The 576,716-nt window shown below is 41.5% G+C and overlaps 9 protein-coding genes, 2 long non-coding RNA genes and 1 other non-coding gene across 31 annotated transcripts in view; 5 read left to right on the forward strand and 7 right to left on the reverse strand.

Annotated features, from left to right (window-relative positions):
- Nucleotides 1–2,582: 2,582 nt before the first annotated feature.
- On the reverse strand, nucleotides 2,583–69,071 carry RC3H1 (ring finger and CCCH-type domains 1). 11 transcript variants are annotated; one of them, XM_030493461.1, is made up of 20 exons: nucleotides 68,889–69,071; nucleotides 44,623–44,990; nucleotides 36,536–36,656; nucleotides 34,956–35,195; nucleotides 34,367–34,542; nucleotides 33,305–33,505; nucleotides 32,010–32,142; nucleotides 28,553–28,671; nucleotides 26,398–26,510; nucleotides 22,183–22,464; nucleotides 21,607–21,821; nucleotides 19,723–20,099; nucleotides 18,449–18,580; nucleotides 17,709–17,879; nucleotides 16,567–16,777; nucleotides 15,381–15,471; nucleotides 15,127–15,262; nucleotides 13,173–13,343; nucleotides 12,466–12,581; nucleotides 2,583–11,255 (listed from the first exon to the last, which is right to left on the reverse strand). In XM_030493461.1, exons 2-20 carry the CDS (start codon nucleotides 44,851–44,853, stop codon nucleotides 11,102–11,104), a joined length of 3,390 nt encoding a protein of 1,129 aa, XP_030349321.1. In that variant the 5' UTR covers nucleotides 44,854–44,990; nucleotides 68,889–69,071; the 3' UTR covers nucleotides 2,583–11,101. The 11 variants fall into 11 exon arrangements, with proteins under 11 accessions (XP_030349321.1, XP_030349319.1, XP_030349322.1 ...); XM_030493459.1 differs by having other exon boundaries at nucleotides 17,709–17,885; XM_030493462.1 differs by having other exon boundaries at nucleotides 17,709–17,861; nucleotides 68,889–69,070.
- A 65-nt stretch (nucleotides 69,072–69,136) lies between these two features.
- RABGAP1L (RAB GTPase activating protein 1 like) lies at nucleotides 69,137–321,585 on the forward strand. 5 transcript variants are annotated; one of them, XM_030493475.1, is made up of 27 exons: nucleotides 69,137–69,209; nucleotides 69,638–69,778; nucleotides 99,999–100,166; nucleotides 101,405–101,597; nucleotides 103,335–103,545; nucleotides 105,554–105,728; nucleotides 106,498–106,658; nucleotides 107,479–107,589; nucleotides 111,118–111,184; nucleotides 112,663–112,765; nucleotides 113,372–113,538; nucleotides 118,684–118,828; nucleotides 132,488–132,581; nucleotides 137,588–137,738; nucleotides 212,485–212,598; nucleotides 222,647–222,721; nucleotides 226,332–226,457; nucleotides 227,803–227,946; nucleotides 242,122–242,163; nucleotides 264,515–264,643; nucleotides 305,672–305,764; nucleotides 313,338–313,448; nucleotides 316,112–316,216; nucleotides 317,453–317,536; nucleotides 318,006–318,077; nucleotides 319,443–319,640; nucleotides 319,968–321,091. In XM_030493475.1, exons 3-27 carry the CDS (start codon nucleotides 100,032–100,034, stop codon nucleotides 320,121–320,123), a joined length of 3,162 nt encoding a protein of 1,053 aa, XP_030349335.1. In that variant the 5' UTR covers nucleotides 69,137–69,209; nucleotides 69,638–69,778; nucleotides 99,999–100,031; the 3' UTR covers nucleotides 320,124–321,091. The 5 variants fall into 5 exon arrangements, with proteins under 5 accessions (XP_030349335.1, XP_030349334.1, XP_030349336.1 ...); XM_030493474.1 differs by lacking the exons at nucleotides 69,137–69,209; nucleotides 69,638–69,778 and adding an exon at nucleotides 80,213–80,392; XM_030493476.1 differs by lacking the exons at nucleotides 69,137–69,209; nucleotides 69,638–69,778; nucleotides 313,338–313,448; ... (3 more) ...; nucleotides 319,443–319,640; nucleotides 319,968–321,091 and adding exons at nucleotides 80,213–80,392; nucleotides 306,045–310,640.
- GPR52 (G protein-coupled receptor 52) lies at nucleotides 157,749–171,481 on the forward strand. 3 transcript variants are annotated; one of them, XM_030493480.1, is made up of 2 exons: nucleotides 157,749–157,791; nucleotides 159,111–171,481. In XM_030493480.1, the coding sequence occupies exon 2, from the start codon at nucleotides 160,938–160,940 to the stop codon at nucleotides 162,021–162,023; it is 1,086 nt and encodes a 361-aa protein (XP_030349340.1). In that variant the 5' UTR covers nucleotides 157,749–157,791; nucleotides 159,111–160,937; the 3' UTR covers nucleotides 162,024–171,481. The 3 variants fall into 3 exon arrangements, with proteins under 3 accessions (XP_030349340.1, XP_030349339.1, XP_030349341.1); XM_030493479.1 differs by lacking the exon at nucleotides 157,749–157,791 and adding an exon at nucleotides 158,798–159,034; XM_030493481.1 differs by lacking the exon at nucleotides 157,749–157,791 and adding an exon at nucleotides 158,798–159,034 and having other exon boundaries at nucleotides 160,751–171,481.
- A 2,218-nt stretch (nucleotides 321,586–323,803) lies between the features above and the next one.
- LOC115611101 lies at nucleotides 323,804–328,200 on the reverse strand. Its single transcript, XR_003992466.1, has 2 exons — nucleotides 325,340–328,200; nucleotides 323,804–324,939 (listed from the first exon to the last, which is right to left on the reverse strand). It is a non-coding gene; the product is annotated as an uncharacterized LOC115611101 (long non-coding RNA).
- A 232-nt stretch (nucleotides 328,201–328,432) lies between these two features.
- CACYBP (calcyclin binding protein) lies at nucleotides 328,433–334,943 on the forward strand. Its single transcript, XM_030493482.1, has 6 exons — nucleotides 328,433–328,692; nucleotides 329,145–329,337; nucleotides 330,030–330,126; nucleotides 330,718–330,817; nucleotides 332,111–332,205; nucleotides 334,038–334,943. Exons 1-6 carry the CDS (start codon nucleotides 328,672–328,674, stop codon nucleotides 334,195–334,197), a joined length of 666 nt encoding a protein of 221 aa, XP_030349342.1. The 5' UTR covers nucleotides 328,433–328,671; the 3' UTR covers nucleotides 334,198–334,943.
- Nucleotides 333,732–338,896, reverse strand: MRPS14 (mitochondrial ribosomal protein S14). The gene is made up of 3 exons (XM_030493483.1): nucleotides 338,621–338,896; nucleotides 338,105–338,263; nucleotides 333,732–336,099 (listed from the first exon to the last, which is right to left on the reverse strand). The coding sequence occupies exons 1-3, from the start codon at nucleotides 338,693–338,695 to the stop codon at nucleotides 335,917–335,919; spliced, it is 417 nt and encodes a 138-aa protein (XP_030349343.1). The 5' UTR covers nucleotides 338,696–338,896; the 3' UTR covers nucleotides 333,732–335,916.
- Nucleotides 338,897–341,414: 2,518 nt separating this feature from the next.
- On the forward strand, nucleotides 341,415–372,935 carry TNN (tenascin N). 2 transcript variants are annotated; one of them, XM_030493484.1, is made up of 16 exons: nucleotides 341,415–341,547; nucleotides 342,612–342,769; nucleotides 351,236–351,694; nucleotides 352,686–353,063; nucleotides 356,411–356,674; nucleotides 357,544–357,729; nucleotides 358,326–358,415; nucleotides 359,675–359,938; nucleotides 362,863–363,126; nucleotides 367,557–367,687; nucleotides 368,199–368,331; nucleotides 369,220–369,371; nucleotides 370,449–370,545; nucleotides 371,224–371,391; nucleotides 372,087–372,250; nucleotides 372,474–372,935. In XM_030493484.1, exons 3-16 carry the CDS (start codon nucleotides 351,283–351,285, stop codon nucleotides 372,618–372,620), a joined length of 2,850 nt encoding a protein of 949 aa, XP_030349344.1. In that variant the 5' UTR covers nucleotides 341,415–341,547; nucleotides 342,612–342,769; nucleotides 351,236–351,282; the 3' UTR covers nucleotides 372,621–372,935. The 2 variants fall into 2 exon arrangements, with proteins under 2 accessions (XP_030349344.1, XP_030349345.1); XM_030493485.1 differs by lacking the exon at nucleotides 352,686–353,063.
- Nucleotides 372,936–379,311: 6,376 nt separating this feature from the next.
- KIAA0040 (KIAA0040 ortholog) lies at nucleotides 379,312–379,757 on the reverse strand. The gene has a single exon (XM_030493487.2). The coding sequence runs from the start codon at nucleotides 379,733–379,735 to the stop codon at nucleotides 379,406–379,408; it is 330 nt and encodes a 109-aa protein (XP_030349347.1). The 5' UTR covers nucleotides 379,736–379,757; the 3' UTR covers nucleotides 379,312–379,405.
- Nucleotides 379,758–394,108: 14,351 nt separating this feature from the next.
- TNR (tenascin R) lies at nucleotides 394,109–472,303 on the reverse strand. The gene is made up of 22 exons (XM_030493486.1): nucleotides 472,128–472,303; nucleotides 427,440–427,992; nucleotides 424,728–425,204; nucleotides 424,013–424,276; nucleotides 423,078–423,193; nucleotides 419,698–419,848; nucleotides 416,766–417,035; nucleotides 414,800–414,985; nucleotides 412,025–412,114; nucleotides 411,656–411,919; nucleotides 410,744–411,010; nucleotides 410,515–410,634; nucleotides 409,830–409,973; nucleotides 409,056–409,175; nucleotides 408,425–408,568; nucleotides 407,708–407,838; nucleotides 406,578–406,710; nucleotides 403,376–403,527; nucleotides 402,319–402,415; nucleotides 401,351–401,512; nucleotides 399,571–399,734; nucleotides 394,109–399,063 (listed from the first exon to the last, which is right to left on the reverse strand). The coding sequence occupies exons 2-22, from the start codon at nucleotides 427,933–427,935 to the stop codon at nucleotides 398,944–398,946; spliced, it is 4,068 nt and encodes a 1,355-aa protein (XP_030349346.1). The 5' UTR covers nucleotides 427,936–427,992; nucleotides 472,128–472,303; the 3' UTR covers nucleotides 394,109–398,943.
- Nucleotides 413,939–452,567, forward strand: LOC115611105. Its single transcript, XR_003992468.1, has 3 exons — nucleotides 413,939–414,102; nucleotides 425,630–425,673; nucleotides 452,384–452,567. It is a non-coding gene; the product is annotated as an uncharacterized LOC115611105 (long non-coding RNA).
- A 10,800-nt stretch (nucleotides 472,304–483,103) lies between the features above and the next one.
- COP1 (COP1 E3 ubiquitin ligase) overlaps nucleotides 483,104–576,716 on the reverse strand; it is a 129,445-nt gene continuing 35,832 nt past the window's right edge. For all 3 annotated transcript variants that reach the window (XM_030493489.1, XM_030493488.1, XM_030493490.1), the window contains exons 10-20: nucleotides 576,507–576,621; nucleotides 572,709–572,844; nucleotides 557,317–557,460; nucleotides 548,989–549,097; nucleotides 547,127–547,208; nucleotides 540,588–540,704; nucleotides 522,840–522,957; nucleotides 518,942–519,066; nucleotides 517,668–517,828; nucleotides 486,187–486,231; nucleotides 483,104–484,226 (exon numbers count right to left, since the gene is read on the reverse strand). In XM_030493489.1, the coding sequence (XP_030349349.1) occupies nucleotides 484,209–484,226; nucleotides 486,187–486,231; nucleotides 517,668–517,828; nucleotides 518,942–519,066; nucleotides 522,840–522,957; nucleotides 540,588–540,704; nucleotides 547,127–547,208; nucleotides 548,989–549,097; nucleotides 557,317–557,460; nucleotides 572,709–572,844; nucleotides 576,507–576,621 (1,170 nt within the window). In that variant the 3' untranslated portion in view covers nucleotides 483,104–484,208. The remainder of the gene's footprint in view (nucleotides 484,227–486,186; nucleotides 486,232–517,667; nucleotides 517,829–518,941; nucleotides 519,067–522,839; nucleotides 522,958–540,587; nucleotides 540,705–547,126; nucleotides 547,209–548,988; nucleotides 549,098–557,316; nucleotides 557,461–572,708; nucleotides 572,845–576,506; nucleotides 576,622–576,716) is intronic.
- LOC115612416 lies at nucleotides 503,295–503,439 on the reverse strand. The gene has a single exon (XR_003993014.1).

Here is a 576,716-nt window from a genome sequence, read left to right on the forward strand (position 1 = left end):
TAGAACCAGGGATATCTTCATCAAAAGCAAGGACAAAAGCTACACAATCCACTCTGAACACTGCCCGCTAACACACAAATACCTGTTCCTCAGAATTGCTTTCTGCCTAACAGCATATCGGGCCAGACCTGCAATGCAAGTCAGTGAGTAACCCGCAGGTTACATATTTGTAATCTGCTGCAGGAGGTAAAATGTCCTCACTGAGAAAGAACTTACGCACCTGACCTTGCTGCTCCAAGTGTCTGCTGGTTTTATTTTCCAAGGTAACATCTATGCTTGCAGGTCCCAGGGTCTTCAGGGTGAATTAGGGATCCTCCGCACCCGGCAAAGAGCAGCGGGCAGACATCCAAGTATGGGTTTCCATTCACGCAATGCTTAGAGGCAGTTTAAAGCAGTAAACCCAAGAACGAACACCTTTTGTGTTTTCCATTTCCCATACAGTTTAAGCTAGTGTGAATGAACTCTTACCAGTGTGACAAAGTATGCTGCTATTGCAAACTGCATATTTGCTTCACTGTAAAAAAAAAGAGGCCAAACACGTAAAACTGAGTATGGAAATACTTCCTTTAATGATGGTGGCCCTATTAACAGCGAGTTTAATTCCAGAACTGACACTGTAGGGCTGAAGGGATCCATAAGCTGCCCAAGCCATACCGTCTAGGGTAGCTGAGTAAATATATTTTGAGTGCAGCACATAAGTGGCAATTTACTGCTGGTTCAGCTCAAAGCAACAACAGCACTCACACCTGAGCAGAACTATACCTAAGGAAGGATCCAAAGTGACAACTGCGTTAACACAAATCAGTAGCTGCTTTGTTTCCTCTAGCAGAGGGACTGTTTTTCTCTCAAAGCTGCTGTTCACAGACCCAAAGCAGGGATCTGCCGCTCAAAACCACTAAGCGCCAAAGCTCTAAGCCTGGCAGCCTGGGACAAGAGATCAAGCATCATGCCTCAGTTTTAGTTTCTCCCACACTCACAGTCTAGGAGATAGGGAGTTAGAATTCACAGTTATGGGGAAGGAGGTTACAGAAACAACTCAAGATATCCCAGCCAGGACAGGGGACCCCTTCACTTTAGAGTGCCTAAAGGTGCCTTTTCCAGGTGCCTGCAGAGCTGTGCGGTACAGCACACTGCTGCCTGCCACCTCTGCTGGAAGATCACAAGCTCTGCTCTCTGCTTTTTAGACAAAAGAGCCCGGAACAATTTACAGCAGCAGGGAGACATTGTGTCTTCTCAACATACCTGCACTGTTCTCTGAATTGCCCTTTGAGAAGCTAGAAAGAAAAAGCCCTTAAACATACCTCAGTGGTGACCAGGAACACAAATTTGTTTAGATTTTGGTTTGTGCTTTGGGTGCTCATTGCCGAGTTTTATGGTGATGCACAGGGAGGAAGACTTAGGCACTCACAGAGCAAGATGTGATCAAGAAATCCCATGTTCTGGGCTAGCCTTTTCCAGCTCCCTTCTATTCTGGTATCCAAACCCAAAGGGAAAAAAAGTCCAGCAGCTGCCATTCACTTGAACCCAGTTTCCCCCTCCCATTATACAAAAACCTCCAAGTTTCCCCAAAGCTCTCATGATGCAGAGCAGCCACCCCCCCCACTTCCAAAGGGATCCGACACTCCACAGCACTTCAGATCTTCTTTAAAAGCCAATCGCTGCAGAAATACAGTTGTTTCTTTGGTTGTTTTTTTCCCCCCAAGGGAGTACCTGAGCATCCTGCACCATCAGACTAGTGGGAAAAAGAAAGGAAACCATCATCAACTGAAACATCCAGATTTCAGCTGGATTGCCCACTGAACACAATTCCCATTATAGGATACTGAATGCTTCAAGTCACCCAGCAAGAAAATACAATTGTGTGGAAGTGTGGGGGGGCCTAACAATTAGTAGTGATGGGCTTTGGGCCAGCAAAGCGCACACCTCAGACTGCATCCATGGTGCCTGGGCTCAAAATTTAAGTAATAAACATGCCTAAACTCCCAGGGCAGAAGGGTGTGCTTGCCATGCACCAGGAGAAAGAACAGCTTTTTAGCAAAGCAACAACTTACTCTGTATCAGACTATGTTCAGCCAGTCTCAGATTTATAGCCAGCTAATAACCTGTTAAAGCCCTCAAAAAGAAGTGAAAGGAGATTAAAAACCACAAAACAGACTGTGAAGCCAACCTTGTTCTGACTTTAATGCAAGTTCCAAAACAGGAAACAAGCTCACCATTAGAGGCACTCTGCTTGCTCCTTGCTCTGAGGAGGTGTGTTTTTGTTTGTTTGTTTTTAAACACACAGACTTTCTTCAAGCAATTACCAAAACTGATTGAGTATTCTTTCTTGTTCACCTCGGATGAACACATGAAGAAGCCACTTTGTCTACAAGTGGAGTCAGAAGAGAACAGACCAGACCACCAAAAAGACACGTGGTTTCTCTGCTATTTGGCATCTCTTATGCTCCAGCCTGGCAGAGAACAAACACACCTTGACCTGGAGTAAGCCACACACAGTCAGTCTTACAGAGTCTTACACCTCACACAACATTTAGAAGAACACACATTCATCCCAGACAGAAAAAGAGAGGTATTTCAACGTGTTCTCCATTAATTTATCATTTAATATAAATGCCGACAGAAAAGCAGATAAGACCTTGTAGACACTTCCATCTATTTACAAACCAATAGCGAATCACCACCTTTCCACTCTTTGTTGTTCTTGTATCTGCAACTTAAAGGACCCTTAAACACAATATGGAAGCAAAGTGAGGTTTGAATCAGCTTTGTGAGAGAGAAAAGCAAGGGGTGAAGAGCAAAAAAGAAATAGTATTTCAACATATGGCTTTTTCTATATAACCACCATGCACACATACCACTTCCTTGTTCTTTAATACAGAAGTGACGCTGTTGTCTCTATAGTTCTAAAAAAGAAATAAAGGAGACAAATTCTGACTTTCAGATCTCTGGATCCTCTTGGGTTTTGCCTCCTTCAATCCACTCTGTCCCACTTCCGCACAGTATCTAGAAAGCTTTCCTTTCAAGTTTAAAAAGTATACTGCAGGAGCAAAGATACAGAGAGCTGGATATAGTGAACTCTTTCTGCTAATCCTTTTGTCATGTCAGAGCTTTTTCAAAAGGTAGTAAAGCATCTAACCTTCCCAGGAAAGAGGCATCAATGCCTTGTGTACCTCTGAATGTCTCCCCCATGACCAGGCCTGTATATACAAGACTTGAAAATTCCCCTGAACTTGCAAATAATTCAGTTGATGGAATTCTTCTCATACATTCTACTTAATCTCTACTCCTATTAAAATGTTTTGATAGTTACAAACATATTCACAATCCCAACCCGGAGTCAGCTATTCCCATAAAGGCTCAAGATTTTTTTTTTTTTTTTTTGATGTGGGAGAGAGGCAGGGAAGGAAGAAAACAGCTGGAGAAGAAAAGTAAGTAAAGAACCAGTCCAAACAGAAAGAGAATTCGTGACATTGTTTAGCACTGATTTATGGGAACAGCAGACAGGGAATTTTACTCATCCAGGATCCTAAATAAATTCAAGAAATAGTTCATAACCTGACTCAACAAACCTCATGGTCTCCTTTATTACCTAGACTATCCTTTTTATTTTTTTGTTAAATATACCTCTGCAGGGCACAATCACATACAATCAATACGATTGGAAAATTACATGAGCTCTATCCCAAGCATATATGCATCAATGTTAAAAAGTTATTTAAAAAACCAAACAAACCAAAAAATAAAATAAACTCCACCCAAAAAGGTGATAATGACTGCAGAATGTCTCGGGGAGACTTGTATGGAACTAACAAGATCAAAGAAAACTAGGCTTACAAAAAAACAGGAAAAAACCATCATCTATAGAGAAATCCCACAACTGGAAGGAGATGATTTCAAAGAGGGGGTGGGAGCTGTCATATAGAAGATCCCACAACTCTTCCACCCTCCTCACACACGTCTTGCCTCAACTCCTCCTCCCCATAGCAACACACACAATGGGGAAAGAGCTCAATGCTATGCTACCAGTTATAGAAAACAGGGAAAAATAATCAAGCTACAGCACAGTTGCTAAGCTGATTTCAAGAAAAGCTCTTCACATAGAGGCTGCTTACACAGCAAGCAGAGGCCAAAAGGGCAATGGGAACTCCTCAAATTTAGAAAAAAATTGAAGTAATTTGATGTGCTAGATTTGCCCACGTTAGAGCAGCTTCCCTTAAGAGAGGCTGCAGATTAAAGGTACCAATTGTAAACTGTGCAGCAGCTGTGCCATGAACAGGGTTTCTTCTCTGACTCAGGTTGCTTCATACATTTATAAAATGCTGCTACCAAGTTTCTTTTTAAAAAGCTAGAAATAGAGAGGTCAGTGCACACATCCAGTTGTGGGATCCATCCAATACACAATCTGGTTTGGATGCCAAAGACTTGTGAGTACTGCCTGCCACAGAACTATTAATAAATCTTTTTAACATTACAATGAAGCAAGTAATTACTTAAATATCAAACACTCCACAAGATTTACTTTTTTGCTTATGGATATATTTTCCCCCATATACATGTTGCATGTAATTCCATCATCTAATGCTTTTGATTTTCAGAGACACTGCACCACCTGTTGCTTCCATCTTTCCCAAGACTGTATCTTTTAGATTGAAGTAGTTGTTTTCCTAAAAATTTCAGATCTTAGAATCAGTTGTTTCCTGGAATATGAAAACATCCAATTTGTGTATTCAAAGGCACCTGCCTTGTTGGATGAAGCTAGGCACCTAAACATTCCTTAAAATCATACTTAACTTACTGGAATTGCAAAGATTGCCTGGGAAAGATCAGTTAATTATTTAGGTTACTAAGCTATAGGCATTCCATTTTATTATGGTCGCACACTTTAAGCTTTAAATGACTGGGATGTTCCTGACAGACAAATCCATATTCCTACATGTTTTATTTATTGGGAAATTTCAGAAAAAACTGCACCCTCTTTGCTTACCATCGTGTTCAAAGAGTTTCCACGGTATGGTATTACACTTGCCATTAGGAAATAAAACTATTAAAAAAAAAAAATCAGTTTAGGTTTGTTCTCCTTTCCTCTAATTAAGGCTCTACCTGCATCACAAGAAGTGCCTCGAAGACTATGACAACACTAAGCAGTTACATTCTTCTTCCTACACAAGAATAAAGACCACATGTTAACTGTATAAAGGACACTGTGTTGGGATAACATTCCCTGACATCACTTACTTGTATAAGTAACTTGAACTAACTTACTCAAGCCTCTTTCAGCCCCCTGACATATCCACAGAAAATAATGAAGTTGGTAACAGCTGAGTATGGAAAAAGAGAATCCCAAATGAAGTTTTTGGCATTCAGATTATATTTGATCTGAGAACAAGCCAATTTGTGCTACATAATCTGTATGCTGATATATTACAAGTAACCACTCCCCAACTGTTGGTACTAAGGCTATACCTAGAAAGTGGCTCAGAAGAGCTGCTTCACTTTCCTCATAAATTCAGAGTTTACATTTAACTCAAGCAAGGCAGATGTTTTTCAGTTAGTGCCTAGATTACCATTTAGACAATTCAAGAACTTTGGCTTCCTTTTTTTTTTCGTTCATCCAGGGGAATTGACTTACTGTGATACAAAAAACTGAATTGCTAACTCTAACTTTTTTGGGTGTTTTTATATCAGTGCTATCAACATTAGAAGGCGGGAACAGAAGTGTGTGTTTTGGAAAGTGAATGATGACAAAATTTGAATAGGAGGTTAACATCATGCTCCAGCCTTGGTCTGTGTTCCTTCTACCTAGTCTAGTACTATAAAAACTTCTTCATACGCACACAGACAAGCACAGAACTTGCACACTGTTTAAATGGGTTCCCCCCCCCCCATTTTAGAACAGAAGATGAGTTGGCACTCCTGCTGTTGAGCCTCCTAACGCTAGCAGTGAATTTCTTGGACCATAGCTAGTTAATCAAAGATACTTTATATCAGGGTTCTTCAGATAACTGTCCTGTAAGTCAGCTTCATTATAGTCCAGATTTTTAAATGGAAATGACAATGGACATGAGGATTTATGCTTCTCTGACTTACAGATTTCTCTCCAAACCTGAAGAGTAATAGTCTGCAAGAGTTTAAGTTAGATCAAGAAAGGGAAATGCAAGCGGCTTTCTTGTACTATCAATGAAAAGCCTCACTCCTAGCACTAATATAAATTTGCCCCACCTAACTCAATTTGTGCTGTCAAGAGACAATATCATCATACAAGTTTGCTTCTTCCACATCTAATTTAATGTAATGCTACAATTTGACAAGTCTTTTCAGTTCCAATGGGCTTAAAAGTCAGTCACATTTGCAACACAGATTTATCTTTTACTGTAATTGAAGAAATTTTAAATCAGTATTCAATTTAAACACTTAAAGACAAGGCTTCTTTGATTACATTTCTACATTCCTTCTCCCTCTCTAAATTAGCCATTCCGTCAGCTGAGAGAATGCATAAGAGACTGAAAACGTGTCAGAATACCCCAGATACATCTCAGTACATTGCAAATTTTATGACTAAACAGAACGGTTTTCCACAATTTAATGCATGGATAAGGCTTGACAATCACTATCTTTTGTAAATTGTTATTAGGATAATACAGTCAACTCACAAACCCCTTACAAAGATTTGACAATCAAAATGGCTACACCAGGGAAAAAAAAAAGTGTAAAGCACAAGTCTTTGGCTCTCCTTTAAAGAAAAACAGCAGTTTACCATGTTTATACAGATCCCCCGTTTGCCTACCAGTAGGGGCAATATCACATTTGTGCATCACTGAGTAATAACACCATTAGAAAAGGCAACTTCACAGAAGTTATTGGCTAAGCGAATTCATTTGAATGCTCTGTTTTGAGGCAGCAAGCTGTCACTGTTACACAATCAGGGAGGGTGAATGGGCAAGCCACAGAAGGAAAGGAAGGAGCATATGGATTAAAGGGAGAGAACAAGGCTCAGAAGAAACTAGAGAGAGAGGAACTTGAGAACAAATGGGCAACAGTGCTGCAAGTTCGAAAGGTGGGTGCTCTGATCTTAATTAAAAAAAAAGTCCTACCCTGAAATAGGACAGGATATGACAGTATACAAGAAGAGCAGAATAAAAAGTGTAACTTTCTCCTATTAAGAGAACTAGGTCATAGGAAATGAAGAAGAGATGTTGACAGAAAAAGGAAAATAACACTACAGAGTAAACAAACATAATTTCTACACCATCTGAATCACTGACATACTAAAGCTTAACCTAACACTTGAAGCTTCCTATTCTGGGGGCGTTTGTCCATGCTGAGGCTGAAACCCAGGTATCAGTGAGGGTTCAAAGCTGTCTACTGCCGGAGAAAATTTAACCTACCTACCAAATGATGCAGTAGTGCCCTAATACCATGGTAATACTGTTTCTTCTTGCCCAGGTAGAAGGAACTAAACCACTTTCTGAGTGAGACCAATTTCACCGAGGTGGACAGCATTCCTGTACGACTAGGACAATGGCTATAGACATGAATGCAGCAGGATACAGTTACTCCAGAAATCTTCATGCCCTGCTCATGTACTGTAACCATCAATGCTTCCATTATACATAGAGCTATCTGTCCTCCCAGTTCTATTAGCATGGTTTTCCACTAAGGGTACGTTTTAGACACAGCTTCCAGAAAAGACTTAAAAGCATGCACCGCATTTTGCTGTTTGACTTGTTCAATCAACTAAACTTCTGCAAAAAAGCAGAAAATGGATAAGAGGAGGAGGGGAAAAAACAAAGCCAAAAATCAATACTGGTAGATATTAAGCAAGCTATTTAGCAAGCCAAACTATAATACTGGGCAAACAGGGCATTCACCTGGACACACTGATCACAAGGACACTATGCAAAAAGTACAGCACAGAGAGCTGGATAAAGGAGGAAAAAAAAAAAAAACAAACAACAGGAAGATCTTCCTTCTAATCCACAGGTTTTAGAAGCATTCACCCTATGTAGGCCAGCAATCTGAATAGCTCTTACTGCATAAATCCTCTCAGGAGCATAAGTGGAGAAAAAAATTAATCCCTAACCTGGCAAGGAAACTAGCTGGCACAAGTAATAAAAGGTGAAGAGTTTTTTGCCCCTCCAGATTTTCTTTCTAGTATTGAAAATGAATTTGTAGATTCAAACATATAACCGTCTTCAAAAATTCATTTTACATCAAAAATTACTGCAGTCAGAAAAGTATATTCTGGGCTTGTCCTCCTAGATTAGAATATTGCATTAATTATCTCAACTAAAATGAGCTCCCTGTGTTAATAAAAACACAGCAGGAAGAACAGACTAATTAAAAACTAGAAGGCTGACCTGATGGTGGTGCTCTGCACTAAAGGGTTGGAGAAGAGAGCATGGGTGCCTGTGTCAATTGACTTGTGAGCAGGCTGCCAGGGGAACATGTTAATCATCACCATGCCTAGAGCAGAGACAGGAGGAACAGATCCGATGGGCTCAAAACTGCACCACCCTAGTTCTGCTCAGCTCAAAGGGGAGCGGCTGCAATGCTAGGCCTCAAGTAGGAGACATGGATGGATGGGGACAAGGTGTAGATGAAGCTATTCTAGTGCAAAGAGAATTCTTTGCCAAAAGTTCAGAGGGGTTAGAAGAAAAAAAAAAAAAAAAAAAGCAAGCTTCAAAACTATTTGGTGATTAAGAGGCCAAAGTTCAACTGAGAGTGAAATAAACCCATGTGAAGACATATGGAAAGTGTGGGTGTGTGCGCTGAAAAATGCTTTTATTTTCATTCAGTGCTTCTACCTCCCAGACATTTGATCACAACAGCTGCGCTCATGCGAAAAAATTCTTAAAACATACCCAATATATATACAGATATAACTATGTATATATGTATATATATATTTACATATAAATTTTTATTTAAATAAAAAAGAAAGCTCGAATCCCAAGCCAATATGTGTATCAAATCCTTGACCAGCCAGGTCTGTAGGGCATAATCAAATTCAATGTGAAATAGTATATAAACGCGGTGCCTTGACTGGGCAAATTAAATAATTGCTACTCAAAAGAGTCTTCTGTTTGGACTCTCCTACTGGTAGGCAATAGTGGGACTGTATCCCCTCCCACCCCCCATTTTGTTTTATTTAACAGTATGATGAATGCAAAGCTTAGCCCAAGGTTGCTATGACCTCAGGAGGAGTTAAGGTTAAGGAAAAAAACCTAAAAACCAAGAAAATTTATTAAGTCTTGCTTTACCCAACCAAAGCAATGCAGTAATTTATTACATAACCAGTGCTTTCCGATTTAGTAGTCTAACCCAGAAAGAAAAAACGAGAACAGGCCAAGACGGTGCAGAGGGAGCAGCACTTCAGTCATTCTCCACGGGCTTCTTCGTATACAGGGTCCCATTGCAGTGCATGTTCAAAGATTCAAAAAACGTGCAGCAAGAACAAAATCTCCTGATTTCTTTAACTTTTAAAGAAAACATCTAGAAAGGCTTACTGTTTCACCAACTTATGTTTACAAAGCATCAGCTTGGAGGTAGCACACTAGATCAAGCAAAGTTCGTTTTTCACTACTTCTGACAGGATCTATGCTGCACCTGAAGTGGTCATTTTGATGCAGTTTTTCCCCTGTGAAAGGGGAATCTAGGAAGGATTCAATGCAGCAGTGGCAGACAAGCTGCAGGTTGATTCACAGGTGTCAAATTCTAATACACACAGAATTTTTAAGTTTAAAAAAAAATCCCGCTCTGTTCTATTTAGAGATTGCCATCACTGATGAGCACAAATCAGTGATGTTGATCTCCTTCAGTAAAAGGCCCTCACAACAGCATTACAATTAAATAACTGATGTATCACTGAACAAAAGGAAAAAAAAAAAATCAGGTTATAGAGAAAATGTTTTTAATAATAAAATAGTGATAAAGTAAAAACAAAGGCAAAAGTTTCTGAGAAGGAGGCATACATGAAAGATGGGCTTCAAAAGGCAGAGGTCAGTAAGTCCTTCTGCATCAACTTAATAATATGGACTTTGGTAAGCTTGTTTTAAAGGCAGAGTGAGAAAGGGGGGGGTGTGGGGAGTGGAATCCAAATCTAAACAGAACAGCAAACACGGGATCAAATAACAAGTTCACCAGCTCATCAGCAGTTAACATCCTTCCAACAACTGCATAACCTTATGTGCTCTCTACTTCCTGCTTCCTGAGATTCTGCCTTAGTCACGGCTGCACAACCTTCATTGTTTTGTTAAGCCTCTCTACCACAAGCCCCAGCTAGCCAGCTTCATGCTGCAGGAGATGGGTCTGCATTCTGCTGATCTCTTTAGTCCCAACAGAAAATAGAAGGCAAGCAACCTTCAAATAGAATATGTTAGACATGTATTTCATTATCCTCCTTTTATTACACATGCTGCGCTGGGACATACAGTAAGGACCACACCTGCTGCATTGCAAAGATTCTGTCACTTATAGTTTAAACCCAAGTAATTTAAGCAAGAGTCTTGCATAAGCTAGTGTTCAGTTCCTAGCCACAATCGGAGAAACTGTTTTAAAAATGATGCTTGCTGCACATCTTTTGACACTGCAATTCACAGCTACTCTCCAACCCTCATTCCTTGTTTATCCTTAAACCACACAAGGAAGTAGCCAGGGTGTTTTAGTCGTTAAGAAATTGAAAGTGATAAGGAATTAAATTATGCACTGGGTATGTAATAATACCAAAAATAAAAGAAAAAACCTACTTCATTAAGATCATACAATTAATCAAACAGAGTATATATATAATATTTTTTTTTAAGCCCTGGGATTCAAGGCGTCCAAAGTTATTAAAATAAAGTTCATTCACAGAACAAAACCAAATTTAATTTGAATTGCTTGCAGATACTGCTAATTTTCATTTTTTTTTAATTAAAAAATGCGTTAATGTGAACTATGTGCAGGATTTGTTTCTAGTAGTTGTGTTTGTGCACATTGCCTCTGGACCTGCTGCTCTGCTACTGCTGTTGCTCCTGGGTTTCTCCAATCACCCCTGGAAAAAAATGTGACGGAAGCTACCAACACCCCAGCAAAAGAAACTCTGGGGTATGCTGGCCTCACTTCATGGAGCAGATGTGGGTGTAACTCCCACTCTCTGGGAGTCATGGTTGTCTCCTCCTCCCTCTGGGTCCTCCGACAGGCTGAGAGATGCTGTCTTGTTTGACAGGAGGCCAATGTTCTCTTGAGTCAAAGCTGATCCATTTGGAACATCACTGCTGAAAGAAAGTTGAGGAGAAAGGGGGAGGGAGGGAAGTAATAAATAACATTTTTCATTTATTTTAAGTAAAAGGACTCCAATTACTTGCTGCTGCAGCATCAAATGAGCAGTTGTGAACATATGTAAACATGCGAAGACTTGCCCTCTATAGCAAACAGGTTATCTGGGATGCTGCACATACCAGAAAAAGAACAACTAAGATAAGACTAATTGAAAACAAACAAGATTACATATTTTTAGGGTTCTAGATGATTTACATTTTTCAAATATTTCAGTATATGCCACAAAATGTACATTATCAATTCATACAATGCATACATTCCAGAATATTTGACTTATCGGGATTTTTTTTAATAATTAAAAAAAGTTGTTTCAATTTTATTACTTCCAGAGTTTCATATGGAAAAATTAGTTTATGCTCCAGAGGCCTCAATCTAACGGTGCAGCACAGAACTCAAGAACTGGTTATAAGAAGAAACTGCAGACTTCATAAGCAATTGAGAGGTCTAAGTTTTCTAAATACACTTTCTGAATAAATATCCAAACTGCTCACATGAAATTATGCGAACTCAGTGAAACATCTGAGCTTTTCTCTTCAAAGTGTTAATTTGAATACACACAGATGCTTGCAGCCATCTGAAAACGTTTGTTGTATAGATATCCAATATTACCAGCCAACATCTTTTTTCAATGGACTATCAAAAGTGAATTGAAATCAATCCCAGTATCTACACAGATAAAGATTACTGCCTGCAAATAAAAGTGAACTCTGTTTCAAAAGTTACATGCCTTCCTAAACAACATCCAATCCACAAAGTGTAGTAGAATGGAATAACTGTCCTCTCATTTCCAACATTTCTTTGAAACTAAACCAGCAGATCAAGATTTCTTTTATGGCTGTTTACCTCCTGCCTCCTGCTCCTCCCTATAAATCATTCAATATTGACTACATGGACTTCTGGTCTTACAAATGCTGCAATACTTCTGTTGAATTAATTGTCATTAGTCTGTTTCCACTCCCCTATTCATCAGCTGAAATAGCCCTTAATTCATGCTTACACTATAAAAATTTGATTTTATAATCTTTTCCTAGTAGATGCTTCCACATCAGAGCTAGTGTGAGCAGGGGATATTATTCATATATCAGAGGGTGACCCTGACTAAATCCTTCTTCTGATATACAAAGGAAGGTTGAAGACCCATGTTACCTGAATGTCAGTGCAAGGTCCTCAGCTGGAACCTTGCTTTGCGGATCTAATTGTCCATTTTCTGTCTGTTTAGTAGTGCCCAGTTTGTTTTTTATATCCAGTGAAGACTGGCTCTCCTTTAAAAAAAGGAAAAAAGAAAAATTTTTTAATTTTTGCATTGAAAGAATTTGACACTTCATCTGCAGGACCTATAACGAAGGCCTGTAAATTGAAGTCACACAATGTAACCCACAAAAAGCCATGAGACAAGAAAACAGACTCAGTAAGATAATGCTCTTCTCAGGACACAGTATTTCCAGAAAGGAAGGGACAATTCTTGTAACAACAAGCAAAGACCAGAGACTGTAACAGCACACACACTTCTGAACACTAGTCTGCACCTGTAGAAGTTTTCTGTGTTAAAACAGTCTAACTCATGGCACAGTGACCGGGGAGACAATTCATAGTTTTCAACAAATTCATTGCCACACTTATTTTTAAAATACTCTGCTAATATTTTGTTGCCGTTTGAAGTAGCTAGATTTAAAATTCCTCATAAAGAATCATCAAAAAACTTCTCGGAAGGTTCTGAAGAATGAAGAGATGAGGAAGGAGGTGGATGACTCCAGGTGTGGTCATCTAGCAGAGAGCCTTTTTGCCAGGGTAAAAGGGCTGCAGCCAGCTACACAGCTCTCCACTTCTTTGCCTCCCACCCCCATGGCACTCACCATGCTCAGCTCACGGGTTCTCTTCCCAATTTCCCTTTCCACCTGGTGTAGCTCCAAGCTCAGCTGTTCACTTGAGATCATCCCAGGCCACTTGGGAGGTGGCGGTGGGGGCTGTGGTTGGCCTGCCAGGGTAGTCGTCTCCCTCTGCAACAGCAGCCTGTTACTAACAGCCTAAATGCATAAAGCCAAGCACATACACAACTGAGCACACAACACACCAAGCACAGAAAGAGCTCTAGGCCATAACTCTAGATTATTGCTTATTTGCAAAACCAAGGCCTTCCCTTGCCATGCTTAACAAGATCCCAATCGAAGTAACTTCTAATGCAAATATAAACATTTTTTATACGCAGACAAGTCTTTTCACTTTTAAACAAGCAGTGTTAAATACCTTTTACTGTAATAAATTTCCAGGGATTTTTCCCATACACAGATCCCTTCTCAAAACTAGGATTAAGCACACAAATAAAAGCACTACTCTCATGAGCTATTTGTTGAGCAAAAGACAACAGCGAACAAGCAAATCTGCTGCTTTAATTTACAGTAGCAGATCTTAAATTCTACAGTAGAACCAGAATTATATTACCAAATCATATAAAACATCTTGAGAGATGTGGATGTTGAATTTGTAGCTCTCTACTGACCCAGATTATGAAGCACAGGAAGAGAGGGGGGCAGGTACAGTCATTCACAAGCTGCAAGTTACTAGCAGCCAAGTAAAAGCAGTAGTCATGTTGGCCACTCCAAAAAACTGCCAATCCCTGGGAATCAATTCTCTAAGTGTGCAGTCTGCATTTAAACACACTATCTACTACTCTGCACAACCAAACATCTGGCTGGTCTTCAAGTAGAAATGCTCATTCATCTGAGAAACAAACAAACAAACAAAGTTCATGCTTTGATGGAATTGGGTGATTGCTACAACCTTGGAACAGGTAAATCAATAAAGCCTCCTGGATGTCAAATATCTGCTTGCAGCTTTGAACGCAAGAAAAATTGAAAGCTGTTGTCACTTAAAATAACTGATTAGTTCTGACAAATTCAAATTATGATAAAATCAAAGCTCAAAACTCACCTATGTAGGATTTAACACTGACACAATCACAGTAATAATGAGCAGGAGAGGCAGGCCACTTACAAGTTTTGCAATTTTCCAATACTCTTCTATTATGGCAGACATGCAAGATTTAAAACATTTTGTCCTCTTGTTCCCAAACAAGAGCACAAGAACACAAGTTATGTTTCAAGTAACTACAAAATGCAGTACTTGTAATTGCTGCTGCGACTTAAAAAAGTAACTAAAGCTTTGCTAAAAAAATTCTTTCCTTATGCCTTGACATTTCTACCTTCTGTTTTTCACAAAACACAAAGATTTCAACTCATTCTTTTCTAAATGCAGACTGCCATCTTTCCTCATGTTAAAAGTGACTATATTTCTTCTAAGCGAGGAGATGTAAAATATTATGCTTAATTTCTCAAGCTAAGTATCTCTATTTTTTGAATCTTGTGGCTTGTGCTATTTAGGAAGAAACAGGTACAACACAAAGCCAAACATGAAACAGATGAAGGTCATAGCTTTCTGTACATAAAAATCAGACATTTTCAATGGCAGTAAAGCCAAAAGAACACGTATCTTATCTGTAGCACAGGTTTGCCTCTGAGTATACAGGTGAACAGAGAGGGGCAGTAAGTGAGAGAGAATGAAAGCAATAAATGAGTACAGAGAGTTGATTCAAGTATGGTGTTGATTTGCACATGAAGTGCAGAGACGTTTCTGCTGCTAAGCAGAGCGCTTTCCACTCGTACCCTAGTCTTGATGCATGGCATCACACAATTAAGTATTGTTACTGAATATCATTACAGTCACAGAAAGATCAACTAATGAAAAGCAACTTTATTAGTTTCATCTCTCTCCATACCACCCCTCATCACTCTTCCAACCATTGGTACCAACCTCTAGTCCTCGCATTTGTGTCTGCTGGCTAATCTGATGGTCTACTTGCTGCAGCTCCATGCGCAGCTGCTGCTCTCGTTCAGCTGAGGGCAACTGTTTCCCATGACCAGCCACATCTGACATGGACAGTCTCTCCCTTTGGGATCAGAAAAGCCAAAATAAGGAGATTTCTAAGAAAAGCTTTATTCAGCTGGCACAGGAGGGAAAAAAAAAAAAATTTACAGAAAGGCAAAGAAAAACCAAAGCAGTCCTACCTGTCATTGAAACGTCCCTGAGAAGGTATATTTTGATGAGGAGAATATGGAGAGCCTCCCCAGCCACCAGGAGTTCCATAAGGACTGTAGTCTGCCAGTGAATGGAAAAAAAAACCATGCTGCATTACTACAAAACTATCCTTTAAGTAGTTGAGCCAACACACAGAACTGGATAAACATTAGAGAAAACCCAGAAAGGCCAGCCCTCTAAGAGTGAGGAAGCCTAATGTTTCTTCTGCTGAAATGAACACAGAAATACTACTCATGACTAGTCTTGTGCATAATGCACGATTTTTCCTGCATGTCCAACAAGATTTGTGACAGCCTTCCAGAATTTGAGGTTGTGATGGACTTCAGGGAAGACAAAAAAAACCCACAACACCCCACCTTACAGCCACCGTGACAGCAATTATTTTTACTACTTAAGTTCCTAAAAGACTCGAGAGTTGAATGGTAATTGAGATGCCTAGTTAACATCACTTTGAACATAAAGTTTTCAGGGAAGCCAGAGCTCCACCTGTGAAAAAGTCTAGATAGTTATTGATTGAATTTAGCAAATGAGTTTTTGTTTTGTTTCCAGCAGTTAACTCCTGAAAAAGTCTAGAAGAAATTTGGGGGAATATAAATAAGTCTCTTCTTAAGATTACTCAACTCGCCTCAAGAAAGAGATCATCTCCTGGAGTGAGATATACAGCCACATTGCATGTGATTATAAAATACATGTGTAGAAAATAAACTATTCCTACTTTATTTGCTTTGCCTAATAGTGCACAAAGCAACACCTGCATTAAGCTTGCAATCACCCATAAAGTAGGAGTGCAGTAGAGTACTTTGTTATGATGGTTTTGCATTATATATTTGGGAAAGCAGTAAGTTTCTGGATTCTACTACAAGACATAAAAGAAATCTCATCTCAGCAGGACCAGCAGAACAAAGTAACTTTTTCCAAACAGCAACAACAAATCACCAACACATACACCACGTGTGCACAAACGTGCCCTTGCCTTTTTCTTCAGGCTTCTCAGTGTAGCCTTACCTAGAGATATTTTTAGTGGCATAACGTATATCTCATCTATATTTCTAAGACAAGAAACAAGCTTACAGGGGCTGTCTTCAACTTCAACTATACTGGTAGCACTAAATAAAACAGCAACAGACAGCAAAATCCAAGCGTAGATCATCATACCTGAAATGATCGATTTGGTGGTAGCTCCCTGAACCGCCATGGCCTGGATGGGACCAGAATTCTGATACATGGCTTTGGAAGTACGAGAGATAGCCCCAAATCTCGACACAGTTGGTCGGTCTCCAAATGGAATGAGGTCATCATCACCAGTCTCTGCTGCTCTTCGTTGCATGTCTAATCGCTGGTCACGCATGGCTTTACTGTCTACGTTCTAGACAAGATATGGAAAAGGCAGTCAAACTTATTCAGAAATAAGCAAAATCACATTGCTTTTACAACAAATTGGTACACCAATATAGTAAGTGTCACTTGTATTCTCTATTTCCTTCATCCGTAAACTAGTCTTCCTATTCTACCAGCCTACTTCTTGCTGTAGAGCGATGCTTAAATATTAGTAAGAAACCAAATAGTGGTGGTATTTCAGAATCCTATTTATTTTCTTTTACATTCATGACTCCAATAATGACATCCTAGCAGCCCTTTTTTCCTTTTTTTTCCCCCAACACTGGCTTAGCAAAAATGCAGCAGCACAGAATAAGATCACAGCCAGACACCCACAGCTTCAGTGAAGGACTGAACACAGCATAGAGCTAGAAATTGCCCTCAAAAAGAATCAGCCTAGTATTATGTTACAACTATGCTTCTCAAAAGCTTCATGCAAGTTTGGGTATTCTTGTGGTCACAAACCAGAGAGTCCTTCAAGTAAAAACTAATAAAACAGCAGCAATAATCACCTTAAAAGGATTTAATAGCACAAATTTATAGCATCTCCCTCTGACAGAAAGTACACAAAGCAATAGATGGTCATGTTTAATTAACAAGCTGCCAGTAGAAAGTCATTTTGGATTTCAAGCAAGCATAAAGAATCATGGCAAAATATCTCTTGCTATCATGGCTTTAGAGCAGAGTGGTTAACCTGCACCTATATCCAGAATTTTAGAACAGCTACAAAGATGTGGGACTATTTGTAACTTTGAAAACAAAGCAAACACTCTGCACACTTGCAAATGCATTGTTTGACTGCAGTGCACTTTTGAGCTTAAATACAAGCACTGCCGTCACCCTGGAAAGCAAATGAAAGAATCCCTCCAAATCCACAGCAGTATCAACCTTTCTTCTGTGTTCCCCCAATCCCTACATACCGCCATCTCCACACTCCTTGCTGCCACAACATCTTTGGGTTTTGCATCTTTGGTTCCAATGTAGGAGCCGATGGTGTCACAGGACCAGGGAGAGTACTGGCTGTAGTCATTTCCTTTGTATTTCCCAGCTACCTTCAGGTCTTCATCCAAGTACTGCACAAAAACAAAAATCTGGTTCTGTAAGTGAAGGGAAGAAGCAGCTTCACAGCCACCAATACTTAGTTCGACAACAGTGAACTTGAAAAACTACCAGGATTATTTTTTAATCAGATACATCACCATTTGGAATTAGGCCACGGCAAGCATGAAATGCATGAAATTCTGATCACCTGGCTACACTCCCTGTGCTGACTGTTCACTTGGCCAGTATGAGAGTGATATTTTGACCTTGGTTAAAAAATAAACCTCCATCAAGCTGTTACTTTATTGTAAACATGTCAGGAGCAAATGAAGAAGTCCAGTAACCGTGAAGACTACTTCAATTAATAATGGCTCAAAACTATTTCTTTTGGTTGCACCAAAAGCAGATAGCTCAGGATCAGTAGGAAGTCAGACAAACAACAGCTAGCTGAGAAAATGGAGACTGCACCATAAGGGCTTCCCACCTAGAGTACAAAATCTCCTCCCCCCACATTGTACTGTTCTAACTTTGTTGTCTTCACCAAACAAAGCAACACACAAACACCAAAGTATTTTCCAAATATGCTAGCAAGTTATATTTTTGTCAAAAATATGCTTACCTCCTCTGAATGAAAAGGATGAGGCAAGGTTGGTGACGGTGCAAAAGGAGGTGGAGAAATCACCTTCCTCTCTTCTAGCTGGGCCATGATCTCTTTCCTTCGCCGATGAAGTTCATCCAGGCTGGGATGAGGCTGAAATGAAGAAAGAAATATGTTACAAAGCTTCTGAAGCATTAATGCACAAAACTAATAATTTAAAAAACGTTGTTTACCCAAACAAAATAGGGCAACCAGATACTTCGACAATGAATAGACAGTATCATTACAATAACAAATAATGACCACTTTGTCAAAGTCCATCTGTTGACTTTCATGTTTAATATAGGATATACATGTTCCTACACTGGCCATACACCCCAAAGGCAAGGAATGTTATTTTGCCTAGAACTGATTAGATACTCAAGTAACCCAGTGTTCTAACTTTAAAACTGTTGATCTTTTAACTCACAGGTAGCTCAACATGAATCTGTGTTCCAACTTGGCAAAGTTTCCACTGAAACATGTTCCTGCATGGCAGGTCCCCATTTCAGTCATATGGGGGGAAAGCGGTAGAACTCTACAGATCATAACCTATTCACAGTTAGTTTATGTTTATTATTCATTTTGCAATAGAATTAAACATCCCAAAAATGTGACAAACTCAAAACTGAAACCTAGGAACTATGTAAAAATGCTTCCTGGACTCAGCAATACAATTCAGAGACTTCAAACTGAATGACAGCTATGTAGATCCAACTGTTCAGGACTCCATTCCGGCTGATGATTCACCAAGTTTGTACATTTCTAGGAAGTCTCTCCAGTCAGCAATTTTAAAGCAGAGAAAATTCAGAAGAGCAGAGTTTCAGTTCCCTTATCAAGGGATGCATGTTTGTATATTTATTTAGGCACAGAGGTGGTCAGTACAAGAATGCACACATGGCCACTTCCACACACTGTATTTAATTTGCACTACAAAGGTGGTGGCCCTCTCCAGTCTAATCTTTGTCGGAGAAGTCAAGACCATGAGACACTTCCAAAGTTAATTACAATGCTTTTCTACTTTGAGCATTAAGTAGCAGCCTGCTCTTTTCCATATTAACATAATTACAATTGCGGAGTTGACCAGTAGCTAAACTGCCTTCCAGTTTTAATCAGCTTTGTCAAATGTACCCCTTCTTAAAGATCGAACTTCTAATTCCTCATAATCCCCATCACCTTACTACAAAAATATTCAAATTCTTACGTAGTTCACAGTTTCTCTCTCAAACTACAAAAATGTGATATAAACCCCATACCCTGTGGCATGAAGGCCTGATTTGACCAAGATGTGGAGTCACTGGGCAATAACCCTCTGTTTGTTGGTATCTGTCTCTGGATTCAGGTATGTAGGAGGGTACAGCTGCTTGTGGAATTTCAATGGGTACAGGGCTTCCTCGGACAATCTCCTCTCGCTGATATGGCTGGACAGGGGGATATACACGACGACTGTCGTAGTGAGGTGGGTATATGGGTTGTCCCATAGGAGGATACTGCTGCGGTTGCGTGTACTGTGGGCTCACCACACGATCCTGAAGGTAGGGTGGGTAATGGTCTAAATAAGGTGGGCCAGGTTCAGGAACTGATGGAGGAGGTCGGACAAAGCGAGACATGGACTGAGTGGGATAGTAAACTCCTGAAAGAGGGCAAGAGGAAAACAAATAAAAACAAACCCACAAACAAGATAAAGTGATTATCACAACCGACCACAAAACAGAATTGTTTCAAATACTCCAGTCTACAAATATCATGAAGACAAGAGTATAAATTAATTCACTTTTGTTGTCTGCCCCACTGTCTAACCAGTATTTCTACTCCAAAATTAACCACAGAAAAGCAAAAGGTGATCCAAAGCTCAAGTGACACAGTTCAATTATCTAAATAAGATACCAGCAAGGCATAAAGGTTACAGTAGCTGGAGAAAAGGTGGTGAGACTGAGTCTATCACAGGAGCCACAGCAGTCCTGCTAGCATGCCAAACAAACAATTCACTAGAATGTCTCTGCAGATTGGTATGAATGCTTTTAGCTAGACAAGACTTAAAAAGTAAACTGAAGTTTACTTAGCCTGTACATCCATGCAACTAAAATTCAATTTGTCTCAAAATATCAGAGCCACTGCCTGTGTAGAGAAACATGGATTAATTAGAATTTAAAGTTACCTAAAGATTTGTTCTACCTCTTGAATAGCAGAAGGAAATTTCATACTGTGAATCACCAAAAAATTCTAAGAACACAGCCCTCAGTTACATGAAGATTTTAGTAATCTATCTAGGATCTCTTGATAATTAAAAAATAAGCACGAATACATGCACATCATCAACAACACGTGCATCAAGTTTTATGGACAGCTCAGATCTTCATTCGCACAGAAGAATCAAATCTAAGCTCTCCCCCCCGCTTCAAAACACTCTGCAACCTTCTAAAAAACTGTGGCGTTCCCCTGCCCCCCTTCCTTTCTAGGGCTTTTTCTTCTTTTTCTCCACTTCTTTCAGTCTTTCATTCCTTATTTTTCCTTCACATTAATTTCACTTTATGTAATTTCTCTCTCCAATCTTACGTTGTGCAAGAATCAGTCTTTATATATAGCTCTACCTTTTCTTTTTAATCCCCTTCAATATTATCTTTGTCCACTTGGTCTCTTCACACTCACTTTTCTTAGGTAATTTTTTATGGTGTTTTACTTTTCGTGCCACACCCTTCTCTAATTTCACTTGTCTCTACCCATCACATGCATATGCAGACACTTCTGAAACACTCACACACTTTTCATTAAGGACATAAGTACTTTCACCCCTCAAGCATAACCCCCTCTGCTGGTTAAACTCAATTTCCATTTTCCCCGAGTGAAACTGAATTAAGATTTACCATATTAGATTCCTAAGCCTAGTTAGGAAGAACTGAAAGAAAAGGAGGATTTGCTACACTGGATGGGTATAAACCTCTGTTTTCAACTGCACTGACATCCTCAGTGAAGGCATAAAAAGCCTGACGATTTCCATTTTATTATGTCATCACCACATTAGTGCCTACAGTCCACGTGATACTCAAAACTCCAACTTGAAGGCTTAAAAACACGAGAGTGGGAAGAAAGAGTAAAATCAGTATGAAGATGAAAGATAAAGAGCTTGATCTTAAACTTACCTTGTTGGTAAGGTGCTGGCTCAAATGGTGGGGCAGTTCCTCTAGGATCTTGATAAAACACATCTGCTTGCTGAGTATTATACAACTGAGACCCTCGTGGTACCACTTGCAACTGCTTGGTGACTGAAACCGAAGGCATATCTGGTGCCCGAGCAGGCACAGGATGAGGGTTCACTGGTAAGGCAGAAATAGAGCTCTTGGGAACAGATTCCAGCCTAAAAGGTACAAAGATGGCACTGCTCATTAAGGCCTGATATAACACACTGTACTATAAAACAGTCTATCCTCCACCTGCTGAAGGCTTACATCACCTTCTCCAATTAAAATATAAGCAAAAAGTGAAGTAAAACAGTTTAGAGTTTTAGCTTTAGCTTTAATTTTCTACTCTACTTTTTAATCACTTGAAAACAAATGAACAAAACCAACAAAAACCCAAACCAAACCAAAAAAAAAAAAAAAAAATCACCACAAGACCAAAAGAAAAATCCCATTCTGTTTCTTTTCTAGAGAATGGGTTTGTTTCTACTGCATATTTACACATATGACACTTCAAACAACAGTTAGAAAGACTCGTACATGTCAGGAGGAGATCCAGGGGCACTGCTACTCAGATGGTCAATCTTCCCTGGCTTCAGAGCTGTTTCATAACCGGAGTCAGTCCCTCGAGAAATAAGTTGTGTCACTGTGCTGCCTGTTGACACAATTCCATTTGGCAGAGCAGAAGTTTTCCTATTGGGCAAATCCACTCCCCCTTCCTCTGAGAGGATAGCTCCTGAAGGCAGGCCCACCTCATTTAGCTGGCCCAGGGATGCACTCAGGGGTCTTCTGGGAACCAAACGCTTGTTCATTTTACGGAATCTTCAGAAAAAGAAGCCACACATCAAACATTGAAACAAAAAGAATAGAGAGATCCATTTTCAAGATTTTTTTCAAACAGAGATGCTACCAAAAGCTTCAAGTTTTAGCTCAAGTTTCCTAAGGCCTTGTGAGAGTATCTGTTAGACTACAACTTCGCTGCTATTTGAACTGTTACTAGCAGTTCCAATCAGAACAAGGATGGATTTTTAATGACAAGTGCATCAAGAATTCACAGACACTTCACACAGCAAGGTTAAAATCTTACGTCCTGTATACACATGCATTTCAATGGCACAGAAGAAAAACAAACCCAAACATCATATAAAATACTACCTACAGTAACAGAAGCTTCAGAATAAGGATCACAGACTATTCAAGTTAATTTTATTCAGAGATGAAATTAACAGCAGAAAATTCAAGTGACAGAAGATGAAGATTCTCTTTTGCACCATTTGCCCAACAATAAGCCAAGTCAAGTGTTTATTGCCATGTGATATCTTTTAAAGCACAGTTTCTTAAAATTTATGTTACTTTACCAATATGCAGATTATACCATTTGCTTCATTTGGTAAGCAACTGCAGAGATAAACATCTCTATGAATATGCTGTAATTACAAAGATCTAACTGCTTCTCATGAAAGGCTGAACAAACATTCCACAAAATCAGCAGACTGACAGTACTGGAGCGACAAAGAGCAAATTCCAGAGTTGAATGTCCTCCACTAAACATCCTGCCATTAGCTTAGATAACAGAACATAAGTGGCAGGATGTATTTGTAGGCCTGAGTGCTCCTGCTGTTTATATTACAGAATAAGAGGCTGTTTCTTCCACAGGGTTGAAACCAACACTTTCATTTCTAGCAAAGTGAGATGGTAACACAGACAAGGAACGTACGTATTACTGTAGAAAAAGGGGGCAGTTAAACTCTATTACTCAATCTTCAGACAATGTTTCTGTTTGCCCACATGCACAGCATTAACAGCAATGCAACAGAGGCAAAAAGTTGTTTGTTGTTGTGGGTTTCTGTTGCGATTGTTTCAGTTTTTAGATGTGATTGAGTATGGAGTCAAAGTATAATCTTCCTATATACATTTGAGCTGTTCGTCTTTAGAGTTCATTGACTATCTTCTAGCCACCTTCCTAACTTTCCCAGTCTCCTGGTTGAATTAATCTTTACCCACATAACCAAACTGTAAGTTCAAGCTACGAAGTGTTGACAGTGGACATCATTCAGAATGTATTTAAAGGGAGTAAACAAGCCAGGCTATCACCACAGTAGAAGCACTTGAGTACGGAGAGACTACAGCTTTCTTAACATACGCTGCTCAGAAGTTGTTCTGGCATCTCATGTCAGCTGTGCAAGTCAGGTGGACACATGGAGGTGAGTGAAAGTGAGCTCCTGTCCTGGGTTCAGCTATAGCAGTCATTTTTCTCCTTCTTAGTAGCTGGTGCAGTGCTGTGTTTTTTAACTTTCAGCCTGGGAACAACGCTGATAACACTGATGTTTTTAGTTGTTGCTAAGTAATGTTTATTCCAACCAAGGACTTTCTCAGTCTCATGCTTTGCCAGGGAGGAGGGGAAGCCGGGAGGAAGCAGAGACAGGACACCTGACCCAAACTAGTCAAAGGGGTATTCCATACCACAGCACGTCATGCCCAGTATATAAACCTGGGGGAGTTACCCGGAAGGCCCAGATCACTGCTCGGGTCGGGCTGGGTATCAGTCGGCGGGTGGTGAGCAATTGTATCCTCTCCCCTTGTTATTTCACTAATCGTTATTATCATTGGTGGTAGCAGTAGTGGTTTGTATTATACCTTAGTTGCGGGACTGCTCTTATCTCAACCCGTGGGAGTTACATTCTTCCCATTCTCCTCCCCATCCCTCCGGGAGCGGGGGGAGGAAGAAGGGGGGGAGTGAGCGAGCGGCTGTGTGGTTCTGAGTTACCGGCTGGGCTCAAACCACGACAGCTCCCCAGGCTGAGCTCACAGCTCTACTTTGGTAACCTGCTCAATATCCAAACCACTTTCTCCCTGCAAGGCAGCAGCAGGACATTGAGAAGCCATTGGCATGTTCTCCACACCATATACTTCTGGACATCTGCACCCCATTAGGTCTCTTAGAGGTGCAGTGTTTGATGGCTCCTGACTCCCTGGAAGGCTTGCACACAACCTGCAAGATGAGGAGGGCTGGCCATCCCTGGCCATTCATTTAGAACAGAACAGTATGCTCACGAGATACAGGTGCATACATATAGATGCCCTTTCAACAAAAAGTGACAGGAAGAGTTTATATAGCACCTTCCATAATTTACTTAAAAACAAACAAACAAAAAAGTGCATGCATATATATATATATACACACACACATAAATTTGCAGGGCTGCCCTATCAATTTTTCCAAAAAAATATTGTTGCGGTCTTTACACATGCAGGACACAAAAATAATCTAAACATTTAATACTTGCCTATGCACACTGGGTCTTTTTCCCTTGCCAAGAGGGGAATGAGCTGCTGTTTAAACAGTCAAGATTATAAATTGCTATCTAAGCCACTATCACATAGCTCCCCATAACCTTCCTGCAAACGTGAAGCTATATATATGAGACACACAGACGAACTACTACATAGCAACAGCAATGCATATTATTCATACTAAACATTTTTAAAAAGGAGGAACACTAATGCAGTATCTACTCAAAGAAATTCAGCAAAGATAAAAGGTACGAGGAAGAACTGGAACTCAAAGTTCCACAACCACCTAATACAAGTCAGTCTGGACAAAAAAAAAAAAGCCTCCTACACCCACAAAGCTGACAAACAGTCCTCCTTGATGCAGACAATTAGTTCAGAGGTACTAATACTGACTCACCACCCTTGTTAACCATCCAAACCAGCAGTACCAGCCTCCATTTTCTTAACACCATGACAAAAGGGGAAAAATCCCAACTGTTTCTGCAGAACACAAGAATCAGAGTCCTATTCTCTGTTCATTTGAATAACCGCCTTTGTCATTCTACCACCACATGCTCCGCTCTGGTTTTCTTCCTGTTTTGCTTATGCACTGCATGTTGGCTATACAGCCAGTGAACTGCCATATTAACACTTCAAGTTTTAGACTATGGAGTGGCAAAAGACCGGATACCATTTCCAATCTTTGGAGTTTACTTCTGATGAAAAGAAAAAAAAGAAAAAGAAAAAAAGCAGATTTTCTTTGAAAAATGCAAATTATTTTAACCCCAAAACCATGTATCGAGTTATACATACTGCATAAAATACATCGTATTTATCTCTTTTAAATCTTAAATAATCCATTTTACTTTAAAAATAGTTAAAACGACCTTCAGAACAGCAGTGGCCTGCTCTTGAATGCAGCTTATTTACTGCAGATTTTCTATGACCACCATTTTTTAACTCTTCAACAACAGATTTAATCACTAAGGTTACTGCATGTACAATCTGTCAAGAAGTTTCAAAGAGAAGCTGTTGCAGAAAGAAAATTTGTGATGTGCATTTTTAGCTCTTTGGATAGCCCTAGCAGCACAGAAGAACAAGAGAACCCCTACATCCGGAAAACTGCCACAGTCTAACTGAATATAAAGGCAAGATGAGAAGTACACACAAATAAGCGACCATGATGGATGCAGTCAAACAGCATATTTAGTCACACTTAAGAAAAACACCCCACCTCCAAAATCTCAAATAACACTTGCATAACCATCAAACTTTCAGAGCTGCATTCATGTTGAACAAAGCAAAATATCCTATACTTAAGAACAGCTCAAAAACCTGAGATGACTGTTACGAGTTTTTAATGTAATTTCCTGCTAATGTAAGAGACAAGTTATGCCTCCTCTCCTCATTCCTAGATATGATAAATAACTCTTAAGATGAAACAAAAACTGGACTGATTTCTACTGTAAGAGGTACACTTACTTTTCTAGCTCCTCCTGTGAATGTGCAAAGGTGCAGCTGGCCCCCCGGGGGCATCCTCCTCTCTGTTTCATGTCTCTGCACATGTATGTCTTGTACTTGCTGTGCTGAGGAGGCTGACAAGGTTAAAGAAACCAGGTGAGATACCTGAATATAAGTGTGCTTCACCAAGACTTGAATGTATCCTCTTATTAAAGGCTTGATGTTTGACTGTTGATAATTCCTTCAATTTAAATGTTCCAGAAGTACCTACGGTGAAGTAAATGACTGGAGCAGTATTTGTGTTTGGGTCTTCAACAGAACTAATAGATTCAAGAGTAGATATTTTGACAACTAAGTCAGTACCAGGTTTTTAAAACATTTTAATTCAAATTTCTTACAGGAACTTGATTGGAACACAGTTGTATGTTTCAAGACACACTTAAGTGGACAAAACTGATATAAACTGAAAAAAAAAAAAATACCATGCTTAATCAGAAACTGCCAAATATTCATCGTGCTTTGTGGCAGTTTATAAAAAATACAAACTGGTCAGTTACTTTTCCTTTGCTTTTTGTTAGCTCAAGATGGCACTTGAGTATCCTACACGAAAAAGTATACTTTGAGTATCTTTATCAGAGATACTCTGAGTATCTCTGAGTTACATTTCGTCAAATTCCCTTTTACCCCTCCCTCTGGACTAAAAAAAAAAAATAAAAAAATCTCTTCACTATCTATAAAATTATTTCTGTCAATAGCTGAGGATGCAATCTTACTGCTACACAGATCAACAGGGTATGGGTCGTTTTCTGTACTTCTCTTGGGTTAAGTTTTCCAAGAAACAATGACCTACTGCAATCTTGCTGTCTGTATGTATTCCCATTTGCCAGCCTCTAAATAAATTTTGACAGAAGGCCAGGGGTAGTCTCAAAGACATTTAAGTTCCTACAGTTTTTATGGCAGAATTAAATCAGAGGCAGAAATACACCATCGGAGTTCTCACCGAGGGAAAAGTCAACTGTTGCTTTCTGAAAAACGCAGCTAAAAAATGTAAATCTGTAAGAAGCCATCTGAAAACGGATTTTTTTTTTTTTCCTCCCATCTACTGTAGTGAAAAGAGGATTTAGGAAGGGAGTACGTAAGCTGCACAGCCTTATACTGGCCACTACTGCCAGCCAGCAAAACTCTGTGCAACACTCAGCAGATGGCCCCTTTCCCACTTGGGAAGGCTTTGGGTTCCCTTCCAAGCGGCACAGCATGTACCAGGTCTCGGCAATGGTCTCAGCAGAACAAAAACCCTCACTGTTTTTCCCACCCTGATTTCCACTTGTATATTCCTACTGCTTTTCCTTTTGCTGGTTAACAGTGCTCATTACACGTCCCAGTGAATGAAAAAAGGTAAGCCAGCAGAAATAATTCACTGTAATTTTGCTTCTTTTTTTGGCAGATGTAATCTTTCTACTGGTTAGGCTCCCCGAACTAGCTCTCCAAGAGGAATAGTGCCAAAGCAAGGGAGGGAGTGTGAATGTGTGACAGGCAACTCTGTCAGCAGCAGCTAGCATTTAGATCAACTTATATAGCTATACAATGAAATGAGATCAAAGGAACATGTGGTAAGGTAACTCTGATATAAGCTAATACACATATTTGGCAACATCATTTTGTTTCCGAAACAAAAACATTTGTTTCAGAAACTTGGATCGCACCTTTATATGAAGTTTCCCCAAATCTTTGTTTTACGGATCATTAAGGTATGAGAAGGTATAATAATAATTTCCCTAAGAGCCATCTGGCTGAAATGTGTCGCATCAAAACAAACCCAAGAAAATTCCCACAGATCATAGTTCTATGCACCCTGGCTTCTCTTCCCCACCCTCTAGCCAGGAGAGTTGTTTATTTATCCCCCTAAGCTTGCAGTTGGATCAGACTATTTTCTTTTCATCCTAGTGAGTTGTGCAAATTAATGCAGCAGGTATTGGGAGGAGCACTGTCTTGGTTTGGTTTTGTTTGGTTTGGTTTTTTTTTCCTTTGTCTTTTTTTTTGGTATTATTCAGCAGTAATGTTTTTAATCAGCTCCTCATCAAAACAAATCTCTCCAGATGACATTAGGAAACATCTCCTATTGAACACAGCCAGTAAAATTTAGGAGTAAACACTTCCTAAATCATTTAGCATTTACCTGTTGCTGATCTGTTCCTTTCTTGCTGTGATTCTGAATATAATCAACTAAGCCATGAACCACTGTCCTCACAGCAACTAGTCCATTTTCCAGTTGTTCCCATGTTGGAGGTGGAGCATCTATTGCATTGACAGCAAAGAGAGAATATAAAAAGTCAAAAGGATTTTCCAAAACCAGATACAAAGAAACCAAGAAGATTTTATCAAAAAATATGCATGTAATGAGATAAAAAGCATTCAGCACTAATTCAGGGGTATGTACCACTTAAATGATAAGGCTACCTACAGCCTCTAGATCAAACCACACCAAATAACAAATGAGGCAGCAAGACTATTATTAGCATGTCAAATTATTTCCTTTCACCAAAACTTCCATATCTCACAAGAACTCCAGAGTAAATGCATTACGCAAACTCCACATATAATGAAAGGGGAAGAACCACCACACCCCCCCCCCAAAAAAAAACCCAAAAGAAAAAAAAAAAAAAGCAACCTCACAACCAACCAACCAACACCAGCCCAACAAAAATCAAAACAAAAGGCCCCACAAACAACAACAAAATAAACCAGGCTGAAAACCCCTCTTCGCATTCAGACTCCTGTAGGTAAAGTCATTCTGTTCAAATACCATCACTGGCCTACATCTTGCAGGCACAGTCACTGAATAGCAACAGAAAGTGATGCCTCTCACACGGAAAAATGTCACGAGGAAATCTATGTATCAGACCACCATCAACATACAGCAGTGTGAACAAATTGCACAGTCTTAATTCTATAGGGGCACTTGTTTTTCCAGTCAATTTACTTTTCTAATTGCTAAATCTGTTCCAGCAGATGACACTCCCACTATGTGCCTACACACTGCTGCAAAACACAGGACCTCAAAGTGCCTTTCAAGATCTTTAGTATAATTACATTCTATCCTGCTCACAAGGACTATAGAGCAGCAGGGAAGCAACAAGACAGCAAGTAAGAGAAACATCAAGATCAAACTTGCCTACTGGAACGGAGTGAGGCTATTAGTGATTCTACTTTATCTATCAGTCTTTGGCTAACAAATTTACAGTACACACATGGTTTTGACCCTGACTTGTTACAGCATGAAAGATTTGGGTAGAAAGGACATCTCCTTTAACTGTAAAGTACAACTGGTCCCTATTTGAAAAGTAAGGATTTTTTCCCTGTTTAAACAAACAGGAACTAAGAACTACAACAACTTTTATTCCCCTGAAGCCATAATTTAAGCCTTCACACTATTCTGACAGAATTTTTAAAATCAATATTAATAAGAGGTGTAAACCAAAATTTCTGCCATAGCACTCTCCATTCTGTCCCTTCCTTTCTCCCTCAGGTGACCCATCCTCACAGTGCGGCTGACTTTTACAAAATTTCCATTTTTCTCTCCTCTATCAACATCTTAAGATTTTATTTCCCCATTACATTGTATCCAACTAAAGTCCCATTTCCAGACTGTCTTTCACACCTTTTCAGTATTATGTATTAACAAGAAAAATGCTAAAATCCCAAGGATAACAAATCTTTTCTTGACTAGATTAATTTTTTTGCTATTTAATTAATAGCTTCTGTCTATTCAATCTATCAAAGTTCTATTCTGGAATCCAAAATGGTTTACAGAGAAGATGCCTTATGATTTTAGGCTACTTCTAAGAAAGCCTTCCAAGCACAATGTTTGCAGGCTAGAGACCTTCGATTAAAAAGTAACACACAGAATTCCTGGAATAAATATCAAGACAAAAATATTAGATAAGTTAATGGAAACCCTTCATTGGTAAGTGGTTTCTTGAGGGCTTCCCCTAGTTTGTAAACAAATTATTTGCTCTGGTAAAGGACTGGAGAGATAAAGATATCTTGGAGTGACAGTTAAGGCTCTGCATTAAGAACAGTGGTTCTATCAGTCTTCCTGTTGCTTTTCAAACCTCGTTTCAGATAGCAGCATGTGTACTAAAAAAAAGGGAAAAGGAGGAAGCTAAGATTGCTGCTACCCCTCCCCAGTTAGCATTGCCCAATATCAAGTGCACACCATGCAACCTCACAGGATTACATGTACTGTCTCTAAATTGGAGAGACACCAATTTGATAGATGGACCACTCAGTGGATAAAGAACTGGCTCGATGGCTGCACGCAAAGAGTTGTGGTAAATGGCTCGATGTCCAGTTGGAAACCTGTAATGAGTGGTGTCCCTCAGGGATCGGTGTTGGGCCCGGTCCTGTTCAACATCTTTGTTGGTGACATGGACAGTGGGACTGAGGCACCCTCAGCAAGTTTGCCGACGGCACCAAGTTGTGTGATTCGGTTGATACGCTGGAGGGAAGGGATGCCATCCAGAGGGACCCTGACACGCTTGTGAGGTGGGCCGATGCCAGCCTTATGAAGTTTAACCAAGCCAAGTGTAAGGTCCTACACCTGGGTCAGGGCAATCCCAGGCACTGCTACAGGCTGGGCAGAGAAGAGATTCAGAGCAGCCCTGCAGAAAAGGACTTGAGGGTGTTGGTTGATGAGAAGCTTAACATGAGCCGGCTTCAGTGTGTGCTTGCAGCCCAGAAAGCCAACCATATCCTGAGCTGCATCAAAAGAAGCGTGACCAGCAGGTTGAAGGAGGTGATCCTGCCCCTCTACTCTGCTCTTGTGAGACCTCACTTGGAGTATTGTGTACAGTTCTGGTGTCCTCAACATAAAAAGGACATTAAGCTGTTGGAGCAAGTCCAGAGGAGGCCATGAGGATGATAAAGGGGCTGGAGCACCTCCCGTATGAAGACAGGCTGAGAAAGTTGGGGCTGTTCAGCCTGAGGAAGAGAAGGCTGCGTGGAGACCTCATAGCAGCCTTCCAGTATCTGAAGGGGGCCTATAAGGCTGCTGGGGAGGGACTCTTCCTTAGGGATTGTAGTGGTAGGACAAGGGGTAATGGGTTCAAACTTAAACAGGGGAAGTTTAGGTTAGATATAAGGAAGAAGTTCTTTACTGTGAGGGTGGGGAGGCACTGGAATGGGTTGCCCAAGGAAGTTGTGAATGCCCCATCCCTGGCGGTGTTCAAGGCCAGGCTGGACAGAGTCTTGGGCGACATGGTTTAGTGCGAGGTGTCCCTGCCCATGGCAGGGGGGTTGGAACTAGATGATCTTAAGGTTCTTTCCAACCCTAACTATTCTGTGATTCTATTCAACATCCTCATCTATACTCAGCCAGTGCTATCAAGCAAGGAAGCTCTTTTCAGGGAAGTGGCGAAATTATTCCTGTCATACTTTTGAACCTATTTTAACTTCAGAACAGTCCAGTTCCTCACACAGATTACTGCTATTCTCAGGCTGGTTATGAGTACCACTCAAGAATCTTAAGTTCATGAATTAGAGGATGTTTCCTTCAATTTATTGAACAGCTTCCAATCTTCTAAGAGTGCTAAGCTCCTCTTGCTAAGAGGTTTTTATAAAACATCTAGACTTACCTGGACTGGGATCAATATTTGCTAGGAGCTCTAAGTGGGGTCGAAGGCGATTCAGGTTAGCTGGATCTCCAGTCCTCTGAAGAGCAATAGTTAATTCCTGAACACTCTGTGCAAATGAGGCTGGGGTCTGCAACTTAAAAAAATTATAATAATTAACTTTCTACAGGCAAAGTGATCCTTATGGTTTCTGAAGGCTGCTCCAGAAGATCACAAGGGCTGTCTTAGAAACTGGAGTAAGATGTTTTTCTCACAATCCCATTTCAGTCAGCAATTTCTATTAAATTCCTTCTCTGGTATTAAGGACACAGTTCTTTGACATTGCAGGTTAAAATACAGCTTTAAATAGACAACATAAAGGCTGATATTATTTCTTGCAATATAATCTCTGTGTTGTGCTAGCACCCAGAAAAGAGTATTAGAAACCATTTAATTAGATTTCTGAAGAGTCTAGCATCTCCAATCCTCAACGAATTTGCACCTTGCTTTAAACTGAGTACAGCAGACAATAATGATTAAGTTGGTTGAAGGACAAAGGCAACTAGCAATATTCCATTTACTAACGTCACACAACTTCAGTATTTAAAATCCTTTAATTCTATCTAAAACCTTCAGGAGATTTCTGGCAGGACACCTGAAAAGGTAGGCAAAGGCATAAATACACAGCAGACTGATTTTGGAGCTAATCCTCCTGCACAGCAGCCAAAGCAATTGTTTCACAGTTTTTAAAACCATTCAAACAAGGTTCCATTTTCCCCACCTAACTTAGGCACTTACCTGTCAGTCCCCTACCTTAAAAGCCTATTTATCCTATGTTCCCTCTAAACAAAAATACAGCTGGGCATTTCCAAAGGCCAAGTCATTTTATTTAAGAAATGTGCTTCTACCTCTCTTTCATACTTCAGGTATAGACAGGGGTCTGAATTGTTCTCTTTTTTCCAATTTACGCACTAACTTCTTGCCTGGAAACATGAACCATTAACCTCTGTTACTACATTTGCAGTTATCAGCTGTTCAGAAAGGACACAGCTCAGCTGTGTAGCTAAACTTTGTGGCTTCCCATGTCCAGAAAGAGGTAAAGTAGAAAGAGATGGCAGGATGGCAGAAGGAATGAGATTCTTTAGGTTACAAATATATATTCTAGTTATTTCAAAACCTGATATGGCTGAAATAACAGGGCAAATTATTAATGGGTAAGGCAAGTACATATGTAGCATGGATTTACAGATTGTGCCCAAGCATTTAAATCTACTACAGTTGCAAACAAGTTAGACTGGGCTGATTTTAGGTGGCTTTACCTTGTCAATGATAGACTGCATGTGGGATTTGTGAGACTGGTCTCCATATAACAGTGAGGACCACTGATCTGGTGCAATGCGTAAACCTGCTTCCATAGCTATTTGAACTATCTGGGAATCATGTTCCCTTCTCAGAGCTTCGTAAGTCCGAAATTCCTCCTTCAGTTGCATCAGGGAGGAATCTTCATCCCGTTTTGTCACCTAGTGGGGAGAAACAAGCCAAATACAAATACAATTAAGCAGGATAATCCAGAGATTATGTAAAGTCCAAAGCAAGGGAAATCTTCAGTAGGCAACTAAGTTCTTTCTCCTAAAGTAAACTGAACTATGACACTATGCAGTGAATGCTAGTTGCTATTAAAATTCCTTCTTCATAAACCAAAACCTCTACGAAATGTCTACGAAACATAATTTACTGAAACCCTGACCCAGGTATTGGTTGAAGTGTCACACTTCCTAAATGACTTGACAGTATGCACACCTTACTTCTCCAGTCAAGGTATTTTGTTTGTATTGCAGAATTTTGAGGGTACAATTAGAAGCAACAAAGCATTTTTCTCCTTCTTTAGCAAAAAGTGCATAACATTTAAATTGAGCAGCTAGGAATGGACCATTAAATACTGTGAAGTATATTAAGCAGCTTAAATTCTCTTTATACAACTCTTGATATCCAAGAGCCTCTTATTTCTTTGTTTCTAACCACATCACCACTCAACAGAAGTGGGGATTTTCTAGCTTTACACCTCTTCTAAAGAGACAGTTATGCTGACTTACATGCAGGGTTTGTTATCTATTATGTGCATCTATTAAACTTGGACAGTCAAGCTTTACAGTTTAAAGTTGCTATTTCAGCCTACATTGCTATTATAGCTGTACAACAAAGAACTGAATGACAAAGGAGAGCTGTATCTCCAAAGAAGTCCCCATTTGGTATTAAGTAATACCTCCTGTAACCACACATATTTTTAGGTACATTTAATGTTACAGGATAATGAAAATTGAGACTGAAAAACAACAGTTTCCATAGCATTATGAAATCTCCAAGCAGAATCACCTTCATACCTTGAAGCATGAGGCTCTGTAAAGAAGCTGGACAACATGTCCAATGCTAGTTTTAGAAGCCTGAGGAAATCGTGGCTCCAGCCTCTGAACTACAAAGAGAACCAAGACCTTCCGTGACAAAGCAGATCCATCTTCCAGAGCCAGGAGAACCAGCTTTAAAGCCTCCTCTTGCATTGCTGGTGGGGAAGGGGAAATGCAAAGAAAAAGAAACAAAGGATAAGAGAAGACCAAGAAAGATTTCTGCACAGTTGTTTCTGTACAAGGGGGAGACCAGCTATAAATAAAGGAAGCCCTATCCAGTCATTTCTAGTAATGTTATTTTTTCCAGAAGGGTCTTACTCTTCAAAGAATAGCAAGCAAGAAATTACTCTCCATTTTATCTTGTCACTAGAATAAAGTTTCATAAAATACTTGCAAGATCACTAAAAATATAAGAAGGACAGCAGCCCAACAGATGCATCATTAATTCTGAAGACCTACTACTAAAAAAATTAAGCCACTGACTAATCAAATCACTCAGGCAATGTGACACTCATTTATCAATCCTCCTCAATTATAAATTACTTCCAGTATAGAACTAGTTACCTACCTGGTCCAAGGAACTGGCACCCTCTGGCTCTCACTGCAGCCCAGAGGTTGGAAGAGAGCTGCTGAGGATTTTGATGCTGAAGAATAAGCTCTGTGACTGTTCTTTCACCAAGCGACCGTGCTGCACGCATGGCTCTGATTCGCCCTTCTTCCTCCACCAGCTGGCAATGAACTAATGTCACAAGTTTCCTTTGCATGGGACGACTTAGCACACTCTGAGTAGTACTGTTAAGACCCACACCTTCAAACAAAGTGAAGCAGAAAAAAAGTAGTAATTAACTACCTCATATCTCCTCTTCTTGCACCAGCCTTCAACCATTGTACTGTAGAAGCGCAAACCTAGTTCTCCTGAAGTCCACTTTGTTAAATAGAACATTAGAGAAGGCATACCAGAAGTTCACTTTTGTCTTTCTATTTCATTCAGCATTAAAAGCAAACAGTTCCTAGGAATCAGCTTTCCCACAGGTTTAAGGTCTTGTCATTGACTGATTCGGCTCCCTTAGAAAGTGGAGCCTCTAATGAATTCTCTCCCCATATCGGCAGTCTGCCTTGCACCCTCCCATAGGGATTTCCCAGGTGTCATCTCAAGGGTAGAATCCTAACACAGTCCTTCCCTATATTCATGAGCTTCACAGATCACTGCCACCTTCGACATTTGTCTGTTTTCACAAGATAGTTTATTGTCTGTATTTGGTGTCTCCACTGCTTTGGCCAAGCCAAACTGAACATGCATACAAGCTCAGGTTGGTCTAGGTGATGCTTAATTACATGCAAAAACTGTGCTTCACAAACATGCTGGAAGCCACTGAACCAGGTTAAAGGAACAAGTGACCCACCAGACACATGGCTGTCATACCGAGTTCATTCTATAGCACAGAGCTTGTTGGTTGGACCACTTCTACTCAGAGTGATACTGCTGTCACACTGTACTACTTGGAAAAGCTTGAGACAGCTTTTTGTAAAAATTAATTTTTGAAAACCTGCCACCCATCATGCTTATCTCTACTACTTGGGTTGACAGATCTTCTAAGTCCACCACATGCAATATAGACAAAATCCATACTCTTGAACCCAGCACAGTTTTGCTAAATTACAATTACTCATATTGATCCAGCTCTTGTCTGGACCTTAAATAAAAACATTATTACTCATTTCTCTTATATATCCTATATGCAGTAATTTTCTTGTTTCGGTTTAATCCTCCTCTACAAACAAATTGAGTTACTACAGTTATTTCAAAGCAAAGCAGAATTAAGAAAAAAAAATTTACTTATTTTTACTTATTCTACAGAGGTCAACTCAACTTACAAAGTTTGTCTCAACTTACTATAGCACAGCCAAATACCTCTGCCTAATACCTCAGCCTTTTCTCAGAATTATTTTTGACATGACACCTTTAAATTCCACGATCCCCATCCTCCTTTGCTGTGAAAACAATCTTAATGCTTAGGAAATTTGTTTCAATTTGTTTTTAAACTAGATTTATATCCATTTTTCAATCAGACTAATAATTTGGCTAGTTTGTTTTGCATCTTATTTGTTTCCAGCTTTCATTTTCAAAGGAAACAATGCAGGAACTACCTCTTGCGCTGCTGAGTGGTTTGAGGTACAATGCCAGTTCTTCCACACATTTCTTGCCCTCCTCATAATGCTTGGTATCTTCAGCTCCACTACATAAAGTAATTGGCTGCTGCTCAGGAACCTGAAAAGAGATGCGTGTACATCCACAATGAAGATGTGTAAGTGGCAGTCTTACTTACAAACACTTGTTAATATCAAACATTTATTTTGTTCCCCATCTGTGTTTTTTATGTATCAGTAAGCACTGTTTCAGCTTGATTAATGAATAGAATTTAAAAAAAAAAAAAAAAAGGAAAAAAGAAAAATCAGTGAAAATGAAGACAAAAGAATTTATGTTCAGTAGACTTTTTATTTAGTGGCTGACAGGAACTAGAAGCAGAAGGCCTATTCCTCATCAAAAAAATTACACAAGAAACAGCATTTCCTCTAACTACAAAACTTTGACTGAAGTAACACACATATGGAGGCATCCCCAAAGCTGGCTGGCCAAAACCAAACAAACAGAAAAAATCAGAACAAATCAGATGAATCCTGGTTTGACCAAGTTATCCTACACAGGGCATATGAACACAGCCTGCAAGTATTAATTTGACTACACGGGCAAGTTACAGTTACATTCTTGGGTGGTTTTGGTTTTGTTTGTTTTGGGTTTGCGTGTGTGTGTTGGAGGGGTTTGGTGGTTTTTGGATTGTTTTTTGGGGGGGAGGGGAGTGGAGGGGAGGGATTGGTGGCATTTATTTCTTCATCCAAGCATTCCTCAGAAATCAGGATTTTTCAAAGGGACATTGGACCACCCTTGCCCCCCAGTTCCTATTTTTTTTTTTCTTCCTGTTAAATTCTTAAAGCTTTAAACAAACTTAGTGGGTGCAGTATAGCACTGTACTAATGTTTCGCAGCATCACTCTTCAGCAATCAACTCAATATATGAGAATAGAGAACTGAATGTTCTCAGAAGACTAAACACTGGCACCTTTTGCATATGCTACTGAAGCGCAAACAAATCTCAGACTTCAACTTCTACTTCCAAGTCAATCACTATCCCAGTTGCAATGATGGCATGCTAATCCCACATAGCTGCTTACACGGACCAACCCAGGCCCTCAATCTAAAAGCACAAGCCTTTAATGCTTGAGTTAACGACAGCTACAAACCCACTAACTTTCACGTGCAACCCAGCCATGTGTAGAGTAGCATGATGATGGCAGCAGCAAATATAAGCAGTGAATATATACAAAATACATACATACACACACATACATATATGGTTGCCACCATGAATGTAGACGGGAGCTTTCCTTTCAATATTAATAAAAAGTAATCCATTTCAATGATGTGATCACACTTCTACACGTTTAGACAACTGTGCATGCTAAGTTGCTCATCTGACACACACTGCAAAACAAAAAGTTACTAGCTGCATAACTCTTGCTTTTATAGCAAGTGACAAAAAAAACCCCCAAAACTGAAACACAAAAACAGACTCCGAGTATAAGATAATCAGCTACAATTAAGAGAGTAACTAACATAATCAAGACAGTCTGGATCAGACATCCCCTTTTACTCCTGTTAAAGGGAAAACCAAAACCAAGTTTAGTCATACCAAGACAGCAAGGTTAGCCTGGATGCTTTTCCTCACCACAGTTAACTTGTGAAGTTCTGGGGGTTTCTTAGTTTTATTTCAATTTGGAGGAGGGGGTGGTGGTTTTTGGGGTTTGGTTTTGCTTTGTTTTGTTTGTCTGTAAGCAAGAAAGACTTCAGCAAAAGGAGATTTTGCAACTGTATCTTACAGTGGTCATCCGTATCTGTTGGAACTGGACTGGTTTCTTGGGGTCTGGGAAACAAAAATTAACCCCTTCAATATCTGCTTTCATGTTAAGAGAATAGTCTGCCTCCTTTTCAAAGCCACTGCCATTTTAGCAGTCTGCTTCTGTCTGGCAAGTTATACAAGCAGAACTGGCTTATTGATCAAACAATGTGCATCTCATGCATTTGTGCTGAGACAGACACTACAGAGTCTCTGCTCTATTCACTGCTGTAATTTATTTTGTGCAAATTTCTATTTACTCCTGCAAGCATTCAATCTGGCACCAGCAACAACCCAAAATACAACTACAAAGTTGCAACACCCAACAGACAAAGAGGGCTTGGAACAGACATGGGACAGGAAGCTGTGTTCAAGCCCTGGATTTTGATCTTGAATTAAGGTGGGTTTAGAACACATTCACAGCAGCAGTTTGGAATGCCATACACAGCACAACTCCACCAGCGAGACACAACGACTGTCTAGGCAACTAATAGAAAGCTTCCCCCTCCCCCAAGAAAAAGCTGGCAGAGGAAATATTCCAGGAGTTAAGCTATTCAACACTGTATCTGCATATCACTCCTATTTCTTCTCTTTGCAAGAGAAACTTCAGTGTAAAAATCTGAAAGACTTACACAACTCCACTGTTTGCAAAATGAGCCCGAGATTAGAGTTTAATTTTATCTTAAGCTGGAGCAAGTGTAGTACTCAACAATAAACCAAGATGCTTATTTTGTGGTTTCAGGAGTCTTCAGGAGAAGAGAATGTATTTTGCCCTACACACAGTTTATCTTCATACATGTGAAGCACCTCACAGCAAAACTTACAAATAATTTGCCCTTTTGCTGGTTCTATTATATGTGCTTCCAAGGCTTTTTAAAATATTTTAAGGTTAGACTGATTAAAAAGCCAGCATCTACCAACAGAAAAATGGTAAAGACATGATTCATAAAAGTCACAAGACATCTGTATTTTAATTTTGGCTCTGTCACTGAATTGTTGAGAGACAATCAAGAAATAACTCAACTCCAAAAAATTTTCACTTCCCCTTCCTTCACGAAATATCCTTGTGACCCTACGGTCACTTCTGTTTACACCGTCACTTCACAGCCTCAAAATAGATGCCCTGCAGAGTGAGTTCATTATTTTTATCCTCATTCAATATTCTATTCTCTCAGAAACCACACCCTTATCACAGTTTTCACTGCAAATATATTTATATAACATAATACCTCCCAAGGGGGACTAGAACAAGACAGGAAAAATGATCTCGGATGTTTAATTACTTCAAATTTGTGATGGTTTTGCATGCATCTGCCTTGGCATGATTACAAGTATCCTGGCAGTGGAATGCTGCCCATCAGCATGACTGACTACTAGTGGCTCTGGGAAGAGGAAGGTTATGACAGCATGAGGAAGGGGACCGGAAAGGAATGCTAAAGCATCAACTCATACCAGGCAGTGATTTTGCGATTTTGACTTGGTGATTTAAGCATAATTTGATGTAGGATGTCAGCTTGCGTTATCACTAATTACTATTAGACATCTAATTACATAGAATGAGAACATGTTAAAACAGACCAAACCCCCTTTTGTCTGGCTTGAAAACTGTTCCCCCTGATGTTCCGCAACCTCCCTCCCCCCCCCACACTCCCCATGGATAATTTGCTTCCTGGCAAAAAACAAACAAAACCCCAAAAAAACAAAAAAAACACCACACACAAAACAAACCCAACCGAACCAAACCCAAACCAACAAAAAACCCCACAAAACCCCACAAAAAACCTAAAAACCAACCCCAAAGCCTACTGTCTTCAGTTCCTCAGAAGTTTGCACCAAGGGCAACTTATTCACATGTAATTCCTCTTTTGTGGCAACTCATTTCACCAAAAGTTACAACAAAAAAAATAATCAAACATGCTATCTCTGCAATTGTAATCTTTGCCTTTTGAAAAGGCTATGAGTTAAGACCACTCCACCTGTTCTCTCATGGTATACACGATTCCATTGCCTAATGCCTGGAATTTTATTTAGCACATCCAGCAGACGACTATAAAATTAAAGCACCACAGGAATTTTTGCCACTTAATGTCACCCCTTTGGAACGTGCACGCTACTGTTTCATGTGTTAAAAAAATGGGAGGGAAGAGCTTAGATGACAGATCCATGATTATGTACCATCAAAACACTGGCCTGCTAAATGTTTAAAATAGTTGCATATAGTAATATGTGGATACTTGAGTAGTTAAAATTGAAAGCCTAGTTCCAATGCAAACTGGCTTAAGGGATTTCTTTACCCAAAAAGTTTAAAAAGGAAGGTATCCCATGAATGCCTTTCTGCTTTGCATTCAAGATCACTGCCCAGAGAAGCTGTGAATGCTCCATTCCTGGCAGTGTTCAAGGCCAGGCTGGATGGGGCTTTGAGGAACCTGGTCTAGTGAAAGGTGTCCCTGCCTGTGGCAGGGGGGTTGGAACTAGATACGTGCCTCCCTTCCCTCACAATATACTTAACTCCTGTTCAGGTGCTCAGTTATTTCCAGCTCTACCAGTAATAACAATTCTCATCAATCTTACAATCCCTCTTCCTCCCTGCCATCATCTTACGTGGCTGAACTTAGCTATATGTGTGCTGAATTGCCCAACCACTGCCTTCCAGAATAGACCCTGTAACCACCATTGATGGGTACCATACTATACAGTGCGGGAGTTGGAATTTGAGTCTTTTGCAGCACCTAATTCTCTCAAGGGGCAACAAGTATTGTTTTTGGAAAGGGGTGGGGAGAAGGTAGACTGAGAAACAACCTGTAGTTCAAGTAAGAAACCAACTCTTTTTACCATTAAAGTGACAAAACCTATACAGAGAGAGAATGCTATTGTCAGAGAAATAGGTTACTGCTTTCCCCGGTGACTATATGACAAATTTAGTGCATTTTCCCCAGAAACACAGTCCTGCTTATTTTACACATCGTGCCTGCGTGAAAGCCAACCAACATGACTTGCCCTGGAATCCCATCATTGCTGCCAGTCACAGCAGAATAAATTTGTTACTTCGAACTGTCTGGTCTCCTCCTCTGCCGCCAGCAAAAAAGCACTTAGCACTTATAAATGTGTGAATTTCTAAGAAGCCTCCCCAAAGGGAAAAGAGCAAACTGTTCTTCCCCTCACAGATAAAAGCTTTAATTGTGTTGTACTGTATGTCCTTCTAATATGAAACCTGTTTTTTGGAATACACTATTTTAAAATAAAGTACTACACCTCTCCACGGACTCAGGTTAAAACGTACAAGGTTTTGTTGGAAATCAGGGGACATTAATGACACATACAGCTTTCTGAAACTAAACCAAGTGGAACAAGAAACTGGGCTTTTTTTCTCTGAAATTGATACTACTCATGCTTTGTAAGCTGGCTTGCTACTTGCAGATCATTTTTGTTGATACATACAAAGAGAGCCCACCTTCTTAACAGGAAGCTCAAAATAACAGTAGTTTCTCTAAAGTTGTTTTTTTGTTTGTTTGTAGTATTTTTTGGTTTTTTGTTTTTTTTTTAACTTAACAAAGTCCTTTTCTGTAAAAGGATCAAAAAAACCCAACCCAACACAAGAAAACCCCCCACCTTAGCGAAATTAGTGGAAAACAGTAACTGTTTCCCTTCACAGCAAAGCAGTGTACTTATTTTCTAGTATTCCATAGTCTGGTAACAGGTGCCAGGAAGACAAAGGGAGGAAAAAGGAGGGTGAGTTATGCTGGACACTGATTTCACTCACATGCTGATTTAAATTAGGAGCTGGGGGACAGGTGGTGCAAATTTCTCTTAAGGGGAAAGTTTGTCAGTAATAAAAACCCAGCTAAAGTTCACCCATTATTCTTTAGGTAACGGAACACAGTAAGCAGCATGCACACAGGAATGAGCGGTAAATGAGGGGAAAGGAAATACTGTCTCTTTTGGTGGCATTTGCAGCTTTCACACGAAAAAAGAAGATTTAAAAAGGAGCACAAAAATGATGTCATCAGTTCAAAGTCAGAACATGGAATGCTCAAGATCAATACGCTACTGCCATAAAGCCACTGTTTCTTCTTCATATCCTAGAAGAGGAAACTGGCTGGCTAACTAGCACAGCCACAATAAAATTCTCAATTACCTGTAGCAGAGACAGTGTGGTTTTCCATCTCATTCCAGAGGATCTTGTTTTTATGGAAATTTTAATTCAGGCAAAGATCAAGTTAAAGATATCACACAGCTTCTCACCACACTTAAAAAAAATGCATGCAAAACAACTAAACAAATGCAAAAAGAAAAGCATGTTTATCATAAATGTGGACATCTGGATATAGCTGGAACTATTCTAGGAACTCCAGAGAGGAAGGAAGAAGATATAAGGGAGAAGGAAAGTGACAACGTTTATTTATAGCATCACCCACACATTTCACGCTGCTTGGAAGTTCTTCAAAGATGGTGGCATACGCATATCACAGAAATGCAAGCACAGTTTCATTGCCTTCTCCTGCAGAGCAGGATGAGTCACTTGGCACAGCCAGAAACATAACTCAATTTTAACACTTAAAAAAACCTCAACTTTTGTGCCACAAAAGAGCAACAACAAATTAGCTATATTACTTGATAAACTAAATGAAAAAAGAAGTGGCAAAAGAACATCTGGATCTCTAGGTCCCAGTACCTGCGTCATAACAATCCTTTCTTTAATGTTCATTCACAACATAGCTCCTCCCTTGTCCATTAACTGTGGATCTCGTTGAATTTTCTGCTGCCTCCAACTGTGCTGGGCCCAGACACAGAAGCAGAACAGAATAGAACAATAATCCCTCTATGATAACCACATCCCATCTACATTCTTGTTCCTCACCTGCAAGTTAGACATGATTGTCCCTCCTCTCCCCAAGTCCACAATCCTGTCTGGCCTTGGGAGGTATGGGTCACAGGAAATTACCAGTGATCTAACCATGATAAGCTTATGCCAATTTAAGTCTGTGCTGCAACTAAACAGGGTGATCCTGCTTTCCACACATCCCTGGCCCTTTCCTCAGGCTGCCATCAGTACCAATGCTGTTGATGTACTCATTCCCACCAGATTACCAGTTCAGCTGATCTCACAGGTACCTTTTCCAGCAGAAAGGGGTACTCTGTCTCAGGCAGACTTCCCCCATTCACCTATATGGATTTAGAGTAGCATGTCAGATCAGGCAGCTGCACTTCCAGAGCACAGTTTCCAATTAAATATAAAGCAGTATAAAGGCTGCTACCAGAAAGGTCTATCCCACTTCCCTTACATCCTGGTTTTGGCTGGGATAGAGTTAATTTTCTGCCTAGTAGCTGGTGCAGTGCTGTGTTTTGACTTCAGTGTAAGAATAATGATGATAACACACCGATGTTTTAGTTGTTGCGAAGTAGTGCTTACCCTGATCAAAAGCTTCAGTCTTTCATGCTGTGCCAGTGAGGAGGGACACATGAAGCTGGGAGGCAGCAGAGACAGGACACCTGACCCAAATTAGCCAAAGGGGTATTCCACACCACAGCACATCATGCCCAGTAAATAGACTGGGCAGTTACCCAGAAGGGGCCGATTGCTGCTTGGGAACTGGCTGGTATTGGTCAGTAGGTGGTGAGCAATTGTACTGTGCATCACTTGCCTTTTTTGAGGTTTTATTCCTCTATTTCCTATTACTATATTTTACTTTATTTCAATTATTAAAGTGTTCCTATCTCAACCCATAAATTTTTACCTTTTTTCCAATTCTCCTGCCCATCCCCAGTGAGCACGCAGCTGTGTGGTATTTACTGCTGGCTGGGGTTAAACACCACCACCTTTCCTCTCCTGATTTTGGAACAACTGGTCACAAGTTGGCAGGGTCAATGTGGTAAAGCAAGTAACCTACCACAGAAGAATGGCTTCCCCCCAGATATGCTCACTGATCCAGTTCATCCTTTTGTCAGAGCATGCCTAGATACATGTTACGGAAGAAGTGAACACAACCAACCCATTCTGGTGACAGCCCCCAGTTACACTAAATTTAACACAAAATCACAGTCAGCAACCACTAGAATCAAGATCTGAACTGTTGTTCGAGGCATCTCTACTACAGTATGTCAAAGGTCTAAAACATGTATTCGTCAAAGTTCACAAAAATGTAGATGTCTACCCTATACGCTATTTAACACGAAGTCATTTTCTTTATTCAAGACCTCCTAAAAGAAAAAAGGAAACCACCACAGAAAGATCCTATTAAAAAAAAAAAAAAAGGGCAAAAAAAAAGCAAAAAAGCACCGATACCTGAGCACCCACTAGTTGCAGCAAGGCCGAGTTCACAGGAAGGAGTTCAATGTCTGTATTGATAGTGGTCTGGTCAAAAGGGCATGCCTTACGGTGGAGCTTGTTGAGGCACATCTTGCAGACAGTGTGGCCGCAACCCAAGCTGATGGGCTTCCGGATTGTTTCGTCGAAAGTCTGTGTGCAAATCGGGCAGGAGAGAAAATCCGTCCATTGTGGAGCTTGTACAGGCATTGCTTCAGGAGTTAATTGACAAGACAAAAATCTAAAGCACAGATTCCACTGGAATCAAAATGTTTGAAAAAAAAGTCTGTTTGTTTTTAAATATCTTCTGTAAGTACAGACAGTCAGCACATAGTGTGAAACATAACCTAAAAGAAAACAAAAACAGAAAGTTAGCATTCTCTACTGGAACAGGAATGTGAAAACCTTTGTGCTAGGTAAATACCACCTGTAGAGGTGTAACTAAACTAGGAGTGCAGTTCTGACATTACATAGAGGAGTGAGTCATGACTTGCTTTAATTCCAGCTGGTCTCTGGCATGTAAAAGCCACTTAAAACCATTTCTGTTGTTATGCAGCTACAAATACAATAAATAAAATCAAGATAGTTATCTTTCTCACTGAAGTTGACTAATTAGCTTTTTATTTTTATGTTCCCTTTTTTCTTTACAAACAAGCCAATTAGCACCAACTACATTTAAATAAAAAAGACAATTTTTGAAGGACTGTTGTGATTATTCCACTAAAACGATTTTTTTTGTTACGGTATTAATTGTAAGCTTCAAATAATTTTGCATAGACAAGGCTTCATCCAAAGCCTCTGTCACAAACAGGTCTTCTTCCAAGTTCAGTGGTCTGTGGATTGACAGACAATGACTCCACAGAAACATCAGAGCTGCCATAGCCTCAAGAAAAAAATGGATGAATGGCCCAGGGTACAGTCAGACACTATCTGCATGCAATACAGCTCTTGCACATTGCTAAGTAATACCACACATTGCTACTACAGCACCTTCACACAAGCTGATCTGTACAGAGCTGCATGGTACCATGCAAACTTACCCAGTAACATCTCAGCCTGGGAATCTCTGTGCTTTACTGGGTATAGTTAAGCATTTATAACTTGCCCTCAGTCTGCTCACCAAGCAGCTCCATCCTTCAAAAGCAGGAAGAAAATTTCTAGAAGTCACTTTGGACTGGAAGAGTGACAGCTGTTTCTCAAGGACCCTCTTCTAACCCCAATTTGTATCATTCATTGCCTACCTAGAGATTATATTGACAGAGAAAGTAACATCTTTAATGCATTGAGAAATTACAATGAAACACCTCAACAGAGAGGAACCTGAGAGGTCTTTGCTACTTGGCACTTTTGAATCAAAATGCTAAGAGAATAGAACATTACTAATTATAAGGGAATGGAAGTTAAGACATCCTTCTGGAACCAAGAAAAATATGAGTAGACAGATGAGGTGATATGAAAAGAATCATCAAAAGGAAAACTGACAATAAAAGAAGTATTTCTGATGTCTGCCTTACTTTCTATCACCAGTGAAGTTAGCAAAAACACAGAGCAGGTCACAGATTTGCTACCGAACAGATTTTTCTAAATCAAGCAGAAAAACAACAACAAAAGAACACCCCAACCACCCAGATATGTTTCTCTGCCCACACACCACTGGCTCAGGTTTCATACAAAGGAGTATGCACTTGCTTGCTAATATCTGTTCAGATATAGCAGCATATAGCTGAAACTATAGCATATGTAATTCTTTTATAAGAAACTCATAAAATAAGTTTTTTCTTATTTTATATATTTATATACAATATATAAAATATTTCTCATAAATATATGAGAAATATAGTTCTTTTATAAGAAACTCATGCTATGTATACTGAAACTATAGCATATATAATTCTTTTATAAGCAAAGCTGCAACCCTTTATCAAATCTTAGCTGAAGAAAACAATCTAAAAAAAATTAAGATATCAATTCTAAGTATAGACAGAAATTTCAGGTTAGAACTTGTGCAATTCAGAATCAAAGTATTTTAAAACAGCAAGAAAAAAACCCTAATGCTAAAACAGAGACTCTGAAAAGCCTCAGGATTTTGTTCCAGAATTTGGTGCAATGCTGTCCACAGGTAACATCATTTTGCCAAGGCAAACAATGAAGAGTTACTAGTTAAGCTTTTAGCCATGTTTCATCAACAAAACATTAAAGCTTAGTTCTAAAGCTAATGGAAAAAAAAAAAATTACTTCTATCTTCAAAAGCAATGTACAATACCACACAGCCACTGTTTACTAGCCAACAAGGAATCGATAAGAAATCGATACCACCCAGACAGGGTGGTACTGAGGAAGAGGCACTGCACATGGTTAACTAACACCACTGTTGCATAACTGGAAGATCTGCCAAGGTTGTTCAGGGTTGCCCCCTCCCCCCGCATTACCTCTGTAATAGCAAATCAGTATTTTTCTTTCATCTTGTCAGCAGACAGCCAAATAATTCCCATTACTACTGTATCATCATAACCCAAATGAAAACATTTGTAATTATAAGTTACTTAACTGAGCTAATTACCTACAACATCCAGCAAATTTATTTCCAAGCCCTACCACCTCTCCCTGCTCCCTTTATATATTTTCAAGTAAACTTTGGTATCAAGTATTCCAGCTAGAATCATTCTTTGTAAACCAAATCTGTAACAGAAATAACCTTGAAAAGCCACAAACTGCAAAGAGCAGCACACAGCTTGATAAATCTAGTGTATGTATTGCTGGGCTATGAAATACCATTTGAGGTTTAAAATTTAAGAGCTGAATCATATTGCTTCCTTTCTACCACACTGGCATTAAAATGTCTATCGACAATTTCCCAGACTCATCTGCAATTCAGGAACAATTTGAAACATTGTTTATTAACCAAGTGTTAAGGAAAAGAGCAGTTTCTTACTAAGTGAGGAAATTTAAAACTAGAAGCTAACACGGACCTATGCCATCAACACTAAAACATAGATGCGGGCACAGAGACTTCTCATCTCAAGCTCTGGGAAAAAAGGAGCTGAACACAACTTTAACATGAGTTAACTGATTTAAAAAAACCATACCACCACAAAGACAGACATCTTGTTCCTACCTGTACCTCTGGCCACTCCAGACAACTGGCATACCCAAATAGGTCATACTTATTTGCAATCTCAACAGCTGGAAGAGAAATCTGGAGAGACTGGAGAGGGAGGGACGGACAGAGTAATTAGTGGCATCCCTGATCCCTTATCAAGACAGGTCTCAAAAGGCTGGAGAACAATGGAAGTAAAGCTTACACACAAGCACAACTCTCAGAAGGGTCCTAATAAGCCCCAGCCTTGTACCTAATTGGCAGAATAGAAGGGCACATAACATGTGAATGGAAACCCGACAGCCCTAACTGTGGATATGCAATCACCAGAGAGGCATGTTTCACCAGTGGGTGACAGTTCCTCCTGACCTGTGATAGATTTCTCCCCTACCCCTCATTTCACCAGGCCCTGCAGTGCTTGTGGACAACTGGTGCCTAAATGCCAGAGGGAGGCCACGGATAGCACTGACAATAGAAAATACAGCTGGAAGAAACCTCAGGAAATCATCTATTTCAGCACAGTCTAACTGCTGGAACAGATGGCTAACTGGCTTGATCCAGCCAACCTTTTCCCCAGAGGAGAAAAGAATAGCTGTTTGAGCAACAAACCCTGCTCTGCTAATAAATCTCCCAGGCAGATCAGCACACAGAACTGTGGAATTCCTCTGGTCCCAGGCAAGATGGGAACAGCATCACAGAGACTGACGGTTAACAAGCTGCATGGATACAGGCTGGCACCAAGCACTGCTGCCACAGCTTCCCATGTATTTGGTCTAGTTTTCCTGCTGGATCTTCAGACAAGGCAGCAGTCAAGTGCTAAGATACAACATAAATCTCTTGCAGGCATAAAGCATACAGATGGGGTATACTGGGAAAGATGTGCGCCTTTTCACAAGGTTTGTGATTTGCTATGACCTTGGAAATAACTGGAAACAAAATATTCTCTAGCTTCAGAGAGCTGCTTTGAACAGGAGAGATTACAAACAGCAATAAAGTGATGGAAACAAGACAGTTTCATTATCACAGCCGGCTATTGGAACCATCATCACTACAGAAAGAGAACACTTCCTTGTACAGATAAGGCAAGAAAAGCCATATTCACACTTTCATGCTACAACACTTTTTTCTTTTTAAATGTTCTCTCCAGCACTATGTCAGAGGTGAGCAAAACACAAAGAATTCAACCATTTAAATAAAATCCCCTTCCCCATAATACCATGGCATTTTTAACCCACCCTCTCAATTCGCCAAGTATTTCGCATGTGTTAGCTTCCAAACACTTTAAATATATATATACACACACACTTCTTTGTGCATGATTAAGGAAACCAGACATGCCAAAACCAAAGAAAACAAAAAACCTGAAAAGACACATCCAAAGGACATAAACTGGAAGAGAAGAAGCTGTATTGAAGAATGAAGATGCCCCAAGACATAGACCTTGAATATCACATACAACCAGAGACAGACTTATTTTGTTATTCTTGAGTTTGGAAATCTAAAATACCTGTATGTAAGTCTCCTCCTCCCGCTTAGCCCTGCATAAGCTGTTTCTATGCACAGCTAGAATCACCTGGCAAGATTTCTCCTCTCTTCTGGCCCTCCCCCCCAAATCCTTGAAATTCCATCCTTCAGCCCAGACTGGAAATGTCACACTGTAATCAGATCAGTGACCCATCTCTGTTGGGACCTTGCCAGTGCTTCAAAGAAAGACAGGATCGTTCTATAAACCTCTAGGATGACTGCTTAACGCTTTATCACATTTCTTACTCTGCCAGACCAAAACATAGAGGGATAATGCAGTCTCCTGCCCAAGCCTTGTTATGCCCATGATGGCGAGAGCCTTCCATGCATAGCTAGCAAGCTTTGCAGATTCAACCCTCAAGAACAAGATGTTTTTAAAATGCAGACCACACTGTACCAACATCCACTGGCATCAAGTTTCACACACGATGACATACAGGAAAACTCTTCTGCTTTCAGTTAAAATTCAACTCCCTTTAAATTAACTGCACCCTCAGAGTCCTTCAGTACAGGTACCAAGTATACACCGACTTCTCCCACAAACATGTTATTTGGATCTAACGTGTACTAGCACAGCTGTATCACGTGCCACTTTGTCATGCACAAGTTAACACTGATCCTTCCCAGCAGCAGTGCACAGTAAGTCATGTTACAGTTTAAGGCAGATGACTCAGCACACCTACGGGGGCACGCTCTGCTCGGTTTCTGCTGTTTCAGTATATACAGCTCATAATAGCATTGTCTGCTCCAGTGTTTTTACATATCTCTCTACACCATTTCACTAAGCTTTTCTTATCAAGCAATATTATAATAATCTTGACATTTGAAGATCAAAATTCTGAATAATAGCAGGTTTTATTCTCTGCTGTTATTTTAGTCCTGAAGCTGTTGCATTTTTGCTGAGTCTTACTCAGAAACAAAACAAGCAGAACTTCCTGTAGCAGTTAACAGTGAACATATAAATAAGCCTATTTAGTACAAAGCTTAACACTGTCACAGCTCCTCACTGCCAAAACAAACTCAGGGTTGCCAACTGATCTACTCACGCAAATACAGCTTTCAGCTAATCTATAATCTAATAAAGAAAATACCATTTTATTAATTCTTCTAAAGACTCTTACTCCTTGGTAGTAACATACACATTTCTGACGAAAAGTAACCTAGCCAAAGATGCAGTTCTCTCTCCTTGAGACTGGTTCTGTAACACGTTAACTACTTCAAAAACCTCTCTGACAGTCAAGATTAAAAATAAACCAACAACCTAAATGAAATTAACAAGTAATAGCAAAACAATTCATAATTAATAAGGATCACTAGATACCCACAGTGCAAACCTAACCAAAAACTGGAGACTGAATCCCCCTGTACTTGCCTAGTGCCAGACACCACTTATTTTCACTACTGCTTCACAGGACCTATTTAAGCAAGTAAATTTTCTACTCCAGAGTGTTCTATGTAATAAACAGCATTTCTGAGAGCACTTAGGTATCTTTTTTATTTTTCCTGAAGATAAGTGCAGGACCTAATACTTTTAAAAGTCCTGAATTTCATTTTACAGAAGAGCTGACCTGACAACCCATGGGAAACCCTGACCGCCCAGAAGTAATGGGTTGTTTATAGAGACTCAACACTTTGTTCCCAAAAGGCATGCTAAAGCCACACACACACAAACAGCCCGTACTGCCAATTCCACGGTTCACAGAACAAGATAAATCATACTAGCTGTGTTTTCCATACCCAGTTCCACAGAAAAACCTCTGAAAAAATTAAACAGAGAAAGGCCATGTCTGATCAGAGAAGAGTAACTAGAAGAAAAAGCTGCTTACCGCTGCCCGGAGAGCTCCATGAACAACACATATAGTAAGCCCAGTATCGTCTTTCTGATAGATTGAGATCCTCCCCCCCCCCCCGTCCTGTTTGCTCTCCAAAACTTCGCCGTACACCATCAACTGACAGCGAGTGCTTCACTTCCTCATTCCTCGTCCGCGCATGCCTGCCCACATGAACGCTCCCCAACACCACTGAACACTTGCCCAGAAGACAGAGCTCTGTAACAATAGAAATTCCCACCCAATGGCAAATCCTGGAAGTTTGTGTGTAATACATGTTCTCACCCTTCTTTCAAAGATAGATAAACACCAGCAGGCTTCAGTGGCTGTTCAGTAAGACCCTTTTGCAAGAAAAATGAGAAAATCATGAACACTGTCAAAATTCTGTCCCAAACTCATTGAAGCTCAGTTAAATCAGATTCAAGGCTTACCTTCTTTTATCCTCTGTAATTTATATTTGACTTGTGAAAACAAAGGAAGAAGTTTGTATATTTCCGTACAGAAATATTTATAGTCTGGAAAGTACCTTAAGAAAATAGGGACAGTTAAGGCCAAGATGTTATCCCTCACTTGAAGCTTCCTGGATTTTAAGAAGACAAGGGAAACAAACTAACAAAATACCCAACACTAAACTACCAACATCACAACTCTACCAGGGTACCTCTCCAAGAGAGGACCTAGAAGCAACGTACAAGGATTTAAGCTTCACAACATCCTGTGAGGCAAGAGATAATATCTTATTACAGAATGGAAAACTGTTGAATAAAGTTATCTATCCAGTGTTTCAAGGGCGCTGGGGGAGAGAGAATGAAACCTAATGTATTATTTTCTTCACCTCTTATTCTCACTCAACATTCAATCACTGGTTTTACACCATAGGGTCATGAATGTTAAAAGACAACACACATGTAGAAGCAGCTTAAAACTTCCTGCTCACCCACCCCTTCCCCCGCCTCCAAACATACAACCTGCACATGGCTCAAATAGTTTATTTTCGGGTAGATATACACAACTAACTTCATAATTTCTGGTTGATATTATACATCTCTTACAGCTTATCTAAAAGAAAGGGGACGTGACCAACTCTTACAGTAAATGGTTTCATGATCTATTACCTAGGAAAATTTTTCTGCCAATCATAAGGACTCCCAAGCCCATACATGATTAAGTCTAGGGAGTTAATAGCAGACAAGCATGTCTAGAACATCTTCCTTTCATTCCAAATTAAAGTTCTTGGATTTGTCCATGCAAATGACTGCAACAGAAACACAATGATTAAACCAGGATCAAAAATCAAGCATGAACCAAAGAGATTAACAGAAGAAAGGCAGAAGGCACTTAACACATCCATACCAGTTTTCAGAAGAGGGACTTAAGCTCAAGTGGTCAAATGCTCAAGAGCTATCAATCCTGCTTTCAAGCAGGTGAGCAAATAATTTGCTTTTTCCTGAAGCAGATATATGTCTGAACAGTTGCTTTCTGAACACCCAAATAACCAGAAGAACTGCAATAACTACAAGTTTGAAAACTAGAGCTAATAATCAAGCAATTAATGTGCCTCTGAAGAATTATATTCTGATACTACTGAGTCTGAGGCCTTTCCAAGTAATTGGTGAAGTTAAAAGAGGACAATTCCTTATCCACACCAGAAGACCAGAAAAAACAGGTTAGTGTGTCCAGGAGGACTAGTATCTCCTGTGTCAGTTTTTCAGTGTTTATAGAAGTACCTATATAGCAAACAAAACAAAACAAAGTTTTGCTTGGTTGTGCTTACCATCAGATCACCCTGGAAACAAGCCATATTACAGATAAACAAGACAAACTTGTAGAAGTATTCAGATTCAAGGGTACAGACACATTATTTCTCGGTGTCAGCTAGAGAAGTCACTACTCTTCCTTACTCATTCCTTTCTAAGATATTCCAGCTGAACTGTTTACACAGTTGTTCCTGGTTGAAGCTGGCAGTTTTAAATGTAGATCTTTTATTAATAAACACAGGAGGCAGAAATGTGGGTGGACAGCAATTGCACAACCAATACCTCATCTTAACTGAAACAGGGCAACAAATCAGTCACACAAACAGCTCACCTAAAATAAAAAACGAAGCAGTACGCTTCGAGAAGAAAAAGCAATGGAAAGTGGGTAGCATTCTAAAGACTGCAAACACTTCAGCTACATAGGCACAGGTAAAAGAATAGCAATCTTTGAGTCCTAACCTGCTGAAGCAAAACTTATTTTTTCTACACACCTTTTAGCAATCTTATTACTGCTGTGATACTTTTGATACTTCAGGTTACTATGTGCTAATGAGTAACCATAATAAAGATCAAAATCATCAATATCATTCTTTTCCATGCAGGAATATCATTCTTTTCCATGCAGGAATAATCTAGTTACCTGGCTACTACTCTTCAGTAGACGAAAAGTAAGTTTAGGCAAGGGGTGGGAAAGATCTTGTTGCCACTGCAATGCCTTTATCATTTTTCAGACTAAGATAAGTAGACATGAATCATTTAGTTAAGACCTAGCACAACTCAATGAAAGAGAAAGCATAAAAAACCCCAACCTAACAAAAAAAATTAGAAAGTGTTGTGTGCCACCCACTCTCCAATAAAAGCTTCCCTCCCCCAGCTTGATTCAACAACTATAATTCTGCTTTTGATGTTAGTGACACTACAGCTACAGTAACACTATCAATGCAATGTGAAACAATGAGACAGAGAAGAGCAGAATTAAAGTTTGGCTGGAGACACTGGTCAAAAACTATCCAAAAAAGCTCTCCAACCTACACCACCTTTAATAGCTCTCTCCCCCTTCACTCCATGGCTGCCCAGCAAAAAGAAATACTCTCTCAAAAGAAACAAAAAATAGAAGAATTCTAGAAATTGCCAAAGCTTGTCCTTTTTGAGTGCTTTGTCTGCATTAACACTTTTTTGTAGTATACTGTGCAAATATTACTGAAATTATTTCTGTGACAGGCTTGCAAGGTAAGAATTGAGTAATAGTCTGAACTTTCTCCCTGCCTCCTTCCCCTTTTCACTCTGCTAAAAAAAAGTTTTTATTTGTTTTCAAACTACACAGTAGATTTAAAAACCCCAAGCCTCATATGTCCAAAATTCTAGGTGCAATAGTAAGGTAATGCTGAAATATACTCCAAGAGCAGTGTTCAGTGAATATAAATACTACTGCCAAGCACAGGAGAAACATTTATTTCAATGAGTCATTTAAATTGTAAAATGTAAACATAAAATCCCATTTTACATAGAACTCCACAGGCATTCAGAAAACAAATATTTTAAATGTGCATTTGAAAACTATCTCAGACCTTCCTCTTCAGTGTTTCTTTTCTTCTCCTCCCTATTAATTTGACTTAAAGGTGGTTTTTGTCACTTTGTAGATGCTGCCTCCATTTTAAAAACAGATGTCAAACAGCTTCATGTTAATAACTGTTTATGTAACAGTAGTTTAATAAAGCTCCAGTTATTCTATTTACCTTCAAAACAATTTCCTTTGGAAGACTGCACTTACATATCAAAAAGATCTTTTAATAAAAGCACAGTCATCCAAGAGCAGAGAGAATACCTACTGATGTTTTATACAAAACAACCGATACAGTTGCTCATATACCTGGTTTTTAGTTCATGAGTTCACTTTAAGCATATTACAATCAAAAGAAAGATTCTCTTATCATATGTTGTACACAAAACAATCTCTAGGCTACCGTGTTATTTCAAAAGGCAATGAAGCCCCTAGTTTGCTGGCACATACATTTCACCACAGGAGGAGTTCACAATGACAAAGAAATTTTTTCACCCCCTGAGCTTTATTATGATTCTATACTCTGTTACAGCCTCAAAGATTATGAGTCACGATTATTAAACTACATCAGCTTCAAGAATTCAGCTCCCCTGCTTCAGGCACCTGTTCACTCAACCATATAATACCATTTCTACATTAGTAAGAAACTGTATGGCACCATCAACTTCTGAGAAAATATGCACATTTGAGAACAGTTGTCAAACACTGTTCTGCTTACCACAACACTGCAGTCATAACAACCAAAAAGTGGAGGAAGGCACACTGAGGAATTGCTAATAGAAGATAATCTAGGTTTTCCCCATTTCTCTCACAGACCACAGTGAGATGAGTTGCACCCATCTCTGTCTAGAACAATTGTTAAAAGATTATTGAAAACACCCAAAGACCAGATCATAGCCATTATCTACAAGCATGATACTCCAGACAAGATTTCACACTGCAGCAACAGAATCTCACCTCTACTAAGGCAGTAGATAATAACCTGCATCTCTTACCACAAGCTACATGGGTTAACCATCTTATCCTTGTGAGGACTGAAACATCCAGACCTAGGATTTCATTCTACCGCCAGTGAAGACAGATAATGAAACTACCTATTTGGCATTTTCAGTGCAGTTTCATGCACAGCTTAGAGTGGGGCAAGTCAGAACTGCTTCTCAGAAAGTAATCTTGTGCCGGCTCTGACGCGTCATCTACACCAGGGACCTAAGCTTGTCAAAACCAAATCCCTTTCCTTCCCACATTAGCTTCTGACAGGCTACAAAAGCTGTTCCAGATCTGTTAAACGGTCGAGCAGTCCTGGAAACTCAAGGGGAAAAAGCGGAGGAAGCACAGAAGAGGGAAACTTCAAGACAACCTTTTTTAGCATCAACACAGATTTGTGAAGTTTTTGGGTGCAGTTTCATGAGCCACTTATTTAAGCACAACCAGGGCAACACAGATTTTTAAGTATGGCTCCATTAATGGAAGCCACCTCCAAAGTATTTGATAAACTACACACTTAAATGCTATTAAGCAATCCTAACAATAAGGATGACTAGATTAACAGTTTGGAATGATGAGAGTAGGTTAAATGGAATAAGGAACTTAAGCGATTAACAACCCATGGAATTGTTCCTTTATACTAAATTTACCCCAAAATTATCTGTTTCAAAAACAATGCTTCACAGCTAGAATTAACCAATGTTTGACAGCGCAAGTCACAAAAACACAATCAAAACCATCCTTTAATCTCATCATGGTTATAGCACTGAGCAAAGTGCTCTCTAAAGAAGACGGAAGAATGCTGTAACAGACCATAACTCTAAGCTTTCCTACTGCTCCTAGAACCAAGAATTGCAAACAAAGAAGAAATCATGTAAATGCTACAATAGCCGACACAAAAATAGCTTACAGGGACCAAACTAGGCCAGTTATCCTTCTATGGCGAGCCCTGTAGTAGCTTCACTGGCAACAGTAGCAGGAATATTAAGATAAAGAACATAAGCTTCACAGATGACTATTCTGCTTTTTTCCATGACACGTGCTCCAATTGTGTTTTAATAACATAACCTAGTCTACACTAAAGCTCGGGAGTCATCCAAGGTTAAGAGGCAGCTTGCTGCAGAAATGGCACCAAGCCTGGGAAGTTTCAGCTTTGTTCTAACAGTTGCACAAAAAAGAAGTTAGCTAGTCAACATACCATTCAAGATTTTCTCCACACCTCTGAGCATAGTTTTGTCATAAAAATCTGAACACTATTCAGCAAGGACAAACCTGTGTTAATTCACCATTGACACAGGGCTTAAAGTCTTTAAATATCAGTAGGAGAGGTCACAGAAGTGCTGCTGAAAAGCAGGTTAATTCAGGTGCTTCTGACTCAGAATGTAATTGAGCCTCATTTGCTTTAAATGCTACTGGCACCCGGTGATTCAATTTGTAGCACTGCTAAAAAGAGCCGTTCCAGAGGCCTGAAATAGCCTGGGGCAAGGTACTCCTTTTGAATGAGACTTTTCATGTAACCTTCAATTATGGGGGGGGGGGGGAAGGGGGAAAAAAAGAAAAAGAAGAAAGAAAAAACCCCACCAAACTTAAATATTTTGCTGCTTTGGTGTTAGCCTCTCCTACCTTCCAGATTTATAAAAATAGCATATTTGCTTTACAAGATCATTAAAAATAGTACTCGTGGTTTTAGTGAGCGGAAACAAAAGGCTCAAGTGTCAGGGTTTCCATTAAACACCTACTCTTAACTAACAGCGAACATCTCAGAGCCTAACCACAAAAATGAAAGCTGCTGCTTTTTTTGTTATTTTGTTTGTTTGGGGTTTTTTTAAATACTTCTCCTTTCTATATAGCAAACAATCATAGAATCACAGAATAGTTAGGGTTGGAAAGGACCTTAAGATCATCCAGTTCCAACCCCCTGCCATAGGCAGGGATGCCTCGCACTAAACCATATGGCACAAGGCTCTGTCCAACCTGGCCTTGAACACCGCCAGGGATGGAGTATCCACAACCTCCCTGGGCAACCTATTACAATGCAAGAGTCTTGTATAAGAGAAAAAATCCAAATCTCCAACATCTCATTGATTCTCCTGTCAATAATGGGTAAGAGGTATATTTATTTTTGGCAGGAGCCTGAATTCAAGTGGGAAAAAACCCTAGTATCTTACATCCACTTCAAAAGAGGTTTTGAATTATAACTCTAGTTATAGAACTTTAAAGTTACATAATTTGAAAAATCATACAAGCAAGAGGACAAACTAATAATCCAGGGAAGTTACCTATTAAAAATCCACTGCCAATCTGATGAATTTTGCTGCTTTGGACTTGTAAGAACAATTTTATTCCAGACACATAATTTTGTCTTTTAGAAGAAAGTTCTCTTATTTACGGCTTACTTTGCATGATACCCGTTCTAAATGGAGCAGTCAATGAAGAACAATTTTCTCATTCCCAGTTTATAATGCTAAGTCTTAAAAGATGTATTCACCTCTGAAAACATGTTACAACTATATTATGGCAGCAACTGGGATGATGTAAAATAAAAAATACATAGGATACAATCTCACAGACTATTGCCGGAGTTCCATAGTATGCTGAACTAGTCTGCCTTTTTAGAAGCAAAGGGTAAACTTCTCTTAATGAACTTTATTCACAGAAGATTAGACTTCTCTCATGGAAGACTAAGGGCTGGAAGATGGGGGGGAGGGAGGGGAAAAGACAACAGTAGCTTCACAGTCGAACATCTTTGTACTTCATTTGGGTGTTTAAACCTCCATTAACAATTTCATCCTTGAAGTGGTCACAGCCCACCAACAGCTTTTATTAGGCACACAACTGCACACTGCTACAAGACTACAAGTGTTTGAGTCTTCACACACCCTGACTGCAATTTTACCTATTCTAGTATCTTCAGAGTAAATCTGATAAAAGTTTTACAGTTACTGCACACATGGACTAAGCAGAAAGCTACTTTGTTATTATTGTTAATCCCCTCTTTTAGAGTCTCAGAATAGAATGGATGCACTTAGCTGCCAATCACACCTCTATTCGTGCAGACCTATCCAGGATACGTGACAAGCCTTGTTCAGGCAGTATTTCCATGACTTGATAACTTAAATTCCCTCTGTCTTGTCTTCTATAAGCCCCTTATTAAACAGCAGGTATCCAAATGTATGATAAGGCATAGGAAGGGAAAACTAAGTACTGAAACCATCTTTCCACCCATGCAGTCAACATTACTTTACACATTACTGTATTTCGCCACTCACTGTTTTGGGAATAAAAGCAATGACAGCAAAATAAAACTGAATAACAATTCAAAAAAGAAAATTCTCAAAATCTGGTAGCCAAAGCCACCTGTAATAGCACTACTGAAGCCCTCATAATTGCACTGGGAATTATTTTAACATACAAAACCTAACAAGGACAGAGTATATAAAGGTATTTATTAGCATACTGTACTCACTGGATTTTCACAGGCTTACTGTCAATTTTCACTCTGTAATGACACCTCACATACCAGCTTGTCACATCGACATGACTGATTCTATTCCCACTTCTCAAAAGCTACACTAAGTTCTGCTATTATATTAATGAATTATCATATGTGCTTGAAGGAGAGGATTGCTGTCACTTACTTCCCCTTCCTGAAGCCTCCCAGTTACTGTCACATGAACTGGCAAATGAACTGGTCTAAGGCTTTCTCTTTCCTCTGTCCTGGGGAAGGACAACTAACATTTTTATTTATCAGGTGAATTCATATATTACTCACAGGAAGACACAGTGGAATGTCCCCCCCCCCCCCTTCAGATTTTACATAAAAGAATATATGCCTGTGATCGTTTTAATACCTAGTGAGTAATATTGACACCACACCCCATTCTCATGATGCAGTGCCTAACACAACAGCCACACCATTACATCCTCAAACACCGATGTGTGATTTACCTTACCAATAACATTTCTGCGAAGACCTTTCTTCCTGGTATGTCCTGAAATAATCTACATCACACCCAAACTTCAGTTTGACAGAGCTCAAGTTGTTCTATCCTAAACTGGCCTAGTGAAGCTGAAAACCCACATAAAAATGCCTGTGATCATATAATTCCTTCTCAGAAACACACCCAGAGACATCCCCACCCAGTCCTTGTGTGCTGTTTTGTTAGAAACATTTGACTGAGAAGTTCCACTGAGAAAGGAGTGACCAGAAAAGCTATCTACAGATCTCTCTTTGCTGAAGCCATGTAAATCCTCAGATTTAAAAAACCAGGGGCTGAAATACTTCATTTCTATGAACTACAGTGCAGAAACTTTGACACTTAATGTAGAATAACCCAAGTGGTTAATTTCCAATACACCTGGCATAGGAATGAATGCTTGGGAAAACAAAACAAAACAAAACACCATCACACCACAAAAAACCTGAAAGCAACTTGCCAGGTATTTTATGTCATCTTCTTAGTCTTATTTTTATTCCTTCCTTTTCCCAAATGCTACAGAAATCTGGGAATGAGACAGAACATTGAATATTAAGGTGACTTATTACAACACAGGTCTTTAGCCTGACAAGTACTAACTGGGCTGTGCCTTTTTGCTCTCTTGTGAAGTATTTAGGAGAGCTCTGTCCACGGCCTTTCACTTTATTATTTTAGTAATAAAACCAAGAACTCTCTTGCACTCCAGTTGAACTTTAATGATTATGTCAAGTCACCAGCAAAATGCTAAGCAGTATCACTGAAGGGAAAACTGAAAAGTTATGTTTCCCAATGCATTCTGACACAAGACAGCACAAGGTTATTCTTTCTACCTCCAGTTACCTACTGTTATCAATAGGCAGCCTCTTACTCTTCCAAAAAGCAGAGATGGGAACATTTAGAGGGTTTCCAAACACATTCAACCCTTACTTTGAGCACCTTTTCTGTGGACTAAATCACAATTATCAACGCAAAACAAATTATTAGTCTCCCTGAAGATCCATAACACCCATACACCCTTAAGCTTGACAAACTGAGTAGATGATTCTGAAGAGAAAAACAGAGGGAATCATGAAGCAAAGCAGTCTTCAACACAGGTAAAGGCTCTGTATAAAGTACAACACAGTAGACAAATGACATTAAAAGGTATCACAGAAGCAATGTCTTCAGATAGCAATCACATGATTTAATACCGAACACAAACACAAGACTAACAATCAACATAAGCATTAGCAAGTCCAGAAGACAACCCTGATGGCTCACACCTTTTCTGTAGAACCTAACAACAGCTAGCCGCAAAACAGTTACATTTAAAATAGTCTGGACTATTCCAAGTACTTTGCTGAACTAATTCTCACCTTCCTGAATAACGCTTTCTTTCCACTTGTTGTATGGATGTCCTACAAAGAAGTTACAGTGTCCAGGCTTCCATCCTTAAGACCTGATTAAACAAGGAAGACTAAAATTAAAATTCACAATTTTAACTACAGTTTTTTTGCAGCACTAAGACCTCTCTTTTAATTAATTCTACAGGAGGCCTTTTCACGCAATTAAACAGGAGAGTGACTCATAAACAGGAAGGACAGCCTGAGTCGTAGCCTCTGGTTTAACTTATCCAGTCCATCCCATCAAGCCAGTTTAGCCTAACTTATTTTTATCTTTCTCCTTTCAAATTTACAGCAACAGCCAAAGTAGTCATGAGGGAGTGCACCATGAACAATGCTCTCTAACTTCTCACCAATTCCAGAGGAAGCAGTGACATTTTGATAGCCCCCAGTAAAGTCCAAGAACAAAGAGTCCCATGGCTGCTCCATTATCCAAACAGGCCATGCTGCAAGTCTGAACTGTCAAAGCAATGAAATTAATAGGCAATATGCCATCTCTGTTACCTGCATTAGCTGAATTGAATACTGGCTCGTATTAGAACAAATTAAAAAAAAAAAAAAAAAAAAAAAATCCCTTAGAAGAAAAGTAGCTAACACCAGAGAATGAAACATCGCTAAAGAGAACAGGAGAGGTGAAGACATTCACAGATCCAGGGGAAAAACAGAAAAAAAAAAAACCAAACACCAAACCCCCCCCCAAAAATCCTACAAGAAAACAGCATTTTAGCAGGCAAAGAAATAAAGATCCTTACAGAAAAGTAATTTCAAGTCTTGAAAGATACATGAAAGAGGGGTATTTTCTTTGTAACTACTTCAGTGATTTGTGAGACTGCCCTGTTCTGATCTATTTTTGAAACAAAATCCACATTCTCTTTACAAAGCAAGTAAAACTAAGAAATACTGTCCTTCTGGAGCTGCTGAGTAAGAGCTGGGCATTTTCCAGCTTCCAATAATTTTTGAACTTTCATGTCTACCTACACAATACTTAGTTAATAACACAGGTGACCAACGACAATTTCAGTATTGTAGGAACTCTTTACCAAGATCTTCTGAATTTTATTAATTGGTTCTGTTGTTTACAACAGGGTACTTCATCAGTTTAGTATACTACATGTAAACACCTGAGCTTCTCAGACACGCCTAAAAACAACTGCCCAAATGCCACTTAAAACAGACTAATTGCTCTAAGAGATCTCAAGAAATAGTCACCTAACCGAGCTAGAAAATAGATGATACATTACTATGAAGATTTTTTTATTTATAGAGGGTGGAGGCTAAGACTTGCTTCACAGCATGCATACGTTCCTACTCTTTCTTCCATACCTCCTATCTGAAGCAGGACAGCATTTTGCTGTTTCCTGTCTCCTCGAAACACACAGAGAACTTAACTGTGGCACAAAACTCAGACTTGATTTTTGTAACATGAAATATGAATTTTAAATCGTGAAACATCACAAACAGAAGTAACTGCTTTTTCAAGAGCAGATTTTTCAAGATTTCGTAAGCACAACATTCACTTTTAAAGGCAGGGAAAAATTTTCTACTGAGCCTCCCAGAGAACAACTTACACTCAGAAACATGAGATTTAATTCTCATTGGGCCTGCATACCAGCCAGAATTATTAGTGGTCTTAAAATAAAGTTTATGCAGCATGACATAATTTCAGAACATCACGTAAGCTAACAAAACTCACTTTCTACTATTTATTTCAAATTTAGTGGCCATTAATTTCAAGGTCTCTTCCTTGGTTCTTGCATCTTGGCATAGAATAAAAAAAAAACCAAACAAAAAAAAACCCCAAACCCCCCAAAAACCAAAAAAACAAACCACAACCTAAACCAAAGGGCACAAACCACTTCAGTCTTGCTATACTGCGAGTACCAGATTCATCAGATACAGACACTGGATAAGGAAGTCTTAACACTTAAATTTGTTTGTACAGTTCCTAACATCAAATAGTACCTGAAGGACTTCCATTCTAAACTGATAACATGGGGGTGTTGGGGACAGAAAACAAGCTGAAAAAAAATGCGACTTAGAAGAAAAGTCAGTCAACAGCAAACAGTTTTATTTCACTCACTTTTCAAGGGCATTTATATTACAAAGACACTACGCTAAAACATGAGTTTTATTTATTCAAGTAAAACTGCTACAAAAAGTGAAGAGTGCTAAGTCAGTATGAATAATATTTACAGTAAAAACAAAGCAGAAAGTTAAATGCTACTAAACACTGGTTTATTAGTAAGAAGCTAATTAAAACTACCCCCTCGGCATGAATTTCAATTCATCCACTTTGTAAGACCTTCCCTGAACCTCACTCCTTTCACCCAGAAGATACCTCTTAAATCTGAGTTGGAAACCAACACTGCCAGAATTTATCAAAAATAATTGGCTGCAGGTTCCTGAAGACCTTCAATGCATAATAAAGAGACAAGATTCTTGCTACTCTAGTAGAAGCCTCCTTTCAAAACAGTAGGGAAGGTAAAAGTTGCAATTGAAAACCCTTCCAACTTGCTCACCTTTTGAACTGAACTCACTGTTAGAAATTAATCCAGGAGGAAGTTCTGAGAAGACCTTTTAAGACAGGTTACAAGCATTACTGTTCCATCAGCTGGTCAACCAGAATTTTATTATAAACAACAGGTTTTAAAACAACCATCCCTCAGCCTTCAAAGCTTATCCTGACAGGGACTATAAATACAGAAGCATCCTGAAAAATAATGACATTTGAAATGCCCAGATTTCATGTTAATCATAACAGTCTGCTTTTAAACAGTAGTTAATTAGATCACTTAAAAAATATCTATTAAACTGGCATAGTAGAGGGAGGAGACAAAGCAGACTTCCCTTGTTAAAACAAACAACAGACAAACCTGGAGCCACCTGCAAGATCTAGATTCTCCCAGACCAGCACATTTCAGTTACTTCAGCTAGTCCACACACTTTATTTCTTCTGTTGTAGCTGAAGCACGATCCTACCACAGAAGTCTCAGATTAACAGAAAACACCCCCAAAAAATTCCAAATATTTGTGTGATTGAGAAATAATACATTATGTGAACAATTAGAAAAAAAGCGGTTTTGCAAGACTTTTTCCAAGATACCAGTAGAAAGAGGGATCTATACAGCAAGAACAACATGTCACTTAAGACTATTTTAGTGACTTCAAGGCTGGAATGAATAATTGTCAATAAGCCCTCAGCTTTTGTAAAGCTAAACTCAAGACTCACCTTACCACAGCATTACCCATGTGCCACAAATACTCTTCTGTGTTCTTTTGTCTCCAATTACATAGCAACCTCTGCCACATGAAGCACATGAAAGATCTGTTCCTTCCTTCAGCTACACTTGTACTACTTTTCAGCTCCATTTGTTATGTTGCATAAGAGGAAAAATTCAATTATTTTGTCCGTCAAAATCCTATACCCTTACCTCCTCTCTCCTCCTCCCAACCATCTCTCATATGAAGATTTTTCTCCACATTCATAATAATTTCTCTTTTTGAACAGCGTAGCTAGCATTGTACAAAAGTGGTAAAGGCCCACAATCAAGAGTTTAAGAGAGATTTTCTCTATTAGTCTACATGTGGGGAAAAAACCCCAACCCAAACAGCTAGTTGAGCAAGAAGTCTTCACGCAAAAGCCTGCCAAGGATGTCCAGGTCCTTTTTCTACGTGAAGTAATGTCAAAGTCATCTCTGCAGCTCCCAACATAATAAGGATGTGGACCTATTAGAGTGAGTCCAGACAAGGGCCATGAAGATGATCAGAGAGCTGAAGCACATCTCCTGTGGAGACAGGCTGAGAGAGTTGGGCTTGTTCATCCTGGAGAAGAGAAGGCTCTGGGGAGACCTTATAACAGTCTTCCAAATACCTAAAGGAGGCCTACAGGAAAGCTGGAGAGAGACTTTTTACAAGGTCATGTACTGTTAGGACGAGGGGGGACAGCTTTAAACTGAAAGAGGGGAGATTTAGATGAGATATTCGGGAGAAATTCTTTACTGTGATGGTGGTGAGACACTGGAACAGGTTGCCCAGAGAAACTGTAGCTGCCCCATCCAGGTTGGATGGTGCTTTGAGCAACATGATGTAGTGGAAGGTGCCCCTGCCCATGGCAGAGGGGTTGGAATTAAATGATCTTTAAGGCCCCCTACGACCCAAATCATTCTATGATTCTATGATTTTCCAAATGGCTGGTGCTCAGGAGATGACATTTTTAATCTGCATAATGCAATAGTGTCTCACTCAAACCAAGTTCAAGCTTGAGCAACAGCCAAGAGCTACCTTCTCAAATGTAACAGTAATACCTACTTGTGGTTATTCTGCCAGTCCTACTGCCAACTTTTTGAAAGTCTGCCCGCATAAGAATTCTGCAATATGTTGCTGATATATATAAGCCATCTCAATCTGCTCAAAGTTGCCCCTAGACCACATGAGGCTGCCTTCCTTCTCACTGGATTAGTAAGAAGCCTCAAAGGGAGGGTGGGGACACCCATTACACTTGCATGAAACACACTTCTCTACAAATTCCAGCAGAGCAGTGCACAACTGCTACTGCTTCCAACAACATAAATCTGCAACAAATTATTTCAAAATCTTGGTATTTCTATCACAAAAGTCCCTTCCTTTTCCAGCTGGTAGCACACAATGTGTTGCTACCATGCAGTAACAGGAAAACTATTTCCTCAAGCACTTTAACCAGAAAGCCTTTTCATATCAGAAAAATCTATTTACAATAAGCTGATAGGACTTTTACACCTTCTTGCCCATTACGCATTTCCACAAATAAAAAAAACCTCATTAGAAATCAGTTGGCCCTTTGAAATCTAATACCATTTCAACTTTTACTGTATGGCTAACCAAGAAAATGAAACTGATGCAAAAGATAACCATCAAGAGACACACTTCTTGAGAAAAACAAGTGGTCGAACTAAGTGATGTGAGCTGCACCTAATTCAGCATGCACCATGGAATATCTCTGTACAGAAAGGAAAGTAACACAACATAAGTAAATATTCTGTGGTTTTCTTTCTCAAGTTATCTTCAGTCCTCCATAGACTTCAGACTGCATTACTGTAATATAGCCTGCACAGAATCTTGAAGGTCAGACTGAAATTTCATCTAGTGCAGGATGTTTATATAACGACCTTTCACAACAGAAGCATTTGTATCTTCATTCCTGTATGAAGATCATAGTTTCATATTCATTACCAAGTGCAGTAAAAGGCAATAACTTCAAAATACAAATTCCCCTATGGCTTATCTCATGTACTTTCAGTCAGATTTTTTTTTTGGCCTAACAGCCAATATTACTTGGCATGCTCCAACAACCAACCATCTGATTTATCGGGTGCAGGAAGAACCATAAAACCACACAGAGTTTCATCTGCAATATGATTTGTTGAATCCACAGGGGAAAAATAATTTTCAACAATGAGCAGGCTTCGCAAAAAAAAAAAAAAAAAAAAAAAAGCTTTATAAACGGTCGTGTGCTTAAAAGGTACCTTATAGTGCCTGCTGCACAGCTATTTTAAGATGCTCAGGATGTTTGAGAGCATAAACGCAGGTGGGTTCGTTCTTTCTAGTTCAGCTTTACACTTCATACTGTTTAAAGCTAGGATTCCACAAGTTCTTTCAAATGGAAGAAACATTTTCTCCCAGCTATTCAGCATGTAAATCATACGATTTCTTGCGTGAAATTAAAAAAGGAAAAAAAATTACCCTTCATATTATTCTATATTACAGAATGGGAAAGGTCAATTCACCATGTATCATGAAACACTCTTCTACAGCACTAGTTAGTTGTGAGATACAGACCCTAAATAAAATGGGATGTCAGTCTTTGCCATCGTTATCAAAGATGACCAGCCTCAGCATCACCCAAGACCTCTGAATCACATATAAAGAAATTAAGTCAGTATTTTAATACACACAATCACTGATTCTCAGCTTCTGCAATGCTTAATTCAACAAGATTGATAATAGTTTCCACCCAGATTACTGGTGAATCACTAGCAACACAGCATAAGTTTCCGAAAGCAATCCTGTTAATTTCTGTTCATCTGTAACATGACCACTTTCATATAATAATGTACATGTCCTAAGATGTCCATAAATTAAACCCTCACATATTAATGTATGTAATTTCTGGATTCATACATTCATCTGTTCATGGGAACATTAGTTTTCAAACTCATTATCAGAATACAATAATCCCATCATAAATTTCTAAAATATTTTGCTTTAAACTAACACAGTTTGGAAACAAAGTTGACAAAAGAAAAAACAACCCACAAACATCAGAAGACATGCAAGTAACTTCCCACTTATCTCCATTAAGGTTACTGCTGCTCCAAAGTGATTGACAAGCTCAAAAGTGATTGACAAGCACACCACTCAAGTCTCTGGTTGTCAAAACAGACTGCACTGATGGTACCTGCACTTCTAAATTTCCCTCAAAGAAGCCTGTCAAGCTGTCTGTTTTGACAGAACCTTTTCTAGGACAGGAAGATAAAGCGATAAGCTATTGCAGGGAAAAGAAAAGGTGCCTAACTAATAACATCTGCTATTTATGTTAGTGGAAACCATAATTCCATATCAACGTTGTGTATTAATGGACTGAAGAAAACCACAGTGCTACTGATGAAGCTTAGAAACCATCAATAAGGTATACAATCCTCCAAGGAACACTGGGTTATTTATACAACTACAAAGCCTCTTATTAGCTTCATTGACTTCAAATGCAGAAGAAATACAGGCATTTATAGTTGATAAAATTAATGTACTCCACATCCTTATAAACCTGAAGGAGGTAAAAAAAGGTAACTTTAGGAACACATTCATTTCTGCTTCGTAATATTTCTCTGTTATCTAACAACTCTATAGCTATATGATGCAAATAGAGTACAAATACCGAGTTTAACTGCATTTCTTTTCCAAGCAGAGTCATTAGAAGATAGCATTGCTAAACTAGTTACAACGATTAAAACACCTCCAGAACAGTCGAGGTTACTTTGAACCTTCTAACAATTTTTGCATTTCCCCCCACACTTCGGCCATTTTCAGTATAGCAAAAGCATACAGAAAACAGTAGCTACCACTGGATGGACAGAAGATTCATTCATAGTTCACTAAAATAAAAACAAAACGAGCTGCTCTAAAGAAAAAGACAGACATGCATGTGGAGAAAATTAAACGTCCCTAGGGAAAAAAACAAAAAAAACCCCGAACCCCAACAAAAAAAACAACCAACCAAAACCCAACAAACAGTTCCCTGTTTCAAAACGGCACAGGCCTCACAATGGCTTCTGAGGACAAAAACTGACACCAGGACATTCTAACCACCAAAGCACATTAAAATGCAGCTATACCAACACCGCACTCCCGGCAAGAAACCTCACCCATCCTCACCCTGTTAATCCAACAACCAAAACAACTCCACGGTAAGAAAACTAGTGAAAGTAAGCGGAGTTTCTGTTCGTTTTTATCACGGTTTCTCCCCACGCAGAGGGAGGCCGGGGGCCACCCCGCTCTTCCCTCAGGCGCCACAGACAAAAGAGCGACAACGCGGGGAGGGGGGGGGAAAGTGTCCCCCCACACCGACCGCGGGAAGGGGAGGGGGAGACTCCGGCCTTATTTCCCCACTCCCACTGTTGTTCGTTTAACTGTGCCGAGTGCGACACAGGGATGATCTTTCTCTTCTCTCCAGGCACACAGAGCCCCCGGAAAAACAACAGCAGACACAGGCCCCACACAAAAGCGCCTGTCCCTTCTCGCCATAGCCCGGGGCGATGCAGCCCCTCCCCACCCCCCAGGCCGGGCCCAAGCGCTGGGCGCTCCCCGTCCCCCGCACCAAGGACGGCGGCCTCCGCAGCTCCCTCTCTCCCCGCCTGCCTGCCCGGAGCACTCAGAAATCGAGCCCGGCAGGAGCCTGAGGCCTAGCGAGACAGTCAGCGGCACAGACCCCACAGGCAATACAGCACCCATCCTTCCATCTCTCTTCCCCGGTAAGGAGAGCGGAGCCCTCACACTCCCACCACCACTCCTGAAAACCAACCCCATTGTTCCCCGCACCTCAGGCTCTCTGCTCCCCGCAGCGGAGCGCTGCAGCGAAAGATAGAGGAGACAGCGTACTTACCACACGGGCCGGGCTCCCGGCAGCGGCCACCGACCCCCTCAGCTACGACACACAGCGGCGGCCGCAGCGCCCTGTTTCTCCAGCACCCGCAGGCCCCGGGGCTCCCCCACCGCCATCACCCGCCACCCCTCCTTCGCCGCCACCGCTGCTACAGCAGCGGCCATCTTGTGCGTCGGCTACCGCCTCTCACCGCCTAGCTTCCCTCTCCGCACCGCCTCGTCGCCGCTGCTGCCCGCCCCTTCCTGCGCCCGCCTCCCCTGGCGGGCGGGGCAGGACTGGGGGAAAAAGCCGAGTCACGGCCTGGAGTGTCGGGAGAGTTAGGTAGGGTAACTTTTATTCGGTGTGGTTTAGCTGCAGCAGGTTGTCGTGAGATCTGTCAGCTATGGTGTATACTACTTGCTACTCTCCCTCGCCTTTTGAGCCAGTTTTTCTCTCTTTCACCACATCTTCTCGTCGTTATGGTCGTGGCGGGCTTAGCCAGGCTATGGGATTGGGGTTGTGGCTTTTCATAGGCTAAGTAGCCTGAGGAGCTCTCTGTGTGTTTAGAGCCTGCCGAAGTCCCCAGCCCGCCATTTTCTCTCCCTCAGTGTCCACGACAGGGAGGGAGCTTTCTCTATTCTGCGTAGAGTGCGGTTCCTGTCTTCTTACTATTGCAGCTTACTCATGTCAGCAAACCTTAGGGATTGGGGGTTGGTTTATTTTGTTTGTTATAGGGGAAAGAAAGACAAATCATTGCTGTTCCCACTTAGGTGGCTGTGCAGGACAAAGACTGTGTTGCTTTACCCATGAGGCCCCCAGGAAGGCACAGAGCTCATGCTTGTTGCTGGAGAAGGTCTCCTGTAGTTTTCTTGGCTGCAGAACACAATCCTTAGCCTCAACCAGCACCACAGGTAAGATGTGTTGGGGCCCCACCAAGCCTTCCTGTATCACACAGCATCTGAGCTACAGTTGGGCTGCTGAAGAAATTTTAAAATTAAGTTATAGCAAGTATTGATAATGATTTGTAGCATTAGCATGTACTGACTTACTGACTCAAATTGTTATGAGAGCTAATTATTTAATGTCTGGTGTTTCAAGGTAGCATCAAATTTATTTCCATTTTATGAGAACATGAACTGTGGTGTAAAATACTAAGGAATTTATCTGAATGTATTTCCAAATTTAAGAACAAAAATGGTGCTCGGTGGTCCTGTCCTATTCCCCAGATATTTTATCATCTTTATGCCCAGCTGGAGGCTCTATGGGATTAGTGCTGGTGTGAAGTCATTGTGTAGGATGCTGCACTTGGAATCACTGCATTTCTAAACACTATATCACTGTAAAGAGCATGCACTGTATTATCAGTTCAACATCCAAACTGCAGAGGACTATGTGACCTTGAGATACAATTAAAACAGTGCAATATCAGGTCAGAAGTAACCACGCCCAGAGCCAGGGACTTGAGACAGCAACCCGTAAAAGGAAGCTGGGTTGTGTCATGCAGACAGAAACACAGATACAAATTGCAGAGCTAGATGCCTAGACACAAGGGAAAAGCTACATAGGGTGAGGTTAACCTTCCACTCCCATTTCTGACTCTTGTATTAGTTGCAGTCAGATTTTCATGTTCACTTTACAAGAAATGTGGTGATAATAACTAAATGTGTTATTTCTGTCCATTTTACTAAAGAAATCATCTCTATTATTTAGTTTTTTCCCCAAAAACAGTTAATGCTTATCAAGGATCAGTGCTTGAATAAATTAATTTCTGAAAACAGGGTTTTCTTGCTATATTCATAGGCCTTTGGGATTTTATGAAAACAGAAGACTAAGATACTTACAAAGATCATCTTTAACTTAGTCAGAGCCTTACTATGAGTTATGAAAGAAGTGTAAATTGGGAAGATTAACGTGGAAGTGTGAATCTTAATCTCTTTACTGTTTCAAAGAAATTAACACGAAAGATTTAAAAGTTTACCAACAGAAATCAATATTTGTAAGCATCAGGATCCTTAGTGCTGTCATTACACAATTAAATATCCGAATGAATGATTTAATCAAGACTGTAATAGCCAGATTTGGAAGTCAGGGATGATCACAGATTAGTACATTATTTTTATCCATTATATTGGCATTGTAATACTTCCTATAATGCCCCAATGAAACATGAATCCCATTTGTTCTTAATGACACTATAAATTATGTAATAGTTTTTGTCCTGAAGCACAATCTTTCATAGAACCAATTGGCAAATTGCAACATAATTCGTTAAAAAAAAATCTGAATCATTATACTCCTCCTACATAATTAGTCCTCTCTCGGAAATGAACTACTAAGCAGTATCTTTGCACATTATTCTAGATCAATTTAAACATTGTGTTCATCCTATTACTCTAATTTCAAAATTGTACATGCCACAGAAAAGTTTCATTGAGCATTTTGCAGACTCCTCTCTTAAACGCTAGAAATGTAAACCTTACTGAAGTTATTGGTATCCTGTTTGGATGCAGAAGACAGCACTAGGAGCTAAAACAGTAGGTGTTCTTTGCAACCTTTGTTTAAAGTCACAGAAATTAGAAATGGTCAAGGCCTGAGCACATTGTATTACTTCCTAGTTTATGGCAGGTGACTGTATACAGTACACCAGTCTGGTGGTTTATTCAGTCAGGTTTTTAATGCTCCACTTTGGAGACTTCTACCACTTCTTATACTTGGTTCCTGTATACAGTTCCTATATTGCAGAAAGGCTTTAATTTTCAGGAGGTTATGTTTTTCCTCAGTATTTAATTCTGCCACCAGTATTTACTTGCTAACAACATTTGCTTTAGTGCGAGTGTCCCTGCCCATGGCAGGGGGGTTGGAACTAGATGATCTTAAGGTCCTTTCCAACCGTTACTATTCTATGATTCTATGCACATAGTTTACCACAGTATTACAACATAGTTTACCACAATTGCATTGTTTAAAGAAATGGGATCTGAAATGACCTATGGTTCATGTTAAGTAGTATTGCAAAGATGAATACTCTAAATCTCAAAACCCATTTTAGAAATTTGTAGATGAGCTTGTTTTTTCTTTGGGAACTGATCTCACTGGATACCTACATTATTTTTAATGTATACTTTCTCAAGTCATGCAGCATTTTTTCCTGCATGACACCTGCATTAGCATATGAAACTCGAAACAGTACTTGTTTTTAGGATTACTGTTTTCATATCTCATTTCATCTTACTGAATCTGCTGTAATTTAGCTCCACTTGTTCACACTGTTCGTTCTTTTATGTCCTTAAAACCCCACAGGAATGAGCTTTGAGTCTACAACATATCATCTCAATTTTCCGTTCTTTTTTATTTCCTCCCCAAAGGGGATAATATGTATGCGTGGTTCTAGCATTTTACATCTGTGGCCACCGTAGTAATGTTCTTCAGATTATATATTACTTATTATAGAAACAGGTAAAGTACCAGTGTAACTGTCAAATGCTGTCATCACATGATTCAATTTCTATATAACTCTTTCCATATAAAACTGTGGTAGCAGAATAGCTGTCTTCATAGAGTTTGGTTTGTTTGGGTTTTTTTTAAAAGCATTGGCAATGTTTCAGTTTGCTATTTTAATTATCTATGTGACATGTAAAGCTGATAATAATGGAAAATTTCTCATTTTGAAACCTGTGAGATCAGAATGAGAGGCAAGAATGAAATATTTTTCCAGCTGGCTGCAAGCATGTAAAAAAAGTCCTTGTTTTTTTTCACAAAGCCAAGATTCTTACATATATGCTATAAACCGAAAGATAACAAAAAAGAAAATATTTAGCACTGTTGTATGCTTGACCATAACATTAACAAAACCTTAAATTCCTGCACTTCTATAAAATTCTACTCACAAAACCAGAAGTCTGAAGCATATCCACCCAACATAATAATTGTAAAAAAACCCCAATACAGATTAGAGTATGCTGAATATCATCCAAGGCCATGTAATTCAGATGCAACTTTTAGAGCTAGTTACACATGCTTATTTTAAAATAATAAGAGGATCATAGCAAAATAAAGCCGCCTACTGTGGAAGGACATGGTTGGTATCTCAAGGATAACATGAGGTTTAGATTTCCTTTATAGAAGAGAAGCCTGAATGATTTAAAGGAATGTGAGATGCATAAGTGTAAAATTAGTATTCCTCCATGAATGCTTCTCTCTCAACCGTTCAATTTGCACAAGCAAATAATACTATATAACCACCAAACATTATCAGATTTGTTTAAAAACTTTTTGCACTTCTTTGAAGCTATACATAATAGATCAGCAGAATATCAGTGCAGTTATTAACATATGGGTTTTCAGGCTACTTGGAATGCAAAATATCTATGTAAATATACCCTGTGGCTGCAGTTGCTGTGAAAAAAGAAGAAATCATAAGGAAGGTAAGAAACTTCCCTCTGATGATTTCTCATTAAATGTTTCACATAATTCTCCCATCTCATTATCCTCTTTGTTCCACTAGCACTTAAGGATGCAATATGCTGACTTAGTAGTATGTTCCACAGATTCTCATGGTACTCTTTTTCTGCTTTTTTGCTTACATGTCATTGCCTGGTTTTCTTTAATCCCAGAGCTTCCAGTGTCATTCAGCAACATCTCTAAGCGTGACAAAAATTCTGTAGCATTATAAAGTACAAGAATTCACAGCATAACAAGTATGTAGACCACTGTGCAGACCAAATCAAAGTCTCTACCATATACTCGTTGTTCTGGTGCCCTCTGCTGAAATAACCGTTGATTTGGCTTCTGAATCCCGCCCCCCACGGGAGAGCGTTGAGAGGGCCTCTGCGAAGTGCCGTAGGCTGTCACCTCTTTATCTTACACTTTAATTCCTTGATTTATTTCCTTTTCTAGTCTATCTCAACAAAAAGCAGAAGTATGACCCTTTGTTTGCTTCCCTTCTTCCAGTCCTACTTATGTTGAAATCTGTTCTTTTATTTTCCTCCATAACATTGTTGTATCACATTTTACAACAACCATTTATTGAGCTTAGAAAAGTAACATATGAGTTGAGTTGATAAAGAATCAAGAAAAATACATAAGAATGTGTATACACACGGGACTTCTGTGTGTAAATATAAAACCAAGCATCACCTAAATTAGCAATGTAATTTTTGTTCCTTTCTGGCAGATTTTCTCATGTACTGTAAAACTAGGAGAAAGTAAAAGACATGTAGGGTGATACAGTCAGCACGGGTTTTCTACTGCAAGTCAGTACCTTTGTTTAGCTGCATGTAAACCACAGCCTTACTTTCACTTTGCAGAGGAAGCTAAATTGTGGAGGTTAAGTAACTTTTCAGGTTCACATAGCAAGCAGTGGCAAGATGAGGAATAAACCCCAGGGTCTGGTCTCTCTTTCCAACCATTAGACCTTATGCACCCTCCACACTTGTGCAAGTTACAGTAATTACATTATGACTAAACTTCTAGCTGAGTGATTTCTCTAATCAAATTTCCCAGGTAGAACACTCTTACTCTAAGTGAAGGGTGGGACTGTCTTACCTCTCTGTAGTCGGCATCACATTTCTGACGTAAATGAAAACATGCTGATGATTTCCTAGAGTTATCCTTGCTTGGCATCACACATAAAGACTCAAAGTTTTGTACTGTTTTGGTTTGAGAACACCTGGATCTTGCACTTGTAATTAAAATTATAGTTACACATTTATAGACCACAGGAGTCCTTCTGAATGAAGTTTCCAAATGGTTCTCAACTGCTGAATTGTGTCTTAATTCACAAAATTGTTATAATGCTTTTTATCATTCAAGCTATCTTATTCCCTTCTATTGCTTCTCTGGATGAATATTTTAGTAAAATTAACGTAAATCCTCTTTTATTAGTAATTCCTCATAGGTATTTATATTTCTGTTATTACGATATCTCAAGGGTATGAGTTATTAATGTTCTAAAGAGTAGCTGCATTGCAAAATGAATCATGCAAAAGTAACAAGGAAATTAAGCCCTGAATTTGTAAATCTGCAACACATAAAAGGATCATACCAAATCTCATTAAAGTATAGCACTAGTATGTAAGAGTAACCAATAATAGTTTGATTTGTACGAGAAGAATGTTGGTAATTTTTTTAAATCTCAGTAGACAGAATCTCACTTTTAATTAATATTTATTTGTATGGTTATACACTATCGCATTAAAATATCAAAATACTTTATAGTTGTTCATTAGGAACCCAGGACTAAATTCCATTCCGTCTCAGTTATGTGACTGTGGGTAGTGTATATCTCAAATTATTCTCTCTGAAATAGAATAATACTGGGTTTTGAGGCAGCTAAAGGTGAAAGAATTTGGAAATTCAGTCTGTAGCTGTAACTTCACACAAAGGCCACATTTTCACATTAAAAACTCTAGAAACAACATTTTCTGTGTTTTCTCCCACTTAATACTGCTGACACTAAGCTATTGCTTCAGTTGCAACCATCATCAGATTTTTGTGCATTTGCTCTGTACAGAAAAAACTCATTTCTGTACTATTGAACCACCAAATACGGGAAACTGACAACCAGATTATAAAATAGATTATCTATATTTTGTTCTTGATTGTGAACAGTGTGTTTATTTAAGGCTGTGTCACTGTTAATTAGAATATTTGAAATGTGCTGAACATTTTTAATACATCAGACTTGACTTCTCCACAGTTTGTATCTAGAAGGTCTCAGTAAGTATTCAAAAAGTGAAATGCTTCCCATGAAGTTCAAGTATTGATTAGTTAGCAGTTGAAGGGCATTTGACTCCATTTTACCTCTAGCATACAATGTTTGGCACCAGCCCTATGATTTTAAGAGTACCAATCCTCCCTAGGGAAAAGTCAGTGCATGAGCTAGGGAAAACTCACTGCATGATTCTTAAGTATTTCCTTCCAATGCTATTAGTTCTAAAGCTGTAAGAAGTCACTCACTTTTCTGGGTTTTAAAGCTTACTCCAGCAGCAAGATCAATATATTAGGCTAGTGTGCTCAAACATACTGCAAAGACGTGAGGCAAGGTCCTCCCCCCACCTTAGTGCCTAAGCTGTTCTCAGTTATATACTTTCCTCCTATTATTTATGGGGATAGGCTTAATTACCACCTAAAAAGGAATTCTACTTCAAGCCTGTTTTCAGGCCTCCCCAGATAAACCCAATAGTTCCATGGTTTCTGATAAAGATGGGTCTCTGGTAGTGGCAGAAGGATGGGTTGTGGGAGATGCCTGTTCAGAGAACAAGCTGGATGACCTTGGCTTTCCATTGTCCTTCAGAGAAGATTAAATGGAATTCCCTCTGTCAAGACAAATATTTATGTGTGAGCTCTGTAGAGGTCAGGTCGTGGAAATTAATGCACATGGGCTTATTGCTCCAATTAAGTGTGCAACTGGGTTCCTTTATCACCATCTGTCCAGCAATATTATGCTTCAGCTCCCTGCAGTGGATAATGCAGAAGAGGCTTGGCATTGATTTTTATTTTTTCCTTGGTGGATTTTAAAAGAACTATTTTTTTTCCCCAGTGTATGGATGCTCTACATCTTCAGGATTTTTATCACACCTCAGGATATTAAGGATAGGATTTTTATCACACCTCAGGATATTAAGGATATGAGGATTTAAGTATACTAGAAAAAGAAAGTCTCATTAAGTGTTTTAACATGAGAGTTAATTTGAGCAGCAAAAACGTATTTCCATTATCAAACATATGGGCTGGTAGGTATATTCACTTTTCTTGTACACATACAGACTGCTTTCTTAGAGTATTTTTCTAGGCTGTACATTCATATGTCTTTGACTTTTGAGATGTCCAACTGAACTTCTTTCAGTCATTGAGTATGACTCCAGGTCAAATTGCCCAGTTCTTTACGTTCTCCACAAAGATCTCTCTAATTGAGAGGAGGTGCCCAAAACTGAGAGCTCTTCTTCACCGAAAGCTTTTTTGAGCTCAGTGGAGCGGAAGAATTACTTTGCTGCTCTTGTGTTTGACAGTCATCTTCTATGTTTCAGTGAAGCAGCCACATTTTTTTGCAATGCCAAATCACTGTTGACTCATTTTCTATTTGTGAACTGCTATGAACCAAGACTTCTGTAAAGTAACTGCCAGTTTGTCTCCAGCTTACATTTTTGCAGTCATTCCCAGCTATACATACATATTTGCCTTGCTGACATACATCCTATTTACTTAAGATCTTTGTTCCGAGTCCTCATGATTTGTTCTGTCTGTTCTAATTACATCTTCCAAAATGCTTGCAGCTCTAATCTGAACAAGATAACCTCCACAAATATGATACAAATATTCTCTATCCTATTGCATCATAGAAGTAGTTCAGGACTTGGAATGTGTAAGCATCTGGAGATCTCGCTTGCTACGGACTTCTTTTGTTGTGAATCACTAGACATCGCTTCTGAGAGCCATTCTCTAATCAGTTCACTTAAGTTTCGTGTAGCCAGTGCTCTTCTAGCTGCCTTATGAGAGATGAGACATCATCAGAAGCCTTGCTTAAGTCAAGATTCAATTATTTGTTTTTGAGATGTTGGTTATTATTAATCTTATCATCCAAGGGTTTAATTTGCTTAATAATTTGTTCCAGTATTCTGCCAGTAAAGCTGACTGGCCTCTGATTACCATCCTTTTCTTTCTTCATCAAGGTAGGCACCGTTTCCTCTTTCCTGATGTCATGGAACCTCAGCTATCTTTTCTGAGTTCTTGATGGTAATTGCTAATAGTTTTGAGATTGCTTAGCCATTTCACTAAATATGTTGGCTGAAACTTACTTGGCATGTGACTTCTGTAACGATCATACTTGAATAGATTCTTTCCTTAAATCACTTGGTTTATGTGTGTCTGATTACAGCTGACATTTTGGAGAGGAACAAACGGAAAGAAAAACCAAAACACGAACCAGCCAAGAGTTTTGGTCTTCCTTATATGATTTGATAATAGTTCCCTCACCCACCTGAGAGCAAGTCAGTTCTTCCCTGGTAATCTTTCACATAAGCTTTTTGTTGTTATGCTCTATGACTCTCTGATAATTTTAGCTCATTTTGTACATTAACCTTTCTGGCTTTCCCCTACATATTACAACAATCACTTTGTTGTCAGTTTTAGTAATTTAACCTAGATTCTGCTTTTTCCAGAAGGTGCAAGCCATTGAACTGGTTTAGCAGACTCCCTTCTTTCTTTCTCATTGCACTGTCTGTTCGAGGCCTTTGTGTTGATGTTATAGGAAATGGCAAACTTTCCAGAGTGTACTTTTCCTTGGATTTGCTGCAGTGGGATTTGGCATTCCGACTGAGTTTACTGAAACTTATTTTCTTCAAGTCTGTTGGCTTGATTTTCCTTCCTTCCCGCTTGAAGAGTCATTAAGTTACTTAATGACCACTGTCACCCATACTGTCTCCCAAATTCTTTTTGGAGCAAAATTACTGCTCTTTCAAGTCTCATTATCACCAGTTCCTGTGCTTTGGATGATTTAATTCAAACTAAAGTACCACGCACTTGATCTTTTTCACTCGTGGGTTGTGAATGGGCCTTTGCTGTTCATATTTGCCATTATCCACATATTATCTGTACCTTATGTTCCTACCTAGGCTTCCTGAACAAACTCTACATTTCCATAACAATAACCAGTTATGACAATTTATTCATAATTTTGGTTATCAATACAATGACTTTCAGTTCCTCCTGTTTATTACCCATATTCTTACATAAGCTTGCAGCATCTGAGTGCAATGCCAGGGAAACTTTTTTCTTATTATTCCTCTATTGTAATGTTCAGTAAAATCATTCCCCTCCTCCCATTGAATTTTATTTCTTTCCCCACGTTTTTGTGGTTTATGTGAACCCTGTGGTGTGATAAGAATAATCTGAAGATAATTTGGTTTACACCAGCCACAGATAACTAGGGAAGATACGTAAAAGTAACACCAGCAAAGCAAGGGGGGAGGGGACACGACTGGTGTAGCATACAACTGGGCAAACAGTCATGCTTTTCTTTTCTCTGGGAAATGCTCTCCTTTGTCTGCTCGCCTTGCCAGCCTTGAGACTGGTTTGTTACAGCATTACAATGCAAAAAGACCACGTAAGAAATAAACCATCTCTCTCTCTGTGTATTCAGAATTTGCTTTTCGTAACAGCATACAAACGAGCATTAAGGAGAATTAAAGACTTGGACGCATCAACCTTCAGTGGCTGTGCTTTTACAGTGCATTGGAAAGATCTCCAAAATGAGACTTCCGTGTTATTGCTGCTACCAGTAATTGTGCTTCAACCTTACCCCGAGGTTTCCGAGCAGCGTGCCTTCTGCAGCAGGCAGCGATGACGGGAGAGGGAGGCTAGAAGCACTGCGGCCAGCGCCTTGCCTTTCCACACCTGCGTCATGCAGGCAAGGGCTGTGGGAGCAGACCCGCTATCCTGCTGTTGCCGTGAGGAGCACGGCATTCCCAGCTCTCGACCCCACTGACAGAACAAGAACGTAGAAACAGCGCCCACACGGGGAATCCAGCTATCCCAGGGAGACCGGACACAGCCTTTCACACAACAAAGTTATTTTGTTTAAGGCTGTGGTCTGACATTCCTTAAGGTTTTGCTGATCCACATCTGAAATGAACAGAGACAAGCCATATAAATTTTGTGGTTAATTTAAATGTAATTTGTTTTACACACAAGACAAAAAAAGAAAGACCAACAGGACAACCTTTAATTATTTAAACACTTTTTAAACATAAACAATGTTGATAAGTATTTAAACATACACATATATTTACTATTTAAATATTAAATATTTGTTTAACTGTACCAAAACACTGTTGATAACCCAACAGAAGCTACTGCTTAGTGAGGCTGGGTTACGAGAAGAAAAGGCAAAACGTTTTTTAAGAGTGCCATGATTTGTAGGTCACTTCCATTGTTCTTTAGTGCGGTCAAGAAGTTTGACGCGTTTAGGCGCCAGCCTTTCTGCGAGCCCGATCGCCCGTACAGGGCAGAATTTCCCGAAGACGGCACTCGCACGGGGCCACGCTGAAATTAGGACCGACTTCGAGCCTCGTCGGTAAAGCCGAGCTCCCTCAGAACGCCCGCGGTCCCGGCGCAGGCCGGCCGCCGGGGCAGCCCAGCGCGGGGCGGCTCGCACAGCGCGTTCTTCTCGGCCCCCAGAACCCGCCATCCCGCACAGCCGAGCCCGCCCCACAGCGGACCCGAGGGGGGCGGCGGGGGCGGGTAACGGCCGGTCGCGCCCCGCGCTCCACCCGGCCGCCCTTGGTGCCGGCGCTCGCGCCGTGTCAGTGGTGGGAGGGGAGAGGTGCGCGCACGCGCCCCCGCCCGCTCCGCCATCCACCCGCTGCCGGAATGTGGACGGCGCTGGCCCGGCCGTGAGGCGGCTGCGCGGCCCGCCGAGCCGTTCTCGCCCGGCTTCCACCTCCCCTGCGCAGAGAACTGGCAGTCGAGCCAGGCGGCGGCCGGGCTAGAGGCGGCGGCAGAGCGGGAGGAAGGCTCGGCTGCCACCGGTGAGCGGGGGGGACGCTGCCTCGGGCCTCCTTCGCTAGGGCGAGGCGAGGGGGTGGGGGTCTCGTGAGGGGTGGTGGCGGGAAGCGTCGTCGGTCCCTCAGGAGAACCGGCGGGGGGAGGAGGGCGCCTGCCCGCCCCGCGTCACGGGGTGACAGTGCCCAGTGACCTGAGGTGGCTTCCTCCTTCAGCGGGCCCTGATGGCACGGCCGCCGCCTCCGGGCCGGCTGCGCGGAGCCGGGAGCCGCCGGCTGCCGGCCCCGGCCCCGCTCACGGCGGCGGAGGAAGGAGGAGGCACGAGGTGCGTGGCTGTTCGGGGGATGGTGCCGCTTCTTCGTGTTTTCTTGGGTTTGTATTGGGGGGCTGATGTTCCCTGTGCGCGGCTGGGCGCTGGAGTAGTGCCGTTCGGGAGGAGGGGAGCTGGAGGAAAGTGGAGGATTTAAAAAATAAAGTTGTTTTCGCGGCGAGGGAAGGGAGAGCGTTGTGGAAGTGTCTACCTTCCTCCTCCTCCTTAGGAAAAGTGAAGTCACTTCCCAGGAGCCAAAACTAGCAAACTACTCTCCTAAGTCTGTTTCATCTGCACGGCTCAAATGCATCTACATCTTGTTGTTGTGTCATTTCTTTCTTTTTTTTTTTTTCTTTAAACCCACTTTCACAGTTAGGCCCTTCCTAACCTTGACCTGATACAAAAATCCTTGTCTTTAGATAGAGTACTTCAAAATCTGCTGAAACTATCTGAAGTGGGTATGGCACTCTGAATAAAATGGACCTGGCAGCTCTGCTCATTTTAAGTTTCTGAAGTGTGGCATGTACTTTGCTCTTGCTGACACTTTCAAAGCTGTGTTATTAAAATAGTTTTTCATAGTATTGTAAATTAGCTGAACACATTTCATAGCTGTATTTATCTGTTCTTATTTGAGAGGAAAGAAAAAAGATTTAACGTGTCAGTTTTTCTTTAAAACATAAACAAATCTAGCAACAAGTAAGAAGTAGTTTGCTTAGCTAAGTGTTGCTTTTCCCTTTTATTGTTAAGCTGTAGCCGCACAACCATGTTGGTGACTTTTCAACTTTGCAGAAAGGGAACTGTCCTTTCTGTTTGCAAAGAGATTTTGGTGATTTTACAGGCAATAGCTTCATATCCCTTTAAATTCAAGAAAGGTACTCTGACTTTATTTGATCAAATCTCTGATACAGGCCAAAATCCTGAGTGCCTGTCAAACTGGCTCAAGCTCCAGATCTTGTGAAGGTTACTGGGGGCATAAGATTAGTCCTGCAAGTTATGCTTGTGTCTAGGTTTTAGGTAGGATAATAGCCAGTAGCATTTATGTGGGTTAGATGGTATTAATGATACCATTATTAATTAATACTGTAATTAATTAATACCATAATTAAGAGGTTAGTTTGCAGTTTAAACTTGAAGAGACTACAAATATAGTTACATACAGCAAGCACAAATTGTCTCCAGAGTTGAAAGAGTGGAAGCTGAATTGGAGTACTTCCATTATTGGAAGTACTCTGTAGTGTTTTCTTTAAGATGGTTACAGTGAAATGTATTGCTTGGTTAAAAATAGCATTCAGTCCTTTAAGAATTGTTTCACAGATTAAGATTTGGTAATATCAATAAGGGGATTGCAAAAAGATTGAGGGCATAATGTGGTTTTCTGTGGAAACCAGGTTCCTGGTGCATACTCCCTAACGTTTGAAGACAATCTGAGTTGTGGCTGCTCCTTCCCTTCTGTTGTCAATGGGACTTCCACAGCCAGGAACTAAGTAAAGAACTTATCTGGTCAAAAAGTAGTACTTTTTTTTCCCTGTTGTTTCTTTTTTCTTTTTTTCCCCTCTCCCCCCCCCCCCCCCCCCCCCCCCCAGTTACTTTTTAGAACAGCTTCCCGAACCAGCTCACTTACCTGGCCATATGGACATTGTCTTAATCCAGAGGAGGAAGAAGTGTGGGAGGAGGGTAGGGAGGAAGGCTAACAGCAGTTCTGGTACAGTCACATATGTTGTGGTGGGTGATGCATTTATCTGGGTCATGGTTTTATAGTAACTAAGTTAGTACAAGAAGGCACTGCTGCTAAAAGAAGCTACCCTGTGTTCTTCACTGTCTTACTCCACTTGTGAAGGTAGCAAATCATAGTAACAGTGGGAGGAACTCTTCTTTTTCTGCTCAGTACTGGCTTACAATGATTATGAAGCTATGGTGTCATTTGTAATGGCTTTAAACTGAAAGAGGACAGATTTATATTAGATATAAGGAAGAAACTATGAGAGTGGTGAGGCACTGAACAGGTTGCCCAGAGAATTTGTGGGTGCTCCATCTCTGGAAGTGTTCAGGGCCAGGTTGGATGGGGCTTGGAGCAACCTGATCTAGTGGTTCTATGATCTTTAAGGTCCCTCCCAATCCAAACTATTCTATGATTCTGTTTACTTCCAGCAACATTAAATGGACTGCTACCTTTTAAGAGCTATCTCTGTGTCTATTTTTCTTCCATGTGTCTACAGAAGTAGCTGTGGTTTTCTTCTGCATATCCTTTCCTTGTAAACTTTTTGTTGATCCATTAATTTCAAGGAGCGAGCTGGGCATTGTGAGATAGGGGCTTTTGTAAATTTATTCAGCTCTAATTTTAAAATAATCAGCTGTATATTGTTATCACCTTTGCTGTAATTGGAAGGCTATTTCAGACTTGACTGACCTTAGTAATTACACACCTTCTAATTTCCGGTCTAGATTAATTTGTCATTGGATTATACCGTTTTTATGTACCCAATGGACTGATATGTTATATTAGCACTTTTGATCTTGGTGTCAAGAGTAGCAGCACTCTTAAACAAATGGATGCAAGAAAGTGTCAAAGTGAAACACTGAATGTTTGTTTCCTCTTTTGACCACTACCTATACTAATCTTTCCTGTAAACCATGCTCTTGGTTTCTTCCCATGAATTTTAATCTTGACCTTTCTAAGTGAAAGTTAAAATGCACATTTCGAGTATTAACACTGAACTTCATAGAGGTGTCCTTTTAATGGAGATGAAGATTTCAGGTATATTTTCATAAGATATGTTTTTTGAAATTCATACCTTTGGCAATTTGTTCCAGCTTCAGTCTTACTCTGTTACACTGGTACAGCTGTCAAAGGAGCCATTACTGTATGCCACATTGCTGAAGAGAATCTTTCGTCTTTGACAGAGTCCTGGTTCACGAGCAAAGCTGACATATTTGAAAAGATTGCTCTATTTCACCTTTTTCTGTATTCTTAAGTTCAAAAAGACACAAAACCAATGTGTAGATTATTAGAAAATACCTGGGTGGCTTGTAAGGTGTGTACTTGATTTTGATACCAGAAGTATTCCAAGAGTGGTCTTTGTGAAGATGAAAAAGTAGTTTGTTGGGTGTGACTGTTTGTAAACAGTGCATCAATAAATAATTAAAAAAAAAAAAGGTTCCCCAAACCTGGTTAGTTAAACAGATTACTCTGACAGATGAGTAAGGTCCTTGTGGAAAACCTCTGACGTATTATTTCTTTGGTGGAACATTTCTTACTCTTTGGAAAGAATAGCACAGACAAAGATGATTCTACTGATTTTAAGTGGACAGAGGAAAAAATAGTTTTTGCCACTACTGAGTGAGGTGGATTACAGCCCTCTACTTTCCTACTGTCATCATCCCTGAAACACGAATCAGGATATCAAAGAACGCATGGGGGTTTTTTTAGATCAAGCAAGCTTAAAAGTGCGAAATCACTTTGATGTTGAAAACCTATGTTCCATGGCTATGGGAGAAGCACAGTGGTATGAAAGAAGTTCTATGGTCAAGTAGGTAAGAGATGTTTACATTTTTGTGTGCCACATTGGATGCATGCTTCATGTACGTACAGGACAACTGACATTTTTAAATATATAATTAGAAGTAATAAACTTGATGCAAAAATTGCTGAATGAAAGTTTATGAAATAGAATCATAGGCAGATGAAGTAATGAACTAATGAAATAGCATCATTTAGGTTGGGAGAGACTTCTGGAGGTCATTTAATCCATCTCCCTGCTGAAATTAAAGTAAGAGCAATTTAGATAAGTTTGTTCCAGCCCTTAAAAACTTTCTGGGTAACCTGTTTCTTTGTTTGATTACCCTCATAATGATCCCTACCTGCTCCCCTTGAGCGAAGTGGAATTGACTTTCCAACTTGTCTGTTGCTTCTTGTCCTGTCACTGTGCACCATCCAGAAGAGTCCAATTCTGTCTTTTCTGCACCCTTCCAGTTAGATAATTGTAGACAGCAGTACAGATTTCTCTGAGCTTTTTCTTTTGCAGGCTGTGCAAACTCAGTTCTGTCACCCTCACGTTGTACATCATGTGCTTCTGCCACCTGGCCAGCTCGGTGGCCTCCTCTGCACTTGCTCCGGTGTGTCAGTGTCTGTTGTGTACCAGGGAGCCCAAAACTGGACACAGTACTCGAAATGTGGTCTCACAGGTGCTGAATAGAGGGGATGGATTACTTCCCTGGACCTGCTGGCTAGACTCCTGCTAAATAGCCCAGGGTGTGCTTGGCCTCCTTTGCTGTGAGGGTACACTGCCATCTCATTTTCAACCTTTTGCCTGCTGGGATCTCCAGGTACTTTTCTGCAAAAGTCACTTTTTATCTGGTTTGTGTCCAACCTGTCTTGTCACACAGGGTTATTCTGTTGTGGATACAGGACGTGGCACTTGCTGTTGAACTTCATGAGGCTCCTGTCAATGCATTTCTCCATCCTGTCCAGGTCCCTCTGTGAAGGAGCCCTGCCTTCCAGAGCTTTGACTGCTTTGCCCAATTTGGTGTCACTGGTAAACTTGCCGAGTATACACCCTGTCCCATCACCCAGGTTATTAATAAAGACATCAGATAGTGCTGATTTCAGTGATAATTCCCAAGGGATGTGATTGTAACTGCTTGTTACCAGACTTGGTACTGCCAGTTGCTGTTTTTTCAGCCCAGCAGTCCAGTCAATTTCCCAAACATCTTACTGCTCACTTCCCCGGTGCCTGTCTCAGCTGTTTGGCTGTAAGAATACTATGGGAGACTTGTTAATGGCCTGCTGTATTCAGTGCTCTTCCGTTATCTGCTAAGCCAGTTGCCTATTTGCAGTAAGCTATTGTGTTCATCAGGCATCATTTGCCCTTGGTAAATCTATGCTAGCTATTCCCTATCATCTTCTTGTCCCTCTTGGACATAGGAATAGCTCCATAATCCTTTCATGGATTTAGGTTAGGCTGGCTGATCTTTAGCGTCCTGGATCCTCCTCCTTGCTCTTCTTGAAGCTGGGTGTGACATTTGCCTTTTTTCCAGTCATAACGAACCTCCCCCAATCTTATGGCCTTTCAAAAAGTGGTAGTGTGGTATCTCAGTGGCATGGGCTAGCTCCCTCAGAACTCTCAGATGCAGCCTGTCTCGTACCACCGACTTCTGTGCTTCCAAGCTCAAGATTCCTCTTTTAGAGGTAATTCTTTACTCCAGCAGACTCTGCTACTAGGCTCAGGTGTCCAGTAGGCTTGAGGACGGACCTTACCAGTGAAAACTGGGGCAAAAGAGGTATCAAGTATGTCAACATGGTTACCAGATCCCCTGTTCCACTGAGCAAGAGAGGTTGCTTCCTTAGCCTTCCTTTTGCTGCTGATGCAGGGGTCTGTCCTTGCTGCCCTTCATCCCTTATCAGTTTTAGCTCCAGCTGGATGTTGGTTTCTTCTAATGCCATCCTTGCATGCACAGGCTGTGTCTCTTCCCTGAATCTACCTTCTGTGTGCTTCTGAAGCAGAGATCAAAACTGTTTCATTTTACCCTTTCATATCTAGAAATGTGTAAATCTTTGAAAATAAATTTTTGAAGTCTTGGTTAGTAAATTATTCTAACCTGAGCATAAAATGTTTGAATGAAAGGTATCAGTTCCTCGTAAGCAAGCAGTAAGCATTATCAAGCTCTTGTGATAAGGGAGCAAGTCCTGTCTGAAATGTAGAGTGCAACTTGTACTGTGGTGCCAAGGAGACAAAACAATGAGAAAAAAGAACCACACCTCTTTTTATATATTTATTTATTTTAATTTCCCCATAACTAAAGTTATTACTCAGGTAGAAATTTACAACTTCAGTGTATGCCCTTCCTCTTTTCGTCCATTGTAGATGAAAAGGAGATGTTGGTATTTAGCAGCAAGATGGTTGTTTAAATATTTAATGTAATACAGTTTGTACATAAGTTCTTTCAAGTGGAATTAATTTTATGTTTTTCTGTCAGTGCATAAATCCATTTTAGAAATCATTGGAATAAACTAAAATTTTGGAAACTGAACCATTTAAAATGAGTAGTAGGAGATCAATTATTACATGCATTCATCCAGCCCCTCAGGTGTTACGGGTTTTGTGTCTCGCAGTTATTCAAGAAAAACAAGGGAGAGAGTTCTTAAGTTCCAGTCTGTGGAAACAGTTTAGAAGCAAAGTTGGTTTAAACCTTCTGCATGTGCTTGATGTTGCTTCAGTTTCTTAGCTGGTGTAATTGTTGTGTTTTGTGCTGATGTACTTTTGTTGATTTAGCAGTACCAAGATGACACCTTGGTTATGGGCTCAGGTGTGTCAGTCACTGGTCTAGCTTTTCTGTCTGAAGAGGTCTCTGGGTATCCGTTTGGACCAGAAACATGTTTTTTAGCGTGGTCGGGAGTTCTGAGTTGGTTCCCAATGTAGTATAAAGGTATTTGAATGGAGCTACAGTTCTGTGAAAAACAGTACTCAATAATTAGTTAATGGTAAAATTGCAGTGTGCCCATTTGTCTCTCAAACATGATTTTTCATTTTACATTAGGCTGTTGGCAAACTCTTGAAGAGTGAAGTTCATTACTGCTGATGGTGGACAACTCCCTGGCTTAATTGCTCAAATTCTTAATATCTTCCATATGATTTCTAAATAAGAAAGAAAAGGTTAAAGGACAGAAAAAATAAAAGTGAAAGGTATTTTTAAGAAGCAGTAAATTGTTAAAACAGGATTTCAGTCAGTGACTAAATCTGAGAGTGGATCTTGAAGGCCATTTGCTAAGTTGCTGAGTATGATTTCCATGTTACTGTTGGGCTTGTTGCTTGTCATCGTATAGTAAGTCAGTGACATGGGTGAGGAATGAAATGAATGTGAATATGAGTGACCATGAGGTCTTTTCTCAGTACTCGTTATGAAACTCAGGAGTAATCCTTCTAATGTAAGGAGTCAGATTTCAGTAACTTACCATTCATGACCAAAATACTGTTTAGGGAAGTAGATCCTTTTTTTGTAAATTGGTTTCTATCTTAACTACAAATGCCTCTCCCTGCCCCCTCTGCCTCCAATATTTCATGTAAAAAGTAGTAATATTGAAATACAGTCCTTTTTCTATTCAGTGCAATTACTTGTGTAGTGTTAGGGCCTTACCGTAGTGTAATAGTGACACGTTTCCTGGTATTTTTGAATGTTTTGATTATAAATTCTGTAGCAGTGTGCACTTTCTAAAATTTCTCTAGTGGAAAACAGTTCAAAGTAATTAAATTTAGATATTTTGACTTCATTACTGCACTTTGCAGAGATCTAGTCTTGTTATTTACTATGTCAGCATAATAAGATGGTTCTAGTTTGTGCTTCTGTTGTGTACGCAAACTGTTACTGGTTTTTTTCTTTTTTTTTTTTTCTTTTTTCCTGAAATTAGACCAGATGATTTTGCTGAGATCCACAGATTTGTTCCAATACCTGCATTTGTGTATTGGGCACGCATATTGTATACACATATTTGTATTTCTCACAGATATGTTGTAATAAGAAAAGTTTACATGTTATTTTTTTCTTCTTGTTATTAACTCTTCCCTTCCCAAAATTTTAACTTGGTACAAAGGCTCTGCAATGCCTTTTCAGTTCTTGGGCCTTTGCAGGCAAATCAGTGTGAAAATAAAATGCAAATAATTTTAATCCAGTGCAGTATGTTTGCATGTGTATTTTTAGATACAAAATACAAGATCCAGAATTTTAATGTAGAAGTATATGGACAAAGTCAATAACTTGCTAAACTTTTAAAATGAACTTGCAAATAATTTGGAGGTTTTGTCTTTGTACTGAGATAAGGTACTGGTATATTTCCCTTTATAAGGAAACTTTTTAAGAGTTTAAATGCTGCAAACTGATACTTTTTTCCTTGGGAGCCTAATTTTTTTTTTTTCCCCTAGATGTTACTGAGAAACAATACTGGATTATATGATTTAGACTGAGCCATCTGAAACACGTGCAGAAAAAGGATGCATTTTCTTCTCCGTTCTGTGAAGCCTTTGTTTTATTTTGTTGCACTGCTGTGTACTTTCATTATTTCCTGTTATTTTGAAGAGAACTCTCACAAGTAACTTCTTGGTGGCAGTGCTGCATAAGCAGTAACTGTTCCCAGTCCTAGCTGCTTGGTTGTTGTCTGTGGTCTGTGCATTATTGTGCTAACATAGGTGCTTGTGTAGTCAAGTGTTGAACTGGCTGAAGAAATGGTCTTACCCTCCTTTCTCTAGGTTTAGTTGTCAGTCACTTAAGCGGTCCAGTCCCTTTCAGTGTGTGACTGCCCAGATACTTGTGCAAACTTAGCTGAGAAGGTGGGAAGAGTTGCAGCTTTTTTAGGCAGTTCTTTTCCACGTCCAACTTCAAGATATTACTGGAATATCTGTAGTTTGCAAGTATCAACACTTTCAGCTTGAATTTAAGTGTTTGTGAGCACTGGAGTGCGTAACAGCAGTGGAGAACATTTTGTGTGTGCCAACAGTTGGTTTTGGAGTAAAACTTGAATTGGAACTCAGATCAGGTGATGCAATGAAGACTAGCCCTTGGAAATATGAGTCCTTCCTGTTCATGTGGACAGTTTGTGTTTGCCCGTAGAGGTACATTTATGTCATAAAAAGGTATTTTTATTCCTGTTATACTTGATCCTAATTGTTACTAATTAGTGTTGGCAGTATAAATTTCTAAGAAATTGGGAACTGCTGGCTAGAATTCTTCTTGGAGGTAACTGTTAAACAATTTTGAGGAAACAAGGGTAAGGAATGAAAGTGACTAAGGACACAGAGAAGTCAGTAAATGATTTTTACATTGTTTTGAATACTAATTGTTGATGTTTATTGCTATAGGGTTGTGTAAAAAGTGTGAGGGGAGAGGGGAAAGAGTTGGTCAAAATGTCCAAGTAAATACTTTGTCAAGCCCCAGAAGAGTTAATGTGAAGGTGAAAGTTCCCCATTGTTGTTACGACTGCTAATTTGCCTTTGACCCTTACAGCTTCCCTTTTCTAATTCTTCTCTTTCATCATACTGAGACATCAGAAAGTCAGACTGACCAAAAAGGGGTCAGAGTGAAGTGTAGTTTAGTATCTACCTTTCAATAGTAACCAGAGAAATCAAAAGGTATAATAATACAAATCCTTGTTCCAGCAGACCCTCCCAGTTTCTCTTCCTGGCCTCTGTGATTCTGCTCTTTGTTCTTTCTAGTAGTAAGTGAGTGACTGGGATATGTCTACTGTAGCATGACTACTGTGGGGTATGGAAAAGCAGTTGTGTTATTTGTTACGTTTTCCAGAAAATTCACGTGGGGTGCCATAATAAGATTACCCTCTTACACTGTGCAGATGTAAGAGCAATTTGTATGAGCAATTCTTCAAAAGGATTCGCGTTAGAAATAAAAATTGAAAGGGTTATTGACAGGACTACTTTACTTTGCACCAGTGGGACTGCTAACCCATGTATACTAAACATACATAGGGAAGGGCAGATATTCCCCCACAAATAACATTCAGAGGAAATACCACCCAAACTTTAAGCTAAAGATAAGTTTACATGCCGAATGTTAAATGTTAATGTTAAAAGATTCTTGGCCTGTTTGTGGCTGTCACACAGGTATGAAAATCTTGGGGTAAACTCTGAAAAAGCTACAGATGTATTGAGCACCCCATTATGCTTACAACTTACTTCTGGCTCTCTCAGCAGTACTGCAGCAGGAGACTGTAAATATTGTTAATCGAATGATGACACTATTGCTAATTAGATGACACTAATGCAGCTAGTGTCATCTGTTTTCCTGGGGCTTCTGAACAGCCATCGTCTGATTTTGCACAGTTAGGGCTTGTGTGCTTTGTTGGGCTTATTGAAGACAGGTTTTGACCTGGATGTTTCGTGAAATGCTGGTGCTCTTCTAGATTGCACTCTGTGTTTGAATTCATTGTATTGTAAATGGTTTACTTATATCCATGGTTTTGCTGCCAGTGGTGCCAACGTTACCCATTCTAGCACTTTGGCTCTGAGGTTGTCCCACCTTTGTTAATTGCAGTCTCTCAACTGTGTGTTTGTCATTTTGGTAGCTTGGACTGCGTTTAGGGTGTTTAGGGACTTTATAATTCAACACTCTCCCTTAGTGGATACCAAGATAATATGCTGAAAATACTGTTGTGAAAAGGGTGTGCTTATATAGTGACTGATTAGAACATGCATGACCTTTCACACTTCACATTTTTGTGAATTTTATATTTTTAGAATAGCAGCTGTTAGCTTCCTCCCTTTGTTTCAGAAGTAAAAATATTTTGTGGAAGTATTTAGTATGTAAATACTGATAGTAAGCTTTCATATCTGCATTTAATACAGCATGCTTGTATTTGGGAAGCTGTCTTAAACTCTTAACTTTGAGAGAGAGGCTAAGATTAAAAAAAGAAAGGAAAAAAGGCATAGAATTGCAGGTACCGCTTTTTGGCTGTTTTATGCAAGCAGGTGAATTTGATAATTATCAAATTAGAAATATGATATAACACTTAAAATTCAAGCTACTCTGGATAGCCTGTCTGAACAGACAAATACTGGTTTTCATTGTGGTTGGATGAGAAAATTGAATCAAGGAATGAATGTTCTAGCTTTTTGCAAGAATTTTGCAGTTATGCTTGGTGATGACATAAGCAACTCTTGTATTATTTTAGATACCTTTTCCCCAGTAAGAGCATGTTGTTTGTTTGTGGGGTTTTTTTGTTTTTTTTAATGGACTGCTCTCGATTAGCCTGAGGCTTGCATCAAAAATACCCAATAAAAGGAATTCAATTTAATAAATAAGGTGCAGAAGATCTAGATAATGGTGATCTAGGCAAAAGGTTAAGTTTATTAAAAAAAAGCTGTTTTTCTTTGAGGCCAGTGATGATTTCACTATAAGAAGGGTCTAAAAAGTCTTTTTGTCATGATTTCTTAACATAGAATTTGTCCTTTAAAACAATTCTACTAAAAAGATTTTATTACTAGAAGAGGCAAAAACAAATCAGAAACTTCCTTTGGCAACCTCAGATTAATTTATCTATTGAAAAACTTTCTTTCTTGTAATCATTGCTAAAAGCTGGCTTTTTAAGAAGCTTTTCTTTATACATTGAAATGTACTTGTTAGCAGTTTCAAGGAAGTGAATATAAATGTATTAAGTGTATGAGGTATGTAGAAGTATTTATTTTTAACAAGAAGCTTGGTATTGTTTCATATTATAAAGGAAACATTTTTCTTCCATATTAAGTATTGGGTGCACTTGAAATTGCACATTTTTGATACAAAACCAGTAGAAGTCTCGATTGCTGCCAAAGCAAAACTCATAGTCCTTGCGATTTTGGAAAATCTGAAACTGAATCATAAAAAAAAGTTTGGAGTGGTTATTAATTAACAACTCACAATTGCCTTTGACAGCTGCTAGAATGAAAAATGAAATTAAGAGAAATATCTAAAGAAAATGAGATTAGAAGAGAGCATGAAAAAGTGTCCATGCCGCAGTGCAGTGCTGGACTGACTACAGTTTGAGAGTTTTTGAGAAATAGCAATCTCAATGTGTGTGGTTGGTAGTATAATGGTAGCTTCTGTGGTTAAGAATGAAACATGTAATTTCAAGTTAAATCTGCAAAACCTAATATTCTGAAAAATGCATGTTGCAAATCTCGAGATAACAGTTGTCATAACTTTAAATTCTGGCTTTGAGGAGCAAGGATTTTACTAACTCTGCAGGTAGTCAGTGCCAGGCAAGGAATCAAAATTTCTTGTGTGTTTCACTCATGTCGGAAGTGACGCTTTGTAAGGCACTTGTTTGGCAGGGGGGAAGATTGGCACTCAGGATCACTACAGCATTGTATCATACTGCTTTTCCATATGGTCTCTTTTGCTTTACACCATGTAATTCTCACTGGAAATAATAGCTTGTGGAGAAAATATCTGGTTGAAATATTTAATATTTTTAATGGAGAGAGGTAGTTCCATTGGCTAAATTAGACTAACACTGTTATTTTTACTATTAAGGAATAAACTAATCTAAAACAATTATGTTAGCAGTAGCAGTTATGCTACTGCTTTCCCCTGGAATATAGGTCATTACATTTTTGAGCGAGTGGCCATACAGTTCAGTAAATCAGCTGGTGTTTGGTTTCAATTTGAATGCTGTCTGGAAGCATCATGTAGCAATGAGAAAAAAACCCGAAGGAAACCCAAGTTTGTGAAACTGCAGCTATGAAAAATTGTATACTCTTCGTTGCTACTTCATATTTTCCAAAGTTAAAAATTAATTACTGGCTCAAGAATCTGAAGTGTTAGTTGATGATAGGGAAATTGTGACAGTATAGTACAGTTGCTTTATTTACATTGTGTTATCCTTGAGGCAGGATGAGCTACTGTGCTTAAGCTTATTTTTAATTTTTAACTCTATTTTGTCTGGGTTGTAGCTTGTCCTCCATGACTCTCATTTGCTGAAGCTGTACCTGATATTCTTTCACTTATCTGGGCTGATATTTCATCAGGTGTTCATGGTACTTCTTCAACCCAATATGTAAATTTTAGGGGTTCAGTTCAGTGAGTTTGTTTTGGTTTTAAATTTGCTTTTCATCTTCCTTCATGCCTTTGACTTGCAGTGATGATCTCTGCTGAAGAGGAAAGATGGTGCTTCTCTGGCTGTAAATGTCAGCCACTTCCTTGCCTGAGTAATGCTCCAATTAAGTACCAACCAGTTAAGTACCAACCATTCTTCTAGAAGGGTTCTTCATTCTGATGATCTTAAAGTTAAGATAAACAAACCCAGTATTTTTCCCTGAGTTATTCAAACTATGAATCTTTGTAATATTCAAGTGGTTCAGTGGTTTATGTGTAATCCAGAGATTCAAGTCAGGAAGGCTGTATCTCTCCTTTATAATAAATGTCTCTGTATTCATAATGCGATGCGTTTAAAAAGTGCTGATGAGAATTTATTTGGGAAGATGTGGATATAGTATGTTTTTGAAGGAAAGCAGACATTTTCTTGTTTCTGTAGTTCTCTTTTGATTCTGTTTTCCTTAAATTGTTATTCCTTCGTTATAAGATTGACGTGTAAAAACAGCCTGCAAAACCTCTGTATCTAGGCACCCAGTACAACAATTAAAAACAGTTTGCCGTCATGAACAGACTAATTATTTGCTGTTGCCTACATAGTAGAGGTTTGCTTTCACAGAGACAGTATTGCCAAAATAAACTATGTGGTTGCTTTCTAGTTATGTGTGTGTGGAGCAGTGGTGTTTGGTTTTTTGTTGGTTTGTTTTGAGGTTGATGTTTGTTTGTTGGAAAGACTTTTGTTCATAGCATTGCTTTCCTGGAAATCAGAAGAATTTTTATATACATATATGTACATGTATTTTAAAATACAGTGCAGCAGCAGTCGTTTCTCTGTATTAGGTTGATTTTAATCTTGGGAAACAGAAAGCCGAGTAAATGCTTGGTTATTTTTTGTTTTTCCTGTATGTGCTGTACGTAGTCTCACTGCCAGAGATAAGACACTAGGAAACAATTTGTGGCTAATAAAAGAGTAGTTAGTGTGAATGTAGAGGCTTAGCTTCTTATATAAAGATTACATTAAGAGAAATTGAGTTAAGGATAAAATTATAGTGCTGCTGTTGTCAATAAGATTTAAACAAGTTGATTTTATGACATCTAGGATTTTCTTCTGCACTCAATCAATAGAGAAAAGGATTTTAAGAAAGAGCTGTATTGCGTCAACATACTATATAATAAGGAATTTTGTGTGGTTGTATAGTCTTTCAGTGACAAAGCATTGAAAAGGTGAAGCTGTATGTGTTTGAAGCATTTGTTAGCTTTCTGGGGAAGGTATGCCTCATTATTGTTAACAAGCCCGTAAGCGTGAGAGCTTTGTATGCCTCATTAAAGTTAGCAAGCTCATGGGGTGAGAGCTATAGTAATGCATAGTTTTGACACATTTCTTAAAAGTAAGATGCTGTGGTCGAGACACTCAGTTATATGTGTGTGTTTGTAACTGTCAGTGTGTGTCCAATTGCCTGTTCCCTCCGCGGCAAGTTAGAATTTAACTACATGGCTTCAGTAAACTGGAAATCTGAGTTGCCTAGAGTCCGTGATTTCAAGTTCACTTAGCTTAATGCTCTTTTTGCTGTCATGCATTGTATTGTGTAGCTGAAAAAGAATTGACCATGCTTTTCAGTGTATGTTTGTACCTCAGACATTTGTTAGCAGAAGATGAACCTCTGCATAGCTTCCTCCTCAGAAAGGCCTCAGAGATTCTCTTGAGGAACCTTAGTTCTGAAAATAGGTAGGACTTACTTCCCAGTATCTTATTTGGGATTTGAGATCATCAGGGAAACTATATGGCTTTGAAAGCCTGTCTTTCATACAAGACCTGATTTTGTTTGATAAAAGAAACTATGAATTAGCCTGCTCTCAATTGCCTCCTTGAAAGAAGGCAAAAAGCTTCTTTTTAAAATAAGTTTCGTGCTGCTTACTGAAAATAGATAGATCAACCTTTTGCTTGCTTGCTTGTTGTCTTTTCATTGCTTTACATTTTATACATTTTTTTTGTTTTATTTTGTTCGTTGTTTTTTTTGTTGTTGTTGGCTATAATGCTGTAACAAATGAATATCTCCTCCTCCCACCCTCCCCAATAGTGAACTTGAGCTGTAACTTTAAAATATTTGTTGATCAGAGACTGAAAGTAAACCCCCAAAATGTCTGGTAACTGCTTAATTGGTATTTATTTTTGGGGACCAGCTTGATGAGGCAGTTTTTGAATCAGGTCTGCAGTGCAGCTCCCTTTTGGAAAGTCAGTAACTCTACCTTGATTCTTATTCTCCTGTGATAGTGACTGTGTGTTGCCACCAGTGCCCTGTCCTGAACTGCTCTGCCCAGAAATCCCATGGCACTACTTAGATATTTGTCTGTCTTTATGTGAGGTGTTTTTGCAAGTCTGGATTCAATATGAAATACATGCAAGTGTTAGGGAGGAAAGGAATTATAAGCATTTCTGTCCTGTGTCCCTTACTCTGATTCAGTGCCGAATCTGTCTGGGTCTTCCAGGATTGCTGTTCTTCAGCTTCTCTTGCTTAACAGCCACTTAGGCTATTTAATGACAGGAGTTCCAGTGAACCTGGGATGCCTTTCTGGCATGAAGTGGGGAAGCTGCTAGGTTTGGGCTTCTTACAGGTTAGTACTATGCAGATGTGAAGCAAGTTCCAGTCTTCGGCCCCAGAACACCTATGTTCCAGGTAGTATGGCTTGGTTAGCTGTTATCCAGGACTTTGTATAAGCAAAACTCTGAAAATCAGAAGTACAGCAGAGAGATTAAGTGCCTTGACCAAAACTACACAATAAAGCTCACAGGGAAAAACAACAACTTTTCTTCAGTCATTGTAGTATCCCTACAGCTTAAGATATTTTTCTGAACCAAGATCCACCCACCACCCCCTTTTAAAACTAGGTGTGATTAATTACTTTGTATTTCCAAAAGCCTTTGGTCTGAAAAATGTGTTTGTCAGAAAGCCTTTATTAAAATTGTTACTCTGAAAAATTTTAATCCTTTAATCATACCAGGTTTTATTTAGCTGAGTGTAGAAAAATTTCCTCCTGTGTATTTGTTGCTGGGTTTCTGATTTTTTTTTTTTTTTTTTTTTGATGTTCATGCAAGTGTGGAGGAAAAATTATCTTCTCTATAGAAAAGAGCATAACCGTTCAAGATACTTCTGCAGAAATTACTTCCTTGCAGTAGCAGCACATACTTCCCAGTATTTCTTACTGTGAAGAGAAATTTCAAAGCACAATTTGTTGACATCTTTCTGAAGGTATTGTTGGAAGAACAGTTCTGACTCTTGGCTCTGGTGGTTTGAGAAGTTACCATCTGGTCTTAGGTTTCAATTCTTGCAGCAGTATTGGCAGAACAGAAGGTGCATTCACACCTTGGCCACACTTATCATTTGGATCTAAGCTGCACTAGCAGATTACACTAAAGCTGCTGGACCTCATGCAAAAGTAGCTTAGGTATATTATGTTTGTTGACTTTTCTGGTGCTGACTGTAAGTCCCTCACTGCTGGATACTGCTCTCCCAGTAGCTTTAAACTGATAAAGCAAATGGTAAACCTTGGTCAGTATTCTGAGACGGCATTCAGCTTCTGGATTGTCTGCTTCAGTGAATAAACTTGAAGTGATTGCAGACTGTACAACTGCCTGTATGTTCTTGACTAAGTCAAGAATACATGATTACTTTCTTAACTTTTTCAGCTTTTCATCAGAAAGGACAATAAACCCCCCCCATGAGACTTATTTATTAGTTTAGTAGTAAGGGTCTGTTTTTAGATTTTGCATGTGTTTGGTAAGTGATGCTGTCCTTTGTTCTTTACCTGTTGTAGGAAAAGGGGGAGTTCAAGTTTATAACTCAATAAAGAGTAAAAAAGGAGTAAGTCCTCAATAGGACTAAAGCTATTGACAGAAGGGAAATGACATAACCAACTACTGGCTGGAGTTGACTGGAAAGTCCAGAATGCACACGTGTCTCTTCTTGTTCCTAAAAAATAAAGCCCCCCTTCAGATGTTCTACTCCTTTCGTTCCCCAAATAACCTTAATGCATGATTCTTTCAGAGAGGTTTTTATTCCTTTTACTGCTTTTCCTCAAAAGTGCTTAGCTGAAGATTAGGCTTTGTGCCTTTATAACATTAAAATAGAAACTTTTTCCCCTCTAAGTAGCTTACTACTAATGATAGTATAAATATTGAGGGGATTCATGAGACTCACAGGTATATTCTTAAACTCTGACATGAATTGTTTAATTTGAAAATGACTTGATCATGATTTTTGGTACTTAGTTTGTCTCTGGCATTAAAAACTATTTTTGGTCAAAGTCTGATCATAAAATACTGTGTATAAAGCTTTTGCTTTCTAAATAGCATGCGACTAGATGGGGGAGGAAATGGACAGTCTGTTCACTCTGAGATTTTCATTTTTAGTCGACACATTTTCCATGAATGCATTGCTATTAATTTGTCATATGGCAAGTTCTGTAGCATGGACATCAAGAGATTGTCACTTGTTCGTGTAACTGTGTGTGAGCTAAATGGTGTAGAACTGCATTCTCCTGGTTGAGGCATTAATTTCCTGAATGACTGACGTGTTTGTGTTCATGTTTTGCTACTAAACTGAAACTAATGTGGCTTTTGGACTGAAATGGGATAGAGGGCATTCACATGAACAGCACTGATGGCAGGTTGGAGTACACTATAATGAAAGGCTGAAATCGGGGGTTCTGGAGTGGTAATTCAGCTAACATAGTTGTGTGTGAAAAAAGGTATGTGTCTGCATTGGATGGGGTAGTTAATGCTGATTGTAAAAACAAGCTTGGAGTACACTCTTACAGACATTAAAGGCCTTGCAACTCAAATGTAATTGCAAGAATGTGTATGGTACACTTTTAAATATCTGATCTGAATAAGAAGCTCCTTGCAGTCATCTAATGTTTATTTCATTTGTCTTTCAGATTAAAATTTAGGAAGAATGAATTCTCTTAAGTTGCCTTTTTCCACGTAGGGAAGAAAAAATACTTTGTACATCAGTGTGCTTTTCTAGTTGCATTATCATAAATTTCTCTGGCTTTACGCATGCTACATTTTCCCTGGTTTTATTATTAAAACATTGCTACAAAAAACTTTTCCTAGTTAACAGTGTGCCTGTGAGTTTCTACTTTGCTGCAGAAAGAACTCATAATCTAATATTAGCAGTTTGCATTTGTCTTTTGATAATAAATACAGTAGAACCATTTTATATTGGAGTTCCTGTGTTATTCTCCTATAAATAAGCGTAAAAAATAAACTAAATAAACTTAGACTAAACCACTAAAAATTGTCAAAATAGGGTAACTTGGGATCCCTCCTTTCTGCAAACATACTAGAAGTAGTGGTGGGGCTTCGTTTTTGTCGTATTCTGTAAGTCCAGCAATAGTAGGTATGGACTGGGAGAGAGGTTTTGGCTAGACTAGATATTTGCTCCTGATGTGACTGACCATCATCCTCTGCTGTTTTCTCCAGTGGTGGTGTAACCGCAGAGGTAATGATAACTCTGAGTATGCAGTATTTGGGGAGCATAATTTTATGTCTTCTGACTGCCTTCAAAGAGTTCTGTAGTAGTGGACATTCGCTTTTACATTGAGGATTTACTTTGAAATTAATGTTAATTTTTGCTACATTTGCTGTTTATTGCAAATAATATTCAAGCTCTTCAGCAACATTTTTACATGACAATTGTTAAAAAATACATGGAGTTAATAAACTGTTTACAGCATGCTTAGTCTGGAGGTATGAAAGAGAGAGTGCTAAACTGCTAATCCAAATTTGTAATCACTCTCTGAATACTATAGCTGTTGTTTAGTGACTGTTTTATAATGTGAATCTTCTAAAAAGTTTTTAATGCTATACAAGTCAGTTTTCTCAAAAATTTGAGTTATTCTGGGATTTCTATGAATAATACCCTCACTTGTTGATGGATAAAATTGAGGCTAGGTTAGGGAGAGGGAAAATCTTTTTGTAGAGTTGCGTGTATAAATGGTTATGACAAGCCAAGTCTTTGAAAGACCAAAAGCATGCTGACTGTAGTTTCAAAAGTGATAGAAAATATTCTTGTATTGAAAGTAGTCTAGTTCCCACATTCTTTTTTTTTTTTTTTTTTTTTGGTCCAGAGTTGCTAAACTGCCTTTTATGGCTAGCATGTCAAGTAATGCCATTCAGAATGGTGGAGAACATGCATGTCTTTTTTAAGTTCCATTTTTGTGGTTCGCTGTAGCTAGACCTAAATTTGCATTCTTTTCTTGATCACTTGGTGATTTGAAACTGTAATTGAGAAGCGAGCATGGCACAGTTCTGCAGCATGGTACTGCTGTGAAGGGCAGTGTGAAGCCAAACCTGTCCTTGTTCACCCATGACAACAAACATTTGGTTGAGCTACCCTTCTTTGAGCACTTCCCAGCCTTGGAAAGGCGACAGTAGCAATTTGTTTCCCCCTGTGCTATATGTGAAGTGGGGAAGTGAAAGCTCTGCGGTGAACTTGCTCCTGTGTTATCTATACATGTAGATAACAGCCACTGCTGTTAAATCATAGGATTTTTAAATATATACCCTAAAAATCATGCTGGCTATCTGGGAAAAAAAAAAAAAAAAAAAAGATTTCTTATGCCAATGATTTCAGAGTTTGAGGAATATAGTATAATACATTCATAAAGTTTCTACAATAACTTCATGTTGTACCTATTAACATATTGTTTACAGCTTCAAGCCTGATTATTTAATGTTTTTCCTTTGTTAGGTTCTTGTGGCGGGAGAAGAATACTGAGCTGAGATGGAAGTCAAAACATCATTTAGCAAAGCCAGTAGGATTCCTGAAACTGTATCCACATTAATTAATGAAGAATTTGTCCTGGTTCATCAGCAATCGGAGGATACCCCTGGAAAAGATGAAAAACCTCAGCTGAAGGTTTGCTATTACTTTATTTTAAATGTATACTAAGATATGTTTTGATGAAAAAGTTTAACTTCTTTTGAATATTTAAAGATACTTGTTTGTGCTTGAGGAGGCTCTTAGACTGTAATTTTTCTCCTTGCTTATTACTAGTGAAATTGGCTGCTCTGATGAAGCAAATCTGTCCAAAAATGGCAGTTCACTTTTTCTTTTAATAACTTCTTCAGGGGTCAGCTTTATTAGTATTCTGTGGATTTATATATTTGTAAAGGACTAAAAAGTTCTTTCCGAAGAATAAGCTTCAGATTAAAGTTTGGGAAATATTCTTTATGTAGGGATCAGAGTCTCTGAATGTTGTTATCTTAAAAGCATGTAAATTAGGCCACATAGAAATAGACCACAGAGGGTCTCGGTTTTTACTTTTTAATTTAGTTTTCCTGCTTAGTGTTACTTTAGGTATGACTAAGACATTTTCTAAAAGCTTTCTACCTCTAAGTAGCAGAATATTTTAGCATTTGGATGACAGCTGATTGGTTAATTACAAATTTTCCCACTTGAGTTGCAGTAGCAGATTTACTGGTTTTGGTCTGCTTGGAACAATAGGAATTTGTTCCTCTTGAAATCACAATGAGTACTTAGTCTGTCTTTGCATAACTGGCAGTTATTTACAGCCAGTGATTTCTGCCTGCATTAAACTAGCTGTTTCTTTAGTAATTGTCTGGAAAGAGGCAGGTGAGCTGGAGGTGGAATCCATGATGCAAGTTTATTATTGGCCATGGGTTTTTTTGGTCTGAAAAACTAGTACTTGTGAAAGGCTGTATTTACACCTGCCCGCACCAGGGAACACGTCTCACCATTTTCTTGCCATTTCCTTAGACTTGCATCCTTTCTATCTGTGGGACAATTGGTGAACCAACTAAAATGGGTATGACTAAGAAAGTAAAATTTTGTTCAAGACTAATCTATAACCAAGTCTAATCTTTATTCTGAATTGAGGGTATAAACACACAAATCTGTTATTTTTGAGAGTCCGTAGTTTTTAGATGGATGGTTGTTGGATTAGCAGTAAGAATATGTGCATTTTATGTAATGAGATGGGACACTGGATTATATTTGATTTAATTTTGTTGATTCTTATTGGGTTGTCTTGTTCAGAAAGGTTCTTAACTTTTGCAGTAAGACTATACGTTTGAAAAATAATACTGAAAGTAAAGCTACAGGTATCTTTAAAATATGTCGTCTTCTGCTTACAGGTATTTTCAAATGGAGATGATCAGCTGGAGAAAGCAATGGAAGAGTTACTGAGGGATTCTGAAAAAGACCAGAACAATTTCACTGCTCTCCAGGAAAGTTCCAGTGATGCAAGCAGCCAGGCAGCTCAAGATGGGTCAGCAAGTCAAACGCATCAGCCATCTTTGCACCTTGCTTTAGACCCTTCTACTACAGGTATTCCTAAAGTGCTTCCCCCATCAATCATATATGGCAGTCGTTTTCTTTATGCAGTTTCAGGTTAACCTGAAAATGAATATAAAGCTTTCTGGAGCTTCATTCCAAAACTGTACTGAACAATACCCTGGGCGTCCTCTCCTTTTCTGATTATCTGAGGATAATAGAAATAGAGTATCATCAGATTGATAGCCTGTGCTGCTGTGTTTTGGTCAAGATAATTTTCATTTCGTCTCTAGTCCTAGATGAGTTAGGACTAAGTGTTGTGTAACTTACTGAATGGGCTATAGCCGAGGTAGAAATGCTACTGATGATGTATGAGAAATTCCAGGGCAGTTTTCTTGACAGTACTACTTGGAAATGGAATATACCTTGTGAAAACTGATAAACTTTTCCTCTCTGATTCTATTGCCAGGTATCAGTAAGGACACATTTGGAATTGCTATTTGCTAGGAATGGTTGTGGTACTTTTCTGGTATTTGAAGTTTTGGTAAAAAAGGGAAGACAGAAAGCTTTGTATTTAAAATATATTGTATATTGTAGATTTTTAAAAAATATATCTCTGTACATTAGGAATACGAGGCTGTGGCCATCTCAGCGGGCCTTGAATTAGACTTTTTTTCCCCTCAGTGGTACACAGAGCACTTCTGTGGCTTTGTGTCAGATAATTCCCAAAGCATCTGCTTGGAAAGTGGGGGGAAAAAAAAAGAGTTTTTGTGGTAGAATAAGATAGACAGCTTGTGCATAATGGAAACACCCATCTTTTATATACATGTACAGATATGCGTATATAAAAACCTTACTGGCTTTCTGTCTGACATGCTTCAAACAGAACACAATGCTTAGCATGAGTGGACAAAAAAATAATTGTAGATACATTCCACCTCTTCCCCCCTGCCTAGGGATAATTCAATTTTGCAACCTTTATGATTTAAGGATCGTGGAAATAATAGCTATAGTAATAAGGAATAGAAGTAACAGGGCATATTGCTTAGAGAGGTTTGGAATGTCTGTCTTTGGAGATATGAAAACTCAGCTGGATAGGGCACTGAGTAACCTTATTCAGTTTTAGAACTAGCCATAATCTAACCTGATCTGTCTTTGAGCAGGAGAGGTCTTTTCAACCTAGGTTACTCTGTCTACCACCTCTCCTCTTGTTTCTCAAATGACAAAATGCCTTAAAAAAACCCACCAGAAAACAGCAATAATGGCAAAACTCCCAAAAGCCCCCTTGAGATCTCCCCAGTCCACAGTAGTAAGATAGTAGAAAAAGAATGTTTCTTTCCTGCTGAGTAGAGGAGCAAACAGATATCCTTTTTCTTTTTTCCAGCTCTCTGTTGGTTTCATGCACTTAATATAGCTATCCCAGGAATGTGAACCCCATTTCATAATTCTACACAAGCTGCAAAGACCTGTGAGGGAAGAGAATTAGAAGCATCTTTATGCAAAATGAGTAGGAATTAGAAGGAAGTATAAGGAAACTAAAGAAAGGAACAGCTGGGGAACGGAGCTTGAACAAAAATTGTGTTCTGGCACTGCAAAAGAGAAACAAAAGGCAATTTGTCCCAGATGGATTTCTTACTATTAGAGTTGAACTTTTAAATCCTATGTCCATTCTCAGAAAAAGTGGGAGATTTTGCTGTGGAACTCATTCAGAAAGCAATGTGTTTAAAAAAAAAAAAAAAAAAAAAAAAAAAAAAAGGCAAATGCTTAAGGAAGTGGTTTCTTTGTTTTCAGAAATCTCTGCACCGAGGCCATTTTTTCCTGGTGAACCCCTGGAAGAGGACAGCGTATTGTTTAACAAACTGACTTATTTAGGTTGCACAAAAGTGTCTGCCCCTCGAAATGAACCAGAAGCTCTGCATGCCATGGCAAACATGAAATCCTCAAGTCAAGCCCCTTTACCTGTAACACTTTATGTTCCAAACATTCCAGAAGGCTCTGTAAGGTAACATACAAATGTTTCTTTTGTTACTTGCACAGACACATAAAAGGCGAGTCTGACTTTGTTACTTGCACAGGGAAGTAGAATTGCTGGATTTGCACCTGAAGTTCTTACTGAAGAAAGTTAGCATTGAGAAATTCCTCTGAAGGTACAAAATGCATGCTCACATTTAACATGCAGTACATAGCTGGTGGTAGTAGTTGCCAGTCAACAGAAGCTTATCTTTCTGCCTGCATCTCTGCTCTAATACGGTAAGATTTCCACTGGAAAGGGAGAGCTGATAATGCCTACAGGCTAGAGCGACTGGGAGAAAATAATCACCTCCAAGGTAAATATGTTGAGGCAATAGTAGTCCTGCTGGCTTTGGGTTAGCTGAAGAAGTTTCAGTTTTAGACTCTTCCACAGATGTCGAGTACTTAAGCCTTGCTAGTCTCTATTTCCAGACAGCTATGCTAAAGCCAAAACTTGAGTTTGGCTCATGATGCATATGCTGATAGTCTCTAGATACTAGAAAACATTTACTTGCCCCTTGTGAGAAGGGTCTTTTTACGTAGTGGTGAAAGAGTCAAGTTCTTAATCAGGGTGCAATAAAGGTGCATCTGTAGCAGTTTTGTATCCAGAAGTAGGGAGCATCTGAATATTCAAGGTTTTTATGTTTAAACTCTGATACCAAGATATCTTGGGTATCCATATCAAGGATATGCTTAGATTCCTTTCCTGTGCTTTTCTGTGCTGCACCTGTGTATTTACTATCATCTTGTGCAGAAAGGACTTTCAAGCACATGGATTATTTTCTTCCATTTTGCTCTTTGAACGAAATTTAAGTTTTCATTTGACATTACAACAATATTTCAATTGAATTAGGAAATTACATGACATAGTTTTATGAGGGAACTGTCACATGGACGTGAAGTGTTGGAGTGCTGTACCTATTTTCATAGCTATTGTGGCTATTCAGGAAGGTTGAAACTGCTGGTTCTTTTGATCTTTAATTGCAGAGGACATCATTAAGCAAAGAACTACCTAAGAATTTGCGCAGAACTGTAAAGGTGAATCCATGTGCGACATAATACACTCCATCACAGTTTGAGTGACACCAGTGTCATCTTTGAGGAGTGTTTCCATTCCATTCAGACAAGTATCTGAATACTTGTCACGTGGGGTTCCATTTGGCATGTCCCACCAATATTACAGTATGCTAAATCCTGTCTGGGCTTTTCTTGCCTTTAGAAGACTAGTCCTTTATTTTTATTGTTACAGACTTGAGATTCTATTCCAGGTAACAGATGTTTACTTACCTTTGATGTGAACGTGCATATGGACAAGTAGCAAAAAGACAGAGACCTGTGTAGCTCTATTACTCTGTAAAACTCACTGTCTAGTAGTCTGTTCTGAGACCACCACCCCTGTTGCCTTCTTTAAAGTTTCTGAAATATTCTTTGGGTTCTGAGTTTGAGAGGAATTTAAAATTTTGTATGAGCCCTTAAATCTGTGATTAATATTCACTTGAACATGGCAGCAAGCATTTGCTAAGCTATATAGTCCTGTAGAAGCTGTATAAATAATGTTTCCTTAATGCTTTCTTAAACAGAGGTATAAAAGAACTTAAATCCATTAAAATTAAAAAAGCCATTTAAATTTTAACATTGCATTTTCTTTGTATGTAGATCACGTTTTCACAGTTGCTGTGGTTTCTGCATTTGTTCTCTTGTGTTTTTCACAAATGATTGCAGAGCAATGATGGTCATTGTTATTGCATTATGTAGAAGTAGTGTATTTGTCTATATTATGGAGTATAAAAGAAATGAAGCCAGTGTTACAGCCAGAAACATTTAAGTATTAAATTTGCGAAGCTTGACATTTCTGTTCCTACTGCTCATCTTGTGTACTTGAATTTAGTAGTAATTACAGTTTAGATGCTTGTTTATCTAATTGCAGAAGAGCCTTTTAGATAGGCATGTTTGTTTTATTGACCTTTTTCTTTGATCCCCCCTGTTCCTTTCCTTGACAGAATAATAAATCAATCAAGCAACATAGAGATAGCCTCATTTCCAATCTATAAGGTGTTGTTTTGTGTGCGTGGACAAAATGGAACTTCAGAGAGTGACTGTTTTGCATTTACTGAAAGCAGCTGTGGAACAGAGGAGTTCCAGATTCATGTTTTTTCCTGTGAGATTAAAGAGGCAGTAAGTATTAAATGTTGTACAGTGACTGGTAAAAAGGATAGAAGTGGTATTTTAAGAAGTTATTCCAGATGTGGAAATGGTATATAGTGCCTTGAAAAATGTTAGCACATATATAATGAGTTTCACAGAATGTGCAGCTAGTCATAAGTTACTATTAATAGAACTTCTTTTTCTTTAAGTATTTCAATATAATTCCAAAGTGCACTGTGATGGGAAGATTTAGAAAGCCTGAGTTTAAGAAAGTATTCTGTTTTTGAGGCCTCATTTGTGTAGATTTCAGAATAAAGTTGCAATGTAGACTTTATGAGTTACAAAGAATCATTTTACAGTACTCTGCCCTAGATATTTTAGGAAGAATTACGTGATAGTTTGGGGAAACAGTTTTTTTCTAGGGTGGAAAAACAGAGATTGAAAAAGAAATGCAAGAGCAAGCTGTTAGTTGCGTTGTTAAATACACAACTTCAAAAGCGCATTATTCAGGTCCTCTAATGAGTTGCATTCCTAATCTTGAAATAATATATTATTATTAATATTATTAATGCTGAGCATTACATGAGCAGTGAATGTGGCATGAATGGAAACAGATGTTACTGAATTTGCTTTGTTATTAAACTCCTGATCTGAATGCTTTGTGTTATATGAGGCACGCTTTGTGTTCAGTGTAAGAGGCAAGTGACAATAGTTTTATGACCTTCAAAATCACATTAAATGGTTTTATTAAAAGTACTCTTTTTAGTTTTTATAAAAGTATTCTTTTGCTTTTCTGCAGGTCAGCCGAATTTTATATAGTTTCTCAACAGCATTCAAACGTTCTTCCAAACAAGCATCTGATCATGTTAAGGACTTTGTTCTTCCTACTCCAGATAGTGATGTGTACACTTTCAGTGTTTCTTTAGAAGTCAAAGAAGATGATGGAAAAGGAAATTTTAGGTAATCTGAATTGAAAGGGAAAAGTAGAAATCTCTTTGCAAAAGGCATATAGTTATTTGCAGAATGCACAGCTACTCTGTTGCAGTAAAAATTATTTGGCCTCACTTCATAAGTAGGCTCGTTATAAAAAGGAAGCTATTGCTTTGCTTTTACAATTTTCTTCTCCATATCTTTCCTATTAAGATTAAAAATCAGTATACCTTTTCCGAGTTAGTTTCTTTTAAACATGATTTTGTGGCAGGGATACTCAAGGTAGGCCTCTGTAAATGGAAAAGATAGTAGGAAGTCTGTTAAACACTTTATTGAACCCAATTCTCTTGAGTGACCACAATCTAGCAGTCACTTTATTAATTTATTTATTTTAAATAAGCTAATGAAGTCCAAATTTATTGAAGATTCAAAAAATGTAAACTTCTCTCAGCATTACAGGGGACAGAGGAGGAAAGTATTCTTTGCCTAACAGTTAATTACAAGATTTTTTGGAATGGAAGAGAGAGCTGATAGTAAGAGTTAGTTCTGTGAAAATGTCATATTTATTTTTTGCTTCATAGCTGGTATATAGCATATTTTCTAGAATTTTAAAACTGCAAATACCCCATGTAGTTTTGGATACATTTGATAAACACCAGGCAGCATACTAAGTGTGAGCCTGTAGTCTGGTTTTTTTCAGTGCCGGTTTATTAACTTGTGAATAAAGGAAGAGAAGGTGTCAAATAACTTGAGCCATTAACATTTTAAGTGGGCTGCCACTCTCTTTTCTGTATTTAACAGTTAATGTTCTATACCTGTGCTAAAGAAACTTGTTTCTTTATGATTTTAGCCCTGTGCCAAAGGATAGAGAGAAATTGTATTTCAAGCTTAAACAGGGAATTGAGAAGAAAGTGGTGATTACAGTTCAGCAACTCACAAACAAAGAACTGGCCATTGAAAGGTAAGATTCTTATAAGAATAATGCAGTTGATGTTTTTGAGAGAACAGTATTTAATGTACTTTTCTCTGGCTTTGTGACAGAAAAACGTACAACAATAACACAAAGTATTACTGCAAATTTTAATTAATTTATAGGTGCACAGTTCAGTTTTAAATTCCTTCTGAAGTATTTGTGTAATTTTTAGGTGAAACCAAGAAACATAGCCTGTAATACTCAAACATTCTTGGGTTTTGCTTTTTAATTGTCTTTTTGAGTGTGGTGTTAGGATACTTAAAACATTCAAATGCTTCTGATTCTGCTTTCTGTTGGTTTTAAGTAGTGCAAAACCTTCCATTTATTGTAATCCTGCATTACCAGCATCTCGCTGTTTAGTGTAAGCAACGAAGTTATATTGTCTGAGCTACATTAAATCTTGGAGCATATTAATCTATTAGATCAGTGTACTGGAACACTACAAGTTTGGACTCAACCTGCTGGTTAGAAGAAGCAATCTTTTGGTGGAGTCTTCAAGATAAGTAGGATTCCTTTGTAGTTTTGTTGTGATACGATTCTAACGTCTGTATTTAAGTGGTGGTGAAGCACCTAGGAATGGTTGATGACTCGTGTTTCCTGGAGATCACACCAGGGGTATCCCTTTTGGACAGCATAATATGCCTTTTTGTGCAAAGCACGTGCACAAGAAGTGGACTGTGCATGTGAAGAATAACTCTTAGTTACCGTGTTCAATTAACAGTAGACTCTTGTTGCTACAGTAGTAGTAGATATTGTATTAATTTAAATTAGGAAATCCTTCTCAGTAGCTCAATTTTTAAAAATAGCAAACGCCACCAGATGGCAATCTTATCAAAGAGTAACAATAGGAGAATTCACTTTTAGTGAAAAGGGAATTCAAGATAACAGGAGAATCAAGAAAAAAAACCTCCCAAACCCTCCCATAATTTAAGATTAATCTGTTGACTTGCTATCAAACTGTTGTTTCAAAAATAAAACTGAAATTTTAAACGGGGAATATATAGCAAAATTTTTTATGAATATTCTTTTATGTTGTAAAATTATGCTTTTGCTACTCACTGGCTTAAAAAATGCTATTTTAATTATATTTTTAATTGAAATAGTTTTGGCTTCAGAATTCAGTTAATAAATTATGAGCTCTTTTAAGCATTTCTAAATAGCATTTAATTGTTGGGTTTCTGTTTTGTTTTGTTCCCCCCCCCCCCCAGTAAAGCTCCCGTCCTTAGAAATAAGCTTTTATTTTGGTATTGTTTAGGATATTCAATTAGGATGTTATTTTTATCATCACAAGCTTGGCTGATAAAAAGTTATTTGATTGACAAGACGTACATAGGCTTGTAAGTAATTTAATATTCTTACTATTCATAATATTAAAATTCAAAACCAGTATAGCTGATCAGGTTATATCAGACAGCGAGCTTTTAAGCAATTTAATGTGTCTTCAGAAGTATTTCTAAGTGGAAATCATAACGCAGAAAAATATTGTTGCTAAAGAAATTTAGTCTTTGGTCTAAAGAATTCAAGAATCTTTCTTCCTGGTCTTAGAAGAGTAAAGCTGATATCACTCAGAGAAACTTCCCACCTCCTGGTGTTTGGATAGGGCCTGTTGCTTGGTTAGGTTGATGGAGTAGGTTACTCTCAGTTGAGTTACTTTGGCCTCTAATAGAAGCTAGTGACCCCTCTGCTATTATAATTTATAGTTCTCTCAGAGATGTTCTACCCCAGGAACAAAAAATAGTCGGTTTACCGCAACGTTCTGCCTGGTCTAATTAGTTTCACAGAGGAGCCTGCTTGTGAGGTTAAATGTAAGTCCTAGCACACTAGCTACCTCGGTTGCTTTGCATCACACTGCATTATGCTGTATAGATAAAGCAAAATTGTTGTCTACTGTTTTATTTACCACTTTGTTTTTTAAGATTCTAATAGGGAGAATGTGGAGAAGGAAAAATAGAATTGTGGATGCAAGTTACTGTTTAAGTGTAATGAGGTAGAAAATGAAAATCATATACCCAAACATAATAAAGGCAAACTTACTAGGTGGTGCAGTAATTGCTTATTTTAAGACTTTTACAGTTAATAGTATTTCCAAAATGATAGTTGCTATTATCTTTGCTCATGATACAGTCTGTTTGCCTGAAAGCTGTGAAACTATTGTATCTTCATTGCTAACCTATGAATGTTCAAGTAATCTCTTACAATTTATGTTTGTTGAAAAATGTAAATTTTCATTTGGGTAAGTGGGTTGCCCAGATGACAGAACTGCTTTTGTTCAGACTTAGAGAACATGGAAACGGGGGGCTCTTCCTGGTGCATTCAGATGCCTGGTGGAAGGGTACAGAGGAGATGGAGCTAGACTCTTCTTGGAGGTGTGGAGCGCTAGGATTAGAGTCAATGGACACAAGTTCCTTCACTGGAAATTCCTGTGAATTAGGTCAGTGGTTGTCAGTATAAATGGAGCATTGGAACAGGAAGAGATCATTCATTCTGTTCTCGAAGGTGTTCAGGACTTGACTGGCAAAGCCCTGGGCAACCCGGTTCAAGTTGGCCCTTTTTTGGGTAGAAGTTAGGGTCAGATTGCTTGTAGAGATTGCTTTTGATTAACATTGTTCTGAGAGTCAGTGATAAAAACTGGTATGTCTGATTATATTAGAGAATTGAATTAAAGAACTGAGCTGTACAGAAGAAAAATTCTCGAAGCAAACCCTTCTGAAATACAAACTCAATTTTCCATAACATTTCATGATTGCTTTTGAGGTGGTTTGGGTTTGATTTTTTTGGGTTTTGGTTTGTTTTGGGTTTTTTTTTATTTTATTATTTTTTTCTCATTTGAGGTCAAACATTTTTAAAAGTCTTTGCAAAATGGCTTGCAGCTTCTGTTCCAAATACATAATTCTGTTTGGTATTTTTAAATTCGTAATGGAGTTTTTTCAAGGAGAAAGATAGAGATGATTTGCAGAAACTTCAGACCTGGATTTGTGCCTTCAGGATTGAGGAAGTTCAGAAGTCTGAATGTTTTAAGAATTTTTTTCTTTTTATTATTTTTCTTTTTTTTTCTTCCCCCCTTTTTTTTTTTTCCTTTACCAGCCCATAGTGGTGCTCATTGTTTTACACCAGTGATATTATGGATGACAGAAGGGTGAATTTGTAACATTTTATATGATTGTATGAAAACCATTTTTAAAATGGTCTGGTGAGAAAGTGAATTTCCTCTTGCCAATCTTCATCACTAATGTATAGGAACTGTTGACATCTTCAAACTCCATATTATCAATTGTCTTTAAGAAGAATTGTTCACTGGTCAGACACTAACTTCTGTCATCTTCATTCTGGAAAATAATTTCATTGTCATTTCTATAATACACATTGTGATGTTTCCTGAGCATTGCCATAACACCAAAAAAAAATGATAAGAAAGTTTTTCTTTAAATTAGAAGCAGTAGGTGGCTGTGCTATTGTGTTCAAGAAAATACTTTTGTATTTTGGAAAGCTAATCTCTCTCTCATGTAAACTCGACAGATGCTTTGGGATGCTACTAAGCCCTGGACGAAATGTGAAGAACAGTGACATGCATTTACTAGACATGGTAATACTTAGCTCTAATAACCTGTTTAGTAAGGTAGAGGTGATTTTAAAAAAAAAGCAAACAAAACCCAACAAAACAAACTCTTATCTGTTTGGTTTTGTTTGTTACTTCTTAAATCCTGGGGTTTATATCTTGAAACTAGGAATGAGCTTGTTACATACAGTGGACAAAACATTTCAGTTAATGTCCAAATCTGTGGCATCTGTTTTTTGTTCAGTTGGTGAACCACTGATTAGGTCAGTTGACAGGCGGTTGTTAAAAATAACTAAGCTTTCTGTATTGTGTGAAGCATGTCGCCTAGAGCAAATGATTATTTTTTTTATATGTGAGCACTGGGGAAGTGGTCTTACTTTTCAAGGACACTGGAAACTTTGCCTTTATTTCCTTCATTTAAATTTAAATTCTTGCTCAGAGTTTGAAGTATTCACTTTTATAGTCTTCATTTCTTACGAGTTGCTTCTAAGAGAACTACAAAATAATATTATACTTTCTGTGATAATATCAATTTTCTTCCATGTATTTGATAAGAATACCGCCATTTTCAAGTCAAGAAGTGCGTGAGATAACCAGTCAGGGATTTTACAGCTAAACAGTAATCCCAGTTTTTCCTAGTCCGTTTCTTTACTCATGTAGATGATTCTAGCTGTCAGTATTTTGTTCTCTTGTCAAACTCTTTATTGTCTGTTTGTATCTACCTCTATTTGCTGTCACTAGTTCCAATTTTCCATTTTTATTTTTTGATTAGAAATTTAACATAGTGAGTATACGGCATGATCAATTGGCTTCTATAAATCTATATAATACCTTTTTACTTTATGGACTATGTATTTGAATTCCTGTCTTTCCTCCATCTACAATTTTATCTGTGTTTACATTTCAAGCACATTTAACCAGTGGATTGTAATGGCTTATTAGTTCATTTCTTGGCTATAGCATAGACATATAAATTCGTGTTTTCCTTTAAACCTCTTTTCTCCCTATTTAAATCTCGAGAACTTAGCCACTCTTGCTGCTCTACCACAAATTAGATTGTAGAGTAGGAATGTCAGTCTCCTTTCATCTATAAAGAGGCTACTATACAGGCCTGTTGGATCATTCGAAACTGTCCCAGAAAACATGAGGAAGCATGTACTTGCCTTGTGCTAGTAATAGCTCATCTCAGCTGCTCGGAAAGTAGAGTGGCAGACATCCCACAATGCTTTCGTGCTTATAATAAGCATACCCCCCCCCCCCAACTTGATAAACTATCTTGTCTTCAGTTTCTTATATAATGTTTCTCCTCCTAACATTTCTTCTTTCTCTTCCATTTCCCTATAACCTTTCTCAATTGATTATTTCATATTCTTTATTTTGACTCCATTTGCTAGAGCGAACACAATCTTACTCTGAAGTTCCTAAAACTGTTTTCCCTCCCATACTCAATCTCTTTGATCTCAAAGCATGGCTGTTAATAGAATCCTGTATGTTTTTATTTTTAGGAATCCATGGGAAAGAGTTCTGATGGGAAGGCTTACGTAATTACTGGAATGTGGAATCCTAATGCACCCATGTTTCTAGTACTTAATGAGGAAACTCCTAAAGGTAATTTAATCTAATTTGTAAATTTGTTTTACCTGGCATGGGTTTGGTGTATGTGTTTTCTCCTGGGAATAATGGTACATATATCGAGTATTTATACCATTATGCTCTGAAAGCCCGTGGCTAGGAGCTGTTCTGTGTAAAATACTGGATATAGAATGTGAATAATTGTTCATAGAACTGTGTATTGCTTATCTGGAGATGTTAAATTAATGTTTGGGGCTTTTGTCCTTATTCCCTGGTTATTGGGACTTTTTGGTCCAAAGCATGCAGAAGTTGGTTTGCACCTTCCGTACTTAGCAAACCAGTATAAATAGTAGGCATTGCTATTCTCTTTCTTTTAGTTTTGAGGTGAGTTGTTTGCAAATAGATTACATATTGTCTTTGTTTCGAAAAGTTACCAGGGTTACTTGGAACACTGTTTAATGTATACTCTCATTCTCTGCAGCAGGCACGTAGGGTGTAGAACTCGGATAAATAGAATGGGTGCAATAGTAATAACTACATAAAAAGGGTTTTCAGTTTGAACAACAGTTTACTTCTCTCATTCTTTTGAGAAGTTTGAACTTTGACTAATTTTTCTGTATGTGATTTATTTTTGTGTTTTAGATAAACGTGTATTCATGACTGTGGCAGTAGATATGGTTGTTACTGAAATAGTAGAGCCAGTTCGTTTTTTGCTGGAGACTGTTGTGCGTGTGTATCCTGCCAATGAACGTTTCTGGTACTTCAGCAGAAAAACCTTCACAGAAACTTTTTATATGAAATTAAAACAGGTAATGCATGTTTGTTTGGGGTTTTTTTGTTTGTTTGTTTGGGGGTTTTTTTGGGTGTTTTTGGTGTTGTGGTGGTGGTTTTTTTTTCTTTTTTAAGAAAAATCAGTGCTGGGAGCATTTTATTTGTCTGTCTTAATTTGGTCTTTACAACGTGGCACCTGCACTTCAGCAGTTTTTTCTTTTAACTATTTATTTCTGAGATGCTTAAATGCATGACGGTTAAGTAGCATGTATAAATGTTCAATGCCTTTGTGTCATGGTTTAACCCCACCTGGCAACTAGTCATCAGGCAGCTGCAAAAGGGAGAACTTGTGGGTTGAAATAAAGACAATTTAATAAATAAGTAAAACAAAAGTCACACATGCAAGCAAAGCAGAACAAGGAATTAATTCACAACTTCCCATCAGCAGGCAGGTGTTCAGCCATCCCCAGGAGAGCAGGCCTACATCACATGTAAAGGTTACTTGGGAAGAGAAATGCCATCAGTCTGAAAGTGTCGTCCTGCCACCCCCATCTTCTTCCACAGCTTTATATGCTGAGCATGACGTCATATGGTCTGGGATATCCCTTTGGTCAGTGGGGGTCAGCTGTCCTGGCTGTGTCCCCTCCTAACTCCTCGTGCACCCCTAGCTAACTTGCTGGTGGGGTGGGGTGGGAGGCAGAAAAGGCCTTGACTGCGTGTAAGGACTGCTCAGCAGTACTAACACATCCCTGTGTTATCAACGCAGTTTCCAGCACAAATCCAAACGTCGTCCCATAGTAGCTACTATGAAGAAAATTAATTAATTCTATCCCAGCCAAACCCAGCAGACTTTGTAAACTCGGCCAAAATGAGTCATAAGTCATTGGCTTTGTGGGCTTAAACAATTTTCAACCTACCTATTGAATTCTCTGTTATTTCATGCAATCTCACCTGTGTGCAGACATCTAAAGCACGTTTATTTGACTGGTAAAATTGGGAAATGATTCTTTAATTGTTCACTGTAAAATCAGTTAATATGTAACAAAGGGGAATCCTGACTACTAAGGTTCAAAATGTGAAGGTAAGCGGCTGTAAGAATATAATCCATTAAAGGCAAAGGAACCTAATGCAGAGGTTTAAAATTGTTAGACTATTACTATAATTTTTTTCAAACTACCTGAGAAAGTAGATTTCTCTGTGTTTTTAAAAAGAGAAGTTTGGAATAAGATTATCTGGAAAAGGAAGTTCTGCTGCATGGAGAAGTTGCCAGGCTTTCACACTTGTGGTTGCTGATGAGGGTATAAAATGAACTACATTCTTGTCCTTCACTGCCTCAGAGCTTTATGAAATGTGGGGCTAAGGGCATTATTGATGCAATGATTTATTAAATTAGCATTGTTTGTGTGATTTCTTGTGTGCGATTGTAACCTTACAAAATACTCAAGTAACAGGAAAGAAATAACCATTTTTAGCAAACTGTTTTCTCTAAAGTATTTCAGTTTGTCAGTCCCTTGGAGTTTGGGTTTTAAGTCAAGTTGTACGAACGCTGCTGGATTCTGCGGGGTGGGGGGAGGAGGATGTGGGTAAGATGAAGCTTAATGCATAATTGCGTATTCCCTTTGTTAGCTTTCCCAGTCCTGTGCTTGTGTGATTAACGTGCATTTATTTCTTCCTCAAGCACTGAGAGATGATATAGCCATCTCATCTAGTAATGTTTGTTGGATAGTTATCTGTTGAGTAGAATGCTAAAGTCTCTTCCATTTAAAATATGTTTGTCTGCCAGTTATCATTGTAGTATGATGTGCAACTGCAGGCTCCTGCAGTGCCTGTTGACCTGCTTTCTCCAAAGACTTGTGGTGTTGGTTCAAAAAGTGAACAGTAGAGGGTAACTGTACTATTTGCATTGGAATATAGTGGTCCATCATCTTTGACTAATGAAACCAAAGAGCACTGATTTAATTTTACTGAGCCTAATATGAATATTTGAGTTGTCATCTTTGCATGGGGAAAAAAACTGCTATGTTGATATTAGATGGCAAAAGTGCCACTGTTTAACACTTTGAGTAAATAAATCTCATCCAATGCTGTTTCTGTATTTCTTCTAGAGATTAGCACGGCAACTTAGAATTTGAGAAAATCTGATAAAACCAACTGTTACATGCAAATGCTGAGAATATCTACATTTTGAATTTAAAGAAAATAGATTTGAAAATGTTACATTCTCAGCTGTTTGATACTTATCTTAATCAGTTAAGCTTTCTTTTTAAATCACTTACAACTGTACCATTTTTAATTATATGGATGCTTGCTTTTTTTCTTTCTCACCCCTTATAATGTGACAAACATACATGTGCCTCGCCTCCCTGAAGAAACACACGTGTTTCTTCCTGCTGTAAAATTCTGAGGAGCTGTTCTGAAGATTTTTGGGAAAGGAATCCTCTAAATATTTATAATTTTTCTGCAAGATTAAGTTCTGATTGCAGGTGATGGGATCTCTCTGGTTGGCTTGCAGCGAGTCTTTAGTTAAGCAATTATCAGTTGGGTAGTTTGTATTGCGATAGCTTTTTCTGCTGATACCTCTGACAGACACTGTACCTCACTCTTACTCTTTAGAAAGTAGCTTTGCAGATGGCATTGGAGTTATCCATTTACGAACTTCTTGGGAAAGCAGTTGAGCATAAGTAGATTCTAGGGAATAGAACAGAATGTAACTAGAGGACGTAACAGTGGGTTAATATCAAAAGCCTCACCTCCAAAGATAGATGGCTTCTCTGTCCAGGACAATGAAGCCTGTGGTTTCCTGCTGATGGAAAATCATGACAATAACGCTGTCGGTCATTGTGCAAATGTAGCGTGTTTGACTGTTGGTGAGAAATTCATGTATGCAGTCTGCCTAGTTCTGAGTTCTAGCATGCAGAGCCCTTGGCAGGAAACTTTAGACTTGGGCTATCTCAGCAAGGTGCCCGTTCCAGTAAGGAAGCATCCATTAATGTTGTTCCAAAAGAAACCAAGCAATGAAATGGCATTTCCTGCAAGGGGTAAATGAGACCTCTCTGTATTGACAGAGGAAAATCATAACTTTTCTGAGGAAGGATTCAGATAGATTTAATAGTCTGAACTGAGATTGGGGAAGTGAAGTCAGATATGAGCAATGACATAAATGCAGGATGCTGTGCGGTTTAGGATTGTTGTATCTGTCTTGCTGTGTTACTCATGCGCATTTTTGTCATTAGAACATGATCCTTGTAGAGGTGGATTCCTGTACATAGCAAATTCGTGCTTCAGTAAAAACAAATAACCAAATTATTTTCATTTTATAGATATGGGTTTTGCAGTTAACCAGAACATGTGCAAGGAGCTGAAGATGTGTAATTCTTGTAACATACAACAAAATCCATAGTACCTCATGCATTATTTCCTCAAAAATAAAAGCTATAGGTACTGATGGTTGATAATATTAATGGCATCAATACTTGGCTGATTTAACCAAGTACTTTGTAATTACTTGATAATGGGGTTCCGTGAGAATAAAACAGGGATCGTGACTCTAATATCATCCTGCTAAATGTTACAAAATGCAGGGTGAAGTTCATTAAGCTCACTTCATGAGAAGTCAGTCAGCACAACTGACCGATAACTGGAGCCATTGCTTCTATGGAGTATCAGCTTTAAAGGAAGCAGATCTGAATGATTACTCTAAAATACAGTAGTAAAGTCTTCTCAGTATTAAGTCATTTATATTGTGTAGTCCAAGCAGTCGCTATTTAAGCTACCCGTCTGTAATTTCACCAGCTGGTTGAAATTGCATGTGGTGGTTAGCAGTTCATGTGTATCTCCAGCAAAGGTGTCACGGAGCCTTCTAACTTTATAATAATTTTGTTTGTGTTTGTTTGGGTTGTTTTTTTTTTTTTCCTCCAAAACATTGAATATTCTGTTACTGAAATGTTCCTTTTCTTTTTCATGGTTAATTGATGTTTTTAATACGTTCAAAAAATTATTTTAACTGATTAGGCAAGATGCACAAAACCGAAAATAGCACAACATTTTTGGGCTGATTCATTTAATATAATCATTAGTTTGCAGCTTTATACAATTCTCTACAAATATATTTATCACTGTATGTCAATGAATAATAATAGTGTTCAGAACTGTAACTCAGAGGAGAAACTAATACTCCTTTTATTTTAAATTGCAACCTTGTATCCAGTGCTTAATGTATAGGCAACTAACTTCTTTGTCATGTGGAAGTCCATTGAACATGAAAGACTTAGGCTAAACTCTGAACTTTTCCACCCTGAAATAAAAAGAAAACAAACAAGTTCACCCTGCCCCACAACCTTTGAGGTAGTTTACCAGGAAAGTTATCAGATCCCTAAAGAGGCAGATTTGGAAGAAAAACTGCTTTTACAGGAAAAAAAAAAACCACCCAACATTTTCACTGAAAATATTCTGACGTCAAATTATATATATAGTTACAGATATTGTGCTCAAATTTCCAAGTTAAATGAACTGTTAGGTTGACAAATATTCATGGTTTGTACAGGAGTGCGCACAAAGGCACATACATGCACATACATACAAGTAAGAAATAAATAAAATTTAGGCTACAAACACAAATTTTATAGCTAGGTACAGTCAATACATTTCTCTGTTGAAAGGAGTAGTACACTACAAGGGGCTTTTCACAATCTAGTCTTTCAAAAAGCATGAGATTTTGTTTCTTCTGTAGTCATGTTTTTACCTGCTAAAACCTCTTGCCATTATTTCCCCCACACCCTCCCTGCCCCGGGCATTCGATTCCTGTTTCTGTCATGTCAGTTACTCCAATATTTTTCTTGTTTGTGCTCTCCTCTTTTGCTGCGGTTTCTCTCTGACCTCATCTCATTATAGCTATTTAAATTGGAAAGCTTCTTTTATCATCATTCTGAACAATACTTAAGGTGGCTGTTAAGAGGCAGCAGTTTTATTTATATTTTCTACCTGTAAAACTTAGAGAAACAGAGCTGTCAATAACTGTCAGTCTACAGGTGCCATTGCAAAGAAAACTGAGGGAGTCTTGCCCAAACTGTTGTTTAGCCTTGGTAGGAGATTTCTTTGTATGTGTTTGGGTCTGCTTTTGGCATGCTGTTAGAACTGTATTTATCAACAGCAGGGATCTAATACATACATGTATTTTATTTTAGTCTGAAGGAAAAAGCCATACAAATGCTGGGGATGCAATTTATGAAGTTGTCAGTCTACAAAGAGAATCTGCAAGAGAGGAAGAATTGGTCAGCCCAACAAGTGGAGGAGGGCCTGTATCATCCCAGGAGGATGAGGCAGAAGAAGGTAAGGATAAAAGATCACTTATAGTTCCCAAAGATACTGTTGTTATATTTCTGCTGTTAACTTGCTCATGAATTCTTCCTGTTTGTGCTTATTAGAAATACAGCTGCTTTGGACAAAAAGATCACACCTAATTTTCTATTAGCAGTGGTTCTTCAGTAATGGCATTTTTACAAACCAGTTTGGATTTCTTCACATTTACCAATTTGGAGTCCTTCCAGTAGCAGCAGCAGGCAATGCATGTCCATTTTAATGTGTGCTTCAATATGTGTTACTGATGCACTTGTGCTCTGGTAACAAGATAGAAAACCTTTTCTAGAGGGTTTTTCTTCTGATCGGAAGCCATTTGCCTTGAAAGTGCTGCTGAAGGACAGCATTGAAATGGACTTTGAAATGGCAGGCTTTAAGTGCCTTTTTGCAAATTAAAAAAAAATAAATCTCAGACTCATATGGGGAATTTCTTCACCCCCAAACTGTCTGCTTAGCATGTGATTTGTTTTACCTCATTTATAATTAGGTCTTATCAAAATATCTCCTGGTTCAGTTGGGCATCATGTTGGGAATTGCTGCTGTTCATAGACCCAGAGTATTTGTTCCTTCTGAAGCTAATAGTATCTCAGTGTCTTCCCCATTGGCATTTTGTTGGGTTTTTTTTTTGGAGGGGTGGGGGGTGGGGATGTGGGGTTGTGTTAGGGTTTTTTTTTTTGGTGGTGGTGGTAGTTTTTGTTTGTTTGATTTTTGTTTTTTCTGAAGGCCCTTGATCTGCTGTCATCCTTTTGTACTCTGAAGGTTAGCCTATAGCATTCAGAATTCAGAATAAGCTTTCTGTGTGCCATTTTTGATCTGGGTATCTGACCAGAACTTGTGATAGTTTTACAAAGTTATTCCTCAGATTTCTGGCACTGTTCTCTGAATGCTATATAAAGGCTCACTTACAGAGGAAAAATTCCTTCTTGATTCTTACTTATACGTAAGTAGGTGGATATTAGTTTATGCAACACAAATCAGAACCCTGTGATTAAAACAGTCAGGAGCAGACAGGTATGGTTACATGGTTACTCTTTTCCACTTGCAGACAAAAAACCCGCTTATACCCAGGTGACACCAGGCTTACAAAACCCACAGCCAAGTGCTCGCTGGTGAACTGAAAACCCTCTACCGATTCCTGGGAGGGAATGGGATGGGCATTGATTATTCCTTCCTTTGTATCAAGTACCACTTCTTAATAGTAAAAAATACTATTTTCTCTAAGGGAGCTTTTAAATTTAATTGCTGTTTGAGATTGCTTTACTGTTCATAGCAAGAATTATTTTAATTTGACCTTTGGGTCTCGTGGTTCAGTGTGGAGTAGTTTAACATCTGTGGGTAGTGTTCTCCTTGCTGGATATTTGAGTTGTGTAGTCAGAATGTTTTCTGGAGCTTGTTTGGTAGGATAGGGTCCAAGTAATGACTTGACTACTTTTTTTTATATTGCTTCTTACTGGGAAGAGTAAAGCACTGTTCCAGAAGCTGATAAATATAGCACAATTAATAACAATTTGGATATTGTCCTCTTGGTACTATTATAGAATGGCTTTATTATAGAGGAAAAGTATTCCACTGGGGTATGAACTTAAGTTTAACTTTGGTTTAGTTTCCTTCCTAATGCTAGTTTGCATATTTTAAATGTAGATTACTTCCTAAGAGAAGACATTAAAAATACCATGATGTGAATCTGTTCTCATGGAAACTGCATTTAGAGTTATCTGCCTAGAAGTTATCTATCCTGGTGGATATACAGGTTAAATGAGTCATTTGCAGTTGTTCTAAATAAATCTCTTCATTCTTTTTCTTTCTTTTTCTTTTCAGGGTACTAATTATGATGATGGAAAAAAATCCCCTTGAGTTTACAATGTCTTGTCTTAGGCTTGGAAGAAGGCTTTTTGTTTTCTTTAACGTTAAGGATGGCCTGGCCATATAGGGTTTTTTTCTGCTTGCAACCTGATTAAGGCAGGTGTGCATTATAAGGACTTCACTATTTCATAGGCCAGAGGCTGGTGTTCCCATTACAGATACTGAGGATTATTATCTGTTCTCTCTTATTTTTGTTATATCTTCATATATATCCTGCATGTCCACAGAATATTACTTAATTTACTTCAGAAGCACTATACATTGCAGTTTCATTTGTATAAGAACGCATGCCTCGTCTGCACCTAACCTGATTTCTGTGTACTCTCTGTGTGTGCATACACACAGCTCAGTGGGATGTCTTATGCCATGAGTATATGAATAAAGATGTTCATAAGAAGGCATTTTTTCTAATATTCTTGTTCTTTTTGTTTTAATGAAGGGTCAAACATGATTCCTGCCCCCTGCAATAATGATTTAAAATAATTAGTATACTAGAGTTAGGCGTAGTCCCTTTGAAATGTGCAGCAACTCTATATAGAAAATCGAGATACATTCCCTAAATAACATACTTAGCTTTTTAATAGTCTTTTCCCACTTTAGCTTTATTTTTCATCTGAACAGCTATATAAAAAAATAAGACCTTTGCAAAGATTGTGCAGTAGTTACTTAAAGTGAGGTTGATCTGAAAGATCTCTCCTTTTTTAAATTATTAATATTGTAATAGATATTTCTGGCAACGCAGTCATGTAAGGTTCCTTGCTTTGGAGATAATAATTTTTAAAATAGAGTTAATATTAATGATTTCTTGTCAAAACCTAGGATGTAAAATATACTCCTTGATAAGAAGTTTTCTATTCCAGAATATAACTTTAAAATATTAAAATATATAATGAGGAAAATCTTACACTTCCTGTAAAGGTTTCAGATAAAGTGAATTTAAGTATAAAATTTTTGTCAACAAGCAAAAAGGTCACTGCTAATATTTAATTTTGGGTAGAACCTTATAACAAGGTGCAGAGCACAATTGGTTGAACTAATCTTTCTTCTTTTTGCAGCATTAAGAGTGAGAACATGTAACAGAAGTGATGGTTGATATCCTGCGTGAGTGAAAAAAGACAAAGCTGCACAGAGCATTTTTATTGTAGTGTCATTCTATGGCAGGATAAAGTGGCCAGTTGCACGTATGAGCCTAAGGGTTGGAGAAATTTGCTTTCCAGAAGCTTTTGCAAGGAGAATGCAGTCCTAGAAACAAATAACAAAGGAGAAGGGGAAGAACAAGTTGTCTTCTTCTAGCAGCAGTGCTTGCTTAGACCATACATGAAATGATAACTTTTTTTGGCTCTAATTTTTTAATCCTTTTTTTTAATATAACATTTCAGGAGAATACTAAATAACGCCATGTGAGTTTCTTCTTGAATCAGAATAATGTTAGAAGGTTAAGGATCGCTATAAGTGGAAGCAATTCTGTTTAAAAACAGAAAGTAGTCTTTAAACTGATTGTAACTGAGTTGAAGATTTTTATTTTTTCTTCATGTGGTCCTGAGTGTGTGGTTACTCACTCTTGTTCCAATCCATAAATTGCCTGCAGAGTAATCACAGGATGTTTGGTGGACATTCTGAAACAGGCGATTCATGATAGGTAAAAGATAACATGCCTAGCAAGTCTCCAGAAAGAGTTTTCTGAGTGTGAGTTGCAGATTGCCTCTAGAACACTCTCAGATGACTTCCAGGAATGCAGAACTGTTTGGGTTTGTGTTTTTATTTATTGCAACAGTTGGTTTCATGATGATTTAGATAGTACTTTTCCGACTGCTAGGAACTGAGCAGGGATGTAGTTGACAGCATAGTGGATACTGCTCCACAAACAGTGGTCTTAAATGAAAAAGAATCCTGTTGAAATGTGTTTGGTGTTTAGTTATTGGCATTTAGTAAGAAGAAATTAGATTTAAGTATGAAGCTGTAGGAGTAAGAAAGAGCAGCAAAAGAAAAAGCAATCTTAGGGTAAAACTATTTCTGTGTTCTCTCCAGCTGTCTTAACTCGTAAGAACAAAAAGAAAGAGATAAAATAGAAAAAAAATAAGAGGTATGGAAATTCAGTGGAGAGATGGTGAAATTTGACAATGAAAATAGCGATGAAAGGACCCTGAAAGCATCCAAAAAGTCTGAGTGTACTGGACAGCACAAAAAGTGATGCGTACAATAGATAAGGAGTGGGCAATACTAAATGATCGAAGATGATCAGCCAGACTAAATCAGGATACTGTGTCAAATGTTGTGGGTGGGCAGAGGCTGTTTACAGGATTCAGAAAAGCACGATAGTAAAGGAAGTGGTGATACAGGAGTCAATAGAGCTATCGAGAGTATTTTGTGATAAAATAGGGGTTTACGATGAGGGATAGTGTGAATACGAAGAGGGACAGTGTGAATAAATAAGGATGACTTAGTGAGAAGAATGACATTGGTAGTGTGGAAATAGTCAACTCTGCATTTTTATCCGAATTAAAAATAACTTGATGTAACTCATAGGAACTGTTTGCTACTTTAATCCAGTACAGAGTAATGGCGGAGGGTCCTAACCATGATCAGTTAAATCTGTATGGGAATCTTTTTGCCATCTCCATTAAAAATGAACTAAAATGTTATAAATCTAAATTCCTGAGGTCATTTGGCTAGTGGCTGTCTTCAGACAAGAGCCCTTTGCTGCAGTTCCGCAATTGCCAGGATGAGTTTTAAAATATAAGCGCTTCTGAAGAATGCAGATCTGTAGCTTCCAAATGAAAAGAAAGTATTCCTGATGAGCCTGATGTCATTTTATGGACTCTACTATCCATTCTCTCGCATTGGATTATTTTCATGCCTTACAAGTTAACTTTTGTTACTAAAAATCATAAAATAAATGCACTCAGTTGACTTCTGCAGCTATTACTGTGCTGCCAGAGAGAATATGATCCCTTCCTCAGTATATAAAAACAGAAATACTGAGTGCAGAAGACATTTTTTTAATAAGTGCTGAATGGTAGCAGTTCTTGTTGATAGTTATAGTTGTATTTAAATTTGGTCATGCAAGTATGGCCTTTCTGTTAAAAGGCAAGTGTTTGAAATGTTTCGAATTGGAAGCACTTCTGTGGGTTACGAAGCATTTAATGAAATTGCAGGGTTGTAAATGAAATGGAAAATTGGAGAATTTAAATTTTGCTCCTGTTCCAGTTTTATAGGGAAGGTCACCTGCCTGGGCCTCAGATTCTTTCCTGTCCTGTAAACCAGATTGCTGCTGGAGTTCATTTATAAGCTAGGTTTGCAGGCTAGGCCCTCGAAGAAATGTGACTTAGTCTGAGCTATTGTGTTCCCCTCTTCTTCTCCAGTGTCCACAAGACACTCCTGCAGGGTGCGTCTAGGTAGACATCATAGATAGGGATTCTTTCATAAAATCTGTTGCTTACACTGACTTCGTGAAGTTCAAGGCAAAATATAATTCCATAATTGTGGCCTGGGGTTCATGAATACTCCATGGAAATCTGTTGACAGCTTTGGTTTATTCTTCCAGAATGATGGGAAAAATTACTTTCAAGTTAAGGGAGTTTTCAATTCCTTGAGTACGTAGGTGAAATATATTTCTTGGATTTCAATCCTTTTTTTACAATTTACATAAAACCACTTCAGATTATAGTGCAAAATAGACACTTTTCAAAATAGACACTCTTCAGTAATATATGAACATAAATTTGTGTTTGCATCTTATCTACACGCAATTGCGGATTATTTTGAATGTTTTGGGTTCTTTATTTGAGTAGTGATTGTCTTTTACTTGTCGGCCTATAAACAGTGTGGAAGTTTGAAAGTAATTCGAAGAAGGATTTGCAATCCTGTTGGCTTATTAGGAATTAGAACTTGCTATTGCTAGAGGACCTTTTCAGGTTTCAGTCATGAGTGCCATATTTTTTGTGACCTGAAGCGGCGTCTACTATGCTTACATAATTTCACGTTTCATATAATTCAAAAAATAAATCTTACTTAACCACCTTTATATAATTTATATAAAGATGATTAAAAAGTCATTTCTTAACAAAGTGTTCTCCCCAACTTCTTACTAATAATTATTAACCTTAAAGTGAGATTCTTCTTTTTTTAGTTTTGGTCATTAGCTTTCTAGTATTTTGTTAATTCTAAGTATTTTATAATCAAAGTGCCTTGCATACTGCCTTGGTAAAATGCTAGGAAATACATCATTTTTATGTGTTTCTAATGTTGCCCTTTTTTTTTTTTTATTTGATTATATCAAATATGGCAGTAGATGCTAATCTACACATTTGTAAATACAAATACTGAGTAAAGAATTCCATTGCTTTAGAATTATGACAACATCTCAAATTTGATTTTCTGGCGTGTTCTCAAAGATGTCAGTTTTCAGACAGCACAGTACGTGTGGAAGATGTTTGTGTTTATAAGAATACCGCCGCTGTGCAGCATTTAGTTGGCTTTGTCATCTATGTGGGAGCAAAACTACTGAACTGAAGTGATAATTTTTCTCCACTCTTCTATTCAGCTTTAAGCATTTGTACATCACATTTAGATATGTCATGGTGGCTCACTTGTATGTTCACTACTCGAGGGTAGAATCATCTCTGCTCATGTTTTTACACTCAGATTTGGATGCACAGTTAAAGTTTATTTTTGTGACTTTTTAAATGATTCCTGTTTAAGATGACAGTAATGCAGGGCCTGTGTAGAAACTATACATAGAATTAAGATATGTTTTTAAATGTAGAATTTTTGTTGTATTAAAAAAAAGACAATTTGGCTACCCATTTAACACAGCCAACAGGATTGTTTCAAAGTAGAAGAGTGGGTCCTGTGAGAAATTTTGCAGACTTCTTTATAAGATGTGTGAAAACCGTTATCGTATGCAGTGAGTGAAAGACAGACATCATCTAATCTAATCAACATGCTGTTCCACCCTCTTTCAGTGTATATCAAATGTAAGGTTTTTTTGAGATGTAGATTTTCACTTATGTAGAGATGCAATTAAATTTGCAAACTGTTTGGAAGGTAATAAAATTCTTGAGATTCATCAGCATTTAGGTTTTGCTTGAATGATTGTAAGTGAAAAATATCTTAAAATTCATAAAACAGAATAAGATCACGATTTTTTTGCTGTTACTGGTTTGCTTCTGGTGAAGAATTTGGGTATCTTTTTTGGTTTTGCTCCCTTTATATGTACTTACGTAGCTGCGAAATTATTTTTTTTCTTCGAGTTAATTACATAACTTGCATCTAAACAGCAGGTTGTTGTGAGCAGAGTTCACTGCAAGTTGTCTTTGTTCATATTCATCAATCCATATTTTTCTGCTGATTATTGCTCTTCCCTCTAAATTAGAAAATGTGCTGAGGATTGTAATTTCATAAATATATCATATGGAAGGCATTTTGAAATCTTTTAGTGTTCATCAAAATATTTTGTAATCCACTGAAAAGTTGGGCCTTTCTGAAAATCTGCCTTATTTAATACTGGAATGAATTTCATGACTTAAACTTTGTTTCACTCTTATCTTTCCTGGCAAACCTATAGTTCATACTCTAATTTCCTCTTTTCTCACAATCCTCTTTTATCTAGCATGTATGGAATGATTCCATGTCAGTAACGTCTGCGTCTTGTTGCCCTGATAATATGCTGCCAAGTTCAGCTCCCCCTTCATTTTTGTTCTTCTCCTACATAAAAATCAAACTTCTTATTTTTGAAATATTCCAATTCTGTTCCCACCTGTCTTCATGACCTAATTTCCTTCTCCTTTAGGCTGCTGCAACTATATTATTTTTCAATTCCACCTACTCTTTATTTCACGTGTAACAACTTCTCAATTTAAACTCATTAAAAATCCTTTTCTTCACATCGGTGCTCAAATCTCACCTGCTCATTTTTATCTGCCATATTCATGCTTTCTACTCATTGTAGGATGTACTTCACTTACTTACTTTTATGCTTGAACTGTCTGAACTAACAATATGGTTTTCTGCCTTATTTGCCTTTTTTGTTAACTGACAAATGAGTTTGACTTCTGAGGAATTGTCATATTTTTGGTGATGTAGTAATCTAGTAGATCTCTTTAAGGAGAACTGAACCTGCTGGAAAAATGGCTGCATAGCTATATTTAGCTGGTGTTAAATATGAATGAAGGGAGTATTGTTTAAAGGAAAAAATGTACAGCAAGATGCAAACAACAACCAAAAAAAGGCCAATTCAAAAAACCCCACTCTCAAAAAAAATCAAACCCTTTCTTTCATTGTAAGCCCAAGAAGATTAAAACCACTAGTTGATTACTTCTTTCGAAAGAGTCTGTAAAGTACTTCCTCAGAGAGAGGAGGATCTGTGCCATTTGACTTTTTCTGAGTTGGTCTTTCACAGTGTTTTTTGTTACAGTCTTTGCACAACTTGTGCTGCTGTGAATACTAGTGTTATCCTCTAAGCGTGCTCCATGTTCTGTATTTGATAGCCTTGTGCTGTTAAGAATAAATGTGGGGAAAGATGAGGCCAAGATTTTGGTGTCTCTGTGTTATGTTTTTTCTGGTGGTTGTTTTTTTTTTTTTCCTTCTGTTTTTTGGTGGCGGTGTGGTTTTTTGGTTTGTTTGGTTTTGGTTTTTGTTTCCTACTGTGGGGTATTTGCTTATAATTCAGAGTTACTGTGTGCATATTTTTTCTGTTTTAAAAACTTGATGCCTCAGTATTTTGTTTCAACGCCTCTTATCAAGACCAATTGGACGAAAAGTCAGAAATGGTGGAAGTCTGGAGAATATGTCCTTTGAGGATAGAAGAAGAGTTTAGAGAAGAAAGAGAAGGCTTTGGGTGTTGGGTTTTTTTTTGTTTGTTTTTGTTTGGGTTTTTCTTGGTGTGGGTTTTTATTATTTATTTTTTTTAAAGGGATATGTGCTAAAATTGCTTGGGAGAAGAAAATTAAATTGCAGGTAGGAAGAATTAGGTTCTAACTAAGAGATATAGTCCATGGAGTAAGAGTAATGAAGTCCTTGGAATGAACTGCTCAGGGGGAGTAACTGGAGGCTTGTAGGGTTAGGCTAGCCAAATATCTGCAAGGGACTATATGATCAAGACCTGTGTTCTCTTCAGTCAAGTTTAAAAGTAAGACTATTTCAATAAGTAAGAATTCAGTAACTAGTGGAGCTGTCTCATAAGGCTCATCTTAATCACTCTGCTGCTATCTTGGGAGATAGTTAGAACCCCTCGTGGTATTGCAGAGCTTCAAATGTGTACAGCCATCTTACTGCATAGGGTGGTCTTCTGCAACACTTCACCAGTTACAAGTACTTTATTGTAAAAAAAAAACCCCAAATGACCAACCAACCAAACAGAAAACCCAAACATATGTCCACTGGCCCAAAATAACTTTATTGCCATTTCATATAAAAGTAATTGTTATAATTCTAAAAGTTTTGTTTTACACTCAAAACAGCCTTTCAGGCTATTTTGGATCAGACTAAATCCGAAGAGATGCCTCTGCTACATGGAAGATGGGCTGCTTTGGGAAGCATTTTCCAAATATTGGTTACCAAGAATAATGAGCCATAGTTTATTTTGTTAAAGGTGCTGCTAAAGTGCTAAGAGCTTTTTCATACCAGCAGTCATACTGCTTTGAGTTGGAGTCTGTTTCCTAAAGAAGGGGGGAAAGTTATACTTGAGGCTAGTCAATAGAATATTGTTACATAATAAATGTTAGCGCTGGGCCACTGAAAATACAACTCTTTTGTGTCCTATTCTAAATAGTCTGCTCATATACTGAATAATTTATGTAATGAGTGTTTCTAAATGGAGCAGGCACAAAATTAAGTATATCCAATAGTCTGTCAAGCTTTTTTTCAGTTAGTTTCATTCTTTCTTAGTTTCTTCTTGAATGTCCCTATAGATTTTTGAGAGAGACCACTTTTTACACATATGTTTGGCTATAGGTAGGCTAATAAAACAGACTATATACAAAATCTGTCATCCAGAGATCCTCCCCCAACCCAAGTCATATCTGTACAGGCTTCAGTATTTATCTCATGCAAATGGCAAATGTACAAAAGAGAAAAGCAAATGTTATTGGGCCAGAAGGAGGTTCCAGGTCAGTCTAACCTCAGTTCATGGGACTGGTTATGGAGCAAATACTCCCAAAAGTAGTTTTCTAAACATGTGAAGGACAAACAAGGTCATTTGGAACAGCCAGCATAGATTTATGAAGGGCAAATCATTGTGACCAACCTCACTACTTTCTGTGGCAAGGTGACCAGTGCTGTGGACAAGAGATGGGTGGTGGATGCTGTATATCTTGAGCAGGGACTCCCAACACCATGTCACATAGAGTCCTTCTTATTGAATCAATGAGATAGGGACTGACTAAGTGAAAAATAATGTGGTTGGAAGGTTGGCTGGATTGCTGGGAGGAAAGACTCAAACAATGGTGCATAGTCCAGCTGGCAGCCAGCAAGTAGTGGTATCTTTCAGGAATCAGTATTGGGATCAGTGCTATTAAATGTCTTTATTAATAACCTGTGTGATTGGACCGAGTGCACCCTTAGCAGGTTTGTGGACAACAGCAAATTGGGGGGAGTGGTTGATAATGCTTAGGATCTGGGCTCCTACTCAGAGGGACCTGGGTACCTTTCTTGAACGTGTTCAAGAGTACCCTCCTGTTGTGTTTTAATCCCAGCTAGCAATAAATCACCAGGCAGGGACTCACTCACTCCTCCCTCATGTGCACCCCCAGCCTACTCACTGGTGGAGTGGTGTAAGAAGCAGAAAAGGCCTCGACTCTGTAAGCACTCTTCAGCAGTAACTAAAGCATCCCTGTGTTATCAATACTGTTTCCAGCACAAATCCAGAAGATAGCCCCAGCCTATCTACTGTGAAGAAAATTAACTCTATCTCAGCCACCACTATCTGGGATTGAGTTACCCACACTGGTGCCTGAGACCTGATGTAACTAGAGCTGCTTGGAGTAGGAGACTGGACTAGATGATCTCCTGAGGTGTCTTCCAGCCCGGAGTATTATGTGATTCTGTGCTGATGCCATGCGGAGTGATGCTTGCTGTTTAGATGCTGGCTGGCTAAGTGTGATCCTTCAGGCTTGCTTTAAACAGAGACTCTGAATTCAGGGATTTCGTTTGTGAGGCATCCACAAAGCTTTTTTGTGAGCTTTTTGTGAATTTTGTTAATCACATTGCAGTTCCAAGCAAACAAATAACCCAAGTGGTGTACTGTTATCTGTAAGTACTGTTAAAGGCTACTTGTGTGCACACACATTTACAGCCCAGCATCTCAGGTTTGCTTCCTTGAGATGTCTCCAGTCCTCCTCTCATTCTGATGAGGCATAAGTTTTGTTGTCCAGTTAATAGGTTCTGATAGGCCAGGGCAAGTACAGGAGGAAGAGAGAAGTACACAGTACATTTAGAGGAAGGGATCTGTGGCATTCCCAGCAGAATAAGTATGGATAAAATCATGCTGTGGCTAATGCTGCTGGCTTATAAATGCTGTAAAAGGTGGAAGATAAGCAAAAGAAGTATGTAAGTGCACCTCAGAAGAACATCTACAGTTTAATGTCCCTCCCACAGCCTCTTTTTTTTTATATATATGAAAATATTTTTTTTTCTCCCCTCTCGTTAATTTATACCTAAGTGCTTACACAGGTCAGAATAGGTAAATAGTCTTTAGAGTGGAAACAAAGTAGGTATTTTTAAAGCTGTTTATGCTCTCTTTGCCCTGTTCCATTTTGAAGTTTGACGTTAGCATCTTTTGAAAGGGAGCATATGGCATTTCTAATTAAGGCCTGTGATTTTCTGACATATAACTGAATAATACATTCCAAATGTTGATAAGCCTTCCAGATGAAAGAATTTTCAGGGACGAAGCACTGTAGCTTTGTGATACATCTTGCTGGAGTACATATGTTATGTAACACTGATCTTAAGAACTTCGAAGAATTTTGCATAGAATACCAGTGTAGTGAGAAAAGAAGGGGTTTGTTTCTTTTGTCTGATGTTAATATTTCTTGGCAAACTCAGGTTTGGATCAGATAACAACTAGGGTGCTTTGTTCCTGAAAGCATTCAGTGTAACTTCATTTTTAAAAGTTTTACTCTGGTTGGGGATTTTATTCATCTTTATCGATTTTGTCAGTCTGCAAGGTTCGTGTATATTTTCACCAGTAGCTCTTATAGAGATGCACTATAGTCCTTCAGTCTTTTCAAAGGGTTTTGCTAATCTAATGTACAATTTGAAATACAAAGAGATTTCTGATAAGCTTCTCTCTTCTCTCAGGGCAGCATGTTAATTGTCCTTGAAATACAGTATGTATCTTTGTCCTCACAGTCCGTTGTCAAATTCAAGCACTGATGATATTTTTATTAATGCCTTATATTTGATAATTGCTGAGCTATAAATTAGAAATGTGTAATTGAAGTGAGGGTGACAGGGGTGAAGGCTTAAGAGGATCATTGTTCAAGTACTGAAGACCCTCTTCTACCTGAACTACTACTATTGTCTACATAAAGTTGGAGGTGAAGTGTTAAATGTACCTGAGGAATTAAAAATATTAGGCCAACAACCAGATGTGACTGAGTGGTGTTAAGAGATTATCTAAGGGATTTTGGAAGCAGATGTAGTTTTGGTCCTCCTTTTTTGTTCTATTTTAGCTTCTTGAGACAGCTCAGTTTATAGGAGAAGGCAACCTTGGAGACCTTCTAACATCTAAACTGTCCATAGCTTCAGAGGCTTCTGAGGATAATGGGGCTGTTGCCATGTCTCTTTTTAGGTTGTGTTTAGGTTGTGTAGTAAAGATGCTGAGAGTTGGAGCCCTGTCAATGTTTGGGATTGTTGAAATTGTACTCATCTTCAATTTTTAGCGGCATTTTATTCAGGTAAAACTGAGAAAAGTCCAAATAACTGCAAAACCATGTTCATGTGAGGAGCTGCTCAAAAGAGTTAGACTGGTCAACTTACTGTGGCCAGCTGCATAGACTCGTAAGACCCTTGGAAATTGGATAGTTACTTGAGCATGCTATCCCAGGCCCACATTATCCCTTCTGGTTTTGTGTATTAGCCGTATAATGACATGTATCCCTTCATAAGTGTTTTATTATTAATACTTATGAGGTTTCTTTTCCATTTGAAGCATTCTTTTCTGTTACATGCAATATGACCTTAAATGTCACAGTGTTGTTTTTGCTGCTCATCCATGAATTTGTTTCATTAAAAATATTTTGTGGCTCTGAGTAGGCTTCTTGATATCAGAGTATCGCATGGGAGCAGAATGACACCCAAGGGATGCAGTGTAATGAAGCAGCATTATGTGCTATACTTTAAATGAGAGTTCTCTTTATGTGAAGTCGGGAGTGGATGTGTCTTTTAGATAATACTGCATTGTGAAATTTCATTGAAATGGATAATTGACAGTCTCAAATCATTTCTCACATAATGCTTTTCTAGATCCCAGCCCTTTTTCCTTAACGGTGCTGTGAACTATTCCCTAGTCTCGTTCTTTTAAACTTTATGGTAACTTTATTAATACACTTGTTTTGTCAAGTCTGCTAAACATTCTTTTTGGTTCCACTAATATTTTCCATGTCATTTTATGTTTTTAAAACTGATATATGAGAAGAATTTGTCTGAGACCTGTATGTATGCATCTTTAATGTCTGTTCTCTTTGGTAAACCTGTGCATGCTTTAGGTTTTATTTTTTTTCTCCCCCCCCCCTTTTCTTTTTTTCCTTTTTTTTTTTTTTTTTGCAGAGAGTGATAATGAACTCTCCAGTGGCACTGGTGATGTGTCAAAGGATTGTCCTGAGAAGATTTTGTATTCCTGGGGAGAATTACTGGGGAGATGGTAATGCTTTATTTCTTAAATTTAGATTTTAAATACTAACCTTTTCTTTGTTTTATGAGACTATATGCTCTTAGCAGGAGGTTTGAAATTCTTCAGCTTACACAGTTTAAAAACTAAAATACAAAACACATTGAATTGTCACTTTAAAAGTGACTGGTAAGTCCTCTTATTTTAACTTCCAGTTATTTGACAAATTTCTCCCACAGTGTCTGCAAAAGTCTTGTTTCATTCAGTGTTTGAGAATGTGTCTATGTATGCTCACGCTGCAGGTCTGTCTTCAAATGAAGAACTTTCTGGCCACCTGTGTTCCTTGTGGCTGGATGTTAAGCTGTCATGAAAGTCAGTGCTTTTTTGTGCTAGAGTAGAAAAGACAGAGCAACTCTAATCTGCCCTGTGTAAGCCACTGGTGCTTGCTCATGCATGTTTAATTGAATGATTTTTTTACAAACGCTGTTTATTTATTTATTTAAATGGGATATATGTAGGTACTGGAAAAGGAATTCTAGAAAGACTGTGATCCTCACTGAAACTGCTACTGTTGGAGAGTAAAATGAAGGCTATTTGTAACCCTAGAGTATGTTCTCAGAAGTGTTATTTCTATGGTTTTAATAAAGTGCTTCAGTAACAGCATATGCTTTGCCAAGATAGGAAAAAGTCTGTGTATTTGCTATCTCTAGGAGACCTTACGCTATTAGCAAATGCCAGAACCACTTACTCAGTTTTGCCTTTGTAAGTAATAGCTTCTGCTGCCTGAGACAAAAATAATTGGAGGCCCTTAATCTGGAATTGGCAAAATTTTCTTTTCCTAACTTCAAAAAGAGAGCTGAAAAACATTTGAAGGATTTATTTGGGCAGTTCCCCCCTTTACTTGGCCGCTTTGTAGCTTTGGAGAAACATGGCCTCTTACTGCTGACCTCATCTTTAATGGAGATCTTATGTGGAGGTTAGTAAATGAAGACATCACAAGATTTTATTGAGCTTAATGAAACCCTTCCCTCCTGCTTGTTTTAACTATTTTGTCACCCAAGAAAGATCTCTTGGGAAGCACAAATATTTAATGGAATGATTGTAGAAATATTCACACACAGAGGAAAAGTGCATAAGTCAGTTGCTCCCTATAAAGTGTGTTTTTGTCACCTGAGAAGGCTGTAAACAGATGTGCTCTGGAGCTGTTTAGAGCTTTCCAAAGCCTGTTCTAAAGGACATCCCAAGAGAGACTTTATAAATTGTTTACAATTTTATATCTTGCACCTCAAAGCCAACAATGATTTTGGCAGGTTTATTTCAATCTGTGTTGCATTTACATTGGAAAATGGTACTTTCTGATTTTTTTTTTAATATTTTTTTTTTTTTAAATTCATACATTAGTTGATTATTTTTAATTTTTGCCCTTGCCAAATAGCTGGACTTCTGTGGATAAGCATGCTGAAGTAAGGAACTGCCCAGAGCTCATTCTCTCAAACTTCACCTAACTATTTCTTCAAGTTACTGTTGTATACTGTTCAATGAGACAAAAGATTTAAGACTTTTGGAGTAAACTGTTTTGAAGTCCTAACATACACATTTATCTTGGAGAATCATGTAGTACTTAAAACATCTTAGTTAAAAATCAGTTTAAAATGGCATGAGAAATGGGAAATCCCAGACAGCTTGAAGACTAGCAGTAGCAAACATTTGCTTCAGGAGTGTCTCAAGCAATATTACCTTTTGAGTTAAATTCAAGTGTATGAAATACTTGAATTCTTGAATAGCATAATGTTATATTTTAAGAACAAAACCTGGAAACAGTAACAGATGAAAACTGTTAACAATTTGAAAACTAAAAATAGATTGAAGTAAAATCTTGTGTGTTGAAAATTGCACCATATTCTAGTGGAATATCTGTGCACTTGTTAATTTTTGTTTATTTACTTTTTCACATTTCCACTTGGAAAACTGGTTTGCTGATTTGTCTCTTAGATGAAAAATTTCTCGCACCTTAATTGCTTCTTGTAATTCCATTACAATGTCACTCTAACCTAATGGCCTGACTCAGCAGAAACATTGCTCCAAGAGTCTCCTTCAAACATATAAACAGCAATAAGAATAAGGTAATTTATCAAAAAATCAATAAGCAGGTGTGAAGTAATAGAATAACTTTTAATTTATTTTACTATTTACAACATCCTCAGCATGGAAGTTGTTCTTGCAAGCTAGTTTAGCTGAGTACGAAACTATTTCTGGTGTAGGTGGTGGGGTTTTTAATTGTTTGTTTTTCCTTGTGTTTTTGTGGGTTTGGGTTTTTTTTTTTTTTTTTTTTAAGTAGTAATAGTCAATAGCAGTCTTTGATTAGAAATATTTGTTTACTTGTGAAGTTGGAGCATAGTCTATGCGTTGCAGTTTTATATCCTTGCTCTCTGATGTTTTAAAATTGTCTTTGCCTTTTGTGCAAGAGAATTACAGTACTTTGTAGCAAATTAAGAGATGTCAGCATTCATGAATGACCCATTTCTTTTCCCCTTAAAAAAATATGCTGAAAGATAAGACTAGAATAAGGCAAGCATGTTTTTTATGCTTGTTTCTCTTATGGTCTGTCTAAAGAGGTGTCAGAAAGTGTTTAGGAATGTAAGGCGCCCCGGGCCTCTACACAAAGGAGGGATAAATGCGTATTTGTTCATTATAGTAGAATACAGAGCAAGGATTGTTAGTGATCAAGCTGTTTTACAAACAGACATTGAGAAACTGAGACGTTGTCTCTTAAAATTATGAAGTTACGCTTTACCGCATGGACTAATGTTGCTAAAGTATTACCTCTATCATAAAACTATTTCAATATATAACAAATCCAGTAAAATCTGGTGTACTGTAGCATGTTTAATTCTCAATTGTATGTTCAGTAGTAAGGATGGTATTGAATTTGCATCTCTGTTAGCTGTTGCCATAAGCCATTTGTATTGTTTTCTTGGTGTTGCTGAAAAATTCCCTGTTAAATTTCTGTGGGAATGTTCCTTTTTAGCTGTTCATTTTATTTTATATGCTTGCAGAGTCCTCAGTGAAGGCCACCTGTGTTTCTCATATAACGCATATCATAGGAGGTTTGGGTTGGAAGGCACCTTAAAGATCATCTAATTCCAACCCTTTCTGCCACGGGCAGGGGCACCTTCCACTAGACCAGGTTGCTCAAAGCCCCGTCCAACCTGGCCTTGAACACTGCCAGGGATGGGGCATCCACAAGTTCTCTGGGCGATCTGTGCCTCACCACTCTCACAGTGAAGAATTTCTTCGTAATAATCTAATCTAAACCTTCCCTATTTCAGTTGAAATCCATTTCCCCTTGTCCTGTCACTACTTGCCCTTGTAAAAAGTCCCTCTCCAGCTGAATCCTTCTCCAGGCTGAACAAGCCCAACTCTCTCAGCCTGTCTTCAAAGGGCAGGTGCTCTGATCATCTTTGTGGCCCACCTCCAAATGTAATACCCAAACTAATCTGATCTGAAGTGAGCTGTGAACGCTTAATTTTCACACAACTTGAGCTTTAAGTTTCTGGTGGCTTTTGTTGTTTGTTTGTTTGTTTGTTTGTTTCTGATTGTATTTTTCAAAACTTTGTAACCACTTAGATTATCTAGGTCTTTTAATATTTCTGTGATTATTTTTTTCTTTCTAGTTTTTTCCCATCACAAAACCATTAGTCTAATGTGATTTTGCTGCAAGATGTACAGAGAAAGAATAAGAAAGAATAAGGGCATTATGTAATCTTTCTTAAAATTCTCAAATCATTTGGAAAAATATCATCCTCGGAGCATAGGAAGAAGAAATTTCTTTAGGGCACCTTTTAAACAGTAGTGGTGAACTGTTCACACCTTGATGACCCGTTTCAAAGAATGAGTACTCTAAACCTTCACTTAAAATGGAGGGTGAAATTGTAGGTTATTTAATTTAATCACAGCTTGCTAGCATTTGGCTAAACTGCTGCTCTCACTATTCTGCTACCAGTAGAGTTGAAAAACATAGAAACGGTCAAAACAATAGCAGAGCAAAGCACTTCCTACATTGGAAAGAACAAAGAGTCAATTCACACAGGCTTCCTGCTGCATTGCAGGAAATGAAAATTGCCATAATAAGTCAAAGCGAGGTTTGATCTAGATCAGTAAACACTATTAACTCAAAAAGGATTTTAAACATCTGTGACTGAAAGCTCAGCAATATGGCCCATGTGCAGTGATTTTATCAGAAATGTATGGGCTCAGTGACTGGATTATTTTTAAAAAACACATCTTTAGTATTCAGTCTGTCTGACTATGGCCTTTCATAATTCAGTGTACCAACTTTTGTAGGATTAATTACACAGTGTTGGAAAATAAAACACCAGTCATCCTTCAGTTGTCTCCCTGCATTTCTTGGTGTATGTACACATGCACAAGATAGTAAATCACCAGCTCAGACTAATAGGCAGATTTATTTGGAATGTTGGGATTTTACCAAGGTATGTGCAAGTGGCATTTACAAAATACTCTTGGCGTGAAGTCTAAAACTGGAACTTCAGTTTTCATGTTAGTACTTCTGAAACTGACTTTTGTTTGTTTTCCAAAATTTACTTCTCTATATAGCTTAGGTTATTTTTAATTTTCTTTTTTTAACCAAAGCTAAATGTATATGTTGAACAAATAGTTAAGTTGAGTTGTCTGCACAGATGGCATGGTTTCCACTTTCAATTCCAGTTGTTCTTCGTTAGCCAGTTTAGTTAAATTTCTGCAACTGCTTGTTGTTTTAATTTTCATTAATTTCGCTACACCTGGAAAATTTGTATATCACTGTATTTTGCTGCTGGTTCTTATTGTAAATCTTTGCAGAATTTTTGCTTTCCATCTGACAAATACTACTTAGTGTAACCAGTGGAAGTTTATGTTGCCAGTAGCTGACTCTACTTTTCAGAATAATGTTGGGAAGTTTAAAAACTTTTAATGTTTTTTATCTTGATTTCTATACCTGTAGTTGAAGTATAATATTCAAGTGATTGTTTGTTTCTTAGGCACAATAATCTTGTTGTGAGACCGAACGGATTGTCTACCCTGGTGAAAAGCGGTGTTCCAGAAGCACTAAGGGCAGAGGTTTGGCAGTTGCTGGCAGGATGCCATGACAACCAGGCAATGCTGGATAAATACAGAGTTCTCATCACAATGGTAAGGATGGATTTTTTTTTTTTTCCTCCTCCTCCCCCCCCCCTTGGTTAAAATGAGTTCTGCCGATCAGCAGTTTTATTCCATGGCAAAGTAGGAAAAGGGTGAACCAGTTCAACTTATTTTAAGCAACTGAAGTTGTTATTAGGTGATTTTACCTCCTGCCATGGGTACCTGCTGAATGGCATTAAAATAGAAAATGCTGACCTATATCTGTAGTAATGCTTGACATTTAGCTTTCTATGCACTTGCTGTGATTGTAATAAGCACATCAGCTTGTTGTTCAGGTGTTTGTTTGGGTTATTTTATAAACTCTTTGTTTTTTCAACAGTTTCTGTTCTCTGTATGCCTCGGTTTTTCTGGTTTTTTGCTGAAAAACCCCCAAAACTCCCAAAAAAACCAACCCTCCACCCAAAAAAAAAAAAGGGGGGGCCAACAAAAAACCCCAAACAAACAAAGCCTCACAAAGTTGGGTATTTCTTATTTTGTTTTTTATTTTAAGAAAGAATGTTAATGCCTTTTTTACCCCCCACTAAATCAGTCTCCTTTCTGTATGAGCGATCTGAGAAGAGAATGCTTCTAGGAATCTTTTCCCATTCTGTATCTGTCATCAGTAAACACTTTAAGAAATTGTCTGCATAGATGTTCCAGATTGCTTGTAGCTGTGACTGAAAGAACGAAATTACTGTGTTGCAGGAACAGAAACTCTGTGCAGTGTCAGGAGGTAAACTCGCCATTTGGAGTTCTAAAATCCTTGCCACTGCAGGGTAGTTATGCGCTCTGAGAAAAACAGTGCGCTCAAAAATGGCCATAATGGCAGAAACAGAGGAAGATAATTTTATGTTGCTCAGAGAAGGTGTTGGGTTTGTTATGTACGGAATGAATCATCTGTTCATACAAAAATTCTGGGGTATACGTTAGTAAAAGTTCTCTTTCATAATGTTGTTATATCTTTTTGATACTTGTCCTATTAATTTGACCTACCTGCTATGTTTGTAAAGTTTAAAAGCATTCCGGAGTGAGAGCTGTCCTCGTGGCTTCTTTTTCCTTTACCCATAAAGAAGGATGTTTTGATAGTGTAAATTTTTCTTTTTGACGTTGTAGTTGGGTTATATTTTCCTTAGAAACCATTCACAGGACATCTGTCAGCTGTATGTTGCATCAAAACCACCTCCATTATTTTGCTCTTGCTTTCCGAAAGTGGGGAAGATGTTTGGTTCACAGCGGAGGAGGGAGTAGAAAACTTCTAAAATGCAAGCCTTATCTTGATGGTAGGGCCTCATGCCTTAAAAGTACTTTGCTGCACTTGGCCCTTTCATCATGGAAATATTTCAATGACGTATATACTGGAAGATGACATCTCATACAACATTAAATATAAAATATTATGCTGTTATGGATTAGAAAATTAAATCCTATTCTGAACTTAGGCATTTATGCAAACTCAGGTTTTTTTTTCTGAAGTAAATCTCTTTTATTGTGAAATCACAAAATTTCTTCCATGGTCTGGCTGTGTATAACTGCTGGTGATCGCATCATTTCATATACATTGCATGAAAGGTTTCATGAAAAGAAACGAACAGGAGAGCATCTATGCCAGAGCTAAGGCTCATTTTTAGGAATAGTTAATACTGATGCTCAAAAAAAATTTGTCAGCTAATTTTTTTAAAATGAATTATCTGATATTTATGTCTGTGAACAGGCAGTTTCATTTTGGTGTGTTGGTAGTGTGAATTAAGATATTTGGGAGAGAGAGAGAGGGGCAGGTACGTATATATTGTTTTCTGAATCCTACTAAAGGCTTTGTTGTAATGTTATGTGTGTCAATAATAATATGCATGTTAAACTTCAGAGTTTTTGGGTATTAATGATTGTTCACTTGCTTCTCCTGTGTGAGAAAGCAGAATTGATTTCTTTTTCCTGCATTGTTTGTATGCTACCATCCTAGTACACCAAGAACATGTACTTTATTTTTTCCATCAAATACATAGCTTCAGTCTTAATTCTTTCAGTTTATGCATAAGTTTACACAGATTGATTCTCTCCTTGTATTTTGGTCATTCTGCTTAATGTTTCTCTCTTGTTTAGGCTTACTTCTGGAAGCTAGATATTTTTGTGAGTGTCTTCACCATGTTAGTAGTATATTCTGTAAGTGTGTGCATTCCTAAGTGTAATTCTGTAAGACGTTCCTAGGTGGTTAGAGGTGGCAGTGTTCTGCACTTGCAGTGCTGAGAATAAAGCATGCTGAGATACAAGAAGTAGGAGATGGTAGTAACATCTGTGAACTTGACCCCCTACCTACTCACCTCCTCACACAACTCCCCCTCAAACAGCTTTCTCCCTTAAATGGCTCCCCATTACTGCCTAGTGCCCTTGAACATTTCGTAACAATTTCAGAGGGCTAACTTGAGGAACAAATCTTGAAAACTGTCATTTTACTATCATAGCTTAAAAGGTGATAGCTGGAATTACAGTAGGGTACCTAATTTGTGACTACCTCCTATGGGGAACAGAGAAATCTGGTAAAAACTGTAACTTTACTGCAGCGTTGCTGTTTTAACTCCTTGTATAGCTGTTCTTGCTAGTGGAGGAGGATAATTGTATTGTTGGCAGGACAAAAATGTGTTCCTTATGGTGAACTGAATGATAGCAGACTCTCAACATCTTAATTTAGAGACTTCATACAGACACATTTGTTGTTCTACTCCCATTGTGTGCAGTTTGTGCAGTAGTATGTTAGATTGGCCAACTATTACTCACATCACTTGACAGATCTGGTATGCATGTTATACTGCATATATCCATCTGTTTACAGAGCTCTGAAATCTTCTACAGTATTTTTCAGTTAGAAGAGTGTTTTGTTCAGTGTGTTCTGTAGGAGAGTAATTTGGAGCTTGTTTTAGTGTTTCAGTTCAGCACAGAAAGCAAAATAAAATCTTTGTCTTATTTAGAAAAATCAGTGCTGTACTTATATTCTGCAAAAAGGCATGTCCTGCAGTGGAGGTCAACAGTCTGTCAAGAATGATCTAGTGAACTGTGCTTCCTTTCCCATATCAGAGCATTCATGTGCTGATACGTTTCTCATTTCTAGGTGAGTTTGGAGTTCCAGGAGGAAAAGGAGAAAGAAATACTTATTCTCTCACAAATACCTTCTTACTGATGAGTACTATCTTGCTAAATCTTACGTCTCCTACTGAGTTCCAGCTTGGTGATTACTGTGAGCCTCTCAGAAATTTTGACTGGAACACAATAGTAGGTCTTGCATACAATTTTAGAGAGTAGGAGTTGTAATTTGGCAGCTGCTTCATTTCTGACATGTATGTAAATCTCTGTAACAATCAAAATCTGCCTTAGTTACTCTTCTGGCATGTGTGCCGTAGGCTTTTGACCTTGCTGCACGTAGCACAGTACAAGAAAGGGAAAATAAAACATAAATCAGCAGAGATAAATGTGTATATATGTATCTTTGTATATTTATTTTAAGGAAAAGACAAAGGCAAATCAGAGTGAGAAAAATCTGCTCGTGGTGATAATGAAGGGGTAGTACTGGTACTTGTATATAGAGCTTTTGTAAAAGCGTGTCAGGTCCATTTGTTGAAAGATTATAAGTAGAAAACCATGCAGAAGATAGAGTCACTTAGCTGATAGAGTTTTTCTTCTGCCTACTTGACATTATTTCATGTTCAGCTTCATTGGCTCCTCTCTAGACATTTGCTGAATTTTTCCATGACGAGATATATTTTGAGCTCCAGTAAACTGATCAGTGGCAAGCTGCAGTTTACCCCATTTACAATTGAGGTGACTGGGAATCCTCTTCAGCAATAATTATGCTCCACTTGGCCTCACTCTGTCCCTTTCAGGTGTCAGGCACTGTCAATGTGTAAATCGTTAGAAATCTGCTGTCACTTGATGGCAGTAATAAAGAACACTTGTTGTATCTCAGTTGCGACAGATGTTTTATTTATTGCATCTTACACTGCCTATTATTAATGTTTTGCTTTTCTGGTTTAGATGGTTTCATTCTTGTATGTTTTCTCACTCTGAATTTGTGGGGCAAGACTTCTTTCCATCCTTTTCAGTGTTACAGACTGAGTACCTGTTTTATAATGCTGTTACTAATTACTCTTGAAATTACCCACACTCAAATGCCTTTTCCTAAGTTTAGAAAGAAAGGGTTGTATGTAGTTGTGTAAGTAAAATAATGAAGGCGGAAAAAAAGGCAGACATTCACATTCTGTACTTTCAAAACTTTTGGATGGACCATTTTAAGGTAGGATTTATGATTGTTTGTGACATCATACATTGAAATGTATGATTTCTTTATAAAAGACTTTCAGTATAGAGTCTGATTTCCATTAGAAATAAGCTGTATGTACAAAGTTCATCTACAGCTTTTAAATGCTGCTGCTCTGGTTTAAGGGAACAAAACTTGTTTTAAATTTATTATTCGTTAAAGATTGGTCAGAAAAAGAAGCCCGGTTTCATATGAAGTAGTTGCTGGCAGTATTATGTTGCTCAAAAGCAATGAAAGTTTGCATAGGAACGTGAATGCCCGTGAGATGGATTGTGACTTTGAGTCCAAGTTCTTTAAGAAAGACCTAATGGCTGTCCTTCCAAATGACTTGTAAGAGGACCAAAAATAAGATTATTTGTATATCGTCATAATTTCCTTTGGCAATATGAGCATGTGCCCAGAACAGTTAGAGATAATGACTAATTAAAGGGTCAGGCTTCAGAAAAGTTGGCCAAAAAATAGCTTTGTCTGCTGACTCTGTAATGTTGTGTTGCATCTGGGCCAGTAAAGTTTCAAGCCACTCACCAGAAGAGTCAAAATCTTAAGAATTCTTCCACAGTCTGAAGCAAATACAAGAGGCATTGATTTGGGGATTAAATATTGCCATATCATGAAGATAATATGTCCCAGTAATGCAGTAATTTGAAATTGGCACTAATCACACAAAGTCCAATTCTCATGCAGTAGGGACCAGTTATACGAAAGTACATTCCATTGCTGCAGAAGATGGAGCAAATATATTGAGTTTTGAGCTGGATGAAATCTAATCATTTTAGAGCTAAGATACGTAGTTAATCCATTCTGTTTGGACCAGTGTTGTTATTTCTGATTCCTACAAGACAGATCCCCTCATTATAAGGCAAAAAGAGAAACCTGAAAGTTAAGATTTCGGATTTCTGGAGACTTCTCAGGTCAAGGTGTTTTGCAGGCCCAGATACAAAATGAAACTTTAGCACTTGTTTGCTGAAAAGAGCAGTAAATGAAGCAAGCGGAAGCAGTGTGTATACACTGTTGGAATCACTTGTTCCATGTTACTCCCATTAATTTCCTCATATCCATTTAGTCACAAGCCCTGCAGTGCATGTGTTTGGGTGCCTAAGCCACGATTGGTGGTGTGTGACGTGGAGGACAAGGGGTGCTGGCTACAAAGCCATCCCTGCATCTTTTGGGTCTAAAGAAAAGGAGGAGCTGCAGTAGAGAAATATCTTTGGAATTCTTTAACAACTGTATTTCGTTATTATAAGTACCTTCTGAGAACAGAAACTTTTTCATAGTGGGAAGTCCTGCAAAGGGATGTCTTTATCATCTCTTCTCCCAAAAGTGTAATAGTAATCTCTTGTCCAAAATGAAAGGTTAGAAATAGGGTAACTAAAAATAGCAAATACTGGTGTTGAAATTTCATCTGCTTAAGCACAGTCTTCCATATCTTGGGGTAGCTCTAATTATCTGTTTTCCTTGGTGCATCTATCTGCAAACTGATCTCAAAGGACTGAAGATCAACTTTCATGTAAACCTAATGTAGAAATGTATGTACTTGTTCAACTTTGAAATTACTGATGTGTTCAGATAAGAAAAGGTACTTGCTTCTTTGTTTCATGCTTTAAAATATTACCTAGCTTTTTTTATTTTTATTGCTAGCTTGCTCACAAAGGTAGTAAACGGAAAGTGGAGGATTTTACAAATTTTACAAATCAGTCTATGCAAATAGATTAAATGCAGTTGATTTTGAAACTGGTGCCTTGATGCCATGTTTGTGTGTGTTTTGTAGTTATTTTATTTGTGTGAAAGTTGGGTTGAAACAGTTTAGCTGTGGATTCAGAGAATTACTTATATAGGAAGGCTATTTTAGTTTGAGTAGAAAATTAATCAAGCTTGTTATTTGCAGCAATACCAAAGGATATTGTTAGCACTAGGAAGAGGAATATTTTTTGTCCCAATGGCATCGTGCAGGGTTCCACTGCTCAGTGTTCTGAGACTAATTAATCAGTAAGAGTGTCTAATTAAAAAGATGACTGTTCACCAGCTGCCACAGCAGGTTGGGTAATGGACTGAAACATTAGAGTATTTTGTAGCAAATATTTGTGTTCAGAATGCTGCATCTGTTTGTCCTAATGCAGAGAAGCATTCTCAAATTTCCAAATAGGCTACTGTCCTGGACTACAGCCAAAACCCGTATGTGACTATCCTCTTTTCTTTTGATACATGTGCTTATGGCAAACAGCCTACTGAAAATGAAAAGGCCTCCCCTTTTGCAAGAAGGTGTCCTTTGAAGGCGGTACGTTGCCCAGTTTTGATCACAGATGTTTGAAACACAGCATGCCCATCTTTTTGCACTGAACAAATTTCCCAGCAGTAAAAATTAAGTAGTTTCAGAAATGCTGATCTCTACATTTTTGTTCTAGTTTTTTTTTTTTCTTTGCACCTTTATTTGTTCTCTTTTCTAATCGGGAATGGTCTCACTTTTAGAGAGATCAGATATCAAGTATGCATAGCTATATGCTTATTAATGGTAAAAGATCCTATTATATAAAGATCAATTATCATTATAAAAAATTGAATTGTTTTGTTGTATTTTTTTTTTCCAGTTGACTAAGAAGAGGTAACTAAGACCTGGTTTATTGCTTGTTGAATGAGATACTTAGATATTAAGCAAAACAGTTATAAAGGAACTGATCACTTCGAGATGTATGTGCAACTTTTTCAGTTTCATGTTTCTTTTAAATTCAGTATCTATAGGCAGTTTCTTAAGTTTTACTTTTTTCCCACCTTTTCTGAAGGGGCAAGCATAGGATGACTATCACTTAACTCTTAAACTGAGATCATTCATCTCATGGCAAATGTCAGATTCCTAATATTTTTTAATTTAATGTGGTTTGTAGAGGAAAAATCAGATTGTATGCTGGTTTAATTGGTAGGATGCCTCATTTTTGGTATAAGTTGAACCACTAGTGCTGACAGTTACAGTCTCTACTTTGAATTATTTTAGTGGTGCTGCATACTGTGGAATAATAAAGAATATATGAACTGAAAATGCTTATTAGATATTAGTGAAAAAAATACTGCCTCTGAAGAGCAGAAGTTGACAGAATTTTAATTCTTTAAATAGCTTCATTTAAATTCAGACTTCAAATAAAAGATTTAGTGTATCACGAATGTACTGGGGTACCTAGTTTCATAGTAAATGTTAATATTACCCTTAGAAACTCAAGGATGAAATGTCCCTAAGGTGAACTTAATTTGCCAAGTTTTGATTCATTCAGAACTCACCTGGAGAAAATCTTTCAATTTTGTGTGCACAGAAGGAAAAATCTTGAGCTTACTCTTAATCAGAGAATCTTCAATTTAATGACAGCTCTTTTCAGGAAGAAAAAAAAAGAGTAGCACCCATTAGTAATTTTTATTTTATGTCATCTTAATTTTACCTTTTATGTATGATATCTGAAGTGGAAAATAATGTCAATTTTTTTTTTTTTTTCAGGGCCTGCATAAAATGATAAAAAGTTCTGCTACATTAAGAGTTTTCCTGCAATTACTTTTCTATACACAGCTGCTTAGGATAGCACTGAAATGACACTCACAATACAATTACTGGCTCTTGGAGTGCTGTGTGACCTGCCAGCTCAAAAAGTCACATAAATTGACACTTCAGTTCTGAAGGCTAGAGTACAAATGAGATTTGCATTTGCCCTCTTGGAGGCCACATTCTGGTTTTATCTGTTGGAATTTATAATCTGTTACCTGCAAAACCAGGGGAGCCTTGGGTAGTATTAATGCTATGGCCTGAATAGGTTTAAATGATGATCACTGGAAGAATTGATGTTAAAATTGATAGTTTCATAGACTCTGGATATATGTGGATTGATGCAGAGAAGTGTTTCGTTAAATAGGATGGAGCAGGGATGTCTCAGTGTCTTGATATTTCTTTACAGTAGAGGGTATGGTAATAGCTGCTGGTTCTGGAAAATGCTTGGCACCTCAGAACTTGTATTAAAATCTATGATGCTCCTTCCCAGATAAAACATTAATTGGTATACTAGTTTAATTTGAATACTGGTTTGATAATAGGTGTTCAGTTTTCCTGTAGTGCTGATGCTGAAAGAGCAGCAATAGTAAGGCAATGTTTTAAACAATGGTATTCTATACCACTGAGTACAATGGGATAATTTCTGAAGTTCTCTGCAGTGTGTGTTGTCTTTATGTAATGCATATTCATTCTGTGTATATGCATCTCTCTCTTGCAGTATAGGGCACTGCTTAGATGAAGCAAATTGTTATGTATGTGGGCCACTGCAATAGAACTGCAATTCCTGAGAACATGATATCTTTTAAACAATCAACCTTCTCTTGGTATTACTCTTTCATCTGAAATTCACTTCTTCCTAACCAGCCTCTGCCTTCAAGCAAGTGTTGCATAAGTGTCATTCAGGAGGCTGAATTACTTAAGGGCTGGAGCTGTTGAAGGTGAGAGGAAGAGACAAACCACTGAGTTCACTATGTTACTGTAATGGAGCAGTTAGTATGAGAGGAATTAGGTGGTATTATCTGTATAGCATCCACATTCTGGAAATCAAAAGGCTGCACTCAGAGTCAGGGTAATGGCATTCTCAATGTCTTGTTTGTAAGGCTAACTTATTTCTGTGATTGTGCGTGTAAATAAACAGTAATGCCAGTCTTCAAAAGAATTTCAGGCCAGCCTCAGTCTGACATTGAAATAAAGTGGCCATATGTGTGTGTCACAGTGTTGCTGAAGTACCACCTTGGCATGTGCAAGTGGCATGCATATATAAATGCAGTGACTTTATCTGAAAATTTCTATGTCTCTTGAAAATCTGAATTACTAGCTGTAATTTGTATTTGGAATGGTTTGTGTCTAAATTAAAGCTGAAGGCAACTTCGTTGTAGATTCCGTTGCGTGATTTTGAAAGGCTGTTTTAAACCATCAGGAACGGCTTTCTCTAAAAGCCCAGTCTGGGGTCCTATACTTGCTTACACAGGAAAAGATGCAGAAGTCAGTTTTTCTTGTGACAGTTCTATGAAAGGTAGTGTTTCAGAAATCTTAAATGCATTTATTTAAGAGAGTAAACTGCCTTTTCCTGACTATGAGTTGCTGGTTAATTTCAGTATGTTAATGTTTGATGCTTTCAGAATTAAACAGAGAGCTCTAAATACTTAAAGAAGAACACTAAGAATCAAAGGATCAAAAAATATAGTTTATATTTATCTTTTTTATTTCTCCAAAGAACCGCAGTTGACAACAGTACTGGTGGACAACATTTTATTAAAACATGTTTTACCATAGCATTGTGCAGCTACCAATGGGCAATACACAATAACTGAAATAGAAACAAAAACCAGAAAGGCTTGAGCTGCATGTGTAGAAAAGTTAAAACATACATAAGTGGTAAATATATCCCTTAAATTTAAACTGGGATTTAATATAGGGCTGAATTCTGGTACCTTTTGCTACCTTAATTTATGTATAACTTGTTCATGATAAAAACACCAAATAACAATATTATTCATATGTTCTTTGGGATATTCTTCTAAGGGGCTGAGCTAGTCTTAAGTACATTTTACAGTAATCGCTTCAGAAGAGATGAGAAACTTATAGATCTTCTTTACAGCCTGTAGCTGTTAAATATATATTTTTTCCCCCCTTTATAGAGATGAGTATGCTCATACTAATTACAAGTAATTTCCCCTATCAGCAAGCAAATTTGCAGCTGCTGAGGTAAACTAACCAAAAGGAGATCAATTGCAGCCTGGTAGTGCATATACTCTTTATAATTATCTTTTATGTAGGTTTCTGTGGACATACCCAAATATTTTGGCAGCTGAGAATTTTTTTTTCATGTTGTGAATTTTTATCAGTTGTTTTTTAAACTGACAACTGACTATTGATGATCCAGAGCTTCACAGTTTTTTTAATCATATGCTGCAGATGACAAAGCCAGATTCATATGGCTGGTTTGTCTCAAAAGCAGTCAGTTTCAAAATACACCCTTTTTTTGACTAGGTAGTTCAATACACAGCCTGCCTGAATCTAAAGCTAAATTGTCATATAAGGGGGAGTGCGGTTTCAGGTTGTGCCTTATCCAGGCTGTGTGCTTGCCAGGAGAGGTTTCTTTTGCTCCATGTTCCATCTTTTCTGTATACTGTGCCTAGCAATCGCAAGGCTAACCACAGTAGTTTGTAGATGTTTATTTAGAAAACTTCTTTTCTCCCATTTGTCTGTTAGAGCAATGAGATTGATTTGCTGTGTAGCTGAGTGGGTGTGGTGTAAGGGGTGAGCTGGGAGCATATAGATGGAACAGGGCAGGATGGACAGGTGAGGCCATTTTTGAGGCAGCCTTCAGACAGCCTTAGTTATGTTAATCATAAAATCAAGTGAGTTGGAAAAAAACCTTTAAGATCATCAAGTCCAACCTCTAACCCAGGACTGCAGTCCTGGTAACACTGCAGTCAATCAATTATGCTTCTTGTTACTTCTATGGCAAAGGAATTAGTGGTATCTTTTGGAATGATGCCATCTTTCTGTCATGAATTTGTAAATGTAATTTTAAAAAACACTTTTGGTCTTTATTGTTACACCTTCCAGGATTTTCTCTGCCTTTCTGTGAAAGTGCTTGCTCTTAAATTCTTCTTTAATGGAAAATTGAAAATATAGAAACACATTAGGGGTAAAATGTTCCTGCAAATGTTAGAATAAATATTCTTTTATATACTTATGTATGCATGTATATTCAGTCCAGAATGGCTGTACCTGATACAGCAAGAAATGTGACCCCTCGATGCTGTATGCAAGCAATGGATTTACATAGTTGTCAGTTAAATGGGGCGGACTGCTGCACCTTTTCTTTGAACTCAAAGACTTACATTTCAGGCAACCATGCACTTGACTAAGTTTAGAATATTATACAACGAGGAAAGTAATTTCATAGAAAGCACAGAACAGCGTGTCTGTTGTCTTCAGTAGCTGGTTGAGTCAGCAACAAGCCTTGAAAAGGCTCCTTCAGCCTAAGCATTAGAGAGAGTACTTCTAAAACTTTGATTTAAAGCCTTCATAGTCGTATGTCCAAAATTTATCCTGATTGATGAAAATTTATGTATAATGACTGTTGTACATGGAGTTTACTTTGCAGAAACTGTTGACTTCGTCACAGATGCAGTAGTTAATGTATTTTCCTACATTATTTACGTCTCTAGAAATATCTGTGGCTTCATGTGATGTTTAAGAGGGAATGAATTAACTGTGTATCTAGCCTTGAGGATTAATAACTGAGGCTGGGGAAGTAAAACTACAAAAATATACTTAAATTTGTCTGCATTATCCTTGATGCACTCCCTTGTGTGTTGTTTGAATTTCTAGTGTACATTGCTTGATTTTTGTGCTGCAATAAGGAGTTAATCTGATTCTTTTCCCTTTAGTACAAGTGAAGGAGGAACCTTTGATCTATATTCTTGGCCATGCTATTTCTGCATGCTAAAAGCTCTTTGGGACTGGGCTGAGAGACTCATATGGGTCAGAAAAATTATGAGTAATGCTAGTAGGAACCTTGGTTACCTGCACTGAAGACAAAATACAAGGCACATACTGTTTTAAAACATTAGCTTACATGGGAATGCTAGTACATGCTGTGTATGTGATTCCAGTGCAGATATTTCCAGTGTAAGTTACTCTTTCTAGTCATAATTCTCTATAATATCTGTTAAATACTTTGCTTGGTATTAATTAAGGCTTACCCGAGTATGGCCTTTGGAACATTTCACAGTGCATGCAGTTCTGTTAGTTTTTAAATAAAAGTAGCAATTTTGACAATCTGAGAAGTGTTGGATGGGAGACAGCCATGTAATGATGACCAAGCATATAGCAGAAACTTAGGATCTTGTAGTTATAGTCTTTTTAATTCCATACATATAAAGGGACAGAACTCTGCTGCTTCAGACAGGTGAATTTTGGTATTCCCTAACTTTTCAGTATTTAATTTAAATTCATTAAGTAACTTTCAGTTATATGGTGTCTTTTGATCATTGCGATGACTGACATAAATACTATCCTGTTGCTGTTTATTTTAATAATAAGCTGATGCATTTTATGGATCTAGGAAAGGTCACCAGGACATTAAATAACTGGCTTCAGGTGTGTGTTTCTTCTTACCAACCGTGAGGCCTTCAAATGACTGTTTTTCTGTTCACCTTGATTTCCTCTCTTATACTCTGGAGAGTTCTATGAAACTCATACTAATTGTGATCTCCAAAGCAGAATCAAAAAAACCCCAACCACCACTTGTCTCTGAAGCTCTTTCTGAAAATTGAGTCATAGACTTTACATTTTAAGCCAGCAGAATGTTTGATTATTCTACTTTTGACTGCCTTTAAAATTCTAGTTGCCATAACAACTTTATTTCTTTATTTTTAGCACTTCAGTTGCCATAACAATAAAATATAGCTTTTTGAATGTAACAATTTTTTCCTCACTTTTTTTGCTTTGTTTTATAAAGAACCTGGGGCGGGGAGGGAGGGGGGAAGGAAATGTAGCAGATCTCTTCCCCTGTGAGCACTTTGATTAGAAATCTAGCCTTATTCCATTTGTATGGCTATTTTTTGACTACAGAGTATTTTCATAACTTATGCAGAAAAATGAATGCAAATCACTTTATAGAGCCTTTTCTTTGTAGAAAACTGCTGTTGGTATATCTTTTTTGTGTGTTGTAGTTAGTGTATTAGAAACTGCTAGAAAGTTATTTCCAGTATCTTTATTTAATTATATGGAATGGTTATAAATAAGGTATAGGCAACTGCTACTGATGCAGAAAGCATTTTTCTTTATGCTGTTGAAAGCTGTCCCTCTTTCTGTTTGGTTGTTTGTTTTCTTTCTCCTTATTGTAGGATTGCTTTAAAGATTACTGTTCAAGTTTTGCAGCCAGTAACTCCATTTTTTTTGTCATGTCATTCTTTATCTTTCATTAAAAATATGAAAACAAATTATGCTCAGTTTCTTCCTGCAGCAGACATTACAGGCACACTGGGAAGAGGGTATCCAGGAAACATGCTCTGTGCCTTTTCAAGCCAAATTAATTCTAGTGGCCATATAAAAATGATGAGCACTAGCATCTTATGCAAATACAGCAGGTAGGACCCAGTGCTTCCACTTCTTCCTCTGTGGCCCTTCCCAGGCATATTATCAATTAGTTAGAGGCCAGTATTTAGTTCAGTGTGTTCATACACCTAGCTTTGGGCAGTTACATGTGATGTATCTTAAAAATACATGAATGAAGAGATTGACATTTAGCTTCAAGTCATATTTTTGAGCAGGGGGGAAAGGTCTACATGTGAATTTAATATTGGTTAAAGAAGTTGGACCTGGAACTTAATCTATAGACTTGACTTCTCTATTCCCTGATAGTTTCCCTTCTGAAAGGACTTGTAGATTTCAAACATGCTGTCTTTAACCTATTTTTAGTGCTGATAAAGTATTTGTTCAATTTCATTTTTTTTCTTAGACATGGCAAATAATGTCAGGTTTGGTATTTCTTTTTGAATAAAGAAAATAATTTCTTAGCTCACATAACATTTTACATGTGCCAATATCTAGCTATAAATATAAATGTCCTCATTAATACGAAGTAATTTAAGACAAAATTTGCTAGCTATTGGAAGTTGAATGTATTTAGATGTTATTAATCTTGAAACATAGTTATCAGATGTGAGATGATTTCATAAATTTTAATTAGCTAATTTTTAACTATGGAGGGGGAAAAAAAAGAAATCAGTAATTCTTGCTTTCAGTGGCATTTTACAAACATCTGTCATTGCCAGGTTCCATGTTGGTGAGTTAGCCAGGAGTCTACTTTTAGGAGTCTACTTCAACTGCTATTTGCAAAATGTTCCCTCTAGACTGCTCTTGGTCAGAAGCTATTCCTGGTTCTTTCTCATAGATGCTTATTGATGCAAGTGTGTGCTGATATAGACTCCACGCTCTAAGAGAATATAAGTGATATCTCTTCAGCAGTTCCAGCTGGGAGGAGAATTTGGTCTAAATGAAGCTGAGCTTAAAATCCATAAAAAGAAATTGTGCCATGCTTCAGTTTATAAATAATTTTCATGCCATATCCTTTCCATGTTCCTCTTTTCCATTACTTCACAAAAGTGGTAGAATAGTAATACTGAGTAACACTTCGCTTAAAGATAGTCTTCTAAAATTTACAATTCCAGTTGTTTTCATCTTTGTTGTCATCAAAAAATGGTGGAATTTGGTTTCCTAGTCCGAATTTGGGGTCAGTACCTCCTGCACCTGGGTAGATCTTGCACCAAAACAAACAGTGAATCTTTAGTTCTTAACTGATTTTTGTCTATGCCAGCAGTTGGAGCTGTGACTGTGTCTCCTTAGTGATCCTAGTTGTTCAGTGTTTTCCTGAGCCACCTCTTGTCTCCTTGAGGAAGCACTATTTTTAAACATCTATTAAAGGAAAAGTTTAGGGTGGAATGCACCGATTATACATGCAAATAAAAAAGAAATCGTCCATGTGACTAAGCACATGTTGTCAGCCAGCCTGCCTAGATTAGACTAGATGCTCTGGGAGAATGTTCTGTGACCATTTAATGTAAGCTGCATCCATGAAATGTGGATTTGAATCTGTTTCTGACATGAGTCCATGAATTTGTCACACACTGGTAGCTGCCAGTTCACAATGTGTAGAAAAGAGAATTAGACTGAAGTGGATAAGTCTGAAGGTTTAAAATGATTTCTGAGAAGATGATGGGTTATACACACAAATGCTTTCTGTCTTGTAGCTTTCAGCACAGCTTAAAAGTGAGTTGCCAAAGGTTACTCGCTTTTAGGGAGGTTTTGTCGTACAGGTTTGCTGTTGTGATGTTCAGAAGTAAGGTCCTGAGATAGAGAAGGATATGGAAGAGCATGCAGTGTTGATCATACAGTAGTTCATGGATCTGTGGCCTTGGCATTGAGTTCTGAGGAATGCTTTGAAGATGAAATAGAGGTGATGCTCTTGGGAGAATTTAAAGAAATAATACCGGGTGCAACTGTTCTTATATTTAAAAGGCAATGAAGAATGAAAGTTACATTTGCATGCACTTCAACTTTGTTCTTTGGTCAATCCAAACTTGTGATTTTGAAAGACTAACAGAGGTACGTGGTTTTGATCCTTGTGTTCGTGTCTTAGAAATTGGCCTTAGAAGTTGGCTTCCTAATCAAGGCTACAATAAATTATTCATCATTTGAACTCATTAAATCAAAATTGGTTGCCTCTTAAAAGGTCAGGCTGTAGTTTAAGAGAACTCTTTGGCTCTCAGTATGTGAAAAATCAAAGTAGGTGATCACAGTGTTTGGGATTTTTTTTCCTTTAATAGCCTTAAAATCTCTTATTCTAGCTCTGCTGAAATGGAATTACTGCTAATACTGACTGAGCTTATGCTTCTGCCAAGTCAGCTGGAATCCTTTTGAACATATACTTTCTTGGTGTCCAGTTGTGATATGCTTTTGGAATACCACTATCTATGGAATGTAATTCCTGGATTGACATAGACAAAAGTATTAGTAAAACCACAATTATATCAAAACATGCCCCTAAAAAGTTAAAATGATTGCAGTATTAAAATAATCTTTTAAGTATTATTTTAAAATATGAGAAATAATTCCCACAGGAAAAGGGTAATACCACCTGCACTGTTCAGGCTATTCTCTAAATTTCTCTATTTCTTCATTTACAGTTCTCTTAATTGCTACCTTTTGTCCTGTGATTTAACAGGTGAAAATTTTAATGGTGTCTTGAAAGCAGTGTAATTAGTAGCTAGTTCATTTTTGTTCACTAATGTACTTCCATGCATAGAGGCTGTGTTTTATGTTAGGACAGCTGCATGAACAGAAAGAACATGGGTTTGTTATGGTACTTGAAATGCAGAGGGACAATTTTGAACAAAATGCACGTTCTTTTAGCCTGTCAGTAAACTTTCACAAACTTCAAGCTAAACATGAGCAACATACATAATGAAAAAGTAGGAGCTGAAGGGAAAGCGATGCAAGTAGCAGGGCCCTCCACTGAGGTGCCTGGAGCGGTGGTAGGTAGTAAGCCTGTATTCGTTTGCCAGTATCTTTTTTTTACTTTTTTTTTTTTTTAGCTACTGCTAATTCTGCTAGTTTAATAGCAGGTGAATTAGTTTTAGTGCCAGATGCATGACATTGAGGGTGCAAGTTTAATTTTTTTGCTTTTCATAGCATCCTAAGACACTTTTCTTGTTTTTTCCGATGTCCATTTTCATTCACTTTACAGCTTTTCTTATCATATGTGGTTAGTTAGTAAATTGCATCCTTCTGTAGCTTAAATGCTGTTTGTTTAAAGCAAATGCTAGGTTTAATTCCTGAAAAATTATCACTGTTCATTAGACTTCACAGCATTTCCCTGAAGTAAATCCACTACTTGATAGATAGCTTATTGCATGATGTTTTATTTCTATTGATCTCAGGCACAGAAGTTAGGTGGTATTTGTTGCTCCAAATTGAGCTTGTAAAGTGAATTCTATTTGTCACAGTAGCATCAATATAAACTTAAGGGAAGCTCCTCCTGAAGAAAAATATTCTTGATTGTAAAATTCAGGGAACTATCTAATCCACGAGATCACAGGTGGTAATGCTTAAAGGGAGATTGTAGCACTTCACTCTGAAAACTTGTTTCATATTTATTAAATACAAAAATATTTAATGGGTTTAAACTTTCTACAGGATAATGTTTCTTTGAGGACTAACACTTTTGGGTTTTTAACCACCAAGTGTGTTTAGTCTTGACGAGGATGAGGATAGACTGCAACAAGAAAAATTCTGGGCTGGTACTGGGAGTCACAGTGGGAGTGGTCAGAAGTTGGGGCTCACACAAGCTGTGAAAACTCCATCCTTGGAGATGTTTGCAACTCAGCTGGATATACAGCCTAGTGCAGCTTGGTCTAAACTTGGTGCTGGACCTGACTTTGAACTTAGCCTGCTTTCAGCAGGCCATTGGGACAAATGATATCTAGAGGTGCATTCCAATGTAAAGTATTTAAGAAGTCAAAGATTTTTTTGAGAAAAAATATTTTTATACATATGTATGTGTACCTCTTATGTGCCTGTACTCAGGTGAAAATTTCCTGTGCATTCTGTGTAAGCTAGAGCTCTTCATAGCAGTTTTTTAAATAGACAGCTGGAGTGGGTGGATTTCAGGAAGAGGCAGTATATTCGAAATAACAAATAAAACTTATTTCTGCCTTAAGCACAGCACCAGTATGTCTTCAGAGAGCAACTTCAAACACTAGTCTGATGTAAAAAAATCCATGTACACACACACATGATTTTTAAGGGAACAACTATTAATTTTTCTAACTCCTCCCTTTTTAAGCTGCACTACAAGCTGCAAGCTTCATAGAATTTTTCTGGAGGCATTAAAAACGATCCAGGGTGTCCATATGATGTGGTGGACAAATAAATGCCAGAAGTAGTTAAGATAAAAATAAAGCAAACGGAAGTTCTATAGGCTAAGAAGAAAGTGGATTAAAGAAAATAATACTTAAAGAAAGAAAAGGGGGGGGGAAGTTGGGCAGAAGAAAAGACAGCTGGTATGTGTATCAACACTGTCATTCAGATCTGCATCTAAGTAAATAACTATTATGTTCTTCATCCCACGCTCACACCTTACATCTCCCTGCTCTAATCAATGTCTTTCTTTAAAAAAGATTTTACAGAAACTGTTGTTGTCCATTTAATCCATCTGACCATCCAGTACTTTAACAAAGAGAGTCCTGAAAGACTTCGAACTAGAAATGAGTGGTGTGACTGAGATGTGCCTTTGTGCATTGCAGGAATTGCTTCTAATCAGTCCTGTTGCCTTACAAAAAAAGATTTAGAAAACAAATATTCATGTTCTTTTCTGAATAGAAAAAGAATGAGTAATGGGTTGTTTTCTTGCTTCGAGCTTCTAAGTCTACCTCTGTATGGGGTTTTGTCTGGGAAGCTTTATCTCATTTCCTTACAGGGTCATACGCCATAGCCACTGCTTTCACAGACTTGCTTTTTTTTTTTTCATATACAAAGCTCAAGCTCCTACCAGATCTGTTTTCAGCAGGATCAGATGGTGTGAGTCTTCTGTTTTGGATGGTAACTTCTGTTGTTTCTAGCTGATGTAATTTATAAAGAAGGTGTAGAATTGCTCCTCCTAGTCAGCTTGAAGAGTGCTCAGTCCTGCTGGACATAACCAGCTATGGAAATTATGCACCATGTAAAATACTGCCTTGGTGACAGCAATTAAATTCTTCCCGTGTAACTGTTTTCTCTTTCTCACTTCCTTTTCTTTATATGCAACTAAAAAAAAAAAAAATAAAATAAAAAAATCCTGAAGCACATTTTGTTTAAAACTGGGCCAGAGTCCCTAATGTGTCTCTAATCTACAGATAGGAAACTTTTTCCATATAGCTTTTTTATGTGTTGCTTCTGATAAAACATTCCAGAATTGCCACATCTTGTAAAATTCTGTCTGTAATTGTATAGTTTCATCAGGACTGGCTGATTTCTGCTTTAATTTTCACTTGCCTCCAACTATACATAAAATAAAGTACAAGTTAGTGCAGTCAGTCTGCTGCAGTTTGCACTGCTGTTGCTTAGGAAATGCCACAGGGAGCCGGGCTCCCAGAGGAGCTGAGGTGATAAAGCCACTGGGTTGTTTTTTTTTTGGTGGTGAAGGAAGCCTGCTTGTATTTCCACAAAGAAATCAATCTAACTTCCTTACTTCTGAATCACTTTGTCCCTTTAATTATAATTTATGAAAGGGAAGTATTTTAACTGCATTGAAAACCAGCCAGCAGAGGTTGCCATTGATTCTTCTGTTACCTCTTACCTGCTCAGCAATATCCAGATTTCTCATACAAGACCTGAAATGTTTGACTGATCTGAGTGCTTGCTGTCTGAGCTCAGTACTGTGTGCACACAGGGATAGGCACTGTGGTTTTGTACCTCAGCCGGATCTCACTTGAGAGTAAGGTGACTGTGGTCACTGTAACATTTGAAAGCTTTATTTGTATTCAAATTTGTATCAATCAGGATGCGCTGAGCACATAGTTTCTGTGGTCCACTTAATTGTAGGCTTTACCTTTGCTTATCTTACACGCCTTTGTGTCTTTGAGGCTTTCTGACATCCATTTTAATATGTTTTGGCCCTTTATGACTCTGGTGCCAACCACGAACAGACCCATGGAGGAGAGAGAGAAGTGCTGGTTGCTGCACACCCTTGTTTGTTCTCCTCCTCCCCCACAAGAGGAGTGGGAAGAGGAGGAATAAAAATTGCTTCCTATTGTTCTGCCCATGGTATGGATGGCTTTGGCTTAAAACTGTACGCAGGGGCTAAGTTTAGTCATTAAATCTGTTATCGCAGCCATTTACAGTTCTGAGGTATTGGAGTGATTTTAGTTTTTTCTTAAATCCTTCGATGGAAGAATCTGGAATTACCACACGCTGTTATTGTGAACCACTCTTACACTGCTGCACTTTGTGCTGCCTCACATTTCTACAGACTTGTCACGCAGCCTTGAATATTTGCTCCAGGCTATACTCAAGATACAAGATGTTAACCCAGGAGCAGCTTACTAAATTTTGCCTGTGGTGTGCCTTGGAACTAAAAGAGTTTAAATCACTGTGGTTTCTAATGACTTAGTTTGTTAAAGCTTCTGATACCGTTCTTAAAACATCTTTTGCTGATCTGTAGCCCCAGATACTGTTTAATGGTTGGTGTTTTGGTATTTAAATTTGCTTCTCTCTGTGTCTAAGGATGTATGGACTTTCTATGTAAGATAACTTTGGTGGTTGTACTTCTGTTACTGGTTTTATTTTTAGGAAGCATGAAGTAAACAAAAGTTCCAAGTCCTTAATCAGGGAATAACAGCATCCGTTTGCATGAATAGAGAGATCAGTTAATTGGGCTTATAAATCTGTGCTTTTAGAAAGAATGTTACTCAGATGTATTTGTATTTAAGCCGATGTTTGCAATCGGTTGAAGTAATTAAAAAGCTGTATTGAAACGAGTTGCAGATGAGTTTTAAAATAAATCTGCCTTAAGTATGAAAACAACTGATTTTTAGGGGATGGTAATTTTGTATTTTAAGCAAGAGAAGGAAATTTGTGTTGAACCACGGCAAATATTTCACCAGCCTAAACATTTGCAGACAAGGTACAAAAGATGCATGCGAAATCAGTCATCTGAGAATAACTTTTACTAAACGTTTTTACTTAGGCAATGCTGGGGGTTTCTGAAGTTAAATATTTGTCTGTCTGTCTATCTGTCTATATCTATAAAAGATGAATTGGGGGGGCCTGACTTAAACGCTTGGGTTTGGGGTGTGTATCCTGTGGACTTGGAACGTTGTTGAATTCTTGGCGGTCGGCGTGGTTCCTCGCCCTGATCTGGCGCTCAGCACTGTGCAGGAGCAGATCGCCAGAGATGGGAACTGGCACCGCGCACACTACCCGAAGGCACCTGCCTGCCGGCTCGACGGGAGCTGGCGGGACGAGCACCGGATCCTCGCCGGCGGTCCCCGCGGCTGTGCCGCAGCCCTTCCCCGCCGGAGGAGCGCCGGGCACTCGGAGCAGCCCCGCGGCTGCCGGCCGGGGGCCGGGCTCGGCGGTACCCCCGCCGTGCAGTGCCGTTCCCCCGCCGCGCTGCGGGGGGCGCCGCCGGCCCGGCCCGGCCCGGCCCGGCCCGGTCCGGCTCGGCCGCCGTTACCTAGTGACAGCGGCGCGGCGCGGCCAATGGTTGCGCGGCGGGGGGGCCGGAGGCAGTCACCTTTCCAGCGCCCAGCTCGGCTGCATCGGCTTGGGGGGGGGGGGAGAGGAGGAGGAGCGGACTCAGGTGCAAGCAATCATTTCAAGGGGGAAGGAGAGAACTAGCGACAGAAGCTCTAGCCGCACCACAGTAACTAGGACTCCCCCTGTCAAGCAGTTCATCGTAGCGGCTGATAAGGATGCGTGTAGGTGAGAAAGATTGCTATATTGCTTTAACAAAAAATTAGAGAAAGTAGTAATTTTATACCTGCTTTGTTGCTTTTAGACAAAGGGAATGAATAGCCGGAAATATTCTGGGATGTTCTAAAATCAGAAGGACTTTCTGTACAGTGTGGCGATGCACGACAGGAAATTAACTCCGAAAGGAATGCTTTCTCTCAAACTGCTGCAACAGAATTGAAATTTTTTCTATTCTAGTATCTGAAATTCCTCCTGAAGACACGGCAAGGACTATCAGAAACATCAGAGAGATTCTGGTACTTTTAAAGAGACTCAAAGCAAACGCCAGCGTAATAGCTGAATGACCTTGGAGATCATTTTATGTGGATTCATTAATTTTCACTGCCAGTCTTCTAGTCTCAGGAACTCTAGGATTAAAGATGGTTTTAACATTTTAGGGGCCTTTCAAAATACAAGATTGTATACAATTAATTACCTGCCTAATGATTCCTGAACTAATTGAGCATTTACTTAGAACACGGAAAGAAGATGCTTTCTTTTAACGTTTGCTTTTTCCATAATTGTGAATAAAATTAACAAGGTAATGTCCTGCAATTAGAAGAACTTTTTTTTTTTTTAAGCAAGTATTTATTATGCTGATCATCTAATAAATATAGAAACCTTAAAGCCCTAAGAAGATGAAGCTGAATAACAGAATAATGGAGCAGTAAACAATGGCAGCTTTTCTAGTCAAATCAGCATTTCATTAGCTTCACAGCAGAATGCAGATGGAAGTTTCTGTTCTCGTTGTATGGGGGTTTGTGAAATGATTCAGGTGTTGCTACAGAGGTGAGCAGTATCATGGATATACCTATGAACTCCTGGGTACTGATCCACGGTAGCAGAGTTTCCAAAGATGAATATTTTAAATTACCATTGCTGAAATTAAATTCAAGAGGATTTATTTTGTCTGTGGGGACCTTGCATTATGCTTCTGGCATTAATAATTGTAATGGACTATAACTGTTTGAAGGAATTGTGAATATCGACAAAAGTCTCCAAATTCTATTCTTAAATTATTTTATTTTTTAAATGAATAGAACACGATCTTCCTCATTGTATGTGAGATGTATGTTTTCTTTCTTGGGAGTCCGAGGGCAAATCTGCCTTGTCCCCCACCCATCTCCCTCCAAATAAAATTCATTATTCATACCCAAACAGTGGTGAGTCTATTGGAATTAACCTTGACAAAAATGTTTTCCTTACCTTTCTAATGAATGCTCTGGATAAGATGGAGTACCACCTCCTGAACGGAGACAGAAAAGACAGCGTCAGAGAATGAACTTTTTCCTTTATTCTCCAGTAAGTCTGCAATTTAAATTGAGACATTGAAAAGATTATCTCCAGTAACTGCTGGTCCAGGAAACTGGAGCTGTACTGAGGTTCCTCCTTCCCTTCCTTTCCCTCACCCCATTATATTCCAAAGTAAATGACTTTCTCAGGAAAATAAGCAGTCAGAGATTACCCCAATCTGTCCCTGGGAAATGAGTGTGTCTCTTTCGTCAGTTTTTATTTCCATATTTCACAGTACCTGTTTGTTTTAGAAGTGCCTTGTGTTTGCTAAAGATTGGTGAAGAGCACTGGAGGAGCTGATCAGTGGCCTTTCTCTTTCTGGCTTTGTTTTTTTTTTTCTGTTTATTTGTTTGTTTGTTTTTTCTTTTCTTTCTTTCTTTCCTTAAAGCTAAGGTGTGCCAGAGGTGATGCACTGATGCTGAGGAGGCATCAACAGCTATGAGACTGTAATCCTCTCAAATGTAAGCACTGGCAGTGTCTACAAAGAGAGATCGTGAGACGCTGAAGCAGAGTTTAGCTGCTGTTAAGCAGGTCATCTGCTCATTAAGGCTCAGATTGCAGTGTTCCCCAGTCACAAAACATGAACCAGTCCCGATGGATTGAATGGAGGACTCTGAATATGAGCAGTAGTGTTATGAACATGTCTGAGCATCTCTCCTGCCCTCTTGGATTTGGTCACTACAATGCAGTTGACATCTGTATCCTTGAGACAGTTGTTATTGTCTTGCTAACATTTTTAATTATTGCGGGTAACTTAACTGTGGTATTTGTTTTTCACTGTGCTCCACTTCTGCATCATTATACCACCAGCTATTTTATTCAGACCATGGCCTATGCTGATCTCTTTGTTGGAGTTAGCTGCTTGGTTCCTACTTTGTCACTGCTCCACTACTCGACAGGTGTCCACGAGTCCTTGACTTGTCAAGTTTTTGGATATATCATCTCTGTGCTAAAAAGCGTATCTATGGCATGTCTTGCTTGCATCAGTGTGGATCGCTATCTTGCTATAACAAAGCCTCTCTCCTATAATCAACTGGTCACACCTTGTCGCTTGAGAATCTGCATCGTTTTGATCTGGATATACTCCTGTCTGATCTTCTTGCCTTCCTTTTTTGGTTGGGGAAAACCTGGTTACCATGGAGATATTTTTGAATGGTGTGCTACCTCCTGGCTAACTAATGCCTATTTTACTGGCTTTATCGTGTGCTTACTATACGCTCCTGCTGCCTTTGTCATATGTTTCACATATTTCCACATCTTTAAAATTTGCCGGCAGCACACCAAAGAGATAAATGATCGGAGAGCTCGATTTCCCAGCCATGAAGTGGATGCTGCTGGGGAGACTGGGCACAGCCCCGATCGCCGCTATGCCATGGTTTTGTTTCGGATAACCAGTGTGTTCTACATGCTGTGGCTCCCTTATATCATATACTTTCTGCTGGAGAGCTCTAGGGTGTTGGAAAACCCATCACTTTCCTTCTTAACGACATGGCTTGCTATAAGCAATAGTTTCTGCAACTGTGTGATATATAGCCTCTCCAACAGTGTTTTCAGGCTGGGACTGCGGAGACTATCAGAGACAATATGTTCATCTTGTATGTGTTTAAAAGATAGGGATGTACGGGACCCTAAACCAAGAAAGCGGGCTAATTCCTGCTCCATTTAAAGAAAACTGTCGCATGTGATCAAAGGCGGAGTTTTGATAGTATTTGCTGTATCTGGAAATTTTCCAGAAGATAAATGTTTACTTGAATAGCTTGCTATGATGCTAGAGTGAGTTTGAAAGTGATTGTGGAAAAGGCTGTTGTAAGAGGGGTCACTGAACTTCAATATAGTTCTTGTGAAATTGTGAGGACAGCAATTTGACAGAGATGATGAAGAAAGTCAGAACTAAAAACCTTCCAAAGGGCATGAAATAACTACCACATCGGAAGAGATTCCTCATAAAATAAGTTAGGCACTACCTTATATTTTTCCCCTTGTAGAAAAGTTGTCTTACTATCTTTGTGTCAGAATATGCTGTAGCCTTCTGAATTTAAAAATATTTAAGAGGAAACAATCAACAACACAGTAAGTGGCTATCCATAAATAATATACCTGAGGACTATAGTAGATACTGCAGATTAATAATCAGCTCTATCTCTGCTCACATCTTGTACAATTTTCAGTTGTACAAACAATCTGCAATGCATAAAACCTATACTGGGCACGACGCTTTTGGGTAAAATGGCACATTTTGGTACAACTTTCACAGAAGCTCTCCCTCTCATTTCCCCTTTTTTTCCATGCTGTTCATCCCTAGATTCCACCACTTCCTAGTGGTTTAGTTTGAGGGCACCTGTGAGGCAAACTTGAGTTTCAAACCATTCTTCCTGCAGAAAGCCATAGCCCTTCATGGCTGGCTGAGTAATTGCCGCTGCCCATGTACGATGACTTCTTCAATCTTTCACTCTCTTGATCCTGTTAAATTAGTGCACAGTATCAATGTAGTGTCCTTTAGGGTGTACTAAAGCTTTTCCTTTATTGGCTACACAGATAATCCTAATGCAGATATGATAATTGCGCACAGCAGTGTGCTTCACTGCTTAGAAAATTAAAACTAACCCTTTTCTTTGGGAAGTTTAAATAGCTTACTGTTGTAGCTGTCAATCTGTTGTGTGAACCTAGCTTGCACATACTGTTTTTTTAGGAGAAAACGTAAACTGTGGTCTGTGCCTAATGTTTTCATAGCACATGGAATAGGTCAATGCTACAGGATTAAAAAATTACACTTACTTTAAGAGAAATACTTCCATGCAGTTGTTGATTAGCTGTTTGTTAGACAAGTGTTCTTGGAGGAGGTGAACTAGACAGTTTACTATTAAGTACAGGTAAAAAGCTTCAGTATTTCCTTTTGTACTGAACTGATTTTCAGGTCCACTGATGAAATCTTTTTTTATTTTGCAAGGGTGCACATTAGGTTTGTGTCATAAATTGTCAGGGGTTCAGATGCATGCCAATCAATAAAATATTAAAATCATTATTTTGAACCAAATGTAATTTTCTTAGATGGTTATTGGCTTTTAGAAGAGGCCCAATTATCGATCATTGGTGCCTTTTAACACTGCACTATTATTCCTTCTTTCACCAAAATGCATATGTAAAGATCGTGCCTATTACTTTTTGTAATGGAAGCTAACCACGCTTGCACACTTGTGGTTTGACTCTAGATTTCTCTTAATTATGTATTCTTTGTTCTGTTGAGGTGGTTCTGAACCCCTGTACGTTTTTTGAAGCTGTAAGAAAGTTGAAGCAATGGAATAAAGTAGTATTATGTATATCAAAACCAGCCTTGGCGTTAGTTCCCTGATGTTATGCTCTGTTCTCTGTGAAAGTTCTTTCGGGTTAGGGCTCAAGAGTGAACAATTTAAAACCCAAACCTCAAAGCTGCTTACTTGCTGTCTTAAACGTTTATAATACTAGTTTCTAGAATTGCACAGTCTTTAAAGAAGATTTAAATATGACTTGCAACATTCTTCTAGCTAAGCTGAGATGTTGCTGACAATTAGCCCTGATAGATATTATGGAAAAATGAGTAGTATTCTTTGCACATATCTCGTAATGTTCCATGTCTACAGGAATGTGTCTGCTGCCTTCTTTTGAAAAGTTGCTGTTTATGTTGGAAGGCTCTTTTTGGTTGACTGCTGCTATATAAGGTTGTGTAACCTCGTCTCTTCTTACAAACATGACTTGGGGTCATTCTGTTTTGTCGTTACTTTGTCACTGTCTCCTGCTTAGTAGGTCCTCAGAGTACAAGACTTGGGCAAGGAACAATGAAACATACAGTCTTTCACAAGTCACAGGGCTGGTTTCATACCAATAAAGTAATTTTATATCTGTGCTCCGGAGCTGTCCACTTACTACTGCTTCTGTTTTTTATTGGCATTCCTGGTAACAAGTTTTTATGGGACCTCCTGAAATTCAAGGAAAGTTCTAGAACGTGCTTGAAGTTGAACTAACCTTTATTAAACACAGTGTGGAGCTGGTAGATGCATTGTTAGCATGGTACTGTAACTACACATATGTAGAAATATACAAGCTAACTCATTTGTATCAGTAGTGCCTTAGTTGAACCCTGCTTGTATAACGTCAGCAAATGGAGCTGATGTACAGCAATTTGAAGCTTTCTTGCCTGCAAACGGTAGGTCAGAAAGAGAGCTTCACTTCAGAGGCTGCAGCACAAGGTTTACTCAGCAGCCCACCAGCTTCTTGCCCTAAAGGGCAGAGTTAGCAATACATTTCTCTCTATCATTGTGTTGAACTTGTAGAGTTGTCAGGTAGAACTGAAAATTTCCTCAGGCTGTAAGAGGGAGAGCATATAGTAGGAGTCCAATATCCTGCAAACAAATCATAGGATCCTAGGTTCTTCACCCTTTTATTTGTTTGTTAAACATTGGCTTAATGTAGTTGGTGCAAGAACACTAATATACTTATCTGGACCCTGAATTTCAGTTGCTGTAAAGTCACATTTTAACCTGTTCTTTGTAAATCTGAGTCTCATGGTCTCCTGGAATTCGTGAAATCAAACATCCTCGGCAGACTTAAATACTGCATTTCTTCTTGCTGTTTACCCGATGACAGGATGTGACCTGGTGGTCAGTCCCATTAATTTTTAAATTTAGTGTGTTTCATTTTTTGAAAGCGTTTTCCAAACTCATGATTTAAACTTTTATTTGAGGGAGGTTTGTTACTATTTTACTATTGCTGTCCGAGGATTCCAGCTGGTGCTAAATTCTCTTCCAAAATTATAAGGCTGGACATTTTAATGGATGAAAAAAGTCCAGTAGAAATTCCAGTCACCCAATCTGTCACTTTTGGTTTTCATTCCAGTATTATATAAAGTCTTATGTTCTTTTGTGGAAAAATCTGATTAAAGAATGAAAATTTTAAAGCTGGCATCTGGGGTACATATCCCACTTTCATATGCCTAAAGATCTTTCTGATTTGTGAAATACCTAGTAAATAGGTGACCAGATACTAGCTAAAGAAATTGACATGAAAAAAATCAGTGTTGATAATATGGGTAATAGTAAAGTCTCTCCATATACAGATACATTGAGGGAGTCGCTAAAACTCTAAGTTCATTTAATAAAATAAAAAAAGCCATGAGAAGAAAACATATGTAAAACATTAAATAAAAAGGTTAATTAAATAAAATGAAACAATGTTAAATAAAAAGATGCCTAATAGGTAAGCAAACAAATATTTATCTGTAGCTGTAGATATAGGTATATGTTTAAAGCTCCTTTGTGCAGGTAGATTATGTTGTGCTGTTACATTTCTCTTGAGTACTTCCACTTGTAGTCTAACAGAGGCTATGTCAGGGTCAGTTGCCTTACCCTTTTTGGAACTTCATGTCCTCAGCCTATGGAAAAGTAAAAAAAAAAAAAGGTGTGATGGCAGCAAAAACACTACCAGAAAAGTAATCTTCACCAAATCCTATGTGCTTCCTTATTTTCTGGAATGGCTAAATGAATTTCTCCTTAAAATACTGTTCTTTAAAGGGAAATAAAAATGTAATAATGAAAAGCACAATGCTGTCTTTTTCAAGTTTGCTTATTGTCTTATAGTAAGATATTCTCCCCCCTCCTTGTCATTTCTGCTTAAGAATCCATTTTATAATTGTACTTGGTAAAGCATAAGGTACCATGCTGGGTTTATTTTTGTGCAGAATCTTTGTGTTTCCTCTACTGAGAAGTTTGGAGTGTTTTGCTTTCATAGATACAGTTTATGAAGACCTATTAAAAATAGCATTTATGTTCTTTTTATGATTATTTTTAATTCATTAGTGTTTGACATCTGCATATCCATAAGGACACTTAAGTTTTCACACTCAGCAAAACTAACAAGGTGTAATCTTTTTGGGTAAAATAACTAATCAGTCAGTATTAGAAATTGACTATTGAGAAAAGTATATCAGTGTAATGATTAGTTATTTAATTAATCATTAAATAACTAGTCTGTTATTTAATTAGCTGTTTCATCTTGCATATGAAAAATTAAGTTGATAAACAAAAGATAGCTGTAATAGGATATTGAGTTGATGGGAAATGCATCAGATTAAACACTCTCTCACAGTTGGTTCTCAACATGAAACTATTTTATCTTTCCATATTACAGTTGTAGCCAAACAAATATATTGATTTTTTAAAATATTTTTATTTAAATGTTGGTGTTTGGATGCTGAGTATCTGTATCTCTCAATTCAAGCCACTGCTCTTGGTGGAAATATCCCTTTAACAGACCTCAGACTCAGTTGCAGCGTGCCTAGCAACATGGTGGTCCTGGAGCTGACTTTGCCAGGGAGCAGTGCCAGAGGTTGATGAGGCCAACATTGCCAGAGGGGAAGAATGTCAATGAAGGTGGCAGTGCCCTCCCCAGCCATCCTCCAGGATCAGCTAATTTGCGGATCTTTCAGTTTTATTGTCACTGTCACCAAAATGATAAGATTAAGCTTTTGACTTCATCCCTGCCACCTTTTACCTATGTCTCTCTCTAGGCTGTTTCAGGGATGGAGTGGTGCATCATTCTACTGAAGAACTGAGTTAGATTTTATTTCTTTTTTTTAATTAAAATATTTTCTGTATCAAACCCAAACATTACTTTGTTAAGTAGATGCTGAATAATTTTTAGGCCTTTCCAGAAATTGAAGCATTGCTGAGGTAGTGTTTCACTGTCACTTGCAGCATTGCCTGGAATATTGCTTAAAGATAGTATTTTCCGAAGACAAATGATTTTTCCTAAAGCAGGTATGAAATTCAGGTAAAATCTGATATTCTTCTTCTCCCCTTCCATTTAACATAGACATGTTTAATTTTTGTAAAAAGCATATACTGAATTTATACATGGATCTCTGCAGTCATTAGGCATTTTTAATTGTTAACAAGTCTGTGGTGTTATTGTAGATTAGTGGGGTGAAAGCAATTTAAAAGACTATTAAAGAGTAGATTCCTACTTACAGATTTTTCTGGTCATTCTGAAGTGACTTCTTTCTTGATCTGATATTAAGAAAGTCCTGTGAGGTCCATGAGCTTTAAGTGCTAAAGGAACAGTACGTGAATGGAGAAGAAGCTTTAATGGCTCTGTGCCCCAGCAGAGCCTTAAGAGAATACTAAACCCCCCTCACTTTTACATCCGTAATTTCTATGGACTTTTCTTTTGTCCAAGTACTGTGAAAGGTAGGATGAATATAAAGAACCTTAGTGCTTTCAGCTGCACTGACAGGAGACTAGGAAAAGCAATTTCAGGCAGTAAAAATGCCTGGAGATCTTCAGGATTTTATCACAGTCTTATGCTGGCTGCTGCCAACCTTCTCTTGAGAAGAATGTGACAGCAGTGCTAAAGGCTTTTCATTTTAATCACCGTGTGACTTGGTCTGAACAAAGAAAAGGTGGTTTGGATCAAAATGAAACTTTTGTTAGAGCAGTGATTACCAGGAAAGAGAGTTTCACTTTTCATGTTCATCCATGCCTCAAAGCTCGCAATCTGAATTTTATAACAGGCAGTATTAGAAACAGTGACAAAACACAGAGGTTTTGGGAAGGGGAAGCTCAGAGATGTCAGTGTTAATCATGTGAGGGCATTTCTGCATCTTGACAGCATTGCTTTTTGTTTGTTTTCTTTAAATGAAATAGATGTCTGTTTTTTCCTTCTTCTAGGAGTGATTTGAATAAGCACCAGTTCTTTTCATCATGGAAGAAGTCTATTTTATGAGACATTTAAATGAAGAATAGGATAGCAGTTAGGGAAATATATTGGGGTTCCCCCAGGAGAACAAAGTATGTTGCTTGTGGAACATTGACATTCAGTTTCATGCGCTTTAGTCAGGAAAGTCTGTAGCAGAAATGCCCGCACCAGGGGAGGGTTTCTAGTCCTTGTATGATCTCCCCAGTGTTATTTATGCTTGTGCATGTACTATTTTAAAGTTGTTCTGTGACATCAAAATTTAGAATGGACAAATGGTATTTTCCATGATCAGGCAAATTTGTTCTGACCTAGGAAAGACACTTGCTGAACCCACAGGTATTTAGTGTTTATTAAAGTGATTATAGCATACAGGTTCTCGTTAGCTGTTTTATTGTGGGGGAACAAGTATAGGAACGGTGTATTGAGGCAGAAGAGCTGACTGTTCTTAGATGGACTGCTCCTCATCTGTTGCATGATATTATTACATCAAATGAGTCCAGGTGAGGTTGTGGCCTTGGGGGGCCAAACACTGAGAGCAAGTGACCTTTATTTACTTACTTCAGTAGTTTACCTTAATGGCACTACATTATCTCCGTGGTTGCATCTGTGTTTAAATACAGGTTTTCAAATACAAAACACTTGTGTCACTTTGGAATATATGTATACCTCTGTTACCTGCTGAGCTTCATCTAGACCTCTCTCAGTACGACATGCCATTTAAACCTCTGATTCATGTTCACTGACTAAACCTGTGGTGGTTTGAATTGTTACTGTTAGTAGCAGAATGAAACATACCTCCCTTCCTCTTACCTTGGTTGTTTCAGGTCAGTCTGGCAGTTTAGCACAGACCTATTTTTGGCAGTGAGTAGGGCTGTACAGGAGAGAACACTGGCGTGGCTATAGTATGTTCCTGTACTCTGCTTATACTTTTACTACATGGAGTTAATCCTCCGCAAAAGGTGTGGTATAGACATCTGAAGGCAATAATGCCTTAAACTGCCTCAACAAGGTTTTTGTGGAGCTTTGTTTATTAGGGTTTTTAATGGTAAGGAAATTTGATGCAATTAAAAATAGAGAGATTTATATACTACAAGTAATGAATTGTTACTAGGTCAGGAACAGTTTTTCATCAATGCCCTCAATAGATGAACAAGATCTTCATAAGATAATTTTATTATAATCAGGTAGATTTTTGACACTACAATTTTTATAGTGAGTTTTAAAGCAACTATATGTACATAAGGGTTGTAAACAGTCATAAAGTGGCAAGGTTTCAGTGGCGGCTTTTTCTTAATTTCAAGGGCTTTGGGGCTGGAGTTGGGTTAGTTTACTAAGTGTGTAGCAAAATTGCCAAAGCCAAAACAGAGAGGCTATAAATGAAAGGATTTTATCCAAACTTTCTCTATAATATTGGCTACTTGATATTGTCCAGGCAGTGTCTCATGTTGGCTTAGGAAGATGACATATAGAAAAACAAGAAATCTAATAAATATAAGTGTAACTACATGCTATCATAATTACATTATTTTTAAGATTTTTCATTTTTTAACTCAGGACTTTCAGAGACCATATTTTCTGTGATGTCTTATCTTGGGAACTAGCTGAACTATTTTCCTTTGCTGGCTGTGCTTTACTTGTTCTCTGACTTTTGGGGTTAAGTTCAATTTTGAATTTGAACTTTAAATTAATTTTTTGTTTTAATTTTTGAAGTAGATGTGTTCTTCACTTGACTCATGTAAAAACCTTTATGAGAATAGTAGAAAATCATGTCCTTGAAGGGAACTACATCTAATCTTAAATCTACTTAGGCTACATTTCATCGTGTCTAAAAGCAGCTGTTGCTGTACCTTGTTTACTAGATTTTAGGTGTCTTGGCCGCAAGCCTGACTGACAAATGACAAGTTCTCCAACCTCTTCTGTTAGGCTGAAATATTACTTGCCAATGATTTTGTTTGTAAACACTGGTAACTAAAAATTCTATTTTGGTGGTGAATCAGTATTTTGGATGGGATTTATAGGGATACTTAATCTACTGTATTTCCTTTGATTCTGGTGACAATATATGAGGATTCTTGCTTATGTGCAGCTGAAAGCTTTGTCCATGTTATCTTACCCCTGTGCATTTTCAGCTCCTCCTGGTTTATTCCGGCTTGAGAAGCTTTTTCTGGGGAAAAGTATGTCTGTGATGGTTGGTCATTGATACAGTTGTGCTTTGGGTGATCATCTTATTTTATGAATTTCACTGCATTAGTAATGCCTGTATGTTAAGAATAAAAATCATAGCAAAGTGCTCTTGTAATAATGGTATTGATTTTGTTGAAAAATGAATTTATAGCAAGACAAAATTTTTTTACCTGGGTAAAAAGAGATTTGAAATGTGATGTATGTGAGGAATACCTGTTGATTATTTATTTTGGGAAAGATTTGGATTTCAAGTGGCAGATGAAATTCAAGAGATTAAATATAACTATTTGAAGAAAAGCAGCTCTTAGTTTTCATACAATAACAAGATGAATTGTATCCGTTTCCTGTCAGGAAGAAGATCTTGGGTTACTCTAAGTCACTTTATGGAAATGGTAGTTTAATAAGCCATGGCTTACCAAAAAGTGTTGAGATATTAGTAATTATAAAAGTAATAAAGAAAACTACTAGAAATCATTGCTGCCATCACCATGGTATGCCTGGGCCTTGAATACCAAAGGTAGCTGGTCCAAGGTAGCACAGGTAGAAGGAGTTCTGAGGAATGGCAAAGCGACTCCTTCTCTAAGGGAGAATGTAAGTCGCTAGGATTTTCCAACCTAGAAAAGAAAAGATTAAGGTGCAGGGGTGTATGAGAAATCTGTAAGGTCATGAACATCGTAGGAGAGAAGTGGGTATAATTAATGATTGTTTCTCCTCCAGTGTAAAAAAAAAAAACCAATAAAAATTAAGGTAGCACTATGAAAACAAGCTGTATGTAGTGAATTGTGGAATACGTTGACAGAAAACACTGGATGTCAGAAGCTGCCATGGGTTAAAAATCTAGAGAAATTCAAAGAGGAGTAGTGTATTAAATGCTGTCATCATGCTTCTGGCTTGGGAGACCATATGCCACAGATTACCAGAGGCTGGCAGGCTGTGATGGGAGAATTGTCACAGTGTGTTTATCCTATTCTTACACTTGTCCTTAGGCATCTGTTACTAGCTGCTGTTGCAGACTGTGTTGATGGTAGAGGAACTAAGGGCTGACCTAAAGTGTCTGCTCTTACCTTCCTGCTCTGTTGCATTGTTACATCTTTATTACTTTTCATGTACTAACTCTGGATATTTCTTTTCGTATTTGGACTGTCAGGAAAAGAATGCACAATATACTTCAGCTGTTTGGGGTTTTTTTGAATAAAATTACAAGTGAAAAATGAATATCTGTGGCTGTACATCTTTGTGTGTGTGTATGTGGAAGGTGGCTGTGAGAGTAGAAGTGTCGGTATGATCAACTGTCCCCATCTTTCCTGGCTACTGAAGCAAAATACGTTCTGGCAGAGTAGCAACAAAGCAGTCATGAATATTGCTAGTTCTGATATCAAGTATTAAGGGATAAACTTTAACTTTTTTTTCAACAATCCTAGTACTTAAGAGCTGAACTATTTTATTATAGGCAGTACATAGCAAAAAGGTCTTCTTAACCTTGTCTAAATACCAATTTTTTTTTAAATAAAAAGTGATACTGCAAAAGTAGGGATGCCTACACTACAGATAGCTAAGTCAGATACCCCTCCCAAGATGCAGCTGGTTTATCAACGGTCCAATAACTCCTCTAATTTATCATGCCATTAGAAAACACGTGGTGTCATACCAATAGGATAAAAGATATGGAGGTCACTAACAGTGTAGAGGCTGCAATGTTGTATTCAAGGAGGGACTAAATCCTTGAGAAAATTTCTCTGATGGCCTCTTGTGGCTGATGACATATAGTTAGCCATTCCCAACAACTAACTGGTATTTTCTGAAGTATTTCTACAATCACCAAAGTTAACAGTGAAGCTAACTACCAAGTCCCATAGTGAGCAAGTCAAGTATCTTAATGAGCCATGATGAGGATTGAGCATGGCCATGCAGTTCCTCTCCTAATCAGCAGCATGTTAGGGTTTTCAGAAATAATGTGTTATCCATTGAGAAGTAAAATCAGAATTCAAACTAGATCTCCCTAGAACTATGATTATAATGAGATACATTTATAGAACTGGAGACCACGTGTACTTTGCTCTGTCTGTCAATGTATCTCCAAAGCTATATATTTTCGTTAATTTTTAATAGAGGAAAGCTTTTCCATCCTGCTCCTTTCATTTTCAAGTTAGATCAGTTAACGCTGGTTTGCCCTTAATAACATTTTCTCATTTTCTTTTAAATCGGCATCAGTAGTTATGTTCTGTGAACAAAATATGCTTTTTAAGGTTCATTCTGGTCTTTTCTTTGCTAGTTGCTTGTGCCTTGTGTTTAAGTGGCTAAATCATGAAGTGATCTGTTTTCCTGTGTTGTGGTTCCATGCGCTACTGCATCTTCAGGCGAGCTTGAGTCCTCTTCCTCTTGTTCAGGGCTTCCAGATGTGGAAAAGGTGGGAATACATTAGGCAAAATTGTAGCTCTGGATGTCCGTGTTTAAATTATTGTTGTGAATGAGTATGTCTTTTTCTTACAATAGAATTTAAGTGAATTTGCAGATATCAGCAAGACCATGGATATTTTAATTTTTCTTCGTTATAAAGTAATTATTATTTGAAAAACAATGCACTTGTACAGAAAATTTCGGGTGGATGTTTGGTTTATACTGCAGGGGTTTTTTGTTTGGTGGGGTTTTTTTTGGTTTTTTTTGTCTCTCATTCTTGTTACTGATAATTCAGAATACTGAAAAATGAAGGCATGGGCTAAGGAGGCATTTCTAACATCCCTCCTAACAGTGTTTGCAGTCTAGAAGTCATCAAAACTTTGCAATATTTTAATCAAAAAGCATGTTTGCAGCTTCTAAATGTGGTAGTTTGTTAGTACGTACATTTTGGTCCAACCCTTCATCCCAGCTGCAAGCAGAATTTCCATGGACTGCCAGGAAACCTTGGAATTTTAAGGAAGTTTGGCTCAGTTTTCTATGTTCAGCTTAGCAATGATGTGGAAAGCCCTAAACTTCTGATTTTTCAGCAAGTACACAACATGACTCACGAGAATCTCTGTTAGAGTAGAAGGGAATGAAGCAGAAGCATTACTAATGAGGACAGAAGTCTCACATGAAACAAGTGTGCATCTGTGTTTATGTGCTGAACAGAAGACAATATTTTAACATATGTTCAAAAAAATCCACGTTTCTCTTCTCTCTTAAGAAATATTCCTAAAAAAGCATAGACCATGAAAGTGAAAAGGGAGAGAATGCTTAGCTCCCGTTTGCTTCTTTGCACTTCATGTTCTCGGTCTATTTTGTGAAGAAGTGAATTGACAGGCAGGATTTAAAAACAGTATCATTTTTCCATGTAAAAATACTAGTTGTAAGACTATTATGCGATATTATTTCACATTATTAAAAGACATTAAAAGATTGTTGTGGTAAACACATCACAGTTTAAAAAGTATAACTCTAGGATATTATTTTAGAACTTCTGTATCTGAACTTCAAAGCATTTTGCTAAATTTTATTATAGTTTTTTGTCAAGCCCACCCCTTTCCCCAATGGCATTGCTCTTATTTTTTTAATTTAGCAGCATTTTGGCCATTTTTCCATGAAATACAATATGACCATATGAACATAAAAGGCATTAAAATATTCCATGACTAGATTAGAGATTAAGAATGAATCAAGATGATTTTGTGAATTTAATATTTTGTGCCAATGGCTTTGTATGCTACATGAATACTATTGCAATACTATGTGGTAACTATTACAGTCTCTTAGAAGTTGAAGATGCATAGCAAAGTTCTGGCTCTGAACCCTAGTATAAATGCGTATCTATAATATTTATAATAATTTTAGTCTTAATGCTTAGAAAAATTTAACATTGAATTTAGACCCAGTTGTTTATTTCTCATAATAGATCAATAGTTTTGATAACCAGCTTGACTGTAAACTCATTTTTAACAGTGATAGAAAAGATGAGGTTTTTTATTTTCATTTTGGTCACTTGTTCTTAAAGACTCAAATCTTGCAAATATATAGTTAGAGGCTGTAAAATGGGCATTTTTCATTTCACACTCATATCATCATTGGTTATAAAAATTGGAGCTAAAATTATGTATAGGAAAAGACATGAATCCATTCAAGGCCTTTTTGACTTGACATTCTTCAATGCTGATTTTAAAGATTTCAAATGTAAAACTCATCCAGAACTCATAAAATTAATGCCTGAAGTCACGACTCTTAGGCTGTGTGAGTTACATTCCCTTGGAGAACACTTGAATGTTTGAGCACATACACTAAATTTCATACCAGCAAGGCAGAAACTTTCATGTGTTATAGTCCAAACATGTTCTGGTGCTATGATATGTAATTGTAAATAGGCCTTAATGCTCTCCCTGGATCAGAAAATTTGCCTGAAGGCACTGTAAGGCTGCTGCAATTTTTTTGTTTGAACAGAGTATTCTGTGTAGGGTTGTTGTTGTTGGGCTTATATAAAATCTGAGCTGCTTCTCAGCTGAGGTTGAAGGAGGACGTCCTTCCTCCCCACCCTGTCACATGCAGAGATACCATCTGGGTGTATGGGATGAACTCCAGATCAGACTTGGAACTAATCCAGTAAATGTTACAGAAACCTTGAAGCAAACAGAACAAAACATAATCAAATGAAACCTTTCATCAAAAGTGACGCATTCAATAACATAATGTTTTTTTAATGTGCATGATACTACAAAATATTAATTTCCTTCAGTGTGGGAAGTTTTGGAAAGGTTTAAGTTTGAAGTGTTTTAAGAATGTTTTGCCTGAAACTTTATGCCTTATTTTTGAGAGTATTCCTTCTTGTGTTGTTATCAAATACTGGCTTCTGGAGCAATGGTGTTTTACATTTCTGATTAGTTAATTTATTTCTCTCAGTAGGACTGAATGTGAAAGAAAAGAGAAGCTTAGACAGCCATCCTTACCTTTACTAGGTTTGATTTCTGTATTTTTTATTCTATGAAAAGTCATTTTCTTAGACCTGCGAAGAGGAAGATTACTTAGAAAAGCAAGAAACATTTTTCTATTCCTTTTTTTTTTTTTTTAAATGATTTTGAACAGCTACTTTTCTCATGGTTACACATCACTATATATTTATTTTAAAAAAGCCCGATCGCCCAAATTCGTTCTGTTGTGTTCTCAGTCTCTAAATTTATGTTCTGTTTATATTACCTAAACTTCAAGTAATTTCAATCCTGACACCAGGTATAAATTCTATATCCTGTTATATATTCTGCCTAAAACAAAACAAACCCTCAGCTGATTAAGATATGACCAAGAACTGATCAGATGAGTTCTAACTGATTTTGCACTTATTGTTCATCCTTGTTTATCTTGGTCTCTCTGAGTTTCCTTTTTTTTTGACTGATCAGTAAACTCACTCTTCTCTGTTTCTGATGTGCCGTGTCTAAAACTAATTCAGATCTCTACCTGAGATCTTTCTTTAAGTTTAAAAGATCATACCTGCTTTGAGTTGTTAGAAGGAGCCACGGCATTCTGAACGGCAACTCTCAGGCTCCCACCCAGCCACAAATCACTGTTTCTTTGTCATATGCTCCATCTTCCAGACCACATTATTATACAGTAGATACCCACAGGGTAAGATCTTTAAATTTAAAGGTCATTCTCAAGTGGCTGTTAGAGAGACAATAAATAATCAAGAATAGCTAGGACTTTTTGAGGCAAAAATTGTATCTCAAGGCCTTTAGAGCTTTGCATATTGTGTTCTTTTTTGAAGTGTAATAGAAATAGAATGGCACTTGGAAACCTGGGTATTTAAGTTCCTAAATATTTATTTGAGGCTACTAAGTAGACCTGGCCAGTTAAGTAACTTAACAATTGTGGATTTGTTTCTAAAACTAGTAAATAATCTCCGCAGATAATCTGTAAACTCACTGAGATTTGAAGTTTGTTAATTTTCTTCTAACTCATGTTACACGATGATTTTTTTTATTTATTTATTTTTTTTTAGCGAAGTTAGGGATTACAGATATTTACCCTACATTTTTTTTGTTTCCGATTGTTGAGTTGTCTTCCTGGAATTAACGGTTATACCACAGACAGAAATACTTCTATGAGTTAAATTTAACGGATCCATCAACATAATGGATTGTTTCCGTTCCTCCTATTTTTCATTCATTTATATATTTTTAATTCTGTTTATTTTGTCAGTCTTCTCTTATTCTCCTTTTTCTGTGTAGTTTCAGTGAAAGGCTTTTCTAACAAGCAGTGCTCTGCGCTGTATGGAGCGCATTGTGAATGGGAGCAGCGTGACTGGAGAAGAATCCTAGAATGGTTTGGGTTGGAAGGGATCTTAAAGATACCTAGTTCCAACCGGCCTGCCAAGGGCAGAGACACCTTCCCCTAGACCAGGTTGCTCCAAGCCCCATCCAGCCTGCCTTTGAACACTGCCAGGGGCAGGGCATCCACAGCTTCTCTGGGCAACCTGTGCCAGTGTCTCACCATCTTCACTATAAAGAAGAGGAAACGAACTGGGCAGTTTGAATTCTTTTCAAAGCCATGTTTAGGTGGTTCCTTCTGACTGATGAAGGAAGCACCTCACACATAGGTATTGGGATACCGTCACCTTGCATTTTATATTTGGTGCTTGTTTAGAATTTGGTTGAGATCACAAAGGAGCAGAAAATTTAAGTAAACTTTCTGAATATGGATTAGAGTTACAATAGCATGTTTTTAGTTGAAATTTGGAACTGGAATTCTTCAGGGCATGAACAATTAATACTTAATAGGGAGCAGCTGCAACCAAACTAAGTTTTTGTTGATCAAAACAGGTTTGGAGCTGTACTCCAAAAGGGAGATTTTAACTGGGAAACTGGCTGAAAAAGAGGAAAAGTTGGACGGTGTGTGGAAAAGTGAAATTAAATGAAACAATGATTTGCTTCAATTTGTGTTTTCCATTGCTTTCACACTGGGTAGCATCCATTCCGTGCTTACTGGAGAGCTTGATATTGCTGGCCTGTGTTTCAGTTTAATTTATTTTTCAAGTGGGCTGCTCTCTTAAACTCAGCAGTCGCACTTTTGTCCAGTGTCCAGGATGGGTGATAGTATGGGTGACTTACACTGTTGTTCATCTAATATATATGAGGTTAGTTTAAAATGCTGCTAGGTGGTAGCAGGTGAGTAAGAATAAATATTATTTCTGCTCTGCTGGAGCCAGCAGTGTTTGTGGTTTTTTTGTCTCTTTCCATCATCCAGTAGAGGATTTTTTTTTTTTAACTTCTTGCTAATGCGAAGAGGTAGACAACATCCATTCCCTCACTACTTTTTTTCCAATTCCATGCTTTGTGTAACAAAATAATTATGTAAGAAATTAGTTTTCTTAGAAGTTGGCACTGTTACTTTTGTATGTGCTGTCTTGATTTGAGCATTAATAACTGTAAAACAGGATTAGAAAAGTAACAGCTGAAACAGATGTTTGGGAATACACTGTTTGTTTGCTCATCCCTGGTAATTCTTGGTGTGAGGCAAAAGTGCACCAGAGTGATTAGCAGCATCCATTGTCTAAGGAGTGAACTAATGTCTTTCGTGGGCCAGTGGTATGATTTTGTTGAGATGAGTAATACATTTTAGAAACCCCAGGTTTAGAACTACAATTACTAAAATTGTCCCCACCAGCTACACAATTTGAAACTTTGATGTGAACGCTGAGTTATGTGGTTCCTTTAATGGGGCACTAGGTGAAGAAGGGTTTTGCTAGAATTGGTATTGTTATTTTCCTAGCCCACATGGAGCTGAAACTGAAAGCTTAGTGAAAGTTTTTTCAGGAAAGCGGTCAGTGTGTTTCTTAGGATAACTAGGCAGGACAGTTTCCAGAGTTTGGAAATTTTCCTGGCTAAAGTGTGAAGAAAACTTTGGCTTCTGATGAGGATGCATTTTCTAGAGATCAAACCCAAATATACCTTACAACAAATATACTGAGAAAAGTCTTGCACTGATGTTAGTGGCAATTTTTTCCTTATAAAAATCATTGTAAGAATCGGAGGAGTGGTGTAGTATTTTAGAAAACTTTATCCTGGAGAGTCATCGCACTTCAGAATGCACCTCTAATTTTTGCGTAAAGCAGAAAAGCATTCAGCAGTTGCTTTTGTTACAGCCAGTATTCTAAAATCTGGCTGATGCTGTATAGTTTTGCAAAAGTAACTGTACACACTGTCTGTACCGAGTTTCATTCTGTTACCATTATCTAAGAAATATTGTACCATGAAAAGTTATGTTTTAATACCAAGCTTGCCACACTTTCTATGCGTCTAAGTACAGCTAGTTATTCATGCTTATGGCATTTCCAGGTAGATAGTACAATATGAATAATACTCAAGTTATATGGACAGAGCATTAAAATTCTAGTAAGAGTCTAGGTTGTTAGCACAGAAAACCCTATCCACAGGAAATAATGGTTCTCCACTTCTGGCTCTCTAAAACCTGAATAAAATGGCAGGATAATTCTAATACTTACGTGGATGTGACTATGTGTGGAGTCTTAAATCACCTGTTAATAGGAGTGTTGTAGCATTACTTATGGGAAGGTATATGAGTGATAAATTGTCCTGATAGTGTATTTATGGACAATGAGGTTGGGATGAATTTTTAACAGTGTAAATAAAGGTACTGTTTTGAAGCACTATTTGTACTGTAAGTCATGATGCTAGAGAGCTGAGAAAAGATGATATTGCTGTGAATAGATACCTCTGTAAGTACTTTAGTGATGTTCCTCAGGCTCTTTGTTTTGGAGATGATGCCAATTACAGTTGGTTATTGCATGAGACTTACTATTCTCTATGTCTGTGTAGAAGCAAAAATCTCAGCCCTCCTGTCCTCCCCAAAAGAACAACTAAATGCTTGATGTTCTCAAAGAAAGAGCAGAATGGATTTGTTTTAATAATGATTAAAACACATCTGACACAAAAAGTGGAACAAAACCAAACCAAAAAGTATAAATCTATGGACAGGAGAGCAAGTTCAATTGTGGTCCTCTTTGTGGAAGAAATTGCAGTGTTCTTCATGAAGCTAATTTGAATCTTAGAAAACAACATCATTTTTTTCTCAAAGAAGTGAACAACGTAGAAGAAATTGAGAACAACTTGTTCAGAGTTACCTAAATATCAAACAAAAATGACCACATAGTAATAATAATAATAACAACCTCAAAATCTTCCTCTACTCAAGCCTTCAAGACTCACCCACCACCCAGAAGAAACCCCCCAGATATAATGTTCTAGCTTTTAAGAAATGTGAAGGTGTTTTTTGTTAAGTAACTAGCTAATCATTCACAGATATAACAGATATAAAACAGAAACAATACAGATGAACACTTCTAATGCCAAGATGGTGTATGAATGGTAATCGGTACTTAGATTTAGTCAGCAGTATTCAAGCTATTGAAAGAGAACATGTTTGCAGTAGATAGGCAAAGTTTTATAAAGCCTGTTCAACCAAGTCATTAACATAATGCTTGAGAAAATAAAGAGAAGGGTTAATAAATATGTGTATAATAAGTAAAGTTTATAATAGATTGGTTTAGTCTGAAGCAGTATGTGAGGATTTTCTTGCCCTCTGGATATTACTGTCTTAACTTTGGATGCAATGGTTTGTACAGTATACAGAATAGAAATTTAAATTCTTCACTTCATTTTCAGTTCTAGGAAAGCATGGGACTGAAGGCAGAAGAGGGGGCACAGGCATAGCCTGAGTAGTCTGACAATTCCTTGTGTTGTCAAAGCCTGGTTTTGTTGTTCTACTAAGGGAAAATACCTGGTAGGCCATAGGTCTAAAGGGGACCAAGAGGTTGTTTGGCTGATCTTGTTTCCTGCATTGTACTTGTGATGTACTTGTCCATTGGCAAATGATGGAGACTGCTGAGCTGTGCTGAATTCTCTGCTCTGGTTTGCGGGCAGGGTGGGTATGATGAGGATGATGGTGGCTATAGAGGGCTGTCCTTTGTCTGAGATGATTGTTTAGTTTGGCCAAGAAAATGCAAGGCAAAGCTTGCAGAGTAGGCATCAGTTGGGATGCTAGCAGGCTACCGCTGAGAATCCAAAGGGAAATAGAGGCTGTGCACTTGGTGAAACCAAAGAAGGTTAATATTTTTAAGGAGGGGCAGGAAAATAAAATCTATCAATTCCAATGTATCTTAATTTTATGACTTTATAGTAATAATTGTTTAAACTTGAGTTTTTCACAGAAATTGGCATACAGTTTACACTGTGAGAGTGTCAGTAGACTCTGAAATGTCTGTTGTCTTAATTTCTTGTTATAAGTGTTCTACATTGCTAGTGTACAATGTGGCAGTGAATTCTCTTTGCCTCTGTAATTTTCATCAGCGTAGGTGCTAGTAGGCAGAAGCAAATTAGAGAAAGTTCTTCTGAATGCCACTGTCTAAAAAAAAATAACATTCATTCTAGTTAACATTGGTCATATTCAATGCATGTGCTTATTGCAAAGAGATTTAACAACAATTAAGTGGAAATGACACCTGTCTGCTTCAAGAAAGGTTTTGGCATAAAATGTTCCATATCCATTGACAATGTATAATGTTCTGTATGCTAAATGGATATGTAGTGTAGTCATTTGTCTAAATTATAGTCAGTCATTTTCTGCTTACAAGTGACATAATATAGTTTGCTTTTTAATTTTTATGCTGTACAGAGTCCTTTAGTGTCTAACACATTATATATATATACACACATATACAATTTAAATTAAATGTTACAACTGTTGCAGGTATCTTAATAGTTATTAACATCATATTTCCCACTTATGTTAAAAACTATTTTCTTAACTAAGTTGTATTGTGTTATAATAAAAAAAAAAATAAAAACCAAGAGTAATGATGATTTAGAACTCAGTACTCAATCTGGATTGTGCTAAGAATACTGACACTAAAACAAGGACATATGAGTCAGAGCTTCAGTTAGAGTTGTGCTACTTGTATGCAGCCAATTAAAATGGGGCAGAAGACCCATTGCCAGGCTGTTTCAGACAGCTCTGGGAAGAGCAGTGCTCCCTTCGTTGTCCCTGCCTACCTCCCACCCTCCATCTTGCCCTGCTGCCACCGTCCTCATCATCCTGGCTGCCCTGCCAAGGGCCATGGCTCAGTTTTAAGTGAGTTCATGTTACTCAGAGGGAGTTGGTGTTTTGCAATGTAATTTTCACATGGAACAACAAGGAACAGAAACTTTTGAATTAATTGCTTCGTAAGTGTGAATTAGTTCTTCGTACTGAACTAGGAATGGTGCGATAGAGGTAGGAATGAGGGGTTGCTTATACAGCAAATTCTGTTGGCTTTTTTTTTTTTAAGTTTTGTATACTTGATGATGTGTGTGTGTTAGTAATGTGAATAAGATGGGATTTAGATAGTATTTACTAATGTCATTAGTAATCTTAATGTCATTTACTCATTTTATTACTGATAAAGGATTTACAAAAGGAGATTTCAGTGAGCCTGCTTGATAGACAAGAAATAGACTTCATATAGCAAGCAAATGGCTTTTCAGTAATGTACTCCCTAAAATCGAATGATTTTTTTCAGTAGTTCCATAGAAACAGGCAAATTATGTTATGACATTATGTAGTAAACTGCAAAAAGGTGTCCTTTGGTTACTGTATAAGGTAAGAGTGAGGACTATCTTGAACATTTGCAGAAGTATGTATATATATATATAAAATCTTTAAATAATAATGAATGTTATTGAGTCAAGTAATATTTTCTATTCTGAAAAATTTCAGATAATTTTTTCAGTTTTCTAAGCATAGGCCCGTATTTTGTTGGTCATTAATCTGCTCAGTTACAGTACCCAACATGGGCCATAGCTTTGCTTTTCAAACTTAGGTATTTATGTTCAGTCCCAACCATTTGTTCTGTTTGCTGTGAAAGATAAATTGAGTTACATCTGTCCGAGTCATTGCATATTTAGACTCTGCTGGTTGGGTATATGTGTCATGGTTCCCAGGATGCACAGGTACTGATAAATGTAATTAACTTTGTGCAACTTCCTTACCAGCCCAGGCACTTTCCTTATTCTGTTCCTTAATTTGAGGTTTAGATTTTCTGAAACGTATTTGCTGAGAGAAGGTATTGGTAGACATTCTTGAAACTTAAAAGTTTGTAAACCTCCAAGCAACTGCATCAGTTAAAAAAAAGGGGGGGAGAGGGGAAGGTTTCAGCCGAGAGTTAAGATAAAAAGCTAACCTTGGTTTTGTTTCTTTGCTCTTCCAAAAATACCTTTCTCCTTTTCTTCACTGTTGTGAAGAATGAATTCAACCCACTTGCCTGCGCCATCTCTAGAGTGGGAGTGGGAAGTCTGTCTTGGTAGGATTTACTAATGCTAACCACAATCTTTTGGACAGTGCTGTTTGCTGTTTCTGCTACTAGCTATTTAGATAGAAACATTTTTCATTTGCAGGACCTAGAAGCATTCTCTCTGCTGAAAAATATTGGGGAGGCAAGAAAGATAAATTTATTTACGTAACTATTTCAATAGGAGCAGACTGCACATGTTATTTGGTACATCTATGTGCCAGACTAATTCTGGATATGATTATAGTATTAAAAACAGAGGTATTGGAATTCACAAGGTCTCAGCATTTAGAGAACACTTCTAAGGCCTCGATAAAATCTGGTTTTTTTTGAGTTTAAAGTGAATAGTTACTTGATTTTCTTAAACTCTTCTGCATAAGATAAACAGGAATAAACATTTAGTGATGGAGGACCTTGCTCATAGTAACAGGGATGCTGTCTTGTTCAGGAGGAATCATCAGTCACTATTTTTGTCTCTTTAGTTGCAACAATTCCTAAGTAATTACTGAAAATGAGCAGAAGAACTTTGCATATAGCTATTAGTAAACCTGTTAATTTAACAAAATCCATTCTTAACTAAAAACCAGAGTAGAAATATAAACAGATTATCTACTGTCTGCACTTTATTTGTGTCTTTTGGTCTCTGTTAATGTCAAAGAGATGTATGTTGTGGTATTAACAGGTCTGACATGGATTACTTACAAATGCATTCTCTTTGTTCTGATTCCCATCTCCTGGGCCTGAGCAGTGATATAATTACTGCTCTTTCTCCTTGAAGAAAAAGAACCTTGAAGAAAAGAAGCCTTCAAGCTCCTTATTTTACAGTCTAGCTTTCTGTCTGCATGATGTTATTTTCATGCATTTCAGCTTGATTTAAAATGCATTTTTTGCAATTTGTATTTCACTTTTTTCTCTTAAAAATAAAATGTTATTTGTATGTTTGATACATATAATTTCTTTAAGACTTTCTGTGTTGGATTTGGAGATACTGATTTATATTTATCTAAATGTAGGGTTGAAATATAGCATACTGTACATGCCATTGTCTTTTAATTGTAGGGAGTGCTGAAAAATTTTTAGTTCTTAAAAAATCAGATTCTTATTCTTGTAATGTGAGCAATTATGTAATACAATTCTTTGTGGGTGTGGGTTTGCATGGAATATGGCACAGCAAGTGGTGATGTGTAATCTCCCTTTTGAGGAATACTATTGTACTTCTAAAATACCTGCCGACAATAGCTGCCAAAATTAGAAGATTGAGAGTAAGAAGATACTTGAAGCAAGAATTTGAAATCTTACTTGCCACAGATTAGTAAATGAGGATCAATTAAAATCTTAATATGGTGGAGACATGCATCTTTCCCCCCATTTTCAAGATTCTGTCTGCTCTTGATTTATATCCCATATCATGAGGGCATTCTAACAATATTCAGAAGGCTAAATGCACTCAGAGATTATTATTTTTTTTAAGTTAAGGTTTAATTCCTAAAACAGAAATTCTTATGTTTTCTGATGCTACCTTCAAAGGTGTATTCAAAGTGAATAATTTCCATAAGAATGCTGCAGTACTTTCAAAATATTTTTGTGGAAGGAGAATCCAACTGTTGGTAGCCCTAGAGAAAGTGTAGAAGGATGCAGTGCTGCTGATGCATCATGCATGATGCATCATTTTACTCTGAGTAAAATGCAACTTATACTCTGTTTTGGTTAAAAGTTTCAGCATTGCGTTTTCTGTTATTTTTTTCTCCAATAAAATCAAGACATAGTTTTCCATCAGGAGCTAAGTCGTAATGCCTCAAACCAGGATGGCTGAAGAATGGCAGAGCTCTGGCATCTCTCTAGTGCCTCCCCTTCTTTTTTTCTTGGCCTTCACAACTGCAAGTCAGGTTTTGTTTTCCAGGGTGAAATTCAAAGTACCATTGTTTAAATATTGTGTTACAAACTAAAAGTAGCATAAAAAACCCTTTAAAATGTAATTGTACATCGTAGTGAACTACTAAAAGCTGCTTGGTACTACGTGTCATCAGTCTTTAATTACAGAAGTTAGAAGGTTGGTACTTGTGATTTTCCAGATGATTGAAGTCATTTGAAGCTTTTCAAGTCCATGCCACTTCTCAACTCTCCTCCCACCTCAATTTGTTCATTCTCTTTTGGTCGCCTCAGTGTGTGTGAGTCAGGGAGAGATGAAAAGAAATAATTATCAAAGCAGAAGAACACAGAATGAACAAATTGGGTGTTTTAAAAAATATTGTCAGGATTCAAGCTATACTTAGCACTCCTTTAGCTTTCCAGAACAATGGAAAGTCGCATTACATCTTGAGTTAACAGTGTGAAGTTACACAATACTAACGATATTCCTGAAAAGCATTTATTGATCCAGCTCTAAATGTGTAAAAGAGAGAAGCCTTTTATATCAAACCACATGAATTTTTTATGTTTTGGGATCTTTGCTCCTTCTTTCTATTCTTCTCCTTTTAAACTTGTGTTAATAGACTCTTTACCAAGATTTTGATTTGTTACAAATAGTTTTTCGTGATAATATATTGATTTTTCTTTTTCCTTCTGTTGGAGGAGCACTCCCTACCTTGTCAATCATTTGACCTCTTGTGATGATAGTCTGCTGCCTTTGAATGTTTGAGGAAGAGCTTATAGAGAGCTCCCTTCGAATGCTCGCTGGGGAGGATATGGAAGAATTGGATTAAATTTTGTCCTTGCTTTAAAATGGATTTGAATAGATGTTTCTTGTGTCTCAAGGTCCAAGCTTTGAAGTAAACAGCAGATGTGAGATGGGTGTGCTCTGCCACTCTTAGTATGGTCTGCCATTGTGTGTGAAAAAAATTTAAGGTTTGTTTGGAGAGAAAAGGTAGCCTGAATGTCACTCTTGAAACCTTGTTAGTTAGGACCTTTCCTGGAAAAGGAAATTTGCAAAAGATGTATTTACCTCTAACTCCAATTCAGACTGCTGCCTGTGTATGTTAGTCCGACAGTTTACTCTTTTTTTCCCCTGTATGACTAGTTACTCTGCTTTAATTTTTGAAGTGTTTGGTATAATCCATTTCTTGGTTTCTGCAGGGCTCCATTTCCTTACAGTTGTCAGTGGGCAACTTTTTTTCCCTTCTTTCCAGTGGGCTGTTCTCCTGCCTGTTCTCAGTTTCCATGTGTACAGTTGGCCTGTCTGTACTGCTCTGGGGGTGGGGGAAGGTGTGTGGCTTTTTTCATGTAACTTTATTTAGACAGTTCAGTGATGAGTATGGTTTCAGTGCTGGACACTTTTTATCTAGGGTCTCCAGAAAGGCTTGTCTTCTGTTTAGCTCAGAATTTAGGTTTAGCTAAGGGAAAGAAGCCTGCTTACGAAATTTATGATAAGTAAAAGTGAAAGTTTTTAATATTAATAATTATGATCTAGTAAAATAATTACTAGATTTATAATCTCATTTCTTTTTGGCAAATATTACAGGTTTTAGTGACTACTGAAGATACTAAGAGAGATACTAACTCTGCAATACAGGAGACTGAAAGTGATGACAAATAAGAAAGAAAAGGACGTTCTGGTTTTTATATTCCCAATGGATACTGCATAATAATAAATGACACTATGTCAATTTATATTTAAATTATCACTAATAGTGTTTCCACCTCATAAAAGCAGATATTTTAATGACCACTTGCTTCTGCTATTGAAGTGTTTAGTAGTGCTGAATCATTTCAGTATATTGCTTCTATTTCTATTTTATGGAGTTTGTTTGTGTTTAACTGAGAGCTTTAACCTAGAGCTGTGTCTGAAAGTTGATGTTTTCAGATTGATTGGTGTGTAAATATCCTATGGTACTTTCTACAGAAATGTGTGAAGTTTTACTTAGGATAGAGCTGTATAAGTAGGGAAGAATGAAATCTGTGTTAAGATAGCATAATTACAGAATCAATGGGGATGTTTAAAAATAGGTAGTCTCAGATGGTATTTGACAAAGGTAATTAAAGCATGAAGAGTAATGATAAAAACCTTTTGTTCTGCTGCTCTCCTGTAATGCTTCAGGCTTAATGTTTTACAATCAAAACACTAGTTTCTGGCCTGGAAACCTCACTGTGATGGAAACTACTTGTCTGCTACAGAAATGGAAAAAATTTTCTTAGTCTCCTCTAAATATATACATTAATAAATAAATACACTATTTTGAAAGGTACTGGTTTGCGAGCCTGATATGCTTAGCCATTCATAGCAATGTTGCATTTTTTGAATACTTACTGTGTTCAAAGTGAGAGTGTTAATAAAAAGTGAGCTTTTAATAACTGCTCATATATATAGTTTTAATATTAGCGGCAAATAAGTATGAAGGGAATGTTATGCTGGTTACCATAGCTCACTACATGGGTATTCTTATGTGTAAGTGTTGGTAACTAGCTGTTGCCATGAAGATCTACAAGTGGTACTGTAAGCAGATGCATCCTGCTTGGTGTGTTAGGCAGAGAATTGGCAGCAGGTGACGGGAGGTGGTCCTTCCCCTGCTCAGCCCTGGTGAGGCCCGGTGCCCAGTGCTGGGCTCCCAGGACAGGAGAGGCATGGACGTGTAGAAGGGAGTCCAGCACAGGGCCACGAAGATGTATAACGTCTTGGAGCATCCATCATCCAAGGAGAGATTGAGAGCTGGGACTATTTAGCCTGGAGAAGAGAAGGCCCAGGGAGATATTAAACATGTATGAATACCTGGTGACAGGGCTGTGAAGGAGATGGAGGCAAATACAGTGTTAACCAGTGACTGGAGAAAGGAATGGGCGCAAACTGAAATACAGGATCTTCTGTTTAATGATACGAAAAAGCTTTTTATCATGAGTTTTGTGAAACACTGGAACAGGCTGCCCGCAGAGGCTGCTGAATCTCCATCCCTGGAGATACTCAAACACTGGCCGAATGTGGGCCTGAGCAACCTGCTGTAGCTGCCTCTGCTGTGAGCAGGGGGTTGGACTAGACAATCTCCAGAGGTCCCTCTGGCCTCAACTTCTCTGTGATTCTGTTTTAGTCAAAGAACTCTAAAATTGCAGGAGAATTTGGCTGTGTTTTCTGTACAGATAATTTTTTTTTAAGCTATGTTGATTGTACCTCAAGTTTTCCATGGATGGGGAGAATTTCTCTGTTCTTAGAAGAAACCTCTTCTGTGCTTTTTTTTTTTTGTTTTGCTTATTCAGGCAAGTGGATTTATCTTTTCAGGGATGAGATGAAAGTTTTACAAAGGATGCTTTTATCCAATTTGGCAGTCTGAACATATAATTGAGACAACATCATTGATAGAGTCACTTATGAGAAACTAAAATTCTGCTACCTGCCTAGAGAGAGGGAATGAATGTTCCTGTTTCACTGGCTCCACTGCTAAGGTGAATTCCCGTGTGAAGCGAAAGTGGATATTTCAAGTGTCAAGAGTGTGCAAGTTAACAGTACGTGGGTTAAAGTACATTAGAGATTACTTGTCAGAAAGATGTTACCTTGTAAAAGGTAAATGTGAGTACTTGCTATCTCCTCCTACTGACTTGCTCTGTACATACTAAAGTGACTACTGCTTGCTAGGTACCTCACTTCACTCGCAAACAAAGCTCCTTTGCGTGGAGGCAGGTTTGTGTACACTCATGCAATGGAAATATAAAAGCTTTGGAAGATCATGTCAGGATAAAAGAAAGCATTGGTCACCAGATGCCATCCTTCTGAACCAGACAGCTGAGCCGGGACAAATTCTCACCACAGCAGGTGGACTTCAGCCAGAGTTAGGAGCCCAGTTCCTGAGTGGGATCTTCATTTACCAATATCTTCTTCCCTTCTCCAAGTCTTCTTGGAAAACTCTAATCCTTATAGCAGAGATCCTAAGTAGAAGCAGAGACAGAAGAGACAGGACAAGCTACATTGTATTTCTGAAGGGTCCATGCAGGAGGCACAACCGGAGATGGGGGAGGGAGGTCTAGAGGTCATATAGTCAAGCCTTTCTCTTGGAGCAGGACTGTTGCTGTCATTAAATCAAGACAGCTGCAACTTGGTCTAGCAAAGTCTTACAGGCCTCCAAGGGGGGTGGTTCTGAATCTGCTCTGGATAACCTCTTGTGCCGGTGCGCTGCCTTCCTAGTGTCCCATCAGTGCACAGCATGAGTGTACATTTATAGAACACATCTCAAAGAAAAATAGCTAGGGGTAAGTAAGCTTTCCTTATTCTTACATCTCTTTCATGAAGATGGGTGGCAGTACTGTTACTGTAACCATGATCAAGCAGTTGTTAGTGTGAACAGCTTGTGTGTTGGTAATTCGCTGTAACTTACCTGGTGCTTAAGTCCCTACATAGCCAGGTCTGAAGATCCAATTCCCAAGACTATTCTGCATCTGCTAGATTTTATAGGTAGTGGAAGTATGTATTTTCTTTAGAATTAGAGAGATTCCAAAAAGCTGGAAGACTGCAAGCTAAGTCGAGCTTATTGTGCATTGTCATAGAATGATGCAATTAGCACGATTTTTTAGGAAAATATTAAGAACAATTTTGCTTAAGTTGGTGGCAGGACACATAAGTAGGTTTAAGCAATGCTGGAGATACTTATGTACAGACTATAAAATTACTCAGCTTTTGAAAGATCTTGATACAGTAAACAAAAAAAGGTTATCACTTTATGGTTTTTTTTTCTGAATGAAAAGGCTCTAGGCAGTTATGGTTTATGTCAAACCATTTTTTGTATAAAAATGCTGAAAAATAAAATTTCCTGTTATAAAGGAAATACGAGTATACCAGTACAACCTATGGACTAATTGCGGAAAAAAAGTTCTTGATTTAAATTACTTTGACATTGTGTTAGTATAGAACACAGAGAATCACAGAAAAATGTAGGCATCTGTCTGCATCTTCCCTGTAACTTCCCTCTTGATAGAGACTGCAATTAGCTTGCACTTTAGCCTTCTCTTTCTCAGGTTAAACTAGGCAGCTCTGGCCTTTCCTCATGTCATATGCTTCAGCCCTCAAGCTGTCCTGTTGGACCTCTGCTGCACTCTCTCCACTTTCTTAATACATCGCTGTACTGACAGGCTTGACACAGAACATGCAGTATTCAAGATGTGGTATCACAAGTGCTGAGTACAGAAGAATTATCACTTCCCTTGATCTGCCGTATAGGATGTATACATGAACAAGCAGTGAAATGAGAGATCTGTTTTGAAGGCATCAAGAATATTGGGGAACTAAATACCTGGGAGCTGGCAAATATACTCAGAACTACTCTGTTTAGAAAAAGAAGCAAAATGTGGTTTCTCAATCATCTGTTGAAAACAACGCTACAAGCCTAGGTTTGTAAATACAGGAAACACATTACTGAATTTTATATGGCTTCTGAATAACAATGTCAAAATCTTTATGTAGAGGTAGCTTTTATTTTAGAATAGTGAAGCCCCAGCACTGCTAAAATAGTAGCAGTTCTGCTTCTGACCAGGATGAAAGCAGGATCAAGCCCCGAAGTATTTAATCAGGGGGACAAAAGAAAAAAAAAAAGAAAAAAGAAAAAAGTAATGTTGCTTTTTCCTAAATTAGCAACACCACTTGGGAGTGTCAGACAATAATTCTGTAGTCAACTTGAGTGCAATCTGTTTTGTAGTGAAATCAGGCATTTATCAACCATGGTGGTCGTGTGTGCTCACAGGGGTCACATAATTCCGTGTGGGGGGCATTGCATGAAAGATGTTGAACTTCAGGGATACTGATAGTATGATGGTTTGCTTCTGAGAATCAGCTTCCTGGATTACTCAGGAAGTGAAAAGATGCTTTCTTTTCATTCTTCTCTCTTGAAACAGCAATAACGGGGTCTGTCTCCAGTGTCTGTGCACTGGTGTGGTGGTGGTGGGCAGCACGGAGGGTCTGGGGAGGAGAGAGCAAACCCTGGTCTCTAAACTCACTCACTCCACATTCTTGATGCTGACTCATTCAGAAAGTTAGATTTGGCTCCCCAACTGGATTATTCTTGGCTACTGCAGTTGATATTTGGGGTTTATTTTTATGTATTACGAATTTCTATGAAACTGAGAGCAAGAATGGTGTCATTGTGAGGAACTGTGCCTGAATGTTACAGTAAGAAAAGTGCCTGCAGACTGTATGCAGTATTATTAATTGTACTTTTTAAGGTTCTCTTAGCATTCATCCAATTTCTTTATAGTAATGAATATCAAACCAGCAGTTAATTACAGTGGTACCATTTTTGTTCCTCACCTCATTATCTCTGTCTTGCACTCTGATTTTGCGCAGCTGCCGGCTCCCCAGCCTCAGGCCTGGCAGCACGGTGCGAGCCCAGCGCCAGCAGTGCCGTCGGCACAGGAATAGAATGGCAGATGGCAGCGGGCACTATTTATAGCTTTGGCCAAGCTGGCCGAGGTGAACACTGCTGAAATAGTCTATCAGGATTGTTTTCAGTTATTAGAGGTCTGAGAAGACAATTGGGGGCGGGGGGCGGGGAACAGAGAGAGGGGAATTTGCATTCCTCAGAAGCAACACTGGAAATGCAGAAGTCTCACTTAGCATAGATTTCTGCATTTTCTAAGCAGTGGAAGCTATTTTTTCCCTCTTGATTTCTGCCCTGTCTCCACCAGTCACCCCGCAAACCTTCCCAATACAGCCGTCCTCGCAGCTTTGTAGCACTGGTCGAGGCTGAGCTGGAAGAATTTATTGTTCTGTGGAAGTTGTGCTGCCATGGCAACTCAGGCACACAGAATTTTAATTGCAAGGCACAATATATGTTTGTGAAAATAATTAATAAAAATGCTAACAGGGATGCTTTTATTATATTAGCAGTATCTTTTATGCTGTGATTCTCATTCTTACTTTTTTGCACAAAAGGAATGCAGTGGGGCCAGGTTTTTAAAAATTACTAATCTTGCTGTTTTCACCATGAAGTTTGGGGGTTTATTTGTTTTTTAAATCAGATCAGATGAAACATTGTTTTTTCAGCGTTTAATCTAGTGATGCATTGTTGATTTGGGGTTTGGTGGCATTTGTATCAAAAGCTGTAAACAGTATTTCATACCAAAGCAGTGGAACTTGTGTGATCAGATGCATGCAATCCTGAAAATCCAGGCTTTAAGCTGATGGAAGTCTGTGAAAAGAAAGAATAAGGAGAGATTATTTTAAGTTTTGTATTATGCAAGAAAAGTTACCTTTTTTGTGTTGTGCAAGTATTTGCCAGGTGCTCAGCCTGGCACCTGTGCTGCGGTGCCAGTGCAGCGTGTGACAGAGCCTCCGTCTTCTCCCCTCTGTGCATCATGCAGGACAGCCATGTTTTCACAGAATAACATAGAACTGGAGACACAGTGCTGTTGATAACTTGAAATGGAGGCATAATGCACTGTGCGTAGTCTGTGCTGGAGGTGAATTTTCTTACTTTATCTTACTGACAATACACATCTGTTGTATGTATTGTATGAGGCTTTTTTTTTTACTCTGAGCTATGCACTATTTCTGTCTTCTGGTGAGTAGTTAATGTAGTTTGTAATGAAGTATTTTATATTTTTATTTTAAAAAGAATTAAAGGCAACCCAATAAAAATACAGGCATTGAGTTTCGAATTGAGTGCAGCACTGACGTAGTGATTCAGACATGGTAAGTCTGCTTAGTTATTCCACATGTTTTCCTTGTGTCTCTCTGACCCTCAAGCATGAAGATTTTAATGCTGTAGCTGCTAGTAAAGTGAAATGTCATCTAAGTCATTACCATGATTTTTGCTGGGTATGTGCAATATATGAATTCAAATGCTAATGAGTGGATTTTTTTAAAAGTGTGTTGCCTTGCAAAGTTTCTTTAAAAATAACAAAACTGAACAAGCCTTTTTCCTTTAAAGATTAATAGTATGTGATACCAATTAAACTTTAGATTGGGACAGGACAGTTACCTACAATTCAATTATATGTATATATTTCATCATTTGCTACCAGCTTGCTCAGGTGTTCACAAAATACTACCCCTATTATAACACCTTGTCCTTTTAATGTGCTGGCTTAATGATTTCATTGCTGCGTGATAGCTTTCAAATGGATGGGAAAACAAAAATACATTCTGCTCATTAAAGAGTTGTGTATCAAGTTCAACTTCATTAGTTTTGATTAGGACTGAGTCGGTGCCATCTGTGCTGTCAGTATTGTACATCTTTCACAGAAAAGATGAGAGATTTGAAATCCAATTCTCTCATGGTGTATTGCCCTCTTATTTTTTGTGGTTTCGTACAAAATTAACTTGGCTGGATTCCATTTCTTTGTAGCGGAGCTTTTTATTTTTGGCTTCAGTTATCTGGCAGTGGAGTATTTGGGCCAAGTTTTGATCTTATGTGCCTGACTGGTTACCGTGTAATTTTTTTTTTTTTAAAGCTTCAAGTGTGTTGCTTTCAATGCCTTTTCAAAAATAATAAAAACCGCAGTATGTTATCACTATGTTTAGAAATGCATGAAATACATTTAAAGGAAGAAAATAAACTAGTATTGATTGCTAGAGATGCAGACAGCATTCTTGAGTAGAGAGCTAACTAAAGAAAGAAGAGTTGTTACGAGGAGCACTGGGTGAAGGTGGAGGCACTTAAACTCATTACCAACTTTTAATAGATGTAATCAGCTACCAAGAGTCAGGCAAAACCCATCTCTTTATTGTTTACAGATAACCATTCCTACAGTGCTTCATAAGATGAAATTATTTGGATTTTTTTTTTTTCCCTAGTTGATAGAAGTGAATGTAATAGATACATTCTGGGAGATTCTGTGTCAAACCTGCTAATGAATCCTGCCAGGTCCTTCCTGAGCTCTCATTTTGGGAAGCAGCTTCTGTGCTAAGTGTTCTTTCCAGTACTTTCAGTTGCAAAGGATCTTTAAACTTTGTCCTACATGAAATATTATGTGGCACAGAACTGCTGCTTTTTGCAAAGCTGATAGAGTTCCTTGATAGCTTAAGCTGATCTAAATTGGGGTGACCACAGTCCTGACCTCTCACCTGCCCCGGCTGACAGTTCCTACCTCCTCTGCTTTTCCACTGCCACTGGAGCTCATGTGAGCAGCCAGGAGGAGACATCAGGGAGCTGACCTGGATGGGAATTAATGATATATTTTCCGCTGGGGTAGCTGTGGCCTAGATTAGTTCGGCATATGATCAGATAAGTGGTGGTACTGGCTTAAGGGAGTGATGTGGATGCATAGCCAAAGGGAGAAGCAGCACAAGGCTGTGGCAGTCTTAAGCCACATACAGCGTGATTACTGTATGCTATAATGCTGCGATACAATGTTTTAGAAGTGGATGGCTGATTGAGGCAGAGGTTAACTTGCCTTTTGACTTGAAGTGATGCTCAGTACGTTTGATCCCCTTAATTTCAAATAGGATTATAATTTGTTTTTAAGGTTAAAATGTCATTGCTTGGTCTCACAAAATTAGTTGTGAAGTATAAAACACACCTCTACAAGTTATTGTCCCTAGTTTTTGTGAGTGGCCATGCAGGTTGGAGATGCACACTTTTCCAAAATGGCAATTATATCATTGTAAAGGAAAAGATTACTTTTCATCATTCATGTTACAGACATACTCTTTGAGGTCTTGAAAAATTTTAGTAGTTTTGCTGACAAAAAGTAACAGCAGAACCCAGGCAATTTCTTTAGTGACTTCAGTCATCCCTTGGTGCTCTCTCTAGTGTTACAAACTTCTTGAAATGTGAGTTTTAGACAATTCCTGGATTAAAAAAATGCTGTTAGTTCCATTTTATTTTGGCTAGCTGGAATTAATCCCTTACTTGGTTTTCTCCCTTTCTCTTTGAAGTGATGGGTGGTAACTGGTTTGCTGTCTCATGTGTTCACAGTGCTCAAGCTGTAATTGTTGCCTGTCCATTAGCGAGGGATTCTCTCCTTCTCTCTCTTTTACAGAACCAGCTGTAAAATAAGTAGTAAGCCTAACGAAGCATGAAGAATTGTTGGCCTACAAATTAACAGTTAAATACTTCAGTGTTTGGTGTTTTGGTTTTTGCTTTGGTTTGTTTGGGTTTTTTTTCTCACAAACATCCAGAAATACATGCTTGTCTTCTCAAAAAATACTCTGCAACATCATTGATGTGTTTCTTAGTAATCCACTAGGAAATAAGTGTGAAAAATACATTTGAAAAATGCATTTACTTTGCACCTGCAGTAAGAGTAATGCACTGCAGTCTCTATTTCAAATGCGTTCAGTGTACATTCAGTGAATGTAAGTTTTTGTGTCAGTCATCAGTTTTATATTACTTCCTGAAGACTGAGACTTCTACCAACTCTAAACACCTTACCTGGTTTACTGCTTCACCTCATGATCGTCACAGTGTCAGTGATGAGTGCGATTGTTACCTTAACCCATACTAGTGTCGTCTGTCAGTGTTTTCTTCCTTATTTTTCTTCCTTATTTTTGTTCAGAGGTTTCACAGTACTGCTTATTTCTCTCTTGCAAGGTTTCTCCTATCATTCTGTCAATTATTGATGAGGTCTGCTCTTGGGGCGTTTGTTCATAATGAATAATTTCAAAGACAAATAAGAGACCCCTCTGCAAATTTAATGTATTGCCCTTTTGTAGTGTGTTATATTGCTTTCTTAGAATGGTGCACCAGGAAAAGTAATCCAAAGCAAAAGCTATTTTGTTTGAAGTTTTATGCATTATGTATATTTCTTCTATGAAGCTACAATATGTGATATATCTAGGATGACTAAGAATGATAGGCAATCACGTGATTTGCAAATGGAATGACAAATACTTCTTTTAACTTAGTATTCTATATATTAGCATTTTGGGTTTATATGTTAAAGGACATAAAAGCAAGAGAGGGTAGATCAGGAAGAATTACAAGAAATTCTATGCTTAGAAGTAAAAAAGCTTAGTTTAATAAATAGTCAGAAAAAATAATACTTGTTAATGTGCCTTTTTTACTTTAAATTATGATTGGCTTATTTTCACTGGAAAGAGTAACATTTTGTCACAAATGTAGTTACAATCTAAAATACGGTTTGATTCAGTAGGTGATGGGCCTGAGAATTTGGAAGAATCAGTGCTATCAGATTGCAGTCCTTTTTCTTATAAACCAAAGTTTTGATTCATGGCTGTGTCATGGTGGGTTGTTTTTTTCCTCTTTGTAGCACAACCTAAAATGTGCTTCATGGAGAAAGGGATAACCATTAGGTCAGCTGAGAAATATGCTGAGTTGACATGTCTCCTGGACATCATGAACCAGCAATTTTTGTGCATGTTATCAGAGGAAAGGTGTAAACACCATCTGCCCTCTTCTGGGTTTAAGTTGTCTTTGAGCCTGAAATCAGGAGTACTAAATATGTAGTGTGCCCTTTCTTCTCTTTGTCCCCACCACTTTGATTTGTAATGAGGACTTCAAATAGTAAAGTACATGAAGTGCCATAAGGTAATTTAAGAATTGCAATCATGATATTTTAGATCTGGTAGGTCCCTGGAGTTTTCAACCTGGAACCTTACCTTCCACACACTTTGTTGGGTTTTTTTTTTAGTTTTCCTATCACTCAGGTTTCTCTTTTTTTATATGTAAAAAAAGAGAACTGCTCTCAGATTGGGCAGACACTGCTTCTCAGATTGGGCAGAACTTTTGGGTCATTTTTCTACTTCTTGCTTTGAAACAGGAAATTTAGCTGCAGGAAGACTGTAAAGATAATTCTAAAATCTGTCTTCAGGCTGAACTTCTTTCTTTTGTCATTTTTTCCTATAACACAAAGCACGGCTGAACTAAAAATAGCGGTCTGTGAACTTTAGTGTTATTAACTGCTGATTGAGCCACTGTCACACTGCATTGGTTTTTAAGGCCAACAACGTACAGAGAGATTTAATGGGGTTAAAATATTAGATAGAAGCTTTTTCAATTATAAACCTAGCATTATCTGTTAAATGACTAGTTCCCTACCTTACTCTGGGACACATATGGTGATTTGTTTATTGAAATTTTGATTATTAGTAAGATACCGTAGTTTTTTGGTAGCTTTGAAAGAAATGATGCATTCAGTCAAATACTTTTGTAATCTTTGAAGATAAAATATTTTCCGATTAAGAGAAAACTTGGGGAAAATGGTAGCTGTCATGTAGAAGAGGACTAAGCAGAGTAGAGGTGTGAGAGACTCCAGGTGCTTCCTGCACACACGTTCTTTGTTCTGCCTATGAATAGCAATCCATGTTTATGCTTACTGATTCTTTACAAAAAAAGTTGCAGGTACTTAATGGAAAACTTGTACCATATTCTATTTAGCCTTAGATCTGGTTTTATATATTTTTGTTATGTTTTAAATCTTTTATATTCTATCTTGCTAGACATCTCTATAGTGGGATATTAATGTCTTCCCTCTGCTTAATCTGTCTTTGAGAGGCTGTAACCCACTTTTCTGTAACAGCAAATTTAGTTTTCTGTCTAGATCTTGAGAACGTGAAAGTAGTGGTGAGACTCAATATTGCTAATGTCCTGATCAATGTTTGTTCTGCTTGTTAAGATAATTAGTGTAGTTTTTGTAAGAATAAAGTAATTTAAATGGATTGCTAGATTAGGTACACCTGCCTTTTGGCTCATAGTTGTAAAGCAGTCTGGGGAGTTTTACAATTCCAAAATCCACATTGAGACTGTCCTCCATAATGCTGCCCCGTGCCAGTTAGAATATCCCAAAAGAAATGGGAGTTTGTTTGTCTTCCACTTAGCTGGTCCTTCAACTGGTAGAATTGTTTGTTGTTTTATTTACATTGTTTACATTTGACAGCAATAAGAATAACTCTTGTAAAGTAGTTTTGTCCTTATGGTTCAATCCTTACTTTGCTGTTGGGAAAGGAATGTATTTGAGAGGCATGTGACGTTCTTCGGGACTTAATCCTCTGACCATGCTGTACGCTCCTTGAAAGTGATGATATACACATTCCTACAAACCTATATGGCATTTAGTTTTAAAACAGGAATAAATTGCTTTTTACCTTCTAGATTGAACTTTCTGTGTTGAACATTCTAAAACATGGATGGAGTTTTATGAGCCAAGTGGTCCAAAGTAATATAGGCTATTAGTCTGTAAGCCCATAGATACCTAAAGGCTACTAAGTATTCCAGAAGGAACACCCTCTGAAAATAGAAAAAATATAAACAGAATGTGACTGATAAATATTACCTACATGGAAATATGGATGTTACATATAAACGAATGGAAATGGAAGTATAAATGAATATGTGATGTTATAGAAATGTAGATGCAGAAGTAATAAGAAGCTATCTTTATTTGCAGTATTCTCTTATACACATTTATGTACTTTTAAGTAGATCTTTTGATTAATATTTCTTTCAATTTGCAAGTTAACAATTGTAAATGGTGGTAAAACTGGCAAATACACTATTAAAATGCTGTAGGTTAATAAGCATAAGTGTGCCAAGGTCAAATAGGTAAGGAATTTCACATTTAAACCGAGTGAGATCTGAAAGTGTCTATTAAGAAATGTGATGGTGAAGTATAATGCAAGATATATATAATGCTTGTCAGAAAAAGTAATGAAAACAGACTGAGCATTTGTTATCCATATTCCTTTCAGTCATACCTGTAAGTATCCGGATTAGGAAGTATGACAGTGCATGCAGCTTATTTTTCAGTCTCACTTCCTGTCTGTGATATTTAAGTAAGTAGTGTGTACAAGTAAGTGGTAGTATCCAAAAAAGCCACTATCCACTTAAGTAAGTCCAAAGTAGATAAGCAACTTTAAGAAGTCTAGTATATGCTTATGATACTCAAGAAGGAAAAAATCCCTTTCACCTGTCTAATAGCTATAACTAGCTTTTATGAAGTCCCATAGCCTGCATAGAATAAAACTAACTTGGATTTTGTTTCAAACTGTTTTTAGTTTATTGAAATGAAGATAAGCTATTTGTTTTATAGCTTCCTTTTATGAGTTCATGAGAGCTAAATACTATCTATCTGGTACTTCTCTTGTCTCGTATGCTTTATCTTGTTTTATTTCTTCTTAGTCCTCTCAGTTTTACTACCTCTTCTTGTCTTCATTTCTGTCCCTTCTTTTTAATTCTGTTTCCCTTTCTCCTGCTTTAGATATTAATCTCTCCTATATTTCATTCCATTCCCTGCTTGCTGCTTGTTGTCTTCTGCACACTGAGAGTCTGACAAAACTTTTTTCCCCAGCATCATGATTTAAGCCCAGCTGGTAACTCTGTACCACACAGCTGCTTGCTCACCTCCTTCCCGTTTCCCTGGGCAAAGGGAGGGGGGAGAATTGAAAGAATGTGAAACCCACAGGTTAAGATAAGAACAGTTTAATAATTAAAGTACAATATAACACTACTACTAATAATAAGCATGATAAGGGAAATAACAAGGGGAGAGAATATGAAACTAAAAGAGGAAAGGGAAAAAACAATAAACACAAGTGATGCACAACACAATTGCTCACCACTCGCCAACTGATACCCAGCCTGACTCAAGCAGAGATTGGTCCCTTCTGGGTTAACTCCCCCCAGTTTATATCCTGGGCATGGTGTGCTGTGGTATGGAATACCCCTTTGGCTAGTTTGGGTCAGGTGTCCTGTCTCTGGTCCCTCCCAGCTTCATGTGCCCCTCTTCACTGGCAGAGCATGAGAGACTGAAAAGTCCTTGATCGGCGTAAGCGCTACTGAGCAACAAGTAGCACCGATAAAACATCGGTGTGTTATCAGCATTATTCTCAGACTAAGGCCAAAACACAGCACTGCACCAGCTACTAGGAAGAAAATTATCCCAGCTGAAATCAGGACACCCATTTTGCTGTTGACCAGCCTGTTGTAATCACATTCGGAAAGTACTCGAGCTCATTTAACCACAAGTTGGAGCCTCTTTTTCATTTCAGGCAAATATACATATAGTAAAGTAACAAACTTTCATGAGAAGTATTTTGTCTGGAAAGCTGAGAGGAAAAAAAAGGAGGAGGAAAAGCTAAATCAAGATTACCTTTTCACTGTAACCTTGTCACTATACGTTATCCTTCCTTATACAGCAAAAATGTTCTTGCAGTTGCACAGCTTTGGGGGATACCTTTGCAGATAGCAGCTTTAACTTGATCTGTCTTGATTTATAAGGAGTGATTTTTGTTGGCAGTTTTGAGAACGCCTCAGAATTCCCAAATACCTTCCTTTCCAGCCAGGCCTGCTGAGCCCTGTGGGAGGTACCTTTTGTTTCTTTCAGTTTTCTGTCATACCCGATTACAGGATGCCTGTTTTGTTACTGCTTCTGCCAGTATCTTTTCAAATGTTCTTACAGGTGAAAAGGATATGGTGACATGGAAGTTTAATTTTCTGGGGTTTTTTTATAGGTGGGTTTTGGGCTTTGGCAGACTTTGCAGTAAAACTTTGTGCGTGAGAATTAACTGTGTATACAATCTTACATTAAAAATGAGGAGGTAATTTTCTTTCTGTTAAATGTAATTATCTAGTAACATGGTAAAAAAATCCTCCAAATTATAAAATTGTGACCCTTGAAAAGACTCATAAGAAAATACACTTCAGTCCAGCTGTGGGGTGTTGTCTTGGGGTGGTGGTGTTTAAACTTCACCAGTTTAGCTTTACTTAAATGTTACATGGCTGCTGGCTTTTAATGTAGACCTTAACATAGCTGAATAACATAACTCAGGCATGTTACGACTGCAAATGCATGGTAGGTGCTTCTGTAGCATTAAAACCAAGTGCTGTCTCATAGTATTTTTTCAGAAATATCCGTTATATGAAGGGGTTATAGTCTCTGTGGTTTGTTTTCATTTTGTCATTATAACTTAGTTTTATTCTTCCATGCCTGAGGGTTTATATAGAATTGAGTTAATTGCATCTTTTGATAATGAAAGTAGCTGTCTTCATGTGTCTCATGGTTATTCGTTGCTTCTTCTGGAATAGGAGATCATCGATTTTCCTATTTGTGTTGCTCACTTAGAATTAGCATATTTAAACAGTTTCATTTTTGTCATGGAGAGCGTATGCATAGACATTGACAGAAATTTTGTTCATATGTTACTTCTGAAAACGAAGGGATTCAGTAAGAGATCATTATGAAATAACGGTATTGTCTGTAAACTCAGATAACCTTTCCATCATAATGAGAACAATTGGAATAACTAAACTTAATCATGAAATAAGGGGTGGATATAGGCTCCCTTGGTTTCTTACAAGGAGAGAGAACAGCTGAAGTACCCCTGATATCTGCTTAATCCTATACAGTGCCTATATAAAGTGCTTGAGAAATGTTTAGGTACACTAAAAAGCAGTGTATATAAAACTGGTAACATTTGAAACTAAGGGTTATTTTTGTGCACTGTGCTGTCTTTGCACTGTCTGGTCTTTTTTGTTATGGCCCATATGTGATCAGATAAATACTTTCTAATGTCAGTACGGTATTGATATGAATCGTAGGAGGCACTGAATCTGAAGTGAATTTCAGTTTTCAAACAATAGGAATAAACTAGATCAATATACAAAAGCAAAATTGAGCTTCTTTTGGGGATTCGCACACAGCCTCATAGGTCCCAGTTACATGCAGAGCTCTATAGCATGGCCCTTCCTTTGTCATATGCAGTGGTTACACTGCTGTCTCTCAGCTGGGAAGAGTGGGACTTCAGGGCTTATGCTGAATTCAGAAATCACTGTAGCCTGAAAATGCTGGTTTTGCTTGAGAATTGGAGGCACAGTTAGAATGAGCTAGTTTGCATACTAGTTTCTAGCACCCTAGAGACTGTCCGACCAGAATGCAGCTTTGCAGAAAAGGGCCTGGGGGTCTGGAGGACACTAGTTTGAACATGAGACAGCCTTGGGTCCTTGATGCATAGAAGACCAATGATATGATAGAATCAACTTATTTTGGAAAAGACCTTCCTCCTGCATTAGGAGGTGGGTTGCCAGCAAGTTGAGGGAGGGGATCCTTCCCCTCTGCTCAGCACGGATGAGGCCATGCTGATGGCATATAATGTCTAGTTCTGGGCTCCCAAGTATGAGAGAGACATGGGCATACTGAAAGGGTCCAGCAAAGGGCCAGTGAGAAAGTGAAGGGACTAGAGCATCATTCCTATGGGGAAAGGTTGAGAGAGATGGAACTGTTCAGCCTGAAGCTAAGAAAGCTTAGGGGATCTTATCAACGTGTACAAATACCTGAAGGGAGTTTGTAAAGAAGATAGAGTTAGGCTCCTCCTCAGTGGTGTCCAGTGAGAGAAGCAGAGACAATGGGCACAAAGGTGGCTCCATTTGAACATAAGGAGAAACCTTTTTACTGTGAGTGTGAGCAGTGTTAGAGACATTTAAGAGCCACCTGTACATGATCTTGGGTGACCAGCTTTAGGTTGTTGTGCTTGAGCAGGCAGGTTAGACCAGCTGACATCCAGACGTCATAGAATCATAGAATAGTGAGGGTTGGAAAGGACCTTAAGATCATCTAGTTCCAACCCCCTGCCATGGGCAGGGACACCTTGCCCTAAACCACGTGGTCCAAGGCTCTGTCCAGCCTGGCCTTGAACACCACCAGGGATGGAGCATTCACAACCTCCCTGGGCAACCCATTCCAGTGCTTCACCACCCTCACTGTAAAGAACTTCTTCCTTATATCTAATCTAAACTTCCCCTGTTTAAGTTTGAACCCATTACCCCTTGTCCTCCCACTACAGTCCCTAAGGAAGAGTCCTTCCCCAGCATCCTTATAGACCCCTTTCAGATACTGGAAGGCTGCTATGAGGTCTCCACGTCCCTTCCCTCCTCAAAGATTTGTGATTCCCTTCCAGTATTTTTCCTCATTGATTTGTCTAAAATTGTATTAAAGACTTCTAGTAATAAGCTCAGATATTGATGACTTGCTACTATTGATGACAAGGCAGGTTCTGCTTGAACCTGCTTTTAGGTATGTGTAATACTGTTAGGTGAAAGTGCTGCATTCCTTCTACTTGTAAGTGGGAGAAGATCTGAGGAAACAGTTAAGTGAGATATCTCGTCTCCCTTTATCAGCATCTCTAAATTGCTTACATCTACGATTCATCTTGCAGCAAATTCCAGAGCTGCATTCGCAGTACGCACCACCTGTAGTGGCGGTGGTGGTTGCTCAGCAGAGACCTGGATGACTGCAGTTCCAGTGGCTGCCTTCAGTGCTCTGAAGGATCCAGTGAGGAAATGTACATCATATTGTCCAAATTGTAGATAAATAGAACTTTTTTTCATAAATTTATTTTAGAAACAGCAACAAAATAGAATAAAACATTAAAGGTTATATATACTATATATACTAGGCTTAAATAATTTCCTTTAGTTCACAGTATCACGGAATTGTTAGGGTTGGAAGGGATCTCTGGAGATCATCTAGTCCAACCCTGCTGCAAAGGCAGGGCCACCTAAAGCAGGTTACACAGGAACGTGTCCAGGCAGGTTTTGAATGTCTCCAGAGAGGGAGACTTCACGACCCTTGTAGGCAGCCTGTTCCAGTGCTCTGCCACCCTCAACGTAAAGAAGTTCATCCTCATGTTGAGGTGAAACTTCTTGTGTTATAGTTTATGGCCATTGCTCCTTGTCCTGTCACTGGGCACAACTGAAAAGAGTCTGGCACCATCCTCTTAGCAACTGCCTTTGAAATATTTATAGGCATTTCTGAGATCCCCTCTCAGTCTTCTCTAGACTAAACAGGCCCAGCTCCCACAATCTGTCCTCATAAGAAAGATGCTTCAGACCTCTGATCATCCTTGTGGCCCTTCGCTGTACCCTTTCCAGTAGCTCCCTGTCTTTCTTGTACTGAGGAGCCAGAACTGGACACAGTACTCCAGATGTGGCCTCACCAGGGTTGAATAGAGGGGGAGAATCACCTCCCTTGACCTGCTGGCCACACTCCTCCCAGTGCACACAGGATGCTGTTAGCCCTCTGGACACAAGTATAATGTTGTGGTGTCTCCATAATTACTTCTGAGTTAGGTATAAAAGTGCTTGACACGCATTAATTGCTTATTTGTGGATATTACCACTCCAGATTTACCAATGAAGGTCTTGATGGTCAGAATACACACTATGCAGTTTATCCACAACTGCATCAGGTTCTAACAGAGGCAGGCATGAAAACCCTTTGCTTGTGTTTCTGTCCTTTTCCCTAATCGCCTGGATGACCTTCATCTTTGGTAAGGTACTGTTTCCTCAGGCTGGAGTAAAGACTTCTAAGATCTTGTCAAAAAGTGATTTTGATCTTATGTGCTCCCAAAGCACTAGTCTTTGGTCTTACAGTCTGATGTCAGTGCCGAGTGATACAAAGGGCTGTCAAGTCAACAAACCAACCAGATTTTCGATTTCTTATATAAAGAATAGAGTAGATTATAATCAGCTTGTTGTTCTTAATAGTTCTGGAAGATGAGTGGTTCAAAAAGTACCTGTGTCTAAATAACATAATGTCTTCACAGTGAAGAAAATGTAAAGGTGGTGCTTTCACATGAAGTATTAAAATTAAAGCATCCAGGATATCAAATGATTGCTTGAATTATTGTAGCTGTTATCGGGGAGCAGACTTGAGAGGTGACTGACTTGACTTTTTTACTTATTGTAAACATTACAGCTCACCATAGGTCTTGCTGAAGTGTTTCTGTCTGGATTATTGCAAGAACTCCATTGTTTAAGAAAATGAGGAACAGGCATTTCTTTTCTGAAGAAATAGTCTGTGCACCTCAATGACTACAAGCTTAAGAAGCTTTTTAAAATCAATATATTGGCAAATCTTTTTGTGCATTGTGCTGCAAGGCATTTCCTCCTTGTTAAAAATCAGCATGACTGAACCAGATAAACTTCCTTGATATTACAGCATTTTTCTTTTTATTAACATTTTGCCAGCAGCAAGCAATACATACGTGGAAGGTTAGGGTGTGCTAGGAGGCTCTGCGTAGTTACAAATTTTGTTAGAATTCTTTCTTGGACCTGGAGTCACTCAACTTGTAAAGGAAGAGTCAAGCAACTCTGGAAAGCAACGCTTTCTTTGAAATCTTAAATGGACCTGTTGCACTGATCATGTCATCTTTTGATTGCAAAAGTAGTTTTAATTTCAGAATTCTTAAAAATGTGTAGAAAGAAATACTGGGTAGACAGACATCTTACTTGCTCAGTGATGCTGCAGGAAAGTAGTCTTTTAAGACCTAGGTTTTTAGTGAAGTTTGCTTTTTACAGATTTATTTTTTAAGCAGTAACTATTCTTCTTTTTTATGCTTCTTGCAGTGAAGTTTTCTAGGCACTTGTTTAAATTGAACTAAGTTTTTTAGCACCATCAATTGAGGTAGATAAATAGGAATCAAAGATTCAGATATACCACCTTTTCCATTTTCTGTAAACAGTTTGCCATGAGTTTTCCACAGTCATCTGATACTGGTGCAATTAAGTATTGTTTGTTAGAAGCAGGACTTACTTTTCCGATTGCTTCTGGAAATTACCCAATGAGTTGGTGGTAGAGTCAGAAATACTTGAATTTCAAATTACAGATTAATCACAAGAACATTTTTTCCAACCTTTGCAAATGCAGTTGTGTGTCTAACAGAGGAGACATAATCAGAAACCTAATCTAAAAATTAGCCAGAAGGAACTTGGACAAAATTAACTTGTTACATAGATAAATCTATGGGTTGCCTTTTTGCTTGTCTGTTTGTGAGATAGAGCCTATACACATTTCAGAGAAAAAAGATGATGATAAGTAAACTGAATAACTTGCCTTTTACTTGGTCTAATATGTATCTTCATGTCCCCTGGAGAGGCCAACCTTCCTAAGTAACAGCTATTAAAAAGAAGAGCAAACCCAAGACAAAATGCGATGCTTAAAAAATTCTCTTCAACCTTTAACAGAACAATGTTGGATATGATATCTGTTAAAGATCGCATTACTCAAATGAAGCCCCCAATATAATACAATGGAAATTGAAATACTTTAATATCTGCAAACAAATGTGCATTGCCCTTCACGCCAACTATACATCATACGGGGAAAAAAAACCAACCAGCAAACCCCATCAGCGAGTGTACAGAGTGCCTTATATCTTGTGGGAGATCAGAGAGCTTTCAAGATAAGCGTTTAAGAGTAACTCTGAGTTCACAGCATAGCATGCCAATGGCAAAACATTGAGCCTGGTGCATTCAAAAGTTGGTATCTTGCCCAGCAGCACAAACAGTGATTTAATTCTGACAACATCTTCCACAAAGGAAGAGTAAGGAGAATAAATTATGTACCTGTAGCATTCAAGAGAGGGAGGGTGTACAGAATAGGAAGAGAAGGAAAACAGAATGCAAAGATAGTAAAGGTCATGGATATTTTTTGTTTTTCAGAACATGAGCGTGCATGCAGAATTGATCGGTTTGTGTCTGATCTAGTTTTGCTGTGATTTTTTACAGAAAAATGTCATCTCCTCTGTTGCTGATTGATGTCTCAACCCTGTTAAGATCTTAGTTGTTTCTGCATTACCTCTGTGACTGCTACAGTATCACTTTCTTTTTTATAGCTACATAAGGACGAGTATTTACATAGATATGTTTATTATTCTAGTACTACCTTTTTCTTCTGTGTAGTCTTAAAGAATCTCGGAGTTGTTGTTCACTGTGGCCCAAGTCTACCTCGTCCAGCATCTTGTAGCTGGAAGCTATCAGCACCAGCTTCTGGGAGGCTTAAAAACCTCATGCCGGCTGGTTGGTCAATATGTCTTCATCGGGGCTTTTCCTCCTCCCAAATAGTTTTAGGATTGAAGTATTGAAAGAAATGCAATGACAGCCTTTCAAAATGAGCCTTGTTTCCCATTTCCTTGCCACTTATATGGGTGACCATATAAGTAATAGAACAGTTCAAAACAAGCTCTTGGCCAATCCAGTCCCAGTTGTACTGTATCTATAAAAGGATTAGGGTCCCACCCCATAAGGTGTTTAACAATTAGAGAATTGGATATTTAGAAGTTATGGGTGATTTTGTGTTCCTAGTTTAAAAATTAGCATGTTGTAGACGCTTTTCTAAGGATCCTGTCTTGGAATTCTCAAAATTTGAGGCATAAACAGCTGCCCACCAACCTGTCAAACACAGCTTGAGAAGAATGGGACATAATTTGATGAAAGATGTCTTCTTCCTTGGGCAGATCTAAATTAGTAATCCAGAACTTTACACTGATGAGAGAAGAGAGCCTTTGAGACTAAATTTAGATCCAGGCTTGACCTGCCAGAAGTGCAGGCCTGCTCAGATTTAAACTACTGATTTGGCCCCATGTCCAGTAGGACTGTTGTTTGTTTCTGCTTGTAGAAAGCACTTTTGCCCAAGCAGCAAGAAATACAGCTAATAGTGAGCCAGAATATGCAAAGTTCAGCTGACCAGTGTATTTACTGAACTAACCTAAATACTATGTTCACTTTAAATATATCGATATGTAATAGTTAAAAAAAAAATCTAAAGAATAATCCCCTGCTTTTTTCTCAGTTTCTGTTTCTCTGTTAATTAGTACTCTTTGAGTATTATATGCTCTCAGCTGAATAAAAGATAATGATGATTGAAAGAAAATCTATTTATAGAAAAGAGCTGAACTGCAACGTATATGTTACAAAAATGCTACAGAAGAACTGAGCATAAGCCAAACAACATTTATTCAATGTTTTTAAAAGGAAGAGCTATTGATTTTTTCCCAGATACTGATTGGTAGGGAACATGGGATTTTCTTTGATCACACATTCTACTTGGAGGGCTATAATGTGTATGGAAAATGATGAGGGCAAAGGGGTTGATGATGTCTGTCTATATGCTGGTACAATGTGATGGTAGGTTTCAGTGAAAGCTTGAGTTTGGGAGGACATCATTAATAATGAGGGGCAAAGCTACATGCCTGTTACACAGATCATTTCAAACCCATACTGACTGACCTCATCTATTTTGTGTCTTTTGTATTTGCTGCCTATTTGTAATGGTGTTTTAGAGAATTTAAAGTTATCATTCATATTCCTTTGTGCGCTTGTGTGGAACTGTACAGGACCACAAAGAACTTTAATGAACAAAATAAGCAATATGCAAAAAATCTATTCCTTAATCAAAATGCTTAGGATACTGAAACAATGTCACAATGTCTAATAACATGCACTTGGCAAGTCAGTATTTAAATCTACAGCTTTCCAGGATAGAGAGGCATGGATTTATTGAGGATGCTTCTAACTCCCACTATTAGCAGGTGGTGTGTTTCCACATTGTATGTCTCTGGCTAAACAAGAGTGATGAACACCTGTGGCAGCCCGGAGTTTTTGATTTCCATAAAATGTATAGAAAAGTTTCAGTATCTAATCCTGAAGGAGCATAACGCATCAGATTTCCAGGGCATGGTAATTTTAGATGGTGAAAGTCCCTTTTGAATTTATCCATTCCCTCCCCTTTTCCTCCTGCATTTTTACTTTCCTTGGTACTTTGACTATTTTTAGCTAGTGAAGAGGTGGAGCACGGGCAGGACAATTTGATGCAAAATCAGCTATTTAAACCTCACCAGAGATGCAGACCTTTTAAATGGGCCTGGTCGGATGAACTTGTACTGAGTTTTCAGCACGTACAAATCATACTGTTTTCATATGTAAAGGTATGTGATAAAACCAAACTTGAAGGAGTTTAAGATTAGAGATAAGCCTTTGGAAATTAAGTACAATGTGAAAATTGGCATAATGCATAATGATACAGTCTTGATCATGCCTAATTCTGTGGTTTTGGGTTGTCTTCTTCCCAGGATCTCTGCCTTGTTATGTACAGAAAAATAGAGTTTATCTAAGGAGCACCTTGTGGGTTTTTTTCTCTTCTTTCTTTTTTCATTTTTCTTTCTTCTTTCTTCTTTTTTCTTTCTTTCTTCCCCTGTACTGTTTTCATTGTGTAACCCTGTGCCTTACTATAAACCATCCAGATCAGGATTTGAGGATGAAGTTATTTTCCTCTTCGGCTTTTTTTGCAGGACTCATCGCTACAGTATTTCAGTGCTTCAGATGTTAATTGGTTCTCATAACACCCTACTGAGATGGGGAATTATTATTAACCAGGGAAATGGAGCACAAGGAGATTGAGGTCAGAAGTACTACTCAGTTTGAATGCCAGGCTTGAGACACTTGTGACCCATTTTTTTTGGGTTGGGTTTTTTTTGTTTAGTATTCACGTAAAACTCTTGAATTCCTTTAATTGCAGCTGTAAGTAATTCTGCATTTGGACATATTGAGTCAACAGCTGTAATACAGGCAGCTGTACAGTAAGGAAAACTCAGGTGACCGCTCATGGAGTTCTTTGCATAGGTGATGTGCCTGGTTTTGTGTAAGTGATATTGGGCAGTAGTGGGGAAAGGGTCTGAGTCTTAACACAGCACTGAAATGTTATGCCCCAAGAGATTTTTCTTTCTTAAAACATTCTTCTGGCTCATACCATACTTACCCTCAAGTTCTTGCCACAAAGGAAGCAGGGCTCTACCTACAGGAGTCTCTTCTACTCCCTAACCATAATTCATCACCAGAATGATGACATGACAACAAATAAGTAGAGGTCTTTTTTTGGAGTGTATGTAAGATGTTCTTAGTTAAAAAATAATACCTGATGTACATGGATAAAGACTGCCCTATGTTTCTCAATTTTGAGTGCCTTTGTACCCTTAATTTTCTTTCGTCATTTATTTGATATAAACAGTTTTCTGTTCTTTTTTGTATTTCTGTGTTAGTGTGCCTTCTGGCATTAAACATCCATATTCAGCAGCATCTTAGTAGTCGAAAATGGCAGGAATGTCAAGGAGTTAGTATTCCAATGCAGTTGCTTCACAGTTGCAGAAGTTTAGTTGTTTTAAAAGTGAGATGACTGAAAGTACAGAGCTTGTTCAGTACGATGTCAGCTGTCATATAGTTGACATACGAAGATAATTCTTTTCCTCAGTAGAATATTGTTTTTCTGAGTTGGCAGCACAGAAATGATTATCAGAAGTGAGAAAGATCATTAGAACACTGAATGCTTTGATAGCCATTTCACCTTACCGTTTTTCCATAATAAATTAACTAATCATGACTTTCTGAAGAATAAAAATCCTGTGAAAACCTGAATTAGGATAACTGTAAACTTATCTGCTGTGGTTCTCCTGAGAACAGTGCCATCGACAAACTCAATCTGGAAAAAGGTAGAAACATAACCAATTTTTTAAAATATACTTTAAGAAGTAATTCTGCATGGATCTTCACTCTAGATTCATTTCTTGTTTTTCTTAGATCATGGGTTTATTGTATTTCGGGTGGCTGTTGTCTTTTGAGAAGGAGTTAATTCTCCTATCTTTCAGATAAATTTTATTTTGGGTCCATTTAATTGTTTTTCTCCAGTTTTTCAGAAGCATCTGTTGTTATTAACACTGAATGAAGACTGCTGCAGGCTCCTTTTAACTCAGTAAAAGTTAATTTGCATTTGGGTCTTTACACCTATTTTTTAGCCCTGCCTCAGACATCTACCTTGTCAACTTTTGTGTGTGCAATTATGAGTTGGCCTCTCAGTTAAAGACAGAAGTACAGGGAAGTCAAATACAATCTCCCAGCGTGACAGAAAAGCGATATGTGTGCTGGATGTGGTGGCCTTCCTGTAACTTTCTTTAAAATGCCTGGGTCTTTTCAAATTTGTGCTGAAGAATTAACATAACAGATTTTTATAATGGGTTCTGTAACTGCCCTCTACTAGTAGATCTTAAATGCTGTTTAAGGCATTCACAGTGTAACTAAATTGTCGATCAATCTGGGAGGAAGGCTGCAGTCTCTCTTATTTAGTCTCTCTTGTGTTTGCAAGCCGTGTAAACGAAAATGCTCATTAAAGAAGTCTAATTAGAGAACATCTTATTATTAATTTTTTATTATTATTCTGTGTTTTGTTGCATGTGATTTAGACTGCTGTTAGTTTTGGTTGCCAGTAGATGCATGATGCTTAGATGGCCTGAAAATCATGATGATAACCTAGTGAAAGCACAAAAGTGTGTTTATTTTCTCCAGCAGTATCAGTTAGCATAATAAAAACATCACCTCTCTTTGTAAGTTTTCCTTTTTGTAGTACATAACAATATGCCTGGTATGTTACAAAATACAGATCACATTTTTTTCTAAAAATGTTGTACTAAAGATGTTATTGTCAAGCAAAAGGAAAGCAAGAGATGAGATCACTGAAAATTAAGACATTGTAAATGGATAAATTAGTGGTAGCAAAGATTCAGAGAAGTTGTGAACTTTAGGGAGAGATTTGTGAGAGAAGAAAGAGGAAGACTTCTACGTGCGAGAACTGGAAGATTGTGCCAGATGCAGAGAGGGATGGGGAGAAAAGAAGAAGCCATAGTTTAGCATGGATGGTAGAAACAATCGAAGGAAATGAGAACACAGATGAGAGTAGAAGATAACTAGATTTGATTAAAAAAAAAAAAAAGACCACCACTTTTTTTTCTTACTTATTTGTGATACTCAGTTGGATGCTATTAGAAAACATATTAAAATGATGTTTATGCTCGTTACGACTTTAGCTATTTTGTAGCTGCCATTAAAGCGAATGGAGAAATATAATGATGGGTTTTCATCTCTGGGGTAGCCTGATATAACCCAGGGTAATGTTTTTGTGTATATTGGTTATGGATGGGCCCAAAAGGAAACTGTACTTGGTAATTGCTGTGAACTTCTGGCTAAGCCCCTGCAGGCAGCTGCATTACTGTATGAGAAAAAATTCTTTACAATGATGGTGGTAAAACACTGGCACAGGTTGCCCAGAGAGGTGGTGGATGTGCCATCCCTGGGGACATTCAAGGCCAGGCTGGACGTGGTTCTGGGCAACCTGGTCTGGTTGAAGATGCTCATTGCAGAGGGGTTGGACTAGATGACCTTTGAAGGTCCCTTCCGACCCAAACTGTTCTATGATTCTATGGCATAGGCTCACTGTAGAGGCGTTATGGAATTAGGAAACCACCTAAATTTGGGAGATTTCCTGGTTGCTGGCTCCAGCAGGTGTAAAGAAGCTTTTTTACGGAGAGTCCTGGATTACAAAGTGCACTCTGAGGATTTAAAAGCTTTTCTGTAATAGAGATATTTTATTTTCTAAGTAAAGGTATGCAGTATTGTAAGCAATTGCTTCTTAGTCTATAGTGCTAGATATGTCTAGGGAACATGATATGTCAGTTGCCTAAATGTGGGCATTTGATGTAATTTTAGCTGTCTTTGTATATTCAGATCATCCACATGGAGATTTGCAGACATGATGCAGCATTTACAGCAGACTTGTATCCTTCTGCAGTAGCAGCTGCTTACCAGGCAAGATAATCTTCAGGCTTCTAAAATGGCATCTGACACCAATGTTTAGGCACCTGGACTTATCCTTGGTTGCTAGTCAGTGTAAAAATATGATTGAATTGGAGATGGAATTTCAAATAAAGGGGATTTATCTGAAAGTATAACATTTTCTGGTACTTCCTCTCTTTTTGTTCTTTTGAAGACCACTTAATGGTGAACTTTGAATGTTTCTAAGTAATAGTACTAATTTGTAATTAACACTGTTTTTATGGTAGATTGATATACATTTTAAATTAATGCCTCTGAGCTTGCAAGAGAGAGACAGTCTAATTTTTATTTTTTTTTACTCCCTGAGATACAGTAAGCATATGTTCTATGGTAAAAATGCACCTACAATTAGATAACTAGTAATTTCCTATGAGTTTTAAAATTGAACTGTAAGCCTGAAGGACAGAAAACATGCCATGTTGCTCTTGTTAAACTGTCAAATTATTACTGCATATGAGATTAGAGGATTTTCAGTTTCTTCTCAAAGCATTTTTGGAGGATGAGTCAGTAAAGCAGTTATCTAATTTATCCACGTTGACTGCACGTTGAATTTTATATTCTGCTATGTTTGATTACACTGTTACTGGGCTAATGCATTGGGATTTTTCTTTCTTTTCTTACAGGATTCTGCTCAAGAGAGTGTCATTACACGAGATATTCATCGTACATTTCCAGCACATGATTATTTCAAAGACACAGAGGGAGACGGTCAGGAATCTCTATACAAAATCTGTAAGGTACAGTCAGTACTCTGAATTTTAAAGTGTGTTCCATATTTTGCTATGACTGTATTTTGCCCTGCTAACCATGTTCTGATCTAAGTCACTAATCAATACTATTTTAAAGCTTTATTTAGATTGCATGTGGAGAGTGTAGTGTCTCTGCAGTACTGGATAACCTGAAGTATTTTTTATAACCTTGCATTTTCTATCTCCTAAGACGCATATGAGAAAAGTTAGGCTCAAGCTAGGTTAGCTAAAGGGCAATTTGATAGCAGAGGTCTGCTTCAGTATAAGCATGATGCAGTAAAACTTTTTTTGCTTTGATGGTAGAGAGGTTTGCAAAGGAAGAGAAAACCTCAGAGCAAGCTCTGCTGTGATGTAGTTGCTGTGATTAAGCAAGAATGTCTAAATAAATTATCTAGAGAACAAGCCAACTGACCATTCAACAAGCAATATGCGTGCATAGATTTTCACTCACAGCTCTCAGATCACCTCTGATTAAAGAAAACTCTATTTTTTTTCCAATTTGCACATGGGGAAGTTGAGGTAATAAATGAAAAGATTGGTCCAGCTTGTACAGACTTTTGTTGCTTAGGAGAGATGCAGAAGGTAGAATATTGCAACGAAATAGGTTGTTCTCTGGCTGTCAGTTGCAGATTTTATTGTGTTTCTTGCAGTCAGTTTTCATTTTACATTTATTTCTATGTGTAGAATAAATGATTGCTTTAAACAAAGCCATTTCAACTTCCCTTCCTTTTTCTTGTTACTCTGTTTCCACCTCCAGTTGATTAATAGACATAAGTGTTGGAGTTGTCATAACAAGTAGAAAAGAGTGTCCTGCCTATGGAGTATAATGATACTTACTCCTGTTCTCTAGATAAATTATGTGATAATATGAACTCCTATTAAAACAGTAATTTGGATGACTTAAATGTATCTACATGGGTTACATATACTGTAGGTCATTGTCATGAGTAATTCACATTAGGAAAACAAAAGTAAAAATAAAGGAGCATAGAGAACTTTGAACCAATTATATTCATTTCTCACTAATCTTGGAGGGTTCTAGAGGGCTACAAGAAAACAGTTCCTGTGCCAATCTTTGAAAAGAATAACTAGGACGATGCAGGTAATTGTGGGCTTGCAGTTTGAGATCAGTTAAATGAAAAATGATGGAATAGCACTCAACTTATATCAAGTATTAAATGTGAGAAGCATGTTACAATGAATGCCTATGAGTTTACTGAAAATAGATCTTAAAGCTAATGCAAAAGAATAAAATAAAGTACAGGTTTCATTGGTGAAGGTATTTTTATCAAAATTCTGTATAGCACATAGTTTGCCATGCAAAAAATGTATAAATGCTGGACAAGTCTGGGCATGAACAAGATACGCATTAAAGAATTAACTGGCTAGCTATCAGTTTACTAAACATCAGCACTGAAGAAATTTATCTCAAACAAGGTGTCATGAAGATCACTTGTTCATTTGATGTACTCTGCTTAGTCACCTAGGAAAAAACAGAAAAATAATTTCTGATAAAGATGTCTTGATGACACAGAGAAAAAGGGAATGGTAAATAATGAGATATTAAAGGATGTATAGATAGATGAATCTTGTGTAGGAATAAAATGACTTGAGTAACTCAGTGTTTTACAGCTGCTTCAGCTGCTTTTGATTACTGTGTCCAGAATTAAAGACAACTACTTCTACACTGGAAAGAGTCTGTAGAGCATGGTGAAAGGATTTGGGCACATACTTTGGAAAGAAAAACTCTTTTTCATGTATCTGTCTATTTTTTCTAACAAAGAGGAGAAAAAGGAATGAATCTGAACTAGAAGCAACTTCAAGGAAGTATCTGTCTAGCAGGCAGTTTCAGAGAGACAGAGATCTCAGACCTTCCTGGGTTTTCTGTAGTCAAAGTGAAGAATTCTGCTCGTCTTCCAAAGCTTGGGAGCCTTCCCTGCTCTCAGGGCCTCTACGGCTCTTGCAGAGAAAGTTGCTGCAGATATTGTCCTTTTTTCTTGAAGGATCTTGAAGCTTGAGAACATTGCATCCCAACAAAGAGGAAGTCAGGCAAAAACACTAGGAGGCCTGTGTGGATGAACAGGGAGCTCCTGGACAAGCTTGAACACACAAAGGAAGCCTGCAGAGGGTGTAAGCAAGACAGGTAGCCTGGGTGGATTACAGAGTAATTGTCAGAGCAGCCAGGGATCAGTTTAGGATTTTTTTTTATGTGCTCATTGGTTCAAAGAAGGATTTGGGAAGCACATCTTCCTGTTAGAACAGCCATATCCAATCTTCAACATTGAATTATTCATAAGTTTACTGATTTTATTCTTGACAGCTTCTACCTACTTGCCAATATTGGGATCAGGCGCAACTGCTATGTAAATTTATAGGCAGAAGCTTTTCCTTCATCCTTGCACTGTTTTCTTAAATGGCTATGGCTCTGTTCTGCAGATGACCTGTCTGTGGCTGGGTCTGCCTGGACCTTGATTTATGGTTGGTGTGGTGAGTTTTAGAGAAATATTGTTAAAAGCTAAGTAATTTGCTTATAAACTCGTCATTCTATTGGGAAGGAAAATAATCTCTGTTGAAAGTAATATTGTGGCTTCTGTATATTACTAGAACAACTTTCAACAGAGCTGCTGTGCACTCGTCCTTCTTCTAATATGAAAGCAAGATATTTGAAGAATGGGATTATTGAATAAGGCTAGAAAAGGCCTGTCCTCAAGTGGGAGGGTAAAAAGCTGAAGAGCATTTTCTTCATTCCCCACTGAAATGAGAGATGATCTGAGCTGTCACATAAAAAGGAAAACCATTAAAAGCTCGCTGCCCCATTTTACCAGGTCTGTCAGTTTTAGTTTCATCTCTTAATCTCTTCTTCAGAACAGTAGGAAATCAGAAAGATGGAAAATTTTTCAATTGCAGAACGTTTATGTGACAAGGTATCTAAAAATAATGTTAAGGCTGACCATGGTGATAAGAAATGAAAAGAGTTCTAGATTATAGATTGGAGATTTCATTTGAGGACATCACATAAGCTAGATTTGCAGAGAGAAAGCATCTTTGGGAAAATAGTTCTGTTCCTTGCAAACTTTCTGTTTAAATACTATACAAGTTATTGCTCTTTTTAAAGAGCTCATTCGCAGCGTTACAGTGTGTAACAGAATAGTACTCTCGACTTACTTCCATGCATACATGTGTAGTTAACAGCTCGATGCTCCAGGGAATCAAAGCACTTGGCAGAATTAGTCCTCTCAACTATTTGGAGTGTATGCAGTGCAGAATTTAACATGAGATGTGTTTTGTCTAATTTTGTGATAAAAGTAACTCCTATTCGACAACCACCCACTGTGACTTTAATAGGAGAAAGGGAGTATGGTTGAGTGAAATCAATCGGGTTAGCTAGGTCAGTGTTCTTACTGGGCAAACTGGAAAAATAGTCACAATGCTTCCCTCTTTTTCCAAAAATAGCTGAATTACTTTTCAGAGTTGATGTTAGTATTTTCCAGTGTGCAAAGGCATTGTGGAAGGATATGAGTCATTTGTATCATGACATATTTGTTACTAAATACTTACCTTCTTGATTGATCAAATTTGTAGTTTTTTCCTAATCCCAGTCATACTTTCCTGAAGGTTTTATGTACAGGATCAGTGTGATAGCTGGTTTACTGTGAAAAGAAACACCATATTTTAGTCATCGTTCCAATGTGTGGCTGTTTGTTGGTACCCACATTAGCAGAAGGAAAAATAAACTGTTTTTCTAGCAAAGCTAATACTGAACGGGCTCCAATATGTTATTGTTGTGGGGTTTGGGGTTTTTTTTCTGCTTTCTTTGCTGTATATGCTGAATGTGAAAATGTCTTTGAATCCCTTTTCTGTGACCAGTGGCTTCTATACCATGATAAGGTGCCAGTGATGGATTATTCTTTGGCTCATCCTTCAGCATGGCAGAACTGCTGCTTAGTGCTGTCCTGTTTGTCTAACTTTCCTTCTTTTTCTTACATTTTCATTTCAATTTCATTGCAGCATCTTTTTTCAGATGATCACCTCTTCTCAGCATGCACGAGTTCTTCCATATTTTTCAATCCTTAGTATCTCCTCAGATTTACAAATGGGAAGTTTCCGTATTTGTTGAAGTTGGTTTAATTATTTGTCAGAAAGCAGATCTCTTTCTTTCCTACAGGAGTCTATTTGCCAATTTTAGAGTAAACATAGGAGCACAAATGGAATCAGTTAAGAATTATTTTTCATTTATTTTAAGCTTATTTTCTTTCTCCTACATTGAAGAGTAATTTTAGTAAATATTATTGTCTTGCTTCATGCAAAGGATTTTTAATGTTATCTTGCCTTCCTCCATTTACATATTAATAAGGTTCCTTCTTTGTGCATCTGTGTTCAGTAAGGAAGCAATAGTACTGTTCTTGCATATGGTGTTTCTGCTGAGACTTTACTAGTGAAAAGGTCAGGATTGTGAATCTTGAATGCTGGCAAGAGAGTAAAGGCTTTAGTATGTTCGGTGGCCTTCCTGAATAAATGTGAAGATTTCTTCATTCTCTCGGCCCTTATAGCTCTGGAGGAGGCATATTGTATGACATACACGTGCCTCTCTCTGATACTCAATTATGAGTAATTTCTAAAAATAGAATTTTCAGTGAACACAGAAATTCCTTGTATAATATGATAGATCCTAGATGCTGCAGTCTTAGGAATATTATTACTAACAGGCTGTTAGCCTTATAATAAATTGAATTACAGAATTTTAAGTTATACAATCACTAAAATTATTCAGCAACCAAGTGTGTCATAAAATACCTTGTTTAGTGAGAAGTCTGCATCAAAGTATGAATGTTTTCTTGAGACGGTCTGTTTTTCAGACACCGTGTAAGTCTTTTAACTCTAGTAAAATGGACTTCTGCACAGAGGTATGCCTGTAACAAACACAGTAGATTCCCAAGATCATATCTATCATTTTGGTAGTGACATAAAAATAAGTAATGAGAGCAAATCAGGCTTGTAATTCTCCACCCAAAAAAACTTGCATTCAATTCCTGTTACATGTTCCTTTTTCCTGGGACACAGATGCTAGATATCTCCTATGGCTGTTAACAAGTATTGTGCCAGTGTGTCTGTTGCAAAGAAGTGAGCGTTTCCTGTGCCAGGAAACATTATTACTGACAAGAGAGATACTGTTATTGCAGATGAGAGATGGAGATCTGTAGAGCCTCTGCTCTTCCCTCTGCATTGCTGCAAAGTGTATATGGGGGAATGAAAGCTCTGGAAGTGTAAGACCTTTGTATGAGGCAGACACTACAGAAATATTTTTCATGAGTTCTCTTTGGTTTCTGATGTAATGTTTAGTTTCTAAGGTCATTGAGTTACTATGGTAGAGGAAAATGGACAATGTGATTGTAAGCTTTTATTTGCTAGTTAGTGTTTTGCATTTCGTTGTTTTAAGTACATTAGAATTTTCGTAAGTATAAGCAATCATTTTCATGCTTAGGAGGATGTAAAATCATGAAGGAGATTTCATTCTAGAATTCCAGATGTTTTCTCTTCCTTTTTTAAAACTGCTGGGACTCATACACAGTAGTTGCAGAAATCAAAAATCTGAGGTTTTAAATTCAAATGAGCAAACTTTCCATTTGTCTTTTAGTTGCTACTTGGAATTTTTCTGTCTACAGAAGATTCTGATCTTGGAGATTTTCCTCCATTAATTATTTTAGAGAAGAATTTCTGTCCATCTCTGGATTCTTCACGCACTTTCCCAACAAGCAGTTCTCTATCATCGACTTATTTGAAGAGACTCATTATTATTCACTTTCTAACAATGTTGTACAAATAAGTACGTAGTAGTTCTTCTCTTCAGAAGACAGATAACTATTAAAAAGATGTTTTATTCTGTGAGATGTTCACTTAGTTAAAATGAATGAAATCAGGCTTCAAGTCAGAATCTTCATTAAGTCCCGTTTATGAGACAGAGAATATTTAAAATCTCAATTAACTAGAGAATTGTGATTGAAAATTCCCCAAGAGCTTAAGAAAATAATAACTTAAAAGACTGCAACATTGTCACAGGTTGTCATGAGGAAAATTCCATTTTCTTGCAATTACAAAGTTACAGTGACTGCAGTGGAAATACGGGATTTGGGATTTTGTCTTCTCTTTTTTTTTTTTTTTATTTCATGTGGAAAGACAAAGTTAATGTTCCCCAGTGCCTTCAAAGGATGAATGTTAAATAATTAATCTTAGATCTTTTGTTAATAATATATTATGGTGGTATCTGTAGGCAGCATGCTTAGTTTTGAGGCTATTTTGGTTAATTACATCATATTTCAGAAATATCAAGTCCCATAGGTTACTTAAAACTAAAAAAGTATAATTAGAAATGTAATATGCATAGAGCCTCCAAAATTTCTTTGCTTTGAGCAAATACAATGAAATAATGTAGATTTTAGAGACTTCATTAAAAAATAAATCTTTAGTTGCCAGGATTACAATGCTTTCACTTAACAATAGAATCTTTCTGTTTGATCTAATTCTCATGAAGAACTGAAGTATCTGAGTATCTGATAACAGCTGCTTGTGAAGATCAGATTTTGGAGAAGGACCTAGTAGAAAATAATTTCGAAGAGCAAGCAAATCAAGCAGTTATTTTTTTTTTTTTTTCATGGTTTTTGATTGCTTCAAAGATTTGTTAACGATGACATCCTTTTACTGAACATTTTTCTCTTGATATATCCTATGTATATCTGTGTCCCCTAATCAATTTGTATATTATTTAAAAAAAAAAAAAAATTATCAAGTACTTACTGATTTGTAGTTCTGTGGATCGCCTCTTTTTACAAATATTTTCAGTTATTCATCGTCTGATTTAATCAGTCAATTAATGGTTTACCTGTTTAGTTCCACAAGCCTCCCCCTCCTTTTAGGGTGAACACTGTCTGTTCTTAATACATTTTTAGTATTTTTGTTACTTTTAATTTATCATCGCTTCTGATACCCAGAGATCTTTCAACACATCCCTTCTTAAAAATGGTTCCAGCAGGATGACAACCCCTGTGATTCTTCTGTAATAAAACAGACACAAGGAAAGTTCATGTGGATCTTCTGCTATAGTTTAAATACAACTTTTCTACCTTGATCATATATTTTCCTTGTAGAGGCTTTGCCTTCCTGCTCTGGATGTGTTTGAAACAGATTTATTACTAGGTTTAATGTGTTTAGGAAGTTGATTATGGGAACGGTTCTTGGTCTTCCTTCATATTTTTATATTTAATATGCAGAGTGAGGATTTTCTTGCACCCTCATAATTTTCCCTCTTTTGCCATTGTTTCGACATCTTTCACAATCTCAAAAGGAGTATCATCTTATTTCTGATAACTTTCTGTAATTTTTAATATATGTCAGCTTTGGAGGCAGTTTGTTTGTTCCAGTGTGTTGGTTTCTCAATAGTTATTTTAAAACTTGTTTGGGTTAATTTATTGCAGTTTTCAGCAAATTGTTAGTTACTGTGCTAATAATGCTTCTCATGTCTTGATAATTTACTATAAATTTTTCAGCCTGGATTTTTTTTTTTTTAATGTGAAGTAAAAGTGTCGTTATATAGCATGAAGAAATCACGCTATATCTGTTTCTAAGCAGACCTCTCCTTTCAAAAGCCGAAATAATACATCTTTCAGGAATGCTATAGGCATAAAATACTAGGCATCCATAAAGTGGTAGATTTTGGGAACAAGTAGATAAAGACTCATGATGATGATGATTAACCAGTGGATGGTTCTAATTAGCCATATGCAATATTAATTTAAATGTTGAAAGTATTTTCTGTTAATTCAGTGCTTAGTAGCTAAAGAGTAATTTTAAATTAACTTTTCCCAGGAGAGCGTCCGTTTTTGGGTTTTTTTTCAATTCAAAGTTTTGTATCTGCTAATGTACATTTCTGGAGTTGCTTTTTAATTTTTTTTTTGTAGCTAGAGCTGGTTTAAACTAGTAAGTAGATTGTAATCATAGAATCATAGGCTGGTTTGTGTTGTAAGGGGCCTTAAAGATCACCTAGTTCCAACCCCCTTCCCACAGGCAGAGACACCTTCCACTATACCAGGTTGCTCAAAACCCTGTCCAGTCTGGTCTTAAACACTGCCAGGGATTGGGCAGCCACAGCTTCTCTGGGCAACCTGTTCCAGTGCCTCACCACGCTCACAGTGAAGAATTTTTTCCCAATATCTAATCTAATTCTACCCTCTTTCAGCTTAAAGCCATTCCTCCTTATCCTGTCACTACATGCTCTTGTAGAAAGTCCCACTCCAGCTTTCTTGTAGGCCCCATTTAGGTACTTAGAAGACTGTTATAAGGTCTCCCCAGATCCTTCTCTTCTCCAGAATGAACAGCTCCAACTCTCTCAGCCTGTCCCCACAGGAGATGTGCTCCAACTTTCTGATCATCTTCATGGCCCTCCTCTGCATGCGCTCCAACAGGTCCATATCCTTCTTACACTGAGGGCCCCAGAGCTGAACCAAGCTGTAATGGTTCATACAAATTTTTATTATTTTTTTTAACAATAACTTATGGGACTAGTCTTCTTGTATTTCCTTGATTACTGAAACTGAGCAATGGACTCGGATTATTTTCAGTCAGATTCTCACTAATCCCGTCTGAAATACTTCAAAAGAATGGTGAAGAGTATAGAAAAATGGCAAAGACCTGTAAGCCATAGTTCAGTTTTTCACAAAGCTACAAATGTATTAGGACATGTATGGATGAGTTGTTTGAAAATAACTTTCAAGGAATACTTAGATTATATTCTTTACAGAAATCTTATCTTTGGGAGTCATTACAGAATTCTATATGAATATTGTTGGGGTTTTTTCACATCAAATTAAAACAAAAAGGTGGTTTAAGTACTTCAGAAATGTTCTGGCCTCCATTTCAACATTTCTGGCAGAAATTATTTGCAAGTATGTTAATTCTGTTGGCTGGAAAGGAGTTGCATCTCTTTTAGAGTCACAATTCTTCTTACCTTTTGAAGAGGCAGCTTAGCCACTTTTGTAATATCGTATGATAGCCCCAGGTGGGTTTGGCTCCCCAGCATACCTGACATTGTTTATTCACGGTCGCTCTGTGATTTCTTTCAGTGAATTTGCAATCTTGATTTTATTCAAGACTTAAAAGAAGAATATAAGCATGATGTTCCAGTTCTTATCTGTAAACAGTCTTGAAGGTGCTGTGAGGGCAAAGTGGATTTTCTGATTCCTGTGGCTTGTTCTTCGCTGTAACTCTGCCCATGTCCTTTTGTTATCCCTGGCTGTAATCCTAGTCCATTGCTTATTCTCTCAGGATGTCTCTCTCTCCGATGTCAGTCCTGCTGCTTATACTTACTCAAGTTTCCTCAAATTCTTAACATCCTCTGACATCTCATTCAAAACAGTATTTGTCTTCATGTCTCACAAAAGTAAGGGGGAAGGAAAGGTTGGTTATTTTAGGTTTGGTTTTTTGGGTTTTTTTAAGAATAAAAAATATTATGTCAGTCATACCATAGGAAAATGAGTCTTGTTCATTCTTCATCATAACAAGGACATGGAAAAACAATTTCTGTTGAAATTTTCAGGCTAGAGTAGTTCTTGGTAGTTATCTAACAACCTCAGGTCCTATACTTCCATGATGTCAGAACTTGTTTTTCCAAAACCAAACAGGCACTCTCCCCACAACACAAGCTAACCTGGTTTTTAGTTCATACTTCTTATATCATTAAAGCTGTATCATTACTCAACTCAGCAGAATTATCCTTGATTTAGGTGAAGGGAAATCACATCCAACTCCTTTCATGCTGTTAAAAATATCAACATATTTACATATATGGTAGCTATGGAAGATTGAGGGTGACCTATAAGCGTTTCCTTAAACTCCCTGAAAGCTGAAGCAAGAATGGTTACAGTTTCACTCCCTTTATTATTTTAGCCTACATAGTATTACATATTCTAAATAGTTCATTAATTATAACACATTTTGATAATGCCTGTGTGCATTTTAAATATATGTTGACTTCTATTTTTTCTAGGCATACTCTGTCTATGATGAAGACATTGGCTATTGCCAGGGACAGTCCTTCCTTGCAGCTGTGCTTCTACTTCATGTGAGTTAATTGCAAAATGAAAGCTTTGATATTTGAAACCAAAGGAGCTTTGAAATCAGTAGTACTGAAACATGCTATTTGACAGATATTTACTGTTGTTTATTTGTGTGTATTCATTTTCCTCTTGTAGCTTTTTGGCAAGTAATGACTAGTGGCTTCTATCTTGATGAATGTAGATTTCCTTTATCTAGGATAAATCCATTAAATTGTCAAGTACTTCTGTGTCAAAACCTGAAACTGATGTGTTACATATTAATATTTTAATTTAGTTGTCACATAGGTGAACTCCCTTTGTGTTTATGGGGAATTTAACTTTAGGAGATATTTTCAGCGTAGCTAACCAGAGCAAGCAGTCTCATTAATTTTCAGTGACAGCTTTCTTGTAGGCACATTTTATAATACCTTTTGAATGAAAGCTGAGTTTTAACCTTAATATTTTAGCCTGTAACCAAAACCTGTACGAACTTTAATCTGTTGCTTGCTATATATACATGTGCGTGTATGTATAGAGATAGATAAACACACAATTTTTATATTTGCAAGATGCTTTAGGTTTGTTGTAACAGTGGAAAGGCAGCAGATTCAAGTAGTGTGTATATCATAAAGAATATATGAAAAAACAACCCAAACCACCACCACCAACTCTTACTCAGGCTCTTACCTGCTTTTTCTGTCAGGCTTTAATTAATAAATTATTATTCGTGGTTCAAATAAATTTCAGATTATGATTTTGAGCCAGCTGTTGGTGGTGTTTGTGTTACACATACACTTCCTAAGGCATTGAGAACTCAAATTCAGATTAATTTAAATTGTAATTCTTAGTGAGATGTATGACTGCTTGAAGACTTAAGGAGCATGATACACAGTGACAGTGTTACAGAGAAGCTTTAGATTCTTTAAGGATAAACCTGAATTAGTCCCATTATTACAATTCCAGATATGCTGCAAATTAGTTTATCAGTTATTTTGCAATTAACTTTTTACCCAAAGAAACATTTTTAAGTTTCACTGGAAGAATAAGCCATTTTCAATACCAGAGTTGTTTAGAAGTGAGTGGGTGTCACATTCTTAACATTTGACTAATACTTCAGCTACTCTCAGTTGTGTTCTGTCATTACTATAGAGAATCACCTCTGTTTCTAGTGTTTCTGGAGTTAGAAAAGATTGCCCTGTACACAGGGAATACTACACGACAATTACACTCCTTTTAATATGCCCTTTATAACATTTGCTTTCATAATAGGATATTAAACTGAAATAATCAGAGAAAGGGGGGAAGGGAAGCAGTCTCAATGAGCACATGTAAGTTGGGAGCTTCCCAGGATGTCCTCAAACTCTTGTTTTTCTCAAATTCTCCAACCAGTCTGTATGCTGTGAATGCTTGCAAAACTCTCTAACTCTTCTATCTTTGCATGGCTGTCTAGACCCCTTCCTTTCCCCTTTTTTTCTGGAACAGTATATCCTTTCTCTTCAGAGTAGTTATCTTTCAGGGATGGTTGGGTAGCCCGAACCTCCATCCTGGATTTTTGTGATTTTGCTGCTTTGATGAAATTCCAATCCAAGGTCAGCAGGTAACTTCTAATCACAGGGGGACAGTGTTGCCAACTCTAATAATTTTTCTCTAAGTCTTACAGTATTTGACTTTTTTTTTTCTCCTTGTTGTCTGCTTTTTGGAGTCATTGCAAAAAGTCAACCTGATCTAGGTTTAGATGTCCCTAGGCATGGCAAGAGTGCTGGACTAGGTGACCTTTGAAGGTCTCTTCCTTCCAACCCGAACTATTCTATGATTGCAATGTGAAAAGCTAAAATTTTATTAAAAAAAAAAGGTAAATTTCTGGCTTTTGTGATTCCAAAGAAAAGATAATAAGAGACAAATGTCTAAATGTTACAAATCAGAACAGAAATGCCCAAAATAGTGTGTTTTGCTTAAATAAAATAAGAAATTAAAACCTGAGTTACGATTTTGAATTCTTGTGGTTGGTAATATTGGAGAACCTCAACCACTGAGAGTGAGGACTCAGTGGCCTCTGCCTCTAAATGATTTTAGCGTAGTACTAACCTCTATTCCCACTCCCTTTCCTTGTCTTGGGGGAGGAATGATTATCAATGCACGTGTGTCTGATTGAGCATGCAAAGTAGGTGTGCTTTTGCATGAGCAACTGTCATTTTATTAGAAATAGTAGTTATTTTGCGAAAAAACCTGAAATTTGCATTCATCTTACTATTAGTGTAGATTCAAGCTTTTTGGTCAGGATAAAACCATTTCTTCTTTTTACCTTGTCTGCAGCTTTTATCTGTTGTCAGTGGGGAACATTCCATACAGCTAAAATTGTGATAAAGAGCTTTGAGATTCCTAAGCGCTTGTCCTAGGCAAATCTAGTCTGGATGGGTAGCTAGCAGCTGATCTGGCAGTTCTTTATGCTAACTAGTTACTTTCATTTATGATGTCTGAAAGCGAAAATGAAAGTGTCTGCCTTGGAGACAGGTCATAATCATAGGCTGAACGTAATAGATGAAACCCTGGAGGTAAATATCAAGAGACTAAAATTCTCTTTGAAGAAAATACTGAGCTTTTATCTATTGCTGATATTAGATAAGGAGTTGGCAAGAGGCTGAATGAGTGAATATACTAAAAGGTCAAGAGTTGTCATTCTTTATACTCAATAATTTTTTTCTTTTGTTACAATCCGGTGCCTGCAAAAGAAAGGTTGTTTTTAATGTGATTGAAAACCTGATCTGGGGTCTGCAGTGAATCTGCATGTGCCCTATTATTTTTTTACCTGAAGGCATGGGGGAAGTGGGAGGGATATTTTAACAATGGAGATTTCATGACACAAGGCTTCCCTCAAATTCAGTGGTCAGTAGGCTCAAGCCAACAAATGTAACTTTAAAGTGGCTCACATAGCTTGTCTTTTAGTACCACCTTCTAAAACTCTGTTGGATGTTAAATTTTAGTCAAAATTACATACAGATTATGGAGATAGGGCTTCTGAAACAGAAGTCACAATGTTAATAGATGGGATCAGCCCTCCTGAGTTCACAAGTAGGTTCTGAAGCCAAAATATGTGATTTCTGTATTCATTGTTGGAAGCTTGATTTCAGAGAGTTTTGATGTCCTGGGGTTTGGATGAAATAACCATTATTCTCTCTAAGGGTTGGTGCTACCATAGTTCTACTGAATTTTTCCCTGTAGCCAGTCTCAGTGGAAATCACTATCATCTTGAGTTGTCTTTTTATTTTTTTTCTTTAATTTTTTTTTTCTTTGTTCTCTTGCTGAGGGTTGTATACTCGTTCTCATATCTATTTGGCATAAATAATACTGATGACAGTTGTGCTGTTTTAGGGATATATACATACATGAACTTATGATATGCTCCCACATTTTCTTCAAAGAAGGTGTTGCAGAGCCAGATCAAGGTGCTTATCAAGGAGAACAGTCCCCCTGCGATTTTGATTGTTTAATTCTACATTGAGTGCTTTGCTGAAAATTATAATATATCCCTGGTTCTGAATTCATCATGCGTAAGGTATTTAAGTGTGTGCATTTGTTAAAGGCATTTGGAGCCTCAGCTTTGTTTTTAAAACGTTGTTTGTGTATTTTTCCAAACAGATGCCGGAGGAGCAAGCGTTCTGTGTATTTGTGAAAATAATGTATGACTATGGCTTGAGGGACCTCTACAGAAATAACTTCGAAGATCTCCATTGCAAATTCTTCCAGCTGGAGAAGTTAATGCAGGTGGGACCTGGCTAACAAATTCTTCTGCTTTTAGGAATGGAGATACTGGCATGGAGAAGAGATTAATGCTTTGCTTACATAAGCTACTAGACAATGAAACCCCTCTCCTTCTAGAGGTAGGGTAGAACCAAAAGAGGGAAGTTTAATAACTGGATCCAAACTTTGTGAGTCAGATTTATTTCCAATTTGTTTTGTCTTTCATATACCAATCTTGCTGCTAATCTTTCTATCCAAGCACAATAGGTATCTGGTTTTTTCTTCTCTCTGTTTCCTAACTCTCCTCCTAAATCGTGATGTTGATTGTCTCTGTTCTATTAAAGCCAGAGTATCTTTTGGACTGCCACCACCAGTGTCCTACTTTCTCTGAATTATGTCGATGGTTAAGAGGTCAGGCAAATCAGGACATCCTGATGCTTATGAAATACAAATGAAGTGTAGGACATTTTGTAGATTTTTACTATTTCTTCAGTACATTGTTCTTTTTTCAGGTGGAATTATTTCATAGAGCAATTTAGCGTGAATAAATGGCTGCAAGTTTTACACATTGTTATTCTGAGTAATAATGAGTTACAGTTCATTAAGCTTTGACCTGCACTTCTGTTAGCATTGTGGAAGCTAGCTGCTGAAGTCAGTTATCATAGATGACCATATATACTTCTGTGAGAGATATTGAAACCAAACAAAACAGACCACCATTAATTTAATGATTTTTTTTTTCAGATGTCAAATTGTGTGTATTTCTTACTTGATGGAGTAGAATTATGTACTAATTAATTTGTACTTCAGCATATGATCTTCTCAATATTTACTTATGTTAACAAAGATTTTTACTTTCTTAACAGAATATGAATATATCACTCATTTACATTGCTTATATTGTGTTGGTTATATATGGCTCTAGTTAGAGAAGTTGTCTGATGGAGTTGTGTGCTTTGTTGCTTTCAAGCTCTGCAAGGTGATCTCCTTGTTCTAGTACCCATTGGTTTTTATAGCAGAAGCATTTATAGAGAGACACAGCAAAGGAATAACTTAAAAATATACTCTGTGCATGACAGAGATTTCACAACTGCCTTTTGACTGTTGAAAAATTTGTAATTTCTCAATATAATCTCAGTACATTATTTGATACCGTGATAGAATCCACAGTGGATATCTTACTAAGAAAACCCTGTAACCGTGGTCACTGAAATTGATGAAGAAACATATTTTCATTGCTCAAAAGAAGCCAGGATTTCATTTTGTTGTGTTTTTCAGTGTTTAGCAAGCTGGTACTTACTGGCAGTGTAGATTAAGAACTCAGATTAATGAGCAATACTGAAGGTTTTATTTTTTTCCTTTACTCTAGGAGCAGTTACCAGACCTGTATGGCCATTTCTCAGACCTCAATTTGGAAGCTCATATGTATGCATCCCAGTGGTTCCTCACTCTTTTTACTGCCAAGTTTCCGCTCTGCATGGTCTTCCATATCATTGACTTGCTACTTTGTGAGGTAAAAACATCTTGAATCAGAAAGCCCTTCCTCCACTCCACAAATGTTTCTTCTTTTTTTGTTTTGTTGAAGTCATTTACTGTTTAATTTCAAAATGTGTGTGACTAAATTATGTAGAAACCATGGTTATATTGACAAGATGATGTTTAGTGACATGCTGGTTTGGTTTTAAAATTAGAATTCTGGATTGCCTCATTCTTTGCTAAGGGATCTAATTAAGAATATCTGATGCACACATCTGTTCTTCATTTAATTTGTTAAATAATTTATTCCAAGTTAGGAATTCTGTTTTCTGGAAGACACCTAGTAGTAATAGCCTAGCAGGCTTTTAGAGGAAAAGCTCTTCAAATTGTCTGATTCAGGGTGCCCAAAGACAGTAAGAGTATTTCATCTTGCTTTGATGGTCTGATATTAAACAAATAGTGAGAAGTGCCAAACAGCACAGTTGAGTGAAGCTGTCCCCTTTTGTTTTTTTGCCCTACTATTCCAACTAAGAAACGCATTACTCCAGATACAAAATGGTGTGTTTCTGTATTGTAGCTATATCTGGACTTACTTGAAAAAAATAGGCCAAATAGGTTGATAGTCTGGAATGCTTATTTTGTAATGTACTGGTACTTCCTTTTGTCACTAGGAAGTCAGGGCATCCATGGAATTAAACCTGATTTTGAACCTGCCACTGATTTCCTCCTCTTGATTTAAATGGGACACAAACATAAAAAAAAATAAATAAATAATTGAGAATTTTAAATGCAAAGGGTTTTATGAGTATGAAGCACTGTTGAGGCTAGTTCATTCTTTTAATTTTTATTGTGAAGTGTTTTATTTGTGAATTTTTACGTTTGCTGCGTATGCCTTGATAGCATTAATTGTTAAACAAATATTGCCCACCACTCATAACTCAGTAATTTTTTCTTTAAGAGTATTGATTCTTCTGCATATTGGTGCTCAGTTATCAAAAAGAGGTAGGTTAATACCACCAGGTATCCAAGCGAGTGGGAAAGGTAGTAGTAATGTTGAAATAATTCCACAGTTCCATGTAAATATGTGAGCTCTATTTCTTACACAATGTCTTGATTATTTAAATAAGCTAACAGAAAAAGCAGAAAGGCTAGTTTTTCTGCTCTTTGTCCTCTTCTTTGATCATGCAGTAGATTAACACAATCCCTTGATCACTTCTGAACTGTTAGTGTGTTAATTTTCAGAATGGGCTTCTGGTGTGGATTTGGTAGTTCTTTTTCAGCTCAGTTTATTACTTCATTCTGGTCTTGATGTAGAGCTGCATTCAGAAATGACCATTTTAAGAGATCATTTGTCAAGAAATACAGAACATTGTTTCGTAATGGTGATTATTGTGATAACAGCATAGTTATATCCTGTCTGAAGCTCCTGCGCTTTTTATTGTATTAGGCTTGATGATCGAATAAGCTGAAGAAGTCTTTATGTCATGGTTAATATAGATTTAATTTTTAGAATGAAAAAAAGAAACAACTCTTAAATCATTTGCATTCTTCTCACATCTGGCAATGTTTATCTTGGCGTGTCTGAAGGAATTACTCTGGGAAAGAAGGTGAAAGAATTCAAGGAGAAAGTGAGAGAGTGCAGCACTAGAGCCTGCTAGAGGAAGGGAAACTTGTTAGCATTTGTGGAGGATAGTCACATAAAACTAAAGAAGCCGCTTCTACAACAGCTAAAAATAAATCAGAAATGGTAAGAAAATTGATTTCAAGTGAGAAGATAGATACATACAGACATCTTGAGAAACAGTGGGGCAATGTGTAGACAACATACTGAGGCAACAGTGGAGGCTATTAGAAAGCTGCTCCTAAGATTCAGGAGTCAACCAGTCTAAAGTAACAGGCACTTCTGAGAATTTGTGGGAGGAGCGTAGACTAAAATCTTATTAAAATAAAAACGTAGTTGGCTCTCATCATAGCAGGAAAGTAAAATCTGAAGGCATATGGCCATAGACAGAATGAGAAAGAAACCATTCCTTAATGGAGGACTGAAATCATATTGTGAAGCTGTCTGCCTAGTCAGCCTCCAGAAGGAGTAATGGAGCAGTCAGAAAATAATTTTTGTCTGCAGTAAATTGTTCTTCACTTTATCTCTGAACAAACAGCATGCCTGTAATACCAGAAACTGGAAGGAGAAAAAGCAGTTGCAGCTGCTAACAGTGGAACATACTCTTGGGGGGGGGGAAGCCTCAAAAAGCCTTTGAAGTGAACACTCTTATGTTTTTAAAAACAAGCTTCCAACCTTCTCATTAATTTGTCATAGATACAGATGAATTTTAAATAGCCTTCAACTTCCTTCCTGACTGTGCTTTCTCCACATCCCTGTCCTGTCTGTTGACAAAATGTTTGCATCCTATATAACTCTTTTATGAAAGAAAAATATTAGGGAAAGAAGACAAGTTTAAAACCATTGCTGAATGCGAGCTGCCAACAAGTCATTCCAAGGGAGCTTCTCTGGTCCCTGTGAAAATATTTTAATTAGGGCTGGACAATTTGTGCGAAGCAATAGGTTTTGTATGGTAGATACAGATATCCTGTAACCCTCAATCCAGAGAGGAAGAATACCTGTTGGAAATCTTGTAGTTTCACAGCTTACCAGGGAGGCATGTTTTCTTGCATGGTGAAAGAGTAGCACAAGATGGGGTGTGGGCCTCCTGGGCAGGAGCATATCCAATGAAAAAGTAGCTAATTTTAGGACAAGAATTAACTTCTATGGAGAAGTTTTTTAAATCTATAAGAGTGAGTGCCATTACAGTCAGGGTTTTTTCATCATTCTCACATAATGACTTGGAACAATTTTATTTAAATTCATACAGATTTGGGACTTGCCATAGCCTCTGTGTGATAGAGTTCTTTTATCTGTCAGCTGTCCTCATCTAGAAATTAAATACTTTGGAATTCTTTGTCTTTCCTGTGACAGAAGCTTGAAGAAAATTTGGGGCTTGCAGGCAGATACTCCACGGCGCCTGTAGTAAAACCACAAACCTGTTCATCCAGTTGAAAATTTTATGTGATTACAGCAAATTGCTTGGCTTTGAGCCTGGCTATAGAGATAAATTTTAACATGTCAGCATTAGCTGAAGATCTTTCTGCAGTGTTCTTTTTAGCTGCCTGTTTCAGCCACTTCGTTTGTCTCTTCCCCCTTTGTTATATCTGTTTGCATTGAAGAACTACTTTGTAGATGAAATTCAGAGTTGTATTTTGACTCGTCGGTCTTATCATTCAATATGACATTGTGTTATTGAACACTTTGTGAGCCTGTTCTGTTTTGCTGTCTCTTTTTGTTCCATTTCAAATTATTTATTTAAAGTCATGCTGCGAAATAGAGACTCATCTAGGTAAAGCGCGTGTCACTTAGAGCTGTCCCCAGTGCAACAATTGCACCTGGTTATGTTATAGAATTTCAACGAGTTGACATTTTATTTCATTTTGCATTTTAAAATGTTCAGTTTTAAATTATGTGTTTTAAAAGCACTAAATAAGTGACCTTAGTTAGGCATTTAGAAGAGAAAAAACCAAACCAGCTGGCAGACAATTTACAAGCATTTTTAAATTTTTCTTCTTTTTTTTCCTGCTTAAAAAATGTTAACCAGTTGTGACATATATGGTACTGCAAAACTAAGGGAGGTTCAGAACTCCATTATTATCCTAGAATTTTGGGGCACTGTCAGTAACTTCCATTTTAAGTTGATCTGGCTATTTTTGTGTGCAGTTCTTGGGGATACAAATACTTAAGGATTGTGCTTTTCTGCTTTTAAGGAGTATATAAAACCCCTACTACATGCTGCCTTTTCTGGGCTGGTACAGGTATTTGTATATTTGGTTTAGTGTCAGTAATTACATAGTCTTGTTACAAAAATTACTAGTTTGACTACCAAGCTGACATTCTATGATCAGGACTGAACAGAAAGAGGTGCAGCTGATTATCAATTTTGCATATAAAATAATTTAATGTTTTCCAACATAGGTAATAACAAAGTGAAACTACCTTTCACAGGACCACACAGCAGCACAGTAGAAGAACTGGGAATTGAAAGCTAGATACCATCATTCCTTGGCCTTTATTTATCAACTGTTGCTTTCAGAACTTTGTATAAAATAACTTTCGTAATCAGTTCTGAGAAACTATCTGTGATGATGAAGACTGATGGGAGTTTTTAAAAACCTTTTAAAATGTGAATGAGTTGGTGCTAGTAAATGAGCGTCTATTGATAGTAAAAACGTGGCACCATGTTGTGTAGATGTGGTTCCTGGGAGCACTGCTTCATAATGAAATAATGAAAATCTTGGAAGAATTATAACTGTTGGCGCTGAATATTTGATTTCTGTCTTATGTGTGTCTCACTGAAGAATGGATGTGCCAGGAAACACTACGCCGTATGGTATCACTCAGACGATAAAGACCTGTCGTCTCTGCGTGTTAGTACTAACTGAGTAGTAGATACCATTATAGCTTGCTATTTTTTATCTGTCACTGTCAGATACTTCTGTGATGCCTTCAACAAAGTTGAGAAGGAACAGATTAACATTTTAATTTATTAAACCTCTTCAGGAATTGAGTCAGAAACAAGCCCACTTCCTCTGTAAATCTGCGCTCAGATGAAATGTGACTTAAATAAAAGATTGGGTACAGTTGTTTATCTTCTGTAGATCTATAGGGGAAGAAAAAATTAACTTTTTGGAATTACCTGTTCACACATTTTCTACATTTGTTAACCCAGTTATGACTGTTTTAATAACTCTTACAGAACAGCAGACTGGGCTTGCTAGAAATACAATCTCTTTCAGAATCAGCATGTAAAAAGCTAGGCTTAAATTCTAAGTAGGTGTAGATCTGTGCTGAGTATGCCTGTATTATTTCAGTACTCTTCACAAAAGTCATGTCTTACATGTAAGTTGGAAAAGGCAGGAGGGATGTGTGTTTTCCTGCTTGTGAATATAGGTGATTAGAGTTTGGCATTTAGACTGTGTCTTTTCTCCTGTCCATTGCTCTTTGCATTATGTCTGCTAGAGAGCTAAGTCTCCTTTCTGAAGTCTTTATCAGCTGCTGCTGTTTCAGGTAAAGAGACTGGGCAGTATTTCTTTCTGAGACTGCTATAACTAGCTTTTAATTGATTTAATAAGAATCAGTTGTCTCTCAGACTCAAGATGGAAGACTAGAGTTTGAACATACATGTCCAGTGGTAATGCTGCTTGGCTACATTCAAGCATCTGTTGACATGTCAGCTATTACAATATTTTTTGTTGCAAAGCCAGGTTTTCTGGCCCTGGATGTTTTGCTTGTATGTGTTTGATGAGTTATTTTAAATCCATGCTGAAAGTAATTTTAGCATAATTTATCTGATGACTACGGCTATATTCCACTGTGGGAGTTTTTCAGTACTAGAACAGAAATTAAAGGAAAAAGAAACAAAAGAGGATGTAGTATTTGATTGTGTTTGATGCATGAGGAACTTTTTTAAGCTTTCGTGTGTGTGATTAAAACATTCAAATTAGAATGATAAAGAATTCTAAGTTCTTTTCAAAGTGAAGGTCTAAAGAGGTATTAGATGTTTGGATATAAAATTTCAATCAACAGCAGAAATATTGGAGCTATGTAATACCATGTTCTGTATCGCGATAGGGACAGGAAACACAAAACATTCTATTCACTTCCAAAGCTACACAGAATTTTTAATAATTCAAACTTGGACTGAGAAGAGTATTTTAATAGACTGTATCTAAGAGGTTATTGGAGAGCCACAAGGTTTAACATAACCATTTACACTATGTTGTCCAGGTGTTCCTGTGAGCATCCATAATTTATGTATCTTCCAGTCATAGCCGCAGCTTGTTTATCCCAAAATAACTAGGCTGGCGATAAATGCTCAGCATGAGCAAAGAAAAAACAGTCTCACAACAATCTGCAATTGAAGATAACTCACGTGAACAGAAGGTGCCTTTTTGGTGATGTTGATAAATGTTGTGGTCCTAAAATGTTGAGGCTGCTTCCATTTCAGAAAATGTCCTAAGATACAGGTAAAAAGTTACCGAAGATGAGGGACCTATTTGAATGACCTAATTTGTGCCTTAGACACTAATGCCATGTTCACAGTATGTCTCTGAATTATTTTCTCCATTGCTACTGAAATATTTTAGCCACTTACTAGTTGATGTTCACTTGGTCGATTTTTCTAGGAATACAGTAAATTTCCATAATGGTTATTTAACACCAGTGCCATCTGCTGTATTTTGAACAGCAGCATATTCTAAGCAGTCTTGGCAGTCCTCAAAAACTACTTCAGAAATAACTGAAGGAATGTATCACAAATGGGAGTGTGATATTCCATGAACAAATCCAGGAAGCTAAGCTAATTTAGGGACTGTTTTTAAGGAAGAGGGTAGTGCAGTCTGCCTGTGCCAAAACACTTCCCATTAGTTCATGCTTGGAATCTGAGGCTGTACTGAATTTTCTAAGTACGTAAAATCAAAATGTGAACTTTGCATTCTGGTGATTGTTGGAAAGATAAAATTGATGTCAAGGTGCAGAGAGGCAAGGGCCAGGACTCTGTTTTGTCAGAGAAAGGGAGAAGATTAAAAATGAACCTTGGGAGGGAGATCAGACAGGGTGCAGGGAAGCAGGATTTGATTTAACACGGGCATGCGTTTTTCTGTATGTTATGTGACTACATATAGAAGGGCAGGAGGCACAGCTCTCTCTTGAGACATATTCTGAACCCTCATCTTGTGTCATATCAAGAAAATTGGGGTCTGGAAGATTCCTGCTCTTCCGAGCATGTCTCATAGTCATTCCCTGTTTCCATGTGAGAGCTGGTGGACCTGTCTTACCTACAGAGATATAAGGCTCTTTTCTTGTCCTCATATGTATGTGATAAGGCCCTTGATGCCTAGAGTGGATTCAGGCCCCTTTCTTTGTCCCCATATTAATCAGGTTTGGAAAGAGGAAAAGGAGTGTCTAAAATCCCTGTAATTTAAACCTCTGAAAACCAGCAACATAATGTTACTAAATGGGTTGGTCAAGCAAATGGAGAAAGCATACTGCCAGCCCATAACCAGTTGCCTGTGAATTAGGAACATGCAACTGTGGAAATAGCTAATGTCAGGGAGCAATTTGATACATGGAGATGACTTAAAATTCTGTGGTTGTAATTTTTGTGCTTTGAAAACAGTCACAGAAGCTGGAGGGAAGTGCTAACCTCATAGCACTCTCTACCTTCGTTTAGCCATAGCGACATCTCAGCAGCAAATTACGTGTAAATCAACCAAACCATGTAAATATTGACTAGTACTCCCATTCATTTCTGTTAAAAGCAACCAACGAACCAAAATGTAATGCAGAATCATACTAATACAGGTTCATGGTTGCCTGGTAGTATTTTCATATGCCTTTTCATGCTGCAAAATACAGAAAAGTGGCACAACAAATACCAAATCCTGTGGTGCCATTTTTACCATCTCCCTGGTACCTGCTTATCTAATAATTAATCAACTGGTTTTAATTGAGTTTCTGAATTATTCACAGCATCGTAGTATCAGGATGGAGATTTCTGTATTTTCGTCTTTCTTGTCTTACAGCATTTCCTGTTGTGAGTTATTGTAGTAGGCAATGTGTATGGAGTCACTGGGGGAAGCCCAGTCTAAGTCGACCATACCTCATACATTAGCAGTAAGATCTCTGGGCAATTTGGGGTTTGGTTTTTTGTTTGGTTTTTTTTTGTTTGTTTCTTTGTTTTTTTCTCTCTAATATAACTGTTTAGTAAGCAAGATGTATCTGTTGCTTATACAAAGCTTGGTCTTTTATGTTGTGCCGTATTTGAACAAGATTTAACCTTTCTTTCCCTTAGTTGTCTTGTCATTGAAATAGAATAAATGTACAAGTTATACAAACTATATCTGAGTAAAAGATGTTAATTAACATCCATATCCCTGCAGAGCATACTCCAAGCCTGTGCTCTTACAAAGAGAAATTTAAGCTTCAGACCATATATTTATGCTGTCAGCAAAATAATTACATTTGTGACATTCCTTAAGTTTATTGTGTGTTCTGAACATATTAGAGTTGTCAAATAAATGTTTAGCTGGAAGCGATCCAAAACATAAATAGAATTTTAATTCTCCTTTGGAGTTTGTAACCCCAATTACCCTCTGTAGCTCCTTTGAAAGTGTGCAACTGAACACATAATTATGAAACACTTTCAGATTACAAAACAATGTCAAATTCAGTTGAACAGCTAAGTTCTCTATAAAAAAATGGAAATTCAGTTATTAGAAAGCTGGAACAGGTTAACTGGTTCGCCTGATGGCTTGTCATTTGAGGCTTGAGTCTTATCTGACCTTAAGAAGGTGAACAGTTGTCTTTCATACACATCTTAACTGGTGCTTAATATTAGAGAATATTGTATCGGTATATTCACTGGTTCCTCCTACATGTCATGTATATCTAGGAACAAAAGCACAGATAAGGACACAGATAAAAAATGAATTTTCCATATTTTTAAAAGAGTTTCACTTCCTTTTGTTTGTGAAAGTGATGCAGAGAGTATTGTCGTGTAACCAGAGGAAGGTCTGTCGGGTGGTCTGGGTTGGAGAGGGAGAGATGCTAGTATTTAGATTAGTCTACCTTCTCCCAAGGCTTCTGTCATTGAAGAGAAGCTTTAAAAGAGGTGATAAAGTCTGAAGTAATTCCCTATGCGTATGTTGTCCAAATACTTCATGATTAAATTGTTTGTCCTAACTCTTCCGTCAGCTCCACACTTGGCTGTTGAGCTTCGCTAATAATGTTAGTTTGCTGCCTCCTTAACTTCCTTTTTTTCCAGTCTCCGGATAGATTTGCTGGATCAAATGGATAGATATGCTTCCTCCCTTCTAAATGAAGTCACAAGCATCCTTTCTGTCACAGAGATCTCACTGAATACAAACTGGATCCTACAAAATTGGATCTTGACTGTTCTTTGTTCCCAATCTTCAGGCCTTTTAAAAAATCATCTTGTTTCAGAGTGTGGAAGGGCTCAAAGTCAGGAGTCCTCAAGGAGGGCTTCTGTCTGCAGAAGGAATTTTGGCTTTAGAGGGAGTTAAGGAACTGAAAATCTCTCGTTAGAAGAGAGTTAACATAGTAAGATTTTGACTTACTTTAAGCCAGTCTTAATTTCAGCCCACATGCATTATTTGCAGTTGAAGTGTTCTGTTTTTACAGTCTCAGGAGATACATTTTCACTGTTTCTACAGTCTTTTGACATATAATTAAAATAAGCTGATGGTTCTATGAAGTGCAATCTTAATGAGTTAAATGGTGACCTACTGGATGGTGAGTGTTCATCCCAACAGTATCATCCCAGTACGTATAAAGGGTTATTCTGCAAAACTATGCTCTTTCTTCTTGAGTAAGTGCTGTCCTATGGAAGTCTTTGTAAAGCAGAGAACGATCAGCAGGGTAGGCAGCAGGAGCCATAAAGAGGCTGTAAGATGTCACAAACCCTTAACATTTTCCCTTTCCTGACCCTTATCTTACCATCTTGACTGCAGAAGAGTCAAGAGTTGTCTGCTTAGAGATGGGCTTGTTCCTTCTCCGAAACTCCTGAGCTTAATGAGATCTCTTAAAATGCTCTAGGCTTTTACACCAGCTTAGGAGGGTTCTTAAATAACACCTGTTGAACAAAAAAAGATACGGTGCAGATGCTTAACTAGGCTGGTAAGTTAAGCTGTCATAGCAACTGCTAGCCTTCTGCAAAAGGCTAGTTAAAAGCTTCTTGGAGGAGGATATCCACATGCCTCATTTCTGGGATCTTTGCTTGTAGGCTTAGTGTCTGTGAGCTGTGCAGGCTGCGCACTCCTCCCTCATTTACTCGCTAGCAGTAAAGCCTTTCAGGTTGAAAAACCTGAAAGAGAATGGCTGCATAAATTGAGAAGCCGTACAACCTGATGATAAGCCTGTAACCACTCTTGTATTTATATATCAGTTCTTGTTTAGTAAGTGTATTTTTTTACTTTTGATTGTTGTATATATTAAAATACCCAAGTGTTTAGGTAATTATAAACAACTTTAACATTTGTAATAAAAAAAAAAAAAATTAAGATGAGAGGTGCATGATATTAAAGCATTATTTCAAAATGCCTAGTTAAACATTGATTTAAAAAAATAATTATCCAAAGCTTATTTCATATGGGCTCCCTTCTCTTTACCCCTTGTGGATGATTTGTATGTACTTTCATGTTTCCATTATAAAATTGCTGGAGGGATACTGCTAGCAGTGATTTATGTGTCTGGTGCACATTGATATTTTTGGTGCTCTAAAATAGATGGAGAAGTTTAAGCTGAATCTTATAAATCAGTGTGTGGTACATGAAGTAGGATTTTAAATAAGAGATTGTGGAAAAATGAGCTGAGCCTTCTTTTTCATAATCATCATCATTAAACTTCGCTATGTTAGAATGGTCTTGCATGCATTAATAAAAAATAGCTCAGGTATGCAGTTCAGTCATTGGGCAAGGCATTTGAAATTTAAAATATCTTGCTGTAAATGTCCAATGGAGACCAGTGGCATGTGATGTTCCTAAGGGGCTGTTTAACATCTTTGTGGGTGACGTGGACAGTGGGATTGAATCTGCTGCCTCAGCAAGTTTGCTGACAACACCAAACTGTGTGGTGTGGTTGGCACGGGGAAGGGATGCCATCCAGAGAGACCCTGACTTGCTTGAGAGGTGGGCCAATGCCAACCTCATGAAGTTCAACAAGGCCAAGTGCAAGGTCCTACAGCTGGGTCAGGCAATCCCAGGTACAAATACAGGCTTGGAGGAGAATAGATTGAGTGCAGCCCTCAGGAAAAGGACTTGGTGGTGTTGGTCAATGAGAAACTTAATGTGAGCCAGCAGTGTGCGCTCGCAGCCCAGAAACCACCCGTGTGCTGGGCTGCATCAAAAGGATTGTGACCAGCAGGTTGAGGGAGGGGATTCTCCCCCTCTGCTCTCGTGAGACCCCACCTGCAGTACTGTGTTCAGCTCTGGGACCCCAACACAGGAGGGACGTGGACCTGCTTGAGCAAGTCCAGAGGAGGCCACGAAAATGATGCTGGAGCAACTCTCCTATGGAGACAGGCTGAGAGAGTTGGGCTTGTTCAGCCTGGAGAAGAGAATGCTCAAGGGATACTTTATCCTCTTCCAATACTTAAAGGGGCCTGCAAGAAATCTGGAGAGGGACTTTTTACAAGGGCATGTAGTGACAGGGCAAAAGGAGAATGCCTTTAAGCTGGCAGAAGGGAAATTTAAATTAGACATTAAGAGAGAATTCTTCACTGGAGCAGGTTGCCCAGGGAAGTGGTGGGTGCCCCATCCCTGGCAGTGTTCAAGGCCAGATTGGATGGGGCTTTGAGCAACCTGGTCTAGTGGAAGGTGTCCCTGCCCATGGCAAGGAGGTTGGAACTAGATGATCTTTAAGGTCCCGTACAACCCTAACCATTCTGTGATTCTGTTGAAATCCAAACATGAGTAGAAACCTTGCTCTAGATTGCCAAATGCCACTTCCAATTATTCAGCTGTCAAGGGGTATATTAGTCCCTCAGGTCGAGCAAGTCCAAGCTGCTGGTCAGCATTAAACTGCAGCAACTGATGCCTCAGGTCTAAACCATTGCCTTGATTTGGGGGTTACCTCTCCCCCTGAGGAAAGATGAAGGTGCAGGTTTTTTCATCTTTGTTGTATACAAAGTTTTTTAGTCCTTCAGATGTTCTGATTTTTGAGTGCTTGTGCCTTGAACAGGTTATCTCAAGTACTATGAGGGAGTCTGTGAGCTGCCACTTCCCTGATGAGGCTAGGAAAGGAGCTGGGGATTCTCAAGGCAGGTGGAAACCTATTTCTGCTGCATTTGCTATCCATGTGAAGAGTGATCATGGAAGAGGAGTACCAGGAGAGATTTTGATTAGTTTGGATTCAGGAACAATGTGAGTTTCAGGCAGATCAGAAAAAAAGTATTTAGAAAATAAATGAACTGAATTGTGGTGGGGTTTTCGGTTGTTGGTTTTGGTTTTTTTTTGGGGGGGTGGGTGTTTTGGGGTTTTTTTGTTTGGTTTTGGTTTTGTTTTTTTGTTTGTGGTGGTGTTGGGTTTTTTGGTTTTGAGGGGTTTTTTTTGGGGGGTGTGTGTTTTGGGGTTTGTTTTTTCTTTTCTTTTTTTTTTTTTTTTTTTTTTTGGTAGTGCCAGAAAATACACAGCAAGTAATCCAGCAATTAGCCATAATACTCCTACTCATAAAATAACAAAATCTGATCAGTTGGTTAAGAAATAAAAACAGTGTTTGTGAAGGCTTGTAGGTATGCCTCTGATTTACACATTGTCTGTTCATATCAAATCCTCTCTCAGGAAGTAAAAGTTGTTAATGTCACAACCATGTGGAATGAACTGTTGACTTCAGATTGATGTTTGGAATAAAACAGAGTACTGAGAACTTACTGCTGTTGGTGCTGTTAGTCATGACTGAAATTCACAGCCAGACATTTTTTGCTATAAAAAGGAAGTATAAAAAGTAAAATAACTTGAAATATGTGCTGTCCTATTTGTAAGGGTTTCCTATTAACGAAGCAAGGTTCAGTCCTGCTACAATTGTGACCTCTAGTGGAAAAAATCAGTTTGTTATAATGACTGTGCATCAAATTGCAAAGTAATTCATGGAGTGTTGTAATATTCATTATGTCGAATGTCATAGCATTTCCAAGACTCATTAATGGTAAATTCCCTTCAAGGCACCATATTATCTACATAAAAAAATACCAATTCTTTGTGAGAATGCCTCTGAAAAGTCTCTGCAGATTTATATAAATGCTAATTTTACAGACATACGGTCTCATGCTTTCAGGAAGAGGCTTGGAAAAATACTCCATTGCAGAAGCAGAAATTCCTTGGAGGCCTTATAAAAAGTGCTGTTGTTATCGCACAACAATATGTGTTGCAGTGACTTGCATGTGAATCTGCTGAGACGGTTTTAGGTTATCAGCTCTGAAAGACATTATAAGAAAAGATTTATCATATCATCAAACAAGCAGGCAAGAAGATTTGTAAAATATAATCTAGGAAAACAGTGTGAACACAAAGTACATAGTACAGCAAGTGAGAATTGCATGTGGTATTTTTCATATTTGGATGAGCAAAAAGCTGTTTCTAATCTTAAATAATCAAGATATGTAGGCTGTAGACAGGAGAGTCTCTTCCATCAGCAAAGGCAATGTGTGTACTGTTAGCAAGCCTGTCGTGTTGTGTCCTCTGGCTGAGCTGACCCTGGCTAGTTTGTCAAGCAGGACTCTAAGAATAGTTTCAGTTAGGCTGCTCCAAAGGAGCCTCAATCAGGGTATGTGTTCACCTTTGCCCTGTAAAAATCTCAAGGTCTTTATTGTCTAAATGAAAAGATGTTGAACAAAAAGCAGAGAATAGGTATTTCTTATTTTTTTATACAATGTAAGTGGAAATGTAGCCTTCTTCACCCCTCTGTAGTCAGTTAGTGGAGTGCATTTTACTTTCTTTGATTTTTAAATAATTAAACATTGTCATTGTATTTTTCACTGAATAGATTTCTGCACACTTGTATTTCCAGGTTTTGCAAACCAGAAAGCAACTATGTGGTACAGACATCAGTTCGCTTACCTTTGAAATAGTTTTGACTTTTGGCTAATAGAAACAAAAAGGTGTATCGTGTACTTGTGGAGTCTTTTTTTTTTTTTTTAATTTATTTTTTGTTCTATTTTGTTGTGGGGTTTTTTTTCAGTTTGAGCATGAAAGATTGTACATGATTAATCATAGCTAAGTTACTTGGCAAAATCTGATCAACTAGAATATTTATTACATTTTCTTGATGCCTTGCTTGTTACAATATTCTCCACTGTTCATAAAAATCAGCATTGACGTGTACTGAAATGATGGAGGGATATCCTCTCACATTCATAGCACCTGACTGAACAGTGAGATTCCAAAAGCACCAAAGAGCTGTCATCTACCCCAGCTGGGAGTTTGGGAGCTGTGCCTTGGGGCTTTAATGATGAACTTTGAAGTGTAGCACGGAAAAGGGAATCATTCCCTAAAGATCTGCAGCATCTAGTTGTGATGTCACATGATGATAAGTAATAGGGAAGAGAGATTTGTATACTGGGACTGATTGAAGTATTTTTCTGCTTATTTTCAGGGTATGAACATAATCTTCCATGTAGCCTTGGCTCTCTTAAAGGTAAGTCGTTGATCAGAAGAGTTATTTATTTATTTTATTAAACTGTATGGAAAATTTTCTTAGCTTAAAGTGTCATGTCTAAGGAAACAATAATAGCAGAACTTCTGGAGGAGGGAACAGAGGAAAAATACCTATTTGGGTAGAGATGTCTTCAGAATTGTTCTTACAGTAGATCTGTTTTTATTAAACTTAATCATTTCATAAAGTTCCTGGAACAAGGAATGCAGTCTGAAGATTTAAATGTCTCATGTAATTACTATTTAGAAAACAATTTTGTTTCATTTCACAGTGTATTTATTTTGTGGCTGGGTTCTTTCATATAAATATTCAAGAAATGTAATTGAGTATTCTTTGGTATCAAATGTATTTGTAATGTCAAGAGAGGAATGGAAGTCTTTTATAATATGGAGAACTTCTATCTTTGTCTTGAACACAGAATTTACCTAAACAAGCAAACAAGTAAACCTGTAGGTAAACCATTGGCCCTTTTGATGCCAGTGAGGTAGCTCACAGTTAACTTACGTTGACCTTTAGAAGTTGGTTCTAGTTCAAATCCAGTCTGCATACAGGCTCATGGTATGGCATTTGAAATGCCACATTGTAGTCAAATGATATTCCCATCAAATAGTTTAGGCTAAAGCTCAGAGTAGAACAGCTTGTCACTCCTAACACAACCACTCCATAACGTGGATATGGACTAATATCATTTTGCTATTGCTAGTCGTTCAGTGTCTTCCTTATCATAGAATACCAGCTTGGAAAGGGAACTTCAAGGATCATCTGGTCTAACCTTTCTTGGGAAAAAGGCCCAGACCCTGGGCCTTTCTTTGTGGCCATTCTCTGGACCCTCTCCAGCCTGTCCAGAATTTTTGCATAAAGGGGATCAAAAGTGAACACAGTATTCCAGGTATGGCCTGACCACTGCTGAGTAGAGTGGGATAATGACATATTTATCTCTCCTGGTGATGCCCTTGTTGGTACAACCCAGCATCCTGTTGGCTTTCTTTGTCTGAGCAGCACACTGTTCACTCATATTGAGCTTGCTGTACACTAGGACCCCCAGGTCCCTTTCCATGGAGCTGCTTCCCAGCCAAGTAGATCTCAGCCTGTGCCGCACCCTTGGATTATGTTTTCCCAGGTGCAAGACCTTACGCTTGTCCTTGTAACTTCATAAGGTTCTTGTTAGCCCACTCTTCCAGCCTATCCAGGTCATCCTGCAGGGTAGCTCTCCCTTCTGAAGTGTCCACAGTTTGGAGTTTGGTATCATCAGCAAACTTCATCAGGGTACACTTGATCCCATCATCCAGGTCACACTGAACATCATTTGGCCCCCTATCCATCCCTGGGAGACCCGACTTGTGACAGATCACCAGTTTAAAAGGAACTATTCACTATCACTCTCTGGGTGTGGTCAGCCAGTTTCCCACTCGCTGTATGGACCACTTGCCTAGACTGTAATGTGTCAGTTCCTCTAGGAAGAGGCTGTGGGGAATTGTATCAAAAGCCTTGGAGAAATCCAGGTAGACAGTGCCACCATTTGCCCCACTTCAACCAAGCAGGTTACTTTGTCATAGAAGGTTTGTCAAGCATGATTTGCTCTTGGTGAATCCTTGCTGGCTTTTCCCAATCATGTGCTTCATTTGACTTGTATAGCACCCAGGAGGATTCATTCCATAGCTATCTAGGGGTATGAACTAGGAATGATGGGCCTATAATTTTCTGGATACTCCTTTAAGCCCTTCTTGTACATGTGATCACCCTTTCTTATAGGGGTGATGTTAGCCTTCTAGTCTTCTGGGGCATTCCCTGATCTCCACACTTCTCAGATATTATGGAAAGTGGCTTCGCAGTGACATCAGCCACCTCTCTTAACACCCTTGGGTGAATAACGGCAGGGCCCATAGATCTGTAGGGGCTGAGAGAACTGTCAAGTTCCTGTAATAGTGCATGTACCAACTCTTCCTTCACTGATGGTGGGTCTGTGTTTGTATGAGCCTGGATTTTTTTTCCCAAGGCCTGAGGCTTAACAGTGCTGGTATGGACAGAGGTGAAGAAAGTGTTGAGAACCTCTGTCTTTTCAACATTGTTGGTGACTAATTCACTCCTCCTGCTTAAGAGCCAGCCAGTATTTTCCTTCTGCTTCTGCTTGTTTAAATACCTGAAGAAATCTTTCTTGTATATTTTGACATCTCTGGCCAATTTGAATTGGAGATGTACTTTTGCTTTTCTAACTGCATCTTTGCACACCCTGGCAATGCCCCTATAGTTCTCAGCAGGTATTTGTCCACTTTTCCATCTCTGATACGCTTCTCTTTTGGTTTTGAGCAGACTCAGAAGCTCCCATTTAAGCCAAGGGGCCCTCTTGCTCTGCCTACTTCCCTTACCTTTAAAGGAGATGAACTGTTCAGGTGCTTCCAGGAGAGTGTTCTTGAAAAACTCCTAATGCTCGCTAGCTCCTTTATCCTCCATAGAAGCTTACCACAGAACCCCTCCCATTTGAGCTGTGAGCAAGCTGAAGTTTGCTCTTCTGGTGTCTAAAACCTTTTTCTTAGTACTAACTTTCAGCATGCTCAGCAGGATCCCAAACTCCACAATATTGTAATCATTGCAGCCAAGGCTGAGATACTATGAAGCAGGTTTTCTTGGTTTGTGAGTAGCCAGTCCAGCAATGTCTCATTCCTGGTTGGCGCATCTAACATTTGCGTGAGGAAACAGTCCTCTGCGTATTCCAGGAACCTGACTGATGACATGTGAACTGCTGTGGTGTTCTTTCAATAAACATCTGGGTAGTTGAAGTGACCCATAATAACCAGGGTCTGTTGACCCAGAGTTTGCTTAAGTGACCCAAATATTACTTCGTTGGCCTTACTGTTTTGGTTTGAAGGTCAGTAGCAGATGCCTGCTGCAAGATCCTCCTTGGAGACTACCCCTCTGATCTTCACCCAGAGGCAAGATGTATCAGTTACCTAAAAAGGGCAAGCAGCTACTAGCTGAGTTATTCAGTGAAGAGTAATTCTCAGGGATTCAACTTTTGCGGCACAAAGTTCAACAGCAAAAGTGCTCAACACCAGGAACATGTATATGCTGCTGCTCTGAGTAGAGCAGTTGGAAATTTCCAGACACTCGTTTTCACTTGAGGTAGGGTAACTTTGGTGAAGTACTGCAGTGTAGGTAAGGGATAGTATGTAGCTTTATAGTAAGGAAAGGTCCAAAATAACTTGTGTTTTACACTATCATAGTTAATGTGTTAAATGGTGTTGTGACTTTCTACATGAGTATATGTATTAAATGAAATTGCCTATAAACAGGATATTTGTTTAATGTACATTTCCAAGGAAGTGCTCCTACACAAATCTAAATTTGTAAAAAAGGGGGAGTGAAGTGTGTGCTCTTTTCTTCCTGTTTCATATTTTATTTGCAGCTATGGAGGCTTGTTAATTTTCTTCTTTTCTTTATTTTTTTTTTCCCTTTTTGGTTTTTTTTTTTTTCCCCAAGGCCAGTCTGGATAAAGGGAAATCTATTAGGGTGTGGCATGATAGATAGTAAAGAAGTGAAAGCAAGCATCCAGGCAGCACCCAACAGGTGTGCTGCCATAGAGAAAGAATAGGTTCTGGAAAGAGGTAGAGATACCATCTTATGGATCTTAAAAATGAAGAAGAAAGAGAAGGAGGCATGCTTGCACTGAGCTGAAAATAGCTGGCAAGGTTTTCAGGAAAGGAGAACTTAGTTGAATTCAGTTAGGAAGGATGAGACTATGGGTATACACACACACAGCGGTCTGTTTTCCTTACGTTTGCTGCTGCTGCTGCTAGTGGGAGTGGCTGAACAGAGGTTAGCAGCAGAACAATTGTTTAAAAGTGTGATAATCTTCGGAAGGACTAAAATCCTTAATTCACAGATGTCATACTTCAAGTCAAGATTTTTTTTTTTTGTGTGTGTGTGTGTGTGTTTAATAATTAGCCCAATTTCTTTTAACAGAAGGTGTTCACTCTTTTCATTTTATATCTATTCCACAACATGATGCTTATGCGATTGAACATTTCTTTTTGGCTGTTCAAGAAGAGGAAAATTCACGAAAGTATTTTGTCAGTCTTTTTATAAATTATTTCTAAATTTAAGAGCTTTAAGTATTGGTTTTAATTCTGCTTATAGCAGTTCTTGTATACGTGTATGTATATATATACACAAGTGCAGTATGCTGTATCTGCTTGTTCTGGCAGTAATAGGCTCTAGATGGTAAGGGAGGTGTTATCCTGGAAAAGTATTTCTATATTGCAGCCAAAAACAAGCACAAAGAAAATACAGGTAAGTAAGATAAGATTCTAAGTCAGAAATACATAAGAGCACAGTTCTATGGAACTGGCAAGATGGAGCTGGTGATTATATAGAGTTAACTCAGCATTATGATTTGCTTTCAGCAGGAATTGCTGTTCTCTTAGGGAAGAAAATAATTTTATACTCTGAGAGCTGAAGTAATTTTTTTTTTTTCCTATGCAGATGTGTTCGTAATCTCTTCTAATCATCAGAAACAAAGTGGTTTAGCATACCGGTCTTTTTAAGTCACAGAAACATGATGTACATGCTGCAGAGCAACCACTTTAAAAACTGCGTATTTCTGAGGTCTTGTTTCTCTGATTCTGAAGCAAATGAAAGCAATTCCTAAGGATTTGTTCTTCATTAAAAGAGGGTGATTATTCTCTCATCCACAATCTCTTGGATTATTTTTAATTTGGATGAGGGAATCCTTCATCAGTGGAGTATCGGAGTCTTTATTGTGTAAATGTCATTTTCCTCACTTTCCTGTGAAGCATGTGCCTCTCAATCCCTCATTAAATAGCACCAGAATAGAAGCTTTTATCTTTAACTCTCTTGTACTCAATGCTGTTTCTCACTGTTACAACCAGCTGCTAGTATTCAAAGTGAATGCTTGTTAGTTTTGAAATGACAGTACTACTTCTGTGGCCAATTACCCGAGACATCTTGATGCAGTAATCTTTGGAAAATAAACATGTATTTAAGACACGAGGGGAATCCTTTCCCTTTCCTTCTCCCACATTCTGAGTATGATTGTAGCAAGGAACAGCTAGAGGATTAAAGCTCTTTAGCTCGGAGGCAATAATTTGTAATAGGGCGTTAATCTGATTTCTTATTGAAGGAAAATCACAGTCTTTTTTTTTCTGCAGCATCCAAATGTAATGGTTTCTAATGCACGTCACTGCTTTTCATGTACTCCACAGTATGCTCATCTGTCAGACTCTCCAGCTGGTGGCAGTATTTTACAGTTTGACATTAATCAATTAGTTATGTCATGTAGAGACTGCACCTGAATTAACATTTAGTAAGCTGAGCTGATGATAGAAAATCAAATCCCTCACCTTTCATTTTCTGAGCACCAGAAAATACAGTGAAGCACTATGGTGTGAAAAGAGCCCCAGTGTTGAAAAAAGCAGTGTAGAAAACTGTGGTTAGAACAGTTGTTTAGAACAACCCAACAAACAACAATGATATTTTCATTTTTAAAATCCGAGTTAATACCATTAATTGAGAATAAGAGAGGAAATGACCATTCCAGTGCCAGCATACTTTCTGATCCCTTTGTCATCAACTAGTTAGTTTCTTTGTTGGAAATTACAAAGTAAACATTAAAATCTTCGCATATGCTAAGAAAAATTATCAATAATAAGCTTTCTTTCATGTTTTAATATTCAAAACCAGCTAAATGCACGCTTTATTTTAGAATTAGCAAGATAAACAAGTATTAAAATACGCGATTGTGGAGAAATCAGGATTTGAGTTAACTGCTATTGTAGTTACTAACAACCGAAAAGGTAGGGAATAGTACTTGTTAACTGGAAATGCAAGAATGAACCACAGGCTTTTAAAATAGGCCCATATCCAGACTTTCTTTTTGAGGGTTCATCTACTCACGGAGTGTGATTCATAACAATACTTAAGGTCAGCACTTAGGTTGTTGAGCTTTCTCCTGGGTGCCTGTTAAAAACATGTTCCTTAATGCCAGAGGAAAGCCATAGTTTTGATGACAAAGGTGTATAATATTCAAATTGAAATGGGTAGACAATAGTGAAAAAAAAAATGTATTTGTTACTGCTTGTGTTTCCCATCCAGTGTGTTACTATCTTACAGAGATTCACTTCAGTATATATACAATCTTAAAACCAGTACTTTTATATATCATTCCTTAAACTTAGGCACATTTGAGCAGCTTTTCTACTAGTGCTCATGGGTTCTTAACACTCCTCCTCACTGCACGTTATCAAGTGCTAACTGTAACGCAAACAAGGCAGTTGTATTTCTTGGTTATTTCTGTTGCTACCTTTCAATCTCAATGCTGTTTGTCAGTCTGTGCCCAACAGATTAGGGAGAAGCATACCAGTTACAATGGCAGGACAACAGATGATACTATTTATTCAAGTAGCAGGCTTCCTAGATTTAAAAAAAAAAAACAAACAAAAAAAAAAAAACACAGTGTCAAAATTACCTTGGGATTTTGTTATCTCTATATCATTCTGTATCTGAACTGAAAAGGACCTCCTGGGCCAAAGAAATGTTTCCTTGCTATATTATGCCATTATGTGACATGACATCCATTTCATAAGCTTGTAACAGCAGCAGTATTGCTGGTGGAAGGCCATTTCCCTTATTCCAGCTTAAATTTATTACTGATCATTTTACACTTATCTACTCTGACGTCCACATTGTGCATCTTAAGTAGTCCCCTTCCAATGACATTCACACTAATGTTTATCACCTTGAAATATTTATAGGTACCACTTATATTGTTTACTAAATAAACCAATATTCTTAGTGCTCGTCAACTCTAGAGCATCTTCGTACTTTCCTTCTGCGTCTCTTCAGTTCTGTGTTAATCTTCTTAGAGATGAATGACTTTATCTTTTGAGAGGTCACACTGTGTTTTCTGTATTGATGCTGTATTTCCTTATTCTAGAAAATCTACTTTATCTCATAATTGAGGATTGTAATGTTCTCTTGCATTTGTATGAAATAGTATTCATGACTAACCAGAGGGTTCCACAAATACTATTTCACCTCCTTAGATGTGGATTTGTGTAAGAGCACAAATTTTTAATAAAATTATGCTGTACTTCTGTATACATTTACATTTCACTTCTTAATGAACATACAGTGTTTCATTACACTGAAAACCAACAAACATTGTAGGTTTTCGTTTTTCACTTTGAAGACATCTTTGGATAGACATCTGACCTACCTTGTCTTGGATTTTGTCCATCTCTTGAACTGCCGCTTGCACCAACCCGTAACTTTAAAATCAGATCTGAAATTTTGTTCTGTGTAAAAGGCATAGCTCAAAAATTTATGCTCATGAGAAGTGGACTTATCCAAAGATAGCCAGAGCAGTAATCCAATTTTGTGCATCTTAGATCCTGCTTTTCATAGGTAAGTTATAGCTGTTCCGTCAGGGAGCTGTGTGGCTTGCAGTGTAAATTGAAGTGACCGCTGTGACATCCCTTGTGATTACACTTCCCTTTGTCACCTGCTTCTGAAATTATCACTTGTCACAATTTAGCCTGGGGCATTAGAGTTTAAAAAGTAGTGTAGTCTTTTAAAAAAGACAAGGAAAAAGCCCAAGCAAGTAATGAAATACATTTTATTAGTCAGATGAAAGGAAGTGGTATGAGGAACAGTTAAGTTGAGCAGCCAGATTCTTCTGTATCTTACTGAAATTTTGCATAGTCTTACCGGCTAAACTTCTGAGGAAGTCAGTGAAGACTGGACAGGTGTTTATTTTAGGTAAAACTGGCATATTGTCAATGCAGATAATCAAAAAAATGTGAATTGCCTTCCAGTTTGGCATGAAATTGACAATTATTTAACTTTTTGAGAGGTATCACATGAAAACTGCACTGAGTGTAACTGGGCATAGCCCTTGTATCCAGGAGATAAAACAGCTATTGCATTCTCTCTCTGCTCTTCCTTTGCATTTGCAATGGCTTGAGGAGCCTCAACTGCTTTAAGCCAGAGATTGGTTGAGGTGACATACAGGGTTCCTTTCCAGCCTAAACTGGTTTTGATTCTAGGTGATCTGGTTTAGTCTACTCTTTAGTGCATTAAATCTTCAAAAGGCACTTTTCAGGATAAAACAGTGTCCATATTGGAGTCTAAGGCAAAATAGATTTCCTTCGTACCAATTTTTTTATAGCTTATTTACGTGGCTGATCTCAGGATAAGAGCTGAAGCTTCTGGTAGAGGATCCTAACTCTTTGGTGCTAGAGATCAGTGGTGCTAGAGATTAGAACCAGCTGTTCTGTTTTCAAGGTCTTCTCCATTAGGCAGTGGACCAGAAATTCAGTTTTTAAGAGGCTCTCAGATGTTTTTATATTTCTAGTTCCTAAATCGAGGACATCCTTTAACTGTAGGTTTTGCTGGGCTGAAGAATTCCTTCCCCAGACCTACTCCCCCTACCTTAGAAGCCAGTACTTGGTGACTTTTTGGAGATTATCTCTTAAAAAGAGAAATCTGTACCTGAAAATGTCCAGAATCATTCAACTTCCAGACTACTGATTTTCCAGCCTTAATATAACCAATTTTATATTTTTAAATGCCTGCATTTATCTGCATGCTAAAAATCCATCCTGTCCTGACTAGTTACCTTCTTAGCTCATTTGATCTCCTCCTCACTCTTAGAATTAAATTTCTATTAGGTGAATGTTCACCATAAACTTTGCATTTTGGGGAGGGGATGTGTTCTCTCTTTAAAGGAAAAGAAGGCTGAAAGCAGAAAAGTAACATGAAATTTGTGGGACTGCATTTCTTTAGCAGTGTTGAAGCCTGATTTATGTGTTGATGACACCTCTCCATTATATTGTCTACTTGTAATTTCTAGATGTTGGAAAATGATGATGCTGTTTTCAGGACTACATACAGTTCTGATAGATACTATTATTTTTTAATTATTAATTCTTATTTTTGTAATGCTGTAAGTATATATATGTCTCATGTACCTAGCAAATTTTGTGATTCTGTGGGACAATTTTTTCTTAAGTAGGTAATGGAAGTAAATAAAACCATAAAAATAATCATTCCGGATGAGACTTGTAAGTTTATCTACCCCAGTATCTTGTTGGCAACAGTGGATACATGAGAAAGACTGTAAAAAAGGACAGTAATACTCTTGTGGGTTTTTTAATCTCTGGCAGTTTGTGTCTTGGAGACTCTGAGAAAGAAGTGGTATCTCATATTTAATAACTCTGTATGGATTGTTATTCCATGAGTTTGTCTGGTGCCTTTTTGAATACAGGTAAACTAGTAGGCTCAGAGATTTTCTCAGCTTAGTTGTGTTTTGGTTTCGCTTTGAATCTGTCACCTATGTGAGTTTCATGTGAGGTTCCTGGTTCTTGTGTTAGAAAGCATTTTGGACAGTTAGTACCTCTTCAGTTTCTCCACACCACTCATAATTTTCTTACATATCCCTCATCAACTCTATTTTCCAGGCTTAATAGTCTTAGTCTATTTTTTGTCTTTTCATTTGGAAGCCTGTGATGATCCTTATTCCCTCTATAAATACTATTCTGTCTCTGTTATCTCCTTTTGGGAGAGGACCAGAGGAATGCATAATACCAAAGATGAAAACGCATCATGGATCTATACTGTAGAATAATGACATTCTCTGTTTAGATCTCTATTTCCTTTCCTATTAACTCCTGTTGTTTGATGTATTTTGTTGACGTGTGCTGTGCACTGAGCTGATATTTTCGTAGAACTGTCCACAGTGACTCCAGGATTCACTCCCGAGTAGGAATTGCCGGCTCAGTTGTCATTTATGTGTAAAATTGATATTGTTCTCCATGTGCATCAATTTACATTTATCTACATTGACTTTCATTTACCTTACTATTGCCCAGTCATTCAGTCTCTTACGGTCCTTCTGCAATTCTTTACTGTAAGCCCCTGTCTTTAAAACCCTGCATAATTTAATAGCATTTGCAAACGTTGTCACCTCATGATTCACCCTCTTTTCCAAGCCATTTAAGAATAGGCGAGCCAGCACAGACCACAGCACAGATTGCTGATGGAAACTGCTATGGAAATTAATTGTTTTATCATATTCTCTCTAATAATGATAAAGACGTAAACTTCACTAAATCCAGATCACACAGTTGTAGTTAGACTTGAAGAATACAAAGGACAAAGTAATTTCTGATAAGGTAAGAGATGAAGTTCTTACTGTGAGCATGATTTAAGTTATACGGATTTTCAGAGCTGTTCTGGTGCAGAATTTGTATTACCTTTTATAGGAATTAACTTGAAAGAGAACTTCCTTTTTGTTCTTCCAGTTTTAGAGTCTACTTAGCTTTTCAAAGTCAGTAATTTTTGCCACTAAAATGTTAAAGGTAATCCAGTTCCCCCCCCCTTTTTTTTTTTACAGTTAACATAGATGTTATCATACATCAGCATTGATCAATTAGCAATTGATATATCAATTATGAAAATGTTTAGTTTATCTCAATACTGACCTTTCAGTACTGTGCCCCGTTATGGTAAAAATTCGATATTCTTGTCAACAGAAAGCACAGGATAGGAGACAAGACCAGTCATGGTTTTGCAGGAAGGAATGGGATAGAGGGAGGACTCAGAAGGCTGGGCTGGTCGCACAGAGAGAGCGTGGGCAGGCACAGGAAGCAGAACAAGAGAAAAAAAATCTATAGTATTCACAAAGGGTTTTAATTTTAAAATTATGCAGGTTGCCAGTTTCTACAGCAAGTTGTCATGCCTTGTTAAACGTGCAAGTAAGAACACTGATATCTGGGAACTGAACCACTATGAACACCCAGAACTATCATGTTTGTGTTCAGGCTTTGCGCACTCTTGGCAAAATAGTAAAAATGGAAGCTGCAGTGGTCATGATGGTGCATACATTTTTCCACGTAGGAAACAGTACAAGAAGCAGAGCTCTCACTTTGACCGTCATAAAATGATAGTTAGAAATCCATCATTTTGCATGGAATCTCATGATTCTTTCCCAAATATTTTCTCTGGTTTTATGTACAGATGCATGTGTATATACACATATATGCATTAATGTTCTATAGTGTTCTATATGTTTTTCTAATTTGGTGTATTTTAAAGTACAGAGATTTATAAAGGACTGCCCATCAACATCCTTGGTATCTTGCTGCAGAATTCAGAAAATACAGATAATCTGAAGTCATATTCTGTATGGTTTTATTTGCTTAGAGAATATTTCACCATTAGCCAATTCCCCTGAGTGGACCTCAGCTGTGTACATCTGAGCAGATCTAAACTGTTTTGGAGCCATGTGAGTAAACAGACATTACATGGCTGGAAAAGTCAGAAACAGAATTTAACTGTACTTAAAAGACTAGATAGTGTATGACATGGAAATCAAAGCACAAGTAATACCTGTTTATCCTAAGACATTCTACTTAGTGTGCAAGTTACTTTCTTATGGGCCTTGTTTAGTTTTTAAATTCACTTCAGTCAGGCTCTTCTGAAAAGTGCAGGACAGTAATCTAATGGCATGGATAAGAGAAGTGAAGTTTCCATGAAGGAAGAATCACATTTCCTGGTCAGACATGGATAAAGATAAGATACAGGGTTCAGTGAGGATGCAGAAGTATTTAAGAATGGTAGGGCGTGTAATAAGTTTCCAACTGCAAATCTGAATGATGGTTCACTATTACACTGTGTGAAAGGAGTTCCTGGAAAAACACAAAGCCTTGGATTTCAACTGATAATTAAAGGGGTTTTTGTCAAGCCTTGGAAATTTTTGGATTTTAGGGACTTTATTTTAAAACAAGAAATCCAGGCCTGATGTAAAAATCATAATGATGGTAGTAGACCATTATCTTTTGGAAAGCTAATCCTGTAATTAATTTTCCTCATTCCTAAAAAATTTGCACCACTAACTGTTGGATCCCATTATAACTCTCTAGAATTAAAGATTTAATAATCACTTCATTCCATTTTTCGGAAGCCCAGATTTTGCCCAAAATGAAGCAAACCTGAATTTCTGTAGGGAGAGTCAGCTATTAGATTAAAGTCTGATTTATGCCAGGAAGAATTTGAGGCTTTTTGCACAGATGGTGCTCTGAATTATCTGTCGTCTTGCCTGTTTTACCCACAAGTCACCAGTGATTCTGCCCAGGATAATACATGCAGTATAAGGCTCTTATTTCTTCCTTTTTAATGTTTTGAGCGATGTTTTCATTTTCATGTGGAAGATAGAACCTAATATTTCTAGAATACCATGTTTAACAGTATGTGGTTTAATTAGATGGAAACACTTTAAAAATTCAGAAAAAATATGAAAAGCTACTTCCTTTCATTTAAGCCCTTTCACCCTGCAAACATACAGTCTGGTAAGCTGATACGTTAACTGGTGATGGACAGCTGATTGGCGTTGTGATGTTTACCTATGTACATAATAATGAAATAGATAATAAACCAGAATCGTTGCAACTGCATGCAGAGAGACTTTGGAAAGTATAGGAGAGTTCTCATCACAATCTTCACTTTAATCTTAAACCAGAATGAAACGTGTGTTGGTTGTGTTTTCTCTTAAGAGAATAATGTCTTCTCTTGAAAAGGACCTCAGTAAATACCCCTGATCTCAGCCTAGGAAGAAATGCTGTAGCCTCCACCTCTTCAAAACCCTGCTCTGTGGACTAGACCATATGGAAGATTTTCGTCTGCAAAATAGTGTTTCACAATCTGAGATACTTAAATCAACTTTTGTAAGACCACCTGTTTTAAAAGCTTATTTAGTACTGCACAAAATTTGCAGGTACTTTAGTTGTCTTAAATCCCATATCACCAGAGGATAAATAGTTGAGGACTCATTGTCATCATTTGTCATCTTTGACTTGTGACTTCTGCTGGTTCTGCTTTAACTGCTTTCTCACCTGTTCTGTGTGTCACCATGATCCAGGGTGACCTGGGTGGATGGGCTACCTTTGGTAATAGTGTCCTGTTTTTAAAAAAAAAAAATTCATCCAAGAAAATGTATTTGAAAGGAGCCCGCTGTGGGTGGTGTATCAAACTGAATGCAATTCATTCATTTTTTCTAATTTCATCTGCCGTTTGCAGTACTTATCTAGGCTTGTTCGCAGTAACTTAATATGATTTTCATGTTTTAACTACTCATGAATGTGTTTATTATTTCAATTCGACAACACCATGCTACAGATTTTTAATTGACATTAGTATTTAAATATGTTTTTTCTTGGCATGTTAAGACAAATGATGTTCAGGTCTTAAATATGCATTTGCAGAAGTGTTTACAATTAAGGTGTTTCAGATCCATAGGGCTCCTCAAAATATTTTAAATTACCACCTTTCTGTAGGTCAGATGCGTGTGGAATATTACTGTCTGCTCACTCTGATCAGAAATGCATGTTGTTCTTTTGCATAGCCCATTTTATTATTAGGCAATTCAAAAATGAAACAGCATAAAAACATGCTTTCTAAAATCCAGACCTATGAAATGAAGTAATAACTGCCAGATGGCAGAGGTACTTGGCCTGTTCCCTGCACAGGAGTGATGCGAGGCAGTTTAAGGTGTGACATCATAGCATTTTCCTTACAAAAGTACATTTAATTTCTAGGATCAATTCATATGCATGTGCTGACATCATTCCCTCTCTGCCCATCGTCTCCAGATTTAGAAATGACTCCTGAGAACACAGCACTGGAAATTATCGTTATTTAAATTATTTAATTCAGTCCTGCACAAGCTGTGCAAAGATGAGCTCTGGCTTCTCAGCTTCTCAGAAGCTGCCTGCTGCTCTCTCCTCACCAGTAGTCCATCATGATGTCCTTGCCCCTCTCCCATTCATCATCTGGGAGGAATGAGGGTCTCCTGCCCTACCTGCCTGTCTCCAGGTTGCACTGAGTCTGTATTTGCATTATTCCAAAGCAGATTGAATACAAGTCATATTGGCTGGCAAGCCAATTTCTTCCTAACCATCGAATGTTAGGGGATGCAGTTTATGTACCGTGAGCCTGGGATTCAACAGCAAAAACCTCACAGCTGAATTGATTTAAGGTAGATAGGGAGGGGGAGCTCAGCTGTCCAGCCGCTCACTATTGGCTTCTTATTACGGCATTCTCCCCTGAGAGGCTCTCTGCATGCTCATTCACCCCCCCTCCTCTTCCCAGCCCCCTCCTTGCCTACCCCTTCATTACTGATTCACAGCGAGAGGCAGCAGCGGCAGCCGCCACGCTTGTCACGAATCAGAGATTGCAATGAGCTCATCCTTTTCTCTTTGCAGCTTCGGAACTGCCCTGGCTTTATTGCTCTTATTGCTGCTGCTGTCTACTTGCTCACACATCTACAGACACTGAGCCCTGAAAGCTCTCCATTGCCTTTCTCCTATCTGAGCTTTCCTGCACTCATTTGCTGCCATTTTCCTGCTTTTTAGGTACATTTTTAGATCCATGTTTTCTCTGGTTTGCTTTTCAAGTCTACTTTGGACTCTGGCTGAGCCAGCACGGTGGATCATATTTTTCCTTGATTCTTAGCAGAGATGCTTTTCTCTTTCTGAGAGACGGACGGGCATTGCTGTAGGCAGCCATCCGCGCCCATTTCAAAGATCTGAGGCTGGCTCTCCTCATCTTGCACTTTTTGAAATTCTAGTTCAAAGCCTGTTTTTCTCACTCTGGATACTTACTACTTACTGCTCATGGAAGAAGGGGTACCTTGCAAAACCCCAGCTGCCAAGCTCACACCACCTGTCAAAAAGTCCCAGGACATGCATGACGAGAAAAGCAAGCTGGTGAATGAGTATGCATGTCGGGTGCTGGAACTTCTGGGAATGGGGCATCGCCTGTTTGTGCCTCGGCTGCTTGCGGTGAGATCACATTTTCTTGAAATTAATTCATTGCGAATTTGCCATCTTCCCTCCCAAACCTGCTTCCCCCCCACCCAGGATTCTTGGCACTGAATGGTGGTGGCATGAGACGTCCCTTATTTTTAACAGTGAGCTTGTCACAATCCATCTCCTAAGCACTGAGTCTTTTTTTTTTTTTTTTTTATGTTAGCTGGGAAGGACTGGACACTAGTCCTGCTAATGGGGATCAGTGCCACTCCTTAACTAGCTTGCAGGGTTCACAACCAGGGCTGTGTTATAAAAAAATTCTTTCCTAAAGCCATGAATGCTTTTGTTCTCAGTCCTGTAATGATTCCAAACAAGCATGCCCAGTCTACTTCTAGATACTGTTGGAAAGTGCATTAATACTCAACATTTCAAATTTTGCACTTGTGACATCAAAGTCACAATGATTTTAAACATTCATAAAAATTTAAGCTGTGATGATGTATTACGGTTTTCTGCTGTTCCTGTGATTTTGAAAAGGCAGTTGATGGCATGTAAAAAAGTTTAAAATACATGTATAGAATTATCTGGGAAACAAATTGTTAAAGGTGTTTTTATCCATCATAGCAAATGATATCTGTATGTGAAATAGCCTGAAAAATGTTTGGCATGATACAGTACAGAGAAGTATGCCTTTATCATTTCTACTGCTGTACAAAGCAGACTAAAACCCACAAAACAGTGGTGAATACAGAAGTCAGTACCTAGTCCTAGCTGAATCTGCTCTGGGGTATTGTGACTAAACCTGGTTGCAGCTTAGAAGTACACTTGGTTGATAGTCTTGTACACCAGAATGTCATTTTTATGTTATGCATGTGAAGACAGTTGTTTTTTGATCCCATCCCATTTTCTAGTGGGATGATGCCTTTCCTTTATGTCCATGCCCTGTGCAGTCATATATTGTAGTTATATACAGTGACCTGTCTAGCATTTTCGTTGTGCTACTGGAGCCTGTCTCCATCTTCTGCAGTACACTCAGATAAATGAATGTGTTCCGTGTATTATAATGTATTCAGTGTTAAAAAAAAAAAAAGAAATGGTGGGTGGTTGAACCAATGTGTCCCTGCACTGTGAGATGTTAGATAGAAATAGAAAAATCACAAACTCTTGGACTGCTAGTAAGCTGCAGACGAATTTGGATATCTACAGTCACTTGTAGAATGGAGTATAGTGGCTGATAATGCATGGTTAAATCTATTGTACGTGTAAGCATTATTCCAGTTTACGTCCAAGTGTGTGTAAATACTCTTCCATCCCATTCTGCTGATGGTCTCTTGGTCAAGGACTGCCAAATCATTCTCAATTGTTTAGTGATGAGCTCTAAGGAAAGCAGAGACAAAACCACTAAGCTATCTTTTTCACTTGACTTAATCAGGCTTTGTATCTGGCCCTCCAGATGGAGATTACCAGGAAACACAGCATACTTTGTCACCCAGGCAGCTTACCTTTGCTGAAAGTCATAATATTGTTTATTAATTTTACCAAAAAAAAAAAAAAAGGAACAGAGACAAAATAATACAAATAATGCTTGTGTTATTAGAGAGTCTTGAGTCTTGACTTGTGGAATCAATTTCCTGTCAGGTTTTATTAGCTAAATATACCTCTTCTGACATACATTCTTTTGACATATACCCCTTCCATAGAGGAGGAGAGACTGTGTTTCTGTTAATTTTTTAACAGTGAGAAATCTCTGAGGACGAAGATTTCGTACTTTAATTGGAACTGAAGGTACTGCAAAACCTCAGTGTTTCATAAAATTAAGAACTAGCTTTTTTTCTATGTGCATAAGCTTCTCCCTGCGCTGTGGTTTTGGGAATAAATGCCTGGGACAGGCAGAACATGCACCATTGTAGTGCTATGTGAGGAATATGTGCTATAACCTTTAGGCCAGCCTTAGTCACATCACCTAATCACTGCGTCAGCTATGTTGATGGGCAGATGAAACAGCACTATATCTATGTGGATTTACCCCCTTTGGGATGACTATGGGTGGATGAAGCTAGTAGTTTCTGTGTTTGCACTTATCCACATTTCATGAGCGTTTTATGTGGCAGAATCAACTCTACCTTTATAAGTCTGGAGCCACATATAAACATGGTGAAATTTTGAGCAGAGGGATACTACTGGGTGTACGCAAGATCGGTGCCGTATTTATGGATGCCAACTCACTGTGCACAAAATCAAAGCCGTATTTTCTTCATAACACTTTTGTACCAAACAGTGTTTTACAGAGAGTACAGATCTTATTTAGGATAAAATGTGTTTGACAGTATAGCTTTCACAGTAAAGAAATGGACATAAGCAATGCCAATAAAAGGAGTTTTTTGATGTATTGCACTAGGACTGTGTGCCAGTGTAACTGTAGCAGTGTAGCTTTACCTATCAAACTTTCCCAGGCCTGGATCCCAAGTTTATCCACCCTCATGCTCCTTGGCAGTGCAGAAGGTCAACTTCATCCTCTTGGAGTCACCGAACAGATGTCAGGTCTGTGGCTTGCGTTTAAGTGCAAAGTCGTGCAATGTGCAGCATTGCAGTCTTGTTGCTGCCAGCAGAAAAGGAACTATCGGGTTAGAAAAAATAGCTCACATACCTTGATTTTACATTCTGTATCTTCTTAAAAGACGCTAGAACCACACTGTGTGTGTTATAGATTAAATATTATGTTCTGAAAAATTAGTGTGAGGATACTAGTAAACATTTTGAATTTGCCAGTAGCAAATTACATAGTGGAGCATGGTCAGATTCTTTTCAGCCTTTAACGTGGTCTTGTTCCTGACCAGGTCCATTAAAGTGTAAAACAGGCAGATTATGCTCACCAACATTCTATAGAAATTCTAAATATACATACTGTATACATAGAATTCCATGGAAATTACAAAATTTTATCTGAGGAGGAAGAATTAAATTAAGCAGCGGTAGTGTGGTAGATCTGAAATTTCTTCTGCTGTATTAGTTCCCAGGTGGGAATAGGAGTTTTACATGATATAATCAGTAATAAATGAGTCTGCAGAATTAATAATTGAAGACAGAGAAATTAAATTAAAGAAAAGAGCAAAGGCTTTGTCTTTTGTCTTAATCACATTTTCTAAATATTTTGGGGAAAGTAGTAGTAACATTATTTGCTTAAAAAAAAAAACAACAAACAAAAAAAAAAAAACCCAAACAAAAACCCATTATTTAAGTCTCTCAAATTCTGCTCCGCTTTTTTGGACATTAACATTTTTTCAGAACTTTACCTTTAGATTTGAAAGCTTTGCTAGTACTTTTTGGAAAGGGTTTTCCCTTACTTTCAACTAAGCCATATAAGATAATTGTAAGAATACATTGAAATACATAAGTGATGTGGGAAGGACATTTCAGGGCATGTTTAGTCAAACCCTAAAAGGCAAACTGAGACTTTTGGCCACAGTTCTCACTGAATTTCCTCTTTTGTCTGTTTTTAAAAATATAACTAAAAATATGATTATTTGAAAATTACATCTAGAATAATAAAAGATACTCTGAAGTCCCAGAGTGCAGAAAAATGCAATAAACCTGCCAAGCTTTAATTATTGGTTCAAGAAACTTACAGATGGTTTAGTGAAATAAGTTGTTGATGAGTTCCACCAGCTGAGTGATGCGAACCAATGAATTTACAAATCTCTGCCTGTCAAACAGCTGCCAAAAAATTCCTGAGATGCCTTTATGATTTATTGATTAAAATCACAAAATGTCAAGAAACGTGAATCTTAGAATGCCAACATTCCTATTTTTTACTTTTTTTTTGTACTGCATATGTATCTATATATGTAGGCACACAATGGTTTTATGTTGCTTCCTGTTGCTCTCAAAATGTTACTTTGATTTTTTGTGATTTTAGTAGAGAAACTAATTTTTTGATCAACAGATTATTTTAATGAAATATTCAGTGAAGTAGAAAAAGCTGAACAGTATAGGCTCTACCACTCATTTTATCAAAGTATACAATATGATGGGGTTTATTTCCATAATTTGCCATTATTCTTATGGGATTTCCATTGACTAAAGATCTTTCAGGATTAAGAACTCAAAATTCTCAAGCAATTTAATAAGAGTGGTTTGTTGGGGGCTATTAAAATATTATTATAACAGTGATTCAAGCAGAAGCCTGGAAGAATTAATATAACTTTAAATGTTTTACATGTAATGGCTGATTTTCTGATGTACATGCCTCTGTCTTTTTTGGCATTTATTTTTAAATGAAGTGCTATGGACATAAAGGGTAGGTGCCTTTGCTTTTTTAAGGTTTGGCAGGTTAATTTAGTTGTTGATTATTACCTTCTTCAAGTTTTTATTTCTCTTCAGATTTCTAAAAAATTCTAAAACTCTTAATGAATTATGTTAATTTAAGAAAAAGATACACAAAATTAAAATGTCTAGTCAGGACCACTAGGAGGAACACATGCTTCAAATTAGGATAGCTCAGCTTCTACTGAAATGCTAAAACTTTAGCAAAAAGTGTGTTTGGTGTTTGTTTTGTGCTGGGAGCAACTGTCCAGAAGTCTTAATAGAAAACACCCTCCCACTCTATTGGAAGCACGTACCAGCCAGCCTGTCTTGGAGCATTGCAGTTATCTGAGCACCTTCTGTGTAAAACCACCAACAGCAGCAAAATGGGTTTACAGGTTGGCTGGTATTCCTTTACACCTGGGGTCAGAGTTGTGTCTGGGGCCACGTTTCAGAGGAGGGTGGGAGAGGCTGCCACAGCATGAGGAAGAGGAGGGTACTGGAAATGCGGGAGAGCTTGTCTCACAAGAAGGCAAATTTACAATGTAATAGGGAAATCTGTTTGAATTGTATAGTGATCACAGCTGTCAACATCTCTGAGAGGGAAGGAGAGAAATCGCTTTCAAGTAAGCTGGTTATCAAACCATTTACTGCTTTTTGATCAACATTACCCAGCTGAACTTTGCCCAGCAGCAGCCTGGTTGCCAGCACGGGTTTTGGCAGTGATGCTGTGTGCTGCCGGTGTGACAGGCTGCTCCCACCATGCTCTACAATTTGCAGATAATCCTAAATACAGCCCATCGTGCATATGAAACAGTGAGTGATCTAGTCTCAAGTTTGGCAAAAGCATATCTAACCTCAGTAAAACTCATGTAGAAGAAATATGATATTGAAGAAACAGGTGTGTTGGCCATAGCTGCATTCATGAGTGGATCTGATTCATTAGATACCAAACTGCACCAGCTTTCTGTCAACACTACACTGGTCTTGTCTGATTGAGTCTCAGCCACATAGTCCTTTTGCCAAATTTTTGTGGACAGAACCAGATGTGATAGTTTCTAAAGCTGAACATTTCTCATCAGCATCCTGAAGGCAGGCTCTTTTTGTGTCCCTGCAGTGATGACCCAGCAGCTTCCTTGGCTATGAATGAAGGGAGGATCAAATAGATCTTGGAAGAACTCTAATGATTCTGATGACAGAAAGTTGTCTGTATTAAAAATGCTGCAGTCCTGGGGAAATGGATATGCTGAAGCTACTTTAGTTGTATTTGGAGTTTTCTCATGCTTTCCTTGTGATTGATGTAGCAAAAACTACTACAACAGTGCCCGTTAGGGTACACAGTATAATAATCTCCAGAAATACATGGGTTGATAGGTAAACATGCACAATGTAGATTTTGTCCTTACAGACTCTTGGGGACATCAAAGGAGATACTGCTATGCCTATTCCCAAAGTGAAAGGTTGGGCACAGCAGTGATGATTAGCAGTGTTGTGGTGGCACACCTCTGATGTCAACTCATGCTCTCCACTGTCAGAGATACCAGATAACCATGAAAATACCCCCTTAACTTCTGTGGCTGTACCAAGTTTGGTACCTAACTTAAAATCCCTTTAAAAATCCTTCTCTTTTCCCCCCACCAAATTGCTATTTTTGATAGACCCTCTGGCTAGGGGGCTGTAGCATTTTCAGCAGAAATGTGGAATATATTAAGCTAGGTTTTGAGTATTATTGTTACATATATGCAGCACCATACTGAAGTTCAGTTTGCCTTGGTAAACAAGATGTCTGGAAGGGCTTTTACATAGCAGACATAATTATTTTCATGTAAATGGACTAGTGATGCTGGTTTGTGGGGTGCATAACGAGGATTCATAAATAAAAGTAAAATTTTCTGTGCATTGCAGTGATAATTATATTTAACACCCAAGAGAAAAAATAGTATCATTGAGCCTCTTCTCTTGCATGTCAAAGGCTGCATGGTTTTCCCCAGTTCTTCCTGTGTAGAGCCAAATCTTTTGTGTTTGACTGAAGTGTGTTTTATGGAAAGACATCTGAAATTGGAGACAGAAAGGATTTTGAGTGGATGACAATATAGTTAGGAATCAAACTTTGAAACTATGTGTATGTAGTGTATCTGCTGTGTATAACAAGGCAAAAAATGGCAGTGGGCATTACTCATGAGAAGGCGAAGGATGCACATATGAAAATGTTGGCAATGGTACTTGAGCAATTAGTTCAGCAATTAACCTTAACCAGAGGTACCTGTGCTGCTCCTGAGGTATCTGTAATACTACTTCAATACACGGTGCCAGTCTTCATGATCCTAGTCTATGCTGACACATCTTTGCTCACTCTTTCTCAGTTAAAGATCTTGACATTCATATTTTTGACATGGTGTCCTAAATGTCTTGTCTGGACATTCATTTTCTGTGAACCTTTTAAAGGCATACCAAGGCTTGGTATTTCCTATCTGCTAAATCTCTTGATGTAGTTCTTAGTAAATCCGAAGATGAATACATTTTTCCCTGTGAATCATATTACTCCGTCAGTAGCAGAACTGGATTAATGTCGAATGTTTAACATCTTCTGACCTGCTAGGCTTGATACCACACTGAGAGGTACAGTGTTATGAGAGATGTAGAAATAAGCATGTAAAACATTTTCTGGCACAGTGTTCTTTGAGAAATTGTGTCACAGACTTCTGCACATTGACTTGCTGATGCCTTTTATGAGTCATATGCATTTCTGCTTCTGCTGTTCATGTCTGCAACCATATATATCTATATATACATTGTCTTTTTAGGGCAGCATTATGAGAATCAGCAATGGTCTAATGCAGAAGCTCTGTAGAAAATATTATACATTTTCTAGGCTTTTATTGTTTGCTTGGGTTTTGTTTTTTCCTTCACTGAGTGACATCTTGACAGGCTGAGCCAGAATCCCTTTCTTACCCTGCAGGTATAGAAGGATAAAATACATTAATGTGTTACAATCCTCTGACTGTGCTGCTCTGCCTGGGATTCCTTGGATATCCTTTAGCCTCTATTTTGTTTTATGAGGTAGGGGTTAGAGAGCTGATTTCAAGGATGACATTTTTTAGCTAATGAGAATACTGATGGTTTGGAATACATTCAGTAAATGACAAATCTGGTAAAAGAGCATGACTGCCCTGTTCTCAGTGTTTACTGTAGTTTCCTGTGTTTAATTGCAGACCTCGAAAGAGGACCTTCTACAAGCTGATTTTGAGGGAGCTTTAAAATTCTTCAGGGTTCAGTTGCCCAAGAGGTACAGAGCTGAAGAGAACGCCAGAAGACTGATGGAACAAGCCTGCAACATTAAGGTAAGGATGGTCTTTGTTTCTTCTCGTTCACCTGGAATTTTTACAGGAAAAGTAAGCTGCAATGTTAAGAATGGCAGTAACATGTGGAAAGTAAAGTAATGAAATCATTAGTTTATTTTTATGTATGTTTGTATATTTATACACACATGCGCGTACACACTTTTTATATTTAAAGAAAGTAAAGCTTTGAGCTTTTCCCTCTGCTTTGGTAAAACCTAAAAATTTGAAATAGAAAACTGATGTGTGATCAAACTGAATTATCAGAACTTGCTAATTCATTAATTGATGATTATATTGGGGTAGAAACTTAGTTTTGTTTGTATATCAAGCTTACCAAGACAGAATATTTTTTTATATTCTACCCTGTCCAAGGTGGTGGTACTTTGAATATTAGGACCACAAGTATTGGATGTGGTGAGGATGAGGGACAGTGGCTATAAACTCCTTGCTATGTCTCTTGAGTTCCTCTTAATTGGTGACAATAAACTGGCTTTTAGGCAAACTTTTTCTACTCTCTAGGAGTCAAACAGTTTTTATGGTGTGGTCTTTTTCCCTCAGAAGCTTGGTGGCTTCAGCCTGTCATTGCTCTCCTTTGCTTCTTCATTGCGGGTGGTTCTGTGGCTCCTAGCCTGGCTTCCTGTTGGCACAGGTGACATGCTGTAGCTTTGTTGCGGGTCTCTGACTGGCTGGTCATCTCTAGTATGGTCTCACCAGAGTGCCAGCTTTCTGGTCTAGGTGTAGCAAGACATTTCTCATTGTATGTCAGTTTCATTGCTGTCACTTGTTTTCTTGCTTATCAATACATGCCATTCTTATAACCTGTTCTCTATATCATTTCTTCTGGTTCTTTTGCATGCAGACACTTCCATTCATACTTATTTCAGACTGATCTTGTTATTTGTGTTATGCATCCCTACTGAGTGATTATGTGATGCCTTGACTGTTAACTTGATGTCCCACATTGAATTAAAACACACAAGGGTCGAACTGACTTCACAGTTTTTATTTATTTGGATAAACTTTTCTCACTTTTGCCAACTAGAATGTCCTTAGAAAGCCAAATCTGAATCATAGGAATGTAACTTCTGACTGGAAATGGCATGTTAAATAGGAGAGAAAATCACCTCATAATGAAGAAGGTGATCAGGAGTCATCAGCATGGCTTTATGAAGGATAAATAATGCTTAACCGAGTTAATAGCCGCCTATGATGAGATGACTGTCTTGGTGCATGAGGGGAGAGCTGAGAATTTTTTTTATTTCAAGTACAGCAATTACAGACACTGTATCCCATAACATCATTGTAGACAAACTGACAATTATGGACTATATAAATGGACAGTAAGGTGAACTGAAATCTGGCTGAATTACTTCATTCAAATGGTTGTGATCAGGAACAGGATGTTCATCTGGAGGCCCGTCATTAGTGTTGTACCTCAGAGTTGATACTATGACAGTACTGCTTAGACTCTTCATTAGTGACCTGAATGATGGAGCAGAGAGCACCCTCAGCAAATATGCAGATGACACAAACCTGGGAGGAGTGGCTGATGGACTGGATGGGTGTGCTACCATCCAGAGGGACCTTGACAGGCTGGAGAAACAGGCCGGCAGGAATCTTGTGAAGTTCAAGACAGGGAAGTGCAAGGTCCTGCACCTGGGAGGAACAACTACATACACCGGGACCTGCTGGGGGCCAGCTGGCTGGAAAGCGGCTTGGCAGTAAAGGACCCGGGGGTCCTGGTGGACCTTCTCCTCTACTCAGCCTGGACAGATACATCTGGAGTACTGTGTCCAGGCCTGGTCTCCCCAAGACAAGACACAGCTACAATGGTGAGCATCCACTGAAGGTCCCTGAAGATGATTAAGGGACTGGAGCAACCCTCCTGTGAGGAAAGGCTGAGAGAGCTGGGGCTGTTCAGCCTGGAGAAGAGAAGGCTCAAGGGGATATTGTCACTGTTTATAAATACTTGGTGGGAGGAACTAAAGAATAGGGATCTAGGCTTTTCTCAGTAGTGTCCAGTGAATAGGCAAGAGGCAGTGGATACAAAAAGAAATTTAAAAAATGTATTTATTTAAAAGCTATTTATATATTTATTAACTTCAGGGTGATCAGACACAGGAACGCTTTGCCCAGGGAGCTTGTGGAGTCTCCATCTGTGGAGATATTCAAAATACAACTGGCCCTGAGCAATCTGTTGAAGTTAGCCCTGCTTTGAGGGGGTGGTTTAGACAAGATGTTCTCTAGAGGTCACTTCCAACCTCAACTATTCCATGATTCTGTGATTAGGTATTATAATCATGGTACTTATTTACAAACAGGAGCTAGTAATTGCAGGAGTTGACATGCTTAAATAGGAATTATAGTCTTGGTAATCACCACTAGAAGAGATCCCAGGGAATGCAGAGGTTTTATATGAAGAGTAGTTGTCTGTCTTGTTGAATGCAGCAAAACTTGTTTTGTTCAAAAAAACCCCAAACAAGACCCTGAAACATTTATTTTTTTTTCCTGAATGAGGCACTGTGTGTCTTTCAACTGCTTCTTGTCTGTATTGGTATTTGTAGCCTAAACACCAGATGTTTTTAGAGAAAGTTATCACACAGTATGTGCCAGGGAGTATTTTCTTTAGGTTTCTAAGCTAATTACTGAGGCATAAAAACATGAAAATAGAATGAGGGTGTGGCCAGGTTTCATAGTCTGGCTATATCTTTTCTGGTGTTTATTTTTTCCCCATATTACCACAAAACAAAACAGGCATTTAACATGTAATAAAAATCCACCTCTCCTTGCTCCACCCCCCTCCTTAAGCTCTAGCTGACATTGTTCCAGAGAAGTCAAGTGAAAAAATACTTGGTGTTTCTTCTCCTTATTTTCACAACTTTTAGGTTTAACTCATGAGTTCAGGACCTACCCCTTGGATTTTGAAGGTGATGCATTGGAAATAGTTTTATCCTGTTTTTAAAACAAAAAGAATTAGCATCAATCTCTCCCTCAAGAAATCTCTGCAAATACAGAGGAAAAAGCTCCTATTGAAAATTGTATATAAATTATGGTAGAGAGTGTCTCATTCAATTAAGGATTATCCATGGTGATTATCCATGGTCTGAATTTCAGTCATTTACCAGGAAGGAAATCACTATGAACAAAGTCAGTGGTGATTTCCAGCAGGTGATTGTTGGGTAGTATTCCATGGTTTAGGAATGTTTTGAACTAATTCATGCTAATAACTAATTCGTATGAAATAATATGGCCTATGAAACTTCCCTTTGTTTTTGTATTATGCATGTTATGTGCATATATGCAGAGTTAGGGTCCTGTTAATACCCGGCTATAGTTGGCATAGTAGCCAACATTTGCAGAGTAGAAGATACATTCACATGAAAGAGACTGAATGTATGAAGGCATCTGCTGAGACTCTTAAGGTAGATAGACCCCAATATTGCACACATTTCTCAGCTCTGAAACAGTCAAACAGAGGAAAAAGACATAAATTCTCCAAGTAGGGTGTCATATGCTGATTTAAGGGTTAGTGAAATTTAATAAAAGATGATAAATTAGGGTTAATGAATGTGGGGTTGTCCTCCTTTGTTTCCTGTTAGTTTTCTAATCTGTAGTGGCCATACCTTTAATTTTCCACTGCCTCTATAGAGGAAGGGGCATGTTCCTCCTGTGTCGGTTCTCTCTTTGTAAGGTATTTCAGAGTTTTTTCTGTCTCTGGAAGCTCAATTTGATAAACGAATGAAGAAAGATCTTATTCTAGATTGATGAAGGTTAAGCTTAATGGTGCTATCCTGTTAAAACAACTAACACATTCTGCATACTCACTAAATCTGCCTCAATTGCCTTTTGCATCTTGTAATGCAGTTTCTCATGTAGAGATCTGTGTATGTCCTAAAGAAATTGCAGTGTGCTTTGATTTTAATATAGGAAGCCTATCACCTCTATTTTTATGCCTGACTTCAGTCAGGTAGTAGAATGGGAGAAAGTCAGTCTCATTGGGAGATTTTCTCCATATGAAAACTTCCCGGTTTGGCAGTTTTCAAGTGAATTCAGGAAGTTGTGCCCATATCTCTGTGACTGTCCTGTGATATTTGGAAATGGAGCAGAGTTAACATTCAAAATGAGTTACACTGCAGATCTGGAAATGCCACGAAATTGGGTGTAGCAGTCAAGTAGGTAGAGAGATACTGGGACTCAACTGTGGGTTTTCACCCCTCAGGCACAGTGAAGGTGAGGGGAACACATGGGATGGACTAGACAGGAACTGAGTAAAGGAACCTGCAGGGAAGATTTTCCTGGTTATGGGGCAGCATCTGTAATGATACCTTCTTTTACGTGTCTCAGGGATTACAGCGACTCCTTGTCTCATCTTTCGTCATCGTCAGTGGCAGGAAAGACCTGGTATATTGAAGTTCTTCTAAGAAAAGCTTCTTCCTAGCCATGTAAATCTCTCCCCAGCAAATCCAGCAGTGTTACAGGGTTGTTGCTCTCAGGACCTTAGGTGAGAGGAGCAAACGGCCTTGAGAAAAAATGTGTATTTTTCAATGCAAAGCAAACACACACATATTGTCACCTGTCACTGTACTGACAAGGTTATTGATCTCACCTGAGTGCATCCACGGTTGTGGCTTGAACCAGGACCTTTGTATGGCTCATGAAAAACAGGTCTGTTAGTGGAGTCGAAAAGAAAAGGCCTTAGCCTTTCTTTTTGAAGGAGCTGTGCTAAGCTTTTCTCATCTCAAAATTGTTCTTTGTACAATTTTAAAACAGATTTACTTTAATAATGTTGCTATTCAGATGTTTTGAATTCAAATTTTGAAGCTCACGCTTTACCAATGTGGGTGAATTACTTTATTCACACCTCTATTGCTGATTCATCTGGAAGTAATTTTTTGCAGGGATGGTTTAACAGGCAATTATATATTGATTTATGTGAGTTTCAATGGAAAGCAGTAAAAATAGCTCACTTGTTTTCTCTAGTGCATTCTCTCTCTTTCTGTTTGTATGTATATATGTTTAGTTATCTATATACTTTGGGTTTTTTTCTATTGTGAGAGGTGGTAAGATAACACAAATGCAACAGAAAAGCAAAGGAGATAACTGCAGAAAGGCCCTGAAACTGCACAAGCCTTTTATTCATTTGGTTCTACCAGTGATGTATCTAATTAATCTTCCAATATAAAGGACAGGAAAGAAATTGCTCGTTTATCAACTTCTCAAGAAAAGGCCAAACCAAATTGAAAATAATTGTATTTAGATCTATAGAAAACCCTGCCATGCTTGCATGTGATTTCTTATTAAAAGCCAATGATCAATTCTGCTTATTATGTCTGTGCCGTTATCTCCAAAGTGCAGGATCTAATTGTGCTTGTAAGGAGGGTCATGTTTTTGAATGCCCGTTTTGTTTTCAGCTTCAGCTTCCTTCTTTCTGCTTGGCTTTGTGGTATAGCGCAGCACAATGAACTGGCACCTGAGAATAAAATTAAAGTGCCTACGGTGGAATTGGACATTAAATACTATTGTAATCTTGGAAATAAGTGTTAACAACATAGAAAGTGTCATGCATTTAAAAAAAACAGTTTCAGCTAGGAACTACTTATTTGAACTCTGCATATCTGGCTTTCCAGTGAGCAGACATATTGCCTCGTAGTGAGGTTTTATTTTCATGATGTTTAAGCATTAGTAAAACTAGTTGGTTGTTTGGATTTGGTTGGTTTTGTTTGTGGTTTGTTTGTTTGTTTTTTCATTTGTGCTGAGTTGGCATTGTAAATTAAATCAGTTATATTGTTAATTTATCAGTAGGGAAGGAATAGGATTTTATTAATAATAGTTAAATGTAATCACATTTTAACCATCTAAAGTAGCTATGCAACCTGACTGAATACAAATATTTTGGTGTCTTTGTAGTAGTCATTTGTTCGCATATGAGCATGTGCTTCCATGAGTAATGGCATCAACAATAATATTGTTGAAGGTAAGGATCTTTAAAGAGCTATAGAAGTTTGAGGTGGAAAAGTGGATAGAAGTCTTCATTGTCTGATCTCCAGTAATTGTATCACAGCGTATTTCTTGAAGAAATTTGCCACACTATTAACGGTTTAATTTCAGAAATGTCGGGGGACATCTGAAATCTGCTCCATGGTCCAGCAAGCCACCTAAATTTGTTTTGTTCACCTTCGTGCCATCAGAAGTCATGGCTTTCCAGGATGACAGATGTTTTCCCATTCAGAACGGAAGGAGGAAAGCATACTCAGAAGGTCTTTTGGCTTAAGCTTCTTGAATCTGGCTCTTTCCTCCTGGCTGAATAACAAACACCTCCTTTCTATCCTTGATACTGAAAATAGTACAGAGAGCAGCAGATGAAGGTGGCAGGGAGTCACATTGTTTGACAGTTCTGTCTTCTGCCATCTTTGCCATGATTTATCTAAAATAACTGCTCTAGGAGTAAGAGGAAATGAAATTTTTTCCCAGGCTGAACTGGACACATTTTAATTGAAGATGCAGGTTGGCTGGAGGATTAACTAACCTCCTCTATGGCGACACATTAAAATGTTCTACAAAAAAGTTTTCTACCTCTGGTGGTCTGTATGTCAAGCAGTAGCAGAGTGTCTAGAGTTACTATTGTTAACATAGTAATCATCTTAGTTGTTCTTCAGAAGAAAAAATCTGAACTTTCCCTTCCTTTGAAGGAAACAAACCCAGTAACTTCTAACTGATTTTTCTGAGGGATGCGTTGAGTTTGAATATGGAAAAAGACTGGTGATGATGCATGGCAGGTCTGCAGTACCTCTTGTTCTCACAGTAAGATGCTATCCTCTTTCAAGACACTTCTATTAGGCAGAAGAGGCCGTAGAGGAAAGATAACTGTATCCCAGGATCAGCACTTAAAACAATATAAAAGGAATGAACCCACAGGCTTTCATGTTTTGTTGATAAAGACACGTAGGTAAAAGTGTAGATGCAGAAACGCCTAGAAATGAGCTCTGTGCCCCGTATTTATGTTGGCCAAGAAGTGTTCCTTGATACTGGCTCCGGCATCAACAAAACTGTTGAGGCTTAAGATGGAGAACTCTCCCTGGAGGTGAAAATTCATTTGTGCTTCTCTCGGACCTCTTTCAAGCAGTCAGATCTGAGGAAAGAAGTAGCATCTCGGCAGTCAGTAGCACAGCGGTAATTCAGAGGAAATCTTCACATGCAAAAGACCCTGGGGCCAAGATGCTGCAACCCTTGCTACCCTAAGTCTTTGTGTTGTCTGTGACAACTCTCTTTTTTTAACCTGCATGACCCTGAAGAATACTATGTCTTTATTTTTTTAGAACTTGATTCCTGTGCCCAAAGAAATTCTATATTCTCTTCTCTCTGAACAGTGGAGGAGGAAGCTCTGTTGTCTACTGGGAGTTCAGTGCACACAAGAAAAGTTATCTTTTTATTTCTAAGCCTAGAAATCTTAGAATATGTGCATTTGGGCAGAAAAGTTCAAGCTGCCTTGTGTCATATTTGATCAGCCTTTCTGATATGTGTCTTTCTCAGAAATGCTTTGGTTATTTTATATCTGCAGATGTTACAAAATTTAAAACTGAAGTTATTGGAAACAAGTCATGACTATGTTACAGAAAACTCAGGTAATCCAGTGCCAATGTCTATTGCATGCAGTCGCTTGAGGAAAAAAAACCCAACTGTGATTCATTCTCAGTGTAGTGCAGAGAACAGTTGGGACCAGACATTTGTTTCATTTCATTTGTTGGGGTTTTTTTATGAGATAACAAATTTTTGAAGCACCATGCTATACTGAGACCTAAACTTTCAAAAATAATTGGGAGAAAAAAAGGCAAAGCCTAACAATATTCCCTTTACACCCCACCCCCCAAGCTTTTGCAAATAAATAAAGACAAGACACTGGGGACAGTGTCTTTATGCATTTTTGCTGGCGTTTGATTTCCCAGGCACCTGCAGTTGAATTTCTCTGCTTTGAAAATAAGCGAACAAACAAAACTAAGTATAGAAGGATGGCTGTATGCATTTTATAAATGCAGAGCTCTGCAGTGACAGTAGCTTTTAGAACTGAAGTCGCTATTAATAACTTTCCATTACAAACCCTAGGCATTATTTTTGCCGTTATTGATGCTGTTCAAAGTTAAATTCAGTGAGTGGTTACTTGGCTCTTATCTAAGCAATACGTAGCTACTGGCATAGAAGTTTAGCTGAGTACTTTATAAGAGTAATATTCACATTTTTAGGATCTCCTTATCACTTTGTTTCAGGATTCTCTGTTTTCCTGCAGTTAATGACACTTATTTTTACCATATTATAGCCTTGATTCTCTATGGAGAATAAGTAGAGGTGTTTCATTTTATTTAAGAATGACAATGTGCTGGTTTACTCTTTCTGAAATTTTTAAATATTGTGGTGTTTGGCTGTTTCATATTGCTTAAGTCTGAAATAATTCATCTATAAATTACTATTTTTCATGCAATACTGTGAACACCTGGGCAGAGAGGTGATTGGCACATCTGCCAGCCTCTCTCAGAAGTTCATTGCTGTTACACTCATTACTGTTTCAGATGTGTACCCACAGCCCTACAGGTGTACTGATGAGTTGTGGAAGCCATGGAGGGGATGACAGGTTCCTTCTCTTTGCTTTCACTTCCCCACATTCCTTATCTCTATAAAAAAAGTTTAAACTATAGGAAAAAGTTAAAAATTATTGTGGGTCTGTTCACTGGGAAGCCATGACCATATATCTTGGTTTTCTATTCAATTGTTCAAGCAGCAGATGAAGATCAAGTCCTCATTACATTATCATATCTGTTTATTATTCTTTCAACTTCCTTTGCTTAATTAATGCAATTTCCTCAACAATAATTCTTAAACAGAATTTGATTCTGCAAGTGAAATTAGTCAAAAGCCATGAAAAAAAAAAACCCAAAACCAACAGAAAATCTTATCTCTGAGTAATTAACATAATAAATACTCTCTGAAATCAGGAAGTATAGGCACAAATTCAGCATGCACAGCTCAGGCCCAAAGACGGCCTGTCAGGTTGAGTCACCCAGTTACTGTGACAACAGAGCTGCAAAATCTTCCGCTTCAACAGTTCTCCATCCCAGCTGCATCTGCACATTGCACCAACCTGGAGTGGGTCCTTATCACCCCTTTCCCAAATAGGAAATACAGCTAATTCCACTAACATAAATATGCTATGGTTGACATAGCTTAGAGAGGCTCAGAGATTAAGGCCTTGACACCCTCCCACACCCCTAAAATTAAACTATAGCTAAAGTTCTTAGCAGAGTCAAGTGATTGCCTGAATAGCTATTTTTTAATCTCATAAATCCTTTTGTTAACCCATGGCTAGAGCACAAGATCAATGACCTTATCCTGCATCCTCACGAGGAGCAATTTCGTGGCAGTCTGAGTAAGCCACCTGATTGTGCCACCTGGGATGCTTCATCTTTACACAGTAGGGAATATTGATTATATTTCAGCGAGTCAAGAGGAGTGAAAGAAATTGGAAATGGATCAGGGCTTTGATTCCTAACTGCCTAATGAGAATGCTTTGTTTGGATTGCTCACGCTCTCCTGAAGGTAGCCTGTTGCAACATGCTGTATTCAATAATCCTTTTGCCTTCTGGTAAACCATATTTCCCACTTTGGGCTCTTTTCTTTTCCCACCATCAGTGATATGTGAAAAATTTGTTATCAGGCTATTGGTTTTGATGACGCTGCAAGTTACCTGACCTGTCAGAAGTGAGAGAAAAACTATTTCAGCACCTCATTATTGCTGCATTATTTTTAAACTTTAAGTAGTCCTGAAAAGAGTAAATGCGATTTCTTTCTTCGTGAAAGAAATAAAAGGAGGCTTTTGTGCTACTATTTGGTACCTGCAGAATATAGATGCCAGCACACAGTTTTCTTCATTACAGAAGCTCATCCATACTCACATAGGCCTTTATAGACACAAATACCATTGCTCTTAATAGGAGCAGGAAGCTCAGAGGCAAATTTGGCCCTCGCTTCTCTTATAACACAAAGTAAAATTTATGTTTGTATTCTAATGAACTTCCTTTGAGCACAACATGAAGCACAGTGAGTACCTCTCTGAGGAGGAAGGACATTTGGTAAGAAAGCAGCATCTTGCTTGGGACAGTTTGTGTTTCCGAGCAGGATATTCTGACAATGGGTTCTTGCAAAGGCAGTGACTTTCTAGCCCAGGGGAATCTGCTTTTGCAATGTGTTTGTTTGCTCTGCCCTAAGATGCTCCAGAGCCATCTTCTCGAATCAACATGACAACCCCAAGCACTTCAGGATTTGGTAAAAACATGCCTGGTCAGGGCCAGGGGTGTGAAGGGGAAGGAGGCAACTGCCTGGCCTTGGTAACCCTTGAAAACCTCCTCCTCTTGCTCTTCAGCAGCAGAGGACCTCCTAGCCCAAAGAGAAAGGGTTCATCACAGGCACAGCACTAATTGCTCAGGCGAATTAGGAGGACGAATGGTTGTGGACTGTGCCAGAGTCCATCTTGTGTTCTGCTCACTCTCATTAATCTTCCTCCATCAGGCAGCTTCTCCTCTGGAAACAGGCTGAGGTCCTAATGGCTGAAGCAAGCAGGAAATGAGCAGCACATTTAGAGATCCAGCACTGGACTGAGAGCTCACATGGGGGCTTGTGGGGAACCCTGGCTCCCCTGGGAACACCAGTGTCCCTCGTTATTTTCCTTCCATCTTTCTGTATTATAGCATCCACAGAATGTCAGTAACAACGTCTTGTAGCAGGACTTTGTCACAAGCAGTGTTTACAGGCTACCTGTTTAAACAAGGGAACTAATTACCTATATGCCTTGTTCATTTTCAATCTTTGATCCATCATACAGGAATTTTGTACAAGATAATGCTCCATCCCTGGCAGTGTTCAAGGCCAGGCTGGAGAGAGCCTTGGGCAACATGGCCTAGTGTGAGGCGTCCCTGTGCATGGCAGGGAGGTTGGAAGGTCCTTTCCAACCCTAACCATTCTGTGATTCTATGATTATATACTGTCACAGGAATTTGGGACAGGAGGAGAGGTGGAAAAAAATGAGGCATGTTTTTGAGTCCCTGATGTAAGGGATTTCACATGTCTTTATTCAGCAATGAGGGCATGTGAAGAACAAGCAACTGTCATTAAGGTTACATGGGTATGGGTTTTGTATTTGTTTCCTTTTTGTTGCTTTTATGATATAAAGTGATTTATAAGGGTTAGCAAGAGGATAAAGATGTCTGTGCTGTGGGAGGCTTCTCAGAAAGATCAGTAGTGGTGGCTCTTAACTTTTTAATGTGTCTTACACTACACTAATGGACTGAAAACAGCATTTTATTCTGAAGGCAAATTTGTTGATACCAGAAAACGAGACTTGGCTGCTACAGGAGTGAAAGGAACAAACAGCACACTGTAATGTAGGAAAGTATTGAGCTTTTATTTTTGTGACCCTGTCCAAATAGGAGGTAATTACAATATAATTCAATCCTGAAAGTCTGGAAATGATGACAGTTGGCAGTGAGTGACATTTTAAGAGAAACAAGCGTATGTTTTAGTACATCTTCTCTTTCAGACTCTTAAGTATTGCTGATTCTATTTGCTCTTCCTGCTTCCCTTTTTCCACTCTTAATACATGAGCAGAATGCAAGATTTAGGCTTGTCTGCACCGTCACTTACTAAATTTCTTTTCCCTGATACTTTCTGGTACTTATGATCTTGCCTGGCTCTGCTCTTGTGCTTGGTGTGTGTCGCAGCTGAGCAGCTGCCCTATCTGTCTGTCCTGATAAGGGAAGGAGGCACTTCTGTATTCATCCCTCTGTAACTTCCCTTTCTAACCTGTGCTGCTAGTACTGACAGTACCAGGGGGAGCGTGCAGTCTGTCTCTGTTACACTGAACCTTTAGCCTGGCATGTACTAGTGAGCCAGCTTCAACAAGTGATGCACACGGATACCAGCCCTGTAAGGAATAGCACTTCCCCATAAAATGGGGCTAAGCACTGGAAAATATGCAATATTGGGTCATAGTTAACCTTTTAAATAAAATCCCGTGTGGTGGAGAGTGATGTGTGCCAGTTGCTGTATGCCTGGTAGTCAGTATATTTGAATTAATAAAGCAGTATTTTTTAATCTCCCTGGGGAGATTAAATCCTAGGATTTACACCTGCAAGGACTCATTTAGGAAAATGAAGAATAAAATTCCTTTTGAGTTTTGATACAGTCTTGCGACCTAAACCAAGACTGTCTCCTTTCAATCACTTATTTTCCTCAAGTTCAGGGAGCGCTAACAGTTTCACCAGACACTTGAGTTTCCAAATACCCCAGAGATGGATGTTTCACAGCAGCTCTGTGAAGCAGGATTTTAGCATCTCCCATTCAGAGAAGGAGAAGCTGAAGCAGACAGTGCAGCTGTATGCTCAGGCACAGCTAACTCTGGCTATGCAAAAAGGAAAAGTGTCAGGGTATTTTAGGTTGAGGCACTTCTCCAGCCACGGAATCACATTGTTTCCCAATTAACTATGTCGCCTATAGGTTGTTTTCTTGTGTACGTATAATAGGAATAGGACAGTCAGTTATCTCTCTCTGTTTCTTTCCTCTGAGACTTGTCGTTACACCTTTGATAGATTCACTTAATAGGCTCATTAAGGAAATGGAGGGCACTAAGTGTTTGCTACATCAGTAAGCCTCAGTTGCCATCTTTTCAACCCCAGATGAATAGGAAAACAAAATATTGCCAAAGGCGTCTCTGTGTGCAGCCCCCAAGGATCCAGAAATCATTCTGAAAATTATGAAGATCGAAAACAGCTAATCTGCTATACAATATGCAGTTTACTGCCCATAGAACTGGTGATGGCTTGTATACACTCCACCCCAATCACAGAAACGATTAAGGGCTGTGTTAGAGCACTAAAGAGCATGAAATGTAGTTTCCATGCTGCAAGCAAATTTGGTTGACGCATAGGCCCCCAGATAGGTCTTACTCTGGTTCTGAAGTGCCACACAAATATAAGCTATTCTGTAAATAAGAAGTAAAAGATGTTATCACTGCTCTGTGTGTGTGTAAAAAGTAGGGAAAAGGGACACTATGTTTTCCCTTTCCTGCTCCAGTTTAGTAGTTTAGTGCCTGGACAAGCCACTTACCCTCTTTCCTGACCCAGCCACAATCCCATGCCACCTTTCAATGGATCATGTGCCGTACGGGTCCCTGGTTGTGTCTTGCTGCTAGAGACCAGCTTCACACCCATTTAGCAGTGGAAAAGAAATAACTGGTACAATCCAGCCCCAGATTAAGTGACCCAGAAAAATCCTTCATTCAAAACTCCTGTTTAAGTCTTCCATGAAATGCGCACATGTTGTTCTTGCTGTTCTCATTACTCAGTTCTCTCTAATAGCTGCTGTCTATATAATGATTCTCTGTGTCCACATGATGTTGTTCCAGAAGGCTAGAGAAGCAACACACTTTAGAGGAATTATTTGGCCAGAGCAAGATCTGTGCTGTTGAGATTCAGTTACTCAAAAGATTCACAGGGACCAAATTCCTTAAGTGCATGCAGAGACAGCATTGAAGTAACCTAGACCCGAAATTGATGAGGAAATATATTAGATAACTCTGCAACTGAAAACACGGTGTGTAGTCAGGGGGCACTAATATAGGAAGGGTAGTCTGATATGATTGGGTTTGAGCTATTTAAAATCGTTACTAAGTAATTAACCCGTGAGGTGACTGTAATGGACATAATTTTAATCAAGATTGAATTATTAACTTGCCAGGCACGCTTTGGAATTTATCAGTACCCAGGCAGGGCAAAGCCTCTTGGCTGCATTAACTAAAGATCCCCAGCACTCAGGAAGCACTCATAAAAGATGCCCACCATATCAGATTCACCAGTTAATGCTGTTCTCCTTGCTTCCACTTAGAGGCCACCTCCCCAGTTTTACATTCAATTTGTCTTTTGCTGAGAAACTGCTAATTTCATGCTACTTTAGCCCTGCAGCAGCCAGCCTGTTGCTAAGCAACCTCCAAAATGCTGAAGGGGCCACAGTTTAGCTGCTTTTCTGCAGCCCACCCTCATTCTTATTTATTTGCTTTTACAAGTTATTTATTTATAACATGGAAGCAGAGCTATTAGCCTCCATGTTGCAGCAGGGTGCCTTTACTTGCATAGCTGTTTGCCTTCTCTCCAACACCATCCAGTACCCTCTTTACTGGTGTTTCTGGTCATCAGCTGAGCAAACTCCTCATGATATTTGCTGAGCTGGAGTGGCATTCAGTAGTATGCTGGAAGTGTATTTCTAAGGCGTAGCTGGCCATGGACCGCTGTGGAGTCTATTTGGTCCCAGCAGTCTTTGATGGAAGAAAGAAAGGGTCAGAACAAAGATGGCTTTAAGCCATTTTTGTGCTTACTTTATTTCTGGCTGCTTTAACTTCAGCTGTGTCCGTATTTCAGGCTTCTTGTTGCCTAACTAGATCCACAAAGGTTATCCATCCCCTGCCCAGCAATGCTGGGAAAAGCCTTGCTGTAGAGGCAGTTCTACAGGAACAACTGCATTTTTGTAGGGTGGGGTTTGGATCCTGGCCAAGGCACAGATTTGGCCTAAATTGTATCAAGAGAGGAGCACGTTGCTGGTGGAGTATTTGGTGTATAGATAAACTGCCAGGGCATTTGTAGTGGCTGCAGGTGGATAGGGGAGGATAGCACAAGTGTAATGAAGCTGCAACTGTGCCACTTGTTCTAGATGTGCTTCCAAAATGGGGGAAGATCAAAGTGGTTTGTGTGTACTATTACATCCTGTGCTGCCAAGCAAAAAATCAGGACCACTGTTTTGAGTCCCTTTTCACAACCAGGAAAGCATTAAGCGGATATACTGTGACAGAGCCTGGCTGTGTTTGTTGTGATAGCGTTGGTCACGTCAGCATCGGTGTTAGACTGCGATGATAACTTTGATGAAAGAACTGCCACACTCTTCAGTAAAGGCTTCAGAAACAATTCAGATGCTTTCACAAGCTCCAGTATTTTGCATTTTTACTCCAGCACAATACCGTAGCTTGAGAAAAGAGGGATGAATCCTTTATTTGGAACAAACTGGCTGTTTGTACCAAACTGGTTTTCCCCCCTTTTTCCTTTTTCTTTCAGCAAGCAGAGACAACATTCATGAGCTGTGTCTTTGAAGTACACTTCTTCCACAGCTGTTGCCTTTTGGTCCTCTCTTTACTGTCTTTGGCTGCTACTGAGTGGTAGCTTCTCTATCTGCAGTAGTTTTTGTTGAAGACTTCTTTTTGATAGAAAAATAATTTTTCTGCTTTGATGATCCAGCCACTACCTGACCTCCTCTGGAGAAGAACAGAGAGAAGCACTTGAATGCTTAGTTTTGTACATGCAGTCCTGAAGAACAGGGGTTATGCACAAGGTCAAATGTAATTTTTTTACATCAAAGTGAGATGAGAAAGGTGATGTTTTAAGTCCAGATTGAATTTTCTCCTTATTTGCTTTAAGCATTTGATTACCTATTTGGAAAATAAAAATATTTCTGAGTGTGGTTTGGCATGCTCATTCTGTATTACAATTTTTTCAAAATGAACTCTTGGTCTTTTTGTCATTTATGACGTGTCTGTCACTGGGATGTCCGCTTTTTATGCACATTCAGAGGAGTGCTGATTGTAAAACCTTTGCTGACCTGTGGCTCCATGCATTTTTTTTAATATGGTTGAGATTTCACAAGCCAAGTTGTGCTGTTTGTGATGGCGTGTATGTTTTGGTGCTGTTCTTCACATAGAACTCAGAAATGTGATAGGTGCTTGGGCAAGTATTTAAGTTATCTCAGGTATTCTTTCAGCTGAGTTGTGAACAAAACACAGGAGACTTATTCCAGGGCATTTGAGCTGGTGCTAGCTTTTACTGCCCTGAGAAGTTGTTTCAGGTATGCTTAAAAGGGTCGAATCAGCAGATGTTGGTTTCATTAATTGAAGATAGGAAGAAAAAGATCTTTCATATAGGAAGATGTTGGGTGTTTAGGGAATGGAAGATGATGATTCACACCCTGAATTACACCCAGAGGCAGGCAAGTGGCTAGTATGGGTGGGTATCTGTATGTTTCTTCTTGTGGCTCTTCCCACATGATGTACTCTGCTTTTGCTCTTGAACTTTCAGAGCTCTGGCAAAATGTAGGGTGGTCTGCAGTGCTGAGAAAGGATAAAACATACCTCAGCTGATAAAGGTATTACAGGAGACACAGCTGCCCTAATGCTATGTCTGATGACTGGTTTGTGGTGCTGCCTCTTGTTCTATCCTTGGTGGTGTTGGGCCTAGCCAGCTATATATACCCTGAAATTCTGTTTTGTGAAAGATCCAAGAAGAGCACAAGAATGCAAACAATACTGATAAAGCAAGCACATGTCATACGTTCCTAATAGGGGGAAATAAAAAAAAAAAGAGAATAAAGATATAGTATTGCCGGAGAAAATAACCTGGATGTTTTGCAGTGTGCTACTGATAACAGATTGCCAAAAGAGACACCGAGTTAGGGCAATCAATCTTAACCTTACAGTGAGCTTTTTCTCTTGCTGCTGTTATACTTCATTATGAGAGATAAGAAAAGTCTGACTCAGATGTTTCTGGTCTTTCTCAATTTCATAGTCCTAAGTAATGTTAAGGAAACTATCCTTTTGTTTTTATTTTTTCCCAGGACAGTTCAATAGCGATACTGTCCATCTCAGTAATGTCAATAGTGTGCAACATCAGGGATGTGCTGTGTCACAAGAATCACCAGTACGACTCATTCATTTCACTCTCCTTAAAACTGGGGGAGCCAAGTCAATGTACTGCTAAATCAATTGCCAGTCTCAGGAGTGTTTCTAAGTCCATGTTTAATTTTCCAGGTTATTGTAAAGTTCTGCAGTAAGACATATCTATATTATGTGGCATTCCAACAAACAACCATCATATGGCTGAGAAAGGTCATCAAAGCCTTCACCACTTTTAAAGAGTAATTAGTTTCAAAGAGTAATTAGAAACTGAGTTATTCTCCTACAGTGCAGCAGAGGGACATTTGTAACCTTTCAAACCATTACACAGGTCACATATAGACAGCAACATAGTTTTTCTTTTCCACATTAGTTATTAGTTTGTTATGAGTTGGTTTACTTCATTTTCAGATCAGCATCTCATTTACACCGTTAAATTAAATGGTTCAGTTCACTATTGCTGGAGGCAAAAGAATGAAACCTTAGGGCTTATTCTTGCAGTCTCCAAATCAGTGAACAAATGCAGACACTGATTTCCCCCCTATTAATTTAAACTGTAAACACATGGTTGAATTTTGATAGATGATATGCTTTCTGAATACCAGTGGATGGTGGGCTGAAACTGCTGCCTTGTCATTCATAGCCAACATCAAAACTGAGAGAAGCAGAAGCATGGTATCTCTTTTCCATCGTTATAAACCAAAGTTTCCCATTTTTTAGCCTTTTTTTTTTTTTTTCCTGTTTTGCTTAGGGGATTGACTTTTCCAAACACTGAAAATAACGATGTTGATGATATAAAAAGTGTGCTTTGGAAATACATTGAGGAGTTTTATGGTGGTAGAAGCCTCTTTTTAAAAAGCTTTTTTTGTGAATCATCCTAAATTTTATTGCATTCTCTGTTTTAATTTGCTTGCTGTTGTGGTGCTTGTTTGTTTGTTTGTGGTTTTTTCCGCAAATCAAGCAAAAATTAGCTCTCATTCATTTCTGCACACTGGGAATGAGTGAGCTTCCAAGGGAGCACAGCCTTGGCACGCATGACAGAAACACTGACCTCAGCTTGAGCACTACATTGTGCCCAGCCTGAGCACATGGATACAAGGAGAAAATGTTCTCTTGCCCTGTGGACATCTGTGCTAAGCTAGACCAGTTCCGGGGGGGAGGGTTATTATTTTTATCTCTTAGATGCATAGATATAGTAATAGTAGTAATAAAGACCTATAGTCCAGATTTTAAATAAAAGACAAACTTGGAATAAGATAAATGGGGAGAGTAGAAGAGTATATGGAAATATCTCTGGTCTCTGGTTTCTGAAGAAATACCTCATTATCATGTAGAGAGCTCTTTGACATCTTGTGGAATAACCTGCCTTCTCTCCTCCTCCATACATTTGAGCTTCTAAAATAAGCTTATTAACAGTCAAATCAAGACAGGTTAATCTTTAAATCATAAGTAAATACAGAAGCTTTTCTCACTGTGGTATATTGAAGTATTAAACATAGATGCAGATTTTCACAGTAGGAGACTAGATCAGCACAGTTAAGCATTGAAATAGTTTGTCTCCCAAATCATCTTTTGAGAACAGAATTTCCCTTTCACTGTACTGTATGGTGATGAATGGGGATTTAGCGGCAAAGGATTATGTGAAGCTTAGATTAGTGGATGCCGCTGGTCGTCTTACACAGCTGATCGGCTTGTACAGTCCTGAGCTTCTTTCCTGCTCTGGAGTTGACCTGTACAAATTCCTGGGGAATTTGTCCAGGGAAGTACTGAGGCTTAGCTGCCTTCCATCTTTCCCAGACAATGGATTTCGTGTCAAATGCTTTCTGTATCAGGTTGCTGTTAATCATCTTTGGTATAAATATAGAAGAGCTGTTTTCTGGACTCTTTTGGTTATGTTCAGTGCTTTGACCTCCAAGTTAATGCTTTCCTTTTTAACTCCAGCATTGTGGAGGACACTGCTCTCCTGGAAAGTGTCACTAGTTTGTACTTTTAATGTATAATACATGAAACAATCTCATTTCAGAGTCTTCAAGCATGCCTCAGTCTAGACTGCGTCTCACAATCAGTCTGACTTCTGTACCTCAGCAGCTGATATAACTTGGACTAGTCTGTCTGGTTTAGCCCAGTTTATCTAACACCGTGTGCCATTTCCTGCTCACCTGCATCATTTCAGTCTTAATTACTCTTTATCTCATCTTCCAAGCAATCATACTGTGGATTTATTTTTGCTTTGGGAATACGCCATTACTGTTGTGCTATATTTACACATAGAAATGCCTCAGCTTTTCCATAAGGCTTCTGTCAGGGGTTCCACATGGAGCACATGGCCACAGACCTTTCTGGGGCCTTGCTGTGGTGCTCCCAGGGTACCAGCACAGCAGCGCCTGCCTCATCATTGCACGTCAGGGTTTGTGCCTAGCCAGCTCCAGTGGTTTTGATGGACAGAGGATGTGCTGTGGTCCTGCCTTTCTCTTTATTTAATTACAGTAATTTCTCATAGTGACTCTCCAGCCCTTCGTTCTTTCTCCTTTTTTTCTCGTCTCAAGCTAAAAGTCAGGTGCAAAGTAACGATCAGTAAAGATACTAAAATCTGATGTGATATAGGGCGCGTCAGAGAGGTCATCCAGGTAAACATGTCATCGTGCTCTCCATGTGCAGCATGGCTAGTTCACAAGACATTTAACAGCACTCTGGAGAAAACTTGCCAGACAACATTATAACAATCACAACAATAATAATACCACTTACGGGTTTGCATTTTTCATTAATTTTACCTTTATTAATCTTCCTCTGGGAGGTAGATAAGAACTGTTAATCCCTCTTTGGGATGGGAAAGAAAGATATGGGGAGATGTATCTTCCTTGAGAAAGAAAGTCAGGTGTGGGATTGGAATGAAAAGTCCTGGGTCTTGGGCCCCAGTGAGAATCTCTTCATGTGACAGATGATACTCTTTAATGTGCTACTTGGTGTTAAGTAATATCTTTTGTTTGCTGATCATATGCTGTAAATGAAAAGACAGTAGACCATGGGTGAAGGTAGTGATACAGATAAATACTTGCTGTATGATTATCATTTGTGTGAAGCCTGAACAAAGTCTGTTACTCTGATGAAGCTTTTGCTTGATAAAATCTGGCTCTGCTTGTATTAGCTTGTGGGCAATTTGGGTGAAATCCCTGAATCAAGCTATACTGAAACCAGGCCAGAAATCCATATAAATAATTGTAAGTGTAAAGCATTCCTGTGCAGCTGCTGTGCTAATTTTCTTGAAGAATATGCTTGAGCTCATTTTTTTTTCTTTTCAATACCAGTTTAAGTGATAAACGCAACAAGTTTAAAATATGTTTCACAGGTAGTGTTGGGTTGGGATCAGTTTATTATAGAACTTAGCTCTCAGTGGCATTTGCATGGTCTGAATGCCTTACAAACATTTTTCAGTTGTTGGATTAATAGCCCCAGATAATATGTATCGGAGACATTTACAGTGGCAAACTGATTGTTAATGTTTGTGCCTTCAGCAGCTGGAAGGGCCTGTTTGTGTTGATTTGGCTCTGAGGGCATAAATTCAGGAGACACTGGTCATGGCCTTAGGCAGGTATAGGAAGGTCCCGGGTACATGGACTGCTTTTGGGCTGCTGCCACCTCCCTCAGTTGTGGTGTTGTTTACGGGTGTCTGCCATCACTGAAGTGGGAGGAGATAAAAAATGGGTCCCCAAAGAGAAGGGGTGAAATATGAAGCGGGTGGCAGAAGCCTGTTGCTTTCCAGGAATTATACTCTAATTCAGCTGAGGAATTTTTGCCTTTTCCTTCTGAATGATTTCTGTAGGGCTGTCTGCAGTGCAAACTAGCATGGCCCCACTCACAGTGCATTAGGCTGGAGCAGCCGTTGGCATGTTGGGGAGCACACCAGTACCACCCCTTGGAAACAGGGGGAAAAAAATGGCCTATTTTGCTAAAATAAAACAGGTTGTAAAACCTGTTTTACAGTATACAGCCAAAGGCAAGGATGTCCAAAATCTCACAGTAAGATTCAATATTCCTTTTACTTAGCAGCAATACTGGCTCAGGTATGTCTATCTCTTTCCTTGTTCCTCTGCCCCACTGCCTCCATCACCCATCAGACTGCAGCTCTTTGCGGAGCCATGCAGTAAACTGCACTAGTAGTTTTGTCTGGTCTGAGCCCTGTGCTGCCTTTGGCGCTGGAAAAACACAGGCAAGCAAAAAGTCATCCCAACAGTAATGCAGACTCCTGACAGACAAGAAGGAAGTTCATGAAGCAGGATACTTCTGCCAGACAGTTGACATCTGAAGGAAACTCAGCTGAAGAGAGGAAATAATTTCTAGTGCCTTTAGAAAGTGATAGTGGCAGTATGGAAAGAAATATGAAAACATAAAGTAAAAATGTGAATTTAATGAATTAAAAATCAAAAAAGAGTCATGAGTTAATTTTAAAGGCTGCAAAATACTTTGGAATAGATTGAGCTGAATAATAATAAGTATGTACCTGTAGGCTGGCATCCCAGCTACACTGCCATTTAATCTTTTCCAAGTTCATATGGTTTTCAGAAATCAAAATGGGTGGATTTGTTTTAGGCAGCTTCATGCACTTGTTTAGCTGTAGTTTCAAGTTAATATAAAACCTGAAATGAAGTGCAAGCGTTAATAACCATCTCTTTGAGAAGCAGAACAAATACACAGAACAGGATTAATCGAGAATATGCTTTTAAAAATACAGGGAGTGACCTTCAACAGGTTGGGGAGCTATTGGCTGGCCTGCTTTTCCACCCTTTGCAGTTTAGAAGTGAGGTTAATTAACAGTTTTGCATGGGAGTAGGTTTTTGTGTGGCACGCAGCTGATTTGGGAGGCTGGGAGAGGGGGATTTGGGTATTTTCTGCTACATTCGTTTTAATCCTCCCGCCTTTGCACTGACTTTGCTGTTAGTGCTTTCCTAGAGACTGAAGGAGAGCAGGATCATAGTACTGCCCTCCTTTATTATGTGTGCTTACAGTAAATAATACAAGAGGCAGGCAACCTAAACTGAAGACTCAGAAGTCCTCAGCTTTTCCCTACAGTGGGCTACACATTTACATTGCAGGGGGGTGCAGCCATGCTGACCCCTGCCACAGCTGGGACGGAAACATTCTCTCTCTCCAGCAGGATTGCTTTGCTGGCTTTAATCTGTGGAAATGAGTTTACAATCTTGCCTGCTTTCAAATCAGGAGAATGCAGCATAGCTGCAAATTGGGAGGATTTACCCATGTAAGTACATATGCTAAAGCACATCAAGCCCAGATTTTTCCACACATTTGGTGGCTAATTTTAGGAGAAACACAGGTGCACACACCCACTTCTTTGGGAAAAGGAAAAAAAAAAGGCCGTGTTATTTGACATTTCAAATAATAAAAATAAAACGTGGAGAGGCAATTGCTGAACTGCAGATCAACCTGAGCCTGGTAACTGCTTTTCTTGAACGGGCATTCTTGTGAGCAATGGCTTAGTGTTCAGTTCTCACTTTGAATCCAGAAACATGTCTAAAGGTATTTACCTTCTGATATCTAAAACTGGAACAAAATCACAGCGTTCTTGAAGGCTGCAGCAGCACAGCACGAAATGCTTTGCTCGTTCTGCTGAAATAACCACATGTGCAAGGGGCTGCCGCTCCCTTGCCTTTCACTCTAGCACAGGCGTTTGGCATGGCCAAAGGTTTGGCACAGCAGGGTGACCTCCTGAGGACAGCCACAATGTCTCCCAGGGCTTTAGGTGGCACTGCAGGTGACCTAGTTTGTGGATGGAAGATCTGGCTATCTGCTGTCCTCTGATGGTCAGCAAGCCCTTTGTAGGTGAGGAGAGAACGTAACTGTGCTTTGGGATTCTCAGCATTTGACTTGTTACCCATGTTTTTCACTTGCTGTTTGTGTTTGAAACAGTTCTTACAGGTCATTACTGGGTAAGGGAATTACTAAGAGAGTGTTATACTACTGTTATTCATTCCCATTGGGGGTAAAAACCTGTAAACTTATCTTGAAGGCTGGCAAATGCTATTCCAAGTGCTCTGAAAGGAGTTTTATGTTTCCTTATCTGAAGACTGCTGTGATCTTTCCAGATTCATTAATATGTGAAAAGCAAATTGCAGAAAATGCCTTTGTGTTTCAGAAATGTGGTGGCAGGAAGGGAGCGTTTAGCGAGAAGCTGCACATACCTCACATACGTAACGCTTTCCAGTCTATCAGAAGATCCTATCCCCATCAGATAGCAGCAAGACATTCCTGGGGGTGGAGTGAGAGTGAATTTATCTTGGGAGTGAGCAGGATTTTGCTTTGCTAAGCTAGCTGGTTTGCTCAGTTCAGGAATTTTCCATTCACCTCTACTATCCACCAGGATATAAATCCCAACAACTGTAATTAGGGCTACTTACCTTAATTAGTTAACAGTTTTCTGCAGCTTACCTGCCCTTCTGCTGGCTCTCCTCTCTCATCCTGACTGCTTGGTTGAACTGCTTCTCCAAAAATTCCTGCTTTGGAGGTATGCTTTCAAAACTGTGTTGTGGAGGGGACTGTGTTCCTGCAAGGTAGACATGCCGTTATACAGAGAAGTGCTATTTGGTTTATAGAACAGGAAGCTGCCTTACGTGGTTTTCATTGTCTTTTGATAGATTATTCATCACTTCAGCACTCAGAAACCCTGGCTGAGGGGAAGGCTCTGTATTGAGACACTGGGAGGACTGTGTAGCACGGCCTGAAGAGGTGGTGCAGGGTTACCTCTCTGCTTGCCTTTTCCTTTTCAGTTCCTTTGGTGTGAGCATGCTACTACTATGTCTGGGTGGACATGTTTGCTTCAGTCAGTTTAATTCAAAAGATTTAGTTTAACTGGCTTGATAGTTACAATTTCATGCACTGATTCAGGGTATAGCACAGACTGTTAATACGGATGGAAAATGAAGGTTCTTAGGGATTTGTGGGCAGCTCAGCTCCATTAGCTTGAAACAATAGCTGAAAAACATCCTTTTTAAAGATATGCATTAGTCAACATCAAAAATCAGTTGTTACTTCTTGAAATAGCTAGTTAGAACATGCCAGAATTATAAGCCCTTTATTAAGAATAGATATGAGAAGAATTATTCAGCCAATAACACAATAGTAACCTGTAGATTTAGTGCCGTTACATCTTCCTAACCTTTCTGTTTAAGATGAAGAACTAAAAGGGAGTATAGGTTCTGGTCCATAATTCCTTATAAATAGAGGTGCCTGTTGGCTAAATCAGGGGAGGGGTTCAGGTGGCTGCAGCTGCAGAGTGTGTCTGATAATTTGCATTCTCCACCTCCTGCCCTTACTGCAGAATTAAATTGGTCTGTTATTAACATGGGAATGTTTGTTGTTACACCGCCTGCTCCCTCCCCTGCGCCTACACGACTATTCCAATGTAATGTCAGCCCCTGTTGGGAGCCTCGAGAGTGGGTGCCAGCAGGGTGGGAGGAGTTGTGGGAAGGGATTTCTTTACCTCTTACAACAGGTGCTTTTGTCAGCACACCTCGGAGGCAGCCGAGGAGGAGCCACTGTTAGCCTTATGCTTTGAACTTTTGCTACAAGAAAAAATAAACCCACCCCACAAGGCAATGAAAACGAAGAGGAAGCGGTCATTTAAAGCACCTCGGAAGCCCTAAGCAGGATTTAGCAGAGCAGGTATGATTTTTGTATAGGTGACAAGGAGAGCGATCTCGTGAGCTGGATATTGCTTCAGGATTGGAATCCAGAATATTTCTACTGTGGGAATTAAATGGAAAAATTTCAAGCCTCGGAAGAAGAACTAAAATAATGCACTATAGGTGCATTTCAAAGAAAAAATACCTTTCTTCCTCCTGCAAGGGTTAAGCATGATCAGAATCTGCATTAGTCTCAAGGATTTAATTTCAAGTGCTGCATTTTTTGTTTGCCATAAGCCTATTAGAACCCTCTCTGTTTCCTAGCAATAACATGTAATTTCTCCCCTTATTTAAGTGAAAGAGATGTTGAGTTTTTAATCCTGTACACTACAGCTGTTGCTCAAGTTTCCTATTCAAATGCAAATAGCACCTGGTGCTATTTAGATACCCATGTAATCTTTGATAAAGATATGCCAGGAGCACAGGAAAAAGAGAAAAGCAAGGTGGGTCTGACCTTGTTTATTCGGGAAAGTGAGAGTGTAACCATATGCTACCGCCAACCTGAACTGGAAATTTCTACCAGCTGCATCCAGCACATACTCTTTTTGGAGACAAACGCACGGCTGAAATGATTTCTTTTTCTTGAGCAGGTATGATTTTTCACCAGGAAGAACAAAAGGCTTCCAGAGAAGATAAAAAGGTAGTGGATGAGTCCAGGCAGAAGTGCTGATTTGATTCGGAGTTTTACCTTGCTCAAGTGTCCTGAAAGGAGTTTCTTTTGGGGGTACTTTGTTTGTTTCTTCAAATCAGTTATTATTTTCTAGATTTTCATTTGTAGTTTTGAGAATACTGTGTTTTTTTTAATGATTTGGCCAGATTTTTTCCTTGCACTGTTTTTTCTCTGTGTCAGATAGATGTTATGACAAATGAATTAGAAAGTCAGGAGCAATTTGGAAGTCAGCTTCGCTGTTTAGGACACATAGACAAGAGATACCATATCATTTCTTGATTAAAAGCAAACCCATCCCAGATTCAGGTTGAAAACCTTCTGTGGAAAGTTTCAATTGCATAAATTGGTTTTATTTCACTTGTGGAGGTGCGAGTTTATTCAAGGAAGAGTTTACAGCCTTCACTGCATTTTGCATGGCTGTTTTACTCTGTATTACAAGTGGAAACTGAAGGACTCTTTGTGGAGGGTTGTGACTTGATGCCATCAACTTCCTGCTAAAATCGAAGTATCTGCATGGTGCAAAATACAATTCAGGTCTGTGTAAAAGTGGAAGTGAATGTTATTAAAGATTTTAAAGGAGAGATTTAGAAACTTGTGGAAAATTACAAGGAGCATCTGAAAGAAATTGTCATTACACCAGTCTGTGAATTTACAAATAAGCCAGAAAAAGCAATTCACTGGGAAGTGAGACTGCTGACAAGAATATCAGCTTTCGAGGGAGAAAACTGGATATAGAGAATAAACAATTGCTACAAAGTTTGAGAAGAACAGAAGTGATTCCAGTCCTCCTGTCAAGCACTGACAGATCTTTTCTTGCTTAATACTAATCTGGTTTGGCTACTACTTTTTCATCTTCAGCCCGATACTGGAATTAAAACAAGTTCCCTGGCTTTCACCAAACTTCAGCAAATGGCTTTTGCAAGCTGGGTGTTGGGACTGTGAGCAGGTGTTTCTTATGCGCTTCCCATGATAATAAAAGGGACCTGCGAGAGGAAAACCCACACGGGAGCTGATCTGCTGGGTCATATTTTCTCTTGTGACACTCCTTCCTCGTTAGCTTCTTCGGGTGGGTGTGAACAACTGACACGGAACTGAGCCGAGGTGCAGCCTTGGATTGCCAACCTGCTCTGGCCGCTAACGGCAGCTTGCCGGCAAAATGATGGAAGAAATCTCCATAATGGTGGCATACGATGCCCATGTTTTTAGCCAGCTGTACGATGAAGACTTTCTGGCCAATCTGGTGGCAGGCAGCAAACCCAAGTGTGTGGTAGGTATTGCTCTTGCTCCTTTGCCAATAATGCTTAAAGTTATACTCTGTCCAGTAGTTAAGTCGTTCTGCTGAAAGCTACTTATTGTTTAGTTTCTGTATTACTTTCTCAAAAATTTGCTGTCATGCATTAACAAAATTAAAATAATCTTGGAAGAGATAAGATTATTAAAATAATACCTTTCTGGGCTACTTAGTTCAGAAGGTAGTGATTTGCTCAGTAGGATAATAGTTAAAATATTCAGTATTTTTGAAATAATACTGAAATAATTGAAATAATAGTTAAACCGGCAAATGACTGAACTTACCTAACCATGGAATCAGCACTAAGTTATGTAAACAGTTTCTGTGTCTTAGCAGGTCAGCTACAAGTTCAGGCCAGATGCCTGGGTGTCACCATCATCACTAGCTCTAAGAGAATCTGTCCCCTCTCTGGGAATGGTGATGTTACACTTTTGTATGTTCTTCTGGAAATCAGCATAAATATCTGTAAAAACATTTTAGTTAAATGACCATTTTTCATAAATAGCATATATGTCATTTATGTAAATGACATGTACAGAGTGGTCATCTTCCTCCTTCACGGAGATCCCAGCACTTGTAAGGAGCTGCGTTCAAGTCAATATCTTAGACTTTGAAGTTTGGTGGCAAAGTTCATCCTTGGTCTCAAATTCTGCAGATGAGCCCATGTGTGAGCCAGTCTGCCTAGAAGAAGTCAAAAGAAGTCTCTGAAAATAAAATACATGTGTTGATGCTGAGCTTAGCTTGAAAGCAGATACAGTTAAAATTTAAGTCTAAATACAAAACACGCTAATTGTTAGCAACCCAATTAAGCATTTGTGTTTGCAGGCTTTGGTCTGTGTGTTTATGTTTGTATCCAGGTAGTTCACTAAGCTGTGACAAATGGAGGTGTGCTCAGAAGAGGAAAAAATTGCTTTACTGCTATCTTGTGTAAAACCTCTCTCCACATATTTCCTGCTTGGGTTTTTCTGCCTGTCCATGCTCAGGAAATCTCAGGTGCAGGGACTTACCTCCTGCATCTCCCAGAGACCTCTGGATCTAAACTAGAGTTCTGTCAATCTCTTTTATTATGATGTCTTTTTCTGTCTCTGGCCTCCTTTAGGCTAGAATCTACAAGGCCCATTAGAATAGTTAGAAAATAAACATGGAAATCCAGTATACACAAAACTGTGTACTTTAGTATGACCTGGTTGGAAACTGAACTCCAAATAGACTTTTACTTAACCAGCATATTAGGAGTCACACATACTTTTCCCATGACTTTTAAATGCATGATATACCTTAATTCATTGTCCAGCCACATTTCCTCTTTTTCTCCCTTAGCTGGTTGCTATGGCAGTATTTATTATTGTGACTAGAAGCCCAGAGTAGTATCTTTCCTTCAGAGAGGTACCCGTGTTGCAATAGAATTAACAGGAGCCAGGTTCCTGTGGAGAAGGTACCTGCCAGCGGGCTCTGGTAGAGGCCCTTCCGAGTTTCTCTGAGCAAACGAGGATGACAACGGGGTTTCCTGGGTGCCTCCTGTCCTGAACTGCTTGTACATTCTAGAGCCAGTTCTGCAGTTGTTTAAATTAAAATCCTTGTGGTAAGAAAACATTTCATGGATGGCTTACCCTATAATTTAAATCTTTGAATAGTGCTGCTTAACCGGACTTGATGATGGCTCAGTTTTGTATAGCTTCAGAGCAAAAGTAGCAGATATTGCATTAGGTATCACTAGATTCCTCCAGATCAGCAGCAGGTGACTGGAGGAGAAAGTAATTGGTGTCAAGAGCACCACATTACAGCTCCAGCTGGTTTTTACCACTCTGAAAATAAGCTGAAATTACTTTTTTTACTATTTCTCTGTAAAGTAACTACTTAACTCCTAATAAACAGAGATACTTACATGGAACAGCCATGGCAGGAAATGTATCATTGTTACTATTATTTATAAGATCTGAATGATTGACTTCAGTCTATGTATATGTTCTTAACAACTTGTTTTTCCCTGAATCGCAGAATCATAGAATAGTTAGGGTTGGAAAGGACCTTAAGATCATCTAGTTCCAACCTTCCTGCAAGAGTATTAACATGTTTCAGTGCATTATTTACTAGTAAATAAGTTAAGAAATGTGAGGTTTGCAGGGTTTACATAGGAAATACTTCACTACTCCTTTAAATGGTTTTTATGTATATTAAGTAAGCAAATAATGATGCAAACAACCTGAGGAGGTTTTAAGATGAAGCTTGACAGGATTATGGTAGGATTAGATGGTGCGTGGGAGCCTGCACTACTAAGGGATGGGACCTGATGACTCAGAAAGTTTCTTTTAGTTCTCTGTTGCTATGTTTAATTGTGGGACAAGCTGCCAAATGGGATAAGTTGGGGCAAATCCTGTTGGTCCTGTCAAAATCCTGTCCTGGTCATTTTACCAGATTGTGCAAAGGTATGTACTGTACATAAAGTAATGTTCTGCAGAAGGAATTTGCAGAGGGCTTGTTTATTCTAGAGTTTGTGTTACTGGCGCAGGTATTTTTTGCGCTCTGGGATTCATCTTGTTTGTTTGCAAAATCCAGGTTTCACTTATTTTTAAAGGAGTTTCTAGTGTGCTGCTCTGGTTGCAGAGAAAAGTTTGGTTAAAAAAAAGTTCTTCAAAGGCTTTCATCCTGTTCTGCAGTTTGGATGCCAGGATGGTGGTGGTATAGTTCAGAAATCTTGCAACTAGTAACTCATTATAGTTCATTTGGGTTGTGCAATAGGTCAGGGCACGCAGGAGTCTCTCTTGCACAGGGGAGAGAGCCACGTGTTATGATGTGAAGTGGGAAACAGTAAATACCAAAACCAAACCAGGCCCAGATGATAGTGGTGTGGGTTGCTTATGCTTAAGGCCAGCCCTGCATAGTAGCCTTCTGACATGTCCAGTGCCACACAGGTAATGAACTTTGTGAGGAAAATCAGAATTCTCTGCTGTTGTCCAGGTCCCATCAATTCTAGTTGTATTTTTCAATGGCAAATGTGAATTTTTCAGTGGAAAGTGTAGCAGTGTTTTTGTAGTGTTGCTGTGATGCATGTAAATAGTAGACAATTAAACAGGATGTAGATCTGATATAAGGTTTTGCTAAATATGCTCACAAGCAACACTGTATGATAGCAATCCTCCAACATATATAACAAAATTAGTCATATTGCAGTGTGACCATGACACACAGTTGTTTTGCTGTGTGGTCTTGCTTTCAAGATTTCGAGTTATTCTGAAACTACTTTGCACAGACATGCAAAGCAGCATATAAAAGTGGACTGCTATGTAGTTTGTGCAAGAATTTAGCAGCATTACTCTAGGGAATTTCAGTTTTCAACTTACCTACAGAAAACTTGGACCCAAGGGGTTATAAAAATGGTGTACTAAGTGGTATAATCCTCTTAATCCAGAGTTGAAGGACATTCTTCTGGAAAGCTGCAAGGTATTTTCATTTGCCTGCCTGCTTGTTGTGTTTAGCTCGCTGTTCAGGGGAATTATCAGCCATTTCGTGGAAGTAATTTGTGGTTATGTGCCAGCAGGCTCTGCCATAGTGATTTTTAGGTTCTCAGTTTCCCATTGAAGCCAAACTAAGGACGTTCAAAGCAGATGGGTTAACTGCAAAGTGGGCGAAAAACAGGGTGGCCTGGCAGGAGCACAGGGTATAGTGGTCACTGGGTTGAAGTCTAACTGGCAGCTGGTTAAACATATTTTGGGGTTGATAGTGGGGCTGATACTGTTTAAAATCTTCAGACCTAGACACCAGAAGAGGTTGCATCCTGTTTTTCAGATGGCAAAAGCTTGGTTTTCAGGTGGCAAAAACTGGAGGGTAGGTGGTGGACACATGGCAATGTAGGTCTGCTGATCAGAGGACCCTCAGCAGCAGTGGGCTGAGAGGAACTTCCTGAGGTTCAGCAAAGGCAAATGCAAAACTCTGGGTTCCTCCCTAGGCAGGAAGAACTCCATCATCTGTGCAGGCTGGGGAGCAAATGTCTGGATAGCATCAATGCAAAAAGGGTGTTGGATGACAACCCGGGTGGGCAGCATGCCCTTTGTAGTGAAAATGGCTACCTGTGCATGAGGCAACATTACCAAGAGCACAGACAGCATGTCAGGTGAAATGGTTAATCCCTTCCACCCAAGTTCATTCCAGTAGGATTTTTTGAAAATTAAAAGTGCTGTTAAATGCTCTTCTGGAAAAGCATCCAGCTCTCGTTTGAGTGTAACAGGAAGTGGGAAAGGTATAATTTTCCATGGTAATCTGTTAATCTCTCACTGTTCGAAGTACGTGAATATTCGAAATATTCGAATATGTTCTAACTTCTCACATTCATTCTGGTTTCAGTTTCCCATCTTGGATCTGGCATGCGCTTTTGTGCCAGAGGGACAGCATCCTGTACCATTACTTACTTCATTCCTGTGAAGGTACTTACATGCTGTGGCCACCTCAGCTGTCTCTGCTCTATTGTGCAAACTGAGGAACTTGAGCTCTTAAACCTCCTTCTGCGAGGCATTTACACCCTGCACAATACAGCTCAGTGGCTCTGCTCCACATCCTCTTAATTTTTATCCCAACTGCCTCTCCCAGGACTAGACGCAGTATTCCAGAGATGCTCCAGGGTTTAAACTTCCCTAGTCATCTTGCTGTTTCTGATGGCAGGTTGCTTTCACAGCATGTGCCTCCCAGTCCCCAACCCCATTCTTCCCTGAGAGCAGAACAGTTTTCAAACTTTTGGAAAAGTCCAAATGGTGCGTTCTTGGGACTGATTCCCTCTCTTCACGAGATTCAATCCCAGCTGATGTCTCCTGCTCTGTTCTGTAGTTAAGCCCTGGATACATTTGGTCTGGAGTCGGCACAATGGCATGTTTCACTTGAGTAAGCTATTTCCAGGAATTCGAACATGTGTGGGCAATTTCTGGTTCTTCTTCTTGTTCTTTACTGCTCTTTCTACCGATGTGTCATCTGTGAATTTTATTAGCAGGACTGTACTTTTCCAGGCCACTGATGTAATGTTTGATAGTGCTGGATCTTTTATGATTCCCAGAAGACAGCCTTTAGAATGTCATTAACCCCAAATGAAAAATGCCATTGAATAATGATTCCCTTTGACAGTGGCTTTTTGACCCATTTCCTAAGCTTTTAAATTCATGCTTTATGGCTATTGGATACTCTTCTAGGGTTTGAGTTGTTTTTGGGGATTTGGGGTTTTTTTTTTAATATATCTATCACGTGGTAGTGAATCCAGTGCTCGAGAAGACCATTATAACTGTAAAGATACTTTTATCAATCAGACGTGTAGAAAAGAATAAAATAAGGCCTACAGTTTATAAAATCATGCTGGTATGGAGCCAGTTACACTGGTTATCTACTACTGGTTATCTACTATAACTGCTATGCTGATTATTGGCTGGATCCTGTCAGCTCCTCAGAGCATTTCTATGGGTTTCTGGGTTTCAGGTAACCAACCAAAGTCATCCAGACCGTTTGTTTGTGGTTCTTAAATATTGGTAATACAGGGTTTTCTTATGGTCTAAGTGAATCTCTGCTGGTTTAAAGATTTACTAAAAGTGAACACGGGTGGACCAGAGATCTCATATGCTAGTTCTGCCAATACTTTTGTTCTGCATAATGACCTGCAGCCTGGTTTCCAACAGAGCTGAGCTATTTTCTGGACAGTTATGACTTGTCTGAATCATAATTTTTATGAGGTCTCATTATTAATATGTATGAACAACACTTAGGAATCGTCTTGTTTTCAGTATGGCCTAGAATCAAGTCCAGCCTAATGACACTCAAGAAAGAATTTAAACTTTTTTTCTTCTGCATTTAGTTTTAGTTATTATTTTATTTGTTCCTAATTAATAATCTATATTATTTTCTGTTTATTTTCTCTTTTCTCCACGTTTGAAAACATTCTTCTTGCTGCCTTCTTATTGGATCAAGAAGGAATTATTTAAGCAATGTCTCAAATAGACATAAATGCAAGTAGAATCTTTGTGATTAAATGTTCAAAAACGGGACATTTCAGTATGTTGGAGCTTCCTCATTCTTAAAAAAAAATTCTGTGAAAATTGGTACAAGTTTTTCTAGGCACTCAAGAAACTGCTTCTGTTCCTGTCATCATTACAAGCCCATTTGGGAGAAGACATTTGAAATAAGTTTCTAGACATTATTGGTTCATTAGGTCTTTAGTTTTAATGACCTTGAACATGTTGGGCATCAGTATGAATCTTTGCAATTAAAGAGGAGCAGGTAGTGATTTACTTTGTAAGGCCGTATTTCAACATTTAAATGGAGAAATGGTTAAATTAGAATAAAGCGGCATTTAGCTTATTTGTCTCCCCAGAGGTGAGGTAAGCCAGGTGAGATTGAGCCACCTCAAGTCTGTTAGATACAGTAGTCAGCATATTAAGATGAGAAAGTGCAATGGGTCAAATGAAAGATCTGAAGCTCCTGAATTCTGAGCCTTCAGCTTTCTTACCTCACTTGTCTTTTCTTGTAGATTGCCATTAATATAATACATTACACCTTAGTAAAGCTATATACAAACTCATAAACTTTGTGTGTAATTGCAGCAAACGCAAAGTACACGTATTTATTGGTGTTCTGTCAGTGTCTCCATGATCAGTATGTTCATCAACTTTGAAAGGAGTGCTGAAACTAGATGAAAAGGCAGGTAATATCTTTACAGAAGCCTAATTTCTCAGTCACTAGAAGATGGTTTAGAAAGTTTGTGTAGGTGAATGTGTTAGTTGTTAAAAATATTCTGTCTTCATTGTCTACAACTATTTTAATTCTTTTTGAACCCAATTCTCAGAAGGATTTGGCATATAGTGCTGAGTTTGAAAAATATATTTCAGTGGGTTTCATCTTTATCTTATGTTCAGTTTGTGCTTTCATGCATCCTTCAATATGCATGTTTTTTCTTTATTGCTTCCTTCTAGCTGCTTCAACATGAACTCGCAAAAAAAAAAGCCAGCCATGTCGACTGGAGTGGTGGTTACACTGGTCACTGGTGTGTTAAAGCTGTAGGCTTGTCTTTTCTGCTAAGAAAAATCCAGATGGTTTAATGTTAGAGTAGCATGTTAGCTATGCCAAGACAAAGCTCAGTGTGTATACGAAGTGTTGTACTTCGGCCACAAGGTAGAGTCACCAAAGTAATCCCAAGTTACCATAATATGGTATAAGAAAGAGATAATATTTGCTTGTCTTTTACCTCGGAGATCACAGAAGCTAAATGCATAGGTGAGAACAAGCACACAGAGATTGTCAGTGAGCATTCCTGATACAGTGCAAGCTGGGTGCTGTCCCACTTGTGTTTTCAAAATGCTGATCATTTAATTTGCAGTTTTAAAGAAATTTTATTTTAGGGTTTTAGCAGTTGTGGTTATGGAGCTGGGCAAGTAGAAAAAAGGCAGGGCTTTTGAGAAGATGTGGTAAAAGTTGTGTTAGGTGCTGAGATAGAGATAAAAGTATTTGATATAACAGAAGGGATTGTGGAGCCCTTAGTGTAAGTAAATAATGGTTCAACTTTAATATAGAAAAGGTATGTGTTTTCTGCTAGTAGAGTAATGCACTAAAAGTAATTGCTTTTAGAAACTTGTGGGTTTGAAATATTTATAAAAGTAATGAAGGGTGTTCTAGCACCAAGGACCTCACCACACATCAGAGAAGCTCGAGGGTGACTTTAAAGATACAGTTTTAAAGTGTGACAGCATTACAGTTTTTTTGATACTGTGACACAGGATTGATCTAAAATAATACTAACACATAGAAAGTGTGTTCGAAGAATACGGCAAGGTTCTTTACTGATGAATACAGCTTACCTGGGCATGTGGTTCAGAGTTGCTATCTAGCATCCATCCTCCATCTCAGGAAGTAGAATCTTTTTTTCATCTTGTGCTGGGCACAGAGTATGACAGGAGACAAGATGTTGTTTGATAACTCAGCAGAGTCGGAACCCAGTCTGACAGTCAGCTGGTTTCACCAGTCTCGGTGCAGGTTTCAGAACACATATTCAGCCAGGGGTTTATTAGGTGAAAGCTGTGGACTCCATGGACTAAGTATGTTTGATATGACAGGTTTTACAGCCTTGCTAATACCAATATTTTGAACCTGGTTATTGATCAGTTGCTACCTTTGTGTTGGCAATTTTCTTAAGTGTAGTTATGAGGTAGGTCTGTATTAGCTTCAGAATAAACAAGGTAGGAAATGAACCCTAATACAGTGTAGCTAGGACGGGTGGTTTTTTTGCCAAGTGATGCAAGAAAATCACTGGGGACTTCTTCCTGAATTTCTGATGCTGTTGTCACAAGGACACTCACCCTCCTATTGCTGTGGTGTGCCAAGAGATACAGCCAAAGCTCTAAAATTATTGTGGGCATGGGTTAGATCTAAATCAAAATGAATGATGTACCTCTAAATGGCAAGAGCTGGAGGTTGGATTTTGCATAGTCACTAAGCAGACATATAAAGCCTTTAGCACCAAATGCTGTATAGCAAAAGGTGTATGTAAGACACAAAATCAGTTGGAACTGTTATGGTATGAGGTACAAACCAATGAATAAATTCTGTGCTGGAAAAACTGCTGCTCTTCGTAGAAACTCTGTTGTCCAGAGCAGGGCCTTGTCCTAGATGGTTCATCAGAGTGTCAGTTCCCCCAGTTATCTGATCCTAATCTGTGGGTTTGGGATATTAAAGGTAGTTTCATTTAGCCCATATAGTCTTTTGTAGCAGAGATCTCGTGGTTCAGGCATTCTTAAGTTATGTCAGATAATAAAAATGACCTGTACACAGCTATTTTTCATCTTGAATGTTTCAGGTATTGGTATCCGCAGTATTCCTTTTGACTAGAGGCAATTTAAATGCAAAATGGGTGCTTGCTGACATAGTGGATATAGTTGTTTTCTTTCACGGTGTGCATCTCAATACTAAAGCCCTTATCTGTATGTGAGAGGAAGCACTTTTGTCTGGGTGAGCTGCTAGACATCAGCTGCAAGTGTATAAAATAATCAGCCATTTCCAAACACTGCTTTTAAGCCACTCAGGGTGTCTCTTTTTTGCTAAAACAAATAGAGCTGAAGTGGATAATAAGCCCTCCATATCTCAAAGTGAAAATGAATTTTTGAATGGTGAAAACCAGGGATCTGAAAAGGGAGTGTTTTGAAGAATCTGTGCCACAAGGCCGAACATCCTTTCCTTGAGCCTTTTCTTTTTGCAGTCAATATATGCACCTCTCAAACACAAGCACTGTGGGGAATGCAAAAGTACACGCCGGTGTTTAGATTCAGGGAATCTGAATTTTGTTCTCTTTTGCTGTATGCCACTGGATTGCTGTACAGTGAGGTTTATTTAATATCTCTCGGTCTCAGCTTTCTCTTTTAATTTAGTTAAGCAAATCTTTAAACCGCAGGGCTGTAGAGGAATAATGTGTTATGCCAGGTTCAGCAGGTTTAGGTGAATGGAAATACATGTCAGATTAAAATCTGACAAAAGGATCTGGTATTGGAAATCATCCAGCGTCACTGACTGTGGCCGCTGCCATTTTGAATCACAGTAAATTGTGCAGGTACTCTGCAAATTTCGCAACCAGCCTCTCCCTTGTCTTTATAAATTCCTGTGGGAGTCTCAGTTGCAATTGAGATATTTTGATAATGGACTGATGTGGATAAATTAAAAAAAAAAAAAATTAAAAGAGCAAAGCTGTTTTCCTTTGCCTCCAGCCAGCTTTCAGATTGGATTTGTGTTATCCTGACGACTCTCTTCAGGAGGTTCTTACATCTATAGAGCTGGCAACGAGGTGACTTGCAGAAGGAAGAAAACTCTTCCCCTGCAAGGAAGGGGTACTTGGGTGTGCTGGTGTGGAGCAAGCTGCTTTGCTGATATAAAGAGCATTTCTGTCATTTCTTTTTTCCAATCTCAAGGTGGAGAGAGATGCTGTTCTGCAGCAGGCATTCAGACAGACACAAATTGAGCAGATGATCTCTCCAACAAAATGTACGTTTCCAAGGAATTTTAGGGAACACCTCTCTTCCTGCCAGCATAGATGGTAAAATAGCATCTGACATTTGGGGCTTTTATTGTGCTGTATGCAACATGCGAGCTCAAGCAGAATAACAGCACCATGGACCCACCTTTATCTACTGTGACGAGAGGTGGCTCATCAGCCCAAGCACAGCAGGTTTTATGCTGCAAGCTTGCCCAAAGCCAGTTGTGATAAGGATAATGCGAGACTCAGGGAGGTTGTGGATGCTTCATCCCTGGCAGTGTTCAAGGCCAGGTTGGACAGAGCCTTGAGCCACATGGTTTAGGGCAAGGTGTCCCTGCCCATGGCAGGGGGGTTGGAACTAGATGATCTTAAGGTCCTTTCCAACCCTTACGATTCTATGATTCTATGATTCTATGACTCAGATGTCTGAGAGGCTGCTTCACAAAACTTTGCAATCATGTTGCCCCAAAACCAGGGGTTAGACAATGTTTAATGAGATTTATGGCATGTTTTAGAGTGGGGGATGTCTGGCTCCTGAATGCAAGGCTGTAGCTAGGTGGAACACTGATGAGGGCTGTTCCACTTGATTTCAAACCTGTGGTGAAACAGCTTGTTATCAGCAAGCCCTTCACCACACGGCGACAAAAGGAGAAATGGGAATTCTTCCAACTGTGCTTCAGCTTGTGAATTTTCTTTAGGTAGCAGCTCGTTTTAATCCCTACACTTTTTTCTGCAAATGAATGCTGCAGTTTTTCTTCTCTGCAGACTACTCGGCGCAAATGGAGTTTTGTGAGAAATTATGATTTGCACTTTCTCCTCTCAGAGTTCATGCTTGTGACTAATATCTCATTGGAGATACAGTTGTTCAGATTGTATTGCATTATATCTAAATATTACATCCCACTCGTCCCCTTTAAAGTCTAAGCCAAGAGACAAGTCTGTTGTGTCAAGATGTTACTGTGGAGTTTATTCATTTTTTTCATTACTGCACCCTTCCCAAACAAAAATGAATTGCTTATCTACTTCTGAATCTTATTCCCAGTGACAGATGCTGCAGGACAGTTCTTCATGCCTTTTGGCAATCACATTTCAAGAAAGAGGTAATGCAGTTATCCATAGCAATGACAGCACAGAACAGTAGAGCACTGAGACAGTTTCTTCATGTGTTTTTATTACATTAAAGCCTTAATTTGGCCTAATAAAGTGTTTAAATAGAGCTGTATTATCATTCCTTGAACCTGCTTTAGTTGTCTTTTAAATACGAAATATTACCTGGAACAAATTGATACAACTTTGAGTCTGAATTATGAGGATGAGTGTGATCTGAAATGTGTTGTTGCCAGTCTGCTGGGGTTCTGTTTAAAGCTTACAGTCTTCATATGACATATTTCACAGAACCAAGCGTCATTTTGAAATTCACATGCTTTTAGTATTGTTTAAATCACAATGTGAGGAAAATTGAGTATGCACAAGCATAACTCATATCTTCTCAAGAAAGTAACAGTAGGTTTGTGAAAGCCACTTGCAGCTGGTACTCCTGGCTGTGTGCAAGGACTGAGCCAAGGCTGGGTGAGCTCAGGCTGGTCCCACCACCACTGGAGCGGGCTCCCAGGCATTAATGTGTGCTTGGAAATGGTCCTGCTTCGCAGCAGTGGGAAGAGTCTGGTCTTACCATGGGGATTGCAGCTTGGGATGTATGTGATGGATGGATAAAAGGGAAGCTGGGCTGTAGCCAGTGTCTGTGGTTGCTATCACTGCTCACCCAAAGCAAGCTCAGGAGTCTTCTGCGTCAGTCATCAGCACAGTGTAACCTTGCCTTTGGAGGGATGCAAGTCCCTTGCCTCAATCTTGAAATACCAAGCAAATCCATCACCATTGAAACAGAAAATTAAGTCACTTGCTTCAAAGAATGGGAAAGAAAAGCATTGCACATTTTGTTAATTGGCTTTTTTCTTTTTCTTTCTTCCCTTCCCCCCTTCCACATTGAGGTGAGAAGCAGAGAGGAAAAAAGAGTGCAGAGATCACAGAATACTGATGACACTGTTAGTGCGATGGGACAGTATATTTTTGGAGTGTTTATGCAGTGCTAGATAAGAGAAAAGAAGATACTGGAAATCCTGGAAAGAGACACTATGCTCAGTCTGGCATTGTGGCGGAGCTGGAAATGAGAAATTGGGTAATAGGATTTTTCTGTCTGGATCAGCCTCTGGCTGTCTTCAATATGTTCAGGAAATCACTTTAAATCTCTGCTTCCATTTCCTTTGCTGTCAAATGAACATAATGATGACTACCTCCTCTGAGTGCTCGTGCTTCATTAGAGCAATAAAACATTTTGGAGGAAGGAGTCATAGGTGTGCGATTTATTAATCCAGCGAGGTCAGGCTGAACTGTCTGTACACAGCTAAAATTCAGAGTGAGGGGAAGGTCTCCTGGAGCTGAGGGGATGCCGGTGCCCGGCACACTGCCCGTGCGCAGGATTGCCAGAGAAAATGAAGCAGATCTTTCCAGCCCTGCATGTCTGAACATGGGGACAGCTAAAACCAAAGCATTTTTGTTTCTCACCTGTCACGTATCACCTCACTGCAGTGAGGCCTTCAAGTGTTCAGTGCAGGAGTCTGCTAGGTTTTTTCTGAAAGAGGTTTTGCTTGTTCAGTTCTGCGTGGATGTTTTATTAAGATGCTCCGCATGGCTTTTTCTCTGCGTACTAGTTGTGACACGATTTTATGCTTGAACACAATAAAATAAAATGAGTCAAGGAGATAAGATACTGAGATAAACAGATGAGCAATGTTTATAAACCATAAGAGTCTCCTAAATTTGATAACCATCAGTTCCAGCCAATATACCCCATGGTGCTAAAGAAAGAAGAAATCAATATTGCAGAAGCTTTTACAGCAAATTTATGAGCACTTTGTTCAGGATCAGTCCATGAAGACTGAAGCATAGCTAGCACTATGCACTTACTTATGGAAGGTCTTACAGAGAAGGCCCTTGTTGAATTCACAAATTGTTCCAGGGAATTAAATTGGAGAATATGGAAATGGGCTTTTAAATTTTTTTTTTTTCATTTATTAGTCTATACCCAGAGAAGAAAGTGCTGTAATAAATTATCAACTCCTTTGAGTAATGTGGCTGAATAGACAATAAGAGGGAAGCAATAGTCCCTGCCAAGTTATTAAGCATACCTTTTCAAGTTTCTATTTTATGAGATAAGTGGATTACTATGGACTGGTTTTCTAATAGGAATTTCCCCCTTTCCCCCCAGTAAGATACACTTTCACTGTATTTAGGTACTACTTTCCAATTAAGACAAGGTTGTAGCATAAATAGATACCAGTAGGAAAAAGTCACAATATTCTTTCAAAAAGCATGGAAGCTGTTTCCTGAGTCGCGACATGATGCTCACACCCTGATGCTCACACCTTTCATGATTGGATCCCTGTTTTGGATATTATTTACTGTCAGTATGGCTAAGAAAGTTCTTGCTATGCTGTCTGCTTGCTGGAGATTGTGACAGGCACATGGACATCCCTTCACCGCAGGCCACACCACCACCAAATCTGCATGTAAACATGTATCTCTACTCATTGGCAGTAATTTTTTGCCTAAGGCAAGGTGACAGTGTCATCTTCTCACACTAGGAGTCAGCTAGACACAATCCATACTGGCAAGAGTAACAAATACATACATAACAGATCCAGGAATAGCATGTGTTTACAAGTTATGATGATATGTGGTGCTGGGGATCTCCAGCTGCCAGCAGATGACCCAGCATTTAGCAGGGCCAGCTTCTTCTTGTATGGTGGGGACAGACAGACTAATGCTATCAAAGTTCTCCAGAGGGAGATGAGATTGCTCCTATGGCACTGTGTACCCAGTTAAAAGGTGAAGGTAAAGCACAGACTCTCCATGCTTTGTTTAAAAGAACACAGGTGTTCTTTGTGTACCTTTTTTCAAGTTGAAGCTGTGTTTTCTCAGAATCAAGCCAACTGGGACTTGACCTTTCTGCATGGCTGTTTGCTAAATTTGCTTGTGGTTTCTGTGTAGTCGCCTCACTGTTTCCCTGCTGTGGCTGGGAGTGAGCACTGCAGCGTCTCCACCTTTGCCTAGGAGTCCGACAGGCTTCATGAGGGCATTGTTGCCAAGCTGTAATTTAGACATTAATACTCTCAGCAATAAAACCCATTTCCTGGATCTCTCCCGGGAAATTGTCCGGTCCTTTTGTATGAACACTCCTTTTTTCTAGTCACAGTTTTAACAGTTTTCTTGCTAAGGCATTGTTTTGGTGAATCATATGTATCAAAGCATATTTTCCCCTTCCCTGTTCTCTCACTCCTGTTGTTGATGCTTTTTTCTTCTTGCTACTCTTATTAAAATGTCTCTACTTCACTCTTCTTTTCCTTTAAGTATTTGAATAATTAACATCAGTAGGTACCAAAAGATTTCTGTCCATGTGAACTGTGTTGGTAAGTGTGTGACATGGATTGCTGAGTAGGGAAGGGCGACAACAGGGAGTAACTTTATTCAGCAGTGGCTTTCCAGCACTTCCTCAGCTTCCTGTTTGTAAGAAGAGCTTTCAGGCAGCCTTTCCAGTGTTCCTCTATCTTTAAATGCATGTTTTCCAAATCTGTTCCACAGGTGCCAACAAAAAAGCTGAAGAAATATGAGAGAGAGTACCAAACGATGCGAGAGAGTCAGCTGCAGCAGGAAGATCCCATGGACAGATACCAGGTACGGGAGGTGCTCTGTGGGATCTTGTTTCATTGGCTGAATCTCACAGGGAGTGACCTGGTTCCACTGATTCAGCAGAGGTGTGTGTACCACGCTTGCCTCTCTGGGATATGCCAGTGCAGACCTTAGGGAAGTTCATAGGCAGGTGAAACTCATCCCCCTTCTTGAACAAGCACTTTGAACACTTGGCCTTAATGTTTTTTCCAGGAATATTTCAATCACAATTTGTAACTTTCAAGGTATCTGCAAGTGGCCACATATAATATTTTTCTTCTTTCAGTTTATATGTTTGTAGGTAACTCTCCTGCTGTTGCACTTTTATGGGAGATCTTCATGAGATGCAGAAACAAAGGGTGATTCTCAGCTACAGACACAAAAAGGAGAAAATACACATTGTTCTAGCACAAGCTGTGTGCAGTGGCATCCACAGAGACTTTTGGAAGATGAACTCTTCCTTGACTGATATGATCCTTGTTATTCATCTCTGTTAATACCAAGCATCAGTAATTTTTTGTTAATATAATGCCTAGTACAGTGGGAGCCAGAGCTCTCCTGGGGTCCTAAGGTACTACTGCAGTACAGTTAATAGTGATAAATATCTTGCCTTAAAACAGCAGAGAAATAAAGGTTCAGTTATTAATATTACAGCTTAATAGTTCACCAAAGAAAGAATAGTTCTTTAATTTTGGATCAGCATTGTTTATCTTTCCAATGTATTTGCTTTTATTGTCACAGCTACATTCTGTTGCCATAGATTTTTGTATGATGGAGGCTCTGCCTCTAGGCATATACTTCACTTGGTGTTCAGGATCTGTTTATTGCTTACCCTGTTTTGAAAAATTCGGTTTTCTTTAGGTGAAGCTGCCAGAGATGAAACACTTTAGTGCCTATTGCCCAGATTAGCTGGGAACTGACATTGCTTACATACACCTGTACTGTTTTCCTGCTGTTCTTCTTTATGCCTTAATGTGTTAAATGACATTGCAGTTGGTATGGTGTCTACAAGGAGCATGGAGTAGTAAATAAAGACAGAGGGTGCAACAGGTTTACGTGGTCTATGAACGTAAGGAAAGTGCACCATGTTCAGAAAACCACCATACGAAAATCTGTACTGAAAGACTATGCCATCATTCATAAATGTGAGTTAAAGGTACAGAGGAAGTAAAACTGACGTTTGTTATTTTTTTAGGTATTTGCCTGTGAAAAATAATGTTTTGATTGTAGTTCTTTGCATGTCAAAGGGTGTAGGTATTGTTGTTCGTGAGGACTGGGACTGCTGTAGCGGCTAAGAGCCAACAGTGAGTGTGACCTATTTAGAAACACCCACAACCTGCTGCTGATTAACTTCTGATTTTTTTTCCAGTGGTTCATTTATAGCACTGTGGAATTTAAAAAATACTTAGAAAACAAATAAGGGTTCTTTAAAGCCCTGTGGAAGCATATTAACTAGTTAATCTTGAGTGACAGACAGTGAAGAACATTATCCCTAAGCTGCAAATGAGGATATAGAAAGTGACTCTTTGGCCACTCTCACAGTCAAAACACAGCCCGTGATTTTGGCTTGCACTGTTGAAATTCGCTTTGTGGTATTTTTTATTAAGCTGCATTGGGTCTGATCCCCTCAGCGATGCTGTGATTAGAGAGAGTCCCCAAAACTGCTTAGTTGCACATTAAGTTCAAAGTTTGTACACATTCTTCACCTGATGGGTGTCATGGAGAAATGCTTTTAAGTGTTCTCTGTTCCTTGTCTTGCTTGTGTGATTTTATTAATGTGTCAGGCTGAGGTTGGTAGGAGTCTACATTCCAAGAGTGTTTGCAAAGGGCAGCAAGAAATGCAACTGTGTGGCTCCTCACAAGCAGAAAGTGGAGGGCCGACTTTGCTTGTCCCTTAAATGATTGCGCTGCAGCCCATGCATTTAGAAGTGCATTTCAGTGCTAGACTTTGCCCAGCCAGGCTTGGTTTGGGAAAGGACCAAGTCTACACTGCTGAAAAGCCAGTACTGCCTCTGAGCGCGGTGTTGCTGTTAGCTCCCTCTGGCCTTGTGCGCTCTCTGTGTAGGCTGTGCCCTAAAGGCCTACATCGTTGTGATTTTTACAGTTTCTCTTCACAGAACAAAATGAGGTTTTGGTTTGCTGCCCAGGAAGGAAACGACATTGCTGGAGTAGAGATCCCTGCAGAATATTAGTCTCATAGGTGAAGAAGGAAACAGGCTTTCAGTCTGTTGATAGTTTTTAGTTAGTGTTTGTTGTTCGCAGTGTGCTACAGTTTTTATTGCCAGTAGAGATTTGTCAGGACCACAGAGACACTGACCTTTCTGAGCTGTGATGAAGGATGTCCTGAGTAAGATACCTCCCTGTGACCTGTGGCTTGAGGGACTGTTGAGTAGGAGATGGGCTGTTTGCTGCACTGCACTGCGAGCGGTGCGGAGGGAACTCGCGGGAGCCGACACAGCTCTTGAATGAGGGTCTGACTTTCACCTGGCATCTAGGGGAGACCAGGACCAAACCAGAGCAGTGTGAGGGCACAGCCCCCTTTCTTCCTCTCCTCCCCAGTGCTCAGGTCCTAGAAGTGTTCCCGAGCACAGGAACAGTGCGGTCAAGCAGCCTCCTGTTGGAAGGCCAGGAAAGACACACTTCCTGCCTGAGGGCAGCTGGGTATGTCCAGGCAGGAGGCTCCTCCAAACCCACTGACCCCACACTCTCAACAGGCTCCACAAAAGGGATGGTTTTGCAACTTCTGGCCTGCTGTTAACCAGTTGCATTTTCTTGTCAGGTCAGATTCATGTGCAACAATGAGCTGTGTTATATGCCACAGGACTTCCTGCCCAGCTCATATTTTACGTGTTGATTTGACTTACCAAAGAACAGTATTAATGAGTGCCTTTTTGTGTGTGTGTGTTTCCTTCTGTATTTACAAATATTATTTAGGAAAAGTGTGTGTTTTCATAGGCACTTTTTTATTTTCCATTGCTTATAACAAATTATCGCTCATGTTTTGTCAGATAGGTGCAAAAGTAAATATGTTCCAAATTGCTGTTTGTCACCAAATTTCATGACTTTCAGTTCAAATAAATTGCAGATTGCCTATAGAAGCCGAGAATAAAACTGAGTTGCATGTGCAGAATAAGTAGTAAACATAGTTCAGACTGATATTTTTATATATACATTATGGGGGGGGAGGGTGTGTGTGGGGGGTGTGGTTCTGTGTTTGAGAACACCTCATGTAACAGGGTTTTGGTTGACTTGATGAGAAATTGCCAGAGTTGGGCTTGGGACTTCCTGATTTAAAATAAAGAGGACATAACCATACGAAGAAGGGCTGGAGTTTTGCAAGCAGATCCTGCTTGTGCACACAGCTTTGTTCTGAGGGTAGAAACGCGTTTTCCTCTGTGGACCTTGTTGTGCAACAGAAAAGTTTTCTGTCTGAATAAACGCGTAACTTGGACATAATAGCCTTTTGTGTATTTGAAGTGGAAGCAAAAGTTAATACACTGGTCATTTTCATTCAGAGTCATGGTAACTGAATAGTCATGAGGAAACATGTGAGATAACTCTTGATGTGGATCATTGTTTGTGGTTTAAAAAAATTAAAAAAAAAAAAAGTGTGCTGGGGCACTTTTGGAAATATTGCTTCAGAGTCAACAAACAGAAACCAAAAACCACCTCTGGAAGCCTCTGTGTTGCTTCCCGTGAGAGGTTTTCCTGGATAGTTTGCCATAAAAGCCTTTCGGGTTTCTAGATGGAAGTTCACAGGGTTTTCCTTCAGAGCAACTCTGCCATCGAGAGCCCTTTCCAGTGGGCTTATGAAGACTTCAATTTGCTCACATCCAGAAAAGTGAATTTTAATCAGTGTTCGCATTCCACCATTGAGGATCTGTTCATGCCCAAGATCTGGAGCTTAGGTGTTTGCTCATCAGCAGATGCGACACTGAATTGCTTAACAAGGTTTGTGACTCGTTACACCCCGCTTGAGTAGCAGCACAGAGAGGATGCATCATCGCCACTAATCTTGTCAGGATTTGCTCCTTGGTGCTGGCTGGAAGGGAGCAGAGGGTGGAGTTCAGCATTTCAGCCTTCCTGAGCTGAGGCTTGCCTCGGCTTTCAAATTTGTCTCCTTCTTTCCGTCCAGCGTGTGATGGAAGCTGGATTATACCCTCTTTAAAACTCAGAACCAAAAACTCACTGAAGAATTAGCAACTTTTTTTTTCTTTTTTTTTTTTTCCCCTGTCTTTGTTGGTATTAAAAATTATTTCATATCCTGTTTTCACTGTCTTTACACCAATGGTTGAAAGCAGTGTTTGGTCTGTGACTTTACAGGAGGTAAGTTTATTTGTGTTTGTATGTATCAGCAGTGTTTGTCCATTTTGGAAATGCAGTATTCTCCTTTTAAAAGCTAACCAGAGTTCACCATCTGCCTTTTGTAGACAGGAGGAGGAATTTGGGAAAGAGGAATCTCTTATTTTACTGACTGTAGAAACTGAGCTACACCAAAGAGAAGGAAATGGTTGTCATAGTTAGTAAATTGTTAGGGGTGCATAGAGAAACGGCAGGAAGCTGTATGTTTACACCAAGGACAGCTAGCAGGTCTGACTAGTTGGGTTATGCCAGGTTACAAAATGCCGTCTGTGATGTGAGTCCTGCTGTAACAAACCAGCTCCATCTGTTGAACTTTATGCCATTGTGAATGGTATTTTATAAAACCCTGTAAATATTTCAGAGCCTTAGAAAATATGCTACATATGAAAAGCACTATTTGCTATTTTTGTCTGTAGTGTGTAACGTCAAGTTTTATTTAGGCTTAAGCAGATTAATAGTTTCCTCCTGAGGAAGAAGGCAGTTGTTCACTGCTAAATTTGGGGGGAGGAGCTGGAAAAGACAAACCGCCTTGTTCGGCACACTGCCCTGTGTGGAGGAAGAGTAAAGGTGGCCCTAGAAGAGCCTTTCAGCTGGAAATTAGAAGTATGGTGAACGAGATAAAAACATGTCTTAGCTATTGACTGGATAGACCAAGGTAAGAGATCTTTAACTTACTAATATGCCATTAAATTCTAGTTTAAGAGGAGGATATTGCATTTCCAACCACGTAGCTTGCTTACCCACTTGTCTGCGAATGCAAAGCAGGAACTTTGAACTTCACATTGTGCGGCTTGCTTTGCGGACACTGAAGCTTTTGGCAAAAGCATAGCAAAAATGTTAAAGCAAACTTCTTTCTGGGTTAATTTGTGGAAGTATTAAGAATTTCCTGATTTCTCCCTCTGAGCAACATCCCTATGAAAAGGTATTGGTGCTGCAGCACGTGTCAGCAATACCGTCTTGATCTGGTCCCGGTTTTTATGTGAATTCAGGTCACTTTCTGATAGCTACTCACTGGCAGAGCTGTGTCTATAAAATCAACATTTCCAAGATGATCTGACCAAAATACAGAGATAAAGACACATTAGGGACTTCTTTTTTTTTAATTGACTGCAGTTTGGTTTTACACTTTGAAGTTTATATTATCCTTACAGAAGAATTTTACTTCTAAAAAAATCCCAAACAGAATAAAGTGCAATTAAAATAAAAAAGATCCCCAAAGTTACGTGTCTTTTAGGGGTGGTTATTTTAACTGTGTTGAAACAAAAGTATTTTACTTACTTTCTATTGTTTCGGTAACAAGTTATTTAAAGTCTTTTGGAAAGGAAACAAATGTACTTTCCTGTACAGGGCAGTGCAGAGTCTAGTTACACAATGGGGTCACATTAAGGAGACAGTATTTGTAGAGATTCTGCTTCCTGCCACAGAGGAAGCTCCCACATAGATCTTTTTTAGCATCCTTTTAGAGTTGTAGTTGTCTTTTTTTGTTAAAGTATGCAAAATCTTCTTGTAACAGAAACGAAAATTGCAGTTTCATGATGGTGAGTTTGGAAATTAAAAATATCTGAGCGTAGCTGGTGAGCAGGAGGAAGTGAAGACAGGTCATTAATGTGCTTATGCAAAGAAATCACATTTTGTAGGAAGACATTCACTGAACAACTCTTGGAAATTTTTTGTTGTCTTAAGTACTGATATATATTCACTGTTTTGTCTTGGAGAATATAAGCACAGGTCCTTTCTGTAGTCTCAGCATGTAGGTTATTGTTCCTCCACCTACGAGTTTCCATAGAAACTTGGTATTTCTCTTTGAGTTTCCATAGCACACAGATTCCCTTTGCAGTCTCTTTTGATATGAAAGATACGGAGTCATTGTGTGACTGAAGGCCAGCATGTTTTTTGCTCTGTTAAAATCCATTTGAGGAGGGCACCTCTGTCTGTCGCACCTGGCTGTGTTCTTCCAAAGATGAAGATAAGATCACTCTCTACAACTACCTGAAAGGAGGATGGAGCGAGAAGGTGGCTGGTCTCTTTTCCCAAGTAACAAGTGATAGGACAGGAGGTAACAGCCTCAAGCTGCACCAGGGGAGGTTTAGTTTGGATATTAGGAAAAATTTCTAAACTGAAAGGGTGGTCAGGTACTGGAACAGGCTTCCCAGGGAAGTAGTGGAATCACCGTCCCTGGGAGTGTTCAAAATATGAGTAGATGAGGCCCTTAGTGGCATGGTTTAGTGGTGGACTTGGCACTCTTGGGGGAAAGGTTGGACTTGATGATCTTAAAGGTCTTTTCCAACCTAGTCGATTCTATGATTCTATAACACACAGACATCTTTTGAATATGATTCTGTTTCTCAGCCCTAGAAGAACAATAACTGAAACTGATTTTTAGAAACAAGAATTACTACTGTTCATTTTTCTCCTGTGTACTTACCTTCTCTAATTGTGCTCTCTGTAGTAATTTCTGCCTGTGCAGAATGGGTAGAGAGTGCAGTGCGACGAGGACCAAGGCCTGCAGTCTCGAAGTTCTGCATTTTGTGTTCCATGCTTTGCCTGCCAAGCAGGTTGTGGGCCTGTGCTCAGGGAGTGAGGCCCCTCTCCATCTGCATTTGTTCTCAGCAGGTATCCTGCAAAACATGCACTGTTATCCTGGCGCATGTTGCAGAGAAAGTGCACAAATGGTGATACAGATTATATGAGCTGTAGGGAGTTCCCTGCTAAATACTGTTCTTTACTGGTCTCATGGTAGATGGGAAGTTGGCACTACATCATCTACAAAATGGACTAATTTTATGGATTTCTGCAGACAAAATTTTGTATAAAGGAGCAGAACAGCTTTCTACTTTCAATTGGAAACATTATGATGAGTATCTATTGTTTGGTCCCTGTTCACTGCTACTGGGTGGGATTTTATCTGCCTAATTTCTTTCGATAACAAGCAAGCAGAAACCAAGTGCTTTTGCAGAGAGGGCTGTGTTTACTTTTGACAGAGAAACCCTACAGTCAGTGTGTCACTTACGTGACACAAACATAACCATTGGGATGTAGGTGGAATAGCTGCATTCGCACTGCTGGCTTAATTCACTGTTGTTTCCCAGAGCAGCAGTCCTGTCTTAGTGTGCACTCTTGCCTTCTCAGTGTTTTACACACACGATATATTAACTTATTGCTCTTTAATATTGGTAAAGACTAACTTCCTTTTCTGGTTGTTCCTTTCTTTCTGCAGAGGGAAAACCGCAGGCTCCAAGAAGCAAGCATGCGGCTGGAGCAGGAGAATGATGACCTTGCCCATGAGCTTGTAACAAGCAAAATTGCCTTACGGAATGACCTGGACCAGGTAATGCTGACAGAGATGAGTCCCAGCCCACACTTGGCAACACCAGTTTTAGGAGTCCTGCTTTGTGCGCAAGTGAAAGCGTGAATGCAACATTAAAAGTATAATTATTTGTGCCTTTATTTTCCTGACAACCTCACTCCCAGTTGCAGTCAGAAAGCTTGATTTCTGCATGTGTGCAACTATAGGCATTTACAGTGGTGTCTTGCCAACACTGACTTCATCTTCTCTGTTGGGGATTGTTTTAGAAAATGTAAGCCATAACCTTTAGGCAGATACCAAAGACTGAACATTTACTTGCAAAAGCTATCACACTGTCCTTGAAAGACTAACTTCAAGGGAAGTTTCCATGCAGAATGTCTACCTCCTGATGTGGATCTGTTTTTCACAGCAGTTTCAGTACAGTCAACAAAATTCAGAGATAAGGAAGTGGCATGGCACCAAAAACTGGAAGGGCTTCTGGGTGTTCTTTGATAACTGCTTTTGTTTCCTGTGAAGACTGGAATGTGAAGGGCAGCAGCATTCAGAGTCCTTTATCTCAGAGATGACTGTCGGAGAACTATAAATTCAACCCTCCTCTTTCTGGAGTGTTTTATGTAGTAGTGTTAAATGCTGTAACAGCTATTATTAAGGTACTCAATACAAGAGGGCCATACTCCACCACACCCCATGATTAGTCCCTTGCCCAGTGAGGGCTCTAGTACGTTTTATAATGTAAAATCTTTTCCTGCAAGGGCCTCTCAATTTGATTTCCCATAATTATTTGGCTTTCCTTATCTAGTCTCGGAATTGTCAACATCACTAACCACAGTTGTGCAATTTGTATTTCTGTTTAAGCAAATCCTTGATAGTTAAGCTGTGCTGATTTGGATCCATGTGATTCAAAAGACCTGAGCTGTCTTGAACACAGGCAGAGATGCACTTTGCATGATGGAGTGGGCAATCTTGTGTAAAGGCCAAAAGCAATGTGTTGAGGTGCTCTATTTTCCCTGGGAACAGCTGTACATAAAGCAGCTTTAGATCTGCTGCTGCCCATGCTTTTTTTTTTTCCCTCAAGTATTAGGACTGCCAAGCACATACCTTTGCCAGTTCCATTTCGTGCTCTCCTGCATTTTAGCAGTCTTTCTGTAGATGAGTGGCTCCGTGAAGTTTTCCCACACCCTGCCTCAGTTCACTGGCACTGAAAGAAAAGCTTTGTGCTACTGCACTCCTCGTCTGCAAGGACAGGTTATACCGTACATCATTGCAGGTGCTTGGAGAACTTGGAATGAACACATAAAAGGAGTAAAGATTTGTAGTTCCCTCAGAGTGTATCTTAAACAGGTCTTTCACCAAAAATAACCTTGTAATTCCCAAGTTCTTTTGTTCTAAGATGCCAATCTTAACAATTTTCTGTTCTTTCACTGCTTGTTTTCCTTTCTCCCACACAGCTATATACACACTAAACAGTGCAGGAATCCTCAATTGATCTCTTCACTCAGGGCCCAAGTGCAGCTGCTTCTGCTACCCACAGTCGCCACTAACAAACACCCTCATTAATAATTAATACTGTAGCCAATAGATAACCTAATACCACCACCAGTGGTAGAAAACCAAACTGCAACTCAGAGACAGGTTCTGCACTGTTATTTGTTGTTTCCAATGCTGTTTTCTCTCTTGTATTTTCAGCAAACTAAGTATCATTCGAGCACAGCCCTTGCCTGTTGTAGCACCGAGTTACTGAACAGGAGGGCTCGTGCAATGCAATGTGTATCTCCTAGCTGGGGAAGTCAACAGAATATATACAGATATTGAGAAATACATTTCTCTCGTGGTGATCAGAGGAGATAGTGCTCACAAAAACAAAGCATTCCCAGTATCTTTGACCATGAGCTTGGCCCTTCAAAGAAAGGAGAAAATTCATATTCTCTAGTACACAATGTCAAGTTTCTCCAGGTAATACTTGCACTGATAAACCATTTTATCTGGTGGTCTTGTTGGTCTCTTTCATACTTGTCTCCACCCAGACGCTTTGTAAGGTACAGTGCAGGCAACTAACGTTTTCTACAGTATCTTACAGATAGAAAATGGAATGAGTTATCTGAAGTTACACAGGAGCTAAATCATGCTGCCCTCACTTAGATTAATATTGTTCCCAACAAAAATATTCTATACATCATGGTTTATATTAGGTTTGTATTAGGACATAGTATCTCTGCTTACTTGCCATCTGTGCTTAGGTAAGCATGTGGCGAAAGGGTTCTTTCGCACAGTTGTTGAAACACAGTGAAATAACTTAGAAAATGGCTATTTGAAAAAGAAATTTCATATAAAAAATAGGTTAGGTGAGCCATCAGAGGGCAAGAAAAAGCAATGTTAGAACCTGAATCTGCAATATTTCTGAGATGTAAATACCAATACATTTGTATCGGTGCAGATAATGTTTGATTTCATAGAATCATAGAATCATAGAATCATAAGGGTTGGAAAGGACCTTAAGATCATCTAGTTCCAACCCCCCTGCCATGGGCAGGGACACCTTGCCCTAAACCACGTGGCTCAAGGCTCTGTCCAACCTGGCCTTGAACACCGCCAGGGATGGAGCATCCACAACCTCCCTGGGCAACCCATTCCAGTGCTTCACCACCCTCACTGTAAAGAATTTACACCAGTCTTTCTAATTCTAGGCTGAAGACAAAGCAGATGTTTTGAACAAGGAACTTCTCCTGACCAAACAGAAGCTAGTGGAGACTGAGGAGGAGAAACGTAAGCAGGAAGAGGAAACTGCTCAGGTAAGGCATTCTCCAACTTTTCTCATTTAGCAAGGAAATGCAAGCAAAGGATATGGAGAAAAGCATGAGTGTGTTTTAATTGTAGAAAGGATTTTGTCTTCAAAATGCAGTCACAAAAAATTACAGTGCCAGGGTAATTTTTTTTTTTCTTTTTTAAGTATGGTTTTCAGTGTTTTCTCTACTTGAGCTCAGAATGTTTGGTTTTCCAAACCTTATCCTCTGCCCAGTATTGTAATCCTTTTCACTGGTGGTGAGCAATTGCAACTAAGGAGACATAATCAGACCACTTTTAATGATGTAAACAAGAAGCTGGAGGAGTTGTTGCCTTATAAGAGGCTGTTCTGGATTCAGCTGCTGGTTCACTGAAATAAGCTGTGAATGTTCCTGTCTGAAGCTAGAACCAACAGCAAAACAAAGCTGAGGGTTGGGAGAATTTTGTGGGCTAGACCTGGCCTTATATTTTTTGTGAAATGTTCAGTCTTAGTTTTTCAATCCTATGTATCTAACACAGTGCTGAATGCTGACACATGCAAAAGTGTATGTCAAAACTGATACCCTGATTTTTATTTTTGCTGTTCGACAACAGTGGCTACAACAATCAATCAATCATTTTTTGTGTCTCCTTAATTGGAGGTTGCCAAGTTCTCTATTTGCTATAACAAGGCAGTGGAAGCCTTTTTCCTACTGGAAGGGTTGTCAAAATTTGATGGTTCTGAACAGTGGAGGAATGAGTTAACTGTATTTTAATGCAATGCCACAGACCAAAACAGATTTTTTTCTCCCATTATGGAGATGAGAGTGATAATGCTGAGAGATTCTTCTTCCTATTCCATCTCTAAACAAACAATCTGTCTGCCCACACTTGCTCTAAGTGTGCAGAAAACAAAAACAAAATCAGTAAAACCCACTTAATAGTAATGCTCCTGCTTTGTGTTCTGTGGACCATGCTGTAGCACCATGTAATGCAGAGACATTCTTCCTACAGGAGAAGTCTCTAAGCAGGGATACACTCTATCAGAGTATAGTCTTTCAGTTATAACTGACTATAATATGTATTTGTGTACTGACTAAATCAGACACTTGTATGAAGAAGTGGAAGTGGTAAGAAGAACTTGAATTTGGTAAGGAGCAGCTGTAGAACTGCTGTAAACACAGAGAGACTTTGAGAAAACCATCTGATGACATTTTGAGAACTTCTTTCAATGTACTGTGTACCTTCTCTCCTTCAATTCCTAGCTGAAGGAGGTCTTCAGGAAGCAGCTGGAGAAGGCAGAATCTGAGATCAAGAAAACCACAGCCATTATTGCAGAGTATAAACAGGTACTGTTCTAGAGAAGCTTTCTCCTATTTCTTCTTTCAACCTGATCTGAAAGCCGAATTTTCAGAGTAGCAGATCTCATCCTTTAAATAAGTTACACTACCTTTCAGGCTTTTAGAGAGCAAGCATTATAATCTGTCATAAATCTTTCTGTGGTTTTCCTAATAGTCTCCTAATTTAGGCAATCAGGCATAACCTGTCTTTCAGCTAATTTTAGTACTGCAGGGTGAATGCTTCTTTATTCTGTGACTTAATGCAGTATAAACATTATAAACCAGTTCATCTATAAAATGTTCGTCTCTGTGTTCAAGTTCTGTATTGAATACTGCCATTTTTTTTCAGTCTTATTATCATCATCAGCCTCTGAGTGAGGCAGAATTTAAGAAATGTTGGCTCTAACAAAAATGAAAAAACACAGGTTATATTTTAGTATAGTAAATGTTAGCTAAGAGACTGCTTCTTCTGCTCCAGATTTGTTCCCAGCTGAGTACCAGGCTGGAAAAACAACAAGCGGCCAGTAAAGATGAACTGGAAGTTGTGAAGGTAAGAATGATGCCTCTACATATGGGATGTATGTAACACAAGTACTGCTAAATACCAGGGATACAGAATAAGATGTGAGTTGAGGTTTAATGTAACAACAGTGGCGTCTGCCTTCCTGCACTGGTAGCCCCACAGGTGTTTTTCATCAGATGCAAACAATGAAAGGATTAATTTCCTTTCATAATTCTTTATCTTATATCAGACAGAACAGAACTCTCAAAGTGAACTCCATATAGTACTTGGCTTTTCTTCTTCTTGTTGAAATGTATACTTTTGGCAAAAAATATAGAGAGACAGTATTTACTTGAATGTTTTAATTAAATAATAATAATAAAAGGTTCTCTAGAAAAGAAAACATGCTGCTTCTCCTGTGTGCCCAGTGGAGGAGTCAGAATTGGCCAAATTGGACAATTTGGGTTTCTGTAATTTAAGCAAAGTTGTTTAAGTAATTTGCATAGCTTGAGCCATCCCCAGAATTGCCCTAGCAGTTCCTCACTCTTCTCTAAAGCCCCTTACTAGGAACATCTGCACTAGAGATAAATGCTTCCTGATCAGGTATCCCTCTGCTTTGTCGCTATGGAGAGGCAGAATTGTTTTCCCTCTCCTGTAGCTTCTAGTTGCTTCTTTGGTACTCAAGTTGAACCCGATTTGTGCCTTTTTAGTGACCTTTTCATGTTACTGGTAAAAGAAATAATTCTAGGATAGATGTTCCTATAATCTGCTGAAATAGCTCAATATCCTGTTTCAGTTTGTGTGAGCCAGGCCAGCTGTGCTACATCTTCAGCTATGAGTAACTGGTTCACCTCTCCAAGTAGCACGAGAACATTACTGTTGTGTATCGGGTGTCGCTGGCAGAAAGGGTCATCCCCTAAGATGCTGAACAGGCACCTACAGGACAGTACTGGCCCATGTTGAGAGCACAGTGGCTTGCTTGCTTCTGGAAATATGGAAAAGCTACCTGACTTTCCTCAAGTATCACAATTTGTATTCATTTGGTCAAGTGCTTTTATGGAAGATGAAAAGTTTCTAGAGTGTGATTTACTCTTCTGAATTCTGCTGGCATAAATACTGCAAAATATTACAAAGCTTTGGTAGCAAGAGGGTTTGAGTATTTCTAATCTGGGAGCAAAGTCTCTGTGCTTAGACAGAGCACGCTAAGTAGATTTGAAATTTTATACTGGTTAATATGCCCTGGAAATTGCTCATTTAACTTCTCAAATTCTTTTCATGTCATGTATGAAAACTGCAATACTAGACAGTTCAAGATTACTGACCAAAAGGCAGTCTAACATAAAAATGGCTCTTCCAGGAAGCGCAGCAATTCCTGAAAATATGGATTAAAAATGAGCTTTCTGGGTATTTCAGGGTAAAGTGATGGCCTGCAAACACTGCAGTGAGATTTTCAGTAAGGAGGGGGCACTGAAGCTGCCTGTTGTAAGCACGGAGAATAAGGGCATAGAAATGGATGATGAAAAGGATGCACTGAAGAAGCAGCTGAGGGAGATGGAGCTGGAACTTGCACAGACCAAACTGCAGCTTGTGGAAGCTAAGTGCAAAATTCAGGTATGTGAAATCCAAGTACAGCAGGGCTGTGTCCTGAACCTTGTTATGCTCAGTACAAAATAATTCTGAATCATGCAAAAAATTGTTCCAAAAGCGAGCATATACCCATACTGCAGTATATCTGTGAACTTCAAGAACGATTTTCTGTCTTGAAAAGAGATTTTTATACCTAAATATCTTCTGCTGTTCCTGCAATTTCAATCTGCTTTCTCTCCCCAGTGCCTGGGAGGTTGCAAGGAAAGTGCTGGATTGCAGGGACTGAGTTTGAAGATACTTTGTTGTTAATTACTTGGGTTTTGATCAGTTCTGACTATTCTACTTTCGTAGGAGCTGGAACACCAGAGAGGAGCCCTAATGAATGAAATCCAAGCTGCCAAAAACTCTTGGTTTAGCAAAACCCTGAACTCTATCAAAACGGCCACAGGCACACAGCCACCGCAGCAGCCTCAGCCGTCCCTGCCACCCAAAGAGGGCAGTACATAGTTCCCGCCAGACCCCAAACGAGCACAAAGAACAACACAACTGAACCCTGGAGGATTCTTCCAGTGGTCTCTCCTCTTGGAGAAAGGACAAAAGGCAGGAGTGCAGGCTTGAAGTGAAATTCTTCGGTGTTTTTCATTCATTCTGATGTGACCCTTTTCAAGGGGGGAAAAAATAATTCCTGTTTTATGTTGAATTCTTACTTCCCAAACTGCCTTGCTGAAAGCCACGTTCTGATACCTTCATACTTTTACACTTTATTTTATATGACTAGATGTTAAATAAATACTTCAAAACTAGGTCTTTAATACACGACTAATTACTCAAAATTATTTTTATCTTACATAGAAGGTTTTTTCTTCTTCTGGAGGAAGAGAGAGAATGGAAAATGTAAAGTACTGAAGCATAATCTCTTCATAGAAAGCACAGTGTAATAAGTACCAGTGTGTGCGCGGGTCTCTTAGGATAACTTACGCCCTGGGACCATCTCAGAAGTTTATTGCAGTGACTGTGTCCTGCAGAGAAGCACTTTTTGTAAAGCTTAGGCCATAGCAAAGATAGTCTCGTGCTCTCTTGGCACAATTGTTTATGAGCTTCCCTGATAATTTCTTAGTTCTGATTGTTTTTTTCTTCAGAAATGCAAGTAGTGCAGTTCCTTGTAGCACTGTTTGAAGTTGTTTGAAGGCTATTGACAGCTGAACTGGAATTTGACATAAAGTTATCTAGTTCTCTTTTTATTTTTATGTTTATACTACATATTGCAAGAAGTAATTCTTTCCACTGGGATAAAGGGAAAATTGTTCAATGTTTATTTGATGTTTTTGCCCTGAAGCAGAGTTAAGACCTTGCATAGTTTAGACCTTTTGTATATCCTGTGCAATAAAGGGTAGGTTTTATGAATAACAGTAATGAAAACCTTTCCCTGGGTCTATATTCAAATTCTAAATTTGACACAGAAATAAGGTATCAAATAAAACCCCCCAAAATGTTTATGCTCCACTGATGAATAAGACACCACAGCATCAAGATCTGTCTGCTACTTAGGAAACACTACGTTAGTATTACTTATTTTTATAAAAACAAACATTTTCAAGTGGAATACAAAACCTAAACTTTCCCATGGGGTAGACTTCTCTGATGATTCCCAAACCTGTGTGGTTGTTTTTTGTCTCTTAAGGTAAGAAAATCCAAAAGCATTTGTTTTGGCTGAACATAAAGTGTTTATAGAAATACTTATTTCATGGAAAATTAAACTAATGCTTGAACTGATGGAGTATTTTTTTAATTATATCTGTCATGTCTAAAGATGGTCTTGCAGGTAAATATCATTGCTGGACTAAAGGTTGTGTATTAATTGTTCCATTTACAAAATTGTTCCAGGGACATTAGTTCTGTTTTTTCTTATTTTAATTCTAAGTAATGCCATATCTTGTCAGTTTTGTACAATAAAATTTAATGATACCCATCTTGTGCTTTGTTGTCAAGCATAATTGTGAATTATTTTAAACAGGGTAGTATAAATGTTACCTGTGCCAAAGGAGTGATTCTGAAAGGCAGTCAGCTGTTTGAAGTAGAGATCAAAATCTAATCACTATCTTGACACAATCCTGCAACAAAATTCTCTCTTCTAAGGGTAAGGGGTTAAAAAAAAAAATTTTGAAAATGTACTTGCAAGAACAGTGATTATCTGGAAATATTAATATAGTGAGAAGAAAAGGGTGAAAACACAAAAGGAATTTCTTTTGCAAATATGAACAAAGGTCTTTTTCCCTGGTCACTTTCTTGCTAATGATGTTTGCATAAATGTTTCCATTCTCTTAACTCTCTAAACCTAGCATTAGTCATTCATTTACCAGTTCCACTTGACACTCAAAATGAACTGCATAATAAATTTGAAGTGACATTTAAGAATACCTGGTGAACATCTGATTGTTACATTTGAGAGTACTGTGCTGATGAGTGACACTGATGGTTTGACAAGTGTCCGAATTTCTCATTTCATTTACATTAAATCATACTTAGAAGAGGATTTAAAACCTTGATTGGAAAAATGCAGTAATAATAAAAAATAAATGGGTAAGACTGTGATTCCCTGAGCAGGTGACTTAACAGCTCACTTCTGCTCAAAACAACTCACTCCTCCAATTCCCTGTTGTACAGTCGTGTCCCTTGTCCTTGTTATGCCAGGACAAGGACATACTGGAGACGATTAAAACCAACCAAACAAGAAAAAATGTGGGGGGCATTTTTCCCCTCTTGGTTAGTCTTTTGTCACATTAATGAGTTAAATCATCTCAAAGGGTCCAATGACTGCAAGCGGATTGTGGGAGTGGGACTTCCCCAGTTCAGCAAAAAAGGAGTGTTAAATAAGCTCACCACGTCCCATGGAACTTGCTTTGACACAACATCATCTTTCTCAGTGTAGCTGCTCTTTGACTTTGGAAGTTGAGTTTCTGTGACAAAAATATGTTTGCTGCCTGCTAGCCACGACGATTTCAAAACCTTAGGCAACAGCTGCATTATCACTCTTGGCAGTGACATAAAGGCAAAAAACTACTTTCACTTTCCATCTATAGTTCCAAGGTAGTGTTTGTAGCAGTGGTGGTTGGAAGTGTAATATTTACACGGAAACTGTGTCTTTGTCAAAACTCCTGAAACAATAAGAAAATAGCTCTATGGCATTGTCTTGATGAATAAGCATAGTTATATTCAGAAACAAGGAAAGGAGCAAGACTGCAGGATTAAACCAGGCAAGCTAAAATTTTGCCTGCTGACTATATATGCTATTGGGAAACTTAGCTTTCTGTGAGAAAAACAAATCTGGGGTTTAATTAGCCCTTTTCAGCAGTGTGTGACAGAGTTATGCACACGTATGCCAGACCAGCTGATCAGTCACGGATAGCTGCCTCGTTTTTCAGCTTTTCAGCTGGAAACATCATCAAAGTCTCACTGAAACTGTTATTTTTGTGTGGCACTGGAACAGCTAACATGGCTTGTAAGTCTGCAGTGATTAATATTTTTTTCCGAAGTAAGTCAGTATTAAACTATGTATCCACATCAAACTTATATTAAAAGTAATTTGAATTTTATAAATATATGTGTGGAACTAAATCTTATTTTTTAATTTTATTGAGAATGCACAGTTCTGAATAAAGTCTTTACTTTGTTTAGGGACAAAACTCCAAAGAATTTTTTTAGTACAACTGTTTTATCTTGTTGGATTCTAATCTGTTCCTGAGATGCCCAGTGGGGAAAGGGGAGAGTACTTTTTTCAATTTAAAAAGCAACTGTTTTTACTTTGACTGTAACACTTTACAGGATAAATGAAGCAAGGCTGATTTAGTTACATGGTACCTCTGTGAACTAGTTTTGTAGTATGTTTGTGAATCAAACTTAATATTCTAAAGTAATAGGGCGTATTTCACTTAAAAATTCTAAATTTACTCAGAGAAAATTAAAAACAATAAAATAGAAAATATCATGTGTGGTGGTAATCCAAGAAATTGCAAAATCCCCAAGGTGCGTATGCATTAAAGTTTAGTAAAACCAGTCTTGGGAAAGGGAGACAGCTGTGTAATCAGTACTGCCAACTGACAAACTCATCCTTGTCCTGCCCATTAATTAGTATATAATTTGCTACAGCTAAGTTAAATTGCTTACATAAGTAAGCAATGTTTTTCTCCTTGTTGGACATTTTAAAGGACTTCTCTTAGTTGGCCCTTGAAATTTCTTTATGCTTTTATCTGTGCCATGATGTTAAAAACAACTCAAAATAAAGACACCCATTTACAAGAGGAGGAGATAGAAAAGTCAAGAACAAGAATTCAGCCCCTTGACAGAGCATGAAGTATCCCATTGACTTTAGAGTCACAATGCCACTGACCTACTGAATATAGCAATGTATGAGTACATAAAAATTTGAATTTACTGTCACTGAAGTATCAAAACTTGGAAGCTACGTAAGTCATGCTTTTTCCACAGGATAAAGGTAGGGCTGTTCCCTGTCTTCTGTTAAGTAGTTGCAGTGAAATCCATGTAACTACTTATATGTGTGGGAAAACTATACCTCTTAGTTTGATTTACTGTTAGACTCAGGGATAATTGGCATACTTCTGCATGATCTGATAAGCCTAAATACCTTTGGCACTGAAAAGAGACACCCTTCTGATCTTACAATGCTGGGTTTCTTCCAACTGCTAGCGAAAAAACCTTAGTACATGTTACTGTATAAATGTGAAGATCAGGGCAGAGATGTTTCCCTCAAGACTGGGGACTGTTCTGAGTGACAAGCACACCTCTTACAGCTGAACCCTGCAGAATGGGCTGTTGTGCAAACAGCTGGCTGCACTAGACAGGTAATGCTGTGTACACCCAAGGCATTGCTGTAAGTTAACACAGCGCCGGATGTCACATTGTTCTTGCAAACACAAAGGCTTGAACTATATTATTTTCCTGTCTATTATGCTAATATCCTACTAGAAGCTGTCCTATTACCTCTTTTTGAGTAATAATACTGAGGGGAGACACAATGAAGCACTCAAGTTTGGACCTTTCAAGTTAGGTGGGGTGTACATCACCAGCCTTTAAAACAGGGCTGATCCATAGATGGGGTTTGGGAAATTATTCAAAGAATTTGCAGCAGGATGAATAATGCTCAGCATTAATCAAGATCCCACCTTTCCCAAGTCAGAAGTCTACATAATTTATTTTCAGGATCATGACTTAACACATATAGGTTAATCCTCCAGGAATACAGGGCTCTCCATTTCTCCTGGATTCCAACTGCTTTGCTACTGAATGTATTTCATGCTATTTTTACCTGAAAAAGACAAAAAGATATGGGTAGAGAATTAGGACATTACTTCCTCTTATTTTCTTATTCAGTGGGACTTGCTTTTATTTAACCTGTAAAGGAATATAGATGTATCTTTGGAAAACTATATCTTATATATAGAATAATATATAGGAAACTGAATCACGAGGGGATAAATACATCAAAAGGATTTGGTGTCATATATTTCATTTATTATTTGATACCACCAGAATCCTGAGCTGTACTAATTTCCTTCCAGTTTCTCTTATTTTTGTATTTTATATAATACATGGATGGTACTACCAATGCAAATGAGAGCAGACATTCTCAGATTTTTCTCCAGATCCCAATTCCCCCCTTCCAGTAATCTCTGAGTTTGCACTGCTGCCCATACCACCTTTAAAACCTGTGCCAGGAGCTCTCTTGAGCTTTGGGAACTGTTGGTTTCCCATGGAAGATTTTCTGGCTTCTCTGAACTGGGAAAAGTTGACATGTGAATGCAGAAAAGAGTCTAATCAGGCATGGTCCAAATCCCTCAGTGTCTGCCATTCAAGATGGATTCACTTTAGCACATTGAAACCAGAGAGCAGCTTCAAAGCTCTGGCTCCATTACAATGAAGTTTTCTAGATTTGGAGCTGCATTTGTCATTTGTGTGTGTCCCAAGTTTGCAAATCCTAAAGAGTTAGGAAGGAAGAGCATCACAGCGACATCAGACTTTTAATTGAGAATAACTCCATACTGCCAGTACTTGTGCAACAAATCCACGTATTATATAAAGTATAATATGGAAATATAAGTGTAATGCTTGTTATTAAAAGTGCAATTCAATGTACATGGTCACAACAAATGTTTACTTTTTTAACTGTTACAGAATTGTTTGGATTGGTACCTTGTTATCATTGTGTGAACGATGCCTTGTAAAATAAATGGAAATGCAAACAAAATGGGAATAAGGTGCTTATTTTCATAAGCCATTTACTTAAGAAATGGCTTAAATCTGTTTGCAATAATAAACTGCTGCTGTGCTAGGTTTTTTGATACAGGTCACTCATGCTGGTCATTTTCAAGCAGCCCTGTTGCACTAGGACACAGTGACTTGGCAGACTAGCTGTCCAAAACGTGTTTGTGCTACACAGCCAATTCCAACCCGTTCATTAGGACAAGGTACTCATTCCCAAGGGGTCTCCTGTTTGAGTCTGACAGACAGGCGCTGTGCCAGAGAGCTAACAGGTCACTCTGGCCCTCCGCTCCAAATGCTAGCCTGAGGTTGCCAGCCCAGGGAATGTGCTGGTAAATAAGCTTTTCTTGAAGGTCATTGATACATAGCAAGGGGGCAACAGGAGCCGTAGTTAAGGACGTCATGCATCCCTGGAGTACACAAGAGAAATACGCAAGCGAGCCATGAGGCAGCATGCTTATCAGAAGAGTCATAGGGAGCACAAGGACACAGCAAGAAATTGAAAACTGACTCCTAACAGGGAAGCATGGCTGAACGAGAACAGGGCAGACCAGAATTTACAGCTGTCAAAAGTATTCAAATGCTTTATAAAATCATTTTCCATGTGAGCAATTGCTGTAGTATTTCTTTTTTATTAATTAACATCAACAGCCATTATTCCCAGGTAACTGGAAAGGCACACAGCACTTCAGCGGAAGATACAAAGGCAAAGAGGGAGAAAAGCTGAAGATTAAATTTACCAGACGTAACATTTGGTATTGTTTTACCTCCACATCACTATCCAAGGACTGTTTGTCATCAGCTGCTATCAAAGCCTTCAGACAGAAGCAGAAGGCTACTACTTGCTAGATAAAAAGGCCACAGCCTTTCAAGGCCCTCTCAGATGCTTACACCCCCACCCCTTCCCCGAGCTGAAGAGCACTGAAGACCCCTCTGCATTGTATTTTCTCTGCCAGACGGACCAGACCAGGATCTTTCATTAGTTTCAGAACTCCTACTAACTCTAACCTAGCTTCTTTTCCCCCTCCTGATGCAGGATCTGTTCTGATTCTTCTCCAAGAGAAGGCCAGCCACTGGGCTCTTTGTACAGATGCACACAAGATGACAACCTGGCTTTGTCAGGCTGTCTTCTGTTTCCAGCCAGGGGAGGATGCAGATGCTACTGCAGCCTTATGCAACGGAGAGCTGTGTGGAACCTGTTTTTACAATACAACAGACAACTCTTCCACATGGAAGCTGCCACTCAAGTGGAAGTGCCACAGGCATGGAAATGCTCCTAAAGAACATAAACACTGGTTTTAGAAAAATATAAAGAAAGAAACAAATTACAGGCTCACTTACCAATGCATTTATGTATTAATGAAAGTGTTTTCTCCTCTAGCCAAAAATAAAATTATAAAGCAATACCAGTTTAAATTCTAAAACTATGAGCACTTAATAAGACCACAATTAAGAGTGGAAAAACTAAAATACCACATAAAGGTTTTTCTTGTCTCGGCGACTGCTCAACAAGAAGATCACAAGGAAACAATTCCTGAATAAGCAACTGCCTTTAACCAATTAAGTAACCATGCCACAGAAGTAAATTCCAGTTGACCATATCGTATTTTCCAGACAGAATCAACTGGCCCAGCTTCAAATGCTGGACAAGCTGAAGTCCCATGAAAATGAAAAACAATCACAGAGTTAGTTATGCAGATCTTTCCTGGTCCTTTCTCAACCGCAGATCTTGAAGCACTGAACCAGAGGGTTGTAATAAACCCTTCAGTACAATGTCTGTTAAAACTGCTTTGTGGAATGCAGGCTTAAACGTAAATCCTTGGCTTCAGGTTTGCTATGAATTTACCTTCACCTGAGCTCTTCTTACCTCCAAACCTCTAAAAAAAAACCGAAAAAAACAACCAATAAAAAAATCCCAACAACCCCCACCTCTTGACAGATAAATTAATTGTTGGATGTTCACTTCAGAAAAGATAAATATCTAAGTCCATAAATACCTCAGCAAATGAGGTATCATTCCTCAGTTGGGCAAAACAGATGTTAGAACTGGCACACTTTTAGAGAAATCTACTTTTTAAACGCTGAAGGGCTGTATCCTGCCTTGGGTTCCATTGCTTAATAGACATCTGGAGACAAAGGCTGACACCTCCACTTCCCTGTTTACTGAAAGATTGACACTGTTGGGGTTTTTTAGTTTAGGTTGGGGTTTTTTTTTTCTCCTTTGGGAAATTTTTAGGTCCGACTGGAACCGGGGGATACAGAAACTGTAGGGGGTTTTTTGTTGTTCAGGTCGCTGAGGTAACGGTGGTGACAAACACCTCACTGTTACTTTTACCTTGACAACTGCAACCGAGGCTGCAGTGCTCAGATCATTTCACATCTCCCCTACAGCAGTTACGGCTGCGGTCGCCCAGGACACCAGCTCGGCGCGGCCTCCCCGCCGCTCGCCTCAGCCGCGGCCGGCGGGCGGTGACAGCCCCCCGCGCGGAGCCCCTCGGCGCCCGCCCCCCGGCCCGGGGCGCACCGCGGCCACCGCCAGGGGCGCTCCCCGCGGGCGGCACGAGCGGCGCCGTGGCCCCGCCCCTCGGCCATGGCCGCGCCGGCGTGTGACGGGGCGGGGGGGTGGGAGGAGGAGCTGTTCCGGCTCACGGCGCGCCCATAGCGGCGGCGGCGCCGTTGTGTCACTTCCGCGGCGCGCGCGGGGAGTGGGAGGGGCGGAAGGTTCCAGAGGGGCCGTGGGAGCAGCCGCTGCAGCCGCCGGGTGGGCGCCGCACGCGACATGGCTGCAGCGCGCGAGGAGGTGAGCGCCCCCCGCCCCGGGGGCTCTGACAGGAACCGGGGCGGGCGGCGCGGGGCGGCTGCTGCGGGGGGCCGCAGGGAGCTCTCATTCTGGGCGTTTGCTGCGCGCTGTGGGTGTTCACCCCGGCACGGTGCTGGGCGCGCTGAGCATAATCCAGAACCTCCTGAGGGGCTGCCCGAGCTGTCGGTCGTTTGTGGGTTTCTCTTGGTTTTTTTAAGGGATGGAAGCTTAAACTTTGAAATATGTAGTGGCTGAGAAGGTAAAACGCGAGTGAGGAACCGGTGGCTTCACGGTTAGGAGGGCGGAGAGGGAAATGAAACTACTGACTCGATAAACCTGAAACGGCCACATCTGGGAAATGTGAAAGTCATCACGGAAAGAGCTCAGCCGTGAACCTTGAGTACAAATATCTGTATCTAATATACACGCATGATCCTCTATTTTTGCACCAGTTACAGAAAGATTTGGAAGAAGTCAAAGAATTGCTTACGAAGGCCACGAGGAAGCGACTTCGTGATGTCCTGATGACAGAGAAACACAAGCTAGAGCTAGAAATCAAGAATCAGCCTCCACCAAAGCCAAAAGATGCAGTGGAGGAAGAAAAGGTTTCACTGGGAGGGTACACGGTGAAAATAAACAATTATGGTAGGTTTATTTTTCTGAACCCTTATTAGAGCTAGAGCATCTCTGAAGAGAAGGCAGGGTGGTGTTACATGACTTAGAGCTGCCACTTAGCATTATAGAGAAGGCCTCTTAAGTGTTTATTTCATACTGGAGACCCCGCTTAAACTGCTACCATGTGCTTAGTGTGCTGTCCCAACCACACTGTGTATTAGTTCTGTTTGTGTGATGGTACGGGTGGGATGCATTAATGATCCCTGGCATGTACCTACTAGTGGTTTTCGCTGCCTAGTGCATAGCAGGAATGAGTGAGCTTTGGCTTTTCGGCTTGCCATGTAGGTGAAAGGAGAGGGAATTGCTCAAGATACTTTTCCTGCTGGGAGCAGGGGAAAAAGTGGGTCAAGGAAACTGCAGCAAAAGCAGACAGCTGTCTCTCTCTCCCCTAAGGGACAGGATTGCTCTCCTTTTATCTGAGCTGATAAGTATGTTTTGCTCAGAATTTGCAGGAATTAGGGAATAGGGCTACATGTGAGGACCTCCTTTTGCTCTCACATCATTCCTGAATAATTTATGTCTTTTCCTTATCTCTCCGAAGATTATTTTGGTAAGGCAGAGATCCTACACATTGCTAGGGGACTTTACAGAGGGAGCTGGAATGGAATGCACAAAAGTTTATGGAGGAAAGGTAGAACTTAATCTGTGTTTTTCACTTGCAGGTTGGGATCAGTCAGATAAATTTATTAGGATTTACATCTCTTTAAATGGAGTCCAGAAGCTTCCAGCTGAGAATGTGCAGGTGAATTTCACAGAGAGGTGAGTTCACCTTGTTGCACCACACAGCAGGGGAGAGCATGAGTGAAGAAGACCATTTGAAACGCAGGGATGTGTTGCGTGCTGTTCTGGGTCAGCCCTTACTCCCCATCCCCACTTACTCCCCACCTTTTTTTTTTAAACTTGAGGGGTATTAGCTTTTAGTACCACTTAGCACATACCCGTAAGTGTAGCTTTACTTAGAGGGTCTGTCAGGATATTTTCATTGTACAAATGCTTGTTGCATCTCATCACGCTTGCCAGGATACGCAGTGTTAGCCCTGGTTTTTGATGGTAATAGAACTGAAGTATACATTAAGTAAATCTGCCTTTCCAAGGTTGTAGGGGTTCAGTGAGGTAGAAGGAACCCCCTGAAGATCTCAATTTGTTGTCAAGTCTGGATAGGTCCTTTCCAATCCACAGTATTAAATCCAACTGAAGATTTGAAAGCCCTGGGAAGAAGCATGTTGACATGCTTTCCCAAGAAATATGCCTGACGAAGAGCTTTCAGACATTGTTTTTAGTGGCAAGGCTCACTAGTCTTGCAATGATTGCAATATTTGTGACCTTCCTCCCTCCACTTTCTGGTCCCAGGTCGTTTGATCTGCTAGTGAAGAATCTGAACGGGAAGAACTACACCATGACCTTCAACAACCTCCTGAAACCCATCTCTGTGGAAGGCAGCTCTAGAAAGGTCAGTGCGCATTGTCTGTTAAGAGATACCTGGGTCCTTCACAAAGTGCCACATTCCTTGCCTGACTAGTTCAAGAGACTCAGTGCTAACCTTCAGATCCTCTCTCTGTCTGTAAAGTTTCTTCACTGTGAACGTGATTATTAAATTCTTATTGTCATAACTGTGGAATTATTCTCTGGAATCCATGGGCTCCTCTTTCAAAAGATCATGTCTGGATATTGTATGCTTTTTTAAACAGCTGTCCAACAGGATTTCAGAAACAATTAAGCAGAAAATTCCACTAAATATCCATTTACATCCTTCTGCTTTTAAATACCTCTGAGAAATTCTTTGCGATTTTAAGGTCTAAGAGACTTGTCAGGAGACTGAAATCTTGGGAAGCTTAAATAGGCTTAACACTCAAAGCAAAGTCTGAAACCTGCTCTGCCTTTGTAAGGGTGTGTTGCTCCAGAATTGAGCACTGGCAACGTTTTACTGCTGATGGCTGCAACTTGGCGATAGTGTCCATACTCTGAAACTTGTAGCATCTTTCCAGACTTAGGAATGTGTCAAATACTTCATGTGCAGTTAGAGACATAAGTTGTGAAGAAACTACGGTTCAATTGGAAATTGCCCTAAAACTAGGACAGTGTGAAATTAAAACAGCTGAAAGAAATTAGGGTGATGCTCTGGTGATTTTTTTTTTTTTTTTTTTTTTTTTTTTTTTTTAATAGAAGTGAGCAGTGGTCCCATACTTGCTAAACTAAACTAAAGGTCTGGCAGATTCTTGTCTGCTGTGGCATGCAGGAGTGATTTGTGAAATTTAGGTTAGAGTTGCAATTAAACAGCCTTTGGTTTTAGCTGGCAAACATATTGCGAGATTAAGCAATGCCCTAAAACTGATTTCTTATCCTTGGAGAAATAAACTGGGGGAGTCTCTACCTGAACTTGGTATTCTTGGAGAAGTCTAAAAAATGACTGCTACAGCTGAACCCAGGACACCACCCTTTACCCAACAGTCCTGGGTACTTTCAGCATCCTGAGAATCACTAAATGGTGTTTCTGCAGCACTGTTAGGTTCTTCTATATTGGTACTATAGTTCTGTACTAGTAGTATATTAATCATGCCATTTAAATTGTACACAGCGAGGTTAATACTTTATACCTCAAAGCTCAGTGCATACTATAATTTCCTATATGCTGAGGTAACTGCTTCAGGAATTTGCAAGGATAGAAGTTTATGCTATAAGCTAACTTCATTCATTGTGGTTGTGACTAGCATTCTGAATTCATGTTTTGTTCTTCATCATTCAGATAAAGACAGACACGGTCCTTGTGATGTGTAGGAAGAAGCGGGAGGAAAAATGGGAATGTCTCACTCAAGTGGAAAAAGAAAGCAAAGAGAAAGAGTAAGTGTCTTTTCAACCCTCCATCTCATTTTCCATCTCTTGTTCTCCGGCTTGTTTTGGGACTGCCAGGAGGGCGGATCTGTGCTGTACTGACTATGCAGTCAGGTGGTGAGAATTTCTGTTCTGGGGGACAAGCCCCTGAGATGTTTGAGAATCATTAAGTTGGGATTTTTTTGCTACCAGTGGAGGAGATACACTTTGAGTAGCTACTTGCCACTTGTGCTACTGTTCTATTGCTACTGATGAAGGCTGCATCATAGGAAGTACCAAAGATAGATAAGACCTTCAGTGAGAGTGCTAATCAGCCAATTAAAAATTCTCTTATTTGATGGCTGCATTCATTGTTCTAGTGAGGCTGACTTTTTTTTTTTTTTAGGTTAAGTGCATACTACATAGAAATACATATATAATACTTTCAGCTATGCTGGTCGAAATAATTATTATTTTGTCACCTGTGTGTGAAGTGCCTACACAAAAAATCCCAGTGTACTTTTGCCAAAACAGGTCTTTGCTTACCTAGGTCGTTACACAAAGTCTCAAGCTAATTTGGATCACGTCAAGTGCTTGGGGGGCAATCCTACAAGCAGGTTAGACACTGGATATATAAGGGTAGTAAATTATGGCAGGAAATACCTGATGACAAGAGACATTTATATATATGTGTGTGTATATATATATATATATAAAAAAAAAGTAGTGCATCATATGACAATTCTGTATTGTTTGGTTTTTTTACAATACCACACATATTTTCTTACCAGAAGCATGGAAAATTTGACTTGAGAAAGTTATGCCTGCCAATGTCTTCATTTTGTATCTGTTTATAGGATGATTGGCTAAAACTGATTAGTCCTAACTGTACCTGAACTTAGAGCAAAACTACCTTCCCCTCTTAAATGACGTCACTGGAGATTAAGAGATGGTGACTTGACTGCTAATGCAGGTTGCTAGAGGGACAGGGTCATTTTGTTAAACCTGTATCTTGTGCAAAGAAGTCCTGCATGCTACCCAGCCTCTCATGATCACTGTTGCCACCCTATTCAGAGTGTTGAGGTTTTGCAGTATGGTAAATGAGTAGCTTCAGAAACGCATCTCCCAGGTTTCAAGACTGGGCTGGGGAACTTGCTCCCTCTGCTGACCTATTTTGATCTGCATGTTTTCCAGATAGCCTGCCGCTGCACTAGTAACTACCTACAGGATTTTAGAAAACCCGATAGAGAGGCTAGAGAGAGGCCAATTTGCCAGAGAGGGCATTATGTACAGGCTGATGATAGGGGGCATGTCATACCCAGGTGCTTTCCATGTGGGTGGCACTGTTTGTCAGCTGGCTGCTTGAGAAAGTTCCTTTGAAATGTAATGTGTTAAAAAACGAGTCAGTTAACCTCTGGAGATAATCTGAGAAACGGGAAATGGAAATGCCTTTTGGGTTCTGAATGTGGTCACTTCAAATAGCTCACTGTGGTCATATTTCTATTTTTGTTCACTTGTCACATAACACCACAGACAGATACTGGTCTTTATGTATCTGTTGCATTCCACTCCTACTTCCTAAAATTAATTTAGGGTGGTGCTTCCAGGGTCATGTTTACTGCAAAATGCTTCCCATCATCCTTAGTGGGACAACTCCAGATATACTACTCAACTTGCACATAATTTAATGGTACTCTTTAGGATTCTCCCTACTTGGAAGCTGACTGAAACTGTCAGGGTCTAAAGAGTTTGCTAAAGGAAAATCCTTGCTGTTACCAGCATGTTTCAAACAAATACTAGTGTTTAATTTTTTGCACAGAATTGTTAGATGTATGTGATCTTCTCATGTATTCGTCTTGCAGGAAGGCTGCCTATGACACCTCAGACCCTAGTGAAGGGCTTATGAACCTTTTAAAAAAGATGTATGCAGAAGGGGATGATGAAATGAAGCGCACCATCAACAAGGCCTGGGTTGAAAGCAGAGAAAAACAATCCAAAGGAGACATGCCAATGGATATTTGAAAGTACTCTAAGGGCCGCCTTAATCACTGATCTTCCATGTGAGACATGCTGTGCTGCAAAGATCATTGTTTATACAACCTTCTTCCAAGCAAAGACAGTCATTTTCCATTTCAGGTTGGAGAAAATACTTAAATAAAATAGCTTATAAAGCATTTCCTTCAGTCAAGTGGTTTACCATTTCCTGAAGAGTGGAGCATAGGTATATCCTTACCCCTCCTTGAAAAAGCCTCTCAAATGAGTGGAGAGTGGTGAAATTGAGAACAGTGTAAAAGAAAATGAATACTAAACTAGGATGAGTCGAGGCCTCTCTGATTCAAGTGACAGCTGATTCGAGTACCCACCTGGTTGCTGAGGCCAATGTCATGCTCACTAATGGGGGTGTGGATTTTTTTTTATGAGATGTGGGCTGTATATTGAACTATAAAGCATGTCACAAAGGGAGAAATGCTGAAGCAAGTAGAACCACTATCTCAAACACTTGACAGTTAAGCAGAAACAATAAGGTGTTAAATCCTGTGATATTAAAATTTAATGATTACTCTCAGAAATTAATGACTGCTGTTTAACCTCTTGTGAACTTTTAAAGTGAGAACAGCTCTTCAGTGCCTATGTTAACTGTGACCTTGCGGGGTCTTTGAGGTGGCATCAGTCACAGGAGGGCAGTAAGCTGCTGATGCTGGACACTGAGCTTGCCCTGGCTCTAGTGGTGTATGAGGACAAGAGAGACAAGCTCCGTGTTGTCCTATCAAATTTCAAGTATTTAAGGTAATGGAGTATTGAGATAGCTTATACTCCAAAATCTGACTCCACTGGGGCTGATGAGTTGCTGTCAGTTTGCTGCATGTGTGCCTTCCATCTGTGGTACCATTGTACTTGGCCTGTTCATTGCAGCCTCTCAGCCCCAGTGCTAGGAGGGGGACAGAGTAGCTATTTCCCCTTCACTGCCCTGCTTTGAAGAAGAGTACAGGGCAAACATGAGCTTAGCAGCAAGCTTGTTCTTGTTTCCTTCCTGTGTCCTTCTCATGTGTCTCCCAAGGACAGATTTGTTCGATGTCACCTTATGAATGAAGGAAGCCATTACTCTCCTATTGTTGTCTGGACTAGGACTTGCTACCTTTTTCTTAAAGCACTGGACTAAATGGTGCACTACAAGCAGGAGATAAATACTAGCATGTTGTAGTTTTCCAATGGGTCCATTACCCACTTTGTCTGCTTGTTAATATACATATATTTTAGCATAGCAAGAGTACCTAACTTGAGGCCATGTTTTGTTTTCAGTTTGTGCTCACCCTTGTTCAGAATAGCACTTTGCCCTAATGTGCAATTTCATTTACACTTTTACCCAAATTACCATGGTGAACTTACCCTACAGTGGCAAAAAAACTGCTTAAACAAGCCTTGTGCTCTATGTCTTTATTTCTAATGTTGCCCTTATCACAAACCTCAGCTTAGTTCTGCAGCCCTCTGGTAGTGATTTTTTTTTTTCCTTAAAATAAAACTGCCTCATACAGACAAGTTTGATGTGGTTATGCTGTTTCTTGTCAACTGATAGCAACTGCAATCCAGTGAATTTAATGCATCAGCATGGCTTCTCATCCTGCCTTTATCAGTTTGATATTGATGCTGGACTCCTGGACAGGACAGTCTTGCTTTAATTACTCAAAACACAAACTGAGCTTGTTTTGTGTTTTCAGCCTGAGTGTATATCCACGTGGTGATCTACCACATGGCCCTCTGTATCCCAGACATCTCACCATGGTCAGCAAAATGGCGGAAAACAATTCTGCTGAGCCTCCAGCGCCGCCTCACCCCCCGAGGGCGGGATGTCAGGACACATCTATTCCGGATCCTCACAGGGCAGCTGTCCCGGGGCAAGTCAGCGATCTCTTTATCAGCCACTTCCTAAAACAGAAGACCATACCACAGAGTTACCTGTATTCCCCAGGATTTTGAGGGGGCTTATTGTCAGACTTCAAAATCTAGCTGTAGAGTAGGTACTGCCACAAGCAGCTCTACTACCTCGTAAGTATGCTCACCTGTTTTCCTAACTTGACCCCTCCTTTCTGGGCATCCTAAGAGCAAATGCAAAATGATCTACAGGGAGACCCCAAAGTTAACTTTATTACACAAACTGAACAGCCTGAAGCCAGTAATTATAGTTAGTCAAAATCCACTTGGCTCTCCTCTTGTTGCAGGGTGGGCTAGTCCTGTAACGTGGGCTGAACTTAAATATATATTCTTTATTAATTGCCTTCCTAGGTAACATGCTTGGATATATACAAGATCCCCTTTACTGACATCAAGAGTTGCAGCCAGAGAAGTCCAAGTGTCTTTCAGACACTTGTCTCCCTTAGACACTTACTGTCTCTTCTAATCGGAAGGCTTAAGATAGGTCTTTCTACATATAACTGAAGAGCTCAACAGTTTTCAGGAAGCACCAGGTAGCAGCAGTGTCAGAACAAGCGAGCTCAGCAAGGAAATGCAGCCTAAAGGAAGTTGCTTGAGGCTGGGTATGCATCCCTAACCGCAGCATTTTTAATGCACTATTTTCCGAAGGACAGAAGGGCTCAAAGAAGCCTGTGCTCAGCTACAGCTGGAGGTAAAAGGAAGGCCTTAAGCTGGACTACAAAAACTCCCATTATGCTGCAGGAGAAAAGCAAATGTAAGGCTATCTTCTAAAATTATGTTTGCTTTCAAAGGAAGGCAGCATCGTGACAGCAGCAATGTGACTTTCAACTACTAACAGGAAGGTCAGGAGGACTTCTTGTCTTCAGAACATATTTCAGTTATTGGCTTTGTCCAGTTGTGTATCTTACTTATGTATATAGTTCTATTATATGTGCCCCTAATACAGCCAAACATTTGCAGTATTTTATTTACCTATTTTGTTCCTAGGATTCCCGCCCCCCCCCCCCCAAAGTAGCCTCTGCTTTCAGAGAAAACTCATTACTTACTTTTTAAGTCTTTAAATTTGGACCCTAAATAACATTTTGTAGGGGAGGTAAAAGTTACTTTCCTGGAGTCTTCTAACTGCTGCTATGACTTAGTGACTTCAAATGGTGACAAAAGCAGCTGAGGAATAGCAAAAGCAAAGCCAGCTGCAATCTTTGTTTTTGTTCTGTAAGGACATCCACACAGACTAAGACTTGCCAAGACAACAGTAAAGTCAATACATAAAAGCAGATCCATATACTTTCTCTCTAAGGATGTTTGAGCATGTAAGGATCTCACCACAACTAGATGTGGCCAGTTCAAATGCGTACAGGAATATTTCTGATACTTACAAATGTCTTTAATGCTTAGCAAGGAAGGCTGTGAGCAGGGCAGTGAGTACGTGCGTTTTAAGAACAGCTCTAGTGCTCAAATCTGACGCAGCTCTTACATGCTTGTAGCTCGGGCAAGAAGTAAAATTAAATACTTCTAATTGAACAAATTGGTGCTTTTGACTGGATCACGCTTCCAGGTTTTTAAAGAAGAAAAAAAAAATCTAACATTTGGGAAGCTCTGCAAGTAACCGTATAATATCCCATATTAGCAGAAATTATGAAAATAGCTTTCTGAATGTTTGATAGTGGAGCTGGGGGGGGGCAGAACCAAACATGCTTCATCATATGTAGAATTCCATATACTGCTTACAGGAGAAACACTGGTTTAAAAAAAAAAAAAAAAACAAAAAAACACCAAACCTAAACCCACAACCCAACACACACAACCTCTAGACAGGTAAATACCCTGTTGTAAACACCCCCAAAAGGCTCTGCAGACGCCTTGGAGCTAGCGGTAACTATGCAATACGACATGATTCTGGGCCAGTGACTTTGGGAACCACAAACGTCCGTGACCTGGCACGGCCACTCGGGTTTGTAACGCGGCCGCCGCAGCAAGGGCCTGGGGGGCTGCCCGGTACCTGCAGCTCCTTGGGGAGGATGGTGTTCTTCCGGATGGCGTTGATCCGCAGCCTCTGGTCCGCGTACTCGTACGCCAGCTTCCTCCTCTTGACGTCCCGCAGCATCCTCCAGTCCACGTAGTAGCTCCGCACTTGGCTTGTGCGGGGCGAGGGGAGAACCTAATTTAAAGGACGAAGCTTGTAATAACACCCACTTGCCGCACATACAGTTTGCCCCATCCAACTATGAATTATTTCTGCCTCTTTGTCAGACTTCTTCAAGTTATTTCCTTGCTCCTGCCCCATAAGTGTAACGCGTGACCCCGCTCAGCTCACGGAAGCCAGCACAGAATTCACGATACCGGGGACATGAATAACCCGCAGCTGCACCCTCACCCGCGCTGTTCCCGCCGCCGCCGCCGCCGCCGGCGGTCTAACAAGCCCCGCAGCCCCTCGCCGTCCCCGCCCGCTCCCCGGCGCCTCGTCCGGGCGGGCCGCGGCCGCGAAGGGGAACGGGGGGGAGGGACCCACACTGACCTGCCGAGCGGCCCGCAGCGCCCACCACAGCGCGGACGCCGCCATCTTCTTGGAGCGCAGCTCCAGGCCGTGCATGCGCCGAGAACCTGAGTGGGGGCTGCCGGTGCGCGGTCCCGGGCTCTCGGCGCGCCCCCTGCGGGCGGGCGGCGGTGCCCGCCCCGCCGGGCAGGACCTTGGTGTCCGCGCCAGGCCTTGTGCAGTGACTCTGTATTTCCAGTGCCTTTGCGGGTGGAAAAAAGAACAGGGAGAACCCAAACCGCTCTAGAGGGCTGTGCTGCATATCCCAGTGCTGATGCCAAGCCTCGCTGGCACCACCCGTCATTACAGGGAGCTGGCAACTTCCACTGAAACCTCAGGATCCGACTGTGGGAGGACCACAAGGATCCCAGGTTGGAGAGGAAAGTCAGTAAAAACGACAGGAAAGGAGTCCCACCAGGAAAATGTGATGCAGAGGCATCGCACCGCATTTTGGGGTCCCTGCCCAGGAAAGCACATTTATCCTGTGCGCCTGTCTTGCTGTGTATGAGGTTATCTGCCAGCTGTCTTCTTAAATGTGGTTTTAGTTTTGTTTCTTGAGAGTTTCTTTGCTTATCAGCTAGGACTGTTCCTAAATTTATATCAGCATTCTGCATTTTTTTCAACTCATGAATTTTGGGTAAGTTTCAGCATTTTACAAACAACATGGAATAATCGTAATGCTGAACAGTGAAAACTGTGGAAAATTCTTCTCTTCTTCTCAGCTGCCTCGTTTTACCAACTAGGACTCCACTTGGGCAGTGTTCAAAATAAGTCTATGTCCTGATTTCAGGGAGAACAGCCATTAAGTTTTATATGTTGAATGAATAATTTTGATTACATTTTCTGTTCATGTCACCTTGTTACCTACATCTAAAAAGCCCCACGAGAAGCTGGATTTTCTCTCAGTTTCTCATGCTGCTTGTTGTCTGTGTGCCTGGCATTTTACTTCAATGCCTGGTATATTACACTGGTTCTGAGGAATACAGGTGTAATCTGGAAGAAGGGGCAGATTGGCAGGCTAATGCAGTCAAATTTTATTATCCATGCCGGAGTCAGCAGCAACAGGTTCCACAACAGCTTACCCGCACCGGCTGATGGGGCAGGTGATGGTGATCAGTGCAAAGAAGCCATTTTTGGTGCTCATGAAGTGGTTAATTCTCCACAGCCTTTTCAGTTTCTGGCTGCCTTGCCAACCCAGGTGGTAGCTGCCCTGATGGTTTTTGTCCTGGTGTTCAGCCTGGATGTGCCAGGCTGAAACCACTAATATCTGTTACAACAGAGCATTGAACACGCATAGAGGGATAGCTATGTTCAGTTTTCTGTGCTTTAGATGGGTGTCATGAGCCCTTGAGCGGCGAGATGCTTGTCACTGGCCTTGTTTCTTGTCTCTCTGTGCTCCCTTCATACTCTGAGAAGGTGGAAGACTGTTCTTAGACTTGCATGAGAGAAACTGCAGCAAGAGAAAGGTCTCAGCTGGTAGGCTGCAACCCTTCTGTGAGCATCCAGTTCAAAACTCAGGCTGTTCGTGGCCATGCTTCCTGGTGATGTTGTGTGTTGATGCATGACTGGCTTGGAAGGTTTCTGGTGTTTGCAGGGAGAGAATTTCAAACTTTGTCCCCTGATGTTATGATCTATAACTTGCTATTTTTTCAGCTTTCCAGCAATCTGTAGAATATTAGCAGGGCAAATAAAGCAGGGAGCTGGATACGATCAAAGTTGATTTGGATGTTAGAGTGTGCATTTTTTTCCTACAATATTTTGTTCCACTTCCCCTTGGTCTCTCTGTGTTTGTTAGGTGGTCCAGCTGAGTGAGGAACTAGTGAGTATGGGAAGAACTACTTCTTCAGCCAGGGCTGAATCTCTGCCTTGCTCAACAGTATCACCTGTGTCACCAGCACTTTCCCAGCTGTGGAGGTGAGACCAGCTGTGTTGTATTCCAGCACTATCTTTCCCTTTCTGTAATAGGGTTGCCTAGGACAGAGCGTTTGGTACCTACAGCTTTACAAAATGCAAACTAAGTGAGAAAGCTTGGAGCCCCAGTGTGAGTTAGTGGTGTTTGCTGTGTTTAGCGCTGCAAGTACGCTCTATTCAACTTCATTCCCCTGTTGCAGTGACTGAGATTGGCAAGGGCTAATGAGGCATGCTGATAGCTCTTAGGCTGCTGCCGTCTTCAGCTCCCTCAGCACAGCTGAGGTTGTGGTAAAGCAAAGCAAATGGCCAGAATCTGAGAGAGCTCGTTAGCTAGAAACTGAGCTCAATAATGCATATGGTTGAAATACTCATGTAGGTACTTTAACAATGCCTACAACATGTAATTTGCTTTATTTTAACTTCTCAAGGTTGGTTTGGTTTTGGGTTTGTTGGTTTTGTTTCTTTGTTTTTTTGGGGTTTTTTTTTAAAGTATTGTGCTGAGTAAGCGCAGCGTTGTGTTTACTGCTCGTTTTTAAGGTGTTTTATTTTAACTTTCTGTGTTACTTCAACTGAATTTCACATCATTAGTACTACAAATGTGCTTATCAATACAGGGACCGCAGTGATAATTCTGGGATGTTTGCAGCCAGATTTACAGGGCTGGAAAGGCTTTCTGGCTTTTAAGTAGAAGCAGAGCATAAACCAAATAGGAGATGATTCTTCCTGCTAGTGTGAAAGACTGATACTGACTAGGGGAATTGCTCCTAAACCCAGCATGCTCCTTAGGTGGTTTGTGGGAGGGAAACACCCCAAGGCCTCTATTGGTTCCTTTTGTCTGGTCAGTGGGGACTTAAATTCACTGCAGGGACTGCTGCTGGTTTCCAGCTGGACTGGGAAGAGGAAAGGATTTGGTGACCTTCCAGCTTGCTCAAATTACCTTTGCAAGTGGTGGCTGCATCAGAAGGGCTCTGAACCAGACAGATGAAAGTACTTGAAAGGTAAGAGAAAAGTATTTTTATTTCCTTTGAGATTCCTGTTGTTTGTTCTGAATGAAAAACCCAGCTAATTTTCTCTGACTTCCTATAGCAGATACCCTCCAATGCTTTGAAAGCCTTACACAAACATCAATAATCCTGTATTATGGGCACATATTATTATTATTGCAAAATGTATGGTAGTATTTAATGTCACTCCATGTCAAAGGGCTTAAGTTCTCCAACCTCATATCTGCTAAAGTAAATCGGAGTTTTGCCTTTGGCTTTAATGGAGCTAGGGTTTAACCTAGAATTATTGTAGAACGCTTGTCCCAGTACTTTCCATTTTAGGCTCTGATTTCTGTGTGACAGTAGTTGTTTTAAAAGCCCTTTTTTATGAGATTATACTGGAATTTGATCACACATAATTGTTACAAACACTCTCAGTAATTGATATTTTTTTTTTATCCAAAAGCTCTTCCTATTCCTTCTAGTATACCTTTTCACAGGCTCGGTGGAAGACAGTAGAAGTTCTTTACCACATAAAATGAAACATCACTATTTACACAGTATAAGTACTTTCTTGATTATACTATTTATAATAAAAATTCATTCATTGGATAAGTAAAATTGACCAAATACAGGAGTTACAAAATTTTTGAGCTGTTCAGGCAACAGAACAAAGATTTGTTTCAGGAAACACGAAGTAACTTAAAGTGGAAGCTAATGATTTAGCTACGTCATTTTTTACGAAATGCATATATATATACTAACAAGCAAATGTGTAAATACTGTTAAGTCTCTCTGCACTTTCTAATGAGTACGCAGGATTTTGGAAGCAGCCTCATTCATGTATGACCAGTTAATACATCTTGCTTATCAGACACTGTAGAAGAATTTGCGTGAAAGAAAAGGTAAACATACGGATAAATCTAGAAGCGCAGCATCTACCTGGCTGACTATACTTCTATTTTCCTATTAATTATTTCAAATAGGTAACGTTCATTCAGTCTGGAATTAAAAAAAGGTAGATACTTGTAAAAGAAACAACCTTGCTAAATTAACGGTTGCATTTTTTTTCTTGGCAGTCATTGGTTGCCTTAATTGCAGCCATTAACTCTGTGAAGATTACATAATATTGAAAACAGAGTGCTGGCTGGCTTACTACGGCAGTTGAACTGAATTACTTCTACAACCAATACCAGAAGAAAGGAAACCTGATGCAGAGCTTTCTAAAGCATATGAGGTTTGGAACAGTAAAATATTTTCACCACAGAAAATAAAGACAAATAATCCTATTGGTTAAACTAAATAATACTTATGGAAAATCTGTAAAATTAATAGCTTGTCTCAGCTGAATGCTTCACTGAGAAAAATATGTAAAGTAGAAGGAAAATGGGCTAGACTTCTTAGCCCATTATTAGTAGTAGTAGTAGTTAGTGAACAGCAGTATCATCATTTTGTGCACGTTCTGACCCTCCCTTCATTTTTATCAGACTGCAAAGAAAAAAATAGTAGCCCCCAATGAATGAGTTCTGCTCTTTAGTGTTACTGACTTGTCATTCTTTATTGCTAAAAGTGTTTGCAAGATGTAAGGATCATGACTGTATTCTAACTCACTCAGAGATGAGCTGGTTTATCAACTTCTGTGCTGCTACATCTGCTTCTGTATCCATGAACACAGCTTTGCCATGTGCCTCTGCAGGTGCATTTGCTTCTTCACAGGCTGCTGCTGCACACTCCCCTGCTCCCACGTTGTCATTTCCATGCTTTAAACAGTATGGCATTCTACAGTCGACATCTATTTGACAGCAGAGCATATGAGGAATATCAATCACTGGTAATGCTTGTGTCTCCTGAGCTTAAATGCTGCCTTCCTAGTGTTGGTCAGACAGGTCTGTTGCTGCTTTTCTTGAGAGTTACTGAAGAAAGTGATGGCTGTTTGGGCATCGGCAGCACTTCTGTGAACTTGCTGAAGACTTTGACATGTCTTCTAATACTTGTTGTTCCTTTTGTGTTCTTCAAGAAACCTCGCCTCGTTAAACGTGCCAATTTTCTAACTTGGCAATTAGGAAACTGTCAGCTCTCATGTCTCTTCAACAATTTGGCGGTTTCTGTTCTAGCCATAGTGTGCAAAAAACTGTGCTCAAAAAAATCGCACATTGTATTCTCTCTTAGTACATAGAAAGCTCAAGTCTCACCCCATCGCTTCTTTCATTGCGCATCCTTTTTTCCAGGTTGTTTTTCTACAACTTCAATGTGTGTTGCTTCTAATGTTGTGTTGTATAACTCTTGCTGCTTGGATATGTACATAGTCTACTCTGCCCCATTTCTCAATCTCTGATCTTATAATTCTCTCTCTCTTCCTTTTCTGCAACCCTGGAGCTGTTCCAGACCTGCATTTCCATCTTCCTGTAACTACAAGTTTCCCTTTCTCTCCTCAATCCCACCTCATCTTGCCTGGGAGGCACCCTGCAGAGTATCTACATCCATGCCTTCATCAGCTCTTGCCTTGATTGAAGCAGCTTCCAGACACACATCTCCTAAGGCAGACTGGGTGCTAGCAGAAGATAATACTGCAAGGCCTATACCCCAGACCTTCAAGCACTGACCTGTAGGATGGAAAAAGACTTGGGCTTAGATCACTGGAGTCTTTCATATGAATACAGCAGGTTCTCTCCAGCTTTGATCACCCCATGCTTTCCTCTGCAAAGGTTGGAAAGATGTGAGCAGGGCTTCTTCCATCCCCTTCCTTAGGAGAATATTCTGTGCTTAGTAGATCTGGCTGCTTGGCATTCTTTCCCAGATTAGTCCTTTCCCTAATCTGCTATTATTGCCAGTTATACATATGACATGATACACTCCATGAAGAATCAGTTAATCCCACCCTTTTTAACAGCAGAGGAAAATCTCTTTATTACATGACGAGGAAGCCAAAAAAGCTGTCCTCTTTCATTACGCTTAACAGAAATGCTTATGTTCAGGGGTTTTTCCTCCTGAATGATCTCTAAGTCCAGGAAAATCTGAGATCAATTTGTGGTTCCCATGAAGCCCTAATTAGCAATGACATCATGTTACAACCCAGAATGCTCTTCAGCACTTGATGCTGAGCGAAGGGACTTTGTGCATGTGTCTGTCTGGGGTGGTAGGAGTGGTCTTGGGGGAGTCATATCCAGGGATTTGGAAATAAATCCCACAACACAAAGCTTTTGGGGTTTCCTGCAACGGACTGGTGAGGATCTGTAGAATTTAGACATTATATTTGTTCACAGCTTTGAAGCAATCTCTTACATCTTCATTTGTTTCAGAAGTCTACACAGCAGAAAAAGAAAGATATAATTAGTTTCTGTGGCTCTTTGAGGGAGAGGTGTCTTGGGAAACAGAATAGCAGCTGGGTCAGGGTGGAAAAATGCATCTTTGGTTACAAACAGGTATCTGCAAATCCTCAAGAGACAGAGATAGGGAAGAAGCCCTGCCTCTGCAAAGCAGCATACTTCCTCCCCCTCCATTTCTTTTACTATTAGTTAAAGGTAGCTAAGTGCTGAATGGAGGGGGAAAAACCCAACCAAACTGCTATTTGGGAATAAGCAGCAGAAATAATTCCCTTACATAAATAAAACAAGATAAAGAATTGTAAACTGAATCTTGAAATCTATACGCTATTTTGTTGATTTCGGTGATGATTTTGCTTAAAGAGAGATGCATCAGAGTGGCTTGCAATACAGGTATAAGCAGGTATAATCTGTATTTCCAATGGTGGTTTTAGCAACCAAAGCCTCATGTTTCTGAGCATAAAGGGCACCTTCCTGTAGGGCACGAATGTAATGCTAGGGATATTTCCAAAGTTTTGGCAGACATTTAGAAGATACAGGGATGTTTCACAAAACCAGTTAATTTTCATTATAGCTCAGGATGACTTTCAGGAATCTGATGATAATGGAAATAGCAGAGGAGCTGAAAACTTAGTATGATTCTTTAGGAATGGAGTCCTCCTACTTTAGAGAGTATTATCTGGGGCAGCACTATTATCTGAGTTCAGATGTGCTGTTACTATGGATACCTACTGGCCAAATGCTTTCTAGTTATCACATTACCTAATTTAGCACTTAAATAATGATTTTTCTTCTTCTTGTGCAATGAATAACATGACTTAGTTAGTCACATATGGTGGCATTTTGTATTTGCATCTTGTGATATGAAATTCTAAGTATTTAAACAAGTATGTATCACCTCCTGTGCAGATTGACATCTACCATTAATGCCAAAATTCAGCTTGTAACATTGAATAAGCCAACTGATAAATTTAGGTTTCTAATTTTATATTTTATCCTTCTACCCATGTTTGTTCAGTTTCCTTCTTCCTTCCTGTTATTCTTGCCTATAAGGTGTTAATTTCTTAAGTTCAAAAATCTAGCTTGGTTGACAAAAGTTTTGTTTCTGTTAAAGACTGTATCTAAAGACTTTACGCTTAAATGTTTGGACTTCAGTTTTGACCTCTAAATGTCAATGCAGTTAAACATTAATATTTATTTTTAAGGCTTAGTTTTGAGACTTAATCAGCCTGGAAACATGCTCTTCCTATGTATTTATTTATGCAGGGTAGGAAAGGAGTATTTTCGAAATAGAAGTACAGGAAAACACGGGTTTGCAACATCTTCTCACTCCATGTGTTAACAGATTTGCTCTGGTAGCTTCTAAATCAACTTTGCCAAAGCTGAGATAACAAATCAGATAACTGCGTCAAAGCAAAATAAACTTGAGATCCCTCAAGTGAATCCAGTGTTCAGGCACACAAAATGCCAATGCATTGGTTTCAAATGGAGGATTTTTTTTTTTTTTTTTTTTTTTTTTTTAAATTCTCCCCAGTTCAGGTAACGGTGCAGGCTAAGGGTAGTATTAGAAGAGCATGGGTTTAATCATAGAATAGTTAGGGTTAGAAAGGACCTTAAGATCATCTATTTCCAGCCTCCCTGCCCATGTCTAAACTATGTCACCCAAGACTCTGTCCAACCTGGCCCAGATTTAATTCTAACTGGGCTTCAGCTTTCCTGACCTGGTCCCTAGCTTCCTGGACAACATCCCTGTATTCTTTCCATGCCGCCTGTCCTCACTTCTGCCTTTTATAAGCCTCTTTTTTCCCCTCTTAAGTTTCCACAGCAGCTCCTTATCCATCCATGGAAGTTTCCTGGCCCTCCATGGAAGTTTCCTGGCCCTCCTGCTGCACTTTCTTTCTAGTCAGGATGCAACACTCCTGAGCTTGTAGCAGGTGAACCTTGAATATCAACCAGCAGTCTTGGGCCCCCCTGCGCTCTAGGGCTTCACCCCATGGAACCTTACTGAGCAGGTTCCTGAAGAGGCCAAAGTGCTCTCTTGAAGTCCAGGGCAGTGAGCTTGCTGCACGCTCTTCTCACTGTCCTGAGGATCTCGAACTCAACCACCTCGTGATCGCTACAGCCAAGGCTGCCCTGGAGCATCACATTCCTCACCAGCCCCTCCCTGTTGGTGAGCATGAGGTCAAGCATGGCACCTCTCCTTGTTGGCTCCTCTATTACTTGAAAGAGGAAGTTGTCTTCCACGCAATTGAGGAACCTCCTGGATTGCTTCTGCCGGGCTGTACCGTCCCTCCAACATATATCAGGATGGTTGAAGTCCCCCTTGAGGACAAGGTCCTGCGAGCGTGAGGCTGCTCCTATCTGTCTATACAGCGCTTCATCCACAGAGTCCTCCTGATCAGGTGGTCTGTAACAGATCCCCACAGTAATGTCCCCCATTGCTGTTCTCCCTTTGACCCTGACCCACAAACTCTCTGTTGACTCATCACCCGTCCCTAGACAGAGTTCCATACTCTCCGGCCTATCACTGACATAAATAGCCACTCCCCCTCCTGCCTGGCCTGTCTTTCCTAAAGAGCCTATAGGCTCAACACTCCAGCCATAGGAGCCATCCCACCATGTTTCTGTGATGCCAATGATATTATATCCCCATAGACACACATGTATCTCTAATTCCTCATTTGTTCCCCATACTATGGGCATTTGTATAGAAGCATCTGAGCTGAGCTTCAAATAAAGCTGACTCATCAGCTGGAGCAGCTGAAATAGCTCTGCATGGCTCCAAGCATTTATTACAGGTGCTGGCAACTGACTGGGAGTGTTGGGATGGATCGATGCCCCCCTCCCCCAACACATCTAGTTTAAAGCTGCCTTGACCTGCGTGGCAAGCCTCCCACCAAAACAGCTCTTCCCCTTTGTTAGACCAGCTCCACCAGCTTCCAGTAGACCTGACCTCCCAAATTGAGTCCCATGTTCTAAATAACCAAACCCCTGACTATGGCACCACCGTTCTAACCGTTTATTAACCTGCCAGACCTGCCTGGCTTTTTCAAGGTGCCCCCCTCTGACCTGGAGAATCGATGAAAAAAACTATCTGAGTCCCAGAGCCCCTAACCACCTCTCCCAGGGCTTTGTAGGCCTTCTTCATGTTCTCCAGCTACTGCTGCCTATGTCACTAACACCCACATGCACCACAAGAAGTGGGTAATAGTCAGCAGGACTTACTAGACCAGGCAGCCTCTCAGCCACATCCCTCCCTTGAGACTGGGTGAGGCCAACAGATAGGTGCCTCTGTGCCTTTCAGAGTCCCCTATTACTGTGACCCGCTGCTTTTTCCTGGAGGCACCAGTAACGATCCTCTCTACTGGCGCATCAGCAGGATGTTCATTTGATGAGGTGTGCGTTTCATCGTTAGAATCATAGAATCATAGAATCGTAAGGGTTGGAAAGGACCTTAAGATCATCTAGTTCCAACCCCCCTGCCATGGGCAGGGACACCTTGCCCTAAACCATGTGGCTCAAGGCTCTGTCCAACCTGGCCTTGAACACCGCCAGGGATGGAGCATCCACAACCTCCCTGGGCAACCCATTCCAGTGCTTCACCACCCTTACTGTAAAGAACTTCTTCCTTATATCTAATCTAAACTTCCTCTGTTTAAGTTTGAACCCATTACCCCTTGTCCTACCACTACAGTCCCTAAGGAAGAGTCCCTCCCCAGCATCCTTGTAGACCCCCTTCAGATACTGGAAGGCTGCTATGAGGTCACCACGCAGCCTTCTCTTCTCCAGGCTGAACAGCCCCAACTTTCTCAGCCTGTCTTCATATGGGAGGTGCTCCAGCCCTCTTATCATCCTCGTGGCCCTCCTCTGGACTCGCTCCAACAGCTCCATGTCCTTTTTATGTTGAGGACACCAGAACTGTACGCAGTACTCCAAGTGGGGTCTCACAAGAGCAGAGTAGAGGGGCAGGATCACCTCCTTCGACCTGCTGGCCACGCTTCTTTTGATGCAGCCCAGGATACGGTTGGCTTTCTGGGCTGCAAGCGCACACTGCCGGCTCATGTTAAGCTTCTCGTCAACCAACACCCCCAAGTCCTTTTCTGCAGGGCTGCTCTGAATCTCTTCTCTGCCCAGCCTGTAGCAGTGCCTGGGGTTGCCCCGACCCAGATGTAGGACCTTGCACTTGCCTTGGTTAAACTTCATAAGGTTGGCATCGGCCCACCTCACAAGCGTGTCAAGGTCCCTCTGGATGGCATCCCTTCCCTCCAGCGTATCAACCGAACCACACAGCTTGGTGTCATCGGCAAACTTGCTGAGGGCGCACTCAATCCCACTGTCCATGCCCCCTACAGAACTGAGAAGCGGTTCTAGGTGGGGACCTTGCATTTTGGAGGAAGCCCCTTGCTTTTAATTGTCCTTTTCCTCCTTTTTTTTTTTTCGTTGTTTTTTGTTACTAGCTCTCAGTTTCCTGGATTAACACTCTCCTCCTTTTCTGTACGCGCTATGGTGGACGCTTGTGGCCCCTGCACAGTTCGGGCCTGGAGCAAAGAGCCCAGCTCCCTCTCAGCTCCCCTCACACCTTTCAGCTACTGGCAGTGTCCCGCAGCTCAGCCCCTGCTGCAGGAGGGCCTCCACCAGGGCGCACCCTCGCCTCCAGAGACCAGCGGAGGCATTTCCTGCACCCCGAGCTCCGCGCCGCAGCCTCCCCTCCCCTCGGCTGTGTCCGGTGCCGCCGCTGCCACCGCCGGGGCAGCCGGAGCAGAGCTCCCGGAGCGGGCCCGGCCCTGAGCCGAGCGCTAAGGGCCGTGCCCCCCGCTGCTCCCGGGCTCCCCGGGGCGGGTTCTCCCCGCTCGGGCGGTGCCTCCCTCCTGGCGCCGGCCCCTGTGAGTCCCTGCTCATGTCAGCAGAGCTGTCGACTCCTGGGCGAGGCCTGGCGGGGGCTCGAGGCTCCCGCGGTGGTTCTCACTGCTCAGAGCTGAGGCTCCCTGGACGCGGGGTTTCCCCTCGCTCCGGGGTTGGAGGCTTCTGTCTGGAGCTAAATTTTATGTATCCTTTGAGTCCAGTGGTGAAAACCTGGTAATTAAAATCTAAATTTTTGAAGTGGTGTACTAAATTGTAAGTCATCTACATCCAACCTTGAAGCTGAAGACAGCTGGTTCAGCTCTGTCAGGACTGTTGTACCCAAAGCGAGGGTTTTCATGGAATCACAGAATGGTTTGGGTTGGAAGGGGCCTTAGAGATCATCTAGTTCCAACCCCCTGCCACAGGCAGGGACACCTTCCACTATATCAGGTTGCTCAAAGCCCCATCCAACCTGGCCTTGAAGATGTGAGATGTAATCAACAAGATGTGAAGCCAGCTGAGGATCCTGGTCCTGCCTCTATAGAGCAGATGTCCTCAGCTCCACAGAAGCTCGGCCCTGCTCCTCTGTCTCTGGTAGGTAGAGGCAGAGATGGGGCTTCTGAGGCTGGGGCTGGCACTTGGTGAGGTCAGCACATGAGGTGCACTTACAGAACCTCAGTTTGTGAGTGATGGGAGAAGGAAAGGGATGTTTAATGGTGTGCTGTGGACGTGTGTGAGTTGTCTTCCAGCTGAATGCAGACATGTCTATTCCAGTGATGCCTGTTCTGTGGTCCACTTCTCTTAGCTGATCCCCCTCCTTGAGAATGCATTCTACAGTTACAGTTCTTGTAGAAATTGACTCTTGGCATCCTCTTCAACACATTCCTGAGAACATTTCCACCTATGCCTGAAGTGCAGCTGTAGTGGGAAAGCTATCTCATGCTGTGACGCATGTAAAGTGAGCAAAGCTACCTCCCAAACTTCTATTCAAAGATCAGTGTCAGCTCTCTGAATTTTCATATGCACAGCATCAGCACAATTATCATGCTTCTAACTGAAAACCATACTAACTGCTGGAGATTGCCATGGCCAAAATGATGATCAGTAATCCAGTTCACAGGTGGGAGATTGATACGACGTCCATTGTAACTGCAGGGAAATAAGTGCTATGGCATAATTAATAATTCTGGTGGACCATGATACTAAGTCTTATTTGAAACTTGCAAACTTGAAGCTCCTAGTTGGGGGGGAGTATAGGAGTTCTTTTCTGTCGAACTCATCCAATGTGACTTTTCCAGGTACTTACGAACCTAGTGCTGAATTAGGGCAAAACAAATAACTGTGGGTTTTTTTGTTTCTTTTTTTGCTTTGGGGTTTTTTAGGGGTTTGATTTTTTTTTTTTTTTTTTGGTTGGTTGTTTTTTTGGTTTTTGGGTTTTTGGGTTTTTTTTTTTTTGGTTGTTTTTGTGGTGTTTTTTTTAAGAGAAATCATGAAAGCCAACTTTATAATCACACGGCTTACTTTCTTCTTCTTGAAAGCACCTGTGCTGTTTGAGCAGTCAGTGCTCCCTCTGAAAACCTGCCAGATGGATTTCCAGAGCTGGCTTGCCTTTCCAATGGGGGTATTGCTGTGCTGTGCCCTTCAGACATCTGCTGTTCAACATCCTGCATCTCGCAACTGCACCAGCGATGGTCAAAGAATATCCTTCAGCCACACCTACAAGATTGACCTGCTCACATCCTCCCAGATTAAGGTGGAGGCAGATCCATTCCAGCATGAAGGCAACAGTGGGGTGCAGCTAGATCCCGGAGAGGCTGAGGAAAATGAAGAACAGAATATAATCTTTAGGCACAATATCCATGTGCATGCGCCCAAAGGGGACTGTGAAACTTTGACCCACATTAAAGGTCTGCTTGAAAGGATAGAGAAGCTTGAGAAAGAAGTGGCAGAGCTGAGAAACATTTGCAGCCCTGAGAAGTGCTGTGGGGGAAGCCGAGGTAAGTAAGAATTCCAGGACCTGTTCATACATCCCAGGAACAGACTATTTACTGCAGAGGTTTGGGGACTGGAATCCATTTGTCACAGTTATTGGAGGTTCTCTGTGAGTGAAATGTCCTAGTCCTACAGATGGGAAGGTGCTCTGGTTTCTGTGATGTGAAAGAAGACCTGAAGGTCCCGAAATATGGTAGTACATACAATTTCTGAAACCAGCGCAGGGGAAATCTCCTCAGGTATCTCCCAGAAATGGAAGGGAACAAGTTCTTGAGTTTTACAGAGGTGGGAGGATTCAGTGGACAAATTTCTGAAGGACAGGAGGGTGGAAGATGAAGGAGGCATTGCTTGTTGCTGTCTTTTCCTTTCCACTTTTGCCTTTGTAATTTTGCAGTTGAGAATTTGTCTGTTTATTTCCTCCTTGATAACTGACTGAAAGAAGATCAGAGTTTTTGATGATGTTTTGTGGTGGCCACTGGCTCTGTCTGTGATCAAAGTTTTATATCACATGGCCTCAAAGAAAAAATTTAACAAACTAATGTTGTTTGGGGAATGGAGACAGGGAGAAGTGCTAAGTCTTTGCTTACATGAAAAATACAGGTGTGTAGCAGATGGAATAATGTGCTCTCCATCTTTATAACTGTGGTGAGAAATGATGAGCTTAAATTACAACTAGGAAGATTCAGGTTAGAGGCTGTGAAAAGCTTTCTAATTGACTCTCTGGAGCGGTCACGGAATCTGCATTCCTGCCAGCTATGGGCAAATGTGTTGGGAAGGGCAAGAGTGGAGCTGGTCCCTCTTTGGACCTGGGGCAGGTGGACATGGTGATGTCCTCAGGTCTTTTTCAGCCCATGTTTTCCAATGATATTTATGCTTTCCCTTTAATGACCTTGAGCACACCTTTGCACTACCTGTCTATTGCTATGTTCCTAATTTTATTTTTTTTTATTTTCTCTCATCTGTGTGTCATGCTTGCTGTGGTGCTGCTCTGGCCAGATGTCTCACATTGCAGTGGCCATGGGACATTCCTCTATGAGACGTGCAGCTGTAAGTGTGCTGAGGGCTGGGAGGGCAGTGACTGCTCTCGCCCCACCTGCCCCAGCCACTGCAGCGGTCATGGGCGCTGCGATGGTGGGAAGTGTATCTGTGATGAGCCTTACTTTGGTGAGGGCTGCAGCCATCAGCTCTGCCCTGAGAACTGCAGCAGCAATGGGATCTGCGACACAGCCAAAGGGGTCTGCCAGTGCTATGAGGAGTTCATTGGGGAGGACTGCAGTGAGAAACGATGTCCTGGGGACTGCAGTGGCAATGGGTTCTGTGACACAGGAGAGTGCTACTGCCACGATGGCTTCTTTGGCCTTGATTGCTCCCAGGGTAAGGCATGCCTGTGGGTTATTTCTCCCTTCATTCTTTTAAGCTGAGTTTTCCTTTCTACCTATTTGGTTAATGCTGTAGTAGCTAAGCATGGGCTTGTCATGTTCTTCTCAGAGTTCCTGCTGGGCTAGGTGTTGCTGACTGATCCTTGTCTTCAAGAATTGCCTGGAAACATTTTTGAACTGGAGACAGGTGGAAATGCAGTTAAAGATAGTGCTAGCACAAGCCTGTGTGTAGCAGGTGAAGGGAAGAACAAAACTGGGTATGCAGCCTATAATTTAAGAGAGATCCAGAATCTGTTTCTTGACATACAAATGAGACAATAGAAAGTCAAATCACGTTTGCTGCAATGTGCACTCCTTGCCGATAAGGTAATTGATTTGATAAAACTTGTGAGACAAAGGATGCATAAATCCTTTAAATAATCTCCCTTTGAAGTGAGGTCTTTGGGAAATTCTCCCTTACCCTGCTTTGTTACAAAGCAGTAGGATTTGCCTGAGAAGACCTGAGTGAGCTGACCTCGAGGTGTGTGTCCAGCAGTTTCCACTGAACTCTGAAAAACCTGTAATCTCCCTTCGACCACAGGTTGATACTCCAGGTTTCAGCACTTAGCCTTTTACCCTGGAAGCCACCTTTCCTTCACTGTTTGGTCAAATCTTTCACAGCTCCTCATGATGCAGAAATAGGTAACAGATACACGCTGAGCACCAGGTATTGCTCAGTAAGGGTTTGCAGTGACCTTACTCTCAGGTCTTTTTTGCTCTGCATCATCCCTCATCTCTCAGGCTTGATCTATCTGCTTAGAGACTTGCCTTTTATTTAAAACATTACTAGCTCAAATGAGCTCTGAAAATTTTACTACTCCTACCCCTTCCACACTGTCCAGAGATCTTTCTTTGTAGCTCCAGCACTCATTTCTCCTGTCAGTAGACTGGGATTTGCTGCTCAGCAGGCAGGACCTTTACAAAGGTGGCAGACAGAAGAGTTTATTCCAGAAACAGTTTTCTGAGAGAACTGTTGCCCGGCCAGCCTCTCCTAAAGGGCTGGCTGGGTCCAGCCTTGGGTTCCCTTCCTTACACAATAGCTGCTGCTCTTTTACAGGCTGTGGAAGTTGATTCTGTTCACTGAGCGAGCAAGCACTACAGAGCTAATGCATATAGCACAATCCATTTTGTGACTGTTTCTGAGCACTACACCTCCACTCCTGCTGAAAAATTTTAAGTCCAAAGGCAAAGAATTCCCATCCTAGCATCCATAGCTAAGCTCTCATCTCCCATAGGTGTCAAATTGCCTTTTCTGTTCAAATTTGGGTTAGATTTCTGCATCCTGGGAGATTTACTGAGCATTGTTTTTATTTATTTATGTGACTCAGATCATTAAATGACACATTTTGTTGTATATTGCCATGAGAACTGGAATGTCTGAATATCTAGAAGTTACTATCAAGCATGCAACAGTATAATGTCTTGCAGTTGCTTCTGAAGGAGAAATAGAGGACAAGGACACATTGAACAGTGGGTATTGGCCTGTGCTCTTTCTGGACTTTGTTTACTGGCACTCCAAAATAACACTGTGGGATATCTGAAGATGAATAAATGAGCAGCTTAGAGTGACAGTATCCACAAAACAATTTTTTTGGTATCTCGGCATGGTATTAGTTTAACCAGGAAGTCATTGTGTTGATGCTGTAATCAGGAAATTGGAAAAGACAATAAAGAGGGACACTCTGGTGTTCCCAGGGGAGCCAGGGTTCCCCACAAGCCCCTGTGTGAGCTCTCAGTCCAGTGCTGGATCTCTAAATGTGCTGCTCATTTCCTGCTTGCTTCAGCCATTAGGACCTCAGCCTGCTTCCAGAGGAGAAGCTGCCTGATGGAGAGAAATTAATGAGAGTGAGCAGAACACAAGATGGACTCTGGCACAGTCCACAACCATTCGTCCTCCTAATTCGCCTGAGCAATTAGTGCTGTGCCTGTGATGAACCCTTTCTCTTTGGGCTAGGAGGTCCTCTGCTGCTGAAGAGCAAGAGGAGGAGGTTTTCAAGGGTTACCAAGGCCAGCAGTTGCCTCCTTCCCCTTCACACCCCTGGCCCTGACCAGGCATGTTTTTACCAAATCCTGAAGTGCTTGGGGTTGTCATGTCGATTCGAGAAGATGGCTCTGGAGCATCTTAGGGCAGAGCAAATAAACACATTGCAAAAGCAGATTCCCCTGGGCTAGAAAGTCACTGCCTTTGCAAGAACCCATTGTCAGAATATCCTGCTTGGAAACAAACTGTCCTAGGCATTGTCCTAAACAGATGATAGTGGTTTCTTACACTGCATCTCTCCAGAGAGGCAGATAGAATCCTCTTCTGAACTATGCTTAGACAAGGGATAAACACTATATGTGTTTAGGTTCTTTATTATTTTATTGCAAATATGGATTATTCAAATCTAGCTTCTATATCATAAGAAAAGGCAGGATGAATATTCTTGCATTTTGTGCAAAGTTTTTATCAAAAGCAATGGCATGCACATATCAAGGGTGGAATTCAGTGAAAGCTGTGAATTACACAAGGGAATGAATGCTGCCTTTCAAGTGAGAAGAATCTCCTGATATTATCTGACCTAATGTTGCTGACACAGTCCTTTTTACAGGCACTATAGGCACTTGCTATCTATTCTTTGCTATCTGTTGGTGCCTTGCTAGTGAAATACAGCTGGTAGATGGTTTACAATCAGTTTATGATGTGCTTACTTGTAATTAAAATCAGGTAAACTTTCTGGCAGATGTTCTACATTGAATGTTTTCAAGGGCTGCTTCAAGACACTGATGAGCGTCTGTCTTGTAGCAAAACGGTTAAGGCACTATTGGTGTCCTGAAATCTATTATGTGCAGTGGATTTGCCCAGGTCTGCTCCAGGCACCAAGTGTAAGTTTCCATCGGTAGAAAAGCTCAGTTTTCTGCCTCTGCCATGGAGAAGCTGTTCCCCAGTTTTGGGGACCAGTTGACATTTTGAGATAACTCTGACAGTAATAAGAAAAGAAAGTTTTGGCTTGTCTTTTTCTTCCTAGAGGCATTAGAAGGGACAGCTTCATGACAGCTTTTTCCTCATGCCAGTGTGGGTTTAGAAGGTGGAAAGAGACATCCAGGAAATTATTGTATTTGTTACTGGCTGTTGTGTTCATTTGTATTTAATGATGTGCCAGAAATGTTGACCAGAAATGGACAAATCCAAGATGATTTCAGACTGGGACTTCTAGTTCTGCATTCTCTCTGTATTCAAAATAGATTTGAAAAAGTGTCTCGCTTGACCATGTGACAAGACATCAACTACATTGCAATGTTCTCCTTTTCTTTGTCTTCTAGTGCTTGCTCCTCAGAACCTGCAGCTGCTGAACTCCACAGAGAACTCTCTGGCCGTCATCTGGGATCCAATGATTGATGTAGATAATTACCTCATCAGCTATTATCCAGTAGGGTATGAGACATTGGTGAAACAAGTCCACATGCCCAAAGAACAGTTCGTCTGTGAGATTGTGGGTCTCCGGCCTGGCACCATGTACAATATCACAGTTCATCATGTGAAGAAGGGGATTTCCAGTGAGCCCAAGTATCTAGAAGCAAGTACAGGTAGGAGCAGGCAGTATTCTTCAGAGTCAGAAGTTGTAGATCTTTAGATTCAAACAAGCAAATTGTTTGGCTTTACAGGTTTGTAATATCCTCTCTGAGCACTGGAAAGTACTTTTTCTTCCCAGCTCCAGTTGCAGTTTTCTGTCATTGATCTTTTCTGGAAAATCTGTTCCCAGATACGTATCATTAGGGATGAATGTATTGTCATGTCCCTTTATCTTGTCCAAATCCTGCTTGCATTGACTCCTCTGAATTCAAGGGAATCTGTAACGTTGCCTGCTGTAAGAAGCAGGAATGGAAGCGTGCAAGATAAAGCCAGCATGTTATTAAGAATAATGCACTGTTTGACTAGATGCAGAAGGGACTTTAAAGTAGGCAGGATGACATTCCTAGGTAATAATTTGCCAAACATGTCTGCAGCAGTGAGTTTTTCCTGATAGTCTCTTCCCAGGACTGAATGAGCCTGGTGCTACTGAGGTTAGGAGATCAAGTGTGGAAAGATTGCATATTTGAAGCAGTCTGTGGAGAAGTGAAATGCCATTTTGTTAGCAGATGACATTATGCTGTCTGCCTGGACTTGGAAAAAACAGTTAAAAGTTTGGTTATTTCGACATTTTTCATGCTTCTAGCACAACAAGTGGGAGCTGAGAGCCAGAAAATTCTTTGAGTTGGAGTGTTACCATTGATAAAACTAAGACTGTTGAAATAATTATTGTGCTGTACTTGCTTAAGTCTTCAGTTTGGCTGAGGAAAATGTCTTGGGTCTCAGGAGGTGACTGGGCAGGGAGGACTGTTTAACAACTTCCTATCTTACAGTTATCTTTTCCTGCTGATGCTGCTTCCTCACAACCCTCTGCTGTCCTTCCCAGTTCTATCTACACTTAATACCATCTGGATGACAGAGGAGATGGAGCACTCCCTGGAAGTGGAGTGGGAGAACCCACCAACAGATGTGGATTATTACAAGCTGAAGTTCAAATCCTTGGTGGACATGGATGAGAAGCAAGTCATGGTGCCCAAAAGCAATGACCCTAAGAGCAGACACATCATGACTGGTGAGTACTTGTGGGTATTCCAAACTAGGCAGAGGCAGGAAGAAATGGCAGGAGTGATTGATGGTCAGACTATAGCCCCGAGATGATGCTTCTCTCATGTGTAGATGGCTAGTTTTCCTTCACCTTGTGCCTGCCATAGGCCAGGGAGAGATCTATTAGGGTTCCCAATCCCATAATGATGCATGTCTTCAACAGGGAGAAAGCTTCTATGCCCTGTGGACAGTAAGTTTCAAGGCATATTAATTCAGCTTTAATTCTGTCCTTGTTAGGAATAAAGTATATTCTGTTTCAGAGCTGGTAACACTGATGTTAATGGAAATCTCCATTTGCTGCAGTCAGTGTATGCCCTAAAGGCAAGCCCAGACCAAAAGTGCTATCAAGGCATTCTTAAGACAAAAGTAAGTTAGGTACGAATCTAAATTTTCAAGCCCAGACCAAAAGTGCTATCAAGGCATTCTTAAGACAAAAGTAAGTTAGGTACGAATCTAAATTTTAAGTTCCTCTCTGCTACAAACCTAGAACTAAACAAAACAGCTTTCTTTAAGAAAAAACTGTCTCCCCTAATTGTTGGTAACTTTCCCTTTTGTTCTTTGTAGGCCTGAAACCTGGCACTGAGTACGAGGTCACTGTCATACCCGTGAAAGACAATATAGAGGGGAAACCATCCTCAGTGAGTGGTAGGACTGGTACGTAGAAAGTTTCTTTTATGATAGTGATGTTTCTACAGGTTTCGGGAACAGATATGTCAAGATTGCAGCACAAAAGGTGCACAGTTAGCTGCTTCTTCATGCATGACCTGCAGGCAGGCTGCTTTAAGCTTGTCTACGCTATATTAAACAATAAACCTAGTCCTAGCTCAGTCTTTTGCCTTGTTTTTTAAACATACAGTAACTTCACCTTTAACTTGACTAATGGCTCCAGCCAGACACAAGCATAGTAAGCTTGCCTCTGTGTGTGTAAAAGCAGATCTGGAAACCCTGTTGGTTTATTGATGCTTCAGTTTAAAAAAAAAAAAAAAAGGCAGACTATTTTTGAGCTGTGATATTGCAGAAGAGAGCTTGAAGAATTTTGGACTCTTGTTCTAAGATTCTGGAAACTCTGAAATTCAGCGTGTCTACAAAAGGGTAGGCATGCTGCATCCAAAGACTGAAAAATCCCAAATCAGGTCGGACATTCCTGAGGTTGTCTTGTAAATTATTCCATTAGAAGAAAATGGATTTAAAGCAGAAGAGAGCTCTTCTGCTCTCCAGAAGAGCAGCCACACTGCCATTGTAAGGCTGCTCTTCTTCCTTGTATAGATTCTGATTATTTGGAACACTCTTAGCTTATTTTTTCCAGCTGTTCTTCACAGACGTGGGGGCTGCAAAACTTCCTAAAAGGGGAAAAAAAGGCCCACAATGAGTAATTCTGCTCATATTCTTATGTAACCCATGAAACTTAGGAGCTGCAACTACAACGAATACCAACCATTGTAAGAGCTACGACTAAACTCTGATTCATCACCTAAAATAGCAGAAGTCTTAGGGGAGTCTGAAAGACAGGTTTGCAGGGTAGGCAGAAAGTGAGGAGCAACAAACAGCTGACACCAGAGGCAGAGAAAGGATGGGGCCTATACTTGATGCTGTGAGGAGGGCAAGCAAGATGCTGAAGTTGGTACCCATGGAAGGTGAGGCTGGTAGTCTGAAAGCTCTTCCTGCAGAAAAAAATTGGACAGTTTAATCTAAATGTTAGAACAGTCCTCCTTTCTCCCCACTCTGACCATGCTTGTTTCTCATGGGTGCCTTCCTTTCTCAAGGGGCTGTAGATGGGAATATAGATGACACTGTTTTAGCTGGTCAAAGCAGCAAGGCAAAAATTAAGGAAATGTGCACATGTTATGGCAGGTATTGTAGTGGTTTAATTCAGCTGGAGATTCCTAATCCTGCACTTTGAAATCTTCTCTCAGGAGTCGATAGTCCAACCAATGTGGCAACTGACCGAGTGACAGAACATACAGCCACTGTCTCATGGAATAAAGTTGAGGCTCCCATAGACAGGTATATGGTGAGATATACCTCAGCTGATGGAGACACAAAGGAAATAAAGGTGGGGAGTGAAAATGACATGGTCACTTTACGTGATCTGGACCCAGGCATGCAATATGTCGTCCACATCTGGGCAGAGAAGGGGCCCTATAGGAGCAAGAAGGCAAGCACCAGAGCTGTGACAGGTAAGTTGTAGCAGCAGCAGTGGTGGGAGATGAGTTTGAAATTGACTCCTTCATCAGTTTTACTTGTTTTACTAAAGCTTCTCCTGCTTTGCACACTTTTTAGTGAGGCAAAAATTCATGTCATTCTTACTAGCGTGGTTAAACACGCCTCCAGCTCAGCTTGAAGACTCTTTGTTTTGAGTCCTATTGTGGACGGGTTGTATGGCAAGGCATCAGTTACTATTACTACAAAGAACAGTGAAACACAACAAAAACTAAAGCCTCGTAACTGGAATATGCAATTTGCATTTTGCCTTTAAAATGCCATAAATCATCTCCAGGCTTTTCTTTGGGTGACTGTTGTAGCTTTTCCCAAAAGGACTGGGGGCTCATACACATTTTGCACAGATAGTCATGCCAGAGTGTTTGCTAAAAAGGAAAACCAAATTTATTTGGATCATGGCATAAATTAAGAGGAGAATAAAATTTCCTGAACAGGATGTTTGGTTGCTGTCCCTTGATGACAAGAAGTTTCCATTAGAAGGATGCTTGCAACAGTGTCTGCAGCTGGGTTGGGAAACTGCTTGAATCTCTGTTTCACTCAGTTCTTGTACTCCAGCCAGCCACCATCCAATGTGGCTGTGGGTACAGGAGCAGTTTCTACTGAATATTTACAAATGTCTTATCTATGTGCAATCTGCATTTCAATAGCAAAAATTTCCTAGGGGAGTGTTTGAAATGCTCCATTCAGGATGTTAACCAACATATTTAAGCATATAAATCGGACTAGGCACAAGAGCTGCCTCAGGGAATTTGTAGCTGCCTGAAGTTCCCATCCAGAGGGGATCAGTAAGGATCAGCCAAATGCTTAATTAAGAAGCTCAGTCAATCACCAGCTTTCAATTGGTCCATTGTCTCCAGCCAGCTCATGTTCTTACTGGCACAGGGGACTGGCTGGGAGGCTCATGGACCACCCAGGAAGTTAAGAGGTTAAATGCACTGCATATGCATACAGGCACAGCCCATATCCAGCTGCAGCACAATTATAACTAAAGAACAAACTTGATTTTCATATCACACAAGAAAATAATTCACTTGATTTTTCTTGCCACAGGTGAGGATCTTATGCTGCTAGCTAGCTGAGCTGTGATTATTCAAACGCAAGTTCCCAGTGTGCGCCGCTCTAGGGTGACACAAACAAGCTTCAGCATCTTTCATTAGAATGAATTTTCATCTTGCAAAAGAAGTGAGATTAGTACACACAGGTGGAAAATCACAACTTTTACAACCACTAATGTGTGATAAATCACAGTACAGCTAAGCTGGTGTGTGGTAAATTACAGTGTGGCTGTTGGTTGTGCATTTGTGCCCTGGAGTTTAAAGCCCGTGGCAGAATAAGAAATGCTGTTCCAACAATTTGGGAGGCATCTGCAAATCTTTCATTGCTCAGGATGCTAAGATGTGTTTAGCAGTTCAGTGAAGAAAAAAAAACCCAACAAAAAACCCTCCCGTGCTCTGTGTGAAGGTCGCGTAAAGGCTGTCCTTGAAGGGCCACATTCCTGCAGGCTGTGTTGTGATAGTGACTTAAGGCTTGTGAAACCTAGTGGCATGTTTCCATCTGTAAAAGGGCAGGGGAATGACTGTAATAATGGGGAGAGATTGAAAGTGGCTTTTTTCTAGTGGAGAATGTGAACTTAGTTTTCACTAGTGCTGTTGCCTTGTTCTTCACCTTAAAAACTTCTCTTAAAATAAATTGCCAATCTAGTGTCCATGTAGTGGCCGGATGTCTGACAGAAGACACAGTCATAATCTTCTGGGATAGGGACTGGCCTCTGATAGACAGATACTTGATGAGAGACAAAACAACTGATGGGGACACAAAGGATGTGGAGGTGGGAAAGGACCAGAGCATCACTACTTTGACAGGAATGAAGCCAAGCAAAAATAATTCCACCAGCCTGTAGGCAGAGAGGGGAGCCCAGCAGACATCAGAGTTGTGATAGGTAGGACGTTTTGCTTTAGTACAAAACAATCTTGTTCCAGGAGAGGTGTGTATCAGACAGATTCTGAGCAAGTGATTTTGGTTTTTTGGGGTTAATTCCTAGACCAACCGAGGCAAGAGCTTGTGATCTTCAGAAAGCAAAAGATAGTAACACCAAGTTCTGCATGGGCTTTCCTCTTTGCCTATGCAGGGTTTGCTGTGTTTTTGTTGCTCCCCAACAGAAAGCCCTGCTGTTCCAAGTGTGAAGGAGATACCTAGACCCAAGCTGAAATACCTTAGAATTGGGCACCTCCAGCTTTGTAGTTTAGGCTTATCATTGATAAGAAATAAAGGATGAGAAGTGGAAGAAAATGGTAGGGTCCTTGAAGAGAAGAAGTAAGTGTAGCATCATTGGGACCACTTGTGTTCTTTGCTCCTAACTGTTCCTGCAGAAATTAGCAGCCCAGCTCACCCAGCACAGGGGCAGAGGGCTGACTGGCCCTGCCAAGGCTTCGCCACCTAGGCACTGACATGCAAGCATGCTTACCAATGTATCAAGAATGGCAGGGCGTGCAAGCAGTTAGCACCCTTTTTTCAATCTACCTTGAACTGTGAGGTGGTACAAAATTATTTGGCTCCACAAAAGGCGATATCCAATGGGACTCAAGTGTCAGTTATTTACTCTGCATGATCAAAACACAGTTTATAGCTAAAGATAAAACTTCTATTAGATTTACCAGTTTGAGCTGGTAAAAAAACAAGCAGGCTTTTGGACACACAAACCCTTTTCAGGTCTTTGGGCATAGAATCATTTCCCAAAGCTCATCTGTTTTTTCCAAATATATTTCATAGTCTGATAAAGCGTACTGCCTCTGGCTATAAAACTTTTGTTTTTGCCTTTAGACCATTGTGATTACCACAGCATTATACTAAAACTTCTAATAATTACAACTTTAACTTCCAGAAATTGACAGCCCAGCTGAGCTGCTGACTGACCAAGTCACAGAGGATGCAATTACTGTTTCCTGGAACAAAGTCCAGGCTTCAATAGACAGATACAGAGTGAGCTACATCTCAGCTGATGGGGACACAGAGGAGAGAGAGGTGGAGAAAGACAAGAATGTCACTACCTTGGCAGGACTAAAGCCAGGCATGGAGTATGTCATTTATGTCTGGGCAGAAAAGGGAAAGCAACAGAGCAAGAGGGCCAGCACTGAGGCTGTGACAGGTAAGTGGGCAACAGATTTTTATTAAGAGTATAAGTTACAGTCCAGCTTTGCCTTAACACTGAATAAATCCATCCCAAGATGTTTTCACAGTAGGGGGAGATTCAGGCTTAAGAAATCAAGACTTCAGGTTAGTGCATCTTGCTGTGAAACCTATTCAACATCACAACAGAGAGATCCTAATTACCTCTATGTACTACAAATGGGCCATGTTGTGAATACTAATAGGGATTAGGGAAAATGAAGCCTTTGCAGCAGTCTCTTATGTGTTCGTATAGTCTTGTTTTATTTTAATTGCTTAATTTGTTTTTCATTCATCATGGAATAAGGAAATTCTCAGTTCCTTTTTGCAGCTAAAAAAATTAAAGTGCAGGGAGACTAACAGTATGCCAGATGCCTTTTCTTGCAATAGGATGATTAAGTTGTTCTTACCAGGACTTTCCCCTTGTGTTTCCAGTCCTGGTTAAGGAGGTGTAGTGATCTGCACAGTGTGAGGGTTGCTGGTTAATAACAACACTGTAAAGCTGGACATCTGAATCCATTGCAAGCAGTTGCAAGCACTTAGGAGACCCATGCTCTAGGTCAGGAACTTGCTGAAGGATGAGGAGTAAACGTGTATCTGGGTCATCTTTGCCTCTTAGCAAAAGAGCTTTAGTTGTTCTCTCACTTTCTGGACAGCTGACATGTATGTGAGCTTTGGAGGCTTGTGACCATGAGAAAACAAGAAAGTAACAGTATCTTGCCTTGCAAAGGCTCCCTTTTATCCAGGTCAGGACTCGCTGTGCTGTTCCCTAGGAAAACATAAGGATTAAAGATAGACCCCAGTCAAACCACTTCAGACCTTGATAGCTCCCAGCTTTGTGGGTCCAATCAATGTGTGATCAGAAATAGGACTTGAAAAAGGAAGAAACTGGCAAGACTCTTGAGGGGAAGGAGTGTCACAATGTAACTATGACAGCCTGTGTCCTTCCCTTCTAACTGTCTCTGCAGAAATTGACAGCCCAGCTCACCTAATCACTGACCAAGTGACAGAGGACACAGCCACCATCTCCTGGGATAGGGTCCAGGCTCCTACAGATAGGTACCTGGTGAACTACACCTCTGTTGATGGTGGCACAGAGGAGATAGAAGTGGAAAAGAATGAGAGCACTACGAGAATGACAGGATTGAAACCTGGCATTGAATATGTTATCTTCCTCTGGGCAGAGAAAGGAACACGGCAGAGCATGAGGATCAGCACTGAGGCAGTGACGAGTATTCCAGAAAATATTTGTGCTTCAATGTGATACTGTGTGGTGGAGCTGATCTCAATTTCTGGCCTGTTGCAGAGCATATGCTAGACACCGGTTTGTCTTGTGGGGACATCCATGCTACAGGCACCTTCAAGGTCCAGATAAAGATGGTGCCAAGTATAGATAACTTTTTGAAAATAATTACTGCTCTTAGTTCAGAAACTACTAGCCCAGAGTGAGCTTCACAGCACTTCGCTAAAGCACTCATCAGCTTTGCCTGCTATTTTTCGTCTTCAGGTATGCTGAGCTTTGCAAGTGTGACTGAGCTCTGCCCCAAAGTATTACACTACTGCTGTTGAATCCTGTCTAAAGTTAGGATGGCTCAACTAGTGTCACTGATAAGAATAGCATTTATCAATGAATCAAGACTTGGAAGGAAACATCTCTATTTTAATTGTCTTATCCTGAAACATGAAAGGGAAGCCTGGTTTGAGCCTGGAAAAAGTTTCTTGACTATCAGTAATTTCCTTTGTATAATCAAGGCTTTTGCTTGCAGAATTTGGCTGCATAACTAGGCTGAAGACTGACTAGTTGGCAGAGGACACTGCTAGCGTTTCCTGGGAATGAGGGAGAGGTGGGGCAGGACACAGGTCTTGCTATCCTGATTAGTTTTAAGCCAGATGTGATATGCATCATCCGTACCTGGACAGGGAAAGGAAGCAAGCAGACCAACAGGGCAGGCACAAACACTCTGATGGGTGACCTGTGGGAATGCTGGAAAGTGATTTTTGCAGCTATGGGAGGAGGAATGTGCATCTTCACTACCCAGAGCTACTATGACAGAGGCTGCTGCTAAAGACGATTAAAGAAGTGCAACTGTTGTAATACAAGAGTGATGACAGCTGATGGTACCCAGTTTATTTCACTAGTCCTTAGTCAAAAGCATGCTGTGTTTCATGTGCTGTTATCAAGCCTAACAGCAACAGAGGTTTAACAACCAAAGTTAAACCGTTTTAGAATTGGGAACAGTTTGAAATAATTGCCTGCCCTTTGACTCTTGACCTTAGACTGGCCCTAGCAGACTGCCAAGTTCCTGTTTAGCCAGGATTATGGTGTGCTGGGAACATTACATTTCAGGGTCACTCCACATCCACTGGCCTTGCTGATATGCTTAGTTTGTGAATCTAAGTGGTGTGAGATGGAACAGTTGAAGCTTGGATTTAGGGCAAGATGCCAAACAGTTCCCTAGTGCTTACAGAGGTCAAGGGCAGCTGATGGAGACAAATGAAGATCTCCTGAGGCCAAAAGAGTGAACTGATCTGGAACTAGAAATGCAAGGAGAGTTTCAGCAAATTGAAATACTGTTTGTTTATTTGTTTAGTTTTTAATTGGAATTAAAATGGAGACACCTGGGAATTTTGCATGAAGTGAAACTACTGGGAGAGGGAATGCATTTAGCATTAGTAGGGTTAACTTTGAAATATCTTCACAAGGCACATGTACTTTTGGTTTTGGTGTTATATTTCCAAAAGTAAGGGCACCTCTGCTAAAATAACACAACTTCTGAGGGGAAAAAACCCCAACATTTTCAAGGTGATGGCTGGTTATTCCCAAGCATTAAAACGGGCTGTGGCAGGGAGTTTTCTCGGTGGTGTGCTGCACCCATGGGCATTACAGACTGGCCTTTAAGAGCAGTGCTGTGAAACTGCAGACTAAGGCGACGCTTCCAATCCCTTGCTTCTCGTGATGGATTTGGTACCTTCTAGCTCCCTCTGCTGTCCAGCGGGAGTTATACATGTAGTCGGCCTCTCGGAAGGTTTCTGCCTCGTTTTACTGAAAGCAGTTTTTTACTGGTCTCCCAGATGAACCACGAGTTCATTAGCAAATGTACTAATGTTTAACTCGTGAGTCTAGTAAAAGGTGGTCTTCAGTTATAACGAATAGCCAGTGTTTAAACCAACATGCTGTGTGAACTTTGGTGTTGCTCTCCATGTTGTTCTCCTCATATTAGGTGTCTTGATTTCTTGTTCTCTGCCTTTGTAACTGTTTTAAGCAGTAACCCTATGCACGAGGAGTGCAGCATTTCCTGGGAGAAGCCACTCTTCTCATTTATCTAAGGCAGACATAGCTTGACCTTGTCTTTCTCTGTGGCCTTTTCACAATGTAGTAGTTCACTGATGCATTGTAATTGTTGTTAATGCTTATCCTCATAGCACTCTTCAAGGTCTTGGAAGTGTTGTTGCCTGGTTTATATGGAGAAGAATTAAATTAACAGACAATGACATACCTATAGTCCCCCAGGGGAGCTGGGGGTAAGAGGACAGAGTTGAGATGAATTATTGTTACAATTTTCTATAAACTCAGGTGTACTTCAAGGTCGGAGCAAATCTGTGGGTTCTTGCCTCCAAGATCCTTCTCTGTAAAACTTGGAAAGCCAGACAAACCTTGCTACTTAAATTGTTTTCCTTAAGATGTTCCCAGAATATATAGAATATAGCAAGCACAGGATGAAAATTAGGAAGAGGCTGCTTCCATTCTTGTTACTTCCAAACGAGCTTTTATCTAGGGAAGCACTTCAGCCCTCTTGTAGGTATCTCATAAGACTCTTTCTCACAACTGCTGTGAACTGGCATTGCTTAAAAATAAGTCTGCTGTTCTTCCTCATGCTGAACTTGAACAGTCTGACTGCACAGGGAAAATCTGTCTGAACTGGTGTCCCGTATACAGCACAGACTGAACTGTAAACCTGTGCATTTCTTTGTGTTCCTGCATTTACTAAAGAAGGCTCAAGCATGATAACAATAAAGCCTGTGCAGTCATTCTTCATCTGCAATGGGGAAACAAGGGGTAGGGCCTCTCAGCCAGCCACGCTAGGGCTATGCTCCAGGGCTGGGGCAAAGAACCCAAACCTGATCTATCTGTGAATGCTTCTTGGAGATGAGCCTGGTGGAGACTTCTCAGGCAGCTGTGTCGAGCTCCTGGACCCTGAACAGTTGAGCCAACTGCAGGGCTCACAAAACATCCCAAACCAGATCTGTAGCAGACCTTGCCATGTTTGGCTTCTGCTGCTATGAAGGTAACTGCGTGACTTCTGTACTTCCCAGTTAACAGGATCAGGCACTGAAAGCTCAGCCCAAGCCCTGCACTGCAATTGCTGTCTTGCGTTTATACAGTGACACTTGAATTTTCTTTCTCAATAGAGATTGATCCTCCCAAGAACCTCCATGTATCAGATGTGACTCATTCTACTGGCGTGGTTACCTGGACTCCTCCTGCAGCACAGATTGATGGCTATGTACTGACCTACCAGGGTCGGGATGGCACAAGCAAGGTACAGCAAATTCCTCGGTCCTGCAGACCCCACTGAAATCACCCTTATGACTATGCGCTCTGCCAGTTGGGTCTTGTGGCTATATGAATTACAGGAAAACAATTTCAAAGGGCAATCTATGCTATCCATGGCTCAGGGAGGGAGAGCTTGAGGAAGGACATGTGCTACTGTCTTGAGTAGAAGCTCTGGAGGGACTTTGTGACCTCTTCCTAACAGATCTCCAGGTGCAGAGAACATGTTTACTTCACTTTTCTAACTTTTTATTACCTGGAAGGGCAGCCCTCACCAGGGATAGGGTGTCCTCAGAGTCCTAACAGTGTTTCTTGAGACCTTGCCCCAAATCTTCCTTCTGAGGAGATGGTCTCCATGTTTCAAGGATATACAGTGAATGTGCCTGTCTGAACTCTACAAGAAAAGCCTGTAAATGCATTAGGAGTATGAGGCATTGTGGTCCAGAAAAGCTAAATGCTATTCAGAGTTGGGTTGACCTTTGGTCTGTTTTATTTGGCAGGAAGTACAGCTGGGTCCTAGTGAGCAACAGTTTGTGCTAGAGGGACTGGAACAAGGAGTAACGTATACCGTCTTTCTGATGGCCTATAAGGGAGACTGCCAGAGCAGAAAGACAGACAGTACCTTCTCAACAGGTAGGAATTGGCCTCAGGTGTTGCACTTTTCCCTGTGCTCTACAGCTGTTGTGTTTTATATGTAATATAAATAATATATATAAAATATATAATAATGACCTTGTATAATAAAAGTCAGAGGTGGAGTTCGTGTTCTACAGATGCACTGGGAAACTGTGATCATGAGCAAACCATCTATCAAATCAATGATGTATCTCCTGACTGGGCATCCATTCTAAGCCACACCATCTGGAGCCTTGCGAAACACAATGGGGTAGTGTGAGTAGAGATTACTCATTGTGGTCAGTGCTGCTGGCAAACCTTGCCAGCCAAGTCTGGGACAAAGCCTGCTGGTGAACTGCCATTGGGCAGGAAAGATTATATGCTAGAGATCTTTCTGCACCATCCTAGTAATGGTAGGGCACAGCTATTTAAGTACTCCCGTGGCACTGGGTAGCTGCCCAGGTTGTTTTCAGAGGTCAGGAAATGCACACCCAAATGGCAACAAATCAAGCAGAATCTCATGCCAGCTTGCTGTGTAAGCCTCTCATACTGTGCCAGTGCCCACAGGGATTGCCAGTCGTGGACAAATTGTGAAATGCAGACACATTACAGTCCCTGTTTACTGGTACTCCCATCCTCACAAACAAAGGCTCCCTCTTTCTACTTTCACTGAAATCCAAGACTGCATCTCTTGCAGCCTCTGGGGACCCCATCCATGCACCAGCTCCCAGGCAGCGGGGAAGGCTGCCAGCAGCAACCTGCTGATGCAGCTGTGCACAGTGGGGGCTGCTGATTTCTTGTCTTCTAGTAGCGCTGTTCTTCGGAGGTTCCTAAGGGTGTGAAATGCCTCCTGCAGCTCTATAGCCTGCTTTGCTGATGTGAAATTTTCTCTTTCTGTTCTTGCAGTTAGCTTCCTCTATCCGTATCCTGCAGACTGCAGCCAGATGCAGCAGAATGGAAATACCGCCAGTGGCTTGTACACCGTTTACCTGAACGGAGATGGCAGCAGGCCGATGCAGGTGTACTGTGACATGACCACTGATGGAGGCGGGTGGATAGTGAGTGATACTTTGCTCCTCTTTATTTTTTGTGAATGTAATCAGGTGGATCTGGTACTGGTGTTAGCTGGGGCTCCTTTTGCTATACTGCGCTACTGTGTTTCAGCTCCTGCCTTTATTGAGTGGCATGTTTCAGGAAGGGTGGTGGACGCTGATGTACCCCCTCAGACTGTCAGTAGGAATGCTGTGGGAGACTGAATGGGCAAAAGGCTTTTTCATTGTTTGGTTGTGAATGCCACACAAGCTTATATTATTGCTGATTGAGGGCAACGACTGAATAATGACAGCTTAGTGTGTTACCTCATGCAAGTGAGAGGTCACGGGAGTTGTTTATGAGGGTGTTTCAGCCCCATGGTAAGATGGGGTAGTGCAGCTTAGCCTAACTGCCTTTCATAATGAGTTAACTAAACTATATTATTTCATCTTGACCACAATATAATGTTACATGTATGGACAATTAATGCTGTTCAGCTGAACTCAGTATTTTAAATACCAGTGCTGTGAGCACGCACTTGAACCCTGACCACACAGAGGCTGATGAGTGGCTCAAAGGAATCTGGAGGCAGAAGCACAGATGCTTTGAAGTAGGGAATGTGTATGAACATGCAGTGAATCTGAGGTTCTCAGCTGTCTCCCTAAATCAACCAAATAAAAATACCTTTATTCCCCTTTTTACCTTTGATTTTCAGTGATAAGTGATTTTCTTCACTGAAATAAATTGTGTGTTACTGCCCAAATCCCTCTAATTTTGCTGAGGTTTAGAAACGCAAATGTCTCATGGATCTTGTCTCTTAGATCATGCTCAGATTTGTGGTGTCCATAGGCATTTGTGGAAAGTAAACTGTATAATCTGCACAACTTACTATTCACTCTAGTGCTTATGTGCATCAGAAAATGGAAATTAATTCCTGTGTGTACCCTGCTCAGGTGCAGTGTACCATCAGCTAGAATTTTTTTGTTCTTGAATGTTTCACCTTTTTAATTGTGTTTGAATCAGGATGAGCATTTCTCATCTCCCTCCTCCTTGTCTCTCCCCAACCTGTCATGAACAGTCACTTAGAAATCCTTGCTTTGCAGGTGTTTCAGAGGCGGAGCACTGGCAAGGTGGATTTCTACCAACGCTGGAAAAATTATGTGGAAGGCTTTGGAGATCCCACAGGGGAATTTTGGCTTGGTACAGTACATGGGTGTGACCAGTGAAGAGCTGAAGATTAGCCTTGTAGAAGCACCTAAATGCTGAAATATCCACCCCCCGAGGCTGCAGTTTTGAACTGTCAGCTTTTGTGTCTTCCTTAGAAATGCCAGTGAAGCACTGAGGAATCTCTAAAGACCCACTGAGTATTTCAGCTGACATCTTTGGGCTTTGGAACAGTCCCTGAGCAAGCCAAACTCCAGAAAGTTTTATTTCAAGCTTGTGTGCCCCTATGAGAGGGGTAATAAAGAAATTGTGTTTGTGAAAATGCTAAGACCAGGATACTACGCAAAACTTGGTGTACTCAGTCATTTTCTGTCTGTCTTGTTCTGTTAGTGAACTCTGCATCAGAGAATCCAGCACTAGATAGGTCAAGGTCTTTGGAGCAAGAGTCTTTAAATGTTCTGGGAAAAATAATGCTGTGCTACAGCCAGTCTTGTGCTAGTTTAGGCCGTTTGGGTTTTTTTCTGATACTGCTCTCTCTTGCCAGAAAATGAGATAAAACAGCTTAAACTTGGCAAAACATCATGACAGCCTCAAGCAGGGAAGGAGGGAGGCAGGAAATATCTGATTTAACCGAAACAGCCACAGGGTGAGAGTCTAGGATTGCAAAGGTGAACAGGCTTTTCCATTTTAAGAGTAATTATTTTTTTCTTTTAGGTCTTGACAAGCTGCACAATCTCACAAGCAGCAGTCCCATTCACTACGAGCTCCGGGTGGATTTGCGGACAGCCAGCGAATCTGTCTATGCTGTCTATGACTTCTTCCAGGTTGCCTCAAGCAGGGACAGATACAGGCTGTCAGTGGGAAATTACAGAGGCAATGCTGGTGAGGAGTGCCTTGTACTTGTGCTGTCTCTGAACCAGCACAGGGAAGCAAATGCTGGGACTTGTGTATTTGTTTTGCCAGTAGCATGGGAGCTCATTAGGTCAGGTTAGATCAGATGTGGTTCGCTTTGAGGAGAGAAGTCTGTACTTCCTACAAGGACTGAGGAGAGTGTGCCCACAGGCCTGTCTCCTGGTGAAGATGGGGAAAAAGAGTTGCTTTTCCATGGGGAAGAGAGGGCTCTGTAACTCAGTGAAACACCAGCTGAAAAGGCAGACTGGGAAGTATTTCTATGAGGTAACCTGTGCTGATGGGGGAGCAACTTCTGGGGCTCCTGGGCTGAGAAGTGCAAACAGAATGGCTTTTGTTCAGGATGGAAATTTGCTCAACAGCAGTAGCTATCCTGGTGCTGGCTTCTGCCACTTGTAAATCCTTACCATTGCCATTGTCTCCATAGTCTTCTACTTATGCTTTAATATCGATCCTCTTGCCACAAGGTTTAGATCTTCAGCTGGGAGGATCCTGCCCTTGGACATGCCCTCTAATAGCATCCCGTTAGAAATTTTTGTCCAGACCTATCCTGTGCTGTTGCTTTCCCCTTACAGGCTTGCTGCATTCTGCCTGAAGGGTGTCTAAGCCATCAGGCTGAGCAACTGTAGTATCTTACTTCTGATCATGTCTTTCGTCTCTTCTCTTAGGGGATGCAATGACCTACCACAATGGCTGGAAGTTCACAACATGGGACAGAGACAATGATGTGGCTCTCAGCAACTGTGCTCTGACACACCATGGTGCGTGGTGGTACAAGAACTGCCACTTGGCCAACCTCAATGGGAAATATGGGGAGAGCAAACACAGTGAGGTGAGTGGCAGAGCTCTTTTAGGTCTTTTCCCTAGCCTTGAGAAAACATACGGGGGTGATATCTCTCCTTGGAGCAGAAGATAAATTGCCCGGGTTATCCTACCTCATTTCATTTGAAGGGAAAATGATCCAAAGGAAACTTACTTATGTATGGGGGCAGTGTTAGACTCTTAACTCATGGTCTAGGTGCTTTAGTAAAAGAAATTCCTTGGTCTTTTCCCAGGGTGTGAACTGGGAGCCATGGAAAGGCCATGAATTCTCCATTCCTTTCACCGAGATGAAGATTCGTCCTCAGTCTTCCAGTAATGAGCCAATCCTGGGGAGGAAGAAGAGGTCTCTATTAGGGAAGAGGAAGAAGATCAGGGCTTAAATTGAACTCGGTGCAGGACAGTACCCAAAGATAACGATTCGGTATTTCTTAACAAAGTTAGATTCAGACAGCTTTCTCCAATACATTGGAGACAGTTGCTGACCAACATGCACCCAGAGACCTCTGGTTCTGCAGCCCAGCCTGCTTCCAGCCTTTGGAGCTCCCGATGGCTGATCTGTCAGAGACTGGGAGTGAGCTTGTAGCTCCCCTGTTTGGCTAAACACACATGACAAGGACCAGCTTGATCCAACATATGCAACTTCTGTGAACTTTACATAAAACAAGCTTTAATACATGCTGTTCTTTTTCAAAACCCAAGGCTGCTGGGTCCTCTTAATTCTGTCCTTTTCTGGTGCTATCCACTTCAGGCTTCAAAAAATTCAATTTGAACCCACCAAAAAATAATACCCCTCCCAATTTACATCAGAGAGAACTTTTCTGAGATTATCCTCTCTCTCTATGTTAGTCTGTGGTCCTCTTTTTCTCTCCCCTCATCATTTGGGGCACATTTTCTACTCTTCCTGCAGTCCAAGCTGGGTTTTGGGAAATGCCACTCTGCTAGCAAAGCTCCTTAACTCAAGTGAGATTTGTAATCTGGATTTCTCAGCCTCCAGTATTGCATCTCTCCAGGTTAAAATCCTGCTCTCTATTTTGCTTGTAATTTCTTGTCCCCCAGCCCAAGGAAAAGCCTAAGGAGATATACAGTAAATTAATGTTCATGCTCCTGGATAAGGCCTAGAACAGGGTCAGTGTAAGGGCTATACTCCTCCAAGCTCTGCTCTCCATCCCAAATCTGCCTCTGCATACTGTTTTCCTAAGAGGCCACTTACAGACCATGAACAAAATTCTCTATGTGACTGTCCCATCTGCTGTCTTCTGTTTGTTCATTAGCAGCATGGTAGCTAGTGGTGCTGAAATGATAATGCTTGTCACTTGCTGCTGAATTAAGCATCTCTTGAGTTAAACCAATCCTGCATGCTCTCCCTTGGGCCCCAGTGCATGGCTTCACATTTGGCTCCTTTTTTTCCTTACAACCATAAAAGGTGAGTTTTATTTTCTTTCTGAGCAGATATTAAAATTCTGGACCACCAGCTGCAGCCAGGGAAGAAGTATGAGCTCAAAAAATGATGCTTGCTCAAAGGCTTCCTTGTCTAAGCAGATTGGAACAGGACTGTCTTATGTCTTAATGGCCTTTTCTATCCTAGTGCTAAGCTGAGTATTTTTCTATCCTAGTGCTAAGCTGAGTAATACATTTTAAAGAATCCTTCCTGGACTTTGGGGAATTAATAAAACTGCAAATAAAGGAGCTCTTAAAATATTTCTGTCTTTGCTTTGGGTGGCAGAATTATTTTTCTTCCCATTTAAACTAAGCCTCCTTTATGGAGATAGAGCAACACTCAGACCCAGACTGGAGCTGTGATAATTATTTGGAGTTCTGTTCCAAAACAGGGATGGGAGACTATGTGATCTTTTTGTGACTTAATACTGCCAAGCAATTAACTGATCTGTGGTTGCTAGGACCTGGCTGAGGAGAGCTAGCTAGAGAGCTGCCTCTCAAAGGTGAGTACTAAATTCTTCATAGTACTTTCAGGGCTGTGGCTCTGGTGTGGGTGGACAAGCAGAGACTCATCTGAGCTGTGTTAGGCTATCCAAGCCCTGGGCTGAGGGAAGGAGGAGGGGAAAGGAAAAGAGCACTTGAAGTGTTTTGCAGGCTCTGTGCTAAGAGGATGAGAGAAGGACACAGGAAAATGATAAGGGCTCTTTATTGTGGTGAAGTGATTTCTCCCTGTTGCCTGCTTGTCTGGAGGCGAGGGCAGGTTTCACTCTGTTCTTCAGTTAAAGGGCGCAGTGTAGACATCAGGAAGCTGACTGAGGGCGGCCGGAGGACTAGCCTCACACACAGCCACTCTAAAAGTGTACACTCTGAAAAACAGCAGGCTTGACTGTTCTCAGCAGCAATTTTTTCTGCTGTGGCAAAACACAATCCCCTTCTGAAGCTGAATCTTACCTAGGAGCAGGGAATATTTTCTTAAGTGGCATCAGCTTTGTATTTAAGTGATAAAGGCAAATGAGACACCTTATTTGCAGTTTCCGAGAGGGCTTTACTTGCCCGTCCTAATCGTGGGTCCCTCCTGCACCAGGAAGGGCAGTCAAACTGGCGGTTGCTGGAAGACCACTGCGGGAAGTCAGTATTTCGAGCAGCCACAGGATGGCATAATTTCTTCACGCTAGTGCAGGAGAAACTTTCCTGTAACCAGCTGTCTTCTGTAGAAAGACCTTTTTGGGGTTAACCAGAGCCTGTCCTACAGCTTTAGAAGCTGGGACCGCTCAGATAATGTAGGTTGTTTGCCTTAAGGAACTGGCTGTTCTGGTTTCAAGACTCAGCCTGGTTGGGATAGTCCCGTAAAAAAATTTCACATCCTCTTCTACCCTTGTGTTGCTGCAATACCCAATCCTGTAACAGTGATGCCTTAGGGCTAAAAGAGGTTCTTGAAACCTTTGCCTTGCCCTAAGATCACTTAAAATTTATACACCGGTTTGCAACAAGCCCAGAGGCAGAATTTGAACACCAGAAGGATCCTGTCTGCCTTGGCAGCAGAGGATCTCTCTGCTGGGACTCTCCTGTTGCTGGGTCCTACCAGCCAGGACCCATCTGTTATGAAACATATCGGGTGCAGTACAGCCAGTGCTGCTATGGGGAGAGAAGTGGTAAACTCTTCACCCACCTCCCCACCATCCCTGCATTTACGCAGGAGGAGAGAGAAGGCATGCCTCTTCCCAAAGAAACTGCAATCTGAATGGTGTGATTTGGAGACAAGTGTGCCCATGGCAGGGGGTTGGAACTAGATGATCTTAAGGTCCTTTCCAACACTAACTCTTCTGTGATTTCACTGGTCTTTTGCTTGGAAAGCAATGGTGTTACTTCTGTTTGCTGCTCAAAGCACAGTACTTTGTTGACTGAATAGAGTAATAGTCAGTGAAGATCCAATTCTCCCATCTAAGTGGGGTTTGATGGTGCTGGGTGGGCAATTTTTGCATCCCGTTCACCCCTGGACTGCTCCAGGATGCTCAGTTTCACCCCTACCTGTTTCTAACCCAGGAACCTCCCCTTCCCTTTGCAGCCCACACTACCCAAGAACACCTGGCCCTGAATATGGTGTGCAGTGCTGCCATCCTGAGAGAAGCAAGGTGTGCACTGATCATTTCTTCCCTCCCCGCCCCCCCCTCCCCCCCAAGCGTGTCTCTAACATTTCTAGCTGCTTGTTGCTGCAGTCCTACACGCCTCTTACTACCAGCCTCTTCCAGGGCCTCAGCTCTGTGGGCAATGTGCAGCTCGGTGCATCATCCAGGTGAGAAGCATGTTTTTATTTTTTGCTCTCATGGAGGGAGAGCTCAGTGTTGCATGAGAAAGAAAGGCTCTACCCAGCAGGGGTGTGTGCCTGGTCCTGTGACTTGCCCAATGCAGATGACTGTGACACTATGAAATACTTATCTGATCAAAATTGACTGGGGTTAACTAGTCCATACTGCTGACCCTCTCCAAGGAAAAAAACCTCTCTAGCCCACCTCCTGCAGTGCACAAATACTGCTGTTCTTCGCACTACCTTTTGCCCTTGGGTAGAGCAGCTTGGCTGTGTTCATTAACAAGGCAAGGCCATTAAATTTGATTAAGCTGTTTCTTTAAGAAAACATCTCTGAGCTGCACAGCTGCCTGCTGAGCCTTCCCAGTGTCTTATCTAGGGCCAGGACACTATACAAAAAAGATTTCCCCAGGAAAATAAACATGACTGAGAGCTAGAGACAAGGCATTTGTTTGCAGTTTGAGAGTCGTTTATTTTTGGTTTAAAAAAACAATTGCAGAAAAATTTTGTTTTGTTTTCCCCTCTGTTGTATGGACTGTTTAGAAAAATAGGTTGATACTGAAATGCAATTATGGGGGGCAGTGTGGAGGTGGCTGGAGAGTGGAGACCCATGCTGTGGAGTTTCTGTACCATGCATCTCCTGCCGCCGTGTTAGTTGTGCTGTGGGGTTGCTGCTGCCCTGCTGATGGTTGATGGGTTCCAGTGCACCTCAGGTTGTTGTTGCTCTTTTGCTTTTGTCTCAGAAGGCAGCTGATTCAGTGCATGGTTTGGCTCAAACAGCAGCCCACAAGCAAATCAGACCCCGTGCTTTATAGGGTGCAGAGGCTGGGACCATTCACTGGTCCAGTGGATCAGGGCACGGTTGTATCCTGGTCCCTCCCTGCTCAGTTTGAATGATGATTTTGGAGAGATCTTGAAATTTAGGCCTGGCTCTAAAAACTTGGATCAGGTATGTTGTGTGTATGATGAAACAGACATTTTTCTTGACAGTTCTCTGGTTCTTGTAGAAACTGGCTGCCCTCACCTGAAACATTGCTCACTATCCCTTTCAGAGAACGGCCTTCTTGCAGGGAGCCGTGCAAAGCCGGCAGCTCTATACCAGGTAGGTGATACTCTGCTAGCAGTGGCTGCCTCCATGCCCCTGCTTGTTTGGGTAAGCCTCTGGCTTCCCATCATGTTTCCCTTTGCTTGGGGGCTGCTGGTCCCTCTGGATTGCAACAGGAGCACTTGCATGAGCAGCTATCCTGCCGCCGGGAGGAGGCTGCTCTGCCCAACTGGGGAGCATGGAGGCAGGAGGGCTGGGAAAAGTACCTGAATAGGGAAAAGGAGGGAAGGAATAATACAAGTGCAGTGCTGGTTCCCCAGGGTCCTGACTGGACTGGGGCTTTGGGACAGAGACCAGAGCTATTCCTGCATATTTCTCTCTAGGATTAGATGTGGCAAATCCTACTTTTTTACAGCATTATATGTTGCTTCCTGTTTTGGAGGAGAAGGAAGACACTCTGATGGTAACAAAGCAAGCTAGAAAGTAAGGCACATATGGGGTCAATTTCAAGGGCTGTGTGAGGACGAGCCTGGCCTCCCAGCTGTTCCCAGCACAGCCACACACAGCCAAACCCCATGACGTGTTGTTAGCATCACCACCCTGTCCACATCAGACAAAACATGCTGTGCTGGGACTGGGTGGCACAAGCAGATGATTCTAACTGGTGGCTGTGTCCCCTGCCAGAGTGGGCCCCAGGAGCTGGGGGAAGGTAGCACTTGCCCTTGCCAGGGCTGGATGTGGTTGTGTCTGGCAGCTCCATCCAGGTTTGCCTACTTTGGTTTGGCTGCTTGTCCCTCAGATGTCTGGTTCTGGCTGGCAGCTCTTGTCTGCTCCAGCAGCTTAAGAACTGGAAGAAAATGGGAAGAAAATATCCAGTGTACAGATGCAGGGCAAAAACCAGATGTGATGGAGCTTCTCATCCCCTGCACACATCCCCTGCTGGCAAAACAAGTTCAGGGAGACAAAGCCTGGTGGATTGGAGAGCAGGGAGCAGAGGAGAACCCCAACTCCTCAGGGGTAGGCCGGGGACTCAGGCTTAGGGGGAGCAGAGGGTGAAAACCAGAGCAGGGGTGAGAGCTGCGTGTGGTCTTGTTAGCTGCTGTGCCTGGCCAAGCCATCGTGCATCCAAGAGAGATGAAGATGGAGAGGGGTGCAGGGTCCAGATGTACAATGCCTCCCTGGATAAGGAATGACTGTGGGCATGAATTTTACTCCTCTCTACTTCTACAGCAAATCCCAGAGCCAGCCAGCTTCACAGCTGTACAGAAGCCCTCTGCGTGCCTAATGCATGGCACAAAGGCTGCAGAGAGAGGGGACAGCCAAGTGTGCCGGGAAAGCATGTCTGCTGCTGCAATACCGCTTTGGTGTGCCTAGCCCCACAACATAGGAGCCTTTGGTCCTGCTCTTCTTTAGTAGTCATTCAATAAATAACTCTAATGCCCATAGCTAAGCCTTTACACAGCCTCAGCTTATTTCCACTCTTGCAGTAGCGTAGTGGGCTCTTTAAAGGCAAGTCTGTATAAAACAGTCTTTCAAGGAAGATTTTTTTCTTTTTTTTAAGTGCTGGTGCAAAAGGGTCAGTCTTGAAGCCTCCTCTCTCCTTCCTGCCTCTAGCTTAGGTGGCAATGCATCCTTCTGCTTTGCTGCCTTAAGATGGTGTCTTGAGGTCTCTAAGGTTGGGCTGAGGGCATCTGCCTTCAGGTGCTCGCAGCTGCCTTTGGTTTGGTGGCCAGGGAGATGGCACATCTTTGAGCTGTGGGGTAACTCTGCACTTGGCTTTACTTTGTATCTCCAGTGTGAGCTGGGTTTGGATGGAGCCTAGACAGTCAAGTTGTGCCATCTCTGTGGCAGGACAAGCAAATGTGCCATGCCTGTGCTTGCTTCCTATGTGGCTGTCCATATTTGTGCAGGGGGAGCGTGCAGGCAGGTCGATCTTTGTGTGCATGTGGTCCCTGCACCCTTGTCTGTGCCACAGTGCATATGCTTGCATACAAGTGCAGAGGGAGAGCCTCACACCCGGCTCACTGTATGCCAGTCCAGTGCGTGTGTGCTGTGCTCATGGTAGGAGGTACATACGGTCTGGTGGCAGGTCACCCTTGTGTGCTCAGCAGGGCATGTGCCTGTATGCATGCCTGTTGTTTGCAGAGGTTTCTGTCAGGCACACTGTCATGGTGGGGGAGAAGGGGCTTGCATAAACCTGTGCCTGACTACCTTGCTCTCTGCTCGCTGTTCAGCATGCTGGTTGGCTGCTGAGCTCAGCCTCTTTTGAAAGTCAACATAAAGTGGCAGCAGCTTTGGCATCTCTTCGCCCCTTGCAGCGCAGAGCTGAAAGGACTGGTGGCATGTCAGAGGAGAGGGCCTCTATGCCCTCCTGTCCACTAGATGGGCAAGGAAGGTCTCTTGTCCAGCAAGAGCAGCTTGGGCTGAGCAGAAATCCATAGGTCTTCTTCATCCCTCTTCTTTTTCTTTTTCTTCTTGTTCCTCTCAGCGTGCAGCTGCCCGTTGCTGCTGGGGCCACCTTTCTTCCTGCTTTCTCCCCGCTGGCTGCAGAAGCAGCAGTGGCAGCAGATGAAAATGAATGCAATGAGGACGACAAAGGGCAGACCCAACAGCACAGCCAGACAGACAGTGTTGAAGATGCCTTCCTCATGCTTGGTACGGATGAGCTCCAAGATGGAATTAAAGAAGGAGCTGATCTTCTGCTCCATGTTGGCTCCCGGGCAGGCTGCCTGTGCTGCTCCCTCTGCTTGAAGGCCCCCTGGGATACGTTCGGCTCCTGTAACCAGCTAGTGGGCTCCACAAACTTCCTTGGATGGTGCCTGCAGAGACAGGAAATCACATGGATTGGGTGCCTGCTCCCTCAGCAATTCTCTCCATGGAGCTGCCAGCACAGTCAAAGCCTCAGCAGGGTAAGAGGTCTGCTGCCTTGGAGGGGTCTGGGGTCACAGGGGCTGGGTCACGCTGCTGGCCACATCCCTTTGCGTGTCCCCATATGAGAAACACAGCCTCCCAACCTCCCCTGGGATTCATTCTCTGTGGTGGGGATGGGCGAGGAGGGCTTTGGACATCCCTACTTGCCTTGGTATCTGGCCAAGCACAAATCCTGCCCCCCCCAACATACATCTTAACCCTTGCTTGGCAGCCAAAGCATGGAGCTCTTAGCCCTTTGTGGGGCTTATTTCTTAGCAAATGAAATACTGTCTCCAGGACAATCTTTCCTGTCTAGGAAGGGACATGCCTGGACCAGACAAAGGAACACTGCGGAGAGTAGTACTGCTGCCGCTGGAGCTGTGACTCAACAAGTCATGAGCCTCTGCTTACCCCTGGTCCACCATGGGATGGGGTGTCTGGTTTGGAGAGACCATTTCTCATGGCCCGTGGTCTAGGACAGGCAGCCGAGCTGCTGCGGGCAGGGCACTGCCCAGTGTCCGGGCAGCACAGAGGTGAGATGTGCCTCTCCCAGGCACCGTGCTGAGGCCTGGTCCTGCCGCCCTGGCACCCAGGGCACTGCCAGCAGGTTTGGGGGAGGGGGGGCTGTGGTTGAAGTACCTGTATTTTTGATGAGGACTATGGTCAGTGGGACTCCAGGTGGTGGTCAGGTGGGTGGACCCTGGTGAGCAGCCTTGCACCCACTGTGGCGCTGGGGGAGCACAAGGGTTGGCTCTGGATGGAGGAGCTGCCTCCGCGTTGCCTCACCTGGGAATTGCTCCAAGGGTTTGGGTAGGGCCAAGGAGCATTTCTGCAGCCTGACGTAAGGTTTTTCCTCTTCCCTCAGGGAGAGAGAGGTGATGCTGAGTGGTAGGGCTCCCAGCAAAGCCCTCCTCCAGGGGCAGGGAGCTGTGGCCTATGCTCACAGCTTTCTTCCTCTCCTGGGGCCGAGCAAAGCTCCCAGGGGTTCGGAGTAGGGCAGGGGGCTTTGTGCCACGAGTTTGCAGTTCTGGCCCAACATGGGTGTCACTAAATTATGTGTTGTACAGATGAAGATCTGGCACGGGCAGTATCAGGCTCTAATATTATGTTTCACCCTTGCTCAGCATTTACATCAGTGTCTTTGCTAGCCCTCGGGATTCAAGCCCCACAGCCTCTTGAAGGAATGATGAAATCCCCATGTGCACAGGAGGGGAAACTGAGGCATTGTAAAAGGAAAGCCACCTCTTCCATGTAATAAAAATCTAAGGGGTACAGCTTGAACATCAAAGGTGTCCTGGAAGGCTTGCACCACTTTTCCCCCATGACCACCAATTCCTTATCTCTCCCTCTGGCAGCTCTTGCAGAGCCAAAGCACCTCTCAGGAGGAATACGAAGGGGACTTGACAAGTGCTCAGAACCTATTAAAAAGAAGGGGTTTAAACTCTCTGGCCCCCACAGAAACAGACTGACTGCTGTGTATTTATTATTTCGAGCTGCACAAAAGCGTAGCTGAACTGGCCCTAATTAGCTGGTGGTTTCTCTTTTAAATATGCACATGGGAAATGTGATGAAAATGGGCGTATTAATTTCTGTGGAAGCCTTTCTGAAAAACTCATTTGAGATTTACTATATGAAAGATAGTGCTCTGGGAGGTGCTTTGGGCTTTAGCTACAAATGTCTTCATTTAGCCAATGTTTTATTGCTGGATTTTTGTCCAGTCTGCTGCGTCTTCCAGTTTCTGCTTGCTAGAAAGGGAGTTATATATACACACACAAACTTATATGGTGGGGTTTTTTTGGAGGTATACAAGCAGGATGGTGGGGAGGCCAGACCTGCACCCTCGAGGTAGGGATCATGCTGCAAGAGACAGAAGAGCCTCTTCCACACCACCACTGCTGTTGAGCAGCTTCCCAGCCCTGGGAAATCAACCTCCCCCTGCGTTGCCTCATTCCCCTACCTGGCAGAAGATGGTGCCACTGTCCCCGCCTCAGAAATCACAGGCTGCTGCTGAGGGCTTGGTGACTAAAGTCTCATCCATCCTCTTCCTATCCCCTGCCTGGAGCCGGCAGTGAGCGTTACAGATCTGGTTTTGATCACAGGGGAGAAAAGCAAGGGCTCTCTGGGTGCTGGTCTCAGCTATCTGCTGCCCACAGGCATTACTAGCAAAGGGCAAGTGGAGGAAGAAGTGAAAGCAACTTCTTAAAACTGCTCCCTGTCCCAACCTTCATCCTCGCCAAGGCCTTTTTTTTTTTGGGTAGCTGTAAGTAAAGGCTAAACTGCAACACAAATAAACAGAGCTCCTTCTTTTCAGCCTGAATCATCTATGTGATGCAGGTTTGCCATTTATCCATAAATATCCTGACAGCTCATTATCCAGCCAAGACTACTGGATGTCTATGATACACTTCACTCCAAAAAAGAAGTAAAAAAACCCAAGCCCAAAACAACAACCGCCTTAATTTCAGACAAAACAGGATGTACGATTTTATTCCTGCGCTGAGCTGCTTTATATTTATTGCCTCTAAACTTCTGGGGAGGGAAGGAGGCTGGAACTTCCTTTTAAACTTGTAATTAATTGTTTGCGGCGGGGGGGGGGGAAGGCAGAGCCCTTTGAAATGTTTCCACTTTAAACCAGAGCTGAATGTAATGCAGGGGCCCTTGCTGCTTGTTCCTGAAGTGCCCAGCCGGGGACTTGTGGCTGCCCTGGGCAAGGCTGGAGCAGGATGTGGCTGAGCATCCCTTGCAAGGGGAAGGCAGAGGTACCTGCAACCACCCTGAGCAAGCAGCACTGAAATCCCAGGGCCACCTTTCTGCATGGATATGCAGCTGGTTTTCAAATGCCTTTTCAGTGTGTGCATTGCCTTTTGTTTTGTAGATGAAGGGATGTCTGTGTACTCAATAAAGGGGTTCTTCAGCTTGATATAAAAAAAAAAGGGGGGTGGGGGAGGGTAAGTAGAAAAACTGGTGCCTTTTGATCCAGCAACTCCAAGGGCAGAGGGGTTACCCAAGGCCACCCATCACTAGCTGAAAGTCCGCATGCACAGCGAGAGCTGCATTTAGGAAAAACCTGTGCTGCTGCTCAATTTGGTGTGACAGCAACACCTCCCCTTAGAGAGGGGACAAAGGGGAAGAGCTGCATCCACATGCCCATGATGGGCATGAACTGTGTGCCCAAGGCACATGGAGCTGCAGCTGGGAGGTCGGCTGGTTTTTTTGGATCAAGATATGGGACAAGAAACAGGGCCAGGGAGGCACAGGGAGTTAGGGAAGCATCTCAGGGAGAGCTGTTAAGTGCCCTGCTAAATCTGCTCTTTGGTTTTGCATAGCTGGTACTGGCAGCAACTCAGGGTAAAGCTGACATGGTAACCCACTTGGGGCATCCAACAGCCAGGGATAGATGGCTCTATCTGATGGCAGCTCTGCATGGCTGGGGTTTGTGCAGCTTGTGTAAGTTTTAATTGAACTTGGGCATCCAACATGAGGTTCTTTAATCCATGCTGGCTCCAAAAGAGCCGGTTTTCAAGGGTGGGGAGCATCTGCCACTCCTCCAGTTACAGGCAGCTGTGGGTGGAAAACAAGCTCCTTTCAAGGGCCCGCTTGGGATGGCACCACAAACCATTGGTGTGCACGGCCTGCCTGGCTGAGCTGGAGGGGTAAAGGCTGCCAGTCTTAGCATGGGGAAATCAAAATAGAGGGGTTGCCTTGGCAATGCTGGCTTGCTCACATCCTGCAGAGCAGGATGTGCACTGCAGAGCAACCACAGTGGCTAGTGATGAAGGCAGAGTTCATGGAAAAGTTGCAGTTTGCTTGAAACAGGGGGCAAAAGGCTGGAAACTGCGACACGGGGTCACTGTGGCAGAGGGGAAAGAGCTGGAAATGTTTTAGGACCTAATTTTGCAAGTCCTTTAGGCTCACACTCAACAGGCTCTTAGGTCTCTGAAATTCCCTCCAGCCTAACAAAGCTCAACCTGCTCCTTTCAGCTGACATGCAGCCTGGCTCAGGTGGGAGCAGAGTTGCTCTAAGGAGCTTCTCCCTGCATCCATATTGAGAGCAGGGGCAGCTCTGAAGGCCAACCAACCTACAGCCCATGACCTCTGGGGTTTGGCCCTGATATTTCTAGGTTATTTAACTCCCCCATGCTTGGTATCCAGCTGCAACTCAGGACTTGTGGAGGTGGCCCAAAACCATCTGACCTGCTGCCACCCTCACTTCCTTAATGCGGATAAGCCCTCATTTCTGGTAAGACCTCACTTCATACAATTGATGCTGTAGTGCAAAGCAGGAGCCACAGTATTAAACTTCACCACTTTCTGTTACTAGCTTTATATCCACTTTTCACTGGCAGTAATAGCTACAGGTCAGGCTAGGAGAGGCTAACTTCTCTACTGGAGCCTGTGAGCTCTCTGATACAACTAGCAGAGACACAGCTACACTTGCACACGAGTGACATCTATTTTCCCATTTGCACCTGCAGACTTAAAGGAAAACTGGATGAAACTGGACACTGAGGGTGAGCAGTTTCCTTAGCTGGGACTGCATGTTACTATTTTGGAAATAGTGAATAATGAAGAGTTTTGCTGCCGGTCTCGCAGAACTCGCAGCAAACTCTAGAGACCTTCCTCAAACGTTGTAAAAAACAAAAACCACTACCACCAAAAGCCACCACCCAACAAACGAAACCAACTAAAGCTTTGTCTTATTCCCACCACCACCACCAAACCTTCCAGCCAGAAGCTGCATGTAGATGCTTTCACCCCCTGAAGTGAGGAATTTGGAAAACTACTGATAGGAGTATTGGATAACAGGGTTAAAGTGAAACTATTTTGCAAGCTGCTGCCTAGAGCCTGCTCTGCCATCTGCACATGCCTGGCTGCCACTGGCCCAGGAATCAGTGCAACTCCTGGCCAAAAGGCCAGTTTTGCTTTTAGAAAAGCACTGCTTTCATCCCTGACAGCACCAGGAGCTCCTCAGAGCCCATCTCTGTCTCCCCTGAACTACAGCTCACGCAGTGCTGCCTCTCCGGGCTGGCAGGCAGCCCCTACCCAGCCCACCCATGGCCCTCCCTGGGGTGGATCACAGACATCTGTGGTTACAAGGCTCTGGGGATGCAGACCCACCTGGGCCAGCCCTACAGCTCTCCAGGGAAAAGTAACAGCAAAGTTTCCTGGCACAGCCTTACCTCTAAGTGTTTGCGACCCGAACCCCCTGGTGCTGGGCAGGCCCTCTATCTGAGAAACGTCCCCCGAGAGCTGATTGTTTTCTACCGCCACTTCTCAAGTGCTACTTGAGCCACCCGGCTCTGCCAGTACCTGCTCGCTGGCTGTGCCCCTGCCCAAACCCCAGCGCCAGCCCCGCCGCGGCCGGCAGCTGCCTGCACCGCTGCCCGCCCGCGGGGGTACGGAAGCAGATGATACACCCTTAGAGAAAAGCCCTAAGTTTGGATAATCTAAAGCCAAGAATAACACCCAGGGAAGGGAAGGCGAAGCGATCGGCCGGCTGCCCCCTCCCAGGTGCCCCCTCGAGTCCCGCCGCCCGGCAAGTCCTACCTCCTTGCCACGGCTCGTCCACCCGCCCCAGCGGAGGCTCCCGGCGGCCGGAGGAAATGGGACGCCCTGTCCCGCCTCCCCGCCCCCGGCCCGGCCCCGCCGCCAGCCCGGCCCCACCTGGGGCTCCGGCTGCGGCCCAGCGCCGCGGTCCCCCATGCACAGCCCCGAAACTGTGCGGGGGGACGAAGGGTGCGTGGTGCTTTGCGGCCGCGGGGTCGCGGGCGCCCAGGAAGCGCTGGCAAAGTTGGAGTTGTTTAGTCTAGGAAAGAGGCGTGGGGGGAGGCACCAAACGGGGCCTGAAATAGCCTGAAAAAGTCGCTGGGAAGAGGGAGAGAATAACGCATTTTCCCTCGCTGGGAAAGAGGCCTGCGCTTTGGTGCAGCAGAGGTTTTCCCAGAAGCTTTTTGGGGAGGGCAGCAGTGGGGGTTCGCAGGGGTGGTGGTGCAGCTCCTGTTCTTGGAAGGTTTCTAAGGACAGGTCAGACTTCCATCGCCTGAAAAGCAGTGCCAGGACTGCCACCCTGTACCCCATCACCACTGCACCACCCCAGTGCCTATGCTCTGTCACTGGAATGGGGACACTGAAGCCGAAGAGGAGGTGACCAAGCATCCCCACCGGAGGGGGCATCCCGGGGCTGCTCTGCCCCACGTTCAGCACTCAGGAGTGTTATGGGTGCTATACCCCCGTGGAGATAATGAATGATGTTTCAACCCAAGGAAGGCACTCCAAGACACGCAGGGTTTTGATATTTTCAAACGTTGATTTCAGTTCAGTTCGGATTGCCATCCCCAGCTTTCACTTGTTGCTTTTGTCTGTCTTCTTTCTTTCTCATGTCCGTATGAGAGATATCCAGGAATCGCCAGATCCCAATTGCTTTCCAGTCCAGGGCTGAGCAGACTCCATGCAGCGTTACAGTGTTGACAGCTGGGCAAGCTGCAACTAGAAAAATGTTTTGCTGGAATTTTTCTGTCCGGCTTGAATTTTTTTGGATTGCAAAACCCCCACACTTGCCCTCCGTCATGCTCCTAGCTCCTCCAGAGCTAGCGGCTCAGTTTTTCAACTTTGGTCTTGGTTCTAACTAGTCAAGCTGGCATAGCCAGGGCTTCCTGACCCTTCAAAGCTGCTGGAAAACAGCCCTGTGCTTCTGGTGCTGTGTCCTGGCAGCACCAGGAGCAAAGCTGCAGTGGGAATATGAGGAAATGGGGGGCAGAGAGAAGGAATGGAAGCAACCTGCCTGTCAGCCCCAGCTGCCTCCTATGCCTTCCAGCCTTTGTCCTAGTGCTGGGGCCAGAGGGTGAGAGACCCCAAGAAATGCATGTTACAGGCTACAGCTTGTGTCAAGTGCCTCCTAGTAGCCTTTGGCAAGGTGTTTATGTGCTGCAGGAAGCACCAAACCCTTTTTACCTAAAGATTTGCCACTTGTTAACCACAAGAAACTTTTCCTTGGTTTTATGCTACAGGATGGAGATCCCTGGGCTTTGCACCATGTTCATGGCTCACCCCATCTTGGCTCACCCATCCCAGCTCTCCCCCCTCTCTAAGCTGCGTCACTTTCCTTGTTTGCAGGTACCCTATGAAAACACCCTTCCCAGGGCATGCAGAAGAAGCTACCGGGGTGCTCACAATCAGCCAGGGAACACATGGCCACTCTACAGCACCCGATAGCATAACATCACCTTTGAAACCACTCTAGTAGGGCTGCCTGGAAATATTTGTTATTAGAGGTCTCCAAGGCTGAGCGTGGCCAGAGGCATCAGGCTTAAGGGTGCCCATTCCTGGGGTTGAGGGGGATGAAAGCCCTGCCTGTCCTGGGCAGTGCTGCTGCAGTGGTGGCTGGGTTTGCGTTGTTCCCTTAGCAAACACCCTTCTGGGGCTTGGTGCTTTCTTGTCACTAGTTTCATTTGGCAGAGGCCTTGCTGAGGGAGGAGCCACTGGCCTGGGCACCTTCCCCAGCTTTTTGGGGGCCCCTCCGAGCAAGGTGATTCAGCATCCGCTTGCCTTCAGGTAGGAGCATTGTGATGATGTGGGGGAGCTGGTGGGCGCTGATAACACTGACCTCAGCATTTAAACCTCTCATGGTGCTGCTTCCCATAAAGGAGTGTCTTGATGCCATCAAGTGTAACGATACCATTAAACCGAGTTGGGAAGCATCAGACAGACTTAAAGAAACTTAGAGTTAATGCAAGAATATACAAATATAATCAGTCTGTCCATGGCTCTAGCCAGCATCCTTTACTCCATAGTGGTCCATAGGAGATGCTTTGAAAGAATCTAAACGCCATTTGATGCTTGACCCTGTGGATGCCTCCTGCCACGAGGAGTTCCATGGCTCTTTCACATGCAGTGTGGAAAAAATGTACATTTGGGGGGAAAGTTGAACCTGCCACCTCCTAGTTTTGTTTGGCATCCAGTGTATCTGGGCTCTAAGGGATTGTGCTTTGTTTTTCAGAAACTTTAATGGGCAAGAGGAAGCCGTGACTCAGCCACTGATGAATCACCGCTGCTCCAGATTACATGACTCTCTGCTTGCTGGTGCCCCTCAAGCACAGGATCTGAGTAAGCCCATGCTGAATAATCTCCTGTCACATCATGGGATGTTGGTCTGAGCCCAGGCCTAGGACCAGATGGAAATAAAATCCCCCCCTCCAGCCCCTGCTTTCCATCCATCCTTCCCAAATTCCTTATTTCTATGTGAGATCAAAGTCTTTCCTGTGCCATAAAGGCCCCCCGATAACTTCCATTTCCTCCAAGATTCTCTCAACCCTTTTATTTGGAAAACATCACTAACTTGATACTGAAAATAGAAACACCCTTTTGTTTCCCCCTTATTTCATTGGATTCAGCTGATTTATTTACCAGTTTGCACAATTACACAGCTGGGAGCTTCACTCCTGCCTTGATAACTCGCATCTGGTACCTAGGGCCTGTATATTGGGGTGACTGCAGACATTCTCACACCTTCTTCCTCAGATGCTTGCTCTGTTCGCTGGCTGTGATTTCTGTTTGCAGATGCTAGCCTGACTTAAAGTAAGCAATGGAAAACTCTGCTTCCGGAGAAACATTCCTCTCATTTTTCCCCTCACGCTTCTGCCTTTTCCCCTCCCTTTCCCCCTCCCACAAAAAAAGCATGCAGTTTAAACACCAAAAATAAAGCATGCCTGATCGTGGGCTGGATAAAAATAGCAACCCTTGGTATTTACTTTAGCAGCAGCAGTGGGTTTTCCGGCTTTGGAGGAGAATGAAGAGGCAGAAGTGGGATGGGATGGTGACGCTTTGGGGGGGTGGAGGACAAATACTGAGCTGGTGTTTCTGGGGGCTGGCAGGTTCCGTGACAGCTGCTTCATCCCCTCTTCTCCCTCGGTGTCTGCTGGGCTCTGTCCCCTCTGGGAAGAGGGGAGCCCCAGGGGTGGGTTGGGGTTGGGTGTCCCAGTCCCACCCATGTCCCACTTTAGTGCCAATGTGCGGGGCTGCCTGGGGCTCAGTCCTGCATGGGCAGTGAAGGAGGAAAGGCTGCTCTTAGGGGACATGCCCCCACACTGGTGAGGCTTTTGGAGGTGTTTCTTCCTCACCCATCACCTGGGGTACTTTGGATGCAGCTGGCTTGCTGAGTGGGTCTGGATCTGTTGGACCATCCCTCCCTGGTGCTTAGGGGAAAGAAAGAGCTGGGGTGGGGAGTGAGGTGGGGTCCTCAGGTGCGCCCTTAAGTCCTGCTTGGTGTTTTATATTGAGCAAAGATGGGTTATGGGGACCTGTGTGTGTTTGTGGAGAGGAGGGAAGGGTGTGTGTCCCTGCTCAGGGTGCCTTGTGGTGTGTGTTGTGGGGCTTGGGAGGCAAGCAGTAGTGCTTTTTCTTGGTTTAGAGCTGATGATTGTTTTGTGTGTGTGAGCCTTCAGGAACTCCTTCCTGAGGAAATCCTACAGGCAGTGCTGGCCGTGGGTAAGGGGGAGAGGAGACGCACCAAGAGGTGGGGAAAGTGCCAGGGCTGGGCAAGTCCTGGCAGCACGACATAGTACCTTCCCATTTAGGAATGGCTCAAGGATAAGTTATGTGAAGGCCAGGGGATGGAAAACCTGTCAGTGAATGGGGGTGCGCTTTCCCTTGGCATAGAAATGGGGTCACTGATGCAACGTCTTGCTGTCACTTCTCAAGGGCTGGATTTGTGGGAGGTGTGAGCCAAAGGCAGAGGAGTGGTGATGCTCAGGCACGGTCCTGGTGCCCACGAGGACCAGCATGTGCCCCCAGTAGTGGGAAGTGGTGGCTCATCCTCCTCTCAGAGCAGTCACTCCCATGGGTTTCCCATGTTCCCATGAGATCCAACATGCCGTGTTGGATCTCATCTGCCAAGGTTGATTTTTAGGTGAAAAAACAGTTGTGCTGGCTGTCCCCTCAGTGCAGTCCTTCCTTTGGCTCAGCCCCACAATGCTGAGAGGCAATCAGCAGCAACCCCTTGGTGTCAGCTTCCCTTGGAGCCCACCCGAGGCGAGCAGGGCGATCTGATTAATGAGCTGTTTAATGATAAGCAGCTGGAAAATTATTATGACTTTAAGAAAGGTTTTTTATCCCTTCCCCTCTGTAAGCCACTTCCATGGGGAAAAGCTGTTTGGGAGACCTCTGTCCCTCTGTAAGCTGCTGTCCCTTGTCTTGGGACCACATGTGGATTTTGGCTGGTGGCACTAGAGCAGTTTGCCAAGGTGCATCCTTGTGCTGGAATGTATTGTGCTGCCCTTGGGGCTTTGCTCCTGCTTGGCGATGGGTACTATTTGACCCTTGCTCTTCATGGTTCAAAGTCTTCTTCCTCTTTATCTTGTTTGCTAACAGGTGAGGTGGGAGGATGCAGCTGGGTGCCGGGGCTTGGCCAGAGTGGCTTGGTGGGGGCTCACCCACCCCCCGGGGCAGGGAACTGAGAGCGGAATGCAAATTGTGGTGGGTGAAAGAGGAAAAACACACCAAAGCCTTTCCCCTGGGAGTGTTTTGCCTCTTTCTTCCCACTGCAAGGGAGAGCAGGTTCCTTTGTTTGGAGGGTGAAGTCCCCCCCAGGCAGGGGGGAGAGGCAGCCTTGGGTCACAGGTGAGGAACCGATACAAGATGGTGAACAGGCAGATGCTGTCTGCTTTCCGCATGATTTGAGCACAGCAGGGGATGTGGGACCAGGAGGAGGGCCAGAACCTGTCCTCAGGAGCGGGGGAATGCTGGCTCCCAGTGATGCTTCTCCAGCCCTTTCCCCTCTGATGCTCCTCTCCCAGCTGCCCATTTCCAACGCCTTCTCCTGAAATCCTTAGAAAGAGAATTCCCAGCTTCATCCTCCCTTTCTTCTCAGTCTTGGGGAGGATATTTCTCATAAACATTTGCAGAGTTACTTCCTTCAAACCCCTCTTTTGTTGCAATGTCACCAAATAGAGGGGACAGCATGGGGACAAGGGGCTGTTGCGGTGACCAGAGGCAGCTTGTGTTCCTGCCAGCATCCCAGTATGCTCCGCAGCCGTGCAGGGCCCCTGTGCCTGCAGAGTAACACCGGGGAGATAACCTGGGTGGGAGCTAGAGGATCAGCCATGCTGCTGGGAATAAGCATGCTTATACATATACATTGCATGGTGCATGCTATAGGAGGGCTGCACACCTCCAACAGGCCTACCAACGGCAAGCAGAAAGCAATCCAAAATACTGGGAGGGAGAGAAGAGTCGCTATAAGAAAGTCTTTAATGACAGCTAGGATCTTGCCTCAAGTATAAGGTATATAATGTGGACTTTTTTTTTTTTTTTTTTGATGGGGAAGATTGTTGAAATATGTCAGAAGCAGAAAAATCTCTGCACGTTGAGGCTATAGCAAGGGAAGGAGGAATAGCCTGTGGGCTGTTATTTCAGTGCTCCTCATCCCAGGAAAGGGGATAAATCAATGACATTTAAAAGCACTGTGTTTAGATTTGATTAAAGAGATTTTTATTTTTTTTTTTTTTTACACTCTACATAATTAAGCTTTAGAGCTTTTAGCCACAGGAGTTGGAAACACAAAAATGGTGATGAGGGTTTTAAAGGGATGATAAGCACATCCAGGCTTATGAGGGCAAATTAAAAGCTGAGGATATTAAAAGTGGTGCTATGAAAATTACATCCCGCAAGACATAAAGCAGCTGTGAATTCATGGGATGCGGATGCCTCTCCATCAACCTGCTCCAGCCTTGCTCCTGTAGGCATTGCACCTCCTCCTGCAGTGCTGTTTGTTCCTGGGTGAGCATTTCCCTTGTGCTTTTTTTGGGCTGAGTTTGCAGGGTGTGTTGCTGAGAATGTGTTGCTTAAGTTCCAGCTTTGGGACAGATGCCCAGCACACTTGCTGAGGACCTTTGTACACCCTCCTGATGTTTGCTGGTGGAACAAAGTTTCTGGGCATCACTCATGCAAGAATGGGACTTTGGTAAGAGGGATGTGATGAAATATCTCCGTACAAAGTGCGATGGGGGGGCTGGTGGTGCAATGTTCTGCGGCAGCTGGAAGTGCCTGAAGAGGAGCGTGGCTGCCTGTAGCGTGACAGTGCTGCCTGTGCAAAGCCTGGGCTGCCTGTTGAGGGGCTCTCCTTGGTGAGGCTGGAAATGTGAGATCCCACCACGTGTGATACTGCAGGGCCATGTCTAAAGCATACAGATGGCTTTGAGCTGTGCGAGGGCAGAGAGGGCCAGAGTGATGAGGGTGGTGGGCACTTGTGATGGGTGATAGGGCAGGAGCTCCCCAGGGGTTGGTGTGGCAGGGAAAAACACCTCCCTGACCTAAGTCAAAACTTGGAGTGTTTAGGAAAGAGCTTGTGTCAGCCCTCATCTCCTTCTCATCCCATCTGAAGCATGGAGTATGGCCGTGGCTCTGTTTCTGGGAGGTGAGTTCTGGTCCAGAGGGATGCTGCAGATTCACATACACCTCTCTTCTCTGATACCAACCTCTGAGTGGTGCGTGCCCACTTCTTGTGTCTGGTTATTGCAATGGGAAGGCTGTGTTTCTTCCAGATGAGCTTTTTTTGGTGTCCTCTGGAGGTACTGGAGATCCTGGGGGTCCCATTTGGCCGCAGATGTGCTGAATGGGATGTACAGTGGAGGGCATTCCCATTCACTAAGGGACCATAAATGAAACCCACTGGGTTGGGTCAACTGCTTGGCAAAACATGGTAAGACTAGGATGACAAGCACCGGTGCAGGCAACCCTTCCTTTCCATCCCAAACCCATCTCCATCCCTTGTCTCCTCTGAGCACAGGGCAGAGCCCCTGGGCTTGCCTGAAGAGTCTCCCATGCATTGAATCTCTTCAGACATGAAAAAGTTCATTTAATCCAGACAGTTGAGTCCATCAGGCTTGGCTTTTTGCTGTGTTGATGGCCATGGCTGAGGTGGGGGTTACACAGAGTCACAACTTCCTTTTTCTTTATTTTTTTATCTCTCAAATCGAAGCAAGAAGGAGAAGTTGAGGTTGAGAAGCTGCCGCAGAACAAATTTCCCTGTTTTGCCTCTCTGAAATTAAATTTAGAAAATATTGAAGCAGTCTGGCAAAAGAGCTTCTTTCGGGCTTTCTCATCCTGCCTGGCTACGTGTCAAACATGGAGACTTAAGACAAGGAGGTCTAAATAAAGTCTGCATGTGAAACAAGAGGAGACTTTCAAAATCCTCTGAAATTCGTACTTGTCTCAGAGATTTTTGCTAAATCAATGTTGGGTTGGATCTTGGGTTTTTTTTTAATTTCTTTCCACTGGGAGCATGTTCTGCTGGAAATAGCCTTGAAATTTGGTTTTCGGTGGGGTTTCCATCATGCTGGGAACAGATTGCTGTCTGAATCGTGATAATTGCTTTAACTGAAGACTTTGGGGTTGTTTCGCTCTGCTCCTGAGCATTTACACTGCAGCTTTGCTTTCTCTGGCTGCAAACTGCCGAGCTTATGGGAGCAGCTAAATTTATTAACAAAACATGGTGCACTGGGCTGAGGCCAAAGCACAGCTTCCTGCCTTACAGGGGTTAAAGGACCAGCCACACTGACCTGACTTTGTGGTCACTTATTGTCACTTATTTTGACAGCATAGCTCCTGCACGGGGAGGAGGGGACCTTGGGAGCCTCTGGTCTGACCTGCTGCCCAAGGCAGCCCTAGGGTCAGATGAGGTTGCTCAGGGCTCTCTCCCGCCTGGTCTTGAGCACCTTCAATGCTGGGCTGTCTCCAGAATTTCCACCCTATGTTTTTTTATCCCATTGCATGTGCTTTGTCTCTCAGCTGCTCTGTTCCTCCCAGTTCATGTTTCTTGGCATGTTTTACAATAGAGAAGTGTGCTCTCTTCCAGCTGCTGCTGGGCTGTCTCAGCTGTGCGACACCTTGTAGCTCAGCTGCAAACTGCAGAGCAAAAACCAAGTCTCTGTGGCCAGCTGCTTCAGATGCAAAGCTATGGGAGCTCCACTGGGGCAGGGCATGCCCTAGCAGGAGGGTGAGAGCATGCAAATCCCTGCTAATGAGCCCCTCATGCTCCTTCTCCCATGGGGTAAATGAGGATTAGGGGTAGGAGGTGCACATCCCCGCTTGGTGTGAGGTCAGGGCTGCGATGCTGCTGGGCTTGGATGCACCAGGACCCGTCTCCCACCCCACTCCCAGACAGGCACACGGCTCGCTCCTTCGTTATCTTTTATTAATGTATAGAAAATGCATTAAAAAAAGGAACTATACATAGCCTAAGAGTGGTCAGGACTAAAAATACTAGTTAACAATGGTTAACAAGCGTCGATCCCATTCTCCGAGCTAGGTTTTCATTACAGGGTGGGGAGGGTTGCTTAATATATTATTTATTTATATTATTAATTTTATTTATGCATTTATTTTCTTTTATCTTCCCCCTCAGTTACACTGGTTTGTGTTTGAGTTTATCAAAACCTGTCAAAGAGATTTTGTTGCCTTTGTTCTTCCTTCGTGTTTATGTTTGGCTTTTTTTTTTTTTTTAAGTGATAAACACAGTTCCAGGGCACCACCTGTGCACAGGAGCCTGCTTGTTTGTTTGTTTAGGTCTTTGTGTCACCATCCTCTGAGAAACCACTGACACTGGGAGAGCTGCAGGCTGGGTACTGAGGTGGGTCTGGGCATCAGCTTCTCCCTAGGGAAGAGCCTTTCCCTCCTCCTTACCCCAAACCTCCCCCCTAGAAGGGGCAAGGAGCTGCCACCACCATCTGAGCACCATCATGTTTAAGGAAGGGGGAAGATGACCCTGGAGGGTGCCAATGGTCCCCAAGGGGCTTGGTTGGGTTGGTGGTCATCTCAGGGTGCTTGGTTGGCAGAAACAGGGATGGTCTTCTCTCTTGGCCCCAGGACAGAACCCTTCATTAGTGGTTGTAAGCATGAATTAAAGAGGGCTTGGGAGTGGGAGCTCTTTGCTGGCAGTGTCTCGTAAGGTCAAAGCTTGTGGGTGTTGCTGGTGGGGCACAGGGTGGGGGGTATGTGGTCATCCCAGGGTGCAATGGTGGGGACATACCAGGAGGGAGGCTCTGGGTCTGGATGTAGGGCACATGCTGGCATGGAGGTGATGGACAAAGCAGGTATTTTGGCTTCTGCTGTTTTTTGACAAGCCATTCTAAGCCTTTCCACAATAGGGGCCACTGCAGTGCAGGGACTCCACTGCCCAAACCTTCACATGCTGCATCACTGGGGATGAAGGTAGAGTGAGCTGTGCTTTCTGCACCCAAACACTTCACCTGGTGTAAGCAACACTTTGGGAAGGAGGTAAGAGGCTGTGGGGTAACAGATGTATTTAGGTTGGTACTACGCTTTGAGGTGCCCATGGTAGAGTAATGCAGAGATAAGGAGTAGCAGCAAAGGCTTTTCCCCAACCTTTGTGTGGATACTCTTCCAGCATCCTCCTGCCAAAACCCAGATACCTTTGGGGAGAGCTTGGCCTTTCTCCTTCCCCAAATGATTCTTTTATGAATTCTGTCTTAAGGATCACTTTAGTAAAAGCAGCTTTTCTTTTCAGGACTTTTTTTTTTCTTTGGTTATGTTTTAGCGCAGTGGGAAGGTGAGCTTGGAGGTCTGGCAGGAATGGAAATAGAGTGAAATGAAAATTGGGCAAGAGATGAGAAAGTCCCTTGGTGTTTCCTTCCAGGTTTTTGGTGTTAGAAGTAAGAGACAGCTTTGAAAGGTTGAGAGGGTCCTGGGCGCATGTAGTGGGTGAACGACCTGACATGCTTTTCCTGCCTGATGTGATGGGAGTTGGCATCTTGCAGTGGATAATGTGATTTGGGTAACAGCTTCAGGTTCCTTTTTGGGCTCTGGGGCAAGCGTGGGCCATATGAGCTGGATGGCAGAGGAGCCACCAGAGCCCAGTGATGGTTCAGCTGCTGGAGCCAAAGTCTCTTGAGATGAGCACTGCACAGGACCCAGGCTTAGTTTCTGGGAATTTCAGGCCTGTTTCCAAGTCTTCATTCTCAGTGCTGTGCTGATGGGGGACAGGGCCAAACTTCGTCTGTTGGAGAATGAATTCAGAAAACGGGCTCGCCCAACCAGTGATGGAGGTTGAAGAGAGACTGTACTTAATCACCTGGCCATTCTGTAGCATCAACATTAAGCATAAATTTGCTTGAAACCTCTGGCAGAAACTTTGTCCAAAAAAATTCATCAGGCAGTGATGCAAAATAGATTTCTGGAAAATTGTATCTTGTTTATGGACAGTGTGAATGAGGGACAATGGCCCAAATGACTGGGTTGTTGTGGCTGGTTGTGTGCCTAGGCTTGGGTTGTGTTGTCACCAGGAGAAAACCATAACATGTAGAAGACTTTCCTTTAAAAGATTTTAGCAACTGTGTTTCACCAAGGCAATGGAAAGGCAATACTCTGGTACCATGCGTGAGATCAGAGACCTGCATTAGTATATAATGGCACCAGAAGGTCGAGTATTATCTCTAAGAGCATCCTTCAGACTCAATGAATGGAGTTGTGTCAACTGGGCCCTTTCATCCTGGTTACAGGACTTATAAAAGGGATGACAGACATGAGCAGGGAGGGAGAGATACAGATCAGTAAATCTATTTAAAGAATAATCAGCCTTTTTGAGGATCTTCTTTTGAACCTCCTGGAAAAGCTTGGCATGTTTTGATTTTCTGTTTGACTTGTACTTTTTAAAAGAGAGGTTTCTTGCCTTCAACTTGATTGCAAATGATGAACTGTGTTTCCACTGATGTCTCTTCCGTTCACCCCGGTACATAAGCAAACAGCACCACCCGCGACCAGCGATGAATGCCATCCACTGCCAATCTCTGCTTCTAGTTATAACCACTACACTGTAGTACTTCTGTTAAGACGCTTCTTGCCTATAAATGCTTAGTAGTGTTGGGAAAAATATTACTCTGCTGCTCTACTAGGATGCTTCTTAGGTTTTACTTCTGTTGCTTCTGGTTGGCTTTTGGATATAAAACAGGACAGGCTGCTCAGGAGGCCTGAGATGCTGCCATGTGTGACACTGGCCAGGTCCTGCAAGAGATCCCCTCATCTGTAGCCTCTCTGACTGACCTGTTCCTCAACTGGTTGACTTGTTGCCTGTTTTGGTGCTGATGGAAAGTAAGAAGAAATGTCTCATTTACATATGAGATGTTACTGAGCTATGGCATTCTTCCTCCTGGTCAGACTGCAGCTTGTAAGCTGACCACTTGAAAGGCTGCACCCTGTATTTAATCCTGACTTTGGAGTTAGCTATGATTTCATGTGTCAGTGCATGGCATAGACAAGGATGCTGCGTTTCTCCCTTAATGCCCTTCTTCAGCTCTGCAGTCGTGGTAAGTAACGTCAGAAAATCCAGGAGCATGGCCATGAAAAAGACACTGGCCTGAATTATAAGCTACAGCAAAGATGCCTTTATGTTGCCATCTGGAAGATGTTTCTTGAGACAAAGCAGCTTCAGTGTGATAAAATCAAAAAGCAGTGTTTAGCATTTGTATTGCTCCCTCGGCTGTGAACCCAGTGATGAGCTCCATTGTCCTTGAATGTGCGGATGGGTTCCTTCTCTGAGACCAGGCCAGTGACAATGCCCAGCATTGATCAGAGTCCTTGGCAGAGGGGTGACTCCAGCACAGTTGTCGTTTGGGCTATGTGGAGGTGTTGTCAATGACAACGGAGTGCAGCCAGAGCTATCCGAAGGGTCCATCTTCTTAGGACAGGAGAAGTTAGGGATGGAAAGAGTGAGCTCTTGAAGTGCTCCACAATCTGAATAGACCAAGCATTCCTTCCAGAAGGGGAAACAGTTGATTTCCCATTAAAGAGATGGTGATACCAAGGCACTGAGATTTGTGTCTTTCTTGTGATGGTGGCAAAGAGGGATGGTTTGGGGAGAGGGAAGAGAATGGGCATTTCTTCGCTTGCGCTTGTCTTCCCTTGGCTGCATCATCATCCTTCCCTGTGTGCATGGAGGTCCCTGAACAAGAGCACCTGGGCTGTGCCAGCTGCTGGCTTCAGGCTGGGCTGCAGCTGTGTGATAGCTCTTTTGGTTGCTGTTTCTTCTCTGAGACTCTTTGGTCTGGGACCACTGACCTCAGTGATAGACAGTGTTGTGAAATGTAGAAATAGCAGAGGAAATGGGCACTAGACTTCAAGACCGCAGGTGCTCTAATTTGTCTCTTTTCTTCTTCATAAAGCTCAGCATAACCCAGGCAGATGTCATGCACCTGAACTGGGATGAGTTCAGCTCAGAGGAGTGGACGATGCATGTTGGTGCTGGTGGAGCAGCTCTTGTTTCCCTATGCTCCATGTACATGAGGATGACTTTGGCTGTGGTGGGGCCAACATGTGAGATGTGGGCTTTCTAAAGTTTGCCTGCATATGCAGATATTCACCAAACCCTCCTAGTGTGATGTGTGAAAACTGGGGACAGGATGAGCCTGACTTTGGCTCGTCCTCGCTTTGTCTCCATGTGTACAGTGCTTACAAGTAGCGGAGGGATGACAAGGCCAGAAGGAGAGACAGGCCTCTGCCTGCTGGAAGAGTTGCTGTCTACTGGATGGCATGAAGCTTGGGATCTCGCTGCCAGGAGGGGACAGGGAGGCAGGAAGAAGATGGGTGTCCCTGGCCATGACTGGGGTGCAAAAGACTGCAGCAAGGTCTCTGTGGGGAAAGTTTCTGCCACGAGCTGCATGTCAAACATTTCTAACAGGGTTTGCTCGGGATTTCTATGTCTTTTTAAAAAAATATCAAAAAATCTGTCTGTCTCTTTCTCTCTCTTTCTTCTCATGTTAAGGGTCAGAGTTCTGGGGTAGAGAGACTGGAAATTTGGCATTTCTCTGGGAAAGATGCAAAGCAATGAGGTCTTTCCTTTCCCACAGCTTTTGCTTGTGCCATGGTTCCCTCCAGCACTCATGAGGGGCAGGTTGCTATCTCAGATGAGTAGTAAATTTCCCCCCCCTTTCATATTATAAAATACAAACAAATGACAGAAAAGGTCAGGTGGTGGGAGGCAGGAGAGGGTTCAGCTGGCTCAGAGCTGTAGGGATCGTCGCTTCCTCCCAGAGATGTTACGGTGGTTGTAAGGTCGCATCTTCATTTCCACGAAGGGAATAGAGAACTCGTGGCCTTTCCAATGGTACCAGTTAATCCCCTGGCAGGAGGGAGAGAAAGGCACAGGGTAAAGAAAGATCCCAGCAAGAAACTAGAGTGGGATAGGAAGGAAACAAAGTTGACGGCCATAAAAAAGCCAGAAGGAAGAACTTGCTACAGCAGGAGCAAGAAACATTGCTGCTGCTATGGCTTGATTGTTCAGTAGCCCACTGTTCAAAGGCTTGATTGAACAGGATATGGCTTGATTGAACAGGAGCCCACTGTTCAAAGGCTCCTGCTCAAATTTAATGGTTTTGTTTTTTTTTTTAATATAATGTAACAAGATGCCACAGTGAATGACCATGGCAACCAGTGTGAAGCATGAAGCATCAGCCTAAATGTCTTGAAGATGGTTCCCTTTGCTCCAGCTGACGTGGGGCTACCCCACCAGTGCTCCTAACCCTGGTGCGCTGACCACACAGCCCTAGCTCTAGCCTAGGCTTGCTGTTGTGCTTCGTCTCACCCCTAGAAAAAGTGCTTAAGACTTTCAGCCCAGCTCTGCCCTTACCTGGCTGTGCCGGGACTCTCCGTACTTGCCATTGAGGTTGGTGCGGTGGCAGTTCTTGTACCACCAGGCCCCTTTGTAGGACATGGCACAGTTGGTCACAGCAACGTCATTGTCCCTGTCCTTGGTGGAGAAGGGGCGACCCTGGTGATAGGTGAGGGAGTCCCCTGTGGAAAGATGTGATGTTGGATGTGATGGAGCCCAAGTCATCTGGTCTTTTCACAATGTGATCAGGATATTCTGGTATATGTGGCAGCCTGCCAGTCAACAGCTCAAGCAGCTGATGGTCTTGAATAATATTAACTGGAATTGCTCACAGTTGTTCATCTGAGGTCCTCTGCTGTCGGTTTAGGATCAGTACAGACCATAGCAAATCTTAGATGGTGCTTGGGCTTGGCAGATAATGCTATATGGGTTTAAATCTGAATTTCAGTGCATCAGAGCTGAATTAAAACCCAGATTTGGGCATCCCTGGTTTCCTGAAACCTGTCCCTACTTCAGGATGCTTTCAGTCTCCTTGCCTCCTGTTAGCCCACGGGAAATTTTTCTCCCAAAGGAGATCAAGAGTTTGTCTCTTGAACCAAGATGCTTGGGATTCTTTTCTCCCTTTGAATAAGGAGAAGAGGCTTTTGGAAGGTGTGTGATGTTTTACACCAAACCCACCAGCCTCATCTCACCTCCTTATTAAGGAACAAGAGAGCTGCTTTTGCGTGAAAGAAGAGCTGAAGTGAAATATGGTCATTGTTACAATTGAGTGATGTACTTACAGGAGACATTCTTAATATGCTCCTTGGTGGTCCCTAAGAAAATATGAAATGGACCCGTGCTAGCTGTGTGTGGTCCAGCCACTGAGAGGTTTGCTAGGAAACCTCTCATCAATGAATCATTTGACAAGTCTTGTCTCTCTCTACTCAATGTGGAGTAGAAGCTCCTTGGTTGGACAGTTAGAAGAAGAGCTTGCACAGGGAAGGGGAGGGAGTGATGTCTGTAGCACTGTTATTGGCATTTTTGGAAATAGGTTGGGTGCTTTTTGCCCTAGGACTTAAGGTCAGAGCAAGTGCTGTATTGCATGCAACCAAGATATCTGTCACTTCTCTTCCAGTAGCAACTACCAGATATTGTATAGCAAAATTCCTGCATTTTATGTGGTATTGGGTTCCTCGCTAAGTACATGAAGTACATGGTGAAGTTTTGTCTGGATCATGGAGGCTTGCACTGGGCATGTGTATCCCAACTAAAGGGGCTGCAGCTGTACCCCTCTCCCCTACCTGGGGAAGAGACGGCTGTATCCTCCCTCCATCAATCACCCATCACCCACTATTTTTTGGTGGGCAAAGCCTAGCACTGCTCCATCAACCAAGCAAGCAGGTGTGGCAGTGTCCTTGCAAAACTAGCCAGTGTTTGGTCCCTGCACAAGGAAATGATGCAGAGGATTTCAGAGTTTTTCCATTTCTGTGGGAGGGTGATAAATACACCCTCCAGCACAGCATCAATAGTGAGCTGCAGTTATTGCCAAGCGAGATGACACCTCTGACGATTGACCTGTTTATATGAACAGCAATGCCTCAGATATTAAATATCTAATCCCCAATGGAAAATTCCCTGTGTCCTTAGTGTGATGTATCAGCCTGGTTTACATGATGGACTGCAGGAAGGCAGAAAGGGCTATTAGTTTGTGTCTTGTTGCTCCAGACAAATAAGCTTTGATGTTGGGATTTCTTTTACAGTTTCAGACCCACTGGTCCCAGGATTCCTCTACTATGTGCTAGCAATGAGGTTGTACCTGAAGTGCCATTGTAGTCCCCAATTCGCAGCTTGTACAGGCTCCTGGAGTCCCCGATGGAGAACTTGTCATAGTAGGCATATGCTGCTTCCTGGCCGTCCCTCATGTCTATGCGCAACTCATAGCGCCCCTGGGACGTGATCTTGTGGATGTTGTCCAAACCTGGTGAGACAAGCAGCGAGACACCCAGTAAGACCTGGTTCCTGGATCCATTCCATGAGCAAACAAAAAAATTCTAGGCAAATAAAACAGCTCTGGGAAATGAGAACATGGAAAGGAGCCAAAGATCAACAGCACTTCTGGTGAAGTCTTTGCCTTTCCCGACAATGGGCGGGGTCTGAGCTCTCTGTCCCCACTCAGGCTTCACCTCCTCATGGCTATGCGAGTTGGGTTCAAGGTCCAGGTTCAGCTTTCTTCATGCTGCTGAAGCTGGGGGCGTTCAGCTGTGGAGCCCTGGTGCTTCTCATATTGCTGTTAAGCTCCCATATAAGCCAGAGTGTGTTTATGCTGCAGAGCTGGCCTTGGCTCGTGTTTGGGTTTTGGGAGAGCACACTCCATTTCAGAGCTATTCTGGGTCTCCCAGTCATGCCTTTCCTGCTTTTTTTGGGCAACTGGCTTGCTGGCTAAGGCCAGGTGAGGTCCATGAGCCATATAAGCCACAATGCCGCCTCTAGTCATCCAAAGAACGATGGGTTTTGGTCCATGAAAACTCATAGCATACCCCCTTCTCTCCTAGGAGGAGCAAATTAGAGAGGTGCTGACCTTAACAATGCGCTTTTATGTAGTGTGCCCATGAGTGACTTTCTAATGTGAAGGGGAGGGAATGAACAGAAGGAAAACTCTCCAAGGAAATGCATAGAGGAGTGGGGTGAAAGGCAAGGAGCCAATAGCTGACATGGGTGAGCAGCATGGTGCACAGGGAGCTCGGGTTTGACATGTCGATGAAAGAGAGCTGGTGAAGGTCATACCCAGCCAAAACTCGTCTTCCAAGTTTCCAAACCCAACCCGGTAATCTGCCCATTTCCGGAAGAAATCGGTTAGCCCATTCTGCCGCCTCTGGAAGACCTGCGGTAGAAGAAGACCAGGGGAAAAATCGGTATGAAGGAGCTGAGGGACGCCTTCACCAGGCTTTGGGCACACAAAATAAAGACAATACTTTGTCCTTCTGTTGCATCTTTCAGGGGAGAAAATTGCAATGCCCATCCAGTTAGTGTTAATTGCAGCTGTGCAATTAATTCACGTGCAGACGGAGAAACTGAAGAGATGTTAGATGATGTTTAAGGCAAATCAATGTTATAATAGGAAGGAATCAGCCTTCAAGCTTTCTGCTCTACCCAAAGCATGATGCCTCTGGTTTTCTGATTCTGCTTTCAGCTGGCTCTTTCTGTGATATCCAAGGGGATGCACTGAAGCAGAGTGATATGGAGGGAAATTTCCTGGCTAAAATAACGTCCATGCTAGAAATCAGCATTTGAGGAAGCTCTTTTTTTTTTGTTTTGTTTTGGCTATACATCTAGTGGGGTTTTGTGTAGTGCATGTAAGTAAGCATTTGAGACGAATAAAATCAAAGCACCAGAGCACTATTTACTTAAGCTGTCAGTCCATCTATGTCAAGACAAGCAGTGTTTGTGCAATTCAAAAGCCAAACAGGCATTTGCTTCTAAAATGCTCGTGTGCGGACTCAATCGGGGTGATGCCTGACACCCTTCTACTGCAGGCAGTATGAATCATTCCCTGTGAAAGCTACCGGCCATTAATTTCATTTCTAGAACAATAAATCAGCTTCACTCTCAGATTGTGCTCTCCAGAAGCACTGCAAACATGTCAAATAAATCAAAGGGCATTTCTTCAAGAGTAACTATTATTACTGGAGCGTGGGCCATTCCTTATGTCGTGGGAAATGAAGCGTGAGATATTAAGCCTGCTGTCATTCTCGTGCAGTGTGGTGCTTGGCTTTGCTGGCAGCATGAGGCTTGGTTACTTTGTGATGGGTACAACGTGTAGGACAACTGCAAGGCTACTCACAATCCATCCACCTCCATCAGTGGTCATGTCGCAGTACACCTGCACTCGCTGGCTGAGCTCCCCGTTGATGGAGATGGTGTAGACGCCACTCAGTGTATCTCCATTCATCAGGTGCTGGGCACAGTCCTGAGGGTTAGCAAAGACACGGCCACCTGCAAGATTGAAAAAAAAAGAAGCAAAATTTAATCAGAGCAACACCCTTTTGACATGTCTTGGTCCCTACTGGTTATGATCCATGAAAGGTCTAACTTGGCTTTTGCATCCCAAGTTATTCTGCAAGGTGGTGGGACTTTACATCTGCCAACAACATCAGACAATTTAATGGAAAAAAGAAATGTGTGCATATATTTTTTTTCCCATATGTCCTATATTGGAAAGGTGCATGGTAACATCACTATGAATGATGAAGGATGTCAATTCTTGGACCATCTTTCTGCACCGTGTCTGAAAACCTGGAATTGAAGCTGTCACCTGTGTATTGAGACAGCTGTGAAAATACTGAAACCTGTTTTCCTCTCAGGATTGCCAACTCCAAACAAGATTTATGACTTTACTGATTCCAGGGGGATTCTTCTGATCCATGCCCTTGGAAATTATGGTGGACTTGTGCTGGGCTAATTATTACTTGCAAACTGAGCAGGAATTAGGCTGTGCAAGATGCTGGAGATGGGCACCTTGGCATTTGTGGCTATGCTCCAGGTGAAGAAACGTCTCACTTGGGGGTCAGAGTTTAAGAGAGTCTTAACTACAAGACCCCAGCAGTATTGGGATGTCAACTCTGTGTTCAATTTTTTCTCATTTAATGCAAAAGGGGGAAATACGTAATTTTCTTTGCTGTTGGTGTGTATGGATGATGGAGTAAATGAGTGCAGAGCTGGCAACATAGATGTGGCTTTCAAGGCTGTCTTGGTTACACATTGAGGTGTGAAGGATGCACTGTATGCATCTGTCACAACTGCGTGATACCACGTAGGACTAGGATACAGACCCTTGTCTGTTATTTCCCACTTGGGTGTATTCCCCCTACCTTACCACCTGAAGACTTAAAGGTCATTACTTTGTCCAAATGTGGAAGGTCCCTTATTTTTTACCATCTCCGCAATCTGTAGCACAAGGTCTGGAGAGACAGTGTTTGCATTTTATAGTATCCAGCAATGAAAACTGCTTCAAAGACAACCACTTCAGGCTCCCTTGAGCTCTTGTGGAGATTACTTGTTTCTTAATTTATATTCATATCTTTAAGAGTCAAGGAGACCTTGAAAGAAATTTCAAACCACTATTAATTATAAATACTGTATCTGTTTCTTCCTTTTGTCCCATTTGTATACAATTCCCTGAGAACCTTATGCAAACATGAAACAAAGAGGGCGAGCTATTAATATGTCAGAGGGAATGGAAGAACCCTGGGATGTGTACTGTGAGCAGAAGGAAGCAAAACAATTTAAATTAAGCTTGTTTTTTTTGTGGTGGGTTTTTTTTTCTTTTTCTTTTGGGGGGAGGGGGAGTTTGTCTTCTCAAAGACAATACCATATTCCCTGCAAAGTGCCCCGATGCACTGCCAGATAGAATTGAATCCCAGACCCTGATTCTTCGCTGAGGGATGCTGTCCGTTGATTTCACTGCCTTGGTGGTTGTTCCTGGGTGCTTCTGCCTCATGGATATATGGGGTAAGTGGGGAGAAACTGGTGTCTTGCTGATGCCTATCTTAATCTTAAAAGCAAATTAAACCTGTATTTGGATGCTGCATCAGTTGTCAACGATGCCTCTAACACTGCTGAGGTCATTCATTTGTGTTTAATGAAAACAGTGCTCTCCTTGCCTGATGTGAGTGGGTTTCTGCTGCTTTATCCCACCTGAGAAGCCAGCCCCATGCAGTTTCATCCTTGACTCCTGAACAGCCTCAAAAATTACATGCATTTTCCCATCACCTGTCTGAATTTTGCTGCCATTACGTGCCCATGTAAAAGACAAGAATAACAGGAAAGCTTGATCTGTAGATGCATTAGAGAAGAGCCTTTTTTTTTTTTTTTTTTTTTTTTTTTTTGGTGTATATAGTTTCTATTATCTCTCAAAAGCAGGTGAAGGGACCTTTGGATGTAACTGGGATGGGGAAGTGTATCCACAGCAGATTCAAAGAAAACTCTCTTAATCGAACTGGCAGCACAGATGTGAGGAATTTCAGGGACATCATCTTTAGGCTTCTTAGTGCTTTTGAAGCCCATGAGAAATGTAATTGGATTCAGCCCTGAACAAAATGCATTCTGTCTGTTAAGTGCCTGGCCTAGCAAGCCTTTTCAAAGAGGGTGAGGGATGATATGCTTAGCACAGTTTCTAATGTGAACAGTTGCAAAAGGTAGGGGCAAAGGTGACATTTTCATGCAACCTTCATTCTTGTAAGTGTAAGTGCTATGTCTGTGAGGGTTGTGGTGGCTGTGGTGTGGTGGATGCCCACCCTTTGATTTGGAAAGGAAACCATTCCCATTACCTTAGTGGATCATGAAATCATGACTTCTCTAGAATTAGAGGGAGGAAGAATAATGCAGTCAAATAACATTAGTGGGACCACAGTCCTGCAGATGTGTTTGCTATGACTCCACTGATGGTGGTGGAGATGCACCTGCTTGATATTTCCAGGGATATCTCATCCCTGGAAATATTCAGGGTCAGATTGGACCAGGTTCTGAGCAATCTGATCTAGTTGAAGAAGTCCCTGCTCATTACAAGGGGGTTGAGCTAAATGACCTTTGAAAGTCCTTTCCAAACCAAATTATTCTATGATTCTATGATATCTGTGAGAGATCAAACCATGTCTACAGCTTGGAGAGACCAGCTGGGTCTCTCTTCACTCACTCCAAGAGCACTGTTGATACGTGTTGTTAACTTTTGTGGTGTGTTCTTCCTTCCTTTGCTTACACATGCGAGGAGGGGCAAGGGCAAGGCAAAGGGTCTGGTAGATGGTGCCTGGCCTGAAGCTCAAACCTCCTTGCCCTGGGCTGGGTCTTGTGTTTCTATTACAGATCCTTCAGCCATTAACTTTTTGTAGCAAAGCATCACTGTGCATCATGGTGATGAATGTACCTCTCTGCGTATCATGGTGAAATGCCGCCTGAGGAGGAAAAGCCCATAAAAGCAGTCCACGTCTACCAGCATGGTATGTGGGCTAAGCCCTGCCTGGCTGAGAGGATGCGGTGCGAGTCCTCACCTGTGGTGAAGGTGGTGGAGATGAAGCCACTCCGCATGGCATTTTGGGCAGCTTGCAGGCGCACAGTGTACTCTGTGGTCTCAGAAAGCCCCTCCAGGCGGATCCATGTATCCTCAGCATCCACAATCAGCTCCTGTACATGGGTCCCAGAAGGAGGTAGACACCAAGAGCAACAGGTGAGAAAAGCGATGGGGAGCCTGAAGAGCAAGTGAGGAGGGAAGGGAAGCCACAAACTACTGCAGCTCTTAGTGCCTGGCCAAGGAGTGTTGCATGACTGCTTACACCCCTGAACTAAATCAGTGTGAGGTCAAGGAATATATTCAGCCTTTTGAGATGGCTTTAGTAGGAGAAAGCTAGCTGGTTTGGCCACAGGAGACTTGAATGTTTGCAGTCTGTGTGCTCTGTTTACCAACTCTGTTGGGATTTGTGTGCCCTCAATACAGGGCATGACTGATTGCCCAAGCATTGCAAGGAGTAGAGCTGGCCAAACCTGGTTATCAGCTGGTTTTGACTCCGTCAGTTCCTGTCACATTAATTTTTCTGGTTGTCAGCCAATGATGTCACACGGATTATTGAACCCCTTCTGCAAAGCTATTATCCTCTGGCCACTGCAAGCCAGTCACACCATCAAAGGAAATGAGACTGTTTGTGGTGACGTATTTCTGATAGCGTTTGTAGCAGCTCTTCCAGACAGGCAGATATGGACACACTCATTAAATAATCAGATATATTGTATTGCAGGATTAATTAGCTGTCTGTACCTATTTTCCTTTCTGCAAGAAGGGCAAATGGCATTTTTAGCATTTCTGTTCGTGGCATAATTTTATCCTGCCTCGGCTTGCTCGAGTTTCACAAGTTGTGAATTTCCCCTGTTTCTCCAAACTTTGCAGGTATTCTCTCTTTGACCAGACCTGCAGGTGTGCAGATTTTGCCCTAGGCGAACTTTTCCTGCTTTTTCCAATTGTTTATCTAAAATATTGCTTGTGCAGAAAGTAGCGTCTGATGTTCTGCTCTCTCCCTGATCTAATGATCATCGTTCTTTTGCTTTGTTGGGTTTCTCCTGCTCATTTCTTTACAGTTATGTTATTCTCTGACTTTATAACCCTCTTTCTTTGTGAGGACTCACTCACCTTCCAGCTGCCATCCGTGGATCTGTAGGTCATGATGTAGTTCTCCATCTCTCCCATGGGAGGCACCCAGGAAAGCAGGGCGCTCCGTCGAGTGACTTCACTGGCAGTCAGATTTGTTGGAGGATCCAAAACTGCAAGGATGGATAGGGACCCAGGAAAATGCAAGTTCTCACATACAACCACCCCAGCCCTGCATCCCGACTCGGTGCACTTGAAATTCAACCTTCCAGGCCTGAGCTACAGCCCAGAGTCCATCCTCACTCTCAGTTTCCAGGCCTCATCACTACCCCCAGCCTGGAATAGAGCTCTGCAAACCCTCTAAAAGTCTTCCTCTACCTGCGTGCTCTCTGAAGGGTAATGGGTCTGAAATTCATGTTCTATGAGGCCTGTCAAGCTTCTTGTAAACAAAATGGGTTGTAGTGCTCTTCTGAACTATGGCCTTGGGCAAGAAAAAGACCTGGTCAAGGGTCTTCTTGGGAAACCACATCCAGGGGAAATCAAAGAAAGAGATGGATGGATGTTGAGAGAGTGAAAATGATGGTTGATGCTTGTCATTGTGCCCAAAACTGGTATTTGGATGTCCTTTTGGATCGTGGCTATCTCTATACCCACATGTATGTGATGAGAGCCTTGGTTCAGCCTTGCTGGCTGCTCTTCCTGGGGTGGATGTATGGCTGAGAGCATGTAACAGGCATTGGGGGAGGTGGTTGTACGTACGAGTTGTGAAGCTGGTGCTGATGGTCTGGCTGGTGAGAGGCCCATGGGTGGCATACATAAAGACTGTATAGGTGGTACTGGGTTGGAGCTTGGTCAGCTGGTACTCCTGGTTGACTCCATCCACGAGAATTGTTTCTCCTGCAACTGTAAGCCGAAAGAGATAAGTTAGGGTAGATGTTCAAGGTGGTTCTCCAAAGTGTGTCTATGACTTCACGAACAAAAGCACTTACATTGCTGAAACACCATTACTGTGCAGCAACTGAACTGTAGTGTTGGTGTTCAGCCTGAAGGATGGTCTTATTTTTCCCAGTCCTTATATTTGCCTGATACTTTATTTCCCTTCAGATGTGGGTTTCACCGAGTTCACCACACACCAAGTTTCTGTGGGATGGGTACTTGCTTGTCCCTGGGCTGCTGCTTGTGGGCCAGTTAGCAAAGCGGAAGGGTCCCAGTCCCTTGCTGTGGGGACTACCATGCTCAGAGGCTTGGAGGGGGCAGTGGAAAGCACCTGCCACGGGACTTGCAAGGGAGGAGCTGGTGTTTGGGGATGGGGTACAGCCCTTCTGTGCACCAGCTGCTGCCCTTCCGAAGAGAAGAGGTAGAGGTGAGCTGAAATGGAACCGCAGCGTACCTGCGTGGCGGGTGAGGATGAGGACATAGCTCTCCACCTCCGACAGCGGTGGGTTCCACTGGAGCAGTGCCTCAGTGGGGGTGATGTTGGTGGCTGTGACCTCCAAGGGGACATCCATGGCTGCATGGGGGACAGATTCAGACAGTCAGAGACATTTAGAGCCTGGGCTATGAACTGGAAGGGCTTCTTGTGGCCCATCACTCGTGGTCCTGCCTTGCTACCCAGACACGTCTGCCTGTAGAGGAGTTATTGCTGCCTTAGCTAGAGAGCGGAGATGTCATAGCTTGTGCTGTTCTGCTACTTGGAGGCTCTTCCACTGTTTTACTAAGGCACAGCCTGGGATGTTAGGGTTTGGTTATTTTTCTTTAGGTTTTGAGGAGTCTGGGAATAGCAGAGGGTTTTATTCTTGCAGCAGATGCTGTTTGTGTCAGGGCTTCCCCACAGATTATTTCTGGAAGTCTATACTCCCTTTAGGAAAGGTTGTCATGGTTGCTTAACATCATATCTCTGGCTTCCCCATGCCTGGTACATAGGTTTATCACACCCTTCCATGACTACCCATGCATATTAGGAAACAGCTTTGCTTAGCCATACTTCAGAAGTCCACATAGGGCCTTTGTGAGCCTTACTTATGATCTCAAGCTCGCATCAGGCCGGTGTGAGGTCCAGCTTGCTCTTAGCTGCCTGATTGCTGGTGCAAATGGGCTGCCAGGCCTGCCTGGGGCTGACCTGGCACTATTTAATTGCTGCTTCTCATCAGGAGCTCCTTCCCACCTGTGTGCACAGTGATGGAGGCCACCTCGCTCTCCTCCCGGCCGCGCACGCTCTTCACCCCGATCTCATACTTGGTGGCAGGCTGCAGCTGGCGGAGCGTGTACTCGGTGGCATCGCTGGCGATGGCAGTGCTGTCTGTCCTCCCTGTGGGGATGGAGCCAAGAGCTTTGACATCATGGCTGGCCCTGTCCCTGGGGTACAAGAGGTGCTTGGGAGGGGAGGGCAATGCCTCAAGCCCTCTGCAGAGCTGTACTGGGGTAATTGGGTCTTGTGCCTGCAGGTGCATGCCTGCTTGCATATCACTCAGCTGGCTCAGCCTTTTCAACATCATAGGCAAAACTGGGGTCAAGGGAGATGAGCTGGGGAAGCAGATGAGGGAGATGGGATTTCAGGATTGGGCCCTAAATGAACCATTCCCAAGGAGGGCACATTGCAAGGGGTCACTTCCTCTGCCCCTCTTTGCTGAGCTGGCCCTTGGCTGTAGTGATCCCTTTCCATCCTCCTCCCAGACACTGTCCTCTGTCCCTGCAGCCTCTTGGTAATCCCAGCTATTGGTGGCTTTGCCCAGGGCAGTGGGATGCTGGCTCAGGTGAGGATGACCTGGTGGCTTGCTTGTGTGAGCAGACGAAAGGAGGCTTGGCAGCTACAAGCTCAGGGTATGAGCAAGAGTGGTCTGACCCATTACCTTCAGCGGCACGGTAGGATATTCTATAGTGGTCGAAGGCAGCAATGGGAGGGCTCCAGTAGACCTTCATGGACTCCTGAGTGACATTTCCCACCCTGAGATCCTTCGGTGCATCGATCCCTGGTAAGACGGAGTAGAAAAAAAAGCTGTGGGAGGCAGGTCTGCTCCCTATCCCCCTTCCTGCCCTCCCAGCAGGGTCCCGTGCCCGTCACATGGAGTCCCATGGTACCTGTCGTGATGGAGCCCACAACAGGCTCGGAGCTGATGGTGCCATGCATGGCCACCAGTGACACCAGGTACTCAGTGGATGGTTGCAAGCCCATCAGGCTGGCGTGCCTGCGGGTACCGTCAAGTGTGACCTCCTGTGCCTCCTCCTTGTCCCGGGGGCTGTAGGTGAGGATGAGGCGGTCTGCTGGTGGGGATGGGTCACTCCATGTGACATTCACACTGGAGGATGTCAGCTGGGAGAAGTGGAGTTGCGTGATGGGCCGGACCCCTGCAAGATGGAGAGGGAAGATGCAACCCCAACTGCGTGCACACCCTGGCCTCCATCTTGTTCTCAGCACTAGTACGGGAAACACCCAAGAGAGGTGGCAAAGCTGGAGCTCTGGGCCCTCCATTAATCTGAAACTGTGCTGGGGTCAAGAGGCAGAACCATGAGGGAAAAAATGGTGTTTTTCTCAGCTCTGCCTGAAAACATCCTCCATCCCAGATCTGTATGGTGAGTGATGGGGCTGTCCCACTACAGATGGTATGTGTTGTCTAGGCATTCGACTGCAGGCTTTTCACCCAGAGGTCCTTGTGAGCTCCCTCAAGGCTTCATTTCTCCTTCTTATGGACACACAGGCCACCCTGACCACAGAGGACAGCATGGGCTGTCGACTCCCCCAACCCTGCTTTGTCCTTATGGGAGCCTTCAGCCAAGCAAATGTACTTGGCGTTGCTGGTGAAGGGGACAGTGCCCCCACACTGGTAGGGCCATCCTCTTTCTGAGGTCAGTACACCTCCTCCTATGTGGAAGCTTTTCCCCCAGCTCTCATCCCTGTTGCCACCTCAAGAGTTTTGGCAGTGGGCTGGTGGAAGTGCCAACATGGGGTGGTGGTCTGTGCCTTTGGCCCCATCCCAACTTGTTTTTCTCTACCTGTGAAGGCATCCACAGTGGCCTCCAGGCTCTGCTGGCGTCCCCTCTCGGCAATGATGGAGATGGTGTACTCTGTCCCAGGCTCCAGCTCCGAGAGGGTGAGCTGTGACTGATCTTGGGGCACTGTCACTTCGGAGGCCATCCCCGATGCAGGAGTGAAGGTGATGCGGTAGTGGTCGATGGGACCCGTGGCTTTGGTCCAGGCCAGTGAGATGGATGTCTCAGTGGAGGCTGTCACCAGAAGGTCCCGGGGGCTGTCAAGCTCTGTGGGAGAGGATTGGTGTGGACATTCATCCCCATGCATGGACCGTGCCATGGGGATATCTGAGCCCCAGCTGTGCTTGAGGCATAGAGTAGGGCCAAACTCACCAGTTCTGGCATTCATGGTTGCTGGCACGCTCTGCTTGCTGTCCATCACGGCTGAAATCCCAATGCCGTACTCTGTCCCTGGCACCAGATCTGATCGGGTGGTGCAAAGGAAAAGAAGGTGCGTGAAAGCAGCAGCTCGGGGTGCGACCCCCCACACCTCCCATGGCTGGGATGGGGGGGACCCTCCTTAGCATTCCCTGGGGTTAGCAGCCCTCCCACAGGTCAGGAGTTTCTCTGCATATTGCAGAAGAGCTGAGCCTTTTAAAAAACACTGTGAATGCCTTTGGATACAGAACTTGGATTATTCTAGCTCAGAAATAAGCAATTTTTAAAAGTTGTTGCTGAGGTCTGCTGTAATTGCTGGCATCAATGCAGAAATTGTGTGTGTGTGAGCTGAGATGGGAATGATAAAGTAGCTATATTTGTTTCCAAAGTGATTCAACATCAAAATTGTCACAGGGCTGGTGTCTTGAAGAGAAATAGATTATGCAGAGTAAATGAAATGCACATTAATTAGGAAAGGCACAGTCTTCCTGGGAGCTGAATCAAGTGCTGCTCCTTGGGGTGGACGTATCCTGCTGTTCCTTGCTTAAGGGACATTGGAATCGAGCTCAGCCAGCTCCTTTCCCATGCACCCCTTGCTGATCACTGTTTTATCTCCGTGGGACATCTCCTGCCTTTGCCTGTCACTTCTGCTTGGCTGCTGGTGGCTTTATCCCCCCCCTTCCTGCATTTAATGATCTTTCTCACCGGGTTAGAGAAAGCCATAAACCCTCCAGCCTGGCCTCACCCTGCCTTGCCCAGAGGCAGTATGCCCTGAAGCCACCAGAACCTTCTCTGAGAGCCCAGGAGAGAGAGAAACCCCCATTCCCTGCTCCTCCTGCCTGAGAGAAAGGAGGAGGAGAAGGACAAGATGAGCAGGAACATATGAAATGATGCCTTTTGTCTCCCAGCTCTTCTGGTTAGAGCAAAATTAAGGATATTTCTGTGCAAATGCTGATTTTGAAGAGAGACATATGGGGCAGGGCAAGACTTGCTGTATTTTTAATCTTAAATCTTTGATGAGCTCTGCTCAGCGCTGTTCCTCACTGCTTTTCCTGAAGGCAGATGAAGGCGGCTGAAGGAATTGCTGTTGCTTTCGTGCCATTGATCCCATCAGGCCCCAGGAAACCCACCCGTACAGGCTTTGCACCACGTGCAATAAGACTTCGGTGGACAGGACTACCACATGGGTAACAGAGCTATAGGAGCTGCTCATGTGCCATCCACTCTATGGCTATCCTGGCTTTTTTTTTTTTTCCCCAACAGAATGTTTTTTGGGTTATTTTCTGCTATGATTAGATTTAAAAAAACAAACGTTTGTTTATTACATAGTACCCTGGGAACTAGAAGCATTGCACTTAGGTGATGATGGAAACACTATATAAAAATTGCTCACTGCTATCAACTTAAGCCTCTGCATCTCTGGAGCTTGCTTGGGAAAGGGGGGGATGTGTTCTTGTAGCTCTGCCTGAGTCTGGCAAAAACTTGGCAATTTTTTTTTTTCTTGAGAAAAACAAGAGCCTTTAGGTTGTCACGTCCTCTAAGGCAAGCTCAAGCTCTGCCATGGGTGTCATTGCAGTTTGGGTCACTGGGGTAGTATTGCGCCTCTGCCCCAAGGAGGCAGATTTGGCCCATTTTTAGAGCTCCCTCTCACCTACAAAGGCAGTAAATGACCTAGAGGAAAGCTAGCAGGCAACCAGCACTGGGTCTCTGACTTCATTCCACTTCTCCTTGCACGTCCTCATCACAAATGCAGCAGAAACTATCCCTAACATTTTCTTTTTTCCGCATACCACATTTTTCAAGCTAACTGCTGTAATTGCTTTCCTGCCCTCCAGCCTTTCTCGTGACTCAGTGCCGCTGTGCCTGTAACTTTGCATTCGACTTTCCCACTGAACTTTCTCCTGTAGTTCCATATGGCAGAGATGCTGGGCTGGGGACGTCCCAGGAGGGCAAAGAGAGTCAACATGGAAGAACCTGGTGTCATGCCTTACTGAAGAGCTTCAACATGAAGGAGTGATCTTTTTTGTATATGTGTAAGTAAGTCTTTTCTTTGCTCAAAAAAATGCGTCTGGAGCTGCAAATCCAGCAGGCAAACAGTTGTAGTTGAACAAGAGGAAACCAGATCTCACATGGTGCTTCACTGTGTTTGGGACTTTCCTGGCAGTGGGAGCTGGGTGATGTTTGCAGCCCCTGGTGGCACCCCCTGTGCTGGCTTGAAGGACTTGCTCAAAACTGGCATCCCTGGATTTGGGTTTACTTTGTGCCTGATTTGGAAAAAGGCAAAGAACTCAGACAGCCTGGCTTCCCATCACTGCCTTTGGGGCACTGGTGCCTGTGGCTCTTTCCCAGCAAGGAAAAAAACAGAAGGGCGAAATAATATTTTCCTCTAGATCAGCCTAAACAGGCTTCCTCTCTCCATTTCTCACTTTGCTTCCTGCCAGCTCTATTTGGCACCTGACAGACCCTTGCTGGATGTGCATCACTGGGAGGTGCATCACTTGTAGGTGCATTGCTCAGCTTGCGGATAAGCAGTGCTTAGATCTAGACCCACAAAGGGGAAAATGAGCTTTATTCCAAGGAAAACTTTCTCTCTGGTCTGTAACTAGCAAACTCCAAAACAGCTTCAAATATATGCCAGCATAAGGGCAACTGAGCATTGGGCTCTCCACTGCTCTGCCTGCTAGAGAGGATCAGGAGGGGAAGGAATGACACACGGATACACATGCATACCTGCAAGGGTGGCCCGGGTGGTGGGACCAGTGTCGCGTGGCACCAGGACTTCATGGTAGTGCTCCCCGGCCAGGGTGCTGTAGACCACCCTGTAGCTGTGTGCTTCAGCCTCGCTGTTGTCCCAGGTGAGCTCGAGGCTGGCGGGGGTCCGCAAGCCCACCCGCAGGTTCTTGGGCGCATCGATCTCTGTGCAACACAGGGAGAGAGGAACCATCTCACTGCCGGGCACGGGGAACACACCCCATAGCCTTGGCATGGCTAAATGGCAGTTTAGGGGTACCCATGTGTGATGTCAGTGAGGTCCCTTGTGCAGTCCCTCCTCCCCAGGGAAGGGCATGTCACTGCAGTAGGGGCTGGGGGATCTGCTGTCACCTCCTACTCAGCACAGACTGGGAGATGCCACCCATGAGACTGACACAAGTGCTGAGGCATTCACAGCATCCCTCAGTAAGTTGCTTCAGGAGCTAATGGCATGTTATTTGAAAAAGAGCATTTTCCCCCTATACTAGACTAAGGGAAACTGAGGCAACATGCATAAGAGAAAAGGGGTTCTGTAGCAGTGATGCATTGGCCTGAACTGCTCTTAGAAGAACCTTGAGGGTCTTTACAGGCTCGTTCATGCTCAGACACTGCCCAAAGGGTTTGTTTATTAATGTTGCTGAGGCTGTGCACCAAATCTGCTCTGATTTGCATATAATCCTCTCAAGTGAGTGACAGGTTGGTGACAGCAGACAGGGGGTAATTACTGGTCCTTGATGGATCTGAGTTTAGGGGGTGGATTTTTTTATGTTGCCTTTTAGAAATAAAACAAGGAAGGCCAATGCAGCAAATCAGTCAGGGTGAACATCTCATCTGAAATACTTACCCGTAGAGATACATACACACACAGTTCACACACTGCAGTTATTATAGTAGGAGCCTTGTATCCACCAGTAACGTACATGACAAGTAATTTATATACCATAAACCACACTGAAATACTCACTTTACCTCCTCCTTTATAGCACGGTAAATTAAACCTGTTAGCTATCTGCAGGCTGAACATTAATTAAAGTTTTACCGACCAGTTAGGGTATTCAGAGGAGATATAAAATAAGATAACCACATTTCTGTCTGGGCTGCTTTCAGCCACCGATTCCTTGGGCAAGACATCTGCCTTGGCTCTCGATGCTGAATGGAAGTGAGCATTGCCTTGAATTCAGACCTGTGCTTGCTGTTTTGCTGCTTTTGAGAATTGCATGTTTCTCTACATATGCTGTTAAGGGTATAAACTGCCGGGTTTTAAAGTTTTAGCTATGGATTCAAGCTAAGCTGTGGGTCTGAACAGGCCCTGAGGCTGTTGGGAATGTGTACTAGGCAGCGGCAGGTTCAGCCTTGATGCTGCAGCAGGACGTGGCCAAAGAAGGGTTTGGTCAGGTTTGTCATCTAAGTTTGTGTTATTGAGTCATCTGCCTGGTTGCTGGCATCCAGGATCACCTGGGCAGCCCTAGGGTCCATATTAGCATCCCTGTGTGGCACAGGGCATGAAGATGACCTGCTGCACTGGAGGCTTAGGGACTAAACAGACATGTAGGCACTAATGGAGAGGCGCAGAGAGTGGTTTTAGGATGTGTGTTTTAGGGTGAGCCGAATCCTTTACTCTGCCTTGCTCTGCAGTGGGAATGTAACGGGATGCAAGGCATCTGCATTCAGGCATCTCCATTCAGACCTGCACCTTAACCATCATGTTTCCATTGATCTGCTTCCTCCCAGTACTCCGGATTAAACCCCAGCTCACTTGGTCTGGGGGAAAACTAGGTACCACTAAATCTCAGATGCAAAACCCTTTCAGTTCAGCTGTGGATATGCAAAAACCACCATGCTCGTTGCAGGACAGCCCATCTGCAGATCGCAGCAAGCCATCTGCTCAAGCTTGCTAGTGGCTTTGAAATTCATGCCAGTTCTCCCACCGAAGCCAGCTAGCTACCTGTGGTGAACTGGGCGAGGGCTGGCTGGCTCTCGTTGGTACCCCGGAGGGCGCTGACGGCAAGGCGGTAGCGGGCGCCGGGGCGCAGGGCCTGCAGGGAGTACTGGCTGAGGGGGGGCTGCAGGCGGAAGGTGGTCCTCCCGCCCTCCCCATCTGCCAGCCCGTACTTCAGCAGGATGGCGTCCACCTTGGCACGTGGGGGCGTCCACTCCACAAAGGCCACTGTGTCAGAGACATCCCGCACCAAGATCTGCGTCGGGCCGTCGATGACTGCAGAGACGGGGAAAAATGGGCACCTGTTATTTTGGGACAGTTGGATGGGGAAAGGTGGCAGCTTTGGAGATGCTGCGCGTCAGGGATGCCTCAATGCCACCTTCAGAGTGGTCTGAATTAGCAGTTGGGGTGGCATAAGCAAGAGACACGGCTCCAAGGTACTCAGGGGGTTTGCTTCTGGTGAGTTTCTAGACCCTTGTCCCAGTCTCCCACCTCTTTTCTCAGTCCTCTTCACTTCACTAATGTCTCTCCTGAGCAGTGGACACCAGAGCAGAACCCAGCAGCTTTCCCATTGCTGCCTATTACAGCTATAATACAATTCATGCACTTCTCTCAAGCCAGTTATTGGCAACAATTCCTCTCTGGCTTTTTCAGGTGACACCTCCTAGGATAAAACCTCCAATGTTTAACTGTGATCCACTTTCTTTGCTCCTAGATAACTGCTTGTGCTTTGTGATGCATTGGAAACCATGTAGTTTTCCTTTGTACCCAGCTCTTCAAGCCATTCAAACTGCTTTTATCGATGATCTCCTACCATTCAATTTACTCTTTTCTGAGCCTTTCCGTCACTGGCAAAATTTATCAGCAATGATATTATATCTTTTGAAAGGTGTTGACAATGTGTTAAATAACGTGGGGCCAAAGACTAATCCAAGCATTGAGAACTGAGGAACATTTCTAGAAATGTTCCTGCTTCTGTGCCAGCTCCTGGTTTGTCGTTAAGCTGAGGAATCAGCTTGTAAAGCTGTTGATGTCTTAACAGTAGGGAGAGAGAAGAAAATGCAACTGTTCTGGCAAGTTTTCATAACTAGATGGGTGTGGGGCTATGGAGGGTGTCTTCCAAATCCTCTCAGATAAAGGGTTTTAGCTAAATTCATAGTGGGGATCTACTGGGAGACCATTTTGGACATTTCTACTTTCTTTTGCAGAGAATTGGGCCCTTCCCTGCTCCACATCCCCCAATACTTGACCTTTGGAAATCATAGGCTTAAGCTCAGGTGATGGAAGGTTTGAGTCCAGCCAGTCCAACCACTGCACAGGTGGACAGATGGGCCAAACCTGGCCATCACTCCTGTGCCATGGCAGCGTTGATGCACAGAGCCTGGTGGGCATCCCGTTTTATCACTTACATGATCACAAGGTGGGTGAAAAAACCTACTCTGGTTCTGTAATTCAGGCTATACTGTACACAAGTACATCTAATATACTGTATATATTAAAAAATGACAGTGTATATGAAGGATGTGCTGAATACTGCACCCGAGGGTAGGAAGTTCTGGGGGAGGTATGTGTGGGCAGGGGTGGGAAGGACCAAGGAGGGTTAAAAAAATAGATGTGGGGGAATTGGGAGCAGTGAGGTGAGGTCTGGGGGCAAAACAGCAACAGAGAAGGTAGGGCAGCTTGGAAGCATGGTGTTTAGGTAGAAGCTGGGTGTCCAGCTTGGCCAGGATCAGGTCATGCTTGTCCAAACCCTGAATCTCCAACTACCTCATGTCCCATCATCTGAGTGATGCTGGGGAGCATCAAATTCTACTCAGCTGTACAGCCTTTGCTGCTTGATCCCACCACAAAGTGTTAAGGCAGAACAAGAATGATAGGGGAAAAGGTATGGGGGTGCTGCAGAGGAAGGCAGACATGCCAGCATGGGGATGCCTTCCTGAAGCAGAGAGCTGGGAGCCCATCACTCCATCTGTGCTCCCCAGCAAAGGTCAACCACTGAGTTTGAAGTACCAGCCTCTCTTATTTTTTGCTGACTTCCTCAGGAAAAGAAGGTTTGGGCTTGACCAGGAGATGTCTCTGTTAAGCCACATCGAGCTGAGCGCAGAGACAAAGTGTGAGGAGAGGACTGTGCTGAGGAGGCACAGACTTGCAGCAAGCTGCTGCTGGTGGAGGGACCCTCCTTTTGCTCTCACTGTTGCTGGAAATCAGCAGCCTGGAAAGAGCATCACCTCGTTATAACCCTCCAGCAGCTATTTAAATGCTCTTTCCGTTTGCAGCAACTTGGATGGAGGTAGATGTCTGCCTGGCTGCCAAGGCAGACTGCAGCAGATCTGGTGTGGAGAGCCTCTTCTCCCCAGTGAGCTCTGCCCATTGCCACATCTCCTTCATTGAGGAAAAGACCCAATTGAACTTCTTCTAGCCTATGGGATGGACCACCGACCCACCAAAAAAATTGGTTAGGAAGGGATGTGCTGTTGCTCCTGGCTCCCTGCCCTCCTGCCTGATTTGCGTGAATTGGTGGGAGTAGAAGGCATTTAGTGGCACAAAAGCAGGTGGGACTTTTAATCTGTTATATACAAATAGGCAATACATTTACAGAGATATTTCTTGGGGGCATCCAGCCTCCAAAATATGAGATTAGCAGGTAAGAGGAATTTATCCAGCTATATAGTAAAAGTGGACCTGAGCCTTTGCTCCCAACCCCATTAACCTTGCCATGGTTTCTGTGCTTGCAGCAGCTCAGGGGGTTTGGAGGAGGGGAGAGGGGCAAACCACCACATGAAGAAGCTGTTGCTGTGATGCAGCTGTAGCCTGGGCGGTTGGGTGGTGCTAGTTTTATCCCTGCCCATGCAGTGCCAGGCTGTTCTTGCTGATGGAACCTTATTTTGGGGACCGAGCCATGGGCACTGCTGTGCTGCCTGGGGTTGGGCTCACTCACGGGTTGAGACGCTGTCAGAGGTGGGAGGGCTCCTGGCTTGTTCCTTCAGGGCCACCACAGTGACGGTGTACTCTTCCCCTGGCTTCAGCCCTGTCTGGTTGAAGGTGGTGACGGTGCTGGGGAGCTGGGCGATCACACCGCCCTCGTTATTCTGCCAGGGAGTGGAAATAAGTGTTAAAAAAAGAAAAAAAAAAAAGGTGTTTTGGGGGACTGGTGCATGGAGAGGAGGTTGCATTCTTCCACACCCAGCCCTGCATCCCCACATTGCATCCTCACCTTGGCACGTCCCATCATGGAGGTGCAGAAACCCAGGGTGAAGTCACTCACCGAGTGTGGAGCACCCATGTTGTTGGGCTGAGAAATCCTCCACCATCCCTTCTCTCTGCCCTCCCCCCCCACCCCCCCCCATATTTTGCCATCTATGTCTCTGCTGTCCTCCAGAAGAGAAAAGATAATAAAACCAAATCCTAGGCTAGACTCCTTTTCCCTGCTACTCAGGTGCCAGGAGCCTTCTGCCGTATATATATGTGCCAGAATATGTTCATATATAGGTATGAAACTGTAAGGACTTTATTTTGTCACCCCCTGCCTTTTAAGTATCTTTATTAAAATCGTTATACTTTGTGGTTTTGCTCTGAAAAATTGTAAAGCTTTAAGCAACTGCAAATGTCACCTTTCCTGCCAGTGTTTAGACAAAGGATCTTTTCTTGCTGCTGTCTTCACTAATAACACACTAAACAAATCTTTGCACATAGCTCTCAATTCATATTCACCTCTTTTCTCATTAAACAGGAAATCTTCCATTCTAGCCATAAATTGCCATCTTACCTTTCCTATTTTTCTTTTCTAAATCTGTCTTTGCTTCATCTTTTTCCCATTGCATCTCCAGTGCAGGCAGCAGATGGGCAGTCCCCACCTGACCCGGCTTTCAGGGGACAAGAGCATCACAGGAACCATGGAAGGAGAATTCCTGTGCAGGAAGGTGTGAGCATCCCCGCAGGGATGCTGGGGACCAAATAAGCATCCTCTCATCCAGTTTTCAGGAAGACAGAGCAAGCTCAGTTTTGCTTATTGAGGTTATTTGTGATGCTGCTGTTATAACTCTGTTGGTTTTAGCCTTTGGGACTAGCTTCTGGATTTATTTGGGGTATGGCATTCACCTAAGCAAGCATTGCCTCCAGGCAGTGAAGGAGACAGCACCCTCTGCCTTGTTTTAGGAGAAAAGCTGGTGATGGAGGCTGGACAGAGTCCAGTTTTGGTAGCTGACAGGCAAGAGCACAACTGTGCCTTTACAGAGCAGGATCATGTGCTTGACTAATGGATGCAAGAGCTTCAGAGCCCAGTGAGCTCTGAGATAAAAATATACCCAATATTTTGTTGCTTTTTTTTTTCCCCCTAAGGCTCAAGGCTTTTATGGAAAATGTAAACCTGCCCCAAAAACCTGCATCCAGGAACAGCCTTCCTTTTGCACTTTATCTCTTCCTTTACATCCTAATATGTGGGTTTAAGTTTTAAGATTAAAAATGGAAAGGAGGACCAACAGTTCGTATTTTTGTGCTGGCTTGAGAAAAACCTATCGATGATGACCCTGCTGGGAGAAGTTTGCTTCTATCCTGGCAATTCCTCACCATAAAATGGTTATATCCCCATTTATCTGCTTCAGGGGGATGCTGTTGAGCTTAATTCCTGGGTATCAGTGAAACATTTGAAAGATAGCTATTTGTTGCTGCCAGAAGCTTTTCCCTGATGTTGCCTTATCATTTTGGCTTTTATCCTGATGGTGAATTAAAATTATCCTAGGATTTATACCTGCAGTACCTGAACTTTGACTTCTGACAAAATTTACATGTGGCTGTACCTGAAATTGCACCCAGATCCTTCCAGCCTTTTTGGAAATGAGGGAATGAGTTATTTAAAGCTATTGGGCCCTTGCTTCCTGCTGTATAATGATACTTTACAGTTAAGACCATTTAAAACTTTCGGGCCAAGTTCTGCAGTTCTCGGCTGCCCAGAGCTGCCTTCGACTCCAGCGAGGGTTTTGTACAAGTGAAAACATCATAATTGAGCTCTTAATCAGCATTTCTTTTACTGCTGGGGCTTGAATGCTCTTGTAAAGAGGCTCCATATACAATTGAAGCTATACTTATGGCTAAATGGTGTAGAAATTATGAATATAGATAAAACACTTGATGTACAATTTTCGTTGCCATGCATAGAAAATATGTGATATTTAGGGCAACATTTTCATCCTTTCATCTTTTCTGGCACAATTTCTACCTGTTCATCACTGCAACTAAAATTCCATGGCAGGAATTAGATGTGTGTGGGACTCAGGGATGCTGATGGTTGTTGTCTGAGAACTGGCAGCTGCTTGATTCAATCCAGACAGCTTTGGGTAACTTAGTGTGCAGAGAGCGGGGGTGAGGAAGGGGAGGAGGAGGAAGAGTCATGGTGAAGGAGATGGAAGGGAAAAAGAGGGGGTGACAGCAAGAGGTAGCATGGGTGGAAGGTTTATTCATTTATACCAGAAATAGTGTGACCAGCATGGCCAGGGCAGTGATCATCTGCCTATACTTGGCACTGTACTTGGTATTTGAGGCTGCATCTCGAATACTGTGTTCAGTTCTGGGCCCCTCACTGCAAGAGAGACCTTGAGGTGCTGGAGCAGGTCCAGAGAAGGGCAACTAAGCTGGTGAAGGGTCTGGAGCACAAGTCTGATGAGGAGCGGCTGGGGAAACTGGGGTTGTTTAGTCTGGAGAGGAGAAGGCTCAGGGGAGACCTTGTCACTCTCTACAACTACCTAAAAGGAGGTTGTAGTGAGGTGGGGTCAGTCTTCTCCAAAGTAATGAGTGATAGGATAAGAGGTAATGGCCTCAAGGTGCACCAGGGGAGGTTTAAATTGAATATTAGGAAAAATTTCTTCCCTGAAAGGGTGATCAGGCATTGGAACAGGCTGCCCAGGGAAGTGGTGGAATCACTGTCCCTGCAAGTGTTCAAAAAACATGTAGATGAGTCCCTTCGTGGCACAGTTTAGTGGTGGTCTTGGCAGTCATAGGGTAAAGGTTGGACTTGATGATCTTAAAAGTCTTTTCCAACCTAGTTGATTCTATGATTTTATGATTCTATATGCTTGTCTCCTGATTTTATTGTGGAATTTCTGTGAGGACAGTATGTCTTGACACGAAAGACTGCTGGGGAAATGCAAGCTGCCAATTGTGAGTTGAGGTAGTTGGGGTTGTCTGATGTGAAGCAAACAGATTTCAAACTAAGTTTGGGTTTCTTGAAGGGGGTGTAATTGGAAGCTAATTTAAGATCTGATTGCTTGGTGTTGTTAGGGTGACCGGGTGTACCCCACGATGCCATGCATGTGGCAGCAGTACCTTGGGGATGAAGCTGATCTCCCAGCCATCGAAGGGGAAGGAGAAGGGCTCCCACTGCACCTCCGCTGTCGTCTCTGTGATGGTCTTGAACTTCAGGCCCTGCGGTGTAGCAAGGTCTGGAAGGGAGCAGTGGGGTGGTGAGCAGAGCAGGATGGGTGTGTGGGTGCTGCCTGTCCCCACCCTGCTCCCTGTGGCTATTTTGTTATCTGGGCAACGAAAACAGAGAACCTTTTGGTAGCTGTTACCAGAGTCCCTTTGTCCCCGCCCTGGGTGGGTTGGAGGGAGAGGAGGGAAATTCCTGGGCTGCTGGACACTGAAGAATCCCATTGCATTACTGTGTGAACAGAGAGAATGATGGGCTTGCAAAAGGGTTGTCTGGATAGGTTGTTTTCCCACTGCCCTCTGTATCTTTAGTTTCCAAGGATCCCTTCTGGAGGTTGCTGTTACAGCTTGTTACTCCCATTTTCCTCTGTGCATCATGGCCCTGTCAGGACTATATATCTCCTGAGGCACAGCAGCATCCCCTCTTGCTGTGCTACCACCCATGTTATGGGGATTCATCATGGGGAACCCATCCAGGAGTGGGAGGAGAACCTGTGACTTCTGTGATATATTCCAATATTTTCTATGAGGAAATAAGTGTAATATTTTGGGCCGTATAAGAGAGGGTTTCAGTCAGACAGTGAAAGTTTCTTTGATTTTTAGTCATTCAGGTTTTCATCTGGACCGAGTCCTTCTGCACAGGATGGACACATTTTCCCCTTTCCTATATCCCCATACAGATAGAAATGAGGATTAAAATATACCAAATATTTTTGGGGTTTTCTTAAGGCTCAAGTTTCTTCTGCTAGAAGGCTTTTATGGAAAACGAGAACCAGCTTGAGCATCACCTCCAGTTATCCGGTACCACGTGAGAAGTGCAGTAGGATACTTACTGGTCACCACCTTGGAGGTAACAGGGATACTCAAGACATCGCTGATGACTGTGTAGATGCTGACATTGTAGGCAACGCCTGGCTCTAGCTCCGTGATGGTGGTGCTGCTCCAGTCCCCAGGCACTCGCTGCTGGAGCTGGGTGCCTCCTGGCCATGCCGGCTGGTATGAGACGATGTACTCGGTGGCAGCCCCACTGCTGTCCCACATCAGCTCGATGGAGCTGTCACTGATCCCTGTCACTCGCAGGTTTTCAGGCGGAGCCACTGATAGGAAGGGCAGAGGTAAGGAAAGCATCAGGGTATGCGTGCCTTATCCTCTCACCTCGCTGTGGAGAAAGGTGCATAGGTCTGCTGGTGGGACATGGACATGGGCTTTGGGCTTGGGGTTACATGCTATCTGTGATTGTATTAACTGCTATAGCAAGGCAAAGGCTCAGGAGAACCTGACTGCAACTGCTTTTACACCAAGGGTTTGCCAACAGTGCTGGGGCAAACTTCACTGTCTTTTTGCTCACCTCCCAAACTTTTGCCTCTGGTGTCTTTGGGGAAAGGGACAGTGACAGCAGGGAGTCAGTCTATGTGCACATTCTATGCGACATGCTTTGCCAAGTATGGCTTTCTCCCAGGCTTCATGATGCTTCTATAGTGCTCTGGGCACCTTGAAGCTCTTACTCATACATTAGGGTCTGTCTCTCCCCACGCATGCCCCCACTACCTGATGAGCAGTCCTGCCCTTCGTAGCCTTCCTCGCAGATGCAGAGACCATCCTGGCAGACCCCACGGCCGCTGCAGGCTTTGGGGCAGTGCAGCCACCCGCAGTCTTCCCCAGCGTAGCCCTCCTGGCAGACGCATGTGCCATTAACGCAGTAGCCTTTCCCTGAGCAGTCACGGGGGCACCGCAGCTGGGAGCAATCCTCCCCGGCAAAACCCTCCTCACAGATGCACTCGCCATCCACGCAGAGCCCATGGGAGCCGCAGCCGCTGGGGCAGCGGAGCTGGGAGCAGTCCTCACCCCCATAGTCATTGTCGCAGATGCACTGGCCCTCCAGGCAGACACCGCGGCTGGAGCAGCCCCGGGGGCAGCGGGGCTCAGAGCAGTTGCTGCCCGCCCAGCCCTCCATGCATACGCAGCTGCAGGACTCCAGGCTGAAGTTCCCATGGCCGCTGCACTGCGGGGTGTAATCCAGCTGCCCTGCAAGGATGCAGGACCAAGGGTCAGAGCCTCCCAGGTCAGCCCAGTGATGGGCTGTGGGGAAGGGAGAAAAGATGTGGGGTAAGCAGGGGATGGTCCTCCCTCTGGCTGAGTATGCCCAGCTCCGGGGAGCCTGTGGCTGTAGGGCTGGCAGAGGCAGAATTGTTGACATGGGCTCATGGAGGGGTTTGGGTGGGTGTCCGGGAGTTTGTCTGTCCCCTTGGGAACACTGGCCTCCAGAACTATGAGTGCCATCAGCCTTGCTGGAGAACAAGTGCTCCCTTTGGTTCCCATCAGCTGGCTCAGCACTCAGTTGATGGGAACCTCCCTAGACCTCTTACTGGGAAAAAGCCTTCCCTGGCCAAGTCCTCTGCACCAGCCATGACTCCTGTTGTCTCCTCTCCATCCACTGTTCCTTTTTACAGGTGAGAGATCCTAGCCCGCTTGCTCACTCTCCTACAAGAAACAGGTATGTACCCACAGACATCATCTTCATCCCTATCCTGGTGAGCCTGATTAAGAGAGAGCTGTTGGCTTTGTACAGAGTGTCAGGGGTCTGGGTGTGCTGGGTTTGTGGAAAGTGGGGAAAGCACATGGCCACCATAGCCATCACCTCTAATGTTCCCCCTTTACCCAGCAGCCTTGCACAGGACACTGTAGGGTGAGGAGGGGTGCCCAGGGATGAAGGCATCAGTCACTCTGACATTGCCAGTGCTCCCCTGTTGTGCCCTGTAACATGGACCTATTGCTCCAGCTTACGGTTTATCACAGCCAGGCTAATGTTTCTTTGCTATTTTTTACTGCTTTTCTTCCTTTCGTGAACTGAGGATGAACAGAAACCCTTTCTGTGCTTCCTTGACCCTTGGGAATCCTCTGCACCATGAAGACCCAAAACCGCAGGACTCTGTCCCTCAACTAAGTTTTCCACCCTAGCTGAGCTATCTGAGCATCATTTCCTATGGGGGATGCAGAAGACCCTCATGTAAAAGGGGTTCAGTTATATGCTGCGCTAGACAGAACCATGTGGGTTACTTTGCAGGATGCTTCCCATCTAAACTACAAATACTGAGAATGACAATCAGGATCTTTTCAGATCTCAGCCTCTAGTTATCAAAAGAGGAGAGAGGATTCTTGTAAATGTGTTGGAAGAGAGCAGCTTTCCTTGGGGAAATGCCTCAGGTGGTGGGGTAGGGATCCTGGTCTTCTTTTCAGTGCAGCAAATTGAAAGCAACTCTGGTAAAAATAAATGAAATTACTCCAGTTTTAGCTCAGCACATCTGTGATCGGAGTGGAGACTCCACCAAGTGATGAATATTTAATGGTACTATCTGCATATGCAGCAAGTAACCCAAATGGGCTGATCAGAGTTTCAAATAAATTTCTTTAAAACAGGTTTTACCCTGTTTTCTATGTGATTTTAACAGACCCTCTTACGGACCTCCCCAAGATGTAAGGAAAACTATCAGTATGCTGGCTCCTGCCCTATCGAAATGCAGCCTCTAGCCCAAACCTTTCCTAACCCACCTCATTTCAGCTGTATGCTGCTTCCCCATCTCTGAGGAATGGCCGTGGTGAAATGAGGGGCTATCTTTGATGGAGTACCCCTAATGGGGGCTCTTGGAGAGCTTCACAAACTGCACGTTTTTATTCACTTAAAGTATCCTCTTGATGGTTTTGTGCCTTTTTTATAAATTTTGTTTGCATCTTTCATGGCAACAGAAGTTATTCTCTGAAATTTTTATTTATTTATTTTTTCAAGCTCAGCTTTTCATACACATTCGCTCCTTCTACAGAGAAGATGAAGGGGTTTATTGATGGCTCTTGAAGTGCTTCCTTCAGCTGAGGGACAGCTGGGGAAAGCATCAGCTATGTCTCTCCTCCCAGTCCCACAAGCAGTGGCAGATCTAACATCATTGCAAGGACTGCAGAGTTGGGAGATCACCCTGCTCAGCCCTTTCCAGCCGTAATTTTATCAAAATGGGGCTTTAGCTCTGGCTATGGAGTTTCCGCAGCAAGTGAGGCATGGGGCTCAAGTGACCAAATCCCTCCTCGGGGTTTTCCTGCCTCGGGGGCCCTAAGATGAGCTTTTCCCTGAAAGCCACAGCCACATCATAGGTAGATATAGGTTTTCCTCTGTTGCCACTCTGTGTGGCATTACCAGTTTTGTATTTATTTCTCCTGCCTTTCACTTGATCCCTCAGTCCCCAGCAAGAGCTAACAGGATGGCATTACTACCTGTGGCTGCATTTTCTTGGCAGCAATTGGAGTTGCATTGGTCCCGGAGCATGGACACCTCCCTCTCCAGCATCTCAATCCTGCTCAGCAGCTCCTGCAGGGACGGGAGGGAGGTGGAGCACTTGCAGGCCTGCTTGGGCAAGTTTATCCTGTGGGTGAAGGTGACCCGGCTCTCGCTGTCAGAGGTCTGCTCCGCATATTCCGCCAGTTGGTCGTCTTCTGAACTCACCTCCTCAACTGAAGACTTGAACATGGAGGAGCAGCAGCTGTCCAGGGGGACGTTGATGTTGTAGATGTGGTGGAAGACCATGGGCTGTTCTTTGATAGGTGGGCTGCAGTTGGACAGGCTACCCTTCTCATCCACTGCTGGCCTCTCAGCTGGCTCTGTTGTCACCTCTAGCCGGCACTCAAAAGGCTTGAGGACAGCACCCAGCAGAAGCAAGTTAAAGCTGATGAGCACATTCCTCAGGACTGGGTTTTCACTGTCAGTCCCCATTTTCTTGGGGAAAAGAGCCTTCTAAGCCAGCCGTGGTCAGCCAAGTGTGGGGAGGACCTGGGAACACAGAAGAAAGAGCATGGTTGGTATTAATGCTGAAACTGTGCTCAGTGTAGAGAGACAAGTCCTTCAAGAGAAAGTCATCTGGAGAGATGTGGGACTGACTTGACAGACACACAGTTCTGCTGGTTTTCGTGGAACCTAAATCAACCCTGAGTGGAGCCCATACCTGGCAGGGAGACCCTGCCATAGCCCTTGTACAGTGACAGAGGCAGATTCTTATTGTTGTTTGATTGTTTTTTAGGTTTTGGTTTGTTTGGTTTTTTGGGGGTTTTTCTGGTTTGTTTTTTTTTTGTTTGGTTTTTGTTTTTTTTTTTTTTGTTTGTTTGTTTGTTTGTTGTTTTTTTTTTTAAGGAAACCATTAATCTGGTACTAACAAAGCACAAAATACCTGTGTTTTCAGCAAAACCACACTGTATGGGGTCTGATTTACGAGCCGCATCATTATGGTGTGTAAGGTTTAATGCATGAGTGATGGTGACGCATCCCTGTGCTCTCCTTCAGTTATCTCCTGTGCCCCAGGAGCTTTGCCCAGGGTTGCTAAGTTTCCTTCAGTAGCTATAGGAACGGCAGCCTTGATGTTGAACACTGTTAAATTACACCAGGCAGGCTCCAGCTTGTTCAGGTCGATGCTCTGAGCAGGCAAATCCCTCCTGTTAAAGTGACTTCACCCCCCACAAGTGCTCTGGATTATGGGTTAATCTTGCCTTGATTTGGAACAACACAACTTCTCATTCTGGTATTGATTGCGAGACCCCGGGTGGTAATCCAGCCTTGAAGGATCACGTTCATCTCCAGCCTAAAATCATTGGTGCCAGCCTAGTTGCGCTGGGAATGGATTCACCCCCATTACTCATTGAGACTGTTGTCTGCTGACCAATACTTAAATCCAACTGGTTTGCCATGAGGAATTACTTCCTGGTCCATCAGAAGATAGTGCTAACAGGCAGATGAGGCTGTATCTGCAACGTCATTGCACTCAGTGATAGCGTTTGCCTTGTGTTTTCTTTGCAGGGTATAGTTTACACTTAAGCCATGTAGGATTGCTAGAATGTTGCTGCTGTGCCGTGGTTAAAGGCTCTCAGCTGAGCCCTAGCACTGCTTCAGGGTCAGAACAGCTAATTAAAGATTTCCATCTAATAGCTGCAAATGATCAATTGGATTTCTTGCAGCGTTTTAGAAGGGAATGTAAATTGCTGTGTTTGTGGCTCCCTACCTTGAGGGTTTGTAGGACCTGGACTGGTGAATGCTGGAGATGTGCTTTGTGGTTCTTTCTGCACCAGTAGTGCAAAAGATGCAGCAGGCACATTAAATCTGATCAACAGGCTCTTTACAGTGCTGGTAAAAAGATGCAAAAAGCTGAGGACCTTCTCGCTGCATCACCAGAACTTTTACCAAAGCTCCAAGAAGTTGTGGGGTTTAGGTATTATTCAAAGCTAAGACATGGCTTTTGCAGTGTCCAGCTTTAATTCATGATAACTTTAAAAACTCTGTATTTAGACTCCAACAGGGCTTAGCCATTCATATAGGAATAGGAATGAAGACTAGGAATAAGCATGTGGGACTATATGGGTTAAGAAGGACTTCAAACCTCAAGGACTTAAAAAGCTCAAGAGCTGGGGTGACCCATTTGCATGGGACCTGCCTTGAAGGACCACAGTGTGGAGAGGTGCAAATTACCATATCTGCCAGTTACAACATGATCCTTCTTCTGGGATATTTGGTGGCAAAAGGAGATGGGACATCAAGCTGGTCTGACTCAGCTGCCTATCACAGTAGCTGATATCCTGAAACTGATATCCTGAAACTGGGAAATAGAGGTGCAAAGGAGTGGCAGGTTCAGTGTTTCCAACAAGACACTTAAAGCCAAATCTCCAAAGCTATATTAGGTTTCACAGCTGGTCCGCACTAGGGCATGCTGGCCATCATGGGCATGACATGCAGGATGGTGGGGATGAGGGGATGATATCCTGATGGCTTTTGGTGGATGCTTCCAACCTAGTCCTGTGGGGTCTTCTCAAAGCCATAGGAGCTGACCTTGCAGGGCAGGTGCAAGACTCCAGCAGTTTAGGATTTTTTCTGGGGGAAGGAGAGGATGGCAGCATGATGTTCAGGTATGATACACAGCTGAGCCGTGCTTGGGGCCACTCACCACTTCTGACCTTGCTGGTATCTTCTATGACCATAATCTTGAGCAATTGCCCTTCCTTACTTCTAATGACTCTCCTGCTCTGGAGTTCATCCCGAGGGAGCAGCTGTGCCTCCCCCCTTCCCCTACTGCTGAGTGAAAATATTTGTTTACTGATTCCTTTCCTACAATACCACACTACTCCAGAAAATATCACTATTCAGCCGCCTCACAGCGTTTGCAGGGTTATTATCCCATATTACTGCAATGTTTCTGCTGCCCTTTTCTTCTCTGCTCCCTGCTTAATGCTTCCTTCTCATGAGCAGGCACCTGGGACTCCTTTGGTAGACTCTTTTTTTCCCTGGTTTTAGGAAAAGCAAGAAAAATGGAAATAACTCCTTCCCCTTAGCACCTGTGGTGGCTCTGACCATGCTCACAGAAGACAGAAAGAAGGAGGGCACAGGAGATGACAGAGAGGTGGGATCAATGCTCCATAAGTGGTGATTTGGGGCTGCACTCTCCGACTCCGTCACCCCCCTCCCCAATCCTTCTTTGCTTTCTGGGCTCTCCTGAGGCTCCCCAGTCCTTCTTTGCTTTCTGGGCTCTCCTGAGGCTCCTGGGTGGCCCCAGCTGACCCATGGAGAGACTTCTTGTCCTGTGCAATGGGGTAGCCGTGACTGGGAAAGACAGAGGGACTAATTAGCACTGGCTGCCTTTGACTTGTCGGTGTTTGAGGCTAACTACCCGCTCCTTGGCCTCTCACTTGGCTTTTATGTGTGTGCTCAGAGTAGAAGTAATTGTAGCTATGAGCCAGCTGCACTGAGCTGGGCCAGATCTTCAAAGCAAGCCTCCTTGCAGGATTACATGAGCAGCTTAGACATGGGGATATGAAATCCTTCCCCTCCCTTCTCCAGCATGGTTCAACAGAAACACCAGAGCCTGTTTATGAGCACAACTGGAGCCAAAGGATGGGAAGAAAAGGGCTCCAGATGGATGCAGGAATGAGGGAGTGGGAGATAGGCCAGTGGATAAAGCAGGGTGAGCAGATACATGGCAGAGATTGCTCACTAGTGACAGCGATCAGGTTGGGTAGTTAACAACTCTCTAACCCATAGACTGAAAGCATTCATTTGCCAGTAGAAACCGCCAGGCTTATTGATCTGAATCTCTTTATTGGTATATTCATCACAGTGGACACTGGGAGGATACTGCCCAGCTGTCATTTCTGAGTGGCAAATCATGGCATCCCCCTCCAGCCCTGCTTCAGCATGGTGGCCTTGGGTGGGGGGTGATGCTGTGTGGGTAGAGGCATTGCTGTGGCATGGTACAAAGGCAGCTTTCTCTTTTTTATTGTTATTAGAAACAGGATCATGGAAGGAATAAAAAGAAAGAAAAAGTAATCCGGTATTGATTAGGTGCTGGGTCAGGCTTAATTGCCACCGGAAGGGGTCTTTGCTGTGAAATCGTGAAAAGCCACCCTGTTGTAGCTGTCCCCAGCCCAAACCAGGCTGGTTCAATAGAAACACCAGGATTCTGCAGGGCAGGAGGATGCTTCTTGGTGTCATCCAACCCAGAGCAGACCATTTGAGCTATACATCCCTGTTAATCTTTAACATCTTCCTGGAGGCTTGGACTGACAGCTCTGAAACCCTGCCAAATTTGTGGATGCATTCCCAGGGTCTGTCATCTCCATTCCCTATCTGGTTCTGCTTTGTCTCCTGCTCTTCCTGTCAGTGATTTGCTTTTCCCTAAAGACCCCATCACCATGAGCTCACCCGGGGTGGGTTAGTGCAGTGATTTTGCTGACAGAGCTCCAGGGCCCATACACGATCTGACAGCTTGAGGCTTGTCTACCGGGGAAGAGAAGTTGCATTAATTTTCCTGCATTAGGTTCCTTGTCCGCCTGTCCTCGCAGTGCTTCCCAGCCCAGCTGGTGCTGCCCATGGGCAGCAACAGAACCATTAGAAACTATTGTGAACGAAGTGAACAGATCCAGGACTATCTTTGTTTTTCTCCCTGTACAAGATAAAAGAGGCAAATTTCTGTGGTCATTTCATGCGTAAAATTAGTTGCATTAGGGCAAATTTATCTGGGGTGCTTTTTAGTCTTTTTTTAAATTTTGCCTTCATTGTCACCAAATTCAGATAAAACTCCAAGCTAGTGGTGTTCCCGGGGCTTTAGTCCACCCATCCCCATGGGTGGGCTTTGGTCCATCCATGGCCTTGGAAAGCCTCACAGCCAGGGCAGTGAAGGGAGGTTTGAGCCTGGCACTTTCCCAGCAGTTGATGGCAATGTCTTCTTCACTTTCCATCAGGCTGAGACAATGCCTCTCCATTCACCCACCACAGGACAGTTGATCTCCAGTTGCCTCTGGCACAGCACAAGCTTGGGACCGCTGCTTTATTTAACTAGATGTGGTTTCCTTGGTTTGCTTTGCCCTTTTTTTTTCTTTTTTTTCCCCTACAGTTCCCCAGAAACATAAGCATTTGAATTAAAGTTTAAATTAAAGAGTTATTAAAGTTAGTTATGAAGTTTGGCAGGCACTGAGCTCTCAGCTCCAAAGCATTTCAACTTTGGGGAGCTGTGAAAGAATCGATCTGCTGCAATTTCTGTATGATGCTCAATAAAAAATACACACAATATAAAACTGAGAAAAATATTTGAGGGTTTTTGCTAAACATATACCACAGCAAAGTGCTCTCTTTCCCTCCCTAATGGCCTCTTCCCATTGGGAAAAGAGGGCCAGCAAAGGAGGAAATATGTCTTATGGGCCAGCAAAGGAGGAAACAGAAAAACTGTATTAAATCCACAGCGCATCCAAACTAATTATGTATTTTCAGCTATTTTTACATTTTGCTGATGGGCTGTATCTGAGTGACTCGGTGCTAGGAATGCAAAAGGGAACCTGTGTGTGGTGATTGTCGGAGCAGCTGTGCCAAGAAGTCATTAAAGGTGTGGGAGTGGTTTGGGGGTGAGGGGGGCAGCATCACCCCAAAATGCAGTGCTGTGTGCCCCAGCAGCATCTGCAGCCCCTTTTTTATTGAACATAGCAAGTGAAAACTGTGCCCCAGGGGCTGCTGTGGGACAGGCGCAGGGACATCAGATCTGCACAATGAGGATGATGCCAGCAGTTTTATCTCCAGTATTCTGTAGAAATAATTTAATGTTTGGATGGTCCAATGATATTTCTATTTTCATGCCAGTTTTGGTGAATTGCTTTGTGTATTTTGAAGTGACTAAAAATGTGAAAATTAAGTGAACATTTTGTTTTGGTTGAGAAACCTTTGAATCTACCCAGAGCACATAGAGATATATGTGTATATACATATTTATATGAATTTATTGCATTCTCTTCTCTTGAACACTGGATAAACCACAAGCCCTGCTTTTTGGTGCAGATGACAAACTGGAAAATCAGATCTATTTGGAATTTTGACTGGCAGTCATCCTTAATGCCAACCAACAAACCATCAAGAAACAGAGCTTGCTGCCTGCTTCCTTGGCACGGCAGGAGCAGCAGATATTAGCTAACACCCAGTGGTCCCCAAGCCATATCAGGGGTGGCTGACTGGAGCTGTGATGTGTTCCTTGCTGGAGCCTGGCTGGCAGGAGCCACACCACCACAACAGGTTTGCTCAGGGCTGCTGCTAATGGTGGGAGCGAGCCCGGAGTATGGTGGTGTGTGAAGCAGGCGTGAAACCTCCAAGCATATTAGTTGGGCTTTTATGTTGAAAAGTGTGTTGGAGATTTTCCATAAGCAAAAAAACGCCCTGATGGATGGTTCTCAAGTCTCCCAAAACTACTCTGGAAATACTCAAGTACTCAGTGCAGATGATGCCTGCTCCATGCTGCAGCGAGATGGCAGCCTGTGTAGCTTTCATTCCACTTTGCTGGACTCATAGGGAAGTAAATTCAGCTCTGTGGTGTCCCTGGTCATATTCCCAGCCATACGCTTTCCATTCCAAGGTGACCACACAGCTGGGAAACTGAGGTGGATTGAAAGTTCTGAAGCCCAACACCGTTTTTTTCAGATCTCCCAAAAGGCTGCAGCAGCTGCAGCACTCACTGTTTTAGAGGAACCCATTGCTCCCATGCATCAGCATCATTGTTGAGCTTTATGCTGAAATCACTCCTGGGTGCCGCAGTCCTCCAGCCTTGGCAGGTGAGGATGTGTGCACGGGAACACGCACACCTTGCTTTTGCTTTGTTTCATGACCCAGTGAGAAACTGTTGTGATTTGCACGTCTCACCAGAAGGCACTTGTGTTGCATCAGCTGCTAGCTGAGAAATAGTGGAATTAGTTGGGTCAGATACTCAGCAGCTTAAAACTACTACGAATTTGGTGTTGTGAGGCTAATTTGCACTATTAGGACCATTCTGAGCAGATGTAGAGATGCAGCTTGTCCTGCAGACCCAACTGCCTCCCACAGATTTCTGAGGGAGGAGCACTAGCTCCCTGTTATTACTAACCTACTGATGTGTGAGTTGTCTGTTTAAAAAGGTTTTCATTGCATTAGTTCCCTGGGCTTCATGGCAGAGTGAAGGTCCTTGCTACATGCAAGCAATCAGAGTCCTCTCCCTGGTGAACTCCTTCTGCGCCCTCTGCCTAATTGCAGTCCTTGTCTCCCCTCTAAATACAGCATGTTGCAGGCTTTTGGAGGAATTATAAAGAGATGGAAAGTTTAGAGGAATGAACTAATGCTGGCTAGTTGAAGGCAGGACCCTCTGAACTCATGGGTCCAAAGCTGAGGACCAACACCAATACCTGTACCACACCTGGGAAACCCTACCGAGTAATTTCATGCTGCCACCAAGCAGCCCTCAGCAAGGGAACAGTCTTCACCTAGCTGACTAATTACATATTTAAGGATGAAATACTTTGATGCTTTTACCAGTCTTCTCTAACTATATGTGGAGGAAGAAATCTACAGTTCCTCCAACTGACTGCAAATGCTACCAGCTTAATAATTCATGCACGACTCTGTGATTGCAGCCTACGTTATATCTTGCTTTCATTACATATTCTTTTATTGAATTGCCATGGCATATATCAATAGCTTCTATAAGCTCCCACAGGAAAGCAGGCAATAGCTTAGTGCAAAGCTTTTGGGGAGAATCTCTTTTCATTTTCCCATCAAGAAGTGAAGTCCAGATCCAGCGTGTCTGGCTTCATACCATCTCATTTGACTGCTCCCTTCTGCCAGCTTCCCTGCGAAGCCTGGGGAGTCACTGGGGTAAGTCTCATTTTTGCAAGGGTGAGGGCTCTAATCCAAGCCCATCCTAGCATTTTACTGAGCAAATTGTGGTCTTGACTGTCTTAATTTATGTACATGTACAGGCAGGCATCTCTGATGCCAATATAAAGACCCATGGTGTCCAATGTCCTGCAGGAGGGTGACCTGCTCCCTTCTGGGTCCGTATGTGACACGCTGGTCCAGCAGTGCCTGAACTCCCTGCTCCTAATGGGAGTTGCTGGCTGCTAAAACTGGGCGCTTCCACATCTACTTATGAGGCTGGATGTGTGATTTGAGTTGTCACAGGGGACTACTTTGTAGCCTGGCCCTTTGAGCGCTATGTCTATTTGAGATGGCCTTGGCTGCCCTGCTGCTGGGACAGCCCCATGCCTTGGGGCTCCCTGCCCATGAAAGGTCATGAAGCCCTGCACTTCACACCATATGTTTATTCACACTCAGTTATGAAATAAATCTCCTCTCAATGGACCTGTATGTTGCAGAAAGGTTTATTGTATTCTTATGCAGCTTCTCTGGGAGTTAAAGCAGTTTTACCAGGGAGAGCCTGGGGGCAGAGGCTGGGATGGCTCCTGCTGCTGCTCTTCCCTGCATCACCATTTGCCCATAATGATGCTCATGGGGGCACTGCTCCTTCTCCAGGCCTGGGGAAAGATTGAATTTCTAAAGAAAAACTTTGGGACAGGGCCAGGCCTTTCCAAGATGCTGCCCTCCAGTGCTAAAGCTGTGCACCATGTTTCTGAGCCCGATGAAGGCTGCTCTGCCTGCCCCAGCGGCTCCCAGAGCTCCACCAGAGATGTTCAGAAGCCATAAAGGAAGAATTAACCATAATTATGGAGCATCGCAGGGCATAAACACCCTCTAAATCCAATTTAATTATGTGGTAGTACTTAATTACATAGCAACTGGAGTTAAGCACAAAGCCAAATACGATGTGTCTTCAACAGGAGCACCAGTAATTAATTTTGGAGGGTAACATAGGACCCAGGTGAATGCGGGCATAGTGTGTTCCCCACACGTGCAGTACTGCAGAGGTGCTGCTGCCCAGGACAGTCAAACTTTCATTCTTCTCTCTATCCAAGAGCCACGGCTTTGCCACCGCTTCCCGTTACCCTCTCAGCGGCATTCCCCTCTTTCTGTCGTGAAAGCCTCCACAGTTAATTCATATCACCTCAATTGTGCTGTGAACCCACAGGCCATAACCAGCCAGCGAGATATGGATCACTTTCAGCCATGAACATAAGGCTTTTTTTCAACATTTGCTCCCAATACTGAGCTTGGGTGCTGGCAGCGAGTCCTCGTGATCATCTAGCTGATGCTTGGCTATCATGTTGCATTAGAGTCTATGAGTCAACCTGGAATTCCTCAGGGCTTAGCCGAAACTAATGCAAATGACCCAGTTTGGGATGTTTCATCACCAAAACACCACCACCCATTACCCACAGTGCAGATTGGGCGTACGGCTTGATGAAAATGAAGAAGTGTGCAATGAAATGCAAAGTCATGCTGAGGAAACTGGATGTGCTGCAACTCTTACTACCCTGTATTATCACTGTGTGCTGCCAGTGTGACCACATCTAGATGGATTTCAGCGCTGTGGACCAGGAGAGGAGAATCTCTGCTATTATCATGGCTTTTCTTGAACATAATTAAGGGATTGTGGCATTTCTCCCTGGGAACCCTGAGCACGAACACCCAGGAACTTGGTTTGCTTTCAGTAAAAGCAAACCCACCTGCTGAAGTCAAATCAGCACAGTTTTTTTAACTTGCTTTTCAGTTTGCTTAGTCATTTATACCCTGACCCAAAAGTGGGGCAATGGAAAAGAGATGTTCATCTGGTGTGTTTTTACATTCGTTTTCTCCCCATGCATGTATTTTTACACCGCAGAGATGAAGCACAGCTGATGTGACCAGGGTTGTGCATGCTGTGGCTTTCCTCTACCTGCTTTATAACCCCTCACAGTGGAAAAAGAAATTCAGATTTTCCTTCCTTTTTAATATATTGCTCAAACTAAACTGTGTGTTATGGCTGATTTACATGTATATGCAACCTGACAGGTTTGAACCCTCCAATAATTGGTATTTTCTACTTGCCTTCGCATTGTAATTTCCACCTGAACATTCGGAGCAGCAGCAACTTGTGCAATAGATTTTAGGCTGGAGCAAAGCTGCTGCAGGGGAGCTGGCTGTTGCTATAGGGTGTTTTTTCTTGGGCAAAGCTTGTCCCAGGTCCCTCTTGGGACCTCCTCAGGAGGGGAACAGCCTTGTGGCAGTGACCATGAGGAGCCTGCAAATGTTTTCTATTATCTCCCATTGAAAATCAGATGAAGAGAGCATGAGCAAGCTGGAGCAGAGCAGTGAATTGTAGTCCTGCTGCAGAGACTTCATTTGATAAATAATGGATACAGAGTAATAACCACTTTTTTCTGACCCAGGCACCTGGGCTGGGGTTGGCACATCCTGGATGTATTCCTCCTTCTGTGTGGTGAATGGGATGACAGGTATTTGCTCCTGCTGTGTGGAAGGCAGGGCAGGCAGTGACAGGCGCTGTTGTGTCAGATAGATTAATGTGGGGCTTTTCTCACTTCTGACTAGCCACACGTGTGTATAGAGAGGATGTGGCATTTCCAGGTGCTGCAGGAGGGAAAAGATGTGCTGCGGGTGCACTGTGTAGGAATTCTCAAAAGGTTAATGCATGCCATGGACGTATAGGTGAGACATATAGCCCTGGGTCTGCACATGGATACCATCTGCCACAACACCAGATGCTGCATCCTGACCTGCCCGCCTGCCCCTGTCCAGCCCAGTGCTAGAGATATGGCTTCCCCATCCCGGGACCATGTCCCTCATCCCTCCCTTGGTTTTTTGGATTCCAGCATGCTTCCCAAAGGGCATGTGGCATTGCCCGCAGGTGGGCTCCCCAGGAAATATGAGACCTTGGAGATGATCAGATTCATCTGCCCTGGTTATCTCTGCACAGCACGAGGAGTAAGGATTTCCCTTTGCAATCCCATGCTGCTGTTACAACAGTGTGAAGCAAGGTGGTTGCATTGCCTCCTCTCCCCTATTTGCCATTCTTTTGACCCTAACAGTCATTGCAGTGGGGCAACCCAACCAGCGGGTTTGGCCCTCGTCCTCCCTCTTCTGATATTTCAAGACATAAAGGTGGGAAAATGGGGCTGAAACTGGGCCTCTTTAGATAGCCAAAAAAAGGGGGAGAAATTCTACCCCTGCCTCTATTCCCTGCTGCTCTTAGAAACTGCTTTCACAATTAATAAGAAAAAACATGCACCTTCTTGAAGAACAAGCTGAGACTCCAGATCCTTTAACGTTTCAGGGGCTCAATTTTGAGCCACTGAGCATTAGAGGCCATGGTGGTTCAGGGCTCTCCTAACCTGCAAGAGCCTGCCTGGCCCCAGACAGTGAGAGGGGCTCACAGGCTCAGGACAGAGCTGGTCTGGGCTTTTAGAATGGGGATTCTCTACAATAACTCATGCTGATGTGTGCAGTGGGTTAAAAATCCCAGATTTCCTTAGGATATGCCTTCCTGCCAGCTGGGATAACAGCAACCAACATGTCTAGGTCTGGAGTTGGCTGGGCGCCTGCACAGACCCCTCAGTGCCACTGGAGGTATATAAAATGGCTTTAATCAATGCACACCAGAGATAATACTCTTTAGTCATTTTTATAGCAGGCTTTGAAGGTTTCTGCTGGAACAATTTGGTTAAAAATAGATTTGCTTCTGTTGGGCTTCGTTGGAAGACCGTATTAATGAAGGTGAGTGGGAAAACCTATATCTCTCCCTGTTTTGCATCCCTATAGAAGAACTGGAAATAGCCTCAGTGCTTTTATTGCAGAGAAGATCTTTGGAAAGGGAAGATAGCTATAGTCAACACAGGATTGCACCAGCTGAAGATCTGAGTCAGGTTGGGTTTTTATTGCCCTATAATTGGCAAGTACCTCATTAAGGAGTGGATATAAATTTGTAACATAATTTAATTGAGCCTGGAGCTGGTGCAGGGTGCAGGAGCTTGGAAGCAAGCCCACTGCTTTGTGATGTTTTTTAGGCTAGAGCTTGGTTTTGCTCACTTTAGTTCTCCCACTAGCATTGTAAGTGTTGGGGTTAGACAGTTCACAAGTGAGCACTTAAAATCAATTATAAGGCTGTTTTTGTGCTGAAGAACTGAGTGAAGATGTAAGACTCAGGATGAAGGAGACCCCTTCAGTCCTGTGACAGACAGTGATGTGATATAACCCCTTTCATGAATGGTTCAATTAATCTCTGAGTTGACTCCTGTGGTCCCCAGTGTCCCAAAAGGCTGGCTCAGCTCCTATAATTTCTGAGACTTTTATAATTTCTAAGCCAAAATGGAACCACAGTCATTTGAAACATGCTTTCTTGCCGATCTTTGCTGCCCTTCACTTCTGATCAAACAGGTAGATAAATAATGATAAGTAACATGCTGCAGCTGTCTGAGTAAGGCTTGCTGAACTGAGAAACAAGATTGCTTGGGCAGAAATTGCAAGCACTGCAGAGGATGAGGCTATTTTGCCAGGTCTGAAAGCTGGGCGTCCCTGGAAAACTGCTAGTGAGGCCACCAGTTGGGAAGGCTTGAGATACAATCAGGAAACCTTCCATCAGAGATGCTTGCGGCACTGTACAAGCAGTAAGGACTTGTCGAACCTCTGTGGTTCTGCTGATGTTTAAAGTTTAAAATGTTGCAGCAGGAGAGAGACTGGGGTTGAAACCTCCAGGAGGCTTATGCAAGAATCTCTGCATGGGAAAATGAGTGGGAAACAGCAGAAGAAACTCTGTTCATCCTTACTGGCAAGGCAGGGTCCCATCTGGGAACAGCCTTGGGTGGTTCCTCGCTGCAAGGGACAGATCCATTGACGTTTCAGAGTGGTTGTCCTTGAGAAGGGAACAACGACAAGGTAACATCCCAACACGTGCACAAATGTATGATGTCTCCAGTTGGGTTTTGCAGTGGGTTAGGGAATCCTTCTGGAGGAGGTCACCATGAGGCTTTCAAGCAGCCTTATATTCTGGCACAAGCTGTTTCCATTTTGGAGCGATTGTTTTACCTTTTGGGATATAATTAATTCATTTGGTGTGGCTTAGTGGGTAGGATGGTCACCAGAAACCAGACATTTAACCTCCACCATGATACTGGCTGTGTTGTTTTGCTGTGGATACCTCTCGCTGCTGCCACTGCTGCTTATCCCCTTTGAAAAATGGGGATAATATAAGGCTAGCTTCCTATGAAATGCTGAGATGACAGCCACCACGAGCTTGTGGAAATTCACTTCTGTGCAGAGGTGCCAATCTAATTTTCCACTCTAGATAGATATGTAATAACCCAAAGTCCTCTTACTCTGGTGGGATTATCTATAGAGCACTTTTCTTCCACAAAGTCCAAAATACTCTACTAAAATGCATATGAGAAAGGAAATCAGCGAGCCCCACAGACTACTTAGACACGTGCAAAGCTGGGTGGGTGACAGGAATGACTCCACTGATTAAACTATGGTAAAACATTAATTTTACAATCTGGTCTGAAATTGGATGGGTTCTCTTCCTATTTCAGCTAGCCTTGCCCACCTCTAACATGGTATTTGGCTGGTCTCTAGGAGGCAAAACTGAATTGTGATGTCTCTGATACCTCATGTTCTTTTAAAAGTGAAGTAAGCAGTAAAGAATGTTCTTTTATCACAAAGCTTGGCTGGAAGATCAATAGCAGCTTCACATGTATTTTTGTCTAATATTTGGTTTTGTAGGGCTTTGAAGGGGGGGAAATGTTGCTTTTCATGCAGCACATGGACGTGATGAGGTCTTCAGCCAGGTTCTGGACTTCTATCATGAATTGCCTCCCTGGTCTGAGCCACTGTGGACAAAACCCTGTGGCCAGGGGCAGGCAGCAAGCCAGGATTGCCCATACCCATCTCGGACCTTCTCCCACCCAAATAGATGGACACCCTGAAGCCAGGACATGGTTAGTGTTTAGCCTACGGTGTCCTGGTGTACCTTGCAGAGGGGCTTTCACTCATTACTGCTTGTACAGTGCTGCAAGATGCTCTGATGGAAGGTTTCTTGATTGCAAGTCGTTATAATCATTCTCATATATGATTAAATTTCCTGGCAGAGGATCTAGTCTTCTAGATACATGCCTGCCTTGGCTGTTCTGGAGAAGCCAAAGAAATGCCAAGTGTTGCTAATGGCTATTTTGAAATTCCATCTTCTTCACCCTATGCTTCTCCTTTCTAAAGCTGCTGCAGCTCTTGCAGGTGGGATGGCTAATTACAGGGGGTGGTACCAGCCATAAATAATTAGGCTGGCTCATCAACTGCTTTAAGTCCATGTGGCTCTACTGATTTCTGTGCTCTTTTTATGTCAGTTGGGATCAGGTCTATGCCCTATGCAAAGTTGGAATGCTAAAAGGGTATAACAGTTAATTGTAAGGAAAGCCATGTGTTTGGAGAAGATTCAAGCGTGGTTTTTAAATCTTCACACCCTGCGAAGAGTAACATTTAAAACCAACCAATGTTAAGCTCTGTAGAGTTGGCTGTCAAGCATGGAATGGGAGAAGACAGGGTGGGAAGGTCTCATCGCTTCACCTGTCTCCCCCTACCATGTTTTCTGTCAATGGTTTTGAGCGGGGCTTGGTTCAAGCCAGGACTTCTCTGTGCACCCAGCTGCTTCTCTGTCTCTCAGAGCTACTTTTTATATCTCCTCTGTGCTGCTCCTGTAGCTATGATCACGCCAGTACCTATCGCAGAATTTTCTGCCCCTCCTGGATGACCCGAGAGTCTTCCTGTCCCCCTAAACTGCCAAAGCCAGGAGGCACAACTTTTTTTCTTGTTTTGTTTTGGTTCTGTGTTTTTGTTTTGTTTTTTTTTTTTTTGTTTTGTTTTTGCTGGGGGGGGGGGGTGTTGTGGTTTTTTGGGGTTTTTTTGGTTTTTTGTGGGGTTTTTTTGCCAGGGGTTTTTGGTTTTGTTGTTTGGTTTTTTTTTTAAGATAAATCAAAGATTTATTCTGGTTTTGAGAATTTGCAGGTAAATTGGTAATTTCCAAAGTCACTATAGTGTGCAGTCCTGAGCTGGCACAACTTCAGCCATGTTATACAGCACATGTAAGTTTTTTTATAGTGGCCTTTGGAGTTTTTTATTTATTTATAGACAAAACTGCTACGTTATGTGTTTGCTGGGTTTCACTGAAAACTCCTCCCGTAAGAGCTGGCCAGACAGTGAAGGTGGGAGCACCTCTGAAAAATATCTCGGGATGCCATGAAACTGTGGGGACAGGGATAAAGGGTGTTCTACCTGCAGTGGGATCATTCAGTGCTCTGTCTTGTGCTGCCCGCTCCTAGTGCAACAGGGCTGTCCACAGGGGTTAGTTGAGATGCTGGAAACCTCTGCCCTGAGCCAATTAGGCAAACATAGTCAATGTGCCTTAGGGTTTCTTCTGGGTGCTTTGCCTGGATAATGCCCTGGAAAATGATGAGTGTGGCTGTTAAAGCTGGAAGAAGGGTTTCCTGCCATCTGGATCAGTGCATCTGGGTGGGGAGAAGTTGCTGGAGACTCAGGCAAGGAACTACTTCCCCTGAGCTGCCATGCTCCGTCTCCCTGAATGGACTTAAAATCCTGCTGGCTATCATGTTTTGCATTTTTGCTACACTTAAACCACAGGATAATGCTTCTGTACATTATCATAAGCCCTTCAGAACCCCACTGAAGTACCTGCTTTCTGAGGAGCTTAAAAAAAAAATAAAAACAACTTCTCAAAAAGCACTCCAGTGACCCATGAATTCCCATGAAGCACTTCAGTACGTATGACCGGAGGCTTCAGTGTTATGAATCTAATTCTGAAAAAGCCTGGAGATTGATTTATGACTGTGAGATGCACACAGGCTTTGGAGACATGGGAGAGATGATGACTTGTTACCTGGCTCTGGAAATACTTCAACATTGGACCATGATCATAGGTGTACCCATGGTGAGTCCATCTGTCTTGCAGCAGACCTGCTTACAATCTCATCAGGCACTTTCCAGCAAAAGAAAATGCAAATTCATGTAGAGTTGAGCTTTTAAAAAAGTGGTTTGCTAGTTTGGGGAGCCCAAAATACTTAAGTGAAAAGTACTGATGTCAATAGAATCTGTTGATCTGACACTTATCTGGTGCCTCGGCTGTGCTTGCACGCCTCAAGCTGTCTGTTTCAGGTCTGTGGTTCTTGTTAGCATGGGGTTTTCATAGAATAGTTTTGGATTGGAAGGGACCTTTAAATGTCATCTATCCAACCTGTAAGAGCATCTTCAACTAGATCAGGTTGCTCAGAGCCCTGTCCAACATGACCTTGGATGTCTCTGGGGATGGCGCATCCACCACCTCTCTGGGGAACATGTTCCAGTGTTTCACCACCTTCATAGTAAGAAATGTCGTCCTTACATCTAGTTGAAGTTCTCTGGGGATAAGTGGTGGAAACTTGCCTGCATTTCATGTCAGCCTTCCTTGTCAGCATTTTTTTCCTGTATGCTGTGACAGCAGGAGCTTAAATCAAATCTTAAATAGCCATAAAAGTGTATTGGTTGCCGAAGTCACTGTTTCCTAGGGCTGGGAGGCAGTACTGTGGCTGCTGGAAGCGACCATCTCATAGTGAAAAATCCACAGAAAAATGGGATCTGGGGCAAGGTAAGACATTGAGGGAGCAAATGTGCTCATGAACAGCAGTTCTGTGAGCCTGCCAAGTGCCGTTGAAGGCAGTGGAGCATCCTGCAGGCGCTGTTCCAACTCCTGGATTCAGTCTGTGTCTGGCTGCTAGAGCAATGTGTTGGTTGACGAAAGCAAATTGAAGCATATCAAAGCAGCTCACAGACTTGTATGAAGTTAAACTTTGTATGGGTTTAGTTGGAAAATGGTGTCAAAGCCTCAATGTTTATTTTAAAGGAAATCTCTCAAGCAGTGTTTCAGGATAACTTGTTTTCTGAGTAACTCTGTGCTGTCTAAGGGGAGGGAAGAGAAGCTATCACAAACACAGGTTTTTGGTGGGTCTTGGTGTCCAGCTGCCAAACCTGGCTGGAGGGCTGATGCTAAGAAAGCAGAGCGACCTTTGCAGAGAGCCACATGCTGCCCATGAGCTGAGCTTACTGAGGGAGAATAAATTACCTAAATATACTGCTCTGGAAAGTACGGCCAAGCCTTCAAGGGAGGCAGAAACAACACAAAAGCCAAGGGATGTGTGTGTGGATTTACTGTGTGGGGGTCACAGCCTTACACACCGGCTGCCTGGGACTTGGCATGGCCTTTTGGCTGCTTCCTTTGCTTAATTTTTCTTTCCTCCCTAAAAATCGGGGAGGGAGATGCATCATAGTGAGCCCCCTGTCTGCTGTGGGAGGCAGCTGATGTTGCTGCACACCCAAACATGTTCAATCCATAGCTGTGTGCTTCCAACCTCCTGGACTTTGCCATCTCCTCTGCCCAGCATCCCAGAGTCCCTTGTGGGGCTCTGGGGTAGGGTTTGGGCTCAGAATATATATGTGTGTGTATATATATATACACACACACACACATATATGCATATATATGTATATGTATACATATATTTTTTAGACCCAAACATCAGAGCTGCTGCCACTTGCCTGAAGACTGAGTCAGACTGGGCTAATACCCAGCTGAAACAGCTCGTGAATCCAGTCCTGTTGGTTTGTATGCTGTGTGAGATGATATCATGGTCCTGAGCTCATCAGCAGTGTCTGAAGAAGACAGCCCTTTCCTCCAGCTCTGTATAGGGTAGGCACATCCTGGCAGTGATAGGTGCTCTGCAACCCCTGTGTCTCACTGGTGCTTTGCACTATTCAGGTGGGGAAAATCATGTTCCCAGAAGGCAGGGGTGGCCAACGGCAGCAAGGATGCCTTGACTGCACCAAATCCATCTTCTGGTGTCTCTGCCCTGCTCACAGCAGCTGCGGGCAGGGTGCTGGTGCAGCAGCCTGCACCTCTGGCAGCACTGCTTAGTGCTGTAGGTTGGTCTGGTGCTGGTGGAAGTATGTCAGGTCCCCAGGATCTTGCTGTGACATCCATTTTATGTTCCTAAGTGAGGATGCTGCAGAGGAGAATCCCTTGGAGGGGGGGGTGTGTGTGTGAGAGAGAGTGACTGGGGTGGGTGCCCAGCTTAATCCCACTGATCAGCTCCAAGTGAGAGATGTCAAACCCAATAGCTGTGTCCCTCACCATATGTGCCACCACGGCACTTCCATGAGGGGCCCTGTAATGTTGCAGGACCTGGACAAAGCAGCACCATCTCTGCAGGACTTCTCCTCGGATCATTGGACTCCCTTTCTCTTTCTCCTCCTCTTCTAATCACTTCACCCCACCTCTCTTGGGCACATCCCCCGTATCTGAGCAACCCAAGAGTTCACAAGAAATCAAGCTTCAACATTCTGGACATGTAGATGAAGTGAGAAGTTCTGCCGTGGGGGAGGAGTGAATGCACACACATCCATGCAGACACAGGCTGGACAATGCCCATCATGAAAACCCTGCAGTGGTTGAATGTACATTCTCTAGCTCGAAAAAAGCAAACTTTAATTTCTACGATGCCAGCAACAAATTGGTGTGGAGGCAACATTGTCACTGATGGCTTTGGCACTGTTGTCCACAAAGGTAAGGGGAAAGGAGCACCAGAGCCTGTTCCCAAAGGACTGGTTTGACTCCCATTTTTTTCATGGATGATGATCGATTTGATTTTATTTCCTCCCCTGCCCCTCTCCCCCCCTCCCCCCGCCACTGCTTATGATTTGTTTTATACAACATCCAGTCATGGTCCCTCACTACTTAAACAGCACAGCAATGGCCATGAAAACACCCTCTGTTAGGTCATCTGGACTGGAAACCTGGACTGGAAGCTGTACATCTGAGTTCAGCCCAAAGCTGGGTCCTGGTGAGACCCACAAGCTCACACTCGTTGGCTGTGACATACCTGAATTTTATGCCAAACTAAACAACCGTGGATGCCAAGAGAGAAGAGTCCAACTCTCAAATCCTTGCAAGACTTAAACAAAGAATTAAGAAGAAACTATAACTTGGGAGAAATGTAACTTGAGTTACATTTCCTAGCTTTTAGCCCCCTTGAAAGCAATACAGAGCTTAGTAGAAAATGGCTTGCTTAGACGTTTTTGTGGATCATGCTTTATGAAAGGGCAAGAATAATTCTCCCTGCCATAAAAAAAAAAAAAAAAAAAAAAAAAAAGGCACTGCATGGTTAAAACCACTATTAGAAAGAGCTATTAAATCCTGCAGGTTTCAGGGTAGCTCCATTAGCTGCATTGCTATAGCATTGTGTAGGTTGCCCACAGGGTACATTTCTCAGGGAGCTTGAACTGCATACACCAATACTAAGGCATCTAAAAAAGCCAAAATAACACCATTTCTTCTCTTGCATAATGGGGATTTTATCTCCCTTTTTATTTTCTTCTCTCTCCAGCAATTTCAGAAATGTCCTGAGGTTATGCCCAGATGCTGATAACCTCACAAGCTTGGGTAGAGGGAAAACATCAGAGAGATACAACAGGGTACATGGCATATGTGTGGACTTTCCCCTTTGGCAGTAGGGCTGCTCACCTGGGTGGCTGGTCTAAATGGGGTAAGGCTGCTGAGCACGGAGCATGATCAAAGCAAGCTTACAATGCCTGAAAAAGTTGGTCTTGGTGGGGTTTTTTTTTATTATTTATTATTATTATTATTATTGCTGTGCCTTTCCATGGTAAAATGATCTGTGCAAGATTAGGAAAGCCAGCTGTGGCTGGAGCCAGCCCCGTGGGGGATAATCATGTGCTTATTACTGGTTTTATAGCCTCCTGCCACACTTCAAGACTGACTAATCCCTCAGTGGTGGTAAAATATGCCCCTGTGATGAGTTATGAGGATGCAAATGATGCCATCAGCAACAACAGCTGGTCACATCACTGTAGAAACCCCAGTGCCTCTGGGTCCCAGTGCAGCACCTCACCCCATAGCACCAAGCCTTGCAGCAGTACTTCTCCCAGCACCCGAATTTGTCCTCCTGGCTAAAGTCACCTGGGTTGCCATGGAGCCTGGAGGGGCTTTGGCTGCTGCCCAGAGGTTCTGAACATGCCAGACTGGGAACTCAGTGAAAAGCAGGTGGCAGAGAGCAAAAGAAGCGTTCAGCCCTTACTCCATCAGGTTTCCCTTAGCTAGGAGGGGAAGTCCCGCTCCGAGTCTCCCTCTGGCAGCCAGCATCAGCTCAGCCTCATTAGTTCATCCATCCTTTACTTTTTTTCTTTCTCTACCTTGCTATCCCAAAGGGAAATCGCAGCCACTCCTCCACAAATGGAAGGGCCTGGGCTATGGGAAGACCTCAACCCGGGCATTTCTTAGTGTGGATAATATTGTTGCAGCACTTAAAGACTGGCTGAGCAGAGAGCTCTGTGTGAAAGCAGGCTCCAAAGGGCTTAAATGCTTTAAATTAAGGCTGGTGGACAGGGCATTGTTCCTTTCCAGCTCTGTGTGGCTGGTGCCTTCCCATGCACTGCTATGGGTTTGAATTATTTTTTTTTTTCCTCTGCTCTGGCTTTTTTTCAGGCTTTCCTCTACATCAGGCAGCTGTACCCAGCTCTATTTTAAAATGACCAGCAAACATTCTGATCCCATGAAATCCTTGTGCAAACTCCTCTGGAGCTTCCTGGACAGCTCGATACTGATGATGAGGGACATCTTACCACTACAAACCTCACAAGCAACAGCATCTGAAAGCCAGCTATTACAGTTTCTTGACAAGGGTCCATTGCCTTCCTTGGTTTCTATTATGTGACAGTGCTCACAAATTTTTCAAATTGTTGTTTGTCAGGTGATGACAAAAATGGGAGGTTTTTCTTCAATTTCCCTTTGTACCACAGCTGGGTAGTCACTAAGGGCTCTGTGCACAAGTTCATCCTGAAGTCAGACAGTTTCTTTTCCAATTTCCCTTCCTATCCTTCGCTCTCGTTCCCTGTTTTCCCTTTGGGAGACCTGTTGTAGTGTATTTTCTCCCCCCCTGTATCTATCAGAGCTTGATTTGGTGACCAGCCAGGAGAGAAAGGACTTGCAATTGCTTTGCCCTTTGGTGGGTTAGGTTATTGTGACTTCATGGTTTTCTGTTGGGAAAGTGATTAAGAAGAAAAAGTCCCTAAAGTCCCCTCTGTGACTGCAAATTGATTTTTGGTGATAAAAAAATGTCCCTAGGTTACCTCTGAGGCTGGTGCAATCTCCTGCATTCTTTTTTTTTCCATCTTTTTTTCATCCTTAATATTTTTATTATTATTGTTAGCTCTTCCATTTATTTCACAGGTGGTTTGAATTTGAAGGACATTTCTTCTCCCCTCCCTCTTGGACATGTGCAGATGGTATTTTAAACCCATTAAACCCTGATTCCTGTAAGCAGGGGCAGAATTCACAAAGGTTTTGGGGAGCTCTGGGTGAAACAAGCTGAGAGGTGGCAGGTGGAGAGAGACTCACTGACTTGTTGGTTTATGGGTGAAGAGTGGGAGGACTGGAGAAAGGCTCTCATCTGCTGTTGAGTTGGGGATCAGCAGAACCAGAGGCACTTGATGTGTATGGGAAGGATCCTGAATCAGGGGAAGTTGGGATCCCCTTAATAACGAAAGGCATCTGGTCATGCCATCAAAGTGAGGAGGTGCCACATAACCACAGGTGAATACAAGGAATGCCAACAAATGGCAGGAAAAAAATAGGCGGTGGGATAAGAAAAAGGATGAGAAAGCAAAGAACAGGGAAAATGTGCCTGTATGCATGTGGCTGAGCACAGCAAATAAAAAGGCTGATGTAGACATCCTAGTACCTTGCTCAGACTAGGGCTTAAATAGTATTATAGGGACTTGGTGAGGTAAGTAGGGTCTCCAGCATGACCTGCTGGAGAAGAGCAAGCAAGGAATGAAGGGTGTGTGTGTGTGTAACTAGATGATCTTAAGGTCCTTTCCAACCCTAACTATTCTATGATTCTATAAAGAAGTGCACCAAGAATGGAGCATGCTTGTTCTGAATGTTAGCAAGGGGTTGGGAAGAAGCTATTTCAATGTGGGTAACTTAAAAGGGGTAAAACTGGTGGAACAGACCTCATGTGAGTTGGCAGGAGGTGGTAGATAAATACGAGGGACTCTTCAAACCCAGGGTATCTATCTCCACGCAGTAGAGCCTGGTGGTAATGGTATCTTAAACTCCACCGACATCTCTTGAGTGAGTACTACAGCAGGGCAGAATCATTCCATTCCCTAGGTGTGTTAGTGAAACATCTGAACTTCAATGATGACAAAAGGTACTGGGAAAGCTGTTATTTTGGGCTTGGTTTGGGCTAATAGAGCAGAACTGGACGAAAAAAGTAGAAGGTAGTTTCAGGAAATAAGCAACACAATAGCGGAGCCCAGAATGCCAAAAGAAAGGGAGTGAGAACAGCAAAGTAAGGATAATGGGCTGCAAAAATCTCAGAGAACCAGTGGGTAGCATCTCTAGGGAAGATAATCCAAGCAGTAAAGAGTGCAGGGAAGTTGGCAATTACCTGAACTGACTGCGTTAGTGGCACCACAACAACCCATTCTGATGCGGAGGAGCAAGAGGAAGGTGGCACACAGACCTGATGGACCTCAGGCCCAAAGAAGAGTTACAGAAAAGGGGAGCTGAGGTCAGAGACCCAGCGATGGGGACGACAGAGCAGCAGCTCTATGGCTGCAAGTTGCAGATACGAAGGTGCAGAACAAGCTCCAGCGGGCTGAGATAAAACTTTTGTAAATGGACAGGAAGGAGAAGGAGATCTGAGGAAAGCCCAAGCATGTTGCTTAAATGGAAGAAGAAAACTAAGGGATTCAGCATGGGCTTTGCTTCATCCTTCCCTTGCGCCCAGCTGATTAGGACAGGATGATTATACTGGGCAGGAGCCCAACTCAGATGAGGGGGGAAGACCTTCCAGTGTATTTAGACCAGTCAGGTGTGCTTGTGTTGGCTGGGCCTGCCAAAATCCCCCTTGGGCATACTTCCAGTTCTAACCCAACCTTGAAAGTGTTCGGAACTTTTCCAACACTGCAGGAGCTCGGGGCAGGCTGGGAGCCGCAGCAGGGCAACCCCAGGAGTTAGAGGCTTCAAAACAGGGAGCAGTGCAAGAGGAAGTTATTAAGCAATCAATTTGTAAGAACCTTGAGTATAATGAGGTTATAAAGTAACAATTGACATGGGTTTGTCAAGAACAAGTCAAGTAAAACCAATCTACTTTTCTCTGCTGACAGGATAACTGGGCTTGTGGATAGGGAAGCAGTGGTGAATGGGCTGGTATTTGGCCGGTGTTGTGTGGCAAGCAGCTGTGGGAGGGTGATCTGCTCTGCAGGAAGGATTGGGGACCTCAGGCTAAGCTTCAGACGGAGATGAAGAGCAAATGCATTGCACTGGAGTTAAAATGCAAACCTCAATGCATGATATAGCTCTCTGCAACTACCTGAAAGGAGGATGGAGCAAGGAGGTGGCTGGTCTCTTCTCCCAAGTAATGAGTGATAGGATAAGAAGTAATGGCCCCAAGCTGCACCAGGGGAGGTTTAGACTGGATATTAGGAAAAATTTATTCCCCGAAAGGATGATAAGGCATCGGAACAGGCTTCCCAGGGAAGTGATAGAATCACTGTCCCTGGAAGTGTTCAAAAAACATTGTAGATGAGTCCCTTAGTGACATGGTTTAGTGGTGGACGTGGCAGTCCTGGGGTAAAGGTTGGACTGATGATCTTAAAGGTCTTTTTCAACCTAGTTGGTTCTGTGATTCTATGATGCCATCAACTGCTTTCTGAATTGTCCCCCTGTGGTAGTGCCTATTTCACTGCAAGTTGATGTGCTCCCTTGTGTGCCTATCCCAGTGCTGCAAAGACCAGCCTGACCTTGCTAATTCCTCCTCATGATCATCAGCTGGTCTCCATCACCATCATCTGTGCTGCAGTGGCTCCTCATCCTCATCCTTGCTGTGGGCTACCCTCACTAGGCACCACTAGTTGTTTTCCCTCCCCACCCCATCCCTGTTTCCTAGGTTTGAGGCTCTGAAGGGCAGCCTCGCCCTAAAGCAAACATTGCAGGACTTGCCCAGGTCATTTGTCATGATGCTTTTTATTGTCTTCTCTGCTTTGTACCTCATGCTGCAGCACAGCATCTCCTCTTGCCAGGATCTGCGCCTCTGCCTTGCATCTCCAGGGACCGTGGTCCTGCTGCGCTCATTGCGTGGCTGCATTTGTCTTAAGGATTGACCCTTGAGTTGTTATTAGCCTCGTGGTCACCTCCAGCACTGCCTGTCATGATGAATTAGAAATAGAGTCCTCTCTGCATCGTAGTCCTCGTTAAACCAACCATCCCTTCTACCTGCTGCAGTCGTCACCTCATTATAACTCCATTACCTTTAACAACAACTCTGTTACCATCCATTATCTTTCTTATCATCTTCTTTACAAGGCTGTTATCTGCACCTCCTCCTTTACAGCCATCCCCTCCTCAATTACGATTCCATTATCTTTATTACCACCCCATTACAATCATAATTATTCCCATTACAGTTTTGAGATCTGTGTCTCCATCCAGAGAAGTCGGTGTCTCCATCAGCCCCATCACCAGCAGCACGTCTTTCTCATTCAGTGCTCCTCATTCCCTTCATTGCCTAGTAGAGTTACCACCACCTTCTCTGCATTCGGAATTATCCCCATACCAATGGTGGAATTTTAATTATTTTCCGTTACAGTTTTATAGTCCTTTGCTGTTACTGCTTCCTTTATCGGCTATTTTCCTTTCCCTGAAGTATCATAGTTGGGATGGGTACTGGGGTGTGAGCTGAGACTCAGGTCAGTGATACTACACTGACCCACACCAGCCCTGAGCAGGTACCTTCACCTCATCTCTGTCTTCCATTGCAACTCCAGCATTTAATCTCTGTTGCAGCCCTAATTACTGATGTTATCTTTCCGTTATCTTTCCATTATCTTTCAGATCATCTCTGTCGCAGTTTCCCTGACAGACATGAACACCTCCTCCAGCAGGTGGTGCCCCTTCTCCACCCACCCGGGTGGAGGAGCATCCTTGACTCTGATTTTCCATACCTAAAGCTGGACAACAGCTCTAGAGACTGCCTATTCTTTTAAATAAAAAGATCTGTGCGATATTAGTAGAAGTGGGGTTTTTTTCAAAGGTACCAACTTTCATAAATTCTTATGGTATAGCCCCGAGCTCTGTGTCTCGTTGGTGTCGCTTTCTGCACAATTTCAACTGTGTGCCCACCCCAGGCACTGCTAGACCTGTCTGTGCTTCCCCGACACCACCACCTTCATCTTCCAGAAACCATGCTGGTCACTCAGGAGCGGCATTTGGCAGCTCTTTCATCACCACTAAGAGGAGGGAAAAAGCTTCTCAGCAGGCAGAGGGTAGGTTATCTCATTCAGGGTGCCATGGAGGAGCAGGGTACAATTTTATTCCCTGTGTAGCACTGATGCAGCTGAGCACAAGTACTTTGCCTGCAGGTCTGATGCCCACACTCCTCAAGAGGACATTGAGAGATTGGAGTGGTTACAGAGAATCGCAAAACTCCCCAAGGGTGGGGAAACTGCCAGCTTTAGTGAGCTCAGTCTGCTTAGTTTATCACAAAGATTGAGAGGTGACTTCATGATTTCCTATAAGAACTGTCAAGGCAGGGAAATACTAAAGAAGGTACTAAAGAGCTCTTTACAGCAGCAGTGAAAGGAAGACTGGGAGCGATGGCTGGGAGCTAAGGTAGGCAAATTTGGATGACTGATGCAGCACATGGGGTTTAAAGTGAAAGCAATGCCCATTCCCAGCAGCTCCAGGAGGCTGCTGGAAAGGGTGCTATCCAACAGCTCATGACTGACATTTCTTCATGTCCCTAAACCCTGCTGTCTGCGGGTGATGTTCAGTGGCAGAGAAGCTGGTAACAGCTTGCAGATAATTAACATCTCTGGTGTAACAGGGAATGTAGCTCATGTTTGAACGCCCCTGGGTTATTTCCCACAATCGATAAGCTTCGTAGATAATGTGTCCCTCAGGGGGAGAAAAATGCTACCTTGCGCTTATCAGATTTTGTACTCTGTTTGGTATAGCAACACGAAGAGGGAGTATGGCTCAGAGGGAAAAATGAAAGATAGAAATGAATAAGGGAGTGACGAGGATGGCCCTGGCAGAGCGAGGGAGCTCAGACTGGGTGGCCCTGTGCAGCTGCAACCTTCCCGAGATGCTGCCAGGGAGCACCAGGAGGAGAAAGCTGATGAAAAGCTAACGGAGGAGGGCGAGCTGCCATGCAGACACACCATGCAGATATCATGCACATGGGGCAGATAACAGCTCCCAGCACCACACTGCAACCCTGTTGCAGGCTTTGCGTGAGTTTTTGTTAAGTCTGACTTGGTTGAAGGAGACCAAAGAAAGGGAGATGAAGCAATTAGCATCTCTCTCCTATTATTTCTTTGCTTTGCTGCTTGTAAAGGCACCTGACGGAGCTAAGCTTGCTGCAAACATGGGGCAGTGCCCTCCCCAGCACTGACACTCTTGCTCTGTCATGCCAGTTCCACAAAGATTTTGGGCGAGCAGTTAAGCAACCCAGTGATGCCCTCTGCGCACCTCGGTGCAGGAAATCTAAGCTCTTTTGGGGTCAAGGGGAAGTATTTGAAGAATTGGGAAGCAGCACCGGGATGGAGACTGGCTCTCCTGGCTTTTGGTTTTGGTCTGTAGCTGCAGGTTGCCTCTTAAAAAGCATAAACTGGGATTGCCGGGGAGCAGCTGGAGAGCCGCCTCGCTGCCACACCCTGCTGCCTGTACCTTGGGGTTTTTACTGTGTAAAAGCAAGCAGCTGGCAGGAAGCAGGCAGCATGGTGACAAACACCTCCAGGATTAAAATAACACACCCAGTAGCCCTTGCTAGCAGGTTTGTTCTGCCCAGGCTGCTCACTGCACATCTGGAGCCAGAACATCTGGGAGGTTTTATAAATAAAAAGGAAACACAAGTTGCCCTGACGTAAAACACAGAATTACGATAGGCAGTAGAGGATGGAAGTTTTTACAGGCTTCGAGGCACTGGAAAGTTTTGGCAAGGCAAGTAAATAATTCTGGAGTTGAACCGGGGTTGCCCTGTTTCCCACAGAGTCCCTCGTGACGGTGTGATCCTGCTGCTTGGCAGCCCACATCCCCTTACAGTGGGCTATTTCCATTATGCACAGACATCTGCAAACTGCAAATAATCCATCACCTCCAGGCTGGGACCTGGACTGGCCAGAACTGCTTTTACCACCCCACACCCCATTGCTAACCAGTTGCAAACAGCAGCTGAGGATGCCTGTCCCCCAAGAGGGATGTGCTGGGATGTGCTGGGCTGTGGTTAGGAGCAAGCACGCTGCAAACTGCCAGGCTGAGAAAGGAGCACCTTGGGGAGTCTTTAAATGCAGCTCAATTACATTAGCTATACACCAGCCAAGGGGATAATTTACCATCTCCAGACAGATGCTTTACTCCTTGCAACAAGATGAAAACAAGAAGGAACGCAGCCCCATGCAGGTGCTGCCCATGCCTGGGGACAATCTGGTCCCTGAGCATCTCTGACAGGTCAAGAACCGCTGCTGATAGCTCTGGCATTTCCTTGCAAAACATCAGCCCCAGAGGCTTTTCTGGCAAGTGGGTTTCTACACGTGCCTGACCTAGGAATACCCACGTACAACCCTACCTGTAGGAGTAAATAGTATTTGCTGAGCTGCTACCTAAGGGTTGGGTTTGCTCCCTGTTACCCTGGGGAGGGCGTTTTTGCAGGCAGCATGAATGGTCGCTGCTCCCTGCTGCTGGAAAAGTGCTCTGGGTCTTGGCTGCTGGACCATTCAGCTGATTCATGGTTTAATTTCAAGTTTTGTGGTGCTGGCACCATCTCCTGGTCTAATTTTGCCCCCAGCCCATCACCAACCCACCAGAGCAAAACTCAGCCACCCCCAGGGTCTAAACCTTGCCCACCCTGGTAAGATGCTGCACTGAGAGCAGCGCAGCATTGCATTGCAGGGACCAACGGGAGCCAGCACATCCGTATCGGGGTATCTCTCCATCACTGTACCTCCAAGAAAATCCCAGTTTTCCAAGCTGATGGGGCTGGGGCCTGTTAAAGCTTCCCAGCACCACTCCCAGTCCCCCCCCTCCCCCGGCGCTGCTCCAGGAGCTAGAGCCCAGATGGTGTGAACAGATTACTGCAGCCTCCGGGGCTATCCATCCTGGGCACTTTGGCAGGCCTGAACTCCCTCCAAATGACAAAAATAAATAAAATCTCTCAGCATTAAATGCTGGGAAACCCATGAAAAAGCTGTGTACACAATGAAAACAAATATATGCTTAAACAACCTCTCTAACAGTATTTCTATAAAATGCCTCTCTAAATAACAGCAAGTGAAAGGCTTGCTCTGTCCTGATTAACATCAGTTGAGGAAGATTGTCTGTATCAAATCATTACTGTCAGCTGATTAAAAATGAATTAAATCAAATGTAAAACAATTCCCAAAACATCCTCTTGCCTTTCCAATTCAGGGCCGAAATAAAAATAACAATAAACCCTATAACACTCAAGAGCAAATACAGCACTAAGTCACCACAGCCTGAGGATTAAGCAAGTGATAGGATCCTGGGACAGAATGGGATGGATAGGATGGGATGGATAGGGTGGGTTGGGATATGGAAGCCTGGCCATTGTCGCCCCATGGAGAGGTGACAGGAGCAGGCATAAGAGTCATAAGGGATAAAGAGGATGCTGATAGGGGTTAATTAAAATAACCCAAACAAGCCACCCATTCCTTTGCCTCTTGAACAGACCCCTTTTTGAAGGGCTGGAGTCAGCTAAAGTGAGTTTTTAACATCTCTCATTTTTGTTTTACTTTTAGGAATCCCAGCAGACCCCTATGTAAATATATCTGAAGCAAAGTGCAAAGTCACAAATCTCAAGTGTCAGGTTAATAAATCCATCCCAATGGGACTACATTCCAGCACTGAAAGCCAACAGGAGATGCTCTCTTTCACGCAGCAAAGCCCCATCCCAGTGTGTTTACAGAGAAAACATCCCCAGCAGCATCCCTGGTGAACACCAAGGAGAGGGAAAAAGTGCGCAAACCCTGCATTTGCTAGCCTTCACAGGCACCATCCTTCCCCATAAAAGCAAGCTCCAGGAAAGCCTCTGAGTAATGGAAAGACCTTAAATATTCCTTCTCCTGATACTTATTTTTCAGCTGTTTCTATTTTCTCAATTATTTTCTCAATGACTGCATAGCAATTGCTGGGTCTCCCCAGGACCCATAAACTGGAGTGCTCCAAGGTCATCCCCAAGAGGCATCCTAAGCTGGAGCAATGAAAAAGAAAAGTCCCAAAATTTTTGAGGTGTGGGGAGTGCATCCTCCACTGAAGCTGTGCTGGTGACACTGCTGCAATGTCCCTGTGGTCCTCTGCATGAGCTGGCCAGAGAATTTTAGGTCTTGGGGTAAGGCTGCTGGCAAAATCCATGTTGCCAACACTTCTTGGACACAACCCCACTATGTTACAAAGGAGAGTCTAATTACTAACTGTAATTACAAAGAAAAAGGAGTAAATCACCTAGATTATTTTATTTTTTGGCCTTCATAGAGTGTCTTCAATATAATAAAGAAGAATAATTGACAACTGGAGGGGCTTGCCACCCTGACACTTTAACGATAGCCTATTTTAAGACACCAGAACTGCAACTCAGTGGTTCTAGAAGTTGTAAAAACTGTTATAAAAACTACTCTCTGTCCAAGAAGTTGTAAAAACTTGTCTCCAATGATAAGGGGTGCATGACTGCTGGGGAGTGCCCTGGGGTGCAGGCATCCCTGTCAGGTCCAGTCCCTGGGAAAAGATGACTGTCCCCCACCCCCATCAGCATCTGACCCCATGGGGTGCTCAGGAACCTGAAGGATGCAGGGGAGAGCAAAGCATCACGAGGGTGGGTTTTTTCTCCACACCAGCCATGCCATAAAAAGAGCAACTAATTCCCTTCTGATGTCAGGGAGAGAGGGGAATGAGCAAAGCTGGGCATGATGGGTCTGCAGCAGAGGAGGTTTGCTCTTCTGCAAGAAGTGTGGCCAGCAAAAATGCCTGTATGGATGAGCAAGATTTTCTGGTTTTCACTCTGCCCCTCTCCAGCTTTCCAACAGGAGGACATCCCTGCATCTTCCCTGCAGTGCTGGCACCCTAAACCCAGCAGAAATCCCCACTATGAGTGTTATTAGGAGCACTGTGTGTGCTATGCATGTATGCATACATATTTTGGAGCATCCTTTTGGGGTGCAAGGTGATGCATTTAATAACACAGCCTTGTTGGGGGCTCATTGAGGGTTGAGGGAAGGCAGCATGGTGCTGGGTTACGGTGCATGGCTGCTGACAGGAATTAGCGCTGAGGTGCCACTTGCTTTGTTTCAAATAGCTCTTTCAACTTGGGCAGTAAAATTAATGTCTGAGCGGATAGCTGGGAAAATAGGAAGCCGTATAAAGCAACTTGGCACTTGGCAGGGGAATTGAGATGAGCTGCATTTTGGAGATGCTGGGTTTTGATTGTATTTCTTTTCCCTACAGAGAAGCAGAACAACCTGGCATGGCGGGTGCCACATCCCCATCCGTCCGCCCCGCACTCAGCTCTCCCTAACCCCCAGATCCCTAGTACTGCTCTCATCTCTCATCTGCTTATTTATCCACCTTGCTTTTCTCTTGATTCTCCCATCTCCTGCATGTTTATCTAGCCCTCCAGCCACTCAGTCCCTGCTTTATTCACTCTCTCCTGCCCAGCCTCTATCTTGCACTCCTGGTTAGAGCTTTACCTATTTATATTCTTAACCTTTGCCTCTCTTTCGTCTGTCTCTTTAATCTGTGCATCAATCTCGTTTATGGCCTCCATCGTGCTGCTCATCTCGGATGCATTACTGGTGAGCTAATACAGCCCCATCTCTATGCCCTCTCTCCTAAGATGTTCCCAGCTCTATCTCCTCCACACAGCAAAGTGTGGTGGAAGAAGACCCTTCAGCACAGAAGCACAAGGCACAGGATCTCAACATCCCACGCCAGAAATTATTCCCCTCCCTGACATAATTTTTGCCCCATTTTTGGGGTTAGGCTTTGCACACGGGCATCAAGAAACCTGCAGTTGGTGAACATGGTACCCGACCTCCTGCCTCCTTTTGCCATGGGATGGTTGGGGCCCAGCCACGCCACAGAGGACAGCAGTCTGGGGACAAAACTTACGTCTCAGTGATGCTGCAAGACAGGTACCCAGGGAAGATTTCCCAAGATTCCCAGCAGCTGGGCTTCAAGCCTGGAGGATCATCAGATGAACATCCTCAATACATCACCCCATTGCTACACTTTATTTGCTGCTCTGGCACCATGGCTCCATGCCTTTCCTCAACCTCTCCATTACCACTCCGTCACTGCATCCCATGAAGTTTCCTCGCAGAGTCCAGCACAGCTCTGCCTATCATTTTTTCTGCCTCCTCTCCCTCCCCAATGGTGGGAATTTTCCTCTTGCTGATTCACGCCTCCGTCACATCATTTTTTTTAGCACTGACGCTGGCCGTGCTCACCGTGGGGAAAGGCTAATACCCCAAGCTGCTGCTTTGGGAACTGGCCTTCTGCCAGCCACATGCTGCCAGCTCAGCCCAAACCTTGCACCTGTGCTGAGCAAACCCAAACCTCTCCCACACCCTTGGGGTCAAACAAGGAAAATTTCAGGGTTCATTTTCTCCCCGTTGCCCTATCCTTAACCCTGTGCTCCCAACCAAGTCCCCGTGCTGGGAACAGCACACCTCCAACTTCTTAAAAAAGCCTTTTTTAGTATAAAAAACCCCAACCCTGGCTCTTTCCTTCAAGCCATTAAGGTGGCAATAAAAATGTCAAGGGGTTGGTTGCAGCCCCACGGGTATCACCCACATCCCTGGTGGGTTGGAGCCATTTTCATAACTAGAAAGGTTCTGGGGAGAAGGAGCATCCAGGTCCCACTGCAGGCACTTTGGGTGGGAGGTTCAACAACCTCTGCCCTGTGATAGTCATTGCTGTGGATTTCCCCCTTCCTCTCTGTTTCCTCCCACCTCCCTCCACATCATGCCCTGGATTGATCCATCCCCTGCAGAGGAATCTCTTGCCCAGCACGACCAACTGATGGGACTCACGGATGGGTCACTCCTGGTCCCACCAGAAGACAGGTGTTTCCAATGGGATTTGCCAATCATTTTCTATCCTGGGAGGCTGTCTTTTAGTTTTTCCTCTTACAAAGGCTCAAGACATATCCCACCTGAGATGCTTCCTTCCCAAATCCCATTAATTTCAGCATCGTTGCCAACCCTGCCCTTTGCCTAGCAGTAATCCTGCCTCCCACCAATAGGGTCTATAGCAGGACTGCGCAAGACCTGCCTGCCCAGGAAGCAGTTGCAAGAAATTAAAGCAATTCCCGCTCAGCAAAGAGCTGCAGTGGCCCTTGTGATGGGCTCAGGACTACCGCTACCTGATCAGCTCAGGCAGAGCCCCTGCAGGCATCTGAGGTATGTCTCTCTAAATCCAGTACTGCGGAGGAATGACTGATGGGCACTTGGTTCCCCACAGGATGGGTACCAGAAGCAGCCCGTGGACAGACTCCTGCTCCTGGCTAGGGAGAGCAGGATGCGGCCCATCTCTGCCTTCCCCTGGGATAGTGGCACATCCCTGCAGCCATAGCCTCTGGCTCGGTACCCGTGCCTCAGTTTCCCTAAGCAGGATGAGGAATAAAGACAATGAGCAATCCCCTAAAGAGGCTAAAAAGTTAAATCCTTCATTTTGGGACTTTGCTTTCCCTTTGCTACAGCAAGCAGAGAAACCCGTGCAGCTGCCCTGGATAAACCCCCTCCTGGATGGGGGACTCCGACACGCCTTGAGCACCTCTACAGGCAGAAAGCCTCCATGGAATGGAATGAGTTTGGAAGGTCTCAGCCACACGGGTGTGCTCTGCCACTGCTCTCCTGCAGGCAAAAACTGCTTGTCCTTTGCCCACACACTTAGTCCAGGATGGGAAAAGCCCACTGAGCTGCCTAGTGCCAGCACAGCTCTGTGTCCTCTGCAGTCACTGTGGATATCCCAGGGGACATCTTCTCTTTCCCCACATCATCTTCGCAACCCCAGAGGATAATTAGTGAGTCACAAGCCCCACAGCCACAAAGTCAGGTTAGCTGCTCTGCCACGCGGAGCAATTTACAGGGAAATGGGGATTTTGGCATTCAGCTGCATTACCATCATTAGGGATAATCAAGAGGCGCCCCTAACCTGGACGAGGCTGCAGGGTGCAGGGCAGCAGGCTGGGGAATGAGAATATAGTAATTATTGGGTAATTGTAAAATAATGAAGGGAGATTAACGCCACTGCCCTGTGGTGCAGCCAGGTGGCACTTGCCCGTTGTGACTTGGAACACCAGCACGGCCACCCTGGGGACCAGGCGGACTGCCCAGCCACCTCCTTTTCACCTAAACGAGAATTTAAAGCTTTTCAGAATGTGAGCAGGAGCTACTGACTGGGATCAGCTCCCGGCTGACAGCACATGGCGGTGGCATCACCACCCTGCCTTGAATCCCACTGAACATGGGAAAAGAGCATTTCACTGGCATTTGGTCGGGGCTTGCCCGTGCAAGGATCATCACCCATGGACTGCTGAATGGGCTCCTAAATTCAGCCTGCACCCAGCCAGGCTGCACAGGACTTGGGTACAAGGGAGTCTACCAGCAGCACGCATATGTGCGGGATTCAGCGATGGCACACACGTCTCCTCCTTCATCTGTACTTAAAACCAAGATAATGCCTTATTCTTCTCTGCAGCATGACCAGCTCCATCTCTGCTCTGCTTTACCAGCCTGGGGCAGAGGAGAAGTGGTTCACTCCCAGCTGAAGGGTGGCACACACCTTCCCCAGCTCCCAAGTGATGCTCATCAGGATGCTTATCCTGCTGCTTGTGCAGGACCCATGTGCACAATGCCCTGATGACATTAGAAACCCGTTTTTTCTGGCTGGATCTTGTTCTGCCATCAGTTTCACAGGATCCTGTATGAGGATTTCTTCCCTGGTTATGCTGGGACCTGAAGGGGATGTGCAAGGGCAGGACCGAAAGACAGCACTGCTCCTACTCGGGAGCTGAAATATGTACTGAGGCCAAAATACAGAGGAGTGAGAGTTCACTTGGGACTTAAAGGGTATTTTTAAAACCCAAGCCCTCGCTATTTATGGTCATTAAACATCCCCCGGTTCATTCTGCAAAGGGTAAGCACATTAACCTGCTGGCCTGGCTGCCCTCTGCTAACCACATCCTCATCACACAAATTCCCCTGACATTTGAAACTGCTCTTTTTTTCAAACCCGCTGCCTGCTCTCACTTTCCAACCCAATATTTCGGGGTTGGGCATTTGCTTCTTGTCTTTCCTGAGGATCTCACAGCATAAACTGTAAGGAGGAAGAAGAAAAGACCCATTATCAAAGCATCAGGCATAAGCATGTCTCCATCATGAAGAGATTAATTTGTTCTCCAATTAATACCCTAAAACTGCAGGGAGAAGCCCTCCCTCGGGCAGGCAGGCAAAGCACCACCTCTGCCAGGGCTCAACCACTGCCTGTTCTGCCATCACCACCTCTCCTGCCAGCTCCCATTTCCATGGAAACCTGCCTTCCTCCCTCCTTCCCCTGCCTGCACTCCCGCTAATTTAAGGAAACCAGTTGCTTTCTGCTCCCGAAGGAGTTGCCTGGGCAGGCTGGAGGCATCCCACCGGGGCAGACAGTGATGCCTCCCTGCCCGCCAGTATCTGGCAGCCTCTGCCCATCACTAACAGGGGGTCTGTGCAAATCTTGGGGTGGGTGCGTGCCCCTGTTTCTGCTCTCTGGCAGTTTGGGCAAGGAAGGGCAGGATCCCTCCTTATCTCTGCCCCTTTCAACTCCTCCCTCCTGGTCCTTTCTGTGGCTCTCTTTCCTCTCCCAATCCTCCTTACCTCTCCTTCCCCTGTCCCTCTTGCCAGCTTTGTTTACATCAGTAAAACACTTGTCCAGGTCAACACGTTTTCCTGATAAATGCATTTCCATTGATTGCTGGAAAGAAAAATCCCCCAGAGCAGCAGATTCTTTGCTCTGGGAATTGATAACTCCTCCAAGTCCCTCTTATCGCCCACTCCAGCCCTCCATCTTGGTGAGGAGGATGCATTTTGGGGACCCCCTTTGAGTGGAGGCAGAAGGGATTGCCTCCTGCAGGTACAAGATGTAAGATATGACACCTGAAGCAGACATATAAGGCACCTATAAATCCACCTGGGAGACTGAGAACAGGACCCAAAGCACTGACTCTTCCGTGCTGCACCCATGGGTAAAAAACCACCTGCAGCTGCTTCCCCATACAAGCACCCCAGTGCATCAGCACTCATGTCCATGCAGGCAATCCATCGCACTCTGTTTCTCTTCACTGGGCCTGCCCAAGTATTCCCATTTCATGCTGGAAAGCAGGGATGCTCAGGCACTGTCAGAGCTCCTCCACTAGCCCCATGGATGGGGATGGCAGGTGAGATGTCATCATGCAATGGCTGGATTCCCCCAGGCTGTTAATGCACCTGGGATGGGGAAACTCGTGTGCCGCTCGTGAGTGATTTAGCTGTAAAGCCACAATCGATAAAGGAAAATTTAAAGGCATTAAGCTTTCTGCCTCTACCACAAATAAGATGCTCCCCATTGGGGTCACCCCTCCCGGACCACATCAGCTGCCGCAGGACCTTGTGGGTGAGATGTGTGGCTGTGTGTTCCTAACAAGACTCCCTGGGGACCTGTAAGGTTCACTCAAGAGGCTTTTTTTAGACTAAAAATACTGAATGACATATAGTCTACTGTGCAAAATGATGTTTTGCTCACCCGTTTCGGCAGCGGTTCACCTCCCTTACAGCAGAGCACACACAGGGCAATGCTGGGAAGCATCACAACCCAGTGAGCCTCATCTTTTGGTGTGGGTAGAAAACAAATTCAATTATAATAATAAATAATTAATGAGAGATAATTAAAAAATACATGAAAATTACAAATAATAAGTTGGGCTGGGAAGAAACCAGCTCAAGGGCTCCATAAGTCCACTATAAACTACTAGAGCCCTGACCCAAGGGAGCCAGAAAAGCGCTGTGTGGCGGAGCATAAGGAGCTGTAATGAATTCAGAGTTTCTACCAGGCTTTAATAAAGTCCTTCTGCAGAGGCTATTAAGAGAACTAAGATGAGAGGTGAAAGTTTGTTACAGATCAGAAATAGTCTAGAAGACTGAGAAAAAGATAAAAGAGCTGAGCGTGATGAAGGGTGGAGAGTCTTGGACATCTCCTATGGGGCACACGCCCCAGAGAGGGGGCTGGACCAGCTGGACTGCATGGGGGGCTGCAGGAAGATGCACCGTGCCTGTCCTCAGGAGCTGGGTGGGTTTTAAGGCAGAAGCTAAACCTCATTCATCCCTGGTGTGGGTGTTCATTCAAAACGAAAGCTGCCTTTGCTGCTTAAAGATGCTGATGCCACCTCCCTCAGCATCCATCCTGCACATTAACAACACAACCCTTAGCCCCCCACCAAAAGGCTGGGTTTACCCTGGCTCAGCTTTACTAATGCTGCCAGACACTCCACTGTTAGTCAAAGCCTGGGTACCACAGCTCCATCGTGGATCTTCACCCAGCTCCATCCTGATTTTCGACCCACATTGTCTCTGGGGATGTTTTTGAGGTCCTGCCTCTCGTCGGGGCACCAGCTTTGGGTCCACCCCTTGCTGAGAGGGCAAGGATGACCTTTTCCAAGGCAAAACAAGCCTTGAGGTATCCAGTAATTGAGGGGGGGTTACACCCCACCAGTGCTCCCTAGTCCCACCTGGTTTTATGACTCTGAGCCGCCGGTATGAGGGTTGCAAACCCCCAGCGCCTCCGAAACCCTGCCCTGCTGGGATGGATTTTTTTAATTGGATTGTGACAAACATTTAATACCTAATAGAGCTCACACCGACACAGTTAATTAAGGAGGTGACTAATCCAATTCACTCGTGGGAGCGCAGGAAGAGAGGGAGCCTGTGTGCTTGGGGGGGGGGGGGGACACGACAACGGTGGGGAGGGAGCAGGGGATGGGGAAAAAATCAGCTCAGCTGCTATCGCCCTTCATTTTGTGTGTGAGCATAAATGATGAAGAAGGACTTTTCTCCATTGTTTTCTCTTCCCCCTGCAAGCACCAGAGCCAGTGAGTAAATGCTGAGCTCTCTCAGGCTCCACGTGAGCATCAGCGGGGTGCCATCCCCAGGCAAGGGTAGAAATTCGCGGCAGGTCAGATGCTGGCAGCTGAAAGCTGCTTGGGGCTCGGCTGTAGAGATACCCATAGCCCAAATCTTGCTCTTTATTTTAGAACACCCCCAACTGGTTTTCCAGCTCTGGATGGGATGCCGAGACCCAGACCCTGCAGAGCATCCCCCTCCAAACAGGACCCTGCTGTGGCGCCGGTCCCAGGCACGTCAGGCTGGCAGAGCCAGCTGTGGCAACATCTGTATGCCGCTCACTCCCTGTCCCCCCGGAGTTGATAAATAAAACAAGTGGAGTTATTTTGGCCCTGGGGACAGGGCTGTCTCACAGAGCACAGAGCTGCTCTTTCTCTATCTCCCTGTGGCGCCCGAGTTCATTGTTATTCCCCAGTGGAGAACAGGACGTGGATTGAGCCGAGGTGCCCATCTGCGGCGGGCAGCCGGAGAGAGACTCTCTTCATATTCACGCCTAACAGCATCAATAGCGCTTTTAAATGAAGCCCCAGGGGGAAACAAAAGGCCAGAGCCGGGAAGAGCGTGGGGATGAAGCCAGAGAGGGATGGAGGGGACGGGGACAGGGACACGGCCAGGGGTGGAGGGGGGAGCAGGACGAGCTGGAGCGGAAGACAAGGAGGGAAACCAGAAATTCAGCAGCTTTGTATAAACCATGTTTCCTATCAAAAACAGGGCAGCTGGAGAACCTTGAGATGCAGTCAGCAGTGCCACGAGTGCTGGGTACCAGGGATGCTGGTAACATCACCCGCCTCCGACTCATCAGTTGCCCACTGCCACCCGCCCAGCAGGGAAGCGCCCTGCATGTTAATCAGTGTCCTGCTGCAATTAGTCTTCATTATGCAAAGCTAGCAAAAGGAGAAGCTGCTTTAGCAAAATGACAAGTGGATGGGTTAAAACTGAGCAGAGAAAAAAAAAAACAACCCAAAGGAAAACCAACCAACCTCTGCCCAGGGATGCTGCCAACCTGGGGCCAGTGGCACCTCTGAAAGCACCTGCTGGGACCCCAGGGTGCACAGGGCGAAGGGTGCACGTCAGCCAGACGTGGTGACGATAGCATCGCGTAGTTAATGAGGAATTACATGGAAGATTCATCCCTCCTGTGGCCAGGAGTGAAGAGCCCCCCAGGGACCTCCTGCATCATCCCTCTTGCAGGAAATAATTACTTAAGTTAAAATTATTTACTAAATGAGGCAATTCTCGGTGTGCTATCTCAGAGCCGTTTGCACGGTTTACTTTGTTACTAGTGCTACATAATAAATTAACTGTGTAATTAAAGACAAGTTTAATGCTGATGCTTTGCAGGGGGATTTTCTTTTAAGTCTCCATGCAAGTACAAGCATCCCTTCTCAAAACACACGCATGTGTGTGTTGCGTGAGGAGGGGCCAAACCCTGCGCTGTGGCCATAGGCAGAGACAGGCAGGGCCAGGCAGGGCACTGATCCCTCGTGACACACATCAGGTCCTGTTAGCACCAGTGTGTCCCCTTGGGGAGCCCCTCACTCCCCCAAGCGACAACGACCAGATCGAACCAAATCAATCTGTGTTTTAATTACCATCCATGCTCTTGCACTCGGGGATGCTGAGCTCGGCTGCCAGCAGCTGAAATTGCCTCCGGTGAAGCTCCCTGCTTGTCCCCCCTGTTATTTAACAGTGACATGCATATGCTTCATCAACAGGCACATTCCCAGCTGTGGTGCTTGGCAAGGTGAGGCTGCAAAACCCCACGTGGATTAGAGGACTCATCCACCAAAAAAAATAAGGAAAATAAAAAATGCACTTAGAACACACATTTTCAGTGATTTCTGCTGACTAACATGATTTCAGCTGAAATGAAGGAAGCCAGCAGGGAAATGGCTTGAGAGCTTCACCAGGAAACACTTCCCTATTGGAGATTACAGAATTACAGAATGACTTGGGTTGGAAGGGACCTTAAAGATCATCTGAGATGATGCTCTAGGACTGCAACGGTGGGACTTGAGCCCCAAGGGTGGGGACCACGAGGGGCTGCGTGACCCAGGGCACGCTCTGCTCTTCCTGCTTGCTCACCCATTCTGCACCCACCACCCTGCTCCAGCATGGTGCAGGCAGGGCTGGGCGCAGGCAGGGCTCAAGGGTCACCTCCCCTGCGAGAGATGAGCTCGGAAAGTCAAAGCCCAGCCTTTGCCCGTGCCGGCCGCTGTGGGGGCAGCCATCCCCGAGTGCTGCCTCCCGCCGCGGGCAGCGCGGCATGGTCCGAACACATCAGTATCGACTTGGCAATCAATTTTCAAATCCCAGGCAGCCGGGCCAAGGAAGAGTAATTACGGCAGCCAGCCGTGTGCTCTAGCTAATGCAGACGGAGCAGCTTTCCCTGGGGACATTGCCTTGCATCCCGTGATGGAGGGGTCTGAGACAGAAAGCCGTGCTGGGAGGGCAGAGTTAAGGCTGTTTTCCTTCCTCCGGGGAGGGTATTTGCACTTCAGAGGGAGAGCCGGCACCCACTGGAGCTACTGCCCCCAGGCACCTCTCCAGCCCCACCCACGGCCTCCAGTCCCACAAGAACTCGAGAGAGATCTTCTCCCCAAATGAGTGAGGGAATGAGGAGGGAGCTGCCCTGGGGATGAAGGACAGAAAGGTGAAATTTCTCCCTTCCTTGCCTCTTGTGAGCAGAGGGAAAGTACACAGACAACCTCTTGCCTCTGCCAGACCCCTCTCCTGTGGGACAGCCATTACCAAAGGACATTTCTACACCTGTAGTAGCTACATGCACTTCATTTTCCCAAAGCATGGGTGATTTTGAGATCACCTCCAACAGCAGAAGGAGTTCTGGCTGGAGTAAGGGAAACGAGGTGTGTTGGCAACATCTCACACCTACCCAGATACCAATTAAACACTCCTGAATAATTCCTCTACCCACGACCCACATGACCACATGCTAGCAGGAGGCTTCAAATCTCATCTTCACATGGTGGCTTGCTGTGGTGGACAAGAGCTGGGGCTCTGCCCACGCTGGGAGAAGAGATGGGGAGCAGAAATGGCTGCCAAAACCCCGTTATTTTGCAAAAAAGCCAAGAGCAGGGCAGGGAGGTGGTAGCTGGGATGAGTCCTAGCTTGTCCTGGGTCAAGCTGCCCCAAAACCCAATAGTTTAGACAAAAAATGTTCAGATTAAGATCTCTGCTTGCCAGGCCTCCTAGAGACCGAGACCTCAGAGAGCCCATACCACTTCTACGGTCCTTTTTGCTGAGGTTTTTTAGGGGGGATCTGGACCCTTTTCTATCCCCAGCCACCCCAGGGAGTATGGGAGGAGTATGTAGTGTTCCTGGGATTTCCACCCCACCGGCAAATCTGTCAGCAACCAGCCATGGGGTATCGATACCCATATCCATGGGGGTCTCCAACATGAGGAGGAGAAGAAGGGAGGTGTGACATCCTGCAGCCCTGACATCTCCACCCATCCCATGTTTTCCCAGCATCTGCCAACTCGGATGCTGATGTACCGCCAGGACGAGCTCACCATGCCAGCTAATTAAAAGCATTGTGTTTTACTGAAGGCGGCTGGTTGAAGCTGGGAGACACGAGGAAGGCAGCTGCCGGCTTCGCTGCCTGCACCTTGCCAATGCTGCTGCCTTGTGAATGCTTTACCATGGAGAAACGTGCCGGCTTATGGAAATACAAGGCTTTGACATTGCAAAGCATCAAGGAAAATAAAAGGGGAAAAAAAGAGCCAATTACCTGAGGCTCATCAAGGAGCTGCTGGGAGAGATTGCGACGGGTAATTATAAAGTGAAAATAAAATCAAGCTCCGAGATGAGAATGACAAGCTGGGGAGACTGGAGAGGCACGAGAGGAGAGAGGAGCCCAGCACCCCACAGCAGCCTGTGGCTGGGAGGTCTGATGCTGAGATTTTAGCCAGGAAGGATGTTCCTTTGAATATCAATTTGGTCGGAAAACTTCCCGGCCAAAGCAGGTCCGGAGGCCAAGAGGAGGGTGGGGACGTGATGTCTCAACAGGCAGCACTGAGCCAGCTGCCAGCTCCAGCTGCCTCTCCCTGTGCTGGATCAGCCCAACTATTCCAAACTCTGGGGCTATTTCAGGGAATACCATCATCAATTACTTAGTGCAGTGATGCTGCTGCCCCAGCGGGAAGGGGCTCACTCACCTGCCCTCCGACCCCCTCCTTCAGACAGGGAATAGCAAGGGCGGTTGGTGGGGAGAGAGGCCCTTTCCATCCCCACAAAACCCCATTGAAGCAGCTTCCCTTGAGGACTATGGGAGCAGAGGCAGCCTATGGAGAAAATCTCTAACTAAAGGTCAACTGAAATACTGCTGGGCACCCCAGGATTCATTTCAGCACATCCATAAGGAAGGCTTGACCTGTCTTGTGAGACGTGAGAGAGTGCTGGGAGGAAAAATCCTTCCAGATCAAGGGATGGACAAAAGGCATCTGCCAAACCTGTCCCATATTTTCTATTTTATTTTCTGATTTCCTATCCCTATCCCTTATTTCCTTATTTTATTTCTTGCACAGCAAGGGTGACACTGGGCTAGAACAGTGGTGTGGGTTAGGGGAGACAGGGAAGTAATCACACTGTCCAACAGGTCCCGTAGAGACCTTAAACTTCAAGTGTTTTATGCCATCAAATTTAGCAGCCACCTCCCAATAACTCCAGCCAGCAAACTGGGCATGGTTAGAGACCAGTTTTTAAGAACTGGGATGACCCAAGAGGTGCCAGGCTTTGCCCTCACTGGGATTTTAACCCTGGCCTGGCTGTAGGATGCTGCTCCCCTGGCTGGGATCACTCTATGGGTAGAAGCAGCATCTAACAACATTGACTTTATTTCTCATTACAGGTGCAATTAAAAGGAGAGAGGATTACAAGTGACGGCCCCATCGTGTCCCTGTCCCTCAGCCACCGCGTGCTGCCTTTATCTCTTCTGCCTGGGCAGTTCCATCGATAGATCGACTTCTTCCCCTGCTTAATTTATGGCTCCTTTATGTTTGTTTAGATAATATGGTTAAACATCTACTTTACACCCTGCATGCTTGTACTCGCTAATTAGCATTTTTCTCGGTGTTTATTGCATTTGCTATGCACTCTGGCAAGATGAACAGGAACAGGGAGAGGGCTAGGAGCCCCATAGACACCGCGCTGGGGGCAGAAGCTGCAGCCCCGGCCTAGCGCAGCAGGTGGGTGCCTGTCATATCCCCCCCAGCCCTAAGATGCGGATGAAGCTGTTGGCAGCCAGAGCTACAGCTGTGTCAGGGAATGGATCCCCTAGGATTTATGTCTGCCTCCTAACACAGTCCTTGAGCTGCTTTAGGACGGATTGGGGACCATGGAACATCACTGTCAGGGGAACAGAGAGAGATCTCTGTGTGTCCCCATGGCTGCTGCCCTGCAGTGACAAACCATCCCTGCAGCGACAAACCATCCCTGCAGCCTTCTGACCTCACCTTGCTGATGCTCAAAGCCACCTGCTAAGCCCCTCTGTACTGGTTTGGGGTGCAGGGCAAGACAGGGAGTTATCCAGGAGGGTGACTTGAGGTCCCCTGTGCCCTAAGAGCAGACCTGTGGTCATGGGGAGCCCAGCCCGTCCCTGCCCACAGAACCACCTCCCCTTGCCAGGAGCTGACCCCAGAGGAAACACCAATCTCAGCCCAAACCAGACCTTCTCCTCAGCCTTAGTTCATGAGGATTTACAATCCCCCCCCTTCCCAGCATGATCATGATGAGCCCTGGCAACCAGCATTGTATCTTCCAGTCCTGGCAGTATGGATCTACATATGAATCCATACCACCCTGGGGTGCAGCTCTACCCCCCTGTGGCTGCCCCAGTAAAAGTCCCAGCCCTCAAGGAGTCACCACCTCTTGCTGCTCTGTGGCCCCTCTCTCCATGCCTGTCCGGCATCCTGTCCTGGGGGGTTCACACCCCCTTGCTGTAAGCAGGGCTCATGCTCCACCAAAGGTGCAGGAAAACCCCCCTCTGACCCCTCTGCCTGCCTGCCTGTTCCCCATGCCGCAGTTTCCCTGCCTGCAGACACGTCCTACAAGGCTGCGACGCAGGGGCAGCCACAGGGATGCAGCCGGCAGAAAGCAACCACCAAATCTGGCCCTTCCTCTAGACCCCAATGCCACTGCAGGATGGAATATCTAGTCTCAGCTGGAACAGGAACAGGAGCTTACAGCGGCGAGGCTCTCCCCATTTCCAGCTGGAGGGCAGGATACAGGGATGCTTCTTTCCCCCAGGCTCCATAGCGCCTTGGCGAAACCCTTTCCTCTCCAGGAAGCATCCCCCCACCGGGCTCAGCCTCCTCCTTCTCTCGGGACAGATGGATTCTGCCAGAAGCTGTAACAGGTAACTGCTAACTAAGCACGCCTAATTAACGTGTGCCTCGGAAACACCCTCGCCGTCCCTTCCCCCAGATGCTCGGCCACCCCTGCGCTCAGCGGTCACCTCGCCAAACGAGCGCTCTGCGCTCTGGCTTTAAAAGTCGCAGCTCAGCGCAGGCTCAGGGAGCATCTCTCAGCCCAAAGATTTCAGATGACCCCTTCCAGGGCTCAGCTCTCCTAGTGAAAGGCACCGTCGCTGCCCGCAAGATGTTCCTGAGCGGGCAGGAGAGGAGGCAAAAATCACATTCAAACTTTGGTGAATTAAAGCAGAAAGCTGGGGTTAAGGACGTGGGTGGTCTTCATGCCCGCCAGCAGCACCTGCGCGCAGACGGCAGCCGTGTGCGGGAAGGAACGGCTGCGCAGGGTTGTTTCCACCCCCCCTGGAGTTGGGGATGCTGCTTCCCCCGCGGCTGCCGGCACGGCCCTGCGGAGAATGGGGCGCGCAGCAGAGAGGAGCCACGGGCGACAGGAGGGAGAGAGCAGGCTAAGGAGGAGAGCTGAAGCTTGGGCTTGGTAGGGAGAGGGTGTGAATAACCCCCCCCAGCACTGCCTGCGAGTATGCAGCAAGAAACCTCCTCCCCGAACGGTCTGTTCTCTCCGTGTGACGCAGGTGCCAAGAGCCAAATTTCTTTAACCTCATTACAGCAACAAAAGGAACTTGCAGAAAGTGCAGGCAGCCTTCGCCCCCCCCCGCAAAAAGAGAAAAGCAAGCCCACCCCCTCTCCCCTGCACAGCCTCCCGTGGCCGGGCCGGGGGACGCTGCACCGCCGCGGGGGGAACAGCGGGAGCCTTCCCACCGCCGCTTCCCTCCGCGCCCAACTCCGCGCCTCGGGGTTGGAGGGCGCGACGCACACACACACACCCGGAGCACAGGGGGCCGGGGCGCGGCCGCCCGCGGGGCTGGGGTGCGCGGAGCAGCGCGGAGCGCGGATGAGCGGAGCGCGGAGCCCGGAGCGCCGGGAAGCGGAGCGCGGAGCCGGAACGCGGAGCGCGGAGCTGTCCGCGGTGCTGAGGACACTCACCGGGCCGGGCCGGGCCGGCGCCTCCTGCCGCCGCCGCCGGGAAGAAAGTGGGGCGGCCCCGCTCCGGCGGGTCCCCGCGCTCGGCCTGGCGCCCTGCCTGGCGCCGGCAGCCCCGCTGGCTGCTGCGGCGGAGAGCAGCGACCCCGGGACTGCCTCGGTGCCGCTCCCTCCCCTGCTTAAATTTCAGCAGCTTCTTTTTTTTTCCCGTTGTTTCCCCCCCTGCTCTCCCCCTTCTCCCTCCGCTCCCCGCGCCGGGCTCTCCCAGCAGCAGCCACCTAGCGGGCAGAGGCGGGAGGAAAATCCCACCCGCAGACCCACGCGGCCCCGCCGCATCGCCTCCCGCCGCCCCCCGGCTGGCCCCGCCACGGCCACGCACCTCCCGCGCCGGCGGCCGCTCCCGAAGGAGCGAAGCGAGTGGAAAAGAAAGGGAAGGAAAGGGATGGGGCCATGCAACAAAATGGGATGCAAAAAAAGTGAGAGCCAACTGAGTTTGGCTTCATCCTCATTGGGCTCTGAATGCAAAGCAGCGTGGCTACAGGAATGGTCAGAGGGATGGATCACCTCTGCTGTGAGGAAAGGCTGAGAGGGCTGTGGTTGTTCAGCCTGGGGAAGAGAAGACTCAGAGGAGTCCTTACTGTGTTCTTTCGATACTCAAAGGGGGCTCATAAGAAAGATGGGGAAACTGTGACTAAAGTTGTATGCAGAATTAGATTGAATTGCTCTTTTCAACTCAAGAAGCTATACAGAAGCAATAGACTGAAATAGCTGATCAGGCCCTCCTGGCTTTCTCCATCCAGGATTCTTGTGATGGGCAAAACGATGTGGCTGGGTCCTGCTTTGGATGCTGAAATCATGGCAGCTGGAGAAGCTCACTGCTGTCCTTTGCCTTCCAGCCATTACAACAACCTTTCAAGTCAGAGTCAAGGACAACATCCCTGAAAGTCGTGTTGTTTTCACCATGACCATGCATGAAGCAGGTAATGCCCAACTCCCTCAGGGCAGGGTGACTGGGTGTAAAACCACATGTTTTAATTCCCGTGGTAGTGAAGATGCAAGGAAAAAGCAGGGTCAAAAGGGGCCCAAAGCTGTCACCACTCACTTTAGAGGATCCTTAATGAAGCCCATAGTGAAACTGAGGAGCAACACACAAAATCCCTTGCTCTTAACATACTTCAGAGCAAAATACAGCTCCAAAATGGGAAATTCCCTTGTTCCGTAGCCAACATGAGATTTTCCAAGGGACGCCTATGGAGGGGAGAGCACGTGGCTTGCACGAGGTATGAATGGTCTGAAGGGGTCCCTGGGGGCCACTCAGGAAAAACTAGAGATCTTCATCTAGAAGCAGTCTTTATGGAGAGCATTTCAAATCCCTTTTCCCCCTCAGTTTTGCTTGTGTTTTTTCCAGTTCTTTGGGGCTCTGGGCCATAATCACCCACATAGCCCAGGCACCCTCACTCTTCCTGAGCCTGCTTTGCTGATGCCAGCAGGAATTAAGCCTCAGTTGGACACTCCAGAGGGTTTCAATCCCTGCAATAACACAGTGCATTAGGGAAAAGCAACCTTCAGTGAATGAGACCTTCTGGAACGGCCTGAAACCCCTATGATCCCTTCCCTGTGTAGTCCTACGAGAGGCTCAGCAGTGAGCTGCACCTCTTTCTATCCCTCCCTTTCCCAGCACAGCCCTCCAAAAATCCCGGACAGATCACAGCTGGTGCTCACCTGCATCCCTGAGCTTTGAGCATCCCTGCTATTTCCCCTGGGTGTGCAGGGTGATGGGAACTATGCCTTTGCATAAGAAGTTTGGGAAATGGCATTTATTCCTTCTTCCATCACCAGCATTGGGGATGGCAGTCCTGGTGAGAAGCTCTTATGCAGAGCTACATGCACAAAGCAAACCCGCCTCTTGGCAGCTGTGATCCTTACATGCATGCAAAGGAATGAGTCGGGGCTCTCAACCTGAATTACCAGAAAATTAAACATATGTCTCCATTCACCCAGGCGAGGAATTAGATGTTGATCTGTCCTGATTCCATCTATTTCAATTACAGCCAAGGGCAGGCACTGCCTTCCCCACACAGAGACCCTGGGAAGGCTAAATAGCCCTGGAGAGGTCTCCAGCCCCCACAGTTTTTCCTGGGCAGAGGAGCACCCTGGGCACTGCATCCCCAGTGAGCTCCATAGCAGGGGTGCTCAGAGACTTGGGGGGATGCTCGAGGCCATGGGAGGATACTTGGGGCTCTCAGGGGATGCTCAGGGCCATGGGGTGATGTCTGACGCCATGGGAGGCTGAAAGTACCCTGAGTCACTTCCACAGAAACTTGCAGCACACACAGGGCTGTGGGTCCATGAATAATAAGAGGGATCGTACCATAAACTGGTGCAATATTAAAAAGATTTGACTGTAATTACAAAAGCAATAAACCCAAATCTTTAAATCCAATCAAAGCCTCAAAATTATCTGCTATCATGTAATGGCTGAATGGAGGCAAGCACTGGCAAGGGTGCAGGGAACAGTGGCAGAGCCAGAAAACAGCCCTGCAAAAAACCCCTGAGCTTTATGGCAAGGCAGCCCAGATGCTTTTTTAGTCCGTAGCACCGAGGCTTCAATCCTCCTGGCCATGGGCAGGGAAAGCCTGTCCCCAGCTTGCTGCAAAGAGCTTCCTAGTGCAGGGTTTGTGTTTCTGAGGGAGAGGAGCAATACCTTGAGATGCTCCAGTGGTGGGAAATGCTGGCAAGCCCAGGTGGGAGATGCTCTGGCAGCTACAATTCATGAGGGCGTCTACATCTTTGAACTTGATGGTGAGAAGCAAATGGCCTTGCTGTGAAGCCAGGGGAAGTTTGTCTAATGTTTCATATGCAAATAATAAATACTAGTAGTATAGTATGCCACTGATGGCACTGCTGTGAAGTTCAACCACTGCAGCAGGTGGGTCAAGCCGACATGGCTGTATATGCAACTCTCATTAGGAGAGGAGACCTTTCAGGAAACATCCAATAAAACCAGGAGCACATGAGAAGCCAACTGGATTTTTTAATTTCACATTTTAAGGAAGGACACAGCTTTGATGCTGAAAGCACTGAGACTTGTCTCTAGTTGTGAGAGGCACTAAGGACGGGGCACCTCCTGTCTCTAAGTGTTAGTCATGTCCATCCTTCTCCATCCCCAGCCTCTCCTCAAGCATTCCTGGGAGGGCCCTAGAACAGAGGTGCCCATGGGGCAAGCACTGAGATTGGTCACTGCTGCTGGGGAAGCAACTGCAAAGTCACGTCTCATCCTTGAGTTGCTTCTCCCCAGCATCAGCTGCATGTCAGTGCGTTCAACAGCCCATACAGACAGTAAAGTACCTTGGATGTAGGTGTTGCTACTATGGAAGAAGCCACGTTCCTTGTTTCACCCTGATTTACAGTCGGATGAGCTGTTTTGCTGCTGACACATCCCCAGATACCGCTCTGAGATGGCCAGTGCCTGGACCCACGGGCTGGCAGGTCTATGGGGCAGCACACTGCCCCAGTGGTGGGGGGCTTTGCCACCGTGCTGTCACCCCACAGCCTCAAAACACACTGCAAACTTGGAAAGCAGCTAATGGCACCCGTGCTCACTGGGATGGGTGCACCAGTCTGCCTGGAGGGCAGGGTGCAGGCAGCAGCAGGGGATTTGGGCAGGCAAGGTGCGATGAGTAGGCAGGGACCAAGAGCTGGCATTGGGTTGAGCATTTCTTCCGCTGGCCAAGCACAACACAACCTCTTTGGTGTGCCAAGATTCTTCCATCCAAAGCAAGTTGGAAATCTCCCCCTGCTCCCAAGACCAATGCAGGGTGCCAAAAAAGAGAGTTTATTTAAGCCCAAACACTCTCATCCTGGCAAAGCACAACAGTTCCCTGCTTTGCGAATCACACTGGGTGCTGTGGGTCATTGCCTTCACTTTAGTTCTCCCCCTCTGTGCCCCTGCTCACTGCAGATGGTGCAGCAGCAAAGCCAACCTTAGCTGCTCAGGAATGCCCAGGACAGCCAGGTTCCCTCCTTGGGTGGGTGGCACTTACTTGGTTTTCTCCCTTTCTCCACCTGTCTGGGGTAAGTGATGCCGATGCTAACACTTCATCATCATTAAAGCTTCGTTGTCACGACGAGCCCTTGTTTTCTCATCTGTCAGTGGCACCAGCCATGCAGAGAGCATCTCCATTACCGGAATAAATAGCCCTTAAAAGCAAAGGTAAGTGGCAAACAGCCTCTAGGCACTCAGAGCATCTGTGCAAGCAGTGAAGCCCCCTAAAACCTCCTGTCTAGAAGCCTTCTCCCAAGTCCCCTGACTCCCAGGTGGCAGCACTGACCCACCATCCAGTCCCACTGAAACCCTTGGCTTTTCATCCCTTTAAGGAGAGGCTTTACACACTTGCAGACAAATAGCTGCATAAACAGCCACGGGGAAAACAGGCACCCAGGGGACATTGGTCCAAGGATTTTAAACCCTGATTTTATTACAGAGAAGTGTAATATCCTCTTGGCACAATCACTCACACGAAGCAGCCAAGTGGGAAGAGTCTCCTTCCCCCTGTGCCCAAGAGGCCAACCCCCCTCCGCCAAAATTGCCTCCTTCCCCCCATGAGAGGCTAGTGCCTCGGGGGTGCCTCGTGCGTGGGACACACCGTGCTGGGGACATCCCCTTGCTGGTTGCATGGTGCTACACTCCTTCTCCTTCCTCCTCCTAGGTCCATGGGGCAAAGGCAATTTCATGGCTTTCAGTGGGAGTTGCAACATCCCCCAGTGACATCGGGGCATTACAAGTTCCTGGGGTTTTTTAGAATGCAAAATGCCCTTTACACCTCTATTGCCAAGCACAAGGCTTTTAGATGTTACATAAGTGTATTAAAGTAATCAAACCCCATATTCAGACTTTAAATCTGGTATTAAGATGAAACTCTGGCAGTTGCATCCTGCACAGCAGCCCCAAGGCTGCCCTACAGATAAGACAAAGGAAGGATCTTAAACCCTTGTCTCTGCCTTGGAATAAGGCCATACCATCCTACCTTTACCAGCAGGTTGGGCACATCCCGGGCACTTCATGTGCCCCCCCCCCAGCTTACCCATGCAGAGCTGCTTTTCTACAGGAAACACCACATATCTGGGGTTTGCATGGGGGCAAATTTGTGCCTATTTCACAGCAGGGTAAAACTAAGCCCAGAGGCAGCAAGAGCAAGGCAGGAATTACAGGGATGGATCAGCCCTTTGACCACCCAAACATCGCCATTGCCAACAGACTGGGGCTGGGGGCAGCTCGCATGGTCCTGGCAAGCTGGGGGTGCTGGGGGGCAGCTGTTTCGCAAGGAACCAGCACACGGGTATTGGCATTTCCATCACTTGGCTGCACACAGGTTATTAGGAAAAAAAGATGATAAATAAAGATAAATGGAGGAGAGCTGAGCATGCCGGCAACCCTTCTCCATCATTCTGTTTCTTCCCTAAGCAGATCAAATTATGACCTGAAATCACTGAATACATATTTTATTATGTGGATAATTTAAAGGATGAGGGTGAGACAGAGAATTCATAAGGTACAGTCATGTTAAAAGACAAAGAGATCCCATTAATCTCGTAGGGGAAAAAAATGAACAGGAGAAAAGAGGGGGGCCACAGGTTGTAATTGATGCTGCCCTCTCCTCTGCCTTGCTCTGGGTGCGCTAAAATACACAGGGATATTTTCTCACTAACATCCAGACATAAGCAGCTCCTTAAGATTGCACAAAACAGATGTAACATTCCCAGCTCTTCCCTTCGCCAGCAATGTAAACCCATCATTTCTCATCACTTTTAAAGACCTTGGAAATTAGCTCTCCTCCTCCTCCTCTGTGCAGAGCCTGGGAAGGTATTAGGATGCAGCCATGCCTTCCCCCCAGCCCTGGGTACGGCTGCCCCATGTGCCCCTTCCTCCCAGGACATGTATCCCCCATCCCACCGCTCACCCGGGCCGCGCCGTGCCAGGGGCAGTGCCATTGCGGTCTGCTGGGCTTTGGCCCATTTCAGCCCAGCTTGGGTGCCTGTCTGGTGCCAGCTCGAGCGTGATGCTCTTATGACTTTGAGGGGTCAGCCCCGCTTTGCTTCCCTTCAACCCCTGCTCTGCCCCATTAAGTCATGGGTTGCTCTGTGCTCCACAGATCAATGCCAGCTCCAGGGTGTTTTTGTGCCACCATGGGACGGGGGAAGAGCTGCCAGCTCTTAATAATTGTTTTAATAACAAAAAATAATAAAAATAACTCTCTGTAAAATCACTCTATATACAGGTAGCTGAGCCCTGGCACCAGGCTGGGGGGCACAAGGGCTTGTCCCTGGAGGCAGCAACCCCCTGCACATGCCTCTGACCTGCAACACCAGTGATGGGACAGAAGTTGAGGGCAAGGCTAATGGCTTCAGACCAGCTCCTGCTCAGGTCTAGGAGGATGAGAGAAGTGCGTTTTCGCCCTTAAAACACCTAAATCATTTTATGGGGATTTTGACAAGTAAGATTAAGCACTGTAATCAAGACAAAGTTGTTTAAACAAGGCCCCTGGGGACAAATCAGAGCTGCTGAGTGTTTTCCCTACCCAATCTTGCACATCTCATGGGTGGAGGGACAGGCAGTGGGATGGGGTCACACCTGCAGCACGAGTTGCTCATCCTCCAGTGGTTACCATCCTCACCATGGGGTTCAGAGAAGGGGACACGTGGGATGGTCCAGTGCCTTTGCACCTCCATGGCTCCGTCCATCGGAGCCCAACACCGTGCTTGCGGCTCCCTGAAGCCCCATGGTGTTGGCTACTCCCCTCTGGGAGGCTCATGATGCTGAGGGAATTATGACACGTTAACCTTTAAATGAACACATTTAAATTCTGAAATAAATCCCTCTGAGGCTGCTCTCCCTGCTTCGCAAAGCCTCTGGCACAGAGAGGCAATGGGAAGGCCGGCAGGGCTGGAAGGGCACATCAGAGCTTGCTGGTTTGGGATTTGCCTTGAGCTCACACTGCTGGCTTGGTTTCAGCTGTCACATGCTATTACTCACACCTCCTAAGAACGGCCTTTAATTCTTTTTAAATTTTTTTCTCCCCTGAAAGTCTCAAAATTATTTTCCTTTGCTGCCTGAAAGGATTTTTCAGAGACCAAGTGACAGCGTGCTCCCCAGTGCTTGGAGCGGTGGCGGCACGAAAGGTATTTGGGGAGCATGGCAGGGTTAGAGATGCTGACGGAGCTCACACCCCTCTGCTACTCATGCAGGTCTCCAAGCGAAAGCAGTTCCATTACTCCCCACTGCCACGTTTTGGGAGTCATACAAGAGCATTTAGGCTAATACATTGCTCCGAACAGACAAGGGAGACAGCAACACCTTTAAGAGAAGGCAAAACTGGGAGAGGAAAGAAATGAATCTGTGCCTCTCTCTGCCTTTGCCACTGCATGGATCAGAGGCTTTGGGCAAGCCACTATCACAGACGAGATTGTGGTTTTTTTTCCCCTCACTCCCAGATGAACTATTTTGCACTGCAGCCCGCTGATGGTAGCAGGCATGTTGCACGCCCTTGCTACTTGAGGCAGATTAAAAGAGGCTATGATAGGTACACAAAGCCCTCCTTCACCTGAATGGTATGAAGCAGGGAGCCCTGTGAGATCCTGCGGTCTTAGAACAGGAACCACCTTATTCCCTTGCACTGCAGACCAGCCAAGGAAGGTTCATAGTTAGTTTTCTTTCTCATAATTTATTTCCAAAAGATGTAAAAACCCCCCACCTTTTCCCATTCAAAATAATTTTTCCTGCTGCTCGATGTTAAGAGGACGAATTCTCATTCTGCCCCTGCTGAGTAACAATGGCCACCCATTGGCCACAGACAGATTTAAGGTATTAAAGATAAGCTGGAAAGATCTAAAATTTTGGCAAGACCTACTCAACTCAAATGGCTGGTTAACATGTGGAGCACAGGAAGAAGTCTTGTGTTAGTCCAATTAACCATTTAAATTCATTTATGAAGACATTTAAGAATACACAAATACAGCCTTGTAGATGTACAGAGATAAGGATGAGAAGACCCTTGTTTCAGGAAACCATTTGCAGCTCACTCTGAAAGCAAAACTAAAGCGAACTATGCGATGATGACTACTAGAAGGTTGTGGAGACTAGGGCTACCAGTGCCTCTCCAGAAGACTGAAGATATGGGCTCTGGTCCTTATGCCACAGGTACTGCCATAATTCACGGCTTTCTGTGGTCTCAATCAGACCTCCCTGCTAGCCAAACCTCTCAGTTCCTCAACATTTACAGCAGATGACAGCCTCTGACCTCCTACAGATGCTCCACAGGAACCCTACACCCATGAGAACTGCAGCACGTGGCCTCTGCACTGCTGAGGTGAAGCAAAACCCCTCCTGGAAAGCAAGCGAGGAGGATCTTGTGAGGTTGGCCTCACAAAATCGCTTCGCAGGCAGTGGCAGGGACTGGCAGGAGGCAGGATGCAATTACCTCGGCTGGATGCCAGCCAGGACGCTGAGGTTAACACCACTGCCTGCACGCATGGATGCTGCCGACACATGAGATGATTTCTTCAAGGCGAATGCTGCAGTGAATGGTTTACTTCACCCCCAGACCGCTCCAGGTCCTTGCTGGGTATTTCTGGCCTCCAAAACGCAGCAAGAAAGGGAAGAGGACTATTGAGCAATGAAGGAGTTAGATTTGCCTTTCCAATTATTCACTGTTATTATGACCTTCCATAGTTAAACAAAATTATCCTAAACAAACAAGTGTCCAGCACTTGGGTTGAACGCTGGCATTAGCAGCCGTCCACACTTACTGCTGAAGAGCCATGACATATTGATATTAATTTAAATTTCCCCTTGACCATTTTCGATTCCCTCCAGTGCTGAACTTCTTTTTAGCAATGAGGCATGTTCCTCCTACTCTTCTATTAAATGCTTGAAAATTAATTAAAGAGGCTGTCTGGCCAGGCAGGGCTTTAAATTCCCTTTCTCAAAGAAAAAACTGACTCACCCAACACTTCTCGCAGGGACACAAGCACTGGAGGCAAATCCATTCTGGAGCAGCTTCCAGCCAGGGGCTTTGTAACACCTGTTCTTTCAAAAGAAGAAAATGAGAATAAAGACCCTAAGTGCCCACCACCTGCAATTGATTTTTGCCAGGAGAGCTGTTAAGTACTGGAACAGGTTTTCCAGAGGGACTTAGGAATCTCCATTCCTTGCTCACAACTTGTTGAATTGAGAACATCTTCAAGCCCTGGAGCAACCTCATCAAACTTTGAGTCAAGCCCTGCTCTGGGCCGGGGGTTGGCCGAGAGACCTCCAGAGGTCTTTCCCAAATTCAATCACTCTCTGACTCTAAAAAGGCTGAAAATCATTTGTTGAGGAGGCAACTAATTAAAAAAAGTTAATGGCCAAATGCTACTAACCCCCCCACTGCCATTACAGTAAGTAATTATATGCAACTTAATATGCCAACTGCAAAGAATTACCTGAAGGAAAGAAAATTGAGGGGATTAAAATTAGGAGTGTACCACTTGTGACAAAGAGACCAAGACAAAAAGAATGCCAAACCCCTCCTTCTGTTTATGAGCTGCTGTGTTTCTAATTAGGGCCAGACACTAAATTTGCATTTTATCTTGATTGAAACAGAATGAAAATGGAAAAAATAAAGGCAGCTGATGTTAAACTCTTTTTCCCTGCTTAATTCACAGAGTAACCTTACAGCATGCAAAATAGCTGGCTTTTTAGGTCTTTTTTTTAAGATCGCAGCTTTGTCGGAGTGATTTCAATTTAAAACACGGAGGACCTTCAAGTGGGGGAGAGAATGAACGAGGTCACCTGCCAAGCAGCGGTTGCACAGCACGGAGCTGTGGTACAACAGCAGCTATAGCAGCAGTGGCTGACTGCAAAATAAATTAGTAAGCATTGGTAAACAAGCCAGAGGCTGAGGGGAACCCACACGTGGAACTAGGGGAAGCAGCATGAGCGATGGCCATTGCTCCTTGCACCACCCAGCCTTCGAAGCTGGCTGGCTGGGAAGGATGCACAACAGTCATGCAGCACCAAATCCTCTGAAAATACAGCTAAATGGCAATCAAGCTAGTGCTCAGCAGGACATGTCAGACAGCTGCCATCAGGCAGAAGGAGCCAATTTTGTTTCCTTCTGCCACAGTAACTCAGGTGACTCATGCAATGGAGACCTTCAGGTAGCACCTTAGAGAAGGACACAAGCCAGTGTGCCGCCTTCTCTCTCCTCTCCTTCTCTCCTCACTCTCACCGGCATAATAGAAACCAGCACACAGCATCTGGGGGCCATCCACACCTCTCGGAGCTGAGCATCACATTTCTTCTCAGTGGACAAGACTCTCCAGAAGCCAAAAGCAATTTTGGCGCGTTCCACATCCTTCTAGCTTTGAAGGAACATGCGTGGCCCCTGTGGCCCCACTAGAAACTGGCAATCAGAACAGAATCTATCCCTAGTTCTGCTGTAAGGCTTCACCCCTGCTTTGTTCATGTCCCCAAGGGCATCCTTTCTTTCTGCTGTGACCAAAGGATGCAAGAAGACCACAAAAACCTCCTGGGAAAATCATAATCAGGCTTTTAACACCTAGAGGACATGAGACATCTTTCACATGCCATTGTTTACAGCTCCTTGATGGGTGGACCAAGACTGCAGCAGGGCCTTGCTTTGCTGACATGGAGAGTGAAGTCCCTGCAGCAATCCCAGTCTCAGAGGTACGAGGCAGACACATACTGCAATGAATGAACACAGAGATTCTGTTTGCAAACCAAAATGCTTCCCACAGGTATCACTATCTACATTGCACCTTTGCCACCCACAGCTAGGGAAAGATGCTACGCCCACCAATTCCAGTTTCAAGCTTAAAGAGTTCTGGCAGCAATCCTGACAGCTCAGCGTGACTGCTACTCACAAAGACTGTCTGCACCTTCTTACCCACCCCCCTGCCATCCTGCCGACAAAGCAACATCAACTCAGCATCATGGTTTATTCCCCCTCCATATGTACAATTAAGTTTATGCATGACCATTAAAAATAAGGCTACTTATATCATGGCTCTGAAACACATTACAAACCAACTCCATCCCCTCTCTTATTACAACATTCAAAACGCTTGGCTTCCATGGTGTGTAGAGAGGGGCAAACGCAACCAGACCACACGGGCAGTTAAGTGGTGCAGGGCTTTGGTAACTGGATCTAGAAGCTTCCTCTTCTAGCTGAGATAGCCAAACACAGCCAGGTCAGTGGGAAGGAGATCATTATCCCACAATGTCTTGGTGAGGTCAGTTCAGGTCCCAGGCAACTGCAGGTCACCTCATCTCAGTATGTTGCTGGTGGCAGGCAGCAGAGATGCCCAGGCTCACACGGATGGAAGGACAACTTAATCCTCTCCTTTGGAGCTGCCTCTTTGGGTCAAAGCAGGCATGTAGGAGAGAAGGAAGGGGAAGCTGCCCTCCTCTTCTTGATGACCAGAGGACTTGAGTCTTTGGAGGTGTCAATCTGGGTGACGTTTCTCAACATTTAATACATCTAAAAAAAATAATAAATCAAAGGAACAAACCATATTATTATGGGATCTCCAAGTGAATTGCTTGCATGTCCAGGTAAGGCTTAGAGACTTTCTTTTTTTCCAGAGGGATGAAGAACAGTCCAGATGAAAGTAACTGGAGATGTGCAACTGAGGACAGCCCTGTGTGGTCCTGTAAGCTCCCTTCCCAAGTAAATCTGTTCCCATATGCAACAAGAGAGAATCTTCCAGCTTCAGCTTGTGGCTCAATAAATTTTATTATTCCTTTTTGTTTTTATTTAAAAGAATGTGTTTTCCTATCATAAAAATTAGACAACCATACCACCACCAGCAGCAGCAAAGTCTGTGGAGTTAATGTTGATGGCAGACAGTTCACTGGTGTTTCCAGTGTTTCAAAACGTCCTAGGCAGTCCATAAATGGAAAAAAACCCAAACATGATGGTTTTGGGGAGGAACATCAAGGTGGTTTTGGTTTCTTGTCCTGCGGAGGATCCCAGATGAATACTGTAGCAGGACCAAGCACCTCATCCCTTGAGAGAAAACCCTTCATACCAGCTCCAATACCTGATTAGTAGGGAAGAAGAGACATTTAGAATAGGAATTGATAACATTCATTATCTCCCTCATCAGCATACAGATCACTACAACAGGACTGACCCTCCCGTTTCCATCCCTTACCCTTCATTCACCAGCATGCAATAATATCGTAAAAATGGGATAAGCACTTGGCAAGGATCCCAGTTTGGTGTCTGCTTGCACTAGGATAAGTTATGGCATGAAGCAAAACCATCCACAGTTGCCTCATTTCCACTCATCCCCATCAACCAGCTATTGGAAGTTTTGTAATAGAGGACAAAATATCTGATCATCCAGTCCTCTGTGCTCATGTTTCCCTTCTCCACACTAAGGTGGTACAGCAGCCTCTGAAGGCATGGGCTAGAGATGGAGGAAGAAAAGTGACTAGGACACTTGTCACAGCCTGTATTAACCTGGTTTAGTTTTCCTGGGGAAAGCTTTAGAGCTTTAGCTCATGGGTACTGCCTGGCATGGCAATCTGCCCCCAGATTGGAGTTGGTTTGTGCAAACCCCGTCAGACCATCCCGCCTTCCTCTGTGTGCTGCCAAAGGCAAATGGAAATAACAGAGTTCTGACAGCCCTGGCTGTTTCCACTTTTCTGTCTACCTTCTCTCATTAACAAGCAAAATGCATGAGCAAAACCTCTCCTCTCTAATCACTCTCCTGTTGCTGCTGGATTCACTTCAAGACATCAAAAGCATCTGTGAATTTTGTCCATTTTACTAAGAAGGAAGTGACCAAAGTAATGAGCAGCCAATTTCAAAGCCCGCTAAATAAATTGCCTATGAACAAGAGGCTACAGCATCACATGCTGCAACAGCAGGAGTAACCAGGCCACTCGTGGCCTAACAATGATCTAAAAAAAAAATAAATTAAAATATGACATGCAGTCAAACACAGACCACTTGGGTCTCTCCCCATTCCTGCTCTTTTTTTTTTGTTGATTTTTCCCAGGAATGTTTAGACCAGCAACTCTGGTCTGGCTCCAGAGAGCTGCTACTGTCACAGGGATGTGAGAGGAAATCAGGATGATGACCTCAGCTTCAATCCAGCATGTAACTTTGCAAACAACAAGTAAACTGCTTCATAAGTAGCTACAGAAAGCTGGCAGGGCTCTGGGCTACAAGCTTATGGCATTAACCACCAAGCCTGAAATGCATGGCAGAGGTCAATGCTGCTCTGTACAACTTAGGATGGTATTAGACCTGAGGTTCTCCAGAGGATCAGCACTAGCCTGGGTTTGGGCACTTGTTTTGTTTGGATGTCTGACAGGAACGTAAAGAAGGACAAAGTCTTTTTCATATTACCTGACATTTCATGGATGGATAGAAACACACTGATGAGACGCTTGGAAAGACTTTTAATTCACATGCTGAAAACCTGGCAAAATGCTGGCATGGGGAGGTCTGTTGCTTTCACAAAACCCTGTGCTGACAGCTGCTGTCTGTTACAGCCAGTCTGGGCACCAGGAGTAAGCAAAGCGAGGGAGCATCCCTCCTCATTTCAGACACTGCTCCAGCTGGCTGCGCATCAGGAGCTCAGCTTTCAGCTCCGCTGCACCCTGCATCGGCAGCAGCAGCCAGAGGATGGGCTCTGGTTAATGCCAACTGGTGAGTTAATGCACAGCCTCCACTGCCATAAGAACCAGCCTGAGACTGCAGGGATGCTTGTGCCAGACTCCCCATGCTACCAGGAGCAGCGGGAGCATGGCAGGTGCTGGACAGCTGCCAGCAGCTTTTCTACACCTTGCTTTAACTGAGTTTCATTGCTGGTGCACTGTCTGCTTGCTCCACCATGTGCTACAGCAAATACATCATTTAAATTACAAACTTCTACAGTTGGGATGACCTCCTCTAATGGTTTCTCCTGGCTGTACAGTTTTTCTGACCTTGCTCTTCACTAACAACAGATTCAAGTGTTTAAAGAGGAGATGCATGAAATAACTTACCTTAATTGTACCCTGACTGTTAGCAGCAATCAGCACATTGGACTCCTGGAATAAAAGAAGAGGCACTATCACAGTCTGCCATTGCCTTTTTTTTTTTTTTTTTTTAACCCGTTTTGGAAGAAGCAGCAGAGAGCAGCAGTTGTTTTTATCTTATACACTAGACGTATATCTAATTTCAAAGGGACTTAACTCTTCCCAATTCCAAGATGCTTTTAAGGCCGAAAGTCTTTATAAAAGTTATACTACCTAGAAGAATTAGAAAGCAATAATCCTTAGTGCTTTTACAGAGCTTTCAATCTCCAAAGTAATTTACAAATATAAACCTTCACAGTCTCCTCGAGAAGTGGGCTAAAAATAATAATAATATTCATCTTTTGGCAGCATATGGACAAAGGTCTCCAGCACCCTAACTACATCGACTTATCACCATGGCAAACCCTCTTTGTCTCTGTGGCCACGCAACCTCTCCCACAGCCGAGAGGTTTCAGACAAGTAAAACAAAAAAGAGAAAAGATTAGAGAGCAATAGCAGATAAACCCAGTTTGGAAGGGAGGATAAACAGAGAGGGCTCCAGTCCTGCTTCATACAGAAAGGCAGCATCTATTTACCTCCTGCCAACTGATGATCTTGCATTTGGAGATATCCTGGTTGTCTGCAAATTAATGGTCTGCTGCATCAGTCAGGCAACCCCCAGGCACATTCTGCTCTTCAGACCACATTCCTGATGTGACCAGCAAGTGCAGGCGCAACCTCCCAAACCCAAAATTGTTCAGACAGGGAAAACAATATTGTACCAATAAACCCAAAGCATGTAAGGGCTGGGGTGCTGGCAACAGCCTTGGGGATGCTGAAGTTGAACGACTGCTCCCGGACTGGTGTCCCACATCTGTCCTTGCACCAGCAGTTGCAGTGTATGCTGTCGAACCACCCACCATGAACCATTTTCCCTAAAGACAGCTGCTATCTTTTCTCAGACACATTTTTAAATTTCTCTCACTGCTGCTATCCATCCCCAGACAAACTTGCTGTAATTATCCCATCACTTAACACATGCATTTTTAATAAACTCAGTGACTAGAATATGCCCTGCTCCAAAGGGAGGAAAAGGCAGCTCGACCCAGCCCCAACAGAGTTGCACGCTGCCACGCGGTTTGTGACTTTGCACAGCCACCAGCTTTGAAGTAAAGGGAGAAAAATCCTTTTCAGTGCAAAACCTCACTTATACGGTAAAAGTAGCCTTGTGGTGGACCACTGGGCTAATTGTTATAGATAGGTTTGTTCACCCTGGTACCATCATTAGGGGATTAGTTAAGACTTCTGATATTATCTCATCAACGATCCTCCAACTCAAAGCTCCTGAAAAGAAAGTGTATCCTCAAAAGGAAGCATATACTCCAATTTCCATTAATTTGGTGGCTAAGAGTCTAATCCTGTGAACCGCTCAGCTTCTGATTAACAACATTAAAATCAAAACCCACCAGGGGAACGCAGACACAAATATCCTTTAGGGACTAAACCAGGGACCAGAATACCTGAGAGGATTCTGGAGGCAAGGGAGAGGGACTGGCAGCTATCTAGTGTGCAGAGCAAGAGACTTGAACTTCTGAGTAGAGATGATACAGGGTTTGAACGATTCCTGTTTGCACTGTGAGTGATTGGTAATTCATCCTGCTGCTGCAGTCTGCTGGGGTACCACTGTAAATGAACTCTGGTTGAATGAACAGTTTTACCTGCTAAATAAAATAAAAATGCCAGAGGCTAATGTACTCTCACTCCCTTGTTCTTCAGAAGCCACTGTGGATTTTTTTTTCAGCAGGGTCTGAGCTAATGACTGCTCTGCTGCTTTCACCCACAACTGTGAGATGCAAACGGGAGCAGACAGCAGCAAAATTAGCACCAGATCTGTCATGGAACAAACAGTGACTTGCTTATTGAGGCACTCTAGCACTGCTTCCCTGGGAACAGAGCTAGGTAACTTGCTTTTAAGCCTCTAAAGAAACAATTCTTGTCCGTTTGTGTTGCCTGTAAAACAGCCAATATATTCAACATGTTAAACACCTAAGCAAGTCATGAAGTTGCTTACATCTGTAGGTTTGTAACTTGTGACAGCCATGTGCATGTCAAACCAATCTTTTAGCCAGGACATGTATTAACAGTGTCACCACATCCGCAAAAGATAACCACCATGAGCACTTAACTGGCAGAATACCTGCTTCCCCTACTGCACCACTACAAGCATCTGTATCTCTCAGGCATGAAAAACAGGGTATCACCATCCATTGTGGCTGCATGTTCTCCTTTACCACAATCACTTGATGTTTCTACGCAGGGCAAGAAGGTTGAAAAGCTGGCCTTCCTCGTCCCTCTTTCTGTTGTCTGCAGGAGCCAGAAACTCCCCAAAGCAGAGACAGGGGCCACGTTGGAGGTCCACCATGACCATGTAGCCCTACTCTGAAGAAATCAGTTATTAAAATGACTCTTCTATGGATGCACCTCCTCCTATGAGTGGTTGGCACCTGTAGCCCTTCTTAACAGGAGAGGCAGAAGGTGGCAGCTGCCTTTGCTAAAAGAAGATTGAAGAAAAAAAATGCACACGCACACACACAAGAAGAATCAAGAGATGAGAGTTTACTGCCTGGCAAGCAAGAGCATTTTGTTCCATGCAGTTGCTAATCTCAAGTATTACTGCACCCTGGTGGAAAGCCACCAACCTGTGTAACCTGGCAACCTCTCCTCTGCACATCGAGGCAGATAAGGAGCAATCAGTGGACATGTGGCAAAGCACACTCAGGTCCCCTTGCAACGAGATAACACGGCATCTCAAACAAGCGGGGGACAGCCATAAAATTGACAGGAAATAGCTTAAGAGCTTTGGTCCTGTTAAATCAACAGAAAAGAGCAAGACTCTGAGGATGTCAACAGTATGCATTTTCTTGCCTCTTGGCATTACATATGAATTTAGAGAGATTAATTGACAAATGTAGGTGCATCTCAGGACTCATGTTAAGATTAATATAGGGTGCAGGTCCAGAACTGCTCTAAGATGTTCCAGGGCTAAGTCCTGTACTAAGACTTATGAACAGCCTTCCACATATGCTGACTTTTTCCTTGACTGCAGAGACAGTATTATGGGAAATCTGAAAGACAGTTCCTTGACACTAGAAAATACTTGACTCCACCACTTTGTTATTGCATGGACATGTATCCTTTGTTATATCCATGGACACAGAGATAGGTGTTAGGCAAAATGAACTTATAAATCAAGGACAGACCAGACAGAAACACCTCTGTCCTGAACCTGACAGAGCCCTATTCTTCTGGATGTAGCACTGGATGAACACGACTGGTCCATCCGCAGGAATTTAGGAGCATTTGCCCTTGGGATTTGAAGGCACTTTCATTGATTGCACCAAAATAAGAAATTTCTGCAGTACATTCTTGATGGCAAAGAAAAACAAAATCATATTTAGGACCTTCCTGAGTAGATGAGATACCTGCTACATTCATCATTCAAGGGAATTATTCATCTGGTGACAGCTGGGTTTTTGAAGCACACTGATTTTCTTCTCTCCTAGATGAGCCCTCTATTTGGATGGCCCTGGGAAACAATTTGTACAGGGAAGGGAGGGAGAAGAAGGAAAGTCAGGCTGACTGCTAGTATTCATGCAAAAGCAGTTGGCATTAAGAGAATCAGAAATGGTCTGGATGTTTTGTGAAGCTTGAGGAAACTCAAGCTGAATAACTGAAAAGTTACCAGAGCTTCAGTGCAACAGGAAGTAGAACACAGCTGAGGTTGTAGCTCTTCCTCCTTTACACCTTTGTGCAAGAAAACACTGGAGAGTTGGGGGGCAGGACTAAATGAACATCACCCCAGACAGACAGCTGTTAAAACCACACACACCTCTCCTTGCAGGGACACACACTGATATCCAAGCAGACTCTACTCTATGGAGCAATGGAAAAAACCAGACAGACCCTCTAGCTAAGCTGTAAACCCATCCTCCCAGTAACTGCAAGACTCATCTCTAGCCATGCCTCTTCTTTATTAAAGAGGAACTGTGGATGTCTACCTGCAGCCGCAGTGCTCCAGGAATTAAGCACCCGTCTCACCACTGGGCTTGTGCAAAATCACAGCCGAGTATTTTATTGTCTTCCTTTCCTGACATGAAATAGAAAGCCTGCCCCAAAGGGGCTCAAAATAGGCAAGATGAGCACAAATCACTTGCATTTCCCCCACTTCCCCCCCCCCGCCCTTAATGTAATCCTTTGCAAGACCATTCCTCCTCCGTTATTCTGCATATATCAGTCCTTAAAGTGAAATTCAGAAGCTCACACTGAAGGAAAATATGGAGCATGGTCTACACAAGAGAAGGACCCTGGACACTGGCTTTGAAACATCTCAGTCCCCCTGTTGGGAGTGAAACTGTGAATCAGAACACTTCTATGTGAATGAAACCTACACTTCCATAGTTTGTAAACGCAGTAGTTTTGAGAAAGCTAGTCTTACCAGGAACAGTCTTGGAGTACCTGAAGGTTGGGAACTGCAGCAGGTAGCTAACAACCACAGCTTTGACCACATAAGCCAACACTTAAAAGCTGCAGCAGCACTCTTCCATGCTGTTAGCCTGACAAAACTGGTCTTTAAACAAACTTATCCAACTGTGTTTCTTGCAAGGCCAGTGCTGAGGAAGGAAGAAAGTTTGGCTAATGGAAAACTGATACAATATGGACTTATTTCCTACTTTCACACTCACCCCTAAATTCTAGAAATGCCAGCAATAATGCAATGGGCTGAAAAAATTTGGGCCTACAAGGATGCTGGGGAAGGACTTTTCATTAGGGATTGTAGTGATAGGACAAGGGGTAATGGGTTCAAACTAAAACAAGGGAAGTTCAGATTAGATATAAGGAAGAAGTTCTTTACTGTGAGGGTGGTGAGGCACTGGAAGGGGTTGTCCAAGAAAGTTGTGAGTGCTCCATCCCTGGCAGTGTTCAAGGCCAGGTTGGATGGAGTCTTGAGTGATACAGTGTAAGGTGTCCCTGCGCATGGCAGGGACGTTGGAACTAGATGATCTTAAGGTCCTTTCCAACCCTAACTATTCTGTGATTCTATAATAAAAATTGTTCCTTAGGATCATAAAGATGCCAGTGTTGAAGCAAGATGTGATTCCAAGTTATATGTGCACATGTTCAGGTGATGGACTGGAAATTGTATTTGGGACTTTCACCGTGTTATAAACAATTCCAGGTCACGAAGTTTGTGCCTTGTTGTTATCCCATTTTCTGCACAAATAAAGCATATTCACCTCAAACTTCCAGTGCACTCGTCACTGAGATAAGCATGAATTGTCTGGATTTTCAGCTAGGTTTGTTCTATAGATTCACAGTTAGGATCCTTAAAGATCTTATTTTAAATTAACAACTTCTCACCTTCCCACCCCAGCAGATGTTTCTGCTAACAAATGGCTGGTTTGTCAGCAATTCTCTTTCAAGCAGACGGCCTCACTGCCATGAACAACTTCACAACCCTGAACACTTGCTCAAAGAGACTGAAGCCTGATTAAAAGCAAAGTTGTTGATACAATGGGAAAATATACTGGGTGAGAAAGCTTGCACTGGAGTGGCCATTGTCTTATGTTATATATAGGCAGAATAAAAGTATATAATTTAACTAAACGTAGTGCTGTTTGTACAGAAAGTCCTTTCTTTAAGTAAAACCACTCAGTCTTTACTGAAGATGGCAACTATTAGTCAGGTGTGAGCTTTTAAGCTATAGAACATCTGCGAGACATATTTCACCAAAGCTTTTCCCATTAACAACACATGCAAAGTCTTTTCATACAAAGTATGTGAAATCAGTTCCCCAGAAGACCACCACTGCTTGACTCCATCTTGTAATTAGCAGATACTAATGGCTTTTCACTCAAATTCCCCTGAGACCTGGTTATTTTCTTGCTGTATGACTCAAGTCAGCTTTTGTTTTTAAAAGAAAATTATATATTCTAACCTAGGAAACATGATAAACCTCCAGTGTACAAAAATCAAGAGGTTTTTAAAAGCTAAACTGGTACATTAGATCTCTTCCCAGCAGGACAATTTGCTGCATACAGAATTTTGTTTTTGTTTTTTTCCACTGCTGCAAGATGCCATTATCAATGAAGGGGTGCATGGTGGGATGGCTGAAGCGGTGCACAACCCTCTACCTCCATGTGTGCCAGAATTTACTTTATACGCCATCACACTCATCTAACATGAATCCCTTTTGAATTATTTTAAGGGAGTATTATCTATACTGTGAACATCAGGCCCAAACAGAAATTAGTTACTTCTTTAGACCCAGCACTTCTTTAAAGAACAAAGTCTTACATATAAAAGATATCGTACCAAGACTTCAGGAACAGCAACACCCAACTCTAGATTTTAAACCTAGAATAGAACACATATGCCTAAATCATGTCTTTTAATCCTTAGAAATTGTATTTTTATCTCATTCTGAAGGTAATTCCTTTGTACACACAGAGATAAAGCCTCCTTAGGCTTATCTGCCCCCCCAAGCAACAACTCAATATATGTGAAAAAGGTCTCACCTGTGCTTCCTTCTAGATCCAGCTGCAAATACACAATCTTTTGAGTTTTTAAGTTTATAAATGCTACACAGTAACACCCACGCAACATAATAAAGATATTTTCTTAACACATTAACCCACAGATTTACAGGTGACAAGCACTCCTTTGGCTTGCTTTGTATAGAAAGGCTTGACTACAATTGTATGCACAGGCATATAGTTTCTTCTCATGTAGGAATTCATTGACACAATATAAAGGGGAAAAAAGCTTTCAAGCAAATTGGTGTTTTCATCACCCTACATCATGCAGAATCTGCAGCTTCTGCATAAGATAAAGCATGTCTTGCTAGGAAATGTGCGCAGGTAGAAATCCAGTACCTTCCCTCCTTTTTCAGTTGCAGACCTTAACCTCTGTACCAGGGATGCTTTTATTGAAACGCTTCCACATCTGCTATTTTCTAACCGTGACTCTCAATACATGAATATATCGCTCTTTTCTGCTCCCCGAAGAAGTGTTCTCATTTTCGGATTTTATACTTAATGCATTTTTCTACTCCTATTCAGACCAAGCTCAGCACAAGAAGATGCTGTATAAACTGGAAGCTTATTTGTTATGATATAAACCCAGGTCTCTGTATTCACAGCACATGGGTGCCCAGAGGAAAGCAGTCCAAGGCTTGCTCCAGTGACACACTCAAATAAGTAGTAAGCTATCTCTCAGCCAAGTGAGAAATCACTTTTTCTTAGCATAGCATGACCTTTCTTTTCAGCATGCAGCTCTCAAGAAAACAAGATCAACAAGACACCTAGGCCAGGCTAGAAGAAAATAGAAGTATGCATGTGCACAGTGCTGCACACAGATGCCAATCTGTTCATTTCTACAGTCTTCTGAATTCAAGATGGAAACAGAGGCCAACAAGACTGATGGAAAGAGGGCAGAAAAAGTTCTGCAAAGGCAGAAAAGCCAGCCAGCAAAGCCCACCCCAGGACTTTTTGATATATTACACACAACTGCCTCTGTATTTTAGCTGTTTTGGAATAAAATTAGTTTTGATGAGCACCTAATTTATTTGGAATTCAAGATGAAAATAACTTGTCAGACACTTATTTTTCTGCATCTATTGCAAAGCAAAGCATACAGCTTTAACAGCTGTTGCACACTCCCCATAAGGTAAGGTACGGACACATGTGTTAAAACCAAATTATGCTGGCATTAACTCCCCTCCCACCAAGGGCAAGTCTTCTCCTCCTCTATATGTGGGAATATTGAGTTTCACTGCCCATCTAACTGTGACAAGGTCTCTACTACTTTTCCTATGGTTGTATATCCTGGGATTTCAGACACTCCCCATAAACAATACGCTCAAGGCCTTGAACAAAGCAGCAGCAGTATATAAATACAGCTTGCAATAAGCCTACAAAAACCATATACATAAACATGCAACACATTAGCATCAATACTGCAAAACCACAGGAAACGGCTAGGCATTAGTTTAGTGAAAACAGCTTTTAGCATCTATTTTATTGATACTTAAAGCTCCCAAATATTCATTTGGCAATTCTACATAATGCAATGCTGTACACTGCTTGACAACTGCACAATCCAAGATCTGCATTCCTACCGCTGATACGTTTCTCTTTTCTACTGTTTGTTGCAGTCAGTCATTACATCATGCTGGAGGTGATGAATTTAACCTCCCTTCCTAGCCAAGGTCATGCTGCCCTGCCCATCACTACTGTATATAGCAAAGCCAAGCCCTATTGCTTATGCCTCCCTTCCAAACCCGCAACAGAAACAAAATGCACGATCTGAAGAATTGGCCACCAATCCACAGGAGAGTATTCAGAAACGTGACCTAAATCTCGGAGTTTTAGATTTTGATTTTGTGCAGACCAATGGCAAACCATCAGGGATCAGAGATGTAAACAGAAATCAGCAGAATGTGAAGAGCCTTTTCAGTCCAAGCTACTGGGAATTAGACAGACAAGCAATACACCCTACAAGCAGAGCCTACCATGAGTGTTACACAGCCCAGTCCTGAAGCACAGCAAGGATGACCCCTCCCAGATGCTGCACTGGGAAGGAACGGATGCTGGTAGGAAACTCCCGAGAGATGCTAAAAGATATCCTTTCCTGTGCCTCCCAGCTCCTTGGTCCTCTTTACTTTACAACACACTCCTTGCCCTACCTACTGTGAAAAGCAAACTTCAATTTGTTTAAGCCCTGCTTCATGTGTAGTTGGTTCTCTTATGCCTCTCTCACACTCATGATGCATTTCTCCCACCCCTTTTACCTTCTCTATTCTTCTTCCTTCTCTTTTTTGCCAAGTCAGTCCTTTCTCTTCCAGCTTAACTGTATCCAACACACCTCAGTTGCTCAATTCCCTCTTTCAAATCTTCTTCACACTTGAGTCAGCAATTCCCTAGTTTGTGCAAGAATGCTTTTGTCTTTCCCAGACCATCTGTCCCATATCCTCTGGGGCTTCTGTATTTGCGAGATCGTTGTCCCTTGCATGGCATCTCTCATCAAAACCCTACTTTCAGCACTTGTTCTTGAGCTTCAACTGCCTCTTCTACAGCTCTATACACGTCTTCCCATGTCTTTCTCCCTCCCCTTGTAAATCCACCTTTGAAAATCCTACTTACACAACAGTTTCCTTTTCTTTCCAACCCTTCTGCCTCCAACATGTTAGCACTAGCACAAGATGTGCACATCTTCTGTGGGTTCAGAAAAGGAATAGATGACAGTTAACCTTCCACTCTGGTCCCAGTATCCAATCAACCAACTGTATCTGCTCCCATAGGCCGCTTTCTCTTCTCAGCTCTGTACTTGTAGGTCCCTGAACTCATTACTGCACTGTTCCTCTGGTCCCTGCCTGGGCTGCCAACCACAGCTCATTCCCACATCTGCCAAGACAAAAACTAGAGGATAGAAGAATACAGGGAGGCAGAAATCTTACAGTTCGAGACTGAAACACCATGTTATTTTGTGGCAAAAAGCTGCTGATGGGCCAGGAGCTTTCAACACGAGAACGTGACGCACATCAGCAGCCTTGCAGGTGCACACAGTCCCCAGATATCCTTTCTTTCATGCTTTTTCCGAATGCACAATAGCTAATACCGCATGTTAGCTGCCATACTGAAGTGGAGCACACTCCTTCGGAAGGCTGACAAATGGTTTCCAAGTTGGGCCAAGAGGGATCAGTGCTAGGTGACACCTCTTCTGTGCTCTATGAAGCACAGTGCCCCATTGATGCCACCAGTGGCTTCCCTGAAGTTCAGATCCTGTTATTAAATCAGTCCCTACATAGAAATTCTATGAAATAATCCATTAGCTGGTCCAGCTCCTGCCTCCCTTCCTCTCCCAGTGCCATTAGTTTCAGTCTCTAAATAGCTGAATGATACAGGCTTAAAACTGACCCAACCACCTTGATGTTAATATTTTAAATTATTGTCTTAGTTCTCTAATGCCAATAAATCATTTACATGTGCACTTTTAATTAACAGTCCAATCACTAAAAACAACTTAGCATTCACGCAGCACATTTTATCAGAGGAACCAAAGACACATTACAACATTAATTAAGTGTAACAAATGCCATGGTGAGGTAGCTAAGTATTATCCTACTTTGACATGTGGGGAAACCGAGGCAACACCCTCAACTGATTTGCCCAAGGTTAATCCAGATGTTCACTATGAAGTGCTGAAGACAAAAAGCAGGGAGAAATACCACTGAGATTTAACTCTCCTAATAAGCATTCCTCTCCTGAACTGAAGTATTTACTTATTTGCCGATGAGAAATCTGTTCCAGCTGTTTTCCTCCCCCTAACAGACTAGGGACACAAACCATTGTTATCAAGCATGCTAAAAATCAACCCTTAAACTTCAACAGCCTGCCAGGTGAGGGTGATCACACTGGGTCAAAAATGACACCCAGCCAAGTGTTTTGAAGAACACTTAATGATCCTTCCCACCCCATGGTTCACACCTATGCACACATCTAAACTCACTGATTGCAGGACACTTACCTAGCAGTTGTAGGTCCTAGACCTATACAAGTGTCTGGTATCTCCCAAGTGCTCCAACAACTCATCTAACCCTTGGGGAATTTCATACCAGGCTCACATGCCAGGAGCACAGGAGAAGAGCAAGAAATTCCTGAATGACACTGACTCTGCTCATAGCATGCTGAACAGTTACGAATCTTGGAGAACACCAGGTGTCCCAATATCCTCACTCTCCTACAAACCTATAGTTTAACCAGTCTTTCAGGCCATGCAGAGCCCATCCTATCACCTCCTTCTCCCTTCCCACGCCCAAGAGGTGACCCTCTGAGTGGTCCTAGACAATGGTAGCACTCACACAACCATGGCAGCTCGGAGGACATGTTCCTCTGTGCCCTCAACCTGCAGTTTCAGATCCAGCAGTTTTGCTTCCCCCATGTGGTACAGAAAAACACCGATTTCTGGGACTCAAGCTATCACTGACAGCCAAATTGATTTACCCAAACTATCAGGGATGGTTTTTTTGACAGTGCCTGGCAGCCATCTAGAATTCAGTCAAACAGCCCATACTGGGCCAAGTCCAGCCTTGTTTTTTTCTCCCCCAAAATAATGAATTCTGCTCTGTATGAAAATTACATTACATTTGGAAACACTTTAGGTTTCCCAATTATCATGTGATGAAATGTTTCAGACACAGATAATGCCTACTGTCAGTCCCTTTAATCCAAGTGCATGCCTTTCAGCAAAGCTGGATGGATTTTCAGAAACTCTCACTGAAACCAAGAAGAGATCATCTCCTCAACATCTTTGGCAACTGGATCTCTATGATTAAAGAACCCAAGTATCAATATGAAATCCATCTCATGATGGCAGGATGCAGAGTGCTCCTTCTCCAAGCAGGACACATGAAGTGTTGCTTACATGAGAGTATTCACAAAGTCACCAGTTCCTGCATGGCTCCCAGTCTGAGACAGAACGTGTACGAAGATTAAATAACACAGAATTCACCTAAGGCAAGAGAGAAAGGCTTGACTAATACTAAGGTATTAAAGCTACTGTAGGCTTAAGAGACAGGGCAGATAAAGCCCCAAACCAACCTTTGGAGAAAGAGGTCTTGCAGCAGTGTAACTGGTGGGAACTCATGCTGGCCACTGCTAGTGGGACAGGCTGGAAAGAAAAACCTTACTAAACCCCTCACATGACACCATACCCTCAAAGCAAAAGTGGAAGAAAGTTAATCCATTACAACCATAGATAGTGGCAATCAACATAGGAGAATGGGTTAATCACAGGAGATGTCAGGAATGATGAAGGGATCCAAGCCAAGTTTGGCTGTCTGGGTCAGCAAGAGGGCAACACTTTGGTAGGAACTCATGAAATGGCTGATGGACTGAGAGAATCAATTTGTTTAAAACTGATAATGGATTCATACTCTGCTACTGTTCGTTTTATACAGTTTGGTTGTCAACTCTTTGGGGCAGGAAGCTGTCACTTGCTGTCTCTTTGGACAACACCTAGTGTGGTGGGTTGACCCTGGTTGGATGCCAGCCGTCCATCAAAACTGCTCTATCACTCCTTCTCCTCAGCTGGACAGGGGAGAGAAAAATCTAACAAAAGGCTCATGGGTCAAGATAAGGCAGGGAGAAATCATTCATCAATTACCATCATCGGCAAAAGAGACCTGACTTGGGAAAATTGATTTATTTTATTGCCAATTAGAAGTGTGAACAGAGTCATGAGAAATAGAATCCAAATCTTAAAACACCTTCCTCCCACCCCTCCCTTCTTCCTGGGCTTAACTTTACTCCTGAAATCTCTACCTCTTTCCCCCTGCAGCACTGGGGCTGGGGAATGGGGATTTTGGTCATTCATCACACATTGTTCCTGCTGCTCCTTCCTCCTGAGGAGGACAACTCCTCACACTCTTCCCCCTGCTCCAGGGCAGGGTCCCTCCCATGGGAGACAGTCCTCCATGAACTTCTCCAATGCAAGTCCTTCCCATGGTCTGCAGTTCTTCACTAACTGCTCCAGCACAGGTCCCCCGTGGGGTCACCAGTCCTGCCAGCAAACCTGCTTCAGTATGGGCTCCTGTCTCTATGGGGCCACAGGTCCTGCCAGGAGCCTGCTTTAGGCTTCCCACAGGGTCACAGCCTCCTTCAGGCAGTCACCTGCTCTGGTATGGGGTCCTGCACAGGCTGCAGGTGGATCTCTGCTCCACCACAGACCTCCATAGGCTGCAGGGCACAGCCTGCCTCACCACAGTCTTCACCATACGCTGCAGAGGAATCTCTGCTCTGGCACCTGGAGCACCTCCTCCCCTCCTTCACTGCCTTGGTGTCTGCAGAGCTGTTTCTCTCACATTCTCACTCCTCTCTTGCACAGTTTTTGTTTCCCCTCTTCTTAAATATGTTACCACAGAGGCACTACCACCATCACCAATGGGCTTGGCCTTGGCCAGCAATGGATCCATCTTGGAGCCGGCTAGCACTGGCTCTATCAGACACAGAGGAAACTTCCAGAGGCTTCTCATAGAAACCACTCCTGTAGCACCCCCTGCTACCAAAACCTTGCCATGCAAACCCAATACACCTACTAAACTGGATCTCCTTCCTGCCAATTGTAGCTTCTTTGCACCATCCTAATGAAAATCACTTCCACCCCTAAGACTGGCCCGACAGATATGCAAAAAAGCATCATATTAAAGCAACTAGAATTCTGACATTTAATTTGTGTGCTTTAACTGTAATAACATCCCTTGAACATACCCATCCATTTTTAAGTGGGATACCACTACCAAACCGAGACCAAGCCCTCATACTACAGTATCCTAAACTGACCAACTCTGAAAGTTCTGGACACATGTTAAAAAGCTGACTGTTTTGTTAACAGGACTTCGAATAACATTACAGGGGGACTTCAGTGCTCAGTATCTGCAAAACGCATAAACTATTCTGAATGTTTTACTTATGCCAGCTGGGAAAGAAGTATGATGGTTTCACTGCATCTGTAAGCCTTCTAATTGTGTTACTGGATGGGCCAGAAGTCTGGCAACGATGGAAATCAAAGCCTTCATTTCTCTTTAAGCCAGGAATACTATATTTAATTGCAACAGGAACAGCCATGGGTCTAAGTGTCAGCACTGAGGAAAATGTCTGAGAGGATGCGAATGACAGCACACATACATGCTGCATGTCCAGCTGAGATTGCAGGCAGGAGGGGTGGGAAATTACACATCTGCGTGGCGAGCAGAGCTACTGCAAGAGAGCAAAAATTTCTTATCCCTGGAGGCTGCTTCCATCCAAAGGGCAGCAAACTATTTGGTACTAAGAACAGAAGAGGTTAGAGTACCTGCCTGCAAGGTGGCCCAGCTTGTAGCTGCATAAGCCACTACAGGATATATATTTCTTATCTTTTCTATACAACACACGTGTGCTACAGAAGTGAAATCACCAGGACCCATCCAGATAAAAGAAGGGACAAATTATTTCTGGCAGAGAAAAATCAAGGCACAAACATGAACATTAGCATGCATATAAGCTTCATGAAATTACACCTATACTAATGCTATTTATAATATACACCTATTTGGGAAAGAGAACTTTGATTTAAAGAATGGAAGTTTAATTAAACTAAAACAAAGGTTTCCATTAATCTTGAAAATTCACAATCTGCTGTTCTCCTTCAACATCCAATTCAGCTAATGTTATAACAGGATCAACCACAGCACTATGTACCTGAAACCTCCCGCAATGCAGACAAGGCTGGGCAAGCCACACCAAACCACATGGCCTTCTCTAGTCTTGAGAAACAGGAAGCTTTCTCTCCTCAAAATACTATTTAAAAAATGCTCTGAGCGCAGTGGTCAAATATTTTCACTAGACAGGGCATACAGGAAAATCACAAAGGAGAAGAGATGTTGATAAATTTGAGTTTGGCAATGAAAAATGGCTAGAGCTTAACACCTGTAGGCAGCAGGCTCTGATGATAGCCAAAACCACATTTAATGTCACCAGCGCAAGTTTACTGCTGAGTAGAAACTAGGTAAAATTCCAGTTACACTTAAATCTTCTCCCTGCACATATTCAAGTAATAGGATTGTGTTAAAAAACTTCACTGTCTTCTGCTCCTGTGGTACAGGGTAAGCACAGGTAAGGATGGTGCAGCAGAGCTGAATATCCTCCCCTAGCCAGCAGGACCATCTCCTTCTCACCTACAGCCAAGAACTGTTTAGAGCTGGCCTGGCTCACGGTCAGTGTGGTCTCTGTAAACCTATTATGACCGTATGCAAAAGGGAGCAGAACTGGACTTTGAGCTGGGTCTGCAAGGCTGTTTGAAAGAGAGCAATGTCTCATTTGTAAACTGAAAGATACTGGAAATTTCTAAAAGAAGATACCTGAAGCCCACAAGCTTCTCCAGATCAGTTTTCAAAGTCAGGCCACACTGCAAAATACCGACCTTGATTACCAAATTGTTTGGCTGGTACTGAAAAAGACAGTAAACTGAATTTTATTAAGGTCTGACTGTACATAGAAGGTGAAGAACTTCATTAAACAAAACCATACAGATACAGATGATACATATGTGGTTGCTTCTGTAATATCCTACTACTGCTGATGCTTTCTCCATTGTATGTATCTAGGGGTAGAAGGGAGTGGGAAGAGAAGACAGCTATGCCTTTGGTATTAAGAATAATGAGAGTACAGCTTTATAGCTTTAGTATAATAAATACAAGGCATGCTATCTTCCCTACTTTGTTCTGCAGAATGAACTACTCAAAAGGTAATAATGAACTTCACATCATTTAGAGGACTCAATTGTGTTGTCTGCTTCCCTAATCTCATCTATCTAAAACATTCCCAAATCCAGAAGGATGAGTGAAACCAATGACAAAAACACACCTAAGAAGCTAGAAATCATTGTGTCATTCAGCTACTGAAAGGCAGTTTCAATTTAAAAACAAAGGATCTAAAAAAACACCCCAACAACCAAAAAACAAACACCCCCCCCCAAAAAAAAAACAAACCACTGAGGACTGAGACTAAACTCAGAAGAAAAACCAGTAATGTATGTCAGAGACAAACTCATTGATTGCAAGACAGGGGAAAAACAAAAAAAAAAAAAAAAAAAATCCCAAAATCCAAACTTGACACACAGTTCTTACTAGAGAGAAATTCCCTATTTTTTCATTCATCTTCCACCTTCCTTCTCCTTGATTTGCTCATTCACCTCCCTGCAACTTGCCCTCCCCTAAGGAATACCAGGAGGTAGCCCCTGAATTCTAACTGTATTTGCTATTCTACTGAATACCACAGATTTAAATGGGAAAAATTAGCAGGACTCGCCAGCAGGCATTCTCCACAATACCAGATGAGAAGTCACCTGAAGCTCTAGATAGGCTGGCTTTCTTTTGTTTATGGCCTTTAAATAATTCAGAGAGAAGAGTTGTCAAGCTGAATCTGCAAAGCTCCCTTGACTTTGGATTTACGCTATGAGACTGCCTGCCTATTGTTTATAAAGACAAAAAGGAAAACGTTACAGGATCATATGTCCGCATGAGAGGGGAGTCAAGGACTGCAAGAACAAGAGCTGTCAGGACAGAAGTCATAAAAAAAACAGATGGGAAAGCAAAAGTAGGCAATAAGTGAAATACAGATGTACCAGCAAAGCAGCAAGAACAAGTTGCTAGCTTGACCATGCTAAAAATGCTAGTAATTTCTGCTAGCATGCTAGAAACAATGCTAGCATTTTCTTGTGTAATATGATGTCATTCTTTAAAAAGGAAAACCCCATATGCAAATGGTAACTTTAATTAGCAATTAAAAGCACAACTTCCCAGCTATACAGTCGCAGCCACCTCTCCCAGATCTGTCTCACTTCTGCAAACCAGTGACAGTCATCAGGCAGCGGGCCAGCACTTGATCATCATTACAAACCTCAGAGAGAGCAACTTCATCCCTTCCCCCTTTCCTCCTTTTTTTCTGGGCAAAGATTTACTAGGTCCTGCCTGGGGACACCAGCAAACCACAGGCAATGGCTCGTGGCATTCCAAAGAGCTCACTTACTCCAAGGTGTCTTTTAGATTTATTTATATTATTTTTTTTTAATGACTCTGGGGCATGCATGGCTTTGATGGGGTTTTGCACAGTCATTTTCAATCACTGGCTTTACAGCAAATGACTGTTTCTTGAAGCAGCAAGAAGAATTGATAGGCAAGGGGAATCTCAGGACATGCAGCCCTGCTCCACCCATGCACACCTCTCCAACCAGAATGTAATCACCTCTACAGCCAGTTTGCTAAACCTAATGAGAACTTAAAAAAAACGAGGGCATTTTAATACAAAACCTTATAACTATGATTATATCTTGCTTTAAACTACCCAGCTGGATTAACTCTTGGCAATTCTACTTAGCTCTGGATGCTGCAGACAAAACCCTGCCCAAGGGCTGTCCCCACATGGTGGGACATTGCGGCTGGGCAGTGGAGTTGCTGCCGAGGACACTGCAGGAGCTGACTCTGCACATTATGGGATAATGCACATGTATGGAGGGGAACGATCCGGTTTAGTTCACTCTCCTAAAGCGGACAGAGACCTCCACTTTGCTCTAGGAAGACTGCAACGGTGGACAAAACATGTTCCTTTTGCCCATGACTGGTCCCAATTGGTCCCAGCAGCTTCCAGTCCCACAAAATTTCATGATTAAACCAGCCTTTTATTACACTGCCTTTTATCCCTGGCTTCTGACCGTAACAAATCCTAAATGAAACATGATGTAATGTATGCAAATCGGCTGAAGAAAAGAAGATTCAAATAATAGCAAAATATCATTAAGTGGGAAAGTTTAACTCAGAAGGTCAAAATCATTCTAGCCTGAAGAAAGAGATGCTGCATGGGGCACACATGCATGCCCAATAGTCTCAAGCATGGGACCGATTGCTCCTTTCTTGCTTGTTTGGTGACTGCCAGCTAACAGCAAGGCCTGAAGCTGCAGTGCCATTAGTAAGTCCCTAAATCTCCTGGCCTTGAATACACTCCTAAACTCCAGGGAACAGCTTGCCAATGGTATGCTGCCTGCCAGCATCCCTACCGCAAGGCTATTAAACAGCAAGCTGCCTTTTCCTCCCCACACCCTCTTTGTTAAATTTTAAATGTGGTACATGGATCTGAAGTGTTACCAGCTCCCAAGCGTTACTGATCACAGCCTGCTCTCAGGTAGGAGTCCTGAAATGAATTGAGGGGCTGTGAAGCTCGCACGTTACAGGCTGGAAATCCTTGAATTAGATGCTTTCCCCTGCCACTCTCAACTTGGCCCTCTGAAAGGGCAAAAACCAGGTGACATTATTACTCCATTCTAGGCTGTAACTGTAGATTTAGGACAACCTGACGGCTCCACACACTTCCTGCTGGAGAACAGGAGATTAAAAAAAAAAATGACATTAATTCTTAAAAGCATAGTTTTGTTGTTAGCATCACTGCATCGGCAGTGAACACTTGGGGCTAGCAGCAGCAGGTGGGAGGGGTGGATCATGCTTCAGCTCTGCTGGACACACTGCCCAACAGGCTTGGGCTGGAGCCTGAGCTTGTCCTTCTCTGGGTTCCCAAAGGTGCATTAAGTTGCTTAATTTTGCCAGTCACTCCACAAACCCAGGAGTGGCTCAGTTAATGGCACACCTTTAAGCCATCAGAGGCTTTTGCAGGTGGAGTGAGCTGCTCTTACTGCATGCAAAAAATTTTTAGCTAATATGCTACACAGATTTAACCCATTCCATACAACACACCTCCTAACAACTTTATTCTAAAAAAACAGAAAGCATTTTACTTTCTAATGAGCCAGAAAATGAGGAAAAAGCATCTTTCTTCATACGATGTACTCACAAGCAGCTCTCATAAGCTCGTGATTTCTCAGCACTGCAAAACCAAAAAAGACTTTCAATAAAGTGAGATCTCGGCAATGTTCTACATCACTGTTTAAGGACAATTCAATCATCTTTGTTCTGGATTAAGTCTTGCTCTAGATTAATCTTAACAGAGCAACAAATAGGAAATCCATGACTTGGAAAGTAGGCAGATTTTATCTTTAAATCCAATTCACAAGTAAAATCATCTCTCTTACAATGGATAATTCCGCTACTGTTCAAGTTATTTTCACACAGTGGGTATATAAAAAAAAATTATCTCTAGATATCTCAAATTGAAATGACCATTTTTAATGCTCCCTGTCATTTTGAATGCATGTGAAGGCTAACACTACTGTACCAGAAAGAGGAGCTTAACAATCAAGAAATCCATTAAGCTACCTATGACACTAACAGCAAAAAAAAAAAAAAAAAAAAAAAAGGCAGTTTAAAAAGACTCAAGTATACAAAGAAAAAGAGTCATGTCATTTTCCTACTGGGATTACAGGAGTGCACAAAACCCCTTGTGTTGTGACACAGTACCTCTGATTTTATAATATCCTTCAGCTACATAAATATTAGAATATAAACCTAAGCTCTGCTGACAAAGAGTGAGGGAAGACAAACAAACACTTCTGGCACTTCATTTTTGGTTGGGTTTTTTGGTTAGTGTTTTTTTTTTTTTTTTTTTTTTTTTAGCTAATCTGCTTCATCCTCCCTTGATTTTAAATATTTTTTCTGAAGAGATGCTACTGTTGACTCAATCACTCATCAGACACCATGGAGCCAAAGCCAGAGGGGGGAGGTACCCCCTGTTATTCTCTCTGCCTGACAATGCCTCAAATGCTTCAGAGAAGAGATGGTGAGAAATACAGGACAACATACAGTAGATATAAGAAAACAAAAGTAACTGTCCTCTGCCAGGGCTACATGACTTATTTCTTGCCACAGCAGACTCTTGGACTGCTACAATCATAAGCAGAAAAGCTCCTGTGAAGAGTTCATGATCATCCACTACCCTAGCTGTAGTGTCCAAGGAAAAAATAAATGATAGTATAAAGAAATGGCCTCTAAAAAACAAAACACCAACCCCCCCCCAAACCAAACCAAAAAAAACCCAACCCCACACCACCACCCTCCCCCAAATAAAACAAAAAACCAAACAAAAACCACACCCTAAATAAAAAAAAACAACCCCAAAAGACACACACAGGGCACATACACAGTATGCATTTGTCTGGATAAAGAGACAGAGACAATGGGGCTTGGCATGTATCACATTCATTACTTCATTAACTTTGATTTGTAGTTAGATGGGCTCAAATTCCCCACTCATACGTTATCCAAAATTAACACAAAAACCCCAGCCCAGCTGAGAACACAACTGTCTGCATCATAAATGCCCTTCAAATTTGGTCACAAAGAAAAACAATGGAAATTTAAAAAATCTGTAATAAAATGTGTCTTCATAGGTCTCCTCCCGACTCCAGACTAGATAATTCCCAGGTTCACAATGAACAGCTAAAGCCAAAGACTTAGTGATTGTGGTGGGTTTGAGGAGGAGACTGTCCTTGTCTCCACTTCCATGCTCAGACAGCTCTGCTCTCGGGGGAAAAACAAGGAGTCTTATGACAGGAAGAAGGATGGTTGCAGAGGGTGACCAACAGACATGGAGAGGGTCAGAGTTTGCATTCAAGGATATGCTGGGAAAGCAGTGGCCAAATTGCATCCCTTCACCCTGCAACCATAATTTAGCCAAACATTTAGCCAAAAGAAATCTCTAAAGCAGTATTTTTCTTATACAAACATCTGAGCATCAGCAGAGTGAATTTTCACTGTGTGGGTCTTTGCTTACTTTTGGCAAGGTAAATAGATATATTATTGAGTTCTGAAACAAAGAAAACTCCCAAGCTCCCAGTGCAGGCTGCTGCCTGCTCCAACACTAAAGAAAAATTCCACAAGCTGCTAACTCCTGTTTTACTTCATCTTTGCATGCATTTCCCAACAATTTAAATTTCTCCTTTTGCATTGTCAAGCGAAGCAACAGAAAGTTGAAAACAGAAAGCTGACAGTGAGATGAATCCTTTTGTACTAAATAAGGACGTTTTTATTTCACTTCCAGCTCATCTTCTCTCCTCTTTTTTTACTCCTGCTGACCCAAATTTATCTTTTCAAATGCTGGAGCTAACATGAAAGTTGTGAAGCAAAGCACGCACAGAAGCACTATTAACCTCCTATTTTAATCAAGGATATTTCACTCTAAATAAGTCAAGACATCCCCCAAGCACATACTCCGCAGACTAGACTGGCTTGCTGTTATTTGGTGGTTGGAAGAGACGTGGCCAGAGCAGTCTTTGTAGAAGGCCTTTCCTGGAAGAGAAAGGCAACCAGGTCTTAACTAATCAACCTAGAAACTAGGAAGACAAAAAATCATGTATGCCTGATTTACACTGGGAGACTTGGTTAGCTGAGCCTCTGCCAGCACCGATAGTGAGAAGGGATGCAGCAGCTTCTCCTCCTCCTGCAGGAACTAATTTATGTGCTATCTGCAGATTACAGGTAAAAGGAACTTTTTTATTTATTTAATGGATCTGAACCAATCTTTCTTCCCAGTATATGCAGCACTGCTTATCTTCCCTCCAGTATCTCTCATTATTATAAATAAATGGGAAACAACGCACTGTCTCATCTGCCAGCTCCCCAGGCTGCCCTAGCTATACCTCTCTGCTTAACTTAATATTCACTTCAGACATACTAAAGTAAAACTAGAAAATCCAGTACTGCACCAAACAGCTCACTTCTCTCCAGATTTAGCAACTACATAAGAGTTTCAGAAGTGATTATGATATACAATAACATATAAGAGATGTAATTGTTTGAAGCAGCTCTTCCCTCACAGAATTCAAAACACCTTGTGCAAGAGTGAACTCCATTCAGCTGCACAACCCCAAATTTAATAGTATCTTTTCTGTCTGAAAGGTACTCATTAAATATCTAAACATAACTTTCCTTCCACACTGGCTTTCTCTTCCTTAGAAAGGGCTGATTATTATAATTCTGTGTGTACCCTATATAAAATAATTACATATCCTAATTACACATCCAGGTAGTTTCAATTCAGACACTAGATTGCTTTCAAATGAATGGCCATTTTCACTCCATGCACATAACTAGCTCATCTACCATTAGCTGGAATTAGATAGAACATCACCAAAATTAAGTCTATTTAAATAGGTTAAAAGGATACAAATCAATGTTGCTGTTGGAAAACCTGTTTTTACAAGGACTGACATAAAAGCCTTAATTCTTGCTTTACTAACATGCAACACAATTGGCATTAAGCTGGTCACAAGTTACTGGGTTTCAAAATGCTTTGGGGTTTTATTACTGATAACAGAAGGGCAGAAAGCATATGAAAACCTTGAGAACAGTTGCCCAAAGCCAAGCATTAACTACATTAATGCAGAGTCCTACATAAAGCTTTTGCAGAGAAAGCCACCTGTGCACAAATGCTTCTATTTCTATTTCACCCAGAGGTTAAATTATCTGATCAAAATCTTGTGCAGGAAAGAAAAAAAGTCAGTTCATATTTTTTTTTTTTTAACTTGATTTAGACTCTGTAAAACATTAAATCCTGCCATTAAAATTGCTTAATTAGGAGCTTTAGAGCAAAAGGTTGATGTAGCTCATGAGCTGCGACTACTGAATAGCGATGGCCTGGCAAGACTTGCAGTAGATGCACTGAAAAACAGGGAGAAAAGCAAAACAAAACTACACTATTGTGAGAATGGAAAAAGAGAGAAAAAAGAATCAATAATATTATGAGGTTACTTTGACTGTAATTGAAGCAGTGCCACTTTTTAGAGGGAATGAGATTATAAACCCACCTTCAAACAGCAGTGATAGTAGACCACTCAGTAGCAAAGGTTTCAAATACCCTCAGTGTGAGAATTCTGCTGCTGTACTGAAGCTGACTTCAAGGGTGGTGGTTAGCTCAATGACAACGGCTTTCCAAAACCTACTTCACTCTCTCTCACTTTGCTCTTGCTGGTTTGAAACCAGAGTCCTCCTGTAGCAGTAAGTTTTGAGAAACGTAACATTACCCCTGCAGCTCCTATCTTAAATGACTCCCTTCATCTGCTTCATAAAACACTGAATACTGCCCCACTTACTGAGCTTAGCTCAGAGCATTCAGACCTCATCTCACTGGCACTTTGTGCCAATCAGAGACTTCAGCAGATGGCACTTCAAAAAAGAAGACAGCAAAGGCTGCTCACGTAGGAGACACTGATTCAGAAGACCAGCTTTAGTTGGAGCCTGAGATCAGGCAATAGATGTTGGCTCAGACAAAATTTGCCTGGATCCTCTAACAGAATCATGGAATCATTTAGGTTGGAAAAGACCTTTAAGATCAGAGTCCAAGCGTCAACCTAGCACTGCCAAGTCCATCACCAAACCATGTCCCTAACAACCACATCTACATGTCTTTTATACCCCAAAGGTTGTCAAGCACTGGAATGGTCTGCCTAGGGAAGTGGTGGAGTCACCACTTCCCTAGGCAGACCATTCCAGTGCTTGACAACCTTTTTGGTGAAAAAAATTTTCCTAATATCCAATCTTTTTCTCTCTCCACCCCAGTACAAGGGTAATCCCGAGTATCACCCCAATACAAATAATTTGCTATTAAGTTGCCCTGTTCAGAACACAAAGGGCCACGTAATACATACTGCTGTACTTCAGCTTGTATCTTGTAATATTACGGTTCAGTGGGGAGTTGGGCATGGAGTCAGGAACGAAGTCCAGGTTCCAGGTGAATTCCTGACTTAGGTTCATCTGTTATAAAACTCATACTTGAATAAAGAATAGATGGTTACTAAGGCAGCAGGGTCCCAAGAGGACAGAAACATCCACTTATAAGTTTAACAACAGCTGCAGAGAGACTGCTTTGCATCCCCAGCTCACCGTGTGTATGATAGCAATAGAAACTGTGATTGCATTGGGATGCTCTTATATTTTTAAAGCCTAGGAAACAACATGAGCCTGCTTGGACCTCTGCCTGCACCAGCTATGAACTGCAATCCACTGTCTCACATTGTCTCCATTATTCTTCACAGAGAGGGTAAGCAGGCACTGGAACAGGCTTCCCAGGAAAGTGGTGGAATAACCATACCTGGAAGCGTTCAGAAACCACGTAGATGGGGCCCTCAGTGATATGGTTTAGTGGTGGTCTTGGCAGTCCTGGGGTAATGGCTGGACTTAATGATCTTAAAAGTCTTTTCCAATCTCGTTGATTCTATGATCTCTACAGCTGCACCATCAGGATCAGCTACTGAAACTGTAACGTCAGTAGCACTCAAGAGTTAAGTTGACCACTATGTCATTCATTTGATCGAGGACAGAGATGACTCTAATAAGGAATACCTCAGTCCTATCTACAGCACACTGTCTACTTTTCTTGGCATTAGAAAAGACACACTGGTAAGCAAATATCAGCTGTAGAAGTCTGAAAGAGTAAATGCTGTCTTCATTCAAGAAACATGGATGACTGATCTGCCTTTGCTTCAAAAAAAACATCAACCAATTTTTTGTGATTATGTGGGGAAGAGGGGGAGGGAAGCCTCACCTTGCAGAAGGAGATAGAAACCGAGTGCAAATGTAAACTTAAAACCAACAAAGAAGAAAAACCCAATCCACCTACATTTCTTGGAGAAGCTATTCTTAAAATAGAAGCTAGAATGATATCAGAGTGCTGCAGTACCACAGGGGACCTGAACTTCCAGAGCTGAACAAAAGCGATACCCTCTGTTTCCAGCGGCGGCACAGTCAGCTGCTCTGCATCTAGGAATGGAAGAGTTAACATAGGTGCTGATGTACCAGCCACCTGCTGTGTGCCACCTTGAGCCCTGAAACAGCAAAATAAATGGGGCAATACAATTTTTTCTATGCAATCACACTAGATGGGAGGAGCACAGTGAAGAGAGGTCAGGGTTATCAGGGAATCGCTTGGCTTTCTTCACCCCTGCCCACACTTGACTGCAGCAGCAGTGCGGTCCAGCAAGCAACTGCTCTCACTGGGAGAAAGCACAAAGGGAGTCCTGCAACCAGGGAAACAGCAGTAAGGAAAGAACATTTACTAATATTTTTCTTCTTCCACAGAAAACTCAAAATTAAACACTTTCTCCTAAAGCCTGTCATTTGCATAATCACATTATCAAGATGGTCTTTCACATGGACTGAAGTGTCAACACACTGAGATTTCAATATAATGCATGAATAATAGAGTATGCTTTTTTCCCCTCCACAAAGTTCTCTGCAGTTGGACTCCAACGACTGTGAGAGGGAGTAAAATATTGTTAGTCACCTGAGTATTTTTTAATTAATTCTCCTAAGCCACAGAAAAAATAGAGCCCAAAATGAGCATTTGAGGAGATACGGGTATGAAAGTATATGAGCATGTTCAGCACAAAGGAGCACACATACTGAACTTGTGACATCTTTTATCAGCAAGGCAGAAGTTATTCTGCATATGTAAGTAGCTTTCAAGCAGCATATTAAAAAAAATATATACAGTGTGTTGGTATACATAAGTAATGTGCTAAAATTTGGGGGGGAGGGAAATCAAGCATGTATAATGTATCTTTGTATATTCTGGGTTCCACTTGTTTTTAATGAAGACTTGAGACTTTCAAATGAGTAAGGGAGCAATAGACATGAAAAAGGTAGGATGGAAGAGAAATACATTTACTACCTAAAGAAAGTGCGAAGCAGCAAAGTAAAAAAAGTCAAAGAAAATTTCTTGTTTAAAGCATTGCCAATGGTCAGAGAGCAGAGGGCATGTCAAGAGGAGTGGAAAGCCATCACACAGACATGAGCTTCACAGCATGCATGCCACGGGGCTTAGACAGCTTCCACAGGCGGAAGGAAAATCTTTGAAGATTTTCAGGAGGGGAGAAAAACCAGTAGAATAAACCTGTTAAAAGTCACATCTTGCTTTTTTTAAAAGCTGATCATTCTCAGCCTCCCACAAACTGCTGTGCATTTCAATCATCAGAGAGAAGACGAAGACCACCATGTTTCCAGGATGAAGCAGTAGCATGGTACTGCACTGGAGAATAACTTGCAAGAAAACTAGTTTGGGAGATGCTGTACACTAATGCTATAGGCCAACCCTGGTCTAGGAAAGAAAGGATGAATTAGAAAACAGCAGATGCCCTCCCTGAAAATACTGTGGTTGGAGATACTCACACTGCTACCTGTGCCACAGCTGATATCAGAGGCAGGAAAGGGACAGCTTGGGTCTGATCACTCCAGGCAGGCATTTATCTCAAAAGCTTTAGATTACTACCTAGGTGTATCTTAACCACCATCTGAACAACTAGTTGGGGATGCTGCAAAAAATAACACAACACTGAGTTGAAAGCGGAAGTTAAAATTCTCACTGATTTTGAGACTTCAAAATTTCAGCAGAAAGCAGAACAACAAAAACAAGTCTTTCACTTGCTTCCCTACCTAAATTCCACTGAAATTCACATTTCAAGTTTTACGAGATATCACAGAATGGTTTGGGTTGGAAGGGACCTTAAAGGTCACGTAGTTCCAACCCCCCTGCCACAGGCAGGGACACCTTCCACTAGACCAGGTTGCTTGAAGCCTCATCCAACCTGGCCTTGAACACTGCCAGGGATAGGGCAGCCACAGCTTCTCTGGGCAACCCATGCCAGGGCCTCACCACCTCACAGTGAAGAATTTCTTTCTAATGTCTAATCTAAATCTACCTTCTTTCAGTTTAAAGCCATTGCCCCTTGTCCTATCACTACATGCCCTTGTAAAAAGTCCCTTTCCAGACTTCTTGTAGGCCCTCTTTTGTCACTGGAAGCTGCTTTAAAGGTCTCCCCTGAGCCTTCTCTTCTCCAGGCTGAACAAGTGCAACTCTCTCAGCCTGTCTTCATAGGAGATGTGCTCCAACTCTCTGAGCATCTTTGTGGCCCTCCTCTGGACTCACTTGAGTGGGGCCTCAACACAACTGGGAAATATAGTTAAGAGTCTACAAGTTACTTAAGAATGACACTGAATAAGCATTTGGTTATTTGGGAATGACAAAGGAGGTTTCATCTTTAATTTTCCTAAGTCGTCCAAATTAATTAGTGCTTTAAAATGGCAATGAATCACTTCCTGAAATAATTTGTATTGGCTAAATTAATTGCAGTGAAGGAAGCCAATTTGCTGATTGTAAATTATCAGAGCCTCTGACTAGCTCCTGTGTACATTGTGTACCATTTATTAGGCTACTGGGAAACAAAGGACGGCTACTTATCATCAGTGAACAAGATTATAGCCCTATTAAGTGACCAGCTTATTGTGGTACAACTATAGGTTTCTATTTAAAGAGTTCAAGCCAGACCTCATTAAGAAATCAAGCTGAATGTTCAGAGGAAAGGAAAAACAAACAGAAGAAAAGCTTGTTTTCTGAAGAGATGCACTAAAAAACCTATTTGAATATTTTCATCCTCTTAGGTTAACGAAGAGAAGTTCAGAGATGCAAGACTAATTATGAAGATACTTCCATCATATGACAGTGCCTAAAGGCAACCTGAAGCCTGGAGTCCCAGAGCCTGCTTCTCTCACTCACGGCTAGATGATTGTTTCAAGACTCCCCTAAATTAAAATGACTTTTGAAAAGCAATGACGAGGTGAGAAAACACATACATGGGTTACTGCCCTTCTCCGTCAGGCCAAGAAGATGCTTTCACAGCACTCCCGTGCTGCTGCTCTGAGAGCCTTCCTCCAAGCTCCAGGAGACCTCTGCATTGATCCAGCACGTACCACCACCCACCCACTGCAGCAAGATGACTTCATTGAAGTCTGCAGCACTGTTCTCGATGGATTTCCCTTCTTTACCCCTCCAGAAATTAAAAAAAAAACCCCAACATGTACATAAAGCTTTACCTAAGCTAATTTGCATGGCATTCTCTTGCTTTTATCTGCATCTCCTCAGTGGTATCAAAGCCTTGACATTTCTGCTTGAGAAATCCTTCCCTGGCTAACCTGCTTATCAGCAGTAATGAATACTCATGCAAACAGGTAGAAAATTAAATGGCTTCTTTACAGTGATTATGATAGATTGAGTTGTGCTTAATCTACATAATCAAATTGCTTCTGTGTTCAGCAGTTATACCTTTTTGCTGCCCTGGGAGCAGGTTCAGCCTTGGTTCCTCTTTTGACAGCTTCTTTCTGAGAAACACTAACCATGACTGGGAAAGGGGCTACTTGAAATGCAATTATTTAACATAATTTAACATCTTGAACTCTGCAATATGGCAAAGCAGGTCCAAACAAAAGGTGTCCCCTTTAGGGAAGGAGAAAAGTTCATGTAGGACACAAGAGAAAAACAAAGCACAAACCAATCTCCTCCAGCTACTATCCATGTACCTAGACATAACTGGAGTGACCCTCCATAGACCCTCCAGATAGATAAAACATTCCTACTCAACTAGTTGCAGTCAGCTACTACCAGTACTATAATTTCCCTTCCCTATGCAAGAGCATCATCTGCTTACAAGCTAATGAAATAGAATAATGTATTTTCCGATCTTCATCAAGACCAGATTCACATTTCAATCAAGCTGGCTAACTCTTGTCAAGGTGCCAGAAACAAAGGATGGCACAGCTATATAATAAAATCCTTGACTGGGGAAATAAAAGGATTTGGTTCAGGGAAGGTTCTGAAATGCACCTCTGGGTGTAACTCTCATTTATCAGGTCACTTAGGCCAAAAGTGTCCTGAAGCTTTCTCTACTTTTAGATATTGATCCATTTCACAGAATAAAATGAGAAGTGAGAATTGGTTTTCCACACAAACTATAAATAAGTGCTATTTAAAAATATATTAAACAGCCTATTTACATTTGTCCAAAACACAGCATTGAAAGCAGCAGAGCAAAGGTTTGCTTCTGGATGTACTTGCTAGGTTTTTTGTTTGCCTGGGCTTTTCTGTCCCAATAAGTCTAACAAAATTATTAGTCTACAAGCTAAGTAATGTTTAGAAATAAGCACTAAGAGCTGAAAACTGGGTAATCCTGATGCAAAATGCTAATAAGCACTTACAGGTAACAATTTCTCTCTATTCTTATGGCTTTGACACAGGTGGAAAGACGGCACTGGCTGGACCTCTGTGGTTGGAAGAGTGACAGCTCTAGAAAAAAGGTCCCTTTGTAAGCAAAGGAAAGCCAACACAAAGGTGGAGGAGAGCAGGGGGAGGGAGGAAAATGGGTTCTGGAAAGGGCTGCTGGCACAGCTTGACTTTGGCTCAGGAGGAAATAAAAGCTTGAATTATATAAAAATAGATTTAAGAAAGAATCAATGACATTTCATCTGAAAGTTTTAGTTAAGTTTTAATTAGGATCCAAGATTTTGCACTTAAGTGCATGAAGCGGAGTACATGTACTCATGCTTCCCAAGATAACTGACAGATCTGAAACTTACTCATCTCATCTCAAAAGGTTAATTAAAGAATGATCCTTGAAAGCAACACTGTAGGGAAACCAAGCCGAGTTTGCTCCACTGGGGAGCCTGAAGGAAAAGCTGGCACACAGTGCCTGCATCTACCCCCTCAGAAACACCTCAGGTAGCAAACTGAATCTACAACCCAGTGACCACAGCATGGAGACAAGTAACACAGCTTTGAACCAGCCCAGCAAGGCACAGAGAACAAACAGCATGCCCACACCAGTATAAAGCAGCTCTGGGGCAGGTTTGCCAGCCCGCGCTGGGCTCTGCACGGCTGCTAGGCTGGAACTGCTTCAACACACACATCCTTTAGCAGAGCAGGCATGATCACCACCAGTGGGGAAAGGTAGGTGTGGTAACTCTTATAATTAGGAAACTAAGGCAGAGTGACTCATCCAGGATCAAAGTCTGCAATTAAGCCAGAAATAGGCTGTGGGTTCCCCGATTCCCACAGATGACGACAACACTGCGAGGCAAAGGCCTTCCCTAGTTCATCTGAGCATCATGAAAAAACCTGCCAGCTTTTAGGGAAGCCTGTATATACGAAGCTCATTTGAAAAAAAATCTCATGCCAAATTTAAGAAACGTTATCAAAATGGAGACTAGAAGAGTTTCATCATTCAAGCAAGACTTTGTGGACATAAGTGACGTTTGGCTGTGCAGTAATTTAATTTCCTAAGAACATGAGCAAAGTATCAATTAGGTCAGAGAGGACCGATGTACTGGTATGAGAGGGAAGAGAAATGTGTTGTTTTATCAGTGAAGAGTACTTCTCATCTCGGGGGGACTGAAGATATGGTGCAAGGAAGCATTAGGGCCTCTTGGCAAAAGCAAGTAAGGCTGCTCACTTAATATGTAAAGCAGGATGGCATACACCACAGGCAGAGGTAAAACACAGAAGCAAAACACTTGGCCAGTGGCTTTCAGATCACAGGCAGCTTTTTGCTGCTTTCTTTACAAATGAGAGCCAGGTAGGGTGGCTGCCATGGGAGAAACAGACTAATTTAGAAGAAGCCCAGGCAAAAGCAGAGGAACCATGGAAAAAAAGAAATTATCCAAATTGCGACAGATTCTGAATGCTGCTTAACGGAGTGAAGCCTGAATGTTATTTGGTGCAATCTTGATGGGCCTGATTTAACTATTACATTTTCACACAATATTTTTCATGCTGGTTATGAAGAACTGCCTGACAGCCCTTGATGATGGTTCAAAAGTTTCTGTCAGCTAAGCAGGTCTTTAGGACTAAAGCACATTAACTGGAGAAAAGACTGATACGGAGTGGATGCCAAGAGAAATGATACCAGGGGTGAGACATCACTGTTAGTCTGTTGCCCACAGAAAAGCTGCTCAGGAGGTCAGTGGACAGGACAACGCAACACAGAACCACTTCAGTGAGAACAGTTCAGGGAAGGACATTTCTAGACACACAGGCTCCCACATCATGTTTTTATCCAGCAGAGAGATGAACTACACAACTTCCAGCAGCCACTCTTCATCTGTGTATCCCTAATCCTCCTAAATCCCAAACAAGTTGGTGACTCTACATCACCAAGTGTCATGCCCACCATTCAAACCACAACAGCCCACTTTTTACTTTTAAATCCAAAGCTCAGTTTCAGACTCTCGGGTTTATTTCTGATTTAATTCAGAAACATCTATCTGAAGTGAGTTTATGCCAGTGACAAGTGAATCACGGTTGTGGGGGCAGTTTCTTCATATTGAAACAGACTGGTAGACGTTACCCATCCAAAATGCTATCTTTGTGAATACAACATCTCAGGACGTCAATTATGCAATGTTCAACTTTAGCTACTTGGAAGACTTATTCAGGATGAGCTCCTTTCCTCCCCCTCCAACAAGCCCATTAAGTATCCGATCTGCAAACCCTTGCACATACAAGAGAGTTACTTGCTCAAGGGTTTGTGTTTTTTTTTTTTTTTTTCTTTCTTTGTGGCAAGGTTTTCAAGTGCACTACTGAATTTAAAAGCAGCATTTTTTCTCCAGAATAGCCCCATGCTGAAAGGCCACTCTCAAAAGCTGCGTCACGTCTGCCTGCGACATTAGCACACATGCTACATATATTAATTGTCACTGGAACAGTTGTTGAGGTGACTGCAGCCTGGGCTTGCCTCTTTTAAATATCTCCTCATCTTTCAATGACCAAGCCCATATAGACACACTAACACTGAGATAAGGCTCCAAAGTATCTGCAGGTGCTGCTAATGCACCCACAAAAAACATTGCCAGAAATACAATTCTGCTTTTGGGATTTCAGATGCCAAGCAGAGAAATTCAACCACCCAGGTGGAAGAGCTAAGAGCACAGTAGTCCCTGCTCCCCCAAAATCCCCCAGCGTTTCAGTCACCATGCAGATCTTCATGTTCTCATGTTAATCTGCAACACCTATAAACAGGAAAATACCAAGTGCAAACCCTCAGCAATGCTATTTCATGAGAAAGCAGGAGACATTCCTTTCAGACCCAGCTGGGTGCCTGAGCAGAAAGCTTACCCCATCTGGTAGTGCCCTCCAGCATACAGCACTCACAAACTCATTTGTGTCATCTTCTTTCCGGTCCTTGTCCAGGACACTTTTGACTGTATCAAACTTGAATGTCAGCAGTGTCTTTGAGAGGCCTTTATAGTATAGGTAGAGGGAATTATTTTCACTTCCTAGAAATAAGAAAATAAATATACAAGATTAGGTTCTGGTAGCAGGAACAGAAATAAGGCTTCTTAGCTCTTTCACTGTTTATGACAAGAACAGACATTTCCTCCTTGTAGTCATCACGCTCATGGTGCCCTGGCAACTGGGAGTACTCCACAGCAAACTTCCACGATACTTAATAACAAGACCAGGTTTTATTACAAGACAGCCGCAGTATGCAGCACACTTGCAAAACATACAGGATCCCAATTGTCCCCATAACTTCCTTAGGGCAGAGCATCTATGCTATACTAGTGAAATACTGCTACACCCAGCCTGCTTGGCATTACAGCTCAGAGGCAGGTAGCACTGTGTTTGCTTTTCTTACTGTAATCAAGTACCACAGTTTGCTCTGTGGAGGTTTAAGTAAGAGAGACTAGACAGTATGCAGGCTTTATTAAGAAATCCTTCCCAATTTTTGCCTTGCAAGCTGTACAGGGATCAGAGAATACAAGAGCTAAGGTCCTCCCTTCAGTGCTGGCACAGCTGTCCTGCTCATCCCAGCTATCAGCCTGTCACTGCTTTCCCACCAAGACCTGTGGATTTACAGAGGTTCAACAGCCCAACTTAAGAACTTAAGTGGTGAAAAGACAGAAATGGCCAAAGGGGTAATTGCTTCAGGATAATTCAGTCTTCTCGGGAGCTATTCACAGTGAGGGTGTTATTGCTTTGTTACACAGAACATGGTACTATAAAGTACAGGATCCTTGTGTGGCCCAGGCTATTGCCCTTTCTTAGAAAGATGCAGGAGTTTATGTCAGTTGTTAAACTTATGTATGACTTATGAAAGACATAAGTCACATTAACAGCAACTACACTAGTAGCTGATTTTTGGTGACAGCAAGTCTGAATCATCATAAACAAAGAACTCATCTGAAACAAGAGGAAACTGGCAACAGACCCCCTTAGGTCAGGGCTCCTTACACCACTCCCTGGCAAGGGAAGGAGGGCTGGAGGTTCAGAATAATCCTCTACTAAAAGGTCCGTGCAGTTATGTAGCACAACTGCTGGTGTGCTTTGCAACTGGAGAGGCACCAGCTCCAAGGTCCCATTAGCATTTGTCAGGATGCTCTACTCACCACAGGCAATGTAGTCTCCATTGGATGCAAGCCCTACAAAATTCTTCTCGTTGATGTGACCCTTGAAGGAGCGCAAGCAGTGAGGCTTCCCTACATTCCACAGCTTCAGTTGACTGTCTGTTGACCTGAAAACAATACCTAAAGTTACCCTGCTGCCATACAGCAGGAACTCCTTGCTTGCAATCCTGCTCCTTAACACCCTACTTGCAATGTAAGCATAGGAAGTCTTACTGCACTGCAGGAGATTTATCACACTTTCAATCATATGAACTCAGCTTGAGCTTGGAAAGGTATCATGTTATTTTAGAAGCCTGTCAAAACGCACTACATGTTTGAATAAAACTTCCCCAAGTATTGCTCTTCATTCCTCCTATCAATTGCACACTCTTCCACTGAACTCTTTGGCCTTTGGGCTATCACTGACTCCTTCAGACCCTCAGAGATCTAGGACACACTTTTTTTTTTTTTTTTTTGTTTGTTTGTTTTTTTTTTTTTTTTTTTTTTTTTTTTAAAGCCTCTACAGCATGGACAAAATCTGTTCCCTTCTCCATGCCCGCTGCAATTCTCATTCATGCTTTTACAGAACTCGGGAAGCAAGCAGTCTCCTTCCTCTCCAGCTGCCCTGAAAGCATGTTCTCCTCCTCCTGCCCAATACCAAGCAGCAGCATATAAAAACCTATGGAGGCTCAGAGCTGCTATTAGCATTAATGTGGTTTTCTCATATGTAATTGAGACTCAATGGATACAGATCCCTAACTTCCACTTTTTTCACCTTGGCAGCAAAGCTAAATATTGCTATTGAAAATATAAAGACTCGGTTGGGATTAAACCAAAATTGATGTTTTCCATTGTTCCCCCACATGCAAACACACCTGCCTGCAAAATGTGTTTCTATTTACTCTGCAAACATTTTCGCTTTGTCAAAAGAAAGGAGATGGAGATAGTTTCCTCTGCCTGGCAGAGCTCAACTGAAATAGGAATACCCCAGGTTTCTGTAAGATACATGATTAATTTCTTCCCTCAAACCTGAGGGGACATGACCCTCTCTTACTTTACAGGTGTTATTCTGTAGAAGTTGCCAGGCTCTGATATTTTGGCATTCGCTGACTTATAGTGAAACACTCCACAGCAGGGTAACAAATGGTGACCTGGTGGGACTGGAGCCCCATGGAGCACCCTTGAAGAAAAGGATAATGCTGTTCTGATCTTAAATTTGAAAGATATTGGGAGCAGGACCTGTCAGGCTCCTGGGTGGGAGGGAGGGGAAGCAGTCAATGGTCCCCTCACATAGGTCGTGTCACCCAACCTTGCTGCTTTCTGAATATTTAGAGTTGAAGGGGAAAAAACCCCACCCAATAACCAAATATTGTCAACAACATAAGACATTAGCCCTGCACCTATGTCACATTTACCTAAAAACACAGCATAAAAGAGGAGAGATGCACCTTGTACTATACTGCAAAAACCTTATCTGTCCTCAGTGACAGCTGGAATGACAAAAGAGTGATAAAGGAGCTGTAGCAAGATTTGTTGCTCATTTGTAATAACAGTATGAGGTCAGATCAGAACAAAGGTATGAACATCATCTGTAATACTGTGACTTAAGCAGGGGTGCATTCCCCATCCTAGGTCTTGACTGGCGGGTGGGCCTAAAACAGAGTATTCTGTTTCTCTCTCTCATGCTTGTTCCATGTTCATCCTACCCTACACTGCTGCTCACTGACCCTTCCCTTCTCTTGTCCTTACCATTACAATAGCAGCATAGCTCACAGAAAGGGCAAAAAGATGCACGATACTGCTTTTTTGGCCCATAAGTACAGGGAGGTGCCTTCTGTTCTATTAGGGCAGCTGTATTTTTAAATACATCTTCCCTAATACTGCTTTTAAAAGCTTCAGAGTTGCCTGGAAACTAAACTTTCCTGAAGGCAGGGTAAAACAGCAAAACACTAATCCCTGGTCTACAAGCTGTCAGATTCCTGTGACAGCTTCTGCTATTGGCTAAGCCATCAAGAAGACATCATATATATAGGCACTTAACCTCCGTATTTTAGTAGCATACATTCTAGACCTCTTCATAAAAATAAAACCACTTAAAAGTCTATTACTAATGGAATGCTTTTACTGTTGACAAATTCCCATCAAGCTCTAGCCATGTTTGCACTGGGTAGTACAAGCATGCCATAAAAGAAGAAAGTCATTCACCACTGGACCGCAAGGAGAGGAAGAAGTCATTGATCCTTTTGGTGTCACACTGCTCTTCCGGTTTCACACCCTCTCCAAAAAAATATCATGGATGCACTGCTCTGTTAAATCTGTCTCTCTGTAAGTCAGCACTGCAATCAATGAGTTGTGCTAAATACCAGGCAGTTTTGAACATCCTTGAGGTCAAAACCCAACTCTACAAGGCAAAGTAAATGCAATCTATAAAACAGCTTTAGCTAGAAATCTAGAGAATCTGGATATACATATAATTACAAAAAAAAAAAAAAAAAATCAAAAATCAGTGCTTGATTTTGGGGAAATCACTACTGCTGTCTCCTCTCCTCAATTTGCAAAAGACATGAAAAATAATCTGCTCTCTCTGACATTTCTTTCTGTTCATGCAGAAAAAGATAGGTGAACCCTCCAGTTAGTCCCCTCACCCTATCGTTGCCCTTCAAAGTCTGACAGCTCTAGTGATATTCCTCCCTGTGACTGTGGGATAAAAGCTTTCTCAGATGGTCAGCTCAAGCAGGACAGGGCCATTCTGTCCTGAAACATCCCATAGATGATGCTCCGCTTGATCAGGTCTGTAAAACATTCTCAGCCTCCTCCTGATTCTACTAAACACTGTCTTATTATCCAGATTTGGTTTAAAGCATTAAAGTTTCTGTGTGTTCTAGGTATGAATTTGCACCCATATAGAATTATAATGTTAAAGAAAATAAGAAAAGAGCTGATGAAATATAAACAGTATCAGAAGCCACCAGGGAATCTTCTACTACACAGCTCAGCATAACTTACTAACAGCCTGAGTACACCTTAAAATGCTCTGCTTTGGCTCCAGTTTTCTAGAGAAAATCGTGTGAAAACACGGGGCAAAGCCAAGCTGGATAATCACTGGCTTGGTAAAAGACTGCAAGTGTACTTTACGGGACTAGATCTATTCCTGCTGCCCTTGGGTGTTATACACAAGCATACTGAGAACAAAGAATCCCCTGCAGCCCCCCCAGGTTGCTTGCATTTTCCCCACTGTGTAAGAGGGGCTCACCTCTGGTTTATTCAAGAGGCTTGTAGCCATTCATTCAAACCTTTCACTGTGCGATCTGACAAATGCTCATTCCCGTATGACTGAAAACCTACCTAGAACTAAGGCAGTCACATCTGGCTTCGGGGCAGACACATCGAGCCATGTAACTGGACAGAAGCTGCAGAATGTTATTCTTTAGGGCCTCCATAGCAGACCTTTTGGTCTACCTTGGCTAAAAAGGTAGGACCACAAAACACAACTTCTCTATGTCTACTTTCTAATCCAAGTATAATCCTAAAAAGGGCCTTCACAGAGCAGATTAATAAATTACCAGAGAACAGATCAGCCAATTCTACTTGAGTTGCTTTCAGGCTGTGGCTAAACCCCTCCTAAACATAGCAGTACCATTTGATAGCTTCTGTCACTCGTCAGCTGTGTTTTACTAAAGATTAGTATCCTCAGGGCTCTGCCAGCATCCTTCTCTACAGCAGAGCTCTGGTCAGGAGCACACAGAGCACTTTCTAAAAGGAGAATCCACCTGCAGCTTCCCAAAAGCTGTGCAGCTAGCAAGTGCTCCTACCCATGCAGGTGAACTTGCACAATGGCCCTGACAAGTGACAGAAAGCAAAGGCTACAAAGTTTTTAGCCTACATAAAAGGCAATACTTACGCAGAGACGATTTCTTCCCCACTCACAAATTTTGCATAGGAGACTGCCTTGCGATGCCCTTTGAACACCATGATTGGCTGCTTAGTGTTACGGAGATCATAGTAGTGAACACAGTGATCTGGAGATGAGAAAGAAAAGGGGCAAAATTTAATCAGTTGGGAAGGATGCATAGGCTTTCTAATAGTTAGCTCACAATAAAAGTCTCGCCTGCAACTTCCGCTACTCACTTAAAGCCTTACCTAGGATAAACAGTCTGCTTTACAGCAAGGAGTGCTAAAGCAGGCTTCTTAAAATGCCCCCCAAATTCAGTCTGTGAGGGTGCAAGAGGCCTTTCAAAGAGTTAGCGAGGAGAAAGAGGTGTGTCCACATGTGTGTGCACATACTCCCTGCATGCATCCTCCCACAAACCCCATTAGGCCCACGTGAAGCCAGCAGCTAACAGGACTCTTGCCTCTCCTGCCTGCTTTCTTGGCTCCCCGCCTAGCCACTCCAGTTGCCTTCTTCAAGTCCCTGCACCCCCTTCTGCTTCCTCAAGCTGTCCTCTTTTGGAAAACTGTTGATACTTATATTGGATCTTGGAAAACAGGGATTAAATTTCTCATGCTTACTCTAAGTGGGTAACCTCCATACTTTTGGTTTTTGCTTCTCTCCTTTGACTTTATTAGCAAGAGAGAATTAGCATTTCTGCTAATGAAAGAAGAAACCAAATTCCAGTTCTTCTTAAAATTTAATTCACAGATGTGCTGCAGTGACACAATTATATAAAAGGGATCACAACAGAATTAGCAATACATTTTATTTTCTGTGCAACTAAATTTCAATTCCCAATAATAATAATAAAAAAAATAAATATATAAAATCCTACCAGACCCAAACATCCCCAGTGCTCTTTCCAGCTCGAGGTTAATAAGCTTCTCCCTTCCTGACTTTCAGCCTTTAATGCTGAACTTCATTAAATTATTCTCTGCTATTCTGGAAGCACAGGGAGGGAAGGCCACGGACACACAAGGAAACAAAGCTGGACATCTTTCTCACCAAGCAAATTGAGACACCCAGACGTCAGCTGAAAACTGCTTTGACCCTCCTCCCACTGAAATAAACACCCTACCAATGGAAGTTTATTACAAAGATTACATAGAAATGAATTTAAATGCCAATAGCTATGGTTATTTTTGTATTTTACAGCGTCTCAAAGCAGGCTCTCAGCCATACAAACACCACCCAGCTGTCTCAAAATCCCATGTGGTTTGAGAGATAACTGGATTTACATCAGTCAGGCTATAGCAACCACCATCAGACTGGCAAGGGTAGCTTCTCCCCTGCATTAACAGACTAATGGTGGCTATGGCAGGACAGGGGGTATCAGAAACACCACCTGTAGAACAGGTAAGCAGGGAAGTCAACTTCCCCTCTAACTGCTTCCAGAGTCTTGTTCTCTGTGTAACATGATGGGCTCAGAGACTTCTCCAGCAGATGCTCCAAACAGCCACACCAAGTTTTCTTTACCACTTAGACTTAACTGTTGAATTACCCTATTGCATCAAAACCCAGCAGCTACTGCACCCATTACTACTAACATTGAAATTGGGAAGTGTTGTACCCCCCCAAGCACTCTTTCAAACACCCTGTTTCTTCCACCTCTGAGATATTAACCCTCCAGAAACCCAACACTTATAAACCCAAATCCCAGTGCATTCCTACCATTTGGATATTTTAATTAGCTGTAGAACAAGATGATGTTGCAACAGGCTTATTCCATACAAGTGTAAAATTTCAATGGGACTTTGAATTAAGCATTAACACTCTTCAGATTTGGGCATCCTGGTCCCACAATTTTAATCTCTGAAAAACTTAAGCCAAAAAACTCCACATTTTCTCATCTGGCCAGCAGACCTGCTGCAGAGCTCCAAAACAGTTAACTGGCTGTTGTGATTTTAGTGAGCAGAACGATTCTAGCAGGGCTTTCTATTAGGAGCCAGTTAGTGGGTAAGGCTTTCAAGTCTATTTTTGCTTACAGTTTCAAACTCCTCTCCAGCTGGCCAGTCACTAGGATACCTTTCGAGCAGCAGATTTTATCTTTCAGAGAGTGGCACTAAGAGGGGTACCTGCAGATGGCTGCATGTGAGCAACTGGAGCAATGCAGAGAGGAAAAAGTGACAGCAGGAAAGACAAGTCCATTTGCAGAACAGACACATGAAGTTGCACTCACCTTCTAAATATCGCAATAAACAGCTCAAAGCCTGCCGGCATCTGGCCCAGCACTGCATGTGCCTCTCAGCATTGGCAGGGCAATCAATCACTGTCTGCTCCGATCACAGCGTCCAAGGGAATGGGCAAGGCCAGTGGGTTCTAAAATTAGCCACTTAATTATTAATTGATTATTTCAGCAGCCAAATTGTTGATGCCCAATTGAGTTGTGTGTGGTTTGTTTTTTTTTTTAATTCAATTGAAGCAGCTATTTAAGTAGATACATGAAGATGAACACTCACTGCATTCATTAAAATCAGAACAGGTGGTCATGTTTTACAATTAAAGAGATACCGTCTCTTGTAGGCCATATGGACTTTCCAAAAACATGATAAAAATGCCATCTGCTGAGGAAGCCAAGAGCCCAAAAATTAAGCTAAGTGAGAAAAATACAACTCCCAGGTACCCTGGCACCAGCCTTGCCTGGTGAAGTTTGATGAGCTGAAATTGTCTGCAATGGGCAGTATCCCAGGCACGCCAGGAAGCCCAAGGCAAGGTGGGAGCGTGCTCTGGAAAGCTCAGAAAATAAATTGGTCCTAAGAGGCAGCTGAAGGTAAGGAAAAGAGTGGGTATTGAGGGGAATCAAACACTTCCCAAATTCTGCAAAACACTGTAAAGCTCATCCAGTATCCCACCCCTGGCTCCTGCCCTTGGCATCCTTGGGATACCATGGAGCATATGCCACCACTAACCACTGATGCACAGGGGTATTTGCTTCTTGTTTTGCTCCTCAAACATGAGCATTAAAATCATCATTCGGCAATTTATTTTTTTTACAGTTGTACAGTTTCCACTCTAACCAGGAAGCTCACTTAGAACAATTTCAACTTGGAAATGACATTTCCACAGTTAAAAGCCTCATGCCTACCTAACCCTTGGGCAGCAGCATCTCACTGCTTTACTTTTTCTTCTGTGTTCAGGCTTAATTGAAATATATATGAGATAATGGGAAAGAACATGTATATATACCTTAACAAATTAAACACTCCGAAGCAATTCTCATCTAGTTCAATGTCACTGCAGAAGCTGAGCACGACAGAACTCTGCTGCTGTGCCTTCTGAATTCAGATGTTTGCTGGCAGGCTGTATTTTATTAAATATGCATTTTTTTTAAAGTTATCTCGGAAGGCGAAAAAGGGCAGCTAAGCTCTGCCACTGCTGCTGAGATCTCTGACCACAAGCCTGAGTTTTAAATAGCTCTTCTCCAGATTGCTCAAGAACTGCTTACTTCCTTTAAGATGCTGCCACTTTCACCTTTGAGCTGTCTGGTGACAGCTTATCAAGAATTCAGACTTTTCCAAACTTCTGAAAGATCTCACCACCTCTTCAGTAAATATAACCTGCATCAGCAAAGGATGGCATCCCTCATTGCTTGGCAGCTCATAAATTCACAAGACTCTCGCTGGCAGGAGCAGGGCAAAAGGGAAGGATGTTTTTGTTATATAAAAGGTGAAGTGATCAGCACCTTCTCAATCTTGGTCCTCAGACTCAGCTTGATTTAGAGGTTAAGGATGCAGCAAATGAACTAATGATGTGGTTACATGACCTTAGAAAGTTAGGTTAAAAACTTCCCCCACACCCCACCCTTCAAGGGGGGGGGGAAAAAAAAAAAAAAAAAAAAAAAAAAAAGGAGAGCTGGGAATTGCTAATGCAAATGAAGCCAGCAGCATCTTAAGTAATTTCAGAGTTGTTCAGGAAGACTGAATTGCTCTTGGATTTTTGGTTGTTTAAACAACAACAAAAGAAGAACAAAGTCCTTTTTTGACAGAAGTGATTTTCCTTACACTTTGATATGTTAATAAAATTCTTAGGCTCAACATCACCTATTGCAAAACTTTTACTATATAGTGACAAGTAGCAGCTCCGGAAAGAGTATGCAAGTAGTTAGGAAAGAGCGTCACAGCAGCAGTTTATCTTTCACTGAGTACTGGTATGTGCAGGGTAGCAGCAGACAGAAACCAGGGAGCAAAGCAATCCAGCTCTCCAGGTACCCAGCAATTCCAAGTAATATTCATCTTCCAGGACATGTGCTTCACTCACCTTCACCATGAGCATTAACCAGCATGAGCTAACTCGAAAGAACCCCCCAGGCTTTTTTCAACCAATAACCACTTACTTGAAGGGATATCAAGCCAAGGACAGCAAAACAAAAATTTAGCTGCAATGCAACAGTTTTATATTCAATGAATGTAACTACTAGAAAGCCTCAAGAGCTGCATACAAAGGTTATGTAGCTCTCCTCTGGAAAACTGACTTGCTGGAGAATCAATGACCATTTCTCTTATTTCAATCATTTAGAAATGTCTATTTCTCAACTGTTCAATATTTAGATTATTGATCCATTCAAAAAAAAAAAAAAGTAATTTACATTACTTGGATTTTTCAGTGGATTTTTAAGTAGACTTAAGAATAAGTCTACTTGCTACTTACTTACTAGTGCTTGCTACTACATGTCAGCTGAATGTTACTGCCAAGATGCCTGTATTCAAAACCAAAGTAGTAGGGCAGCAAGCCAAACTTGTCTTTTAGAAGTCTCCTGTTGTCAAAAGACATTTTGGACTTTTTTTTCCCCCCCCTCACCAAGTAAAAGAGATCTTCAATATCAAGCTTAGAGGTCAAGCTCGTTTCATGTATTAATGCTCTGGCTACAGCCTGCAGTCCTGCATCCCTCACCTTCATCTATTTGTTTTCCTCCATACAAACTTCAAGCATGGATCAAGGCTGCCTGTTTTCACCAGTGAAACTGTACATTGGTAGTAAGAACAAAAGATATTTATAGTTTGAGGGGTGTATTTAAATGAATTGTTCAATGAGATTTAAACTGAGTCAGAGCAAGTTTGGTGCACAATATGCCTGCTCACATCCAATTAGGTTATTCTGAAGAAACAAAGAGAGCAATAAAATAGCAGGGCACAATAAAAGCCCACAAAAATACCTTTCAGCAAAAAGATGAGGCATGATTTTGTGGCACTTAATTTTTACTTTTATTGGTTTCAGAGATCCTGAAGATCTCCTGAAGATCATTCAGAGATCCTCCACTGCTCAATACATATTGATGGCATTAGTTAAAATTCAACTATCGATATTTAAACAACTACCTATAGAAAATGATATCTACTTCTACTAGTTTTCTCTCTGTATACTTTGTGTAAGCAAGATTACTCAGTACACAGAGTAGACAGAATAAAGGCTTCAGAGCTACCCAGAAGTGCATCTAGGCAACTTGTTTAGCAGGAAAATATAATCATATCCTTATTCCTTCAAGTGTCCAGAGCCAATAGTTCAAACCAAAGCTTGTGTTTCAAGTGTCTCTGGGTGAAAGGAAAGAGTACATATTGTCATTTTTCTAAGTGGTATGCCATGAGGGAGAGGGCAAGCTGTCTTAATGACTTTTTATTGAACATAGATAAACAAGCAGTAGAACAGAACTTTAACATCAAGAGGGGTTAGACAAAAGTCTCTTTCAGCCAGGCTCAGTGCGATTTTTTGCTACAGGAGGGGAAGGTTGCATCCTCAGAGATAAAGCCTTTGGCTAGACTGAAAATGGAAAGAGAATCAGGAGGCTCATATGAAACCTCAGTTCCCACCATTAAAAACTTTTATTCTTCTGTTACTGAGGAGTAAGAGGAAGGAGATAAAAAGGAGCAACATCCTGATTTAAAAATAAACTCAATGTGCTATACTGCACTGTCTTGCAGTACACTGAAGATGACATGGCATATTAGATGCCTTGCTCCTTACAGAAACCTGAACAACAGCCAGATAAGCAAGTGCTGCTCTTTCTCAAAGACCTGAGAAAAGACAGACAGCTGCTATCAGAACCCAAACCTTGAAGTCAAAATGCTTTAAAATAGTTTTCCTTTAATTTCAGAGGAGATCTATAAAAGCCTCAGCACTCTCCTGGTCTTGTAGCCATCTATCAAACTGCATACTTAAAGAATAACGAAAAAGCTATTAATAAGAAAGTGAAACTTCTCCAGTGGATCTTCTACATACCTCCACAACAGGAAACAGAGCCTCACTGCAAAAGCAGCTATATCACCAAAGGCTAGTCAAAGACAACTCAGGATTTAATTATGACGAAGCCCAAACTGAAACTTAATCCTACTTAAGAGTGCAATTTCTGTTAGAAACCCATTTTTGCTCAAGGGTCCTGAAAACTGTAGAATAACATAGGTTGGAAGTGACTCTGGAATCCACTGAGTCCAACTTCCCACTCAAGGAAGGGACAACTGCAAAGTTGGATTCAACTTCCTAGTTAAATAATTGTGCTCAAGGGTCCTATTCAGTCAGGCTCTGAGCATTTCCAAAAAACAGAGATCTTCTTCATCTTAGATACCTTGAAAAATACTCTTGTGTTAAAGGATTAGGGAGTAGGTTTTTTTTTTAATCCAAATTTGTTTAAGCTATTTGCTATTGACATAAAGAAAGGCATTAGCCCACCTCTCAGCATTACAATATTAATGTTTAGGTTTTGTTTTGCTGCTTCTCAGATCTTTCAGGTTTTGTAGACCTATTCCCACATGATGGGGGTGGCATGAAGCACTGCCATACAACCTTAGTTCTCCTTTAATTTTACTTTTTTTTCTACTAGTAAAAAAGAAAATTCAGAACTGCTGAACTTTAACTGTTGCCCAATCTGTAATACCAAACAATAGCATTTAGAGATTTTCATGTGACTGAGGTGGCTTTGTTCAAAAAGTTTATGCTGGTGATTTAATCTCCCTTGTGGCAGAGAGACAGCCTGGAGTTTAAGCATCCATATGTGGGTCTTGCTCTGGAGAGAACATTGGGGACACAGGACAGTTGAACACTCCACTTTTGGTAATAATTCAGCTCAACAAGAGAGGTGAACCTTCATGCAGGGACCACCAAAAAAACCAAACCAAAAAACTATTTTTAATCTTTGATCTCTTCCAGGGCAGAAAATGTATAAAGGGGAAAAAAGGGCTTTATTATAGCAATAGCAATGCAGGGTGGCATTTGGGTATTCGACAAAGAACAGTGAGGAAGCCTTCCAGCCAACAAAGCATTGTGAGGAGATTTATTTCACTTGACAGAGTAATACAGATCAGTAATATGATCAGCACAGGCTTTGGCCTATCACAAGCCATTTCAGGGAGAGAAAACAGTGTGATAGTTGCCACCACATAAAGGAAACAGATACTCAAAGAAAAGAAAAGACAACACATTAGGGATGAGAAACAAAGTGGACTTGAATTCAAGGGAACAAAGCCCCGCATCAAAAATTAGCACAAGAATTTTCTGAAGAAGAAATTAAATATCATCAACAACAGTGAGCTCACATTAGGGCCCTCTTTACAAACTACTTCCCTTACTGTAAGGGCTTAATACAGCCTGAAGCAAAGAACCTTTGACAGACAAAACTACCCTGAGCATTTTGCTGAAGAATGCAGTGTGCTGTTTTCCAGTGCTGGACAACAAATCACAGGAGGAGGAGAGAGAAGAAATAAATCCATTTCACCCAGACAGCTCCCTGTAGAACACTGCAGTGCAGGTAAAGCTAATTGACTTTTTTTTTTTTTTTAATTTTTCCTGCCTCCACCTTCCCTTAAAAAACACCCAAACAACCAACAAATCATCCAATAAAACAAGAAAATTTTATCGCAAAAGCCCTTGTGACAGGCACATTAAAACGTTTGCTGGATATGGCTTTGTATTCACAATTTTCTGTTCCAGCAGAAATTGCAAGTACTTTGTTTCTATAACTAAGATAAAAATTACACATTTAATGCATTTGCCGTTTCCTCCTCTTTCTACCTGGAGTTCCCTTTGCAGTAAAGAAACAGTTTCTTTCCGAATAACCATTTTCTGCTGCCCTGGGGGAATCTCAGCAATCTCTTCCAGAAGCAACACACTGGCCCACAGCAGCGAACTTGAACAATGCCCTTATTTTATATTTCATATTTGTGCCCAAGATGATCTGCATGCAGTACTTCATTCATATTTGCTATCTGCCTAGACAAGTGGTCTCATACACCATTGTACCAAACTCCTGCACACCCTGTCTTCATAGGTGTCAAACATTCAACAGCTACTCAAAAGGGACTGAACTTTGGAAAACCATTCAGTAGATATTTTCCTTGCAGGTCAAAGCCTCCCCCACATGCTCTTCCCTTACAGCATGCTCTGAAGACTATAAAAGATTAAGCAAAGTCTGTATGATTTATTTTACTGGTGGCGAAATTTTAAACAAAACCAACCAACCAAACAAGCTAAAACAAACAAAAAACCCCCCTACCTCTCCCCCCATCCCCAAACCTTTTAAGTGAGGAAGCCACAGAGCCTGTGATGTTAGCAAGGAGATGAAAGAAAGTTCTAAAGCAGAGGAAGGCACATGGGTATTTGGGGATGACAACTCAATCTCATTTTCCTTCACTGCAATACAGATGATGGGCAACAGCCTCCAAAAATCATACTTGGAGAATCCAACACAAATCCAGCCCAGGTTTTCATTTAAATGAAGGAAGAGCACAGCTTTGAGAAGGAAAATGCCTAACAGTGTTCTGGTTAGCAGGTGACAAAGGAAGCAACATGAGAAAGGTTCACTCCATGAAAACTGAATTAAAGAGACCTGAAGTTAGATTGAGCATGTCTGGTAGCCTCAGTTTAATCTCTAGCAAAACCAACAGTGCAATAACCACCTTCTATCAAGGAAAGGCTCAGGGTTGTGACAGCAGAAGGTTTCAGGTTAGCACTTGAAATATTTTGACAGGGAAGACTATACCCAGCTTCAGCCAGTGATTTGCATCTCTAACACCAAATCTACTTTTTTTTTTTTTTTTATTTTTTTAAATGTATACCAACACTAGCATTTCACTAAAGATCTATATCTCCCTCTGCTGAACAGATGAGGGGAACAGCAGCCTTGATGGAAACCACCAACTGAGTTTTTAGCCTTTGTATGCGACAGATTCCCTATGGCTTGAAGTTACAGATGACATTTGGCAGGTTATGGATAATGGTCTTTACACACTGGGGACATTTTTTTTACTGACTTGTCTAAAGCTTTTGACACAGCAGCCCATAAAACCTCTACCCTAAATAACCTGTCTCATATTAAGGAGAGAAGGAGGAGACATAAAACATTAGAGATCTTAATCAGTTGAGAAAAGGGCTCTGATGGGAGGGGGCAGCAAAACAGATTTCTCTAGAATGCCTTTGAAACTTTGACCTTTATGGTTTTAAAGAGCTGCAGAGAGATTTCTCAAAGGAATAAGGGATAGATAGATGCTGTGCAATTCAACAACTGCCTTCTATCAGACTGTTGGAGAAAAAATATTCAGTACACATAAGGAAGATTTACTAATGCTACAAAACAAATGAAGACAATAGCAGTAGCAACCTGCAGCTTTTGGAAGAAAGCATTCTTTATGTCTGAATGAGAAGAAAAAAAAAAAATAGTGTTATTTACTGTTCAGACTCTTAACCCAACTTTTCTCATTGACTATGTAACATGTATGACTCTACATGCACTAGAGCATGCAGGCTGATGTCAAAATCAGTTTTATACTACCTAGAACATGCAAAGAACAGCCATTTTATACTAAAAGATGCTTTAATCCATGTTGTCTAGATGGACTACATCTCAGAAGAACTGAAACTTCACGTGAGCACAAATAAGAGGAGTCTTATTTGTACAATGAGTGTTGGATACATCTATTGAAGCCAAAAGTACTACCTCGTTTGCTAAATGGATCTCCCAATTGAACATCCTTTTTGCACAGTATTTGTTCTTACTGCAAACCCATGCCAGTTCTGGTTCTTGAATGACTCAAAAGTTGTACATGTCACTGAGCTGTGATGAGGGAAAGGGCAGCACAGTCAGACTCCCAGGGACCACATGCTCCAAGAGGTCAAGATCATGTAGATAAGGGCTTGAGACACTAAGAAAAGTAAAAATGAAAAGGAAAATCCTCTCTAAGATTTTTAGGAGTGCATTTATGAAGCAACAGCTTTAAGGTTTTTATCATATCAGCAATCATCATACAAAAATAACCAAACAGGCTTCAGAATAGCCAAACAGGCTCTAGGGAAAGCACAGGCTGCTGCCATACGCATTACAATATGCAGCTGAGGACCAAATTATCAGTCAAACCTGATTTTAGTCTAGAACTACATTTTGCTTCACTAGCCTGAGGAGATATAAGCCTTCTTATACTATGTTTTGGAGATGGTGATCTGATTCATTACCTAAACTGCTTTCAAAGCAGATTCCAGTGGAAGAGACAACGGATATTAAAAGTAGTGTCATAATCGCTAATATTCAAGCTTCAGATAAGAATGCTTAAACCAAAATCCCAAAGGTATGGTGGATTATGCACGCAAGACAATAAGCACAGGAAAGCACATGATGATACACAGGTATCCAATGTAGAAAAGCAGCAATGTACATGTACACACATCTACATTCTTTTTGTTTTCTTCTTGAGATTCAAATAGCTAACAGGGCTTCTTTAGGGGAACCCAGCCCAAAAGTTAAAAAACTCTTCTCAAACATTTGCAGTGCTTAAATGCTCAGGCAATACAAAAAGATGGCTTTGAGATGAGAGCCCACACTGCACTGGCAGGTTAGACTTTCCTATGCAATGTGACAATCTTCACCAGCTTGTATGGAAAAAGTAGTGTATGTTATAAAAGTCCAAATGTGCACAGTACCCAAATAAAGGCTGGAACAGTTAATCTACACAGCAATCTGAACAGGAGATAACACAGGAAGCCATTACAGAGGATGTCATTCCAATGAGCAATTCCTTTAAATGAACTACCAAAAAAATTGCAGCTCTGGAAACTGCCAAGGCTGGAAAGGATTAAACTCTAAGGGATACAGCAACAGCTAGTAACAAGAGCAATGTGGCATTCTGAGGAAGAAATGAATCTTGGAGTTGCCTATCTGTTCCTGAATTTCAAGGCTCATTTCAATTTAAATTTGAATTTTATAACATTAACTAAATTACTTCGACAGTTGTCGAGACAAAACGTTTAGGAAAAGAATATTTAAGCAAACAATTAGCACCATCATTTCTGCTAATGACAGATGTATCCTTTTCTCCAGAGAATCAAATATAGCTTTTAAAGTTCATTTTATTCATTCACTTGTTACTGAAGTGTGACGACCTCTGGGATAAAGCTGGGAAACTCCCTATAGGTCTCTATATTATTACTTAGCATTCATTGCAAATGCTTTATCCCACACAAGCCAGAGACTACCACTCCTGTGCAAGTTATATAAGCTTTTAAACTCTGAAGCTTATGTGAAATTTGCACTTATGACATGTCCTGCACTCCTATTAGTGGTTTCAAGCCCCTTCATTATTTCCTAGGAAACAGGTACTGTGCAGTACCTGGCTGATCTGGTAGCATCTTTCATGTGCAAGGCAAGTCAACTTAACTGCAAAAATCATAGGTTTAAACAACATCGCACAGCTGCAGTTCTCCTGTCAGTCAGTCCTGAACAGAAGCAGAATTTGATCTACTTAACAGTGCCAGGACAGCAGAAGGTATGGCTTAATACTTTGCTTTCATTTACATCCCAGCATCCACATTTAAGTCAAACCTTCAAGATGGTGTTCTAACCTAAACAACCTCATTAAGCTCAGTGCTTCCCCCACGATAAGTACTGTTGGGACAGAAATATGATCACAACCACAACTGATTAAAATGCTGTACATGCTTTCCAAGATTACAACAAATGAAACCTTTTCAATGAATCCTGGAATGAGTTTATATTATAAAGGTGACAAGTGCAGACTTCCAAAACATGGACCTTGTCCCCTCCTGCCCCCGCCAATAGCCTGAGAGATCATGGACTACAGAAAAGATCATGGACCCCAAAAAAAAGACGACACCCTGCAGGTAAAGCCCAGTAACAGGCAAGTCCTGGACTGCTGCATGCCATACCAATTTCATAAAGGCTGAATTCTGAGCACCGCTGTGAAGTTCTTCCACAGGCTTGAAAGAAATGCCTAACCTTTGTCTGTGCCTTTGAACACGGCTATCAATTCACATGCTAAAGGTAATCTTATAGCTTAAGCCCAAAGAAGCCACCTATCTCCACCCTAAACATGTCGTATTCGCACAAGTAGGTTCTTTCTGAGTCACTGCAGGCTTTCAATAGAGCAGAGTACTTATCCACGAGAATCTATTAAGGTAAGACTTTGCTTTCAGCTGGAAAACATTAATTCTCTTCCAAAAAGGCACACTGCCTTCTTGGTCATTAATATCACATCATTCTTCTGAGCTGAGTAACAAGCCAGGCAAACCACCCAGTTCTGAGGCAGTGTGAAAGGCTAGCTCTACAGAGACATGTTTGGAAAAGAGAAATCACTGCTCCCGTTACTGCAGCAGAAAAATCAATATTTCACTGGATGAGGATGGTCTCCAAAGTTGTCCTGCTTGGACTCGACATATATTAGCAAAATTGAACTATGCTGATAAAGAAGCCACATATAACTTTGAACTCTAAGTGCATCAGGGTGATGCAGAGATCTTAAGTCGTGGGTAAATAGTTGCAAATGAAAACAAAGCTGTTGACATAGCAACAGGAGTCCTTCAGCATGCTGGATGCTGTGGATTAGCATTGTTAGCTTTGTGGCTATTCAACAATGAAAGAAAGGCAGCAGCATTCAAAGCCAGAATACAGTGCCATTCTGTAATGCTGAAGATCGTGCACAGGAGAGATCTTTATATAGTATGCAAAACCTGCTGGGGAAGGACAAAATCATCTTTGAAGCAAAAGCACTTTCTTGGGATGTATTCTTGCTCCATGTCGCTGTACAAGTGGGGAAGAGAATAAGGAAGAGCGACAGAGCTGGCAACAAAGGGGAATAACATCAGCACTAGGAGGAGACCATGTGTCCATTGAGGATTCACCCCTTGTTAGCTAATATTGATCTCAATTCATGTTGCCAAGAGCCCATCCAGGGCTGGCATTAGTGCTTTAAGATCAGGGCATGAGCTGATCCAGAAAAAAGGCAATTGAATTTTGGCAGAAAATTGCAATATGAAAAAGAGATGGAAAAACAAACTTGGGAATGTTTAGGAGGGTGTACAGTATCCTCAATGCAGGTAGTTTCAAACTCTGAGGCTTTAAGTAGTGAAATGAACATATATCAGCACTGCCCCATGTTTTCCCTGCCCTGCTCACTGTTGTGAACTGTTTGTGACAAGGCAGTGAAGCAGTTTAGAGACCTGATCAAGGTTAAAACTAAGCCAGCAAAACCTTAAGCTCTGACCATGTTGCAGCTGTTCTGTTGCTCTCCTCTGTCCACCTGCACTTATCTGCTGCTTCTACTTCCTTAGGGAAGATCCTGGAGAGCAGGCAATCTCTGCATCTCTGCTGCCCTGAGGGGCCCCTCTCATTCCCCAATCCAACCTGCTAGATTTGTAGGTCCTACAGGGAAAAAATATAGTATGCAAGAAGATGATGCATCTACTGTAAGTACTCAGGAATCTGAAGTTTTTATGACATGATCTCTGCATAATATATGGGAAATAAAAGGTCAGTGGTAGCTGCTGACACTATTACAGAATGCTGGGAATAAAGCATCGCTACTGTCAATAGCTACGCTTAGCTCACTAGAGTTACCAGACAGTCTGATCTCACCCAGACTGCCCAACTTGGACATTCAAGCTGCAAACTACATGCATTTTCAGCCTTTTTTAAGCAGGGAAATGGTACTGCTAGAAAATATATGGGTTGAAGGCATCAGTGCTATTGCCAAGGCAGAACAATAACAACTTCAGTCATGATTTATATAGCTAATTTCAGGATAAAACCCTATTTTTAAAAAGGGGAAAAGACCACAGAATTACCTGATTTTGTATTCGGCAGTGATTACAGTTTATACTGCCCAATGTTTCAACTCAGTAAGCATGCAAATAGAATATTTTAAAGTATCAGACAAAAGGGATCTTTTCTTCTTTATGTGCCCTCTCCTTTGCAACAGATTTTATCAGGCTGCAGCCAGACATACTAGCTTTCTTCTCACCTCAAGCGCCTATCTGATTTTAGGAGAATTATTTTCCAAGCCAAATACTCATTCCTCTCTGGTATAGGCTCTATTTCCAGTTTATTGCTCATTTGTTCTGTTTTAAGATACCAAAATGATCTTTTGGTCATCTATAAGCTTTCAGAGAGAAGAGCCCAGAAAAGAAACACATATATCATCCATACTGGATAGACATTCTGGGATTGGCTTCTAAGTGGCAACTAATGTATGGTTTTCTACGGCATCTGAAGCTGACCCAGTACTTTCTGCTGAAGGAAAGTGCTCCAAATGGAGATACACAGTCTAACACCACTTTTAGCCATGGCTACATCTAAATCAACGCATCACAACTAATTCCGTTATCACTACTCGTGCTTACCAACAAGTATACTGAAGCACAGCGGGTTTTGGCCAAGAAATCCACATAAATCCCACACAATTCATGCCGTGTGTTGGTAGACCTCTATGGGACTTTTAGCTATCTTCCATCCTATTTTTCTGTAAATGGAAGTTGTTCTAAAATTGGGGAAAGTGAGAGAAAGCACAAAGGTACCTCTGCGATTATTTTACCTGTGCACAATATAGCATCATAGACAGAGGTGAACTAGCAGTCAAGATATTACTAACAAATGAAAGGGGATACATAAACTGGAGACAAGGTAGAAAGGACCTTAAGATGGCCATCCTATTTCTATGGAGAATGAAAAGAGGAATCAGCACAGAGATTAACAGAGATGATGATCTAGTTGAAGTATCTGATCAAGAAAACCCCCTTCAAAGAGGCATTCCGAATAGATGGATGAAAATGGGCAAGGTGCAAAAGAATAAGACCTTATGAAAAGGTGTTTCAGCTGTATGGATGGTTAAGACAGACTGTCGAGAGAAATTAAAACAGGAAATAAAAATTAGAAAAAAAATATAATTTTAAAATATTAACACTGAAAAAATTTAGACTTGCAGTCAAAATCACATTGCTTTAGGAAATCATGCTAGCTTGCAAGCTATTCTGCACACAGAGAAAGGGAAGGAACTGAAACATGTATGCTTAGTAATTTAATAATGGCATATTAAATCAATTTACTTCCTCCTTCCAGATCTCAAGCATAAAGTATCAATACTTCCCCCCAATCATTTTCATCAATTGCTTATCTCATCAAGTCTTAAACTATGAATATATATACATATAAATATAGACACATATGTAGTATCAAGTTCCATCAAATTGACAAATAAAACAAGAGAGCATATACGGGAGCAGCACTTCTGCCTAAATATGGTACAAAACTGTGCTGGGCATGCAATGCTAGGAAGTCTTGGCTCTTCCACCATTGACTACTTCGCTGAATAAGTAATTGAAACACTTTTAAAAACTGAAAATCCTTTTAGCATCTGAACAAGCCAAGACAGAGCTAGGACAGCTTTCCAAAATTGCCCATTACTCTGGCCACTGAGTTGCGTTTAGTGTTTTGCACTGCTCTTTTATTCCTACTGAGGGGCAAACAGGAATGGCCAAGCCCATGTGCCCAATCTGCCTCTGACTCAGCTTTGACTCTTCCTTTATTAGTTTTATAGCCTGTATGACAAGTCATGCTGCTGAAAACCTAGATTTCTTTTTCCATAGATGAAATTATTAAACAAGATTAGCTGAAAGTGATGGAGGAGAAAAACCTTTGTCTTCATCATAACACATTATACAGGACTAGTTTACTATATGAACTATGAAAACAGACAGTAACTCCTGTCTATTTTCAGTAACTTCTGAACTCCTAAAAAAAGTTAGAGCAAAGAAGTGACATCTTGCAAGACTCCAGTATTTCTTTTAATTTCATATGCCATTTTTTCCCATGTATTTAATGGCTAAAAGATCAATCAGAACTCCTTTGTGGGAAGTCATTTCCCTCAGTTCAGCTACTCCATGTAATTGTTTCAGCAATCACAGTTAAATATCCATTGTAATTATTATTTAGAGACTTGATTACCAAGCATCAAGGCACATGTAAACACTTTTAAGGTTTTATCTTCTCTCCCTCCTATGCCTTCTTTCCCAATACAAATACCATTTTATCCCTCAGCATTCTCTAAATCATAAAAAGGCACATGTAGTCATTTAAAACCTCCCTTTAAGTCCTAGTGCTTGCTAATACTTCTTTTGCAAACACACTTGTTGAAGACAAGCCCATCATGGTTTGTTAGACATGAGCATGGGGATAGAGACACTCCTATCTGCTTCCATCCCATGTGCCCTAAAGCTCTGAAAGTCTTTGTATTTATATGCACTTTATCCCCCCCTGCCTTTCAGGTGGAAAGGAATCCCAGTTGCTACTTTAGCAGGAAGAAGTTTGGTTTGTGGTGCTTTTACATACTAAAATAATCAGTGGCTGATCCATTTGGAGCTGGTGCTCTCATCCTTCCCTAAAGCCTTTCACAGATAGCCTCATTCATTCAAATGCTGCTAGTAGGTATTGTAATTCAATTCTATTCTTGCATGTAATTCACTAATTTCAGTGAAATGCCTGTCAAGCAAGTCAATATTTTACACTCCACCTTGAATCCATTTTTTGCAGTGTATCAAAATGCAAATTTTTTTTTTTTTCCCTCCTAAGAGTCACAATCAAAGTAGAACCAGCCTGGAAATGGGAACACCTAAATGAAACGGCAAACCAGTGGTTGCAAGAACGATCAATGTAACTCCTGAAGTCCAGAGGTAGCAAATGTTGTCAGAACACCTAGTTACAAGTGCATTAAAACTCCCCGAGGAGAAAGAAAATGCGGAGTTGGTTAAACATTTATAGGTACCTCTGAGTTTCAGTTGCTGCATGCATAGCACGATACAGTTACCTCCCAAAGCGATTCTCACTCTGCTCTCAGATCTTTGTATTATCACCAAGAATTATTTAATCTAAGTGAATAAAAGGCTCATCATGCCTCCCCACTGACTACTTCAAACAAGCGAAAAACCAAGACGAAAAAACCAAACATTAACAGCAATCTTTGCCCAACCTAAGAAAACATGAGCCCACCCACAGGGATTGCAGTTGCAGCTACAGGAAACACGCACAGCCACTGTTCTACAGCATGCCTCAGGTAAAACCAGTTAAAATTCCCAGTATGGCTGTGTCGTACTTAGAGCAATGCTATAAATCAGAAAGAACAACTATCACCATGTTAACACATTAACTTTGTTATAAGACTCTCAAAGCTGAGCTTTGCCTGGTTGCCTTAGAGATCTCAATAAACACACTAGGCGACTTGCTTTTGTAAGCTTTTATCTCTGATAGAGCATCCAAATTAAAGTCAGGAATGAAGCTGACACTTGGGTATCACAATGTCTTCTGGGTGACTGCACACTTGAAAAGTCTTACTCACTGGTATTTCAACTGCAAAGACACCTCAGTCTTGGGCACAGCAGCCAACCTCACATCTTTAGGGGGAATAAAAAACAAAGGAAGGAAGAAACAGTATCTCCTTGCCCATAACCCCTTTTACCTACCTGCACAGCCAAAAGCTAGGTGATACCTAGAAGAAGGGCTGAATTTGACACAACACACGTTAGCCTTGGCCTCAATGCTTGCTACCGAGTTGTCCAAGTTGGTAGACCACAGCTTCACTAGAGAAACAGAAAAAGAGAAATGAGTAAACACACACACACAAACAAAATCAACCCCACCCCCCCCCCAAATCCCCTCACCAAACAAACAAAAAAAAAAAAAAAAAAAAAAAAAAAATCAACCTCATCTGAAAGGCATAAAATCTAGTTATTTCATAAATAAGATTCTGGAAAGCCTCAGTTGCCAAGATGTTAGCGATTATAAAGGATTAGTTGCCACCAGTGGTTGGTAAATTTGAGAACATTCTCAAGTTGCACTATATGCCTACCTCCATACACACAGGAGATGCCGAAAGTTCCCATCCTGCATTGCTGAGAACATCAGAGCAGGCCACTAACCACATGTTACAGTCTCAGGGTTTAAGGTTATTGGAGTACAAATTCACATAATCAAGAACAGGAAGGCTTACACGCTTTCTTGTTCCTTGTCCCTTCACCGGGATGCAAGAACTCCATGCTTCACGGCAGAACTGCTTTGCACAGAATAAGTATATCTAATTGTATGCTTGAGCACAGTGAGTGAGAACAATTTGCTTTATTTTCAAGAAACTGGCATAGACGAGAAAGAAATTAGTATGCTGGCTTCCTATGATGATATATTCCCTTGGTACAAGAACTGTACTGTTCCACAAGACTACAGTGTAAACACGGATTAAACTACATGGTACAGAATGAACTCTTACCCCAAGCAGTCACTTCTCTGCTTCGCAGGACAACTAACAGAAAACACAGTGTCTTTTCAAAATACACCCTTCCCCACCCTCCACAAACACTTCAAGTACCATTTAACCTTAAGATGAAGAGTGCTAGCGCTCCCCACATAGCCAATCTTACTATTAAAAGCTAGAGATGAAACACTTTGTCCTCAGTTCAGATGAAGGGGCAGCACATTGGCATCAAGCCCTGCTGAAGTCTACATGGCAGGAAATAAGCCTTAAATATTCTCCTTTCCCCCTTTTCTTCATGAGTAAGTTGTGCTGCACTTTAGTATCATGATCAGCATGCTGAGGCAGGAAGCAGAGCAAGCTGAAGCCAATGTCTGAACATGCAAGAGCTACATGAAGGCCCCCCAACAGCTCCCCATGAGCTGCCTGGGCTGCTTCGGATTTGCAGCCAATGGGTCCACTGCTGTCCTTTTACAGAAAGCTCACTTTGGAGGTGAAGTGAGCAAAAGTGGCAGAAGAACAGGAATGTTGTTATCCACTGTGGTCGATACATGAGGAGCTCTGAAGGAAAAGCAAGGTTTCCACATAGATTACCCAAGGATGTTTTAGATGGCGAAGGAAACAATGACAGGTTTGTTCTAGTACACCTACTTCATAACAGTATGGCAAGTAATGAAAAGCAACAAGACTGTGCCATTTTTGATCGTTTCTAGGAGAACAGCTTGAAGGATGAAGGAGATGCATGACTACTCAGAGCACACCAAGGAATCATTTTAAGTACAGTACTGTGTGGGTATTTCACAGCTGCCTGGAGCCATTATAAAGCAGCACATACACACACACACACCCCAGAAATACAAACACTGATGCATACAAGTATTATGTAAAATTCAATGAAAACAGAATCCACCCTGTTGTTGATTTTCAGAAATAAGTTCATTCTCATTTACCAGAGCTGTAATATTCATCCTAAACATCTAGCTACATTTCTAAATGAAACCAACTGCTTCGCAAGCATGGCTTAAGATGTTCCCTTCTCCCAAGTAAGACTGGATGATATACCTCTCCTCCATCATGTTCTGTGCTTTGGGGCAGTGAGTGGAATGGAGCCAGGAAAGACAATTTTGCAGAACAATAAAACATTAGCATTGTGCTTTAATGAACAGACACCAGGAGACGTACAGTTTAAGTTGCAGTGACAGTAGAGGACATCAAGTTTATGGATGAGATGGTATAAGGAATCAAATACCACAATTACAAGAGGACAATGTTGGTAGATAGCACTGCTTCAACATGAGGCATGCGAGAAGATAACATGATGCCAGTTCAGAGCAATGTTCTGCCCAAATCCAGTACTAAAACCACACAGGCTTGTCTTGAAGCCTTCCAACCAGGTATCAGTATTTCAAGTTGCATCCAAAGCAACCAAGTCTCCCCTTGACACCACCTCTAACAAATGGCCATCTGGTCTCAGTTTTGTAGCAAAAGTTAATTAAGGGCTCAGTTTCAACTTGGCTCCTTTTTTTGTTCAGGTTTTCCAGTCATAAACTGAGCCATTTAATCTGGTGATGAGTCAACCTGTGTGTTCAAAGCAATCCTAATATTCGTTACAACTGACAGACACAGATTAGAGTCTGCAATTTCTGTGATCTAACTGCTATGGGATATGCTGGGCTCCAATTATATCTTAGTCAGTACTATATAAAAGGATACATGTGACATAACATGTAATGAAACATGTCAAGTTTTACCTGGAACTGCCCATTATTTTTTAAGAAGAACTGACAGGTTAATAAAGCATAATTTATACGGGTAGAGTTTATTTCCTACAGCTTTCAGCAATTCTGCTGAGGTTGAGGCAGTAATTATACAACGTACAGATGTCTTGATAACACCTAGAATTTTTTGATGAGACAAGCAAATTGTCATCTGAGATTGACTACTTCTCTAACACGTTTTCAAAACATGCTTCCTTCTTTCACGGCTGCCGAGAGAAACACCTCTATGTGGCCAAATGTCTTCTCCTCACCAAAGCAGTAAGATGCCTCCAGAAGAGCTTTCTTAGTTTAAAATGTTTAGGTCTTTTCAAAGTATTTTATTTGGTTGGAGGTTTGCAACAAATATGTAAATTTATAAATTAATTTTCTGTGTCTAAACACTGACTAGAAGAGTACTGCAATAGCCAAATGCGTCAGTTTACACAGTTGGTACACTGATAGTAAAGATATTTCACCCAGCCTGTCACTCTTGCAATTCTTATCTGCTCATGTGATGGAGAGCTTGCTGTTACTCCAGAAAAGCTACAAACCAGGAACAGGATACTCCTACCAGAAAACTCATTTGCACAGATCAGGGGAATCCCTAGGAAAGGGGCAAGCTTCTGAATTGGTAATGACCACAGGATACTCCTTCTGGCATAAGACACAGCCAGACAGATATTTTGGTTGGTATTTTAATTCCCAACATCATCTTGACCTTTCAAGGTATTCCCAGTTGAATCCAACAATCCCACAAAATCTTTAGGAAGTCACTGAACTTCTTTTAGCCAGGAAAATGATCAAACTGAAAGTTCAACCTGATATTTGAAGATCAATAAACACCTATACCTCTAGTTAGTCAGCAGAACCTGAAGGAGCAAACTTTCACTGAAAATGAAGCCCCAAACAATTCTCTGGAAGTCCTCAACAAAGCTGAGGAGCAAACCCTGATCAGGAGTTCTCAGGCTAGTTCCCTCTCTAGAAGGCTGTGCTGCTTTTTTTATGAAGCCAATTCTGCAAATCTGTGTTGCCCCTCCAAATTCAAGAGGGCTATTAAAAAAAAAAATAAATTAGCTGTAGGACTGGTACCAACGGTCTCACTTACCAAGGCAGCATGGAAACTATCTTCCTTAGATATAAGAAATCAGATGCTTGCAGTCCTCCTTGCCATGAGACAATGAAAAGTAATGTCTTGCTACAGCTCAGAGCTCTCAGGTGCTCCTGTTCGGCTCCACCTCTCCATTTTGAGCCAGAATAGTAAAGGGATTACAGCTTACAGAAAGGACTTAAACCCAAGACTCTCACTTCAGCTGAATTTGTCAGTACTGTTGGTAACTCCTCAAGCTTCGAAAACAAACCCCAGAGCAGAGAACAAATACTTGATCAGTCTAAAACAGGTCTCCACCCCAGTGGAGACTTAAATTCTACCCACATGGCAAAATGCATCACAAAATATTTTACTCTCTCTCATCTGCCAACTCTACCATGTCCATTAAACTACACTCCCAATTCAGAACAGGCAGCTGTAAGTCATTAGCTAAGTGCACTAGCCCAAGACCTATCCTGCCACTTTGATGGCATTATTTTGCTTTCACAGATTTAAATAACCTTTTCTCCTCCAATAGCAAAAATTCACCCTTTCCTACTTACATGAGATCATAGCTCCTGCCATAATTATGTGCATAAAAACTGAAATTAAGACTGTGCTGTTTCCCCAAGCTGCTTGTAGCACAAGTAAACACTTTAATTTTGCTCACCGCTGTCTAGTCGGGGTATACCTTTGGGCCCCTATAGACATACACATTTACCTTTGCCCCTTTAAAAAGAAAAGACATGACAACTATAGACAAAAGTGAGGTTTTCATACACACAGTTACTTCAAATACAATAATACTTTTATGCTCTCATTATCTGCTATTCAGGTAGAAAGATCTTCCACAAATAAGCATCCTCGATTATCTTCAACTAACGACGAGGACAATGCATTTTACCCCTAACAGCACTCTGTTTGTCAGCACCCACTTTCCTCTGCCTGAGCCCTGACAGAGACACCTCTGAAGCACAGGATTTTTCATCTAAAGGCTCCTTCCTCAATACGTATCTACCAAGCATACCAAGTGATCTAAAAATTAGTTTCCAACCTGAAAAGACTGAGGAGAGACAGGCAAGCAGGAAAAACTGGCAAAGCTGTCACTTTTTTGCTGGCTTGTCCTGATCACTTGGCAGGAAAGTGTTATAGTCCTGCTTTCCGGGGAAGTGCAGCAAGATAAGCTCCAATTATCCTGGTCACACCAGTATCTATCAGCATTGAGGTTTCGTAATAGAACGCAGAGTGTGGCCTTACACAAACAGAAATAAAAAAAGAAGATGTCATCGGCATTACCTTTTCCTCTCATTTAACCCTTTCAATGTGATCACTGAATTGGAAGGTGGACCCTCTAACATCAATTTGGACATTTGCTCTGTACCTTGAAGACCTCTAAAACCTGTGCTTATTTCAAACACTTCCACATAGAACTTCGTTTGGCTCTAAAGGGCTTGTTACATATGCAAATCACAGACAAATCATGGTAGAAGGATAAACTGTTCCAGACCAGTTTTATTCACCAAAATCCCCAATATACCTTCCTAAGACCTTTGTGAATTAAACACAAGTTATGTCAATCTGCAAACTTCATTACAATAATTTCTAAGTAAACATTACATTTTTAGAGACTATTACAGAAGTGAACTGTTAAACTGCAGACAGGAGCTCTGCTTGCAGCTGGCTTCGCAGAACTGGACAACTTGTTAACATGCTAATAAATGCATGCCTACCTGGCAGATAAGCTTTTTCAAATGCATAGCACGAGTGGGGAGCAACCTGATGAAGAGGCTGATAATTTACAAGGTGAACGTTCATTCCTGCTGCATTTAAGCACATGGAAAACAATCTTGACTTCCACCAAAAAGGGGGGCAAGTGTATCAAAAACACTTAAAACCCACCTTAAATATAAAATAATCATTAAAGCTGCACTTTGTAAATGGAATTGCAAGTTACATTAAGACTGCCAAATGCAACTGAGGAACACTAATACCGCTTTCTTTTGAAACAGTATTTAAAAGCATTTTAGACAGGGGAGCAGCCTGCAAGGTTTAATGCTTATGAAAAATTAATTTATCGTATCAAAGCAAATCATGAAGAGCTCTGTCCAGAGCTGTATCAGCCCATCTGAGAGAGTGGATCCTCACAGACTATGAAATGAACTCTAAAGCTCTTGCTGCTTAATAACTCTAATTTGATACTGTAAATATATTACAGATAAAATCTTGTTCATTAGGGATGAAGAATACTACATATAGCTCAACGCTATCACTTGCTTTAGAAGTTTCCTATTTCTTCTTAGAAGAGGAACATTTTTCTACCAGTATGTTGGGAAGAGCTTGTGTTAAGGGTTCTCCAAAAGCCCTTTGTCAAACAGACCCTGGAGCATGGAAAGCTGAGAGCTGCTCCTACTGCTCCCATTCAGTCCACCATCCAACCCTGTTAAGCTCCGAGAAACACACCGCACATCGTGAAAGCAGGAAGCTTCTTGTTGCAAAGTCTTTAACATTCAGAGCTACAGTTAAAAACAGCAGCACGCGTTTTTAACTTCTGCCTTTTTACTAACAACCTCACTTTTGAAATATAAATACATGCTCTTTTGAAAGGCCCTGAGGCTTTAACTCAACAAGTTTAACTAATGTGAAACACATTTTGGTCTGTTTATTGTCCTGGAAAATGCTAGCTAGAGAGCATATTATCCCAAAAATGTGAATATTGCACCAAGAGATCTTAATCCAAACAAAGCCTCTCCTCCTCCAAGATCTGAAAAGTTCAATGATATCTTGACACACTGCCAACTCAACTACAATATTAAAGGCATCTGAGGAATCAACTACTTTAAATATCCGATTTTTGTTCCTCAAAGGAAATACAGAGTGTAAGCTGCCTGCACAGAGACTGAAAACGAATACTACCTTTGGCATCATCAGAGCCTGAAGCCAATAGCTTTGGGTCCATCAAGTTAAAGTCAACACTCCAGCACCTTTTCTCATGCTCCTGTTTAGAGAAACAAGAAAAATATTGCAATGTAGTGAGCTGTATTAATCTGATAAAATAGTAACAGAAAAAACACATGCTGTTTGCTATAAATCGTCAGCAGAGCCCTGGACAGAGAAGCTTACTGTGTTCAGCAGTTTCTCAAAAACTATCTTTTCTCCCAATCAGACCAATGCTTGTAGTATGCCAGAAGTGCAATGAAAGCAGAATAGTAGAGTAGCAATTTTAAAACTGGTTTTGGTGGTTTTATTTTTTTTTTTCCTCCTTTTACTTGAAGAATATATCAGGAAATATACATTAAAGACCTGCTTTTGCACTACAGTTTGACTTGCTCCAATTCCACTGTGTGCTGCTTCTTATTCTAGTAGATCACAGTGGTACCTCCCAATACTGATAAGATGCCCATTCAAAGCCATTTCAAATGCCTCCTCTCTGAAAGTCCAGGAAATCCTCACTTTCCTGTTGAGTTATTAAACAAAACTTCTGGTATCTAATTCTATATTTTTCACTCAAGCATCTTACAAGATTGCACACTCTTTCCCAACATATAGAGCGCTGTATTGCTCTGCTGGCGCATCCCACATGGAAGCAATTGAATGAAACCCAGAATTCAGTAAACCCCTTTGCTTAAAGCCTTCACACTGGCTTGCAAGATGATGACATGAAAAGCTCGCCAGGATAAAGTCACTAAAGGATTTCTAATACATGCGAAGCAGATGTCAGTATGCATGCCTCCATGCAAATCCAAATAAAAAATTCAAGTAATCTCATAGGAAGCAAAATGAGTTCGTTATAAGATAAGCAACAGCTGCTCCTTCTCCAGGTTCATTATTCAGCCTCAAAGATATGCAAAATATATTTGAGGGGAAAACAGATAAGATTTATTTTGTCCAGTATAACTTATTTTTAATTGAGATATACAAAGGATTAACAAAATCAAGCATTATAAAATGGCCACAACACAATGAAAAGGTAAACAAAAGCTTCAATAGGTATTAAAACACGTTGAACTGTCAAGAAGTGAGACCTGAAGGCTAGTCTGCAGTTCACTCATTATCACTGACCAGTTGCAATGCGCTATGCTACCTATACAACAGCCTGCAGCACTTCCAGCCCCTCTCCAAACGGAACAACCTTTCTTCCAACCTCATTATTCTGATCACAAGGCTCTCAGAATCCATTATATAGAAACACAATGTTCAAACTGCATGAAAAGACAAAATGTCAGAAACCTCTCCTGAAACAGGTCTCACTGTTGGGCTCAGCCCACTTGCATGCATACCCTGCTCTGCTGAGCACAGGACTGTATCGGGAAGGGTTCTGCCTACTCCTCTGTTCTCCCAGCCTCACCACTTAAGTCTGTATTTTGGTCTTCTATTTTACGAGCACCTGCAGCAGCAATCACTGCAGGATTTTACAAAAGGCTTTTGACAAAGACTGAAGTGGAATAGGTATGGAGAGACAAAGGTTTCTAAAGAAAAGAGAGACAAACAACTTCCAGAATCTCATTTCTCCCTGTGCAGATTCCCTACTTGAAAGCAGCAGAAAGAAAACGTCAACTGCTTCATGACTGTGACAAGATACAGCTGCCTCCCTCAGAAGACTACAGCTCAATAAAGCCGTGCGGTTGAGACATGTTTACCAAACAGGAGGAGCATCCATTTCACACTGTGGAACAGAAAAGCCTATTGCTGGACTAGAAGCAAAACCTCAGACTAAGTACTGCTCCCCCAATGTGGTTCACGGTGTGCAAAAGCATTGCTCACTGATTGCATGTTACCTGGTAGACCTTGGATCTTTGTCCCGTGAATCCATCCCAAAGGATGACGGTGCCTTCATAGTCACTGCTGGCTAGCAGGTTTTTGTGATAACTACTCCAGCTGATACAGCTTAAAAAGAAAAAGAGTCCCAGTCAGTCTTACCTTAAATAACACCTTCCAACACAAAAATCACTTTTGCAATGCATCAGAAAATTAGGGTCTGCAAAGCATGCAGCATTTGATCAAGCCACACCACTGAAACAAAATCCATCAGAAATATAATGAATATTCCTTCCTCTACAAACGAAAAGGTTTTATTGGCTTAAGTGACATTGCCTCCCTCGATATGAAATGCTAGAGTTTGGGATTATTTTTATTTTTTAATGAATTTCTAAAAGTGCAATTATTTGCTATTTGAATTCCACACAAATTCTCATACAGAACTCAGGGTTTGACTTCTTAGCGTCCTGCCAATAGCTACTACTATTATTATTACTACCATAAAGATAACTTCTTACCTAACAGAAGCTATATTTGTAAAACACATAGCTGTTGGTGGCATAAATGGTAAATCTATCTCTCCTTTGGTATGTAGTGTTCTATACCTAAACTTATGTGCAAATCAAAGTTTGACTTCAGAGAAACTTCTTCCAGCTTTCTGTCAATGCAAAAAACACCCCACTTCCTACCCAGAAGGAAACAGCAGTTTGTTTGCTATGGGCAGTTTAGGAGCCATTTCTGATTGAGAACTGCAAAATGTATCACACAGGTTTATATTTTAAACTGAATTAAGCGGCTGTGCGAAACTGTATTACAGTTCCATTGACAAACTCTAAGCATCAGCAGACAAAACAAGAGCAGCAACACTGCCAAGTCACATTCGTAGCATTCTGGCACTATGCCTCCACTCTGACTCCCAAAAAACGTGACAGAGGTAAGAAAATTTGTAATACTTGTTCACCAATTTTTGGACCATCTGGCAGAGAAGCAAGCCAGTTGGTATCAACTGTGATGCATGTAGTGGAAGCTGAACTGACGGATCTAATTCATGCAGGCCCTCAAACAGCTCTGACACAGTTAACTAGATTATGGTAGCCTTGGGGCCAAGTTTTAACCAACAATACAAGCTAGAAGCCCATGGTTGTGTAACTTTTTAGTACTGCTTTGATCTGTGCAACTACACATTGAAATATGATGTAGGTACATAGATACTGACTTAGGAGTATTATACCTTAGCAAATTCTTGGTTCCACTACACACTTGCATCTTGTTTTCCTTAGGAATTTACACACAGAACAGGAAAAATCCTTTTCCTTTATGATTAGTTAAATATAGACACTCATCTTTCAATTAAATAACAGCAAGCAGCACTGGTGTTCTACTCCTAATTACAGTCAAACAACTTACTGTGGTGTGACTTTTATAATTATAGAGGGACTATGCATACCAAACACTTAATATTGGCTCACCATTATTTAGCTGCATGGAATCAACAAGCTTATCTGAGGTTCTGGTGTAGCCAAATAACAGGAGGCAAGAAACACAACTTTTAAGAAAAATTTGAAGAAATACAAGGAAGGAGTAACATGATACTGGTGCTTGCATCAGCAGGAAACTTCACTGAGTGATCCAAAACACTTCCAGCTCTGACTCTGCCTGTCTGCACAAGTTAATCCATAACTTACAGAAACAAGATGAAGTTGTCAAACAGCAGTGACCTTCTGCAAGCCTCTCACACCACTGCATGATGCTTGGAGAAAACCTTCAGGACACACCTTCCCCAGTGGGTCACTAGAAGCTTTTTTTTAGAATGAATACTTCTCCTTCTGTGCACCTCTATCTACCTATGGTCTGTTCGCACACGTGCACATCTCCTTATAACAGCATCCCTTGGTTTTAAAATTTTAGATTCAGAAACTTAAAAGTTTTATTTACCCAATGTAAGTCATTGTCTTTAACCACCAGCTGCTAAAAGGATGGTCGAGGTGGTGAAGCTCAGGCAATGTTTTCCCTAGTTTCACCTCTTCCATGATACACCATTAATTAGAAAATGTTAGTGTCCTCAGACATTGTATGTACAAAGACTGTACAAAAAGCTATCATCGAGGAGCCATCATTATGCCAGCTCTGCTACCAATAGGTACCCACACAGAAAAGCAGGTCTTGACAGTCTATAATTTACTAGAAGCCTCATTCAGAGATGCTTAAGTGGCTCCCTGAGGATCAAATGCAGCTGGCAGGCACTGCCCACCAAGACCATGAGGTGAAGGTTGTAGCAGTCCAGAGATAACCATATCTGACATCTGGAGTCTTGTTTCCAGGCAGAGCAGTCACTGACTGCAAAAACGGTTGAGAGCTCTACAGCTACAACACAAGAAGGCCCTGGGCTGGGAGCAGTCTCCAATTAATGGCAGAGGGGTAGACACTGCACTAGACATTTATGGCTTCAAACCTGTTTCCCCTACTGTCTTATCTCCACACAAGCCAGGGCTTCTCAAAAGAAGCTTAAGGGGAGGAAAAAACAAAGTAGTCAAAGTTCAGCAGTCACACAAAACCAGGAAGAATACAGCCCAGGGCTTAATCTTAGAGAAGGCAGTCTTCTATGTGGACAGCTTTGAGAGTATGTCAGGCAGTGTCAGCAGGTGGAGAGGTCCTAGAGAAAGGTAGACATGCTGGTGCCATCTTGGCTGGTTAGAGGATGGATGCTCTATGCTAGAGGAGCATGAGATCCACAGCTGACCAGCAGAAGAGAGCTGGGTATTGTCAACTGAACTATGAAAAGAATAATAATGTAACTATATCTAGTAAAAAAAGAAATCACCTCAGATGATTGAAGTTAGGAATTACTGAGTAGGTAGAAAAATAGGAAGGACAGTTGAACAGTTGTGTTTGAGACATGATAGATACAAGGATGTAAGTGTCAGGTTTGTAGGGAGAAGTAATATTTCATTGTCTCAGTCAATATATATGGAGAAAAATAAGGGCTTCTGTGCCCAAAAGCATGCCCATTAGGTCTGGCACAGCAAAGATCAAGCTAAGCATTCTGTCCAACTGAAGTCTGATTCTGTTAACAAGGGGTTAACACTCACTTGGAAAGCATTTGTATATAGACTGAGAGGGGGAAACAGCAACTAAAAGGTGAAAAATGTTTAGGGATTTGCAGCCACTAAGTGGTTCAATTAACACCTTTTAAGTCACACACACCAGAAGTCTTTCATTTTTAAGGAATATGATTAAAGGATCCTAATAACACAAAACCAAGCCTGTTCCAGCTCTCTGCCTTAATTCTCCCCTCATGACCACTCAACACTTTTTACAAAGTCTGAAACTAGAGTTTTCTCCTTGATACTGCAATATCTGAGCTTCTTCAAAAGTTAAATTATCGGAAGTAGCCTTTGTAGAGCACAATTCAGGGTTTGATGAGGTGGAGGGGAGCTCCCTCTCTAGGTAAAGAACACTTTTTACCAAGCTGTCCTTTGACTGTATTCTCTGGCATCTGTGATGATACAGGCCTGGAAGAAGCTGCCCTGGAGGTGACACATGGCTTACTGAGACCTACAAACCACTGAGAAGCTACTACCATGCTCCCCTCAAAGGGAAGCACTGATCTTTCTACTTGTCCAACACAGGCCATTTTTAAATGTTGAAATTTCAAAAGACCTCTACTTTTTGGGGTTCCCTTGAGATGTTATCATGAGTAACAAATTGAATAACAGACTCAAAAGTGCGTGGGGGAGCAAACTGGAGAAGGAAAATGGAAAGGGCAAAGGTCAGAAGGACCAATAGTGCAGCTTACACAGTCCTCAAACAGGTTAAGCATTGAACCCCCACAATTTAATAAAAATAACCTTATACAGACAACCTTTAGATGGCCTGCAGCCGCATCCAGGGAGAAACTGAAATGTGGAGGCTATGAAATATGATACAAAATACAGCTACCTAAGGCTGAGATAATGTATAATCAAGCCAACGATTAAAAGGAGTTGTATGAGGCCACCTTTTATTTTAAATACTAGTAGCTGGGGTTTTTTTTCCCCAGTTTTTGCTTTGTTCTTTAATCCAGAAACAGGGCAATAGTTACACCGCAAAGGTTTATTTTGCCTTAAAAGCTGTTGTAGCTTTTCTTCCTAGGAGATTAGCCTGAAGAAACTCAAGTTGAAAGCTACTCTCTGACCTCTGAAACACTCTCATAACTTTGGCATCCGATCAGGACACATGGAAATCCCAACCCTGTGGAGATTCATGTGCACCCTTCATTTTATTCAGAGACACAAGTGGGCCAGCTCAGTGTTGTCAGTCACACTAATGTTTATTTCATGAGCTAGTATTTTTATGGCTGAAATGTCTCAAATCCAGGATCAAGCTACCCAGTGTCAACCACCCCTCTGGCAGCGAGAGTTAAATGTGTTAAAGCTTTTAGTAAGGCACAAACTGCTGTGGTCTGACCTGCTTCCAAGTGCTTCAGATCCAGTCTATTACCATGAGTCAACTGATGCCCAGTAGTTTTAGGACTGAAATATTTTTAAGGGAGTGATCTATTACTGCAGTGAACATCCATATAACAATGTTAACCAAGTATTTCAGAGACATACAGAATTACATTACCATTATCAATGTTTTAGGGAAAAAAAACCCTAACTTTTTTCTAATCAATCTGAAGAAAAACTAGTAGGGTTCAGAGACAAATACTTTTAAAGAAAACTTAATCTGGTTGCAAAGTGAAGCAGTTACTCTGAAAACTGTAATTAATGAAAGTTAAAGGTATATTTCCTTATAACCTGTTTAGCGTCAAATGTTTTCTGCATTGGAAATATGGGCATCCAACACAGCTATTTGTGAGGTTATTCAACATTAAGAGAGTTCATTGCTCTCCAAATAGCAAAGACACTGTGATGAAAAACACCATACGACAAGTTTTAGCTTAATTTCAACTTAACAGTGAGAACTGACTGCCATTTTGAAAACTGACAGCAATGTGCCCATGAACTGCTATTAGGATAGAGCAATCATGCATGTAATTTATTGACACCAAAAAAACCGAAAACAATAAAATACTAGCAGCCTCCTGAAAAACAGCCTACTGATGCTTTGCTTTCACTGCAGTTGACTAAACAGATGCAGCTGATTTTGGAGGTTTGTGGTAACATCTATCACTGAGGCACAGATGCTGCAAACACACAGTGGTGAGCATGCAGAATACTAAACATAGATTTCAAAAGCGTGTTTACCTAACCACACTTACATATCACCTATTGTAGATTAACGAGGCCTAAAGCAAATTTCTTTTACCTGAAAGCTAGGTCTCTATTCCTCTCCCCCTGCAGCCTATGGCAAAACAACAAAACTGCCTCTCGAATATACCAGAGAAAAGCTGTGGCTCAATGCTAGCCCTTCATCCTCTTTTTGTCCTTTCCCATTTCCTCCTGCATGGGGGGAGCCACAGATAGTCTGTTATAGATAGGGACACAGCAAGTCATAATTAGCTCACAGGGTGCTGTTTATAGCTACTGCACAATGCCAGGATTTGTTTCTTGTACTGAAGCTATGAATCTGTAAATGGGATTTTTATGAGGATTTATGTGTCATCCTGTGTTTTTCCTGGAAGCTTATGCCACTGTCATTCCCAGGAGATGCAACACACATTTACCAGAAACCCGACACACACTGACTTCCTCCCTGCTCTTAAATATAGGGATAAGAAAGCCCAGCACATTATGAAAAAAAGAATGTATTTAAGAAGCAGGTGGGTGTGAAAAAGGGGGGTGGAGAGGAAGAAAGACTCAGCTACAGCTGGTACCAGGGCTCTGCTCCAGAAAAGCAGACAATCAATTACTGCTGGCATGAAGCTCAACCTTTCAGTAGGCACCCAGCTGGCAAAAAGGCAGAGCAGGGCTGGGCTGGTGCCAGTCCTGTCCCAGGCAAGGGCTTCCCTTCCCGCAGCTGCTCTAGGCCAGCAGACTTGCTTTTGGCCTAGAGTCATCACAAATGCTGTCACCTGTCTGCTTTTACAAAAGCCCGTCAGAGCTGCTGCTCCTCCAAAAGCTGAGTCACCAACATAACCACTAATGATTTATGTTCCAGGATCATCACTCTGAACAAGGTTAACCAGGATCAATTTAACCAGAAGAGACATGTCACCAGATCCCATCTTCACACAGACCCACACATCTCTGCTGGGAAGAGAGGTACCACCCATGTGCCACAACAAAAATGTCTGGTTTTGACATCAGAAAGGGCACTAGCAGGTGGACTAAGCCTCTGGAAGAAGGTGCACCTCCACCAAAATTAAGATCAACAGCTTTAAGCCACAGCTTTTTACAAAAAGCAGGCTCCACTTGTTTAGATTTTATTATAATAGTCACATTTTCAGCATACTGCAATATTCTGTAATGAAATTACAGCCTTCATATATAACTTCTCCCTCAAGCTACACCACTTCAGAATAGCAAGTTATTATGCTGCTCGACACTGTGCCAGCAAGCCCCAGCACCAGTGACTGGCAGCATAGCTAATGAATATAGCAAGGATGCATCTGACTGACAGCCTAACTTGATTTGTCAAAACCAAGAGCACCTGCATGACAAAGGAAGGTTCATATAATGTGGAGGTGCCAAGGGGAGGGGAGAGGAATATGCATTTCTCCAGAGGGATGAAAGAAACTAGGGCAAGGAAATGAAAGAGGAGGACCCTGTCCACCTCTGCTGAGGTAGAGAGTGTCAGAGGACAATGCATTTAGCATCGTCATATATATATATAATGTATATATGCATGAAGTTTCTGAGAAAGACAAGAAATCCTGAATACAAGCAGTGTCTTGTCTGGTGCACAAGGCTGACAAGAGTAACATCACTGAAGGTGCTAACACAGCTCTCCTCACCAGCAGCTGCCAAGAAAAGGGAGAACAAACAACTTCCTAATGCCTGGCAGGATCATCGGTGTAGATCCCTGTCAAATTTGAAGAAGCAGGTTTGGAAGTTCTCAGATGGACCAAGAAATACTAACCACATTGCTTTTCCCACTCTAATTAAGACAGATAGTATTAACTGACTGCTAGATTTTTCTCCTATTCTGCTCTTCTCTCCAGAATAATGAAGCTGGATAGTGTGAACTCTGATATAACACAGGCAAAAATGCTGAACGTTTCACAAATCCAGCAAAAAACAAACTCCATAATCAGTATGGCTTATGATACAGATCCCTCTCAGACTGTTTTTATCCATCTTTTTACCAATCCCAGGGTCAGCTGCAATGACATCTTTTTCTTCATAAAATAGTGTTACACAATTCACAAAATAATCAGCATGATTGATACAGGAGTAACTGATCTATCTTAAGAAACATGTCAGCTACAAAATGAAGCATGCCTTTTACGCTATAAAGTAGGCTTGCAAACATTATTAATCTGGTTGCACAACATTTTGTTCTCATGGAAGCTGGACTGTTATATAAATTTGTTACTTACACTTCTGTGGGTGCTTTACTGTTTTTAAAATGTAGAGTACCAAATAAAAACAAATCAGTTCAACAGAGATGCTGGATACTTGTATTATAATACTGAATTGGCTTGATTGCCCATATTATTTACTTTTGAACTTTTACAGAATTTTTGAATTCAGATTTTTAAGTTATGTCAAAAGGCAGATTCTTTCAATTGAAATTCTGACATGGTGATCCGTATTTCTCTGGTTTAAGTAGGAATTTGTATATACATATATCTCTAAGATATATAGATATATATCTAAAAAGATAAAAAATAGGTTGACAGTAACCATAGAGGCACAGAAGCAAAAATCAAGGAAGGTCTTTTCCCATGAGCTTGATATTATGAGGTCCAGCAGAACAGTACTTCAGGTAGACATAAATTCATAGGAAGAAGGTGCAAGTGAGACACATTTCCTGAGGACTAGCAGCCTCTCAGCAGAATGGAAAGGGTCAGGTTGATGAAGAGAGCATGAAGGACTTGGTGGCTATTATGAAGAACCAGGCACAGAAGTTACCCTGAGACAAGAGACTTTACCCAGAGAATATCCACTACTCCGCTTTTACTCTCCTTTTAACTGAGTAGGTATGCAACAGCATTTGCAAGGAACACAAAAGCAGTCCACTACCCTATGTCCCCTTCTCCTCCAGATATACAAGCCTGCTACTACCTTGGACGAGCCCAGCATATGCCACTAACAGTGCTTATGCCACCACATGCACCGAGTTCAAAGCAAGCTCTCCATTGGCTCCTACTTCGTCCTTTCCCCTCCCATTCCTACAATGGATAAAGAAAGCAAAACAATTATTGCACATAAACAAGCAGGTGGAAAAGGCCCTCTGAGTTCAAATGCACAGTCAACGCCTACCTGATTTTGGAATTACAGGTCATTTCATTCTCAGGGTAGTGAATATCCACCGCGTCCTGAATGACTGTACCATACTCATAGACTTTAATCTTCTTTGTCACCCCAGCAATGGCAAAGTAGTCACAGTCTCGGTCGAACTCAATACTGAGGAACAAAAGCATAGGTTGAGAACTGTGTAACACAACTCATGTACTTACCAACTTATTTTACCACCTAAACATCTCGGTATGGCAGAGCTGAGAATCGCAATTTGCAGTTAAGCAAATAACCCCATTCAGAACACCTTGATCAGGTCTGGCACACATGCCAACAGCATAGAGTTCTTGCTCTCAGGCACCATTTTCTAATCCCTTCAAATATACTCACATCTCCATTTATTGAAATGGACTTTTTGTGGTAGCACACTCTCCCTCCACAGCCAGGATCTTTGTTCAGATGCTCTGGAGGTTTTCCAATTCAGCCATACCATCTACGTTATGCGGTACTCAAATGTCAAAGCTGGCAGCTCGCCCTGGAAACATGCTTAACATTCAGCTGTATGTTCTACAATCAACATGCTATGGGATGACTGCCCATTGTTTTCTCTCTGTTACATTGCTGCATCCCTTCGCTCCTATATACAGCAGCTTGGTGAACTCTGAAGTGTTCACGCAGAGCAAACCAGTATTTGTGGGAAAAACCCTTCAAAATTCCCTGAGTAACAATAGAGGGTTGAAATATATATCATCAGTACTGTAAAAACCATGCACGCTATGACTTCCACTCTGGGTTGCTCATGGAAACAGAGGCACCTTCCTTCTTGAACTGCAGGGCAAGTTTGTAATAGGTATCAATGAAGTCAGAAGTAAAAGCAGTCACCTTATAACAAAGTTAAGCTGCAAATGAGAAAAGCCTGAGGTTGTACATGAAATACATCCGAGAGAAAGACAGGCAGCAGGTTATAAACAGCTAATGTCATGGCTACCTTTGCAGCTTGGAAGGGCTTGAAAGAAATCTATTAGACATCCAGCAGTCCTAGGAAAATAAACCTGTTTTTCCTAGGAGCTCCTGCCTGCCTGCAGCCCATGTCACTGCAGGCAGGGCAGGGTGAATGTGCTCATACACCTACCTCCTTCCAGGAGCATCAGCCTCACCAAGACCAGTTTGCTGCTCCTCCCAGAAAGGGTTTGGGGGTTCCTATGATCAGCTCTCCTCAAGACTCTTGCCTAAGCAATCAATCTATCTTTGCAAGGTCTCCTTTGAGGTTCGTCCACTCAGTAATTCATTCCAATTTCCGCTCTCCCTATCTCCCTATCTGCAAAGGATCTCCCTATCTCAAGAAACCAGAGCATTTGTGAACCAGGCAACGAGTTCTGAATGGCAGCAGAGAAAACTTAGTTTACACTATTTTCACATTCATACAGCTTGAAAAATCCCAAGAGCAGGAGTATTAAAGGTACCTTTCTACAATTAGAAAGCATTACACCAATTACAAGAAGAGGGGGGGGCTCTTTAAGCTGCCCCCACAACTACAGCAGCTAGAGTTTTCTACCCCTTAACAAAGCTGAGAAGTCAAAGGCACTGCAATATTTTAAAACTAAGACAAATTTAAATGCCAGCAGAATTTTCAAGTCCTTGTAAAGAAGGTATCATCAAGTTATTTTTAAACTATGGAAAGAAAGAATTGTTGATATGCAGTCTGACAGTATAAAATAATTAAATGAAACAGCTTGCAACTTGGCCTTTTAACTAAGGCACCTAAACTTCTCCAAAATAGTAGCAGGAGACAGTTCCACTCAGAATTGCTTGCTTGCTAGAGGAGAAACAAGCTAGTTGGGTCAAACATGCAAAATTGTAAGACTCCAATAGGCAAAGAAAAGGAACATGCTCTCAGCTGGGGAATAAAGCAAGCAAGCATGAATCTATTTAAACAAGAGAGGAAAAGAAGTCATCTAAGCATCCAGACTGCTCCCCTCTGCCCTAGGATCTACCTTAGTCTAATAACTTTTTATACAAACATGACCAAAGCACCATTCAGACCTGTCTTGTCTTAGCTCACCCTATTTTGTGGAAGAATTTTATAATCGAAAGCATCTATAACAATACAATGGATTTACTTAAACCACAATCTTAACTGAACCACCATCTCAGCTTCTGCTCACTGCCCTGTGGATTCAGGTAAAGCACAATTAAACTGATGGCAGCGATTCATCTACTTGAATTCAATTTATACCCTTAGACTTCTGCTGAAGAAAAAAAATAATGTATTACGATGTCTGGTAAAAAGCCAAGTTATTAGAACAGAATAGAACCTCTCTCACCTGGGGTGGTTTTGCTTTTGGTTTTTTTGCCTCTTTTTTTTTTTTTTTTTTTTAATAGAGACATGCTGTAGACATAACAAATGAGTATTTCAATATGTCTGCAGAAGTTAACACGTCATTAAAAGGATTAATAAAAAGCATCAACCAATGAAATTGATTGTCAGTCCTGTGACCTTCAAACAGCATCAAAGACACTGCAGGGAGTAAAACGGATGCAGAAATAAATCACCACCTGTACAGATGTTTGCTGGCTGAGAGACGGGCAGGCAAACCAAATATGGCAAGCGTAACACACACTTGCACCTTAGCTTCCATCACCTTTGCACAGTTCTGGTGCAACAAGTGTTCTCATTTTCTACCAGTGGGCTTTTAGTAAGTGATATACAAATTAAAACATTAACAATCTAAGTAGCTAATCAAGGGGATACTTTACCATATAAAAATATTCTTAATATTTGCAAAGCTCTGCTTCCCCATGGAGTGATCAGGATTAGGACAAACAGCCGACCTGCATAGCAACATTTATTTTCATGTTTTTTCCTACAAGTCTTCTAAATACGTTCAGTATTAAGCAAAGCTTGTTTGCATTTAACTGTCTCAATGGTATTCCTGTAACTCACTGCTCAAAATCTTTTGTGTCAATATAAGCACTTGCCTATACACAAGCTTATCTATATGTAAATTGACAAGAGGACTTAGTTTTATTTTGTCAAAAGACACAACAGGGCCAGCTCTTACGAACAACATTCTGGTTTGCAGGTGATACATTTCCACAGTTGAAGTGAAATAGTCATAACTACAATGATAATACACAATAAAGTAATAGGAAATACTTCAGGGTTTTTTTGTCAAAAAAGGCCATTAAGTCAAGAGATAGCTAGACAACAGCATCCACTTCAGCTGGGGAGAGGCACAGTGCCACCAGTGAGCCAAAGCAACACAAAATATGCGTGCAATGGTTTCTAATGTCCTGTTACAAAAAGACCAATGTGTTTTTGCAGTACTATTTTTAAGTAGACTTAACATGGGACTGACAATGAATGTTTTCACCATCCCAGAGGGCAGATGCAGTACCAACTGGCTGTGTGTGCTTACAAACCTACCTCAGCCCTAGCATGAAGCAACCTCCTCTGCTCCTCAAAGATAGGCACTTTAGAAACAATTAGCAATTGTCTGTCTTTTTTCCAACCTACTTTTAAAGTCCACATTTCTGACCAAAGACTAGCTGAATTTTGATAAAGAATCTTTTGGGAACACAATATATCCTGGATATTTGAAAACAATTTTATAAACGTGCAACACAATTTACTTATAAAAATCAAATTGAAAGGAACTGATTGTTTTGTTCTAGGGAAAATAGAACAGAGATCTCCTATTCCCAAGTCACTGATGGTTTTTTTTCTCCCAAGGAATTAATGAGCAGTGTCCTATGGAAATACTACTAAGAGCTGCTAGAAAGCTAACACATTCTCAAGGATTCTGCTTTCTCTACTGATCATCTTTATTCTCAATCTGTGAGATTATAACTCAATTGCTTTATTTTAATGCTAAAACCTATAGCTACAAGCGCTCTCCAAAGTTAACAAATGGAATTACTAAATAAATTGGTTCTGAAATATGTCTGGAAGCTTGGCTTGTGTTGAGGGTAGACTAGTGGGGAAAGAGAAAAGAGCAAGTATTTACCAGTTCTGCCACTGTATAAAGCCTTGCTACATCTGCATCCTGATTGTGCATGCAGTTGTTCTCCATCCCAGGAGGACACACTGGAGTTAGAGAATACATACAGATGGGCAACTAAATTGATTAAAGGACTGGAGCAGCTGCCTTACCATAAGGGTCATGAACAAGGTGACACTTACTGGTGTTCAGTAAGTCACTTCGCACTAGAACTAGGAGGCACTCATCACAAGATTAATTTGGGACAGACGAGAGTTTCCCCACTCTCAGTTACACTTTAAAAACCACACAGACACTCCAAGTACTTATTCCTGCAAGACATAATGGTGGCAGAGTGAATATGAGAACCATAATCCATGAACAACTGATCCACACTAGATATCGACATAAATAAATATGGATATACACTTTAGTATGCCCAATGAAATGATTGTGGATCATTTGATTGGGACCTCAATAAGACAACTCTACAAGCAGTAACTAGGCTGGCATGCTCTGTGGTCTTCTGCAGGGACAGCATGGGGCCAGATGCCCTCCAAACCGACCCCTGAGGCACCTTACACTGTACTTGAAATCGCAGTTTGAAACACCCTGAGGGTCAGACTGGAGGGGCACCTAGCTCAGCAAGCTTCTGTAAGAAATGGGTACATGCTATATCTGTTCTTCCAAATCAGGATAAGGAGGTGGTAGCAATTAACTGCATTTGCCTTTAACTAACTGCACCACTAATTACAATTAAAGGTCTGCAGCCAACTGCTCCTCTCCCCTTTTCATACACACTCTACAATTGCTACTATAATCATAAATGCCTCAACCCTAACTTAATAATGGCATCTGTGACCGTAAGAGTTGCCATTTCCATGAAATAGATGACTCAGTCGTTAAGGGACTAAACATATATGTATTCTTCTCCCTGACATACCAAAGCCTTTCAATTCTACTTCTACCTAATATGGTGCTGTTTCTGTTTCTCTAACCCCAACCCCTATCTTGCTGTGGCCCCATATTTCATTGTGACATGGATGTGTTGTTCAGTTTTGGGGGACTTAATTGGTGAGAGGAAGGACAGACAACAGTGGCAGCTTTTGTTCTTCACATACATTTCCTTAAAGTCTCTCTTACTCTGTGCTGCAACTCCCTGCTCTCTGAGGTATGTCCTGTCACTTCTAACAATCCCAAATCTTATGACTTGTAGCCATTTCCAAAGCCCATTTTGAGGCATTGAAGTCAAACATTAGAAATTTAAGTTAAGATCCAACACCATGGCCACCACAGAAGGCTGTTCAGCACCTGGGGTCAATACAGAAATTGGTATTAATATCACACCTGAGAGACTGTTTTTACAGCAGACTGGTATTTTAAGGCAAAGTAATTAGTGTCACTAAGCATGCACTAGCATACTAATTGGTAGCTTTTAAAACAAAGCTATACTCAAGCATAGGAAGCTGCTATTATAGCACTCAGATTTTGTACTCTATCAGCTCAAAGTCTAAAAGTTGTCAGCGTATAGTAGCAAAGGCTACTGAGACAAAACAATTGTTTTGTCTTGCAGTAAAAAGTTTGGGGGTTTTTTGTGGTGTTTGTTTGGTTTGGTTTTGGGTTGTTTTGAATTTTTTTTTTTTAAATAAAGGAACAGTTGCATTAGTTACTATTTACACCAGGGCACCACCTAAATAAAAGTCACTGCTGCTATTTCAAAGTCCTTAACCTGTGCCACAGGGACAAGGATAGACCAGCACTGGTTGAATATATTCCTCAGGTCAAACCCCTGTGCTGCAAGATGTTTTCCAAAATATAAACTAAGCGAGCATACCGTTAGCCCATTCAGGTCACTGCAATCTCTACTCACAAAGGACCACTTAAAGAAAAACTGTTCAATTCTCTAAACTGCTATATGGATAAATTAAAACATATAAACAAGACTCCCCTTATGTACATTCTACCAGAGAGCAAACACCTTCATCCCTAACAATCATATTAATCTGGGTTAGATGTGACACCCAGATTACCAGAAAAATTGCCAATTTGTCCTCTAATCAAGGTAAAGTTACCTTCACTACTATAATTATGGCCTCTCAATGTATTAGATTCAAGTCTAATGGAAGTCTAATGAAAACCGTGAGACGGAGGACCCCAAGCTACTTCAGTTTGATCCCATTCCTTGGAGTTGTTTTGGATATTCCAGCTCCAGGCTCAGCAGCACCAGCTGCTGTTGAATGCACCCCAGGTACCCTCCCCTGCTACCACACCTCCTCCAGGCTTCAAACTTTTGATGGGAATATGCTCCCCCTAAGCAAACCTCTACTTGAAGCATAAAGATAAGACACTAGAAAGTCAGCTCTGCATGTTGATTATCTTCAGCCCTTTCACAGCTGGGACACAGGCAGGGAAGGGCGCTGTAGCAGTTCATTGAAGCCTGCACTGCACAGAGGACAGTCCTTAGCTCTGGGCTGCTTTGTGAAAACATTACTGCACCAGTCACGCTGCAGTCACACTTTCAGCATCTTTCTTGCAGCCACAGAAGCCTGGAGTTCTATTTTGTTCCATTTGAAGAAAGGCATAAAAAAGGTACCACGCTGACAAAGTAATGTCATTAGACCTAGTTCCAGGTGCACTTCGTGCTTACAAAAATCCTTTTAAGTGTAATGAAATGCCGTCAGTTCTAACAGAGATCGCTTACCGATACTCCTGTTCCATAAAGAGCTTGTTTAAAGGAGCATATTAAATCTGAATGGAGGAGGTTTGGTGGGCTTAGATCCATCTCACAGCTCTGAAATCAAACCCAACAGAGCTACTTTCATGCTTAGTCACTGCTAGATAAAATAGAGTCAGTCTTTTTTTTAAACCCAATGAGAGAATATACTACGCTATGAGATGAATTGTGCTACCTGCAATAGCTCAACTTCCAGAGCCAGGATCCTCTCTGCTTTGGGGGAAGCAAGTGAAAGTGACCCTGAATCTAATCTTCTCTAAATACAACCCAAAATCTCCTAGGAAGCCATAGCAGACTTCTAGCTTTATCTGTAAGACTGTAGCTAGAGACATCCTGTTCTACTGTTTAAAGTTTTTTTTTTTCATATATCTATTCAGGGGAACCTGGCTTAATTAGCACTAATGATGAGAAAACCTATAGGGAACTACTGAATTTTGCAAGCAACTGAACATAAAGTGTATTGATAAAAAGCCACTTTACTGCTAGGCGATGCTCTTCTGCATGCTGAAGAGAAGATGACGACAATCCCACGGTTTATATGCCAGATACACAGAAGTACAATGAGCCAAAGCTGCTGCAAACAACTACCATGCAAGTTAATGAGGATTAGATTCAGTTTTTCCACAAACACCATTTAAAATAAGCTAGAGTAGGGAAACATTAACTAAAAATGCCAACAGTTAAATGCATAATGTTTCTTATGACACTATTTAAAATTGAAGCCAATTTATCAGTCTGCCCTCTATAATATTTTGGGTAACCTATATATATATTTTTAAACCAGGATCTGCCATTTTGCCCAGCTGGGCTGATACACAGTAGGTTACAACAGCTCTGACAGTAACAGGAACACAGCCTCAACATTACAAAATGCTACAGTGGAAAATGTTTTAAGTCTCAAAACATACTTAGCTGCCTTCTTTCTGCATTCAAGCTTGGGAAACATCGCCAGGAAGGAACACAGCAGCCTTTGCCCAAGCTGTATAAGGAGCAGGTTTGAGAGACCAAATCCTGCTCCACCCTGAGTTGCAAGGTTGTCTGCACAGTGTGTCGCCATACCATCTTATCAGGATTATGCCATTAAATAGGCAAGAACTCAGTTGTGATAGATACTGAAGTGCCTTCTAAATATAAGGCCATTCAAAAGCTTGCAACCTTGTTTTCAAGCCACCAATTTATTAGTACACCAACAAGGATTTTGTTTCTTCAAAATTGAGCAGGGCAGCTGCTGACAGAGCCAAAGAGAGAGGGGAACAAGTATATCTGAAAGAGTTCAGCACAGGGGATCTCCATCAATATTGGGACTGTAAACAACACAGTCCATTCACAGGCTCCAATTCATGATTCTGCCATGATTTAGCTGCAGCAGCTGAAGACGTTTCTGTCTCCAGCTGACCACGTTGCCAGAGGTTCCATTTCTCAGAACAAACCACCACTCAGCACAGTGCCCCAGTACACAGCCTGCTGCCTTATTAATCCAAGCCTCTGAATTTGCCAGACACTGCCACTGGCTCCTCTGGCAGACACCCCACAGCAGAGGACTGACAGGGACAGATGGGGACAGTAACCTCTTTAGACAATCCAAAAGGCACTGCAAATCAGTGCAACCTTCATAAATACTGTCTATGTGTCTATGTCACAGATGAGGTGTCTTGAGGAGCCAAAGAAAAGACGGGGGCAACTACCTTCGACAGTCCTGCCACCTGGTAATGATGGAATGAGGTTAAAACACCATCTGAAACATTTCTCATCCAACTGCCAAATGTGTTTCAGGAGATTGTTTTGATGGCGTTTTGAATCTTTTCTGGTCAATATTCCTAAATTACTCTTCAGAAAAAATAAAGGTACTTATGAACACTCTTAATTTCATACAGAAATTAAGTCTCATACAGAGAAACTTGATCTGACTTCCACCTTCATTTGCACAAATGTATACACACACTTGTATATAATCCTGTAAGAAAATGTCACTTCATAACTTATTCTACAAAACACCTATGCAACATAAATCTCAAACATCTTGGAGTCTGTATTTATTAATACAGACAATATGAACAATCATTAGCTTAAGCCTCTCCTCCAGACTGAGCTGCTTGTGAGGTTTTTTCCTCAGAACTGATTAAGCCCATACCATATCTTTGCATACCATAACACACCACCTCAATATATTTGTTTTCAACTACCTACCATTTAAACAACTAACTCCTCTAGTTAGCAAGGAAAGCAAAACCCAAAAAAATCCAAAGGCATGCTAGTGCTTTGCAGATAATGACCACCTAGCAAACTCAAGCATTTCCAACAAACATGGCTAAAGAGTTGAAAGAACATTGTAATAAGCTATGGAGATTCATGTTCTATCAATACCAGAAATACCAGGCTTGCTTCTTCAAGCAGACACAGAAATTTACTGTATCAACACTCAACATTGAAAGAAAGCTATAAAACTGGTGGTGATGGGGAAGATATAGGGAGGAGTTAAGGGAAATCTGTCTTTGCCTTTTACCAACACTGTCAGCATGGAAGTTCTGCATGTAAAATGCTGTGAAACCACAGCCTTCATGTCTTGCAAGTCCAATTCCTGAGGCCAAGACACAGCACTACTACCTGATGATAGCCATTATTACATGAGCATCAGGAGGGCAGCTACCTGCAGCCTCGCAGAAAAGATTTTTGTCCTGATCAAACAAGAAGGGGTGCAATGATGCAATGCAACTTCTATATGGTACCACCCTCCTACCCTAAATATTAATCTCAGAGGACACTGCTAACACTACAGCATTCATTTTAAACTCCTGCACTTTCAGAAAGCTTCTCTTGTTCTTATTAATATATTCTAATTAATACAATCTTGTTTGAATTTTAAGTGGGCATCTTAAAGTTCACTGGAAGTGAATTTCACTTTGCACTATATGTGGCAAAGCCACATAAGGACATTGCTTCTCCTTAAAACCTAACGCCAGATGAAGACACTTGGCAGAAAGTAGAGGACAGAACCTCAAGTTTCTAACAAGCTGATCATTATCTCCAGACTACAGTTCCCAAGACTTGGAGGTCTTTAGTCCAATATCCTGCCCAGAGGGGGGGCAGCTCTTTGGTCAGACCATGTTGCTCAGGACTTTCTCCAGCCAATTCTTGAATACCCCAATGAAGAAGCTTGCACAACCTCTTTGGGAAGCCTACTCCAATGCTGGACTGCTCCATGCTGCAGCTAGTGACCACTACATGACATTTACCAAGAAATGGTATTTGCTTATGTAAACTGCACAAAGTTTCCTCAACATATTAAAAAAAACCCCACAAAAAGCAATAATTGTTTAATACATTTAGGTTAAAAGCTGATTTCCAAACTCATCAAAACACTGTTCAATACTTTTAACAGAGTATTTATAAAAATTTACAAAGTTTAAATCCAAATAAAAAAATAAAAAACCCCACATCTATTTGTCTGTAGATGGAGACAGGTTTGAAGTATTAAGAGAAAAAGATCTTCCTACCACCATATAGTCTCAAGTTCCTAGGAAAAACAAAATGACATCCCACTGGTGGCCACGCAAGTTCCATTCATTAACTTACCAATTTCAAGCTATTCAAGTTTTACCCCTAAAAGTGAAAGCTTATATTGATTGAAGAACAGACACCTCCCTCTGCAGTGCCACTGCACTCACCAGGCTTACTTTTCAGGTTAAGACTAGAGATAGGAGCAGACATGCTCTTGTCTCGTTTCAGAGTTTCTTTCGGCACTAGCAGCTCATCCTGGGGACTCTGAGGGCTACGTTACAAAGTTTAGATTGTCTCTGAACTGACATCTGTATGACCTTTCTGCTGGGTATCAGTCACATTTAGCTTCTGCTCAAGGAAATCTAGACCACAATTATGTACTAAGAAATGTATCGGTTCTGCACTACAGAGAAAAAGAAGAGAAAGTAAGGGAAAGGCTCTGTACTTTGCTGTAATTAAACAAAACCTTATTTCAGCCCCAGCCCACTTCAGGTCTATAGACCAAACCTTAGATGAAGTAAGGCAAGAACCACATGAGAAACACAAACTTCAAGTAGGTCCAGGGTACTACATTTCAAGTTTCCTCAGCTACTCTGCAGTTCAAGTCTCTTTACCCAAGCACTTCTCCTTTCCTTCCAGTTGTGGGAACAGTCCAAATAAGACAGATCCATACACAATTTTGAGCTGCCACTCGTAAATAAGAGTCCATTTACAAAATGATTCATTTAACAGGCTATAAGAAAAATTCAGCCCTCCTCATCTCTCATCGTCAAGGAACAGCATCTACTGTGAAACGTAATCCTGTGAAGGATAAACCCACTTACATCTCTTTCATTTCTCTTTACCACCAAGATAGAAGCACTGCTGGTGACAAACTTAATAAACTGGCTCATCTAACCCTAGCTAGCCCAGGGCATTAAAAAAAAAAACCAAACAAAAAAACCTCGAAACAGCTCAATAAATACATGGAAAACATACTGCTAATGGACAGTTTCCCTTTTAAGCTCACCTTTGAAGAAAGGATTTCAGGTCATGTTACTGAAAGGGTCAACACAAAAATACAGCCTTGAAACTGACTTAATTGTACTGTTTGAATGCTAAGAGAAACCTCTACTATCTTGTTCATTACTTAGAGGCAATGGAGTAACAAGCAAGCAATAGGGGGAGAGGAGAAATAATGGACCCCGCAAAAGGTATGATCCAATTTTTGAACTCTGTCTCAAGATTCAACAGATGATTTGAGTAAGGTTTCAACAGTCAAACCCCAAGTTGTTTCTTTCCCTCTCTGTAATCACTACACCTTTAAATAGTTATCTTTTGGATAGTTGGCTATCCAAAACTGTTTGCATGTGATTTTGAGACATTTCAGAGAAATGGTAAGCTATCTTAGAAGAATTTGAAGTCTGAGCAGATAACAAAACCCCACACCTATTGCCTCCAAATATCAGGGCCTCCGAGAGAGATGCACCCATGTTTCCACCAGACCTGGGAACCACCCAGCAGGAGAACCAGCTTTCTGATAACCAGGCTTCAGACAGACATCTTGCTGTAGCCTGTTTCTTGGATTTTTCTGTTCTTTTAAGATATGAGAGACTGCCACATTATTCTCCAAAGGCCTCTGACAGTGCAAAAGCAATTTTCTACATAAATCATTGTAATGCTAACACTGCAGTTTACAGACTCATCTTTAAAAGAAAGCCTTTACATTTACTACCACAGCAAGCAGAGAGAAGAAAAGTTAAGCTCTGACAACTGCTCTGTCTGGGGGCACAATAAATGGAAAATTTATTCCTTGGCCAATTCTACCCAAAAAAAAAAAAAAAAAAAGGAAGAAAAAAAAAGAAAAAAGCCAACCTTAATATACTTGTGAAAACCATATAAATACTTTGTACTTCAGAGATCTCCCTACTGTTAGAGCAAAACTGAGCAATCTGCAATTTGCAAAGCCTTGAACATGTTTTCACTGAACATCCTTCTCTGTTAATCTTTTTCTCAAAGCAAATCTGGGAAGAAATAAAGTACTGAGGGTTCTAAGTTCTGCTTGTGAGCACGTTTCTAAGCACGGTAGGGAAACTCTCCCTCACTGGGCTTACGATCATGCTGCTTGCACCTTTCCAAGCAAGTCTGCAAACCCGCGATGGAAAACGCACAGCTTAGCCACCAGCCCCGCATCGGTCCCCGATCCCTGCCCGCAACCCCTCGCTGCCGGCACCGCAGCCGACGGCTGCCACCGTGCGGATGCTGCACGGCCGCGGCAGCGCCGCCAGCCCTGCAAGGTGAGCTCCCTGCCAGGCTGGGGAAACCGGGAAGCGGGGAGCAAGGCATGGGCTTATCCTCCCTTCCTCCCAAAGGGCAACTGCAGATTTCCCAAGTATTGCATCAGAGTTTTTTATAGTAACACAACATACATGGTATTGTTTGTGCTCTTTTATTAGTTCTCAAGATGCCCAGACATTCATAAACATGCTTGTGGCAAGGCACTTAGGACAGCAGTGTTGCTGCTCAGTTTCAGGTTTTTTCTGTCCTGCTTATATACAGTCTTTAATTACACTTCATCCTGTTACCATAAACCCAGTTTTATTTCCCTTCTAAATAAACTTCAAGGTTTTGAAGATAAGGAACATACCTCCATCTTCTTCCTTTGCAAACATAAATAGGTTTTTAAGATGCATTAGCTTTATTTAAGCCAGTAGATCTTCTGGAGTCCAGTGTGCAAGCTCCATGCAGGGTAAAAGGAATGCAAACCAAACAGTCTTGTTATTTGGTCCATTTGTAACAGCAGGGTTGGTAGTTTTTTTTGTTGTCGTTTTTGGTTTTTAAACAAACTAACTTAAGTACAAGGAAGTCTAACTTCCTGCCAATTCTACTTTTATTCTTAAGTATACTTAAAATACCCCTTCAAAATACTTTCCAAAAAATGTACCAAGGATTCCTTACTTAACTTTACATTTGCTTTGAATTTAAATGCAATTTGTCTAAACAGCAACAGCTGAACAACACCACTTAGTTTTTTGTCATTTCACCAGCATTTCCTACAGCATGTCTAGGAACATCTTTAGAAATCAGTGTAGTGGACCAAGTAAACAATTAAACTTTTCACAGCCTTTAAAAAATGAAAATAAAGTTTTTAAAGCGCCCCAGTAAATAATTTGGCCCATCCATGGGTACCTAAAAGCTGCTCTTTTATTATCTTAGGCTGCCATCACCAAGACACACACCTCATTTAGCTTCACAGAATCTCTTTCTGAACTTGAGCCTATTAATTTGGAAAAGGAACAGTGGTGAACAGAGAAGTATGCTAGCCAACACAACGTATGTAAACTCTTGATTAACAAATTCAGACTTCAAAGGAACTGTTTGGATAGCTAGAAGCTAACAGCAGCAGCACATTCGGCAGCCCTGTTTTACCAAGGACATGCTCAGATGTGAACAGTCTTACCCAGCCATATATTAAAACCCCTAAAAAAATTTCTTAAATGCTTTGATAAATAAAAAGCATGAGCAGGGGAGAACACTGAGTGGGAAGCCAGGTTATTTTTCAGTTAAATGCATTTAACTACGGATTCTAGCACTGGCTTGGATGGAGGCCCCACTATCTTCATTTTAAGAACAGTAACACACATACTTCTCAAACATATATTTCACCCAAGAATTATAATGCCTTCAAAATGGGAGTGAGATTTACTGCCCTTCCAGCATTTTCTAACCAAATACCACAAAAATGCTGCTTTTGCAGAATGTCGAGAAGAAAGGGCAAAGGAGCAAAATCCAATCCATGCTGAAGTTGGTAGCTGAGGAAGTTTGTCTACGTTGCAGTGAGATTCCCATCTGCATTTCACTGCAGCTAGCGTGAACCCAATCAGAGCAGGTTAAATATATGTCAGATCAGTGATTATTGTGTTCTGACCTCTGTGGCTAAGTCAGACATGATACATTCCTGCTACGTATTGCAGTAGTTAGGCAATCCATGTGGTTTTAAAAGTATGTATTCTGTGCTACACATGCCTCCATTTCTTCACATAGTGCAAATTTCTCAGGGTATGTCAACAAATATTCAAGCTGTTCTGTCACTGTCTGAATGGCCCTTTGTAAGGCATTAGATTCAAAACCCAAGTTCAATTCATTGCGTCACTGTAATGCTTCTTTCAAGACCTGAAGTATGGCCACTTTGGATCTCCTGCTCTCCATGGGTACACATATAAGATAGAGATGATACTACTTCTCTCCCTCAGAAGGTTGCTATGAATACATTTAAATTTGTGAAACATGACTGCAAGAAGCTAACGGGGCCTGCACATATGCCATGCTGAAAAGATTTACCAGTTAACACATTGCATCATTTTTTCCACCACAACCAGCTCCAAACAAGCTACCACAGACTAATTAAATGCCCCAGGGTATGTTTCCACAGCTGCTGAAACCAGTTTAAGGCTGGTTGGCAGGTCCCATGTGCTCTCTTAAGCTTGATGTCTAAGGGATCTGGTTCATGGAGCTGAACAAGAGAAAACTAAATCTTTTGAAAGACAGTCAATAGCATTTCACCCATTAAGTGTCTAAACTGGCCCACAGGAAGCTCAGATGAGCTTCAGCAGCAGCGTACAGGACATGACCACCCCACATGGCAGGGGATACATAGCTGTTGTTGGCAAGAACTGAGCTGTCAAGCTGGCTCTACCACAATCACCCCCCCACTAGTATTTAGCACTGTAAACATAGCTTCCAATGCTCAGAAATTCAAGCAATAGCAGTTAAGAACTGAGGTTTTTAGTATTGGCCATTACAATTGGATCTACCAACAATATTTAAAAATACCACAGAAACTTAAAACTACCAGCACCAACCGAGATAGATGTTTCTTAAAATGCTAGAACTGCATCACAACACAACTATACTAACAGGAAGAGGACTGTGCATACAACATGCTTTATGCTTTACCACAACAGCTGCAGATACTCAATGGCACCTCAAAGGTTCTGAATTCAGTCTTGACCAACACCACTGGGAACAACTGGAACAAGTACCAATGGGTACTTGACCAGTACCAATGGGAACAGCCCTTGGGTGCCTTCACAGATCAAAACTGTTCTTGGGAAGCAAAGTGTTATGTATGTACAGACCATAACTTGTTGAATACAGGTTATTAACTCAGCCTCAGCAGCCTGTATCAGCATGAAACACACCATCAGAGCCACATTATATCTTACCTGGATACTATGCTGGAGCCATTGTAGAGGTCACTCGCGTAAGACAGTGTTGCCAGGGGTCGGACAGAGTTGTAGCGCGTGAACTTGGATAGACACTCCTGAAACTCATCCAACTGGCTTGTGGTTCTGCTGTCATCTAGGGAGAGGCAGCAGCATTAGGGAGGACAGAAACAAAGAAGATAAACTCAGTCACAAACAAAAAAAAAAAAAAAACAAAAACACCACACCCAAAAAAAAAAAAAAAACAAACCACAAACCACCAAAAATCAAGATGTAATCTTCACATGACACCAGCTCTGCTTGTTGTTTGGTGTCAAAACCAGGGTTGCTCTCACCTCTAGCATTCCCTCAAGGCATTATGATTTTTCAGAGCACAAATTAAAGTCTTTCCACTGCATTGCTGGGTGAACTTACTGTGCTGAGAATCTGCCTAGAGATTACAAATGCAGCTTTCCTGGTAAGCTCATTTATTTTATTCAAATTCAGAGCCCATGAGCCATATAGTTATTAACAGAAAAAGAATCTTTAGGCATATCTAAATACACTGTCTATGTGTATATAAAACATGTCTAGTTTTTCATGTAGGTGAAAATATATTCCTTTCCCTATACTTCTGTTACAATATGCCTACATTTGATGTCAGTTACATTCAAAATACTTTTACTAAAATATATTTCTCGTTACTCCAAAAGCAACAGAGCTAAGGGAGAGTTGTTTCAGGGCTGGAGAAGGAAGACAAGCATGAAAGTAGAAGACTCCCTGTACTATAAGTTTTGTGAAAATTATGACCTTCAGCAGACAAGGTGAAACTGAGCCAGCTTGAATAATAATAAATATTCCGTGGGAAATTGAAGTTTACTATGAAAGTTAAAACCAAACTGCAGTGTAGATAATTGAAAGTCATTCCCTGATTTCCTCAGAAGTCCCAACTTTTCTTGCTATAAAGACAATTTTATTTAAACCATTTTAAAATTATTATAGTGATGCCACATGGGCAAGGTCAGGGATCCCACTAAGATCATGGATCTGCCGTCAGACATTGGGTAGAGCCTTCAGGCTTTATAATAATCCTCATAATTTGCAGCAATTTTTCCTTTCTTCCTCTAATGCTCCCACCCTCACTTTGTCTTTTTGCATCAGTGCAATGTAAGGAAACTACAGTTATTGCTGCTCCCCCAGCACTAACACAGAGCACCTTGGTTTACAGGTAGTGTACACCTCATCTCCTCTTAAACTACAGTATCCACTGCAGCAGCAGAGGAACCACACATACGACTCACACGGCTGAGATAAAATTCCACCCACCAGTTAAGTTATCCTTAATCCATTTCCTTATCAGCAGCAGAACGAAATGACAAAGTTCCCCTATTAGAAAGTTTTGGAAATACTGGGGTGAAAAAAGGAACAAGTTGATCTGTAAAGGCAAAATAGATCTGTGATTTCTTGTGGAAAAACAGAGAATAATCACTTTTTACACCCTGGTAATTCCTTGCCATGAGAAATTATCTGGCTCTACACTTGTAAGGCATTTTGAAGTGTCCCTTATATGCTATTTAATGCTTGATCATATAAAGGAACAGTGAAGGCTAGTAATTAGCATATTTAAGGGTAAAAGCATATACATTACCCTTGTCAGATGTATCAAAAGAGGCAAAATGAACAAAGTGCTACTCAAAATGAAAATCATCAGCACCTGACCACTGCAGGAAACAGCTCAAGAAAAAGCGCATCACTCAGTGTTTTTCAAAGACTGTTTTCTCTCTTGACACTATGATAGGAACAAATAACTGCTACTCTTTCATTTCCCCATTTAGGGATCAAGCACGCAGTCCTCCTCTTATTTATTCTGTATCTGTGCCTGGAAAACTGAATGTTATTTCTCAAGACATTTTCCTGTCTAAGTGCAAGGCCATTTCATAATTAAGAGTTATATTTTGTCTCCATTCCCTAGTAGAACAGTCATAGGAACTTAGTGCAAAAAGCTTTAAATCAACATCAAATCCTATTTAAATCAAATCTAAAATGTGTCAAAAAGCAGGAATGACTTAAGAGAAGAAAGCTTAACCAAGTATCACAGGTTATCCCTGATTTAGGAAATAACCTGCATTTGCAAATCCTCTGCTCTTGGTGCAGCTGACACACATGAATACACAAAACCAGTTTCACTGCATTCATATTTATAGTTCCAATTATGAAGAAAGATGTCTTTTTTACAGGAATGCTGGGAAGAATCCTATTTGTTACCCTTGGTTAATAAGTATTATTTTAACATAAACAGTTATGCATCACCAAGATAGCATGGCATGAACTGAGTACTTCACACTCAGTGTGAAGTACTGTATTCTATAAAGCATTTGTTGGCACTTCATTGGAAACTGGCTGGTCACGTTCAAGCAGCTTTTCCAATCTTGGAGCTACTGCAGCACCCTCTCAACATGCTGCATTCCTTGTTAAAATTATTTTGATGTGCATGATGAGAACTGAGTCAGTAACTGCTCTGAAGTAGGTAGTAGATGCAGACATGTCTAAAAGCAAACTCCCCTAAAACACACTTCAGCCTTTAAGGGCAACTTCTTTTAATTAAAAAACAAACAAACAAACAAACAAACAAAACCCAAACCAAACAAATAAAAAACCCCCACACCGACCCCCACCCCACCCCCAAAAAAAAAAAAGAGACCCATATAAAACCCCAAGGCTCACTTTTATTTATTTAAACTGAATAAAACAAGCTAAATTTATAAAGAAAAAAAAAAATCAGGGGGTTCTATCCTAGCTCTCTCACTGATCTCACTGTGTCCTGGAAGGTTGGTCCTCGCCTTGCAAGGCTAGAAGCACAGATACAATACTGCAACCACCTCTGCCTGGTTCCCTCTTCTCCCTACCAGGTTTCTTCCCTCCACTGAGGGCTGGCTGCTCTCTGCTCCTCGCTCTCCACTCTGTCACTCTTTACATTGGCTGAAGCTCATGCTGCAAACATCTTGCCTGCCACAGCCCTTTGCCTGAAGCTTTTTTCCCCAAAGCTCATTTCTTCCCCAAAGGGGCTGCAGAGCAACCCTCCTCACCCTCAAGAAATATTAATTTGACTCATTCATTTCTTAAGAAATGAATTACTTGCCATGTAATTAAGAACCATCTATCCACTAGGTAACAATGACTCTAGCTGTTGTCACACTGTTACTCAATTATGAATGAAACAATCTAGGCAACTGCGAGAACAGCTTCTAATTCCACAAAACAAGCCTTAAATCTAAGGTGTGCCTCATGGGACCACAATGCTGCTGCACGCTCAGCTTCTATATTTCAAGTCATTTGTTAACCAAGCCTCAACCTAGACAACATAGAGAATAACCTCCAAGTGTCCTATTGCATGCTAAATACAGGAGAATGTATCAATTTATGTTCACATCTCTGCAGTATTTCAATAGCAATGTTTTTAACTACTGTGTTTATACCGCAGTAGAAAGACAACTCAACCACTGCTTTCAAACATTTGCATCTTCAGAATGAGCATCAATGAAACAGTTTGTTGTGAGTTATGCCCTTCACAGTACAGGATGTCAAAGCAAAACATGTGGCCCTCCAAAGTGACAGGATTAAATTTTCTAAATTTAGCAACTTCAAAGACTGGTTAAGAACAGCAAGACTGGATGATTTGAGTAACACATAAATATGTATAGCAACATTCCCATGCATGCAAGAAGTGAAGGCTGCTCTTTCAAAAGCAAGTCTTTTCTGAGGACTGGGTACTGTAAGAGGTAACTGATGTCAGAAGTTGAACATGCAAGAGGAACTCACCCGAGACACGTGTCATCCTGGTGGAAAAATAGCACTGCTCTAGGTCCTCAAAATGAGCTGTGAGCCGCTTCCGTCGTGAGGCTAGCGTGCTGTTATACCATGGCTGCTTTTTGGTCTGAATGGAGAAGAGAGAACACTTCAGAAGGTAAAGCCAGACCTAGGTTTCATTTCAATAGATTTTACTAAATTATAGGCAATTTATACATTATA

The sequence above is a fragment of the Strigops habroptila genome, chromosome 8 (genome assembly GCF_004027225.2).
Source record: "Strigops habroptila isolate Jane chromosome 8, bStrHab1.2.pri, whole genome shotgun sequence".
Taxonomy (NCBI): Eukaryota; Metazoa; Chordata; class Aves; order Psittaciformes; family Psittacidae; genus Strigops; species Strigops habroptila.

Coding starts and splice junctions, on each gene's coding strand:
- MRPS14 (XM_030493483.1), bottom strand. CDS start 338,695: ATGCACGGCCTGGAGCTGCGCTCCAAGAAGATGGCGGCGTCCGCGCTG. Junction 338,264..338,620: donor CGCTGCGGGCCGCTCGGCAG/GTCAGTGTGGGT, acceptor CCTTTAAATTAG/GTTCTCCCCTCGCCCCGCAC. Junction 336,100..338,104: donor TCCTCCCCAAGGAGCTGCAG/GTACCGGGCAGC, acceptor CTTCTGTTTTAG/GAAGTGGCTGATAAAGAGAT.
- TNR (XM_030493486.1), bottom strand. CDS start 427,935: ATGGGGACTGACAGTGAAAACCCAGTCCTGAGGAATGTGCTCATCAGC. Junction 409,176..409,829: donor CTCCATCACTGTGCACACAG/GTGGGAAGGAGC, acceptor TCCCCCATGCAG/CCATGGATGTCCCCTTGGAG. Junction 401,513..402,318: donor GGAAGACGAGTTTTGGCTGG/GTATGACCTTCA, acceptor TTGTCTCACCAG/GTTTGGACAACATCCACAAG.
- TNN (XM_030493484.1), top strand. CDS start 351,283: ATGGATTTCCAGAGCTGGCTTGCCTTTCCAATGGGGGTATTGCTGTGC. Junction 353,064..356,410: donor TGGCCTTGATTGCTCCCAGG/GTAAGGCATGCC, acceptor TTTGTCTTCTAG/TGCTTGCTCCTCAGAACCTG. Junction 372,251..372,473: donor GGGAGAGCAAACACAGTGAG/GTGAGTGGCAGA, acceptor GTCTTTTCCCAG/GGTGTGAACTGGGAGCCATG.
- RABGAP1L (XM_030493475.1), top strand. CDS start 100,032: ATGGAAGTCAAAACATCATTTAGCAAAGCCAGTAGGATTCCTGAAACT. Junction 137,739..212,484: donor ACAGAGTTCTCATCACAATG/GTAAGGATGGAT, acceptor CTTTTCTTACAG/GATTCTGCTCAAGAGAGTGT. Junction 227,947..242,121: donor TTGACTTGCTACTTTGTGAG/GTAAAAACATCT, acceptor GCTTATTTTCAG/GGTATGAACATAATCTTCCA.
- RC3H1 (XM_030493459.1), bottom strand. CDS start 44,853: ATGCCTGTACAAGCTCCACAATGGACGGATTTTCTCTCCTGCCCGATT. Junction 21,822..22,182: donor CCTGGATCTCCTCCTGACAT/GTACGAGTCTTT, acceptor TGTACCTTTTAG/GCTGGAATCTGTTCCCAAGA. Junction 15,472..16,566: donor CACCAAATCGATCATTTCAG/GTATGATGATCT, acceptor ATTCACTGGCAG/ACTACAGTCCTTATGGAACT.
- GPR52 (XM_030493480.1), top strand. CDS start 160,938: ATGAACCAGTCCCGATGGATTGAATGGAGGACTCTGAATATGAGCAGT.
- KIAA0040 (XM_030493487.2), bottom strand. CDS start 379,735: ATGGAGCAGAAGATCAGCTCCTTCTTTAATTCCATCTTGGAGCTCATC.
- CACYBP (XM_030493482.1), top strand. CDS start 328,672: ATGGCTGCAGCGCGCGAGGAG. Junction 328,693..329,144: donor TGGCTGCAGCGCGCGAGGAG/GTGAGCGCCCCC, acceptor TTTTTGCACCAG/TTACAGAAAGATTTGGAAGA. Junction 330,127..330,717: donor CAGGTGAATTTCACAGAGAG/GTGAGTTCACCT, acceptor TTCTGGTCCCAG/GTCGTTTGATCTGCTAGTGA.